The sequence below is a fragment of the Pseudopipra pipra genome, chromosome 6, assembly GCF_036250125.1.
Source record: "Pseudopipra pipra isolate bDixPip1 chromosome 6, bDixPip1.hap1, whole genome shotgun sequence".
NCBI classification, from domain to species: Eukaryota; Metazoa; Chordata; class Aves; order Passeriformes; family Pipridae; genus Pseudopipra; species Pseudopipra pipra.
Window position 1 is genome coordinate 41,743,930 of NC_087554.1, and position 574,469 is coordinate 42,318,398.

The 574,469-nt window shown below is 43.8% G+C and overlaps 7 protein-coding genes and 3 long non-coding RNA genes across 29 annotated transcripts; 6 read left to right on the plus strand and 4 right to left on the minus strand.

The window, feature by feature from the left end:
- The first annotated feature begins 7,878 nt into the window (after positions 1-7,878).
- Positions 7,879-32,663, plus strand: JDP2 (Jun dimerization protein 2). 2 transcript variants are annotated; one of them, XR_010431427.1, is made up of 5 exons: positions 7,879-8,030; positions 18,824-19,047; positions 23,631-23,735; positions 24,569-25,420; positions 29,431-32,663. XR_010431427.1 is itself a non-coding variant. In XM_064658774.1 (4 exons), the coding sequence occupies exons 2-4, from the start codon at positions 18,847-18,849 to the stop codon at positions 24,752-24,754; spliced, it is 492 nt and encodes a 163-aa protein (XP_064514844.1). In that variant the 5' UTR covers positions 7,879-8,030; positions 18,824-18,846; the 3' UTR covers positions 24,755-25,627. The 2 variants fall into 2 exon arrangements, 1 of the variants encoding a protein (XP_064514844.1); XM_064658774.1 differs by lacking the exon at positions 29,431-32,663 and having other exon boundaries at positions 24,569-25,627.
- A 3,833-nt stretch (positions 32,664-36,496) lies between these two features.
- BATF (basic leucine zipper ATF-like transcription factor) lies at positions 36,497-46,557 on the plus strand. The gene is made up of 4 exons (XM_064658775.1): positions 36,497-36,584; positions 36,910-41,615; positions 43,376-43,480; positions 45,912-46,557. Exons 2-4 carry the CDS (start codon positions 41,550-41,552, stop codon positions 46,116-46,118), a joined length of 378 nt encoding a protein of 125 aa, XP_064514845.1. The 5' UTR covers positions 36,497-36,584; positions 36,910-41,549; the 3' UTR covers positions 46,119-46,557.
- Positions 46,558-56,878: 10,321 nt separating this feature from the next.
- Positions 56,879-94,973, plus strand: FLVCR2 (FLVCR choline and putative heme transporter 2). Of its 5 annotated transcripts, XM_064658790.1 has the most exons (12): positions 56,879-57,559; positions 69,126-69,267; positions 70,453-70,593; positions 75,587-75,654; positions 76,423-76,526; positions 83,243-83,353; positions 83,780-83,885; positions 84,368-84,479; positions 84,897-84,952; positions 87,867-87,963; positions 92,342-92,360; positions 93,427-94,973. In XM_064658790.1, exons 1-10 carry the CDS (start codon positions 57,044-57,046, stop codon positions 87,948-87,950), a joined length of 1,440 nt encoding a protein of 479 aa, XP_064514860.1. In that variant the 5' UTR covers positions 56,879-57,043; the 3' UTR covers positions 87,951-87,963; positions 92,342-92,360; positions 93,427-94,973. The 5 variants fall into 5 exon arrangements, with proteins under 5 accessions (XP_064514860.1, XP_064514861.1, XP_064514862.1 ...); XM_064658791.1 differs by lacking the exon at positions 92,342-92,360; XM_064658792.1 differs by lacking the exons at positions 87,867-87,963; positions 92,342-92,360.
- Positions 94,974-95,486: 513 nt separating this feature from the next.
- On the minus strand, positions 95,487-98,026 carry ERG28 (ergosterol biosynthesis 28 homolog). 2 transcript variants are annotated; one of them, XM_064658794.1, is made up of 4 exons: positions 97,808-98,026; positions 97,543-97,633; positions 96,180-96,298; positions 95,487-96,010 (listed from the first exon to the last, which is right to left on the minus strand). In XM_064658794.1, exons 1-4 carry the CDS (start codon positions 97,938-97,940, stop codon positions 95,931-95,933), a joined length of 423 nt encoding a protein of 140 aa, XP_064514864.1. In that variant the 5' UTR covers positions 97,941-98,026; the 3' UTR covers positions 95,487-95,930. The 2 variants fall into 2 exon arrangements, with proteins under 2 accessions (XP_064514864.1, XP_064514863.1); XM_064658793.1 differs by having other exon boundaries at positions 96,180-96,239; positions 97,808-98,018.
- A 143-nt stretch (positions 98,027-98,169) lies between these two features.
- Positions 98,170-402,060, plus strand: LOC135416077 (G patch domain-containing protein 2-like). 10 transcript variants are annotated; one of them, XM_064658776.1, is made up of 47 exons: positions 98,170-98,300; positions 98,811-98,980; positions 102,654-102,763; positions 104,605-104,687; positions 105,487-105,593; positions 106,136-106,266; positions 106,684-106,766; positions 108,786-108,855; positions 109,149-109,233; positions 123,435-123,536; positions 123,645-123,736; positions 125,779-125,886; positions 135,496-135,577; positions 136,440-136,501; positions 136,966-137,057; positions 141,206-141,247; positions 144,172-144,285; positions 144,627-144,718; positions 145,322-145,384; positions 146,324-146,362; positions 147,316-147,461; positions 148,415-148,733; positions 152,724-152,844; positions 154,471-154,617; positions 156,847-156,947; positions 160,718-160,851; positions 161,456-161,569; positions 161,967-162,377; positions 164,084-164,274; positions 182,734-182,888; positions 211,852-212,029; positions 219,332-219,552; positions 226,891-226,976; positions 236,403-236,422; positions 284,799-284,868; positions 309,683-309,755; positions 311,134-311,209; positions 311,560-311,622; positions 355,523-356,190; positions 362,398-362,462; positions 365,871-366,047; positions 366,425-366,504; positions 368,562-368,629; positions 369,496-369,550; positions 371,502-371,587; positions 381,880-381,971; positions 387,045-402,060. In XM_064658776.1, exons 2-47 carry the CDS (start codon positions 98,898-98,900, stop codon positions 387,215-387,217), a joined length of 5,730 nt encoding a protein of 1,909 aa, XP_064514846.1. In that variant the 5' UTR covers positions 98,170-98,300; positions 98,811-98,897; the 3' UTR covers positions 387,218-402,060. The 10 variants fall into 10 exon arrangements, with proteins under 10 accessions (XP_064514846.1, XP_064514847.1, XP_064514848.1 ...); XM_064658777.1 differs by lacking the exons at positions 236,403-236,422; positions 284,799-284,868; positions 309,683-309,755; ... (9 more) ...; positions 381,880-381,971; positions 387,045-402,060 and adding an exon at positions 236,804-237,362 and having other exon boundaries at positions 148,436-148,733; XM_064658778.1 differs by lacking the exons at positions 98,170-98,300; positions 98,811-98,980; positions 102,654-102,763; ... (29 more) ...; positions 226,891-226,976; positions 236,403-236,422 and adding exons at positions 269,003-269,144; positions 269,518-269,607; positions 275,441-275,470; positions 297,230-297,262; positions 297,763-297,809 and having other exon boundaries at positions 284,801-284,868.
- Positions 247,996-263,054, minus strand: TGFB3 (transforming growth factor beta 3). Its single transcript, XM_064658787.1, has 7 exons — positions 262,436-263,054; positions 256,603-256,766; positions 255,119-255,248; positions 253,478-253,585; positions 252,500-252,671; positions 251,805-251,958; positions 247,996-249,445 (listed from the first exon to the last, which is right to left on the minus strand). The coding sequence occupies exons 1-7, from the start codon at positions 262,917-262,919 to the stop codon at positions 249,287-249,289; spliced, it is 1,371 nt and encodes a 456-aa protein (XP_064514857.1). The 5' UTR covers positions 262,920-263,054; the 3' UTR covers positions 247,996-249,286.
- LOC135416084 (uncharacterized) lies at positions 257,313-261,197 on the plus strand. The gene is made up of 2 exons (XR_010431429.1): positions 257,313-260,131; positions 260,554-261,197. It is a non-coding gene; the product is annotated as an uncharacterized LOC135416084 (long non-coding RNA).
- LOC135416083 (uncharacterized) lies at positions 268,439-268,959 on the minus strand. The gene is made up of 2 exons (XR_010431428.1): positions 268,894-268,959; positions 268,439-268,754 (listed from the first exon to the last, which is right to left on the minus strand). It is a non-coding gene; the product is annotated as an uncharacterized LOC135416083 (long non-coding RNA).
- A 28,025-nt stretch (positions 402,061-430,085) lies between the features above and the next one.
- On the minus strand, positions 430,086-434,705 carry LOC135416797 (uncharacterized). Of its 2 annotated transcripts, none has more exons than XR_010431735.1 (2): positions 434,609-434,705; positions 430,086-430,354 (listed from the first exon to the last, which is right to left on the minus strand). It is a non-coding gene; the product is annotated as an uncharacterized LOC135416797 (long non-coding RNA). The 2 variants fall into 2 exon arrangements; XR_010431736.1 differs by having other exon boundaries at positions 434,491-434,705.
- Positions 434,706-440,842: 6,137 nt separating this feature from the next.
- ESRRB (estrogen related receptor beta) lies at positions 440,843-572,153 on the plus strand. 4 transcript variants are annotated; one of them, XM_064658798.1, is made up of 8 exons: positions 440,843-441,011; positions 457,871-457,949; positions 529,250-529,659; positions 538,980-539,096; positions 554,287-554,397; positions 555,027-555,188; positions 561,245-561,514; positions 567,669-568,053. In XM_064658798.1, the coding sequence occupies exons 3-8, from the start codon at positions 529,263-529,265 to the stop codon at positions 567,911-567,913; spliced, it is 1,302 nt and encodes a 433-aa protein (XP_064514868.1). In that variant the 5' UTR covers positions 440,843-441,011; positions 457,871-457,949; positions 529,250-529,262; the 3' UTR covers positions 567,914-568,053. The 4 variants fall into 4 exon arrangements, with proteins under 4 accessions (XP_064514868.1, XP_064514867.1, XP_064514866.1 ...); XM_064658797.1 differs by lacking the exon at positions 457,871-457,949 and having other exon boundaries at positions 567,669-572,153; XM_064658796.1 differs by lacking the exons at positions 440,843-441,011; positions 457,871-457,949 and adding an exon at positions 484,002-486,205.
- The last annotated feature ends 2,316 nt before the right edge of the window (positions 572,154-574,469 follow it).

A 574,469-nucleotide genomic window follows, 5' to 3' on the forward strand; every position in this document is an offset into this window, starting at 1 on the left:
GTAATGCTGTTAGAGCTTGTGTCTCAATTTAGTGATCCAGTGTCTCTTCTACCTCTCTGGGAGCCAGCTATGTTTAAAATTCACTTGAAGAAGAGAAAATTATCCTCAAGGTTCAAATGGTCTGCATTACAAATGAAAAATGGAGCAAAGGAGACTGAAAACTGATTCTTGCCTAGTAGCAGGCAGCAAGAGAGGGGGGTGGATTGTGGAAAGAAACAAAATTGCTCTAGTTTAGTGTGGAGATGTGGCATGGGGAGGGCAGTTGTGAGTGATGAGGCAAGGAAGGAGGACCAAATGCAGTCATGGGGTGGGGGCTGCAGGCTCATGAGGTATGAGTGGAGGAGAAAGGAAGAGAGTTGCTGTTCCTGCATATGCTGTATCTGGCTCTTTTGCTTATCACTGAATTATCCTTTCTGCAATGAGTAACTCACTAAGGCTTCTTGTGCTGCTCCATTAATCTGTGGCTTTCCATTAACAGGCAGGTGCTTGTACCCAGGGGACCACCATGCTGACTGCCAGAGATTCCTGGCACTGGGTACTACGGAGTTAAGCAGCCAGGCTGGAGTGTGCAAACAAACAGTGAGACCTGTACTAACAGCCCTGCTTTGTGCTAGTGGGAAGCACAGGCTCCAACTTCTTCCGATTTCTCACCTGTCCAGACTGGTACAGAAAGAAAATACCTCTTGGAGTTTCAGAGAAAACCACACCTATTTACAGTGGATTCCCTGGGGCCCTCCTGTGGGGTATTAACCCTTCAGCCCCAGGTGCACAGTCTCCCTTTGGTAGGAAGAATTCCCCACCATTCCTGGGGAAGTCAGCCCTTCTTCCTCCACTACAGGGATTTCTCCTGCTTGTGGCTCAGGGCATTGGCCCATTCACTCCCTAGAGCAAGTCACTGCTTTCTCTTTCCTCCCATCTGTCCAGTTATCTCTGTCCTATGTGCACTGGGGCTCTTTCTGTGTGAACTGGGATTCTTGACCCAGCTCCTTCTCCCAGAAACCAGAACTTGCTCTGCTGTGTTTGGGTTGGACCTGTGATCATGCCTCTGTGTTTGTCTTAAACCCCACCAAGTTTCCCTGAGATACCAGCTCATCCCTCCCCCTTGAAATATCCATGCTTTCTTCAGCATTTGTCCTGGTCTCACTGTTTGCTTTCCCTCCTTTCCCTGGTTTCTGAGTTTTCTCGGAAGGAATCCCGTGTTCTGGCCTCCTCAGGCTGGAGTGTTGTGTTGTTGTTTTTCCTTTCGTCGCTATGGGCAGGGATTTTGAACACTGAGCCAAGGAGAGGGAGGGAAGAAGGGAGGCAGTGAAAGAAGGAGGGAGTACAAGGGGAGGGATGAAGAAAGCCAGAAAAGCGAGAAAGAAAAGTGTGCAGGGGAGCAGGGTAAGGAAGAGGTGGTGGAGAAATTAAATGGGAAAGGAGGATAGAGGGCATTGTGGAGAGAAAGAGTTTTGGATAAATATCAAGGAGAGGTTTTTCAATGGTTCTTTTTTTAATAATACTATTGCAGCAAATGGCAATATCCAGAGTAAGACAAGGAATCCCCACCTCTCCCCGCCCCCAATCTGTCTAGGACACAAGGCATAAGAGGTTATTCCAGGCAAAGAGATCCTTCAGAAAATGAACATCCTTTAGCCTGGAGAAGAGGAGGCTCAGGGGAGACCTCATCGCTCCCTACAACTACCTGAAAGGAGGTTGTAGCCAGATGGGCATCTGTCTCTTCTCCCAGGCAACCAGCAGCAGGACAAGAGGGCATGGTCTTAGTCTCTGCCAGGGGAGGTTTAGGTTGGATATGAGGAAGAAATTTTTTACAGAGAGAGTAATCAGACATTGGAATGGGCTGCCCAGGGAGGTGGTGGATTCACCGTCCCTGGAGGTTTTTAAGATGAGACTGGATGTGGCACTTAGTGCCATGGTCTAGTAACCATGGTGGTGTTGGATCAAGGGTTGGACTTGATGATCTCGGAGGTCTTTTCCAACCTGGTTTATTCTATGATTCTGTGATTCTAAGCCTAAAGCAGCTGGTAGGTGCACAGGCTACACCAGGGAAAATGTTAGATGGAAGTCTGGCAGGTAAGAAGAAAATGTGAAGCATAAAGACCCAGCAAAAATTATAGGGCCTTCATTCAGCCTGTTGAACGTAGGAAGTTTGGGAGAGGGCTGATGTATTTTGGGAGCAGGGAAGAAAGTAGAGCAGCTAAGGCACTGCAGAGAAGCTGAGTAATTCATATACCAGAAAGAAAAAAGACAAATGCCCCTAATAGTGCAGCTCAGTTTCTACAGAGAAGGCACCCTCAGGCAGTGAGAACTTCTAAAAGCAAAGGCTGGTGTCTTAGAAAACAACAGTCCCCAGGACTGGGCACCAGCACCTGAGGAGTAGAGTGCTAGAGAGCAACAGCTGTGTGCAGCAATAGGGGAGGGCAGAGAGAGGCAAGGAATTGCAGACATAGGAGTGCTCATTAAGGATCTGCAGGTCCCCTCCACACTCACCTGATTTGCTACATTGCAGCAATAAATTTGCAACTCACTTTCGTCTGCAAAGGAAAATCATACTCCTGGAGCTGCTAGAAGTTATGGAGTGTTTCCTGCTGTAGGAAATAACAGCAGGACGTGGATGTTCAAAAAGCTGGGAGCAGTGTCTTTCACAGGAACTTCTTGATGAGGCTAAGTGGCCACAAGGTGACTTGTACTGGCACTGGTGAAATACTGCAAAGATGTAGAAACCATAGTCCTTGAAGATTCAGAGCAGCCTGTCCCTGGGAACCATGCAAGGGTGGCCTTATAGCAGAATGGAAACTAATCCAGACAATAGCGAGTCTGGGATAGACCTTCTGCTGGAACACTCTTGTGTGCTTCTCATCACCCTTGCTGAGGAAAACAGGGAGATACAGGTAGATAAAGAAAGTTACTAAAAAGATGAAACTCCTTCCACATGAGCAGGGATTGCAAGGAACGCAACATGTCAGTTTACAGAGAAGATACATGGGGAAGGGATATGAATTAGACAGAACTATAACATTTTTAGGAAATACTACATATTTCAAAGTCTAATCCAATGCCTAACTGACAAAGATAAGAAGGAAATTCCTTTCTGGAGAGGTTATTCCACAACTGTCCAACATAAAGATTATTTAACTTAAGGATCTAGCACTGTCAGAGACAAGCTCTTGCACAGCATTTGTCAGCCCCAGTATCAAATCAGTCCCATTTTTTTAAACAGGAAGCCTGGGGATCAACTGGCCCATCAGCGTACGTCCACTAGGGTGCTGTCTGACCACTGTGGTGTTGACTGCTCAGGCCTCAGCACTGCCACCAGCTCAGACAGCTGCTTTATCCCAGTGACGTGGGGGCAGTTTACCATCCTCTCACTTCTACGGCCTGTGTGATTTTTCTCTTCACTTTCCAGCCCAATTCTGCAAAATGACTGAAAGTAATGTTTTTTAAAGAGAAATCAGACTAGAAACCCTACCAGAGGTAGGGTTGCATGAAGGGAACAGTTAAGTCAGAACTGAATTGTGGCGACTGGGGATTGTGTGACATGGAGCCACAGGTGGCCGAAGGGCAGCTACATCTTTACTTGCATCACCACCATCCTCTCCTGCAGGGTGAAGCTCTTTCTTGCTGCAGATAGATATTGTACTTTGAGTTACGTGAGTTTGAATGTGTAAGTCCTAGGTCATGTCCTTCAGTTAATGTTTCCAGAACTGGCCATCAGGATTGCATACTAATACTGAAGACAAATATGAGGAAAAAAAGAAGCAGATTCATGAAGATTTGTGTGATTTAAGTGGATGGGCAACAGATGAAAAGCACTATTTCCTGCAGCAAATGTTAGATGGCAAGTGTGGGGGCAAGGAACAGGTCTGAGGAATCCCACTTAAGCAGAGCCACAGCACAGCTTCCTGAGCCTCAGTGGGTGGGAGGTGATCATTAACCTTGTCAGCCTGCACAGAGGGGAACTGCCAGAGAGAATTTTACATGTAGAACACCAGGTTGCTTTATGTTTCCCAGGCATCTCCCATGTGCACGTTGTTGTGCTAGTCAGCCCTCAAGAGGTTACGGAAAGAAGGTGAACTGGGGCGGCTAGCATCATGATTAGACTTAGAATATTACTTAATTTAAAGCATGTAAAACTGTGCTTGGACATGCAACAGAGATGTTTAGGTCTAGTGTATCATTGGCTTTGTTAGCTAAGAATGTCCCAGACAGGTTACCAGGAGCTCATCTCCACTACTGGTGGCATTAAGAAGGTGCAGAGAGCAAGCAAAGGACTACCATTGCTGGGGTCTTAAATGTGCTCTCAGTGCATTTGAACATGGCACATTAAATGTTGAGGACCCTCAGGAGCCTTGTCAGTGCTCTGGCTCATTGCCGTGCCATGGACAGTGCTTAACAGGAAGAGTGATGCTGAGAAACCTGGCAAGAGGGACCAGTACTGACTCTGCCTTCCCTGCCCACGTTCAGAAGACACAGGCCTGCTCCAGGCAGCATCCACTCCTGCTGTGAGGGGGCCACCAGCCAATCCAGAAGAGAGGGATGAGAAGAACAAGGATGGCTGCGGTGCCGTCCTTTGGTGTCCTGGCTTATGCCTGAATCCAGCCGATGAGCTGCACAGTTCATCCATGTAGAGAAGGCAGAGGTGAAAAGCAATGACTGTTCCCAAGGACTGAGAGCAACTCCCTTACAGTCAAACTCCTGTGCTGGTGCAGCTGTGTTTTGCTCTATAGTTCGCTCTGTTCCTGATAACTTTCTGTCCCCGTGTTGTATTGCAGGGGTTGTGTTTCCACATCCATGAGCCTTCACCTTCCACACACTTTATTTTGGACAAAAATATGCAAATCATCCCTTTCATCTGAAGAGAAAACCATCTGCCAAGCAGCAAGGTATTGGCAGCCTTTTTATGTTCTGTGCAGTGGCACTTTTGCTTTCTTTCTCAACAGCTTCTGTCTCCATTTCAGATGCTGCCATTCTCATTTGGTTAATTTGTCTCTGTCAGCAAGCAGCAAAACTGACTGGCTCTGGTAGGACCAGATGTGTTTATCTGACCACTCTGCATCTTTCAGCAAGCAGCCTGTTGTTGGTGACTTTTCTGTTCACTTTTATCCACTGAAGCCAAAAATTCCTAATGAATTGTTATGCCTTTTGTAGCCAAAATGAAACTATCTGAAAAGTAAACATATGTGGTGTTTACATGAGGCAAAACCAGCTCGGGAAAAGAACAGTTCAAGCACAGGCGGCTGCAAGAACGAGGAAAATTCCCCTGTGAGATAAGAGCTCCCAAGTCAAGAAAAAATGATGCAAGCTTGTCCCTTTAAACATGTGCGTAAGTACTGTCCCAAACAAGGATTGCTTCCCTGGAACTAGCTCTTCAACAGTTAAGTTAAACAAGTCCCAGTTAGGACTAACTTGGATTATTATAATAAGGGAGGCTCAGCTGCCCCCAGGACCTGCAGTGGGGAAGCAGGAAAGGAAAAATTGTAGGCTGAGGGGCTCTCCTCCTCAGTCCGCAACCTTCTTCGGCACAGTGTCGAAATCCGTGCACTGCAAACATGCTGTTGAGTGCTGGTCATATACAGACTGGTAGGTGTGGGGTCCCTGCTTCCGTCCTGTGAGGGCTGGCTGGGAGGGAAGGGACCAGTACTCAAGGCTGGGGCAATAGATGTCTATGTTGCAATGAGATCTCTCAGCTTTACCCACTAGAGAAAGGGAAATGAAAAAGAGAAAAACAGTGGAAGACAGAGCTCTCTTTCTTCCAGCCCCTGGCGGAGAAGGGGAAATAGCACTTTCCCACCTTCCCCGGGGCAGGGAAGGGCTGCAGGAGGAACTATATGCTGAACTGGACCTTGCTCAGCCAGGTCATCCACCTCTTATGAAATCCCCCCCAGTTTGCCCTCTCCCTTCCCTCAGGATGCAGCAGTTGTTAGGGAGCTGCCATGCCCTGAAGGCAACTTTTCTTATTTGCTAGAGAGAGATATTATTTGTCAACCACATTGGGATACCTGCAGCTTAAGGCACTAGAAAAATTTGTCCTATCTGATGTAGGAAGGTGAAGGAATGCATATGGAAAAAATATATCTCAGCTCATATTTCTCCCTTCCCCGCAAGATGAGGTGCCAAGATTAAATAAATACCGGGGTTGTATGCAAAGGTGTATAAAAAGTATTTTGCCTCTCTAAAAACAAAAATAATAAAAGAACAACAGCATGAGAAGAATAAGAATGAGGATATGTGTGCAGTGTTCTGCCAAGCCAGGCTGTTACCTATTTCTGTAGGACAACTTGGGCAGATTATATCCTATATTGAATGCAGCATTTCTGGTCCCCTGTTCCTGCTCAGTCCCAGCTCTCCACAGCTGAATTCTCTTTCTTTTGCTGAGATACAGATGAAGAGGACAAGGCTGGAAGTAGTGATGCCGAGACCCTGTGGACGATGAATAGTGTGAATTGTCAGTTGTGAAAAAAAATGAAATTAGCAAATGCTGAAAAGAAACAATGACTGAAAAAACAGGGGAAGGAAAACAGGCAGGGTAGATGGTGCCTCTCTGTGCAGCTGGGTGGGTCAGAGAGGTGGCACTATTGCTTAACTGGGTAGTGCTGCTCAGCCTGACTGGTTTGCTAACTTGTCTTAGGATTTTTTCATTCTAGAGAAAAATGAGCATTTTTATGCTGAAAGGGTTTAGAACAGCCCTGGAGCATCTAGTACCTATGGCAGGTCTAGCATGGTCCTGTGGCTGTGAAGAGCTTTGCATCCCAGAACAGTCTTGTCAGATGCAGGTGGGAAGAGGCCGATGTCAGAAAGAGGAGGGAGAAATCAAATCCACACAAATCAGTTATCAGGAAGGCCCAGTATATCACTTGCTCCACCATCTCCATCTGACATCAAGGTGGTAGAGCACTGGGCACCATGAATGTGCCTGTGCCTCAGGCAATTTCCCTCCCAAATGTCCCAGTGATGATATGGGAAGAAAACAAAGCAGCTGGGCAGAGGAGCCTTAAACCCCTCTGCTTCCTCCTGGCTACTCTCCATGCCAGTCTGGTGGAGCTGGCGTTGACAGTCGTTGACCCTTGTATGAGGGAGATGGCATTGGGTGGGGCGTGAGCAGGCCAGGCTGGGCTAGGATGGCATGAGAAGTATCTTGCCTCCCACACAACAACAGAGGGATCCTGCAGCCCTCCCTGCCCCTGTGCCTTTGCTGCCCTGGGCGAGGTGGGCTTGCTGCTGGGGATGCTTGTTGCCCTGGATACTCTCTCTGGTCTTTGCCTCTTTTTTCCCAGGCGCAGGACTGAGAAGCGGGGGCTCCGCACAGAGCGGGCTGGCTCGGGCACGGCTGTGGCGGCACCGGGTCCTGGCGTGCGCAGAGGGCGGGTGAGGCGCGGGGCGGAAAGTGTGGAGGGGCGCAAATAGGAGCGGGGGCAAGGCGCGCACCCTGTCGGGAGGTGCGAGGTGCCGAGGCGCCGTGGTGCGGAGGGGTCCAGGGGTGCCGGAGCATGCTGGAGATACCGCCTGCAGGGGCACTGGGGTGCCAAGGAGTGGCGGGTGCAGAGTCCCAGGGTGCAGGATGCGGAGATGCCGGGCCGCGAGGTGCGGGACGCCGCGCCACGGGGTGCAGGGTGCGGGATGCCGAGGTACGGGATGTCGAGGTGTCCCGGCTGGTCCCACCCCTGCGCGGCGCTCCCCGCCCCGCGGCCCCGCTCCCCCGCCCTCCCTGACGTGTGGCGCTGGCAGCCCGGCCGGTTCCGCATTCCCGACCCCTCCCCGCAGCCCAGGGGCCGCTATATAACCGGGGCTGATGCAACCCACCCCGCCGGCTGCCACAGCCTGCGGGAGGCGCGCACCGGGGCGGCGGCGGGCGGCGGCGGCGGGCCAAGGCGCCCCGGCGGCTGCCGGCACCGACATCGGCACCGGCACCCGGGGGTCGGGGCAGCGCCGCGCAGCCGGGCGGCGGAGGCGGCGGGGCTGAGACCGCAGCCCGCGCCCGGCCCCTGCGGCCGGGCCCCGCGGGCACCCCGGCAGCCCGGTCCCCCTGCACGGTGGGTGTGAGCGCGGGCGGGGGGCTCGCCGGGCGGGCCGGGATTGCGGCAGGGGGCGGGCGGCGGCGCGGGGCTCCGCGGGGGTGGCGGACAGCGGCGACGGGGGCTGGGGCGGAGGGCACCCGCAGGAGCATCCCGGCATCTCGCGGCAGCGGGCAGGGTTCTGCCCTCCGGGCAGTCGGGCGCACCGCGGAGGTGCGCGGAGACCCTCCGCGGGGGTGCGCAGAGCCGCATGGGCGGCTCAGAGCAGCGCTGCTGCCCCCGCACTGATCAGCTGCGGGGCGGCCTCTCCCCGCTTTCGGGCGCCCGCCTCGCCTCCGCTTCACCTGCCGGCCGGGCGCGCAGGTGAGGGGCGCGGACTCCCCGCGGCCGGCGGTCCGTGCCGGGGAGGCGGGTTGTCGCTGAGCCGTGCCCCCAGCCCGCGGGGCCCCGGGAAGGAAAGGGGCCCTGGAGATGCCCCCACCGCGCGGTCCCAAGTCCGCTTTAGCAGTCAGGCATGGAGTTGAATGGAAGTTGCATTCTTTTGCACGGTCTGCTCCAGGAGGCACTTTTCTTTTTCCATGGAAGGGAAATAGGTTTGAGAGCAAATTGGGGGAAAGGGAGAAATACCAAGGGAGCAAGAGCTACATTATGTTTCCATTTTCCTTTAATGAAGGCCCTGTGGAGGTGTATTTGAAAACACAGGGTCTCCTATGCCTTCAAGGAGGGTGAGAACACTCTGCTAGCTGGTTCCAGGGCCATATGCAGTGTATGGTGGCCAATGAAACGGGGCCTGGCTCGTTCTCTTGCTTGTCTTGGCAGCCTGCTCCATGGCTTGCATTACCAGCCCTGGAACACAACCACTGCCAAACTGTGAGAGTGTGTGTGTGTGTTTGGACTCCAAGAGCTCAGCAGAAACAAATGCTTCTGCAGCTCAGACCAGGATTTTTTAGCTAGTTTTGAGGAAAATTTGCATGAAAAACTCTATCTGGAGGCTCTTGCCAGAGTCTGTACTGGGAATTTGTTGGTGAATGCTTGTGTAGGGGCATCTGGGAATGCCAGTCTTTGGAGTTCAGATTCTTAGTATGACTCCTAGTGATTTAAAAAAGCAAAAACCTACCCATCTGGGGGCTGAGTGTGTGGGTGCAGGAGCTGCTATCCATACCATCCCTGTGTCATGCAGCAATTGGTTGTTCCTGGGGTCTGGGCGATGAACAAAATCTGCCGAGTTAGTGTGCAGGTTGCTGCTTCTGTCTCCTTGGAGAGACACCTATGGATGCTTTTCCTGCATCTTCACAGTTGAGCATTTCCTTCCTTACAGGATGCAAAGGTCTTTGTGCTCTATTCCTTGCCAAGGAAGAGTAAATACTCCCTCACACCTCTTGTCTCCTCCTGCCCTCTCCTCCAGCTAGGCTGCTCAAGCACAGGCAGCGCTGAGCGTCTGCTCTGTGGTCACCTTTCCTGTGCTAGTGTTTGCTACTTCAGCTGCATTGCCTGGGCCAGGTACTTGGCAGCATGCAGTGTCTTGAGTGTGAAGCTGTTAAGAGGCTCTTTTCACTGCAGTGGGCTTTTTGTGGTGGGCCTGGCCCCAAGAGCAAAGGAGGCAGAGCCATGGTGAGCGGCGTGGACTCCTTGCCAGCACACATGTGTCCTGCAATACCAGTGCAGCATGGAGGGGGCACAGCAAACCTGATGCCATCTGTTTTTAGTTGCATTTCTCAGTTGCTTGGACTGTCCAAAGTATCACTCCAAACATCACAGGCTATTTTAACATGCAGCCAGGGAGCTGAAGGTCCATACGGGCCTCTCAGCTGAGCAGGGCTGTTGCAAACTAGCCAGAGCTGGTCTTTATATGGATTAGAGGTCTTTGTGAATGACCCTAGCATTCAGGGCATAATTCTGAAGAGTTTTTAGGGGGTGGCCTTTCATCTCTGATGCCATCCTTGTCCCCTGGGGCAGAGCTCTGTGCTAGGGTAGGGTTGTCTTCTTGAAGCAGATTCTAGCCCTGACCACATGTGGTTATGGGAGATCCTGAGGAATTTCAACAAGTCAATTGTTAACCTCAATGTCTGAGCTGCAGCCTTTCTCAGACCAGGATATTCCTTCCTCCTCAAAGCCCTTTGACCTGTTTCAAGTAGAAATAGGATAGCTTTTACCTTTCTGCTCCATACTGCCATCATATGGTGGTGCAACCCCAAAATAATTAATTGCAATCTCAATTGATTGAGATAATGTGATAATCAATGGCAATTTTTTTTCAGTTATTGCAATAGAGGAGCCTTGCTATGGTAGGTGCTGTACACAACCCTGCTGTCACAGGTTGCTTGCAAGTCAATTGCTGCATTGCAGTGGTTGGAGCAGCAAAACTAGAGGTTTTTACTACCCCGTGAAGATATGGAGGAAAATGCTCAGGGAGAAAGAAGGACTGTGAGTTGACTGCTTTGCTAGTGGCAAAAGAGGGTTATTCTAAAGTTGAGGACTGGAGAACCACCATCCCCCTTCCTCATAGAAAGGGTAAGAAGGTAAAGCATTAGACAGGCAGGTGTGGGGACCTAATGGTGGTACTCAGTTGAATGGGGGGCTGCAAACAGCATTTCTGCCAAAGAGAGGCTGTCTGCTCTGGGCTGCCCCATGTGCACAGTGTAGGGAGCTGTGAGCTTCTCTAATGGAGGAGAGGAGGAAGGGCAGCAGGCTCTCTGCATTCCTGTTTTCAGAAAGCTTTTCATAGCTTTCTGTCTGTGAATGACTTGGATGTTCCTCCTGCCAGCTAGATGTGCAGGACCGAGCCAGAATGTTCCCACTCGTGAAATGGGTTTAGAATTCCAACTCCTGAGGTACAGTTCTTCACAGCTCCTTCCTCTCTTTAGCATTGTGGCCCCCCACTCCACTCTGTGAACTGGGAGGTGGGATGTTGCATAAGTGGGTGTTCACAAACACTGCAACTCTTCTCCCACCACATGAGGTTGCCTGTGGGAGGAAGGGAACAGCAAGGGTGGCAGCCAGAGGTGTCTATGGGAAGGGCAGAGATGCATCTTTGGTCCTGCAAATCCAGAACCTGGGTTGTAGGAGCTGTCTCTCCGTCTTGGAATGGAAGTGGAGTGTGGAGATAGTGAGGTAACTACGGTGTCTGGCCTACTGAGGCGGTGTGCTCCACCTTGGTCCACTTGGTAGGCTGTGCAATGATCGTGCCTTTAACTGGCCTTTAAATAAAGGGCAATTTCCCCGATGGCATTAAACAGTAATGTCAGATCCTTGGTAAAGAGAGAGCATGCACATTTTTATCCCAGCAGGTGTCACTACAGCTCTTTAGTATGCTACAGGTGGTGGGTTCCTTTGCATCAACTGGTTCAACAAATGAATGAATGAATACACAGTGGCTGTTGGTAAAGTTCACGTTTACCAGCACTACTGCATGGGTATCTAAAAAGACTGGCTACCCCAAAGGGCTTGTCTGCTGCTGTGTTCTGATAGTTGGCAAATAACTGACATTGAGCAATATGCCCCTTGGCACTGGCCCTTCAGGTTACTGCTTTTAACAGTGCAGTCCAGAAGAAGCTAGACAGGAGAGAGATGACCTGTTGTAAAGTGCTGCTCAAAACTAGATGCATCTAAAGCAGATAGCAGTTGTGTGGGAATGGGAGAGTATCACATTTTAGACAACAGAGGAAAGCCATAATTGCATGGCAAGGTACTTGCGGCTCTGTGAGTACAGAGTCTTTCTTCCTTCAACTTGGTCATGCTTAACTTGGTGCTCACTGGGACCTAAACCTTGAGATGGAAGAAGGTCTGTAGGCTACAGTGACGCTCAACACCTTGCAGTCTCCTCAGACAGAAGAGTCTAGATGGAAAAAAGCAAGTGGCTCAGTGATTCAGAGCAGGAGTTGTAGCCAACTGCCCTGTCTTTGTTTAGGAAGTTACATTGTTGGGGCATGAGAAGTTGGGTATGTCAGGAAAGGGCTTTTGTATAAATCATCCTTCTGCTAACAGGAGGAACTAGAAAGATCAATGTATCACACACAGGCTGAGTTAATTTGATAGCCAAGAGCTAAAAAAAAAGTTTAAAAATGGCAATAAAGCTGTAGTAGAATCTAAGGAACCAGAAGTTGCTTCTCGTGCTTCTGATCTCCACTGCAGAATTGTTGTTGCCTATTGGTCAGGAGCATATGAAAGGCCAGTTGCTGTGGCTTAAATGCTCCAAGAAGGTATATACAAAAGGTGATAGTATGTTAGGTGCTAACACACTGATGAAGAGATCAAAGATTGCTTGTATGGTGACTTGCAGACTTTGGCAGTGCTCTGATGTGTGGCAGCTGACAAGTAATAGTAGGCACCCAGGTCGAGCCTGGAGTGAGAGAATAGCAGGCAAGCATGGCCTTGGTTCTGCAGGCAGCACAGAGGAGGGCTAGTAGGACAGACTGTGCCTTAGTGCAGTGCTTAAGATGGGGAAAAGAGAAACATGCTGGTATATACAGAATGTCAGAATCTACTGGCTGGCAATATTAGGTGCTAGAATGGCTCTCTGAGCATCAGAAGGGTACTTGGATCAACCACTGCAGATGTCAGCTTATGTTGTAAGAAACTGTGATTATATTATAAACAGCAAAACTGAAAATAAATTTGCAAATAGCCCTCACTCTTGTCAAGGAAACTGACACCAGAGATAACTCAGTAATGGCAGTTTAAATTGAAATGTGGCTGTCAGAGCCTGCTATGGGATGTCATAGTCCTCTCTACAGGATGATGCTGTTGATGCAACAGTAGCACCTGCATTGGGTTTGTACAGAAACAAACAGCACCTCTGAATAAGTGAGGATGCATAGGATAGTCATGGGAGAACAGTGGATACAAACTGAGGCAGTCTCTGCACAAGGAAATGAACGTAGGATTTCAACACAGGTAGGCATTCCTGTGCCAGTTTTAGTCTGTGGGTAAGAATAGCAGTGAGGAGGTGGCAGGAGGGGTGTGAATACAGGCTAGCAACCAGAGTGCAAGCCCCCAGGAATACTGGGTTACGTGAATTATGCCTACGCATGTTAGATTTATGCCATAACTGCTGTGCAAACATCAGCTTCTTTAAAAAAAGAAAAACAAACCAAAAACCAAACAAAGAGTCCCCTGAAAAAGCAGCAACAAAATCAGTATGGGAAGAAAAAAAAAAACAACACAAAAAAGCACCCAAGCATATGAAGATTAGAACTGCAGGAGAAAGAATAGGAGGGCATATGGGGACAGTGTCACTGAGGAAGCTGAGCAACTGTATGGGACAGTACCAACTTCATAAAGCTTCTTCCCTGTAAGTCGTGGGCTCCAGAAGATAACAGACTCCAGCAAGAGGAGAAAAACTAAGTAATGTGTGCTACTTTTAAGAAATATTAAATCAGTCAGTGTCACAGACTGCTGACCATAAGGACAAAATTGGGGGACAAAGCACAGAAACAGTTGTCACTGGTAGGAAAGATGCAGCAAAACCAAGGTGAACAAAGGAAGCTGTATTGTTGTCAGCTCTTTGGGGATGAGACTGCTGCTAAAATGACTGAGTTGACTGAGAACACAAGAAGAACAGTGCCAAAGCAAGGATGCAAAAGTTACTGCATTAGTTAGGAGGGTTTACAGACATTTCGGCAAGAGGTCAAGTCTTGCGTTACAGCATTTTAACCAGAACAAAGAGAGTGTAGAGTCCAAGCTGAGGATATACAAACTGAATTTTGACCCATGAACTCAAGTGTTGACCAGATTTTTGCTGCAAAGATAGTTGCTGAAGAGAGCATTGAATAAGATAAGATGCTCATCATTAAACTGAAGTTGTAAGAAAGGCTTCTCTGTCTCTTAATTCACTCTGGAGCATCTTGATGAATAGTATTGGAACAGAAGGCATAGCTACGGTGAATGTAAACTTAAGCAGCTGGTGTCATGCAGATCCCAGGGTCGTATGTAAGACTGCACATTCTCTTTCCCCTTGCTGTTTTGCTGTTGGCTTCATTATGTGAAAAAGCATAGCTGATACAATGCAAGAATTGTGTGGTTCAGCTGTAGGACAGCAGAAAACTAGGTTTTGCTGGAGACATGACACTTCCAAGCTCATGTAAGGAGACATTGAAAGACTGCCTGGCACTGAGGAAAAAAGGCTGTGTTATGAGTCAGTTCTGAACAGAAAAAATCTAATAAGAATCCTATCTAAAGCACTGTGTTAGAAAGTGAAGGAATACAGAGGTGACTTGGTTCATGTGCCTTAGAAATAACAAACACTGCAAGGGAATATCTAGAAAGGAATTATGAATTGGCAAGGCACCAGCCATATTCACCCCATCCAGCAAGATGTGGTATTGAAAAACTGCAATTTAAAGGTTAAACTCAGATCTTGAACTTCAAAGTTTTTTCTGCCCTACCAGGTGAATGTGGTAGAAATATGCTAGAGCTATAGGTAGACATGTCTGCCAGGGTAACGGCCTCAGGAAGAAGACTGAAGTATTAAAGAGAATTCCATGCCCTGGGGGTTTTTTTACATGATTGAAGTACAACTTCTTACCTCTAGAACTAACCAGAAAAAAATGTGAAAGTATCTGGGACTTAGGATGGAAAAAAAAGCTGTGCTTACATGAGAAAGAGGAGTGGAACAAGAGAGTCCCTCCAATCAGCAGGAAGTGACAATGCCTGGGGCTGAGGGCCATCAAGAACTGGGCAGGATGATCTGTTACTGCACCCCTGCTCTGCAGAGAGGGATGACATCTCTCTTCCTTGTCCGTGGTTATAGCCCTGCTGGGAATGGTGTTACATTCCTCTCCAAGCACTTGTCTCTTGGGAGTTCTCAATGTGCTTCCTTGCTTCTTGACCCCTGAGCAAGGTCTTGTTTGTAGAAGTCACTTTTTCCCCTTTCCACCTAGTTCTCAGCTCATCTTAATATGTTCTTCCAGGTGACTTCTGGCACTTTTGTTTGATCAGCTTTAGATTTAGTTTACACTGATGCAGGTATAATGTGGGCTTTAGCAGTGCAGTCCCTGGATCCAGGATACATTTTTAGAGCATACTGGATACTGGGCCAGCTCCTTCACTCTGACCTGTGCCATATGTTACACTGGTACAGAGGCTCTTTCAAGGCATATTAAGCTACCAGATCAAAGATGTAAAAGGAAAAGATGTGCCTGAGAAAACTGTTTCCTCAAATAGCCAGTTGTCCCCAGGGAGCTGCCCCAGGCTCAGGAGTGCAGGGAGGAGGATACTCAGTGGCCAGATTGTGCCACAGTCTGGAAAACAGATTTCTCCTTGCTCTTTATTTCATAAATTGCAGTGACTCTGCATTCAGTCTGGCTGAGGACCTGTACTGTCCAGCCTGGGTGCTGTCAGCTGCATGTTGTGATGACAGTTAAGCACAGCATTGCCAGCCCATCAAAGGAGGTGATTGTCTTGCTCTACTCTGCACTGGTGCAGCTTCACCTTGAGTCCTGTGTGCAGTTTTGAGCCCTACAATATCAAAAAGACATAAAGCTATTAGAGAGCATCCAAAGGAGGGCCAAAAGGATGGTAAAGGGCCTTGAGGGTAAGCCTTATGAGGAGTAGCTGAGGTCAGTTGGTTTGTTCAGCCTGGAGAAGAGGAGACAGGGGAGGTCCCATTGCAGTCTACAACTTCCTCACAAGGGGAAGCAGAGGGGCAGACACTGATCTCTTTACTCTTGTGACCAGTGACAGGACTCTAGGAAATGGCATGAAGCTGAGGTTTAAGTTAGATATTAGGAAAAGGTTTTTCACTCAGAGGGTGGTTTGGTACTGGAACAGGCTTCCCAGGAAAGTGGTCACAGCACCAAGCCTGCCAGAGTTCAAGAAGTGTTTGGACAATGCTCTTGGGCACATGGTCTGACTCTTGGATTGTCCTGTGCAGGGCCAGGAGTTGGACTCTATGATCCTGATGGGTACCTTCCAACTCAGCATATTCTGTGAATAAATTAAAACTAGATCCCCCAAGTCCAGAATGGATTTCATTATCCAGTGCTGGGCTCAAGTCAATTCCAGCCTGAAGCCTGTGAAAGGGTGGGTCAAGGCCCCAAATCAGTTTGTTCCATGGCAGCTCACATGGTATTTGCAGGATAGAGACTTCAGATGGTTTTTTTAATTTAATTTTATTTTTTAAATTTTTGCTTAAACTCAAGGTGTTCAAACTGTGTATGGACATCTGTGGGATTGCTGGTGAGGGTCGTGCAGCAGCTGGCCCAGGGCATGTTGCTATTGGCAGGTGTCTTCCTCAGTGCCACAGCATATTGCCTTGGTGGCAGCATCTGAGAAATGGCTAGATCTGCAGTGTGTGCAGCTATCCCAAAATGGTAGACTTAATTTAATGCCACAACAGCTGTGTCCTGTGGCAGTGTGTCCTGGGAAGAGCCTCTGGGGTCACTTCCCCTTTGCCATGCCACCTCACTGACCTAGTGCTTTTCTGCTGGAGAGGGGCAGTCTCTGAGGAACACGGTAGGGATTCAGGCACAATAACTTGCATTTTTCTGTCTGGAGGGCAGCCTAAGGGTATGATGGTGCTGGTGTCTGGACAGATGAAGCATCTTAGTCATGTGTAGGCCTGAAAGGAAGGGGGAGGGAGGTAGCATGCAGCTTCAGAGCCCTGCTGCATCGGCATCTCCAGACAGCGTACAAGGCGACTACTGCTGATGTGGAATTACAACTGGTTTAGAAATCACTGTGGAAGGCTAATACTTTGGATCAGTTTAGGTCCTTGCAATCTCAAGGAATTGACCTATAGTCTTTTCTGAGGTCAAGTATCATTACCAAATATTTTCTCTTTCTTTTCTGTCACCAAATGGGCAGAGTCCATTTCATCAAGTAGAATCATTTCACTTCAGAAGTTACTTGTCTCTCTTTCCTGTCTTCTCCTTTTCATGCTTTAATGATCTTGTGCAGATCACAGTCCCTGGGCCCAGCTTCCTCTCCCCACAGCAGGACTCCTGGCACTGCTGAATGCTGGCTTGCTCTCCCCTTTCTGGTCTCCTAAAGGGTGACTGGAGCAGAGGGCTTGATTCCTGCTTGCCACTTCATAATCTCTATCTTGCTGCATTTGCTTTTCCATGTTCTTTCTCAAGTCCTGTTGGTCACAGCTGAGCAAATTCTGCCAGGGGATGTCTTGTGCTGACACCTGGACCTCTTTGGTGGCAGGTTAGACTGTATGACAGCTCACAGCTCATTGAGGCTTGTGCGCACTCTGCTGCAAATCCTCCTGTCTGTACAGGAGCTTGCATTAGCCTCTCTGCCCTTGACTAACATGTATGCTTGTCTTTCTTTCCCTTCTGCTGCTTATCTCCTGTTCCTTCACACTAACAAATATGTTATATAATCTCCGAGGTAAAGAGATGTGTCAGTGCCAAGAAATCCTTAACTTCTCTGTTTGTTATGATTAATCCTCTTCAGCCTGCTCCCACTGACCCCACTTGAGCAGGGGGGCTGGACGAGGTGATCTCCAGAAGTTGCGCCCAACCTCAACTGTTCTGTGACTCTGTGACCCAGCAGTCCTGTGTCACACGCAGCTTTATTCAAGTTTTCATTCTGGTACTGACATAGATTTGTCACTCCAGGATGGCAAGTGCTGAGCAACTGTGGCAGCTGGCTTGGCAAAGTGTGCGTGTGTCTCTGCTTAGCACAACTATACTGCCTGGACCAAAAGTCTGTATCACCTCTAACCTAGTCTCTCAGCAGCTGAGAGTGGATGCTTTGGAAAGAGCAGGGCAAGTACATGTTATCCTTCATTTAATGCACCTCCTCATTCTGGCAGTTGGTGCTATGAGAGCTTCCATGAGTTTCCCCAGCTATTCCTTGAATCCTGCCTTGTGACTAGCTCTTGTGATTTCAGGAAGCTGCACAGTGGTTGGGTTTGCTCCTTTAGCCTGCTTATCTCTCCTGACATTGCTAGTCCTCATCCCAGCTGTGTCAGTGCCTCCTGCACTGGGGCAGGATGGGGTGGGTGTCTGGAGGCTCCTGTAGTGTGCTGGGACTGGTCTGACTGGGCAGAGCAAGGAGAGCAGTGCACACACACTGGGACATGTTGAGTTGAGGAAGGGTGGGAAATGGTTGCTGTGCAGACAGAAGTTGACTCCTTGCGTTGTAAATAGGTGACTTGTAGGTATCCCAGGCCAGTTACACAGCAGGGATGTACTTGTGCTGCAGCCAATAACCATCTGCTCCCTTTGCTTTTGGACTGATGTAACAGCTCCAGCTCTGGGAGCTTCCCATTTTAGGTGTAGTTTTATTTCTTTATCTCTTTGCTGCTTGTTCTTCATATTTCTTGATAACTTCCTTTCTTCTGTCCGTAAGTGACTTGCCAAAGTTTGTCCTGATCCTGTTCTCACTTACACTGCAACTTTTTGTTTTTCTTTTGTGACAGAAGAAGTCTTTTCACCTGCCTCCATTTCCGCTCCAGCCTTTGCTTCCTCACGTCTGTGCTGGGAGATGTTTGTACAGTGGCAGATTTTTATCTTGCAGTTTTATCTGTGGTCTTTCTGTGCTGTGTCCCAGCCCTGACCAGATGTGCCAAAACCCAATAGTCCGTGGGCTCATTACTGTCATTGCAGCCAGCTCCTGTTCTTCTGGTGCTTTGTCTCTTCCCTTCCTGATCTATATCCTAGTAGCCTATTCTTCCAAGCAGGATTAATATATTTTGGTTTCTGTCATGCAGGTTTTGCTTAGTCTCTGCCTTTGCCACCCCTGGGGAAGGACGTCTCCCTTCCCTGGTTCTCACTCCATTAGGTGATGGGACTGTAGAATGAATTTGTCTTGTGCTGTGTCATGAGGCTGGGTTGTAATGGGATGTCTCACTCTCCCTCCAGCCTACGAAGCTGTTTCCCCTGCTATGATGCCAGGGCAGATCCCCGACCCGTCCCTGACGGCTGGCGCGCTGCCTGGGCTCGGCCCTTTGACAGGACTGCCTGGCACAGCCCTGACTGCCGAGGAGCTGAAGTGCGCCGACATCCGCAACATCGGGGCCATGATCTCGCCGCTCCACTTCCTGGAGGTGAAGCTTGGGAAGAGACCCCAGCCTGTGAAAAGTGAGGTGAGTCTTGGGGGGGGGCTACTGGCTGCAGGTGACCTTGCAGGGTTGTTGTCTGCACCTGACTGCGTTTCCCTCCTGCCTGTGCTTTTCTGTCCTGCCAGGTTGGCCAGCAGTGTGTTTTATAAGCATGTCATGCTGCCTGTTTGATATGCATGCATGTTGGTAGCTGCTCTCATAGCTGCCTCTTCCACCTGCCTGAATTTTTGTCCCTGCAACACTGGTTGGCAGTGGTGGCCTCATTGTCCCAGACCTGACTGGTCCCCTGCAGCCATTGGCAGCTGGCTGAACTCAAACCCTGCCTGTGGAGTGGGGTTTGGTGCAGCCATCATGTCCCTAGGTTGGGGCATGCACCCAAAGGAGGAGTCGCACAAACTGTCACCTGTGCCAACCAAGGCCTTGGTGCTTCTGGCATTGCTGTTGCCTCTCCAGTGGGGATGACATGCACGAGCAAGTGGTGCAAAGTGGCAGCAGTGACTCAGCCTGTGCTGTGGGGGCTGTCCCTGCCCCCCTGCTTGGGGTGGGCCCTTGCTTCACCTTGAGTCTCCTAGCATGGGGAAGGTGGGTGATGTCTGCTTGGTACCGCAGGCTGGCACAACAGAATTAGGCTGAAGGGACTAGGGAGACACTTGCACAGCGTTTTCCTTGCATGGTTGTCCTATGTATTGGTTCTCCAGTCTTTGGCTGTACAGGTGGTGAGTGTTTGCACCTCCCACTGCCTGCAGATGGAGCTGGAAACCCACCAGTTCAGAGGTCCCACGTTGGTGAGGATGGTGGGTGTTCTCAGAAGGTCCGATAAACAGCCCTTCTGAACAGTGCATTTGCTTGTAAGTGAGGTTACTTCGGATGATGCCGTGTGAGGATGGGGTGATGAGTATTCTCTGGAGACAGGAGCAAGGAAGTGCTAGATGATGTGAAAAGCTGCCTGTGATGAGCTGTGAGCTGAAGGGGGTAAAATAGCAGTTCCAGGGAGCAACCCACTCTTCACATGGTGCTGACACTTAATTTAGCCCAACTCTTTTGGCAGAAGAGCAGTAGCCAGGCCAACCTGTGGGGAGGGTCCCTGTTCTTTCCCCTTAGCCCCTTGATGTGGACTCCTGCAGGGAGAGCAGGTACAATGAAGTCCATCTGATCACCTTGCATAGGAGCTCTGTGCCCAAGGGAGTGTCCAGTCAGCTTGTGCAGCCTGGAGATCACCCGAGGAAGGACTGGGCAGCTCTGCAATGGAAGGAGCTGGGCTAGGGTGCCATGAGAGGACATTGTAAGGGCTTGGGGGATGGTAGTGGCTTTGGTCCCTCCATGGACAAAGCAGTCATGGATTTGCAGCTGAAGCCAAATTCTCTTGCAAGCTCTTGGCCTGGGTATCCTACAGCAAATGGGCCTGTAATGCCCACTTTGCTTCATGGGTTGGGGAAGAAAGAAGCAGTCTGTGGCTATTCTGTTTTCCTGGGCCCAGCTCCTTTCCTGGGGCATCTCAGGCACCTCTGAGCTGGCCCTGCAACAGCTGCTTTTGCTTTTTGTGGGCATGGGTATGTGATCTCACTGGCATCTGCTTAACAGGGACAGGGCAGTTCTGCCCCACAGTAGGTACTGAAAGTGCTGTGTGTCCTCTGAGCCAGTTTTTGAGACACCATGTGGAGGAAAGATAAGAGGAAAGCCACTGACAGCCCCTGCATGACTGCCTTCCCTGCAGCTGGTTCCTCCCCTACATGACCTGTGAATCTGAGGAGTTGAAGACAGCAAATGGAGCTGCCCTTGGCAAGGCTTTGCAGCAAAAGCCCGAGGGAGATGAAGCGGTAGCTGCTTATCCCATGAGTAGCCAAGAAGCTGCCCACACATAATTTTGCAATGCAGCCTGCAGCTACTTTCCTATTGCAGGGAGCCGGAGCCCATGAGCACTGGGTATAGGCATGCCATGCTTTGTGTGGTGCCTGGGAGGGCAGACTGCTCCCTGTGAGCTTGGGCACAGGCAGCTCTCTCTGCTCTGCTGGGGGCAGAAGCATCTCCTGGCGTTGGGGTGTTTGTGCCTGGGAGTGCACACAAAACCCACCCGGTGGTTATTGGGTGCTGGCTTCCCCACAGGGTGATGGACAGCCTCACTGGGCAAGCTGCTCTCTTCTTGGGGTAGCTGTAGACAGGTGCTGCTGGGCTCTTCCACTACTGCAACCTGCCTAGGGTGCTCCCTCTGGGGCAGAGCCCTGCCTCTCAGGCAGATGATCACCTCGGTCTCTGAGGCTGCTGACTGAAGCAATTCAGGAGGCATCCCCACACCTCTCACAGGGATCCCCTGGAGATCAACTGCTGAGACATAACATTTGGTGATATACCATCACTGGCCCTTGTGCCTCTGAGTAGAGTCCTAACCCCCAGCACCAGGGCCATGTCACCTTTCTAAACTGAAATCAAGCAGAAGCAGACAGGAGGAAACCTGTTTTCTTGAAGAAGAGAGTTTCTCTGCCCTGAGAAGTTGTGGATTCCCCATCCCTGGAAGTGTTCAAGACCAGGCTGGGTGGGGCTTTCAGCAACCTGCTCTACTGGAAGGTGTCCCTGCCCAGGGCAGGGGGGTTGGAATGAAGTGATATTTATGGTCCCTCCCAACCCAAACCTTCATGGTTCTATGAAGTTACAGGAGCTGTGGTCAAAAAGCAGAGCCAAGAGTTCAAGTGGCCACTATCTGTGCTGAGCCAACTTCCTTGAGCATCTGCACTCCATCTTAAGGACACACCCCTCACAGCTGGGCCCTCTGCAGGGTGGAGGGAAGCTGAAGGGGACAGGGACAGTCACTTATTCTGTGATTCTTGTTGAATGGAGCAATGAGGCATGGAAATATGTCAGGCAGTTCCCAGGGCTTGTGCAGTTGCTGTTTGGTCTTCCAGTTCCTGTTACAACCCAAGATGTACTTTTCAGCAAAGTCTGGGGGTGCTTCTTGTGCTTTGCAGCTGTGAGCATGTGTTCCTTCTCTGCACCCTCCCAATAATCCTTGAACTAAAAGGCCAAGAAGCTGTCTTAGGGGGAGATGAGTGGTTGTTAAATGTGCAGAGGGGGATCATGGCTACCCTGATATCCACCTCCTCTTAAACTCTGTGAGGAAGTTTTTTAAGAGCTGGCAGCAGAGCATGGAGTTAGAGCCCTTCTGATAATTTCTGCTGTCACCTGTCACATCTGAGTTATGTGGTTATAGTGTGAGCTATCCATTTCTGACTAGACTTTGGGATATCAGTGCAATTCCCATCCTAGTTCTCCTAAGTGTAGTACATGGTGCCCCATGACACTGCCTTGGCAAAGGAATGGTGGCAGCCTGGCATTATGGAAGTCTGTGTATAGCTTGTGCTGACTTTGCTTAATATTTTAGCCCCAGCTAAAATAGCAACTTTGGTATAATGCTTGGGAAGTAAGGTAGAGAAGATACAAAATCTATTTGTGCTATAAAACTTGGACATTGCCTTCTAAAGCATGCCACATGCTGTGTATCAGATATGCAGCTTACTTGAGGTACCCCTTCACCTTAACTTTGCTGAGTCCATGTTTCATCCAGTCCTTACACATCACACTGAGATGTTTTGCTTAGTGGGTTTTGGACTTGGTGAATGTTAGCACTGTGTGCAGTTTACTGTGGATGATGGAACCTGCAGCTTTCATTACCAGCAGGAACTATTGGTGCACCTACATGTGGGTAGATCTGGCCATCAAGTATCAGTCAATAGGAGTGAGGCAGTTCAGTCTGACATCTCAAATTTGAGAGTCCCAGGCCAAATGTGGATGAAGGCACTGAGGACCTTTTGATCTCTATCCATGCTACTAAGTGTAACCTGGATGCTGACTTCACAGGGCTTTCCAGCACTCAGATTTTTCTTGAAGAAGCTGGCTTGGGTTCTTGGATGTAAACATGCCATAGGCTGTTTACACAGGCTTTGTAGCAAATATCCCTAAATACTTTGATTACAGGTTTCCAGCCCATAGGGCTTATTGACCTGGTCTGTGTGGTTTGTGTCAGAGAGCACATAGCAAACAGTGCAGGCACTGCTGTGTCCTGCTTCTTTACAGGGGATGCAGGACCTGTCCCCACTTTACCATGCTTGCCCTGTGGCTCAGCCAGCACTGAAGCTGCAGCAGACCAGTCCCAGGCATTGGAATGGGGGAAACAGCCAGGCCCAGCTGGCAGATCTTTCAGGTTTTTCTACCTCTTACCCTTGGCTGCTTGTGTGATGCTTTGAATGACTGTGCTCACAGAGCTGTGCCTATAGATGTCTGTGTGACAAACAGTGCTCATCTTTGTGGGAAGGGGCTCTGTTCTCCTTGTCTCTGCCCTTTCTCAGGCAGGGAGAAGCCCTGTCCCCTGCCAGCCAGGCCCTCAGCTGTGGATGCCACACTGGTCTCCCCCTCTGTGTCCCCACAAAGTGGAGTTAGAGGCTGTAGCAGCAGCACACTTGGTTCCTGGTGAGGATTAGATCATGTCACTGGAGGCCAATGACATGGGTGGCTGCCATCTTGCCCTGCCACTGGTGGGGCTGCCAGATGCTCACCCCTACCTCCGGTCCCAACCCACATCTGCTGGCTCTGACCTGGGTTTCTCTGTCTTGTTGCAGCTGGATGAGGAAGAGGAGAGGAGGAAAAGGCGCCGGGAGAAAAACAAAGTAGCAGCAGCACGATGTCGTAACAAGAAGAAGGAGAGGACGGAGTTCCTGCAGCGGGTGGGTGCCCCAATCTGTCCCAGGGCACAGCAGGGACCTCCATAGGAAGGTGCTGCAGCTGTAGGCAACATTGCCTCCTGAACTGCCCCTCAGCCTCCCCTTGCTCCTGTGTCTCTTTCTGGGAAAATACAGGCCCCCACTTTTCATGAGGCTCTGAAGGTGGTGGCCATGTATATGCCAAGGCAGAGCTTACCTGTGGTGCCAGGGCTGGAGTAGGGCTCTGGGCTTGTGGTGGGGGAGGGATGATAGTGTTCCTGCCTCAGTGCTGGAGCAGGAGCACCCACATGAGCATGGCACAGGACGGGCTGGCACCGTGCTGGCCCCTTGCCTGAATTCGTGAAGGTCTTACTGTTCAGAACCAGATGCCCACTCACCCCTGACTCCAAAGCAGAAAAATCATCACAGCACCTTGCTGTTTTTCTGCAAAGAGTGGTGAAACATGGGCAAATGACACAGTGGGGGACAAGGAGTCATTTCACAAGGGCAGGTCCTTGCAGATGTGGGGGGTGAAAATTTAAACATAGGTTTGTTCCCAAGCACCCTGCCAGACCACAGAAAGCAGCCAGGCAGAGGTTTTGCTGTGGTGCAGCAGAGACCTGCCCCAGGCAGTGGCTGTGTATTTCCCTGTGGTGGCACTAGGTAGCACAAGGCAGCAGGGCTGGGGATGAACTGCCTGGAGGGACCTGGTGCCTTGGCAGGTCTTCAGTCCGCTCCCATGCTGCAAGGGCTGAGGGGCAGCACTGAGCAGAGGTGGCCTGTTGGCCAAATTGTTTCTCCTCGTATCTCTTCCTGCTGGAGTAAAGTCACATGTGGTTGTGTTCCTGTCCTGCTAGGAGTCTGAGCGTCTAGAGCTCATGAATGCTGAACTGAAGGCCCAGATAGAAGAGCTGAAACAGGAGAGGCAGCAGCTGATCCTGATGCTAAACCGGCACCGTCCCACCTGCATCGTGCGGACAGACAGCATCAAGACTCCCGAGAGCGAAGCTAACCCGCTGCTGGAGCAGCTAGAGAAGAAGTGAAGGTGGCACTGGGCCAGGAGGAGGAGACAGTGGCGCAGGGTGTTCCAGGGTCTCTGATGTATGTACTGTATGAAGAACTGTGCACCCAGACCTGGTGCGGACCCAGTGAGGACCCAGTGGGCTTCCTTGGGAACTATGGACCAAATATGGGGACAGAGAAGATCAGGAACCTGCCAACCATGTACTCTGAGGCTGAACCTGGGAGCAGGGCTAGTGGCACCAGTGAGGGCAACCTCCCTGTGATACCTCACCACAGCCCTCCAGCCTGCTCGCAGCCCTGGGGACCCACGATGCCACATGTCCTGCAAGGACCACACACCCCGTGGGTAGCAGGGGCGGCAGGCAGAGGAGTGGCAGCTGCACGGTGCCCACTAGCACCCTGCCCAGAGGCTGCTGCTGCTCCTGGAGCATGCTCCAGCAGGAAACCCAAACCCAAGAACCACAAACACTTGATGCAGCCCCGTCTGGTGGGCAGGCCTGTCGGGGCTTGGTGGCGCAGGCGCCCCTCACAAGCACACTCAGTATAATGTTTACAGCCCAGCTGTCCGTGTCGGCCGTGCTTTTGAATGCACATTTTTACACTTTTTTAAAGTATTTTTTACAAAGTTTTTATACAGCAATCTCTATAAGGATTTATATAATCACTAGACGTGATCCCATAGAAATGTATGTTATGATGGTCTGTTTGATACAAACACATATGCCGCAGTTATCTCCATTCTGTCACTTGTCTGGTAGCATCCAGCTCCTTTCCTGGCATGCTGGGAAGGGGGTCCAAGCTGCCCTCTGCAGTGGTGTCGCTACCCTCTCCATCCATGTATGTCCTTCATAATATTCAGTTCTGTATCTCTCAGTAAATGTTATGTTTGTGTATGCCGTCCTCCCGTACCTCTGTTTGGGTCAGGCCACAGTGGGCTCTGGGAAGATCTCGGCACTGGCAGCATGTGCCAGGGCTGAACATACTGGGTGCATTCCTGGCTGAGTGGCATGGTAGAGCAGGTCCCAGAGCTGTTTTTTGTGATTGTGTTAGTACTTGTGGGCTGGGAGAATTCACCCTAGAGAAGCTGGGAGCCTTGGAGGCAGCTCTGACTGCTGTCAAGCAAGAAGTAGCTCAGTGCTGCACCAAAGAGGACAGGCAGGCATGGCTTGCCAGCTGGAAAGGCAGAGGGAGATCATCTCATCCTTACCCGGTCCTTCTTGTTTCAGTCCCAGTTACAGCAATTTGAACTCATTTCAGGGATGAGAAAGAGATGGGGGAGCTATCATGATGTCTTTGTGGTCATGATCCCTTTGTGGATGGAGGTGTAGAATAGTTCCTTTGGGTCTCTGCCAGGTCCTAGCCTTGCTCCTAACTGACATGCTGGGAAAGCTCCTAAAATCTTGCCTTGGGCTTTGGCTGGTGCTGAACACAGGAGTGTGGAGGTTGAGAAGATAATCAGTCAGGTGTGCTTCAGGTGCTAGAACTGAAAAATCAGCATCCCCATATGAATAACCAAGCCCTGACAGTATGGCTATGTTCCTGACTCAAAGGTATGAAGGCAGTGGTCTGGACTGGGGCAGACCCCATCTTCATATATGTGGACCACTGAGGGCTCTCAGAGGAGCAGTGGTGCACCCAGTCTTCTCCTAGTGTCCAACCCATTTCCACTGTGGATGAGGCTACTTTGATGCAAACTGCAAGTGAAAAGAAACTTTCAGCATCTGGTACAGATGCACTCTCCAGCCAGGAGCACTGAAGCAGTTTGAGATGAGCTTGACCTAAAGGTGACAACAGCATGGGAGGAGGTCTTCCTTGAGCATGACTACTTCTCTAGTGAATGTTTCTCTCTCTGTAGCCTCCTTTTCTAATCCTTAACCTCTGGGGATATCTGACATTAGTCTTTTCTCTTCTTCCTACTTCCTTCCTGGATTTCCCCTCCCATTCCATAACTTCTTCCTTTGAGACCTCACAAAATGCTGCCAGGTGCCTTATTTAGTGTGAAGCATGTTACACCTGTTAGAGACAAGGTTTTTGCCCTAGGAGAACTTGTTGGCTGAGGTTCTCTAGAGGGATAAGCAAGGGCAGGAACCAAAACAAAGCTAGTGGAGAAAAACAGTGTCTGGCCTGGCTGCCACTGCCTGCTGTGCAGCCCTTGAAGCTGGGCAGCTGTACATCTGCTGTTCCTTCTGCCCAGACCCTGGAGTAGGTGGCTCAGATGTGACCCATTCCTCAGTTGCTGTCAGGAGCCAATCTTCATACTTTGAAAAAATACGATACCTCTGTCTCTCATCAAGCTCTGCTGAAAGGACACAGAGCCCTTGCTGGGCCTGCATATCTCTTCAGGACTTTATTTCCCTCTGCAAGGTGTACATGGTAATGAATTTCCAGACTCCTGCAAGTATCACTTTCCTCTTTCGTGGTCAGCAGGTGCTCCCTGTGGAATATCAGATCCAGCTACAGGCATCTTGTGCTTTTTGCTCACCTGGAGAGCTTGTCAGCTGGCACATACCTTCCAGAAGCAGTGGCAGTGCTGTGGAGGGAGCCAATGGCCCTTCTCTGGCAAATAGCCACACTGCAGTAAAAATTTCTGCTATGAAAACAGCTGGCTTGGATGAGAAATATAAGGTGCCCTTTGAAACCAAGCATGCTAGAAGCAGTGGCAAAGGCAGTAGCTGAAGAGGGATGGATCAGTTTAATGCTTAGCCAAGGCTTGGGCAGGAGCTATTTGAGTCCTGGCAATGCCCAGGGGTTAGAATGAGATGATCCTTAAGGTCCCTTCTAACCCAAACCACTCCATGATTCTGTCCTCCAAACAACCTTCTGCTGCATTCCATTCTGCTGCAAACCAAGGGGTTTGCCACTCAAAGTTTAGGGCATTTCTTTTCGGGAGGCTTGGTTAGGATATAACCCATTGGAGTTAATGTAGAGAGTTTGGGCCTCTTCCTCTTTAAGCCACAGCCTGTAAGTATTGAATGGAAAAGGCTCCATCTCTTGTGTAGTCCTGAGGGCTGCAAATCCCTCCTGGTTGCTGTAGGAGACAGGCTACTTGATGTTCCTGAGTCTAATAGCATGTGTCCTTTTGAAACCCAGCCCCCACCTTAGCAGGGTTACAAGTTTTGCCATGGGAGAGGTGGTCCCACTGAACACCTTCCAGGCTGGTGCATTTACCATGGCATCTTCTGGGCCTGGGGAGGAGCAGCAGGCACATGCCAGAACGTGCTTCCAAACCAAAATAGCAATTATTGTACCTGTGGCAGTGTCCTCCCGCCTGGAAGGTACGGCGAGGACTGGTAATGTGGATTGGCTTGGAAAAGTCAACGGACACTTCTCAAAGGGCCGGAAGCACCTCCTGGCCATTCCATACCACCACATCCTGTGTTAGGTGCGCTGTGGGCCACTGCCGGGCGGAGCTGATGGGATCTCGTACGCTGACGGTGGTGCTGGAGCCGATAGCCTGATAGATGTGGGGCTGCTGCCAGCCCCACGTTCCCGGTCCAGCCTGTCGTCGGGCTGCACCCCTCATGCTGATGAGCGCACAGACACACACGTGGATCCCTTCCGTGGGTGGCTGTAGGCAGAGCCGCAGTTGCTGGCCCTGGGTGCAGGAGCCCTGAGGACGGCAGCCGCTGCTGGCACACAGCTCTTGTCTCGCTCGCTGGCTGCTCCAGCCAGAGGTTCGCTCGTGCTCACGTAAATCCGCACACGAAGTGGCTGGCGACAGGCACGCAGGAGCCCGTCAGCGGGCGGGGTGCTCCAGTGCCTGGGCACCGGGCACCGGGCACCGGGCAGCGGCTGCGCGGCCGGTTCTTCTCCCTCTCCCTGTGCCCCCGTGCCGGCCGCTCGTGGCCTCGCCGTGTCCCGCTCGCGTGTGCTCCTTAGGCTGCCCCCGGCCCCGCTGCTGCCCCGGGCGCGGGCAGGGCTGCCCCCCAGCTCCGGCGGGGAGGGAGGAGGCGGCGGGAGCCGGGACCGCCGGCAGGAGGCGCCGCGCGGCCGCAGGAGCAGCGGGGCGGGCGGGGCCGGGCCGGGCCGGGCGGGCGGCCCCGGCACCGCTCCCGCTGGGACACGGCCGGGCGCGGGTGTCGGAGCGCCCGCCCTGCCTGCTGCGCGGCCTGGGAGAGCGCTGCGAGTGCTGACCGCTCTCGGCCCGGGGGGCAGCTGTCAGAACGGGTCCAGAGCAGCTCCGCGGGAATGGGCAGAGGGCTGGAGCACCTCTCCTTTGAGGAAAAACCGCGGAAGCTGGGGCTGTTCAGCCTGGAGGAGAGGAGGCTCTGGGGAGACCGTAGAGACCTTCCAGTACCTAAAAGGCCTATGAGAAAGCTGGAGAGGGACTTTTTACCACGGCCTGTTGTGATAGGACAAGGGGCAACAGTTTTACGTTGGAAAAGGGTTTGGATTGGATATAAGAACTTTTTAAAATGAGGGTGGTGAGGCACTGGAACAAGTTGCCCAGAGTTGTGGATGCCTCAACCTGGAAGTGTTCATGGCCAGGCTGGATGGAGCTCTGAGCAACCTGGTCTAGAGGAAGGTGTCCCTGGCCATGGTGGGGGTTGGAACTAAATGACCTTTAAAGATCTCATCCAACCCAGACCTTTCTGTCATTCTGTGGTTCATGGTGCCACCCCATGGTGTCAGATGGTTCTTGTCAGACATAACCCCACTCAACAACACTGGTGCTTCCCAGCCATTTCACCTGCAGGTCCCTCTGCTTCTGAGATACTTGAGGTGCCTCAACAACCAGGACCACCAGCAGGAACTCCTGATGTGCCAACAGCCTCATCTAGCACATGCCTATCTCCTGTTTTGTGAGATCTACATTCAGGTCATAACCCTTGTGCTCCTTCTCATACTCCCTAGTTCAGAACAGAGCTCTCCCCAGGGTGATGTGGTACAATATTTTTCCTGAATCCCAAGCAGGTGAGCCCTATCACTTTTCTATTGCTTAGATGCTTGTCGCAGCTCCCTGGTGTCCTTCACATACTACCCCAGTTTCCTCTGCAAAGCCACTCTTACCTCTTCTCTCCCAAGGAAAGGTAGGTGCCACTTTGCCTCAAAGCACCAGGCCTGAGGCACTGCAGGTATGTTGGGCTGAGGATCCACCTACAGTAGGTTGGTGTGGGTGCTCCACACTGCACACCTGACTCCCTTCTTCTTGCTGGACCCCTGAGAAGTGGCAGGGCCCATGGGCAGCAGGAACTCAGTTTCCCTAGAAGGGTCCCTGGTCTTGCCAGCTCTTCACTCTCTCTCCTGCAATCATGAGCAGCACATCATGCTCCCAAAGCTTTGTGTTAGCTCCCTTCCATTACTCCTCCTCTTAGCCTCTTCCCACCTGCTGCCCCCATCCCCTTGTAGGTGAGAGTCCCTGTGTGCTGTCCTGGGAGCAAAGGCATCCAACATCTCCCTTGGCCTGCAGCTGGTCACAGGCAAGGGATGCTTGGAGGCCATTACTTTGCAGTTTTTCACAGTATTGTTCTCACTTTGTATTTGAAAAACTACCTCCTCTGCCTTTCTCGTCAGGGGCCAAGGGCGACTCCGTGACACTGTGGTAAGTGGTATTAACTAACCTTTGCCAGTGACCTGCCTCTCTTGTTTCATTTTGAGCCAAGGGCAACAGGTATTCATTTATCTTTGTCCTTATTGGTTCGTCTACTCAACTTGCTGTAAAATAAGCCCCAAAAATCCCCAGCTTTGATATTTACCAAGAGTCGTGAAAACTGCTTTGGTTACCATGCATGCCAGACTATGCTGAGCAGTACTGGCACCAGCATGGCCCATGACTGAGTGCAGGACTGGAGCCAGGGAAAACTGTGTTGCCAAGATATTTGCAGAGAAATGAGAAAAACTAACTAGTGCTTCCCTGAGCCTGGAAGTACCACTTGGTTCCCCATGCCTTTGTACACTTTTTGCTTATTCGTGATCGCTGTTTGCTGGTGACTGAAGCATGGGCGTGAGACAGTGGGACACAGGTACAGGCCCTGGGCCTGCATGGAGGCACCATGCTCCTGCTGGGCTCCGGAAACTGCCCTGAGGGCAAAGCAGGCTGGGTTACCTGTCTCTGATTAAGGGCGTGATTCTTCACACACCGTGCAGTTGGTGGGGTGACCAGGGTCGTCTCTTGTCTGAGTGATGGAGGCAGGCAGGGCAGGTGCTGTTGGAGGTATAGCTGGACCCACTGGCAGTGGACTTGCTGTCAGCGTCTCTGCCACCAACACTTTCCATCTGAGGAAAAAATCCTTCCCTACAGCCAGGAGGACTCCCTGGCTCTCGCTGGGCAGGACCACCGGGAAGGGCTGGCACCTCGGACAGCATGGCTGGGATTTGCCTTTTCTCTGCATCTGGTGCTCAGGAAGTTATTCCCAATTAGCTAAACTGATGGGCTGGTGTGGTGATGAAAAACCCTCCTCCAGATGCCCTGCTGCTGCGTTAAAATGGGTTTACTTTGGTTTGGTGTTTTGGAGTGACCAACTCAAGTGGACTCCAGACCAGGGATGCATTTAGCAGAGTGGGCAGTGGGTATGATGGCCTGTGGTGATAAGCTCTTTGTGAGCAAAGCCTGCTCAGAGGGGAGGGAGTGAGCCGTCTTGTATCAGGACTGCTCTAATTCTGATTAAGACCATCTGCCAAGGGGTTTACTGAACTTCAATCACTTCCAAATTTAATACAGCTTAGCTGTTCTGAATGTTTCTGTGCGACTGACTCTTGGTTCTCCAGCCCTGTATCCTGCTGTCTGTGCAGGGTGCCATGGGTTTTGGTGAAAGGTTAGCCCCTTGGAGGAGGAAAAACTCCTGCCATTCAAGGCAGGATGTGGGTAGGACTGATAGCTCCACATCCCTGTCCAGCCCAAGGGACTCTGCTGGACAAAAAGGCCCCGTTCCAACCCTGGCTCCCAGAATTGCAAACCTAGAGCTCCTAAGAAATACTAGCAAGAAGCTACTTCCAGAAGCTTGCACAGGTTTCAGCAAAAGCAGAGGTTGGGACTGTTTGACAACGAGGTTTCACTGCTGCCTGTCACGTCTCAGATGAAGCTTCAGGAACAGGATTGTTTGCCAGTAACCACCACCTTGTGCTGATGTTATCTAGTTTCTGCAGAATGAATTTGCTGAGTTGTCATCTGTGGCACTGTCAGGGGAAGTCCTGACTCCTGACACTGCAGTTCCTGCCTCTGCTTTGCCATAGCCCCAATTCCAGCAGCATTATCTGGGCTGGTTGGATTTGCTGGACAACTGCTTGTCCTGAAATTGCATGGAGTTGTCAGGAGGAAGTGGGAAGCAAGGCTGTGCTGCAGGCCTGTAGGCTCCCAAATCCAGTTAAGTCACTGGGCAGGCTAACAAATAGTTTCTGATTGAGGATAAAATGGCTACTGACAGCTCATTGCAAGGTAATGCTGAACACCTGGTGACCAGTGAGCAAGAGGGGGTTTGTGCTAGAGCTATTGTGTGGATATCTGCAAGTGCCTCTCAGTACCCAGGCTACTGGCTTCTGTGACAGAGGCAAGCTCTCTGGGTGCCAGACAGAGGCACTGCTGCATTGCGGAGACATTTGCTGAGTGAGGCATCCCTTTTCTTCTGTGCAGACTTTCCCTACAAGCAAAGTGATCTGATTCACTCACCAGCTTCAGCCAGCAGATAATAGATGAGTAGCTGATAGGTGCTGGTGCATGCTGGCACTGCTGTGTGACCAGGCAGGATGATGGCACCCCATGCTGCCAGTGTAACAGACTGGCAGAACCAAACTCACTGGTTCAAACAAAATCCCTTGGCTGCAGGCGCAAAGTGTTCTCTGTGTCTGTGCTGCAGAAGCAGACATCTGTTCTGCTGCCTGTTGGACACCTCAGGTCACTCGATCACGTGCACAAGGTTTAAGAGCAATGCAAACTGCCAGTGTACCCTACCTGGCCACTTGCACGTGAGATGGAACCTCATTCAGGCAGGACTTTGGGGCACATTTCTACATCTGATAGCAACCATCTGCTGCAGCCACAAGGTCTGGCATTGCTCAGCAGCTGGATTCATATGCTGGGGTAGCAGCACCTCAGCATTTCTCCCAGCCATGCCCTGGAGCATGCCTAAGTGCCAGCTGGCACATAGGTGGTTTAGATGAGAGTGCCAATGGGTACAAGGCTGTGCTCCAAATTCAGGATAGAACTACCTGATGGGTCCCTCTCACTGTGCAGCAGCAGGGAAAGGAGGAAGGCTGCACGACGAATGGGATGAAAATCCATCCTTTATAACTGTAATGCCATGGTACAAGGGAGGAAGCTTCCCTGGCATGCTGTGGTTGCTTTTGTCTGCCCCACTGTGGCAGACAGTTGGGAGACATCCAAAGACAGGTGCTGACCTGAATTAGGGCTGCAGGAAAATTTCCCCATGTGGGGACTAAAAGTCCCACTAGTTTAGAGTGGAAACTAGTGAAATGCCATGTGATAGAGATGTGCAGAGCAATGCCTGGCTCAGAGATAAGTCTGTTCCTTTGCTCACCCCCTCACAAGATGTTCAAAGAAATGGAAAGACAACTCATTTCAGACTGGTAAACTGACATACTTCTCGCAGAGCCAGCAAAGTGGTTTGTGCAGGTGGACAAGATGCCCTTTTGGCCAACAATTTCAGAGGGCTCACAAGGAACCAGGTATTAACATGAAAAACAAGGATACTCAAAACTGAAGTTAAAAAGTTTGGCTTAAATAAGACAGAAGATGGCATGATTCTTGGACATCAAGTTTGGAGTTTGGTAAAGAATGGCGGGAAGGAGTTTCCATCTTTTTTCTGTCCCCTCTTTGAAGCCGATGTTGGCAGTATTATTTATGTCAGGAGGACTGACTCTTCAAGTGAGGGCCTTGCAGCAGGACCACTGGCATGGCTTAGAGTACAGCACTTCTCCCTCATCCCACCTCCAAAGCACTGTCAGGGATGAGGTGCAGGTCACCTGTGTCTGGGCACTGGTGTTAGCAGCTGCTGCCAAAGCTGTGGGCAAAGTAGCCATGCCCCAGGAGGCTGGTTATGGAGCTTGTCTCTCGTGCCAGGGTACTGAAGTGTGAGGACGGAAAGAACAGGATTGATGGTCATGTGAAACTATCCATCTCCCTCTGTCCCTACCTCTGCTGCTCTAAGTCCCCTGAGGAAACTTGTGGGACTTTGTAAGCCCTCTGAAACAGCCAGCACTAAATGGGTCCTCCCTTGTGTTTGGGTGTTGGACCATGAGCCTCCCTCCCTCCTTGTGTTTCTCTCAAAAAGGCATTTGAAGAGCCCTGAGTTGGGCAGGGGCTCCAGGGGATGGACCAGGTGTGGGACAGGGGCTCAGCCCTGCTGCTGCCTCTCCTGTCAGCCTGCTGTGGGATGGCCTGTCTCCTGGAGAGCTGGCAGCATGAGAGAGCCGTGGGTGCGCCAGTGTGTGCCAATGCAGAGCATCCGGGCTGATGGGGCTTGGACACATATTTGTGTTTTGATAACTCTGCCAGTGTGGTACTGCCAATCAGCACTACTTGCACATTGTACCTTCTGCACAGCTCCCTTGTCCTCTCCTTCACAGCTTGTCTACTCCATGCTCCCCCGTGCTGCCTCTGACATGCTGTGCTCCAGGACTGCTTGTACAAGCCTCACACATGCCCGGGCACAAGCTCACTGCATGTGCACCCATCAGTGCAGCTACTTGTGCTGAATACCTCCTCCAGCTACACTGCGTGAGCTGAAGTATTTTGGAAGCTCATTCCCACCAAATGGGGTGGGCAGAAGGGAGAACTAGTGTATACATCCATGTAATCCAATATTGAAGCAGATCCCATTGGGGTGGGAACACAGTACTGGTATGAGTGTTGTTCACAGCCATCTTCTGCTGAGTGGGTGTCTTGGAGTCTAGCTGTAAGAACATGCCCTAAATAAGCTGTACTCAATCCTTGGGAGTCTTGGACATGTTTTATGGTGATGGGTGGTGTTGAAGAACATTTTCCTCTGAATAGCATCATGGAGCAGCAACGTAATACGCTCAAGAATCATGTATCAATTTAAGAGACAAGTAACACATTCACCGTCCGCCCCCATGCCATGCATCATGGGTGCAACCAATACCCAGTAAACATCAAATCCTCCATCAGGCTGTGGTCATCCCCTGGGAACACAATTTTTGCTGCTTGGTCACTTCAGTTGGATTCACTGCAGCACTAGCAGAGGCCCAGGGTTGGGTCCTGCTGCCACTGTGGCAGGGCTGGACAGCCACATGCGCCTCTCCTGCTCTTGTGGTAGCCTGGAAATGCACATGCTGGACAGCATGAAGGATGCTGGGGCTATAGCCACTTACCAACACCAGTAAGTCTACCCCTGGGTGGATCAGCACTTCTGGTTAAACGGGTCACTGCCCTTCCTCTTTGGGCCTTCCCCGTCATCACCGAACGAGACTGCCACCGAGATGAGTCAAACTGTCAGACAACATCTGCACCCTCCGCACGCCCCGTCCATGCGCTTGGATAGTTCAACTGCTGGGCTCAGCCCAGGCAGCGGAAGCAAAGGAACCCTGGTTGACTGGGGGGCGTCTGGCAGCTGAGCCTTTTCAGTGTCCCAAGTGTGGCTGGGTGATCTGGTCCATTTCTAACAAGATCCCAGAAGCTAGACAGGGCCTGTGGAGGCAGTGAGAGAAAGTTTTGCCTTAAATAGATGTACTCTGTTTGGGAGTTTGGGATCTGCTAACCTGGAGACTCCTGTAAGTGCACATCTGAGTACTTGCTCATGAGCTGCAAAGTCCTTGCCAGGAGAAGATTAGAGGTTGCTCAACTAATTACCCAACCAGTTTATTTGTATAGGACAGGAGAATGTGGTTCACCTCTTCAAAATAGCCTGGGGTGAACTCTAGTAAGTCTGTGTCTTGACATAGAAACTCCAGTACATGCTGGAAGTCTGACCCTGACAACCTCTTGCCAATCCTTCAGCTGAGAGCTCTAGCCAGGCTTGCTTTCCCCCTCCGGTGAGGTCAGATGTACCCCAGCTACCTGGAGCTTGTTGTCCATATCTGGAAAGCTAACATATTTGGCATTTCCTTTCTATAGCTTCCTTCTTTTAAAATATGAACCAAAGAAAGCATTACTAATGACATTCAACCCCCTCCCCCCTTAAAACTGGCAAAGCCAAGTACCACAGAGCTAGAAATTGCCAGAAATGGTTTGCCTGGGCAACCTAACTTCAGCTGTCTTGTGTATATGATTACTTCCTGCATTTTGCCCTGGATTGCCACCTCTTCAGCACCCAGACTGGACCTTGGCTGGAGAGAGCAAAAAGCTGGTCAGCTAGGCTGCATCCTTTCTTAGCAGGTCTGGGAAACTCCTATGCAATTGGTGAAGCAAGGGATTGCAGAAAGAAAGGAGGGTCTCCTGGTAGACAGTTGATGCCTCCCTGGAGAGCTAGGTCTGTGTCTACCCCTGCCTCGAAGTTACTCTGTAAGCTGGTAAGCCACATAAGCAAGAGCTTTCACAGGAGCAGCCGCGTCTTCCTCATTTGCCAGAGCTGCTTTACAGAAGTGCTAAAAGTTTGCAGCTGCAGTCACAGACATGAGGATCTGGGGTTTGATTAAATTAAGTGTTGTATAGGGCCAAAACCACTGAAAAATTTAGATTCTGGTTGTTTCAAAACATGTTCAAAACAAAATGAAGTACTTACAACCTGAATCTCTCTTTGTCTCTTCTTTTGCATCTGTTAAATAGGGATAACTCCACCCCCAACCCTGAACCTGAAAAGGTGGCTGAGAAGATAGATTAATTAATAACCCTGAAGAACTCACTCAGCACTGAAGCAATGAGCACTAGAAAGAATCCATGAAGAAATGGAAAAGCAGGATGTTGGAGCAGTCTCTGACTGCAGGACAGCAATGAAGGTAACACAGCCTTCCCAGGGAAGACACCTTAGTGGGTCATGAAGTTACAGAGCACAGCATGTTGCTTGGCATGAGGGTGTAATTACAGTATGTTTAAGGGAGTTAATTCTGGGATTTCCATACTTTTGAGTGCTTAATTTACAGTACTTGTAATTTATCAGATATTCAGATTCTAAAGTGCCTGTTTTCTGTACATTGGCAGGTTGCATCCAGTAAGGACTAAAAGTGTTGGTGTGATGGGTGTTTGCTCTCTGTTGGGTGGGATGAATTTGCTGGGACTATGCTTGAGCTCTCCTGACATGACCTCCCTCTCACACTCATTCAGCTCAGCCAGGATGAAATAGCTCTGGTGACTGAGACTGGGGAAGCTGCCCACATCACAGACAGGACCAATACATGCTGACAGAGCAGGACATGGCAGAAGTATCTGGTAGAGAACAGGGACTTTGTTCAACACAGACATTTGCTTGACATCTCTTATCAGCACTGATTTCTACACAAAGGTCTTCAAATTCATGTGGGGAATGATAAGGAAATTGCTGCAATTGTCCAAATATTGTAAGAAATTATTTGCATAAAATGCTACATGCGAAGCAGAAACAACCTCAGTGGTTTATAGGAGGCTGAAGTTGGTAGCTGCTCTAGCCTTGATTTTTAAATAGCACTATGCATTGAATGATTGTGCAAACAAGATGAGTGAGATGGATGGGGTGAGATGCAGTTTTGAATGTTACTGTCATAAGCCTGTAGCAAGTGAGAGGGCTTGAAAGGAAACTCCTGCACCCACCCGTGCTGAGGAAGCTAGTTACACAGGGGGACATGGACTTTGGAGGCAAAGGTGCTGGCTGCAGCTAAGGCTGAGAAATGGCCCACGTGCTCTCTGGGCTCTGAGGAGCCCTTTTTTTTTTTTTTTTTTAAATTTCATTTTTTCCTTATTTAAACCCTGGAAGCATAACATCCTACAGAGGCAGGATTCAACCTCTACCCTTTCCAATAGAGGTTTTTTCCCAGCCGCTTCATATGGAAGGCTTGAATAACTTTCCTGAACTGCCCATCCCAAGGTCTTCCTATGTTCATCTTGCTTTGAACCTCAGATCTACACCTTTCCTGCTGCAGTTGGAGCCTGTTGCTTCTTACCCTGCTCTGGCTGCACAGAAACCAATTGACCACCCTTTCCATTACAACATATGAAAGACCACTCCTTCCTCCCCACCCACTTCCCACCCCCAAGACTTCTCTTTTCTAGGCTAAATGGACCCAACTTCTTCACTCCTTTCTCTTAGTGCAATATTTCTATGTATTTATCCTTTGTATTGTTCTCTTCTGGACTATTCCACTTCTGGACCTGGGACTCTTAATGGGTACTGGCCCTGCACAGGCAGTACAGGGCAGTGATCTCCTCTGCCTTGTCCCAGCACCCTAGACCTGTACCCAGCTCCTTTGCGACACCTCTGTGCTGCTGGCAAAGCTTTGGCTTTCAATGCTCTGCAGCCCCTGGATTTTTCCCTGCTATTCTGCTGCCCTGGTCGGTTATTCCCCAGATCTTCTATCTACATCTTGCTTTGCTTTATATTTGCATTTGTTCTTGCTGAACTGCATCTTGCTGCTTTCCATTTCTTCAGCAGTTGAGATCACATTAAGCCCAACCTCCAGAGTCCCTGCAGCCACTCTGTCCCAGAAGAACAGGACTCCCTTAAGCGTGCTGTTATTCAGAAGGGACAAATGCAGGACTGGATGGCCCCATACTTCCTTTAAAACTCTCTGGAACTAGCCCTTCTCTATCAAGCTGCTAGTCCAGCAGTAACCTAACATTTGCAAGTTCATCCAATGCCACTAACAGTGATTTCACTGCTACTGTGATCAAGATCAAGAAACCTAAATGATCCCAGAGAGAAACTCAGGGGATGTTATTCACTGTAAATTTAGTCACCTATGTCAAGCACCAAGATTAGGAGAGTGCCTCCTGAGGCTCCCCCTCGTAGCAGGGGAGGGGCAGCAGAAACCAGCTCCCCAGCCTGCAGCAGGTGCCCAGGGCAGCTCCCACAGAGCTGTGAGCAGGTGCTGGTGGAGCCATGCTGGTCGTTTCTGCTGCTCTGGGTTGGGGGATTGCATCTCTGACCAGAGGAATGGCCCGTGAGGAGACAACATGGGTCCTGCCCAGCCCAGAGGAGCACTGTGAAGGCTCTGCCATCTTCCCACCAGGAGATACTGTCTCACAGCACACTTATTCACTCATAAGTGACAGGAATTCATTAGCACTGTAGCCAGCTTGAGGGCAAGGAGTGTGTTTGGGCAAGGCAAAAAAAGGGATGTTCTCTTAGTCCCACTCAGCAAGACCAAGTGTCCAAGCCCTCTCCCCTGCTGTTGCTCTCTCCTGAGGTGTCTCCATCAGTTGTTAATAAAAGCTCAGCTCTGGGCAAACCAAGGTGCAGCTCAAAACTTTCCTCCTGTGGATCAAAGAATAGCCTTTGCCATAGACACGTTCTGGACACTTTTGCACAGACTGCCTGGCTCCTGCCAGGACACCCAGCTTCCCTGCACCACCTCCTGCCAACACACCCGCCACCTTCCCGATTGCCTCCCTTCAGATACTGGCCTTGCTAGATATAAAAGGAAGGAATTCAGTTTATTTGCCCAATAATGGAACAAGGATATTTTTCTCTGAGGAAGAAGCTCCGCTCCCTCCATCCTGCCCTGAGTAACAGCAGCATGCAGAGCAGGATGGGCTAGGCAGTCTCTGAGACCCACTCACCAGCAGAGGAGTGTGGTTTCCTCAGGAGAGTGGGAATCCAGCACTGTGCTACCTGGAAAGGAAGTGCCGCTCAGGGTTGCAGAGTTCAGAGGAAGTGTAGCAAAGGAGCAAGTGAATGGATCCTTCAGCAGTTGTGCTGCTATCTGGTGCCTTGGGAAACTTGAACTCAATGCCCCTCATCTCACCAATGCCTTCGGCTACTTCATGCCTGGAGCCAGCCACACCAGAGGAGCCCTGCCTACTACAGGGGGGCTGTACTGCCAGGAGATCAGGTCCCTCAGGGTGGTTCATGCCAAGCAAGCAAACCCTTGCAGCCATGTTAGAAAGTGTGGTGGATCCTAACATTTCTCTACAGCACACCAGGAGAAAAAATACACTCCAGGCTGTGAAATGTTCGAATAGTAGAGCCAAGGGTAGGGCACCAGTGCCACAGGATGTTTCTAAAGAGGGAAATGGGTCAAAATGGAGCAGTTTTGCTACTGGAGCTAAGCCAGACAATTTCACCAAACTGCTCAGCCTGCAGCCAGCCCCATGTGGTCCTTTTTCAGCCCCACATTTGCCCATGTGTTGGCTCTATGAGTAGTGGCAAGGATGGGAAGAAATGCCAGCAATGCCCATGCAAGTCCGCACTGCGTTCCAAGCACGTGCACTTTCTGTGCTGCAATGTGGCTGCAAACCCAAAGCTGCCAATACTCTTGCTGTAGTGACCACTGCATCTCAAGTGCCCTTGCTGATACCCTGCTGCTGAGACTTGCTAGCTGCTCCTTCTTTAGGCAGGAGAAACTCAAACAGAATACCAATATGCAACAAAAACCAGTAAGGAGGAACTGTGAATTGCTGCTTTCCACAGGAGAGGGTTACTGTGGATGGGTTCATGCCTGTTTCTATATCTGCTCCTTACAGCGCATGCAAGAACATAGTCACTCCAAAGATATGTGCTCCTGTCTGAGAGTAGAGAGTCTGTGTTGGTGTGTGTTCCTGGTTCATCCTGGTGGATCTGGTAACATGAGCAGATGAGAAAATAAATGGTCCCTGCTTTGGCACTCCCTTCTCCTGCATTGTCACCTCCAGAGCCACTAGCACTGAAGCACTGCTGTCCCAAGGGCTGCTTGCATGTCTTCAGTCTTCCAAGGTTCATGCTAAGGATGGAAGTAGTCCCACAGAGCACAGCCCAGGGGAAAAACAAGGGGATGCAAAGCAGCTTCTCCTTGCTGCTGCCTGCATGGGCTGATCCATAGATCCTTACATTTACGGTACTTTAATTTGTCTGCCAGGGTTAATATTCCCCTTATGGGCCAGTGGTGACATACTGATGAATGTTCTAAAGTGCTAAATATCTTTACTTTATAGAAAATACTAGTCCTACCAAATCCAGTCCAAATATTCTATGATCCTGAGCCTTCTTCTTAGATAGGACTGGTGCTTCATCGTACCCATGCAAGCCATCTGCACAAACAGCATTTACGTGGCACCTGCTGAGGGTACCCGTCCCCTCCTCAGGACCCACGTCAATGGTGTCAGGGATGGCAGGAGGCAGTGTGTTGTGGGGAGATGTGTGGCTACCTGGGAATTTCCCCAGCTGGCTTGGGGTGACTGAGGCTGCCTGGGCCTGGACTGACCCCCTGCCTGCAAGGGGCTGGCATGGCACGCAGTGCCCCTGGAATTTCTGGGGCTCCCAGCAGCACCTCCTCCGCACTGCCCTCCTTTGAGGGTCCAAGTTTCACAGCCAGAGCTGGGGCTTTTCTTCCTTTCCATCTCTGCTGTTTGTCTCAGAGAAAACCCATCTTGTTGTTTTTCAACTGCTTGAAGGTGATTTTCGGGGGTTTTTCAGGCTATTTTGAAGCTCATTTTTCCCAGATGTGCTTTTTTTTCTTCTTCTTTTTTATTAATTTTTTTTCTTCTGTAACTTTTCTTCTTTGCCTTAAAGTTTCCGGCCACGTGACTTTCAGCTTACATCCCCGAGGTTCTGAGAAACCACAGGAGGCTGAGACCTAAAGGGAAGGTGCAGAGCCTCCGAGAGGAGAGGCAGCGAAAGTGTTGGAGTGTTGGGCAGGAGGACAGTGTGCTTCTGGGACGGGTGAGAGCAGGGAAGCCAAGGGCTATCTCAGAGGTGACAGAGGAGGGTGGGGAGAGGCAGAGAAGCAAGACAGAAGGCAGGCACACCAAGAGGACAAAGGAAGCTGAAGAGACCCTGGGAGCCAGAGCCAGGAGCCATGCCCCACAGCTCCGACAGCAGTGATTCCAGCAGCTTCAGCCAGTCTCCCCCTCCCAGCAAGCAGGTAAAGCAGGGACCTTCCCCAGCTCTCCCCAGATGGAGAGTCCTTTGGGGTGGGCCATGGATGGGTGGGAGGTAGGGTGGCACCCACTGTTGGTGTTTTCACAGCACAATATGGCAGAGCTTTCTAAGAACAGCTGTGGGGAGAGCGATCCAGGGCTCAGCTGAGGGCCCTGGCAGGAGCCCTAGCCACTGAGGTGGGTAAAGGAGGAGAGAGAAGACCTGGTTACCTGTGACTATGCCGGGGCAACTGAGGGGCCAGGACCCCAGGCATGGTGGATCCTGCAACACATGCCAGGCAGGCAGGAAGCTTCATCATGAGAGTTGGTGCTCTGGCAAGGAGCCTGTGCAGGCACCTCCTGTCCATGAACTGGGGCAGCTCAGGGCCCTGACACTTTGGGTCTGCTTTCTCTTCTGTTCAGCCTCAGAGGTTTTTCACCTCCGTAATGCTTGACAGAGGGATTTTGGTTTGTTGCATGGTGTACTTTAATGCAGGTCTTTTGCTGGCAGATACTGACACAAATCCAAGATGTTCCCACTGCCTTTTCTGGCTAAGCTTTATTATATCTGTCACTTGCCATTTCTCTAAGGCTGGCAACAATGGCAAGTACCTGAGACTTTGCTCAGAAATCTTGGGGATGATCAGGGCAGATGACTTCTGGTTTGCAACCAAGGATGAGGAGGCATCCTTGTAGAGAAAGGGATAAAGCACAGAGTTTGCCAAAGGATAGGGACTGGACTTCATGAAGAACCTGCAAGATGCTGTATCTGAGATATTTTCAGGGTCTTGAAAGCAAGGACAAAACGGTTAGGTTCAAAGAAAAAAAAATCTTGGGCGGGGGGAGGGGGGAGAGGATGTGGACAGATTGATGGGCTGGGAAGATAACTTTTGTGGCTGACTTTTGTAGTCTTGTGGAGAAGTGGTGGTGTGAATGTTAAAGAGTCCACAAAAGGGGCAGTGCAATATGAAAATAGAAGATGAAAGAGACTGTTTGACAGTTTCAACTGTCAGAAGGCAGCAGAAGGACCAGATCTCAGCAGAGAATGGCTGGTCTGTGAAGCTCATGACCTGGAGCCAGGAGATCTGTTCTTCCCTGCCAAAGGAAGTGTTGCAGTCAGCATTGCAGGCATTGCTACCAAGGGAATCCAGGAAAGAGCAAGCACAGAGATCAGAGAGCTGAAGCAAATGAGATCTGAGTTAAAAACAAAAGCTCAGAGTCTGTCTAGTCAAACAAAGCAAGGGCCACATTGCATTGGTAGGGTCCACAAGAAATAAAGCCTGAGGGAGAAGGGTGATGGAGAGTGGAGGGACCTACAGGGGTGAAAGGAGGAAAACACAGACTGTATCTTTGGAAAAAACCAGTTTATCCAAGGATTTGAAATGTCCACATTGCCATTACCCTGCAGACAGACAGGGAAGGGAAAGGTTTTCTGTACGAGAATTCAAATTGTCTCTCTTCCAGAAGGAGGTCCTTACTCTGGTCCATCAATCCATATCCCAGGCCTGGGTGTTGGTGAAGGGAGAGTAGTCATTTCCCAGCAGTACTGGGATGCCTAAGGGTATCAGATGTGCCCCTCCTGGACAACGAGGGTGCCAAAACCATCACGTCCCTGGGCTATGGCTTTATCCTGGCATGGAGGGTGTGTATCCCATGTCCTGTGCTTCAATCATGTTATCTGCTGTGTCCCCTTCCCACTTACTGCTCTGCAGGAGAAGGGCGAGGGAGGGAATGCCCCAGTTATTTCTATGGCTTGTTTCCCTAGGACTCTTCTGATGACGTGAGAAAAGTCCAAAGGAGGGAGAAGAATCGTATCGCTGCCCAGAAGAGCCGGCTGAGGCAGACTCAGAAAGCAGACACACTGCACTTGGTGAGCACTCCCACTCTTCTTTGTCCTCAGTACTGAGGGCTCACATAGGACACAATGTGCTTTTCCCCTGGGACTTGGTGTGGAGATGCTCAGTGGAAGCAGGACAGGAGAATTGAGGCCAGGGCGGGATGTAGGAGTTAGCACTTACAGCAAGAGCACACAGCCCAGGATGACTGCCACTGAAGCATTTAGTTTTGCACCTAGTTTTGAATCCATCTTTATCTCTCAGTCTTTCATTACTGATTTCCTTTTCCAGTCTCTTCTGACTGAGTCACTCAGAAGCTCTTTGAAAGCACAGTCTCAGCCGGGCTGAATTTCCCTGGGTTTGTGATTCATGCCATCATTTATGCAGAGATGTAACAGCATACAGGGATGCTTTTCTGTGGCACTGTTGGCACCCTTGCAGCTCTTCTTGGTGTGAAGAATTAGATGTCTGCTTTTCAGAAGGGATGGCCACTTCTGGTCAGTGTCAGAGCACAGGGGCTGAGATCCTTTGAATTTTGCACGGTGATAAGTGCAGTCCCATATGTTTTGGGCTACTGGTGGGCAGGATGAAGAACACACAACCTGCAGTGGACAGAGACCATCTTTATCCCTGCACTGGCTTGGCTGTCATTTGAAAAGTGGTAGTTGAGCTCATGTTCAAAAAACCGTCCTTTGACTTAGCGATCTTCATATACCCCCATGTCCCAATTTTTGGGAATAATTCTTGAGAATTCAGTCCTGAACCTTCATCCTGACATAGTGGCCTCATCGCATGGTTGGAGTTGGGTTTAAGGCAGAGATTTCACTCTTTTCTCAGTAAGTGATGATCGTTCTAGAGCTGACATGGCTCTAGGCTGGTTGCATAATATCTGCCAGCAGCAGTGGCTCTGGGTGACTGTGCCTGAGAGGGGTAAAGAAATACCCTTTCCTTGGGGTCAGTGCTCTCTCCAAGGTAATCCTAGAGGTAGATATGGGCTCTGTTCCTTCCCCAGGAAAATCCCACCTAGCTGTGCACCGAGAATTGGACTGCTTTTCTTAGAGCAGATAGCAAATCATATGAGATTACTACTGCTCAGCTGGCATTGATAGCACACAGTCCTTGCCTTCCCATGGGGATGAGAGCAGCAGAGCTAAGTCCTGGATCCTGACAGACAGATGTAAAAATGCAGAGAAGCAAGTAGAGGATGGATGGTGAGTTTCTGCTAGTTTTTTTTTCATTTCCTGGTGGATAGTGAACGCCTGCTGCTCCTGGGTTTATTCCCTGAGCGCTCTTTGCCTTTGGTCGATTCTGAATCAGGGACTTTGGTTCCTTGAAGTGGTTCTGCCCAGAAGAGCATGGCTCAGCTTAAGCTATGGTGGTATGAAAGGAGCCAGCAGCTCCATCTGCCCCAGGGTTTTGTAGTTTGTGTTTTGAGAGGAATGAGTCATGGGGAGGCTGGAGCTCCCAGCCCCTGGGTGATTCCCATCAGTTCCTGAGTTCCATAGCAGTCATGATTTCCAAAGAATTTGGTCATGTCCTTGAGATGCTGTGTGACTCCTGCAGTGACAGCAGCTGTAACTGGTAGGTGTGTTTCACCTGTGCACAGGGAGCAGCTGCCATCAGAAGTCAGCATGGGAGCGGAGGGGTGAGCAGGGGGATGACATGTTCACTTTGCCAAGGTGGTGGTGCAGCTTTCCAGGGCCTCAAAGTGCTGAGTCCTGCTTTAGCTGTCTCGGCTGAGATTGCAAAGCCTGCTGCTGCATCCTCCCTCCCTCCTCTGGTCTTGCCCAGGCTGCTGGCTCCATGGTCAGTTGGTGCCTGTGACGCTCCAACCTGGAGCTGGCTGAACTTCACAAGGTGAGGTAGCAAAGGCTTCGATGCTCTCAGTGTCGTTGAGACGAGGCTGAGCATCTTTATTAACCCCTTTGTTGTTATTCTCATTAATAACAGTATTGATTCAGTTCTTCTGAGGCCTCAGTTTCTCTTTTCTTCTGACTCAAGTGTCTTCCCCTCCTCCCCACCGTGCCACTGCTTTCCCCGGCTGCTAGCAGGAAGCAGTGAGTCTCTTCTTTCCAGGGCAATGACAGGTTTCCTGTGACAGGTGGTTTTCTGGTTAAAGACGGCGGTTATTCAGCTCGCTCTCCCCCGGGGGCTGGGCTGCCCGGGAAGCACCCGGAGATGTGCGTGTGCATGAGAGGGAGCGAGAAAGCCTGGGCGGGAGCAAGCCACAGTCACTTCTCGTAAGCCGGCACTGGGGAGCGTGTCTGGGGCCGCCAGCATCGCACTTGCACCCGGTCTGGCCAGCTGGGGGAGGAGGGTTTGCCCAGGCAGGGCTCTGTGACGAATTTACCAGAAATATGTCATTCTGGAAATTCTGTGGGGCAGAGAGGCGCAGGACCACAACCCCCCTGTCCCTAGCTCATCGGCTCCCACACTGAGGAAGTCCCTGTGGTTTTCTGTCCTCAGGAGAGCGAAGACTTGGAAAGGCAGAACGCTGCCCTGCACCGGGAGATCAAGCAGCTGACAGAGGAGATGAAGCACTTCACCTCGATGCTGAGCTCCCATGAACCACTCTGCTCCATCCTGACATCCCCTCCACCGCCTCCAGAAGTGCTTTACGCCACACACTCCTTTCACCAGCCCCACATTAGCTCCCCACGCTTCCAGCACTGAGCTGGAAGTAGGACGACAGCCTGCCAGCTCCACTGATGGCAAGAAGTAACTTCGTGGGGCTCACTTTTCCATCCAAGGGAAGGAATTGGACAAGTGGACATTCCTTCCTAAAGTGTGTACTCTGAGTGACTTGCCTAAGACTTACTTCCTGTACAGAAATGGCAGAGCCACCACAAAGCATCTTGGGACAGTTTCCAGCTTGGATCCTGAGAAGAGGAGGCAGTCACAAAAGGGCACCAACCCCCTTCTGTGGTGCTTGTTTGGGCACACTCACAAGAGCGTGCAGCACCGACAGCCTCCATAAGAGTGGCTGGATGTGACATGCAACAGCCGGAGCTACAGGAAGAGGAATGGGAGCAGGGGTGGAGGAGGTTGGGGGCCACAGAGTATCAGGGAAAAACTGGTTTATTTTTGTAAAATAAAGATTGAAAATTCTTAACTCTTTGTTTCCAAAATAAGGTCTGAGTGAATCCCGGCATGATACAGTGAAGACACAGGTGGCAGGACAGGGAGAGCTAGGAGTCCAAGAAACAGCCCTGCATATGCAGAGGTCTAATCCAGGGCCAGCAACTGCAGCCTCACATTTAGAATGGGGGCCCATGTACATAGGCTAGGCAGGCTGAGGAGCAATGGTTTGTGAAGTGATGGGGTCCCTGGGGAGGATGGGTCCCTCCTTGTTGCAGGGCTGGACTTGGCTAATGAATCTGATGTGCCATGTGACATCACAGGTCTCTTCCCTGCTGACCCTCTTGGCTCCCTGCGACTGATGGCTATACCTCCACATGTTCCCCTTGCATGTGTGGAGGTGCACTGCCATATCATGGTAGCTCACATGCAGCTCTTGGTGGGCTGGTGGAGCCTTCAGGCATGGAGGGAAGTGGTGATGCTGTGCTGGAGTGCACAGGAGAAGCAGGACCTAGCAGGACTCTTGCTTCAAGGCACCCTGCTAAGGTATGTAGCTGTAGCCTATGCTGTTTCCCCTTGCCCAGCAGTCACAGCTCTACAAAAGACTACTGCACTACCTCATGCATTGAAACAGATGAAACCTGAAAGGTCAGAGAAGATTAAGTTGGTATTGCTGGGTGATCTACTGGAAACACAAACTGGTCCATACAGATGGTCTCTACACCTTATACCCCACCAGCCAGCAGTCACCTACCACCCCCACTCTATACACAAAGCTGAAGCCCACCTGTCGGTGCAGGTCCTGTTGCTAATGGTGGCTCAGGACTGCTGCCATCTTAAAGGAACATCAGCTGCAATTTTTTCAGCACAAGCAGTGCTGTTGACACAGGCTTTTAAATGAGAGAAATAGATTAAATTCGTAGATATCCTTCTTTCAGGCGCAGGGAAGCAGCATATTTCATGGGGTTTGGCCCATCAACATAGCCCACAAGAGAGGTTGGATAAGTCTGTAATGTGCTGTGCTGCACACATTTTCTCTCTGGTTTGCACTAGCAGGAGGATAACCAAATACTGCCATGCCTCAGCAAGCTGCCCTCAGGAGATGCACAGGTAGCACTGTGATTTCTCATGCCATGATCTATTCAGGTGCTTCTGCCTCCAGTTTCTGGGCCAGCATGGGAAGCACTGTAGTCAGAGACACTTAGTGTCAGCACGTGGGCCTGGGTGTGGGCATCACCACCCTACAAAAGCAGTGCTGAGGCAACGGGCAATTGCACTCGCCCTCCCTGTCTGTGCAGGTCTGCCCCTTGCCCCAAGGGGGATGTGCACACATAGGGAAGGATGGTGGTTGTTCCAGCCAGGCAGCTGAGTTTCTGCATACAGGACATGCAGAATACATCTACAAGAACAATTTCATTGTGTCTTACACCAGCCCTCTGTGCTGGATCTCACACCAATAGGCTTCACTCCATCCACTGATTCAACAAATAGAGCTGCCGATCCTTGCACGGGCCACGCTTTGAGTCACCCAGGCTACACAGGCTCTTCCCAAAGTGCTTTTCTCTGGGATTTGTCCTTTCAAGCCTGAGAGAGACAACTGTCCTCCAGCTCTAGAGGCCTTTGTCTTTACAGGCTCTGCTTCTGCTCCTTCAGCTTCTGGTAGATTTTCTCCTGGATTCTTCACTTGGTGTTCCTCAGGGCTCTGATGGTTCCATGTTTTCTGGGTTACAGTTACAGAAAAAAGCTTTGGCTACCTTGCTTGGGGTTTGCTGTGCAGGGAACTGCAGGCTCACGCTCCTCACTGAAGGATGCAACAGAGCCCTAGCACAGCTTGCACTGACAACAGTGTCACCTAGAACAAGAGATCTCCATCCTTGCTGTGCCCTTTGTGTTTTCTCATGCCTATAAAATGCTAAGCTTGGTTTTAACTGCAGGTGGAGAAGGTCCTACACCGATGTATATGTCAACTATGCCCACGCAGACATGAAGCCAATATTTTTGCTGCAGAGCTGTCGAGGTCTGAGATCCTTCATACTGGGTGGGGTTCACATAATGCCCACAGAATTGCTAGACTACTCACTGGTAACGTCTCAGACCTATTACTGCGACTCAGAACGAAAATAAGCGGTAAGTGGTGAGACTGGAAGACAGGTTTGCAACAACATCCTCTCCAAAACTTAAACAATGTTCTTGGCACATTCAGTTAAGCTGTCTCTCCTCTGCATGGCTGGCTGTGAGCTGGAAGGCCTCCTAGCAGCAGCACTAGGCTCAGCCGTTTTGGCCAAACACTGGGTGTTCCGCTGGTGCTAGGAGGCATATCTTCCAATCTGACTTGTCTTTGCCCCAGTCTTGCCCTCAAAAACCTGATCACAGAAGATGATCTGCACAGTTCAAGCCTGTTTTGACTTCTGTTTGCTTATAGTGATTGTGAGGTGTCTCGGAGGCAGTGTCTCTTTGTTATGAAGAATGATTCTCCTGGGGGATGTCCTTATCACCCAAGCAGCATCGGACAACAGATCCTTTCAGAGCCATTAGCCCTTTCAACCAGTGGCTGAGAAAAAGATCTTTTCTTGAGGCTATTTGCAGAGCTGCACAAGCTGCTTATTTAGGCTGTGTGAGGAGATTCTTTCACTTCTGTACCGGCACTGTCTCTTGCTTCTTTTTCCTGGGCTCCGGGCCTCTACTCTCCACTCTTCAAGCAACTTCTTTTAGATTTCGAAGTAGCCAAGTGCCTGTTCTTCGGTGTGGCCCTCGCTGTCCTCAAATGAACTGTAAATGAGCCTAAAAGAGGAGCAAAGGGCAGGGAGGTGGCCAGGGCAATTATCCCCGATTGCTTTCGATTGCTCCTACCAGCAGTGCAATTCCTTTGACATTCCTTTCCACGGCGTCTGGCATTTCTCAAGTGCTGTGGTACCTGGCCATGCCCAACCTGCAGGACCACTGTCGTGCTGGCTATTCCAAGGGAAGGGGATGCTTCTGGGAACACAACTGGATAAACCGGGTGATGGCTGGTCCTGTGGCAGCCTGTCCCTACCCAGCAGGACGTCAGCGCCTGTCTATTGCGCTACCCGTCCCTCACTGAAAACCTCTCTCCAAGCAGTACATAGATGAGGGGTCACAGGAGGCTGAGAGACTCTTTCCCAGCCGGGGAAGGCCAGTCGGGGAGAGAGACAGCTCTTCTGCGAGCACAGCCTGCCGAAACACTGCTTGCGTGCTGGCCTCTGCTGGGCGAAAGCTGAGCGCTCCCAGCCTGCACCTGCACTCTTCTTGGCAGAGCCGGTTTGAAGGTTGTTAGCCTGGCTATTGCCAGACTAGAGGGAGGACTGAGCGGCTCAAGGCTAATGTGCGTGATGGCAAGTGTTGGGTAAGGCTGCCTGAAGGGGATGTCCATGTCCAAGTGGAAGAGTGAGTCTAGTCTCCCTTAGCCAAGGATCTTGTTCTTGGTTCAGGGACCTGTTCTGCTTTGCGGTCCCAGCATGTTTCCATTGTTGCATGAGAGTATGGGGAGTTTGGCTTGGTGTTCCCCACCTTCCCCAGCTCCCGAGGGGCTTGCAGAGGTGTTTGCAAGCATCGCTGGGCTGGATGTGGGGGCTGAGCCTGAAAAGCATCACAGGTGGAGGGAGCTACTTGCTAAAATAAACAGATCTGACTGCAGCCCTGATTAACTATAATCACCTTCACCAGGACCTGAGATAAGAATGGTAGATTTCAGTGTTTTGATATCCAGAAAGCTTTTGTAGAAGCACTTGGGCTGTATTTGTGCCCAGCAGCCATGTCCCTGGGGCTCTGCTGCATACTGGGCAAAGCCGGCCGGAACTGAGAGCAGGTGTAATGTGGCACTGTGAGGCAGCTGCCGTGGGTGCTTTTCCAGCCTTAGTGACCATTGCCTCCACATTCACTTGCTGACTGGTGTCTTCTTTGCAGAGAAAACAGAGATGTGTGGCAAACATCTGTTGATACAAGCAGAGGATGGAGAAGGCAACTGGGGAACAAGAGAGTCACATTTTCCTTTATGGCCTTTACCGAAATTCAATACCTCCCATGGATCGAGGCATCCTGACAACTGTGCAGAAGGACAGCAAGTCACAAAGCACAGGGGGTGTTGTAACTTTCTCTCTTTCCGTCCCCCTAAAATCACAGGCTCAGCACTTTACAAGCCATCCGTATCAGCATTTCAGGCATGCCTTTATGGTAAGATAAATAAAGACAGGACATTCAGTGCTGACATAATCTTAACGTATCTCTCCTGCTGCAAAGCCCAGGGCAATCTTTTATGTCTGGTATTCCCTTTCTGCTTCATACTCCTCAGCTCAGCTGCAGGCTCTCGGTGTGGCAGGTGCCAAGGTGGGGAGACACAGAGCTAGCCAGTCCAGGGGAAGGTGCATTCATCCCACTGTATGGGGCTGTTTTATGAACTCAGGTGTCATCACTGTGATGCCCTTTCTCTAAATTGATTCACATGTGAATTTTTCTTCTTGAGGGGTACAAAAAGGGTAATACCCAAGCACTGTTTGCATGGAGTCAGAAGAAAAGTAGAGGCACATCTTCCATTTGGCAAAGGACAGAATAAGCAGCTCTGTTGCCCATTTTGCTGTGGCTCCAAAGTATTTATGCACTTGTTTTACAAATCCCATCTCAGAATTCACTTCTGTTAGAGCTGCCAGTCTGCATCAGCAAGAGGATAATCTGCTGCATACTGGACCAAAGCAGCAGCCCACAAAAGAGACCCTCTCTCTGCTTCTTACAATGATCATAGTGTCCAAAGCAGCACTTGTCATACAAGAATTGCTGCCTGGATGCTAATATTTCAGCACACACAGATAAAGGAAGATCGGGAATCACTGCTAAGAGACAAAGCATTTTTATAAATCACGAGCTGTCAAGAAGAGAAAAAGCAAAGCATGGCATGAAATGGTGAGACTTTTCCTAGCAAACATCACTGTGCTCACTTTGTCTGGGTTCTGCCGTGGTTTTGCCACCTTATTGATTAGTGATCCGGAGGGGATTTGAGCAACATGGGTAAAGTTTTTTTAGGTTAATCAAAAAATCTACCCAACTAAATGGTAGGGAATGTATATTCATTGATTGCCAGGGCAGAGTTACAAAATTACATGAGACTGTAATTTTTCTTGCAGCTGAGGTTGCAGACAGCAGCTCCTGAAAGTCCTACTGCTTCAGAGACATCCATGCAGAGAGAGCACACATTCCTCCCAACTTCTGCACCAACCAGCTCTGTGCTCTTTTCCTAAGATGCAATCAACTTTTCTGCCCTTACAACAGCAATGGTTTGGTGTCATGATCCTCAGAACTTTTCCCAAGTTTGTCTCTTTTGCTGCAGTGTGAGTGGGAGAAAGAAGAGGCACATGCCTGAGTTCAGCAGTGAGACCATGTACATTTCCAGCACTCTTTTATTATCAATTGATGTCAACTGCAAGAAATAGAAGATGAAAACCTTTTTTTATGTCATTGGCATGAACTAATATGACTCACTGAAATGGAGGCTGGAGAATGCTGAGTAAGAAGGGCTTATAAACTTAGAGCTTTGGTATTTGGGGTTAATCTGTGACCCTGATCTGGACTGGGGATGAAAATCTAGACTGTGGCTAAGTTTTGAGTCTAACTAGATCTTTTTCACTTCTTTTATTTTGATTTTCATGTCTCATGTGTGTGCCTGGTACACAGCAGAGGAGTGAGGTGGGTTTGATCCAACGACAGAGCTTGTGCACAGCTTTCCACACAGCTGTCTATATCTCTACAGCTTTTCAAAAGCAAGAGTTGAGAGCTGGGCTGAGATGCTCAAGAAGCACAGCAGACTAACCACAGTTACACAGTTTTTGGATTAGAGCCGGTTCTCATCCGGCCAGACCAGAGATGGGGCAGAGCAAGTTGATATCTGTTTGCAGAAAGCCATGCAGAGGTAGCGTAACTGCCCTGAGTCTGGAGAGGTGTGCACTAACCAAAAACTGGCACTTCTGAGGTACCATGCATGCAAGTGCTCTTCCATGCTGCACACTCCTTTTTACACCTTTTTCTTGCTGCAAAAAGGCAGCAGTGAATTAGCGCTTCAGTCATGCCTTCCCATGTACTCTTTGCAGTTCAGACCTGTATGATTTAGCCACACAAACATCACACCTGAACTAGACAGAGTTAAATTAAGGCCATTGCTGTGTTAAAGCCAGGCTTTGAACAGGGAGATTGGATTTGCAAAGAGGTGGTATTTCAGGCTGCTGTTGGGAAAGCCCTTGCATCCCAGGCTGGAAGGTATCAAACCGGAAAAACAGTCACGCCCCTGGCAGGACCACAGGCAAATCACCCAGGCAAATTACTGTAACTCCTTGTACCCCTGTAAAGTAGACATAGGTGATGCATCCCCAGTAAAGCTCTTAGAGAGCAAGAGCTACACATGAAATATGCTGAAGGGGAGCAAAACATTATTTCCCTTCCTTGAGTTATACTTTTGAAAGGCCTTAAACTTTGAACAGGATAGGTTTGGTGCTCAAAGTTAGCCCCTGCACAACTTTGGTGGTTCTGAGGTCCGCAGTCTTCTCTAGATGAGATTTTAGAGTGTGCAACCAAGCCATTGTGTTTTGTGTAGAGGAAGGTAATTTTTGCAAAATTTTGAGTGCTGAAGAGGTTGCATGCTGCATTGTAATGAGTGGAGTTGTTAATCACTGCCTATGTACCCAGATCTTTACACTAGAAACGTAACAGGAAAGATTCTTAAGGGTTTAGGGTGTATCTAATCTACAGTAATAAACTAACCCATGGCATTTATAAGCTGTATACTGGGTCCTGCTTTCTGGTGGCACTTGGGATGCAGAAAGCTATAGGTGCCAGCAGAGGGCTCGCAGCCTTCTCTGCTCCGTAGGGGAACACTGCTGGCTTTGTCCAGCGCCACAGCCCTGCCACGGACTGCACCGTGTGTCTCCAGCTGAGGACTGCATCCAAGTGTGACCCAGAAGTAAGTGGCTCTGCCAGCTATTCGAGTCTTGCCATTTGGTCTTATGGTACAACTACCTAACCTGTGAAGAATTCCACTAAAGCAGTTTGGGTGTTGAACCCAATATGAAACCTTCTCCCTCCACTAACCCTGTGATGTCTGTTGTGAAAGGTTGTATGGGATATCTGTTGACAGCTCCTCTAGACCTAAATGCTATCAGTCAAAATGCAATAGAGCTGCCCAAGACCTGCACTAGTTAGGCTTTGTAAGTGCAATGATGAAATTTAGAGACAGAAATCACAAGGCTGGAAGTTTGAAAGCAAGGGACATCCCGTGATCCTTTGAGCTTAGATACTTCACATTTAAATGGAGCCTAAAGAACTGCATAAGTGGAAGATTCAGTAGATCCTCAAATACCTGCTTTTCCCTAGCAACTTTCATTTTTTGTCCACCTACTCCTTGGACCTCTGATCCAGTATGGAGTAGAAAAGACATCAAGGAATCATTCTTTTCACAATAATTTTCTACGATGCTTTCTGCACAACTTCCAAGCCAATTTCCACCACCCATTCATATTGTCTTGCTTGTCACTGAGCCCTGTTGCCATGCAGAAATCAGGAAGTTGGATTATCATTGCCATCATCATCCCCAGCATTTATACTTATTGGGTGGGCTTTGAGAATAACGAGCTTGTTGGAAGGCAAGTTCTTCAGTTCTTACAGAACGTAAAAGAATTTCATGTACTCATTGGTCATAAAGGTAGCATAAATTCCAAGAGAGTCAGATGTTGGATATCTTGACATCAGTAGGGAAGAAGATTACAGAGAGGTTAGGCTCTATCTGATGGCCTGTACCATTACATTTAATGTGGGTCTTTCTTCTGCCTCTGGTTTAATGCCTTCCAACCTTCACAGATACTTTTGGCTACAGGATTCTATAAGCTTTTTAGCACTTACGTTTATCTCCATGTAAAGGAGATTTCTCTCTAGCTTTAAAATCCACTTCAAGGGATTGTCCTGAAATATAAATAATTTTTCATGGCTAAGAAATTTTTATATAAAGATGCTCTGATGAGGGAAATCCAAAAGCAGCTGCTCTGTTGCTTCAAGAAGGAAAAGAGGCTCATATGAGTAGAAACAGATGTGGCAATGGAGAGAGGAAGAAATGCAAAGCACAGGGATTTTGTTTTAGTCCAGAAATTGGCAAATTTTGTAAAGGGGTGATTGAACAGTTCACAGAACTAGAAACAAAACAAATCAGCCTTGAAATCAGAGGACAGGAGTTCTGGGAAGCGTAGGCCTATAGGTATGAAAAATACTTGTCTGAATAGGCTTTGGGGAGCCAGGGTTGCTTCCCTGTCTGGCTCAAAATCAATTGACAGGCTGGGCACTTTCATGCATCTAGTTTCAGGTGTTATTTTCAGCAGGGTCTGTGTTTTAGTCATTCTTGATTTACCATTTTACTTTTCTGATAGGATTAAGACATTGGAGCAAATGACTCCTTACTTGGCAGGCTCTGACTTGCTACAGACTATGTTGGTAATGAATAAAAGGATTTTTGAGAGAAATTTAGGAGCTCAAGGTGGGGCTAAAACAAAACACAAGATGATAGACTGTTTCTGACCCCAGTCTGGAGTAGGGCTGGTGGGAGGCAAAGGATCAAACTTGTGTTTCTTAATTGTCTCCCATATAGCTAAAGATTTGTCTATGTGTGTGTTGTTTCTTTAGTCACGTGTAAAGAAATTTAACTGTTGTCAGTGTTTTCCTAATGTGTGTCAGTGTCTCCTCAACTCCTAATATTTTTTCTTTATACTCCTGCTTGTTCTTTTTCTGTGACTTAAGTCTGAAAACTGCATTGGATATCTTCCTCTTTGCTGCCCAGAGACCTTTGACTAGAGCAGATGCCATACAGTACCTAACTCCATTATCCTGTGTTTATCTGAGTTTACAAATTAAAGATGCCATGGACTGTGATAACACTTCCAGCTACAGATAGCTACAGCTACAGAACTAAATGCAACATGTAGGTGACATATTTAAGTTAGGCTTTAGTAATTCAATAATGTCTGCAAAATCAGCAAATTTTGTTCTTTGATCTGCTTAAGGAATTATTAATAAATGATAGTCTTCTGAGCAAACCCAGTTTGCCATCCTAAAAATTGCCTGTGTATTTCTTTTCTTATCTCTGCTTTTCAACTGCTCTTTAATCAATGATAGTGATTATCTCTTCGATTCCTGTATAATATTGTTGAGAATTTTGTAAAGGCCTTTTCAAATCTGATGAACCTAAAAGTTAATTTTATGCATTATTTTACTGTTACAACCTCACAGTTCTTAGACTAAGCAGCTGTTGGACTATGATAGTCTTTTTCCAGCTCTCTTTTTTCACTTCTGCCCTCTCTGCACCAATATCACTCATTGCATTCCTGATAACATAAAATTACAAATTTATTAGAACAAATTACTCTGTTCTTTCTGTTGTCTCTGTGGAAAGCTTAGAGTAACTTTGGTTGCCTAACTTAATAATAAATTGGACTGAAAACCTCTTTTCTGACTTTGGCTTCTGAATGTGTCTTTCTTATTTATTATGTAAAAGGGCTACATTATGACTATGTTGTACCATTGTGAAGAGCATCCCACAAGTTCCACCAAGTATGTAAAAGGGTGACATTATAATGTAGCTACCAAGTAAATACAAGCCAGAGAAACTTCACTTTTTCATTCTCTGACCCAAGTCTTTCTTTCAGGAATACAACACCCTAAAGACACTGCTGCCATTTTTTCAAATTAGTTTTGATCTCTGTGTTAAATGCTGTAAGAGAGCTGAACAACACTAATAATCTTGTGCCCTTGCACTGAGGAACATTTATGCAATTCAGGTAACATGATGTTAATTAAATGAACTGTAGATCATAAATGATCTCCAGGCAGGCATCTGCCAGTGGCGTGTTGCTAAAGTAATGGGAAAACAAGGGCTGACTCATTAACTGCGAGTTCCCCGTGAGGATGGAAACAAACATCACTTTTGGCTCTTTTGCTTCAGTTGGGTTGGGATGTTTTAATTTTCACTGCACTGGATGTTTTCACTCTCTAGTGTGCCACGTCACGAAAAAAACAACCAGAGGCCAACCCAAACGAAACCCAAACCGGTTCCTCCTCCAGGACTCCACCCTGGCATCTCTGGCAGGGTCGGGCACAGCCCACTCACAGCCTCCCCCAGAGCACAGTTCTGCTCAGCCCGTTCATCGCTGCCGGCTGCAGCCTCTCGTGCCACAGGCCCTTGGAACGCCAGGGCGGCCGCTCGGCGGGGCTGGGCAGTGACGGCAGATCTGTCCGTGCCCTCCCGAGCGGCCCGGGCCCTTCCCGTCCCCGCGGCAGGGCGGGGCGGGGCGGGGCGGGGGGCGGGGGGGGCCGGGCCGGGCCGGGCGGGGGCGCCGGCGCCTCCCAGTGCGGCGGCCGCCAGTGAGCCCGGCGGGGGCGGCCGGGTCAGGTAGTACCGGCGGGGACCTGAGCCGAGCCGAGCCGAGCCGAGCCGAGCCGAGCCGAGCCGAGCCGAGCCGAGGGCGGCCTGCAGTGCCAGCATGGTGCTGCAGGAGCCCGCCGGGGCACGGAGTCAGTCGGCTGCGGGAGGAGGGGCTGCTGCTGCTGCCCCCGCCGAGGTGCAGCTGTCCCGGCGTCGCTGGGCCGTGCTGCTGCTCTTCAGCAGCTACTCCCTGTGCAACGCCTTCCAGTGGATCCAGTACGGCAGCATCAACAACGTCTTCGTGCGCTTCTACGACGTGAGCGCCTTCGCCATCGACTGGCTCTCCATGAGCTACATGCTCGTCTACATCCCCCTGCTCTTCCCTGTCGCTTGGCTGCTGGACAAGAGGGGGCTGCGCCTCGTAGCCCTGGCTGGCTCGGCCCTGAATGCTGTGGGCGCCTGGGTGAAGCTGGGCAGCATGAAGCCGCATCTCTTCCCCGTCACCGTCCTGGGACAGGTCATCTGTGCCCTGGCCCAGGTCTTCATCCTGGGCATGCCCTCGCGCATCGCCTCTGTCTGGTTTGGCTCCCACGAAGTCTCCACCGCCTGCTCCATCGCGGTCTTTGGGAACCAGGTAATGGGCATCTGCTTCTCGGCTGGCCAGGCATGTGGGGCCGGCTGTCACCCACCTGTCGGGAGACTGGGAGTGCTAAGGGGGAGAACCAGGGAGGGGGAAGAGATGCACAGGGCCAGGAGGGCAGCAGCAGCGATAAGAGGCACTTACCGGAAATTCCCGCTGGGAAATGCAGCTGGTACCTGGAAAAACGCCGCTGTGGGCTGATGCTGACGACAGAGGCAAGCGGGACCTAAGTCTACAAAGTTTGGGGCAGCATGGGGGTTGGATATTATTCTGGATTTGAGAGATGTTTGACTCAGGGTCTTCTCCAGTGCTCTCCTCTTCCCATGTTTGTGAATCTCCAGTCCAGGGTTGTGATTTAGTAAAACCATGGATGGGCTGGAGGGAAATGCACAGTGCTGAGAAACATGCTTTAGGCAGTGTCCTTCAAACCTCGGATCTGCAGTTGCCTTTGGACTTGACACTGCAATATCCTCTTCCCGCTGACAACTGGATGGGGCAAAGGAGATTATCTGTCTGCTGAAAACAGTATTGTCACTGAGCCCTGGAGGAAAAGGACTTTAGCACTTTGATACCTCTTAAAAGTAGATACAGAGTTCCTCTGCTTTTTCAAAGCAGTTGCTTTGAAAAAAAGAAAAGTTCCATCAGGCTAGTGTGAGGTCAGTTCCCCAAGCACTCTTGCATCAGCGTGGGTTAGGGTGGCCCGTGACCCACACTTGCTCAAGCTATGACTGTCTTTTCTTGTAGCCAGCTAGAGCTCAGAGGAGATACATTTTTACACAGCTTTGAAAGGATCAGGAAAATAGCTTCTTGACCCTTGCACTGAAACGCAATCATACCAGTTGAACGAAGCGGATAGGCCAATACTGATGCAATGAGGCATAAGTAGAATGAATGTGGCTCTGCAGCCCTGACATGAAGAAGAGGGAAGCAGAACCTGGCATTAGCTGATACACTGGACCTGTTCCCCTTGCTTTGACACCTAGGTACTCCCCTACACGTGACTCTGTGCATCACCCTGGACCATTCAGCCTGTGAGTGGCTGCCATTCAGATTTGAATGGTTTGCAGTTCTGGTAGCTTCTAATGCAGGCTTCTTCCTGTGTTTCTGTATTTATTTAAATACTGCTGAGGGAAAAAGAAGTGAATGCTTGGAGATGGTATTTGAAGGACTGAAGATTGCAGAACACCACTAGGGAATTAAGGAGACCGCTTTACATTTTGAAAAGAGAAAACATATTTATCTTTCTCTGAGTGCATCTAAGCTTTCCTTTTTGCTCTTATCACCCATTCTAGCGGTCTGGGTTTTATGTGTTTTTAAATGAATCTTTAGAGTGGAAGGCATCTAACTTGGCATTAGCAAATAAGTAACTCGGAGTTTTGCTGTCAGACTTTTTAAAAATTATTCAGGTGGAATTACTCAACAGTGTGCATAAGAAATCTAAACAGTGAAGCTGTCAGCTTGTACTATATGCCTGTGTGGAATCATCATCCTAAAAGAAGCAGTTTAGTATAACGGTTGTGAAAAGCAAACTTTGGCTACACTTTTGGTGCTCCACACTGCTCTGGCAGTTGAACTGACGTGACAGTGAGACTTCAGTTCAGTACATAGTCTTTTCTTTGTAAGCTCAGACTTTCCTCTTACGGAGCATACTCCATAGGAAAGACCTATTAATTCCCATAGTCAAGGGTCCTGAGATGCAGAATCACAGTGAATGAAAGTAGCTATTTTGTTTACTGATCATGTTGGGCAGTGGGAAGAAATAGAGGCATCCAGTTTTCCTGACTGCAGTTAAAGAGTGTGTGTTAGGGAGTGTTGGCAAAGAGTATAATAGACGTGGTTTGCTGAGTGATGGTAGTCTTTAGGTTCAAAGTTAGCCCTGAACAGTAAATCATTGAATCAATCAGACCAGGTGTTAAAAATCCTTTAAAAAACCAAACAATCCCTAGTAGGGTATTAGAATCACCTCACTTGTTTCTGGCCATGTGTTGGCTGTGATATCTGAAGTGCAAAGAAAGGTTAGATTAAGCACACTTGAATACATGCTGGAGAGCTTCTAGAACATTTGTGGAGGAGGTGATCACATTCACTTGTTTACCCACTGCTGATTTTCTTAGCATTTTACTTTTTTGCGTTCTAACAAGAAGATACACAGGTGTTTTTCTATTCCTTTTTCCTTCAAGTTCATGTAAGGGTAAGTATAGAATGGAGTTTGCATGTTGGATGCTTTGGCATTATTGTAGTAGTGTTATTAAAATATTACTCACTTCTCAGTGCTTGAAAGACTAGGAAAAATCTATATGGGGAGTTGTGTTCAGGCTTAAGTTCTGGGGTAAATATGCAGAAGTGTTACAGAAAGTTCATTAATGTCCTTCAGGTTTGTTTGAATATTGGGAGGAATTTGTCTGACATGCTTCTGAAATACAGCCATCAGTAGTAGTGTGCCTGCTGTGTCAGCAGTGTTACTTGTGGAAGAGCTGAATGTCTGCATGAAGCCCCACACACAAGAGGTGGGTAGGGGAGAGCCGTTTGCGTAAGGCCATGCTTCCATTTGGGTGTATTGATTAATCAGCTGGTTCCAGTTCCTGGTTCAGACCAGCCTGAGAGGTCTAAACAGACTTCTAACACCTACACTGGAGAGAGATTGTCCTCTCATTCTCTCTGGTGACATGACCGCAGTGGGAAAAAACGCTTTCCTGAGGTAATAGCATTTGGTTGTACGTGCTTGTTGGAACAGCAGATCTTGCTCCTTCCTTTAGCACACTTGCTCTTCTGTCTTTTGGCGATGAGGATGCACATGGTGCTGTGGCATGACAGAACTAACACAGTGGTGGGGATGTTTAAATAACGAGTTAAATTCTCATGGCTTTTTGAAATTTATAAGCTGGAGTCTGATGGCTGGGTACCAGCTCTCTTCTTCAGCTGCCATAGTACGTGCTGGACGGCTGTGCCTACTGTTTTAGGCATATCTGTCTCTTATTAGTTCATCTCAGTGTTGTCACTTGATGGGCAAGGGACATGGGCAGCATGCAGAGAAGTGTATAACTGTGCTGCACACGGACAGAAAGAAAGAACATTTATGGGTTTGACTTTATATTGCTTTGCCACCAGTGTTGGGGTTTTTTTCTATTGAGGGAGACCTTGTTCCTGGTTCTTGCTGTTTTGACAGAGAAACAAGCAGCTGGTGGGAGTAAAGATGTGGGGGTGTTAAATGATTTTTTTGCAGTGATTTTGCCTGTTTTTTTTTTAGCAGGGTGATAGAAGGTGATGATGTGGTTTTCGAGGAAAGAAAACTTCAGCCTCATATTAAGCTCTGCCTCTGGGGGCAAATGATGTAGCACCTTATTGATCTTTAGGTCTGTCCCTATTCTGATGCAGCTATTATGTGAGTTCAGAGGTTTAGGGCTTCCATAACAGAAACGACCTGAGGCAGAGCTTTTAGGTGATATCTGCAGCCTGCTGGGAATGCCAGTCTAGCGGTGATTAGGTGGTGGCTTTTGAAGTGGACAAACTGGATGATAAGCTGTGAATGAAATTCAGGGAGATGCTCTCTCTTTCACTTCTGATGGATCCTTTCCTTTTATTCTGAATTGGGGGAAAGAATCTGCCTGGGGTAAAGGGTAGAGTGGGTTTTCCTGTGTAATTGGTCTGCAACATGCGAATGGCCATTGCTTTTGTGCTGGTGAGCCTGCAGTGCTGTTTTTGCTGAGCATGTGTTTGTTTGATGCCTCCCTGATAACTCTGTTCTGTACCTTTTGTCCTTCAGGGAAGGCAGTATCTGAAAGTCTAAGAAGCATTGTGGAAATGGAGCATGTCCTATGGAATTCCTGTCTTCCAGTCTCCAGTTGACTTCTAGATTTCTTTGGCTGTTCTGTGTCTGCTGAAGGCTCCCCATCCCTACAGATGAGATTTGATCCCTGTTAGAAATACAGGCAGGTGGTGATCTGCCTCACTGTCCTCTGTAGCTTGGCCCTGTACCTCCCAGAGTTTTAACTATTAGAATAGAGAAGATTTTAGCAAGGAACAGAGAGGAGCTTGTAGTGGCAGTAGTTAATGGTTGACATTCTCCAGCCCTGTTTCCTTTCTCCCTCTGTAAAAAGGGCGCGGTTGATCAGAACACTTGGATCACAAGGAGTGCAACGTGGCCAACTCTCCAAGGTCCTGGATGTGGCTCATTGTGGGAGGGTGTGCTGACCAAATAGCAATGTGGCTTTCTATAAGTGGACATGGGAGCCTGAAATGAACTTTATTCTACCCATTTCATCTGGTGCCCTCTTCCCAGCCATACACCAAAGGCAGCTCCCCCTTCTCCCTCATCAAAGCATTGGGTTTTGGGTGAAGTTCTGCATGCGAGTTTAAATGAATGCCTGCAGTGTTTCTGCTGGGAGGGCCTGCCCTATGGCACCCTCAGCACCTGCCCTGAGGGATCCCTGGGACTGGCTGTATTCTGTGACTGTAATAGGTCCTTGACCAAAGTATTATATTCTCGCTGAGGATTCCAGCAGCAGCTGAGGTAGTTGTCAGAGCTGAAACCCGTCTCTACTTTGTTCTCTCTCTTGTCTACTGCTGCTTTTTTTCCTGTGTTTTGTTTATTTCCCTGCAAACTGGGGGAAGGTGCATTCAAGGCTGACAGGCCCTGAATGACTTGCATAGGTCACTGTGCAGTGTTGCATCATATTAACCTTTATGAGATGATGCCACAGAAGCAGAAGTGTGATGAGGAAGGGAGTTTGCTTTGCTTACAGAAGAGCTTTGGTTGTGCAATCTTCAGACAAGTTTGAAAAAAATTGTCTTCCACATCAATGGGAGAGTAAAAAGAGCCTAAGACCTATCTTATCTCATCACAAGGCTAGATTACAATTTTTCCTTTCACAACTTGGGTCCTTTCTGCTTCTTAAAACACTTCAAGAAATTTGTCTAAACTGTGCAAATACAAGCTGTGCAAATATGTACGTTGACTTGCTGACTATCTGGATTTCGACAGTCTCTTTTAATTTTGCTCAGTGGTATGGAAGAAGCATATTCTGGGCAGCAATCCATACAAAAGTATACTGGTAGGAACTGGCATCTCCCGCTTTAAATAGCTCCTCAGTTGTGTGTTTTCAGTTCTACTGCAGCCTTTTGTATAGAAAGGCAGCTGAGACCTGTGCTCATAGCAAAGTATCGGGAAGTTGATGTGCAATTGGAATCACGGGCTGTGAGAAGCGGGTGGCTGGCTGCTCTCTGCCCGTTGTGATACATGAGTTGTAGGGTCCAAAAGTTTAGCTCTTCCTGTGAAATGTCATGGTTACAGGTGGGAGGCACCCATAGTTAGAAAAGGAGGGAGCACCATAAGGCAGAGCTTTGATACACAGACAAGAGTAGAGGAAGAGTCTGTGGAATAGGCTCTGGAGCTCTAGAATAGGCTTCTCCTCAAGGGGCTTCCCTGGGTGAATCCAGGGGTGATCTAAGTGTGATGTGGAGTATATCCTCCTAACGCTCCAAAGTCTTGTCTTGGAAACTTGCTAAGACTGTGTTGAAATCATGGTGTCTGAAAAGCCTGTTGAATTGGTGTTTATCAGTGCATAATCTTAAGACCTTTTGATTGCTGCAGTTTCTGCCCAGTTGGCCAAACCAGCAGGCTGCTGGCCTTGGGCTTTCCTGGGACTCCTGCCTGTGCTAGGCCTCTTAAAAATTCACATCACTTTCCCTTCCTCCGTTCCTGATTTGAATATCTGGTAACAGAGTAGTTTGGTGTGTTTGTGTATGAGTGGATTTTCTGTTGACTTGTTCTTTTGAACTCCTGGATGAATACCAAGTAGTCCTGATGCTTCGTAGAAGAAATTAGTTGAAATAAATTGTTTAATATCTTCCACTCGTAATGCTTCTGACTTTTGCTGTGTGAAGAGGTTCTGTTGATGTGGAAACCTCCAGTAATTATCATGTCATGAATGCTGGCCCAAGACCTCCTCTTTCTTGAATGTTCTCCTTCCCCAGTGATCATTTTTTGGCCCTACAGACCTTCTGTCATGTTTTCTGATTTTGTTGTGTTTGAAGAGTTTTTACTTGGTTTGTAAAGTTGTTCTGCTGGCTTTTTTGGTTTAATTATGGTTTTACGTCAGACCAGTCCAGCTTGCTGCCATTTTTCTTTGCTTGAAGGAATAAGATTCAATTTTTGATTTAGGTTATGTTCTTGTTGTTTTTTTTTTGCTTGTGGTTTTGTTTTTTTAATTTTTGTTGTTTTACTTAACTGTAAGTAGTTCTTTTATTCTGTTCTAAAATATTTTGCTAATATACTTTAGGCTTACAATGAGCCTCTGATGCAGTGTCTTTGCACAGTCCGAATGCCACTTGCAAGCATTTAATTTTTAGGCTTTTTTTTTAATTTCCTTTTAACACACTTCTTTCCTCTTAGGCAGCTTCCTCTTGTGAGTTATATATTGCCATAGTGCTTTGGAGGGTGGTTTTTTTTGTCACTGCTGCAAGGAAGCTGAATTTGAGTGCAGCGCAGAACCATTCTGTAATATTGATTGTAGTCACACTGTGCTGCTCTAGGTCTAAATCACAAATTGTGCTGCCTCTTATAAGTTCTCCTCAGAAAAGAGTATTTATGGAATCCAAAAATTGCAGTCTCTGCATCATCCCTGTCATGACACTTATTTAGCTTGCAAGGGCATTGTCGAAATTTCTTACTGTTGTATATTTTTTGCTTTTGCAGCATCTCTCTCTTTCTATCTTTTAACATTTTAATTGACCTTCTGGGTTTGGTGGTCTCCTCTGTCAACATCTGTACTTATGGAATTTTATAGGGCTTTTGTATTCCTGTTGCTGATTCTTAGTTTTTTTTTGAGGTGGAGGTCCACCTCCCGCCCTCCACTCTTCCATCGATCATTCATTTACAGATTTTATGCTGATATACCACTGATTATCTTCCTTCAGCAGACTTTGAGTATATAATCACCTAAACTTAAGAGATCTCATTTTCCATTTCAAGACTTTGGGTACATTTGTGCCATCTTCTTAGCTACTTGGTCTTGGTTTTGTTGGCTATTCTTGTATACACTTGAACCTTGAATATGATGTTGTTGTGACTGGTCCTTGACAAAATTCAGGTAGGAAATACATTCCTTCTGTCTTTAACCAGCCTTTAAATAAAAAGTCGTCTGAACAGTGCACTCTGTTGTCATTATTGATTCTCTGGTAGTCTGTTTAAAAGTTACCCCAAAGCCTTTTTAAAATAAAGTGCCAGCAGCCTGGTTCCTGAAGAGAGATCCTTGGAGATCAGGGCAGTCCTGGTGGTTTTGAGTGTGAGGATGTTGAGTGATGTGCCAAATTTTGGGAACTAGAGCCTATCTCTATAGGTCTTGGATTCCTTTTTGCCTATATAAAAGTTGGAAATGCTGGTAAGAGGGACTGCATTATGATCCCTTATGACTGATGGTCTTTGTAAGAAGAGTAGAACAGATTGTTGCAGAACCAACCTTAGTTTTACATTGCTTTATTTTCCCTCATGTGAAAGGTGTGGAGAAGGGAGAAAAGTTATTTTTCTCTTTCTAAGTTATCTTTTGAATTTTCTGGTTAATCGGTTACAGTGTTGTCTGTGGGCTGATGGTGATGTGGGTACTGATCTGCTGAGAACCAGGCTAAACATCTCCTTGTGAAAGGTAAAATATGTGCAGTATAATATTCTTCATGTTGTTGAGAGCTTGTCTTCATTGGTAAAAATGGTCTGACTAATCCAGGGTTTGTGGAAATCTTCAGTTTTGGCCAGGTCAGGGAGATTCATCTTCACAGAATTAATAGCATCAGTTGCTCTGAAATATAAAATGTAGTTCCTATTGCTATGATTTTTTTGTTCATTCTACTACCAAAGGTATAATGAACTCTTAATGGATAAAAGTGGTTCCTTTCTTTTGGAAGGAGAAGGGAGAGGACAAAACATCCATTTATAGTTAGAAAAATTGTTCAGGTCTTCTGAAAAGGCAACAAGTAGTGTCCAAAAATGCTAAGTCTGTGTCACATTGGGTAAATTATGACTGTAGGACCTCCCAGCAAAGGATTTCTGAACAGTTTGCACAACAGACACTCAATACCTTCTCTGCTAGGTATATCAGATAGATCCTTTTTCAGGAAGGAACAGCTAGAGGGAGACCAGAAAGATTGCATCTCAGCTGTGGTCCTGGAGAAACTTATGTCAAAAGTCAGAATAAAGCATGATCTCCCCTCCTCTCCTGTTGTTGTTTAGCTGCTGTTCAGCAGCTCATGTGGCTAGCATGTGATTGCAGAGAGAAGTAGGCCAAGAAGCATGTAGCACAGGAATCCAGCCTAGTTCTTCCAAGAATTAAACAGTGGTAAGACAAAGGATCAATTTCCAGAAAGGTGTTTATAGACCTTATTTGTTAAAGGGTGTAGGGAACATGTGAGACCTGATATGTAAGAGGCAATAGGACTCTTCCCTTGAATGGAAAGGAGCTATGTTGAGAGTCTCTTCCTCTAAGGTTGAACCTTTGGGAATGCTACAGAGATAGGAGTGAAGCCCAGGGTGGCTCTATCCTGGGCTGACCACGCACACCAGAGCCACAGGCCTGCACTTGGCCACAAGCAGAGCAAAATAAATGCACTGCAGAGACAAGCAGGCTTTTGCCCTCTGTGAGCTTCTGTGTTTAATGCAGTTACTCTCTCTGTGGAGCTGCAGGCTTGTGCAGAGGAGGGGAGGCATGCAATCTGAGGAGGATCAGAGCTTGAAGCCTCTAAGCCAGCTGATAATTGTGCTCACTCATAGTGGGCAGTGCAGAGGAGGAGAGCTGGCCTGACTCGCTGCGATGAGAGGCTGAGGATAGACCATGTCTGAACAAAGGTGAGCTCTGGCAAGTTTGGTCCTGTGTCAGGGGCTATCTATGCTGTGTGGGTGTTAGGAAGGTTTATCCTTCCTAATGGTTTAAGTTTCCTCCTGAGCTCTTTCAGTCCAAGCTTGACTTGATGGCACAACTTGCATCTGTCTTCAGTCCATGTAACCAAGGCTCAAGTGTTCTCATTCCTGACAGTACCCTGAACTGATGGGGCACATCTGTAATCTCTTGGTGGCTATTCCCCCTGGCTCCCTGCAATGTCCCAGCACCAAGAATGAATTTAGCACAGGTATCTGTTGCTGATCCTTACCTAGGCTATTCCAGATCCCAGTGGAGGGCGTACTGTTTGATACAGGAGAAGTTTGGCCAGACATGGTTGAAAATTACTTGTTTGTAAGCTAAATAGGGTGTCTGAGGGTAGCAGATATCTCTGTTTGAAACATAAGTGTTCTTCCTGTCTCAAAAATCCACCAGCTGGATGAAGGAGTAGGAATTTTGTGGAGAGTTTTCTCAGGCTGGATGGCACAAGCTGACTTTTATCTCAACTGTCAGATATGGCAACTGTCAGATATGTCAGATATGAAATGTATTTGGTCTGAGATTTTTATCCTGGCCAGTGAGTGGGCCTTCCAAAATGAGGCATTTGAGAAACATGGAGATATGACAGAGAAAGCATGCAGAAAGCATGAGGAGGTTTTGCTAGAAGGCAACCTGGGCAACATGTCTGAGTTCATGCCTGGATTACAGGGCTCTTGGGACATCTGATCTGTGTAGCTTATGTGCTTTGTTGTGATTTATGGGCAGCATAGTACTTGCCTTTCTTAGTCCTTACTTTCTATACCTGTAGAGTCATAGACCTTTTCCAGTGACTGTGAATACATTGAGCACTGCAGAATCCTTCTTTAGGGAAGCAGTTGGCTAGTGGGGCTGTCTTGTTGCTGTTCAGTTGGCTGTGAGGCATAAACAGTATCCTCTCCAGTCTGGAACAATGAGTCATGGTTGTGCTAATTGATTCCCATCAATCTTATATTTCCCATAAGGAAACACTAAATGCAGTGGACTTTTGACTATATCCTCATTTACTCATAGTGTGATGAGTTCAGTGGCTTTATAGAGGTTATATTGGTGTAGCATGAATAACCACTGTTTTTCTAAGCTGCTATTCAGTCTTGGTTCAGTTAGCACTATGCTGCTACTGTTAGTGCTTTCCTGCCTCCAGGCAAATAGCGTAGCCTGCAAAAGAGATTGGAAATCTCTGTTTCAAGCAAGAATGAGAATGGCTGCATGGCCACCTGGTATCTCTCTTTCTTGGATGCCTTCTCAGTCCTTCCAGTTACTGAATGCTCTTGTGTGTGCCTGGTCACTGTCCTCAACAGCAAATATAGGCCTAAATCAGGCCTGTGTTGCTAAGTGAGGGTGTTGCTAAACAACAAAAAAATGTTTTTTTCCCCAAACGTGGGTGAGTGTGCAGAGCCTTGAGAGCAAGTGGGAGTTGAGCTTTAGCATGCCTCTTTTTCAGATGACCAAGATGCCTGCAAATGCTTGGGAAGAGTTGGGGGGACAGGTAAATACACAGTCCTTGGAAACCAAATGGTGATTGAAATACAGGCACAAACAGTGTAACTCAAGGAGTGGGGGAAAAATGGCTTTTGTAGGCTCCTCTGCAGTTTGGAGTACTCATGAATATGCTGAGTGCACTTTGGCTCCCACTTTATGGAAAGAAGAGTGTGCTCCTAAGCACTGAAGCAGTGATTTCTTCTCTCTTCCATTTGAGGGAGGCACTGAAGGTCTGTGCTACTGTCAGTCGCTCTCATTGCAAAGTGTGTGGCAAAGCCTGTCATGCTGCATTGCTTTGTTGCTGAACTGAAGAAATAGCTGTGGAGTTAAAAGGCCTAATGTCTTCACCAGGCTGCATGCTGCCACTGCAGGAGCTTCTCAGCTGAACATATGAGGGGCTTTTGGCACAGTAGGGACTGTAGCTGTAGGGGTTTCGTCTTGTAGCCCTTCAGAGCATTTTACCAGGGTCAGTTGCCAAGCCCTGTCACAAAAGCAACCTCAGTGTGTAGGATACGTGCTGTCAGCACTTCTTTTGATTTCAACCTTGATGTTTTTCTAGGTTCTCCTGGTGGTCATAGGGTGAGTCTTGTCTTGGGAGGGTGCTCATTTGTAACAGAGTCGTAAAGTGACGGAGCCAGATTAATATCTCACTTATTATGAGTGGGCAGGTTTCTCTCTTGGCCCTTTCTCCTTGTGCTTGTCTGATTGGAAAATGAATTGTTTCAACTCATTAACCTAGTAAAAATTGTAGTGGGTTTTGATGGTCTTGTTTTCTGCCATTTTTAATGAGTAAAATTGGATTACTGGGTAATGCGGCCAGCATCGGAGCAGGTGGGATATGTGGGATGTGTGTGTGGACAGGAACATACATGCATGGGGGAGGTCAGGGGAAGCAAGACCTCCATTTCAATGGAGGCAAGTATTCGTTCTGCTCAATTCTGTTGTAAAACCTTACCTTGAATATCCTGACAGTTTTAAGTGCAGTGGGGGAACCTCTCTTATGGCCTAATTGCAAAGGGTAGCTGGCTTTATCTCTTAATTTTTGGGTAGTAAGGAAGGTTTTCATCTTGGTTGTGAAATCGGATTAGGCTCAGTTGAGCCTTTACTGAGCTATAGGGTGGTGGCAGTGTTGTGGTTTCATGTCATGCCTCTGTTTATCCCCTCTCTCTCTTGCTCAGCTTGGTATTGCTGTGGGCTTTCTAGTCCCTCCAGTTCTGATTCCTAATGTGGAGGATGTGGAGAAGCTGGCCTACCACATCAGCATCATGTTCTTCATGACTGCAGGTGTGGCATCAGCCCTATTCATCCTGGTCATCCTAGGTAAGGAGGTGGGAGCATGCACAGGAAACCAGGTGGGACTGGGAAGATCAGCCTGGGGATGGGGGGGGGCTGTGTGCCAGGAAATGGGTGGGGAAGGTCATCTGGTGATGCAGCATGCAGCTGACAGGGTCATGCAATACCCCATCTTGCTGCTTCAAGTCCTTGATGAACTGCACATGTGAAGGGGAGTATAAGAGGTTGTGAATGAGCCTGCCAAATTGTTCATTTCATCCTTTGCCTGCTTAATAAAACCCTGGCATGAGTAAATCCTTTAAAAGCCAACAGAAGTCTTCCAAGTTTCACAGTCATCTTCCCTGCAAACAGAGTGCTGGGCCTTGGGTTGTGCCTTGGACCTGATGACCTCCTCAGGGTAGAGAAAAAGAGGCAGGTTATATGGCATCACAGGAACAAGCTGTTCCTAAGAGAAAAAAAGGTAACTAGTTATGAGTGGATAGAAGGAAGCACTGAGGGCAGTAGCAGGAGACGAGAGGTGCAATTCTCCTACTTCATGCTTAATCCATGAAGTAGAAGCCAAATCTTTAGCATGAAAGACTGACATGCTCATTGGAGAGCAGACGTTGTCTACTGAACTCCATGGAATTTTTTGGATAGGCTCCTCTTGCCAGTTTGTTCATGTTGCCGGTGGCTGAATCAGATGTAGACTTCAAAGAATCTGGGGCACGGAATAGACAAGGTACAAGAATGGCTGTCTAGCACCTGGCACAGCAGAACTGCCTGCGACTGGCAATTCTGGACACTAATGCTAGTAAGGGACAGCAGATGACTTGGCCAGCCTAAAAAGTTCCAGGCCTGAAATAAAAACTGGCATACATAGGTCATTGCTCACCAGGCACTGGACTCTTCAGAGGCCATCTTTGCTGTCTGACTTTTCCTAATCTGCTTTGGCATTTGTAAATCCACATAATATTTTAGCATCCTTCTAAAGACAAAGGAATGAAATGCAAGGCGTTTTCCTAGTGGGAGGAGTTAGTGTTGGAGAGAGCCTGTGCTCTCCTGTTCCTGGATGAGTTCACGCATGGAGATCAAAGCTTAAGGACACTGTGTGTTTTGTACGCTTGGTTTTACTAGTCTCTCTGCCATCCCTCAAATGGCTCTACCCACAGTGTGTGCTCAGGGCCCCTGATGACACCATTACAAACAGGTATACTTTGTGTCTGATTTCAGTCTTCAAGGAGAAGCCCCAGAACCCTCCAAGCCGAGCTCAGGCCTTGATCCAGTCAAGACCAACAGAAGAATATTCCTACGTGCAATCAATCCTCCGTCTGCTCCACAATGCCAACTTTTTGCTCCTTATGGTCACTTACGGTAAGGTCTGGCCTTTCTCCTTGTGCAATTATCACTCCTCCCTCCCTCTCTGTGCTCTGCTGGAGCAGTAACTGGCCAGAGTTGTTTTAGGGGAGCATGAAGATAGCTGTCCTGCCACAAACTAGGAATCCTTATAGCCCAGTACTCTTAGCAGTAGTTACAAGCAAATGCCTAGGGAAGAATACAAGCAAGGCAAGTACACAGAGGACAATATACCCCCACTACTGTTCTCCCAAACTTTGGCTGTGTTTTGCTCAGGGGATTTCTTTATCCTGTTCTTCCTTATCCTGTTCTTTTTTCCTTAACCTGTTCTTTTTTCCTAGTCACTTAGTTACTTGCAATGAGCCAATCTAAGTGCTTACCTAAGAAATATATTGGAGTGTCTAAGTGCACGTCACAGCACTGAGTGAAAGTCATTTCCCAAGGCAAGGGTATGACTGCTGGGCATCCCAGTAGAGGTCATGTGGACTATGCAGATGTGCAGACTTCGTCAGCTTCCTAGGCAGTCCCTATGAAACAAATAGAAGGAAAGGCTGGAGAACATCTTCTTATGCCATCTGTCCTGGCACTCTGAATTTGCTGCTTGCTTCTCTTTAGCAGTCTCAGTCTGTTTCTCTGAGGGCAATGTACTGTGTTGAATCTATTCCCTGATGCTGAATTGGCATATGGAACAGTGTTTTTCTCTTTAACAGAAAGGCCATTGTAGTCTCTGCCTGGCTGCATAATAAGTTATACTGTAGCCAGCTAGTCTGCAGGGAGCTGTGTCCTTACTCTTCCTGCCGTCTTGCTATGGAAGCTCCTCAGGTAGAAAGTTAAATATTGCTGAAAGTTCTACCATTATGACAGCAATTGTATCTGAAGGACCTGGCAGATGAGTAACCAGGTTGGAGAGAATGAGATAGTGGCTTTGTACCTTCTCAGGGTGCTAATGGTTTTTGGGGTTGTTGAATTCTATGCTTCTTTCCTTCTCAGTGCAATAGACTTCTAGAAATGCCCCTCTCAGATTGCTCTTAAATTCCACTGGTTTGCATTGCAGCTGCTTGTTTTGGCTTTTTTTTTTCCCCCCCATAGCACACAATGCCCTCTCAGAAAGTGAAGACAGAAAAAATTGTCAGGCAGACTGTGTCTAAAGTTGGATTGTGTCATCTGCACAGTACACAGTTATCCTTCAGGGAAAGGGAAGGTGAAAGCATTTATTTTGATAGGCAACAAGTCCTAGAGGAGAGAGGAGGGGTCTCAGTACAGAAGAGCATGTTTAGAATCTGGTCGTCCTGGATAATTCCCTTCCGGCAGTCACAAACAATGTGGAAAAGCTGTTTCAGTGGCTCATAATTTATTTTTTCTTCCTGCTGGTCTGTGCATTTATTCTGTTCCTCTTTGTGTCAGCGTCATGTCAATCTACAGCTTGACTTGAGATGGTGACTGTTGCTCAGAGAGGGAACTATGCAGTGAAACTTTTTTTTAAACTTCTCTGGCTTTAAAATGGGGACAGTTTTTCCTACTTAAGTCAAAAATTATGTTGGCCATGATTTAAGACATCTGCAGCCACATGAGTGCAACTGAATCATCCTGCCTAGCTAACACAAAGATACCTGCAGCCTCTCAGCTTTTGTGTTAACATAGCATATGCCAGGGGAGGGAGGGGGATACCTGCTGCTTTTTCATCTCCCCTGGCTGTAGGAAGAATGGGGACCCTTCCATGATGCCAGGTCAGAACAGGTCTGCAGACCTCTAAGGTCTTGATATTACTAGCAGCTGTCAATTCCTTTCCTGTGGTAAGACTTGCAGTGCTGGAAACATTGGTGCCACTGCCTCTGTGTCAGTACTAGTGAACTGTTTTTGAGGAAAGCCCTCAGATAGCCTTTTCCTAAGGCTGCTGACATTGCTTCCATGAAGCTGAGGCATAACATGGAATGGACATTAAGAAATGTCCGAGTTTGTTGAGTTGGGCTCTGCATTTGAGAGCATGTTGCTACTGGGAGGCAGTAGGCAGGAAAGGGTGGGAAAGGCTGGTAAAGTGGGAGTGGTGAGACAGTCTCAAAGCATCAAGGTTTGGAAGGGTGATGGGGCAGTGAGGAGGAGGCAGGGCAGCAAGATCTGCATAAGGAACCATTGTCCTGCAGGCTTACATGGGTGAAGACAAGAAAACCAGGAGTCTGGCATGTAAGCAATAGGCTGCTTACCTACGGAAGACCTGGGTTCTAGTCTGAGGCTTAATAAGGGCTCCTTTTGGAGCCATAGGCAATAAAGTTCCCCATTCTCGCCTCTATAAAATAGAGGAGACACTGTGAGGTCTCAAAAATGCTATTCTACAGCACGTTACAAGCAAACCATGGTAACTAGCTAATGAATCAGGTGGGGCTGGACCTTGAGATGTCCTGCTCCCAGCTACTAGTTCTGATTTTCCTCATCTGCATGGGCAAATGGCCACTGCCCTGTTGGAAACAACCGTTGCCTGTTTTATGGGCATTCAAACAGCTGTAATTCTCGGTGAAACTTCACGGAGCAGCTGTGACATATAAAGTGCCTACAGCTTTTGCCAACCCTCGCATATGCAAATTTGGCACACTGTCTTGATTCTTAGAATATTTTGCCTGACTGTGGTGCCAAGTGTTGCTGCCAACTCTGCATTACTTTCTGCCCAGCTTGGAAGTAGGGGCCCTTCTCAGTCTTGGAAATCATATGCATCACAGAGCTGCTGTGAAGCTTTTGTACTGACAGCATCAACTACCAGAGCAGCATCTGTCTGTTTTCACAAGGCTGCTGTCCTCTTGACTGGGTGAGAAGTAGAGGTGCACAAATGACTGGTCTATGTTCATGCCCAGCTTTGAAGTGAAGCAGCAAAGGGACTGTGCTGATCTGCCATACTCCCATGTCCTGGCAGTGCAGTTTGTGATGTCTCCTAATGAGTGGGGTGATCCAGAGGTGGAGATAAGATGAAGCTGAATTATGGTCTCTAGAACTGTTTTGCTACGGCAAAGTGTTGCAAAGTGACAGCTTTCAAGGCTAGAGGGCGCCTCCTTGCTGTGAGATCTCCAACTGTTCTCCCCCATCTCTGGCTCCTGGCTCTGCTGGAGTTTCCAGACTTCTCAAGTAACTCTTGGAAAGCATTGGCTAGATTCCTCCTGCCTTAAGAGCATGTCACTCAACTTACTAGCCTCTCCTGTAACCTTCTGACAGGTGGTTTTGGAGCAGGAAGCATTGTCACAGGCACTTGGCTTATTTAGGATCACTTGAATGAGAGTTTTCATCTGTTGTGTGTGCCATAAAACTGGGGAGTGACCTTTGCTTAATCATAGGATGGTTTGGGTTGGAAGGGACCTTAACGATCATCTAGTTCTACCCCCCATGCCGTGAGCAGGGACACCTTCCACTAGACTGGATTGCTCAGAGCCCCATCTAGTGTGGCCTTGAACACTTCCAGGGATGGGGCATCCACAACCTCTTTGGGCAATCTGTTCCAGTCCCTCACCACCCTCACAATAAATTATAATGGTGTGTAAAGGAAGTGTGATGTCCCCTTCAGCTGCCAATCCCAGCTGCCAATCTTGTGGCTCCTCATAGTGCTCCATGAGCTGTGCAGTGCAACGGGTATTCAGTGTTTAGTGGAAGACTGGGCTAGGCGCAGAATTGCTGAGTAATTAAGGACCAGGGGAGCTAGAGGACTTCAGAGTTAGGGGAGCTCAGGGGTTTGTTCCCTGTGTTAATGCTCTGCCTGCTAGACTGCACTTCTGTATCATGTATTGTGAGTTTCTGCTTTTAGCTGAGGCTGAAAGAGGAAAAGTAGGAAGTGGGAACTTGACACATATCTGTTCTGTGAGGATTTCAGGCATCTATCCCAGACTTTTTAAAACCATGCCTCCTTATGGAGCCCGTAGATGTGTGAGCTGCAGTGGTGAAATCTGTGTCCCCCATCCCACCCCCCTACTTCAGGATCACTGAAGCCTTGAAGAGAAACTAACTGCAAATGTAAATGACTTTCTGAGAAGAAAGTTGTGCTGACTGTTACAGACCTCATCCACCTGGTGAAGGTTTCTCAGTATCACCCAAGGTGAGAGTGTAGCCATTGCAGTGCTGCTGATTCAGTGCACGTGCGTACGTTCTTGCCTACTCTTAGCAAAGCGCTTGGATTTTGTGCCCTTTTGAGAAGGCGTTTAACCAAAGAGAGTTGCATGTAAGCTGAAGCAGTGTGTCTGAACGGGGCTTGACCAGTATCACCCCAACAGTTTCATTCTCACCTTGGGTGATACTGAGAAACCTTCACCAGCTGGCCGATGCGTGTAACAGTTAATCTAACTTCCCTTTCAGAAATACAATTACTTTCATGGTTGGTTTTTTTTCAGGCCTCAGTGATATCTTTTAAAATGCAAGATTTTCCCATGCAGACACACACATAGCAGGTGCCTGGGGGTAGTGCTGTCTGTGCTTCACTATCGGCTCTGCTTCTGCTTGCCTTCTGCTGTTTCTTGGCTTAGAGAGAATATTTTTTTACTGGCTGTCAGCAGGGAGAATGCTATCAGGCTCTTCTCTGGAAGGAAAATGCTCAGGTCAATGACACTGTTGTTAATTGAATCCCGGGTCCTTGTTAAAGGTGTGATGCTGAGGCAGGTGCTTTTCTAGTATTCTGACTTGGCTGGGGGGGAAGGAGAAAACTCCAGTGCTAAAGATGGATCTGGATGTGAGGAAGGGTTGAGACCCCATGAGGGACTTGCAAGACCTTTCAGTACCAGAAATGTGCACAGCCCTTCCTCTAGCTGCTGAGGTAAGAACCATCCTGAAACTGCACGGTGCTTCCTCCTGGATGCTGAGGCCTGAATGTCTGCATTTCTTTCAGTATGCTATGTCTAGCCACTCTGGCTGAGTCTCCTGAGACTCTGCAGCCTTGTACTAGATTGATGCTCCCAAACATTCCTCTCTCTGCTTTTCTACCCTTCCACAACCCAGCAGGAGAGTAGCAGGCTCTGAATGTGCTGCATTTTTATCCCCCTCTTAGGTCTGAATGTAGGTTGTTTCTACGCCCTGTCCACTCTGCTGAACCGCATGGTGATCCACCACTACCCAGTAAGTGTATCCAACCCTCGTGGCCCTCTGATGTTTGCTGTTGTCTAGCACTGGCTGCCAAAGGAGAGTCTGTGAGAAATGCAATGTCACAGCACTTCTGGCTGGCTCTGGCACACGTTGGCTGGCTGGAAAGAGAGCATTGGTTCCTTTTTCTCTTTACACCACCCCATGCAAAAGCTAGTGAGCTCTAGCAAAGACAGCTCCTTTGCACCCTGAATGAAAGTGTTTACTTCTGAGAAAATCTTCCAGCAACTGGCTCCCCTTGTTCCTGAGGACATCTGTTCCAGGAGGCTGCCCACACTGGTGCTCTGGTGGCAGAAGAGTGGAGTGCTTCAGTACCTGAGCTACTGTAGAGCTTACTGCTGGTGCTGTATGCCAGAGAGCTCCTTTCTGTGCTGCCTTATAGTAGGTCCTAATATTTCCTAGTCAATCTGGCCCAAATCCTAACACCAGAGAGCAAGCTTCATAGGGTTTATGCTGACTCCTCTAAAAGTATCTGTTCATGCTGGCCAGTGCACACCTTTTTCTCTGGGCTGGCTCAGAGAGAAGTGCCAAACCACTTTTCTTACTGGACTAGAATACACTGGCTCATAGTGGGCCCAAAAGTGTTCTTGCAAAGGGTACTTCTGGTTATTGTGTTACCAGCAGAAAAACATGTAGGGAGGCTAACTTTGATGTCTCTTCTTCTCTGGGTTTTCTGCATTTTGCTTTTTGTTGGCTATGACTTAGCTCCTGCATTTGTGTGAGTGTGTGTGTGTCTCATCACAGGGGGAGGAGGTGAATGCTGGCAGGATTGGACTCACCATTATAGTGTCGGGGACAGTTGGGGCTCTGATCTCCGGCATCTGGTTGGACAGAACCAAAACCTACAAGTAAGTCCCTTGTTTGCCTCTGTGTCCCTGGTGACTGTGCTCTTCCCCCATACTGTGTGAGTCTGGGGGCACAATATTTGGGAGGATTTGTAGAGAAAAATATGGTTCTTCAAAATCCAGTTAGTCTAAAGTGAAGTTTGGAGCTGTGTGTTAGTCTGTACTGGGCCCATACAGTGACCTTAGGGAAACATAGGGAGAGGGTGAGGTGGCCCAGCAGCTGCTTTGTTAGGGATGAGAGAGTTCTTGACGCAAGTAGAATCAAGACAGTACCAGACCATTTCTCAGCCCTTACAAATCAGCTTCTGTGAATCTTTGTCCAGCTTAATAAAAGGCACATTGAATCCAGTGCCCAGAGGCATTGTGTGAGGGTGCGTTGCTGTATTTAGGGCAGGCATAAGGGTTATTGGGGTTGCTGGTGGATTATTCTGAGTTTGCTGCCTGGTGGGTTGGGAAGGCAGGTCTGGCCAGCATACCCTGCCATATGCAAAGAGACGGTTAAGTCTTTGCTTGTCCTGCAGCTCCCAGTCCTCAGGCACTCAGATCTCATTGGCAGACCTCTGTAGGATATCCCAGGGGATGTAGAGAGCCTCTCGTGTCTTACACTGGGGTCCATGTAATCAGCTTTTTGGTTTCTCTGCTGTCTTTGAGAACTGTGCTATAACCTGTTGTCTGAGCAGGTTGGTGAGACGGGGCTTTACTGGTGATGTGCTGGTGAAGGCAGTTGAAGGCAGTTTTGGAGTTCTTTTCTTTGCATCAGCTTTTCATCTGGGTGAGTCCTACTGCCATTATCCTACCTGGTGTCTTGGTTCAGAAAAGCACATTCTCATTGTAGACAGCTTAGATTAATCTGGCTAGCTGTGGGTTTGCAACTTCTGAAGTGGCTTCTGGCCCTAGCTGTAAACTACAGGGATCAAAAATAGATAGAAAATTGGCTTCTCTAATAAGAAAGAATGGTTGGTGAGAACTCCTGGGTCATAGGAAAGAGGACTCGATGACTAATACAAAGACCGGCAGGTTGATTGTTGCTGTTTCTAGATGGTTGTGTGGCACTGAGTTCTCATTTGTCAGTCCTGAGACATAGAAACACAACTGTTGGAACTATTAGAACTGCACTAGCTAACCATTCAACGTAACTTGTGTCTCTTTCCAGCCCAGGGCTAGTGGTAAGGTAGCCTCAACTGGGACTGGGTGATCTTCCTGATTGTCCGTAAGTGAGGGTAGGTTGTGTCACAGAAGCCTGAAGAGCTTTGTCGCTCACCAGGCAGAGCTGGGACTTGAAATTTGGCAGAATGGGTGAGGGGAAAAGTCCACAAATCCTGTATTTGTTCCATGTCCCCTGCTTCCATGGAGGGACCACGTAAGTAGGCAGAGCTGGCTTACAGTGCAGAAAAACAGGACTATGCCACCCATGGAATTTATCCTACAGACCCCAGGGACTATCTGGGGATAGATTTAGCCTTAGGTGAGGAAAACCACTACTAAGAATTTGTTCTCCACTGTAGCCCACAAAATGGAATTCTGTGAAACTAGCAAATTTTTTTTTCGGAGTGCTACAGAGTCTTTATTTAGCCCCATTTAAAAGTCTATTTAAAAAAACTGTCAAGATGCCAGATGTTCTAGGTAGGTACCCTCCCCCTTCCCTCCGTTGCTGAGATAGTGTCAAGAATGAAGTGGTAAGCACATGAAAATCAGGAAGAAGAGATATCAAGTCCTTTTTTTAGTCAGCTTGGAGAGAGAGGGAAGCAAATGAATGGGATCCAGCTGTGATTGAGGGGAGCAGGGGAAGGTTAATAACAAAAGGAATTGCAGAGCTCTACATGTGTGTTTGATCTTTACTGTACCATCAGCAGTTCCTTGAAAGGGTGAAGCTGTGCTAAGTCAGGCTTTCCCCATCTGTCATGCTTGAGCACCAAATGGCCTTTCATTCTTGCTCTTATTTGGCAGGCAAATCCCTGCAGCAGCCCCTGCACCATTCTTGCTTTTGGAATTAGCAGGCACAAATTTGGTCAATAAAAATAAATACATTAGTTACGTAGTGATGGGTGAGCAGTGCCAGAACTAGGGTTGTTTCTGGTGGTATGGCTTGTTAAGAGCAGCCCACCTCTTCAAAAGAACACGTTTTAGAATCATTGAATAATTTAGGAAAAGATTTTTAAAGTTTTGACATAAAGTTAAATGAGGCTCCATGTGCATCCTTCATGTTCCTGGCTCAGAGGAGGGATGGCGTTGTGACACCTGGGGACTGCTGGGTGTATTGCTATTTGTAGGGGAGTCTGACTTGAAATGAAGTATTTGGGGACTGAATTAATCATCACTTCTCTTTGGCCATGCTTTGGTTTTAAGTACAGTGTTCCCATGGCCTCACATCCAGCTGGTTGCAGTCAGCACTCTCCACTTTCATTGCTGCATCTCTATAAGGCAAGACGTCAGAAATATCCATCTCTCTCCACTGATGAGGCAGAGGACCCCAAGTGGTGTTTTAAACTTAGATCTGTACAGGTCCAAAGTGCATTAAAATGTGGGGGAGGGAGGAAAGACTTAGATAATGGAGAATGGGGCGCTTGGATCTCTTCCACTGAAAGGTGAATGATCTCTCTCAGCCCAGCCTGACCAGCAATTTGAGCCTTCTTGTTGTAGCTCTTTCCCAGGTTAGTCCTTATGTAGTGCTTATGTCTTCGCCCTGTCCTGCCATATGTTTTATATAAACAATTTACCAAGGCTGTCCATTTTTGTGACCTTTATACAGGAAGAAAGTGGCATAAAACCAAGTGCTAAAGAATGAGGGGGTGGTGAAAACGAAACCAGCCTTCTCCAATTCGTCTCTTCTCCGGCATTTGACACCTCAGTGTCTTCAGCAATGAGATTCTTCTGGAAGCACAGGGACAAGGCCTTTGTTCAGGGTCTTGCGCAGCCTGGAATATGCTGTCCTCATGGCAAAGCCTGTGGAGGCCATCTGTCATCCCAGTCTGTACAGCAGAGCATTCTGGAGCTGCACACAACATCCCAGTGAGCAGCTAAAACTGTTGCACGTGGCTGTGACCTCTACCCCCTCCCTCCCTGAGCTTGTTCATTTGTTGCTTCAGATGTTGCTTGACTTGTGTTTTTGCAGCTGCAGTCAGTCCCCTGTGAGTCCGGTCCTGTCACTTTGGCTTTCCTCATCCAAGTGACCCTCTGAGACAAGGCTGGGCTGGGCCATGCCCACTGCATATTCTGAGGCTTCCTCTGGAGTTGACTGAACAGCAGGAGTTGTGTTCTTCATTTCAGTCCTGTTCCATGCTCATGCTGGCCCTGTCTGGCTTTTTTCCCTCAAGGTCTCTCTTTTCTCACAATCCCTTGCGTGAGCTCTTTAATTTGCCTCTTCAGAAGGGTAGGGAATGTGACTGGGAGGGCAGATGAGTGTCAGGGCAGGTTAGGTTCATCTAAGTGACAAGCATGTTGGCTCCTTCACAGATCTTCCTCTGACTGCCACAGAGACTTGGCACCAGTGCCTTTGGAGCAATGCTTCCGCATGGGTGCGCGGGGCTTCATTCCCAAACCTCAGAGCACAGAGCTGGATTAACCCCAGCTTTCCTAAGGTGATGTAGCAGGATGCCTAACTTCCTAACTTGTACACACTGCACTAGGCAGCCTGGTAAGTAGGCTGTCAGTTCTCCAGACAATAATAATGAGTCTCTATGAAGCCATCATGAGAACAGGTTGCTAAAAACACCAGAATGCAGTGCCAATGTCCTCTGTGAATCTGCTTCTCCTTTGTGCTTTTCTCTCTCCCATAAGATTTATGGCTATGATAAGAGGCTTATTAAGCTAAACTGGCATTCTTCCCATGTCCTAGTGCCCCCAGAGTCACAGAGCATTCTTGTCTTCTAGTGACAAAGGCCACTTCCTGAGAAACACCCTGCCTCACTGTCTTTCCCTGGTGGTTTCTTTGTTTCCCTCTTCACCAGTGTCTGCCAGTATTGCAGTTAAACCCTCTTAAAATTTTTGGGTCTTGCTTGGACTGTTGAGTACTAAATCTCCTTTTTTGTCATCAGTGGTATGCTCGGGGGAGCAAGGTCTTGCTAAGGTCTGGTCCAGCAGAAGTCTGCTTGTGTGCTTAAGGCTGTTTTCTGCAGCGGGACTTGCATCCAGGGCTGTCTGTTCAGCTCCTGTGGGCAGCTGTCCCGAGCAGGCAGCGCTCAGGCAAGTGGCCTCAGGGCACTTCCCGGTCTGTGATTCCCACAGCACTCAAGCCTGTGGTCTTGTTTTTTCACAAGGGTCTGTTGATACATTTTATCCTTCTGCAGCCTAATGATTCAGGGAGGTCAGTGAGGAAAACTCTAGTCCCCTAGATCCAGCTAATGTGCGCTAGATGAGGTACCCATGGCAAGATCAGTTTGCTGTGTTGTGCCCCCCGTTTACTTCTGCAGTTTCAGTGGAGAACACCTTCAAGAGCTGTCTGCTTCTGTGAGCCTGCCTGCTCTAGTTCTCAGTGGTGCACTGCATGTTCTGGGAACTTCTTTCTTGCACCTTGACTAATGACATAGCATTAATGTGAAACAGAGTCCCAACCACATTCGGTCACTATCTTGTTCATCACCTTTGCTTGGAGATGAGTGGCAAAGTGCAACTCTTGGCAACTGTCATGATACAGAATCAGATACAAATCACATGGAATACTTGAATCATAAGCTTGGGAAACTGAGCGAGATGTTGTGTGACTATCCTAAGACCTGTGCACTGAGCCAAAAACGGGCTATGGGGAGAAAAACAAAACAAAACAAAACCCCAGCTGAGTGTCGCTGCTGGCAGCAACTAAACTTCTTAGGGCCACAGCCACCTCTTGGAGGCCTGCACTGTATTTTAGCACTGCTGTGTATTTTACTACTGCTGTGTAGTTTGGAGACTCCTGTTTATGGAAGGAGCACCCAGTTCAAGCTTGGTCTGTGTAGCCCAAGCACAGAGCTCTAATTCTAGCTTTGAGGTCTTTTCCTAATCATCTCTTTTCTCCATGGCTGCTTGTTAAGGCTTGGGAGACATAAGAACTCACAGGAGATATCTGAGGAACCTGTATTGAGCAGAAAAAGGCTTTTACTTATATCTCTTGGGCTTTCTGGGGCTGCTCTCTGATTGCTCAGTCAATCTTTTAGCTGTTCTTCTGCAGCCTCCAGGCTGTGTGCCAGCCATGTAGCAGCTCTCTGCAGTGAATTATAACAGAAGTAAGCCATCCCTTTATTCCACCTTCACAGATGACTTTTTTCCTCTGAAAACATTGGAAAGAACGTATTCTGGAGGTTAAGGGATTTAACTACTCCTTTGATACACAACAACATTACTTGTCACAGCAAAATGTTTAGCCTTTCAATACATTAAATGTGTCTGGTGAACCTTTGTAAGTATGGATCAATAGCTGAAGCCTGAAATTAGCTTCTAAGGCCTGTATTTGGATAAGAATTGACATATGAGTATGACCCCACTGACTGCAGTCATTGCAGCAGTGAGGGAGGACAGAACCTTAGCTAGAACAGTCTGGATTTATCTGTAGTAATTCAGTGTACTGGAAACATTTTATTACCCATTATAATACTGGCTGCCCACTTGGGGTTGGATTTTTGGCAGTGATCATTTGCATTAAAAAGGAAAAGTGAAAATAGTTTGAGTTTTAGTTTCTTCAGTAGAATTCTAGGAACTGGTATCAAACACATTCTTTGATGGATTAAGACTAAAATTTGGTTGAAAGTAAACAAGCAGCTCATGGTTATACCTTTAACTTCTTCCTAAAAGACAATGGTAAAAAGGTTTTATTAACTCTGATATCTGTTCGACTATCAAAATCCTGGTGGAATTTGAGTCAGGTAAAGGATACTCCTTTCCCTCCTAAAAACTATGTACTATGAAAAGTTACTAGCTGCCTCTTGTACTAAAAAGAGCCTTAGTCTTTTTGATGTGGGAAGGCTTTTCTTGGTGTTTAGTCAGGGATGACAATTGCTAAACGTTTTGGATCTTTTAAAGCTGGCCTGGACTGCTGCATGTGTCTCACAGTACTGAGTCCACTGATGATCCTCACGTGGCCTGGCTGCAGGTTTGGCTGTTCCCAGGATCTGCCTGGCATGCTTCCTGAGCACAAGGTCTCTTTGTCTCCTCTGCACAGAGACAAGAGCTTGTGGTTCAGCTGCGGTTGGCTATGGAACTAGCACTATCCCGTGGCTTGAGGATGAGGCTGTGAGGGCAACCTGGCTTGCACATCACCTCTCCAAATACAGCAGGCAGTTTAAACAACAGAAGGGAGCAGCAATGAAGCTGTTTTGGACAGCACTGAAAAATATATGGCCATAAGACTGTAGCAGAGTTGACATCTCTTTTGCTTTTCCTGCTTGAGAGGGCTCCATCTCCTTGGCTCCTGCGTGTTGTTGTAGTACAAATGGTTGTAGTACAAATGGTGCCCAAGAAAGATTAGTGATTGTTTTATTTGGCTTTTGTTCTCCCTGTCAAGTGGCATGTACAGGACATGACAAGGCACCTGTTGGCTCATGGTAGGATTTTCCTTCTACTGCCCTGCTGTGTGCACAGGTCCTTTCATGCTCTCTGTCAGTCCAGTTCCTCTGTCTGGTAGGAATGGCGAGAGAGCTGTACAACTTTTTTTTAATTTTTTTTTTAACCATGTGCTACAAGCTATACCAAGATCTGTGGGCAAAAAGGAGGACTGGATTAAATGAAAACCTGACTGCTTTTTCTTGCAGACAGACAACACTAGTCATCTATATCATGTCTCTAGTGGGAATGATAATCTACACCTTCACTCTGAGCCTAGGCCATCTCTGGGTGGTCTTTGTGACTGCTGGCATGCTGGGGTAAGTTCATGTGCAGGCTGCTTTCCTCGACATGCTAGGGGATGAGCAGGGAGGCCAAGCTGATGATGTGGGAGGGACTGGGGAGAGACATAGCATATGCATAGCTCCTGCATGATTTAAGGAAAAAATTATCTGCTCTTCCCATCTCTCACTTGTATGTGTTTCATTAGAGTCAGGGGCGTTATTTTGACCCTGCTCAGCTGCATCTGCCTTAATTGTTCCAGGCAATCAAGTGGAAACATTTGGAAAGCCAGGGATACTGCAGCCCAATAGATGACCAATGGACAAGAATGAAAAGCATGTCTGCCTAAGTGGCTGTTTGACTGTGCTGGGGGTCATGCCCCTTAGAGCTATGGGCCATAGTCTGCCTCTTCAGTCTTCCTTCTGACAGTTGCTGAGTCTTCCTTTCTGTGTGCTTCTTTACAGTTTTTTCATGACAGGATACCTTCCCCTGGGCTTTGAGTTTGCTGCAGAGTTGACGTACCCAGAATCAGAAGGAACATCATCAGGGATCCTTAATGTCTCAGCACAGGTAAGTGCGCTGTTTTCCCTTTGCTTGCCTCTTTTTAGGCAGAGATTAAATTGTAGTTCCAAGCCTTGACTTCTATTTCTTGTCCATTATTAGTGTAATGTACTGTAGATCTTAGCACCCTGAGACCTGGCTTTTTGATTTATGTTCCCCATAGCATTTCTCTAGTGACAAACAGAAACATTCTGTTTCTGTTTAAGAAAATCCATCAGGATGCCAGTCGCCCTTGCCTTTTCCAACATTGCTCCTAACAGCCTAGGACCTGGCTCTTCTCCAGTGAGAGATGGGATTCCAGCCTTAAAGGTCATTTGTCATCCCATCAGCTGCAAGGAGGTGCCTCTGGATGTGTTTATAACCAAACTTTAGCCTCACTAGGGCAACTGTTTGACTGGCCTGTATGCTCTGATACTTTGGTAAAGCTGGGAAGCTGTTTGGGCTGCTTTATAATAGGAGTACAGCTGGACACTGGCTTTGTTTGTTTGTAGATTTTTGGTATTGCTTTCACCATTGGCCAAGGGCAAATCATGGATCACTTTGGAACGAAGGCAGGAAACCTCTTTCTTTGTTCCTTCCTGTTCCTGGGGACCGTTATGACAGGTAATTAAAATTTTCAGTGTTCTTCTGCTCTGACTTTTCCCCTTGAGCTTGGCACATGGTTGAAGGGCTTTTGTGTGCTGTGGTGTCTGCAGGAAAGGCCAGAACCCACACAGCAGTCCTGTAGCAATGCTGTTGTTCTTCTTTAAGCATCTGATCTGTGTTAAAAAAAGATCCAAGGCTTCTTGCTCTGGCTGCTGGTTGAGTTTCAAGGTTGCACATCCTGCATGCTGCAATAAGGAATCTGTATACTGCTTGTTTCAGAAGTGCTCTCAGCCTCATCCAGGAGAATGGTTTCCCTTGTTCACCATAACATAACGGAAGAGGCTTCTGCTACTCCTTTGAATCCTGGGGAAATTGATTTGGTCTCTGCATGGTGACTTAACTGCCTTCACATCTCTCTTCCTCCCTCTGTTCCAGCATTCATTAAGGCTGATCTTCGAAGACAGCAGGCCAATTTGGAAAATGAACACACAGTGAGTAAACCCCCCTTCAACCCCTGCTGTGTCCCTGTTACTAGCTCAGGACAACACGCAACCTCTCTCCTTTCTAGCAAAGGGTCTGGCTTGTGGGGAAGCTCCTTGTTGGCATTTTCAGACAGGTGGATGTAATTCCAGCACATCCAGCTGCTGAGGCCTGTGTTTGCTCACTGTTAATTTCACGCAGAATCTATAGGCTCTGGTCCTCTGGGAGTCTGCAGGGCTTCACACATTTTTGTATTGGCTAGAACCAGAAGTGCTGTGCTCACTTCTCTCCACTGAAAATGTGTTGAGCCCTTCAGTGCTTTGCCCTTTTTTAGAGCTGATTAACTATTATTTCTAGGCCCCTAGGGTTATTCTTCTTATTCTGCCATCAGCTGCCAAGTGGGGTTCAGTATATGTGACTGGAGGAAGCTGGGTTACAAAGCCCAAATGAGGGCTTGAGCAGCCTGACTCCTTACACTTTTCAGAGTGCTGAGGACAAGGCTACTAGTTCATATCTGCTCACCAGAACTCGGGGTATGATGTCCCTGTGACATGCTGTGCAATAAATGCAGCTGTTTGCATGTGGGAGGGGGCCTCTAGTGAACTAATTGCACACGTACTTTTAGAAGCTCTTTCTGCAGGGAAAGGGAGAGGACTGGTTGTTAGAGGCTATTTTCCTTAATCCTCCGGGCTCCTCTTCTACGACGTTATCAGAGATATCCACTCAATGTTCAGGAAGCCATCAGTGACCATGACTAGCAAAGTGTGTAAATCTCAGTTCTCTGCCAGCTGGAGTCAGCTCTATTCAGAAGACAGTGCTGCCCTCGTCCAGAGAATCTAACCAGTCCAGTCTGGAGAAAGACCAGAAGGTCCAAGAAGCAGGTCTTCTCTGACCAGTTGCTCAGGAAGGTGGATTTTCAATTACAAAATACATGCTTTTTGATTTTTATTTTGGTTTTATTTTTACTGAACTATCTGAGCACAAATGCAGAGGGTAGGGTGTATTAGGGAGGGTCCGAGATATATAGACATGTGAAAAACCAGACACCGTAAGAACTCAATAAAGCAAATATTTATTACCAAGAGGTGGCCAACAAAACGAACAAAGCCAAAAGGGAGGAAGGAGGAGGGAAATAAGCCCCCAGCACGACTTTCTCAGTTACCCAGCTGTTGCCCATAAAGTTATCTTACCGACTTAGCATGCCTATAATTACCCATAGCAGAAGCTGCATCCTTGGAGAGTCAGTAAGTTCACAAAACTGGCAGGCGTCCCCGCCAAAGGCAACGTTGTCCTTCGTGTGAAGTTAGCTCCCACCAAGAAAGTGCTATCTGCTTTTTATACAGTTAATTGAGTGGCCACAACCTCCCAGGTGTGGCCAGCACCGCCCAGCCAGAGGCCTTCAGTCCCACCTCCCGGTTATGTAAGTGCATCTCTTCTGCGCACGCGTGAGAACTTCGGAAATCCCCTGACGCATGCGCAGTATGTTTTGGGGGTCTTTCTTAATTGAGTCTGGGGGCGAGCCTTCCTCATCTTCTCCCCCACTTTCTCCTCCAAGTGCCCTTGGAGGACAACTAGCCAATCACAGAATGCCGATTAAAACAGTTTATACAAGAAGCTCTCTTCAAGGACAACTTTCCCGTTTATCAGTGCTTGTTTTCCCATAACTTGGCAGGGAAAGAGCAAAGCTTTCACAGGTGGCAGGGCCAAACACAGACCAAAAGTATCAGCATAAATTCACCCTGCTACAGTAGGGTAAGGGAGTTCATGCTACCTTGAGTAGTTCTTGCACCTATAATTCTAGACTAGTTGGATGAAAAAAGGCTGTACAACTTATCCAATTTGGATATAGGAGTCCCCTCCCCCCCATTGTAATAACTTAAACATTATTTCTTCTTTTTTTTCTGCTCTGAGGCTTACAATTTTGGTTGATTTTAGCAGTGGTGAGCATCATGGTCTACAGGACCAAGCTAGAAGACAACTGCTCTCCCAGTGAATGCAGCTAACTGGAACACACTTAGCTAAGTTGAGCTGGAGTAAAGACCAGTCTGTTTTGATACACACCCAGTTGCTTGTATCCTTCCATTAACTGTTCTGAAGTCAAAGGCAGAAGATGAATTGTAAGGCCAAACCATCCTCTGCAAGCCCTAAGGCAGCAGGGCTGTAATGAGAGGTGCTGGTGGCATGGTGAATTAAATCATAACATGTATGTGGAAGGCCCAGGAAAGGACCCAAGGTCATTTGGCAGTGAAGGTGATGCCTACTAGTACTAAGGTCCTTTCTATTTGTCAGACATTTCTCTCACCAGACGAATTGTACATTTTTGCTTGAGCCATTTTTAGTATAAATCTTTTCAGTCTAAATACTATTGTAAGAGCTTGCTGCTGGAGGGGGGAGAGCATTGAAACCAGAGCAAAGGTGGCACAGGTGTCATTGTTATAATCCTAAAAGCCTCCAGAACTGAGAGTAGAAAGAACCAGAGGGATGTGTGTGAGGTAACAGGTCTCAGTCAGTCAAGACTCCTTCCCTCGAGAGTCATGCTTTGAGGAAGTCATGATGGACACCCTCCACAGTCCCAAATGTGGCCTCCACATGGCTGAGCACACCTGGCTACTTCTCAAGCTTAACAACCAACCACAAGTGCTCAACCAACTGAAGGTAGGCTGAATCTGGTGTTTGGCACTTAAAGGATGGCTCAGCCAGGGATCAGCCAGCTGGGCTTTGGCATTGTGTACTGCTTTTGTGGAGAGTTCTGATGGAGTAAGGTATTGGAGCTTTTCTATGTGGCACAGCTGCCTTACACATGCTTGGGTGATTTTACTGGTTTTTTCCTTTGCCTGTTTCTCTTTCTTATTTTGCCCCACTTTCATTTCCTTCCCTACTTGCCTCCATATTTTCAGGGATGGTGACTTGTGACTGTTGTTACAGAGACTCCAAGGCAGCAATCAGATCATGGATTATGGGACTGTAGCTTGTAACTGTAACCCATCAATTCCCACTCCTGCTCACTAGCTTATACACCAAGGTAGGAGAATTGCACTAATCTACTTCTCTGAACACTCACGGGGTGGCACAGGCACCAAGCCAATGGCACTTCTGGGGTGACAGCAATGGCCATAGAGTATCAAGAATCTTTCTGGCCTTCTCAGGTACTCATCTGAGAGGAAAGACAAGACAGCATCCAAGGACATAGTGCAGATCCCATCAGACTCATGTCAGATAGAGTCATAGAGATTCAAATAGGTGCAGTGAGGCAAAGCCTGGTGCTGGATTAAATGGAGAACTGAATTATCAGTCAGTTCTTGGGGAGAGGAGGTGCAGACATTGGCAGACTCTTCTTTGACATTACTTTTACAGTCCAGTTTCTTGGCTGGAGGTGATATAAGGAACCCTGTAGAGAATGGGCTTTGATCACAGCCAAGGTGTATGGCCAACTTCAAGAAGGAAGTTTAAAAACATCTAGCAATAAGAGAGTCATTGGGTTCGTGCCATTTGGTATAAGAATTCCTGAAAATTTTAAAGCTCTGTGCTTGCTGGTCTGTGAATCTCAGTGGCACTTGTCATTTGCTCAGTTCTTGCTTGGTGTGGTATGCCTTATTACTCACTGTCCCCTGCTTCACATGGCTGGCTGGTCTGCCAAGTTAACCTTGCTACCCTTTGCTTTTCAAGGTGTTTGTAGAGTGTGTGTGTTCCTTAGTGCCACAGCCAACAGGACTAACAGGCAAAAACAGAGTGAATCCATTGGGAAATCCAGACTTAATCCTGCTAAGACTAAGGGATGTGCTACAGGGACCATGAAGCTGCTATGCTTTGATGGAAGTGTGAGTAAGAGTCCCATGGGCAGGGAAAGATTTTTCTCCAAGCTGAGTGCTTCTGAAGTTGTCTCCATGCTGCAGTCTGGCAGTTTTAGCAGGGTGCATGAGTGATATTGATTTGGGACCAAGTAGTTGAGGAGCTGTAGCTGCATGAGCTGGGCAAACCCACTTGGGGTATACTGGAACTTTTTCGATGGCTGAAGTTTATGTCATCGCCTTTGTCAGCAGACCTAGCTTGGTGCAGTTACCAGTGTTAGCACTGACATCTCAGCTGCAAAACAGACACTGCAAGCAAAGCTCAAGTATTAGGCTCAGGTATTGATGCCCTGTGTCAAAACTGCTTCCATAAAGACTGGTCATCTTCATAGGAGACTCCCTTCTGAACAGAACAGAAGGCCCAGTATGCAGACTGGACCTACTTCTTAGGGAAGTCTGCTGCTTTCCTGGGGCCAAGGTTAAAGATGTGAAGAGAAAGCTTCCTCCCCTGATACAACCCTCAGATTACTATCCATTATTGATTTTTCAATAATGCTGTGCAGCAATGAGGTCCCAACAAGTCCCAAGGAAAGGCAGATCCTGCTTGACTAACCTGATCTCCTTCTATGACAGGGTGACCCACTTAGTGGATGAGGGAAAGGCTGTGGATGTAGTCTACCTGGATTTAGTAAAGGCTTTGACACAGCATTTTCCTGGAGAAACTAGCTGCTCATGGCTTGGGTTGGTACAATGTTTTCTGGGTAGAAATCTGACCAGATGGCCGAGCCCAAAGAGTGGTGGTGAATGGAGTTGCATTCAGCTGGCACCCAGTCACTAGTGGTGTTCCCCAAGGCTCAGTATTGGGACCAGCCCTTTTTAATATCTTTATCAATGAACTGGACAAGGAGATCAAGTGCACCCTCAGTTTGCAGACAACACCAAGCTGGGCAGGAGCGTTGATCTTCTGGAAGGTAGGAAGGCTCTGCGGAGGGATCTGGACAGGCTGGATCCACATGCTGAGGTCAACTGTATGAGATTCAACAAGATAAAGTGCAGAATCCTGCACTTGGGTCACAACCTTATGCAGTGCTACAGGCTTGGAGAAGAGTGGCTGGAAAGTTGCCTGTTGGAAAAGGACCTGGGGCTGTTGGTTGACCGCTGCTGAACATGAGCCAGCAGTGTGCCCAGGTGGCCAAGAAAGCCAGCGCCATTCAGGCTTGTGTCAGAAATAGTGTGGCCAGCAGGACTAGGGAAGGGGTCATCCCCCTGTACTCAGTGAAGCTGCACCTCTTGTACTGTGTTCAGACAAGACAGACTGAGGTGCTGGAGCATGTCCAGAGAAGGGCAATGAAGCTGGTGAAGGGTCAGGAGTACAAGTCTTATGAGGAGCAGCTCAGGGAGCTGCGGGTGTTTAGCCTGGAGAAAAGGAGGCTCAAGGGAGACCTTTTTGCACTCTACAGCTACATGAAAGGAGGTTGTAGCAAGGTGGGGGTTGGTCTCTTCTCCCAACTAACAGGTGACAGGACAAGAGGAAACATCAATTTGCTCCATGGGAAGTTTAGATTGGATATTAGGAAAAATTTCTGCACTGAAAAAGTTGTCAAGCACTGGAACAGGCTGCCCAGGGAAGAGGGTATTCATGAGACATGTAGATGAGGCACTTAGGGGGCACAGTTTAGTGGTGGATTTGGCAGTGCTGGGTTAATAGTTGAACTGGGTCATCTTAAGGTCTTTTCCAACCTAAACAATTCTGTGAATCTGTGGTTGTTGCAAGGAAAAGAGTGACATTTAAGAGTCAGTTGCGAGCTTCCAGATCATGCAGAGCCGTAGAGCTGTGCAGTCCTCACACTTCCCACTGAAGCACTGTACCGTTGGCTGTCTAGCAATTTGTCTTCTATCAGTGCCCTCATCTGCTAATGGTTATAATTGAACAGATGTTGCAGTTAGTAGATTAAATTAGCCTAATGGCATTGTGTGCTCCTTGTCCTCTATTAATAAAACTGTAGTATGGTCCCAACAATCCTCTCACTTTTGTCTACCTCAGTTCCCAGAGCTCCATCTGGGTTAGCTTTCCAATCTCAGGACACTTGGGTCAAGTGCCTATTTTACATGATAATGAGACTCTCTGTGTTCTACCTTTGTTGTAAGTGCATCTGAAGCAATTCCAACATTGTGCCTTAAGGTTTTGTAGTAGTGTCAGTTGATTCAGCACACACATTATACTCATTAATATACTGTGTACTGCCTGGGCTCATTTTCTCCTGGTTTCCAGCATCCATGCAAACCTTCTGTCATTGTTTCTTTGCATTTTGAAAAAGCACTTTTGCTGATCTGCCACAGTTTGTTTTGATTTAGGATTGAATTATTCAAGTCTCAGGCTATGTTTGCTTGGAAATACTTTCTGGTTTCTTTTGACTTAGGATTGAATTGTTCAAGAAAAGTCTTAGGCTATGTTTGTTTGGAAATACTTTTAAGTTTTGAGGGCTTTTAGGAAAGCAGCTATCATTTAGAGTGCAGGATTCTAAAATGGCAGGACTGTCTTTTTGTTCAGACTGGGCTTTGCTAGGCCTCTTTGAAACTTGCAAATTTGATCAATGTGTGTTCAGGGCACTTGAGACTCCTGTCTGCCCGTCTAATAGAGTAGTAGATAAATTGATTTTTGTGTGTGTGAGAAACATATTCTTGATAACAGAGGATAAGTCAGGACTTGATCAGTGCCAAATACCTTTTTTGCTGGTTGTATGTTTGCCTGGATGCAAAGATGCATCTGTTGGATTGCAGTGGAATACCCAAAAGCATGTTGCTTTTCCTTCCAAAGCCAGTGTGATTTAGAGGCTGGCTTAGGTCATTAGGACAAGCATCCACCCTCAGTAGCTTACTGGTTTCCCTCGGAAGCTGTACCATGCTCAGTCTCTAGTGAAATACTGCCAATAAAATAATGCTGGAATTTTGTGTAGCAGGCACAAACAACGTACCCATCCTCTGCTTTCCAAACTTCCCTCCTCCTTTTCATGTTTACTGTGTGGCAAATAGCCTTCTCCAACTGTCCCAAAGCCACAGGCAGGCCATCTCTGTGCCCTTTTCCACTACTGTGACTGCCAGCTATGAGAGCAGCCTTCCTTTCCTAAGGTGATGGAGCCTTGCAGACTGGCTGATCTCCTAAAACTCTGCTCCTGTAGCTCCACAGCAGGTGAGTGGTGCTCGGACACCAGAGGTTCTTGGGGAGCCTGTTCAGAGTTGCTAAAGTGCTTCCATAGTGCATTCTAGTGGAGTTTCCCAAGTCTAAATGCAGTTTTCGCCTTATTCCTAAGTGTAGCATTACAGCATGCATTCCCCTACCCCTCCTGCTTGTAGAAGTTACCTCTTTGCACTTCCTGGCTTTTGCTTCCCAGCTTTTGCTTCCAGACATGTCTTTGAAGCTTTCCTGATCTCACTCCTCTGCTTTGGGATATTGCTGCTGATCTCTATAAAACCTTTTCACCTGCAGTTTGTGTAAGAGCCTACTCAAAATGAAACTGTTTCATATCTCTTGCTTCCATGCTGCCTAGACTTCTCTTGAACTGCACTGGCGATGTGATCCTCTTTCTCATGCACCTCTGACTTCTGCCTCAGATGTCAGTCTTACCCCACAGTGAGTAAATTCAGAGCCCAGGCTGCAGGAAGCTCCACATTCACCCTTACAAGTCTGCATGCCGTCTTCTGAATTGGTGACAGCTGGGCAGAATCAGAACTCGGAGAGGTATCAGAAATCCCCTGGGAGAAGTCTCGGGTTTAATCCTAACATACCCTAGAAAGGCTCAGAAGAAGAGCTCAGGAAGGCTGAACTGGAATTGTGAAAGTGGTGGGAATTGGGCAGCAGTCTTTGTTTTCCTTGCTTTTCCTCTGGGAAATAACTACAGTTCCCTCCATCTTAAGGTTTTGAGTAATCAGGCTAGTTCTTCTACAGGATTTATGAAGAAAAAGAACTTGTGTATCTTTGCTCTCTAAGATATGAGTAAGGAACTTAGAAGGCATAACTCTGTGGAATTATCCCAGCCATAAATCCAAGCTGGGGATAGGGAAGAAGCAGGACCGAGGGTGCCAGCCCTGAATGGGCAATGTGAGTGGGGACAAAAAGACTTGAGGATGAGCAAACCAGCAATGTGTCTGGGAGTTGAGGCCTCACACATGCCAGAGGAAGGACACAGAGAAGCTATTTGTTGTGCTGAGCCTCCTGAGGATGCACAGGATGAGGGTTCTCTCTGGTGTTTGCACAGACACTGTGCTGCCTCATGGCATGAAGGAATTCCCAGTGCCTTCCCTTGCCCAGGGAATTGGCCCTACAATTCACTGCTTTGAGGCTGAGCTTGTGTCACAGTGAAGTGTTGTTGATGAGCTGGCTGTGAGGCTGGTACCACTGGAGGTACCAGCCCCACAGTGTATTAGCAGTGCTTTGAGGACTGCAGCAAGTAGCTTAATGGAAGTGGGACCCTTGCACTGCCCTGCTGCCCCAGTGACCCTTGTTTGGGCAGTCAAAGTGTCTGGAAAAGGAAGAGGGAACCAGTTGCACTCTCTGAGAATGGTGATTCTTCTTTGGGGATTTCTGCACACTAGCGGGGAGTTAAAAATTAGGCAGACTCTGGCCAGCTGATGTCTCTGAAGCCTGAGTCTGGCCACCCAGGATCCTAACCATATTATTTTTTCTGTCTGACTTGCAGAAAGTGTTGCCAGAAGCTTACACTAATCCCATAGTTCTTGAGGAATCAAGGTTGTGAAATGGAGGGGTGGCAGAGCTGGGAGATGCAGCCCTCCTCATTCCCATCTTTGCTACCTGCACCACCCTCCTGTGACATGTGCCCCATGGTCGGGAGGAAGCATCAGGACAGGAGCCCAGTGAGCTGCTTCTGGAGAATGTGAAAGAGCAAAACAAGAAGGGCGTTGCTCTCTTCAGTTATACCTTTGCATCTTGCTATTTTAGAGACTTTGCTGCTTGGGAGAAAAAGTTGGGAAAACCCACTGTGTCCCACCCCATCCCACCATGTATGCTTGGAAAAAGCACACATGCTGAGAAAAGCCACAGTACCGGGCTAGCCCTAAGCACATGAGGGTGGCATGTTGCTTGTGGCTGTGCCTCCTCTCACAGGCAAACTGGGACATGAAATGCAGAAGCTGGACCACACTTTGTGAGTAGACCTGGAAGAGCTTTCAGCTAGCTCTCGGGAAGAGGGATTGCTCTGCCTCGGTGCCTGTGATCCTCTGTGTTGCACAGGTGATGGTGGAGGCCTCAGTACATCACTAGCAAGTGAAAAGCAGTGCATCAGCCACTGCCAGCTCTGTTTTTATTATTTGGCTTTCCCAGATGAAGCACTCAGTCTGGATAAACCTCTGCTCAGAATTCACTGGTGTTGGCCTTATGTCCCTATATATTAGGAGTAATTGAGAGATACCAATATCCCTCCTTCTACCTGGAGGCAAGACTAGTTCTGCAACCTAAGCCTAGCTCATCACTACATTAGTAATAGAAGTGAGTCAAACCACAAGTTTGACTGTCTTCCATCTTAATAAAAAAGTGCCTTTTGCATGTTTCAACAGTACATAGAAACTTTTGTGAAGTGTTATATTAAGAAAACCAGCCAAGGCTGTGTTGCTTTTCACAGCCATAGAGAGGGGTATGATGGGAATCCAGATTTGCTCCAGTGTAGAAGCTGCCCTCTTACCAGCATTTGTGTCTTATAGACACTACCCATCTGTATGCTGCTTATCTTCTAAACATAAATGCAGACCCTTACATCACTTCTCCTTCATTTGCAGCATCCCACCCCTGGTGGAGACATTAAGTGTCCTTAAATCACGCAGTTATTCATTTATCATTTGAAGGAGGGGACAAAAACTGCACTGAGGTGGAACAGTTAAAAATACTGCTCTCTGACATACCATTTTTGACAAAATATTTTTTGGGTGAAATTATAACAGTCTTTGATACATTGCATTTTGATACAGCCTGCCTGAGTTCAAGAAGTGTTTGGACAATGCTATCAGGTGTATGGTGTGATTCTTGGGGTGTCCTGCCCAAGGCCAGGTATTGGACTTGATGATCCTGATAGGTCCCTTCCAATTCAGCATATTCTATGATTAAAGTCCTATCTTTGGTAGTTTGGGATTGAGGATGGGGGTTTAGAATGATTTTAAATAGAAGTCTTAATGTAAAAACATTGAAAGTGTACAATGAAACCTGACAGATTCATATTAAATATTTGAAACAATCTACATGTAGCTCTTTTAACAGGCTGAAATGTTTTGCAGAATGGAAAAATCATTTTTCTGCCCAGTGCTACTGCTGTGCTCTTTTCTTCCGTGTTTTTCCTCCCTTTCTTCTGCATGTGAATTGTCTTCCCAGCTAGGAGTTCCTGCTGGTTCTTTCCTACTTTCTGTGTGCAGCCCACTGTTTTGGGCATTATTTTGTCTAGGTCTAAGCAACCTGTTCCTGTTTTCTTCATCTTCTACAGTTATAGTTCACTACACAGGTAGTTCAGTCCTTGCTCACAGATGCATACAGTTCAAATTTGCTATCACCAGCATGCTGCGAAAGGGAGAGCTGCAGCAACCCTCTTCACGTGTGTGATGTGAGCAGTCAGACCTGGAACTTTGTGGGAAGGAGTCAGGCAAAGGTAGGTTTGCTGTAAAGAGAGATGATGTATCCTGCAACATACAGTACAAGCTGCTGTCGGCTCTGATCCTCTACCCACTTCTGTGTAGCAGAAAGACAAACATAGCATGCTGCAGTTTTCTGTCATTTATTAGAAATGGCCCCTGATGAACACATACATGCAAGTTACACGGCAGTGCCAGGGGTAGCACCTATTCTCTCTTTCTGGTCCAAAGTGTTCAGTGAATCCTGGATAGCCCTGCACCTTCTCCCTACAGTTACACTGGGAGAGAAGTCCTTAGTGCACTGGGAATGCCTGAGACTTTGCCTGCTATCCAGGGAGTCAGTCATCAAATGGCCCCCAAAAGCTTGACACAAACTCCTCTGGGTCTTTGACATCAGTCAGTTGAAATGTTGCCTGGACAAGAAAAAAAGACTTGGTAATGAACAGTGATTGACAGAGTCCAGCACTGATCCACCACTGGGACTGGTGTCCTGGAGAAGTTCAGCTGAGCTTTAGTGGAAGTCTGGCAGTGAAGACCGGGGATGACGCTGACCTATACAGAGCCCTCATCTTCAGTTTTTCTTCTTGTTTTGTGATAGTGCTTCTACCTCCAGGTACTGCAGCCCAATCAGCATCCCCATAATAGAGAAACCTGTGATGGAGATACAGGATGAGTTGTATAGAAAATGCTGGACAAGAGATGAAGCATTCTCTCCCACCATCCCATCCCTGCCCGTAGCCTGTAGCTGAATGGGGAGTTTTTCTGGGGGGTCATAGCTCCAAGGGGAGTTTGTGGGGGGAGGATACAGAGCAATACTCACTTGCTACCATGAGAGGTGCCATAACTCCAATTGTCAAGGCTGCAGTGTGGTAAATGAAGACTTCAGAGAGGAAGTGAGCAAGGGCCAAAAAGAAGGTAAAGAGCGTGATGTGATAAAGGCTGTTGGAGAGCAGAAGAAAGCAGGTTATCATATCATACTATGGGCATGAGTATGGCTGAGTGGAAAAGAGGCAAACCTGCATGCTGTCCCCTCTGCCCTCACTGTCAGCACAGAGGGCACTTGGTCCCTTGCCTAGTGAGGTGCAAAAACTCCCTGGGCAACAGCAGAGGGGAGAATGGGGCCGAGTGTTCAGTGGTGCATTGAAAGTCACAGGCATTATCTGGCCTGAAGGCAGGTGAAGAGAGGAGAGCACAAATAGGGCACTAGTGAAGTGAGAAGTATGTGCAACTTCTCACAAAAACCACAAAAAGAGGGTGACAACAGGGTGAGCAGAGAACTGGGGTGACAGGACTTGGCTGACTCCAGGCTGCATCACCCAACATGTCTTCCCACCTGTGCTCTGCTACGCCCTAGGGCCCACAGCTGATGAAAGGGAGCAGGTCCAAGAGATCCAAGATCAAATCCCTCAAAGGAACAACCGACTTAATGGGATTTGGTGTTGCCACCACACCCTAAAAACATATAATTGAATCCCTGCACCTCCCTACCTCAGACAAGCCTAGGCAATCCAAGGATGTGCTGCCAGTTGAACAGTGACTTCTGCTGTGGAGCTTAGGGAAGCAGTGACAAAAGAGTGTGTTCTAACAACCTCCAATAAAGGCTTTGCCTAGCACAGACCCTGAGTCAGCCTGCTTGGAAATCCCTCTCAGAAACATTTCTGTTAGCACAGGGAGAAATGGCCTGCCTCCCACCTCAGCACCAGGCTGCACCTCAGGCCTTGGCCTCCGCCCCAGGTAAGAGTGTAGGGAAGAAGGCAGTGGGTTAAGGCCACTGCAAGGGGGCGCCTCAACCTGCCACAGTCTTCAGCTGAGCTGTCATAGTACAAAAAGTATTGAGCATCAGCATTAGCAATTGCTTCATCAACAGAACAAAAACACCATCAGAAAACGCTTTCAAGCTGGAGCTCAGAAACTTGTGAGAGTAAGAAGCTCTCAGATCTACCGATTTCTGCCTGAGCTAAGAACAGAAATCAAATGCACAGGCTGTCCCCACAGAGGCAGAAGGGAGCAGCTGCTATCACGCAAATCCTGCACTGGTGTTTGAGCTTTTTCAGGGGAAGGCTGTCAACACTACAGGACGTTTAGGAATAGCTTTTGATTTCCCACCTCTTCCGCGCTGCCCTCTAAGCTAGCTGCTGAGGCTATGACTAGTAAGCAAACCAATCGGGCGTTTCTTTACATACGTCCTGTTGCGGATGTCAATGGCGCAAAGGCAGCGGATCACTGACGACAGCAGAGTCCAGACGCCGAAGGTCCGAGCCTGGAGCCCGTTCACTGCGCAAAGGAAGGAAGGAGCACATGGAGACCACGCATGGCCCCGCCTGCTGCCCCCAGTCCTGCCGGCGCAGTAGGCGGGTCCCGGACCCCACAGGTGGGACCAGAGGAGAGCCCAAAGCCCATGGCTGGAAGGAGAGCTCCAGGCGCCGGGGCGGCCGGCGCGACCCTTACCGAGGCCGGGGCTGGCGGTGTACAGCTTCTCCGAGAGGAAGCCGTGATCGCGGAAGCTCTGCAGGGTGTTCCCGGCGGCGATGACGGACACCATGACGAGCCAGCTGCGCAGCACGTTCAGGAACCGGCTCATCCTCCCGCTGCTCGGACTCGGCCCGTTACCGACGCCGCTCCCGCAGCGCCCCGCGCGCGACACCGCCCGGTGCTGCGATTGGCCGCTGCGCTCCGCTCCACGCGCGCGCCACGTGACGTAAGGGCCACCCCCGCCAATCGGATCCCTCTCAGCGAGGGAGGCGGCCCCACCTCTACCCCGGGCCCGGCCCCGCCCCCTCGCGGAAGGAGGCGGGGGGCGGTGAGTGCGCCTGAGCAGTGCGGCGGCGGGGGGCGCCTGCGCGCCGGGGCGGGGCCGCCGCCCGTCGGTTGTTGTAGTAACGGGGAAGCGGCGGGAGGGGCCGGGGTCGTTGGGTGTGCCCGGTCCGGCTGCGCGGGGCAGGTACAGCGAGCACAGAGACTTGTTGCCGTGCGGGTCCCCGCCGTTCTTGCTGCTTCTGGGGTCGCCGGATGTCGCCGTGCTCGGCCTGGCGCGGGGTAGGCCGGGCCGCAGCCGCCCCTGGGACCGGAGGGCCGCTCCTGGGCCGGTGGAGGCGTTACGGTGTCCGGCTGGCCCCGGGCGAAGGGGTGGTCTCGGCGGGCGTTTCCCGTTGGGCCGGGTCGGCCTGGCGCGGGTCTGCGGCCAGAGGCAGGGCAGGGCAAGGCAGGGACGGGACAGGACGGGACGTGCTTCAGCGGTACGGGCTCTAGGCGCCCTCATGGGCAGGTGGGGGGGAATCTCTTAGGCGGTGATGGTTCTTCATTTATTCTCCTGGCTAGGAGGTGATTTACAGCCTGTAATACGCTCGCTGATTGTCCTGCGAGAAATATGTACTGGTAGGAGGTGGGAGTTATCTCGCTTCTCTCGCTGCTCTGCTCAGCTGTGCATTCGTGCTTTTAATCTTTTTTGCAGGTGACCACTCTTGCAAGAGCCCTTGAATCTCCAGGAAGGAGTTTTGGAGGTTACCGAGACTGGGCTGTATGAAAACTCCCAGAGGAAATGCCAGTTGGGATGGCTAAAGATCTAGAGGAAACTGGCTCATCCTCAGAGGAGGAGGAGGAAGATGCTATAGATGGACTGGAGTAAGTAGGGAAAAACCCTTTGAACTGTTTTATGTGTCTGTGCTTCCTGCAGGATTTGTACTAATCTGAAAAGAGAGATGCATTTCTTACCCTCCTACCTATAAAGTGGAAGATGGTTGGTTTGGGCCTCAAGCCTGTGGGCAGGCTGCCTACATTGGTAGCCTAAAAGACCACCATATTCACCAGGGTTGGACGTGCAGCTTTTCCTTGGCTGCTCTGAAGTCTGCAGTTTCATTGATTTCTTTCTGTCATGTTCCTAAGCTGGGAACTTTTTTGATTATGTCCTTTTTTGTTTGTTTTGGTTTGGTTTAGCTTTTACTGCTGCAGAGAATAGAAATCTGTACAATGAAGTAGTAGATGTAGAATGATGTACAATGTTCTATGTCCTTTCAAAAAACTGTCTTGTGAGAACTCAACTGCTAGAGTTCATGTTACTTACTAGTATAAGTAATTATGTTTGTTCCAGCTTTGTTTAGTAACCTGTTTTATCTTTGCTTATGAAGAAGTTGCTCCCTTATTCTTTGCCAGAGTGGCATCCCTTTTCTTTTCAGCTGTAACATGTCCTGTTAGTTTTCTTTTGGGTGCACATTGTGCCTAAGTGCCCAGTTGCAAACTGCAGCAACTGAAGGCATTTAGAGGAATTTTAGTTCATACCAAGTGGTTGGCTTGGACTTGCTAGATCCTCATGGATGGAAAGGTCCAGAACTGACTTCACCTAGAATGTAACTTTAAAAGTGTGTCTGCATCAAGTGGCCAAGGGTTATGCTAGAAATGAATGACTGTCAGTGGGAGGATTGAGCCTTGCTGCAAATCCTCAGGACAGGCTTAATATAAACTCCTGTCCTTTTGCCTCAGCTCATTTCCCACTTACATAAGGCTCTGGCTTGTAATGTAAATTCTGGAAGCTTCTTGGGTCCCTTCCAGTCTTAACAGCTAATTACACCCTAGTAGTGGGTTTTGGGTTTTTTTAACTATATTTTAGAGGTAGTGGAAGCACATGGGAGTGTTATGAAGTTAATTTGTCTGGGTGATAATGGTAATAACTTGTTTAAGAGACCAAGGCTACATTTAAGAGCCCTTGTTTTAGCTCTAGGAAGAGGTGGGATGGAGATGCACCACCACCAGAATACTGCCCTTTTATCTCTGTTCATGTGTTTTAAGTGTTGGAAGTGTTTTGTCTTCTCTAGTATCTCCAAGCCTTTGGCAGACAATGATCTTGCACATTCTTTAGACAAATGCTTCTGTGTATCTCTGCCAGTCTTTGTATTTCTTCTTGTTAGTGTAGATAAAGATGTCTCTCCAACTCCTCAGTCTCTGTTTTTTGTTAACTTTTTCTTAATCTCCTTGTGCAGTGAGTAATAAGCAGCCTGTTTTATTTGCTTAGGGAGGTTGACAGGTTTCCTTTGGGTGATCTTAGAATTTCATGTGACAGGTCTTAATTTCCTTGATGTGTTCTTAATTCCTCTGAGGAGACGATAGTTCCCAATGCTGTCTTGTTTGTTTTGCACAGAACTGATGACCGTATCCCAGAGCCTGTGGCTTGAGTGGTGGACTGGGGACATTGTTCTTGAATTCTGGACTTGCGTTCCACTGTATCTGACAGGAATTAAAAAGGAAGAACACACAAGTTTATCCATTGTGTTGAGCCAAGCTTGTTCTAGTCTCTCAAACTCTGCATTAGTGCCTTTCTGTGCACTTCAGAGTCCAGGATTACAACCAGGCAGACCGCACTGATTTGCAGTTCTGAAATTGGAGGCTGAAACCTGCATTGCAAGGGCTGATTGTGTGGATACCAGCAGTTGTGGTTTATCCTGAATTATAGATGCTGTTTTCAGGCTATACATTCAGAGAACTGTAGCTGTGAAAGCTCGTGAGATTTTTCCCAAATTGTACTCAGTAAAATAAATACGAATTAAACAGAACTCAGGCTGGCAAGAACAACCTAAAAAGAGGGTGATCTGGAAGATTCCCTTTATAGCTGAGTACCAAGGATGCTGTATTAAGTTTACGTGGCCAGGTTAGCAGGGGAGCTACAGGGTGGCTTCTGTGGGAAGCTGCTGGAAGCTTCTCCCATGTCTGACAGAGCCAATGCCAGCCAGCTCCAAGATGGACCTGGTGCTGGCCAAGGCTGAGCCCATCAGTGATGGTAGTAGTGCCTCTGTGATAACAGAGAAAAAGTTATTGTGCAGAGGTAATTGTGCTCAGAGAAGAGTGAGAATATGTGAGAGGAACGGCTCTGCAGACACCAAGGTCAGTGAAGAAAGAGGGGAACAGGTGCTTCAGGCACTGGAGCAGAGATTCCCCTGCAGCCTTTGGTGAAGACCACGGTGTGGCAGGCTGTCCTTGGAGGAGACCCACGCCAGAGCAGGTGGATGCCCAAGAGAAAGTTGTGACCCTGTGGAAGGCCTGTGCTGGAATAGGCTCCTGGGAGGGACTTGTGGACTCATGGAGAGAGGAGCCTATGCTGGAACAGGTTTACTGGCAGGACTTGTGACCCCATGCAACCCTGCGCTGGAGCAGCCTGTTTTTGAAGGTCTGCACCTTGTGGAAAGGGATCTATGCTGGAGCAGTTCATGAAGAACTGTAGCCTATGGGAAGGACTCACACTGGAGAAGTTTGTGGAGGACTACCTCCCGTGGGAGGGACCCCATGTTGGAGCAGGGTATGGACTCCTCTCCCTGAGCAGTGGCAGAAACAACATGTGATGAACTGACCGTAATCCCCATTCACTGTCTCCCTTTGCCACTGTGGGGAAGGAAGTAGAGAATTGTGAATGAAGTGTAGCCTGGGAAGGGAGGAGGGTGGTGAGGAAGGTGTTTTTAAGATTTGTTTTACTTCTCATTATCCTGCTCTGATTTTGATTGGTAGTAAGTTCAGCTAATTTCCTCAGATTGAGTCTGTTTTGCCTATGATGGTAATTGGTGAGTGATCTCTCCCTGCCCTTCTCTCTACTCATGAGCCTGTCGTTATATTTTTTCCTCACCTGCCCAGTTGCGGAGGGGAGTGATAGAGTGGCTTTGGTGGGTACCTGGTGTCCAGCTAGGGTGGGACCTGGAACCACCACAGATGCCTAGTGTGTGGGTATGCAAGTCAGCACAGGCAGGGCTTGGGAGCAACCATGAAATCATGGCCAAAATGCAGAGAGTAAATTTATTTTCGTTACCTTGCTAACTGTGGGATCCCCAAAGCAGCACCTGGGCAGAGGCAAGCAAGCAGGGATACAGGCACTGTGGAGCTTGGTCCTTGCTAGAGAGTCACTTGAAGCTGCTGTTCACACCTGTTTTTCAGGGATTCTTGCAGATGTAGCTTACCACTATGCTTTGACCTTTCCCACAGCAGGACAGGAATTTCAGGCATGTTCAGTAGGGTGCCTCAGAGTCTATTAGATCCTGTGTTATCTGACCACAGATGTCCTACTTGTCAAACACACGAGGATAGACAACAATTAGAATGTTACATGTATTTTTCCACATCCAAGCTGCAAGTCACTTAGCTGTGTTTACAATCCTCCTCACCATCCTACTGTTGCCATGGTGTGTTTGCTTGTGTCCTGCCCAAAGGCTAGGTAGGCAAACATGGGCAAGTACGGAGAATTGCTGTGTCCTCATTGTAAGTAACTGTTTGCGTGTATGAGGCTCAGCAGTTGCTTATACTGACTGTCTTGTCATTTCAGGGATCATCCATGTATCAAGTGGACCGGTGGTGGCTGCAGGCGGATCCCTGTCTTGGTATTTCATGCTGAAGCCATTCTGACCAAGGACAGCTACCTCCGCCTCATTGGAGGTGGGTGTTACTATGTGGCAGGTTTTGGCCTGAAGGCATGAGGTGAAAGTCTCTTCTCTTTGTGTTGTGGAAGAGGACGGAGGACGTCCATGGTAGGAAGTAAATTGCAATCCTCTCTTGTCTCTGAGCACTGAGATGTTCAGAAATGCTTGATTCACTGGTGAATGTGTATGATGTTTTTGGATTGTGACAAGTGTCTGTGTTTGTCCCTCCATTGGTTCTTGATGTGTTGTGAGTTGGAACTGTCTGCTTTCAAATTGAACGTGGAGGCTATGCTGGAATTTAGAACCAGAATATAAATTCACTATAGCTAAGAACTTTAAAATCAGTCATTGCAGTGAGTTTTGAGGAGGTTTCACTGGGAAATAAAGCAGCCAGCCCCACAGTTGTATGAACAGTAATAAGCTGTAGTAACAGATCTGTGCATCTACAGCCTCACAAGTGAGAGAAGGCCATAAGCAAAATGACTGCTGGCAGCACTTGAACTGGGAGACCAAACCTGTCTTGTGTCAAATAAGGGAGAGCCTCTAAATAAGAGGCTAGCTTGTTAAAAACAATCACTTTGGATTGAGAGAGTTAGTACTTTTGGGTGTGTACAGCTGGGTGCTTATTCTGGATGTGCTGAGTTGGAGAAAACCTTAAAATCTTCTTTCTGTGAAGGTGCTGACACTTCTTTCCTCTCTTGCTTCTTCCTTTCTTAGGTAATTGATGCCTTCATTTCTAATATGCTATCCAAGCAGAAATGCTTCTGGCTCACTGGGGTAAGGGGTGGAGAAGGTGATTTATATGTGGAAACTCCTGATCCTTTTCATGTGAGTTAGAAACATACGTGGATGGTGGCAGAAGCCGATGGTAATTGTAACTTGTATTCTAACTGGAGTGTGGAGTCTCCTCTGCTTTTTCTCAAGTGATTTAATAAGTCTACTGCTGAATAGTGCAACTCATTAAGTTTCCTTCTGCTTTGTCTGGTCCCAGATTATGGTACTTCTTACTCTTTTGACTTATTTTTGTGGATAGAACATATTTCCTGAGGTTTAATCTAATCTCCACCTTTTTATTCTCAGTTTGAACCAATTTTTAAAGTGCCTTTTTGAGTCATTCTAGCATTGCAATTTCTGTCTCTTCTCTCTTGGAACTTTTATGGATTGCCACATTGTTTTATATGACAACTAGCTTCTAGTCTTGCTACTTGCTTTCAGTTTACCTTATACCTCTAGTAGAGTTTACTGCTTTTGTTTTTATGACTTTCTACTTGGGTATTGATTTTATCTTTTTATCTTCTTGTCCTATTTACTTTATATCCTGATACATTTTGCAGTTATTTGTTGGAAGATCAATACAGGTGGATGAGGTGTAAACAAAAATTCAGTCTTTTATTTTGGGTTGTTGTGATCTAAAAGGTGATCATATAAGCTAGCCATGTCAGTAAGAGGCATAAGGTTACTTTTAGCTAGAAATACTGATCTTGAATAAAGAAGAAAGAGCTAAAATCATGTTTGGAGTGTTATAAAGCAATCTATATAGAGGGATGTTTTAAAAAAATACTTCGTGTATTTGTTAGGATGTCCTGTGCTTTATTTTGATACAACAGGGTTCAGTGGTGCAACTATTTTATAACTAAGGATAAGTTAGTTCAATGACATCATTGGAGTTAATGCTCCAAGAGATGGATAGTCATTTCCTGTTATGTGTTCCCTTTCCCTATTATGTGCTGTTACTCTCTGTGAGTTAAATGCAGTTGTACTATGCTGAGTCCTTTTCTCTTCTTTGGTAACATGAGTAACTTTGGCTTATTATTCTAGGTGTAGACTCTAATATCATGTCTCATTGCCTCTTAACAGAGCGCTACCACATGTCCTACAAGATAGTGCGAACAGACAGCCGGCTGGTTCGAAGCATTCTGACTGCCCATGGGTTCCATGAGGTGAGTACCTGAACTTCTCATCTGGTTATGTGCTGGGCTGGGAGGTGATGATGACGATGATGTTATTCTAGGTTTTTTTTGTGTTTTGTTGTTTGTGGGTTGGCTTTTTTTTTTTACTCTGCAGGGTTAGAACCAGGAAGCTGCTGTGGACCCCCTCGAGAATTTTTTTTTTTTTTTCTTTTTAAAGTACTCTGATGGTCAGACTGAAAATATGTCATGATTCTGCACTCTCAAAGGAGTACCCTTTAGTCTTAAGCCTGCAAAATTAGGGAAAAAGGGATGATGAAGTTTGGTAATGTGTTTTTAATCTTTTTGCTTTTAAAGCCTCATCTCATACCCTTGGAAAGATCTGAAGGAATTAATCTCTCAGCCTTTACAAGGTCACAGAAGTATTGGTGTAGAGTTTCACATTTCTCTTCCATCACCTATCTTTCTCTAAAAAGTCTCCTGTATGCCCCTAATGGCAGTTTGAGACATGTGGTGGATTTTTTTCTGAATAACACCAGATTAAGGAATTGGTCTCACAAGTTTCCTGAAGAGATATAAAACGCTTTAAAAATTGGGTTTAAATAGTTTATAAAAAGAACAGACTCACAAGTTTGTTTAGAAAAATATGACACAGTTATTTCCCAGGACAGAAATAGCTTAGGGCAGGAGTTTGGCTGGAGTTACTCTTATATTAGAGATGCGTAGAGATGGTCTTAAACTAGAACTACTTTGGTCTCATAGACCTAAGGACCAGTGCTGTTGCTTTTCATTAGTTCTGTGGTTTTGTATGTGTGTTTATGTTGCTTTTTAGGTTCACCCTAATAGCACTGATTATAATCTCATGTGGACAGGATCACACTTGAAGCCCTACTTGCTGCGTTCCCTTACAGATATTCAGAAAGTCAATCATTTCCCTAGGTAAGGCCTTGATATCATGTTTTGCTGAATATCTCTGTGATGATTTGCAAAACTTTGAATATAGATACCTTAAAAAATAGAGTATACATGATAACGTCCCAACATACTGGGCCTGTGCCACATGCTGTCTTCATTCTAAATGGTCTTTGGGGTTTTGGGGAGATAGTGTTTGAGTTGAAGTGCTTGTCTGTAGCCCAAATATTGGATTTATTGGATTTTTAATTTTATTTTCTTTATTTGATGGTGTAAGTAAAGTATTTGGGACTTTGGGTTTTCAGTTACAAATAGTCATATGTCCCATTTTAAGGTTTGCAACCAGCATTCCAACAGTTTGCTGTGTTTCAGTCTATCTTGGGAATTTCAAGAAGTGCTACAAATGATATTAATACAGCGATAGGACAGTAAAACTAATGAGTATTGCAGGTTAGGGTTTAGACAACTTATAGGGCTTTAATATCTAAGATACTTTAATATCTAGGATTAAGAGTTGCTGTAACGTTGGGGAAAAAAAATAGATACAGTCTCTTTTTTTGGGACTTCAGGTCGTATGAACTGACACGAAAGGACAGACTGTACAGGAATGTCACTCGTATGCAGCTGGCCCATGGATTCAAGACATTCCATATCTTACCTCAGACCTTTATCCTCCCGACAGAGTACCAGGACTTCTGTAGTAAGTGAATGGCTACTGATGCCCAGACCTAAAGCAAAATAACTGGGTGAGGGAAAGGGAATTACTTTTAATATCCTAGCCTTTTGATTATGCCAGCGTTTAAGGTGACAAAATTAAAGAAAACTGGAAAGACAATGGAAAAAGCCCACATGATTTCTTTCTGCTGCTTGCTCTGTGCCTGTGTAAGTCCTCAGGAAGCTGATGTGGGCCAAAGGCTCCAAAATCAAGCTTTATGTGCGCAGGGTTGTTGATGATCAGCTTCACAATATCCTTGACTAACGTCCGGGAGAACTGAAGAGAGAAGTGCCAAAAGGAGGCTTAGGGCTTAGGAATATAGGCAACATTCTTGATTCTTGTTTCTCTGCAAATAAGCAAAATGGAAGATATTTCAGACTTGTGCTGTTTTTCTTTAACCAGATACCTATTCTAAGGACAGAGGACCATGGATAGTGAAGCCCGTGGCCTCTTCCAGGGGTCGAGGTGTCTACCTGATAAACAATGTAAGTGTTCAGCAAAAGGAATGCTCTTCGGTAACACTGTGTTCAAAACTATGTTGGCTTCCAGGCCAACATAACCAGACACTGTCCCTACTCTGAATTTCAAGCATATGTTGGTAAGCAGTTCAACAGCCCTGAGCAGCTGGCAAAGCTTACCTGGACCTGTGCTGTGTAACCAAAAGCAGTCTATTTCTTTGTATGCTATGCTTATCTTGCAATCTACCTTCAAGTCTTAGCTTATTAGGAGTAAGTTTATACTCCCTGAGAGAGTTTGGGAAGCTGTGCTGCTTCATGCTCTCCTTGTGGCTGACAGTAGGCTGGCCTTGGAAAGATTTCTAGAACTCTTACTTGTTTCCCTGAGGACCTGAACAGTCCTCAAACAGACCCCTTGTCTCCCTCTTTCCCATGAAAAAGACTAGTTAAAAGGAAACCTTATACAGTAGGAAGTATGTCAATCTTAAAGCTGTTATCTAAAGGCCAGTGTGCCCTTCCTGAGGTGTAATGAGGGTAGTTCTTTGAACTAATATGCTGGTTATATTGTCTTCTGCTCTTATTGGGCTTTGCAGGGAGTTAGGTTGCCATAGGTAACAAACACATCTGAAAAGGAGCCAAATATACGAGGGGATTCCAATAAATACACGAGGGGATTCTAATACATATTCTCAGCTATTCTCAGCAGTGAAACTGACTGTTGAGTCATTTTTTTTCCCCCACTCATTCGAAGCCCCTTAGCCTTCCCTGCGCTGAAGGGGTCATGCTGCCTCATCTGTTCTCTACTTGGATCATTTCCCATAAAATAAGGGAGCAATTCGCCAAGTGTATGAGGTAAGTATTTCCAGAGCTGCACTCAGTTTTCTTTGCTTGAAAGGGAGGAATGAGCTCAGGCTCAATGGCAGTTCACCATGACCTGGGGAAAAGACCCTTTTGGGACCAATATCCCTTTGTGTATTATCTCTGTTCTAGAAACACTTCAGCTAGTTTAGCCCACAAGCCAGTTTCCTTCAGTGTGATGCCATTAAAGGAGTGTCTTCTAGAATCTCGTCATGAAAGTTTTTAAAAGCAGCCCTCCTCCACTAACAAAGTAACAAACCTTTGCATTTCTCTGATCCATAATAGAACAGGATGTCACTTTTGTGTAATGTGCTGAGGGAAGTTTAGCTTGTTCCCTCACACTGTATAAATGCACTTTATATGCTTAGGTCTCCTGCTCATGATGCTGGTGTTGTGGCTGAACACATGCAAAATTGGATAAAGGCAGAATCATGTGGTTATCTTGGCTCTTTTGCAAACTGAAGACAAGAAAATGTACAAGAAATTGTTTGTACGACTAGTTAAAACTGATCCCAAGAAAGGCTTGCCTACAGCAAAAAGTAAAAGCCTTTTCAACAGATCCCATGAGATTGCAATGTATATTTGTCATAGTTAGAGCTTTCTGTTCTGAGCCTAAAGGGTAGCTTCTTCCTGGCACAGGAGCCCTGAACTGAGCCTCTGTAGACAGTATTTATTCATGTAGGCAAGAAGGTTGGATACCAGCCCAGGATTTGTTATAAAGGAGGAATCATTTTCTTCACTTGTGACTTCCTTACCAACTGTAGCTACATGCTCCTTCCAGTGTCTTCTAAACCCCTCCTTTATGTGTTTGGTTAACCCTTGAGGAGCAAACAGAATAACAATCACTTCTTAGATATGTCTTTTTTCCTGCTTATTTTACGTCATTGCCATGTGGCTGCTAAATCTGTATTCTACTCTAAGGAACATTACACTGGAAGATTCAATGGGTGGGTTTTTTGGCAACGTAATCGTTCCCAGACTTCTGATTATGATCTAATTACCTTAAATATGTTGTGACTGACTGTTAAGTTTTTTCATTTTGTTTTTATTTCTTCCCTCCCCAGATGTAGTGATTGGTACAGAATGGCTTTAGGAGGGCAAGACTGGAAAAAATGATGAGTTTGGTCTAGTTGTCATCTTATTCCTTAAGCCTCCTGTTTTTTCACTTTTGAATTCTCTGTTCCTCTGCAGCCAAACCAGATTGTTGTGGAAGACAACATCCTGGTTTCTCGTTACATCAACAACCCCCTGCTCATAGATGGTGAGTGTGCTTAGGAATTGCTTTTCTCTCTTCCCCCAACTTGCATCTGAGGATCTCTTTAACATTTACAGTAATTTAGTTGAATAACTGAGTGGTCTAGCTTTGACTAGTACCAGAAAAATGTAACTAGAGAATTCGTTAAAACCTGAAAGCCTTTCAACTGGGAAAGCTTCAGGCACCTATGTCAACAGCAGATAATGGTTTATTACTCTCAGGGTCTGTTGAAATTCCTCAACTGGATATGATATCTGAAAGATATTTGCAGTCACTGACTCTTGACAACTGTATTTCAGATTTCAAATTCGATGTGCGCCTCTATGTTCTGGTTACATCCTACGATCCACTTGTCATCTATCTCTATGAGGAAGGATTGGCCAGGTAGGGGACGACTGTTCCATTTCAGTGTACCTGCACTTGATGATCCAGACATGTCTTGGATCTGTACCCCTGAAACAATAGTAAATGAGGGAAGTGCCAGTTAGGGAATTCTGCAGAGTTTATATATATATGATACTTCATCATGCCATTTCCCATCAGTTTTCTTTATATAGATTATTAGATCTTGAGTGAGAAATTTTATTACATATGTAATAAATAAAGCAAGTTTTCAACTCTTAAGGGTTGAATGGCCAAACACATCATCATTGGCATGTTCATTCTCAAGGTTGGATTCTTCTTGAAACTTCTTTGGATTATTGGTGCCTTTGTGCCCCTTCTCCATTCTCCAAGGTGAAGGGAATCCAGACTTTCTCAAATTTATCTTAAAAAAGAAGAGCAGTCAGAGAACTGTTGATGGCTGTATTGGTGATTGTTTTAATACTTTAAACTACTCTTCTAAATACGAAGTCAGTATTTGTATTTTCTGCAGTATCCAGTAAGTGAGTTTAGACTACTTCAGTGGTTTTACTCTGCAAGATACTAATTTTCATGAAAGATACCAAAAATTCCCCAGGAAGAGTACTTATCTACCAAAAGGACCTGTTTCTCTTCATCACAGAAGTTTAGCTAAATATTTATAGAATCATAGAATATGCTGATTTAGAAGGTACCCATTGGACCATCAAGCCTGACTCCCGGCCCCGCGCAGGACACCCCGAGAATCGCACCATGTGCCTGAGAGCGTTGTACAAATGCATCTTGAGCTCAGACAGGCTTGGTGCTGTAAGTAATAAATTTGAAGCAATCACCCCTCTGAATTTCCAACAGATTAGAATTTTAACTATAGTTATGTTAGAGAAAAGAGCACCTTAGGACTGTCTTCTGCACAGTTTTCAGTAATGCTGTATCTGTCTTATAAGCGCATATGATGTATTCAGAATGAATATCTCTAGGGTTTGTGCCTGCCGTGGTTCTGACTTGAGTAGATACTCAATCCAAATTATCTTTATCCAAAGCAGATAATGAATCCCAAAGAATACATTAATAATGATCCCACAAGAAATATCACCCTTTAAATAGATGAATACCCTTCAGGTGTGTTGTGATGTGCCTCTGCCTTCAAAGATAATGTGAAGAGATTGTTTCCCTAAAGGGAGGCAGAACAGAGAAGCTCATCTTCATCAGTGGAAAGCTTGACAGCTATATTCACTCTAGAAAGGGAGCCTTAAGCATATGTGGCATGCAAGACTTTTTTCTTGAGAATTGGCAATTAAATTGTTAATTGCTAATATTGCATGTTTTTGGAAAGTGGAGAGGGGAAAAAGGAGTTTTTGGCAGGATGTTCTCAGAATGGGCAGTGCATAGCAGGCCTTCAAAATAGGACTTGCACCATCGTTAATGTCTTAAAGGTGGTTCTGCTGATCTTGTTGTAGGAGTTTACTTCTGGAAAAATCCATCTGTATAAACACAAGTGTTCTACTCTGAGGATAAGTGTGCATTTTTATCTCTGACAGTAGAGCAACATGTTTTCCTTGTGGTGGGGAAGGAGGAAGTGTAAATGGGGCCATGTATGGTTTGGGATGTGGGGTTTTTTGTTTGTTTGTTTTTGTTTTAACAATTCCAGTCCAATATTAGAGGTCTGGGGAAGTAAATGAGGAAGGACATAAGTATATTCTTCTTGCTGAAATACACTGATTAGACAGTTCTGGTGAATCCCTTAAGACACAATCATCAAATTATTTAGGTGGAAAGGGAAGTCTGGAGTTTTTTAGTCCAACCTCCTTCTTAAGACCTTCGAAGTTTGGGCGCATGCTCTGCAGCCTTATACCATAAAGTTTTTAGTATCTTCCAAGAATGGAATTTCTGTAGTTTTCCTGACAACCTGTTTCAACATTTAATCATTCTCACTGTGTCTGCGTTTTTTATATCTAACCAGAATTTCCCTTGTTGCAGTTTGACTGTTGCCTCTTGTCTTGCTATTCACCTTTGAGAAAAGTCTGGCTCTGTTTTTATACCCATGCATTAAGGAGTTGAACACAACAGTTAGATCTGTTCTTAGGGGAGGTTTAGGTTGGATATTAGGAAAAGGTTCTTCACCCAGAGGGTGGTTTGGCACTGGAACAGGCTTCCCAGGGAAGTGGTCACAGCACCAAGCCTGCCAGAGTTCAAGAAGTGTTTGGACGACACTTTCAGGTACATGATGTGAGTTTTTGGGCTGTCCTGTGTGGGACCAGGCATTGGGTTTTGATGATCCTTGTGAGCCCCTTCCAACTCAGGATATTCTATGATTCTGTGATAATTTGTGAGCCAGAGTCTGTGCTTGATAACCTGGAGGCTGTCTGGCTGAATTCCTTTGTTCTTTTGACAGTCATAGTATTCAATTCTAGAGCTTGAAACAGTGTTGTAGTCAACCCTGAGCAATTAACTTAAACTTTCTTTCTGGATATCCATCCAGAAGCATCAGTCTCAACAATTTTGGACTCTCCATCTTGCTAGGATCCCGTGTGGCAGTAATACTTGCAAATCACTTTTCAGCATTCTGAAATCCTGAACAGTTTTATGTGTGTTTAGATTCCATTTGTTTAAATGATAATCAAATCTGAAGCACGTGGTGTTGACATACAAGGGAAGTGGAACAGGACACCACAGTATTACTAATGGTAGTTATCCTTTCCTTCAAATTGCATCCCATCTTACAGCTAGCTCTCTGTGAGAGGTAGATAGTATATGGAGAATAAATGGGATATTAGGTATCTTAATATATTCTGTGGTCTAAGTCAGCTCTACCAGTACAACTGGGAAACTGGTATAGAGGAAATAATGAGATGTTATCTCTCTTCCAAGGTCCTGACTCTGGAGAGTAGTTCTACTTCTGTTACTAACCTTCAACTGCCCACTGAGCACTTTCAGCTGAAGTGTCAGCTACAGTCAGCCTTGTAGTTGACTGGTTTCACATGATAGGTATAAGCTTATTGCAACCAGTATCTTTAATTACTCTGAAGCTTTTCCCATCCTCTGTGACTGTAGAGTTGATGTGTTTGTGCAGCAAGTGCTGTACAAGCTCTCTTGGGAGGACAACATTCAAGGTGAGCAGAGGTTGACAAAACATCAGATGGGCTGTTCTGTGTGGCCTCCAGATGGCACTAGTGATCTTTAGCTTTAACCATTCGGATTTTCCCCATGCTCTAGATTTGCAGATTCAGTTGATGAGAGTTAAGGAACCTGGAGCTACTGGATTATGGCTTCCTATTTAGCCTTTTTGTGTTCCCTTTGACTGCAAGTTAAGTGCTCGGAGAGACCCTTTTATTGCTCACATGTAATGCTTTGGTTTAAAGCTGGGACAAAACTTTAGTTGTGCATGGAGAGGGAAATGTTTTAACCTTGGAGTGGAAGCTGTTCTTAATTCTTTGTTTAAGAAAAAAACTTACACTGCTTAAGAGTAGAAGTAATTTTTAGCAGAGAATTGGGAGGTAATATCAGGATCTAGAATCAAAGGTGATATTGAAGCAATCTAAGGTGAAAATCACCAGCAGAACAAAGGAATCTGGTTTTGCAACCTCTGCTAGTGCTTTTGGTGCACTATGGTGACTTCCATGTTTTGAGTTTGCTTTCTGAAGGCAGGGAGTCTCTGAACTGTAGTAAGGGTGACCTTCTGGGTTGTTCTCTTAATTTTATTTTTTTTTCTTTTTTTTTAGTCTGTCTGAAAGGTCATGTTTCCTTCCAGTGTTATACTTTGCATACTCCAAGAGGAACCTGACGGTTTCAGTAAAGTTGGTGACCTTATCAGAAAAGGAGTGCTATCAGAAAATAGTAAGATGTAGTCATCTTTAAAAGGAACAGACATGGTATAACACACATTCGTGATGTTTGACTAGATACTTCTTTAGACCTAGTTTCTTTTGGCACAGCTAGACGTGTCATGACATGATCTAGAGTGGAATTTGAGGCTTCAGAGCTGAGGAGAAGTAAGGGATTATGGATCCAACATTTGTACCTTGTATTTCATTTGCCATGTGGAAGAGTGAGAAAAGTTTCCTCTGAAGGAGATGGGAAGAATATGTACCCAGATGTGTATAACAATTCAGCTTCAGCTTTTCTTGTGGCACTGGGTGACTTAAGATCCTCCTGTTGGATTGAAAAACGTGTTGAACACTTTTCTAGTACATAAAAAAAAAAGTAGACAGAATGTGCTGCTGTTCAATTGGCAGATATTTAGTAACTTTCCACTGGAAAGGACAAATATAATCTAGATTGGTCATCTGTGATTCACAGCCTGGAGAATTGCACCTGGGACTTTTGCATCGAAAGTGTAGGTTTGGAAAATGAAATGATCGTGGCAAGCTTGGTCCAGATTTGCCTGAAGGTGTAATTCAGTCCTCTGGTCATACGTGCATCTAGGTAGTTTTATTTATTTGAGACTTCCAAAACAGGTGATTTCAATAAATATATTGCATGCCTTTTGTATCCTATTTTGAATAAGAGGTACATTGTTAATAAACTGCAGACTTAATTATAAACTTTGACATGCTTTTGAAGGTGACTCACCAAGCCCAGTTACGGGGAGTCCCAAGGCAGCTCTTAGAGCCAGCTGCTGAATTGGTGGATTATGCTGGTTTTTGGAGGGGTGTTCATGCAAGTAGAGAATAACAAGCCTGACTTGTGCCTGAAGTACAGCTGAAGAGAACATAGGGCCAGGAATAGCTTGTGCTGTTTGTGAGCCTTCCCTGTTTTGTCAGCTCTCTCTCCTGTCTAACTTCCCTTCCTTCTGTGTACTTCCTTATGGGACAGAAAAGAGCTTGGTGGACCTGTCTCGCTTGGTACCTGCAGGCATAATGAGGGCTTGACACTTAGTGTGGGGAACTCATAGTGAAATGGCTCCTTGTTTGAAGGGTCCTTCTCTATAGTCTGCTTTTTTTGCTAAACTACCTTGTTTAGGCAGCCCTGTTTCTGAGCTTGAATAGCTGTAAGGGTCCTAGCCCAGCAGGAACTTCTCATTCAGATTTACACTGAATCTGAAAAATAGATTAAAGGAAAAAAAAAAGCAAAACTGAGCTGAAAACCAAATGTTCTTGCAAAGGGCCCAAGGAGCAGCAGACTGGGGAGATTTTCCAGAGGAACACGAGAGTTCACTCTGGGGTTAGATAGCAGCTGCAACCAGCTGCCATGCTGCCACCTGAGCTCACACCACTCAGCCTTGTGGCACTCCCTCCTTCGGTAGCCTGGCTTCCTAATTAACACTGGCCTCTCTGGGCTATTTGCCTTTTTTGTGCTGAATTCTTGTGGTTTCCAAAGAATTCAGGTGTTCACGTTGAGCCAAGGAATTCACATTGCCTCACAGGCTGCACTTAGGCCAGAGCTGGCCAAGCTGGCTGCAGTAGCCCCATCCCCCTTGCAGTAACCCTTGCCCAACAGGCCTCTGCTTCTTAGGGAGTGTAACTCATTTCTGCAGGGACACCTGGGATTGGCTACAACCACTTCAGTAGACATTGCCTTGCACAGAAGCTGTGGAGCAGTGTTACTTGCTAGATGTACTTGCTGGACTTTGGGCCAGTGGATAGTGCATCAAGCCAGGATGTTGCTTCCGTAGTTTTTAATTAAGATCTATCTGTCTATCTGTATATGTCTATTAATAGAAATTTACTGCTTACACAGACACCTGTTACCTGATACATGTTTTTTACCTTGAATTTTCTTCTCTAAAATGGGGTAGTTGTGCCTCAGTCTGCTACTGTTTGAGAGTTGCAACTAAGCTTACTATATATATTTTTATATATATGGGCAATATAAGTATTTTAATTTTTTTTTAAATTATATTTAAGTCATGACCTTGTTAAATCTGATTCCCATGGTAGATAACTAGGCACTTGTCTGTGGCATAGGATGTGATTCTTGTACAAGAGTTTCATTTTGAACAAGGTACTCTCGTTGAGCGTGATCAAAACTGCTTTTCTGGTTGAAAGAGTTGTTTAAAAAAAAAGTGGAAAAATGGCTCCTTGAGCCATATTTGTGTATCTTGTAGAGATATAATTATAGTACTGACCTAGCATATCCAGTAAAAAGATGTGTGCCTTGTCAGCTCCAGCAACCTATCTTCTTGATGTCATGTTTTAGGAAATTCTGAAGGAAAGGTCGCTAAACACTAACTAGCAAATTAATTTTTTATCTCTTCCATAGACCCTGCCTCATCTTTCATTCCTCACATTATTCCTTCTCTCCCACCATTCTCTGAGTCTTTGAGTAGTGGACTGGTTTACCCAGGCATAACTGGGTGTATATTATATATGTGTATATGTGTATGTATATATATGTATAACTACATGACCCCACTGTCGTGCTTAACAGACAGGGTACTAAAAATCATAAAGGCTGGTCAACTCTTGGTGGCAGTCTGAACTAGAGAATGTTTAACACCGAATCACAGAGTGGCTGAGGTTGGAAGGGATCTGATCCAACCCCTTGCTCAATCAGGGCCACCTAGGTCTGGTTGCTCAGAACCAATGTGCAGATGGCTTTTTAATATCTCCAAGGAGGGAGACACCACAACCTCTCTGGGAAACCTGTACCATGCTTTGTCACTCTCATGGTGTTTCCTTACGCTGTATAGGTTCAAAATCCTGCTATGGCAATGCATAAGTTGGAAACATGCAAATTTGTTGTGAAAAGATAAACGGGGAAAAAAAAAGTCTTTTCTTTTCCTGTTCCTGTAGACATCTGGTAAAACTGCTCCTGGATCTTGCTCTTTAACATAGAACTGTTTGAATAATTTTATTCAGCTTTGGTTAGAGAAACTCTGCCACTCTTTGGTGTCACCAAAACTTCTTTTTATGTTTAGTAATTCTCTTACAAGCTTTAGTTTCTGTTCATACTCAGTTGCTAGCTGATGTATCAGATGGATGCTGTGAAAGATACTAATGTAGGAGATTTGGAGATAAGGGGATTGTGATGGTCTTTGGACTTCCTTTTTCCATCCTGTACTGTAAGGGAATTGGGTTCCCTAAACAAAGTGGCAGCTAATAGACTAACAGAGAAGCTAAAGTCTAATGTGTGTGTGGGACACGAGGGAATGGGAAAGTGACTCCAAGCATAAAATTTGTGGAGCATGCTTGTAGAAACACTACACTGACTCTTTCCAGGGCATTTATGCAGGAACTCTGTGTGCAGTCATGGAAAAGTTTATAATTTTTGTAGCACTTGTTTGAGAGAAAAGGGATTAACTATTCTTTCCTTCTTCCCACTCTGAGGTCTTTTATCTTCTCCTCCTCCTTTCCCAGGCCCTGACTAGATGCCTCAACTAAGCATTACATAGCTACCAAGCTTCATGTAAAACCACGTAACATCTTCAGTAAATATTTAATGATCCAGTTTACATGTTTTCAAAATTACATGCAAAACTTAGTCTTGTGGTCAAATAATTTCCTGAACTAATGCTGGAGATAAGGCAAAGAGTGGTGTACAATCCCTCAGGTAATGTCCTGCCTGAAACTGTGACAGTAAAAGGGTAGGTTCTTTGGGTTAAGGCAGTGTGTGTGTGGATTAGGGCCAAAGTTTTGTGGGGTGGATTTGGGGATTTTCCGATGTGAGCTTTGAAATGTTTTGTAGTTTGCTAGGTGAGCAGGGAAAAAGCTTGCATGTCACTTGTGGAGTAGATGGTTTATTGAAGGTAGAGCTTAAGCTTGTTTATTAGGCTTATAATGAACTCTTACAAGAAGGGGAAGGAGAGCAGTAACCTGTCAGTATCTGAATACCAAAGGTCACACTGAAGCATGACAGGGAGGCAGGGAGTGGGGATATCTCTAGATAGTATATGTTAGTCTGGAGATTGAGAGTAGTTCTGGAGTCTGAAGGAATTAATTAGGATTTCTCCCTTGATTTACTTTTTGTGCTACCCTGGCTGCCTGCTGCTATTACTGCCACCCTTCTGATTACTCTGTCTCCAAGAGAAAGTACAACCAGAGGGAAGGCAAATGTGCTATTGTTGAAGGTGAGCTCTGTAGCAGTGTGTAGTTGCTGATATAGAGAATTGGTTGTTGTCTTCATCCAAGCTGACATATGCCAGTGTGACTTGGCTGTGACCAGCTGAGACACAGGGAGGTGTATCAGAACAATGGAAAGTACGAGTGTCACTTCTCTATTCTAAGTTTTGAATTCAGAAATGAAGGGCATCTCTTCTGTCCTGCTGGGGAGCGAAGATGCAGTGAAAGGGAGAGAGACTGCCAGGACTATTCACACAATATGATTGCTGCTACTTCTGCCTGGGAGACTGTATTACTGTATTACAAACTGACAGCAGTTTGTGTGGAAACTGAACAGTGCACAGTCAACCTCAGTTTAACCTTTCCTATTTCCAGCTGTAGTTTTGGGGTAGAAGCTCTCCTACACTATTTCTGCTTAGAGGCTTTCGGAATCTAATCTCTTGTATGTCATGTTAATATGTGTCCTTTATATTTCTTAACTTATCCATTTCCTCATATTTTAAAAGGATAAGATTCATTACAAGGAGAGGATCTTTGAACAGTAAGGCCAGGTAAACAAGTTAATGAAAATGAATATCATGTCATTCAGTTTAGACAGTGAATACAAGCAGTACATAACAACAGGACATGGGAAGGTGCTTCCTGTGTTCTTGCTGCTGTAAGCTGTATTATCTCTGAGTAATACATATAGAGATGAACCAGGTTGATATTGTGATAGGGGCCATTCCTCTTGCATCCTCTACCTGTTTCTTCTGCACATTCTTTAAGTACATTGGCAGGTTAAAGAAAGTTCAGTGATTCAACTTTGAAAACTGGTGGTTAGAACTTGCATTATGGAGAAAGCAAATCTGAATTCAGGCCAAAACAGAGTTGATACCCTTCTGATGGTTGATATAGAACAGACATTCATTCCTTTCTTGGCTACCTACATAACATTTCATGTTGTTAACAGTAAGATTTTCTGGTTTAGATGAAGTGGGGTCAGAAGAATGCAGTGAAGTGGCAGAAGACCTTCCTGTCTAATAGTGAAAAACTTCCGCTTTTCCTAATTTTTTTTTTCACTTGACAAGTCCTACAGGAAAATTCTTTGTAAGAATTAAAAGCAATATGAATCCAGTTGTTGAACCATTCAGCCCACACACATTATCAATCGTGCCTGTTAAGTCTGTTTGGGTCTGTGCATTGCAAGGCCTATGGAGTAGTCCATAACTTGGACAGGAACAGATCACAGTGGGGGGAAAATGACAGTTGCTTGAAGCAGAGCAAGAAGAGATGGTATTAGTAAGCAGAAGATAGTGTTTAAAAGAGTTTCACTTGATAGAATAGACTCTTTTGGCTGAAGATGTGCCTCCACGTGTGGACAATCCAGCCTCTGGTTTAAGAGTACTCTTGGATTCCTGTCTAATTGCAGGCTCCCACATAGCAGCATCCACGAGTAATGCTTTGGCTCAAAACAGTCCTATCCTGGCAGACGATGATCTGGACTCACTTACTTGTGCCTTCATCACTTTGGCTGGATTAAAGCAATATGAGACACCTGGGCATGAAGCCTTTAGTGTTTATGAAAATAGCTCGTGCAGAAATTGCAGCATATGCTTGTGGTAAATTTTGTTACTGGGAAAACATCAAGCTCGCCCTTGATTTTCTGTGCCTAGTTAGCATATAGTTTCTGAATTGCTTTTAGGATCTTGGCCCTTATCTTTTAAGTGACACATATTCTATTCTTAGTAGTGGCCCAGAATAAAATTGGAAAAGAGTAGAGGCCCAGAACGAAATTGGAAAAGAACAAAGCCCTGAAATAGAATCATCTTCTAAAAGATTGTGAGATTTCTCAAGAGTTTATTCTAATCTCAGGTTAACACCTTGAAGATTTTACAAGCACTGGAGTTTTCCTACCTTTCGCTCTTACTATAAGGCCTTTTTGTATGACTTTGGTTTCTCCAAAAATAGCGTGTAAATTTCTGTTGATGCAAGACATTCTATAGCATGCAAATTCCTTTTCTTTCCTGGAGAGAGCAAGTGTGGTGGATGAGTAGCCTAGTTACTACAGTGGAAGAAAGGTACAGTAAAGTATAATATGAAAAGCTGTAGAGCCATAGAGTACTGACAGTAATTGTAACTGGTATTTCAGAAGTAGTAACAGCCTTCCATCCAAAGCAAGTGCAAAACACAAGTATAAGGAGTGTGGACTATTGCCAGCGTTGTACTTGTGATCTGTTACCATTCTGACATTCAGAGACTATTGATAGAAGCTCTAGAAATAACTTGTATTTTCTATTTGCAGACTTGCACTTAGCATGAGGCTAGTCAGACTAGCTCTGGGTGAATGTATTAAAGCTGGCATTGAATTCTGTTGTATAAAGCTTGGGGGTTTTTTGATAGTAGATTTGAATCATTAAATGTTTTGTTTTGGGTTTTTTTGATGCATTGCTGAGGTGGCCCACGATGTCCCTTAAGATGGTAGCATCCTAATAAAAGAGAAAGTTTTTGTACTGAGAACTGTGGAGCACAATGAAATACCTTCTGAATAGTCAGTCCCCATGGAAATGTAAATTCTGTGAGCATGGAGCTCAGATCACCTAATAATTAAGGATGGGCTCTGTAGAAGGAAGCTAATGCAAGCATTTGCAAGGTACAGAAATACTGTTCTCTAGAGTATTGTCTGTGTCTGCCAGGGTTCATATTCTTATATTTCTGAGTATGAACAATTAAAAACATAAGCCAAAAAGCATGGTAAACCTACATGTCCTCTGCTTTGAAGTACTGAGGGGGCCATGACTTCCTGTAATGGCTTCCTATTTGTGCTCAGTATCTTCCAGGATCTGGCTGAAAGTATATAATCAACAAATGCTTTCCGTACGCTTTCAATAAATTATTGTTAAGATGGAGATAATGAAATCATAATAAAGAACAAAATATATGGTAGGACTGTTGTCACTGTTTTCAAAACAGAAGTGCTAAATCCTGGAAACTTTCAGTTAAACTGAGAAGAAATTCAAATACTTTAAGCTGTGGAAATATGTGGAAAGGGGATCCAAACTTCCAAACTCATTTCTGTTGCCAGATGCTCTGATTTCAAATGTAGTTAAAGTTGAGAAAAATACGGTGCAAAATATTTTTCACTCTTAACTTTGCCACTTAGTTACATCATGGAGGGTTCCTCCCCCTCGCTTCCGCATTTGTATTTAAGGATAAGTTTAATCTGATGAGCATCTTTGTTGATTTGCTGGTATAGTTCTTGTGGAAAGTTATTTCTCAAAATGGCTACTAAGTAAGGGAAGTAGTGGCTTCATTTTCATCACGAAATAAAGTCTTTGGTTTTTTGACAGTTCTTTCTAAAGGAAGGATTATTTTTTTTTTTTTGGGTGTAACTTGTTAGATGTCTTTTTATAGTTCAGATTCTTTTGAACTATGGAAAATAATAGGGGAAGGATGAAGAGAGACGACTATTAATAAAGCAAATTGGAGGTGCATTCTTTTCTGGACATTAACTTCATTGCATAACCAGGTGATCCAAATTTCCCTCCCTCTCTTCCTCTTCCATTCTTCTTGAACACTCCTTTTTCCTGCACTGAGGCTTCACCCATATCTACTCCCCTTTTATTGCAGCTAACCCTGCCCTCTGTGGTACATACTTTTCCTCTTGCCGGGGCTTCTTTGGATAGCATGTGTTTGACTTTACCCTTTCTTACTCCCCTTTTTCTCTTTTGAGACATTGGCACCTTAAGCTGTTGTGGGACAGGAGGATTGTCAGAGTGAAGGTGTTTTTCCTCTCATTAATTTGTTTTGTTTTTTGGTTGTTAGTGGTTGGTTGGGGTTGGTTTTTTTTTTTTTTTTTTAACTGGAACATGTTTGCTGTTAGATCTCTGGTGATTATCAGTGTCTTATACTGGTCATTATTCCAACCAGATGCCCTGGATTCTGCTCTCAATTTTTTGTTTTATTTATTTTTCTCCAAAGTCTGAGGCCTAAAATATGTATTGGATCAGTATTACATGCAGCATAAGCAAATGATTGCTGTTGAGCTGAATGATCATTGCAGGTCCTTTCCAACTGCATCTATTCTATTACATTATATTCACATTCTATTCCATTACATTTAACTTGATAACATGTCCTTGTCTAGATGTAAGATTTTGCAAATGTCACCACAAACAGTATTATCATCTGCTTAATGTTTGATTTTTTTTTTTTTTTTTTAAAGTTGTTTGGTGACCTGACCCTAAATGGAGGCACTGCCCACTTTCTGTTCTGACTCTGTATCCTAACACTGTCCTTTGTTATGTTTGAAAGAGGATGTACCTGCATCTGATTGAAAGTTAATTGGTATCTTTCTGTAATATGCTCAAGTGGTTGTTCAGTCAGATCTGTGAAGTGATCTGACTTGCCTGTGGCTACCTGATTTGTGAAGCAGATGAAGTAGAGTGTCTGGAGTGTGCACCTCAGCAGGTGATGAGCTTTCAGCTGCAGTACATCTGTAGACTGGCAAAGGCTGATCATGCTACTACAGATTTAGAAAGCAACTTTTGCACAAGATGTAATTTTAAACATTTTAAATTGGCATGGCTATCAAGAGAAACAGTCCTTCCTGAGGACTCTTCATGAGAGAAAACTCTTCCAGACCGCTGTTCTCATTCTCATTTTGACCCTTTCCTTTTCTGACACAGGTATATGATCGGTTCTCCTCTGGCTGCAAATGGCAATGGAGGGGTAGCACGAGCAACTAGCAGTTGGTTGCAAGAAGCTCCTTCTCCTCTCCCAGAAGCTTATGTTGTTTCAACATTCATTCAACCTCTTCTTAAAGAGATGTCCTGTTGATAAGATTACTAAATTGTTTCAGTGCAATTTTGTGCTCTATTCCTGTGCTCTTTTAGAGGCTTGTGGTGTCCACTGTGTTGTGTCACCACAAGCGTTTCTGTACCCATGCAGTGACCTGATCTGGTTTAATACATATTTCAGTAAAAAAGACTGGCTTTAGATGGCTTGCTGTGCAGCACAGATGCTCTTGTACAGGTAAAATGAAAGTGGATAGCTGAGGAAAGAGTTTGGAGTTTGGATAGCTCCAGTGGCCACTGGAAAAATAGGAAAAAAATGCTTATAAAGTTTTAACTTTGTAGCCAGATCAGGGAGCATGATCTGGCTTTGTCCCTTGGCATCCTTCTCCCTTTTACATTCTATTCCCTCTGCCTTGCACCTAAACCCATAAAAACCAAAAAAAAATCCCCAAAACCTTACAAAACAAAATCCTGGGCTATTTTTCAGTTGAATCAGTTGTTTGATTCATTTCAACACAAACATCTGTGATGGTAGGGCATGGCTAAGGGAGTGGTGGTGGGGTGCTTGGTTACATTATAAGGTAATACCTTTCAGTCAGGAGGTTGCCACTGTTTCTACAGTAAACAGGCTGATTTCACTGTGTAATTGTTGGCTGTAGCAGGGTTCATATGGAGCCCAGATAAGCTTGTAGCAATGTCTTGCTCCTCATTGTGATCTTCCCTGTACTCATCTAGGTGACATATTTGAGATATGAAGGGCTGCATAGTCCCTAAGAATGACAGCATCTTGGAGCAGATGTTGCCTTATTGGACCAGTTGGTCTGACATTTAGGTTGTACTTGGTTTTGTGGATGCCTCTTGAGAAAATGGATTGGCAGTTGTAGGCTGTGTAGTTGTTGGTGGTAGAAATCTGTTTCCACTCTTTCCTAAGATGTCCATATAGAGTTCACAAAAACTGACCTATGCCTGTATGAGGCTTCAGGAAATACTGGCTGTGGTATGCATATGTAGTGTGAGTGCTCTGAATGTGTGTGTTTCCCAGGACCAGTGGATCTTAAGTATTCATGGTAGGTCCTATTGTGGCACTTACTGTCTAAAGCGAAGTGGCCTATTTGACCAGAAAGTCCAGGGACTGCAAATTAAGGAAATCTAAAAAAATGTCTAGCATGATGTGTAGACTGTTAAACTGTGAAAGCTCCTAGGAGAAAAAACTTCTTTCTCTAAGACATTGGAAAACAAACTAAATGCACCTGGATGTGTCCCTTGAGGATGAACTATATTTTTTATGTGGAGAGGTTTCATTTAATGAAGTCTCATTGCATGCATTCTGTCCCTAACTGTTGCTGTTGAGTGGTCTGTTTAGTGTTCTGTGGTCTGTAGTGACATGCTTGCTGTACCTAGCAAGCATGCCACTTTTTTAAGAAAGACTCTTAATCTTTATCCCTCTTTACAGGTTTGCAACAGTGAGGTATGACCAGGCATCCAAGAACATTAGAAACCAGTTCATGCATCTGACCAACTACAGTGTCAACAAGAAGAGTGGAGATTATGTCAGGTACTTGGCTGGAAAATGGAACTTGATCTCTAGAGGTTGGGGTTGGTTTAATGCTGATCCATAGAGGTAGGCCAGTGGTGTTAATCTGCTTCTTTCTTTTATTTTTAGTTGTGATGATCCTGAAGTAGAGGATTATGGAAACAAGTGGAGCATGAGTGCAATGCTGAGGTACTTAAAACAAGAGGGGAGAGACACTGCAGGTCAGTACAGATCTTGTTCTTTTATTCCTTTGTTGGATCTTAATCATCTCACTAGTGTGAATCCTAAAAAGTCAAGGACGAGCCCCAGTGAGTCCCAATTAGCACCAGAGAAGGGTGGAGGGAAGCATTGTTCTTTATTCTAGCATTAGAGCTGTGCATTTATTCCCTATCCCCAGAGATGAGGCATAACCCCTTCCTTTTTGCAAGTAGTATTCTGAGACTTCCTCAGAGTGTGTTTCTTAATGTTTTACCTACATTTCCCGTTTCTTAAGGTCATTCCATTCCTTCTAAAAGCTTCCCTCCCTCTACTGCTCCCATGGCCTGTTCAGTCTGATGAGTGACCAACCTCTGGAGAACTGTGCCAGTTTGAATGACTCTTGGATGTGGTGTCATCTTTCCATGGCTCAGGTTTTTGCTGAGTGTTTTCATTTCAGTCTGTGTTTCATATAAAACAGCTCCCTCTTTCACACCTTTGCCAGGTCTGCTGGGAGTAAATGCATCTGCAGAGCAGAATCCGGGTATATCCTTTAAGGGATAAATTGCCTGTGATACTAAGGCATCAGTTAAACTACTGATAGCAGCTATGACCCATATTGCAAATGTTGCCAGGGAACACTTAGATGTTGGATAAAGGGGTTTGAATCTGGCTTTCAGATGGAAGTAGGCTTTTTCCTCCATCATGTGTGTGCATGGCTGTCCAATCACTTGCATGATATGTATGCAGCAAGCCGTGAGCGCATAGTTATTTATATTGATACATTTCCACACCTCACCCCAACCTGAAGTATAAAATGTGCCCTCCTAATTATTAAGTAAACTGCTGAGCAATGCGAACAGGTTTCTTTAACTATACATTAAAAGGCTTCTTGCACCTTTCTCTGATGCATCTGATTCTGGTCATAGGGAGGTAGAATGCTGGCTGGAAAATGCTGGCCTTGTCTGGGCTGGCAAGGTTTTTGTGCTTTAGAATGTTTATGTGCACTGGGATGTTTCTAAACTGTGCTGGCTTCACTTAGTTGTCTTCTAGTACAGAAATTCACATCTAAATTTGCTTGTATGCTCCTTCTGTAATTGTTCAGGTCCCTGCATGTCATCATCTGAGCATGAGAAATAGCAATTCTAGGCCTAAAGCAAACTCTCTAGTCAAGTGGTTTGTAGTAGATTCTCTTTGAAGTAGGGATTACCTCTGTCTGTGTGGATTTGCTTGTGCTCCCTTTGAGGGGTGGGGAAGGCTGTCCTTTCATCCCTACTAACTTTTGAGAGCAGGACTCCAGTATTTGTTCATTCCTTTCTCCTCTCACTTCTCTATTGCTTGTCCTTGAAAACAGAACCTAAGTGTAGTGTTCTTTCTATCGCATGACTCATCCCAAGCCCAGTGTAGAATCCAGGTCTGCATCTAATATCCATCTTTTCTTGCCTTTTCCTCCCTCTGTCTGCTTAGACTCCTGTTCCGGAGCTCTGTTCATAGGCTCATGCAGGAGCTGCAAATGCTTTCTTATTGCAGGTTATCTATAGGTCAGCAGGACTGGAAGCTGTCACCAGTCATATAATTTTGAAAAGATTTATGAACAGCTGCTTTAGAGGAAGGTGCAACATCACAGAACAGTTATTTCATGAAAGTCCACAAGAAAAATTTTTATATCTTGGAGACTATGGTTTATTTTCTGTAATTTAAGCATTTATCTCACTAACCCACTCTGGTTTAATCTTTCCTAATCCTCTGAGTGGGCAGTGGTCATACTCCAGCTGACTTGTGCTGATGTATTTGCCGTATGTTTCTGCTTACCTGCACTGTACATATACTCACATTTATCATTCTCATTTGTGAGTATTTTTGCACTAGCATACTTTTGCATGTATCTATATACTTATGCTTGAATGGATTTCTTAAACATCATTGCTTTGTCATCCATAGGCTCTTATGTGCTTTGATTCACAAAGGTATCTATCCATATGCGTATTCTCATGCCTTTCTAGATATTATGTTTTACTTCACAATCTACTTTTTCCTTTTTTTTTCTCCTCTCCTCCCCTCCTTGCAGCACTGATGGCCAACGTGGAGGACCTGATTATCAAGACTGTAGTTTCTGCTGAGCTGTCCATTGCCTCAGCTTGTAAAAGTTTTCTTTCACATCGTGGCAGCTGCTTTGGTAAGGCATTGGGGACATCTTTGTTGTTTACCTCTTGACTACTGTTTGAAACCTCCAGCTTTGTGATGCTAGAGAAATACGCAATTTGTAATTCTAGAAAGCTGGAAACTGTTTTGATTTTATTTCTCCTCATTATAGGCCTCTGTGAGGGCAGGGGATGCTGGATCTTAGTTGACCCTGTACCAGTGTCAGTCATCAAAATCTCGTGATAGAAAATGAAAATGGGGTGATGAAAAGGGACTTGAAAGGGAACTGGGGAAGCGCTGGAAAGTTGAAGTTACTGACCCACTAGTGCCCTCGCAAAGGGTTGCTGTGGATGATTAAACACACTTTTAGAGCATTTGATATTTTCAGTTGAGCCACCTGAAACAATGTAGTTCTGCATTTTCCTAAGTGCATCTGAGGATTAGGGAGAAAGGTGAAGCGCGATGCCTGGAATGATGGTGGTGGTGAATGGTTTGTGCTTGTGCGAGAAGGCCACAGGGTGGCGTCAGAGCCCATTCCTGGCAGGCGCTGGAAGCACAACTATGTGCTGGCAAAGGGATTTGAGAGCTCGCTGGCAGCAGCTGCTGGGACGAGATCCAGAAAGCAGCGGCTGGTACCACAGTGTGCCTTCTCCCACTTTCCAGTGGCTGCTTCCCAGCCTTCCCTAAAGAGGCCTCCTTCTGCTCATAGCCATCCTTTGCTCATGTGGATACATGCACAAAGATGGAGTCCCAGTCAATGCTTAAGCCGAAGGCCAAGCTTGACTTAAGCTATCCAGTGTTTAGGTATCAGGTAAACTAGCTGCGACAGGTAAAGTAAATCCATTTATGTGGTCCTTGCACCACACTTTAGATATTGACACTTCTGTAGCTTTCAACACTCCTGTATAAATGCTGTTATCTTTGGATATTTGGGGGTGATGAGACAGATCCTGATGTCTTTGTTCCAAGCTGAAGGACCTTGTCATGCATGGAGATTTATGAGTTAAATAATAGTTTCAGTGAAATAGCACTTTATTGGTTACTCCTGAACTATCAACAACTGGATTTAAAAAAAAAAGCACACCAGAGAAACTTCAACTGCCTCTTTTTTGGCTTCTCCCTTTTCCTCCCTCAGTTGTCTCTCTCAATTCCTCTGAGCTGTGTATATGGAAACTAATGTTCCTCGTGTACTTTCTGCTGGGCCTGGCTCTGAGGTTATCCCACTTCCTGCTGCCTCCCCAGGGCTGCACTAACCACCCTCTTAGATGCTCCCCCACAAATAAACTGTTTTGTTCCATCTATTTCAGTGTAAACATAAATTAAGAGCTTCCCAGGAAAGAGAGCTTAAGTAGGAGCCATACTGCTTCCCTAGGGAGCCTTAGGCATTTCCAGAGCTCAGTACTTTTTGCCACCTTCCCCCACAGTTAAGTGAGGGTCCTTGTCCCAAGGATTTGAACTGTCGTCATGCTGCACGGCTCATTTGTCACCAGTGTTTCTTGTTCTGACACTCTTTGGTTGTGCCACTTTTAACCCTATTGTAAAAAGACACTTTTTCTAGCTGGAGATGTTCAGAATGGCTCAGTGCGTAGCTGTTAATGTGAAGGAGAAAACTGGGAATGAAGATTTCAAGGCCAGCATGCAGAGTCTCACAACTCTTTTAGTTTTTCTTTTTTCATTCTGGGTGTGAACAATGAACTGCATGTGTGCCCTGAGAAGGGCCGATCATTTGAAAAGTATCTCAGACTTCAGAAACCTTTATCTGAGATTCAAATGCAGAGGTGGACCTTGTTTGGAAAACTTCTAAAAAATATAACTGTGTATTCTACTCTAGTTTTTGTAAAGCTGTTCTAGGGAATAGGATTCCTGTACAATTGCCACCTTCTTGCTAAAAATTAAATTATAACTATTATTTGTCTACATGAGGTTGACCACTTCTCCAACAAGTTAGTGGTTCTTCAGTCCTTTTCCGAGTAGATGTTTTTATGTGTAATGTACTTGTTTTCTAGATTTAAAGGAAAAGAATTCATTCATGCCTTCTGCATTTTCTAAAATAAGACCAGGGAGATAGTCCAATTTCAGCTACCAGTGCTTGCCTAGAAAGTGAGAGTGGTAGGTCGGGATGATTCTTTTTTAATGTCAAAGTGGAGTGCTGCTGACAGTTTGAAAGACTGTAGTGAGTCCCATTTTGGCTATGTAACGTGAGCTGTTTACTGCATTCCAGTAAATAACCAGTTTTCAGAAGATTTGGGATGCTCAGTTTTGGTCTTCTGAAGTGCATCACAGGAAGCAGTGCAAGTACTACATGATTTTGTTGCCCTGTTCATGCAGTGTTATTAACAAAGTGATCTCAAACCTCTATTTTGTTCTTTGTAATTAGCTAATAATACCTCATGTAAAATTAAGCTCCTAGTAAAGCCTGTCTTAATGAGTAAGTAGCTCCAGAGGAGGGCATCCTGCAGGTCTCCAAACCACTGCATTGTCCTGAAGTTCATAACCAGTTGAGTTGTTGGTTGCCTCTGGAGCCTTCTTTAAGAGGAAGCTAGATTTAGCACTGACATTGAGGGATGTGATGTCTCAGTGTGAGAACAGGAGGTACAATAGCAATGCATATGCCCAAGCCAATTAAAGACTGCATTGTTCTCCCTCCTGAAGTAAGCACTTCTGGATAGGCTAGAAAAGGCAGTGAGGCCTGCTTTCAGACAGTGTGAAAAATCTCCCTGTAGGATGGTTTAGCAGGGCATGAAATGAAGGCAGTTGGGTGCAGTACATATTTTTACCAGCATCCAGTGTAGTACTGGATTTTCTGCACTCACTGAAATATGAGCCTGAAGAAGCAATAGATTGAAATCCCCTGATTTATTCACAGTTCTAGTCAAGCCAGCTGTGACGCTGTTGAGCTCTTCTGCAATCAAGAAGGCAGGGTAGGGTAATGGGCATATTGATCCCACCAGAGCAATGAGTTTCTAATTTAGTTGCTTCTGTGTCCTAATGTCAAATTGGTCAGGCTTATGCTTGTAATCACACCTACATTAAGATGGTATAGAACAAACAATAAACTATTGTACTACTTTAGTGGTGCTGACCTGGAGCTAAATGCTTAAAAAAAGTCTTCATGTATATCTAATCACCAGTTTCTCAAGCACCTATGGTTGCTGTTCTTCATGAACATTTTATTTTCTTAATAGTAGCAGTTGACCTATTTGGGGGAAGTCTTTTGTAGGATTGAACAATGCTGACCTGTTCCGTAATGACTTTTGCAGGGCACTAAAAATTTTATATTCTTAAGGAATTTCTGTATACACTTGCTTGACATGAGGTAAGTCTCTGTTTAGTGACTTGGGTCAGCCATACATATACTATGCATATTCCCTATGTTTTTTGGTTTCTTAGATGACATGTCACAGGAAAGCTGAATAGGGATTCCCTTCCCTTACCTTTTTTTGCAAAGCTTAATTCATTCTATTTTTATAGCCTTATAGATAATAGATAATATATATCTATTTTTATAGTCTTTGCTTTAAAGCTGGTACGTAAAGATGCCATTTGGAATCTGAAAAAGGTTGTCCTTAGAGTCCTCTGGCTACGATCAGATTCAGGAGGCCTGCACCTTTCAAGACAGGTATTGTGATTATCTAATGAGCAAAGTAGGTTTTGTCATGTAACTATATCTTCAAATTTAACAAAACTGTCAGCTGACCTGGAGAGGTAAAATGACTTCAAAGGATAGGTCTTTTAGTCATAGGTACTATAGGAATAGGGGGTCTATCCCTGCACTGATCTTTCTACTCATCACTTCATGGCTCTAAACGGTACCTAACTGATTGTTGGTGATTTAGCACCCAGAGCTCAGCTGAAAGATTCAAGATCCCTGTTGCTGCAGAAGCTTTCTGGTTTCTTTAGGAAGCTGTCCTCAGCTTGGTAGCACCAGTTTTCTCTCTCAGGATGCTGGGGCATACCTAGAAAGAGTTAAATCTTCCAAAAACAGTCATAAAGAAATGACTAGCATTGCCAATTTATCATCAGTGGACTGATGTGTTACCAAAGTCTGAATCAGTCCTGGCTTCTCATTCCATCTTGTACTGCCACTGGTTCTTGTAGTGACATTAAGGTCTTTGGCAGATAGGCAAGAACATGAAAGTAAGGAACACCAGATTCTTGTCTCCTGGTTTTCTTGCAGCTAAGCTTCTTGGAGTTTGGGAGCTTAAAATCAGAAGAACTTGGGCTAATAAGGTCGGGAAACATGTTCTCTTTCTTCTTCACCTCATGTACCTATCTATCTATGGAATCAGCTGACTTTTATTGTGATCTACCTGCTACTACATTTTGTTAATTTAGGCACCTAAATTTGTGGAGGACCAAGCAGCTGCACATCTACTCTTATATTCCTTTGTGTCATAAGGACATCATAAGATGTCCAGAAATGGTTTCTGGGATATTAACTTCTTTGCTCACTATGATATCACATACTGGGTTGAAAATGTTTCTCTTTCATGGGTGATTATTTACCCAGTAAGATTAGGATTATAAAGGCAGCCCAATTTGCACCAAGACTCCTGTTCTTTGATGTTAGACTTGAAGGTGGCCTTATTAGCTTTTCTGATTTCAGGGTTGAAGGATGATTCTGAGTCTGATTTTGGTATAGGTGAGGAACTCAACTCAGCTGTAATCTTCTCTTCACCAAAGAAAGTAGTGGTTTATGTAGAAGGAGAACAAACAAGATGGTGAAAGGTCTTGTTATCATTTACTTTGGTTGAACACCCTGCGTCCACTGAGACTCTACCCAACCCCCCCCAGAGGGAGAAGAAGGAGGGAAGGGGGAAAGGAAAAAAAAACTTCCAAAACCGAGGCTGCTGAGAAAGGCGGTTTTATATTTATACAGAGAAGAAAAAGAAGAACTATAAGCACTATACACACAGGGAAAACTACCAATAAAGACTACTTCCCCAGGAAGGGTGTTTTCCTCCTCGGAAAACAGCCGTCTATCCCATGCAACCGTCCCAGAAGAGAAGAAGGAAGTTGTTTCCTTCTTGTCTCTTTATATCTGAGCTGACGTAACATAGTATGGAATAGCTTATTGGTAAAATATACATCAGGTGACCTATCCTAGTTCTGTTTCTCTTCCAGAGAGGGTTACAAACCCACTACAGGTCTTGAGGACAAGACTGACAAAGAGGGGCTGAGGTCATTTGGCTTGTTGATCTTGGGAAAGTCTGAGGGGTGACCTCATTGCAGTCTACAGCTTTCTTAAGGAGGGCAGTGGAGGGGGAGGTGTTGATCTGCCCTCTGGTGACCAGTGATAGGGCATAAGAAAATGAAATGAAGCTGCGTCAGGGGAAGTTCACATGGGACATTAGGAAAAGGCTCTTCACTGAGAGGGTGGTCAGTCACTGGAACAGGCTCCTCAGGGAAGTGATCACAGCACAAACCCTGTCAGAGTTCAAGGAGTGTCTGGATGATGCTCCTAGTCATATGGTTTAGTCTAAGGTAATCCTGCAAGGAGCAGGGAGTTGGACTCAGTGATGCTTATGGGTTCCTTCCAACTTGAATTATTCTATGTCCCTATGTATGTACTATGAAGTTAATCCACTTCTGAAGACTTTTATTTGGAATGTGACTAAGTGTCCTTCAGGCTTCAGTAGAAGGAAAGAAAGTTGAAAAGTCATCTTATGAGTGATGGGCTTTCTCTGGTTACCTATAGTGCAGAAAAGTAAGGCAATTACACATTTGGCCAAACTAGTATGACAAACTCTGGCAGACGCAGGCCGCATCTCATGGTGCAGACAAGAACACCAACATGTGGAATAATTTTGTTCCCTCTTGCTGGGTCCTTTCCTATAATAATCCTGAGAGATAAAACCTTTATCTGTTAAAATAAAGCTCTGTAAAAAAGGGAATTAAGCTGTATTAGTTAGAGAGCAAGGCAAATTCCTGCGCAAGACTACAGCACCAGTACTTTCCCCAAAGCCTTTGGTGTACAGAGTAGAGTCTTCTATTTTATTATTTGATATGACAGTGTGGCCTTTTGCTTATCAAAGCATAAATTATTATGCTGGTCTTCCGTAAGAGTAACAGGAATGATTTGGGACCTGACTGTGATAGCCCCCAACATGTAGATTTGTTCATGTCCCTGTAACTGAGTTGAAACAGGTACTGTGCCATCACTAGGTAAAGGGATGAAGTTCATTTACAAAATACTGTGTAGTCTCCGTAGCGTTAAGTTTGGCAGCACGTTCAGCAAAGCACTATGGCCATCGCTATACTCTTGGAAGTCTTTCTCCCTGACACTGACTGGTTGCTGCTTTGGATGAAATTGTAGCACAGTTAACTTTTTAACAACTTCTTTTTTTTTTTCTAACACCTTTATTCATGTTGTCTGTAAGCACAGTTTGCAGGATACCTTTATATAAGGACAGAAAAAGTAGGAAGGAATAAGGGAAGACTTGAATTTCAGTGGCAAAGGTGTAATTCCTTGCAGTAGTAATGTCTGTAAATATGCTCCTGCATAAAAATCAGATGATCAGGTTTTTATTATAAAACCAGAGTAGTTGCATACTCCGCAAATTTTTTTTCACTCTTTTTGTGTCCTTTCATAACTTCAGGTTGTCTCCATTCAGTTGCCAAATATGTACTTTGCAGTAAAGCTGCTTTTTTCCCTAGGGAAGAAGCTGCAAACGAAGACCAGAATTACGGTGACCCCCTAGGAATTGAGTTTATTCATTCTATGCAAAATCGTGAAAAACTTGTTTGCGCTACCATGCTATCACTTGTGACTTACTTTCTAGACTTACAGAGAATAACAAATTCTTTGGGGATATTTTGTGAAAGGGAGTACCAGTGTAGTCTTGGACAGGATTATAAACTAAACTTGGAATACATGGAAGTTTATCAGAACCAAAAAGCTTGAGACTGTATCTCTAGCCTTCCTCTTACTCTTAAATTATGTAATTTGCAAAAAAATCTCTGGCTGAATTGTTGCTGTTAGACTTTAGTCTGAAGATAGGCCTTCTTTTGGGAGGATGGGAAGCTCAGTCAGCAATGGGGATTAGAGGGGAGAGACAGGCTGTTCCTGCTGTGTCTTGGCAACAGCTGGTACCTCCTGATATAATTCCAGTCTCTTTAGCAAACTGCAGCGGTGAAACACATTTTGTGGATTGTAGTAGCGAGAGGAGGGGAGCAAGGGAAGGCACTATGGAAACTTGGTATCTTAGTTTCTTTTGTTCTTCTCTTACAAATAACAGTGGCACTTGGTGGGTAGGTGGGATGTCATGAACGTACTGTTGCCACAGAATGAAGTGTGTTTTTCAGTTATTCTGTTTTCTTTACTCTCTCTGCAGAGGGAGATGGCAGTCCTGCTTAAGTTGGTAATTGCACAGGATATACTTTCGATCTTGCTATGCTTCTTGTTCTGCCTATGTATTTATTTTTACAAATGATAGTGGAGTTTCACAGTGGAAAGGATACTACTACTTACTTCTGTGTTTAATCTAGGTAATGTCTTTTCTAAATGTGGAAGAGGGCCAAGGACATATTTCTGGGTAAACTTCTGACCGTTGAGCACATCTTTGTGCTAAGTCCTATGTGGAACCTGTGAGGCTTGATTCTGTTGCCAGAACATGGATATTGCATAGCTCCTGATGCCATGAGGTATCAGGGACATCTGTCTAGGGGTTGTAGATTTGACCTAGAATACATAAAACTTGGGGCATTATGAAGTGTCAGTGGAGTCTTCTTAGGAGACCGTGAGGCATTGCAGATGACATTAGATGTCTGATGAATTGAGTCAACAGGGATACCCGGAAGAGCTTACTGTCCTAATAAACAAGGCAGACACAAGGGAAAGGAATGTAAAGCTCCAGCAGCATGGTTAGGGCTAGCTGAGGTCAAGAGGTTTCCCATGTGTATTTGTAAAAGTGGACAGGGTGAGTAACTGGGTGGGAAAGATGGAAGTTTAAAGAGCAAGTGATTGCAAGAGAATTGTGTGGGAGAGGAGGACCAGGTCAGAGGAGCCAAAATGTAGCAAAGGTCCTTTGAGGGGCAAAGGGAGGGAATGGCCAGCAGCAAAAGAAGCAACAGCTAGTCAAAACAAAATGTGCTGCTTCCTGACTGGGACTGGGAGGTTGTGGATCAGCAGCTGCTACAGGCCCACTCATTGGCTTCTCTGCCTTGGCCATGAGCTGCCTCTCCACTGGAGTTTTCTATGCCATTAAGAGTCATGGGTCTTCATCAAATCTGAGATTACATTTTGAAATAATGTATTAAAGTCATCAGAAGCCTCCCCTGGTCAAAGTGCTTTGCTAATGTTTACACTTACAGTCCCCACCTCCTCCTTTCCCCTCTACTGCAGCCTTTCCTGTCTGGGGAGCAAGAGAGCCAAATGTAGATTCAGCCTCATTTCTTTGGAGTGAACCAGCTCTTTAACTCTCTGCTGTTTTGCTTCCCACTCAGTGTCTGGCTACAGAGTCTAGAAAAGTGAGCACGCAATGCTCACTCTGCTGCCATTTCTCCCCCTTCCAAGTCCCCCCCACAGCTCATTAACTTCCCGTTATAAGATACATGAGCTTTTGCACAGCTGTCTGCATATGAAGATCTTGTCAAGCAGTCCAGCTCCCCAGAGCCAGAATCAATGTCAGGCAGGCAACTAAAGGCCAAGACCAGAATTCAAGGAAAGCAGTATGGCAAAGAAACTTCCTGCTTTTACTCCAATCACTAGGGAACTGGTTAATTCCATGGAAATCCTCCTATTCTGCCAGTACCCTTTTCTGTGGTGTTTTGAAAAAAAAAAATTGTCTAAGTTGCCCTGGTGATAATTATCTGTATTTCTTAATGCTGGAAGGGGGAATTGCATAAATGGCAACTTCTGATTTATAGTCATTTTTACATAGCATCCTTCTTGTGACTCTTTCCAAACTAGAGAGAAAGTGTGTATAGAGTGAAATAGTAAAATCAGTCTTGGAATGGGAAGCTGGCTTCAGTCTGACCTGTGTAGAGAAGAACACATCTAGCAGATATAATATGTTGTAGAATGTTTTAGAAACTAAAGAAAAAATATTTCTGTCATGGTTTGCTGCAAAGTGCCAAGCTGTCAATAAGCTAACGGGTTGTCCATGGGAGGTTGTCCATGTAGATGGAGCTGCCTAGAAGTCTGTAATCCCATGAGGATATCGCAGAAAATATACAGGAATAATTGAAAAGAAGCTGATGCTTGAAAGAAGCAAATTTTCTCTAGCTGACTGGAACAATGAATATAGGGATTAAAAAGTGAAGAGGAGAATGAAGTTCTGTTGTTTCCAGGATCCAGTAGATTGAACCTGCTGTGTGTGTCAATTCTATGTGAAAACAAGTAGTAGAGTTTTGCATTAACTACAGTTTGTGGGCAGCAAATAGTTTATTTTCCTGTATAATACCTCCCTAAGACTCCTTTTTTGTTCCCTTCTCTCCCCCACAGACAAAATATATTTAATCTTGATTCTGAGGAAGTGAAAATTCCCCCTTGTGGAATGTTATTTGTTCAGCTCTAGAGAGTTCACTGGATTTAACATAAATGACTTAGATAGGAATGACTTGATAGAGACTAGTGTTGGACCTTACCTGAATGCTTAAAGATGTAGTAAGATGAACTTAAGAGTGTCTACTGTGTTTTCAGAGCTGTATGGTTTTGATGTCCTTATTGATGACACGCTCAAACCCTGGCTGTTGGAAGTGAACCTGTCCCCATCATTGGCTTGGTAAGTGATTTCCAGTTTCATATGAGGACTGTTGCTGGAGATGATTGTCCTTGAAACTAGGAGGGCATGATTTCATGATACCTGCAGGTTATTTGTTCCACTGCTGATTGGCAGAGAGGATAATCCTTTGCTTTTTCCTTTGCATAAACAAACTTGTTGCAGTAATAGGTTTTGAAAGAGCCCAGTTGGGATTCCATTTTCTTTTTAATTATTTCCTTTTCACAGTCCATCATCATAATCTCCCATCGTAGATGAATTTTCAAACTTTGCAGACTGTTGTGTGGGATTTCAATCTGCTCAACTGATAGAAGCTTTAAGGTTATGGAGTCCAAGCAGAGTTCAGTCATTATGTTGAGTATGTAGATGAATGGTCGGGCTCAAATGTTTGGCCTAGTACTCTCTTTAGCTAAAATCTAAAGAGTGAGTGTTGTCTTGACTCTTATGCCGACCCTCATGCTCTAATGAAAATTGGGGATTTATTTTTGTAGGTTTCTCAATTATGATTTTTTTGTGAAAGAGGTGTAGTTAATTGTGGTTTTTAAGAATTCTATGACAGTAACTTTGATCTACTTCATGAAATGTAGCATAGAAAATGTCTTTAGCTAAGCAGAGCTAAAACAAAGCTGTACATGTCTGCATTAGGACACTAAAAGCTGTGGAAAAAGGATAAACAGATTAATTGTTGCTGTTTGATCTTTACCTATACATGTGAAAATTGCCTGGTTTTCTTCCAATGTTGTTTTCGCCTCTGTTAAGAATCAGTACAAAGAAACTATTGGGAGATACACTGGATGCTGATGCATTCTTCTCATTTAATGCCAGACAAATAATTTCTCTCGTCCTCTATTGCATGTGGGGACAGTGATGCTCCTTTGGACCTGAAGATCAAAGCTAGCATGCTCTCAGATATGTTCACTCTTGTAGGTAAGTGTAGCAAAAAGCTCCTTCAGTCCTTCCCTTATTTAAGACCAATAAAAGGTAGGTTTAGGAGCTGCATGTTATTAGATGAGTATAATGGAGGCAAACTCCAATTAAGGAAAGCAGTTGTATTTAGCACTAGGAGGTGGTATGTGTACACTTCAACTTCAGGATAATCTGTCTGATTGTTATGCTTAGATGGTATTAAGAGTCCCCAGTTTCATAGTTGAAGACACTACTCTTTTTAGGTACTTGGTTTTGAAGCAAGCTACAGTTTTTATTTAAAAATGTAATGGAAGGTACAGTTTGGGATTAAACAAAGCAAGGTATGAAAATGGAAAGCTTCCTTATTGGTTCTTGGGCAGGGACAAGAAGGTTGTGTACAGACTGAGACTGTGAACAGAAATGCTAGGTTTATATGTCAGGGTTTACCTGTCTTAAAGTTCTCATGTGGCTCCTGATGCCCCTAGGCTTCGTGTGCCAGGATCCAGGCCAGCGGTCAAGCCGGGCCATTTATCATTCAGCCGAATCTGTCAGGAGAAATCCATACCAGAAGATGCAGGTAAGTGATTTTAATAAGCCAGAGCTGAGAAGGATAGCAAAAAGTCATTCTCATTGAAGTTGACTCACTGGTGAGAGAGGCAGTGAGGGAGATGATCTGGATTTCTAGCATAACTACAGAAGAAGAAATTTTTAACTGTGCGAGTGGTGAGACACTGGAACACGTCCAGAGAGTTTGTGGAATCACCATCCCTGGAGGTGTTCAAGACCAGGCTGGATGGGACTCTGAGCACCCTGGTCTAGTGGAAGGTTCCCTGCCCATGGCAGGGGTGTTGGAGCTAGATGATCTTTAAGGTGCCTTCCAATCCAAACCATTCTATGATTCTAAGAGACTCAGGGGATGCACCTCAGTTATGCACCTGAGTTATTCAGCCACTTTCATTTTGTTGTGGGTAACAAGCTTCCAGAACCCTAGAGCTTTATGAATGTCTCCAAGACCTCCTTCTAGGCAGAAAAAGCTTCTTGCATTTGAAATTTAAGACTTTTTTCCGATTCTGTCTTTGAGTCTCTGTAGTGGTTTGAACCTTGTTTTCCCCCAGAGGCTAAGAGAAGTGGTAGACCCCAAGGGGTGGAAACCCCTAGAAGTTTTGAAGTTCTGCCCAATGGGCGCTCCTGCAGAAAAGTCAACATCTCACAACCAGACCAGAAGAGAAGAGTTGTAGTTTTGGTTGTTGTAGAAGTGGTGGCCATGTTGTGAGCCACGAGGTAGGGGCTCTGTGCCCCTTGGGGCCTCTGGCCCCCTCCCAGCCCCTGGCTGGGGGGGCTGCAGGGACCTGGAACAGCATAAAGCTGGGCTGGGTGCCTGTAGTTATGCCGGGAGAATGTTTTTTCTCCATGAGCGCAGAGCAGCAGCAGGCACTGACCAGAGAAACAGTGGCAGAGAGCCAGAGATAAGACCAAGAAGCAACAGAAACATGCAGCACCAGAGAAAGGACTCCTGGAAGACAGAGCCGGGAGAAAAGAGAGCCAGCAGTTGAGAGACAGAGTTTGGGGTAAGACTGATACCAGATCCCCAAAACTCCCTTGGAGACCCTCGTGGAGAAGAGGGACATGGACTCCTATTTTAGAGGAGCCTTGGAGTATGCAGCACTGGAGAGAGAGAGGAGCTGAGAGGCTCAGGGCGTCCCGGAGCTGGACCGGGATGGCCAGATGGAATGCGGGGGGAGTTGACCTTGGTTCTCCCCCCCCTTGCACTGCTGCCGCGGTGGCAGCCTGAGAGACAGAGCACGGAGCTCTGCAAACGGGAACTTGAATCCCCTGAGGAAGGGACTTTCACCAAGATGCCCCGGCATTTCGTGATATGCCTGTGGTGATGCGAGTCTTGTCCCTGCTGGCAGTCCACAGGTGAGGCCTTCGCTTGGACCGAAGGAGAGCCGAGGGGCTTGGAGACCCCCTTGTGTATGTTGAACAGAGATCCAGCTACAACAACCCAGTTACTGCTGCATGGAGGACAGAAGAGGAGCTGCTGCTTAAGGACTGGAAGGGGTCTGTCCTTCTTTCCCTCATGGACTTTTATTTGGAGGGGAGAAGAGATCTGATCATTGTAAATACTATATGTCATGGTAGAGATAGTTTGTGATCATGTGTATAATGTGATATGGTATTTATTTGTACAGTCATTGTAATATATTCCCTTTCCCCCACTTTGAGTCTGGTGTGTTTTGTCTGGAAAAGCCCATCTCACATTAGGTTGAGATGTGGGAGGGGGGATGGAACTAGGGAATTGGATTTTGGAGACTATCTCAAACCATGACAGTCTCTTACTTCCTCTCCCATGGATCATTGGACTGAGACCTCATGTGGCTTGCTGTGACTGCCCATTGCCTTTTCTGCTGAGGTAGTGCTTTCTTAACCCTTAATGCTGAATGGCAGTTGTTTTCTATCTGTTTTTGGCTATGAAATGGATTCCATAAATATCTGTGGAAATGGAGCGTTCACAAAAGGCAGGGAGATCTGGTACGTCGCTTGGACTTTAAACACATTTCTCCTCAGACAAATAGGCAAATGGTGCACCCTAACAGCTGCTGTGAGGGACATGAACATGGCTGAGTAGCTCAAGCTCAGTTAGGAAATGATAGGTCATTTTTGTTCAGTGACAGTGTACCAATACACTGTCCATTTTTGTATAGGGAAAACTCACAGAAGTTGCAATATTTTTTTTCTTGTAAAACTCAGTCTTTAGTCCTGGGAGAGAGATGAATAGCTGGTAAGATGGGATTTGAGTATCTATAGGATGTGTGTCTGAGTCCAAAACTTCTAAGGCCAATTTAATAGATAGTGTTTTAAATACAGATCCCTCTGACCATAAAGGTGCTCTTTGTAGCAGACTAAAGGTACATCAGATAAATTAGGAACCATTCCAGAAAAAGTACCCTTCTCTCTAAGAGTAATGTGATCAGATCCTGATGATTTGACATCTTTTATCTGAAAAAAATTATACAAGACAGTCTCAGAAAATTATGCTGCTGGGAAGCATTGAATTTTAAGGATTTAAACTTTATTTTGCTTAAAAAAAAAACCACAAAGAGATGTAAAGCCTGGCCAGTTGAAATGTGCAAAGATTCATATGAGAGAGCAACGGTTATGAAGTGGGATTAATTTATCTTTTGGGACAGGTGTCCGCATTACCTATGTTTAATAGGAACAGGTTTATAATCCAGTGATAAAGTTTTATAGCATGTTTTTCTTATGTACCTAAATGGAAATTCCATGGCTAAATAGATGTTTAGATCTTCCCATTGTTCAGAAATGTTTTGTCTTCTTCTTTATCTCAGATTGTTGGATCTTTGATACCTTCTCCCATTCTCAGTTGCAAAGGGTACATTGAACCTCTTTTGTTTTTCTTTCCTCCTTCATGAAGTCTTGAGTTTTGATTGTTCACACAGACCATCTTTAATCATTGTAAAATTGCTGCTTGGGAAAGAAATGCTGATACCAGTGCTCTTGAGAGACTCTCTTGAATAACTATCCTGAGATAGTTATTCTGTTTTCCGGGTTTCACCAGACTGAACTGCAAGTTTCTTGTGCAATTCCTTTGGTTTGACTCCCTGAGCATTTCTCCCTCTAGGGAAATGAACAATTTAGCTTCTTCCTTTGTAATCTTGTTGATTTGGGTTGGAGCTCTTTCAGTTAATTGTAAGCAATAAAGGGGCCTTGACCTGTTTTGTATAGACCAGCTGTAGAGAAGAACTTGTCAGTAGTACAGTTAGGTCTCTTGAGAAGCCTTTCTTACACCAGTTGCACCTCTTGGGCATTGGAGAAGAGGAGACAGCCTGAATACCACTGAAGACAAGAAAAATCTAAGCTCTTATGATAATTGTTTCCTTTTGAACCTGCCTCTGTCATTAAACTGGTCTTGCTTGTGGACCTGATGCCAGATCAGTAGTACAGGGTATTTTCTGATATTCTGATGATGTTTCTGCACCTGTTTCAGAATGTTAAATAGTATTTTGTTTCTCCACAAGAACTGGAATATTGTTGAGCTATTTAAATGAAATTTCTTGTGGAATTTCAGGATTATTACTTTTTTTTAATCCTCTTTGTTTTATGAACAATTCTACTAGACAGCATCTGTTTCTGCTTAATAGATAGCTATTAAATATTTTTATCTAAGTGACTCTCGTCTTACAAAAATATCAGTTTTGGTCATCGTAGCGTAGTTCAGAGCTCTTTTCTGTATGCTTTTGAAAATTGCATGTCCAGATGCATTCTGCACAGCTGAGCACATCTGAGGTTAGGATTAGTGCTGTGTTTGGAATGGGGATAGGATATATTTGTGCAGGATATGAAGAAGATCTGAACTGAGATGGTAGAAGTGGTTAGCTATATCTCTGGACTTCAGTTATCATGGAATCGAAGAATGGTTTGGGTTGGAAGGGACCTTAAAGATCATCAAGTTCCAACCCTTATGCTGTTGACAGGGACACCTTCTACTAGACTAGGTTGCTCCAAGCCCCATCTGGCCTGACCGTGAACACTTCAAGGGATGGGTCATCCACAAGTTCTCTGGGGAACCTGTTCCAGTGCCTCACCACCCTTTGCTTATATAGTGTTTTGCTTAGGGTACTTGCCACTCCTCTGCTACTCAGGCAAGGATGAGAGTGTCTTCGAGAACACGAGGTTTTTATTCTTTTTTTGTGTCTCTTGCAGCGTCCTGCATCTGCACAGTCACAAACAGCAAACACCAGATTGGTGAGTACCCTTCAGCTCCCAGCACCAATATGAGGGAGACAATTTCAAACATTACCTTGTACAATGCTTTGGCGCAATTAGGCCCTAACTATATTTTACAACTAGAATAGCCTGGTGCGGGGTGGAGGAAAGTCAACAAGAGAAGATGGACTGACATACGTTTCCATGTGGCAAAAGCAAATGTTGGAAAAATATTTAAAACACTAATAGCAGCTTAAAAAAAAAAAAGTAGGTGAGTTATGCTGAGAGACTACAAGTATTTCTGAACTGCATTTTAAAGACATTGTTAGAGATGTTTAAAGATAAAGCTGTCACTCTGATCATCAAATGATGAAAACACTGGCAGCACAGTAGGTAGACCATTGAAAAGGAAAGTGCAAAAACCAATGAGAAACTGGTAAAACCAGCAGCAGATAGGAGTGTCACACCAAAAGGGAGGAGTAGGAATTTTTGTCTTTGTACTCTAGGGGATGGAATAAGGAAAGCACAGGTGAATCTGCACAGACAAAATTCAGGTGGCCCTATGAAAGAAGTAGTAATTTTCTGTGAGACAGTCATCTGAAGGACACTGTAAAAATTTGAGAGTGAACTGGCTTAAAATAGAGATAAGAAGGATTTCTTAAAGTTAATGGAAAAATATGGACTGTTGTTAGCATAAGTCAGACTGATTTACCTTTCTAAATGTCATATTTGGCACTCTTCATGTAAGCCATATGGACAAATCAATGATAGTTTACAATTCTAAGCACCTGGCTGTGTGGGGACATGGTAGGTATTATTTTGCTGCTGGGCTTCCTGCATGAATGTAATAGGAATTATTTTAATTTGTTTTTTTATAAGGTTTCCCAGCAGGAAGGGAAGGTAGGACAGATGGAATCATCTTGAGAACCTAATTCGTTCTATGCACTGCTATTTATGTCATTCTGTGTAAGTTTAGCTGAGGCTTAGTGGAAAGAGTCTTATTGAATAATGAGGTTTTGTAGAGAATAGGAAGGATCTTTGTGCCAAGTGCTGTCAGTGCTTAGTAAAATTAGAATCATGATATGGGAACTAGGGATACTTGCAGAATTTGGAGATATACCAGAGCGGTTGGATTTATCTGTACTTCTAAAGATAAGCTGGGTCAAAGAGGAAACAAGTTCTTTGTGAAGCTGGAGACATTTCTGTGCTACAGCCAGAGGGTATTCTGTAGTGAAACACTGAAAAAAGTATTTGTGCAGGAAGCCCAGTAAAGTTAGAGTTTTTCTCTAGCCTTTTGACAGCAGTGTAATTTTGTTCTCAGATAGGAGCCAGAGCTGCCAGTACGTAGGCATATATTTTCTGTTTGTAATCAGTGAAATCATCTCTGTTGTATTCAAGTGTTCCTTTAGTAAAGTAGCTCATCTAATAGGATGAAAAATTTCTGTAATATTCTCTTTGAGCAGCAGTTCTCACATGATGATGATTGTTATGTTAGTGCCAGGAAATGTTTTTTAAGAGAAGGTTACCTGTCAGGAGATTCTAGAGAAAGCGAAGTTGTTGAGCTGTGGATTTGAAATGGAGGAAAGCTTAGGAAGAAAGACTAAAGCCTTTCAACTTAGTATCATCTACAGCATCAGGCAAACCTGTTTGATTACTGGCATTTTTATTTCTTCTGCAAGTGCTTGTGTCTCCTACCTTGTCTTCTAGATTGTGTAATTTTCTCTTATTTTTTTAAATCAGTTTTAATTAGACTTAACAATGTTTCAGCTGGCACCGTCTATGTCTGTTTTATCTTTGGATCTTTCTGTACCAGTCACTGCAGTGTAACCTATTCTAGTGCAATGCCTGTTGCTTTTGCTGTTGCTTCATCTACAGATTGCATAGCCACTTGCAATATCTAATGAAACAGAGAGAATGAAATTCAATTCCAATAGTCCTTACAAATAAAGATGCAACCTGATCTTGCTATGGATTTTTTTTGTACCTGAGTAGTATGGAATATTCCCCTGGACTTATCCCGCTTAAGGTTTCTGTCATGTTTTTTTCTTTCTAGATTAAAAATGCCCTCTGTGCATTCTTTGCTCAGTACAGAGCTAAAATAAAATTTTAATTTGGTATAAATGCCTGAGACCTTCTCAGCTAGAGTCTTGAAATGCTATTTTTAATGAACTGAGCCTAAGGCTAGTACTTGAGAACAAGTTCAAAGATTTCAGTCTTGCTCAGATTTGAAGATTTTATAATCCTGATAATTTGAAGACATTTTGAATTCCTGTCCTTTTGTTAGAATTGGTCACGACTGCACATCAGGTTAAGAATAAGCTTAGTGAGACTGTCTGCAAAGTATTGATTTTCTAATTTTAAAAAATTTGCATAATTATGCAAATTCGCATGATGTGTCTATGTACATATCAGGATCTGTCTCTTAAGTGCAAGAAGTAGTAAGCTGACATCCTAGCAGTATAGTAACAAAAGAATAACAGGTGGTGAACTTTTCCCTGCAACATTTATCTCATCAGTGAATTACAGTTCTGTTGTTCTACTGTAGCTACACAATTAGAACAGAGAATCAGGCTTCTGGTACCACTGATGTGTGAATCTAAGTGTATTTGGAGCCTGTGGATGCTGGCTCTAGTGCCCCATGGGTGAGAATTTTTCTGTATGACATCCTGACTTTGCTGCTTTTGGGTATGTCTCATGTTTTCCTGGAAGGGGCCAGGGGTGTAAATATTGGTGCCAATGCATGAATTGCTGTGCTAAAATCCAATAATGTGAATCCTCTCACTCAGTGCTGTCTGGGGTGTGGACTCTTCAACAGCTGGAGTGTGGAATTGTGAATTCTGGCTGTGATGCTCTGGAGTGTAGTTCCTGTTGGGAATGGAGTCCTGGAATTTGAATGTAATGTTTTTTAATAAGAAAATAGAGAGAGGAAAAGAGAAAAATCTGGATTCACACTGTCTCTACAGCGTACCCGTCCTCTGTCTGCCAGCGATGCTGAAGTTAAAAGCTCGATGCCCTTAGGCAGGGAAAAAGCAACAGGAAAGCATAGCAGCTCTGTGGTAGGCCTGTCTATGGAGGAGGTAAGTAGACTATTATATTGCTTTTATTTACCTTGGCTTTCATTCAGTATGTGGGGTTATTTGCTCAACAAAGAGCAAGTGCGCGTATATGAAAAACATGACAGAAAATGTATAATTTTAAAACCAGAATTGCTTGCTTTTACTGCTGGTACTGTCCATGCCCTCAATTATGCCAGGTATGCTTGAAGCAGTGATAGGCTCCTTTGGAATTTAAACACAAGACAAAATTGCTTAAGGATGTCATATGTGCCCAGCCCCTTGGCTGAAACTCAGAGATTTTTGTAAGGTTCATTTTTGATTTTATCTGTTTTGCTGGCTATTTTCTTTCTTTTTTTTTCCAGATAAAAGTTCTTAGGCGAGTGAAAGAGGAAAATGAACGGAGAGGAGGCTTCATCCGGATATTCCCTACCCCATTAACATGGGACCTTTATGGGTAAAAATAACAATCCAATAAGATAGCACTAATGCTCTGTGTTGAGGGATATTCTGTGTTGGGTATATGTAGATCAGCCATCCTGGTAATCAAAAAGACATATTGAAAGTTCTGATAGAGCTTATTTTAGTGTTGAGGAAGCTTTTTTCTGATCCCTTGTTTTTATCAGCTCCTGCTTTGCCTAACTGCATCCCATGGAAAGCTGTCAAAAATTGCTTCTGGTGTTGCTTTTCTGTTAGAATAAAAATGTCTTCCCTTCAGATAATCCATTGTGGCTATCTACTTTTGCATCCTAGAGCTGCATACTACGTACTCTTGTCATTAGGCCCTAAATGCCATATAGGACTCACTCACTCTGAAAGTGATACTATGTTAGACTTTTCTAATTTTATTTTTGCAATCTGTAATGTTTTCTGTCTCTTGCATCACCAGGAACTTTAGCTGAAAAACGATAGCTCTCCTCTTTTCCTCTTTTCTGTTACAGTACAGCATGTTGTCTGAATCCAGTTCTGGGATGTTTTACACAGGTCACTTATTTCTGTGTTATGCTGCCTTTCATTGTATTGAGCTCTGTCTTGATAATCCTGAATTTTGTTTTTCTAGATCCTTTTTAGAGCACAAGACATCAATGAACTACATGCTGGCTACACGTTTGTTTAAGGACAGGTAGAAAGCTTTTCTGTTTGGGAGCGAGGTAAAGGGCATGAACATCATGAAAAGGATTGATTCATCACTTATCCAATGTTATAAACATCATTCTGTGATTTACAGGGGTGGTGATAGTTGCTCATCTTTTCTGTGCATGTGAGGTGACTGTGGAGGTTTCTCATATTTACGTGTTGTACTTCTGAATCCAGAGGCACAAAGGACAATGCACAAGTCATGGGAATCATTGGAGTACAAAGATTACTATAGACATGAGAAAACTTTAAGCACGTAGGTTTCACTATGAAGGGATTATAGGTCTTTGCTTACCTTTTGTGTCAAATTTCAAGTTACATTAGAGCTTGTCCTCATGTAAAGTAAGCACTGAAATTGACTCCTCCAATGATTTAGTATCCCTGTGTCTTGATCTGAGCAAGGATGTTTTGATGCCTCTTTCTCTGGACTGTGCTTGGGTGGAAAAGACGGTTCATGCCGCTAGCTGAACTTCCATTGAGAGTTGTACGCAGTATCTTTCACTCTGTTTAATTCCCTTCCTTCTCAATAGTTCTTCTTACCCAAATTTGAGATCCACTATAAAGTAATTACCAGGTACGGATAAGGATAAGGAGGCTGAAAAAGGACACAATATTTACAGAAGCTCTTCCTGCATGAGCAGTGTACAATTTTTTTTTTCTTTGTGTACATTCAGGGATGTGTCTAAAGAATAGTTCCAAATGATGCCTTCTCCAACTTAAGCCTGACAAATGTAAGCATCAGTTCTAGTACAGCTGCTCAGATATCCTCTTTTGGAGTTCTTTTTTTTTTTTCTCCTTTAACAGAGAACTCACAAGTGATTCTGTAAATTTGGTCCTTTCTTTGTACATATGAAAGACTATGTAGGCTTTTTAATCCAGGCTGATACAGAATGGAAGGTAATTTTTGATCTTTTTCCCTTTATAGGGGCAAGATGAAAAGAGACTTCATCACTGGAAGATCCCGGTAAATGGTGTCTTAATTAAATAACTTGTACTTTGTAGGACTTGTTCTAAATTTAGATTTGCATAACTTCATCTTTCAACCTGTGTGTCAACAACTTTTCTACCTGAAATCCATGAAAATAATTTTAGAAACATAAATACAGTGAGAAAAGAATACACCCATATGTGGAGAGCTCATGTTGGATTGGACCTTAAAATTGCTCTTCTTCCCACTTTGGTATTCCTGCCGTATTTATAAGCCTCATCATTGAGTTCTCTCAAAAGATCCTGTAGTGCATGAGGGTTTTGGGCTTCGTATACCCATACTTTGTTAGATCTAAAAGATAAATGAAGTAACAAGAATTTTCTGTTGATGTTTACACTTAAATCATAGAGAGCACTTTTCTGGAACTTTGTGCGCTGGCAGAAAGTTGTTACTCTTGTATGTTTTCCTTAAGAAATCTGACAGAGCTCCTTGTCCCTTGGTTTAGGCAGAACTTGTAGAAAGTTTGACGTTTTCCGCTTAGATTATATTAAAATTCTTATTTCTGACCAAACAGTGAAGAACAAGCTATCTACATAAATGGTTCAGATGATTGGACTGAGGTCCATGTGCTCTCTTTCCATCCCCCTCCATTATTTTGTACTCTTGCAGTTCAGTTTTCCCTATTAATTGTGCCTTGTAGTTGCTGCTTATTTCCAGCTGCTGATGGACAGATACTATTCAATCAAGAAAGCATGACACTAGATAAGTGCATCCTGGGGCTTTGAGAGATGATGTTCTGTAAAGTACTTGCAAGACTCTGCAAACATTTGTAGGCTTAAATAGAGCAGAGTTAGACTGATGATAAATATTTCTTCCCTGTATCAGGAAAGAAAGTGTCTTGAAGAAATTTGATCTACTAGGTCTCTTGTATCATCAGGAAGAGAAGTACAAAGAGAGATTGAGGGATGTCTCTGTACTATGCTTCCCAGAGCAGGTCTTAATGGAAGGCTGGATATGAGGATGGAAACTGTGGGCTCTCATGCTCTGTTTTATGAGAGAAAGCTTGTTTCGTTGGAGTTACGGAAGCGTCGGCGATGTCATGGCAAGGCTAGAGCAGCACAGATGAGATCATCAGGTATGCATGGCTAGAGTTTTAGATGAGCAGCTAGTCAAAGGAAAGCAAGTAAGAGACTTACTCATTTGAAATGTGTGTGAATGGAGTTGTTCTGGTTTCAAGTGTTAATAGTTTTCACTTAATTCTTCTTCTGAGCTTCTTGTTTTATACTGCCTAAAATTTCATTCCTACCTTTCCACATCATGTGTATATGATTAAAGGGAATCAGTACTTGCTTGGAGCTGAGCTTGTGGTTACATTTTGGGTAAAAAAATTCAACTGTATATGTGCCTCTGTAGTTCTCCACCTTTTCAGAGAAAGATGAGACCTTGCAGATTGGTTCTCCTACATAGCAGTGACTCTAAGCTGTTGGAAAGAGAAATCCTTCTTGTCCAAGCAGATGTTAAAAAAACTTTAAAGGGTACAGAGGTGAATGATCCTCACAGGTGACTGTTCCTGAAGCCAGTATCTGAACTCTTTCTAGTAGCTGTGTGATACTGGCTACAATGGGAGAGATTGTACATTAGAAAATTATTTTTGCTGCTATGTTGAGGTATATGATCTTTACTGACACGTGGAAATTTAGATTTGTAGCTTTGGTTTATTTGATACAGACAATACAAAAAATGAGTGTATATATATGTTAAGTATGGGTCAGTACATGCCAGTAAACATGTAAGAACCAGGATAAAATATAGGAAAATGCCTTTGTCTCTTTGATTTTGTGGTTTTGTTTTTTTTTCCATTTGTAAAGCTAAAACAAGAATCTTGGTCTGTCTTCTCTGATATTGGGAAAATGGGCTTCTCAACTGTTCAGTGCACAAGCAGAAAGACAGAAAGGATAATATAGGGCAGTGATACTTAAGATTATGTTCTATAATGGTGGTGTTCTGTCCTAGTGGAAAAGAGTGTAGGGGTAAACCAAAGGAAAGTCCTTTCCATTTTTTTTTTTTTTTTTTTTTTAACTAGCATAGATGATTTCTCCTCTACTACAGGCATATCAGAATCAACAAAGCTGTCCCTCAAGTCAGATACAGAAGGTGAGGAGGAAGAGGAGGTGGATGCAGATGAAGATGAAGATGAAGAGCTAGATAGAACTGTTTGCTCTGTTTCGGACACCCAGGTGAAAAACAAGCCAAAGCTCTCTGACTCAGTGAAAACTGCTTGTAAAGAGAGGTTGCCAAAAAAACTTGACAAGAAAACTGGAGATGGAGAAGAGCTGTTTCTGCAAAAAATAGACTCACAATCTCGGTTTAACTTGCTTCAGATTCTTCAAAAGCATGGAAACCTGAGGTGAGAGATAGCTGCATTTTGCCTTTAGCTTTGACTTGCAGCTGATACTGTTTAAAATACAGAGTATGTACCTTTAGTGCCACATTTTAACTGTGAAGAGATAAGACATTAGAAAAGGGGCCTGGATTTTTGTCTTACTGTGGGCTGCCTTAACAACTCGTTGGCACAGAAGGGAGATTGTTGCCAAGTCTGACAGTTTACCTAAATGCCTGACCTGCTGGATCAGTAGAAAGCATAACTCATTGTTTCCATTGCTGTTCTTTACTCTGGTGATGTAACCTGGGTTTTTTTGTCAATTCAGACTTCTGAAATGCCTCTGTCTTAATGCAGGATGCCTGCTACTGAATTCTAAACTTTGTTTCTCATTCTTTGCATTTGCCATGAAGTGGATATAGATATATGTTAAATTTTCCAAGAACACTTGGGTAAGAATATGTCAGTACCGATCTCAGTGCTTTCTCTCCATAAAATTAGTTTTTTCATTTTTGTTTTTGATAGAATTTTTACCTCTGATAATAATTTCTGCTCAAGGTCATTGCCTGCTTGAGAGCAAGATTAGGAGGTCATTTGAGAGTGACTAATGACTGAAACATCTCGTTGCATGTTGTTGAATATGACGTTGTGGAACAGAGTATATTCTGATGCCTGGCTCTGTTGCTTGGAAAAAAGAGAGGTACTGGAGGAGATTTTGTAGAGTAACACCAACCAGGGTCCTGCTAGATGTTTTGAAGTTTGATCCTCCACTTGAATGTGGATAGAAGGACTGTCTAATTGCAGATGGACAGAAAGGCTAACAAGGCCTGATCATGTATATCTGTGTAAGAAAATGTAAGACAAGAAGCAGTATTATGTTTTCTGTGAAAAATGTCCAAAAGTAGAGAAAATAAATGCATCTTGTTGTTGCTTTCTCAGTTTAGTTTCTGAGAGAAATTATGGATTATCCAGTGGATTTGGGGATTATTCTGATGTCTTACTGTGGCAAGGGCATTTGTTCTTCTGACAGGGAAAACTCTGAAACCTGTTTTGAGGATGAACATAGCAATGCTGTGTCTATATCTACATATATATAGAACTGATTCCTGCCAAGAATGTAAGTTCTGTCTGATGTTCCTGGCAGAATCTTGCTCAGCACCCAGCACTGCTGGGATTCCCCACAGAGATGTGTAAGGCTTGTGGTTGACCTCATGTTCCAAGATTGTGCTGGGCTTGGCCCCATCTGATCTGTCATTGATGAAAGCTCTGCTTGTGGGTTCAACAGAGGAGCTGAAGTAATGAAATTTTCATTCAAGAGAAACCAGGCCTGTTTTGGTCAGTTTTTGTAAGTGGTAGGACTTCCTTCTCCTTTAGTCATCCTGATGAGGAAATTTCTCCATCTTCCACACATGGGGTGTTACTGATAAAGAGGTGACGGTCAAATGAAACTTGTTCCCCCAACTGTGCCATTTCCAAGGAAATAAAATGAAAAGGGATTTATGTATTTCTGCGTTTAAGACCTCAGGTTTCAATATCCTACACATGATAGGAGATGCACTGTTATACAAGGACCTTCTTCGGTTTTTAGTCATAGAAGTATCAGGTGCAGGCAAAGAACTGTATCATTGTGCTGATGCTGATAACAGAGGCTCCTTAATTTCTAATTGAACTCCTGGTCATGAGATGTTTGAGTTGCACCTAAAACAAACCTGGCAGCCCTACAAACCTCTGAGAAGAAGAACCTTTTCTGATATAGTGTGGCCTGATGTAGACAGTGTTGGTTCTTAGCTAGGATTCAATGTGTTCTCCTCATGTTCCACACATGGGGAAAAAGAAGGTATGTGTGGTGACTAGCAGCATACGGAGTTCAGAGGTGTTACAAGGCCTACTGTGCATTCTGGAGTTGTCTGAAGTTCCTGGAAGACAGGAATTGTAACCAGGTATTTTCATCAGGTTTTAGTTGATAGTACAGGCACAGCTATCCACAGAGGATGTTAGTCTGAGACTCTTGTGAACTTATCATTTGCTTAGCCTCTCTTTGGCCTGGTACGGTCTTCCAGAAGCATCAAAAGTTGGTGATTAAGCAGATGTATGGATACTTCCGACGTCTTTTATTTTAACTTCAATTCTTACCAAAATTGATGCATTGATCGCTCTAAGTGCTACTATGTTGTATGATTTCTGTGGAACACTGTAAACCAGAAAGGCTAAATTGCTGCACGGAGTTTTTAGTGCTATTTGAGAGACTCAGGTACATGGAGTTATGAGGATCATGTAAGTATCTGTGAATATTCCTAAGAAGCAGAGAACAAGTAGAGAAAATATGATGAGGTTCCTCAGGAATCAGTCTGAGCCTGATTTTAATAATGAAGACAAGAATGACACAAAATGTAGAAATGTGCTAATGAAATTTGATGATGGAAAAGATTTGGGAGTTATTACCATGAGAGAAAAGTAATGGAATAAATATGAGAAAAACTGGATGGCCTTGAGGATAGGAATAATATAACTAGGATGAAGTTCAGTAGCACCAAGTTGCAAGGGCATGCTTTTAAGAATTAATAATTTGCAGCAGAAATTCTGTCATCTGGATGTTCATCAACTGGAAATTAATTATAAGGAAAAATATCTCGGATGCTGGTTGATCACAGGAAGTTTGCAGAGCTCTAGCTCACATAAAAACACCAAATGTGATTTATGCTTTATCACTTGACATACTTCTGAGACTTCCTGTGGAGTATTGTATACAGACACTATCACTCATATTCCTGGAAGGTAAATTGTGACTGGAGCAGGCAGGGGTGAGCTGTTAATCTCATCGTGCCACCAGTGTGGGTGCTTTGTTAGAAGACACTGAAAGGTGTGGATAGTTCACCCTAATAAAATGAAAACTATGAAGGGATGTAATTGCTGTGCATAAATACATTCAAAGTGGAGAAAGAAAATGCAAATATAAACTGTTCATGAATGAAGCCGGGCTGGGTAGTAAAAGAAGGTTCCTAATTACAAAACTAGTAAGTTCTGGAGTAATATTCCAGGAAAGTAATGGATTCAAAAGTCTAGTTTATTTTGAGATGAAACTTGATAATTTATTAGAAAATATCAGGACATTGCTGGTGATAGAAAGAGGAATGAATCTGTCTGTGACACTAAAGCTGCTACATCCTTATGGAAAGCTTCTAGCAACTATGGGGAAAACTATGAGGAAGAGCAGAGACTGCAAGAGCAGAATGCTTGAGGATAGGGTTTAGACCATGATGACAATGAACAGAATTAGGTAAAGCTTTCAGCAATTTCTCTCACAACAAATGCATATGCTAAAATGACTGCCATTGTGAGGGAATGAGAAGTGATGTGTCACTCCGAGTTCTTTCCTCAGTTCATGCTCACAGCTTCCCAACATGTTCAGCCAGCTGCACAGCACATTTTGCTGATGTTCTTTCATTCTTCAGTGGTGCCTTGCTCAATGAAATTTGGCTTGTGTCCGTGGGCCAGCAGGGGAGGAGCTCACTTTCACAGATTTAATTCTTTCATTTCTAATGGGAATTACAGGGCCTTTGTTATAACTCTGGCACCAGTACCAAACCCTTTGTTTATTTTATGGTCTGTTGTTGTGGTGTTCAAAATGTTTGTGAAGACAGAGGCCCAGCAGAGCCTTGAGTTTGGTTTAAAAATACACAGTTTTGCTGATGTTCATGTTACTGCCTTTTGGAGAAGAGTAACTAAGGCTGTAAAAGGCAGGAAGAGCATTCTATTTTTAGAAATGATCTTAGAACTTAAGAGTATCTGCTGTCTTTTATATCTCCTGCAATACCTATCCCATCTTAGTGAACTGAAGGTCTACTTGAAAATGCTGGTGGGGGTGGGGTGAAGGGGTCCCCCTTTGTTTGAGCATCAGCATTAATGCACCTTAGGAGGTCCTTGCTGACTGCACTTTGGACCATAAGCTGTGCCTGACTGCTGTAATTCTTCCCATTCCTACTCTGAACATAGCTGATTGATCCTTTTGGCCCACAGCAAAGTGCAAGCCCGTACGGCTTTCTCTGCCTATCTACAGCACGTTCAGTTCCGACTGATGAAGGAGGCTGGCGACCAGATCCAGAATCCTGCCTGGGCTGCCAAAGAGGATGAGCAAATGGTAAGAAGCTTTGTGTTGGCCAGATTGAAAAGCCAAGCTGAAATCTGCCTTGAGAATTTTGAGGTCTGTTCCCATCGTTGCAAGAATAGAAATCCAACTGAGATGGTGGTTGTCTATCTTTGTCCAGCTGCCAGTGCTGTATTTTTAATATACAGATAAGGAAGGACTGCGGACTGACCTCAGAGCAATGATAGAGTACACAGCTCTTAGTGACTGGAGTGTGATTGGCGTTCACACTGCTCAGATCTTTTGCTGGTTCTCCTCCATTGATTTCTGAGCTTACCTGCTCTTGAATTCTTCTTTTAAAGATTCTTTAAGATGACTCGTCAGGATCTGGTTTCTACTGCGATAAACAAAATATACATCTACTCAAATGGAACAGGACCCAGTTAAGCTTTTTCTCCTATGCAATATTTTACTGTACCCAGACATCTGCACTTAAAAATCTTCCTTGCATTCTAGGTAGAGGAAATTAAAGTAAAAGCCACTGAGAAGAGAAAATAAAAGTGATTAATTTTTCTAGGCAGTGTTTAAAGGCCCTGTATTTGATGTGTATGCATTTTAAAGAGTGCTGCAAGCCCAGATACCCTCACAAACCTTCCTAAAAGAGCTTTGTACAATAGGCTCTTGAGCTTTCTGCGTATTCAAATGTATTTTCACTGAGTGCATGTTGCAGGGAAACAGCCAATGCAGTTCAGAGATAAAATTGCATGTCAAGAATAATCAGTCAACTCAGTGGAAAATGTTACCTCTGCTCTTTCCAAGTGGAAATTAAAACTGGATTTTGAGAGTCACTTTGTCTGCTGTACTGTGAAAAATAATGTTTAAAATAACAGATCAAACCAGCCTGGAGTAATGGCAGTGAGAGGCGAGCTGTGAAATCCAATAGTTTGGCTGTGAGGCTGCTCATTTATGCATTAATAGAGCTCCTAAGCAAAAGCAAATCCAGAGGGGAGACAGAAAGGGTTCAAAACACCCACAAGATGCATCTTGACTTAGGATCTGCCTTGCCATATGTTTTCCTCACCAGAGGTCAAATAGACATGGTGAGGGATTGGAATTACACAGCTGTAAATGTAGTCATATATTACTGTGGAGAGAATGTGGCAATAGTATATATATAAAAAGTGATGAAATGAGGCTGCCCCAGTGGAGTGATACCTGTGGAGATGTGTGGGGATTTCTGACAAAGATCTCCTTCCCTGTGGTAGTGCTGAGAGGGTTTTATGTCAGTACACTTTATCACAGGCCTCCTTTAACACATTGCAAGTTCTTTTATGAAAACGTTCTCCTAAGGTATTTACAGGTTGTTCTGTGTTGTTGTTGCTGCTTTTTGCTGCTTGGTTATTTTTTTTTCCTTTATCATGCTTTTCAAACGAGCACTTCTCAAGTGTTCGAAATTCTGACCCACCTCAGGCAAGGCACACCGTTTTCCTCTCCCAACTTGGTTTTGTAGAGCTATACTAAAAACATGTATTGCAGAATGCTTTTGTCTGCCAGTTTCGTCTTGTTTTCTCAGGAGATATCTTTCGTTCTTGCCACTCATTAGCTGCTGTAGTACCTCTATTCTCTTCTCCCCACATCTTGCAGATGGTCCATTGTTAACTCCATCTCTCTTGCTTACAGGAGCTGGTGATCCGCTTTCTGAAGCGAGCTGCCAGCAATCTCCGTCAGTCCTTGAGGTTGCTGCTCCCCAGCCGTCGTTTAGGACTAAATGATCGTCGTCGTATCCTGGCTCGCCAGCTGGGCGAGTTCATAATCTGTTATAACAAGGTGACTAATTTTTTTCTTAATTTTTCTTTTGGTAGCTCTTTTGGTTTCTGTTCTCTTTTTCTAAAGTGTCTCCGGAAGGCTGTATCAAAGGCACTGTTCTGTCATTTATGCGGCCTGCTTGCAGCTGTGCATCCAGTAATGGTACTTTGCTGTTAAAATTGTCAGATAGACAACAGTATTAGTACATTATATATGCAGTCCAGTAATCATATGCATAAAAAGAGGTGCAGAAATGAAGGCGAATTTAATTGGCAGTTTGCTCTTTCTTTGCCTTGTCTTCGATTCTAGTTCTTTGTAATGGCTCTTCCCACTTCTTATTTGTATGGTGCTTCTTTAGAGATAATTTTTTTGTACAGAACATTATGAAATATGTATTTTACTATTTGTTTGGTATATGGAGGGACTGCTACCTATCTGTAGTGAGGGACTGCTACCTATCTGTAGTGAGGGACTGCTACCTATCTGTAGTAAGGGACTCTGTGTGCTCAGTGTTAAGGACACGTAGGTCATAATTTAAATAATTCGCACATCTTTAGACGTAGAAGATGCTGTTCTTAGCATAGTGGTCTCATGTTACTCCTTGCTTTGCAAGGGCAGCTTCCCCTTTCCTTTGCCCCCTAGCATTTCTTTAGTGTTAGAACAAGTGTAATTGAAATTTTGCTTTGAGGCCTCCAAGCTTCTACTCATTAGGAGAGAGGATGTTCACTTACATTAGCTAGTCAGAATTGACATCTGGTAACTTGATCTGTCTAAGCAAGGTTGGTATGGAACCAAATCTGTTCCAGGGAGTGCCTTGTATGCCTAATGCTCACTGAATTACTGTGTTAGGAGTAACCACAAAACACTTGGGTGGCTCTGTGGTCAGTGAAGAATGCAGCTACTTTGAATATAATTTCCACTCAAATTGCATTCAAACATTAGGATTTTCTGCTAACTCTTGAGTAAATTCACAAAATAAAGCTGTGCAACTGGTAATAAATCAGTGCATAAACATTTTTCTCAGAACAAGTGAGAACATATCACTTGATGTTTTGGGGCATACATGTTTAAGCCACTGAGAGACTGTTAGGCTGTGAGGTTTTTTGATGTCTGATTCCAGCATACAGACTTCTTTCATTGACTTGTAACTTCAGATTTAGTAGGGACTCCTACTAGCCACTATGTATCTTCTGTAATGACACTGAAGAAACAAATGCTACCTCCAGCAAACTAAATAAAAAGTATTGTTGAGAGAGTTACTTAAGTAGTGAAGGGTAGAGACATGTTCCATATTGATTTTTTCTTCCCTGTCTTGAGTTATCTTTCGAAAGATGTATCTGACTGTTTTGTTCTGGGAATGCTCAGGGTACCAGCAGGCAGAAATGAAGTGGAGATCTGGTCAGAGATAGCTTTTAAAGTGGTATTGGTAATTCAGACAGGCCTGAAGCTTTTTTTTAATGAATAAAAATATTTGTGTTAGTACAGCCACTAGTGTCAGCCAGTTCTACTGGTGTAAAATAGATCATTTGTATCTGAGAGCTTGCTCTCATTTTCACGTGCAAAGGCTTACCACTTACTCCAGTATATTTTAGTGTATAAGTGCATGTTTGCCACAGGCTGTACTTTTTACTTTCTTAGTTTTTGCTAAAGCAGTGTGGTTTTGGTATGTATTTAAGCCTTCAACAATTGGCTGCATGACAAAAGAGATTAACTCAAGAGAAATACAGTTTACAGTGGAAAATGTGGATGTCATCAATAGACATCCTTGATTCGGTTTCTTTATTATAATTTTATATTTTTTCCCTCCTTCCTGAATATCTGTCTACTTTTGGGACAAATGCTCAAATAAAAGCTGTTTTGAGGAACTCTATTTGTGACATAAACAACAAAAGTAGAGAGGGGACCTAATATCTGTAAATAATGATTTTAGTTTTTTTTCTCCTCCATACTTCCTTATGTCTCAGCAAAGAGTGTATTTGAAGGAACAGCACATATTTATGAAGGCTTGATCTTTTCTCAGCAAATAAATTATGTCAGGTGGAAGAGTTAAGAGTTTAGTGTATGCTTAGGATGCTGTCACTGGGGCTCTCTTTATTTATTTGTGCTCTTGCGCATAGTGAAATACTTATAATTTGGCTCTTTGGAGTTGACGTTCTTTTTTCTTAGATCCCATGGAACTGTTTTTTGTATTCTTGGAGCTGTAGATATGCCATGGAACATAGAGACACTTACTGATACTGCTTTTAACAGGAAACGGAGCAGATGGTTCAGAAAAGATCAAAAAAGAAACAGGAAGAGGAGGAGGAGGGAGTGAATCCTGAAGGTTTTCAGAACTTTATTACCAAAGCAAGGTAAGAATAGATTTTATTTGCTTTGATAAAGGATCTCCAAGCCCTGAAGATGATGAGTTTATTCTGAAGATGATTTGATGGATCTAAAGGCCTTTAGATACCTTTACTGACTGTAGGACCTCTTCCTGCTGGGGAGTAGAGAACTTGTCTTTTCTCTTGTCTTCCTTCCAGCAACCTAACCTCACTTGTAACATCAGCGTTTCCTAAAAAAAGGAACTAATGGTTTCCTTTTCTGTGACACTGGAGTAAATACGGCAATACTTTGGAAGGAGAATGAAACTGGAATTGCTGCTCAGATAATCTTGAGCTGCTGAGGCCACACAGTAGTTATGGCTCTGATGCTTAAGTTTCTTCTCTTATGCTTGCTCCCTCTCTTCAGGAAGTCTCCAGGTCTGGACTTTGAGATGAGCAAGGATGGGAGTTAGGCCTCTTATTTGGCCTGCTAAGGCAATTCAGTGCAAACAGTTACTTTCACAATGAAAAAGCAGCATTTTCTGTCACTGAGCTTTGTCTGCCTTAAAAGAGTCTAGTAGGAAGCACATTTTGAAAATAGTTAAGTATCGGAGAAGAGACTGAGGGGACACTTTGTTGCAGTGTACAACTTTCTCATGATGGGAATAGGAGGGGCAGGCACTGATCTCTTCTCTGTGGTGACCAGTGACAGAATCGGAGGGAATGGCCTGAAGTCATGTCAGGGGAGGTTTAGGTTGGGTATTAGAGAGGGTTTCTTCACCAAGAGGGTAGTTGAATGCTGGAACAGACTCCCCAGGGAAGTGGTCACAGCACCAAGCCTGACAGAGTTCAAGAAGTGTTTGGATGATACTCTCAGGCACGTGATGTGACTCTTAGGAATGGTCTTGTGCAGGGCCAAGAGTTTGAGGCAATGATCCTTTTGAGTCCCTCTTAAATCAGCATAATCTGTGATTCTGTGAAGTATTCCTTAAGGCCTGTAGCATTGCATGAAAACCAAGTGTTATTACAGCCATCTGACTATGGAGAGGTCTGAAATTGTTCAGTGAACTGGAATTACTTTTTCTAAGTCTCTGATTCTTGAGCACTAAAAGTAATTCCTCTTGACTCCATTATTTAACCCATGTATTACGTACTTTTATGGGCAATGACCCCTTGTGCTGGTTTAAAGGTAAACCAGCAGGGGAAAATGAACTCAACCCAAAAGAGAGATTATAAGTCAGAATAACAATTTAATAAAATAATACAATAAGTACAATCATACAGACAAACAATTGGTTTTAACCCACAAAACCCAAATGTATAACCCAGCACCCTGGGGCATGAACAGAGTGGTGTTCTTTGGGTCCCCTGAGTCCAAAGTAAAGGGAGAGGGGAAAAACCTGTTGATGAGAGTGCTGTTGCAGTCTGGTCAAAAGTGGTGGTCTGCAGTCCGGTCGAGGGTGGTGGTCTGCAGTCCGGTCGAGGGTGGTGGTCTGCAGTCTGGTTGAGAGTGGTGGTCTGCAGTCTTCCTCTGGATCCCACGAGTGGTTAAAAAAGTCCCAAGACTTCAAGATTATATATCCTCCAGTTCAGGCAGGAATGCCCAGTACTTCCCTCAGGGCGGGGGGTTCCTCAGTGGGTGTGAGGACAAAAACACCCTTCTATCTAGCAGGCCTCTTAGCACCTAGTTTGTAGCCTGAGGAGTCAGGCTGCTCTGGGCAGAGGGTGCAAATAGTCTATTGACAACAGTTTCTGGGAAATGGCATGGAAGGCTATAGAATACACAGTGATGAACTGGTCTCAGCTGTCCTAACTAGGACACCCCTGTCAATATCTGGACAGGTAGAGTTTACCTGCGTTTTTGTGCTCATCTGTTTTCTCTTGGAAGATTGATGGTCAGTGCTGCTTTTTCATGACCAGTTTTGAAACCATTCTTTCTTTCTCTATGTTCAGATAGCGCTCTTGGTGAATGATTAGAAGTGGGTGATATCTGAGATGTCTTAACTAAGTTCAGGAGATTTCACAGTCTCTCTTGATGATACATTCTCATGAAAACAAGTAATTTTACCTTTTGCTAATATAATTGATGGAGTCATTACTCTAACAGATTTATAGGCTCCCAGAAAAATGTTGTTGCTTTTCAGATAAAGATGTCTGACTACCGTACACCACAGGATCTACTCCTCTAGCTGGAATGCATATTACATAGGCCTATGGCATGCTCTTGCTCCTCTGACCTTTCTGTCCACTAAAATGTCTGTTGTGTCCTAGTGCAGGTCATTTTCCTTTTTGTCAGAAAAGCTAAGAGGTGGCTGTATGGGACAGAACTGCATACTCTTCTGTTTCCATATTATTGGCTGTCATGCCATTGTGGCCTGATGTGCAATCTAGGCTGAGGATGGAGATTTTTGCTAGATCATTTGCCTGAATGATAAAGAATGGTTTGCCAATGATCAGACAATTTCTGGTGATGATCTTTCTGTTTCTTATTAAGTATCAGGTATGTTTGAAAACTCTGGTATCTGACACTACTTGGCACTGTGCTTGAAGCTTAAATCAGTGAGCTAGTCATTTGGAGCAAAGCATAGGGGATAGATTTCTACTTTTAGTGTTTGTTCTGCAGTACAGTGGAGAAAATGGGTGAAAAATGTTGCTTCTTAATTGAGATTGTCTCATTGACTCTCTAACTTTGATACCACATGGATGGCATTGTGTTTAGTTACACATATGTTACGACCATTGATTCTAAATGTCCTTAGTGCATTGTAAAAGCATATACTTATACTGCTAACTTCACTTTAAAAGCTTACAGCACCTTTTCACCAACAACTTCTCATTCTTACATTTCCTTTTCACCTCTATTCTCATTGGTTTTGGAGAAAAGGTGAACTTCGCAGCATGCCCTGAAGGTCCAAACTGCAATGTATCAGCTTTAGACATTGCTTTTACCAAAGCTCAGGCTAGCTAAGACTAGTTATACATGTGATATGCAGAGGATATTTTGAAGGATTCTAACTGTTACTATTCTAATTTATATTCCTGTTTTATGTTTTCTTGTTGTGTTATTGGCACTGTACTTTGTGCTTTTGGTGTTTGCTCTGCCATATAGCCATTCAGTAGTGTCGAGGCAACACTATAAAGCAAAAGGAAAGCAAAACAATTAGAATTACAACTTGCATAAGCTCTAATAAGAATGGCCAAGTAAATGATACTGGTTTGGGACCAATAGGTGTTTAGGATACGGGGGCAGTTGTACTTTCTTCTTGTAAAGAAAATGAGAAACATATGCAAGTTTTCTAAGTTTCACAAAAATATTGCCTGCTCTGTTTGTCCTGCAGTTTTGGCTTATTAACAAGCTTTTTCCTTCTCTTTCCTCTTCTCCCCCCACTGCTGAGTAGAAACTACTAATGATGACTATAAAACAGAGGCTGAGCTGAGTTCTCTTGTGAAAAGATAGCTGCTTGTTCTAAAGAACACCTGGGGAAGATTCACAAATTTAGCCGTGAATGGAATCTCTCATGTTGACCTGATCTCCCCAAATGTGTTTGGAGTGTTCACTTGCTCTTTATTTATCCTGGGAAGGCTTGAATTTTCTACTGCTAAGAAGATGGCATTTCAGTGGGATTCTCAGGTTTAGCCAAGGCATGTTGCTTTCCTTCTGCTCTTACCCTGCGGAACTGAGCAAGGCATTAGCTTGTCTGGTCTCACCTTTTTTTTCCACTGAACTCTTGAGTCTCGTTATCACTTCTTGTCTTTTACATGAATGCAAAAAAGCGTAGCATCCTCACTCTACATCCATTCTTCTCTCTTTATTGTAGTGAAAGTGACCTGGAGGAAGTACTGACATTTTACACGCACAAAAACAAATCAGCAAGTGTCTTCCTAGGAGCAAAATCCACAAGCACAAAACACAGGAACAGCAGTCGCCAGGCAGAGAAGCAACCCCGAGGTGGTAAGTTTTGCAGGCAGTTCTGAGATGATGTTGCGAAGACAAATCCAGTTTAACTTCAGTCTGAAAAAAGAACAACCCCTCCATAATGTTATTCAGTTTTGAGGTTGCATATCTTTTTCTTTTTAACTCACTGTTATGTGAAGACTAGGGTAACTGCACTCCTAACTTTGTTGCCTGAAGTGAAATGGAATGAATCTGGACTGGCAATTATAAGGAACTAAATATGGTGGGTCATGACTGAAATGAAAATGTGCAAACTGAAGCCCATAAGAATTAAAATGAACAGAGAATCCTGAAATCAAAGTAAGGGATGAAAGAAATCAAGGCCTGAATTGTGCTACCTACAGTGAGCATACTGACTGGAGGGCTGAAACTGTATATTTGAGCCTGATTAGGCATTTCATGGAAGCAGGAACAGTGCCAGACATATATCCAGTAGTCCACACTACTATACTTGACAGCTCAATTGTCATCAATAAAGCTGCGTGGTCTACAGGAAATATTAGCAAGAAAGTCTATTATGGCAAGGTTAATTCTGTAGTCTTCTGATGATGATACCACAGTTTGCAATGTTCTACATCCTAACTCCTTGATTTTGTTATAGAGCATCCTGAGGTGGTGGAAAAAATAAAAGGTGATCATCGCAAAAGTTCAGTTGCAGATCTGCCTGCAGAAGGAGCACTAAAAGGCTATAAACCCAAAGAAGTTAAATCAACCTGTAAGTGAACTGGCTTAAATCATCATCAAGAAAAAAATTCAAAGGCATATAGTGTTTTTAATACAGTTTTAGACAAAGGTTGGAACCTTTGGGTTCAAACTGAGAGATTCAAATGCCCAATTTTGGGGAAGATTCTTCAGGTTTTACTTTTAAATGCAGTAGAAGATACTGTAAAGTGGACACTAGATAAGAGTTAGCTGCCTCTCTGCTGGGGGAAGATCTAAATATGGCAGACCTTGAAAGAGGATATTTGTCATGTAGAGCCTTTTCTTGTCTGCTGGTAGATAAGGTTATTTTGGCTTCAGTGTGTCTGAATAGAGGCATATGTGTGTTGATATTATCGAAGGATTTAAAAAGCAGCTTTTTCTCATATAGTCCATTCATTATCTTTCTGTAGTTCCAGAAGGACCCACCTTCTCTTTAAATGCTGAAGTGAAATTACCTCGATGCAGCCGTTCTAGTGCTTCTTCCTCTGTTTCTGGTGCAACATTCCAGAGAAGTACCAGTTCCTGGGTACCGTCTCAGCCTGCAGCCTCTGAAAATTCGCAGGTGGATGGTCACCATTCATTGCCGGCTCCTCCAGTTGCTCCCAGGCTGATTCAGTCCCCACCCCCACTACCCTCCTTGCAGAGCACAGCTTCTGACAGCTCTTCTGTCTTCACAAACCCAGTGTCCAGTGAGACTTGTAGCCTTGCAGGGTTACATCGTTGTCGTCCTGGTAGTTACACCATTGGCCCATTCTCGTCTTTTCAGAGAGCTGCTCAGATCTACAGCCAAAGATTGTCCCGATCATCTTCTGCAAAAGTCGGTGAGTGTTCTGGGATGCATAATAACCTGCTAGTTGAGTACAGAGATGTTCTGGAGTAGGTAAAAATTTTATGTTTCCAGAACTGAATTTTGTTGAATGGTGCTAAATTTCTCACAGTAACTAGGATTGCAGGATGCAGCCCTTGTTTTGCCAGAGATACCCTTTTATTGACCAGATGAACAGGCAATCATAGAATCATTTAGGTTGGAAGAGACCTTTAAGATCATTAAGTCCAACAATTCCTTCATCAAGTCCTACCACGTCCCCCACTAAACCATGTCCCTAAAAGCCCCATCTACGTGTCTTAAATACCTCCCTGGATGGTGATTCAGCCGCTTTCCTGTGCAGCTTGTTCCAGTACTTGACAACCCTTTTGGTGAAGAAATTTGCTTTGAACATTGAATTTGAATTGCTTTGAAATTTGAATTTGAAGAAATGTGCTTTGAACTCAGCCTTTGAACTTGTTCAGAAAGAGCTGAGAAATTAAATATTGTATATTTTCTTTATTATATTACTGAAATAATTTCACTTTAGTGATTTTAAATTATTTTAGTGATTTTAATATTGTTTTTATTAGCAGAAGCCCTGTCCTCTCTATGTGCTGTTCTTAGTTCTTTGGCTGTCTGTCCAGCATAGAAATCTTGTAATGAAACCTTGTAGGGGTTGAATACTTAAAAAGCGTGTCAAGACCTCCAAAAAAGAAAGATCTGAATGACTCGTTACTGAAACTCATTCTCTAGGATGTTTCAGCACTGCCATATCCAAGAGTATCCTAAAACCACGATTTAGAGACTTCTCATTTATCATGCTGGGGTAGAACACAGTTGAGCAATGCAAATTTAGAGTGTAAGGAATGTGAAGGGTAGAAGAAACTGTAGGAATTTGGGTGCAGACTATAATCTATTTGGAAAGTTTTGGGAACCACATATAGGCTAAGAGCTTGGTCCTGATAATACCTAATTTTTTGTATTTTGAATGATGGTATGTATTTGTTTTAGGTTGTGTGTCAGGGTCAGCACATGTTCACTAGGCTTGCTATATATAATAGCAACAGAATCACAGAATATGTAGAGTTGGGAGGGACCCACAAGGATCATCGAGTCCAACTCCTGGTCCTGTACAGGACCAACCCTGAGAGTCACACCACGTGCCTGAGAGTATCATCCAAACACTTCTTGAACTCTGTCAGGCTTGGTGCTGTGACCACTTCCCTGGGGAGTCTGTTCCAGCACTCAACTACCCTCTTGGTGAAGAACCTTTTTCTAATATCCAACCTAAACCTCCCCTGACACAACTTCAGGCCATTCCCTCGGGTTCTGTCACTGGTCACCACAGAGAAGAGATCAGTGCCTGCCTCTCCTCTTCCCCTCAGGAGGAAGTTGAAGACTGTGAGCTTTCTGGCATTAAAATAAATTTTACTTCCCAGTTGAACAGCTTACTTGAAGAGATCCATTTACCTTTAGGAAAAACATTATAGATTTAACTTAGGTAACACCAGCCAGTGTTCTCTGGAATTGGGTGCCACTAGATATATTATAATGAAGGGAATACAGGTCTGGAGTTGATAATTGCTCATAGAGGCAATACCCATGAAGAATAGAGGTATTCTGTATTCTTCCTAGTGGCATATCTGTTTTTATGTCTCTGTGATCAGCAGGCTGTCTGACATACTGCTGGGTAAGCATATCAAAATGTTTGTTTGATAGGTTTGTGCCATCGCAGTTCAAGTGGGCAGCGTGTGGGCTCAGCCAGGATGCAAAAAGAAGCTGAATATACTTCTTCCCAGAGCAAATGTCATGGCCCCAGTATGGCAGCAGCAGAACTGCAGCAGCTGACAGAAAAGCAAGCAGCCTGTCAGTATTCCCCACCAAGCCACGTCAGTCTCCTTACACAGCAGGTATGTAAGCACTAAAGCTGGAGTCCCTGTGCAAGAGAGAAGTTTGTTGCAGGCTTCTGTGTCAGCACTGGGCTGGGATGAGACAGGCTGTAAGGAGTAAATCTCATGAAAATTGATTTCTGTCATCTTGTTGTTTTGAAGTTTTTACAGTAACCAAAATTTTAATTTTCTGTGAGATTACAAGAATGTTGCTGAAGTCCTTTTATAGGAGAAAGTGAGACTGAGCAGAGAATTAGAAAATGTTATAAAAATGAAATCCATGCCTTGTCTTGTTAAACAATAAACCCAAGTCTTTTCAGATTTGGGCTTCCATGCAATTTGCTTCCTCATTGCTCCAGTGTGTCATCACAGTGCTGGGAATGAAAGTCTGCGGAATGGGTTCTGATGTAAATTCTATATTCCAATAACATTATAAAGACATAATGAAGTACTTACTAACATGGGAAATGATAATTCTTTTGTTAAACGTGGTGATATATATCAAACTTACATTGAGTTCTGGTAGAATTCCACTTAGTTTCATATTTCTTTTTGAGTTATGTCCTAAATGGCTACACACATAGCCCTTTTTTTCTTCATAAAATACTGTAGTTGTGCTTGTCATAGGTGTTCAAGTTGGACATTTCTTAGTTAATTAAGCTGCCAACTGGAGATTCTCCAGAATAGGAGATTCTCCAGAATAGGCATTTTGCCTTGGAAAATAATTTTTTTTCTCTTTATCTGCTAGGGAAAAACAATTTAAATGTCTTTGTTCTAATTCTTTGGTTTTGGAAGTATTGTTTTAAATTTATGTTTTGCTAAGTTTTCTGAGGCATGTTTAATAGTTGCAACAGCTTCTGCTATTTGCTTCTTTTTGCTTCTTTCAATTTTATTGATATATGTTTGGATTTTTAATATCTTGTTAAATGATTGGCAGTATGTTTATTTCAAAATGTGGGATGCATTTATAACTCTAGGAAGCTGAGTGATTTTTCTTTGCAGATAGGTCTTCACCTTTTAACAGATAAGTCACAAAAGCACAGCCCCTTCATGTTGATGGACTCAGCAGAGAATGTGAGCACTGAATATACTAGTGATGCCAAGGACTGATCTTGTACCAGGCCAGATCCTATTTAGGCAAATTGTTCTTGTTCTCTTGTCCGGTAATACTCAGAGCTGTCAGTCTGGTTCTCAGCTGGTTTTAAGTTAAACTTTGTTGATAAAACTATTCAAAGAAACTTGGTAGTGAAACATTTTCATTCAGGAAATGCTGACTTGTTGAAAGCTAAATATATGATGGAAACTGCCTCCATGGATAAAAGTTAGTATCTAAACAAATATTTGGGAAAAAATTTGAAATTTGTCTGTTTAGTTTCAGTCTTTTCAGAAAGGAACTTTTAAAAATAAATTCATGGACTTTTTCCCTAAAACCATTCATTACCCGTTCTGCTCTTACTGCTTTGGTTTCCTAGGTCTATCTGGAGAAACCAAGGTGTCTTCTTGCAGCCATTTGTGTAGCTATTAAATGATTTTTAAACTTCTCTATTCCTACTATGGCTAATTACTGCTAGTTAAATTAGAAAGAATAGAAAGGGGAATTCAGAGAGGAATTCACAAAGCTCTGCATGAGAAGGGCAGTGTAGCTTCCTGGGCACAGCTGTTTTAAGTGACAAAGGAGCATATTCCAGTGGCAACTGAAACCTGTTTAGCCGTCAGTCAATCAATCAGTGTAGGTGTACTATCGGCGGAGGGGATAGAGACAGATTATGCTAAGACCAATATGATCAACAAAATGTCCGTTTATTACAAGAAGGATACTCATTATTTACTGCTTCTACATCCCAACACATGATCACCTCTTCTACAGTATTGGGTACATAAGAAAAACATACTTTGTTGTCCAGTGCTAACTGGACTACAACAGGTGTCCATATGATCTTGAGGGCACACGTTTACCCTCTTGAAACTCCACCTTCACCTTGGCACTGATCCTCCTTTGTTCTAACTTCAAGGGCTGAAACCACGTTAACTACGCAGTTTCTTTTACTGTTTGTTCTTTAGCTATGCCAAGCAAGGCCTACAGAAATGCAGAGGAAATTGTGCACACACAATCTTTGTTCTCCCAACAGTATACTCAAGTCTGAAACAGGCTATGAAGTACAGGGATAGCTCTGGAAATATGTTGGTTATAGGAAATGTGTCTGCGTTGCTTTTTGCTTCTAAGTTCTTCCAAGATATTAACCACGGAAGAAATGGGAAATGTGTAGTAGGAGAATGGAGGTGCTAATTCCCTTCTTTGTGACAAGCAAACAGTAGACACCTCAGCTCCTACTAGACATTGTAGGTTTTCTGACTGATATATTTTGTGTTTGACTATGCAGTGTTTTTACAGGCTTTGGTTCAGTAGTGAAATATAGAAACATGGCTTGGGTTGCACTTGTCATCTTCTGTCATCATGAAAAAGATCCATGTAGAAAGGAATTCATGAGTCAATTAAAAGTTTAGAGCTGGAGTTCTATCTGACAACGAGTTTCCTTCCTGAGCCTGTGTCCTTTCATTTCTAGACTTCTGCTCTCTACTGTGGTTCTCCTGGCCATGTTTTTTAAATGATTCCTTTGGAGAAATGAAATCTGAAGCTTGTTTAGTATGAAAATTCGGATTTAGTTAAGGACAGTTTTTAAGGCAATCTGCCTCTTCAGTACAGAATTTATGGCACATAGTAATTCTAAGCTGAGACCATTATTTTAGTCACACTTGAAAAAGCAGTGTTTTAAAAAGTTCAGATGTAGCTGCAAAGCCTGATGGACATAACTAATGCATACAAGTTACTACTTGTGCTTTTTTTTTTTAACCTAGATGCATTCTACTCTTCTGTCATCAAAGAGTCATTCTGATTACTTTTTTCATCCAGCCTGACTTTTAAAGCCTGTTTTGCAACAAGGACCAAGGGGTTTTGTGAGAAGACAGGGCTGCCATGACACTGAAGGGCAATAAGAGGTATCGGCGTACAATAAAAGCATCATAGTATGACAGCAAGTACTTCTACAGGAAAAACTGGAGGAGCCAAGCTCCCTTGTTGAGGGACCTGGAACCAGGGCACCTGGTTTTGAGCTGCTAGTCATGGGTGTGGATTTGAAGCAGAGAGATTGAATAAATAGAAATGCAGGCATTGCAGAGTAGGCTGGCAGTTTGGAAGGTGATTTGCAGAATGATAGATATCATGGATTTGGGCAGACCAGGATTTGGTCTGAACCAGGAAGGGGAAAATGGAGGCAGAAAAGACAGAAACGTGATAGAGGATTTAGTAAACAGCTAGAGGGAATGGGGAAGTCAAAAGACTGTTGGTCTGGGCTGAAAGGGGGAAAGGCTTGAGATGGGAGTTTTTGGGGATTCTGGGTTAGGAAACACTGGTGGCTTTGGGACAAGACAATTAAGGGATTGAAAACTGAGAGAAGGTGAGAGATAGGTCTCGTAACCAGGTGACTTAAACAGGGCACTACTCTCCTATGCATTTCTAGACAGGAGATTCTGAATTGTTGTTTTCCCCCTTTTCAGTCCTCTGTTTACACCACTTGAAATATGATAGTATTTTTAAAAAAACATTCTAAAATAAATTGATGTGAAGATGATCCCTGGAAGAGAACATTACTTACCTAAATAATAAAAATAGTACAATTGTTTAAAACCATTCCAGAAACTTGGAGTTAGTTCGCTTTGTTTGTAAGTGCCTGTATGAAAGAGACTTGATATTTCAATTTAATTATGTTTCATGATAAGATTAGGATCATTTATTTGAAGGGGTATATAACTTGAAAATACTGCTGTTGCTGTAGGGTGTGTTTCTTTTCAAAGGGCAAGAACTATGTAAAGAGTTGAATGTCTTTGTCTGTGCCTTGGTTCCCTTTGTTGTGCCCGGATTTTGGGGGCTGGAGCGCTCTGAATGCATACCTTCTTCCAAGAGCAGCTGGGAAGCTTGTTTTCCATTCCCATTTTTGTGAGAATTGCTTCTGGTATCCATGCACTAGTGTGGGTCTCTGGGGTTCCCAGGAATGTAGCCTCAGCAGTTGTGCTTGGAATGATGTTGTCATTCTGGCTGGGACTCCACCTCTGTCCCTCTCCAATCTCTGCTGTTCTTCACTGTTCCCTTCCCATGTCCAAAGCACCTGTTTTATATTTCCTCTCTTACACTCTTGTTTTCTAGCCTCTATATTAAATTAGTTTATTATTTATTTATTTTTATTGATAGATTTTTATTAGTTATTGATATTATTTTATTATTGACTGCCGAAATGTTGATGTTCAAAGGCAAAATTTTAAGTGTAAGTGTCTGATGGACTTTGAATAAGATGTTTAAAATCTGTCCTCTTAAGAAAACAAGATTTTTGTGATTACATCAGCTTTCTGTCTTGACAACCTTCTCCATTCACTTCTGAAACACCAGATGGGAACTTCACACTGATACTCAGAATGTGCAATTCTTAGTATATGGGAGATGGAGATGGTAGGAAGCTAAAGCTTTCCTGATGTGTGGTTTTGTTCCATTGTACTCAGTTTTCAGTCCTCACAAAGCGTATGAGAACATTTTCCCTTTAATTTGTGTTTTTAAAAAATATTTTCCATTATATTGTATGCAATGTCATTAGTGCATCCTCATTCTTGCAACCTGGAGAAAACAAGAGTGCCTTCACAGTGATATACAATAGAAAAATTGATCTAGAGTCCTTAAGAATCATTATTTAATTCCTTTGCATCACTGTACAATGCCTTACTGCCCAGTTGCAGGAATGAATGAGAGATGAATAGAGAGAAAAGTGGAGCAGTATTATTCTATCTTAGACTAGAAAAGGAGAAGTTGTTTGGGTAACTTCTGTAGCTGTCTTTAATGGTAAGAGCAGAAAAGATGTTGCCTTAAGGACGCATTTGAGTATGACAGTCTTCAGTTATGTTATGAAAGATATGGTCTGTGTCAGGACCAGTGCTATTCAGTGTCTTCATCAGTGACACAGTGGCATCAGGTGCACCCTCAGCAGGATGGCCATCCAGAGGGACCTGGACAAGCTTGAGGAGTGGGCGTATGGGAATCTTGTGAAACTTAACAAGACTAAGTACAAAGTGCTGCACCTGGATCAGGGCAACCCCTGGTATCAATACAGGCTGGAGGATGAACAGATAGAGAGTGACCCTGCCGAGAAGGACTTGGGAGTGCTGGTGGGGTGAGAGGCTGGACATGACCTGGCAATGTGCACTTGCAGCCCAGAAAGCCGATTGTGTCCTGGGCTGCATCAAAAAAAGTGTGGGCAGCAGGTCCAGGGAGGTCATTCTGCCCCTCTACTCTGCTCTGTGAAACCCCACCTGGAGTAGTGTGTCCAGCTCTGGGGTCCTCAACACAGGAAGGACATCAGTCTGTTGGAATGAGTCCAGAGGAAGGCCACCAAGATGATCAGAGGGCTGAAGCACCTCTCCTGTGAAGACAGGCTTAGAGAGTTGGGATTGTTCAACCTGGAGAAGAGAAGGCTCTGAGGTGACTTTATTGTGGCCTTCAGTACCTAAAAGGTGTCTACAGGACAGCTGGAGAGAGACTTTTTACGGGGACACGTAGTGATAGGACAAGGGGGAATGGCTTCGAACTTGACGCCTGATATTAGAAATTCTTTACTGTAAGGGTGTTGAGACACTGGAAGAGATTGCCCAGAGAAATTGTGGATTCTCCATCCCTGTAAGAGTTCTAGGACAGGTTGGATAGGGCCCTCTGAGCAATCTGCTCTAGTGGAAGGTATCCCTGCCCACGCTGGTAGAGGCTGGAACTAAATGATCTTTATGGTCCCTTCCAACCCAAGTGATACTATGATATTATGATAAATATTCAGCATTAAAAATTAATGTGTACACTGTAGTGTCTAGGGAGAGAATTTATTGTTAAATATAGCTGTTAACAATGAACGTGAGCTTTTACTTCTGAGGAATTTTATTCAATTACATTTATTTAAAACCACAGGTTTATGATGTTTCTGTGATTACATAAAATCTATAGTAAATCTAATTCTGAGATTATGACAACAGTGGGAGTTATGTACCTCTATCCATAACATATCTTTCAAACACTGCCTAATTTTTGCCTAAATTATGCACCAGCTAACTATGGTACTCCACAGCATCCAGAAATAGAAAGGTGTGCCTCTAGTTAACTGCCTGGTATGTCTGGGAGCAAGCAACACAGAGATCTCTATCGAAAATGTGCCTTTGAGGATCCAGCATTAACCTTGTAAGTCCGTGGCTGAGTAGGATGATAAGGAGGTATCTGATCTCAAAAGGTCATAAGAAAATGAGTAAGAAAGAGAAAGCCCCTGTTGAAATTCCTTGTTTCGACTACATTAGCCTTAATTATAGTATGTTCTTGGCTGTTTTGTGAAAGATGTTAAGGTCATAGAAGTGCAAGATCCATAAAAGTCTTTCAGTTGAGGGGTAAAATCAAGTGGAGTTCAACATATCTGCTCTGAGCTGCTGCTTAGCCAGTCAGAATGTGTATATTAATTAGCAGTGAACAAGAGTCTAATTTGGAACTTGCTGCAATGTGTACTGCTTCTTGCTTGTAAGTTTGGAGGATGTGGGGAGGAAAGATCTTGAAGATATAGGCAGCAGACTTGTGAATGATGTGGTTATTTGCCAGGGAGACATGTGGCAGTGCCACAGGAAATCAGATTTCTTTAAATATGCTATTGATAGATTAATTTATTATTGCAGTGAGAATACAGTCTAGGTCTATAGAAAAATAAATTTGGAGGATGGGGGCATTAGAGGTACTAAATAATTTCTTTTGTATTATTTTTCACTATAGTAGGTAAAGAGGAGATACATTTTCTTGCCAGGTAATGAAATTAAGCTCCTAGTAAAAAAAAAAAAAAAAAAGAAAAAATGCTTTGTGAGACTTCTATGGCTGGATGGTATACATTCAGGAGTTCAGAAACACAACAGTGAAGTGGCAAAGTTTCTGCTGAAAGGTGCAATCAGTCATAAAGCTGGTATATAGGACAGAAAGGCCACATGTGCCTTTCTGTAATAGGGATCCTAAAGTTTCCAATAAATTAAAGTAATGAGTCTTGCTCCACTAGGAGATATATAATAAATAGAAATAGAATTTTAATTCACAGAGATAAACGTTAAGTTGGGGAAAAAAACCCAAACAAAACAAACAAAAAAACCCTAACCCAAAACACCCAACCCATGTCTTATCTATTAGAATTCTTTGAACTGAGAAAAATAACATCCAGTGGAACTATTGCAACTTTTTAAAAAGTTTTTTACAATTTTAGCAAGGACTGTTAAGCCAGCAAGGTGTCTGGAAAGTTTTATTACAGATCAAAAAAAAAAAAACAGAAAACAAACAAAAGAGTAACTAGTCAGTTTGCTACACTGCAAGTGGCTAACTGAAGATACAGAATACAGAATGTACAGGGAGTGTAAAATTAAATGTTTGAAAGGAGGAGGTTCACAAGGACTGACATTTTATTACCTAAAGAATGAAAATAAAAACAAGTTGTTGCAAGGTAATATGGAGTGTGAATTTACAGTAGATTAACTACTCTATAGTGTTCATCCATGTGAACACATGCTTGTGCAGCTCATGTTTGCTACATGAGATAGCTCGTTGACTTCATTATAATGTGGGCTGCAAGAGTCCTGTGTTCAATGACTGTGAAGTTAGGGGTGTGCTGTAAACTCAGACTTGAGCCTACCTCCTGGTAATTTGTCAGTTCTTTTGTTGATTATTATTAGTAAAACTAAGAGAAATGTAATAGCTTCATTAATTGGACAAGACACTGGCAGATGAAGTTCAATGTTTACAAATAGTATGACAATCAATAATTTTAACCACTTAAATGACTAATCTAAAGCTTATTTCGTTAGGAAAAGAGAAAATGAATTTTATTTTGGAAAGCTCAGTGGAGATACCTGTTCTAAGTCAAGCAGTAAAGGCAGCAAACAGAAGTTTTTAATTGTTTAAGGAACAGGATAAGAAATAGTATGTAATTATGTAAGCATGAATTACATAACCTCCCTTTAAAAACTGTTTTAAATTCTGGTTGCCATTCCTTAAGTGAATTCGGGGAAAAATAACTGGGATTCACAGATGAATGACTGCAACAATCAACTGCAAAATGAAATTTTAATGAGGAAGTGAAAATATTAAGTTTGTTTAGGGAGGAGATGGGCATGAAGGACTTATACCGAGCAGTGGAAGACAAGGTAAATAAGGTTGATTTTATTCATGTTTCTTATAATAAGAAGGGGATATTCAGTTTAGTAGGAAGATACTGGGATAAAAAATTATAATAAAAGTGAATAGTTATTGTCACAGAATCTACTTACCTTCTGAAACTCCCTGCAACAGGATACCATTAAGGCTGAAAACTTAATAGGCTGTAGTTACCTCAAACAGAATAATGAGCATTTTGCAAATGACAGATCCCTAGGTTTTAACATACAGAAATAACAAATTCATTTTCCTTATCAATAAAATGTTTCGGTTAGATGCATGGAAGCTTAAATTTCTTCCATCTTCTGAGATATGTCAGATGGGATAGCGAGTTTGCTGGGCTGTTGCTCTGAACTGACCTTTTATCTTTTATACTGAAGAACGTGGGCTATGCTGCTGCTTCCATATTTGAGATTTTTTTTTTTTGCTACATTGCTTTAGTGTAGTCAAGCTAAATTATTTTCTTTATGGCAAGTGGGTTACTGAGACACTTGTGATTAAATCAGTATCTGAAATTAGTGATTTCCCTAGTTATGTCAATCAAATGATTGCTAATTATTTTTGCAGAGTGCTGATGTGTTTGTCAGTATGTGTAGTGATTCACCCACAGTGTTGTCAGCATGTTAACAATACAGTTTTTCAATTGTCCTGAAATTTTGTTGCTCAGTTTGCCTGTTGCCCTGCATGAGCCTAAGATGGCAACAGTACAGGTGGAGAATCAAGGCAGGTACATTGGTGTTGAGCTGGGGAATGAGACCTGAAGATACAGTTTCGTAAGCCCCTTTCATTGGATAGGGACTTAATTGCCTTTCTTGCCTTGATTTGTGATCTAGGGATCTTACTGGCTAACGATGTGACTTCTGGACAGCTGAACTATGAGGGTGTTTTTTTGCTTGTACTTATTGTTAGCTGCTGGCCTTTCATGATGGATAGATGGATGAAGACTGTGACCAAAATAATCCAGGCTACTTTTCTCTCTACTGTGTTTCTTACCGAGCCTTAATTCTAACGTCTAAATTTTAAATTTCATGTATGTTTAGCATAAAATATTTCCATGTGCTTGCACTGCAGGACTTTCTACAGAGAGGACATTAAAATGCACAGCATGTGTGTAGATCTAGAGCCAGGTGGCTGGATCCTGGATACGTATGGTTTTTTTCTTTGTGAATAGCATGCTGCTTCTCTCTGAAGTATGCTGTAAGGTAAAAAGAAGGTTTTCTTCTGCAATGCTATATCTGTGTGAGGTCTGTATCACTTCCTGGTGGGGAGGGCTACAGTTGATATCTACCAGGCTATAATACTTTGTAGTTATTAATGCTAGTGAACTGAAGAATGTGTTGAATTGGCCAGCTTCACCAGGAGGAGGAGGAAGAGAAGGAGGGGAAACGTGGTAGGAATTCTGACCCTCTCTGTGAGGGAGAGTGTGAGATTTCAGGTCCCAGCTATCATCAGGAATAGCTCCAGTTCTTGCAGTTGAGGAGTTTAATCACAGGGATAACATCAGACCACCCAGGCAAAGGCTATACAGAGCTGCCTCCATCTCTGCTATGCAAACAGTCAGTACCCAAGATCCAGCAGCCAGGATTTCTGCAAACATACTGACAGATCCATAGGAGGATGGGGCGCTTTTCTTATTGTATGGTTTTTATTTGGACAGAAGGTTGAAATTAGCAAGAAGCAGGTGAGTTTACTAAACCTTAGGACCAGGGAGAGGGAGTGAGGAAGAATTGAACACTTTATGGTGTCCTGTGGAAATGTGCCACAGGAATCCCAAAATATCAAGCTTCATCATGTTAAACATCAGCTACGACAATATTGGAAGCCACACCACTCCTCATTTACCTGTCTTTGCACAGTGTGGTACCCTGGCCTGCCTTATCCTCAACAGAAGAAAAGTGCCACAAAGCAAACTGCCAGTCTGCCAAAACATACTGTACAGGACCCAGTGGATATCAGCTCTTTCATGTCTAGAGCTGAACAGCACAACGTGGTGACTGCAACAAGACCAATAAACTCAGGGTGTAGCAAATACTTACAGGAATTTGGTGGAGATGCTTTCCCACTGAGGTGCTGTGATTTGGGTTTTTTTCAGTGATAAGCCCTTGCTTTGACTCAACCCACTTTACCTGCATCTTAATCAGATTATTTTCCTTATATAACCGTTTCATTGGTTTTTACCCTTCCACTGATGGAGAGGAAGGGAAATGTAAAGAAAAAAGGCATCTTACTGTAGGAAGAGGAGCAAGAGGCAGGAGATCAAGTCTGAGGGGCATTCTTCTCCTCTTGTTCACGTACCTCTGTACTGGTGTAGGGCCCCATCCCCTTCTCACCCCAGCTGTTCACACAGAAGCTGGAATTACTTTTAGTACTACTAATTTGTAGCATCAGCAGTAATGTAACTGTCTCAGCAGAGGCTGTAGGAAGTGAAAATATCAATGTAGTTTCTGCAGTGCTCAAATTGAACCCCTTTTGCTCTGAGGCTCCAAAGGGAATAGGAGGAGAGGGTTTTGTTATTATGCAGCAACATCTGTAGATAGTCACCAAACAGGCCAGGCTGAGCAGCTAGAACTCATGTTGGGAAAGATTACACCCTGATCATCAAACTTCTGGCAGGATTGTGCCTTATAAAAATCACTCCCACTGGGAAGTTCTGAGGCAGAGAGTGTCTAAATGAAAGCCTGACTTTTTCAGGAGAAGGAAGAGGGGAGTTCAGCCATCCACAGCAGCAGCGCTAACTTGGGTTTTCTTTTTTCATTGTTAAATGGATGCATATGCTGGAGACACTACAAAGGAATTTGCAAGTTTGTCAGGTTTCCCAGGAATGTCTCTGGCAGGTCTTTGTCTGGAACATTTTCTGGAGACTGGAACACTTGTGCTCTGTATGCATATGTATATCCTGTAAGCTGGTAGGCTCAGAGAGCAGAGAAGGAATGTCACAGGCCTTTGGCCAGATCAGCCTTGGTAAACACACAGATTTCACACTTCCTAGCCTGCTAGCCTCAGTTCTTCTCTTCTGGCTGGTTCCTCCTGCAAATTTAAGTCTGTACATAAAATGAGGGTGCTTTAGTAAGGGGTATGGTCAGCAAGATGGCCTGGGTAACGAAAAGGTGGTTCTAGAAAGATCTGTACTGCGTGATTTCTTCACAGAATTTGTAGTGGGATATTTTGTGCCACTATTCAGACAGTGATTGTGTGTGTGTTTTATTTATGGTTTGGGGTTTCCTTTGCCTCTTAAGAGAGAGTGGTGTTTATTTCCCATACTGGGATGGCCTTCAGTATCTTGTTGCATTAAGGAAGGCAAGGCAGCTGGACTGTTTCCAGTAGTACTGGCAGACCTGTGTGCTGTGTTGGACCAAGTCATGCTAGCCTGCGCTAGATCACAGATGTACATAGGAGCTCTGTGGTAAAGCCAAGAAAATACAACATACAGTGGGGAGAGAAGAGATTAACAGTGAGTATTTATACTGTTATAGCATCTAGTCATAGTCATCTCTGAAGGCAGAAAAATATAACTGAAAGAATAAAGCAAAATTCTCTTTCTTTCCTTTTTTTTCTCTTTTTTACAAATGGCAAGTTCTTAGCTCTTCCCCTTTGTTTAAAATTTTACTGATCTTGAAAGCCTTAGATGTATCTGTCTGAGGAAGGCTTGACTACAGTGATAAGGAAGTGACTATCAACTACACTGATAAGGAAGCCAGGTAATGAAAGAAAAAACACATTTCATTTACAAGCTATTGGATAAAGATGGCATTGCTGGATGAACAATAAGTAATAAAATGGAGAATTAGGGATTGACTGAAGGGTTCTTGAGGGAGTCAGACTGGGTAAACATATGGATACATGTCCAGAGAGAGCACATGGGTAGAAATAGATCAAAGGGCTAAGGAAAACACATTACAAATGTTGAGACTTTTTTGCACATTTTCAATTTTCAGGTGGAATGATTCCCTCTTTGAGCTTATGATGCAGTGTCATCTTGTCCTGTCTGACACATCAAAACTTTAAGATTCTGGTCTAGTCATAAGGTAGAGTAGCAGTGATCTTATGTGCATCTTACCATGATCCTTGTCCAATCTTTCTTTAAACAAAAAAGTTTCTTAATAAACTGTTCAGTTATATATACCTTTGAAACTTGTTGACCCCAAATCTTCGTTTGCGAAGCCTAGCCATGGTGAAACTTGTTGATAGGTTACATTGTGCTGAAAACTTTGTCTTCTCCCGTTTCTGACTGTGAACTTTTTATCATTTTGAAGGTTTTTTTGGAAGAGACAAAGTAGGCCTATGATTACTGCATTCTTTTGGCATACCTCTTAGCCTTGATGTTTGAGATACGGCTTGAACTCTGGAAATCTTTTCCTCCTCACTAGTCAGAAAGATCCAAATGGAAATGTGAGATGCATGAACTGGAGGGGATGCAAGTGTGTCTCCGAGTAAGAGAAATGATCTTAAACTTTGTAGATTTTTTTTAGATCTCCAATCCCCAGCACTTTATAGGCATATGACTGGCTTCTGCCAGAAAAATGCTAAAACTGCCAACTGGGGAGGGTCAAGTAGGCAATTTTTGTAGTGTACTGCTTGCTCAGTGTTGTAACACATAGTCCAGTGAAACTCAGGATCTGCTGTTCAGGATGTTGGTAATGAAAATTTAAGTAACTTTTTCACTGTCTGCCAATAGGGGCAGAGTAACAACTTCTAGTGATGATGTGTCAACCTATTCATCCTGGTTGACTCCTGTAAACTAGCAAGAGAAACACTCAGGCTTTCAGGAGGCTTATCCTGAATCTGTGGAGGCTGATCTGTAGCACTGGTTTATTGGTTGTGGGGTTTTTTTGGTCATTGTTATAATTCACTGACTTAGCTTCTTTGAATTATTAGAGAAGATCAAAAAGAAAATGCTAACTTTATTATAGAAACAAGATTATTGAATATGATCATGGAAACTCTGGAAGGACTAGTGTAATGTAGATCAGAAAAGTTAAAGATATTAAGCTCTTCTTCTGACTCTTCCTTGTGATTGCAGTCATTAACTTACATTGTAAGACTTAAAAATAAATGTAAAAAGGTGTCTTGGTTTGAAACAGTTTGGAGAGGCAGAGACGTCAAACAGAAGTCTCCTCTCTCAGATTCAATGCCTCTGGTTTCTCCAGTACAGAGAGAGAGATACCAAATATGCCCAGGTGTAAGTGAAAAAATAACTCTATACCAAGATGAATGCTAATAACAATACTGATAAAACTGAGTTAAACCAACTGATGAGGAGGAACTTCCCGAGCCCCACCCACCAGACCAAATCAAGATGGCAGCTGGTCTCCTCCACCTGGAAGAAAACCACAGCCACAGGACAGAGACAAGATGGCTGCCCTTCCATGTGGTTTGCCTCCCCATGCCTGGGAATCCTGTCAGGAAAGTTGGAGAGTCAGCGCTGGCAGGAAGTGGCAGATAGTGGGATTTGATACTGGCAGACACTTGCGTGGCACTGTAGTGAGGCTGCAGTGCCGGTACAGGCAGTTGGGGCAGGACTGCAGACCCCCCAGGTGACTGGAAGGACCGGCAAGACACCCGTTGGATCCACAACAAGACTTGGTTGTTGCAATTTCGATGTTTATTGGTTGAAGTGGTGGTTGCAGTCTGGATCCGTCACGGTGATGGTAGAAGCCTCAAAACTCAGTTATATACACTCAGGTTCAGGTGGGAATGCCTCCAATACCTCCCCTGGAGCAGGGAGTTTTGCACTGGATGATGTAATACTGTGAGTGGGATACTAGGGAGTCTTTGACACTTTCTAAAATTTTGCAGCTGAGTCCATTATGGCTTGTCAACAAGAGATGAATACCTTCAGGCTTGGTGTGAATGTTTGGGGGAGTTATCACAGCTGAGTAATCTATGTAAGGAAAAAGAAACACTACCCCACCTCTTAGGGTTTGCTTCTTTCCTTATCTTGTTTAACACCCAGTTTGTAGACTGAGGTGTTGGATGTCTTCAGCCCCTGGCCTGGGTGGCCGCTCTGGACACTGTTAGCAAAGCACACTGCTGATTGAGCCATGAGCACCAATAGTCCAGTCTCTTACAGCACCTGGGCGGTCACTGCAGGTGGTCCAATGCTTGAGTGAGTGAATCACTAGCAGTTCAGTCTCTTTAAAGAAGGCAAAACACCGAAAAGGCATATTAGGAGGAAAAAAGAAAAGGTGGATACCAGAATTTTTGTGTAATCCAGGACAAAAAGTATTTTAGCATTATGCAATAATTTGTCTTTTGGCTTATTAGCATTCTACTGAACTAAGTATAACATTGCATATATGTGCTGTTTCTAACACAGGGCTCTATTTATCGATATGGCTGTGACAACCCACATGTTCTTCCCTCCCCTGTTTCTTTGTGTTATATGTTAAATAGAAGTACATTAAGTGGGCTTTTCTCCTTCCATGAGAACTCTTTGGTATTTACTATCCCATTATGTTCTTTTGTCAGCATGTTCCTTTCAGCTTCTGATGGTTTTGCTGTCCCAGACAGTTTAAAAATTGTGGCAAAACTTTATGAATCTTTCTGTCTTGAGAGGTGTTAGCTGTGTATTCTCTTGCCTTTTATAGACTCCATGAAGAATACATTCATGTGAGGAGAGATGTTTGAAAATAGGGATGCTTGAAGTGTGCATTGCAGCATGCACAGGTCTCCTGTCACACTGTCAGTGTCAGGAAAAATACTCTCAACTCCATTGCTGCTAATGAGGAACAGGAGTCTTAGCAAGCAGGAGAGTTATAACCCATCTTGTTGCAACTCAGTGTGAAAAATAACTTTATTCTTGTAGATCCACACTAATAACCACCTTCTCTGTTGAGCTCGCTAGCCTGACTTTCTAGGGTTTACGGGTATTTTTTTAATTCATTTGTTTTTTCCTCCATTGTTACAATTTCTGAAGCTACAAGCTCTTCTTTATGGCTCTTTTGGTCCAGGTGCTATACATTACCTTCTTTTACACCAAAATACCAACTGATTTGTTGCTAAGTATTTGCCTCTGTGAAGGGAATAATGCAGTTCCATCAAGTGCACAGGAAGACTAGAAAATGAAGCCCCTGCTGACCATGGATGTGTTGGGGGTGTCTCAGCAATACTTCAATGCAACATCCTGGCAAGCTAATTATAGCAGCTGAAATGTTTCAGTGCATGGCATAGTAACAAGCAGTAACACCCGTCTGGCTGGACTGGCTGCACTGGCTGCAGCTAAACCTTGCTGGTATTCGCTCTCTCATTCTGAATCCCTTGCCTGTGTTTAATCTGCTGTACTTTAAACACCTGTCTATCTGGAATGTGTGAAATGGCCCTACTACCCATGGGAAGCTATTTGCTCACCTGCTTTGCTTAGAGAGACAGCTTTCAAATAAACAATGATACAATGTTAGAGAGGAAAGCATGTAAGCGTGTCACAATAATAGAGCACGATTGAGGCCGTAATTCATCAGACTAAATGCATCTTAGTATCAAGATGATGAGAAGAGAAAATGTGTTAGCAAAGTTGTGATCATTGTTGTTGTCAAGCTAAGAATTGTATATAACCTGTTTAATTTACCATGTTGCCCTCTGTGTTTGCATCATTACCATTCTTGCTTCTTTTCAGACAATAAACTCTTTGTAGCCAGCAACTGTCATTGTTAGGTATTTGTATAGTGCCTGGCACAATCAGAACTAAACCTAAATTGAAGCTTTCTGTTATTGCAATGAAGAAACTTAAAATTTTAATTAAATTCTACAGAACACAACAACATTTAAGGGTGAGGTATGGGCACCAAAATGACACCTAATGCTGTTTTCCATATAAGGTGGATAGCACTGCCATTACTAAGCTTGCCTGATATGTCCCACAGTAAGATCTTGTCTTAAATTAATTGTAGTGTTCTGAAACATCATCTATTTGGATTCATATTTTCTATGTTTATTGTTCAGTGTTCAGAACACTTCAGGCAAGATGAAGTATTCCAGACAAAACCAAGGCTGGATTAAAAAAAAAAATATTTTGTGCATTTTAATATCCGCAGAACTTTTAGTTTAAATCTTTGGATCTCCCATGCTTTGAAATAGCAATTTGGAATTTAAAATTTTGTCCGAGCTTGATTGCACAGTAGTTGTTTGAAAAGCTTCAAGTGAAATATACTCAGCAATACCTGCTAGACCTTCTTAACTTCCTGAAGGTTCCCTCCCCACTGAGCATGCTAAACTGAATTTCTCTGTATTTGTATCCCTAGTGTACTCCTTTTCTCCTGTGTTCTCAGTGACCTGGTCCTTGATGGTTTGGGGACTTGTCTGACTTCAGTACAGAAGGAATGGGAATTCTGCCACGGTGTGGAGAACAGCTAGGACAAGGAGGCTGTGAAATTTGTGCCTGGACATAATTTGGGAGAAGACACAGAACCATTCAGATGAAAGAGCAGTTAGCAAAAGGAGTGGACTAGGAAGGGGAATAGAACTAGAACCACTTGGATAATAGGATATGTGAGGAATTAAGAATGGAAGTGTGGAAAAACAGATCAAGTAACTACTCCTGTGGAAAGTTTCAGGCCTGAAATGGTGTGTCTCATAGGCCAGAACTAGTAGGGAGGACAGTGCTGCAAATCTGTTAGAACAAAACTGTACTGAGAAAAACAAGAATGACACCTGACATGCAGAAGCTGGAACTGACTAGGTGAGAATGGTGACACACAGATGAGAAGAAAGAATGAGAAAAGACTAGAGCTGACAAGAGATGAGATGAAAGTGGATGGCTGCTTTTGGAGAAGTGGGCAAAAGCCAAGTGTGTTACTGCTAGAATTTAATTCTGTCCAGAACTTGATGTAGGAATGAATTAAAGATTTCTGAACTTACAAAATGCTTAGGTGCCTTGTACTACTAAACCACAAAAGGACTGACAACCTGCTTCAGTTGCAATGTTAGTTCACGTTCTGGAGTTCAGTGAGAGGATATGAGGTCTGTAATCCTGAACAAGTCCATTTTAAGTATGAGTGTAGTTATTTAATGAAGCTGGTTTGTACTCGTTCAAGTACGAATTCTGGTAAAAGAGCATTGTTAAGCTATGCTGAAGTTATACCTTTAAGTGACTTAATAACAATCACCTTTGAGATCTGGAGCAGGTGCAGGGCTAGTTGTTAGACTCTTCTGTCTATGTCCGATGTTTCATTGGCTGTATGCCTTTCAGTTGCCACCAAAGTGAGAACGGCCAACATAGGTAAGTTTTGTTTGCTGTTTGATCCTAGTCTTGGTGCAGAACTCGGTGTTTTCACTGCTAAAAAGTAGTACGTGATCATGTAATTAAAGGGAGTCATAAACTTAATTCTGGCAGGGCTTGACTGGGAGGCCTTTACAAAGTTAGCTTTTCAATGTTTGTAGTGTTTTGTGACCTTCATTTTTTTCCCCAAGTGTAAACCATTACACTGCTGTAGTAGATCCATTGTGTTGTGTATTTAGGCTTTCTTCAATACATTAGCAGATAGCATCAGCCTGCAGTTTGGTCTTTCAAGAAGATAAGCAACTCAAGAAGAATGCTCAGAGAAAGAAACAGATACATATTATATGCTTAAAAACTCACAGATAACTTCTTTAGAGCTTGATCTAGCAAACATACACCTAACATGATTTCAGTATGTTTACTTGTGTGAACAGTTTGCGGGTGGTTGTGTGGGAAGCTTCTTTTGTGTGTGATCGAGTTTGGTTTTGAATTTTATATCCAAGGTACATATGCTTTTGTGTTGTGCCTGTATGTATGTATGTATGTATAGGGAGAGGTAGGGAGAGGACAGGTGCATGTTGTTGGCTTAGTTACACAGTTCATGATGACTGGAGAGTTAGTCTGGTCTCTGCTCAATGTAATATGAGCTTCTAGCTTTTGATTAGTGCACATGGATTTAATTTTTTTCACATGGCAGGAACATGATGTTGCTTTCTTACTTTGGGATTTTTCTCCCCTCTTTGTTCTTCTGTGAATGGAAGGGTTGAATTTTCATGCTAGCATTTGAATTCATTTCAAGCACAGTGTCTGTTGGTGTCATCTCTTCCACTGCTTTATGCAACTAGCTCAGGTTTTTTGCATCTGAAAGTTTCCCTTTTCTAGCAGTTTCACTTTTCTTAGTAAATACTCTATCCCATTTACATAGTGATGCCTTTTGCTCTTTTCTTGGCTTTTAATTGTTTCTGATAGTTTGTTTGGGTTTGTTTTTGTTTTGTTTTTTTTGCCTCTTTAGTTAACAAACCTGAACTTGGCAAGTGGAGCTATAAGCAAGGGGAATGCAGCTGCCCCACAGAGCTACCGGTCACCACTCAACAAAAGAGGGTCACTGTGGGCTGTTCAGTCAGACACTCATAGAGCTGACAAAAGATCTGTCTCTTCAGCAGTCAGGTAAGTTAAAATTGCTGCTCTAGCTTTTGGAAGAAGAATGCAATGCACTCAGGAGCTCATTTGTAATTTGTGTTTGGCTTCTTGCTTAGATGCTGCAGTGTGTCCAGAGAAGAACAGTGGAGCTGGTGAAGGGTCTAGAGCACAAGTTTGAGGAGTGGCTGAGGGAGATGGGGTTGTTTAGCCTGGAGAAAAGGAGTCTTGGGGGCAACACAATATTGCTCTGTACAACTGCCTACAAGGAGGTTGTAGCAAGGTGTATGTTGGTCTCTTCTCCCAAATAACAAGCAATAGGACAAGAAGAATGGCTTCAAGTTTCGCCAGGAGAAGTTTGGATTAGATACTAGAAAAAATTTCTTCACCAAAAAGGTTGTCAAACATTGGAATGGGCTGCCCAGGAGATGGTGGAGCCACTTGGAAGTGTTTAAAAAATGTGTAGATGTGGCACTTAGGGACATGGTTTAGTGGTGGACTTGGTAGTGTTACAGTTAACAGTTGGATTTGAGGATCTTAAAGGTATTTTCCAGCATAAACAGTTCCATGATTCTATCTAAGAGCTTAGTAATCGTTCTTCTCAGATCTGGAAACTAGGCCTATGATAATAGTTATGTTCCCAGAGCTGTCAGGTTCATGGTGAAATAAGGGCCTGGATGAACATGTAGACTGAGAGGGAAATGTCTATCTTTGATTTCTCTGCATCTGTAAGTTCAAGTTTGCTAGTGTTGAGACATATATGCAGAATGCTGCAAAAATCTCCACTATGTCCTCATCTTCATGCTTTTTCAGTGAATATCAAGTTTAGATTGTTCAAAGATAGAACAGCATAGATAGAGCAGTGTTAATTAGATTTTCTTTTCCAGATGGCTTCTTTATGCTCCATATGAATTTTGGACGTTGGAATTTATATTTATAGCTAGTATGCTCATGGGAATCAGGGCAGAGGACTGTGATTCTGCAGTAAAACCATTCTTCCTGGGATTGAAAGAGTAGCAAGATTGACTCACAGAAGTCTAGATCTTGTAGACTAGGAGCAAGTCAAGCTTGCTGTGATAACTAGGCTGAATACAAGCCCAGAACTGCTGGAGATTTGAGTTCTTCCTTTGCCACTCCAGTAAATATTATTTATTCCTTTACCTAAGCTTTCATTTTTGTCTTTTAAAACAGAATAATGAAGCAGAGCTTCTCCAGCACATGAGTTTAGGACTGGAAAGCACCGTACACATGAAAACACTGGTTCTTGTCATTGGCATCTGAATGCTGCTGGAAAATGGAGGGAGGTGAGAGAGGGAGACACACAGTGCAGAAGGCATGTGACCAGAGTGGTCATCCTTTCCCACAAGGGTCCTTCAGTAGGAGAATTGTAATGGGATTTGGAAAGCTCAAGTAAAATTGTTCTTATTCCATCAGTCACTGCTTTTCACCCTGCCTAAAGAAGAAGAATGTGAGAAATGAATTCCTGGCCTGTTTCTGTTCCAGGACAATGTTTGCCTCTGGGATTTAAAGTTATTGAGAGAGGTGGTAGTGATTCTGCTCTTGGAGCCCAGCCAGGCAAGCTATTACTTAATCCAAATAAAGAACTTATCCAATAGGTGTAAACGACGTTTTCTTCTTACATGGCTTGGGAGAGCAGCAGCATGCAGGCTGTCCTAGAGCTTCCGTTCTTTTTCTTGACTCTGCTTGCACCTTTTCATGGGCTCACAGATATAGCTGCAAACCCCACCATTTAATGCCCAGAACTCTGCTCTGAATGACTTTCAGGGATGTGCCTCATCTAGCATTGTGTGCATAGTTTAATGCTTGTGGTTAAAATTTCTGTTTTATTTTCTACAGCAATCTGAAAATGCTTCAGAATTTTCCCGTCACAACAGATAAAAGATTCCATCTTCAAACCTTTTATGAATCATTTAGTCTTTCAGTACTTCAGTTGCTCTGGTTTTTGTCCTCAGAGAAAGTGACAGAAAGATGTCTTAGGACTCTTTATTGAGTTATTTTATCTTTATGGATGCTTTTATTGAATGGCCAGAATACTGGGAGTTAAAAGTTTTTTGTAAATCTGGAAATGAAAAAAAAAAAGGGATTCTTGAGGCAGTGCTGGATTACTTGGTCTGTGAACTTGTATTTTATGAGAGAATTCTAAGAAGAATATCAAGGTCATGATATATGGAGATTGCTATCTTGTATTGTAAATGCCTTTTTTGCTACTTGATTAGTTATATTGGAGCAAGCAGTTCACAGAGGGTCATCTGATGGGTGTCAGCCTGTGCTAAGTGCTGGATAACTGAAGAAAAGCTTTCTGTTTTGTTCCATTAAGGTTCTGGTCTATCACTTGCAGAATTCGACAAGGATGAAAATGTTTTGTAAATGGGTCTCTTTTCTGGCTTGCAGTTGGCTCCAGTTCAAATATCTGCCTCTGAAATGCAGTCCCTACAGTTTTTGTATGACTGTGGTAAATCTAAGCCATTTTAGTGCTGCTGAGGTTTGTTTGAAAATTTTGGTCTGATGTTTGCAATCTATAGGATTTGGACTATTCTTGTTGACAAATCTTTCTCCCCTTTAATACCCACTCTCTGAGTACTGACTTATCTAAATGTTTCTCAGAAGGACTCCTTCTTCTGTTGAATTCTTTTGGCTGTATGAGGTGAGGTGCCAAATTAGTAGTCCTATTGCCAAAAGGCAAAGGAGATCTTGGGTTTGTAATATGGAGACAGAGGACAGTTCTGAATATGTTAAAATGTTGTTTTATAAATCTACACTGCTGTGCATTTTAAGATTTTTTTTGTCACTTTCTATAAGCAATGGTGCTATTCCCACTCAAATGATGGCTTAGTCTTTTGCTGCACCTCAAACAAAGAAGCCTGCAGAGCTCCACAACAGGTGAGATGTTCCAAGTTGTATGTGGGCTTACTTTTGACTACTGTAACATGGCTGTCAGCATCTGCCACATTTACTGCAGACCTGCCTTTGTGACCCTCTGTACATCATTGAATTTATGTCATATCTGTTTTCTCCCACTCTAATCCTAGTCCTGTCTCAGTGCCCTATTTCAGTTGAGTCCTCACTCAATTATTTGGGTAGGGTTGTCACCCCCTCACATTGTGCTGTAAAGGCACTAAACGTGATTACATGTTTTGCAGTAGAATTATTTAAGGTTGCCATATATTATTTTTATCACAATTTTAATAATGTAATCTAAGGACCACAAATATGGAAGTAATTCCTCATTATCCAGTGAAACTACCAGTCACTGAAGCCAAGACCGTACTAGAACTGCTCTTGATAAAGCATTATCTTGAATGCATAATAAAGGTAAAAAATCAGCTGTTTAACAGAGTGAAGCTTGTTGATTCAGAACATAAACTAAAGTACCTGTTGGCAAAGTGCTGCATAACCCCTAGTAATGGGGACAGCGGTCAGAGGTTACTTGAGGCTTCTGGCACTGGAATTTGCAGCTGCTATGCCACTTGTTTTTTGCAAAAGACAGTGGATTTCTCCTCCAAGAATTACTTCATTTACTGCTATGGGTACATGTACGACACATTCTAGGTTTCAGATGTTCTGTTCTCATCATACTAAGTATATATCCTTTGGACTTATGAGGAAGAATCCCAGATGTCTTTTGAGAGTTTTTTCTGCAATGGTGTATTTGGCTTCTCTAGTTTCATTGAGTCTTTGAGTTTTGCCTGAAAGACCCCAGACAGCAATCACAGGCTGATTGTGTTACATATGTGTTGCCTTGTAGTTCTGGGTTGGTAATGACTTTTATTCTCTTCCAAATCATTTGTTTTGAGCTCCCTGCAGTTTCTTGCAAAGTCGAGGCTGCCTGACTGTTGTCCTGTGCTGCATTTGCCAAGTGTTCACAGCCTGTTTGTTTGCACAGCATCTAGGTGTAAGGTAACTTGGAGGCCATGCTGCAGTGATGCCCCTGGAGGAAATGAAGGGGGAAAGCAGCAAGCACTGAGGGATACACAGTAAGCCCTCAGTTCAGTTTGAGCAAACTGCGTTGACTGTAACACCTCCCTGGCTAAGCAGTACAGAAGTGCCAGAGCAGCAGCAGCCCAACAGCACTGAGTCCAGCCCTCTGCTAGCATAGCCACATGTCTGTTCCTGTCTCCCCACAGTGCTTGTTCTCTTCCCTTTTTGCTTACCTTAATGCCTAAAGTAATTCAATTTCTTTATTCGCGGCAGAGGAGTAATTGAGGGTGGGTACAGTGATTTTTCTGTGACCTCTGTTTGCATCGCCTCCGCAGCTCTGTCATGATGACACTGCCTGTGGTCCTTGAGAGGCAGCACTTCTGAGAGCTCTGAATTTGGAGTTTTCTGTTATTACCTTCTGCTCAGAGGAGGTTTGAGGAGGGCAGGCAAAAAATAGAACTACTGCCTGTATGTTCTTGCAACTCATCCTGTTTCTAGTTTGTGCATGTTCTTCCTCTACTCATGCAACCACGAATATTTGTGCCTGTAACAGCCTTCTCCTTCCGCAACAACCTCTTATCTTTTTTTTTTTTATTTTATTTCCACACACGCATTCCAGGGTCACCAGTGACAACTTGTTAACTGTGGAAGTGAATTGCTGACTTAAACTTTAGAAATACATGACTTGCCTTGTATTTTTTTTTCTATATATATTTTGGTCACACTAAGGAAACTTGTGATGTCAGGGCCAATTGCTCTCCATCCTGCTTGGAAATCGCCCTGAGCCTCAGCACCATGGATTGGCACAGTCCTGCAGGATCCCTGCTTCCCACAGCTAGGCCTTGGCTCTGACTGTCTGGAGCCTCCAGGAGAGGAAAGGCAGAAAGCTCGTGACTTGCCCAGACAGTCTGAGGCCTGGCCCTGCAGCCTCAGCTCCCCAGACACGTTGAGTCGGACTTGGCTGGCAGCCGCTGCACTGTTACTTTTCCGAAGTAATAAGTGAGATTAATCACAGGACCCTATCCAGAGGCAAAGGGGGTTTGTGCTGCCTGGAGGGAGACTATAGGAGCTGTGAGCCGGAGGCGAGAACTGGCGCCTTGCAGCAGGGCAGAACAGGGCACCAGTGGAGTTGTGTGAGTGTGGACTCTGCTCAGCTGCTTCTGGGAGGCTTTGCTGGAGCTGTAGCCTGGTGCCTCCCTTGGATGGGCTGTGGCTGAGCACAGAGGCCACAGTGTCTGCATTACCTGTATCTGCTGGCCTTGGACAATTACGATTTTTGCAAATTTGAGGGGAGACAGGTTTCTTTTTGACTACATGACTTACTTTCAGAGAAGAGATGAGGATCTTTCCTACTGTTCCAAGCAAACAGCCCATATTGACAGGTGGATGGGAGTGATGGGGGTCTTGTACCTTCCCCCAAGCCAGTACTGCATAATGTTTTTGGGTTTTCTCATTACAGCTGCCTCCACAAATTGACCTTATTTTAATGTAAACATAGTATTTGCCATCCTGGACTAGGCTACTAGTCCCTCTAGTTCTCATATCCTGTGCTTCAGAGCAACTATCATCAGCATCTTCAGTAGAAGTTCAGAGAACGTTCTGATGGGCAGCAGGGAAATTCCCTGTCTGGAGGAAAACTTGATTTTGCCCTCCAACAGCTAGCAGCTGGCTTGTAGTTCTCACAATACTTTGTTCTATGTAGTCTGGTGTGGATATTGTTGTTAATCATATATTTTTACTTTCTGCAAAAAATATAGTCCTGTTAAGCTGTAGCAGTGAGTTCCACAGGTGAATTTCATATTATACAAAAGTTTCCATTTTTAATTTTTTTCCAAAATTTGCTGAAAGTCTCTGTACCTATAATAAGATTACATGAAGGCAAACAGAAATGCTTGATTTATTTTCTGCACTATTTATCCTGTATCTTTCTATCATCTCCCTTCTTGTTTGTCTCTCCTAAACTAAACAGTCCCATTCTTTTCAAATTCTAAATGGAAATTTTCCCGGCTCTCTAGTAATTGTCTGGCTATCTTTATAGAGATGACAAGAAATGAAAATAGTACATCAAGTAGGAGTAAAACATTAATTTCATGTAAGTAACACTAGTGTATCTTTATTTTCTAACTCAACTTACATATACCAATATCTTGTTGGCTTCTGCCCATGCTAACCACTGAAATTTTTATTAACATGCACTTGTTTCTCTTTGATTATTGCAGTAAATGTCAAACTGAGCAACAGGTATAGGCAGTTCATTTTTGCAGTTGTTTTTTTTCTTTTTCTTTTTTTCCATTTCTTCAGTAGTGAACTCTCCTTTTCCTGCTTCCAGCTGCCACGGGTGGATTTTGTTGGCTGTGATGAGTTACTTGCAGTTTTCTGTTCTATTAAATACCTAATTCAATATAGAACAAGTTGAAATTTTTTAGTGTCTTGCACTACTTGACTCATAATCTCCTCCTGTTATCCCTGATTTCGAATGTCTCTGAAATATGCTATGTAGGTTCTAGGTATTTCATGTTGCAAAGTGACCAGCAGATCTGCTTTTCCTCTGCATTTATTTAAACCTCCAATTCACCATTAAAATAGTTGTTTTCCAGAGTGGTATTCAGAGGGTTAATGTGCCTGTAGCTCTTGTGGGGGAGATCTACTCTGCTGCTTATGGCCTTCTAGGAATGAGGGGACCCTGTAGTCTGGTGCTCTGTGGGAGTGGCACTGGCTTCAGCAGCCTCCCTCTCTAGAGGAGTTATGAAAGGGTTACAAGGGAGCCTTGGCTGTTTCTTTGAGCTATTTGGAAAGGACGGGCCTCAGACAGCTTGGCAGGAACCTGGGGCCCTGTTTTTTCCAGCCCAGCCCTTCCTTCTGCACAGAGCAGGGAATCCCACGAATGTCTGGTTTTTCCCCTTTTTAAAATCTTTTTCTAATAATATTTTTATCCATCTGTGACTCTTCCCCACACAAAGATCTCAAGCTTTATCCATTGATTGGCCTTACAGGTAGTGAGGTGTTAATGAAAGCTGTGCTACCATGCCATACCTGTTGGAATTAGTTCACATCGTGCAGCTGAGAAGGGCATTGGGAAGGTTCCCAGAAGAGTGTCCTTTCTGGCATTGATCTTAGGGCAGGTCCATCTGGCCTAAGAACAGAGGGATCGAATGGGCCCATCTTTGAACTGTGCTATTCCCATGGGTCACACTTCGAAATCTCAGACCTGCATGTTCCATATCCTCCCTACCAGACATACAGAATGCTGCTTTGTAAAAATGGAAGTTCCCTTTGTAAGCCAGGCTTATGAAAGGCAAGATGGGGTTAGCAACTCTTCCTTCATTTGCCTCATGCTCTCCAGCACTGTACTGAAGTTGAACTTATTGTGAATATTTTGAAAGTTTGCAGGTCTGCCCTGTACCTTTTCACCTCAAGAAAATGGAGGTGTCTATAGGCTAGTGTTAAAGGGAAGTTTGATTACTGGTGAGAGCAAAGGTCTTAAACAACTATGTTGAAGACATCGGTGTTGTGCAGCCGAGAAAGAGAAATTAGATCAGGATTATGTTGCTATCTCAGTAAGCCTGTAAGTAGGGTGTGATCTGAGATCCATGTAGAAAGCCTGTCCAGAAGGCAGCCCTCATGTGGGGCAGTTCCTGGACAACCCTCTGAAGTCAGCAGCCAAAGGGCCTGGAATCAAGCTCAGCTGAGTTAAGGGTTTCAGTGACCAAGTACAAATGCCACAGCAGGAGGTAGCAAAAAGGGCTAAAGGGGTTTCCTTCCTGCTAGGATTTGTTTTGGAGCTACCTTCCATTGTACAATGGAGTTTCCACCACCAATGCACATTCATATTTTCCATCCAGGCCGAGGTCTTGCTTTAGCTTGACTTGCTCAGGATGAGCCTGGCATTCTTTCTGGTGTTTTATACTGTGATATAAATGGGAATTCCCTGCAAAAGCACAAAGAAACCCCTTTCCCTATCCCTGAAAGTATTAGTGGGCCTTTCCTGCCAAGATCCTGCTTTTACCTAATTTTCCCCAGCTTTCAGGCTGGTGAAGTTTTGTAGCTGACACCAGTTTCTGAATTGCATTCTGTTGGCTCCATGTCAGTCTGTTATTCTCCAGGGTTTCTCTGGGCTGCAGATATCAAGCAGCAACTGTTTGTGAACCATGCAGGGATCCACTGTTTAGCAAAAACCTCTTTTGAAAAAAGGGGAGGGGAAAATGTAAAAAAGTCAGGATTATTTCAGTTTCCCTATGTATTTGGTGACAGCTCTGCTTGGTGATCCTTTTTACTATCTCATAGGTGTATGTATATTGTGTAATCTGAAGATGGGTCAACCAGAACTCCACTGTGGAACACCAACTTTTTGTTTAGGGAATAGCGTGACTTATAATAATGAGTACTGTTTGTGGTTAGTAGTACTTTCTGAGTCTTTACCCAACACTGGATACTATCAGCCATTGAGTAATTTGACCAAAATGCTCTGAATAAGAGAACTTTGGTTGGTAATGAGCAAGAAAGCATTTTAGTCACTTAGAAAAGCTGAATTGTCCAGAACCAGTGCCAATTACAAAGATTTTGAAGTGCACTGTTAAAGCTAGGCTGTGCAATGTCAGGATGGAATACCAAGAATCTTTTATCAAAAGCAGGAAAGTTATTTCTAGGATTTCATTCTGTAACAGTAGGTGAAAGATATCTTCTTTAAAAAAAAAAGGGAGGGGAGAAGGAGCAAAAAAAAGTAGATAGTGCTTAATGATGCCAGTTTCCAGACATGCTCCTATTGCACACATTGCATTTTTATTAACATTTCTTATCCAAGTACTGTTCGCAGCAAACCAGGTGGGGGGCTACCAAACCAGCCTGGCTAATCCAAATCTACTTAAAACTGGCACTGAGACAACAACCTTTAGTAGGAGTTTCAAAGTAAGAGAACGTTATCAAAGACATTTTTTGTGTTCCATCTGCTGGGTGGTTGGGCACTGGAACAGGCTCCCCAGGGAAGTGGTCACAGCACCAAGCCTGCCAGAGTTCAAGAAGCGTTTGGACAACACTCTCAGGCACATGGTGTGACTCTTGGGACTGTCCTGTGCAGGGCCAGGAGTTGGTCTCGATGATCCTTCTGGGTCCCTTCCAACTCAGGACGTTATATGATTCTATGTTGCTTGACTTCTTTGCTTGAATTTCTGACTGCATCTGGTTCAGTAAGTGTCTTTCACTACCCTTTCTATCTTTCTGCAATCTGGCTTGTTGGATTTAACTGAAAAGTTAGTCAAAGAAGATCTGGCAGTGCTGTACATGCTATTGGCAGCTGTCTGTCAGGGGTGCTTAGCCTGGGCAAGAGTCATCCTTTGGAGCAAAAGGGCTGTGACTTATGTGGTCCAAACCTTTTGTATCCGTAAAGAATTCTTTATTTGCTTATTGTTGGAAAAAAAAATTAGAATCTTCTCTGTGAAGAGTGTAGCCAAGCTGGGCCATGAATGTCTTCAGTGTTGAAAATATGAGATTTCTTCAAAATTCAGTTCAGAAAACTTTCATGTTTGGTAGAGCGTGTGAAAAAGAGGAGGAAACCTCAAGTCTTGGACCATCTATTTCTTTTTCAATACCGGAATAAAGGTGCTGATGAGTAAAATGAAGATAAGCTGACACCTCTTAGCATTTTGAGAAGTTGGAGATGCTGAGACTTGAAAATGAGTAAGTTCAGGAATTTTGTTTCTTGCTACTGGTACTTAGATCAGAAAAACTTTTCAGTCATATTCTGAATTTGAAATGAGAATTTTTCGTTACTCATTAAAGACAACATACTCCTTAGTGAAGCGACTTCTACCTCCCATGACTGTTTCCTAAAAGATCCCAAACTGTGGTGTTAGAAAAAGCTTGAAATAACTTGTTAGAAAGTGTTCTGTTCAATAAATTTCTCATCTTGGCTCCACTAGACTCTTGGGTGTAAGATTCTTTGACAGTCTCATGATGCTAAAGATTTTGACTTCTCTGTAAATATCTCCTGGTGGATGATAATTGGAACAACAATGAAAGGCTTTCCAATTCAGGCAGTCAACATGGCAAAGAGAACACAGTCTCATCTTTTGTGAAGAAATCAACAAAGAAAACAATGTTTGTGGAACATCTAAGCACAGGCTCTTGAAATTCTCAGCCCCAGAAGTGATTCTTCATGGACTTCTCTGCTCTTAAAATGTGGTGCCTTGATAAACACATCTCTTTCCAATAGAGAACTTCATATGATATATCCAGAATATTTTCCAAGAGAATGAGATTTTGGTTTCTACTGACAGTGATCCCACTAGCCTTCTGTTTTCAAAATTCCTTACTAAAAAATCAAGGAAGCTTAGAGTTATCCCTTATGAACAGTTCCAAAAAAGGATTTCTATAAAGATTTTTTTGAAAAGCTGCCTTTCATAGAGTTTGGTTTTGAATATTGACAAGTTGCTTATCTTTCTTCAAAGTTGAAAAGCCTCAAGAAGGAGCTGTGTTTAATGTAGAATTAGTTTAATTAAAAACCCACAGAAATAATAACTTTATCTGTTATCCAAGTTCACAAGTATTTTATTTTTTATTTTTATTTATGTAAATATACACATATAATACATTTTAAAGTATTAAATAAAATAATAAGTACTAGTAAAATAATTTTGAAAACTCAGTTTTAATAATTGGATTATTCTGGTATATTTCAAGAAACTTGGATCCAATACATTTTTACCCATTTAAATATTTTGTTTTTCTGTTCAGGACATTGTTTGCGTAACTGATTTTGTTTTTTTCAAAGGTCAGAGTCGTGTTTTCATTTGTTTCTGAAATTCCACTTTCCTGCTGCTGATAGTAACCCGAATGATTTAAATATGAAAGTATCCTCTACTATCTGTGTAAAAAGAACAAAATTTATGCACCAATTTCTAGGTTGTTTTGAGGTGCAGGAGACAGAATGTGATTCATGTAGTGCAATGGTTTTCTTTATTGATATTTTCTAAATAGGAAAAAAAAAGTTAACATATTAGGATTTCTAAAGCATTGCAGAATCTGAATATGAGTGCAGCAAACATTGTGTTGCTGAGAAGCATTTCTGTGAAAGAGAAAAGAAATGTGGTGCTGGATATTTTGCTGTTTGCATGTGTCCCTCTGAAATTATCTAAACTCTTGATATCATGTAACTTCAATTGTGAATTGTCCTGATTGTTGCTACAAAATGCACAGTTGTCTGGGTATTGTGTGTCAAAATCTCACTCTGGTGTTTATGGTGTGTATTGTCAGGTAGCAAAACTAGGTAACAACTACTCTTGTCATTTAGTTTCAGGTTTTTTCTAACACTATTACTTTTATGTGAGAGCTTGCTTACTGTCTTATACTCCAGCTAGTCTCAAGAGCCTTAAATACAGTACACAACATGAAGGTTAACCTCTTAGCAAATGTTACTTGAGCCTTCTGGAGGCCATGTTTGGATTCTATTTTCTGTACTACAGATCAATTTTTCTGTGAAATGTACCAGTTGTGGCCTTTGAGAAAAGTCTACTCTATTTAGAACATTTGCTAAAACATGAAAGGCATGAAGTATAAAGAAACAGTTTATAATGTAGATTTCTTGGTGGACACTTGTTATTGTCCTCTCTTGATGTGCCTTATCTATGCTAGGAGGGTAGTCTTGAAAGTACATTATTCCACAAGTGGCTGGAACATTTTAGTGTGTCCTTTTAAGGGTTTAGCATCTGCATCTTTGATGTGCTCAGGCTCAGAATTACATGCAATCACTTGATGAAATTCCTGAGGTAGTGATTCCATGGTTCCCATCTGTGTTCCTGAGTCTGGGAGTTTCTGACTATTTATACAATTTTCTCTGTACTCATAGGAAACAATTCCATTTTGGCTCCAGAAAAAGGGATTGGGTTGGACTGGAATATAGGATTGCGTAACTTTTTTTCATGTTTAACCACAAATTCCTGTGAAAGCTATTGCACTTCCTCTGAAGATACCTACTCTTGGCTTTTGGTTTCTGGAGTCAGTAGAAATATTCAACACCCATATACAGTCCAAAAGACCTAGCAATTGAAAGGCTTACCCAAAATCAGTCATTAATGAATCCAGCAAAGTTGAATCCCTAAGGAAACAGCACCATCCCTGCATTCATATTCTTCTCAAACCTCAAGGAGAAAAGATGGATATCGTATGCAGTTGGGATGACCATCCAGGCTGGCACAACTGCATCATAGACTCTTCTGTCCATACTGGAGGAGGAAATGTGACAGATATGGGTGCCTGTTCAAATGGAGAGAATCTAAAAGCTTTTTCTAGGTGCTGCAAATAAAACTAGTGCTTATAGTCTCTACCTCCTAGCCTGCAGTTGTAGGCAGATAGAAATGTCATGGAAAAGACTTCAGGCACTGGGTGATCCAAGTAAGTTTTGTGCAACTTGAACATCTTCTGCAGACAAGGTCTGACAGAGAGGGATCTTTTAACAAATACTAGACAAGTCTGGGAACTGCCTTTTAGAGTGTGCTATCTCATCTCTTGATACTATAAAATATAATTATGGGAACATCCTTTTACTCATCTTTCTCTAATGACAGACTTTGTCTGTCATCAGATTTATCAGTTTCCTGAAGAAAGATTTTATTGACTCAGTTTACTGAGGTCACACAAACTTCATGTTCTCTGTGTTTAATTGTGTTCTGTCAGCTGGTCTGCTTGGTCAGCACGTGTGTTTCTGCCCGCTGGGGAAAGAGGAGAGAACTGAGTGATTTGGGACTCTCCCATGATTTTCCACTGCACCACCTGCCTCGGAAGTGCCTGCAGAACTGCCAAACATGCTGAAGTGGTTAAGTGTACCAGCTCCTAAAGAAGCTGAAGGGGAGGAGTGATTCTTGCCTGATGGGTGTTCAAAGGGAGCTGAGACTTTGATGTTCTGTTTTAGCAGCTGCCAGGTATTGCTGCCTTCAGCCCTGTGCAGCACTTGTGCCCCCAGCCTTCATGCAGTGTATTCTTCTTTACACTGCCAGAATGGAGAGAAGGAAATAAAATAAATTTAATTAAGCCAAGAACTTGGGCATTAGCAATAGTGTTGTTTTGTTATATTTTACACTTTGAGTTGTAGTGCCTTGTGCCACGTGTCAGTGAAGCACCTTGCACTTGCTTGGGCCTATTAGAATAATGAATTTATTTCACTTCAGTTTTCTTTGCCTTTCTCACTGCTGCTTTCTTACCTCTTCTGCTTTGTCTGCTTCCCAAATAATCATAGTAATTTTAATCTTTTGTTCTGTAATGCCCACATAAAATGGGCAGAGATTCACATCTGTGGTGTCCCAGAACTCCTTGCTGAGTCTAGAGGGACTAGATCATCTTTCCAATGAGAGATTGAGAGAGACAGAGAAATGTGGCTAAACTAAGGCTTCATATAAAGTCTCTGTTAAAGCAGGGACAGCCACCACTCTGCTCTATCTCATGGAGGCAGATAGCTGGGAACTTCCCCTTTATTCCCTTAACTCTTCTCTGCCAGAAATAAGATGGTGTAACTCAGTTTATTCCACTAATATTGAATTTCTTTATGATAATATGAACTCCTCTTTGATTTTTCTTGTTGAAACATTGGATTACTGGAAATGCTGGAAAGTGAGCTTTGTTTTCAGGTGTAGAGGTAGATAGATCCCAATAGTAGGAGTGCAATGGGGACTATATCTGTATAGCTTAAAACAAAAGACCAGCAAGGAGGCCAAAATCATTGTAATCTGGAATGGTCTTTTCTGGCAAGGCAGTATGCTTCTATGGTATTAATCCTTGGAGGACAAAGTGTCAAAAAATGGGGAGATTCTTGCTCTGCAGTACTAGCTTTTCCAGGTAAGGCTTTATAAAAATAGAAGTCTTTGCACTCTTTTCTCGTAGTTCTTTATAATCGAAATCTGGTATGTCACACCCATTTCTGGAAGCAATAGAGGCAGACAGATGCATAGGAAGTTTTGGGAAGGAGATGGCACCATTTATTTTCCTTTTTTGTAGCAGTGCTGACTATAGAATTTCTAAAATATTTTGTCTTTCCGTATTAAAAATCTATAACATCTAAATCAAAATTAAACCTGCCATTCAGCTCTGAAGTTAATTTTTAGGCTAGATTTTAGCTATCATCAAAATACAGCATACTTGTTCTTTTCTGAAGAGTAGTTTTCTGCAAGTAGGGGATCTGTGGAAGATTCTTAGAAGGAACACTACAGACCTGAAAAACTTCTGACAGTTTTAGCTTGAGAAAAGCATTGCTAGTAATTCGTGCTACCTTGGTCAAAATAATGAGCACTTCCATAAAGTATCTGTTACCTCTAAGGAAGTTGGATGGAGTGAAAAATAGCACTTATCTTTTACAATACAAATACAAAGCTTTGTGACCATCAATGGGGCTTGCAGAGATTTTAAGAAAATCAGCTAGCACCACAACCCTGGTATTGCTTTGGTGTCAGTGTGCCATGCTGCTCTTAGGATGGCTGAAAGTCTGTATATCATGTTTTTTCTGTAGTGTCTATCTGCGGTCTCTGTATAAGTAGCCTTTTTTTTTTTAATTTCCTGCCATATATATGATAGGATGGTCTTGCCTATGTAGCATATACAGTTACTGGGTCAGCTTCTTCAATAGGTAACAACTCATGCTATTATTGTCTTCTCTCAGTGTAGCTGAGCATATTCCATCAACACCCCCCAATTATACTTTATGTAATCGTTTTGTTATAGACTTTAGAAAGTGTGTGCTGACATAGACGCAGTCACTTCTTCCTCTTCTTTCTCTAACTCATTGTTAAATGTTCAGGGAGCCACAGCAGGTGAGTGGATCTTTTTACAGGAGGAGGAAGTAAAGGAATTTTTTCCTTAACTCCAGCATAACAGAACTGTAAAAGGAAACTGAGGAGGAAAAAATGCCAGTTTAAAAGGTAGATCACACTCATATACAGTCTATTTCATGTTATACATTGTTACCTTATAAATCCACTTGAGGCACAAGGAAAGCAGAAACTACCCATGCATACAGAATTGAGTTTATAAAATGGGTAAGATAAGAATGCTAGAGGCACCTCCTTAGTCAGCATATAAGTGCTGTTGGGTCCAAGGGACTGTGTAAGTCTTATCTTTTTATCAGGAAACTAGTTTAGCTTCATTACATTGGAGCTAGGTTTATAAATTTCAGTTGTGTAAGGGAAGAGGTCTCTTGAAGACCTTTACTCTGCCCTTTTGTCATTGCTTGGGGAATTATTCAAAAACAAGAGACTGTTAACCACAAGCATACAGCCTCACAGCTAGGACCCAAAGAAGTGACCTTCAGTTCTTGTTTTGTATTTTTGTCTTGTTTAACATCTAGGCTAGATTTTATACAGCTTTAATTGTGTTATTGAATGGTAATGCAGCAGATGCATCTTATTGGTGTCATGCTGCTACTCTACCTCCTTCACCTGGAACATTTATCTTAATATGACTGTGTCCAGCTAGCTCTCAGATGACTCTTTCCACAGTCTATGATTAAGTCAATTTGTAGATGCTTTCTCTGGAAGTGCTGAACAGATTCTAGCCTTTCCTTTATCTATAATAAATGTAGAGCTGTTGCTTCCTTTATGAAGTTCTGTTATCTGGGGCTTGAAATGTACAGACATGGTGTCAGGGAACTGTATATTCAGCATGCATTGTTCCTGTAGACAGACCATCTAAGCTGCCAGATTTATCAAGTCTTCTCTGAGACTCTCATAAGAGGGTCTTCATCTACGACATAAGGTGATAGGTCTACTGGATGTCAAGCAAAGTTGGTTGCTTTCATGAATTTCAGTGCAAATTTTTTGTAATCTAGAGGCTTGACATGTTCTTTAGAGGTTTCTCTGTGTACTCATATTTAATGTTTAGACAACGAACACCCAGAGTTAGGTGCATGAAATGTCTCTACTGTGTGGTCGTATGGAACTAAAAAATTCATTTGGGCCTCCAGTGGAGACCTGGACAGCACAACGCTGGGGGTGTCCTTAAGGCCCTGTGGTGTGTCTTTTGGGAGGCTGATGGTGGCAGGGGTATCTAGCTCTGGGCAGGGGCAGTGCTTTAAGTACTATCCCCCATCTCATGAATCCTAACCCTGCAAAACTCAACAGCCTGTTTTTTGTTTGTTTGTTTATTCTTCTCAAGTGCTCTAGATTTCACCAGTTTAGCCCAATTGTAACTTTCCACTTGCCTCTCGGGACTTGGAGAAGGAGCCTGAGTTGCTTTCTTTATTCCCCATTTTCTTATTCATTGGGATCTTGCAGCTGCTGCTTGAGCACAGATAGCAAGGAGCACCACACTCTGGGAAAGCCTGTGCTGGAGGAAACTTAATGGAAAATATGAAAGAGAAAAAATGTGTTTGATGGACTTTTAATATAAAAAGGGTGAAAAAAAAGAAAAGGAGGAGGGGGAGATTTATTCACTGTAATAGGAACCAAATGTTGTCTGGGACAGCAGCTATGCTCTCACTCTTTCCCTGTAAACTTCGTGAGTGGCTTTTCAAAGGAGTCATTACAGGGTTCGGGGCTAATTTAGTGGTCCTGAATTAACCCCTGCCTCTCTAGGCAGAGGTAAGGAATATGGGTTTGCAGGAGAGATTAATGATTTTAATTACGGACCTGATCATGAGCATATTCTAGACAGATAGCAGTGACCATTTACTGTTTTTATCCTCATGTGCTACTGCTGCTATCCACCTGTAAAAAGCAAAGTCTGCTTGCATAAAGCACTAAAAAAGGTATTAAGTCTAGAAATAAATAAGCACATAAGTCTGTTCCAGTTTGGTTTTTAATATACTTGTCTACAGTGAAAAAGTAGGAGAACATAATTACAAATCATGTTCATTAAGTTGATCTGCTTGATCCGTGTTAAAGTTTTACAGTGGAACCTCTTTAGTGAGGAATACCTTTCCCATCTCTAAGTGGTGCAATACTGCATCTAAGTTTCTGGTACTTTGAATTCTGTGGCGTGCGTATATTCACCCCAGAAGGTCTGCCTGGGCTAGGACAAGTGATCAAATTTAAGATGGCACTTAACACATGTTCTAAGTTGAATGACTTACCGTAGTCAAAAAGGATCTAGACAGTCATCATATCATGGCTAGGCTTCATGAATGAAGATTTGGGAAAGGCTCTACCCACATTTGTTACAAGCACATTGGTGGCTAATAAGGCCAATACAAGATAGACATGTCCGGTTGACACAACAGAAAGACTCCTTAGGTGGTATGTTCTGCAAGGCACGATTCTTTCTGTGTTGTCTTTTCTCCTCGAGAGTGATCCTGCGTGCGTTCACAAAAGCATCAGCAGCGTTATAGATGGTGTGTCTCCAGGCCCCCTGATTGGAGGCCAGAGTAGACCAGTTATGTTGATCAATATGGCCGAGGCTGAGATGTTGTTTCAGGGAGTCCTTGTATCTTTTCTTCGAGGCTCCTCTCTTGCGGCAGCCGGTGGCAAGTTCACCATAAAGCAAGATCTTAGGGAGGTGGTGGTCCTTTATCCTTGAGACGTGCCCCGCCCAACACAGCTGTGTTCTCAGCAACATGGCCTCAATACTTGTGATTGCTGCCTGTTCTAGAACAGATGTATTGGTCACATCATCTGACCAGTGGATGTTTAGGATTGTACTGAGACAGCGTTGATGGAAGTGTTCTAGGAGATGCAGGTGGTGGCAGTAGATGACCCATGATTCAGATCTGTATAAGAGAGTAGACAGCACAGTGGCTTTGTAAACACTGATCTTGGTACTTTTCTTCAAGTGTTTATTTCGCCAAACTCTTTTATGGAGTTTTCCGAAGGCACTATATGCCTTTGCTAACCTGTTGTCTATCTCCCTGTTGATCTTACCATCCGAGGAGATGAGGCTACCAAGGTAATTAAACTGCTGGACTGATTTGAGCTCTGATTGGCCAATGGTGATATGGGGATGATGGAAGACTTCTTGACGTGCAGGTTGATAGAGAACTTCTGTCTTCTTTAAGCTGACTTCCAGCCCAAAGAGCTCAGCAGTGTCTGCAAAGCAGGATGTTAAACACTGCAGAGCTGCTTCTGTGTGGGCAACAAGGACAGCGTCATCAGCATAAAGCAGCTCCCGGACAAGATGATTTACAGTGAGGTAAATTCATTGAGTCCACCTGCTTTGTCTGAACTTAATTAATTAATTAATACTTGAAGATTGGGGGTGGAGTGGTGTGTGCATGTCAGAGTTAAACAGGTAATCTTCCCCAAAACTTCCTTATGAGAGCAAAATGATACCAGATCTCTGTTTTAGTCTTATTGTGTATATGTCTTGCTGTTAAAATATTTTGGCAGGCTCTGACTGTGTTTGCAGGTGTGGAAATACATGCACCACAAGGAGATGAGTTGGATGCTTTTGCTCACATCTTTGTTTCTGAATACAACATGAAGTCAAAACCACCTTCCACTCAGTAAAGCTCACCCCTGTGTTTGTACTAATTGAAGGTAGAAAGGGTATGTGATTTTGTTTAGATCACTTGGCAGAGATATGCTCAGTTGCCTTCATTGCTTCTCCACTGACCTGATGAGCCACAGTAGGACGAAGACACTGAAGTTTGCAGGCAGCTGGCTGTTATCTTCTTGATTTAGCCTTTCTGCTAGTGAATTTCAAAGCTGCCATGTGTAAAGAGAAGAAAAAAAAATACAATGTTTACCTGCCAAGTATTCCTCAAATTACAGAGACTGACAGTATTTTGTAACTGGCATGGTGCCAAGGATGGTGGGCCTGACAAAAATTGGCTCCACTAAAGTGTAAATATTTCATTTAATTTGCTGAGACTGGCAAATTTAGTGCTTCTGAAAGTAAGAGGTTGATAATGCCAGCTAAATCCAGGAATGGTAGAGATAGGTTAGGTCTTGCCTGCAGAGGTTTTTCAGTGCTCTGTAATTTCTCACCCTGCCCTTCCCCTGCTAGAGTGTCACAAGGCTGTTTTGATGCACCTCATTTCTAACCTTGCACGTTAGACATGAACATTCATGACCTTGTCTGTATATGGAGACCTAAGATGTAAAATGCACTAAATTCCTGATCTGCGTTGCCTTGGTTATAAGAAAATACCTTTGTTCCAAAACCCAGGTTTTTCAATGGCAGGAAAGCAGCAAGTCATTTTCAGAAGCCAGGGAGCGGGAAATAAATTATACAGCAACATATACCAGAAAAGAAGGAAGCCCATGAACTTTGATAGTACTCGTAGAATAAAGTGAAGGAGCAAGAAGGCAGTGGGCTTTCCTTGTATAGCCATGGTGCATGCACATCTGGAATAATAAAGTGGAAAAACTTCACTTAAAAGCAATATGCAATCAAGGCCAGAAGGGACTGAGCTGAGGAAAGAGAAGGGAGTTAAATGTGCCAAGGCTGGCTGAGCTCAAAGGAGGCATAGCTCTGGTAGTGAAAGTTTAGTCCTGAAGTAAGAGGTATGTCACACAATGAAACAGAGAAAATAAAAGTTTTATTGGGAATCTCAGGGAAAATTCTTGACACTGAATGTGTACCTGCCTATGGAGTTGTGCAGCTGAGTGTGACACATGGACTCCTGCAGCCACTGAAATATATGCTAATCCTGCACCACAAGGAGATGAGTTGGATGCTTTTGCTCACATCTTTGTTTCTGAATAAAATTCTTGTAACAATATCAATTCTCAGAGCTGAATGGGGGAATTGTAAGAATAGCAGAGAGGGACTCCTGACATTTGCTAGATATTATGCATATTAAAATGTGCTAGGACGCTTGAATTGTGCCTCTGGTAGCTATTACAGTTAAGCTGTGAATGGATCTGGAAATTATAGTTAAATCCATAAAACTTCTCATGTTCTTTGCCTAAACCAACTCAGTCCCAAGGCTTTTTACATGGACCTTGTACATCTTCTGTTGTCTCATGGCACAAAGATACTGATGGTAAGAGCCCGTGGTGTAGGTAGAAATAGCTTGAGCTGCTGGGGAAGTGGGGAGCTGAAAAACTAAGGCTGAAACTGTTTCAAGATGCCTTATCACTAAGAAGGGAAAGTTTAATTGATGGTCTGGGACAGAAACTCTCCTACATCTCTGCAGCTCTTCTGCCGTGGGAGACTGTACTTGTCACTTTGAACTGGATTTGAACCCAGAATGCAGTTCCACAAGTTTGTAGTGCCAATGCAACCTTAAAAGGCTGCTCATTAACTTTAAAAGCTTTTCCTTGGCTTCTCTTGCAGAGCACAAAAGCAGATTGTGGGTCAGATGCTGGCATCCTCATTTTATACAGGCCAGCTGCCTCCTGCCCCTTCCCTGTCTCTAAGGACCTGCACCATGGCAAGTTCTGGACAGCTCCCTCCCTGTGCCTCAGATCTCCAAAGTCCCAGGCTGAGCTCTTTTAGGAATATTCAAAATGCTTTGTTTACCCCTGGTGTTTTGGGAAGCTATTTTCTTTACCTTTGTTACATAGCTCCTGCTATGTTACAGACTCCTGCTGACTAAACTGCACCAAAGTCACTCTTCCATAGACACTCTTGATAACAGTAGAGGCCAGGAGCAAACCATTCTCAAAGACTTGTTGCACTGTTTTTCAATTTTTAATTTATTGCTTTGGAAGCTGAGGGTAGGGAAAGAGGGAGAAAGACAAAGAAAGGCCTGGAGGCAAGTGGCCCTGTGAGAGGCCTAACAGTCCTGCATCCCAGCCAGGCCCCCAGCATCCTGGGCTTTATCCCACTCTGTTTATCATTGCTCCATAGCCAAGCCCCAATCTAGGGCCTATTGTTAGGGATGGAAGAAGCATGTGGTGTGCCAAAGAAAATGTTCTGTGTTTTTCTGAGTGCCTGAGCATAAGTCAACAGGATCCTGGGAGCTACCACACTAGACAGAATCATTAGTTACTATGCCAACTACTTTCTAGCAGCTGGTGCTCACAGAGGATTTGTACTGAAAACTTTCTAGACTGGTGGTGCCACCTGAATGCCCTGTGGGAAAGAAACTGCTGCCCCAGATTGTCTGACATTCCATGGCAAGGTGGGAGCACTGATTTATAAATGCACTGGGTTCCCTTATTGTTAGCAATGGCCCTTGTTCATCCTAAGCTCCAGCCTTTACAGGAAAAGATGCAAAATACTTTCATTGTCAGCTTGTTTCCTTGTTTAAAAGGAAGATAATTCTTTTCTGAGTTTGCTAGACCTGCAGCTATACTGATTCCTGCTGTGATCCTATCAGTTCACAGAAACTAAGCAGGCTTAAGCATAGAGGAATATTTTTCAAGAATGCTGAAGCTTCATTTACACAAGTAATTCAAGCCTAGTTTGCACTGCCTTTCAATGGAGTGTAGGCACTTTTCAAATACTTCAAAAGTGCCTGCTTAGTGAGTGCTATATGGGGAACACCAGTGTACTTCACGAATTGGTATTTTTGCCTGCCACACAGGAGCTGGTATCAAACAAGTGCCCAGCTGTGCCACTGGAAGAAGGCTTCAGTCGAAATATAAATGGAAGGCCAATTTGTAGTATTTATGAGACTTAAAAATCCTTAATTTTTGAGGGGACCATTGGAAGCTTTAAACCCAACTTGTATGTAAATTGTGCATTAAAAGTTATATTCTAAATCCTTCTATTCTTGCACTGCTGTCCCCTCTCCCGATTATTTTCTCATAGTTTCACATATTTTTCTTTGTGCTGTTCTCTACTGTTGTCTTTTAATATCTGGTATTATTCATCCCAGCAGTGCTTGTGTTATAGTAAACCCTGCTTTGTCAGATGTTTGAATAAGTTCCTTAGCAGTGATGGGTGCTGGAAGTGTGGGTTATCATTGCTAGTTACCAGTGTCATTCTTTTAGTACAGACTTGCTGTATGTCCTATAGTTCTTTGCAACTATGAGATTTTCAGTAGCTGGTATTCTGGGCTTTAGTCTTGTCTACAACTTCAGTCCTTGGAATTCCCTTCAAATCTTTTTGAATTGGAAACAGAAGCTAGCTCTCTCCTTTCTTGTAAGAGCTGATAACCACATCCCTTCTGTATGGAGACTGGATTTCATAGAGACTTTTTTTTTTGTGTAGTCAATGAATAAATCTATTAGTATTTTGTTAGTATATAGTATTTTAGTGCACTGGCATTCGTTCCTAGTATGGGGGTAGGTAGTTGATTGCATAAGTGTTGCTTGCATTAGCATAGAACTAATGAATCGGGAAAGGGGACTAGAACAGAAAGGTAATTTGGAACCAGAAAATCTAGAAATGAATGTATGGCATTCTAACATATAGAATGGGTTCCAGTCATAACTGCATGGAGATGTGTTGACATATTCATGAAAGTGGTTTCAGAAGCAAACCTGTATCTTTTGTGATGCAGAAAACTGCAGCAGGGAGGTTTTGCTGTCAGTGAAGAGGAAGAGGGAATGCCGGCCCAGCCTTTCTGAAAACTACTGTTGAAAGAAAGGAACACAGTGGGTTTCTTGCCAAAAACACTGAGTAGCCTGAAGAGCTGCTGGAAGGACAGAATCTTGCTTACAAAGGATGGGCCATAATGCCAAAAGCTGTGATTTCCTGTACACAGTGAAGGCCTGAATCCTGGCCAGGTCTCTAAACTAAGCAACTCAAAAATAATCCTGAGCAAGCTGTCAGAAGATTGCTCACAACCAGCCTGGCTGACAGAATGAAACCACATCTTTTCTGGTGCCACAGGCAGGAATTTCTATTTCCCATTTGCGTGTGTGCGCTTCTCTGCCTAGCTCTGTTGTCTGTACATGTGAAGAACTGAATAATCAGTCAATCATTAGTTCAAGCAATAATCCTGAATTATTGACTCTACAATCCTTATTTCCATTGGGAGCGTGGAGAGGTTTTTTGGCTATTTTTGGTTTTGCCTAAAACAGTGTGAATTGTGAAAAAGCTTATAATTCAGTTTGAGGTATTTAAATACTCTCCCTAACATGTGCACTCTTTAGTATCTATTAAAATGTGAGGTCCTCTACAGCTTTTTCCCAGCCTTCATTATGGTGCTGAGCCAGCTGGCAGAAGAGCCAATTTCTCCTTAGGGGTGCAAAGGTGTCATGCTTCCATAAATCATCCGACAGGCAGAGACAGAGAATAGGAGATGCTCCATGGTGCGTTCCTGTGAACATGGGAAATAGATTGAGAGCTGGAGTGTTTCTCTGGCAGCAGTGTATTGAGTCTCAGATCCTAAGCCCCATTCACTGCCAGGGCAAACATTTGCCTTAGATGTAATATCAGCATTTGATAACGTGTTATGTGAGGACTTCCTAAAACTGCAGATGAAACATTTCTTTACAAAAGTGACCTTAAGACTGGCAAATGCACCGGCCTTCTATTGTCAAGTATTGAATGTTTATATTATAGAAGGTTGAAGTTATGTTTTGCAACATAATGCATAAATGCAACATAATGTATTTATGTCGATTTCTGTCTATAAGGAAGCAAAACCCCTAGAAGCCAACAGAAGCATATTTAATCCAGAAGGATTCTGCTGGCCGTGAGGGTAAAATCTATTTAGGCAAGCAACAGCATTTTCAATATGGTATCTAGAAAAAAAGTAAGTTCTCTTGTGTTTTGTCATGTGGAGAGAAGGTATTGGAACTGGAGGGAGTTGTGTACAAGACTGTGCTGCAAGAATATGTTAGCCAAAGTTATTGAGGTTTTATTTGGTCTTTTTAAAGGTAGTTCTTTGTGAAGATTTAATAACATAGTTTCAATGATGCTTTCCTGGGTAATTTAAGCTAAACTTATCTGGGCAATATTATGTCTTAAAGAATTTATTTTGGGCTATATAGATCATATATTGGTTAAAACAGAAAAAGTGGGTTAAAACACGTTAGAAACCAAATGAAAACATTGAGATTCATTGAACAAAGGAAAAAGGTTGGAGAAAGGCAGGAATGTTGGTGCACTTTTAAAAATCAGTCTTCAGGTTTTTGTAATTGCATAACAGTTCATCCTTTGCCAGATATCTCAAAACAAAAGAACCAAGAATCAGAGAAATGTTAATAAAGTTTTGCCATTTAAGTAGTGGCCCTCACATTGCAATCACTGTATGTCGTACATGTGGCACAAAGCCAGTTTGGCTATCAGCAGGTCTGATTTTAGTGGAGTTTCATTTACATCAGTTTTGCCTCCTTTATTTTGTCTTGACTTTTACATTTTAGAGATAATCACTCAGTCTTTAGCTTCCCAAGCATTCTTTTGGATCAGAGGATGAATTTTATGTATTGCAAGTTCTGAGCTGGAGGTAGATATGAGAGCAGTTGGAATAGACATTACCTTCTAGAATTAATCATTTAATTTGAATGAATACCTTAAAGTGTGCTTGACTGAATTCTCTAACTTCTTTCTTAGACCTGAAACAGATTTAGTTTCAGAACCCTGATGCATAAACAACACTGGCTGCATTTTTGCAGAGCAGATGACTACCTGGTTCAATGTCCTGCTCAGACAGGCCCATGGAAGATTCTGTGGGAAGAGCACTGGGTGATGCTACAGAATGGTCATACTTCCCCAGTATTCTCTGGGACTTGATAATCAGTGATTTTCTAGCCAGGAGATGATATCTTTGTATATAAATAATGTTAGTGGCTCTTGCTTCTGTGAGTTGTCTAATCATTTCTGAAACCCTTTAAATTTTTGGCATCCTTAACTTCCCGTAGTAAGAAGGCATCCATAGTTTAATTATGTGTTATGAGAAAAACTGCCTTCTTTTGTTTGTTTTAACCTGCCCACCTGATGACTTCATTCAGTTTTTCCTATGTTTTGTAGTATGAGAGGTGAGTGATTGTTCCCTCTTCTCCCTGAAGCTTGTGATTTTTTAGATGTATTTCCTATTTTTTTCAGTTGTCATTTTTCCAAGCTGAAGAATCCCTATTTATTTAGTCATTCCTCAATATATAAGTTGTTCCTTAACTTTGATCATCTCTACAGCATTTCTGTGTACTTTTTCCAGTTCTACTGTGTGCTTTTTGAGAAGGGAGGAGGGACAGGAGTTAGAACCATCTTCAATGTGCAAGAGATGTATGCAATTTTGGTTTATATGGTAGCATAGTAGTGTTAGTGTTTTTGTTCTCTATGCCTTTCCTTGTAAATCCTTACACTGAATTTGCTTTTTGAGAGGATTTAAATGATGTTTTCGTAGAAAAAAATCTATTAGAGCTATAGTTATAAGGTTTCCTTCCTGAATAAAATAAGTATGTAGTGGGTTGACCCTGGCTGGATGCCAGGTACCCACCAAAGCCACTCTTTCACTTCCCTCTGCAACTTGACAGGGAAGAGAAAACATACCGAACGTTTCACAAGTTAAGAAACAGGAGAGATCACTCACCGATTACTGTCATGGGCAAAACAGACTTGAAGTGGGGGTATTAATTAAATTTATTACTCACAGAATCACAGCAGGATAGTGAGAAGTAAAATAAATCTTAAAAACACCTTCCCCCCACCCCTCTCTCCTTCCAGGTTCTACCTCCCCTCCCCCAGCAGTGCAGGGAGACAGGGAATGAGGGTTATGGACAGTTGTTGTTTCTGCCACTGCTCAGAGAGAGGAGTCCTTCCCCTGCTTCTGTGGGGTCCCTCCCAAGGAGACAGTCCTTCACGAACTTCTCCAATATGAGTCCATCCCACAGGCAACAGTTCTTCAGAAACCGCTGCAACGTGGGTCACTTTTCCATGGGGTGCAGTCCTTCAGGCACAGGCTGCTCCAGTGTGGATTCCCCCACAGGGCCCCAAGTCACACCAGGAAAGCCTCCTCAAACGTGGGCTCCTTTCTCCATGGGTCAGCAGGTCCCTGCCAGGCCCCTGTTCCGCATGGGTCTTCTCCATGGGCTGCAGGGCAATCTCTGCACCTCCATGATCCTCCATGGGCTGCAGGGGCACAGCTGCTTCACCATGGTCTGCACCACAGGCTGCAGGGGAACCTCAGCTCTGGTGCCTGGAGCACCTCCTCCCCCTCCTTCTCCACTGACCTTGGTGTCTGCATTGTTGTTCACATGTTCTCACTCCACTCTTCTCTAGCTGCAATTTTCATCTGCACAATAACTTTTTTCTCCTTCTTAAATATGTTACTATCATTCCTGACTGGCTCAGCCTTAGCCAGCAGTGGGTCCATCCTGGAGCTGGCTGGCATTGGCTCTGCAGGACATGGGGGAAGCTTCCAGCAGCTTCTCACAGAAGCCTCCCCTCTAGCCCCCTGCTACCAAAACCTGGCCACAGAAACCCAATACACTAGTTCAAAGTCTGTCACTGTGTAAAACTAGGATTGTGTTTCCCTGGGTACATGACTTTGTAGTTACTAAAATGAATGCCACCTACCTATTTAATCTGATTATTCAGTAACGTGATGTTTTTTTTCTTACTTCTTGGTGGCTTTCAGTTTTTCACCAGCAGATTTTTTTTTTATTATTTCACTCTTTTTTCCCCCAGATCACTTAGAAATCTTTGAAAAGTAGAGATCATTGCACAGGTTCTTGTTGGAACCTCTGTGGTAATTGTGGAAACTGTCAATTTATTCTAGCTCTGGTTTAATGTGTTTTAACTAGTTACAAAATCCAGAAGAGTTACCCCTTAATCCTGTGTTGGCTTACTTTATTTAGGAGTGTTGTAACTGAATTTAACCTAATTTTCTCAACTGAGAAAAGTTATTCTAGGCAAATAGACAAATACAGTTGTTGTTTAGTCCAAAACAGAGGTATTGAAGATCATAATCTCTCATAAGTTCTGATGAGGAATTAATCAGGTCATTTACTGAGCACTAACATGACTTTGATGGGGCTCCTGAATGCTCTTCAGCTTTGTATCTGGTGTAATGTTTGTTTCAAAGGCTGATCTGCAGTAATCCCCAGCCATCTCCCAAAGACTGCATCCCAGTCTGAGCACAGTCCTTTGTGCGTTTCACCTGTCAGCGTGACCTGGCTTTACTGGAGGATAACAGAGAGTCCAGCTGCTTCACATAAGGGTAAAGTCCAATGAGCTTTAACATCAGGGTGGATGGTGGAGTCCGTATCTATGCAGTGGAAGGAGCAGATATGACCCTTGGGATGAGTCCAGGTGACAGCAACCTGCTGATAACCCAGCAGGTGAGCTGGTGGGATTGGGGAGGAGACAGCTGGGGATCATTTCAAAGATTCTTTGTTCCTTTTCCTGTCCTCCTTTAAAGTTGTGCATTTTGTGGCATCCTGTGCCTAGTAGGCAACAGTGTTGGGGTACCAGCACCACACACACATCCCATGGATCCAGAGCTGAGCAACTGCAGGTAGAATCACAGTAGGAGAGAGAGGATCATGACTTCATTACTGGGGCAGAAGAGAGGGAGGTGGGTTCAGAAGAGGGAAGCAGCTCTTCCAAGGTTAACCACAAAGCCAGCTTCAGACCTTGGGTTTCAAGTCCTCGGTACTGTCAGCAACATTACAGTTGTCAGTTTTCCAAGTACTGATGAAAGGAAAAGAACTGAAAGACTGAGAATCTTGTAGCAAAAGGTAGCAGGGAGCAAGAGTCATTTATCCAGTGCTGCACTGGGGTACAGTGCAAGCAAAGGAATGAAGAAACATAGGTGGGATCCCTTGAACAGGTAAGTCTAGAGAAAGCTACCTACAGCTCATGGCCCGTAAGAGCAAAAGTAGTAGTGGTGCTCTAAGCAGGGGGGAGGTCCAGAGGGTGGAAGGTGAAGATGCTGCTGAACTCCTTTTCTCCTGAATTATCATACTCTTCTGTTGCTGAGGAGCTGAGTATGGAGAGTGACCCTTTAGTGTTTGGAGTCCTTGTCCTCAGTTTACTTTGAAAGGTTATTTTTGAGGAAGAGTAAATAGGGCTGGCAGTTGTCTCTGGTCTTGTTTGAAACATTCTTCTGAATATTTTAAGCGTTTGCTGTGATGAAAAAATTTGTGGAGGAAGGAGCAACAGATTCAAGGGAAGCTGTGACATGTTCACAGAATGTAGGTTGTAAGTTTTAATAGGATCCTGAAGCAAAGAGATTGCAGTTAACTTCCTTGCCAAAACCATGACCTACACTCCAAATTGTGGCATAAAAGACCAATTATCTTTTACATCCTAGTTATTTATGATGAGGATAGGAAATATAAGGGAAGTCTGCCCTGAGAATCCAAAGGGCAGGATGGAAGGAGTGGAAGGAGTGGCTGAGAGATGAATGACAGAGATAACAGAAATTTGGGAAGCTCAGGCATTGAGGATTGAGGGGTTTATTAGCCAGAGTGTCAGGATTCAGTAGATCATATGGCATCCTGTCTTGTGAGCACAGAATGTGTGAGTTGCTGGGCCATTGTAGCCTCTTCAGGACACCTTGTGGTCCTGTCAGTCGGCCACCTGCTCTCTGCAAAGCCCCTCGGCCTTGTGTGTTGCTGCTGCCTTCTCACCAAGGCTTACAAACTTCAAAGCAAGCCAGTGAGCTCCTTTTGGTATTTATCATGTTGCAGGCCACAGCTGAACTCCCACCGTGTAAGCCTGGTTTGTAAGAGCTCCTGTCTCTTTGCAGGAGACCTTTTGTCCTCTGGGAAAGGCTTGCATTAGTCTGATGATGAAAGAAATGAACCTATCTTAACTCATCCCATGTCTTTTGGATTGTAACTGTATGGAGTCAATATGTATCCTAGTTGCAACCTCACTCAGCCAGTCATTTATCCTCTGTGGATATTGTACTGTGTGTCTTTCTTCTATTCCACTCTCACTTCAGCATGTGTGTGCTTAGTGTAAGCCCTGTGTTAGTATATTAAAATATCTACAAATCCAAATAAATAATGGTCTCATTAGTGATGGGAATCCTTAGCTCTTTTCCTGCTGCAACTCGGCCTCTCATCAATGCTAATCAGCCACAGAAATGCTCCAGTTTAGAGTTCTTATTCTCTTTTTCTTGGTTCTCTTCAAGAGAATGTCCAGTAAAATAGTCCCAGACTGGAATTCATTAAAGTGTTTAGCAAGACTGCACTTGGCACATGGCACCTCTAGCAGGTGTTGTGCTTGCTAAAGCCACTTACTGCAAATTCATAGCTGGCTAAGTATTAAGGGATTTTTTTGAAGCAGCAGTGCCTTATAGGCAGGAGTCCTTATATGGAGAGTGGTGAAAACATGATGGCTCTTCTTTTCTCAGGGCTCCAGAGAACCATCATTTTGCCTGTGACGGAGAGATGGAGAACAGTGTCTACAACAGGGTGACAGACAGTCCACTGGCACATCCCAACTATCAGCTTCATTTTGCTGTGCAGCAACTTCAGCAGCAGAAACTTCAATCACGACAATTGTTAGAGCAAAACCAAGCACGGCAACAGGTAACTAAGAAAAAATCCTGCCTGGGATGTAGCACTGCTGACTGAGTCTTAGATGTGCAGAACAAACCCAGAGACAGTACATGTGGCACAACTTTCGTGAAGAAAGTAGCTTTTAAAGTGTGTTTCAAAGAAATTAATATTACCTACAGTGATTTTAATAGCATTTTGATGCTGTAGTTCCCAATAGCTTCTTCAATTGCATTAGCATCTTAAGAGCTTGTATTAATGATGTTCTGGATGACACCTAGATGCCAGAGGTGGACCACTGTGTTTTGAACAGCATTTCCATCCTTCCTGTGGAATCTTCCAAGGTTACAGTGACTTCATTGATACACTTGCTACCTTACTTTGTTATTATGGAGAGAGAGATATATTCTGAGTGATGTCCAAAAGGCTTCCCTGCTAAAGTGAAGGAAGTCTTTGGGTGAACAAACCTTCACTCAAAAGAGTTTGGTCTCCCTTAGTAAGGAACTGTTTTCTGGGCAGTCTGGTATGACTGGACTCCTGTGAACAGAGTTAACACATGGAGGTGCAAACACCCACCCTCCCTCCTGCGAAGCAGGTGAGTCATTAGTCACGGTCTTTGAGAAAGGTTATAGGCAAATTGCCCTCATCCTTTTCTGGGAGCATCTTGAAGGAGAGACTTTTGCCCCTTGCACTCCTTCTTTTAAGGCCCTTACTTAGCCATGCAGTTTCCACCTCAGCTTTCCTCACCTACAATCTTCTTGTTTCTCCTTCAAGCAGGAGGTCTTCCTTTCGTCTTAATCCATGGGTGGGCACTTGTGGCTGCTCATGAGCTCAGGAAAGGGCTGTAAAATGGCTTGTGCCTGTGAAGAGGCTGGAGCTGGCCATGGGACCTGGCTGAGCCCTCTTCTAATTGCTGACATTGAGCTGATGTTATTCTTGGCCAGGGCAGAGCCATTACTCAGGAGTTTCTGTTAAAGTAATTCTTTGTTAAACCTCCTCTTACACCCACAACATCCCCCTCCTTTCTGTCCCTCCCTTCTCCTTCAGAGCCAAGCAGTTTGGAGAGGCCATTGCCATGTTCAAGGGCTCAGGCTGCACTGAATTCGCCATTAATGAAAAAAGGTATTTGCTGAACTTGGGGGCTTTCAGACTTTCTGTCAGGAAAACCACATCTTGATAAAATGATTGTCTCTTGGACGCTTCCTCTCCCAGTTGACATTGTATGGAGCCAGCCAGCCAGCCAGCCCTCCTCTTCCAGTCACAGTTGTATTGATCCTCTGATGCCCCTTCCAGTCACGGCACTATCCTCATCTTCATCTATCACCTGCACCCTCTCTATCTTCCTATCACTGACCTTTTACTTTGTTGACTTAAGTTCTCAGATTTCAGTCCTTTGACTTGGCTTTTCCAAGAACTACCTTCTCTTTTCTGCTGCTTATGTGTTCCCTGCCCTACATCTTCCCACTCAGACTGCTTTGACTTCTGCCCCACCATTCATGCTGGCCCTCATTTGTCCTCTCTTTTTAGCCACAGTTGATGTAGCTTATCCTAGGCTGCATGGCTTTACACATTTCCTAGTCAGTGTCACCTAAGCTACCTACCTCCCATTGCCTGCTGTTTCCCTTCTGTTCCTTCACATGTATTGAGATCTACTTCATCCTTGTTGTCTTGCCTGCTGTATTCAAGTTCATCAGCCTCCTCTCAACAGAAGAAATATATCCCCCAAGCTGGAAAGGCCTATCACTTGAAAGAGTGTCATGATCTCTGCTTTGGGAAATGCATCCAAGGTATCTCCAAGCCTGTTTCATCTGATTGTTGAAGTTCTTGTTATGGTTAGAAGGCAAGATAGCCATTTGTCAGTCACTGAAGTACATCTATTAATTAATGTATCTCGAGGCACACCCTGAGTGTGACATGACCATGCAACATGACTAGATGCCATTCTTTCCTTCTGTCTGTGACAAAGGTACTGGTCATATGTATGACTGTATATATATATATATATATATATATATATATATATATATGAACAAATAACAGAAGCACCATGATTAATAATACAGGCAAATGCTTCCTCTTGTACATTAACCAATTCAATATGCTGGAGGTGAGATGGATGCATTAGAAAGCGCAGGCTTTTCTAGTCAAGTATTTGTGTAATACAAATAGCCCCATCTACCATGCAGTGGATGTATCTTATCATGAAGGCTTGTTGTGTACTTCTTTGTTCCAGCACCCACTCTTGGTTGACCACTTTCCAGACACTTAAGAATGATGATGATTTCTCCAGGCATTTAACAATTTGCAGAGTAGCAGATACTGTGTAGGTGGAAGAAGAGGAATAACAACCAACAGTTTTCACTCATTGTATGGGGAAGTTAGTTCATGCAGTGTAGTACAGTTGAAATAGACCTTTGATGACAGAATAGGTACTTCATTCACTGGACAAAAAGAAAAACACCAAACTGACCAGATGAGAATCTGACAAATAGGTAGAGTGACATGGACCAGGAACAGAGACAGTAGACACTCTGAGAAAAGAGAAGAAAATAGAAAGGGGAAGAGTTTGAACGTGAAGACAAGAAGCTTAAATTGGATATCAATAAAATCAAGGAAAAAGAATTACAAAATCAAACCAAAAGACAAGAAAAACAGGCTTATAGCAGTATTTTTAATGTTAAAGGAGACTTCATGTGACATGTTATGACCTAGATGTTAGTATCACCACTGCAGTTGGCAAGACAGTTAATACACCCTCATTGTTTACTCTCTAATTGTTTCCTGTACTGGAAGGATGCCATTAGCTGTGAGGGAGTTTCCTTTTTCTGTGTGGCTATGTTCTGTCTGCTTAGCCTAGCATCTACTGGGTTCAGAATTTTATGCCAAACATTTCACATGGGAAAAAAGCTAAATTAAAACAAGAAAAGTACAATCATATGGTGGAATGATCCCCATCAGTCCTACTTACATCAAAAAGGCTTATGCTAAACAAGACATGAATCATGTTAGTCAGTTGTGTGGGCAGTTATGTGACTACATTTTCAATGAGAAGTTTAAGTAGATTTTATGCTGTAGAACATTGGGCTAAGTTAATCTTAAATAATTCTGCTCTGTCTTTTAAAAATAGTATGTTCTCTGAAATATTCCTCGTTTTATGGAGTTCAGCAAATTTTTTTTTTTCAATGTTTGTGACTCTCTTCTGAAATCCTTAGAGTTTATTTAGATCTGACTGGGAATGTTGAGTACTCAGAATAATATTCCTAGTATTCCTAGAACTACATTATTCCTATTTGAAGACACAGGGCTTCTTTGAATGCTGCCTTAAACATCATGAAACGGTTTTCTAAGCTGTTACATATTGAACTGCTGTCAGATTTGCAGTATCTCTTTCCCTTCGATTTCATGTTCATTCTTGTTTTGCAGCTTTCTCCCTCAGATTGTTTTCCCACTAAATGTGCTAACTGCCATTTTTCCTGTTTGAGTCTTGTGATGCTGATGAGTCAAAGTCTCAGTCTAAGTAAAACACAACAACCATCCTAAAAGCAGTAGTCTGTGCTGATTTATACTAGCTGAAATTTTGTCTCCATGTTTCTGATCCTGTCACTATTATTAGAATTATGGTAATGCCCAGATGTATTAACTGTCTTTCCAATACAATGATATAGCCCAATCCTTGCCCCAGAGAGCTATCAGTACCAAGAGAGAGATAAAGGAGAAGGCACCAAGTCAATTGATTTTAGTGTATTTTATCCTTGCTCTGAAGAATTTACTAAGGAGGATATGCATCAGGACAGTCTATGCATACCTTGAGTTTGCTCTTCTTTAAATTTCCTAATGACCCCAAGATGCTTCTCTTACTGCAGTTTAACACAATGGTAGTTAATAGTACATTTCAAGTCTGTTCTTTATCGTCACTCTGTGAATTTTCAACTCCACTGATTGTTCCATTCAAACTGATTTAACTGAATGCATTAATATGTATTCAAAAGAATTTTCACTAAACCATTTGTATGACTGGAAAGGTCTTCCAAGCCTATTAATTCTCTGTATTTTTGCAATGTTATCTGAAACACAATTGCTTTTCTAAAAGTGGTGGGGTTTATTTTGTTGGGTTTACTTTACTTTTCTTTTTTTAACTTAAATCCTTGTTATTGTTTATTGCTTATAAACATCTCAGTTTCCAGCACCAGTGATTTGGAACTAGGTGCATGTATCTTTATGCAGTACATGTGTGTTAGCATCTGTCTGTCAGTTCTCATACACTGCTGAGTCTTTTTCAGACTTGCTGATCCAATTGAAAGTGACTATGGGATAGAAATCTCAAAGCTATGTTTCATACAAATTTCATTAAAATAAAGAGCTGTATATCTGGGAAGGGGATTAAACTACTGTTCCCATTAAGGCAAAGGCTGCAGCATGAGACCATTCTTAATTAGACAGCACAAAATCAACACAAGAATGCCCCAGACCCATGAAGGGAGGCATAATTTGGAGTATGCTTTGTATTAGATACTGTAAGACAGATTCTCAGGAAATGGGCTTCATTACCTCCTCTGGTCACACAATGAACATGTTTTTGCTTGCAACATTTGCTCCATTACTGCTAGGGATGGGTGTTAGATACAGGAATAGTAAGTGCCAGGAACATTCTTTCTGTTTTTGAAGATCATTAATATATCTGCTTTTCTTCAAAGTACTACAGTACCTTTCTGCTTTTAATCACTAACAGCCCAAGCTTAGCTGCTGCTGGCTAATACTCTTAGATGTGCATCTTCCTTACTGACAAGCTCTACATGTTGAGATTTTCTAATTAGAAACTACTCTTTTTTGTACAGCTAACACTTTGTGTATGGTATCCATGTGTAGATGTGGAAGCAAGGAGAGGTGTGGTCTAATGAGGCAAATATGGTTTTGGAAGTTAGGATCTTTTCACAGCTTTTCAAACATTTCAACCTAGCTTTTCATATTGCTCAGTCTGTGGGTTAGGGAAAAGCACTTTCTCTGTCAGTGCTAACATTCTTCATGGGCAAGACAGGGTTAATGCTGTCCTACCTCCCCGATGAATTGTGCAAGAGAATTAACTCACTAATGCTTTAGAGGATTTTTAGCTAAAAAGTCTCATAGCTTTCTTACTATTTTTCATATTTGCAGCCCTAAGAACTTGTTAGGGTAGTGAATGTGTCCTTGACATCAAGTTAAATCTACCAGCTTGCAACGTGTGATTGAAAGATTTTACTTGCAGCAGCAATAGCTGTAGAGAGCTGCCTGCTTCAGGACTGTGTCTGTCAGGGCTAGGCTAGGCTAGGCTTCTGCTCTCCCTACACCCTTAGCCTTCAGAATCCTGAGTAATGAGGTTTGTCTCCTATTTTTTGGATGTGCTGAATTCTCTTCCCAACCCTTCCTTTGTGTGGCCAGGCTGCCCTCTCCCCAGCTGCCCTCTTTATTTGCACAGTAGCTTCTCCTGATTTCCTGTCCTGTCCCCATGGAGTTCACAGCAGGGCAGTATACTTTGTAGCTGAATCCAGAAGCCATGGTCCATGTCAGCTTCCAGTCTCCCCATCCTTGCCTGGAAGACAGCCAGAATCTCAGGACAGTGTAGAGACAAAGGCCTTTTTGGAAGTCTGTTACCCCGTGAAAAACATCCATGACCTTTCTTAAGGCAGATTTGAGCCCAGCTTTTGCTGATCAGACTTTGTTAGAGCATCCATGCTTCCTATTTCTTCAGAGTCATGGATCTCCTTGCCACTGCATATTAACTCAGGGAAGGGGTTATGTCTGTATACTTTGTTGACTCCAGGATCTTAGTGATTTTAATAACGTTAAAGAAAAAGAACTTACAGGGAAGATGCATAATACCAAACAGCACAGTGAGATGTCACCCCTGAGGAAGAAGTGGGAGAAGTGACTTGAGGGTTTCCATCCCAACCTCATGATGTGTCAGGCTCTGAGATGCAAGAGTAAACCAAGTTCCATTTTAGTTTATTTTGCTGGGGGGAAGTGGGGTGTGACTGCTATTTTCCAGACTTCTGCACTTGTACTAGCTACTTAATTTGAAATCTGAAAGCTGCAGTCAAGGTAGAGCTTCAGGGAAGGGAGAGGTTAAGGAAGGTTGAGCCCAAGGGCATCTTGTCAGTGAGCTCTAGTTAGGAAACAGGCCTGTTTTGGCTTCTGCACTTCCTTTTCTCCCTAGAGCTCTGCCTGTCAGAAACGCCTTCCCACACTCCACTGCCCTGCCATTTGCCAGAGAATTGCGGGGGAGAGGGGCTTTTCCTGTCTGTGTGCTGAGACTCAGCCAACTCTCAGACTGTGGTTTTTGCTGGAGCCTGGAGCCCACTCGCTGTGGCTTTGTGTATTTTCCACGAGAGAAGAAACTGAGCACAAACTCAGTGAAGGGCACTGCTCCCGGGGTCACACTGAGGTAACTGGCCAGGGCTCAGCTATTCCCCTCATCTCCTATCGCTGACCTCTAGCTGCCAAACTACAAGGTTATGGTATTGCCTCTGTGCTGGGAATCTGACTGACTTCGAGGAAAGACAAGGCAGAACTCCCAGCAGGTTGCTCCTTTCTGAAGAGAGTTTAGCAGTCTGCAGAGCTGCCGTAGGGAAACATTCTCCACTCCCTGCTTTGCCAGTCCACAGCTCAGTTCTCCAGTGTGTCATAACATGCAAGTTCTTTTGTTCTCTGTGTCAAATCTCCAACATTACTCTCCCACGTGCTATAGAATAGAAATATTTTTTGTCCCCTGATATTACTGGAGATTTCTTTTTTTGTCAGAAGTGGACCTAAAGTCCCTTTTTCAGAAGAAAGTACTCTAGAGCCTTTCTGTTGTTCGAAGTATAGGGTTAGACCAAATAACTGACATTGTAACATCTACCCTATAACCTTTTTCTTTCCTAGAATTGTATCTCAGTCCCACCTCCCACATAAAGAGTAATTTAGCAAGATAAATGCAGAAAGTCAGTCAACACAACGAAAGCTTTACTTCTTTGTGGGTGGAAACCCACTGCAAGGTTAGATTGAGGATTGGACCTCATGTTTTTTAATCCAGAATAATGTAATTCTGTGGCAGTATTGAGGTTGTCTGCCTTCCTAGAAGGTAGTCCCAGCTTCCAAAGGCATAAAATTCAGCTCTAAAAACTACTTTACTGATTTGACCACTTAACTCTTCTTTTTATGCATGGGACTCTCACTGGAGTCCTGGGAGAGTCTCATGCCTTCACCAGACAGATGTTATCCCCCACAAAAACGTCACCCACCTCCATCAGCATTCTCAGCAATGTTCACAGAGGTAATCACCAATTACTATGTTTTGTTTTGTTTTGTTTTTTTACCCAGGCTCTCTTTGCCAACTACTCACAATCCAGCACCAGCCATATGTCTATGCCAGCTGGCTCTGATGCCCACAAGACATCAAGTGCCACTTGTAGTATCCAAAAGGCAGCCAGTTTGCACAAAGTGATGCCATCCCAGAGTACACCTCCTCAGCTGGTTCCAAAGCCTCCAACAAACCACAGACAGGCAGTGATCAGAAAGGCTGCAGCCCAGAGGATTTCCAAGTAAGTTTTATCTCTTCCATCCACAATAGGGAGTTGGCACTGGTTTCCCAAAAATAAATATCGGAGAAGAACCTGTCTCCATCTGACTTTGACTGATGTCTGCTGTGCTGTCCGAGATAGATCTCTCTTGAGGTGTGTGTACTGAAATCCATGTGCATTATGTTGCAGTTTTGTATTTCACAATGGTAAGGAAGGTAAAACTGTAATACAAACATAAGAACATAGGAACTTCCAGACTGATTCCAGGGTAGGACTCAGTAACCTAAATACAGGTTGCTAGTGACATTCTAGATGCCTAGGGCTATTCCAGCTGACCTCCAGCTGCTGTTCCAGATGAGTACAGGTCTTCTGTAGATCTTGTGTTGCATCTGCCAGTCTCATGCAGATGTCTCAAATAGCTTTAGAGTATGAAGTGTGGTACTAGACATCTGTGTTTAGGCACTTGAGTTGCTCCATGTTTAATCTTTGATGGGGGCTAGAATCTGATGTGTCAGAAGAGGGTACCAAAAAAAACTGCAAGACAAAATAACAAAGCAATCCAATATCTTTAACAAGCTAATCTACCCTTGAACCAAGTTTTCCCATAAATGTAACATACAATGTTTGACTTAGGTCTTCAAGCACAAGTGTTTATTTCATTTAAAGTGTTTATATTGTGCCTGATGTAATGATAGCTTTCCTCATTATCTGTAGAAATCCTTCTTTTAACTTTTAGTAAGCTTTTAGTTATATAGTGGGGCCTCTGGTGGTCTAGTGGTTAGAGTGCAGGACTCGCACCGCTGCGACCCGGGTTCAATTCCCGGCCCCCCGGGCAGCTGGAGCTCGTCAGCCTTGTATGGCAATCCAGCTACGTCCTGGGGACCTCACTGCCACTGTCCAAGCTTTGCTCGGCCCCGGCAGATGAACCTCAGGATTAAAGGGTGGGCTCAGTTCAGCGCACGCTGTGTCTCACCTAAAAAATCCACTGCGCAGGCTCAAAGGGTTTATGACCCTTCCCAAATCTTCGCTTGCGAAGACTGGCCATTATTAGTTATATAGTGCTTGCTATTCTAAGTTAGATGGATGGATTTGGCATGTGTTATCTTTAAAAACAAACAAAAATATTCCCCATGAAATGTTGCTAATTGACTGTAAGTTTTCTTCCTTTCCATTTCTTTGTGTGTCTTCTCTTTTGTGCATTACGAGAAAATGTGAGCAAGACTTCTGGGTTTTCAGCTTCCTCAATTCTTTGTTTATCTCCCCTTAAATGACAGAATTGCTTTAGACTAAGTCCCTCATTAGATTCTTCCTCATCTATCCTCAGACTTATTTCATTCTAAAAAATTGCGTTCATAACTTCCTCCCTTGTACTTACTCTACAGCCAGCAGAGTTGTAAAGCTTTCAGAGCAAGTTCCTGTGAGGTTTCCTGAATCTCAGTTCCCTTCCTGTTTAGAGAGAGAAGTTTTACTTAGTAAAAGATTACTAATGAAAGACACCTTATGAAGATGCTAGGGCACAGTCAGTGTGTGTGGATCAAATTTGAAATGGCAAAGCATATTTAAGGAACTTGAACAGAACTACTTTGAGGAAGTTCTTGTATTTCCTGCCTGTACTCTTGCCATCTTAGGAGATAGCACACTGAATTAATCCCCCAAATCTATTTAAAAGGAAAACAAGGCGTTAATGAACTTTGTCAACTCAGCAAATGATGTGATCATCAGGTCTGGCAGGTATATGCTGGTAGGTTTGCTATCTGATTTCTTTTATGTTGGGTAGCTCATGTTAGTACAGGTGACAGACTATGTCAGTGGGTTTCTCTGCTGGGCAGCTGGGATGTGTATTTGAAGATGCCGGTGTGCTGTGCTCACTTCTTGGCAGAGGAAATGTTTATCCTTGTGAGATGGAATTGCAGCTCCTTGGACAGACTTTACTTTGCTGCATTTTTGTGGTTTCTGCTCTGTGACAGGCAGGAGTGTGGGAAAACCGGAAAAAGTTCAGCACCAAAAATGCACAGAAGGGAGAAAAAAAGCAAAAGATTCCTTCAGAATTTCAGAAAACTAATCCAAGTATTGAAGGCTGCAAAGAGCCACTCCGGAAATTCTTTCCAAGTTGCCTTTCAGTCTCCAACACAAGGCTCCAAACCCATTCTTGCCATTCATGGGATCTTGCAGTAACATTTTTTCACTTACATGGAATACAGCAGTGCCCAGCTATATTTCCAGCATATATTTCCAGATGATCATTTAAAAGCTGCTATGTCTCAGGCTAGTTTAATCCATTCATTGTTGTCAGGAAAAGACCAGATATGCATCATCGGGTGGTGAATGGAGAGAAGCCTCTGTGTCAAAGGAATATAGATTAGAGAAGAAAAAGATGTCTTGCATGCTCCAGCCTGTTTTATGCAGTCCCTGATTATTTTGTACAAAGTATTCTTGGACACCATGTGTAGTCTACTTTCAAAAAAGTCCAGTGGTAGAAACTCCACTGTGTGCTATAACAGCCTATTTAAGAATCTAGACAAGCTTATTATCAGCTAGTTTCTCGTGATGTGCTCTCTGAATTTTTCCTTTGTTTCATCCTGTTGTACCTTGTTCCTCCTTCCTGAACCACCCTGAACACTTTCCCTTATGAATACTCTCCATCTTTTGAATATCCTTCTACTTCTTGGAGTAACCTAATGTTGCTTAGACTTGTTGAGGTTTTGTTCACCTCAGATAGTAGTTCCACCTGCCAAGTCCTTAGTTGTCTTAAATGTACTGTATTTTCTTCAGTTTATCAGAGTGCTTGCATTGTGGCACTCAGAATTGTACTTTTCCAGTGTGGGACTGCCATATCCTTAGGTTCTGACATAGCAAATATCCCTCTCCGTAACATCTTTTTGGCTGCTTCATTTGTCTGTCTGGTCACTTTTCATTTGCTGCCCTCTCTCACCCCCTGATAATTCTTGGCTATTTTCCTGATCTCTTTCCTGAAAGAGGATCTTAGTGCTATGTATTATTTCCACAAGACTCACTGAAACTAATCCCATTCTATTGTTAAAGCTCTCGCATCTCTTCTTTTCCCCCCATATATTTCAGTAAGTTAGACCTTATTTGTGTCTGCTCTCGCATTGCCTGGCTTTTGTTTAACATCTTAATAAAGATCATCTTTTTAAAGTTGTTTGTAGAATTTCTCCAGAGGCTGGACTGTGAACACAAACTAAAATCAACTTTGTCTCTTTGACCTATCTCCTCCTTGCATGCGTTATCAATTCTCTCCCAGCCAGCACACATGGCTTCCAGAAGAGGAAGAAATAAGAAGTAGAAAACGCAACTATAAACAGAATGAGATGCTAAAGATGAACATTACTGACTAATTCAAAAACTATCTAGTAACTTGGACACTTCCTTGGTTGAAACATAAAGGAAAAAAATAATGGAACAGCCAGACAATTCCATCTTGTCTTTTCAGTTCCTGGCCTCTCTTGTTTTCTTAGTCTCTCAACTTGTAAAAGGTGGTAGGTGGACTTTATAATGGATTGTGTCCAAAGCAGACTCCTTGCTTAAACTAACAGAGTGGAAAACTGGGGCCCATATTAAGGTGCAGAAAAAGGACTAACTGGGAGAAATGGTTTAAATATGCAGCTCTATGCTGAAATGCAGTCCCATAAAATGGTCTCATGGGGCTCCATAGTTTTGATTAAATGTCCTCATATCACAAGTAGAAAGACAGTTTTTGGACAGCTAGCACAACAAGCTCTTCTTTCTTTCCAAGAGCCAGGCTGTGACCTTTCCCCACTGCTCAAGTTGCCACTACTATTGGCAGGTCTGTGAACCGTGAAGAGACTGCTGATAGCTGAGAGCAACATTTTGGGACAGATCATAGATATAGTATTAATAAGCCATGGAATGAAGCAGATGTTCCTGGAAGCAGCATCTGATGTATGGAATCTTCATATTACTAATGACAGCATGCAAAATAGAAAAATATATTAGCTCAACTGTCAGAACCCAGAGTGAACTGGTACAGATGGTAGACAAAAAATCTTTCTGCTTTTAGAATGACTAAGTCATAGTAAATACGGATTTCTGCACTAGTAACTTTTCAGAAACCTGCTCTCTAACTGTGACAGCATCAGGTAGAGCGAGGCTTTGAAGAACCTGTGAACAGAACTATTAGTCAAAGACAAGATGTCATAAAAATTCATCTGTCCATTTTATACCACTGTATATAAAAAGAGGAAATGCTAGGTAGAGAAAAGGAGCATATAGTTCAAGATGTTATCAGGGAAAGAGAGACCAAGAAGGTCACCAAGTTTATCAGCAGTAGGCTGAAACATCACAAACTGTTGGGGATATTGATCAGCGTGGCGTAATTTCTTGTGCTGAACATCGCTCTAAATGTCATTCATAACTCTGTTCAGGAAGCCTTTTGAAACAAATATTCCCTTCAAGTCCCAACACCACAGCACAAAAATCTCTCTGCCTTGTTCTCCCTTGTATAATTGTTTTCCACTGTGCCAGCAGTAGAAGAGCCAAAGTTCTCCTATATTGTAACTAGTACAGAAATAGGGTAGAGGGGATGCATTTCTCCAGGGTTCAGGAAGTCCATCCCAGGGCAGGGAAGAGTCCTGATTGCAATTGGACACAGCAGTAGCCAGCTTTTCTAGGACAGGCTGGCCAAGCCTAGCAAATGTGCCAAAAGTAGATGATGGTCACAGAGTAAGCCCTGTAAAATACTATGGTTCTGGTTTATATCCTGTCTTGCCCATGTGTGCTCATTCACAGGCATGCGTGAAGTGTCTCAAGTGAGCCAGGTACATCACATATGTAAAATGAGTGCCACTGAAAAGACGACAGGCAGTGGCAGAACAAGCATGTAACTGTTACTGGAACCTTTTTACCTTTTGCTACTGCTGTACTGCGGCACGCTTGTTTTTTCAGCTCCTGAGTAGCTGGGTTAATCAGGCTGCCTGACCCTTAGACATTTTTGGCAGCAAAAGCAGTGCATCTGAGAGACATGCCTTGATTTAACACCCTGACACAGCTGGGCTTACTAGACCTGTAGCTCATAGCCCTTGGCTAGCCTCAGATCATACACACAGATACACATGCAGAGATACCTTGTCCAAGAACAACAAAGAGGAACAAGACTCCCTTGCCCTGGGACTTTACATCTGTTGCTATCCTCTTGTTAAACCTGGGCTTTTTGTGATATGAATATGTTAGTGTCAATTCTGTCTGGTTCCACTGGATCTTTAAATGTGTTCAGAACATCTCAGGAATAGGTTGTTAAAACAAAGGTCTTCAAAATTTAGTCAAAAAAGTATTTCTCTGTCACTTGTGGAACAAATTTGCAGTCCAAGGCTGAGCAGCTTAGGGCTGGTCTAGTACCTAAATGAAGGAACTTTTTTAGTATCAAGGAGGGGTTAGCTGTATAAGAGACAGAAAAGGGCAGTGACAGATATTTAAATGGAGAGGACAGTGGGGAGAGTGCTTTTGTTAGTATTGAAGAAGGAGAAATGGAGAATATAACAATTGGAGAACTGGAAGCAAAAACAACACAGACATTAAAAAGCAGGAAACTGAGAAAGGCAGTTGGATTTCAGCCAACCCGAGGAGGAAGAAAGTGGAAAGGGATTAAGTCAGTTTAAGTGGTGAATATGTTCTGCCACTGAAGCTTCCATCAGGACACAACAGAGAATGTGAGGGATGAGATCCCAGGAGCAATGCTGAGAATGAGCTGTCTGGAGGTAGCAGTTGAAACTGCAAGAATCAAGGTACATTGTGAGTAGGCAGAGAAGAAGGGCAAGTCTGTAGAGAGAACATAAACCACACTTTAAGGTAGAAGTGTGACTGTTCTCTGTTTTGCTTTTTTGTTGTTATACTTGCTGGCATTCTTGATGACATTTTCAACCACTAGTCTTGCATTCTACCTACAGAAGGGTGAGCTGAATTTGACTGTCAGTTGTGCTGTGTTAACAAAGTGGACTAGCTAATTATATGCATGGAATCTCTATGTAAGAAGGATAAAGATCCATCTGGATTCTTAGCTCCTACAAGGATTGTGCAGTATCAGCACAAAAGACACGATAAATACAGATCCAAACTTCTCTCCAAGAGACAATAAACATAGAAACAGGCCCTTCATTTGACAATAGCATTTGCAATTAAGGCTGACTGAAGTAAGGGGTTGTGTTACCCAAAAGTATCTGCATCCTCCCCCTTCCTGTATGGACTCCAATTTGTTTCACTGAAATCCTGCTGTGATAAAATATAGGAGTCCCTCACAGGCCTTTTAGCTGTCAGGAACACCTGGATTACTTGCTGACCTTGAAATCTGAAAACAAAAGGTTTCAGATAAAACCATAGAAACTGCACAGGTGTGTCTGGGTCTGTTAGTTGTCAGGGCATCACATGGGGATTGGAGATTACAGTGCTTTTTTGGGGAAGAGCTGACAGTAACTGTAACACTGAAAAGCTGAAGGAGTGAAGGAGAAGGACTCTGGTAGAGATGAGTGTATGCGCAGAAGTCTGCAGTGATCAGAATTGAGTTGGGCAGGAAGAAAGAAAGGCAAGGAGGAATAAGGGAGGAGAGGACAAACCAGGAATAGGTGAATAACTGTATAGATTATAAGGACGGAATAGATCCTTGCAGCTGTATAGCTTGCCCTTCCTTTTTGAGTAGACCCAGTTTTATGTAGGAAGATGTGGTCTCAGTTTGGTAACGAATCTTTGTAAGTTAAAGGAAGTGCAGTTGTAGCCCACAGGATATACTTTTGCTGTAAGTCAGATGCTAAGATCAATGCAGGAGGATTTGCATTGAGGAATGCTTGAGGAATGGCATTGGACTAATGGAAATTTTATGGATCCCAGGGGTCCCAGTTTCCAAGATAAGTAAGAAACCTTGCCTAGATGAGTTCTCTCTGCTGAGGCAAGATGCAAGGACTTAACTTTGAATTTAGCATGTTTTTGACAGCTTATGCATTTCTGCTTGAAGGTTGGTTAATCACTTTAGTTCAAATCACTGGAATAAGAAGACCACAGCATTACTTGTTGTAATTACAAGTAGTACCTTGGTGGTACCTTTTACTATGTTCTTTATTCTCCAGAATCAGCTTCCAAGGCACATGAGACAATTAAGTGTTTTAATCACATGGAAGTCTTGCTAGTGGCTTGAGTGTTCATCTGTCTTGCTCTATCTTTTTGGATTCAGTTGCTGTCTCTGCCTTTTTCATACTGTGTTCAGACACAGCTTCATAGTTACAATCCCAGTGAGATGATGTAAACTGGGAGAATTCTCAATTTTTTGTTTGAATTTCATTCCTCCTTGATATATCACTTCTTATCACTGTCTAATTTGATGCTTTTACCTCTTAGGGTGACCTCCACTGAAAAGAAACTGAATGGATTCCAGAACAGCCTTCACAGTGCTGCATCCCGTGAGCCAGGGGCAAATTCCACAGGTGAGTGCCAGTGCCAAAGACCAGGAAAGTGGGGGTGGGCATGCTGGGATGCTTTAATCTTTTTCAAGAACTGGTGGGGAAAAAACTTTCCCAGCAAGAAGAAACAGCTGCCTCCTCTGCATGTAGTGGTTCCTAGGTAACAATCTGGGTTCAGCTGTGCAGGGAATTTATTCTTCCTGGGTTTAAAAAAGGCTAAACAGAAGGGAGCAAAGGCTGAGTTTCATAGAGTTGGAAGAGGAAGATTCCTTAAAATGTGGCTGGGGGGAAAAAAGCACCTTGGCTAAAATGGCTCCTCTTTGCTCTAGGCTTTGGCTCAAGATACTCTGTTGTTTGAGCTTGGCCTGTAATATAGGGCTGGAACATTCTTTACATTTTTCTTCACTGTTGCAGAAAAGCCCCTGAGTTCAGAAAGACATAGCTGAGACTTGTGAGTCAGCTGCATAGAGAAGTCAATCAGTAGAGGTGAAAGTTCCCAAAGGAAAATCAGAGACTTACAGAATCAAATCTTCATTGTTCCCTAATGGCTACTTAGTTCAAACAGGTTTATATGCTGTTAAGTTCTCAGCAAATGAGGACCCAAATCCATTTTTCATGGATGCAGACCTGTTGGCAGGTCGAGTGTAGTCTTGAGGAACCCATATTATCCACAGCCCACAATAATTTGTGATAGTGCTGTAATGGAATATATGGACAAATTATGTTCTAGAATGCTTTGAAAAATTGTATTTCTGACCTTTTGTTTTGCTGTGAAACCCTGAAAATATGACTTGAGTATCACTAATGCAGTGATCTGTGTGTTTTCATAGGCTGAAAGAAAAGGTTGCATAGGGGTAAACTACCCAGTTCATCTCTTTGATATTTATCTCTGAAATTTAAAGATGACATTTTCATTATTAATGTTGGTGATTTTATTGCTGATCCTTTAGCTAATGCACTTAATATACAGTTCCAAACTGCCTCCCACACTTTACCACCTGCCAAAAATTCCTACCAGGAATTTTATAGGGTGAATAGCCTTAGTCAGTAAAAAAGACCCTACAGCACATTGGAACGTGACAATGTATTCTGGCATATGATGGGATTATCAAAATAAATGAAATTATGTCAACCCTTTAGTATATGTGTAGCTGAGGCAGAAGTTCTGGTCTACTATATAGTTCAAGTTAAGTTTTTAGTACAGATATTAAGTAAGGTTACAGACAAACTTGCAAGTAAATGTAAAAATGGAGTTCTCAATATATTGAAGAAACTTGTTTGTTTAGTGGACTTAGAGAAAGGTGTTTGTGTGCTGAATTCTGCCTTCTTTTTCACACTTCAAAGGGCACTGTCACAGTTGTCCCGCTGTAATTTTAACTTTTGCAAGAGAATCTTTACGTCTTCTCTGGGTACTGTTGTTGTTATGTGTGTCCATGATAACTATAGGTAGCATTTTGCTGTCCTTTCCCATTTCTGTGAGTATTTATTCAGTGCATGCATGAAGACTGTTGATTGTATTAATGCTGGAAGGCAACAGTCAGAGCTGGAGAAAGAATATAGGCTAGATAACAACTACAAAGTTCAGGGTAGTCACCTTCTCTGTGAATACTTGTAATCCAGTGAGAACTGAGAACTTCAACTCATGTTTCCTCCTGTAGGACTAGACTGGCTGCACTGTACTAAACTTATCTTCTCTGAAGCTCAAACAAAGGGTTTAGCCTGCCATGTAGCTAAGAGTGTCAGGGCTTACATAAAGCCCTAGTTTGGCTGGGGTAGGCTAGCAGCACCATAGTGAATGGGTCACTCAAAGCCTCCTTGTTGCTAGAAGAGGTATATAGCTCCACAAACAGGGCTAAGCATTTTGATGATGAAACTAACTAGAGCAGAATGTTTGTTCTTGGAAACTGGGGAATGATATTTTCTTCAGCTTTGCACCATGCCACTGGTATGCGTCAGAGGCTTTGGTGCCCAGTTTGTGTGTCTCAGAAACTACTCTGGTCCTTGCTGTAGGAACATCTGGTTTTCTTCTTCACTCTCTCCATTGATTGCTTACTCTAGAGCCCCAATTTCCCCTCAGCAACAGCTTATTTGGGGTTATGTTTCACATATATTTAGTATCCTAAATACCAACTAGAGAGGTTGGACACACAAATCATAAACTGCAAACATTTAAAGATAGAAGGCTCTGAAAAGTTGCAGAGATAAAAGAGGAACCAGGCAGAACCTCTGTATAAACACACACACAAATACTCAAAAATGTCTGAGAAGCTTGGATAGGCCTTCTTCTCTAACAGCCTTTCTGAGAATAGTTATGGGCCTCTGTGGAGAAGCAGCATAAAGGTGTCATAAGTCATCTAACAGAAGTCAGGATGATGCTCAATGGAAGAGAGAGTCAGGCAGTATGGAAACTTTTAACCAGATTATCCAAAAAACAGTTCACTGGTGGTTAGTGCTGCCAACTGCAGAATAGCAGTTGTAGACACTTGTGCAGTGGGCTCAGTCTCTTGAGGACAGATCCTCTGACATAAAAGGGAGAGTAAAAGTCAACGTTTCTGCAAAGCAGCTCAGGATTCTGAAACAAGCCACCGCTAGAAGACAGTGTGGCAGCCTCTGATTCCTAGGGCCTCATCTACGTTTAATGAGGAGGCAGAAGTTGTGTGAGCTATGTGCCATTGATATAATGATAGAGAAGGCAGAGATCCTCATTACTATCTACAGACAGGAAGCTAAATCTGCAAGATATCATTGGGGCGTTATTTGTAGTGTCTGAACAGACAGTTTCTTATCAAAATTCCTGAAAGTTTAACAGGACTTATTCTATTAAAGAAATACCAAGAATCACTAGCTCTAGGGAGCATTCAAAATGCATCTAACATGATTTTTCACTGAAGTTGAAAATTCAGCCACTGATGGGTTGTCAGTCTTTCTGAAAATACAGCCATAATCGCATTGCTTTTTTTATTCTGTGTTAATTTGAGGGTCCCTCAGCATTACACTGAATGTTTCCCGCTTCACAGAATTTAGCAATTCAATTAGTATTATTGAAATAGGGTGATTGTGAAGTAAGAAATCAGTTCTCTTCTCCAAGTCTTCTTCAGAATATAACTTGCTAAGTAACAGCTAACTAAGTGCTGTGGTGAGTTGTTCAGTTCCAGGTTGTCTTTAGGAGGCTGTGCTTGATATGATGAGTTCAGATGATGGTCAGACTTGTCATTTTTTGTTTATATATTAAAAATGTAAGGTGTATGGAGACCTATGCTTTATTTTCTGTTTTTCTCTAGTGCCATTAGGTGAATAGTGTGGGAATTCATTTTCTCAAAATAGTGAAGGTCTAGGTGAAAAAGATATAATTTTTCCACTAGAATTTAGCTTTTGAACAATTGAAAAGTAATGCCAATGAATGTGTGGGTATATGTAGGACCTCACAGTTAGGAATTAATTATATTTTTTATTTTTCCTTTTTGAAAATGCTAACACAAAGCAGGTTTTAGGGAAAATAGAGCATGAAGAGCACTTCATGAAAATATAACCGCAGCTTCTCTGTTCCTGAGCTGTACTCTTCTCTGCAAGAGCCTGGAGACAGGAACAATCTGGAAGTATGGATAACCCCTCCGTGTAGTTGTGGAGTAGATGCACAAGTTGATTTTATTTGGTTTGAGGGTTTGATCCCTGTATGGGCCATTCACTTGATGATCCATGTGGGTCCCTTCCAACTCAAAATGTGATTCTCATTCTCATTTGCAAAGGTAACAGCAAATGTTGAGTTGCTGTATGAGTGAAATCTATGTTTTGTCTTTAGGCTTTTCCCCTTCATTTCCTGACAGCTTCTTGAGAGTTTGTGAAATTTTTATTTTAAAACTTCAGAACACAGAATGCTTCTGGAGTTCTGTTTTGATATGGTAAAACCATAATCCACTAATACCCTATCTAATAACAAAAAAATATGAATCGTGATTAAAACTAGGCAAGACCGATGCCTGACTCCAAACTTGATAGGACTTTTACCTTGTTATACTCAGACCGATTAACAGTGATGCAGTTTTACTGTGCTAATGCTTACCTTACTAGTGACCACATGACTTTTCCACTGTGTGTGCTGGGAGGAGAGAAAAAACATTAGAATTACTGATTAGGGGAGGTAAAAATTGGTAATGTGCATTTTGAGTTTGACAGCCGTGAAGACCAATAATTCATGCAAAGTCTTGGATCTCTGCGTAGTCTGGTTTAAAACATGAGTCCAAAACTAATTTATTTATGTTTTAGTTCCCTTGAGAATACGTCATACAAGTGAATGTCAAAACTCAGTCTGAAACTAGAGAGGAAACTTCTTGAGCTAGTTGGTATAGACTTGATTTTATTCCCTGTGATTCCTAGGTCTGTGTCTCAGCTTAGTTGCAGGGTGATGCACAGTTGTCTGTTTATTTTGGACATTCACCTGGCCTCCAAATCTGCATGAATGCCAAGTCCTGAAAATATGCAACTCTTTGAAATAAAGTGTATCATCATCTATAATGACTTAAAACTGGATCCTGGACTACCAAGAGACTAGTTGAAGAATATGGGGATTAATAAGCTGGTTTGGATCTCCTCCATGCAGAAAGCAGGCTGCTGTTCTTTGTTTTCTAGTAATTTTCTTCTGTAGGCTAAGGTGGAGAGCAGTGTCTGAATGCCATTCAAGTATGAAGAATGTACAAGTGGTGTGGTCCAGTTTAGAGCAATGAATGGAGCCTGCTTGCAAACTAGTGACAGTAAGGAGCACTTTTTTACTTCCTCTTCTCACCATCTGGCGTGCTCCAGATTTTTTTCATTTTACAGAAAATCTACAGGTAGACCATGTATTTCTAAAATTTTTTTTATTCAAGATTACTGTATGGTCCTTCAAAAGAAGGTCATGTTATTGTATGTCTGGTTCTGAAATTGGAGTTAACTCTGGTTGTGCTAAGCCTTGACTGGCTGTTGTCTACCCACTGCTTGAATTAACATCATGCCTTAAATGCAGCCTCTTTTATGTGAGCCTAAGAAAAAATAGAGATTGGTTTAGCAGGTATGCAAAAGTACAAGCTTTAAAATTGTTCTGAACCAGAAAAAAAAAGGCAAGTAAACACAGCAGGCATTTAAACAAGACATATATAATCACTTCATATTGTTTGCCAGATCTAAACAGAAAAAAAATGCCTGGAATTTGGAGATTCTTTTATCAGCCAATGTCTCTCAACTCTCTGGGATGACAAAGGGTAGGAATGGGATGGAATATGTACTGTTACCACTGTGCATGGCCTGTTTCAGACTCACAGCCATTTGTTGCACTGGAGTGGAATTCCCAGCTGCCCAGCCTTGTCCAGGCTTCCTCAGCTTCTGCCAGGTTTCCTGCAGTCTCGGAAGGCAATAGATTGTTGAACACCAGTGTATTTATTTTTACGTTGTTACCACATTCCCAAGAGGAACCTTGGCTATGATTTCAGCTGGTCTCACCACACTGTCCAAATCCTTCATCAGGAGCAGCTGGGAAAAGAAATCACTCAGGTTTCTGCACAGCACATTGCTGGTACGCCTCCTCCCTCTCACTAATCCTGTTAATTCCAGTCTTCATTTGCCACCCTCCTGGTTCTCTCTGTTGTTGCTGTGACTGACTGCACAAGTGGTCTTCACTTTAAAAGGTGACCTTCAAATGGGCACCTCAAGTAACCTCGACCTCAGACTACTTGAGCATCTCCAGCACAAGATATTTTATGACACAGAAGAACAACTTTTGATATCACCTCATTACTTACCCTAATCCAGGAATGGAGTAATGATGAGCTCTTCCACATAAATCCTCCCAGACACACCTATCTGGCTGAGAAGCTCTAGGTGGGTCACTGAAGAGGGAACTCCAGTGTCATATCCAGCACTTTGCATTGTATTTTTCCAGTGCGGCCTCTTGCCCTGCAGCCTTTTGTTAACAGTTAACATTCTGTCAACATCTCTCTGTAGTGCTGTCTCCATGCAGAGAAAGGATTATTGAGAAACAGAATTGGTTCATTTTATCATATTTTGGAAAGCAGTGGAGCTTGAGTTGAATCCTACTGTTGTGCCTCCCTTTATGGGAGGGCAAAGAATCAGTCACAATGAAAGGATATTTAGTTTCATATTTGTTCTAATAATTATCTTCCTAAATCCATTGTTCTTTCATGCATCACCAAAGCATCCTGGATCGTCTCTCTCTTACCCATACTGACTTCCACAGTTTTATAAAGGGGGCAAAGAGGAAGGGGAAAAAATAGTTCCTCTCCCTGCTTTAGTTGTTGCATCAGTCCCAGGTCAGATAATGACACACAAGCCTGTAGTACCAGATGGACCAGAAAGGAAAGGATGAGGGTTAAAAAAGACCTTCTTCTTACCCCATTTCTTAATACTCTTTGAAGGGGCAGGGAACATTACCTTATGACTAGGAATGAGCAAATATTGATATTTCTAATCAGTACCTTTAAAATAGATACAAGTCATCAACAGGACATGACTATGTTTGAATTTATCCAGTTATGAAAAAACTGTATGTAAGTCTCATTAAATCTCAGCAGAGTGTAAAGTGCTGCCAGAAGCAGCATTCCAGGCCCTTCTCAGATGATGTTAAGAAGACAATGTCCAACTCAGCCATGGCCTCTCAGGTAGATCTGAGGGTCAGTGTTCACTTCTAATGATCAGAAATTACATTTATTCCTTAACCTGTGAGAGCAGCCTGCCTCTCACACCTTTACTCACCCTTTTGGCTTTCTTTTATGAAAGGAAGGAACTTTTCCTGTTGCTACTGATCTCATGCCACTGAAAGGGCATTCCAAGTGTCAGGACTTCTCCTGGGAAAGCAGGAGAAGAATGAAAGAACAGTCTCTAGAAATTGGCTTTCCTGTTTAAGAACTAGAACCCAGCTTGAATTTTAGGAGCCTTCACTCCTGACAGACTCAAAGAAAACTCTGAAGCAGGATAAGTAATGACTTCAGGCAATCGGCATTTTTGCCTGACTGGCAGCTGATCATTGCTTGTTCTCAGTAGTGAGGTGGTGACAAACTGCCTGTATTTTCTTGCTGTGTTGGAAATGTCATTCAAGATCAGGTGTGCAAAGACTGGGGAGAGGTTATATAATATCTTGGCTACTTCTGTCTCACATCTGGCCCTTTGGCATTAAGCTACCTATAGAGAGGATGATTTCACCCATCCAAATTGGATTTTGTTTAAATCTGGCATTATTTTATTGAGAACTAAAAATAGAAGCCAAAATGGGTGTGAATAGGGTAAAAGGAGTGTGAAGTTATGAAATGAAACATGGGGAAGAGCCAGAGAAGAGAGAGCCACAAAAAATGGGGGAGTAAGGAGATGAATGAGAGATATTAGAATGAAGGCTGTCAAGTACAGAAGGGCATTAGCAGTCAGGGTGTGTATGTGTTAAAGACACAGTCTCTTTAAAATGGGAAGCAGGAAGGCTCATGCTGATTTCCACTGCTATTTCTCTCTTGTGAATGAGTCTGCTTGCTGCTCTTTTTGTGCAGGAAGACTTCACTGGAATACAGTTGTATATACTGTTTGTGACAGTTGCGTGTACTGTCTGTGTCACACACATACATCGCACTCCCCCCCCCCCACCCCCTCCCCCCTCCCCACCTCCCACGCCCACAAGAAAATTTTCATGACTTGGACTTGGTGCTTTCTCTGGCCTGCCTGGTCCAGCAAGGCAGGTTGAAATTGTGCCCAAAATATGGGGGAGGGAGGGCTGTCTTTCTGTTTTCAGCTGTCCTTGCTTGCTAGTGTCAGTCAGCCGTGGATATAAATAAACCCCATTTATTTATTGCCTTTCTTAGTTGCACTATATATTATCAAGAGAATGCTGAGCATCACTCGGATTAGAAATTCCCTCTGCTCTGGGATAAAAAAAAATCTGAACTTCTAGGATAATCCTAGCTTTTCAGGGAGAAAGAAAGTTCCTGCTTTCAACACTAGATTCATGAGACTTCAACATGCTTCTCAGTTCTCCCGCAAACTTTCTGCAGATATGATGAAACAGCCCAAACTAGCTCTAAAAAATATTAGCATGGGTCCCTGACCCAGTACTGTCATCTAGCCTAGCGCTCTCTGCTCTGTCTCATTCCTGCAGCTTGGAAGCACAGTAGATTAGGTGCTGGTGTGTGACCAAGGCTGTGTAAATCTCTGCTGGGAAAGTCTGTATGGCACTGAATTTTAGTGTGCAGGCATCTCTTAAATGACTTTACAGAACTCCTGTGATTTCCTTGTAACTCAGAATCATATCCATAAAATGGAGGTAATCCTTTTCTTCCCACTGTGTGACTGTTCTGAGTTTTTGAGGTGCACTCATGTATGACATAATGGTGTGTAAACATGCGGACAGACATACGGGCAGATATTTTAACACCTCCTGGCAGGCGGAGAATAAAGGAAATTCATTCTGTTTTATGTGGTGATTCACTGCAATGACTCTTATCACTGGAGAGAATCAACCCTTAATATTGGCTCCTGTCAGGAATGAGGTTTTTTTCTGTTCACTTACTCAACCAGAAGAGGAGATGAAATGCTCACCAGTACCTTTGAAATGATAAAACTTCATAGAATTATATACATTAATATTTATGAAATTATTGTATTGGCCATGAGCTGCACTCATGTTAGGAACCTATATTTGCTTGTAGACATAGGAATGCTCCTCTCTGTGCTCAGTCCTCAAGGTAGCCATGCAAGAGCTCGAGCAAAGTGATTTTAATTCAGTTTGTGAGAAAAGACAAACTGTACTGTGCATTTCTGTAGGAATAGGAAAGCTCAAAGGTCTCTTCAAAAGAGGGAAATGAGGTTGAAATTGGCTGCCTCTCATGTGCCTTTGTTTCCTTTATTTCAGCATATTGCCAAGGGATAAGTTTCTGGACTGGTATCCTATCTTAATACACATGGTTGACATTTTGATTTTTAATTCAGTTTCCAAACTTTCTGTGCAGTGACATAGCTGGCAATCCTGCTTTCGAAACATATTTCCAGGTCCTCTGTGCTCTGTGATGTTTGGCTCTGTGCTGGACTTTCAAGGAGAGTGTATTTTTTAAGATACTGCAATATTTTTAATAAACAGCTCTCAACAAATGTCACTCATGTTTAGGAGCAAGCCAATGTGCCAATACACAGGACAAGCTTTACCTACTAGATTAGCTGCAAAATGCAAACTGTCCAAAATAAACTTCGTACATTTCTAAGTGTTTTGGATTTTTCTTTTTAAAGGATTGTATAAGGATGTTTAAGTAAAAGAAGTGAAGATTATATTGACTTTTCCCCATAACATACCTAAATAGGAGAATGTTGCAGTATGTAGAAGTCAAAAATATATCTTTATAATAACAGGAAGAAAATTTTTTTTCCTTATCCCCATTTGGTTTCTTTTAAAGATCAACCTTCTCATACCCCCATCTCTCCTGCACCAAGGTCCTCAACATGTCTTGGAGTGGGGAAGTAGACTCCCATACAAGGAAATGAGTAAAAGACCTAAAGAAAAAAGACAAAGCATACTGATATGGAAGAAGGATTTAGAGGAGGATGCATGTGAATAGATGAGTCATGTGAGTCAGAAGCAAAGAGAGAAGAAGGTATTCTGGTGCTCAAGAGGAATACCAAGACTACTTTTTCACACAGTAGTTTATGAATTTAAGTTTTGTTATATTGATTTGTGATCTCCTCTACTAGGGCAGAGAGAAGTTGTGTGATAGGGAGACCCAGATTTCTGGTAATGGCTGAGATGTGCAGAGCAGTACAGCAGTTTTTCCACACATAACAGTCCTCCATGATTACTTAAAATCTTTGAGTAAAAAAACTTTGTTTTTTTCCAGCCTCTGCTCGCAGAGAAGGATTAACACACACCAGGTGAGGAATCCGGAGCATTGCTTCAAGTATGGGGTAAAGGAAAAAGCAGCAGTGACTTCATGCCACTACACTCCCCTAACAGCCAGAAAAGAGAGAAGAGGAGGCCTTGGTGAGAGGAAAACCCACTGACGAGAGTACCTGAACATCTGTGGAAGCAGATTGTGGTGATACGCCTGCAAGCTGAGGTGAATGATTGCCTCTGAGAGCTTCTGCTGCTGAGTCTTTGGGTCCCTTCCTTCCACCTATTCGTGATCACTAACTGTGAGATCTTTCTGTAAGACAAGAAATCTTTCCTCCAGCTGTTCTTCCTAAGGTCCAGGTTTGAACATAAAATCTCATTTGCTCAGCCATTTCAGTCTGTCCTAGTCTGGTAACAGCCACAATTCTGTGCTTTCATCACATGGCAACCATCAGCAGAGAAAAATATTAGAACATATGACTGGAGATATCTGTGTTTGTTGCCATCTTGAATTTTGGCACATAGCCATGGAAATGATCCATTTGAATAAAGTAATTTCATTTGTTTGTTTTGGTTGCAATTTCAGTTATTAATTCACACCCCCAAAATATTTGCTGTCATTTTACTGGACAGGATTTTAAATCTGTCTTTATGTTTCACTGTTGGATGCTTATATTCTGTGTGGCTTATTTTGTGTTTTGATTTCTGTTTGTTTAGGCTTTATAAACTTTTTTAATTGGCTGATATTTTCAGACCCAAGCTTGAATCCTAAGGCCCAGGTGGCTCTTATCAGTTGCAGTAGTGGCTTGGTGAAGCACTCCAGCCACTAAATTAAAATTTGCCTAACATGAAAGTTAGTTTGCTTGTGTTAGAAAACAACATCAGCAGCTGGAAAACATATTGGAGAGAAGATCCATCCATCCTTAAAATGAACAGGAAGCAGCTTCAGCTCTGGCTCTTTGTTGGTGCCCAGATAAAGGAAAACTCATTATTTTGCAACTTCTGCCTTGTCCAACACCATCAAGGGGTACAGAATCTCCCTTTGCTTGTATCAGAGTCCTCTGAGATTGGATTCAACATCCTGTTTGACCTCTTTTCTTATTCCATAGCTGCCCTATCATTTATAGCCTGTATAGTCAGTGTTAAGAGATCATTCTAATCTGTTGGCAAGTAGATAATGATCAACTCAAAGGGCTGACAGAAGAAACCATGTCAGAAGGGGAAAGTGTTTTCTCTTGAAACGATTGTGTTCCTGTCCACTCTTGAATTCTGCATATTTTCTGTCACTCAAGACCAGATAAATTGAGAGAAGATTAAATAATTATGTCCATACCATCACTTGCTTAAAGCATGAATTTTTCTGTTCCACTCACACATATGAAACACATTGAATACTTCACTTGTCCAAAATACAGCTCTCTGATATAGCTGTTTCCTTCATTGGCTTATCTTTCATTTCTGTTAGACAGTCATGATCCTGTTGGGATTTCTTTGCATTTTTTTCAGCTGTGTTCTTCATGCGTCTCTACAGCATTTTTCTGCTGCCTGTGCTGCCATCACATATCATCAGTGACCAAGAGATTTGTAAAATCTTGTGAAGTTATGTTCAGACCATGTCCTTTCTGTCTGTAATCATTGAATTCCACCCATAGCTCTTGAAGATAGATGTTTCTACTGGTGCATCAAATTGTTGGCTCATGATTAGTGAAAGTTTGGTTGCAGAGTTTGTTACTTCAGACTTCTGCACATCCTCAGCAGCTGTGGACTTCAAGACCTTGGGTCTGTCTTCTCACAGCCTACTCTGCTATGTGTGGTATTGGCTGTAGCTTCTAGCTCCATTCTGGAAATTTTGGAGGGGCTACTTCCCTATAGATGTAGCTTCAGTAAATAACAATTCTGTTCCTTTTTTTCCTCCTGAAGGATCTGAGTTATCCTTATTCCACTGGGTTTCTTGTGCAGGATTGAGTAGCTATAGGATATACATCCTTGTGGAACTCTCATGTCTGTTTTTGTTCTCTAGTTTGTTTTTTTAGGTTATCACAGTCACCACTGAAAACTATAGAGATGTTCGAAGGACAGAGATTTAAATACAGTTAGCCCAGAAAAGGTGATTGTCTTATGAAAATTATTGGCAGAAGCAGCATTGTTACATCTTTGTCAAGAAAATTACCAGTTAATGCTGACTTATTATGAACACAGGTTAATTGTTTTGCAGCTTTGCCAATCTCCCACCCACTCATTTTGGGATAATAATTTGTACTCAGTTATAGCCATGTTTTCTGAACTTCTTTGCATTGCATGTTAGATGTAGCCTACCTCACACCTGTAACTGTGATGACTTAGTAGCAGTATGTCTAAGATTTTTTAAGTATTCAGAAAAATGCACAGTGCAGTCTATGACCATCATTTTGAAGGGATGAATTCTGTCAGCATCAGGAGAGTGAAGCCTTGCATCCTTTGCCCCTGGAAAATTTTTCTTGTTTTCAACAAATACAAACAACCCCTAGGGGTATCAAGACTGGTCATTTACCTGAAGCCAAAGACCTAGACCTTAAACTGCTGTTCATTCTCAGGATATGTTAGGGCAGCCAGAGCATCAAAGGACATAGCAGTATTCCTTTGCCTTGGGAATCTGCTGATCCCAGGTCTGAGCACAAATGCTGTTACATTGAGATCATGTGCAATAGAGAATCAGGAACAAATCTTGTGATTCCAGTCTCTTATTTTTTCCATCTCCCTGTATTCCTCAGCCTGGAGTCCATATATGTCTTTGTGCATGGTGGGTGCTGCTACTGAAAGATAACATATGCATTTTGTCTCTTCACAGCTCTGCTACCTCCATGTCTGTCCCTTTCCAAAAACCTCTCAGAGCGTGCTTCAGTTAGGAGATTCAGTGGGAAGGCATAGAACTGTTTCCCACATAACTTGGGAGAGCAGGCATTTTATAGGAAGTGTCTCCTAGTACAAGGGAGGAAAGTAGAATAGCAAAGCATTTTGGATTTATAATAGTTGCACAAGGGGAGTAGAATTATATATGTGTTCCTCAAGTGCAGATTATTTTTCTCTACTTTTTTGACATTAACTTCCCTGTATTCATCAACGAGTTTCATCAAAAGTGCCTTTTTTTACTGTGAGAAAAGAAAATTACCAGTAGAATGCCCCAACAGTCATTTAGAATCTGGTTCAGTGGTGACACTGAATAATGTAATTGAGGGATTCTCCTCTTCTGTGATGTTTGCATCACTTCTAAATTATGCACCCTGTTCTAATGACAGAGAATCAGATTTGTTAGTCTTGAAAGGAGTAATGTGTACATCAGAGTCCTGGAGGCTGAGGTAATGCAGAGTTCACGCAGCATTTTGTGCTGTGTTTAGCTGATGAGCATACTACAGCATAAAAATTAAGGGAGAGGTATTAGATTCTCCTCTCCAGAAGAGCTGACTTGTACTCACTACATGAAGTATTAAGTTCCCTTTTACATGTTTTATCTTGGCCTTTAAAACATCCTCACAAGTCATGTGAGTGCCATCAGTGGGAGAGCACGTGACACTAGATAGAGCACTTAGTCTTGGATGCCAACAAGACATCCTGAAATTATCTTGTCTTGAGAATAGAATGTTTTTGGGCAATCATGGTTTGTTGGAAATGCTCCTCATTATGATGCTTGAAAGGTTGACATACATATCTCCGATACTGGTTCCACACTGTGAAAGGAGGTTTTGGTATCAAGACCTTTGTTTACGAGTAGGAATTTCAGTGCTGTGCCTCTTCCTCATATCAAAATATGGAGTTTCAATATGCACGGAGTTGAATGGCTGGCAGTGCTAGACCATTCTTCTTCTTTACCTGTGAAGGAGATCATTGACTTACAGATGACTTTACAGAACAGACTTGGATTCTCAGCCCTCATTCTTTCAGGCCTGTACCTTGTACTAATACAACAGTTCCAGTAATTTTGGATTATTTGCTAGAAACAAAAGTAGTCTGGCTCCTGACTTATTTTTTTTAAGGTTTACTTGATAAAACTGCCAAGGACTTTTTTCCTCAGTCAGTCCTACATTTGCTGCTCATAATAATCCTGGGCTCACTGTTTAAATCTGGATAGGTTACTTGCTGCTGTTTAAATAGTTGGATTTTTGGTTGCAGTAAATGGCTGATTAATCCTCTTCATACCGTTTCCTTTCTGAATGCATTATTCCTGTGGATCTGTCATAAGTTTCTTCCAAAAGAAGCTTCTGAGGCTTTATTTAAATATGGGACTTGAATTCCTTTTCTTCTTTCTAGAACCTTATGTTTCTAAAGCTGAAACATCTTAATGAACCTGGTAACTGGTTTCTTCCCACTTTAGAACATGCTGTCTTTTCCACAGAGTGAAGTTTCCCTGCTGACTTAGAGATGAGCAGTTAGGAAACACAGACTGATCTCAAAATTGTTGGATTCTGAGTCTCCCTGTATAGTTGTAATGCAGGAGAACAAACTCCACTGAACTAAAGGTGAGAAGACACCAAGTCTGCCCTGAAGAGTCTGCTCTGTCTATTACCTTACCAAAAAAATGTTTTACTGGCCCTCATTGAAACAGAGTTTTCACTGCTGTTTCCAGTTTAAAGGAGAGAATCACTGATCAGTATGGAGACCCTGGTGTGAAGCTTTTGCCAGTGGTATTCAGTGAATCATAGGGGTTCCCTAGGGAGAAGAGTATACTTAACAGGGCCTCTTCTCTACAAGTTCATGCCTACAGCACACACAATGAGTTTGAGAAATCTTATATTCTTTGAAAAGAAGTGGCTTGTTTATCTAACCTATCAGACAAACAAATCAAATTGGCCTTAAAAAAGCCAAATTTGATGCAATTGTTAAGAATTTAGGGGCTGTTAAAAATGCATCTTTTATTAACAAAATTTTTATAATTTGTTTGAGGCAGCTGAAAGAGGCGCTGTTATCTCTAAAAACCATTTCAGCACTGTGCTCAGCCTTTTGCCTGCTCCTGTTCTGGATGTGCAATGGAAGACAACTCCAGAACATTAGTTCAATTTGGTGCCCCTGCAAGAGTATTTTAAAAAATCTTATTTCACCACAGTTATAGCAGGGGTAAAGTGTAGTCTTCTTCCTGCACACTAAGAGGAGACAAGTTACTGTACTTAGTGTAGTTATGTTGAAAAGTCATAAAATCTCCCCAAAATATGTTTTGGGGTGATTGAATAAATCCCTGTGTCTTGACTACTGTCATGTCAAAAGTCAGGAGGGAATCTTTGAAAAGTTCCTGTACTGCCAAGTCCAAACTGTCACTCTCTCATTTTCCTATAAAATTGTTTTTTTCTGAGATTGAGGAAGAAAAATGACAAGAGATTTTTCCACATTGTTTCCAGTAATTACTGCATAAGGTTCACCTCATGGATTTCAAGTGGTTTTGCCTTATTTGTATGATCTTCTGAAAATGTCATGTATACATTTTGTCCATGATACCAGCTAGGAATCTTTTTTTTCTTATCCACAGACCTACAAAACTCGGGTCTCCATATGTTTACTAAAAATTTCTTTTGCAAAATATCTAAGAATAAAAATTGTTGACTGTACCTGCCAAATTGTGGCCCAGCAAGTTTCTTGGGTCTTTTGAATGATGACTTGGCTGAAGGCAGGTGAAATGGATAAAAATTAGGACAATTTAAAATGTGTTAGCACATTGTAACTGTTGCTACACTATCCTTCCCTGAGATTTTATTGCCATCTCCTTTGTTTTGTTTCTCTTTGCTGTTCTGTTCATTTGTTTCTAGTTCTTCAGATTAGCATGATAGAGCACTTAGCATGGTAGTGTCCAAATGAGATATTCAGATCCTGAACCATACTTCAGAAATTTCTGTAGCAAGTCTCCGGATGTCAAATTGTGTCATGCAAGGCAGCTTGTTGCAAGCTGGGTGTCTTCCAAAGACTCTTGTGAGTCAGACTGTCCTGCTACTGCTTTCCTCCACAAGTGGAGTTTCTTACAAATCCTTGAAAACAATGGATATCTCCCAAGCATCTAGCCTACCTGGAAGAGGGTTTCGGCACTTCAAAAGACCAATTTTTTGTTTCAAGAAAGGACCAGAACATGGTTACCAAGACATTCCCCAGTCATTACACCATGTGCATTGCACAAATCCTGTAAGATTTGCCCCTGGCTGCACAGCAAATCTTTGTTTTGACTGCTTCCTGAAGAGGAGAAAAAAGAAATCCTTCCTGAAAAATGTCAGGAAATCTCTGGTTTGATATCACCCAGCTGGCTTCTTTCATCAAATGATGTACATGCACCGGCCATGATATATTATTATAATGCCTCATGCTGATTTCTGTATCTGATGAATGAGTATCTAAACAGGTAGTGAGAAATGGCTGACTGCTGGCAGACCAGACAAAGGAAGTCACCTTTGCTTTCTGCAGCATGCCCAATGCCTACTTGTTAATTATTTCTTGCATTGGCCTCTGTGGACAGCAATGAGGTATCATCTTCCTTTTCTTCCCTCACACATGAAGGATGGGATGCCATCCAGAGGGACCTGGGCAAGCTCAAGATGTGGGCCCATGGGAACCTCATGAGGTTTGACAAGACACAAGTATAAGGTGCTGCACCTGGCTCAGGGCAACCCTTAGTATCAGTACAGGCTGGAGGAGGAACAGATTGAGAGCGGCCTTGCCGAGAAGGACTTCGGAGTGCTGGTGGATGAGAGGCTGGACATGACCTGGCAATGTGCACTTGCAACCCAGAAAGCCAAACATATCCTGAGCTGCATCAAAAGCAGTGTGAGCAGCAGGTCCGGGGAGGTGATTCTGCCCCTCTACTCCACTCTGGTGAGAGCCCACCTGCAGTGCCGTGTCCAGCTCTGTGGTCCCTAGCACAAGAAGGATATCAAGCTGTTGGAGCGAGTCCAGAGCAGTGCCAGCAAGGTGATTAGAGTGATGGAGCACCTTACCTATGAGGAAAGGCTGAGAGAATTGGGTTTGTCAGCCTGGAAAAGAGACAGCTTAGGGGTGACCTAACTGTGGCCTTCCAGTACCTGAAGGAAGCCTACAAGAAAGACAAGAGGGACTTTTTACAAGAGCATGTCAGAAGAGTGACAGGATAAAATGGAATGGGTTTAAATTTAAAGAGAGTAAGTTTAGATTAGATATTAGGAAAACATTCTTTACTGTGAGGATGGTGAGGCACTGGAACAGGTTGCCCAGAGAAGTTGTGGATGCCCTGTCCGTGGAGGTGTTCAAGGCCAGGCTAGGTAGAGCTCTGAGCAACCTGGTCTAGTGACTCCTGCCATAGCAAGGGGATTGGAACTGGATGATTTTTAAGGTCCCTTCCAACCCAAAGCATTCTATGATTCTATGATCTTGCCTAGTCAACTAAGTGGAATGAGAGACAAAGAATATCACCTTGCACAAAGACCACTACGCCCCTGAAAGGGGGAGAAATCAGTCTTTGTCTTCAGAAGGTACCGCTTCAAAGGCTGGTATTCCTGGGTAATAGTTCAACAGTACCAGCATAAACCATAGGGGACAGAATTTCTGCGTAAAAGCTGTTCACTAAGTCTGCAGGATATGGGAAACTAAGCATATGTTGTGGGGGGTTTTTTGCCACAAACCACAGCTGTAAATAAACCGTTATTCTGTACTAGATAGAAAGGTCCTTATCCCTAAGTGTATTTTCCTTGAAATCATACTGGGCCCAGTATGAGGCCCAGCTGCTTGACTGAATGCCTTCAGACCACCATCTTTGCATCTTCCCAAAGCAACCTAGCCCTAGATAAGGGTGTTCTAAAAGCAGATGAATAGCTGAGGTCTGTAATCTTGGAAACTGGTTTTTCCTGGAAACACACTGTGACATCCAAAGTGCTGTAGCATAATTCTTTCTGAAATTATGGGCATTAGTGGCATCTCAAATGCATTACTATCATTTAGGTAATGGCAACCATTAATTAGCAGTTTTCATTTGCTGTATTTCTTGTTGCTATACCAGAATTCATTTCTAAGACAATCTGTTATCCAATGAGTAAACTGTCTCATCTCTTCTAGATTGACTTGTTACATGATCTTGCATTTGTACAGGGCATCTGAAGCCTCTCTTCAAAAAAGGACAAGAGACACTGAGCTTAGTTATTTCCATCTCTCACTTCTGGAATTGCATCGAAACTGAACCAGAGTTTAAACAACTTCCTGTATACAAAAGAAAATATTGGTAAAGCAGAGATCTGAAAGTCCAGGTTTTCTTTTACTAAACATAATAATTTCATATATCTTTTGACCAATATTTTCTAGTGATTTTGAATGTAAAAGTAAAAATTTAATAGATGTTATCTTTAAAGAATTAGATGGCAGATTTTGCTCCTTGTGCTATATCCGAATTGCTGCCATTACTCTAAACCACAATTCATGTTGTTTATAGGCAACCCATAAAACCACAAATTAGTATAGTTTTGCAAGTGAGTAGATAGAGCGCTGTTGACTCTGTATGTATTGAAAACTTTACCTTCTTGGTTGATTTCATTGCCTTTCAATCACCTGTTAGAGAAGACAAGCCAGAACTATAGATATGATGTTTTGTGTGCCACTAAAAACACTTGGAGTGGGCAAGAAGCCTTTTCTGCACAATGGAGCTGGCCCTAGAGCTGCATCCTGGTCACCGTGTGATACTGGACCTGCCCTGCATTGGACCTGAGACCATACTGAAGACATCTGCCTCCTAAGACATTGCAATGGATCCTCTTCTGTTGTGGGATGGCTGCAGTGATTTCATTTGCACAGTAGTCTTGAGCCAGGAGACCTGTATGTTGCTCTGATGAGGATACTCTAGTCACAGACAAGGAAAGCTTCAGAGCAACACAGAAAGGTAAGGATCTGTGAACTGAGAAAATGAAAATTTGGTAGCTACAACAGAGAGATGTGAGACAGGACCGAGCAGAACAGAGCTATGATGTTACCAGAGTAGTAGACAAGTATGTTTGTCCTCTGTATCTTATATTACTTTTGGGCACGGGCCATCTTTTTGATTGAGTGTACCAATGTATGTTGGTTATGGAAAGGTGAAACAAAAAGCAGCATATTCCAGTTCGCACAGTGGCAACAGGGATGTGCTTTATGTAAATGCAGTGAGATAGCCAGAGATCATCCAACCCAGGGAACAAAGACACGGGGAACAAAGACACATTTAGTCTGCAAAGACTATTCTTTGCTGAAGTGTAAGTGTACATTCCTGTACTCACTGAAGCAGTGTTCCTATCTGAGCTCTACAACACACAACAGCCTGAAAAGCAAGGTGTAAGCCTTTTACATGCTATAATAGAGTTTGCCACAGAGAAACAGGGATGACACAGATGGTTGTTTGATCATCCGTGCAGGAACTGCCTTATGGCACTACAGAATAGGGTTTTTTCACTCTTTCTAACCATTGATCTTTGTTAAAGAGACAAAGTGTGCTGGGCTTGTTTTCATCAGCTTTTGTTTGTTTCTGCAAACAAAAAGGGAACTGTTGAGAGCTGTATTCAGTGTTGGCAATGAAGATCCCACTTTTTCTTTCCCATTGTCTTCTTCAATTTGCTAGCTAGTAACAGCATATAAAAAACTGCCCTCTGCCTTCTCACACAATTGTCCTGAAACATTTTGGTATGCCTGCACCCAGGAGAGTATTCAATCAGTTATTAAACCTGATGTAGCTAGTATAGTTTGTCGCTGAATTACAGCTAGAACACCCCTAAAAATGCTATTTTAATTTTAAGAAAATTATTCTGGAGCCTGTCTTACCAATCTAATTCTCAAAAGTTGCTAGGGAAATGGAAGGCTGGGCAGAGAAGCAGTAACTGAAATGTGTGTGATTTCAAAGATTACTGTACCCATGAGCATACTTGTGTCCACACTGGTTGGACACACCAAGACTCTTCTCCCCTGATTGACATTTTGCCTCTTTTGCCAAGAGGCAAAAGGCTTGGTTCTTCTGCCACCCCTTCCTGCCACTGAGGAACAGCAGTGAAGAAGGGCCAGTAAGACAGACCCACCCCAAGGGGCTGCCAAGCTTAATCCATGGGTGATTCCAATGCGTTCCAAGTGCCATGTAGGACTTCCAGCTGTGCAAGTGTTCTAGCTCAACCCTTTGCAGCTCCCCTTCCTCTTTTGTTTCCCCCCCCCTGTTTACTAGCAAAGAAGCCCTTCAAGTGGATGGGGAGCAGAGCCAGCCCAGGGCTCAGGAGGAACAATGACCAAAATGCAGCTTGTAAACCAAAACCTCCTGAGGGGCTGCTACTAAAAGGAGATCAGAGAGAATTCCTATGCCAATAGGTATCTGGATTTCCCCCCACACACCTCCCCCTCCCCCATCGAAGCCACTAAATTTCTGGCCTATCAGCATGGCAGTGTAGTTGTAATTTGCTCCCTCCTTGGCAGGCGGCAGGGAAGCATGGGCACAGAGAGCTGTATAGGGCACAGCCAATACCGTAGTGCTGCAGGACTGATCAGAGCTGCACCTTTCATCATCACACCAATGACATGGGTCAGAGAGCCCCAGAAAGATTAAAGGGATAAAGCCAAGTGCTGGGGAGCATCTCTATCACAGCATGTGTGCCCAGCCAGAACGTCGCACTGGCTGGCAGGCTCCCTCCACTGACCCACCCTTGCTAACCTCTAGCCAGCTGGTGATAGTGCAGGAAGGGTTGTTTACAGTTTATTAAGATGTCTGAGTTTACATGTTATGGCAGCCTCACATGAGGTATTAGGAAGCAGCCACTATTGTGAAGGGCTTGATGGAAGAGCTGAATTCTGAGCTGACTCTGGAGAGCCCTGGCCACAAGCAATTAACCAGCTAGGTGTCGTTTTACACTCAGTTGCTGGGGACCAGGAATTGGGAGGGGACAGGGAGGAGCCTCCGTGGTCTCTGGAACATGACTGAGTAGTTGTAGTTTGGGGAATCAGATACAGCCTCTGAGTCCCATGTGGCATGCAACCACCAGAGATTTTTACCCCTGGGAAATGGCTGAAAAAGCCCATTTAAAAGAGTACACTGATTTCCTGCTGGGCAACATGTGTAATCTTTTTTATGAGCATCTGGAATGTTCACGGTAAATGAGGAGGAACAGTGTGTTATTTACCTGTACGTACAGGTCTATACTGGCAGATCATATATATTCAAATGGACATAGGGCATTTGTCAGCTGCACCACCCTGGGTATTTAAACAGTATTGTTGGAAGTGTTTTACATTTGAAGGGAGCTTTATATGAATCTATCAAAAGCAGATGCCAGAGGTAATATACATGTCTGAAGGACTAGGGTGAGACAGGGCACATATACACGAGGCGCAGTTTGCGGGTAACATGGAATTTCCATTTTGGGATTCTCTTGCCAACCTAAATTCTATCTGTTCTTTTGAAGAGACATTTTGGAAAGCGTAAAAATTTTAGACTGAGTATGCCACAGTGGTAGCACTTTAAAAACAGCAAATCATCTAACTCTCCAACAAACAACTTGCTTGTGAAAAAATTAGCATCTCCCCCCAAAATATTTATTTTTTTGCAAAGTTTTTGAGATTACTATTTTTTAAGTCTTGGCAGGTGAGACCTGGGTCATGTTCAGGTCATCATGCAGAACAGGTGCAGACCACCCCAAAGCACCTCACAAACCACAACAGACAAGAGGTCCTCAGGGTGTGTCAGATCACGAATGAATGGGCCCAATATTCACGTACCCCCAGATATTGCTCCTGCCCTCACCCGAAACCATCTCTTAGAAAATCCAGGAAGGTGAAAGAGCTGGATGGAGACACCAGACCCTCTGAAAATGGACTCAGCACCCTCTTTCCTTGTATTTGCCCACCCTCAGTACGCTGGCTGGGAGCCTTGCAGTTTGCATGTGGAAACCAATAGGCAGGATCTGTCAGCTGAACTTAGAGGTTTGGCAGACATGGTTTCAGTTGCAGGACTCTTGGATCACAGCTCTGAGGAACAAAAGTCTTAAGTGTATCTCTGAGCATTTCTTCTCTCAGCAACTTCCCATCTTGGTGCATTTTCCTTCTCTAAAGAAACTTTCAAGGTTTCCTCCTACAGGAAAAGCCTTTAGTACTTCAAGCCAGTGGGGAGGGCTAAGGTCTTAAGATAGCTAAAGCTAGAATAGAAAACATCTCCCCATTTCCATTCCCCCTTGCACCTGCTTTCTCATTCTCATTTTCCCAACTCAACCACCCAGTATTCAAATACACAGCAGTTGCTCCACCTTATCCTCCACTTCCACACCAACTGTCCAGCCATTTTGGAGAGCGGCCTTTGTGTCACCAAAGTAACTCCTAGAAGGAACGTTGCACTGCCAAGACAACCAAGAAGTGTTCCAGAAGAGATCCCCAAAGGCTGCCAGACTTTAAGCCACAGGGTTTGGCACTTGGCCCTCAGCATGCGTAGTCTCTGACCCCCAGTTCTCTTTGTGTTAGCCTGGGAGCAGGAGAGTGGGTGCTGACAGTTTTTCTCTTGGCTTTGGGTGGGCCAGGGGGCCTTTCAGCTGCATTTGCAGGATTTCACCACCATGTTGGAGAGCTGCTCCACTTTGGGGTTCCTCCCAACATAGTACAAGATAGTGAGCGGCTCCAGGTCCTGGGGCACACAGCAGGGCGAAGCAGATGCCTCAGGGTTCAGCGTGTTGTATAAACCCAGAACCTGCAGAAACAAAGTAAATGTGGTGACAAAGTCAGGAATATGTTTAAGTTGGTTGAGGAAAGGATGGGGCTGCAAAGTCAACAGGCCTCCAGATGTTTGGAGTAAGCTCATCAGACGGTATTTCCCTGAATTGAGGAATACTGCCCTGTCACTTCCTGATCATGGCCTGCTTCTAAAGGGTCTCACCTGCCCTGGCCTGACTTTTATGACTTTGTTTTTTAACTGTAATAGCCCGTGACTGATGCCTAAGGGTTGAAGGAGTACAAGTAGTTGTCTCCTTTCATCTCTAATTTGGTAGAGCAGAATGTCACAATTTTTGCTTTTAACAAGGCTGGGTGTAACCAGCCTGGGGCCACGTTGTTTTTGATTCTATGAAGAAACCAGAAGAAAGAGTATCAGTGCTGCTTATTTCAACCAACATCTCCAGATAGCATTGGATAGATCCCAGTCTTCTCAAGTATCCACAATTCCCTCCCAGCTTTGAACTGTTTGATGCCTTCCCCCTCCACTCCATCCTCCAAGTCATTACACTATAATGCAGGAGCCAGGAGTGTGTCCTGTGGGACCCCACTGGATTCTTCCTCCCAGCTGGCCCCAGCCCACAGATGACTGTACACTGCAGCCATGTAACCAATACAAAACAGTTGCCATGTTTCTTGCCAGAGGTGACCACTTCTCTGCAGTACACAGCTTCTTGAGTTGTGGCACCAAAACATGATCTCACCTGCTCTACGGTGGTCTCTTTAGTGCTTATCTGGTATAAACGACAGGGTCTGGCACATTGTATTTTAACTACTTTACAGTCTTCGGGGATGGGAATTGCTAAGGATACATCCTGTTCTATCATCCAGATCTATGTAATCACAGTTGTTGTGGCAAAAATTCTCTGGGATACCGAGCAAAGTACCCCTGGCTGTACCACATGCTCTGGGGCTACTCTACTCAACAGCAGGTTAAACAGACTGGTGAGAAGTCATCTTTTCACTATGTTCTTCCTAGCTGGTGCTGGCAAGCTGTCAGCAGCTATATTGTTCTAAAGGTTTCTATGATCACTTCACTGACCTTAATGCTTGATTGTTTCCTCTCTTGCTCAAGAACAGAACATTAGGAACCATTCTAAAATCTACTTTCTCTCACACTGATTCTGGCCAGTTATCTACTAGAGAGCTTCTCAGGACAACCAGATGGTAAAGCTACATGCCCATTACCCTTTCAAAGCTGTTCATTCCCCTGCTTTGTCTTGTGCTTAATGCCCAGCATCTGTTCACTCCTTCATTCCCACAAATCAGCTGCTCCCACTGATATTAGTCCTTGAGCTTCAGTGAACCTTACTGCTGTGCAGACTCTCAAGCTGTCAAGAAAATGTTAGCATCTTTTCTGCAATATCACCTTTACCTAGTCATCCATTCTTCAGCTGAAAGTGCTTTTTCCAGTAATTCTTTTAGTGAAATCTGAAGCTAAGTTGCTAGTGAGCTGTTGCATTATCTGGATTGCTGCCTTTTCTCTTCTGTGGACAGCAGCACAGGATTTTCTTCTGGCTTTTCCTGCTTCAGCAGTGGACTGACTGATCCTTAGTCTGTCTTCTCTTCTTGATACTTTTCCAATGCCTGTGCTCTTCTGTTGCTTTTATTTTCTTCCACTCTAGCCAGGCTCAGATTGTATTCTTCCCAAAGACTGACCAGTCTACTCATGTTAAAGACAGGTTATGTGTAAATTACCTAAAGACATTGCTTTCTGCCAGTTTTTACTCACAAATCTCACTGCCTAATAGGTTCCTCCCTGCTGTAGGTCAGGTATAAATCCTACTGGAAAGGATACCTGTGCAGAAAGGAGATCTTACTGAATGGCTGTATTCACTTCTAGACAGGGACATGGATTTCCCTTCACTTTTGGGCTACAGCTGCCCCTGTGGTAGCAAATGGCAGGCATGTGCCATTGCACAACAGTTTTCCATTACAACCTGGCATAGAGCATAGAGAAATCCTCTATCCAGTGCAAACAGCAGGAGAAATTTAGGCAGAATTGATGTTTGATGTGAACAATTCAGTTAATACTATGGCCATTGCCAAATAAGTACCCTAAAACCATCAGTCCTGCTGTTTCACATCTTATCCAAGAGACAACAGCATCCTTCTCCTCAACATTTGCCTGAAAGCTCGGACTCAGTATGGACTCCAAAGGAAGCACATTCTTCCTCCTCAACCACCTCGGCTTTTTTCTGCAGTTTCCTTGAAATGGTTTTTACAAATATTGATCTGAACTGCTTTTGCTGCTTTGAAGAGACTAGATATTGATCAGACTTAAAGAGGAAGGGGGAACCACAGCCACAAGCCTTGACAGGATAATATAATGGATGTACCGTGCTGCGAGTGGTGTCTGCGCTGCGGAGGTACGGACAAGGGCCCGAACAAAAGTTAGCAAAGTAGCCCTTCGGCTCATGGACCCATTTCCAGCCAAGGTCCTGTCGGAAGTCAATGTACAGAGGACGCACGCAGCAGTTCTCCTCCAGGTTCCTGAAACACAGTATTGGAACACAGTGAATGCAAAGGGGGGCCTTACATGCGACTGCAAGATGCAACTTCCCAAGCAGAAGGACTAGTATCAGCAGTGCCCAGTGGGACGTGGTGTTTGCGTGTGCCAAGTGCGGAGGAGCGGCACAGGCAAGCGGTAGTGGGGCAGCTCAGCAGCCTGGCACAGCTTGTGCCTGCTGGCAGGCAGCTTGCCCACCACCCCAGGGAGGCAGCACCCAGCTGCTCTAGCAACCAACAGGGGGCTGCTGCAGATCCCTGCCCACACTGGGCTCCAGAAAGGTGCTTGCAAGTCTCTTCGAGCCAGGGGCTCAGCCAGAAGCACATTGCAACTCTGCTGAAATGGCCAGCATCCCCTTCTAGGACACCACAAGGAATAGCTGGCCGAGCTGTGCTCCTCATGCGGCCCTTCTGGCACCATGGTGACCCAAAACCCCCTTGGAAGAGCTCTGCCTTTCCCAGAGGCATGGAGTCTCACCAGGCTTACCCACCTCAGGCATAGGATCCAGGCATGATTCTCACTTACCGGAAACAGTAGTTGGTATCCAGGGCCCGTTTCTTTCTCTGGCCTCCCAACACTGGGCTCTCCAGTCGATGTGAGGGTAACATCATCAAGATGAGGTGGGGATTATGCAAGTCTTTCTGCTTCTTCAGGCGCCCCAAGTCCCCACGGCCATAGTCATCCTCACTGTCAATGCCTTCAGAGAAGAAGAGGATCAACAAAAAAGAAATCAACATGGAAGTGGAGGATGCAACAAGACTTTTCAATGCATTTAACACTCTCTTGAACCAGGTGAAAGGGATTCAGGCACCACGTCCACTTACTCTGGGACTTCTTCCCTCACAGGGACCCCTTTATTTCTGATGAATTTGACTGCTGCAGGCCTGAAATAGAGGCTTACGGGCCACCTGTTTTACCATTTGCAAACTGCTGGTGGGGCCATTAATCCATCCCACTCACTCCTGGCTTTTGTCCCAGGACAGGCAGAAAGATGAATGGTTTAAAGAAGATGTCAGATAATTGGCACTCGGCAGAACAGCCTCAGAAATGGAGCCTGTGGGGGCCAGTGGCTGCTGCCCAGGGCTGCAAGCCAGGAGGTTCCTAGTTCTGAGGCCAGCCAAGCCACTGACTCTCTGAGCCACCTCACACGGGATGCCTAACTTCCGTGTGTTTCAGTCACCCTAACTGGAAAGCAGAGCCTCTGTGGAAACCTGAGAAGGAATCAAGCTGAACTTCCCAGAGAGACACTGTAATGCAAAATTATTCCTTTCTGCAGACACTCATGCAAGCCCACCCAGCCTGCTCTTACTTTCTTCCTTTTGTAACCTATGTATATAGCGGATATGCCCATATAATGAACATGCAAACCCATATGTGTATGCTTTAAGACAAATGTTGCACAGTGTAAAATGCTCAAATATGCAAAGCAAGACCTAATTTTTTCTTTAGATGCTCCAGGCTTTCCCTTCCCCAACAGCCTCCCCTGACCCAGCTCTTTATCACCTTTGAATTTGATCTCCAGGACCTCATGCAAACTCTCCAAGATGTCCCCGTTGGGCTGAAAAGTATGGCAAGGACAATGTATGCTAATTTCCAGGCCAAGGTTGGACTCTGCAAAGAAGACGACTCTGTGAGAAACAGTCTTTCTCAGCTGCAACAGCTCCCAGCACAAGGAAGTCTCACGGAGGACATGTACTGTGCTAATTCCTAGACAGTGGGCTAGTTTCAAAGTCAGGGATGCTATCAGAGTTGAGGAATGGAAGCTGCTTTGGAAAGGAGAATAGAAAGCAAAATCCTCCAATTTCACCTGTGCCAAAAGCCTTGCTCTTGTTAAAGGGAACTTTCTGGGCAGATAAGAAGAGTGCTCCTGGTTACATTTTTTTAGGCTATTCAGCATAAATTTTGACTTTGTGAGCTTCAGGGAGCTCCACTGGAAAAAAAATATTTTGAATAGCTGGCTTGTGGTTGTCTGTTAAATCAGTTTTGCCATCCTTGGTACCTCTATTATCTGGCTTCTGGCTAGTGTCTGAAGGAGAGACCTGAAAATAAGCGAGTTGGATATGGACAAGTAATTTCATTGGAAGCATTCTTCTCAGCAGCTGCAACCTCCTGTTTTGTTGAACTGCTAACGGTCTAAGTCACACAGACTTTCCAGAGGCAAGTCTATTTTCATAATAACTTCCTGGACCAGTCATGCTGTGTGGGCCTGACTAAAGGAACACAAGACTCTTATGAAAGCTCCTTTTTTATGTTGTGCCATGAATTAAAACATCTGGCTCCCCGGGGCATGACAAGGTGCCTAGCACCTTTTTTCCTCAGCAGTATATATATTCTCTAATGTCTTGTCAGCTAGTGTGCCTACCCAGAGCTCACTGCAGTTCCAGCCCTGAACTCCAGCCATCAGGACACAACTTGATTGCTTGAAATAGGAGAAGCCTGCAAGCCCACAGCTTACCCTTCCAGGGAGCGGCTGCTTGCCAGTACCTGCATTCCAGTCTTCAGTGGCACCTAGCTTCTATCTGTGAGGCCAGTCCAGCTGTGAGTCATGATACCTTATGCTCCAGCTGTGAATGGGGTCAGTGTTCTTGCTAGGAGCTGCCCCATAACTATCTGTTGGGCTGCCCAGCGGTGGCAGAGGTATGTTCTCTGCAGTGTTAAAGCCTCCACGTTTCTATGTATGTCAGCTTCACCTTTATACCTGACAAGCTGTAAACAGCTAAATAAGCCAGGATCCTTGCTGCTTTTTCCCCTACTATATTTGCTCTAATCCACATGAAAATTAAAGCAGAGCATTCCTCATTTTCTAAGTATTACAGATTATAGTCTAGACAAGCAGAGGGGTCCCCTCTGGGCTTAGAATTGAACCAAAAGAAGTTTCAGCATCTCTCAGTGAAAACAGTTTCCTCCTCCAGTTCTGACTCAACCGACAGAGCTACACAGTGGGGCCTCCAGGGCAGAGCTAGGAATCTAGCAAATGTCACACATTGAGGAAGCTCTCTGGAGGAAGGCTTGTTCTCAGACTGAAAGAAGCTGTCCTCTGTGTGAACCAAGCTCCTGCAACAAGGGGAGCAGAGAGATACTCCTGTCAACATGGATCCACATTTCTATGGATGCCTTGGCACCCGGTCCAGCTAAGACCCCTACCTCTGTGCAGAAGCCACTCACGCACAGTCTCGGTGACATCAAAGGACAGCCACTCAGGGGAGCCCCGTGTCTGCACATTCCTGCCACTGAGGTACCGCTGCTTCGCTATGTGCTCATCCGGACGAAGGATCTGTGTCAGGAGGAGTGGTAGAAAAAATCAGCCAGTGCCGTGCATAAATAAGGGATAGTCTTCAGGCCTTTTTCTTCCATGTGCTAAAAACTAATTCAGAAGGTTGGTCCTGGCAAGTGAGACACCAGGAATACCCTGGCACAGGTAAGAAGGACATGCTTAAAATCAACCTGAAGTCCAGAGAACTACACAACCCTGATTTCTGTGTCCTAAGCAGCCTATCTCAATTCAGCATTGTTTTGGGGCACACATCCAGAGGCAGAAGCATACAGCCATTGATCTAAGGGGTGGGTTTCTTTCAGTATACACCTGTGGGATGTGGATCTGGATTTCAGAGTAGAACCAGCAATGGACAATAGAGCATCTGGCCACAGATCCCTTGCCCAGCAAGCCTATTTACTGAGTCCTCACTGTGGTGTTTTCAAGTTTTCTACTCTCTTCAGCTTCTATCAAAACACACCAGGGCTGATCGTTTAGAGACCTCTCCCTCTGTTCTGACATCTCTTCCCATTTCCAGACAACTGCAGCCTCTTCTGCGGGACACCAGGTTGACTCCACAGAGCACTGAACTTACAGAGAAGCTCTGAGATCGCCTCCTTGTCAGTTGTGTCATCTGGCAGAGAATTGTTCTGACCTTTGAAGCTTCCAGGAAGTCCTCAAGAGCACCCACAGGGCAATTTTAGAGGCACTCTTACAGCAAAGTGGACAGATACGAGCCAGAGGGAATGTGCTGCCCGGATGCTAAACTATACCATTAGTTGGGTGGTCCGCTCTGGCCTAAGACCACTTCCAAGCCTGAACCAGACCTTATTCTGCCATAGGAGTCCATAAATTCAAAGCAAGCTCCAGATAAGTACCTGGATTAACAGTGACCTGAACTGTGTCCCTGAGGAGCTGCTGCTGAAGGGAACATTGAAAGCAAGCACTACTTTTCTAGTAAGTCAGAGACAAGACAGAGAGCTCCACCCATTGGATTAGTACCAATTGTACTGCGACAGCCAAAGGAACAAAACTGCCAAGGGACCCATGCATGCAGATGTGGCAGAAGGGTCAGGGCTGCTCCACTTGTGAGGAGCTTCCCTTCCAAACCCCTTCTCAGTGCAGCAAAGAGCTGCGGTGGGCACCATGCCAGGATGCCCAACGCAGACAGCCAATGCGAGTGGGAAAAGGACAGCATCACATTGTAAAAGGGAAGAAAGGTGACTATCACTACATATGCTGGAAGAAGCCTGGGTTACAGCATTCAATTTCTTCTCTCTCTCTTCTGTGGCTCTGCACATATCAACTGAGGCAACCATTAAGGAGACAAGCTATTCTGGGCTCAGGTACTGGGGAAGGTAATAACAATACCCACCTGGAAAAGCTCAATGCGTTGCTCACTGCGTTTAGAGCTTGGGTTGGGCACACGCAGCACACGAAACTCAGCTCGGAATAAGTTGGTGCTGTTCTTCTCTGCCGAAGACACATTAAAGCGGAACACGTTGGAGGTGACACCTTTTGGACAAATGCCCAACTCATCTAGGAGAAAGAAATAGAGAGACTGAAAACCACAGCTCTGAGGGACAGGATCTCAAATAAATATTGTTTGAAAAAGAGCTTTCCAGTAGAGACCTGTCACTGAAACATCTTGGCACCTGTGAAGCATGGCTATCTAGATGAAGATAACACAGGATGAATTCACTCACATTTCCTCTACATTGCAACATTTTGCAAATATACCCACTACTGCCACTGTTATTTTAATGCCACAAGACAGAGAATCAGTAGAGATTGACCACAGTATATTTATTATTGTCTCCTAACTACTCATCAAATATTGCTAATGCTAATGAGTCAGCTGCATCCAAAACGACAACCCAGCCCAGACAATGGGGCAACTTCACTTGCGGTTAGTGGGGCCTATTCCCAACAATGAGGATGCCGTGATTCTGCTCATGATGGAGACATGAAGCCACACAGGAGGTGATCCAATTGCTGTTGAATCTGAGTTTTACAAACCTTGACACTGTCTCCTAGAATGGAAGCCAGCCAATGTCTACAAAGCATGAGACGTGGAAGACTGAAAGAACTGGGTTTTAAGATCAGCTCTCACTCATGACCTGGAGAATGAATGAATGAATAGTGCTAGGCCTGTGGACATCAGACACATGGGCAGTAAATAACACAGCAATCCTCTGCCTTCATGTGTGCCTGCTAAACACAAAAATCCATTTTACATATGCTTCAAAAGAGATTAGGTAAAAGCTGTGCAGTCCAGAGTCCTCAAGAGAAAATAAGGCTCTTCAATGGGACCATTTTGGTCTCGTGGAAGTCTTTGTTGTTGCTGTTGTTCCTTTCCTATTGACCTGATTAGCCTTCAAGGCTCTAGCATCATAAAGGCTTCCTGCAGACAAGACACAACAGCTCCTGCTCTACGCCCACATGCAGGTTTGTTTGCAGCCCTACAGAGCCTCTCATATGGCCTCTGACTGTTGTCCAATGCAACACAGGGCTGTATCAGCTGATATTTGTTTCTAAACAAACAAAAAGAAACAGAAAGAAAAACTTATCACCTGTTCCCAGACATGGTTCCACCCTCTGACAAATAGACAAGAAGCCCTAGCTGGAGTAACCTTCAAATTACATTCCTAGAGTTCCGCAGGCCTCTTTTCACACCACCATCATCCCCTCTGAGAAACAGCTTCTGAAGATGGGCTAGTGTGAAACAGCAACAGAGCGTAGAGATTCACTTCCCGTGCCAAATTCTGATTTGAGCAACACGGATGCACTTCCAGAGTCACATCCATGAAGGTGAAGGTTTTTCTGTTGAGCTACACTCGGATTCAGCAAGCAGGAAGGAGCCTGCCAGTTTTCAAGGATGTGTTCTTAGGGTGATGAAATTTTACTCAATAAGCTAATGACCACATGCTCACATTGGGCTTTAACTGGAGGAAGTTTTGTCATTAGTGCTACTGAATAGAACAGCTCTCCCATATGGGAAAGTCTCTGGCTGTTATTGAAGAGATGGCTGTTCACTAATGCCAGGAGACCAAACCCCACTGCAGCCATGAGCTGGTATGCTCAGCCCAACATCCCTGCAGTGCAGAATACACCAAGCCACACACAGACACCTGCTGTGGGGATTCCACCTGTGACCAGTTCTAGGTTTGATGCCACAGAAAAGCCCAGCAGAAAACCCAAGCTCTCATTAAACGCCAAAGACATCTTCCTAGCTGAAGTCTAACACTGATAACTATTCTGTGTCCTAGACCTAGGCAGATACTGTGTTTTAATACTTCCTGAAGCTGTCTTGCACTCCTAGCCCTATTAACAGTGCTGTTAACAACATGCTCTTCCATTTCAGACCTGCCCGTCCATAAGGAGTTGTCATCGTTGTCGTGGTCAATAAAAGAAAATACATAGACAGTCTAGTTCCAAGCAACAAGACAGGAGAAGAAAGAACTTTTATTGTAACAGAATACTGACTCTTATAGCCCTTGGCATAACATACATGTTAAAACTACCGTTGGTGTTTTTTCATAAACATACATCACAATTGGCTGCCCTGCATCACACCATGATGATTCAGCATTTACAGAGTTACGGTGACTTGTTTAGCTCTGTTTTCCTTCCAACAGACCTGCTGTCAACCCTGACAAGGAGTGTCTCAAAAATCATCAGAAATGCCTTTCTACATCAGACCAGTGGTCAGTCAAGCTCAGGATGTTTCCAACAGTAGTGCTTTATGTGACAATCTGTTTAGAGACTGCAGATCTGGTCCTACAGCACAGTGCAGATGAGAGACAAATAATTTAGAGTGTATCATCTCCTTAAGATTTTTTGCTAAATTAGGCAGCCATGGTGGCAAGACATTACTGTATCTACTGTATTTCGCCTACTGCCCCCACATTACTTTCTACCTACTTACTCCCCTTTTAGGGTGCTGGTCTTGGGAGACCTTCCCAGTGAAAACAGTAATAGCTCTCTTACCTTCCCTATGAAGCTTCATGTTCTCTTTGTACCCTGGGAACAAGCCCTCAGTGATGCGGAGATGGAGCTGTGACCTGTGTTTCACTCTGAACCACTGTGAGGCTGGAGCCTGCTTCTCATAGCAGGGTGTTCAGGATATAGGTCTCATTCCCAGGAAACTGACAATTTTGAGGCAGGTTTTTTTTGCACAAGGTCACAGGCAAAGGCAGCAAGGGGATTTTTCGGGAAACTTGGTCCAGTCCCAGCTGAGGTGTGTTAATCACACTGGAATCCAGACATGTTCACCTACCAGCACAGAACAAAGCCTGGTGACAGTATTTCTGCAAGCTCTTCCAGTCCACAACACTCAGTGGCAGCAACCAAGCCTGGACACAGTGAATCTGTGACACCCTGTGCAGCCATGCCAGGCTATGTCTCATAGGACAGGATGCATCCTCACAACTAGACCCTGCTATTACTGTGTAGCCCAGAGCTGTTCACTGCACAAATGATGAGACCAGTAGCCTCTCAGTGTGGATAATGTGATACAGGGATCAGGTTCTTTTGTGAGCTTCCATCTTCCTATCACTGCTGTCAACAAGGCGCAGGTTCACCACGTGCTGCCGATCCAGCAGAAATGCCTGCTGTTTCTGGCCAGCCCCAGGAAGGCTGATGGCTCTGCAGTTCAAGTTTGATGAGAAGGAAAGGCAGGCTGGCTGTGAGCAGGTATTGCCTTGCTCTATATTACACCACTGAATCACCAAGGTGTTTCATGCCAAAGCTGCATAACTTTGGAGGAAAAAAACTTGATCCATCTGGAACTCTGCAGGTGGCAGGTTTGGAGAAAAGAGATGCTTGGCCCCAGTGACCCATGACTTTAATTGCCTTGTGTCTCAAGCTGCCTTGGAAAATGGCATGTGTTTTTCCTCAGGAAGGTAAGCGAAAAGCCATGAGCAGGACTGTTGCAGATGCTCTCTAAGTTTGAATCTAATCAAGTTAAAGGGGTCTGATCCCTATGAGTTTTAGGAGATCCCTAAAGTGAACAGCTGGTCAAAAGGGAATTATTCTCTGAAACAAAGTCCCTTATAATTCAGGCAATGTGCCTGAGAGGCACAGGAGGAAGACTATTCCATGAGTCACCAAACAGCTCAGAGAAGGGATGGGGAACCTGGTCCTGAATATCTGTCCTTCCTAGAAGGATATGCTTCCCATTTTTGCTCCTCAGCTCTCCTCACTTTTGAGCCTTCAGACTTTGAGACTTTCTCTGAGCCAATGAGCTGCTTGACTAATAATCTGGAGCTAGAACAGTTCGTGTGAGTGTGCACGCATTTCAGACTTGTCTGTATCATCCTTGCAGTTCCTTCAATGGAGCGGTCCTCCCCTCTTCCTCCCCCCCCAGAGGAGACTGGCTTTAGCTCAGAGCATGCTCTGAGATCACCGCCTGGCACAGTGACAGAGTCATGGGAAAGTTGAACACCAGCCACTTCTGAAGACACAGGGCCAAATTCAGCCATGGTGTAAGCAACGAAACTCCCCAGGTTTCAAAAGGAGCGCTTGACACCACGATATGTCTGGAGCTAATCTCTCCCAGTGTGACCAAATTCTAAAGTTCTGAGTCGTGGCATCTACATTACCCACTCCCAGAAATTTAATCTCAGCACTACTTAGTCTTTTGAACTCACTGCTCCAGTGTCCTATGGGGACATGGGACAGAATCATTCATTTACATAGGCATTTTCCCCAACCCACAGTCCATGCTCACCATTCCTTATTCTGCATCACTTTTTCATTTCTCTTTCCCCTCAGTCTTATCTAAATTCACTCCTTTGACTTCATCCGCTGCTGTAGTGCTTTCAGTTTCCTTCCCCAAAACACATGGGTGTGTAGCATGGCTGTACTATTTCACAGACACTTGGTTTCCCCATATGTTTAGAATTTCACAAATGACACTTCAGTAGGTCAAAAATGTTGAAATACAGGTAAGCTGCTATACCCTGTGCACTTTCTGTTCCTTGAATCTTGGTGTCTCCTGAGCTACGAGCTAATCATGACCACATGGAGTGCAGTCTGCTAGAGATCAAGTAAAATTTGTTGCATTACCACATTGTAGCTCTTATTCCAGCTCATCATATGTCAAGATTAACATAAACCTGGCAGAGTAACTGCATTTTGACACTGCCTACACCAAGTCACAGCTCCTCCCCAGAACTGCTGGTGTTCCAGTCATGTCCCCAGAACTGCACTAAGTCACAGGAGAACACCCTGGATAGTGGTATGACTGCAACTTCCAATCCCAAGGAATCCCAAGCACAGACCAAAATGACTGCTTCTGCCTACATGTGCTCAGCATCTGCAATCTGCTTTGGGTTCATGTCTGCTCAGTCTCTGTCTTTGCATCTGCTCAGCTTCTGCACCTGAACCTGTTTAGTGTCCACATCTGGGCCTGCTCATCATCTCCTCCGCACCTGCTCAACATCTGCCGTGTTTTCCCAATGCCTATGTTCTAACGGGGGTCCCCTTCGCATCACTGTCTGCTTTACACCTGCTCAGCACTCGTGTTCTTCTCTACTCACTCTCTGAACCCTCACACTAACCGAGTAATATCCTCGTCAGTGTCCTCCAAGCAGAGTCTCTTCAGAGTGCCTCTCCACCTTCTCTACTGCCGGCGCGGGTGCTGCACGGACCGGACAGGTTGCCTGTCTCTCTGCGGCAGGCGCTGGAGCTTCAGCAAGGAGGAGTTCCTCTACCTGCCCGTCACCCAAACACCAGACCTGCGACTCCTCCCAGCCCGGTGCGCAGCGTTCACCCCAACACCCGCGTTGCCTCCTCCCCTGCTGCCTTCCCACCTCACGGCTTCCCCTGCCCGCCTTGTCCAGATTTCAGGGCTCTAGGCACGGGTTCCCCTCGCCGCTGCCGGTCGGGGTATGGGCCGCTGCTGCTCCCGGCCCCCGCCACCCACGGCCGCCCGAGCCCCGCGCCGTCCCGCCGGTGGTCCGAGCGCCGCCGTCGCACCGCGGCTTCCCCCCGCCCCGGCCCCCGCTCGCCCCCGCACCCGAGCGCACGGGCAGGCAGAGACGCGCCCCCCGCCCGCCTCCGCCCTGCCGGGAAAGCGGCCCCTTCCACGGGGGCCTGGCGCCCCTCCGGCCCGGCCGGTCGCCCCTCCTCCGCGCCCGGGATCCCGGGCAGCGTGCCCCGCGGGCGCGGCACCCCAGCCGGCACGGGGGGAGCCCCGCACTTACTGTGCTCGGGGAGGCCCTGGATCATGTCAAATTTATGAATCTCTTTGGCATAGTATTCGGACTCGGTGTTGTCCTGAGAGCAGCTCTCCTCCTTCTCCTCCTCCATCTCCTCCAGCAGCTCCCGAGTGCTGTTATAGAGGGCCAGGATCTGGTAGGGCACATGGGCCGGCCCCACAGTCTCCGGGGGGCTGGTGAGCCGCAGCTTACTCAGGATCTGGCCCCGGATGGCCTCCACCCTCTTCTTCTTGATGTGATCCAGGTCCAAGGTGGTGCAGGAGGACAGCGAGAGGCTCACGGTGGCGAAGCTCAGTAGGGAGAGCAGCACCAGAGCTCTTTGCACGTACATCTTCATGTGCGAGGGGGCGGCGGCCGGGGCGCCCAGTAGGGACCCCCGGGCGGCGGCGAGCGAGCGCGGGTGACCGGGTGGTGTGCTGGCGGCAGCCTCCCCAAATCCCGCAGGCTGAGGCTTGGCGAGGAGGTGCATGAACTCACTACGCCGTGCGCGACTCAGGACTTCCAGGAAGAGCTGGCAGCGCTCCGCAAGGAGAAGCTGCAGGCGCCGTGCCTCGCCGCGCCGCGCTCCTTCCCCATGCGCCGCCCCGCGCCCCGCGGAGCCGGGGGCGCCCCGCCGCGCCGCGCCGCCGCACGTGTCAGCGGCCCGCGCCGCCCCGCCGCCGCGGGGGGAGCGCCGCGCCCGCCCCTCTCGCTGCACCATTCATGCCCCCGCCGGGCCCCGCGCCCTACATCGCCCGCTGCCCGGCCCTCGCCGTCCGGGAGCGCTGCACCGCGGCGCCCCTCGCCCGGCTGGGAGTGCCGCTGCCGGGCCGTCCGCTGCGCCCGCGGGTTCCGCCGGCCGCCGTGCCCCGACCGCGCACCGCACCCGCCAGCCCGCGCACACTGCCGCTCCCCCAGCACCGCCGCTGAAATTTTATACCTCCCTCCCATGACGTCCCCGGGACGGGGCACGGGGCGGGGAAGGGAGCTCCAAGCCCGGCCTTCGCCCGCGCCGGCCTGTCGCTAATGGCTCCGGCAGCCGCGCGGCCCCCGCCACCCCCCCGGCCCCGCCGCCGCCCCTCGCGCCGCCGGGGCCGCCTGGCCCCGCGCGCCCCGGGCCCCTCAGCGCGGGGCGGCCCCGCGCGCCCTCCGACGTGGCCACCGCACCGCCCCGACGACGGCGCGCGGGCGCCCCCTACTGGGGGGCGCGGGCAGCGGCGGGCGGGCCCTTCGCGGTGGTCCGGGTAGCGCGGGGAGGCCCCTCCCGCTTCCAGCTGCGAAATCGCATTAAAAGCCGCTAAAAATACCCCGCATACTTTCCTGATGTGGTTTCTTTCCGGGGGAGGGAGGGAGGAGGCGCCGGGCGGCGGGGCCCGGGCGCCACGCTGCGGATGGGGGGCTGCGGCGGGGCTGGCGGCCGTGCGTGGCCCCGCGGGCCCAGGGACGGTGGCGGGCAGGGCCAGGGCGATGCCCCGCGGCCCAGAAGGCAGGTGGCCAGAGAGCCGTGGGGGTCCCTTTCACGGCAGCCCTCGCTGAACGGAAGGGGCTGCTGCGGGCACTCGCTGCCCTCGGAGGGGGCCAGGACCACACGCAGGAGACACAGCACCGGGCCCAGCCGGGGTCACGATCCATAACCCGGGCCTGTTCGGGCCCTTCTCCCGGGGCACGTTCTCACCACAGCCACCCGCCACACCCGCCTCCTCCTCCATGCCCTGCCTGCGCCCGCTGTGCTGAACACCATGGAGGTGTTCCCAACCCCTGGAGCGAGCGAGAGCCCTTTTGCCCTCACCTGGACCCTGCCCCAGGCGAGCAGGGACTCCTGGCCCCACTACCCAGCGCTCTCCTGGGGCAAGCAGAGGGGCAGCCCCTGAGCCAGCAAGGCTCCTGGAGCCAGGTGGCAGCTTTGTGCCTTCCCAACCATGGCAGCCTCTCGAAGCACTGCCAGTGGTCTGGTGATGTGTTGGGAAAGTGGTGCAGTGACAGCTGCTGCTGGGCTGTGGGCTAGGTGGGAGCTGGGCAGAACTCCCTGCAGAAGCAAGTCCTGGATCTTCATGCTCTGGGATAGGTGGGCTCCAGGGGCATGTGACCCCTGTGCCTGAAGCAGTGGTGTCCAGCAACAGCGCATCTGGAAACACCAGGCACAGCTGCAGGGAGCTTTCCCTCGCCTACATGTTCAGGGGCCTGGGGCAGGGAGAGTACTGGCAGCTCAGAGGCCAGTGGCTCACTCACAGTGTGAGGTTGACAGGAAATCCATTGGGCAGCTTGGGGTGCTGGATGCCTGTTGAGCCCATTCCCTGCAGCTCTGAGGAGACAAAAGAGTGGGCTGCTCACTGTTTGCTTGTGCTTTGCTTGGGGAAGAGGAATTTGAGCTCCTTGATGGAGCAGACAAAGATGTAACAAGATCTAGTCGCTCTAAGATGATGTCAGGGAAATCACAACTTGGAATAAGGCGCAAATTCTGAGTGGTGACGTGAACAATCTATGGAGTATTTTAACATAGATTGGGATGGATGTTTCTAGAGCTCCCCAGGCACTTCTGAAATGAATTTTGGATGCTTTTCTGCACTGGGACCTCCTCTACTCTGTGTTAGGTTGGAGGTCACACTAAATGCAGTAGAACTGATTACTTCAGTAATCCATTTACTATGATGCCGCATGGTGAATTATTAGTTAAGATGGAGATAAGTACAGAAATTATAAGAAATTAAGAGAGTTCTCCAGAGGCTGGTCCCGGGCCCAGGTTTTATTAATGATCTTGGCATGCCAAAATGGATGTGCTAATGAAATTGGCTGCTTATCCAAAACTGGGAGGCATTGTCAATACAGGGGAGGACTGGGTGTAAGCAAATATGAAGGCTGACACAGTAGAAATTGGATGAAATGCAATAGTACAAAATGTAAGGTTATGTTGTTAATGGCTGCGATCAGATTTTTCTATTACAAGTTGACAGTGGGGACTTACTGCTTGGAAATAGTAGCGGATGTAGGTGTGGTGCTAGTAGGTGTAGGTATGGTGGACTACTCACTTTCTGCTCCAGGTGTTGCTCTGTGGGATGAGAGAGGTGTGGAATCTCCGTGGTCTGACATTCACTGGAACCAACACTGGTGGCTGCAAGTAGCAGTCACTAACAGATTGCACATCTTGGACATGCTGGAATCCAGCTAGGCTGAGGGAGAGCCTGACATAGCTACTGAACGTGTGAGTGTCATAGGAAATATTTCACACCTGGCAACTCAGGCTGGGGTTTGACAGTCTGAGCTGGAGCAGATGTAACCTGAACAGCATCTGTTCCTGTGGAGATCAAGACAGGCAAATGCGTGGGCCTTTGCTGCCTGTCAAAGCCCCTTCCTCCCTTCCAGAGGGAGGAACCTCTTGTTTGAAGCTTTGCAATTGTTAGGAGATTTTGTTCTGGAGCCCACAGAAATAATAGAATATTTGCAGTTATTTCCCTCCTGCAAAACCCCATAAAAATGAGGTAAATCCTTTGAGGTGCATGGAGAAAAAACTGCAGAAAAATCAAACTGAGATGCTTGGAGCTGCCAGTGTGCTGCTAGTGTGGAGCAGCCTACAGCAACAATTTTTGCTGAGCACTTTGCTTCCCAGTGGAAGCTTACTGTTTTTAGTGAATTGGCCCATGTCAAAATCAGGAATCTGGCTGGCCGCCCGACGTGAGAATTGGGTGAGGAGGAAAGGCGCAGCACTGTGTCACTTGTTGCAACTGGAATTGCCCTGCATCCCATAAATCTTACTGCTACCAGGGAGCTACTTAACAAAACCTTTGGCCACTGTGAATAAGGTGGTCATTGTGCTACCATGTCAGCTTTCCACCATAGCTGCAGCTTTAACTACACATGGGTGCCCTCTCTCTAAAGGTGGTCTAGGACCAGAAGCATATGGGAGTGCTCAAGTGTGATTGCTTTCCCAGACTCTCATGGCTTTCTCATGGGTAGGAGGACCAGACACAAGCTCTATTCATACATCTGTCCAGTCAAGGGGTAATCAACAGTAAACATTGCTAGTGGGGGACTCTGTTAGTCCTATTCTGCGTGATCAGGTTTGGGTTGAAACCAGATGGAGAGAGTCCATGCTTAGATGTAAGAACTTGTCCGTGAAAGGAATGCTTGTGTAGTTCTTACTTGCTGTTCAGATGAGAGGGGGTGGCAGCAGTGTGATTTATAGTGAGAGCAAAACTGAACAAGTAAGGCAGACTGAGACCTGAGAATACACCTGGAATTCTACACTGGGAAAGAGAAACCCTGGCACCACAGGCTTGAACTGGACAGGAAGCAAGCACAAAAAATGGCTTTGGACAATCACAGCAGCACCAGACGTTTGTCCTGCTACCTGGCTCCTTCTCAGTTGGTTGAGTGGAGCTGCTCTAGGCCCAAGGTCAAATGATGCCTGTGGTTTCACGAGTAGGACAGAGGAGAATTAAATTATTCAGAAAAGGTGACCTCTATGCTTAAAGCAAGCAAGATCTATTTTAGCCACAACACGAAACAATGGATGAAAACTCCTTTATCCCCATTGCCCTCCCTAAGCAGGCAGAACTGTGTCAGGGTGGGTAACAAACCCCATTTCAATAAACTGAGTCCGGAGGGACTCAAGGCAGGACAGATTTTGGGTTTCATTCTTTCTACACATCTGCTCTTTTCTCCTATTGAGAATCTCTTAAGTCAGAAGTCAAAGTTCTGAGGCAAGGCTCAATTTCCCAAGTGCTTAAATGTTTTCTTTCCTGCACATGGACTGTGCCCTTCCTCTGCCTGAGACTTCTGTCCCTGGGGTGGGCAGCAAGCAGCACACAGAGTGTCTTGAGGGGAGCTGGGAAGTGGATGTGGGATGGTGTCTGGGATGAGGACCTGGAGGAATTGTGAGATGGAGCTTGGAGAGGGGGGGCAGTTCCAAATAGGTGAACCTGCTGTTCCTGCTGCTTCATGATCTGTCTGTCCAGGATGGCACCGGGTACTGTCTTTACGCTACCTCCAGTAGGAACACACTGCCAGCTACCTGTTTGGGGCCACAATGCTGGCAATGCACTCCTACCCAAGGATTCCCACCCCAGGGATGCCCTCCAGCTTTAGCAGACATTGCTCTGGGTGCTATCATGCTCCTCTTGGGCTGCTGTTTTTCTGATCAAGGTCAGCTGTAAGTGTATGCCTGTACTTGGACATCCTGCAGTGGTTACTGTAACCCCAGAGCCACAGTCCCCTCCGTCTCCTGGCATCTGTGTAGCTGCATTGTTGCAGCAGCTCTTTGTAGGAGTGGGTGGGAACTGGGAAATGCAGGGCCATATTCCCGTGGCCCTGGTGGTGAAGCATGGGCTAGGTGAAAACTGCCCTCTATACTTCATGAATATTTGAATCTGTAATTAAAACAGAAGCACAAAGTATCTGGAAGATCATAATTTCACAAACCCCAACGAGCCTGGCTTCAAAAAAGGAAAATCATGTCTCACTTACTGAATTCCTTAAACATGTCAAGGTTTGTAAAGAGAGATAATATCTTTTATTAGGCCAATTGATATAGCTGGAAAAAACACACAAGCTTTCAGGCACAGAAGCACTTCTTGTATGTTTTTTCCAGCCATATCAGTTGGTCTAATAAAAAGTTATTACCTCTGCCCACAAATCTTGTTTCACTTAGTCCTTAGATCATCACAGCACAACTTGAACATGTCAGTAAGGAATGGAAAAAAGGAGAATTATTTGATACAATTTATTTAGACTTCTGAAAGTTCCTTAGCCAAACCATGAGCTGCTACTAAAGCTAAGCAGGTAGGGAGTGAAATCTCATGCCTTTAGTAATAGGCATTCTTGGAAGGCTTAAAAGTTTAGGGTTACACAGTCAATTTTCATCATGGCAAAGTATTAACAGTGTAGTTGGTGGTGTGGTACAGTTCTTTATTGTAGCAGCAGAATAAATGAATGACAATTACTTAGGTTAATGAGGATGGTTGAAGATTCTGAGGAATGTGAGATACCAGAAAAAATATAAGCAAATGGACAAAGCACTGGAAAACTGAATGTTTATTTAACATATGGAGCTAAAACCAGATCTATTTACAATTAATGTATACATCCGTCCAGTCAAGAAACAGACTGGGGACGTTTTATGCAGCTCAATGGAAATCTCTGCACAACTCATGCTTGCGAGGCACGTGTGTAATGATCGTTGTGCTTATATTTGATCCTTGGGACTGCTTCCACTTGCACTCTGGAGACCGGCTGCCCCATCTGGAAAGCAGTGTTAGAGAGCCAGAGAGAACTGGGAAGAGCATCACAAGCGATGAGGAGACTTGGCAGAAGCCTCTGTGAGAAGACAAATCTGCAAGGCTGGGATTATTTGCCTTAGTGGGAACTTAAAAAGTGACTACGGGCAAAAAGCTGTAGAAGACAGCTGTGAGTGGCAGGCTGTTCCTGACCTGCCCCACTGCACGTGGGATTAAAACCGGGTAACAGAGTACCTGCATGACGTAGTGCAGCACTGCTGTCACCGGTGGTCAGGCCAAGGTTTAAGGCTTGCCAGGGCGCTGGATGTTGCCGTGGCTGTCCGGAGCTCCTGGCGGGCAGTCCAGTGCCGGCTGTCTGTTGCCGGGCCGCGGTTGCCGGGGCGGCGGGGCGGGCTGTGCGCCGGAAGCACCGGCGGCGGCGGCGGATGGAGGCTGAGGCTGAGCCGGAGCGAGCGGAGGCGCCGCGACGGGGGGGCGTCGCCGGGGTGAGCGGGCCCGGGGAGGCCCGGCCTCTCCGAGCGCGGCTCGGGGCCTTTAGGCGCGGTCCGGGACGGGCGCGGGGCCGGGAGGGCACCCGGCGGGGAGGCGTCGTGGGCCGCCCCCGGAGCCCGCCCGCCCGGTGTGGCGCCGTGCGCCGGCCGCTGGGTCCGAGCAGCGACTGGCGCTGGGCCGGGAGGCGGCCGCGGGGTGAACACCTGCGACTGTGATGCCTTTGCACCACATATGAGGGCACCGCGCCTCGCTGCGGGGCGTGGCGCGACGGCACAGCCGTGCCTTGCCTTCTACCCCCTGCTCTGAAACAGCTTTTATCAGTAACCCTGTGCCCTCCGCTCCTTCGTATCTCCCCCTGTGCTCCAGATACTAAAGATGGGCCGTCGAGCCCGCCAGGACCTCTTGGCAGATGAAAATCTCATCAGGAAGAATTCCCCGTCTGCTTCTCTTGGAGAGGTGGGTGTACTGTCAGGAGAACCTGTAATTTATCCTGCTGGTGTCTCCAGAGGAGGAATCTTCATTTCTTTCCTGCGTGGTGTGCTCTGTCCTTTGAAGTTTGTCCTTAGAGTTGGGACCCGTGTGACTGCCCTGTCCCTTTCCTGGTGTTGCCCTTTGTGTGATGTGTAGTTTTCACACAGGACCATATTCAGGGCTATGGTCTCTTATATGTGAAGTATGGAGAGTAGTATCATACAGGACTTGGGCCCTCTCCCTCCTGTGCATGCATACCTTCCCAATATTTTGATTCCCAGAATTAAAATATGAGCAGGCATATCATTTTGTGACCAGTTTTGCCACCATCTGTGGAAGCAAGACAAAGTACAGGTAAACAGATGCCTTACTTTTGTGCTTTGCTTTTGCTAGAGCCAGAGTACAGTATCTGATGTGGTCACTATAAAGTTTGTGTAGTGATGCTCTTTTTCCTTTCCTCCATGCACAGGCTACAAAGGTCATGCTAGGAGCCAGCTTTGCAGCATCTGAGACTTTGTCTTGTGGGTAATAATGTGCAAACTCAGTTTCCACTTCTCTTTGGAGGAAAATGTTTGTTCAGAATCTGTTCTATCAGTACATCTTCAAATGGTAGAAGGGGGTCTGGAACCCCCCTTTCTCAGGAGAGTGAGGCAACATCCTCTTGTATGCAGAAATATGAGAACTGTTTCTATTCACTTTCTTGCTTAGTGCTGCAGAATGCTCAAATTCTACCTGGAATTTTGCTCTTGGATGTTAGCATGGCTTCTCCACGGGCCTCTCCAGCTGGAAGGAGCACTTCTCAAGAAATGACATAGAGATTTTGCTCCTTGATATTTTCAAATGGACAAAAGTGTCATCAGAGTTCCACCTTATTGACAACAGTGATATTTGTTTAAATGAGGTGATGCTTAACTTTTTGCAGTGCCAGTCATAGTCTCCAGCATACCATATTCTTGGCTTCTTTAAATTTCAAACCCATTTTGTCCTGCCAGCCACCTTGGCTCCAAGTGTGCTTCAAGCTGCTCTGCTCAGAGCCCTAGGGCCTTGTGCCTTGGAATTGGCTACTCCCTGATTGTCCATGCTGTGACAAAACTTTCCATTTACACTGAGTAGTTGTGTCCCAGCCATCTGTGATGAAATGGTTTGCTGAGGGGGAATAATTCCTTGGAGACCCCGGGATGCTGTTGAAAATACACTTTAATGGCTTAGCTTACAATAATGCCTCATAGAGCAGGCTTTTTCCTCTGGAGAAAGTATGCTCTTTTAGTAGACATAATGGAGAATCATGTCCCACCTATGCATTCTCCCCTCCTCAGATGTGCTGCAGGCATTTAGGATGGATTCTGTGAGGGAATATGGAGAAGATGTGATTTAAGAAATAGAAATAACCATGGGCCTCGTGGGTACAAACAGTCTTAAAGAAACCAGATGGTCGTTTAAGGGGGTGTAATCCTTGGTTGGCCTCCAGATTAGGGTGGCTCGCTGTCAGATTGTTCTCTTACTGGCACTGGCCATCCTAGTTCATGGGCTGATTCCCTGGTTTGAAAGAGACTGGGGTGTTATGTAAGGGTACAGCTGATTGACTGTAAGTTACTGCAGTTGCGCTTGGTGTGTCTCATCACAGCCATTATAACAGCTGGGAAAAGATCATAGGGACTCCAGTCCTTGGGCACCCCTGGAGAGGACTAAGAAATAGTTACAGTGTTCGGTTTGGCTTTTCAGCAGCAGAAGGGTGAGGCCTTCCACGCCTTACAACATTCAAATATGTTATTACTGGATCTGAACCACCAGGAAGAATCGTTTGTGTCAATAGTTTCTCTTCAGACAGCTCTTTGTTGCTAAATGTTTCTGTTAATTGAAAACCTTGGAGCTACTGGAGGAGAGACAAAATCCACTATAAATAATCCTCAGCTTTTCCTTTGCTCAGGAATTGGAGGCTTTTCATACATGACCATATTTGATACCAAAGTGAGCATTTAATAGAACTAATATTGTTTTTTCCTTCACCGTAGATTGGAAATCACCTTTTACTTTTCTGGAAGCTTGGCCTTGGCTTGCTTTCAAGTGGTGGGGTCAGCTGTTACAATGGATGTCTCACTCAGCCATCTGGTCATATTGAAATCTTTTCAAGGAATCTTCCCAAAAGAAATGCAAATTAAAAAACAGTCCTTTTTTTTTTCTGGAACTGGCAGTAGTGGAGTAGGCCTCTTGTAATTAATTTCAGCATAAGAGGTTTTATTCTTATTACTGATTTTGAAGACAAAGGGGTTTGTCTTTAACCTTTGCCATATTCACAACTTCATATGCAGTTTCGCATTCAGGATGGTGATTCTACCTATAGAGGTTCCTCAGGGTTTTAAAAATGGTTTAATTCACTTTGACTCTTTCTTTTTTAGTTCCATGCCAATCCACTCAGTTTCCACCCAGCTCAAATTTCTGGTATGAACATACCATTTGTGTTATTGTTTTGGTCTTCTCATGACACTGAGAAACATCCAGGAAGTCTTTTCCAGGCAGACCAGCTTGCTTGAAGGAAGCAAAAAGTACCTGTCTATCCATGTTTCAACATTTGGGCTTATTATAATGAAATTCACTTTGAGGAGGAACAATTAATGTAGTTAAAAAGATCTTTGTTTTGAAGTCAATAGGCAAATCATCTGACTTGGAGCATAGATCTTATCAGGTTACTGCTGATCTCTCCTTGACCTGGGCTCCCCCTTCCAAAAGAGAATCCAAACTGTGTGTCTTTGCTCACAAATGCGTTGTTAAAACTCCCTTCTCTAGGGCACAACTCTAATGTCTTGTGCCTTGTAGCCTAATATACTTCCCTCGAGCTCTATGAAGACAGTCTGATATCTCAGTATCTTTTCAGCGCCTGTTATGTGTATGTATCTCCCACAATAATATTCTTAACTATAGCAGCAAATCTGTAATTCCTCTGCCCAGGTCTTTATTTGGTAATTCCCATTCCTGTGTGGAAGGACCTGCATTATCTTCAAATGTAGACCTCTGTCTCCTGAAGGGGCTCACAAAAGGTCACAAAGCTCACAGTCTGCCATCTGACATGCAGAGCATTCCTGCCTTTTCAGAAGTACAAGTACTAACAACACTGCTGCTATGTATTATTTCGCGAGGCAAGAAGGAACATGATTATTTGCTGTAATTGATGCATCCTCCTGCAGCAAAGGCTGTGCATGTACCTTGCCTTCAGAGCTCCTTGGCAAATTGGCAGGCACTTCTTGCGCACCCAGGGGAATATGCTTCAAGTGGGAATTCCTAGAGATAAATCTGCTAGCTGCATGCCAGAACTCCAGATTTCAAACATTCATTTTCAGAGGGACAGAGGCCTTACCCATCCTCTGACTTGATGTGTTACATTTACTCATTCTGATGGTATCAAGTTTTTGACAAAATGGGAGAAACTCAAGCTGGTCATGTTATTTGTATAATGGGAGAGACAGATCATATAATGAGATCTGTTGAAGATCTTTGCTAGCCCATCCTAACAGGACTTCTGCACACTTCTGTAGAATGAAAGTCAAACCTATTTCCTGGCTCTAAAATCACTGCACCCAAAAGCCTGAATGCCTGATGACATCCACCAGAAGATGATGTTTGGCCAGGTTTGGAGCTCTCAATGAGATTGATTTGGAAAGCTGAGTGGAAAAGCCTTTTTAAAAAATATATCAGCAAACTTTTCCTTTTCTGTGTCTTATCTCAATAAGAGTGAACTATTTGTTGTTCCATAAGAAATCTGTATGCAGAAATATTGTAATGTTATCCAGCTTCCACAGTCTATTTTCTCTTCATCCCATGGTGACAGGATTCCCCTGGGATCTTGTTCAAGAGTCCCCTGGTTTCTTCCTCTTACAGCCTCAATATGATTTTGCCAGCGTGTCTCTGGTGGCACTTTGTAGATCCTTTGAGTGGAGACTACTTTAATATGCAATATGTCAGCCTCCAGGATGAGGGTTTTCCAGACTATGTCGAGAGTATCTCCACACAGATACAACAAGGTCACTTTATATCAGGGTTTTCCCACAAATCAAGTTCCCTGCTGGTTCTCTTCCCCATGTTTCACCAACAGCCTGGGAAGAGGCTCTGTACTTTCAATTCTGAAAGTATGTTTTTCTCTTGTTATCCGACCTGGCATTTGTGAGCTTGCCTATGTAGCTGTGGTCCTTGGGTGATTGTTAAAAAGTGAGCATTTCTATGCTGTAAAAAATACCTTAATCAGGGTACATTCATGTAGACAGACAAAAGCTTGGGCCATTCCACTGTACATTGGAAGGATGTTCCCACAGGTGAATTTTGCAAAGCAGCTGTCTGGACTTCTACTACCCAGTTTACAAACACTCCTGGCAGTGATTCTTTAGGCTGATATCCAGGCATCTTTTAAATAGGATTCTGTTATCTAACCCAAATGAATAAACAATACAAAAAATGAATTACTGAGGGTAAAATCCATGTGGAAGATTGCTCAAAGAAGTAGTTATTTAGATGCTTTTCCAACATGTGTTGTCCAGCTGGATTTTCTTCTGGGCTAGAGCAAATCTTAGACCACTTGGACTCTGTACATCCAGAGAAGCTTAGATCATGTTGGGCCCCACAGAGGCCTTTCTGCTTTTGGATGTGGGATCAAGTGAGTTCCTGGCTGATAGATACACACTTCCAACAGGTTTTTACCAGTTGGGCAAATCCGATCTCATTTGTGCTGCTCATTGATATGGATACTTTTGTGCTCCAGCTGTCCTAACCTGCATGTAGCCTCCCTCTGCTCTTGTCCTGGTAAGACTGTAAGAACAGATGACAAGACAGACAGTAAGTGAACTCAGATACCAAACCACTTTAATCAGAGATATGCAATTGATGAACCACATGGCTTCTGTGTTCCACAGGAGAGATGAGGCAGTCCAGAAGAAAAGTCATGTGGGTTAGTGGCGTTTTTCCAGCTGTCCTATGCGTACGCCTGGTGCAGGGTCATAGGTCAATCTAGGATACCCTAGATTCTGTCCCTTGGTGATTCTGAACACTGTGATTTCTAGAATAGCATAGAGCTTACGGGGTTCTTAATTGCCTCCTTGCATTTGGTGTCTGACAACAGCGGTTTTTGCCACTGGTGGTGCTGATAGTCTGCTCATCTGAAAGGTTCTCAACCAGTTCGCAACTTTCACAGTGATTAACAGGCTGCTTTCCTTGAGTTACTCATCTACCCCACAACCAAGCTACTCCCCTATACTACAGTGTTAGCTAAACATCATCTGCTAAAGCGAACACTGTTCTCAGCTATGCCTGTCTTATGCTAACTGCTACAGCTCCTGCTCTCAGGGGAGGATCTGAGGTTGTCTTGAGAAATAGTAGGTCCTGAAAAAGGCTGCAGCCTACTACAGTATATAACCCCTAGTATGACTGGTCTAGCATAATTTCTGGTCTCTGGCATGGCTGCAGTGACTATCCATACAAATCTTTCAGGCATCCTACACACTTGAATAATTTGGGATTTTTCATTCTATAGGGAGAATGAACTAAGTATGTTCTCTTCTTGCTCATGTTTCTTTTCAAGGTCTGCTACTGTCAGACCTTCCTGCCATTGCAGTCAAACATTCCTGCTTTAAGTATCACAGTTGGTTTATGCATAAAGGACTGGATATAAAATGGTACAATGGTGGGATTAATTTTGTGCTTTGTTCAAGTGAATAAGGTTGCAAAGCATGTACTGCAAGACAGCCAGAAATGTCGTTCTTCAAGCTTTTTGTGCAGGCTTCCATAGTGCTTCCTTTTAACTTCTTTCTTTCTTTTTCCCTCCTGATCCTTCTAGGATGAAGACTTTGAGGAAAAGGTTGACCATGTAAGACTAGAGGCTTTCTAGGTAGATGCTGGCTCCTCTGAAGGGGACTAGTAGGACTAACGTATTATGTGTCTGGAGACTACCTTAAAAAGGTACTCTAGTATTGGAGAATAAGACAAAGTTTGCCTCAGATGCAGTGCCTTTCCTACACCCTCTTTTCCTGTTGCTGAGAGGTTTTAATTATCTTTGTAACAGCTACTTTTATCAGCTGCTGCATCTTGTTTTGAGGTCACAGATATATATGTGGCCACTGGAAAGATGCTCTATTTTCATTTAATAGTCAGGGCAGCAATTAGTTAATAGAATACAAAACCTGACTGAGCCTAGGTTGCTGTCCAGTATGGTTAGGTTGCTCCCATAACATGAAAACTCGTCTTCAGGGATGATGAAGTCTTGCTGGTGTCCCAGAGGAGAAGGCCAGCAAGTAGTAACAAGGGTGTATGCCTTTGTATTTTCTACAAGTCTTCTTTTTATTGTGCCAGGTCTGGAATGCCAGTATGTGTAGTTTATAGGATGTCATAATGCTTCTTACCAGGCTCCTGTTATACAGGGAGAAGGAATGCACATATCCTTTCTCATCCTGCAGCAAAGCTAAAAAACTTCTCAGCATTTATTTAACATTAGAAGCCAGGGTGATGCTGTTCAGATCAACCTGAGAACTTCTACCTGTTTCTGTTAAAGTCTTTGGGCCTTGCACTCTTCATAATGGTGGAATGGGTGTTGCCTAATTTTTCCTGCCTTGAGTTGCTCTCTATATATGTCAGACAATTAAAGCACCCTCTTTAATTCCTCCTGCTGAAGCACCACCCCAGTATGGATAGCATAGTAGATTCATTTGTGAAATTTAAAGCCCAGAAAAGAAACCCGTATCACCCATCTCATTAATTCTGGCCTCAGAAGGGTATAGTCATCACAAGGAGTCAAGACTATTCAAATTAGCTCAGTTTTCTCTTGGTAGTGTAAGAGATGATATTGTGGGAAAGATCCACTGGGTTTATTTGGCAGTAATGGATGGTTCAGGACTATGCCCAGAGCACTTTTCCATTTATCAGGCAAAGAGACCTCCCACTGATGGGTATAGTTTTGGGGACTGGTTGCCTAAGAGAAATTTTTCCTGATAATTGATATAATCTCCTCCCCCCCTCGCTGGAACCAGTCCTTACAGTCATTTCACTGGAACTAATTCCACCTCCATAGAGTGCCCTAAGTCATTGATTCCCAAAGTCTGCTGTTGAATGCTGACTGGTCACATGCCACAGGCGCCTTCTTGCTCCTGGCTGCTAAATTTCATTAAAATAACTAAACTGATGTGACTCTTCCACATGAGCAATTGTTGTTGCAATTGTTATGCAATGGTGCCTGGCAAGGAGATTTTCCTTAGTATGAAGGGATCCCTGCTTTGAAACCTCTCTTGTTTGGATAATTCCCCTGTCCTTTATTCAGGCTTATGCTCTTAAGCATCACAGTCATACGTTATAGTATTTTTCTATTTGTAAAAGCCTGTAAGAGGTATAAAATAGTTAACTGAGTGTTGAGAAATCTGACTGATCAGTAAGCTGCTTGTAATTTACAATACTACATGCTTACAAACTTCTGGTAATTGTATCATAAGTCTGTTCCAAACTGATTGTTAGTGGAACTTTATATTATAACGTATGATCCAAATCTTGTTGCAGTATATCCCTCCCTTAGTCATTGCCTGGCCAAGCTGAAATACTTGGCTTCTTGAATCATTTGTCCGAAGTTGGCTCCTTCGTCCCCCTGATGGCTCATATAACCCTTCTGTGAACTCCCTTTGGGCTATGCTGAGTGTTACAATCTGAACTCTTCCTGGATTTGGTCCCTTTCCTCTTGCTGTGCTGAAGATAACTTTGTGGCTGTGTGAATACCAACAAACAGCCACATCTGGGCCATTGATGTGAATGTACCTGCTGAAGTTCTGCCCTCCAGCCATCTGACTGCTCTGAAACTTGTTTTGCATCCCCTGGCAAACCACTCATCTTGGATCTGAATTTTTGCAGTTGAATCACTCATTTGGCTGCACCTTCCAAGGCTGCCTGGGACATTTAGCCAAAGGCTGTAAGGCTGATCAATGGTATAATACAGGGTGTATCCTAATATTTCAGTTAATTTGCAGAGGCAGAATAGGCATGAGGAGTATGAACATGGCTGTGAGCCAAGATTTTGCTGGGTTCTTTTCCTGGCTTTGCCATGGATTTGCTCTGGGGCCTTGTAGAAGTCTCTCCACTAGTTTCCTTTAGTCCCTGTCTGAAAGGAGGGCTAGAGCTTTATGCAGAAGAACTGTATTGGTATTCCCTAAACACAGAATCCACAGGTTTAGATGCCTTATCTTCACAGCAAAATCCATAGCTTTTACTGGGTGCCTGCATAATATGTAGGTAATCTCAGGATGGGCTAGTGGATCTATTAGGGTGGTAAAGAGTAGCTGGAAACTGCAGTATGTCTGAAGCTGTTCCTCTGTGGAGTTCTGGCCCTGTTCTGAGAGCTCTGGGAGCACGTTTCTGCACTACCGGTGAGTGATCCTGATCCCCATCCTGTGTTTTGTAGCCTTCAGAAATGGAGTAGGGCCTTTCCTTGCCTTCGGGGACCTCCAGGGATTGAGGTGTTCATTTAGGTGTTGAAACAGCATACTTTATACGTAAAGGTAAAATCAGTGTTTTCCAGCTTAGAAAGGAAATGGCAGGTTTAATTGTCCTCTTCCTCCTCTGAGAAAGATGTATCAAGTAATGTTTCCCACCTCCATAGAGAATATTATATATAATGACAAAGCTATGAGCTGTTCTGGGTCAGAGAAGGCTCTCAGTCCTTTTTCCTGGAGCTGCTCTGCTTTGCAGATGGAACCGAAAGGATTTTGGTGCCACAGGGAAGGACTTTCTAACTGAAAGCAACAACATTTGAGTGGGAAGACATATGTTCCAGTCCCAATGAGTCCAGCTGGGACCTCATTCTCTGTTTGTGCTTTGACAGACATGCCATAGGTAGTCTCAAGGTCCTTCATTGACTAAAACAGGGACAGCACTTGATTTCTGACTCTTATGTAGGTGGATGCTGACCTCTGTGGCTCTACTTCACTCAGTGTTTAGAGTGATGACATGCTTTAAGGCAACGACTTGAAAGAGGATTTGAAGATGTGACATTACCAGTGGGGGCAACAAAGTCCTGTAGTTTAGTTGCCAGTGCTTTTAAAACATTTGGGTAGAAAAATGGGCTGTTGCTTTTTAGTTTAAGACAACATATCAGGAACAATTGATTTCAGTGAATGTTTTTTGCAAGAATAACTATAAAAAAAATAAGTATCTGAAATATAAAGCTATTAGTGTTCTTATGGTGCTAGGTTACCCAGTTCCATGGAGTTGATCAAGTGGGTGTATTTGCATCCAGTCGTATAGTGCAGAATGATGCGGAGATCCCCTGATGGGAAGCAACTTGCACTCTACCTGGGGAGGTACCAACTTGGTTACCAGAAGGACCCAAAACAAGACCATTTCCAGACTTGAGCTGACTCACATGAATCCTGCTTGCAGGTATGTCTGCACCTGTGGTGTAGACATGGCCTGGGGCTTGATATGATCAGGGCCTTTAATCAGAGCGGTATTTTCCTGACCCAGTTCTTAGCCTCGCACAGCTCCAAACTCATTCCACTGTCTGGTCTGGTCTGATCTGGATCTGCACAGCAGCCACCCTCTAAGTGCTCTTCCCCATGTTCCCTGAAAGTTAGAAACGTGCAACCGAGGAGCCCAGTGCTGGCTGCACTCAGCTAGGTGCCTATTGGGGGACCCTATTTGTATAAAAATAATCACAGTGGTTTAGGCACTGTCCTGCCTCTCTAGTTCAGAGAGTTCATGACCTGAGAAGTTATAATTGTAATGCAATCACTTATAGCCACTTCTGTATCTACAGTTTGCATTGCAGTAAGATCTAGAGAGTGTTGGTGTGTGGCTGGAACAAAAGTTTCCCATTCCCAAAGACCTCACAGTCCGACTGCATTGTTTTTCTCTAGCATCCTGCTTTCCTCTGTGATCTTCAACTTGTAGAGGAGCCTTCACCAGGGGCTAGCTGCATTTTGTGTACAGAACGTGTCCAGGAGTTTGCTGCTTTAGGCATGCAACTGGGAGTAGGGTGGACTGGCAGTAGATAGCTCTTGAAGCAACTGGCATTTCTGAGAACTTGGGAGTGTTCTCTGAGGCAAAATTCCTGTAGCTGTTGTGCATTGTGAATGCTCTCCCATTTGCTTGTTAGTCCTGAGCTCCATTTGTCCCTCCAGGTCCCAGAGTTTCTGTCATCTGTTTGGATTCTTGCATTGTGCTAATAAACACCCTCTGCTAAAGGGAACCAGCATCCAAGGGAGCACTGGGTTTTTTACCTGTTTCCATTATATGGGGATTACATAGTTTTTTTTTTTCCAGAGGTCTTCTGGTTACTTGTAGAAATGCTGGACTCCCAGCCTGTTCCTGGGGACCTCTCATCTGGAAGTTGGCCAGATTCTCCAGGAGGAATCTCAAAAATGCAGCTGAACTTTTGTTCCCTAATTAGGCCAACTTCCCCAGTGTGAGCCCCAGCAGTGCATGGCCTGGAGCTCCCCAAGGCCTTGCACTGCCTGTGCCCCGTGCACCCCGAGTGGCTGGCCAGCAGGGCAGTTATTTTCAGCTTTCTGAGCTTATCTTGTAGCTTTTTGATGATATCTTCTGAAATAGCTTTTCTAGTCAGCCATGTTTCCCAGCCTTTCTAGTAGTATCCTCCCTGCTTGGCAACCTTGATGTGGATTAGGGACAATCTCATAAAAAATAATTTTATTAAAAGCTTTTCCTTTTTCATACATATATTTCATTCTTTGAGTGCTCCTGGACCCATCTGAAGGCAACAGAAGAATAGTAGGAAGGGTGGTGGGGGGAATGGAAATATGTCTAATGGTATGTAGCACAAGGTAGTAGCAAACTGTTCGAGTGATGTTCATGCCTGGAAAGGCTGGAGGGGCACTTCCCTGTAACTATGGGTTGGGAGAAGATTCTGTCAGTGACCCCTTGCTCAGAGAATCAAATTGTTGTGTGCCGATGCACTGTTTTCATGCAGGGGAGAGCAGTAACTCCTGAGACAGGTTAAGGTGCCAAATGCCACAGAGGCGACAGATTTCCTCGCAGGTGCACATATAAGCTGACTAGATAGCTGACCACTGTTCTAGGGGAGAAATTCTTGATAGCTGTTTAACAATATGAACTGCTCCTTTACCTACTCTGATAGATGACAGAATATTTGAAGCACTTTTCCTGGCTCAATAGCACTTTCTCTAGTAAAGGAAAGTCAGTGACAATGAAGAAGGACAGTTTGTGGATGAAATGGAAATCCAGTATTTTCTACTAGGTAAGTAAGACATGCAGAAGTCCTTGGAGGGTATTCATTAAAATCAGATGCACTATTTGAACCGCCTGTGGACATGATAAAGAGAGCTAGCAGAAATGGGTTGTTCTTTGCAGAAAGCCCAGGCTTGCATAGATCTGGGAATTGATCCCTTTTTGATATCATATATGCTCTGAGATCAGTACAGATTGTGTTACGTGGCTGCTTGGAAGCAGTGGGGCTATTTGACTTACAGTTCCTTAATTGGCAGCAGTCAAAACTAATTCATCAGACCTGTTTGTTGAGGTTTGCTTTTCCTCAGTCAGAGGAGCCTCAGGCATCTTGCTGGAGAAGAGGAATCTTGAGACTGGACATACTTTCTTTCCACTCCATGGTCAATACTGGATAAAAACAAGATGTCTGTATAAAATCTCTCAGTGTTTGTATATTGGGAAAACATAGATCCTATAGATTTTAAGAGATGTATTACATGATAGAAAAATTGTGTGTCCTCTGTTACATGCTGTCAATGTCATTTGAGTCCCTGCATCCCTGCACAGAATGCTCAGTGTTTCAAAGGAGTTGTCATGTTGATGAAGGTAAATTAATCCATATTTCCAGACCCACCTGAGAATCTGAGGGACCCAACATGTCCATAATCTGTCTCTATTGTGGTAGGTCCTAAGAGAAACTTTGTTGGACCTTTGGGATCCAGAGACACACAGGACAGCTGCTTCCATGAGGGAAGCAACATCCAACTGGCACCTTCGAAACTTCAGACGTGATCTGACAAGTAGCCTGGAAATTTCTGCCTTAATGAGGAAGCCAAATTAGAATTCTGCATCTGTCTGATAAGAAAGGTCCTGACTACAGATAAAGAAGAAGGTAGAGTTTCTACTTTAATACAGGAGAGATGGAATTCAGGCCAGTCATTTTTCAAAGGGAGAGATAAAACACTGATTATGGAGGTAGCATGAAAGTGTTGGTAAGGAGGGTGGCCTGAGAAATACTGGAAAAGTGCCATCACAAAAACAGTGAACCGAGTTTCTGAGAAAAAAATAAAAACTCAGACCATGGCAATTTTCCTTGAAAAAGGGGGCAATCTGCAGAAACTAAAGTAGAAGAAATCTCCTGGAGATAAATACCTGATAAAACTGAAGTAGAAAGGCAAACCACAGCAAGTAAGTGATTAATTAATGCTGTTAAACAGACTGAGCAGCAAGAGCTGAGAGAGAACACTGTTGTCAGGATCCAGTGGAATCTCAACTGTTTGAACACCAAACTGTTTGGGTGTATAGCTCAGCTTTGCATTTGGGAACATACATAAAAATCTTGCCTAAGGTATTACAGTAGGTACCAACAAGTTCTGATCATTTAAATTCCCCAGTCTTTTTCACCAAAAAGGTGTGTTCAGGAGCACATTTGCTGCATTACAGAAGAACAGGGTCCTCTGTTTCTTCTCTGATCCCTCAGGGGTTGACATTTGTCCCACTTTCTGCCTCAAGCTCTTGGTTGCAGCTGCAAAGTCCCTACCTGGTACCATATTATGGCAATGCACAACATTGCATTCTCAGTTGTAAATTATGCTGAGGTTTTGGAAATGTGAAAGTATATGAAGGTAAGTTTATTTACTTGACAAAAGTGCATGTGGCATGCGACCTTATTACAGCACTTTCCAGGCAACTAACAAAGAAAAGCTATTTATCCTCAGCTGACAGTTAACATTGCCTTTCCTGTTGCTAGTGCTCCTGTAGGCAATTCAGAAAGAATTACCTGATTTATTGCAAGAGAAATAAAAGACCTGTAGGTATGTGTGAGGTGTTTGTCAGGGCCTGAGAGACATTCAGGGTTGCCTGGTGTGTATGATCAATGGGAACACGTTAAAACGTTGGCAAGGCATTGGAATCAAACCCCTAGATGCCATGGAGTCATGCCCTGTGCAAAGGCTGGAGCAGTCATTCTCATCACCCTCTGATCTGGTGTGCCCCACTTGAGATATCTTTGACCTTAAGGCTAGTTTTGATGAGGAGGAAATTAAATTGCAAGTGCATTTGAATGCCCAGGAAATGCTACATTTTCCCTCAGCCTTATGGCCCAGGATCTTTGGTGCAATTTGTGTATCTCTGTGCACCTTTGCGAGGAGTTGAGGCTGTGTGTTGGAAACGTCTTGCTGGCTATTGGAGGGATAGTGTGAGGGGAGAGGGGTTGTTTGCATGGGAAGGGTCTGTGTGGGAGGGAGTGTGTTTTTGAGGTAGGGGTGTGTGTAATGGGAATAGGGATGTTTATGTGGGCATGCACACCCATATGTGGTGTGTTTTCCCCCTTTTTCCTGGGCTCTGGGTGTGTCCAGATCAACTGAATTCAAAATGCTCCTTTTTTGGCACTGTAGCCTCTTCTCTGGTTTGGCATCTTAAGAATCTGGGGGAATCATTTAAAGATCAGAAAACTCCATTCACTTGGGCCCCTGAAGGCTTCACATTCTGTGACATGGTCATTCCAGTCGACTGAGCTCTGTCCCCTACGGATGAGCCCATATAAGGAGGCTGTTTCCTGCATTTCACGCTCCCTGCCTGTCCCTCTGCCCTCCTGTGCTCCCTTTGCTGAAGAAAGTTGGTATTTTGGGACTGCAGCTCCTGCCTCATTCCTGCTCCCTGTTTATTTTTGGAGGATGACTATTTTTGCTCCTATCAGGGAGCTATGCAGGGTCATGCTCCCTCCCTGCAGCAGGCAGCGGCTGCCCCTGGCAGGGTCTCCTAATTTCCCACACTCACAAACAATGCTTCTACTTCAAGAAATAAACATGGGAGACCCCTACCATCAGGCCATCAGGGGCTAGCTCAACCCCTTCCTCGTGTGTGGCAAGAGGTAGTTTGGCTTTGACTCAGGGTTGATTCCACTACACATGCGGAGTTCTCTCTGAAGTCTAAAATCCTCAGGAGTCATCCCACTCATTCACTTTCTTAATAAAAGCTGTGGGAGCCATCTGTCCCCTTGCCATTCCTTTGCAGTTACCATTTTTTTTTCTGTTTTGGGACATCTTTTACCTAATCATCCTTTCTCATGATGGTCCCTTCACTGGTCCTTGTAATCTATCTTCCCTCACTGGGCACCATCAATTGGGAGCTATATAAACTGGGATCACCTTGCCTCTCTGCTTTCACCACTGCCTGTCATGCCGAACACTGAAGTCACTGCTGTACAAGGTGCCTCAGGCTGAGGGAACTGAATCCAAAACTGTAAAGGCAACGGGCAGCTCCCAAATGGTGGGAATTCATTTGAAAATTCCCATCATAAGCTCCAAGCTGAATTTCTGTTTTCTCTTGCCATGTGGCAGAGTACCACACAAGGCAATGCAAGAAAATAGCAGGGAGTGTCTTTAGGCTCCAGATGAACTTCCCCTTTAGATTTCAGTGGTGGCAGTGGTGGGATTCATCCCAACTAACTTTGAAAGTGTTTGATATGGCTCACTGCATCTGAACTTGGCATCTATTCTCCTATTCTAGGCAGTGGACAAAAGCATACTTTTTAGGAACAATTCCTCATCTAAAACAAGATGTCTAAAACATGCTGTCTGGTACCCTAGGAAAGTTGTAACATAATACCTCCCACTGATATGTGGGCAACACTAAGGAACAAGTTCCCAGTGAACCCTATTTTGCCAGGAGAGCACATCCTCTGTGGATGAGTCTGGTACTGTACTGTGTGTCCTGGACAAGTCAAAGGCACACAGACCTGAAATTTGTCAAGATCCTGATTAGAGTGATGCAACTTTTGCTTACAGTGATGCTTAAAAACGTGTCCTGTAATATATGTCCTCCTTTTATTTTATGAATAATCAGCATTTTAAACACTGTCTCTCCATCTATCTATTATTTGGTAGAGTATTACATTAGTATGTGTGGACCTGGTGTCTCAACTGGCTTGACTTTGCCTTGACTGGAGCTGTCTGTAATGTGTCTCTTCTCTTTATTAAAGGGTCCACCACCTAAACCTCCACGCCGGCAAGGAGGCTGGGCAGATGATCCTGTACTGGCACCTATCAAGTGAGTCCTCATCTCTTTCCTTATTAAGAGGGGCTTAGGTGTGGATCATCACTAGCTGGACTTTGCTGTCAGAGATATTGGAACAGTTTTTGTGGGTCTTTTACATGGCCTCTGTCTCCAATACCAATGCAGCTCCTTCAAGCTGTTTGAATTATTGCTCTTGCTTGGTTCCATTGGTTAATTGACTCAGTGAGTCTCAGAACTGTGTACATGTCACTGTTTGCCATAGGCAGTGTGTTCCTTACCTGGTACAGTACCTGGAAGGAGTCAAGAACATAATAAGCATGTTAAATGCAGGAGCTGAGGTGGGGGTTTTTGACTGGTTCCATTCTTTCCAAGAGAGTGACACATGACAGCGCCCCACTGACAAGAGTGCAATGAACACATCAGGATTTAGTGATCAGCCTTGACAGTAAAGGTGAAATTTGTCAATGTTTATGTGTGTATGGGGTTATGGTATAATGGAGACGGATAGAAATGGTCATCAAGAAGAGATGGGAGGAAAAAAGTATAGAAATTGTAGAGTATATGTTGAGAAACCTAATGCTTATGAAGGACACATAAGGCAAAGGAAATATCTGCACATGGTTTATAGAATAGGTATGAAAACTAAAGGACAGTTCAGACTGGGAGGAGATGACTTGCTTTCAAACCATTTGTTGTTTTCCAAGCTATGAAATTATAATGATGTTGTATTTCATATTCACAGAGCTGAAGGGCTCAGCCATGGAGTGGTGTGAGATTGCTTGTGTACTTAAAGGCCTTTAATAAGAGTGTATATGCCTTAATATATACTTTGGAGGCACTCTGATTTATGAAAAGTTATGTATTTTCTTTTTTGGAACTCTGAGAATGGATGAAGACATCCAGAAACCTGTTATACAGTCACTATTTCTTGGGAGGTGAGAAAGGTGGTCTGTATTCTGGGATAGCCTTTCTGGAAAACAGTACTTTTCTGGGAAAATTGTCACTGTGTTTGTCTCTGAAAAATAAATAATCTGGAGACTGAAATAAAGCAAAGGAATAAAGATTTCAGCCTGAATTCCTGTTCCTCTCCAGTTTAACCCTGATAATGGTTATTTTTCATAGGCTGGCTGCAGCTAGAAGTTGCCATTGCAAGGTTGAATCCACCTCAGGGTAGTAAAAAATGATCCTGGATCTTTGTAGGACCAAGCAGAAGCTTTATGGAAATGTGACAGCAAAGAACAAAGGTGAATTTCATTGTTCAGGAATAATAAGTTATGTAACTGTTGGCTAGGCAAAGGACTGGACTGGAGGTAATACATATTCAGAGCTGTGTCTAATGTGCCCTGAAGGACAGTGTACAGGCTCCTAATGTAACAGCACTGTACCATGTGCTACTTTACCATGTTTTCCATTGTTTGGCATTAGCCTTATCCAGTAGATTTGCAGCAGTAGCTATCAGTGGTGCTTCCCCAGATCTCAACTGCATGGTTTACAGACATTGTAGGTGTCTGGAGTAAATGCTTCTATGATGTTGGATGCAATTCAGCTGAAGAAGCAGAATGGGAGATTCTGTAGGGTCGTAGGGTTGTAGACCTTTATGCCTGTGAGACTCTGCACTATGGGACACGAGATCAAGATGTGCCCCTTGCTCTGTCATGCGTATGATACTGTGTCATATCTAAGTGTTCTTTTCATTTGTATTAAGAGTTTTTATTGAACAAATTTTATGGAGGAGAAGTTTGTTCTGACTTCTTCAGTCATATGAGGTACGAGGATTTTGTACAACTAGTTCCACTGTCTTTCCTTCAGTTGTGTATTCTCCCAAAGCTGATCTCTCTTCTTCTCTCCCTTAAAAAGGTCTGAGATGCTGGCCTGTAGGGCTGTCTTTGTGACATATCCCAGGGTAAAGCCTTCATGTGAAAAGTCTGAGTCATCGGCTGATGTCATACCAATGTTGCTGTAGCTGTGTTGTTTCTGTTTTCTCAGGCTCTATCTCCCCACAGCTTTTCAACCAATTTGACTCAGTTTGGAAGCCCATCAAGTTAACTTGCTCCAATTTCACTAGTGTAGATGTAGTTAGAATAACATGCTTCTGTTGATACATCTGATGTAGGTTTAAGCACTTTTATGCCAGTGTAACAGAGCCTGGACTTGGGAATTTTTCTGTTAGAAGTAATTAGATTTTCAGAACTGACAATGTTAAAATCTGATTTTTTTTGTTTACTTAGAAAGGAAGGATGAGCAGTGGGTACAGTTAGGTTTTCTGTGTTGTGTGAAATACAATGTAAGTCAGATGCGATACTGCAGCCACTTGTGCAATGATTTTGTAGCCATTTATGTGTTATTCTCTCTCCATTTGAAGTCTTAGCTTTTAGTTCTGTTTCTGACAGATTCAGCCAGTTGTCACTGCATGTGTTGCTTTTCCTGCAGGGATACTTTTCTGCTGTATTTCTAGTTCAGAGTCTTACCAATGTGAAATGATCACTTAAAAATGTTTGTTTTTTTTTTTTTTGTTTCCATTTGGCACATGTTAGAGAATGTAGCTTGCAACCTGTTTTTCTGTTTTTCTACCTTTCCTTCTCCCTCTTCGTCCCTTACCTGCCCAGGTCTTGTCATGCTTAGGTAAACCTCCAAATCTTCTCACCATCTTGCTGATTATTTCCATCAGACTGTTGCTCTCTCAGACTTTTGCAAGATAGAAAGTTGAGGAGGGCCCTTAAAGTTTTCCAACCTATAATTATTTTTTAAATTAATTATCACAGATGGTGTGCAAGTGAGATAAAGTGTTTTATCATGAGTACCCATAGCATTTACAAGTGTTAGATATTTAAATTGCTGAGAACTATCAAAATGCTCTTTTATTCAAGTTTTTAAAAGCCATGCATGGAAAGATTACTTTGGACTCTTAGTACATCTGTAGAACTGCTGTCATTGCTAGGAGTCCCATTTGATAAATCTGGATGATGATGAAGACTGCAAGTAAGCATCTGAGCAAACTCCCAGACTGGTCTTTTGCAGTCAGCAAATAAATGGTGCAAAGTAGTGACAGAAAATTCATTTTCCATACTGACAGGGTCATCTGTACCTGAATCTGCCTTATCTGGTTAAATTTGTACTGAGAAAAATAATTCTCTATGAGAAGAGGAAGTCCCATTGCTGCCCCAGCAACATTCTAGCCCCAATATTGGTGGAAAGGGGACCAACCAAGAACGTAGGCAGCCACTTGGCACCTTGTATCCTGCTGAGATATCAGTAATTACAGCTGGGTTTTGCTACAGAAGCAACTCTCTAACCACTGGATGGAGCCCAAGTGCCATTCTGAACACTGTGCTGATGTCCCTAATGACATCAGTGTTGACACTTGTGACAAGCAAAGCAGAGATTTATTATCAGGTTATCTCACACATCAAAAGAAAGAAACACAAAGTGCCTGCCAGTGGGAAAAGGAAAAGGGTTTTGCATACTGGTGAGGATTTGATAAAGGAGGAGTACTTCCAGGATCCATTTAGTTCCAACTTCTTCTGATCTCATATCTCTGACTTGACTGATAGAATTCTTCAGTTTTCTCTCTAGTAGTATCTTTATTTCTTTGCTTCTTGTGACTCTTTCTGTGTACCTGGGTGCTTGATCCCTTTGGTCTTGCAATGAGCCCCCTAAAATTTCTACAGCTTTGCAGACAGCAGCTAGGGTTGTTCTGGAATAAACACAGCTCATTTCAGGTGGCCCTGCAAGCAAACACAAGTGCTGTTTTCAGTAGGAAGTCCCTTCCAGTGCCTGCAAATGTACCTCCTTTCTTCTACATCGATCGTGGCAGTTTAGCAACAGGTGCTTCAGCTACAACTGAAATTTCCCCTTTCTGTCTGATAGGTCACACAGAGTTGGAATATTCAAGGCTTGTTTAGGAAAACAACTATGCTGAATATTTTTGGACAGAAGTAGTGGTACAGTGTCCAGGAATGCATTTACAAAGAAGGTGAATATTAAGGGCCCGAAGGAAGGAAGAGGATGCAGTTGGGGTGACCTTTAGAGCAGGGTAACTGAGCCCCTGTGTAGATATCATTTAGGGCTCTGGAGGGTGGGCAATGGTGAGATTGCACCCTGGGGCTGGAGGAAAGTTATTTAAGAGATTAAGGGGTTTTATGATTCAAGGTCTCTAGAGGTAAGTAAAGTTAAAAACCTCCTGTTTCAAAAATATGGGCTTAAACTGTCTTGTGTTCTATCTGTAAGAAATGACCCCTGAGAGTGCCTGGTTTTAGAACCTCCAGTCATTCCTGTGTTGCAGCTGGGAGTAGTAAAGTACTCATGAGTTTCTCCATCTGGCACAAGCCTGTCATTGCTTCTGCCCTCTACTCCAAGTCTGGCAGTGTTGAGGTGAATCTCAGGCTAGGCTTCCCTGTGACACTGCCATGTAAGGCAGGGAACCAGACATCTGGCTACACAGGAGATGTTAGCCTCACTCTGCATCTTGCAGCCATCTGTAGATGTTCTCAGAAGAGTACGGGCACAGAGGATCAAGGCTGCCAAGTGAGGGGGCACAACTTAGAAGGAGAAGAAAGAAAAGGAAGTCTGATTAAGTTTTGTCTTGAAGTGTCTGTTTTTGGGTTTGTCCCTGCATTGATCTGCAAGGGAATGAGGCAAGTAATGGCCCCTTGGGGACCTTCAGGACTTTCCTCTCAATGTCAGCCGTCATTTTCAATCACCCTCTCCCTCCCAGCCATTAATTTTGGCCCAGGATCATGGGGACTTGTCCATCTATCACTCCTAATTGACACTAAATGATCTGTCAGTTTATTGATGAACGGCAGGAGTGGAATTGTCACAATATATTTTACTTTCTAACAACTCCTCCTGACAATTTTACCTTGTCCATCTCACTCTCCTCACATAAATCTCCATTGGCCTCTCATTCCTTCTCTTGGGCTGATCCAGTGCCAGCCACCTCCATGCCATCGGCACGCATCAAGGACATCAAGATGGTGGTAAACTGCAATGTGCAGGCCCAGGGTCGGTTTTTTCCTCTCTGTCCCTGCCCCCTACCCTTTTCTTTTTTCTTTTTCCTTTTTTTTCTAATAGGCTGGATGTTCCAGGAATGCTAACAAGCTCCTGTCCTCTTGTCCCTTCATGTTATTGCTGGGGTGAGCTCTCCTTGGTGTTTCTGTTTAGACTCAGTAAAGATAACTGGCAGAAAAAGAAAAGTTCCTAAAAGACAGAAGAGTCATCTGAGAATTCCTCAGTGCCCTGGCTGTGATGGGGGATTTTTTTTCTTTTTAAACCAGCTTAGTGTTACTTGCAAGGGTTTCCTGCAAAGGGAAAATGTTAGACTTGTGCCCATTTCTGTCTTTGCAGTGCCAGAGGAGCCTGGAAGAAGAGTTTTGCTTTTTCTTTTACTTTTTTCTTTTTTTTTCTTTTTCCTTTTCTTCTTATTTTTAACCTAGATTTGTTTTTATTTTTTTCCCAGTTAGTGAAGTTTTCTTTGACTTCTTTTTCTAGAAAGATACTGGGCAATGGATGGACTAGTAGGATTGCAGCTTCTGGCTCCCCTAGAAAACGAAGCCAGCCTGACAAAACCAGAACAGAACAGGAGTGTGACATTTTTGGTAACAGTCCATGTAAGCTGCTGAGGTGGCAGAATATGTTCAGGGTGAAGTCCGTTTGATTTTTTTTCTGATTGAGGACAAAGCACCTTCCTTCCTTAGTTCTCTGCATCTCCAAGAAATTTCCAGCAAATTCAGAGGATACTATCATTGCCATCCCAAATATTTCTAGTTTGAAAAAAGCAAAATCTTCTTGAAGAACATATGCAGCTTGCAACCCTTTTGTATCTGTCAAAGACAAGGCTAAAACGTTGTCTGGCCATTGTAGGTCACCTCTAAAGCGGTTGTGAAGTCTAGCTTAATGCAGTTTACCTGCAGAAAGAGACCTGAGATGACCTGATCTACTTGCTTGACCCTGTTTCCCCCTCCCTCAGCTCCCCTCCCCATATAACCCCTCCACTATTCTCAAGTTCTTGTTCCAGGTTTTTAAAATATCTCCTTTCAGAAGCTGTTGCTCTCAGATGACAGCACAAGGTGCCATTCAGTAATAAACACCTAGTTCTTTCTAATGTTTTCCATGTAAATGTTTTCAGTGATGAGTGAAAGGTCTTTGGACTTCAGAATCATGAGTTTGTTCTCTACTGTGAGATTTGAAAAAAAAACCCCAAACAACCTTAGATACTTTTTCTTGCATTCTGTCTAGTTCTGTCTCATAGCAGTCCTTTCTTGTAACCATTTGACGATTAGAAGTGTACTTTTCCCTTTAAATGGAAAGTGTAACCTCAAGAGTCTTTTGGTGTGAAAGTTGGCCGTTGTGCTTACTGGAGACTGAGGACATGATCACTTGGATAGGAGCCCCTGTTCTCAGGGACCAAAGATGTGTGGTGGATACCTCTAGAAACTGCAGCACTGTTTTCCCACACAGCAGGAATTTGTATTGAGTGTTGTTGTTTTTTTCTGTTGCTCGGTGGGAGCTCTGAACAGCTCTGCCGGTCAGCAAGCCTACCAGTGAGCAAGTGAGAGAACCCTGGGAACATCTGTTATGAGAATGATGCAGTGAGTAGGCTGAGGTTCAGTGACCCCCGTGAGCACTCTGTCAACTTGTACTTTGTTCCTAAAAGTCCTATTTGCCAGAGCTTTCGTCCTTTGTTGTTTCTGTTAAGTAAGCCCATGTATTAGGACCTGAGGAGAAACAAAAACACTTCAGCTAGAGATTGATTAAGTGCCTCACAAGCCCGTTTCAGATGGAGCCTGCTAGCTGCCCTGTCTGTCAGATCCCGTCCCACAGAGTACGCCTGTTCATTGCTTTATCCTTCCTACTCAGGGCCATATTCTGGGGCAGTGTGTTCAGCATGTGGTCCGGGCAGCCCAGGGACCCTGTGAGGGACAGAAAGTGGGACCATTACAGTTTAAAAAATGTGTCTGCTCAAAACCTTGTTATGGAGATAGAGATAGCCATGCACCCTAGGGCTTGGAAGTGGAGAACTGTGAGGTGACGTCCTATGATAAAAATAAAGGCTCATAGTAGTCTTCACTCTGCTGAAATAAATGGCAAAACTTGCCTTGATTGTAGATGTGAAGATTAAACTCCCTAATTTAATCAAGGAAGATCTGGCTTTTCCAGGATGCCAGAGTCCAGTGAGAGGGGATGGAAACTTAACTGATCAGACCTGCAAGAAAGGTGCAGTGGAATAGCTGAGAAGACACCTTGTGGTCCTGTTTTCCAGCACAGGCAGCAGTTCTAGTTTACATACAGTCTTGGTGAGTGTTTCTTTTCCTGTGTCTCAGCAAACAAGCAGTGATCCACTCTTGGAGAGCCTGCAGAACTGATCAGTTAGCACTTGTGCATCATATTGGATGTGTAATTTAGTTGTGCCTTAGGCTATTGAACAAGCTGCAACTCCTAGCTCACCACCCACTCACTGTATTGATGGGCACTAAAGAAATACTTGAGCAAGAGATTACAATGTCCTTTATAATCTTTTTTTCCCCCTCCTCCCTCAGGCCTAGACCTGAATTACAGTCTTTGTGCTAGAGGCAAAAGGCAGGCTGAGTCAAGCATTTTGTCGTTTAACTAGCTGGGTATAGTGTTGTATGGAAGCATGAGGCAGAATGCTGGCTGGTGACTTGCTTCCTGCGCACCCAGCCCATCTCTGCCCACACTTTGATCGCCCTGCTCTCTCCAAACAAAATGTATCTCTGAACATCACGACGTTCTCTTCCCCCCCCTCATTTCATTCTTTTAGCAAGAGGGCTTTCTGATTCCACGTGATTCATAAGAGAAGTTGGTTGAGACATGCCAGAAAATACGCTAACACAGACGGGCAGATGAATTTCTCCCTCCGCTGCCCTGTAAAATGACGAAAATACCCCTGGGCCTGGACTGGCGGCCCCTGCAGGGGTCCGTCCCGCCCCCGGACAGCCCGCAGGTGGCGGCTGTGAGGGCCCGCAGTCGGTGACAGCCGAGCCGCGGCGCTCGGTTCCCTCGGCGCTGGCGGCGGCCGGGCCGCACCCCCGGCGGTGCCCGGCAGAGGGCGGTCGCGGGCCGGCAGCGGGGCCGGGAGCGCGGGCACGGCGGCGGCGGCGGCTGCTGCTCGGCCTCGGGGCGGGCGGGGTGCGCCGGGCCGGGAGGGCAACGCCGGGCCGGCCGGGGGGCTGCCCGAGCTCCCGCTCGCTCTGCTCCTCCGTTCCGTACCGGGCGTTCCTGCCCAGCCGCCCCCTTGTTCGTTTTAACAAGCTGTCATAATTGCTTCCCTTTTCCTTAGCTGCGCTGCTGCACCATCCTGTGCCGCGGCAGAGAACCTCGGTTCCAGCGCAGTGACCTCCTTGGAGCCTGGCGGTGGCTCGGTGCAGGACGCAAGTGTGTCTGAAGCTCTCATGAGCTGTGGACATTAAAAGATTTCAAGGACATTTCCCCCCATTCATCCCAGTTATGTCCTCTGCTAAAATAGGTTAATGGTGTCTAATTAACCACTGCACATTGTCATGCTGCATAAAGATAGCATCCTGGCTGTTCTCTGAGCCCTGCTACTTTATCTCCATTTAGATCTCCGTGGTAGTCCATTAAATGAGAAAGAAACAGTTTAACAGAGATTATGTCTACATTAGAACTGCCTTTCACCCTTCAGCATTGAAGTTGCAGGCAGCTTGGAAGCAGCTCAGCTGTACATTAGGGTGCAGCTGTACATTAAGGGTGTGTGTGGGGGTAAAGCCTTGGTTTTGAGGTTTAACCTCTTCTCATTAATGCAGAGGAAGGATTCCTCCTGGCCAGAACTGAACAAAGACCACACTCAAGAATGAGAGCAGATCTTCTGCCCCCAGACAGAGTTAAGAGAGAAATAGGTATTCTGTACTAGGAGTTACATACCATGGGGTTACATGGAGTCTGTCAGGGTCTTCTGCCCGGTTTCCAAACTATTCAACACCCTGAAACAGAGAGGGAGTAAGCAGCTGGCCGAAGCCGTAGGGAATATTCCTGGATTATGGTTATGTTTGGGAGCACTGACAGTCTCACGGGGAAAGGGAGTTTAAACGGATCTGTCCAGGTGATGAAGTTGGTCCACGTTCTTTGGCACTCCAGAAAAATGCATTTATGAGAAGAAATGAGTGGTATCACTGCCTCACAAAAGTGGGGATGGCTGGTGTACAGTACTGAGAATGCATTTCTGAGCACTGCTCCCAGGATTATACTGTTTTGCTTGTCCTTACTTGAGTGAGTGTATCTGTAGTTCATATTCAATTGCTCATTTTGTAGGTATTTGTTGCTACCCTCCCTGGGCTGTGCCTGCTGCTGCAGCAGACAAAGCAGGGCAGTGCACTTCGTGTTGCTGAGAATACCAGAAAAGAGTAGGAAATCTGTGTATGCTGGCTTGAGTTTACAGTTGGGTTCATTCCATGTCTGCTTTCACTCATCACTAGAAAGCTCTGACCACGAGGTGAATGAAGAGAGTGCTGTGTACCCAGGCCTTATATTCCTGAAGGATGAAATGTTAGTCTCAGTGTGTTGCAATTGGCATTGGTAAGCTGAAAGTGTTCTCAGGAAGAGATGCTCACAATGCTTTAAAGCAATATGGTGGCTTCATGAAGAAATCTTGTGAGGCTTCACATAGTACCTGGAGAGCAAAGAGACAAGCAGGTGACTGGTTCTGCAGGAATACTATCTCCATGTGTAGCTTAGCCCTCAGCTAAGTTTATGGAATGGACAGAGTTGGAGTTGGGGCACCTTTTGAAGACTGAATGATTTCTCTTACTGCCTTCAAGGTTTTTAACCTTACGACACAAGAGAAATCTTGTCTTTTCTCTTAGAGTCACTCTGTTAGGTAAATTTAGGTATTGCAATTTGACCAAAAAAGCAAAAGACTAGTTAGGAACAAACCTGCTCAATAGCTTAATCATTAAGGCCACAGGGAGTATAAAACACGCAATTTCTTCCTGTGCTCCAGAAACTTCATACTATATTTCTGGGATAGTTTTCTACCTGTGAGCTTATCAGCTGGTTTGAAATGCCAGTTTCATCAATGCTATTCCAATTCATATATTAACAAACATTTCTAGTACAGGTGACTGGAAGCAGAAATCTCCCCTAAACATAACAAGTAATTTCTCGTTCCTGCTCTACTGTAATTGGTATTTAAATGCTCTGTATAAACCACAGCACTGTCAGCATGAGAGACTTGCATCACCCACTGCCACTGTCAGGCCCTGTGGCAAAGGGACTAAGGTGTTCTCCTGGGGGGGCTGAGCACGGGGCTTTTACTTGCCCTAGAGAGAGGAAAGGAATGGTCTTGTTTGACAAGAGAGTGTTTTAACATCTGGGCTCTGGGATTAAAGGGGTAACTACTATTCCCCCCTCCCACCCGATCAATTTGTTCCCCAAATTACTATTTTTTTCCAGTATAGTGCAGCTGTTTCATAATTAGGTATTTGTTTATTGTCCTGAGTAAGTCCTTTCCTAACACAAGGAAAAGTTGAGAAAGCTTAAGTCTCAAAACATGAGCGAAGTAGTCTCTGCCTCTAGGACTAACATATGACTGCCTTCCCTGTGGACCACCTGGATATCTGTTATGACAGGGAGCTTAGGAAAAAGAAACAGAAATTGCTTCCAGGGATAGCAGGAGTGACCTTCTCCTGGGAAGTATAAACATGTGGTGTGTTTCACTCCTGCCTGGAGACAGGAGATGAGTAAAGATGTAAGAAGTATGAGTACTGAGGAAGAGAGTGTTATTTGGGGTTGGACAATAATCAAGAATAATGGGATCATGCTAAGAAAAGGTTAGATTTAACCCCCAGGAAATCATCTCACTGTGCAAGGCTGTGCAATGCCATAATTTGGGATGTTTCAGCTCACTGAAGGCAAGGCTATGAAGGCAGTGTGTGGGAATCAGTTCTGTGAAGGCATAAGGAAGGGATAAAATTGGAGAAATCTTGCATCATCTTTCCACCTCTGTCTTTTCAGTGTCTAAACTCCAGTGAGAGCTGGTGGTGGCCTCTCTGAAACCATCTCCTTCTTTCTCCATGGTATCAGGGGTTCACAAAAAGTGCTTTGTACTAGCACTAAGGAGAAGGATGGAGCTGAACAGTTCATCCTCGCTGGAAGAGCTCTTTCCTAAACTCCCCAGCTCTATTGCATTTCTACCTCTGAACAGAGGGTTCAGATACAGCTGAAAGCTCAGATGCAGATGGCACCCACAGTTCTGCAGTTCTGATTATAGCAGTGGATATTACTGGGCTTAGATCACCGATTCAGTGTAATTTTTAACTTCTTGCAGACTGCAAGCTCCAGGGAGAGCAGTGGAGACAAAGGACTTTCTTCTCCTTATAGCTCTTCTTCTTATAGCTAGACATCCCCTGTGCCCTGCTCCTTGCTCTTAGAAGAATAGATTATTCATAGGAGAGCTGATGAAGATCGTAACTTGGTAGAGCAGAGAGCAGATGAGGAGAGGCCTGTCCCATGTCTCAGAATTGCTTTGAAAGGAACAGTGCAAAGCAGTGAAGCAACTTCTCTTACATCTTGGTGTGTCCTGGGACAGTGCATGTGGTAGGGGAGAGCCCCATTTATTCTTTGTTATAGCACCCTGACTTCAGCAGAGGGGAGAATATTTATTCCCAACACATAGAGATGAAACTTCACTCTCCAAAATGGCCAAAGCAATCAGTGAGTGATGGAGTATCTGCTAAAAAGAAACCTGGCATTTAATTAACTTTTCAAAGTGCTGGTTCAGCAACCTCCATGTTTTACATTTTGAATATTGAACAAGCGTTCCTAATCGGGACTGAATTACTTCTGGGCTTGCTGGGGTGGAGAGCAAGCGAGCTGCCATTTGCCAGTGCCTCCCCCCCATGTTATTATTATGAACTCCTGTTAACTCAGCCAGATCAGCCCTGATTTTCTGCAGCGACTGCATGTCTGACCTGAACTTGTCCAATTCAGATGGGACTCCTAACCTAAAAGGCAACCAGAAAATCTTTATGTATAACCAGGGGAAGGAAGAACCTACCTTGCAGGTAGACAAAGTGTAGGACCTCCTTCACTCCTTAAAGCATCAACCTCTCTACTCAGGTAAGGCAAGTTTTACCTGCAAATGATGACAGAGGGGGTGAAAGAGTGTCTGAGAAGCTAAAAAAACAGGGAGTGTGGTTCTTGCTGTATTTGGCCATGGCTGTCTTTTGGGATCCAAATGGTTCTTCATCAATCTGTTTCACTCAGGGACTTTTTGATATACTGGTTTAGTGGTCACTCAGTGTGTTATATCAGACCTGGTGCAGAAAACTGTTTTGCACAATAACAGTTATGTAGGAAAAGGTGCAGTTTTTTAATTTTCTCTAGCCTTTTCTAAGCATAGGCCTTTCTCATCTTACAGGTCAGGAAGAAAGCATGCAGAAGAAGTAGAAGAGTAAGTTTCCATTGTTGCTGAGACTTCTTCCACAACTTTCATATTTGATCTCACAGAGAAGGGGCACATGCCACTAAGCACCAGAACTCCAAGATCTGAAACTTTGGAAGTGTGCAGAGCCTGTCATGAATTCATGCCATGTGTCCTGGGAGGGGGCAGGGCTGGTCATTCTGTAGTTCCCTGGATGTGGAGTAGGTGGTGGCTCTGTCACTCCCATGTAACAGAAAGAAAGAAAATTAAAAAACAACTGCTTTCATCCCAAACCCACCCCAGGCCCTACTGTCTGCAGCCTAGAAGTTTGTCTTAGGTACAAGGCATGTTTCTTAAGCTGAGATTTCTGCTGAGCCCGGCAGTGAGGGGTATGGAAGGTCAGTTTGCTGTTTAAGCATATCTGGGGACTCTCCCCTTGACAGGCCATGAGGCTTGCTGGGAAGGAAGGGGGCACAACAAGATGCTTTTCTGGGTTTGCAATTGAAATTCTTCCATGTGTTTTGCTGCAGCCATCGTCTCAGACAGCAGAGCCTGGAGGCATCAGATGATGGAGGAGGTAAGATATCACATACTTGACTATAAGAAGTGCCTTCATGCATGTGTGGGGACTCTCCACTAAAGTAGCAGAAGCATCCTGTAAGAAATTGCAAAGAAATGAACCAGTCTGAGGGTAAACAAATGTGGAAGTTGCCTGGGTCTCCCCACTTGCTGAATGAGGGAGAAATTAGAGGAGATGGAGAAAGAAGATGAGGAAGTGAACCTGTAGTCTAACTCTGGCTCCTCATGGACACAGAATTATAAAAGACCCTTGGAAAGAAGGAAAGTGTCGAGGACACTTCTCTCTATGATTGCCTCCACATGGAAAATAGTGGACTGGGGCAAAAAGAGAGCTAAAAGCGTTAAAAGTTAAAAAGTCAAGAGTGGAGAAGGGATTCAGTGCTGTCCCGAGTTAGGTGATAGTATGCTCTGCATAAAGCCTCTCATCTGTTTTATGGCAACATCCTTGTCTTGTTCCCAACAAGACAAGTGCCTGCACCACTCTCCCAGGGTCTCTATCATAATGGAATTCTTAATTTAAAACATCTGTTTACCCTAACCCAAGATCATAAACTAAACATAAGAACTGGTGGGTAATCCCAACCCATCCCTATACAGGCTGCTGTGAAATCTACTGACTTAGCACTAGTTTTCTTTATAGTGTATATCACCTGCTCTTCTAGGACTGGATGAGTCAAGAAAAATCTCAGGAAAAATCCACAGTATGAATTTCAAGATGAGCACGAGAGAACTGTGAGGAGCATAGAAATTCTTTAAGTCTCTGGAGCTACCTCAGTTTCAAGGACTAGGAATCTTATACAGTGTATAAAAAGTTGCATCTGTAAAATATCATCAAGCATCAGAAGAATTACCTGGAGTCACAAAGGATCAGACATCAGTATGGTTAATGAGATTAAATGAAGACTTATTTGGGTCTTCCAGACAGATTAAGCATTGCAACACATGATTGCCACAAGTGGCACCTTTATAGCATTGGCATCTTCAGAACAGACTAAATTTTCCCCCTGGGAGGTTTCTCGGGCTTCTTAAATTTCAGCGTATGTCACTGAGGCTGATAGTCTGTTCTGAACAGCTCTTTGACTGTTTGCATATGTGCTGTCCTTTTTGTTGAACTGTGGTCATGTTCTCAGAGTGTAAAAACTGTCTTTGCTAACCAGGCATAAAAATGCTTGCCAAATGTTTGTTTGCAGCATGTGACTTTCAGCACTCCAAGACCTTGGGTGATAAAGATAGAATAGAATTGATGCAGAGTGTGGTCTGAAGATGTGTTGAATCCTAATATGCTTCAGTTATTTATCTGTGCCTAACCTATGGTTAACAGTTGGATTTGGATTGTTTGCAAACTAGAGTTCAGCTTTGGATTAAATCTGTGTTAGAAGGAAGAGCCTACTAACCTGATATGGTTCCTACCCAGGCAGTTTCTGGTACAGTGAAATACGCTGGGTTCTGGGTCTAATTTGCATATGGAAAAATCTCCGAATGGATCAGTGCATTGCAGGCTCGTGGTCCTATTTCTATAGGGAGATTAAGCAAGCTGTTCTGGGAGAGGAGTTTTCCATGTGGGCTCAGCAATTGCAGTGTAGAGAAGTGACAAATAAACAAACTGCAGAACCTGAATAAAATTCCATTTTTTTTAATAAGCAGAGAGACACAACTAACTGCCTAGTGAAGAAGGCAGGGAGTAGCATGCACTGGCTGCATCTGTGCAGTAAATTGAGCTGTATCAGCCTCCACTTTGCATAGAACTGCACTTGAGTTTGTGTCCTTAACTGTAACAGTAAAGCTTAGATTCTAAACATACAAAAATCAAGACATTGGTGTATGGATCCCCAAGGATGGGTCACGGTTATTTTGTGCTGCATAATGTGTTAGCTTGTACACCTTAATATGAACAGGCGCAGTTGTGTAATGATTGCTGCTGTCAACCAATACATTTGGATCGCCTTCCTTTAACCTATTAGAAAGCTGAGCTGTACCATTCCATTAACATTGTTCGTCCCCCATCCAACCTTTTCATTAGAAGAATGAAGGACAAAACTATATGCCCTTAAAAAGTTGTTCTTGTGAATCTGAAATGTGCTCAGTTGTGATTGCTTATGCATCACTAACCCCCAGAGGCTCAGAATTTGGAGTCCATTTGAGAAAGTGTTAAAAAAGCCTAGGGCCTAGGGAGAGTGCAGTTTGGCATGTGGAGAATAGAGGGAAGGTTGTAGAGCCAAGTGGAGGCTTTTGGGCTTGATATGCCTTTTGGTTTCAGAAACAAAAGTAGAATTCTTTCACTGCTCCTGGCCTGTGGATGAAATAGTGTCTGATTCCTCATCTCTGTGGGAGTTTGGGAGAGGACAAACACTTCTCAGGCTGTGTGGAAAGACTGAAATAATATGGGAGATTGTAAGTGAGTGGGCCAGACAGGGACATGCATGGAACGATCTGGAGTTTCAGCCATTCATTACAGTTGCACAGGGAAACCCAGAAGGTGCAAGTCATCCATACTGCACAATACAAAACACTGAGATACTAGCAGTGAAGTACCTTGGCTCAGGTCGTGCTCAGAATTCATTTTCTCTATTTTATATTTTTCTTTCATAAAGGCTTGTCCAGGACAAGAGAGCCCCTTTAAAGAGGCACCAGTATTGAGTTTTAGGAAAGCAAAGACTTGTGTTTGACTAAAAGCACCATTTGCTCCTGTAAAACCCCCAAGTTGAAAAGACTTTTGAAAAAGTTTAGTATCTCTCCAAAAGTAGCTCTGGAATGTCTAGTTGCTAGCTAGGGTGATTTCCTACAGCACCCCTGTGAACTTAGTGCCCATCCTCCTGAACACATGCTGGTACATGCTACTACACAGGCACAGCAGATGGATAATGCACCTTTGTTAGCTGGATATCTGTCTCACTAGACTTTGTCACGGGGGGCCAGGTCCTCTGCATAGTGGGAAACCTGCTTTAGCAGGATTTAATGCATCACAACTTGAAGAATAATAAACCTCCACAAGCAACGTAGAAGTGTTTAATTCCTAAAGGACAGGCCTAGTTGAGTCACTTTTGGCCAGGGGCAGTTGGGGCCTTAATGCTTTGTATGTAGCAATCTGGGCAAACTGAGAGAGAGGAGTTTAAGGGTAATTGCTCAATTTTCTGTCCATGTCAACTGGGGAAATGAGCAGCAGTGACTGAGTTCTGTATGGCAGGGAAGCTGCATGAGATGGGAAATGTGAGACTATTGGTGGAATTCAGTATGTGCTATCTGCAGAGCACTGCTTCGTTTTCTGTGGTAGCCAAGAGCTTCTGCCAAGTGCAGACTATTCTTTTTCATGAGGTGGGAGGGAAGACAGGACAAGCAAGCTCACATTGAAGGCCTTCCCTTTGCTTCTTTCTCCATCAGGGTATAGAGGGCTTTACTCTGCTTGTGTGTCTCTTTCTGGCATGCAGCTACAAAGAGCTGTTTCCTGTTGGGGCAAGAAATGCTGGCATTCCACCCCCCACGCATCAATTAGCTTTATCCTTCTGTCGAGAACTTTCTTTGTTGTTCCTTTCTTGTCCACCAGTTCTGCACTGCTGAGTTGCACTCCCCTAGATTTCTTTCTCCTCACTGCTTTGCCCTTGGATTTTCCTCCTCAGCACTCTACAGTGGCTTGTTAACTGAGGTTGTAATCTCTCTCCCAGCTATTCTTCTCACATGGACTATTGCCCCAGCTTCAGAAGTCTCTTTCCACCTTCTCTCTGTTACCCTTGAATGCATAGCTCCTAGAACAGGGCTTTTCTTGGAAGACTGGTATGAGATGTGTGATTCTCTGTCTATAGGAACAACGGCTTGATATTTTAAAGCAGATAGTGTGTGTGAATGAGACAGCTGATTGAAGTGAAAGCCTGACTATGTTACACAGACAAGCCAAACCTGACCTGCAGGTGAGGAAGGCTGCTGGGAGACAGTCACTAGTTCTGTGCCCTCAAGGCAAACCCCCTTCCTGCATGCTGGGAAGCCTCCTCAGGGAAGCAGAGCTGATGATTAGACCTCTCTATGCAATGTTGAACCTCTGGAAGGACTTATTACCCTTCTGGCATGTGCCAGCAGCTCCTTTGCATTTGAACAGGATGGGAGTCCAGACTGTGAACAACAGAGGGGGAAGTGGGCATATGCTGTGGTCCCCACATCCTTCTGGGGAATGAGGTCTGTCCATCAGGTGGGAGATATTCACAGCCATATAATATCCAACACCTCTTGAGCTGCATGAGAATATGCACCAATCATGATATTGCTCCAAATAGAGCTGAGAATAGAGCACAGTGAGGGTTATGATTGGCTCTATCATTCCTGTTAAATTTTGCCAGTTACCTGGTAAACTGCTGTTTTTACATAGCACACCAAGTGCTGCTGGATCCCAGGGGCCATGAGCTGCAAGGACAGCTGCATTGGCTGAGCATGAGGGTAAGAGAAGGCAGAATTTGCAGGAACAGTCAAGGTTATGGCCAGTGGGTATTTCATAGGCTCAGAAGGCAGTGATGGAGCGATTTGGGGAGAGCTAAATGGTTGAAAAGTTCTGAGCATCAGTGAGATGGAGACAGAATGAAAAATATAGTGTTTTGGAAGTGGTGTGAATGGGCTGAATAGAAGGTTCTGGGGCAGAGAGGGTCAGTGATTGTTGAGTTTCTGGGATTTTGCATCGTGCCTTTGTGTGTGGCTCTGTCAGCACACCACAGTCTTCCCCTTGGCTGCTCTTCCAATGTACTACCCCGAGTCTCTGTGCAAGGTCGCTGAAGGGCAGACTCCACCCAGCCTGATGGTTCCCACTGAACTGTTGGTCCAGGCCAGTTTGAACTCCTCCAGTAACTGCTGGTGTTGTGATAGAGAGCCTCTGGTGTTCAAAGAAAGCTCCCTCCTGACAGCCCCAGTGGTCAGGGGAGAGCAGAGAATATGTCCCAAGAGATTGTCCGAAATTCTATTTGAAGCAGCAGACCACTGGTCAAGGGGCAGTGGACACCTTAGTTACAAGGGAGCACACAGCTTATTGAGGGCTGAAAATTACAGTTTGCGTAAGCATCTTCCATTGCTAAATTCTGCGATATGGCTGATCCACAGTCATATTGGGTCTGTGATTGCTGAGTCCGTAAGTGTAATTGACGGACTAGGTTTACCTAAAATACCCTTTAAGAAAAAGCTCTTGAAAGATGATTACAGAATTGAGACACCATCATTTAAAATTGCCTGAGGCAAACTCCTTTGAAAATTGCAGCAGTGGAGGGACAGAGAGAGAACCGCATACCCTTGATTGTAGTGTCATTCCCTCAGGACTAGTCCCCCCTCCTCCTCAGTTTCTCATCTGATATGAGAGAGAGCAGCAGTAAGATTCCTCATCTGTCTTATGAAAATCCGATTCTTAGTGGCTCTGATCAAACCTGTCTGGCTGTCAGCAGCGGTGGCCTTGTGTGGAGGGAAGGAGGCTTCTGAGGAGTCTCTGGATGTGAAAGTGTCATGGGTGCTGCCGATCAAAGAGGCATTTTTTAATAAATATATATAAGAAAAAATAAAAAACCTAAGGATTTAGCACAAAAGAAATGTAGTTTGTCTTGTTTTTGCAGCATAACATGAAGAGGATGAAATAGAATCAGACACGCCTGCTCCTGAACATGCTTCCACAGGAGCATCCTGAGAAGCTGCTTTCCCTGCCCCAGTAATGTTCTAATGCAAAATCTCTCATCTCCAGCATTGCTGAAAAGGGTTTTGTGTTTCTGAGTTCACCAGACCCTCTCAGGGCACCTCATGCCTTCTCATCTGCTGCCCCACTACCTGCTGAGTATGTTTCAGCAGGGGAATACTGCAAAGGAACAGAGGAAAAGAGGAAAACAGATGTTACTGGGAAGGAAGGCAGGCATAGTGCTCTGTCAAGTGGCTGTTGGTAAGGCTAAGAGCTGTGTTATCACTCTAAATGCTGATAACCTCAGGAATGTGGTGGACTCCAGGTCTTGGGCCTGGTCTCCAGTTTCTCCTGTCTTCTGCTGCTGGTGAACAAACCCATGCCTTAAGAGGTTCCTCACCTTTAAGGCCATCAGTGTCTGCTCCTACTTCTTGCACTATACAAGCCATGTATTACTGCTTGTGAAGCCCTGCACTGAGCCCAGTGACTCATCTGACAGGGCTGTTCCATGCCCCATCTCTCCTCACACTTCATAGGGAGTTAAACTGGGAGAGCCTTTGTGTCAGTAGCAGCCTTGGGAACTAGCAGATATGCCTGATGCCTGTTCCCAGCAAGCTGTCAGATGTGGAAGAAGCGATGCCACACCAGGTAGTCCATGAAAGCACTACACTATTGAAGCAAGTAGAGTGTCTCATGGCCCACCCGACCCCCCAGCCAGTCATCTGTCTAGCTGAGATGCAATATTGTGCAAGGCAAACACATGATCTTTTAAGGCAAGGCTGTAGGGTCAGTACTGAGTCTGCTGTATGACCTTCCCTAGGTCCTGTGAATCCTCTGGCACGTGCTCACAGTGTGACTTTTCCCATCAGCTTGGCCAGATTGTGCTGTTACCATTCTCTTCTGAGAAGGATGCTTTGGGACATGGGACACTCAGGTTATCTTCTGCATGTCTCAGCTTTTTAGGCAGTGCCCTGGTAGCTGTGGTACTGCCTGCTTTTCAATCTACAGTTTTCATCTCCCTCTTGGCTGATCAGGCAGGTGCGCTGTTCTGTGTTGGCCTACTGGTAGGGCAATTTCAGTCAGGGAAAGGCATCCCTATGAAATTAATGTCCAAGCATCCAAAGAAGTATTCTTTATCCTCTCCAATTGCCTGCTGCTCTCCTGAGAAACCTTCCATGAGGCTTCAAGCTTGTTTGTGTGTTCAGCAGAAGCTGTCTGTGTCCCTTGTTCTTTATGGTTTTTTGAAGATTTTTTGCCTGTTGCTTTCAATTTTTTTCTTTTATTTTTTTTTTTAATTTTCCATTTTTCCACTTAGAGAGAAAAAATATTTATTGCATTGAGATGCACTAATTAAAGCCATTTTCTGGTGTTTGGTTACTGAAGTGTTTGATGTCTCTCTGACAAGACCATGAAATGCACACAGTGTCCACAGGGACAGAATTTGCTGAACACGGTGCTTTGTAAATGAGGGGACACAGTGTCGCAGCAGCTCATGAATATGAAACGCCCATGATGCTACCTCAGTGGACTTGGGAACACAGATGAATCCTGTCATGTGCTAAATGAGACCAATTTCTTTCACTTAACTTCATCTTCAATCAGACCTTCCATTTGCCTGTTTAAAATTCCCCAAACGTGATGCAGAAGGTAACAGCATTCAGTAAAACAAAGTTTTGCAGCAGCAGAGGTACTGTAATAATTTCAGTTTTACATTTTATGAGCAAGCAACTTAAACTAAAGTTAGTTTCATTCTTATACCTGCTTGGTTACAGGGGACTGCCAGATCCAGAAGCCACTCTTTCTGTTTTCTGGATATGGTGGTGTGTGGACAGGGAGGGCAGCACAGTTCCCACCACAAGAGTGTCCATTCTGAATTGGTCTTTGAAACACTCACCCAGCTGAGGGAAGTGAATCAGACAATGTGAGATGAAGTGTTTTTTTGTTGGTTTTTTTTTTCAGTGTCAGGATGTTGGCTCAGGAGACTTAAAGCAGTTCAGGAAGGAAGCAGCCACCACACTGCTGACTAACTGCAGGCCTGACCTGGGATATCATTTCTAGATCCATCTTAGCTACTGATTTATTGCCTGACCTGGAACAGATGATGTCTGTCCCCATTTATGCTGTCTTGTATCTAACAGAGGACTTAGTTCTTTGGGACAAGGACTAGATCTTGCTATGAGTTTGCAGGATTTTAAGAGACCCAGCCTGCAGGTGTTGCTACTAAATCAAAAATCAGCCCTGCTTGGGAGGGAAAGTGCAATTCACCAACTTGCAGGAGCAGCTGGGTATTAGGTTGGTGCAAGTTCTCCCACCTCCTGCTTGTTGCATTCTGTGGTTGTTAACCTTTGCCTGTCAGTAAGTTATTTGCTAAGAGGTAAAAAAGATGATGATTACTGCATATACTTTAATATGAACACATAAAACCCTCCTTTCTTTATGACTTGAAAAGCTGCTGTTCCTTGCCTATTGTTTGACTATCTGCATGTAGCATGGGTCACCCTCAGTCTTTCCCCTCCATCTTTTCCTCCTACCGTTCACACACTTCTGCCTTATGTGATTGGTGCTTTGCTGCAATTTAGTCATGAAGTTCTTTTTGTGTAAGACCTAGCTCAGTTTAACTATTGCAGTAAAAATGTTTTTACTTACATGCTGGAACTTAGATGTTCTGAGACAATCAATTCGGTGCAGTGACTTAACTCCCCAGTTAGCCAACATTTGGTACTGCTGTCTCCTGCCCCACCATGACTTCTCTATGAATACAGTAATTTTGGTTTCATTCTTTGTTCACCCTTATTCACCATCATCTGGGAGGTGGAGGGCAGTTTGCATTTGTCATCTAGCACTCACCATTGTGTCATCGTGGTGCTCACTCATCATTGCATGGGCCATTTGTTCACTTCATTGCAGTGACCTGGTGTGTCCTTTTGTGCAGTTATTTCTAAGGTTTGCCTACATGAGCATGAGAGCCTGGCCAGTAAAGTATGTGTCAAGGTTCAGCACCAAAAACACAGGTTTATGGAAAATTATCTGAAGCCCCCACACTGAACATGAGAGTTAAAACGTTGATCACAGAGCAAAGCACACAGAGTGGGGGTTTGTAATATAACCTTGTTTTTGGAAAAATGCAGCACAAGACTGGGAGGACATGGTCCCACGAACATTTCTGCGTGTACTAATGTCGTATGTAAAGCCTCACTGCAGCGAATGGCAATACTAAAAGTACAGCCTATGCCTACTCTATTGCAGCACGATAGCCCGTGTGCTTCTTTGCCTTGCAGCTGACAGAGGCCATGACTTGGCTGTGTTACCACAGCTTACAGGGAAAAAAGATCTGAGTCCCAAGAAGAGCAACAAAAACAATTAGGCAGCTGGAGATTGAGTGGGGGGAAAGGTTAGGTCCTTGGTGATAAACTGAGAACTGAGACACTTTGCAAACTGTACAGAGAGAGAAGGAAGAGGGATTGTTGGAGAAGTGGGAATTGGCAGAGGGAAGAGGAAATTATGAGTAACAAGTGAAATAAAGACCCAAATATTTCAGGGCTGATTTGCCACTGATAGCAGTTATCACAGGGAGCTGATATTTTCTTAAAATTTGTCACATTTCCATTCTGTTTCCTGTCAGCTTGACAGTCCTAAAGGGCATTGCTTCTGCCTAGAAATGGGCAAGGCATCCACACTTTGCAGTAAGAACAAGCTTGCGGTGGCCTTTGTTGGAGGGGCTGGCAGGAGCCTCCAGAGCATTTGCAGCTCTTATGTGTGAAACATTTTTTAGAGCGTCTATAAAATATTAGAACCTTAAATTTCTTTTGGAAAGAATTTCTACATGATCACCTGGATTTTGCTAATATAGAGTGGAGGTCACGCTCTGCAAGGGGTTTAGAAATCTCTCCATGGAATTCAGTGGCAATGAGACAAAATCAGCACTGAAGAACCCAGGAGTATTTAGGAACCTGCAAAATAGAGGGGACATCACTGACCAGGCCCTAAGTTTACAGCTTTTTCTAGTGCAAAAAGAGATCAACAAAACCAAAACAGAACTTGGAAGAGGAGACTCCAGAAATAGCTGCCAAAATGAGAACTGAGTGAAGAAATTCAGTTTGCTGCAAACACCTTCCACATTTCTGCAGTCAAAAGAGGATAAGGATCTGACTTTCTCCTGCTACAGGGAATGTGCTTGAGGGGTGAAGACAGCTCTGTTCCCAGGTAGTTCTTAATTTAGTTGTGTTTGCTGAGAAAGATTCATAGTCTCCTGATGAAAAGGATAAATTAGCTCAGGAGAGGTTAGGTGGTTTCTCATTCCCTTGCTCGTTTGCCTGGACTTAACAGGGCACATCTGCACAGAGCTTCATTCCCTGCCTTGGACCAGTCTCACCAGTCTGTTCCCTCCTTGGTATTTGTTGCTTATATACAGGGGCTTTCTCCCACATTATTACTGAGCAGGTTTTACCAGCTGCCTCAACTGGTCAATCTGTCCATGGTGATATTTTTGTCCCATAAGTGCATTTTGCTACAAGTTTTACTAAGAGGTGAGAGCCCCTGCTGGGAAGAGCCAGCAGGATAGCAGCTTCTACCAGGTATTGTCCCTTCAACCGGAGGAGGAGAGATCTGCCTGAAATGCCCAGCCATGCACAGGTGAGGCCTTTCTTGCACATGCCTCCTCTATCTCAGACACAACCTGGGGGGCTGTTGCTGCAGTTTCCCTTTAAATGTCTTTGGGAAGTTTGCTGCAGTTGGAGAGCTGCTTCGCAGGCACCTGCTCCTTAGGCGGCTGGGGAGCTAGAAGGCACAGCTCTGCTGAGGCTGGCCAAGCTGTCACTCCTTTTGCCGTGGCCAGGCTCTTGCGACAGCCCCTGTCCCGCTCAGCCTTCCACCAGGCAGCCAATTAGTGAGAAATCCCACTGGGTGGCCAGCTCTGGATGGCCACCGTGCCAAGGCCCAGGCTGACCCATGCCCTGCTGCAGCTGGGCCAGGGCTGCCTCCTGGCCAGCGAGTGGGGGAACATGATGGACATTCAGCAAGGGAGGGCAGCTGAGAGCCTGCACAGCTCTGACAGGCGGCTGGACCAGGGGCTTCTCAGGAAGACTCTGCCCAGAGCCCTCAGCACCATAGGTGGGAATGTCTCTCCAGCTCCTGAATATTCATCTCAGCCTGGGCTGAAAAAAGTGGCAAAGCCAGGCCCAGCTGCCTGCTGCCATCCAGCAGTAGCATGGCCATGCTGTTGGCAGAGCCAGGAGCAGCCTGCTCACTCCAGCACTGAAGGAGCCAGCTCTGCCTGTATACTAGGCAAGTGAAACCTCTTCCCTGAGCCAAACCACCAGCTTCTGCGTGGTCTGTGGGCTCAGGGTCTCTGGAGAGCCTTTGTGGCCTTGAGTCTTTAAAGATGCTCTGTGTTGGGGTACTCTGTTCTTGTTTTGTGCCTCCAGTTACTTTCCCTTCTCTTCTTCTCCTTTTTTACTGTCTAACTTTTTATAATACTTTGTAAAATCACAAACCATACAGCGCTCTCAGAGCCTTACTCCTTTAGCAGGACTCAATGTACACTCAGTTCTTCCTCCTCTCCTCAGTTCTTTTGTTTGTAGCATCCTTTTTAGCTGGAGTAGCCACAGTCCTTGTGCTGGGAATACCCAGTGACCCTCATCCATTCCAGAGTCACAGTGGAAATCATGAAGAGGTTTGTGACAATGCAACTAGATGCATCTTCCTTGGTTTATATCTGCTAGACCACTAGCACTTCCTTCCTCAGCCTTCGGGATGGTCACAGGTCTACACAGCCTGAGACCCCACTAGCAGTTTCTTCAACGTGCAATTTTACATAGCTTCTCTCAGTTTCTGCCCCAGATTTCATTTCTAACAGAGTCTTGGTGACTGATGGCTGAGCAAATGATAACACATAACAAGCAAATTCCTGCCAGCTGATGATGGCAAGTAGGCAGCAGGGTTTAGTGCAAGCGGCTTCTTTCGGCTTCACGGTTGTGTTCAAATGCATGGTCCATGGCCTACAGAGTTCTACCCGTACTGCTCCTCTTGGAAGATTTCTTGTGACCCCAGGCTTCAAACTTTTATTACCTTGTTTTAATATTAAGCAATATATTTTTAATTATTGCTAAATAACTCCTTTGCATTTTCCTTTAATAAGGAACAGGCTGCTTCATATCTGTGAAGCAAGGGAACCTTTGTCTTCAGTGAGAGGAGAGCAGAGTACAACACTCCTCACTTACTGATGCTGCTTTCTCTTGTTGCAGACATTCCCGTGATCCCTGATTTGGAGGAAGTCCAGGAGGAAGACCTGGCCATGCAAGTGGCAGCTCCCCCCAGGTAAGAGCACTGCCAGGTGCTCTTGAGGCTCTCATCAGCTGTGTGAACTGGCTAGTGAAATTAAACCCATTTTATGCCTCTGGATGTTGGCAGCAGTGCCATTCAGCAGAATTTAGTGCTGTGTTTTGTGGCAGCAAGGCTCCAAGCTGAACAGCGTAAACTTCTTGTTTCCTATTATGCAGAAAAGCAAGTACTGCATATTCTCTCTCTTTATAAAAAACCTACATTAGAAAAACATATTTGATATTACAAAATTAAACTTTTAAAAGTGAGGAATTACTTGATTTAAGGTTGCCTATATAACCTCAAATGCCTCCTACATGTGCATTACCACACACATTTTGATTACATGTGGTCGTAGGCTGCTTTGCCCTCCACAGGATATTCTTCTTACTCAAGTGCATAGTTAATTTGCAAAGTACAATCCTGTTGTTTGAAGGTGCTATCAGAGTAGCCTTGGGGTTAGCTCAAGGGAGACCAGAAAGTTTTTAAGAATGAAAGTTTTTGGGGTTTTGTCTTAAACATATGGGGAAAATCTTCTCTGTTGGGTCTATTGCCAAGATCACAGACTGGGATTTCTGTTGACCCTTATTGGGAGGGATGGGATATCTTACTCCTGGCCACAGATGCCTCTCTCACAAGTGTGGAGTAATCATTGTAATTATATAGCTATTAACAAAAGTAATTGACACTTTATAGTAGTAAGTTTAAAATTACTGTGTCTCTCACTAGAGCTCATTTCTTTTTCTCTTCTTTTTTTTTTTTAATAATGCTGTCTGATCCTCTTGTATTCATAGTTTCCCTGCAATAGAAAAGAGAAGTGGTTTTCATGGACAAACACAAATAAATTCAATTAATATAGGTCTTTTCTATAGTATTTTATCACCTGTGAAGGCAAGTGTGGTACGACAGTATATCACCCCCCTACACCATGTTTCTCTTGAATGCTACATTTTAAGTTGTCGTATTTGATAGCTCTGACTCAGCTCAGACATGAAAATCACTAAGTCTCTTCTATTCAGTAGCTTATATGGTGTTGCTCTCAGAGCCTCCTTTGCTATGGTGCTGGGGCTGTTTGAAGGCTTACTACAGTTCTCCTTCTAGCCATTGCAGCTAGTCTATGGATCTTCTTTTTGGCATCTAGTTTCTCTGAGGGAGTTCATGGTTGTTCCACATTCTATTTTTATGCATGTGTACAACCTGATACACAGATTTGTCAGTGACTGTTCATTTGCTGACTGAGATATGGTTCTGTCTGGGTACATCCATCTCAGAAGTCTACAGGGGTGATGTGGACACTCAAGGTGGGTGTCACCCTTTTCCTCACATGTGCTTCCACACTGACTGAAGCTTGTTCTTTGACCCTTTCTGGTTGCAGTGTGCAGGTGAACCGAGTGCTGACCTACCAAGATCTGGACAAAGATTTAATGAAGTACGCTGCCTTTCAGACTCTGGTAAGTGAATGTTGCTATGGGTTGACCAGGGTGACTCCCTCTCCTTCCAGGAGCCCATCATCCTCCACTGTGATACTCAGCTGCACAAAATACACAGCATTTTGCAATCCAAACTGCTTGGAGTCTGCCTGTAAGTTTGTTCCTCTCTGCATTGTGACTTTTGTGCTTGTTTGTGTCTGTAAATAATGTGTTATGGTATCTGCTGCTCAGATGAGGCTCCTGCTGTTGTTCTGGACAAAGTATGTGATCCTTATGAGGCAAATGTGCCGATCTCTAGCAAGAGCTATCTGGTTAAATGAGGCTGTCTGCTTTTTCAGTGTCTGTAAGACTGACTCTGTGTGTGTTCATAGGATGGGGAGGTAGACCTGAAGCTCCTCACCAAAGTTTTGGCTCCAGAGCATGAACTACAAGAGGTGAGTCTTTCTTTTGTGGAAACACCAACAAGGTAAAAGCTTCTTGTGTGTCTCAGACTGTAATAGTAAGCCTTTGTTGGTGGGGTGGAGAAGAGAGAGCTTGTCCAAGGTGTAAAAGGTTTCATTTCCCCAGCAGATGATTTTAAAGATATATAGTGCTTTCTCAGTGTGAGTTTATGGCATCACTATGATTGGGCACCTTCAACATGAAGGAGCTAGTAAGGAAAATGTGAAGGGCCTAGTACTGTCACAGATCCCTGCAGAAACAGTGCTGTGTTGTGTATTGTCCTTTGGTAGCCACCATGAGCTACAGGTGGTTCTACAGAACAGTACAGAGGAACAAAGGCAGAAAGCATTTGGGGTTTGGGTAGAGGGGTTTTAAAGCAGGAAAGAACAACCTCAATACAACTGGGCGGGCAGGAGCTCAGGACTTGCAGCAAAGGATTTCTGCAGCTTTGAACTGCACATGCTTCAGCAGAAGGGTGAAAGATTTTTATGGCTCCTCTTTATGACCTGCCAGGGTGTATCTAATGTTAACAAGTATCAAAAAATCTGTCCTTTATGGAATTTTGGAACATAAATAATTCTGTCAACATTTTTAAATTGTAGCAGGAATTCACATTTCATTTTGGCTAGTATTCCTGTTCTAGCCAACTGAATCTGTGACTTCCCTGGTCAGGGCAGTTACCATTTACTTCCTCTCTTCACTGAATGTCCGGCATTGTTCAGACAACTTTGGGTGTCACCAGTAACATTTCAGCATGTTGTCTTTTTCCTCTTGGTAGGATGATGTCAGCTGGGATTGGGACCATCTCTTCACAGAGGTGTCCTCAGAACTAGTGACTGAGTGGGACCTGGGACAGTCTGAGAGAGAGGACCACCTCAGTCCGCCATAGAGTACTGGCAGAACAGACATCTCATACATGCATCCCCTGTAAATAGTTTAGCACTTCAATTTTCTATTCACTTGTTTGTATTTGAGACCTTACTTCAGACATGAAAATAAATAGGACCTTGCTTTACAGAAAAAACTGTCTCGTGAGAAGTTTTGGGTATTTTGTAATAAAAATCTTTGTTCTCAAAAGAGATGAAGAATTCTAAACACAGTAAAATATTAACTTATGAACAGTTGCTCCACCTCAATAGCAGCTTTACAGATAACTGCAGTGGTTGATCTTTCCTCTATGAAAACCCAGCCTCTCTGGAGTGGACCATCTTCCAATGGAGTGTGGTTTGCAGTGATGGTGTTCAGAGAAGCTTATGGGGGAAATGAACTCTATCTCAGCCGGACCCAATACACTAGGACATCAAGGTTACCATCTTCCTCACAACAGACACCAGGATATCTGGTTGTCAGGATATCTGGTTTACATTTCATCCAGCAGCCTCCAGCCTTTCCCTGCTAATTTAACCCCTTTGCTGGAACATTACCTCTGTGTTGACTCAGGAAGCATCACCTCTTAAACTGCCAACACCACTTCTTACAGCACCTCTTTTTACCCTGAGGTTTCCCAGCTAAATTCTGACCAGGCATAACCCCATTTAGCTTTTGCAATCACATGAAACCACAGCTTAAATGGAGATCGCTTCAGGCAATAGGTAGTTTGCAAAGAAAATACCGTTTATTCCATGTGTGTGAAAGAATGGAGCCTGATGCTCTCAAAAAAGGTAACTCCCTGGTGGGTGTCTCCTTGGAACCAAGTGACCCACTCTTATTTTCATCTAAAGAAAAACCCATTTAGCTGTTAATACCTTATCCCCATAGAACTGTGGTCATTATTTGCAGGAAACAGTAACATTACTTCCTAAGCCAATGTCCTTCAAAGCCTTGTCCCATTGGAGAATCTTGCTGTATACTTTGGGGGGGGGGCAGTGCAGGTGCTTGGGAGGAAGCTTGCTGTGCTGTTCTTCTTGGCTTGTTTGGTCAGTCTAATAGAGTACGGCATTTCCATTTTTGTGACAGCAGGACAGGTCAAATAACTCACTGTGAATTCAGTACTCTGCAGAATTTCAGATCAGAGTTGATAAACCAGACAACTCTACCAACAAGAGTGGGGTCCCAGTCTGGGGCCACAAAAATGATGGAGGCTTATCTGTCTTAAGGACACACTAAGCTTTATACGACCAAGAAATCTCTCCTGTAACTAGAAAACTAGGTGAGATGGAAGGGAAGCCAGTGTATGGAGGTTAATCCAAATGTCTTTCTCTGAGCAGAGAAACCTGTTTTGGTATGAGCAGAAACTTCCCAGCTGTGCTAGCATCTATTTTTCTGTGACACCTATGGTTCTTGGCCAAAGAGAATTTAGAATGCTTCCTACATTCCTGAAAAAAAAAAAATTAAATTCAGCAAACTAAAATACTTTAGTAAATCAGAGGAACCCAACAAGCCACTCTGAGAGAGAAAAAAATGGGTACCGTTGGCTACACCCCTCTGGTTGGGGGCCTGAGTGGGGATACTCTGTGGTGGGAGGCAGATGTATGTGGGCCAGATCTGTGCCCAGTCTGGGACCTTGGGAGCCCAGCAGAGTTTGAGAGAAGGGCTTGAAAAAAGTGACAGCCTCATCTATTTTAAGGCAGGAAGAGGTAGCTTTGATCATTTAGTCTGACCTGCTATAATATAGGCCATGGCAGAGTCCAGTGGCTGAGCCTTGCCTGTCTTTTAGAAAGGCATACAGTATATTTGAAACTCCTGGTTAGTTTTTAATAGATGATTGCCCTTATGGCTTAAAATCTTCTTTATTTCTAGACTCAGTTTTTGAGTTTCATCTTCTGTTCCCTGAGACTGCTTGCTTTCACCTTTCCAATCAAGCCATGCTGTCAGGTATTTTCTCCTTGCTTCAGTATTTATGTGCATCACGTTGACTCTTTAATTTCCTTCAATATACTTAATAGACTGAGACTTCTTTCCATGTCTCTTCAATTCCTTCCCCAGCTGGAGAAGGGGAGGTGGGTGTCTGGCTTCTGGTCTTTTTCCATCAAGCTGTTCTCACCCACCTTCCTTCCACAGCTGTGTTTTGGTTGCAGTCCTGGGAGGATGACCGAGAGTTGAGACTTTCTCAAGTCCTGGTGCTGTCAGAGGACATGCCTTTTACTGCCCTTGTTAAAAAGAAGTGATGAGCTGCTTTTGCATGCCCAGGCCTGCTCTTGGCTCACTGATGCACCAGTGTGTATTGGCTGTGACAAAGCTGCCTCAGGAATCTTAATTTCTGACAAGTCCCATGGAAAGAGCATGCGAAGGAGGAAATGGCAGGTGTAGCCTGCAAAAGTGTAGCTTTGGTTGAGCCTCAGGTGAGGTGAGAAGCAAGAGCAGTTTTCAAAACAGTGAGTCCAGTTCCTAGGAACTCGGATCAACCCTCTAGGCTGTGCCTAGCTGAGGCATAGACACTAATTCCTTGTTGGTCTCCACAGATGCTGTGTCACAGAGGGGTAAGGCAAGGTGCAGTGGTGTGCCCAGGGCTACACAATGAATCTTTGGCAAAATCAGGATTAGAAACAAAGAACCTCAGGTTCCCAATTCAAACAAAGCTTTCATATACCTGGGGAGTGTTTTCTATCTTCATTTCAAAGATGACAATTCAGTGCAGATAGTCTTGTGTCCTGCTTATTCTTTGTTCTGCTCTGTTCATACATTGCTGAGGAACCTGTTGTGTGTGTGTCAACAGCATATTTAGCTCAGTGAGCTGATCTGGGGTGTCTGCCCAGGGACTTGCTGGGATTCTGGATGGGTGTAAATATCTACCTGCAGATAGTCTCTGGCAGACTCAGTGCTCAATAGAGCAATACTGGGCATATGGCAAGCCTCATCACAGATAAAGAAAGGCATAAAGAAAAAACTAAGTCTAGGTTCTATCAGTTTTAGGAATCTCTGTTTTTGGTTGCAATAATATATGTGATATTTATAGACTTTCTTGGAGAAAATGTCTTACTAGAGTGCAGTTTGTCGGTGACTGGGAAATATTGGGCTGAGAGAGCTAGGCAGCACTGGAAAAAATGTAGGAAATAAAAGCTGAAAGAAAGCCAGAGCCAGCAACTTTCCATTCAAGAACTTCTTAAAGGGGCTCTGTCTGGTTGTTTTATTAAGTGTGACAAAGTGATGGGAGGTGGGGGGGAGCTCCTATGTTAATAAGCTGGAAAGGCACTGCCATTCCTCTCTTCAAAGCATCTCATGGAAAGTGGAATTAATTCATGGCATATGCTCCCAACATCTGCCGTGGTGACCTGGAGTGGTGGAAGTGCAGCGCCAGGCAGTGTGAGCCAGAGCCTGTATTCCCAGCTCCTCTCTCGGGCCTTGTGCGCTGCTGCCTGTGGCTGAACAGGGGAGTGGCGGGGCTGCTCCGGCAGAACATGCGCCCAACCCCCTCCTGCCTGCTGGCCTGGGTGGGATGGCACAGCCCAGGTCACAGTATTTCTTGCTCTGAAGAAGGAGACATGCTCTAGACTTGGGAGGGAGCAGGGGGTGTTTCGATAGAAAAGAGACCAATTTGAATGGAAACTAATCCAGTTTGTCCCAAACATCCTTTATTCCTCCCACAGCATTCCCTGACTGAGTCCTCCCTTCACCAGCCATCTGACTTGTTCTGTGGCTTGCTGTGAGGTTCTGAGTCCTTGGTTTCCCTCTTCTTTCTTTCCCACTGCATCTCTACAGATGATTTGATTCTCTTCGACAGAGAGGACGGAGGTTGTATTTGCTGTTAGGTGGGATGTCATTCTCTGTTTAATGGCTCCTGGGAAATAATTTTCTACACCTTATTTCCCCTTGACTGACCTAGACCACTGCCAAGAGCTGTATCTAGCTAGTACAGGTGGGTGCACTGTATTGTTTCCAGGTTGTGGCAGTCTTTTGTCTGTGCTTCATGATCTGCATGTGAGCTTTCCCTTGGGAAAGGGCACCCAGAGCCAACCCTCCACAGGCTGCTCTTTCTGCAACCACATTCTTCCACCTTTTTGGATGACTGCTTGAGATAACGGGGCACTTTCCTGGCCTGGAGACCTGACAGAGCCAGGAGAAACTGGAGTGGTGGGTGATCTCTAGACAGGGCAGAGATGCTCCACGGTGCTTCTGTGCTCTCCCAGCAACTGCCCCCACACATCTGCAGCTTCTCCCACTTGCCCTTCCTTTTGAAATGTGGCACCCCAGTCCCGGACTGTGCTGGGATGGTGTGGTGCTGACTGAGGGCCAAGGTAGGGCACATGAGGGATACACAGTTGGCTGCCCTGGTGAGACCAGTCCTCCCAGGACCATACTTTATCTGGGGGATGACCTGCACTCCTTGCAGTCACAGCCTGGGAAGCATCGTGATTGACTGATTCAGTCCTGAATGCTGCGTGACATGGACGTCCAGAGCTCCTGAGCCCATTAATTTCTCTGCCACGGTCCCTGGGGAGATGAAACCTTTCCACCTAGTGCCCTACTACCTGAGTATGCCCCAGCAGATTGTTCTGCACAGACCTCACTAGGGCCTGAACAGCTCTGGGCCATGGGCTCTGTTATCAGGCTCAATCTCCTGTCACTTTCAGGACCACTTCATTATCCTTTTATTAGCCCTCTTCTCCTGCTTATCGTTATTAATAATCACACTGGATCAGCTGGAGTGCTGACAGCTGCCCCTTGTCTATTCTTTCTGTCTATTTTAATCCTGCCTGCTTATCTGAAATAAACCTGATCCTTTTTCTTTTAATTAAAGAAATTTGGTCAGCCAGCCCCTCCTCCATGCAGAGATAGGACAGATCACACCAGTGATATGGAGAGAGCAGGAAAAGAGGCAGATTACTGGGTGACAGTGTTTTCCACAGCCCAAAGATATGGGATGTCGGAGTGGAGGGTGGAAGAGATTAAGGCACATGTGTTGTGAGGAGAAACACAGCCCTGGGGCATTGTGAGGTGCTCATTTTGGGGTCTCTGTGTCTGGCCCAGTGTGTCGATGCAGGGTTGTGTGACTACACTGCACCAGTGCAAGACAGTCAAAGGAGGTCTGCTCACCTCTCTGCTTAGCAGGGGTGGCAATAGCAATGCCAGGCTCAGAGCCTGTACGAGTGGCACTGCCAGGGCTGCTGGGATCACTGCAGTTCCTACAGGGGCTGGAGGAGTTTGTTTCTCAGTGTTTTATAGTGCTGTCAAAAAATGGAAGTGCTGATCTTCACAGTGATGCACCTGCTCTGTGCTCCCACAGGCATTGCTTCCTGGGGACACAGATCTCCTTCTAGTCTATTAAAAATGCCTCACCGGGCAGTTTGCTTGAGCTGAAATATTTGTGTTGTCTGAAGGGACAGGTCACTCAAGGAGGGGCTGTGCAAATAGGCTGGGAGAAAATTGTTGTGCTAATTCACACTTTTATGAACCCATAAACTCAAATCTGCATTCATTGCAATCCGCGAAGTGACTGGAGTGTGGGCCGAAATGCTTAGAAAGTGTTAATCAGGGGTCCGTAACAAAGCAAAATGCTCTGAAGTGCAGCAGCAGGAGCTTGGCCATAAGCAGCAGGAGTATTCAACCTTAGCGCTAAAATGGCATATTCTTTGGTTCCCAAATGGTTCATTTCAGATGCACAAGTTGCAGGTTGACTGAATGCGTATGTACCCTCTGCTACAGAATATGGCAACTGGCTCAGATTTATAGGGCTGTTTCACCCCTGAGAAGCTGCAGGCCCAGGAAGGGTATAGGGCAGAACTTCCTGATGCTCAAGTGAGAGTGTAGCTCTGAAATCCTGTCAAGCAGAGCCATGCTGGCTTCTGTCCCTCTGCTTCTGTTGCTTGTGAATATTGCAGCTAACTGGTATGAGTGTTAACCTGCAGTTCAGATGTTGGTGAGGGAGCTGCCACAATACAAACGTATGCACATGGCTTCACAGATCCTTTAAAAATGTGATTCTTTAACAATCACAAGAATTGTGTATGGTGACATTTGCGCTATTGCTTCTGTGTGAAATGTCCTGTTGCTTACAGAAAATCTCTTCATCATTATTTAATGTTGAACAAAATGTTTGAAAGATGAGAAAATGCAGGGTTCACTTGCCTAAACTGACACACTAATAACTAATCAGAGCTTTTATTATCTGACCCTGCTCCTTCAACAGAAATCATTCCTCCTTTAGACCAAAGTAAGGAAAATTCTCAGGATGTTTTTTGGCCCTGAAATTATGAGGGGCACCGTTTTTGATGTTGTGGGACATTTTGAATCATTCAAAAGAGATGGACTTGCAGTCCATGTGACAGGCTGAAGTCTTGCTCTGCTCGTTACCCTGATCAGCAGAACTACTCACAAAGCCAGAAAAGTGCCTTGGGAAATTGCCAAAGAATTTGATCCAAGTCAAGCAACCTTCTCAGTTCTTTGAGCTCCAAAGCCAAACTGGAGCTAAGCTTGTGGCTCCCTGTGGCCAGCAGGGTTGCATGTACAGATGGCTGTATGGCTTGGTGAATCAGTCTGATAAATGGGTGATAATAGTTCAGGCTATTGTAGCTATACCTGAGCTTACTCAAAGCTAGTCCAGATAGCAAACCTCATCTAACCCAGAGGGGCAAGAAGCAGTCTGGACTTGCCCCACTGGGTGCTGTAAATCCTCTTTAGGCATCTGAGCTGGCTCTTTTAAAGTCATCTCTAGTATTGCCCCTTTATATTGCTCTATGCCCCATGGAGACACTGTTATTCACTTTCACGGCTTTCAAACACACGGTGCCCAAGACTTAAGACCCTGTCTGTCCGTGTGTGAAGGGGATTGGATGCTCTTCATTTCATACATAGGGACCAGAACTGTAGGTTGATAATGCAAGTTCTCCAGGGTCCCACGGTGGGACTGTAACATAGTTAGAAACTGAATCCAGCTCCTCCAAGCATCTATCCAGTGTCGCAGCCACATTACTTCACTAACTGAAATGATGCACAAGGTCAATATATTTGTTTATTTTGTTTTTCAACCAAAAGTTGGTTTCAGGCTACAGATCTCCTTCCAGATTTTCATAAACACGAAGTAAAACTTCACAGTCTCTGTACAAAACATCTTCCACAGGAACAGCACAGGGCACTGCCCACCTGGTAGTACCCTTGCTGAGATAGGAAACTGTAATAATCTCCTGCAAAAACAGCTTCATACCATAAGGCTGCTCCCCTTGTCCCAGAAATAGCCAGTGAACAGTATGAGTTGTGAATGTGCCCGACTATTTTCCAGTGCAAACTCTGGAAGTCTGAAGCCAATAGGGTTCTTCAGCCTACTGATGTCTCTTGTGTGACATGCAATTGAGTATGACCAGTTTGGAGAATATTGTTCAGTATAGGCAATGTCACATTAGGCAAATCGCCCTGGAATACTTGTGTAGTTCTGAAACATTTATCTTTAACTTCTCAGATAAATGGTTTTTTTGCTTACATAAAGTGGATATATATCTGGTTCATAGATACATGCCTTTCCTTGGCTGGAGGTGTCTCTGTGCCATATAGAGCATACCTGTATCTCATCAGCTGAGCAGGTTCTGTCTTGTTGGGCCCAGGGATCTGTTTGTCTATCCGTACAACGTGCAAACACACCAGTGATGGCTGAGGTTGGAAGTATTTATGGCAATTAAAATGTTTTGCCTGGAAGCTGTTTTGGGGCTTTTTTGAAGTGAGGATTTTCAGACTTCAAGGTGTTAACAGCCCCTCTAAACGGTTTTGTTTTTTAATTGCAGCAAATGACTGTGGAGCCATTAAACATTCGCCTCTCTGCAGTTGTTTCTAAGCCCTTTCAGTCCTTCTTCTATTTATTCTGTTTAATTCAGTCAGGTAGCTTCAGGGCAGTGAAGATCAATACTTTACTTTGATAGAAAAGAGTCAGGTTTGAAACATAGAGATAAAACTGACACATTTTGTATAAATTTAATTAAAATGCACCTTTAGTGGCTTGTTGCAAGCACAAAGCCAGCCCTCCATCTAACTATCTCTCTGTCTCAAGTCTCTGTCTCTCTCTTCCCTTTCTTGTTCCTAACAGGAAGATCTCTGAATCTGCCGCACCAACAAAGCACCTCGTTTTATGATTTTTGTCTTGAAAGTTTAGCACTGAGGGAGCAGGATGGAAGGGATGTGAAATTCTAAACAGACCTTCTGCTCTCTCCCTGGTCCCATTCCTTTTGGTGGTGGTGGCTTGGGGGACGGGGAAGGAGCCAGCTCCCCAGTGGAGGAAGGAGGGGGATGAAGGAAAATGATTTTTTTCTTTAAACCCAGCAGATTGGAGACCCTGGGGCACTTTCTATTTGGATCTGTAGCTTTCCTCCATTCCCGCCCCCTCTTCTTGCTTTGTTAAACTGAGAATTATTTTTCTGACTACATGTGCATTCCTGATCCCACTAGGACGGTACTGGCCACAAGACAGTGTCTGTATTTTCTCTTTCTTTTTCCTCCCCTGCTCCCCTCATTTCTTTCCTCTCCCTCTCTCCCTAACACTGCTACCAGTGGGGACATTTGTCTTGTGTTTTATAATCTGGCCCCTTCACCCCCTTCCCCTACATGTCTCTCTCTCTCTCTCTCTCAATCCTGTTTGGCTCAGTTCATTTTTCACTTGAGTGCCTTTCCTCCCAGACTCCCCTCTGCTCCGGCCTCCCTCTGCTCAACACCAATAAAACACGCACAACACAGGTAGAACAAGGTGCCAGGGCTCAGCGTGACAAATGACTCACACACCACTCAATAACCATGGCTGTAAATTGCCCTCTCCTCACTCTCTGCTGCCTTCTGGGGACAGCAGCTTGTCCAAGCCCATGCAAAACGGGCTGCCCTGCCAGAGGGTGGGATTGGGAAATCCAGCTGGAGTTGGATACCAGCCACTGCTGGGGTAAAGACCTTTCCAGTGCTGTCATTTGGGGTTGTGGGATTTAGTGTCCTTGTTTCACTCCCCATGGGGCCATGCAGCCCAAGGGGCCCCAGGGACTTGTTGGAAAATGGGGGTTGTGCAACAAAGGGGTGCGGACCACCTCCCTGACTGACACACCACCTATTTAAGTCATATTTTGAGGCCAACAGTCTCAAAACCTATTACATTCATACAAGCTCAAGGAGGGCTTTAAAGGGGAAGGATGACAGTGTCTTCCTGAGGATCCCCCTGTTCCTGGGCTGGCAGCTCTGGCCGAGTGCTGTGTCACCTCTGAAAGCTGGGGCCTCCTCGGCTGGTGTTCCCCCATGTCTGCACCAACCCAGCTGAGGCACCTCAGACCCCTCAGACCCCTTACTGCTGAGCCACAGCATGGCCTTCCCTGGGAAGCAGCATTGCCCCTGCTGTCCACTCCCACTGCACATGTTGCTGCCATGCTCACATGGGCCTAGTGCTGGACACTGATGTGCAAACAATGTACACCTGAAAAAAATAAACCACTTGTCAAGGAATAGGCAAGGGCAAACTGGTTAACAAAATAACTGCGAACAACAGGTCTCACCAGCCAGCAATACCTGCCATCAGTTTCTTCCTGGGTCTGTGGAAGCTCCATCAAGAGCAGTGGCATTAAAGAGCACATGGAAAATGCTCGGTACATTATGGATGGTGTGGGGAATGGGAGCAAAGGGACACAAAGCAGGTGTCATTGGTGGAGGCTGGACAGAAAGGAAGGAAAGGGTCTAAAAGATGAGAATAAGCTTGAGGCTCATGCACAAGCAAGATGAGCTTGTGGAGGAGGCTGAAGGACAAAGAGGCACAGCTGTGTATACTGAAGAAGCAGCAGCAAAAACTAACCTGGATGATGGGGCAAAGGAGAGATGGTGTCTGCCTGCCTGACCGTGGGCCTGGGTGATCTGTGGGCGTTATGTGTGGCTGTCAGTGGGTCAGTATGCAGGTGCTGCCCAGCCTGAGGCAGAGCAGGGGCTTTCAGATACAGCCACAGGGAGCAACGTGCAGCTGCTGCACAGAAATGTACTCTTTGGATTTCGTTGTGCCCGACTTCAGCTGTCAAACTGCCGTTGCTGTGAATTTTGCTTGAGAACTGTGTGGATGGAGCCAACGGTTTTGCAACAAGGTGCAAGGTGTTGTCCAAGCCCCATGGACTTCAGATGTCAACCCCTCTTGTCTTAGGTAATTACCAACTCCAGCAGATGTGCGTGTACCAGTTTCATTTGGCTCTGGGGTTCATCTATCCCTCTGTTAATTTGTGGTAGTAATAAACGTAGGACTTCCTAGCCTCATATTTACAGGAGTCTGCATTTCAGCTATGAGTGAAGAGAGTGTATTTTGTAAATTTTTTACTAGTGCTTTAGCTTGCCAGTGTAAAAGGAAAACATTCATCTTTGCATCGCCCTGTGCCCCAGCCTGTACTGGCGTCTCTGCTCTGCAGCTCAGGCTGCTCGGTTTTACCAGCAGTAAAAGCACAGAGTTTGCTTGCTAAGCTAAAGCGTGATGGGTTAACTCTGTCAGTTTGCCTACTTAATATCGACTGGAACATCAGTTAAAGTCCTCCTGAGTGATTCGTGGAGGTGAGTGTTGAGGGCTGGTTTCTTGGGGACTGTGCTGGGAAGGAGCGTGCCGCACCGTGTGCGTCTGCAGACAGACAACTCCCGCGTCTGCTGCCTTTAATCACGGCAAATGAAAGTTTCTAAACAGTGAAAGATGCCATGCTTTGTGTTCTGCCACTGGAGCTGCCTCTGCGCTGCCGTCAGTGCCGGTAATTGCAGACAGAAGCCGCTTTGTGTTAAAATGGCATCAGTAATTGAAACGGAATTCAGAATCAGGACCCTGCAGGCACCACTCGGTGAAAGAAGAAATAAAGATCGTTTGGGTCACATCTTTTGTAATTTGCGTTTAATAATCGTACCAGGAGGTACATACAAAGGAAGAGGAGAGATGAGATGCAGCCCGCTCCCCCTCCTCGCCTGCTCTGCCTTGCAGCCTTCCCACAGAGATGGGGGAGCCTGGTGGGAACCCCGCACCCCGTTCACCTGGGCTGGGTGGTGGGAGGGCTGCCGGCTCCCTCACACCACGGCTCAGGGCTGCTCGTGAGGCCAATCCGGTACTGCTTGCTGGCAGCCAGAAAGAGAGAACGGCTCCCTGGGTTTGTGATAAACTGGATGCTCAAGTTCTGATCTTAAGGTTAGGCTGAGGATTTATGGCACCAGGTGCTGGCTCTTGTCTAGTGGGTCTGGCTCAGCCCTGGGCATCAGAGGGCATTCCACTGGTTTGCAATTTCTGAGTTTCCCATTGAAATGGGCTCCCTTTGGTATCCTTCAGTGGGCTTCTGCAGTTAGGCTTATATAAGTATATTCAAGCAAATGCAAGCTGTAGGGCATGGCTCATGCTGAAACCTCCCAAACCTCTCCTACCACAGCACAACAAGGCCTTCTTTGTTCTCCTCTGGGGAATGGAGTGTTGCCTGTGCTCCCCCCACAAAAATTGCAGCCAGGCTGTGCCTGAGAGAGCACCAGCTGGTGGGGACCAGCACCCTGCCAGGAGTGTGCCCATATTCAAAGAGTGCCAGTGCTAGAGCCTGTGCCCTAGTAAATTCACTGGTGTAGATACAGCCTTGTGGTCTCCTTCTTGACCTGTTTGGTGTGTGACTTCTGAACTCAGGATATTGGAGTTACTGGGGAAAAGCCATGTAGCAACAACAGTGTTGCAGAGATGCTCAGGAGAGGGCTGCAGTACAAGGCACAAAGATCCTATCAAAGACTGTGAGGAAAATGTGGGTGCACACTGAGTGCAGGTAACTTCTGCTCTTTTTGGCTTCATGCTGCACTTGGCTGTTGCTTGTTTGGCCTTGGAAGAAGTGGGATGCAGTCTCTCCTTTATTCACATTCAAGCGTACAACACTGCTCACCCTGTAGTCAGTGCTGCTCCCAGTCGCCCTGTTAGAGCAGGCTAGTGGGTTGCATGGCCCTTTGGACCAAGCTGGTATGCCCGTTTATCTCATGCTCCTGGCATCTTGTCATGGTGTGCTTCTGCTGTGCTTGCCATGGAGGTTGGGTTGAAGGCCTCAGAGAGGCCACGGCAGGTTGGTGATGATGATCTTCTCTCTCAGCCTCAAACTCTCCAGGGACATTCAGCTTACAGTGCCCAAAGCATGCACTCACAAGTCTCTGCTCTGAAGACTGCATCAGGCAATACAGGGCTGCCTTGTTCCCTTTAGCCCAAGCCCCTGATCCTGAAGGAACTAAGCCTGTCAGGTATCTCCACTATAATCTCTAGGATTATAGTGACCTATGTGACCTATGACACAGCATCTAGCATATGTGAAACAAGATATGGTTCTATGATCATATAGGCTGCTGATCTGCCCTGTGATTTTCCCTAGCTTTGCTTCTATTGAGCCTTGCCATAGGGCAAATATAACCCAGATTTCTTCTTCAGGAAAAAAACCCCAGCACCACTTTTATTTCTTGTGCTGAACCCAACCACATCAAACACACACCTAAGGAATATCAATTTCCATTTACATATTCCACTTTGGTCTTTTGAAAATCCAGTGACAACCTGGGATCTACTCTAAATCCAGATGAGATGAGATGAACACAAGTAGAAACCCTAGATTTCAAGTCCATTTTGGGGAACAAACTCAGCTCTGTTTACCTTTATTGGTGTCCTGTTAATCTCAGTGCAAAGGAGCACCTGTTGCTGCGTGGGTTTCTTTTCATACAGTGCACATTTTCTCTACCATTAGGCTTGACTCAGGGACAGGCTTCGTTGTCACCTGTGGTCAGGATACAAAGGAGATGTCTCCAATGTCCAGCAGCCCACTATGCTCTGTATTGATGCTCTAACCTCATGGTTTTCCTTGTACATGCACTCTGCATTTCTTCCTTAAGCTGTTCCTGGCAGCTCACCATTTCACAGTTCTTGCCTATGGCCAGGAAGAGCATCATCTGTCAGCTACATCTGGATCTGCCATCCTGCCTTCTCCCATGGAGCCCAAGGGGTTCTTATCAGAGGGCTAGAGCAGTAGTTGTGACAGGAGAAATTTAGGTTGGGGAGAAGTACCTTGCTTCTTCTAGTTTTAATTACTATTACAAGGAAGAATCTTGTTAAATTTTAAGTGCAAATATCCTTATTTTTATTTAGCTTACAGAAGGCTAAATGTGACTTGGTGTCCCCCTGTTCAAATATTATCAGTAAGTACCCAGAAATAACTACCCAGACACCTGAGGTCAGATGAGGGAGAGCATCTGAAAGAGGTAAAGGAAAGGAGATTTTCAGCTTGGTGGAGTGTCCAAGCCTTGTGTAACTACATGGAGCCACCCAACCTTTCCTTTCTGCCTGGAAACTAAGGCTGTGCTAGCCTTTGGGTGCAGCAGCAGAGCTGCTGAAGATGTCAATAATTGGCTGAGGTGGTCCATAAAGGGCACTGTGGATGCTTTGGCCTTTTCTCTCCAAGCCTTCCTCTCACCTCATGCATGACAAAAACCTAGCAGGCATCACCATGTTAATCCAGTTCCTTGCCAGCACTTCAGAAAATGACTGTGCCACAGCCTGTGCCCTGCAAAGACACCCAGGTGAGCTGCACTGCTGCATATGCATGGCCTTCTGGCTGTAAATGTATGTCCTAAAGTGTTATCTGCCATAGTAGGGTGCTGTGGCAATACTTTTCTACTCTCTCCTCTCCTTGGTTCAGTCCCAAATCCCTCCCCAAATCCTCAGCTCCACATTTGGCATCTTCACACTCTTCCTCAATGGAGACCTATAGAGCTTAGGTGGATAGTCATGTGTTAGGTGAAGAGGAAGTCAGAGATCTTGAAGAAGAAATGAGCCCTCCAGGCCTTGCCTTGCTTTAGTAATGCTCTTGGGGGGGCTGTTTTCATGGACCTTCTGTTTGGCCCTCTGACAGCTTCTTTATGCTGTTCTGTTAGAGCTCCTTTTGCATGCTGCAGTAAATATCATTAGGAGGAGGAGGAGGCTGTAAAACTATCAGCAACATCCTCCCCCGATCTGTACATCTCTCCTACACACCCCTTCCACCACCACCCATCCTCACACAGGGATTTCATTTGCACTTCCCACACACTTGCCTGGGACTCCCATGCACTCACACCTACACACGCTGACACAGATGCACCATGCTCTTATTTTCTGTGTTTCCCAACCTTCCTTCCCTTCTCACATCTGTTTGTTGAATAATTCCTGCCTAAGTAACTTTCTCTGCACAGCCCTCGGGCGGGGGCACAGGGACCTGCCCCGTCTCCCCCCTGGCTGTCCAGGGGGCCTTTGAACATGTGTTTCTGGGAGGCAGACACCAGCTGGCTGGGTGACATTTGCATAGTCAGCTAAAAGCCCATAAGCTGAGCTGGGAACGTCTGGAGGAGCCCATGGCAGGATACAGAGAAGAGGGAAACGCTGGTCAGCTCGAGGTCAGCTGGAACAGATTTCTCAACGAACAGACAGATGGTGAAAGGAGACAAGGGGTGGGGGGAGCACGCAAAGGCTCCTACATCAAATATATAAATCACTAAATGCAGTATGAGAATAAGTGACCAATATGCCTATGGGCATAGCAGTCACCTTGCTGCTTCCTTCCAATCCCATGGGGCATATGGATGGGGCAAGCACAGGCTCTCATTGCTCTCGGTGCTAGGGAAGGGCGCAGGATGGACCAGGGAAGAGGAGGGAGAGGCATGGGGCTCTGTGGGGTCTCAATGCTGTGAAGCAGCAGCAGAAACTGGAGGCTCCATGCAGCTTCCTGCATTGAGCCAAAGAGGCCCTGCTGCTGGGTCTCCATCCAGGCACCAGCAGGGCTGTTGCAGCTGGGAGGACAGACCGCCAGTTTGTCTGGCCACACTGACCTCCCAAGGCATCACCCAGCTTGGCAGGTTTGGGATAGGGGTCTGTGCAGTCCCAAGTACAGGGCACCCTCATGGTATGGACCCTCCATCCCTGCTGTTCCTGTCTGCTATTTGCCCCACTTTTCCCTCCACCCCAGCTAATTTCATTGGACTGAAAATAATAGAGCCATCTGTAGGCTTTTGCTCCTACAAGGATGTGTCTTTGCCATTCCAAAGTAACAGCAAAACATATTTACAAGCCCCTGTGCTGCCCTTGCCCTCTCTGCTGATCACTGTACCCGGCTGCCTGCCTGTTTTCATGCTCTCTTCTGTCTGCACAGCTCATTCCTCAGGACAGAAAATACACTTTATTTCTTGATCCTGCAGCACCTTTTGGAGTGCTGGGGAAAAAAGCACTCCCTTAGCATGGGAATTGCCCAGGCAGAGAGAACGGACTTTTGTCCTAAGCGCTCAGGATGGCCACAATTGAAGACTTAGGAAAAAAAAGGCCAAGAAATGCTATAATGGAACAATTAGGGTCTAAGCCACCCAGAGATTACTGTTTTCCTCCTTCCAAGGTGTATAGCAGTTGCCATATGTCCTTGAACAGGAAGGTTCACAAATTACATATTGTCTTTAAAATCCTGCCTGCTGTAACTGTGGGTGTTTCCCTAAGCCTCATGAGTGTCGCAGCCTCTTCTGGGCTTACATCCTCCACATACAATTGGCAACTCCTACAGGCTAGTTATGCACTACAGTAAGAGGTATTCCCATTACAACCCCCTTTTGTTTTTATTCTTCAGGAGAAATAGAAATGTATTTGCATTATTTTTAATTCAGTTTGAGGGAATTGGTGGGGTTTACTTTTTTGGGGGGGAGGGTTGCTTTTTTTTTTTTCTCCTAATGCTGTTGCCTAGATGGTGCTAAATCCTCTCCTGAGGGATGTTGAACACGTTCCCCATCATGTGTGCAGGCAGACAGATGTTACAGGAGCGTGTAAGGAAAGCTGGCACTCAGGGCCAGCTAGAGCAGCAGGGCACTTGCACATAAACTCCTTGTGTGGATGATCCTGCCCCATGTGGAGGGGATCTGTACATTAATCAAAACTGTCAGGGTCCTGACAGGCCTTAATTGCCCGGATCTCATCTAGGAACCCCACCCACACCCTCTGCCCAGGGGTTCCATTTAAGCTCAGCCTGGGCTACTCGTTGCCTTCCTGAGCTGTGCTGTGGGTCTGTCTTTCTCTAACCCTGTCTCTGGCCTCATCTCCTGACCTCAGACCTATACTGCAGCAGTGTCTTCAGGCCTGTCTCTTGTCACTCCTGATGGGATTTCCTGTATATACCCTGGGCCTGGTTCACTACTTTGCCATGTCTGGGCCCTATTACCAGTACCCACCTCTGCTTAGGTGCTTGCTTAGGACTATGCCTTGGCCAATGAAGACAATGCCTCAGCTGGGATCACCCTTGGCTGTGATCCAGTGCCAGAACTTGTCACGGCTTAGCTTCAGCAGCAGCCTCTACAAGATGATGAATTTTTTTTTTTTGGAAGGCCAGGTAATGGACTCACAATTTTATTCAGAGGCTTCTAGTCAGCTAAGGATGGCTGGCTTTCTTTTAAAAAAGAATTTTGGACTTGTCCTTGGTTTCCATTCCTTTTTGCTCTTCCAGTTTGTTACCTCTAGCCTGGAGGTGCTGATGGTCAGAAGTCGCTTACAGTCTAGGCTGCTGTGGACATGCTTTGCACTCTGACCAGTAAACACAGAAATCCTCCCTGACTGCTCAGATCCTGCCTTCAGCTTCCCCAGTTAACTGTAGGGCTTTTTAATGCAAGAACACCTATCCGGAAGAAACAGATCTTATCTTTCAACAACACTGGCTGAATTTCTAACCTGTTCAGTACTTTTTTGACTAACCCATAGTTTATTAAGTAATTGACTCCTCCAAAGTACCAGGTAGTCTTAACTCAGCCCAGCTCTCTTTGCATTTGATCTAAATGTCTCTGTTCTGATATATTATAAATGAGCAAGCGAGATGTCCTCTGCAGTCAGGAAAGTGTCATGCATGCCTGTTACAAGAAAGGAGTAGTAATTGTTATTAGAGCTCACTATATGTGAAGCAAAAGGAAGTGTACCAGTGTTGTTTTTCTTGAAAAGTTTTGAATTTGGTCCTCAGGGCCTTATTTATCACTTGGAAATATTCACATGCCTATTGGGATTTCATCAGAACACTTGCAAATCCCCAAAGTTTCCTGAATTCTCGCAGAGGAGGCTCTTCTGTTTCAGGTGTAAGCTGTTTTTTTGTTCTGTGCTCATGTTTGCCCTCTAAGCAGGGAAATGTTCAGTGCAAACATCCCATGCAGCTGTTAGAAAGCTGCATTTGTACTGTGCTGGGAAGCATGGTGGGATGCAGCAGGGTGGAGGGGGAGGTCACCATGCAGGCTGTTCTCACCTGCCACTTGCTCTCATTTGGGTCAGATGTGCTCTTCAGTCTGAATGCACCTCTGCATTCTGATGCAGAGTATCTGAAATACCATCGATGAATTATGCAGGGGAAGAGAAAGCGGGCTTGTGACAGGTATCTCTGCATACATGTGTGTACACATGCATGCACACACTAACCCTGACACCTCCTTGAAATCCCTGAGTGTTTGTGTACCTCCAAACTTGAATGTGTGCTTCCCACTCTGTGGGCAGCTGCTGCCAAATGCCCAGCTTGTGTTTTGTTTTATGAATCCCTTGCTTCTGTGAGGCTTTATTATTATTATTTGAGCTAAAATGGATCCGTAACCTTGTGGGACAAGGACATCGGCCTAGCTGGCAGTGTACATGCTTTCTCGTGCTCTCCCTCCCCTCCACAATTACTCTTCATGCAGCACAGAAAATAAAACATTCCAGCAAAATATGACTGCCCCTCACTCAACAGGAGGTCACCAAGGTTTGGGCTAGCACAAGAAAAAGAAAGCCCAGGGAAAGAGCTGCTGCTTTTTGATTTACGTGCTGGCTGGGCAAATGGAGAGACTGCTGAGTGGAAGGAAGGTACTACAGGAGCTGCTAATTGAGTAATCTCAGCTCAGAGCTGCAGAGAAGGTGGCAGGAGCAGGCAAGGGAGGCCTTCTTTTCTGGCTGGCAGGAGTTCTTTTCTCGCCACGGGTTTGAGAACAACAGGACAGGTATATGTGTCTGGTTTTTGACATCACACAGCACAATTGCTGTGCCTCTGCCATAGCCAAGTCTGTCCCTTTGTTTGCCTCTTCTCCTCATGTTTCTCTTCAAACCCTTTTCATACATGGAAAGTTTAATGTACTACTATTGTGTCTGAGTAGACAAACTTTTCTTGGCTCTGTGTCCAGCCCTTGGTACAAAGAGTTGGGAAGGTGAACAGCCTGTCTTCTCTCTGTGCTGGATGTTGGATGCTTGTCATGAGCATGCCCTTATGCCCGGTCCATCATCCTTTCTGTTCACACCTGGACACTGGGGGGTTTTGAGGCTGAATTCAGCAAGAGCCAAAACTACTCCTTCCTGCAGCTGAGTGCAAGATACTGCAACTGTTAGGGTTGTGCAAGGCGGATACCAGAGGCATCTCCTGGTATGGCTGGGCTCAGCCAGGGAGCTGCTGTTCCTTGTGCTTGCCTCTCGCCACACTGAGCTGGCAGCCGCTGAACTCTCTGCCTGAATGTAAATTTCAGGTACATGTTCCAAATTGCAGCCAAACTGCACATCATTTCCTACTGCTGGCAATTACCCACTCTCCACATGCTGAATCATATGCCTGATCCCAGGACCACCGTGGAGCTCAGAGAGCTGCAACTAGAGAGGCAGGTTGTGGGCAAGACCTGAGCCCATTTCACTTTCGTTCGTCAGTTTTTCTGAACCCCATAATCGTTCCCCTGTTCTGAATACCATCCCTCCACCTCCTCCATGGATGAGCAGATATTCTTGTGATTGACATGTGTTTTTTTCCCACTCAGGAGAAAGGCCATTACTGCACGAGTCAGAGCAATTGTTTCTGGCTGCGAGGGATGCTCGGAGGGGGAGGCCAAGCAGAGTCCCTCCAGCATCACTAGAGGTCTCTCTTTATCTGTATGTGCTTGTCTGCAGGGTAATAGGAGAAAAATACACTTGCTCAGAATAATTTCTTCATCTGCTTCTTGACATGTCACAGCCCTGTAGAGCATGCAAGCCCAGGGAAGTCACAGGGCTGAATTCTCCCTGGCTCAGTTTCTCTGGATGTCAACTGATTGAGAATGTCTCTGTCTGGGATCAGCCTTCTGCTGCTCAGCTCTTCCAAGCTCCCATCTCTTCCCAGCACCCTTGTCAGCACTTCAGGGCTCTGCGGCTGGGTGGCATCGAAAGCCCTTTGCCCTCGGTCAGCCTCAGCAGACTCAAGAAGTGATTTGCCAGGACCATAGTCTGAGCTTTCTAGGATCTGGTGAAGAGCTGGTCCTCTCCTGACTCCTCATGCTCTGTACAGGCTGTCCAGATGGGTCTCATGCAATGAGTCTCAGCTTGCCCCTGTATGCCCATGCCTCTCCACTTCCTGTGTGCTTGATGGATGCTGCAAAATCCTCCAGCAAAAAGCATCAGCAGCAAAATACTGATGCTGCTTTGAAGCTGAGAGCAGTGGAAGGAGGGAAATTGTGTGAATGGTGCTAAGATTTTTGGATGATTGGTTGTCCACTCTCCCACATCTCACTTCATTGTAGCACTGGTGAACCACATCCTGAAGGTAAATTTTCCTTTGCAGGCTACCTGGAGCACAAGACCTGCTCAAGGGGCTGGGGTGTCTACATTTATGGCAAACACTTTGTTCTGAACACTGTGGCTTGTTTTCCATGTGCTGTTTGGTGACAGGCAATGAGCCACAGCCTGGTGACTCCAGACACCAGCACTTCCCCATTGATGTGAGGGCCTGGGCCCAGCACTGTGGTGAATGAAGCTTCAGTTGTTTTCTCAACACAGGAAGAAAAGTTTGCTTCTGTACTGCGTTTTCTCTTCCATATGTAGTGGTGTGCAGCAGCCATCACCACGCTGCAGCCAATATATCAGCATTAGGACCCCTCCAGCCATTCTGAACGGTGGTTTTGTACAGGCCAGGAGTTACCCAGCCTGTAACCAGGCTGCTACCAGGGACACACCAGAAGGGCTGTGGGAGTGGACAAATGGCTTCACGTGGCTTCCATCTCAACCTTGCTGTGTGTTGAGCTTGCATGTCCCCTGAGTAAAATCACTAGTAGCAGGGGTGAAGGGTGTGCTGCAGCTTTTCCTAGCTCTGCCCAGCCCTTTTGCTCAGCTTCTTGTGAAGGTTCTTCTTTATATTTTCTTCTCTTCTGACTTTTTTTTAAGGTGAGAAATAGATGAAATGTTTGTGCTTAAATAAGGCACTGGCAGGATGAGGTAGACTGCAAAGCTAGGCTGTCCCTCAGAGCTCTATCAGTGCTCCCACAGTCTCCTCTGACCTGTTGTCCGCTGGCTTAGCCCTCTTCACTGACACAGGCTTGCAGCTCTGAAAGCCCAGACTAGCAGCCTTGCTGGCAACCCCCAACCTGACCTGTAGCACCTTGGTGGCAGTGATTCAGCAAGGCGAGCCATGGGGATCTGGAGATCTATTTCTGGCGGTAAGTGAACTTTGGAGAATCACTGCTAAGGCCTGGAAAGGTGGAAATACTCTAGAAAGAGGTGGTGCAGTCTGTTTTTGTGTCGCTAGAGACACTGATTCTGGTATACTACTGGCCTTTTGGAAGCTTTTTAGATTAGATCCTTATCTTGTTTTGCATTCTAACTGCTACCTCTGATATATCCTTGCTAACCTTCCATTGAGCAAAAGACGGACAATGCAGGACACAGCATATGAGTGAATTGGGAAACATGAAGAAACAGCATGCCTGCAGCTTCGTTGTGGTGGCTTCCGAGCCAGGAAGTCACTGGCTGAAGAAGGCTAGTTCATTCATCTGTTGTTTCATTTTTTTACTATCTGCTCCACTGCTCTAGTCTCTTGTGCTGTACTAAACATCAGCAAAAACAGTGAGATTGTAATATCCCATACCACTTACATTTTTTAAGAGCTTACAGATGCCAGTAATTACTATCTCTCACAGATAATAAAGGCAGACATACCTCAGTCTAGTTCTTCGTGGTGAGATCCTGCCAACTGCTTCTCCTGGATGCACATGAATTGATTATTTTTATTTTACTCCTCTGGCAAATTTGCTAAATTGCCTAATGCTATCTTTGTATCTTGCTCTGGGCTTTTCTGTGAGGAGCACTGAAAGGTGAGATAGAGTTAGGTGTTCCTGAATGCTGGAATCCTGTGAGTGTGTGAGCTCTTTGTGGCCTGATTATGACAGTGAGGCAGAAACCTGCCTTAATACACTGAAGAGGTGGAGAAATGATGCAAAAACTGAGCACTGCTCCTCTGTGCTTGCTCCTGGAAAGGTGAGATGCAGTGGATGAGATTTGGTCTTGCTGGGTCTCTGCAGCCCAGAGAACTGCTCTGAGTTGGTAGCAGAACAGATGTTGGGATGTACTACTCTCATTTGTCCTTCTGATAGATTTTTCCCTTGGATAATCTCAGTTTGAGGGAGCTCAAAAGGAGGAAAATGCTTCCCGGGCAACTTTTCTTCCACATACATATAGCCTCAGTCAGGTCAGCATTGGGCACATTTGCAGAACCAGTCAGCTTAGTAAAGGCTAAGAACATAAACTAGATCAGGAGAGGAGGGGGATGCTTTGTTTTACCAGGCCAGGAAGTGTGCACAGAGGCCACTGTGTAATAGCCAGTTCAAACATAAAAGAACCACTGGCATGTCAGTCATGTCAGATGGTATCCTTCACTGTCCTGTGAATCCCAGACTTGGTGTTTGGCTATAGCATGCATGGTGAAAGAGTCGGTGTTTGGGATACAGAGATCCTCTGAATTTGGTGCTTGGGAAATGGACAGCTTCCCCAAGGGGGAGAAACCAGTACATTAACTGAGATCCAAAACCCAGAAGGGGTGGACATGAGCGATGTGCCATCTCAGTTCTTTTCAAGATGTTGCACTGATATGTAAAACTTGAAATACATTTATCCTGTGACCTCTCATCCATCAGGGAACTGGAAAAATTGAGCAGATACATTGGGAGCTGGTGGAGGAGAGGATTCTTACCCACAGACCAAGCATTTGCCTTCCTTTACCTGCTTTCAGTGCAGTGTGGTTTATGCACAGATGTGTTAATATACCTGTTATGCGTGAAAGAAGCAGAAAGAGTGACACCAGCTGCTGCTGCTGGTTTCAGTGGGATTTAGTGTGTCTAAAAGCCTGGCTGTGGATACATTTAACCCTACTGTGCTGTGTCCTTGCATCTTAGAGATTACTGTACATGTTTGCAGGCACACAGGCAATTATCTGCCTTCATTTCTCTGTGTGCTCGTGTGTTGGTAGGTACCTCAGTCTGTCCACGCACCCGTGTCTCTGCCTGTGGGTACAGTACAGTGCCATAACCAGGAATGTCCTGGAGCTGAAGCTGCTGTAGTAATTACAGCAGATGAACTGCTCTGCTTGAGGGTTGCTGTCCACACCAGACTGCAAGGCAGACAGCCTGGCTTCACCACTGAAGTCTATTCATTTTAATAAGAGGGACACCCTGTGTTATTAAGAAGAGTGTTTATTACTGTCGCTGCACGCTGACAGCAGCTTCCATCATCGTTAAAAGGCAGATGTGGGGGAGGAGGGTAGGGAGTGGTGTGCTCCTGTCTCAGAGTGTAAGACCCAGCTGGTGAGGAGGCTGGGGGCTTCAGGGCTTCCCCCTTGGCCCAGAGGGAAGTTGCCAGTGGAGAAAAAGCCTTCAGGAAGGATGAAGTGTCTGGCCCTTGTCACTCTCATCTCCAGGTCCCAGCCTAGATGAAGTCTGTTCTGTGTGAGAGGCAATCACCTCTGCCTCCTGTTGTGCAGGGGCTGGGGGCTTCAGGCAGAGGTGGGCAACCTGAGGAGGGTAGCAACAGTGGGCACTTGCTGAGGGAGGAGGGTACAGGATATGCATAGGATGCTGGTGTGGCTGCTTGGTCCAAGAGCAGGTCTCAGCACTTCTCCCTCTCATTTAGTGGTGGCGGCAGCACTGAGCTGTATGGCTTGTACAACCCTGTCATTCTTGGACATATGCAGGGATATCTTGGTGTACAAGAGCAGGCCTTGCTCAGGGAAAGGCATAAGCAGACCTTCACCCATCACTGTCTAGGCACACCTCTCATTTTAGCAAATGGCATGTCTTATAAATGAGAAGATACCCTGCCACAATGCTGTGAGTTTGTAGGTCTCTGGGAAGTGTAGCAGGACATGGTCAAGAGGTGATGCTTATGCACAGCATGAACAGCCAACATTAGTAGCTGGCTTCGTTGATGTTTCACTGTGCAAATGAGACCTGAAGTCTAGAGGAGCCACTGCCAGTGCAGGACAGGATGAGAACACAGCACCAGTGTAAAAGGTCTGCACAGTGCTTTCCCACTCTGCCCCCAATACTTTCACATTTCCGAGCACCTGAGACATGGTGGTTCCCAGATATAAATGTTTATGGAGCCAAATCCCTCCTGGTTACTAGGATTCACTTTTCTTGTGTTCAGTCAGGAGCAACTACCCTCACACCTGGAAAGGGGCTTCATTACTTTGTTCCCTGACGCACAAGGGAAAGCCATCAAAGTTGTTTGCTTTCAGCTGAAGAGCTACAGTTTCAGATACTACTTTCAGTTTTCAAACAAATGAAAGAAAATATTCTTAAAATTTCCCTGTCTTCGTCCCAGGTGTTGCCCTCTCCCTAATTTCTCCTCTAGTATATTCAAAAGCCCACAGTTCTTCTCTCTGGGCTTCCTTCTCCTTTCTACTCCTTCTGGGTTAAAGTTCCTGCCTTCTCTTCTCTGAAGATGAAGTACTAGGGAAGTTACAGCACTACTGGGGACATCAGCTCTTCTTTGCCACTCTCCCTCCTGAGAAATATATGGATGAGGGGAACAAGATGACCTGTAGACACCCTGCATAGTGACTGTCATAGAATGGACTTGATGATCCAGATGGATCTTTATGGTGCCCTTTGTCCTCTACTATACCCATCATAGCAGGTGTTAGTGCAACACACTCCTTCTTTGGCCCTCTATAAAAGTAAAAGGTTTCTGCAGTCCGATGAGGAGCACTTCTTTCACAGCAGAGGTGCGATGGAGGAGTGTTCCTTGGTGGAAACTCCAGATGTCCTCTAATGGGAGCAGCTGACTGATGTACCAGTGATTTCATCCTACCAAGCAACAGGTAAGTGCGAGGGAGTAGGTGAAAAGGAGATATGTGTCAGGGGAGTCCGCTGGTGAGCAGAGGCCTGGTGGGAAGTTTGAGAGAATGTGCCAGTTAGGGAGAAGCCTGTGTCCTGAGCCAGTGGTGGGTGCTCTGATGTTCAAATCCTACTGCAGCCATGCTTGGTAGAGATGGAGAGTGATCCTTGTTCTGTGTGACTTAGTGCCTTGCTGACTGCAGAAGCTTTTGCTGGTCAGATAGATGCCTCTGGTGGCTAGGGACAGCTCTGGCTGCTCCCCTGGCCCTAGCTCACCTCGTTGAGGCTCTCCAGCTATGTGTGACATTAAGGCTCCTCTAGGTCTTGGCAGGTTTCGCAAGGTTGATTGGGACCAGTGTGTGTCACTCTCAGCCACTGCCTCATCACCATAACTCTCGGCTGAATAACAAGAGGCCGAGAATCTGCTAATGCAGGCCCCAGCAGAGTGCCCCATCACTCTCTTTTATTCGTACTGGAGATTTATGCTGCCTATCTCCCTTCCCTTTGTCCACCAGCCGGGCCCTATAAGTCATGTCCCCGGGCTGACAGGTCACGTGTCTTGTGCCGCTGCCCTGTCAGAGTGACTGATGCCAGGGGGTGATTAAAAGAGAGGAGGGGTGAGAGGTCAGCAGCAGGCAGCATGATGCGAGCGGAGGTATGTAATTATCACTCCTGTGACATACTGCTGGGGGCTTTCATGGATCGTCACCCAGGCTGGAGGTGGGGAGGGTGGTGCTGGAGCAGGGAGGGGGAGTGGATGGACACAGGGCAAGAGTGGGCAGTGGGGTTATGGGAGGCAGGGGTTTTCTGTTTCTGAGAGAAACTAGAAAGTGTAAAGCTGAGGCTCTTCCCCAAACTGGACTTGTAGCCTGCAGAAAGACAGAAAGGGCATTTGGAAAGTTGCCAGGATCAGGAAGCAGCCCTCTGTCTGGAGAGGCTTTTGGCCACTTAAAAATGTTTTAAGTTCCCTCTGCAGCTGTATCCCAACACTGACAACACAACACCGACCAGAGTGCCTTCAGACATTCAAAAATCATATGTGAGTGTGCTTTGCTGGGAGTGATTTGATGGAGAAACTGGCAGGCTCAGTAACCCAGTGTCCTGTGCTGACACTGCCCATTTCCTTCTGCAACTCCCCTATCTGGAGTCTTGTGGACAAGATGAGGCTGCCTGGGTAAAAAGTCTCCCAGATGCAGGCTATACCCTTGAATGTCCCCTTTGAGCCCCAAGGTAGAGATGGAATCTTCAGCAGAGCAAATAATGAGGAAAAAGTAGATGAAGACAGACTGAGAGTTACATATCTCTGTCCTGGAGAGGAGGACTTCGGATGGAACAGGAGAACAGCTATCATATAGGCATATAAATGACAGAAATAATTTAGATACTGACAATGGCAAGATTAAGAATGCTATCTGGCAGATAGGGGCTGGAGAGGCTAAAATGATGTTGAGAATTGTCTTAGCAGTGAGCACAGTCCTGAGTCAGGCTACTGAGCTTTGGGATAAGAAGTGAGGAAAGAGTTCACTGTTTCTGTCTCTAGTCTGACTTAGATAACTCCAGGGTATTAGAGTTTTCCTATGGATTCTGTTTGTGCCTTCCTAAGGTTCTGTTGCTTAAACTTGAATTTCTAGTTTTGTCATCTTGTAACTGGGAACCACTAGGTGTTGCCTAGGTGTTCCCTAGGCTAAGACTGAGAGCTCCCAACCTCTGAGAGTATACATGGAAGTACTTTCAGTTCCCATGTCTTCAGTGACTCAAACTGTCTTGGTGAGCCACAGAATAGCATGGGCATCTCTCACTATAGACAAGCCCAAAATTTAGTATTAGGATCTTGGCCTATGCATGGGAAGATGGTAAAGAACATATAGTACTGTGCTGTCATGCCCTCAGAATCGAGAGATGCAGGAATGCCCCTGTAGAGTAGGCAAGTGGTCAATATCCATCCTCTAACAGTGGCTGTCATCAGCGTGTCACAAGGAGATTCATGAAACAGGCAGATGTGCCCCATCACTAAGGTCTTCCCCTAAACTTTTGTAGTTGGAGGACAGTGATGTGGACAGCTGTACCTAGTGCCACTTTGAGCTTTTGACTAGTGGTTTTTGACAGTACAGGGAACGACAGCTCTTCATGCTTGGGGGTGAATATGTACATCAGAGTTGTTCCATTTGTCTCTCAGAGGCAGAGATGGGACTTCTTGGTGAAGTTCCATAGGCCAGGAATAATTTATGTTTAGAGAAAAAATATCACTGAATGATCTAGAGTAAATATTATTCATGCAGTCTGAATTAAAGGATAAGTGTATTCTAAACATTGTCTTTCTCACCAGGTCTGGACGGAACTACTGTCGCACCTCATTGAACCTCAGAACTTAATGTTTCATTAAATTACCTAAATTTAGAAAGAATCACAAAACTCAGCAATATCTGCAGCAGGTAATCTTCAGTCTCCAAATTATGCATCTTTGCCTTTCATGCAGAGGAAAGGACACATTCCTTCAGATTCTCAGCAGTGTCGTGGTACATGTATAGTGGCTCTTCTTTCTGCTTCATTTCATCATAGCCATGCTGGGAGGCATAGACAGAACTTAGTTAGTGCCTTGTATTATTATCATTCATAAGCTAGTGTGGCTGCACTATAGGATTGCAGCTAGGAGTTTATTTCTGTAAGGGACTATGATTATGGGTAGTCTCTGTCACATTAGCAGAGTATTGTCAAAGTATTTGCAGATTCAGAGAAAATACAGAAAGAAGGAATGCTGAAAATTCACCTAATCCAGCCAAAATATATGATTCCTTCCAAATGCTTACCTAACTTGGTCTTTCTAAACAAATTATTTGTAGACTTCACTACATATACAGCTAAAAAGTTCTTTGAACTTTCTAAATCTTCATTAATACAGTTTAAGGCTACAATTTCTCCTACTTTCCAAAGACCCTGCCTCTTCAAAGCAGCCTGCTATGAATTTGAAGATTGCCATCATCTCTTCCAGTCTTCTTTTTCTCTAGACTAAACAAACCTGGTTACAGCCTTTTCCATGCAGGCCAGGTTTTCTAAATCTCTGATCATTCTTGCTTAACTTCCTGTGGCCTTCCGGCTTGTCTGCTTTTCTTCTTGAACCTCAGTGTCCAGTGAGGAACAAGAGCCAAAAAGTCCACCACAGACCTTATTAACACTAAGGAGAGGACAAGGATTAGTTCTTGTGCCTTACAGGCTGTTCTCTTGTTTGTACAGCCCAGTACATTGTTTGCCTTTTCACAACAGCTTGGCATGTGGATTGGTGTTCAACTTGCGAACCACTGTTTCATCATATATCTATTTCTGTAGAGCTGCTACCTACCTGGTTCTTCTCCAGACCCATGATTGTGAAGCTGAATACTCAGGCTCAGATGTACTGGAGGGAATATGCTAAGGGAGCTTTAGCCCATCTCCTTTATCACTTCCAAGTGCACCATGCTTGTGGTATGTTCTGAGCTGAGGCAATGTGGCTCTGCAAGTCTCTCACCTTCCGTTTAGTTGTAGAGTTGCATTTGTTTGTGTTATTCCTACCTGATGGCTAAGTGTGGTGCTGGGGTGGCTCTGCTTCCTTTCTTCCAGACATTTTCTTCAATTTGTCAAGGTCATTTTGTATCCTCTGCCCATCCTAAAATGTCCATTCAATTGCTTCCAGCTTAAGTAACCTGTAAATTTATAAGCAAAGTTTCTGCTACAGTAAAGCCTGTGTTGATGGGTGACCATCCCCTGGAAAAGAGGAAAATCTACCTTACTGGAAATTATCTCCGATGTTATTGAAAATTAGAAGAGTGGGAATTGGAAACTGAAAAGGATTAACCTAACCAGTGTATTGTCTACTGAGTCCCCTTCTGTTTGCTGATGCTGGAACAGTTGCCTTTTTCAGTGTGGCTTAAAGAAATCTTGTCACTTTAAAGTACTAGGGACTGAAACTGAATGGGATTGGAAAATGAGAGACCATGAGTGACACAGAGTAGAAAGCTACTTGGGTTAAAAAGAGCTGTGTAAATACATCCAAGATCTTTTGCAACTATTAACTGTAATAAAAAGTAGGATTCCTTTCCCTTGTGTTCCTTTTCTAAAAGGATTACAGGTAGTGACATTGGCAGGAAATGTTTGATGAACCGGAAATTTTAAATCAAGGAGGAGTTCCAGATGGAAAATCTGAGTATTTGTGTTGGAAACCTGGGTTGTAGGGCTGATCTAGTATATTACAGCATATGGACTACAAATAGCTCTTCCACACCAAACAAGTAAGATGTAATCTCACACGCTAAGTGCAAAATCCTTTTTTCTTTTGTCTTCAAGCCCAAATTCATGCGTCAAAACCATTTGGTGAATTTCAAACAGCAAATACACTTGAGAGAATTCAACTCAAACAAACAACCCATCAGTGGAGAAATAGGTTAAATTTGTCAGATAGAATATTTGCTAAATATTCCTCACTTTGCTTTACAGGGGACTGGAAAGGACAAGCCAAAACAGCTGTTCCTAGTCTTTGCACAAAAGATGTTTCCTTGAAGAAGGCATTAGGAGTCTCTTATTCTGGAATAGAAAAGACAAGCAGAAGGGAAAATTTACTGATGTTGAGCTCTGGCAATGGTGATGGGAAGCAAAAGGATATGGTGGTAAACAGAGGGACTGGATGAGGATAGGCAGGGAGAATAAGAGCAACAGATAGGAGTGGGAGACACTAGAGGAGTGGGGAGCTGGGGGAGGAGCTGAGGGAGTGAGCCAGGAGAAGACAGCGTGACTGTGTCTGATCTACACTGATGACTACCAATGTTAACTGTCACCTCTCATCTCCAAACTAAATCACGCCTGGAATTGGAGGCAGCAAGGAGCTGATAGAGTCAGCCTTAGAGAGCCGACAAGTCAATCAGAGCAGAGATGCGTGGAGAGACACCAGCTTTGTAGGGCTCGGTGCCTTCATTCATCGTGGGATTTACACCTGTCACACTCCTAGCGGGGGTAACATGCTGGAACTTACTTTGGCACCACTTAAAATGGGACAACAGACACATTACTGCAATCACCCTCTGCTCTCCTGTCCTCTGGAGGGTGTGTTTTATATTACAGCAGCTCAGCTGACTTTGCGAGTTGAATTTGAAGCTGAACACGCCTCCTGCTTTGGGGTAAAGGACTGCCTGCGTTTCAGCACCTGGAGGGTTACTCCCCATGCAACTGCAATGCCCCAGACCAAAGTGGGAGGAAGGGCTATGCAGGGCAGGGGGAGATGATGGGGTAACTGTTTGCTAATCAAAAGGCTTCAGGAGCTATGTAGGTTGTGCAAACCTATCTCATTATCTGAGTCTGTCATGATATTTATTAGAAGAGGTCAGTGGAGGCCAGAACAAGAGATCAGCCTCTGTGTCTTCTACCCAGCTCTTCTCAAATACCTGCAGTGCTCCATAAAGACTCTCTTCTCCTTTCAGAAGAGCGCCCAGATCAGAACTCTTCCCTGCTGGCTAAATCCTGGGTACCAAAGCTTGTGATACAGGCTTTGAGCTGCCTGATCTCTTAATCCAGCTGTGTGTATTCATTTGAAACTGAAAGCAGCTCCTTTTTGTCGTCTGCTTCTCAGCATTAACTTCTCTTTGATGTAATTCTTGCTTCCGATGCTCTCTCCCTTCATGGGGAAGATTAGTGTGAAATTGGCCTGCTTCTCCAGAGACTGCAGTGTTAAGCCTCCAACACTTGGTCTTTATTGGAAATCCTTAACCCACATCGAGAAGAGGGGGAGGGAAGGAAAGGAAAATGTAAGAGTTCCAGACTTGACTCAGCCAGGGCTCTGTTGCCTCCTTTCCCTTCAATGTTTTGAGAGTGGGAAGCATGGATACTGAAGGAGGTAGGGGTGTGCTCTGAGTGATGCAGGTATTTTAAAGTAGAGACTAAGATGCCATCCTACTTCTAGGCATATATCCTCTCAGGCTGAGAAGAGAGGACAGCAGTGCAGGGGTAGTCAAAGGGGGCTGTGAGCATGCAAATAGTACGCCCAGGCTGGTCAGAGTGATGGGTTTTGGGAATTAAGCCACAAAATTGATCACTGCTAATCTGCTTTGAGGAAGTACATTTGGAGATGGATTTCCTGTGCCCGTGTGGTGGGGTTGAAGAGCAAGAGGCAGAAGTTCCCTCTTCTTGGAAAGGATGTGCCTGCAGGACTTCCTTTTACTTCATTTGCAGTTTTTCCACAGTAGAAGACTGATGGGCTCAGCAGGGAGAAACTTCAGTGAGCTCCAGTACTTCAGTTCCTGAGTATCTATGCTTTGGCAAGTTGCTTGTGACAGTCTATCTTCCCCACAGTGCCAAGACAATATCCCTTGCTCTGCCTTTCACCCTGCTTTTTGCTTCTGCTTCCCCACCACATGGCTGCTCTCTGCTTGTCTTCCATCATCCCACTGTTACATGTACTTCTCTACTTCACCAGCCACTTCCACCAGCCCTTGGACCTGCTCCTGCTCCTTCCTCCTCCATCAGCCTCTGCTGCCCCCACTGTTCTTCCTGATGGCTCTTCCCTACTCCCCACACCGTCAAGTCCTGACGTTTGCCACACTACCGCCGCACCATCCCCTCCTGCTTGGTCCTGCTCCATTGCCCTCCCCACAAACACATGGTGCTATTATCTAAGGAAGGGCCTTGAGCACCCCCTTGGTTTAGCCTTGTGCTTTCTCTTGCTTAGTAGCCCCCCTCCCTTACCCAGGTCTGCAAATCACTCCTTCCTATGTCAGCCAGCAAATTGGTTTATCCTCCCCCCATCCCAGCTTTCATTACCTTGCCGAAATGAAGCGATATCTCCTCGGCGGAGGCTTCCCGTCGCTGCAGCCAGTACCCAAATCATGAGAGCTGGCATAATAAATGAAGACAAAGTGCCGGCGGCCCGGGCCATCTCTCCCACTGCGCCACTAGCCGCTGCCAGCTTCATTATTCGCTTAAGTTGCCGGAGAAAATTACTTAACCCTGACCCGTGTATTAGGGCCCTGTATTAATGCTGCGACAGGCGTCTCTTACAGCAAAGAACAATTTATTAGAGCCGAAACAGGCTGCTTTTCTCTGTCATTTTTCCAATCTGAGCTTTGAACACACATCATTAAACTTGTCTGACTCTCTCCCCTTCTCCATCATTCCTTTTTTATTTTTTTAAACAGAAAGTGCTGTGGAGAATAGAGATTGTTCTGAACTCACTGAGAGCCTCGGACTTTGCCCCCTCCTTTCTCCCCCTATGCTCTTTCCTCGAAACACAGTCCATGTCTCCATCTCTCTCTGTCTAATTCACCCTTACTCTCCTCTTTTTGCAGTCACATTTCTGTTTTTCAAACTCTTCCTCCTAAAATTCTCTCATATTCTCTGCTTATTTGCCTGTCCTTCTTTGTATAGGTGTCACACTCTCTTTCGCTCCATGAGTTTGGCTAATCTTACTTCTTTGTCTGGGCCAAACTGGAGAAAATATGCTGGAAAGTACATGTTCCCTATGTCAGAACAGAGTCTATCACACCTTGCCCTGCTCTGGGATTTCCTGGGAGCACAGAACACAGAGTTGCCCTATGAACATATTTTCAGCACTATCATCCTCATCCCATTCTCTTCAAGGGCTGCACCTAACCACTGTTGTGGCCTCTACATCACCCAGCAGTGCCCAAGCAGTGTAAGCACCAGGAAGGGTTTCAGAGACTGGCTCTGTGTGTGTGAGGGAGCTTTCTTCTTACTTGCTGAAATATTTCCAAATGCTTTGGTGGGGTTCAGTTACGCTCTCTTCTTTAAAACTGACTCCAGTCATTAAGTTGACACTGCACAGCCTGGGATGTGTTGAGCTGGAGGTTGACCATGCCATGTCTCCCCTTTTCTATTTTCTGATGGGCTGCAGAGAGAGAGTGAAAGAAAAGAGGATGAGAAGCAGCTGTACAAGTTCTTCCTCAGACCTAAATGCTGAAACCTTATAAAGATGGTGGCAGAATACTGTCTAAGGAAGAAAATAGCTAGTAGTAGAGGTGTTTGCAAATGCTTGATCATTTTTGGTTTGAGATGCAAGGTCTAGACTTCCCCACTTGAAGGTAATCTGGGCTATTTGAGTGCAAAACAGTAGCTCAGACTGGCTATCCAAAGCTGAAGGCTGCCAGTTTACAGCAATCTCAGTGGAGTCTCAGCTGTTTAAGGCTTGGAGAGAGGGCATTTGTGTTCAACTGCCCAGGATTGAGTGCTTAGTCCCTGGGTCAGACTGGCTATTGTGCTATTGTAGTTTGTCTCCAGAACCTCTCTAGCCGGAGGTCAGATTAGCTGAGGGGCTGTCATTAGGCCTATGTTGGCTTTATTAACAATTTTATTAAACCAGAGCTACCTATTAATCAAGAGGAAGATTCCGTATTAATTAGTTGACTGGTGATATTAGAAATTCAAGGCTAAGCCTTTAGCATCTTTGGAAGAAGATGGCATGAGAAGATAGCATGCCCCAAATTTCAACCTACAAGATATTTATTGCAAACATTCTTCTCCATTTTCATTTTGCTGCTGATTTGCACAAGAAAACAGCAAGAAATGGATACTTTGTTAGAGAAAAGGCTAAATATACAGACTTTCACAAATCATTCTGGCTTCAAAGATTTCTAACTGGTTCTGGACCTACTCTTAACTGTCTATTATGGCCCTGCTCTTTGCTAATAATTTTCTCATGGGAATAAGTGAATGAAGAGAACTTCCTAAGGATTGAATGGATCTTGGTGACCACTGTGCCCTCCAGCTAGCTTTACAAGAGACCATATATTCCTGGACGTGTCCTCTATTTGTCAGCAATGAAACTTGGTGCTAAATGGGAGGCCTTGCCTTGTGTGGAGGGTCTGCTTCTCTCTGCTTCTGTCTGGATCTCCCTGAAGAACTGGAGATTACTTGAGCTCAACACATGGTCACGGGTAGATGGGATTAGGCTAAGAAGGGGTAGGAGATCTGCCTGGTTTGGGAGTTGGGAGAGATTGTCTGTGCTGCTGTATGCAGAACTCCATACACTGTGAAAGTGAGCACTTCTGTCAGCCTTCACGGTCTCCTGCATGATCTAGATGAGAAATATTTCTGTTTTCACATCAATTTATTTTGAGTATCTTCCTGAACTGAATTTCCTGAGCCTGTAGAGTGGGACAATCTGCCCTTCATCTTGAGCCTAGAGGAAAGGCTTTTCTCAAAGGAAGAGGAGAGTTCAGACCCTACAATTTTTTTCAATCTGCTGGTGCTCAGTCAACACTTTGACTTCTCTGCTGCTGCTTTTCTCTTCAATATGGACCTTGCCAGAGAACCCTTTCTCATCTCAAATCAGGATTTTTGACATTCTTAAGTACATCATTGGCAATAGACTAACAACAAAAAAATCATAATCATTAAAGCATTAACTAATATTAACTATGGGACTAATAGGTTATATTACTCTAATTTAGTAGAATATTATCTTCCTGTCCACTCCAAATTTGTCTGGGATGCCAAATGTTTATATTAGAAAGAGAATGAAAATTAAAGTGATGGGATTTTTTTTCATAGAACCATTCACATGCTAGGTGGGAGTTCAACATTTTATCCTAGTCCCATCCCCTAGAGTTTATGTGAGCAGGATGAATTTTCAAGGCTGCTTACCTTCACAAAGAGGGAGAAAGTTATTTCTAGCAATGTCAGGAATCAAGGGGATTCTGTAGCTATTTGTCAGGGGAGTGATTGTGAGCTGAAGGACAGCAAATTCATGAAGACATAAACATGGTACATGAGATGGCTTGGGGGCTGGTGGGCTGTGTCACAGCAGTGATACCTGTGAAATAGGCAAAATATCTCAGGAGACACACATGGATAGAATGGTGGATCAGAGTACAGTCTGATGTAGTTTTCCTGCACTTGTACATCATTTCTGTAAGTGAGTCAGTCAGGGGTCCTAGGCCACTTGTTGAGGGATCAGCTAATGAGAGACACTCTGAATAGCCATGCATGACCTCCTCATGTAGCTGTGAGAGAGGCCAACAGTTGTGCACCTTCTTCTTTGGCCATCAGGGAAGGGCCAGCTCCAGTAGGCTTTTGTTTATGAGTGTGCAGGCTCTGCCACCACATAAAGCATCTCTCCAGCCACTAAAACTGATGATCATTGGAACTTCTTAATTGCTTTTTCCTCAGATGTGGGTAGGGGGTCGGTCACTGGGACTGACATGGAGAAGCAGGGTGGAGGAGATGGCAGTGAGGGTGAGAGGGGATGGTTGGCTGGTGCGGCTGCCCTTCTGCTGGGAGTCCCTCCCGAATTCCCTGCCACTCTCCTGCTCAGCCTGATAGCTCCTCCAAGTTCTCTAATCACCTTCTTGCTGTAATGAGCCTCTCATCTCACTGATGGAAATCAGGGTATTTGGTTATGAAAGGGACACTGTTAATAACACGATCTCTCTCTTCCCCACTCCATCCCCCACTCCCCTCGCCAGCCCCCCCTTCCAGCTCTCTACACAATTCTCTCAATTAACGATAGGCAGAAATTAATTTTTCCCCTGGACTGAAACAATTGCTTGGCGGAGGATTGCCAGCTCGGCTCCAGATAGGGACCTTTCCCAGCAGAGCCCAGAGAAAGGAGGAGAGACCGAGGCGATAAGCAGGGCCCTATCAGCAGCCACAGGACGCAGTAATACAAATGTTATCCTTAGAAATGTATTTAAAGAGGATATGTTTATAATTCGAAGGGGACTGTCAGAACTGCTCCCCTCCCCCTCCCCACAGATCCACGCTGCTGCCTTGTTCCTTACCATGAAGTGCTCTCAACCCTTCAAAAGGGAGGCAATGTCAGCACCAAAGGCTACCCTGGCCACAGCATGAGGTAGGAGGAGGGTGTACCTGGGTCCCGTGCTGGGAATGGCTGTGGAAAGCGACAGCACCCAGCAGGCAAAAGCCAGGAAAGGCAGCAAGCAGGATCTGCTCAAGGGGCAGGGCTTGCAGCAGTTCTACTTGGGTCTTGAGCAACAAGAGGCAAGGAGCCGGCAAATACACTGTGCTGAAAGAAAGCAGTGGTAGGAGGAAGGACCAAGTACGTGGAGATAAGGGAGGAGAGCCATAGCTGTAGGTTTGTCTGGAGGGCAGGGAGAGCTTAAGTGCAGCCTGAGGCAGGGATCTGGTTGCTGTTGCATGTGATTCAGAAAATGCTGTCCTCTTGGTTGCTTTCTAAAGCTACACATTTATGGATCCCATATGCATAATAGCTCCATGTTTAAAAATAAGCCATCTGGGCCACCCTAACCTACAGATGCCAGTCAACAAGTGTGCTCCTGGCTGAAACACCCAGCCCAGTTCACATACCCAGAGCACCTTCACCTCCCCTCAAATAAGGAAAGGCCTTCTGGGAACCCCTGCCTGCCCACTTTATGTAGACTTGTGGCATGCCCTGCAGCTCTATATAAGATCTGCTGCTCTTCTTCTTTGCACTAGTTGATCTCACTGCAACAAACAGGCAGATAATCACAAGATGGAGGGACAGTGGAAGAGGAACAAGAGAGTCCGTAGAGGACTTTCAGGAAGCAAAACCTGCAATCATTTTAACTGCAAAAGACATAATTCTAGCCTCCTTGAGGCTTCACCTGTCCTTGTGGGTGATCCCTACACTTGGCTGTGCTGGCTTGCTTTGAGGCCTATAGATTTTGAAAGACCGCTTGTTCTTGCTGAGGGCAAGCTACCACTCAGTTCCTGCCCAACGTCATTAACATCCACAATGTTCCAGCCCTCACCAGCATCAGTGGTACCATCCTGTAATTCATTTAGTGGTTCTTTAATTCCTGCTTCACTTGCCCTCTGTTCATCTTTTTATTTAGTTCCTGCTTCCAAGTTACAGCATTAACATTCTTCTTGCTGTATTTAAATGTCTTTTCCATGGAAGAATCCAAGTAAAGCCAATTTAATTTTTAAAATTTCTTTCTGGAGGAACTCTGCATATGTGACACCTTGTCTCTTGCCTGTCCCAGTAATAATCATGTTTGTATTATGTTGCCTCACACCTCTATTTAGTGTATTCTTCACAGCAATCAAGAGTTTGACTTGGCCATATCAGCAGGAGTGGCACCTTGTCACAAGTCTCAGCCATGTATCCCACACATGATCATTGCTCAGCTGACTACTAGAGGTGTTGGAGTCCCTGTGAATCCTCACTGAGGTAGGATCTGCATTGCTACTCAGTACTCAGCACACAATACTGGCAGGAGGGTTCATACCTACCAGGTTTCACAAACCTTCTGGTTCCACTCACTTCAACTCACTCAGTCTCTACCATGCAGACTTTGTCCATCCACTGCTGGATGTGTGAAGGCAGGTACCAGTCCTGGAAGGCGCAGAGCATCTAGTGGGGCAGTAAGGGTGGAGGAGATGATTTGGTAGACCCTGCTGGCCTGACAGTACAGGGGAGCAGTGTTAGACCAGAGAATTTCTGATTCAGTGAATTTAACGAAAAGATTCATGTTTTAAAATACAACATCAATTTCTTGCTGTTAAGCCTGAAAACCTCTTCCATTTGCTGTGTACAAGTGAGGTCTTTTGGCCCCATGAAGAGGTGCTGTGGGAAAACAATAAAACCTAAAATCCAGCCCACATTTAATAGGAGTAGCTTGACCCACTGTGAGATTAAAATACAACATTTACAGATAGGCCAGCCCCACTTTTGGTATTACTTCAAGTTCATAGCCTCTTCTTTCAGACATTTCCCCACGGTGTATTAGGGACACTGGAAATTAAGCACAGGTCTGTCACAGAACGTTGAAATACAGGTTATCCCTAATTATTGGGACTATAAGGAATCCTCTAAGTCCATATTAAATGAATACCAAAGATGCAAACAATAGCAGCAGATTGCTCAGAGGAACAAAAATGTAGGCCTGAGTTTCACTGCACCCTCAAACACAGCTGAGAACCGGAGCATATTAGGCAAACACCACCTGATGCTTGTAAAACAGTAACTAGAAATAAACAGACCTGCTCTGTCCCACAGCCTTTAGCAAGAGTCCTGATGTTGGGCCAAAAAAGGAGCTTTGACTGTAGAGAAAAAAGTACTTACTGCCATGGTCTGTAAAAGAATGCAAACAGGATATCTGCCCTGCAAATGACACCAAAGAAGTGAAAACACCAAATTTCATTTTTTTTTCCTGTCTCTCTCCACTTCTGCCCTGACTCCCTCAGCAGTTTGGTTTCTCCACCCATTCCCAGCACTGCCAGACAACTGCCTCAGATCAGCACACATCGATAATGGTGGTGTTGGGGTAATGTCTGTCAAAGGAGCATGTGGTGACTCATTCTTCCAGGGCCATGGGAGTCACTAATTTGAACTGTTACTGGCTTCTTTGGCAACACCCATGGAATGACACCGGAATGTTAAGCTAGGATGGGACCCACTGTGTAAGGGAAGGACACAGAGCTGTCTCTGCAATTGACTGATTAACCTCAGCTCCTGCATTGGAGTTCCTGGGTTCTCCGCATGTCATTTGTTCCCTTCCCTCAGCATCTCTCACTGCTGCCAACCTGACAATCCTCAGTGAGGTTGTGAAGCCACTTATTCTGGTGACAGTGGCATTCCCCCCTTTTTTCCTCATATTTGTTAATAGTAAAATATTCTTAATTGATAGTGGTATGCCCAGTTACTCAGAAAGGGCTACCACTAGATCCACCGCTAAAGCTACCACTAGATCAGTTGCATGGCCTTTACTAACAGGGTTTCCCATGAAGCCAGTGGTACAAAACACCAGGAAAAGAAGCTTGAGCTCTGTAAGCATGTTTGGATTGTGGCACTGTCCTCTCTCTGTTCTTGGGGCTGGTATTCACTGATCGTTACCTCACACACACAGCCAGAGCCTCCATGAGAAGCTCCTCCCCTCCCTGCCCATTTCACCCAGCTTTTGTCACTGGGCTGTCCATTCTGAGCCCGCCTGCTGTCAGTCATCTCACACAGATGCCCACAGATGTGTACTGGCACCTCCAGATGGGAGCAATCCAAGGCAGGGTGCAATCGAAGGCAGACTGTACCAGCTGCCAGGGAGAGGAACCAGAGAGTGCCTTGTCATCTGCAGAGCCTCCCAGATGCCATTTCTGTCCACATTCAGGTGCTGTTTAAGCTTGGACAGTGTTGGGAGTTGGGAAACTGGGCTTTGAAGGTGTCTGAGGGAGCGTTCTTACAAAACAAGTAGATACAGCCAGTTAGTCACACCAAGACACTAGTGAGTGTTTGGCAAAGACATGCAGAGAAGGTCTCTCCCTCCGGCCCACATATACTTGTTTCTGGTAAGGGCTGGATGTCTGAGACAAGGTACATCTCACCACACCCACACAGCTTGACTAAACTGAGAGCCCAAGACTTTCCAACGGGCAACTCGCAACTTGACAGCCAAAGTCTTCAGAAACTCCTTCCGGGTGGTGGGGCAGGAGGGAAGCATGGCAGTACAGCCTTGTCCACCGTGCACTTCTCCCTCCCTCCCTTTCAGCCCTGTCCTTTCTCAATACCCAGGAAAGATTAACTCCTCTTCGCACACCAGAGAAAGTTATTATCATTAATGAAGAATTAAAAGGGAGTGATTAATAAGGGCCCTTATCTGGCCATGAGGAGGAGGCTGGACAATGGGAGGAAGATGGAGAAAATGAAAAACAATAAATACGAAGCGTAAAAGGAGGCGAGCGCTGCTCCCACTTGTTAGATCGCAGCTGCATCTCCTGAGGGGGGAAGGCTCCAAATTGCTAATTACTGCCTCTGAAAAGACCTCGCTCTGATATGTTTTCTGCTGAAAGGTTCCCATTAATGAAGCAGCGATGATGCCGTTTCCCTTTGACTTGCCTTCAATTCCCTCCCTGAGCTTCCTCCCAAGCCGGGAACAATGAGGCCCTGGGAGCTGGCGGCTCCCACAGGCCTTTCGGAGACTAGGCCGGGGGCAGCCGAGTGAGGGGAGCCGAGCCGGCTGTGAAATATGGAGGGGGGAGATAAGGCAAAGACAGAGGAAAGAGGCTCACTCCCAGGAGCCCAGGGAAAATTTGCAGTTATTATGAAGGAGATGAGACAGATTAAAAGCCCTTGTGTTCTGCGCTGCCCTTTTATTTAGTGGCTTCATCTCTGAGATGAAAGAAGTTGGAAATGACTTTCTCCGCATTTTGCTGCAAGAAGCTTCACGGCACATTTTTTGACTTTATTCCTCCCTTTGTCTCTTGTCCCCTTTCTGTCTCTCTTTTTCCTTTTAACCCCTGGAAGGTTTTGCTGAGAAGTGCCATGGGACCAGGCAGAGCAGTTGCTGGGGTAGAGCAATGACCCTGCTGCTCTCCCTGTCCTACTGGGCCATACGGGTCCTGCTGCTCACCGGAGAGGGAGCTGGGTGAAGGCATTGCCGGATGAGCGGCCAGCATCCAGCCGACCTTCCTCTCCTGCTTGCCTCCCAAACATCCCTCACCACTAACACCTCCTCTCCTGTCTCCAGGCCCAGCAACAGTTCAGCACAGGTGACCATAGCCTCTGGGCAGGAAAAAAATCCCTGTCTTTACAAAGCCTAGTGACAGCTAACAATCCATCCAGGATAAGAGTTCTGAACATTTTGTATCCCTGGAGCATTTCACGAGCCAAACTAGTGCTGAGGAGATGGGCCAGTTCCCATTGTCCATGCAGGCAACCTACAAGTACACAGGGAGTAAACAATTTGCCCAGAACACGGGATGAAGTTGAATGCAGGCAAGGATTCAAAATTTACTGTTGCTGGCCCATGTCAGGGAGAACCTTGTAATACTGGACAGAAATACCATAAACCGATCAAAACCAGATTACCCCAACTGTCTCATTATGTTTCTTCAACTCCTATTCCCAGTTTTCTGATGTTTCCCCGTATACATCAGTGCTCCTCTGCTGCACCTTCTTAGTTTTTGGGACTTTTGTAATTGTAAGAGCACTTTCATCCTGTCTCTTGCTTTTGCCCTATCTCTCTCCCAGAAAATCAACCCTGTGCATCAGTCTGTTGTCTTTACTCAGGCCAAATGCTGACATCTGCTGAAATTTGGGTTGGAGTGTTGAAAATGAGAAAAAAAAAACGGACATGTGAAGTACAATTCATACCAGTTGCAGAACAGTTTGCTGACCTACAGAAACAGCATAGAACTAGTTGGGAAAATGAGGGGAAAATTAGAGTGGGCATCTGCTGCCATCTCCCCAGGACATCTGAACACAGGATTTCTTGTACACAATTGTTTGTGTGGTTTGTTATCCTGCCTGGAACGGCAGCCAGGACCGATTACTTGAAATGAAGGGGTAAGCTCTGAAGTGGATGTTTACAAAATAACCTTCCCATCAGGGGAGTTTCTTTCTAACCCATACATTTTGTAGCTGTTTTATATCCTGAAGCATGAAAAAGGATTGCAGCGGTGAAACAGGATTAGATTTTAGGAGGGATTTGCTCTCAGATCTGAGAGTAAAAAGAAAACCCCTGTATTGGCAATAGGAAACTGGTGAGGAAAACAAAATACTGCCAGCAAGTAAGGTGAGTTACTGCCACAGAAAGGGTTAAAAAAGACAAAAGGACAGAATTTTACAGGCAAATTGGTGCACAGAAAATAACTTTAATCAAGTCAGCTCTTGGAAATGGGATAAAAATTATTTACCTAATGACTATTTTTCTTCTTTTAATATTTCCTTTCCAAGGAAATTTGTCAGATAAATAAAAGGTAATGAAAATGTTAACGTGACAGCTCGGACGAACGTAGAGGACTGGTTAGATAAACAGCATGTAGAAAACTCAGTAAAGCTAAACGAAGCTTTTCCTATTGGGGTGTAGGAATCAATGGCAAACTCAAGGATTCGGCTATTTTTGAAGTATGTTGACAAACTTGGGAGAGCGCCAGAGGACTGAGGAAAAGCAAGTGCTTTGCCAGTATTTTGCGGGGTGAGGTCGGGGGAGCAGGGAGGAAGCAGTGATCTTGGCAATTATCACCCTTTCAGAATTACTTGTGACCCTGGCAACACGATGGAATAAACAGAAGGGGGGGGGGGGAGAAAAAATGCAAAGGATAAGAGATTTATGAGCAATAAGCAGCAGCATACATTTATAGAGAACAAATCACATTGAGACAAATCTGATTACTTTCTCTTGATTGGATTTACAAAATTAGTGAATACTGCAAGCTATGGACTTTGACAAAACTTTTGGTATGCTGCCTCGTAAAACATTACTTGAAAAATGAATCAGTATCGGCTTGAATGTGAGTGCAGCCACCTGAGTTGCAATAACAAACACCCCCCTCAAACAAAAAAAAACAACAAACCAAACCCTCCAAAAAATCCCCCCCGAAAACAAAACAAAACCGAAAACAAACAAAAAAACAAGAACGAAACCCTGTCCCTTCCCGGAAAAAAAAAAAAAAAAAAAAAAAACAAAACCAAAAAAACAAAACAAAAACCCCAAAAAACCAAAAACGAAAACCAAACCAAACCAAACCAAAAAAACCCCAAACAAACAAACAAAAAACCCCCAAAAAACAAACCCGAAGAAATATCATGAAAATTGAGAAATAAAAAGAAATGCTAAGCAGAACTGGATGGTGGCAGGGTCGCACCGAGCTTTATTCTGATGGCTGCTAGTGATATGTAAAATGGAATTAGAGGAAAAGAGATGCAAGGCTTAAGGAGAGGGAAGTAACACTGACAGGTTTAATTCAGGATACACACAATTAGCCAGCAGCGAAATGGAGGAGTTTGAGTACGGAGTTTATTGTTTGTCTATTAAAAATAAAATACAATAACCAAGCAACTAGAGAGAAGGTATATGGGAAGGGCTGCCCCGTTAGCGGGTAAGGGATCTGTAATGTCTCCACCAGCGGCACCAACCACAGCGCAAACAGACAGAGACGCAACGGACACTGGCCACCCGCGCTCAGAAGCCGGCCGACCGCGGGGCGAGGGCTGCGCTGGCCTGGCAGGGCTCGCCGGGCTCGATGCCGGCACTACCGCACCCGGCCCGCCGGCAGACCCGCCCCGCGGGCGGGGCGGGCGGAGGAAGTGGCCCGGGCAGGCCGGAAGCGGCGCTGACGAGGGGCTGGCGGAGCGGGGCGCTGGCCGGTGAGTGAGGTCGGGGGTCCTGGCGGGAGCCGGTGGGGCCGGGGCGCTGAGGACAGGTGTTCCCGGCGGGGTTGGGGGCTGTCGAGCAAAAGCAGCAGCTTCTCCCCAGAGGAGGGGGTCGGTGCGGCCGGGTCCCTGAGGACTAAGGGAGGCGGCCTCTGGCAGCGGGTGGTTCACCGGGATGGGGGTGCGGGTGTTTCTGAGCCCGGTGAGAAGAGAAATCCCACGTCTGCAAGGCACGGAGAGGGAGGGAGGGGTTGTGAGGTGAGGGATTTGCCCAGGACTTTGGGAATGGCACACTGGCAGCCCTGAGGTGAAAGGGGTGGGATTTTTCGGCAGCAGGAGTTTGGGCTCGGTCTCATACACCCTGTTCTAAGGAGCGCGGAGTCCCGCGCCCCTTATTTTGCTGTTGAAGTGATACTGGCCTGCAAAATACCTGTTTTACCATCTGTTTTACTGCCAGCTTTGCTGTTTGTCGAGCAAGCTAATCCTTCTCTGTGGCTTACCTACTGGAGGTAGCAAACTAGTTGCAGGCTTTCATACCCTTAGGATGTGTAATAGAGCATGCTGCTTCAACGCAAAAGATGCAACCTTAAGGCCTTTTCAGACACAGAGCACTTGACTCACCTGCTGCAGTATGGAGCTCTGTGCCACAATGGCTAGAAGAGGGATTTAACCCTTGCAAAAGGAAGAAGTGAGTGTTAGCCCAAGAAGTGGCAGTTGTCCTGCATTGAGTCCTCCCAGGCAACTCTAAAGTAAGTGTCTAACTTGGTTAATGTTACAGAGGCTATAGCATACTACAGTCCAGTGATATGTTGGTAGCAGTGTTTATGTCTGGTGGTAATTGTTGTCATTTTTCACAGGCATTGCCAATGGATGAACTGGTGCATGACTTGGCCTCAGCCTTAGAGCAGACTTCAGAACAAAACAAACTGGATGAGCTATGGGAAGAGATGGCACTAAGCCCACGGCAGCAGCGGCGACAGCTCCGCAAGAGACGGGGTCGTAAGCGACGCTCAGACTTTGCGCATCAGGCAGAGCACGCCTGCTGCTACAGTGAGGCCTCAGAGTCCAGCTTGGACGAAGCTATCAAGGATTGCCGTGAGGTGCTGACAGCTAATTTCAGTGACTCTGATGACATGGCAGTGGTCAAACGACACCCAGCTCTTAGTGCCACCCTGAGGAGCAAGCAGCACCTGTGGCATGAGTCAGACTCCTTTACAGAGAATGCACCCTGTCGACCTCTCAGGCGCCGACGGAAAGTCAAACGTGTGACATCAGAGGTGGCTGCCAGTCTCCAGCAAAAGCTCAGGGTGTCAGAGTGGAACTGTGAGAGGGGCTGCAGGTTCAAGTCAGCCAAGAAACAGCGCCTTTCACGCTGGAAAGAAAACGCCCCTTGGACATCATCCAGTCATGGCCTTTGTGAATCAGGAGAGAACAGGCCCTTCCTCAGCAAAGGGGGAAGGAAGGAGCGGATGGAGTGTGAAGCTGATGATCAGAAACAGGGCTCAGATGAAAACATGTCAGAATGGTGAGATCTTGGTTTCTTCCCTGCCTTGCTGCAGCTTCTTGTAAATCCCGTGCCTTGCTTTTTGAAGTTCTTATCAAAATTATTCAGTGCTGCTCTCTCTTTGAAGAGGAGAAGTATCTCAGCTACTTCCAAACTGTAGATTCTTTCCAAGTCTTTCCTGTCAGTGCTGTATAATGGCCCGAAATGCTTCCTTGATAAGTTGGGAAGCTGATAAGTTTCTGGCTCCTGTTACACAAGGAGTCCTCTGAAATGTCTGTGGCCCTGCAGCTACAAAGTGGCATGCTTGTGGCCTGCGGTTTGGAGAGTAAGTCCACCTTTGGCACTTGTGTGATTGATATGAACTGATCTCAGTTTCTTGTTTTCAAAATTTACCATAGGTAGTAATAGAGAACAGATAAGACCTCCCATCATTACTGCTAGTCCTCTGTACAGGTACTGTGTGAACCTCAGTCTAAACATCTTGCTTGCAGTTCTACATCTCTGCTCTGCTCTGGTCCTGAAAGGCTAGCTATGGGGAGAATGTAGTGAGATGATGAAGAAGTTGAGGGGAACTTGAATTACTTACAGGATAAGCCTGTGTCTGGCGTGTCTTCATGTCCAGTTTTGGAGAACTTTGATGAATTTGTGTCAGAATTTCAGAAGGGATTAAAAAGAGACATTTAAATATCATGGTCTGAATTTAAAAAAAACTTGGGAGTTTAAAAACCTTGGGAAGTTTTCCCCTCGAGTGTGACTTTTATTCTTTCTGTAGAAGGTTTGGCGTTATAAAACTGCTTCTGTCTGAAAAGATTTTTCAGATTAGAAAAGAAGTAACTGCTGAGAACCAAATGGAGGACATTTCTTAATGAATGGCATACAGAAAATGAATGTGATTGTTTATTTTCTAATTATCATTGTGTAAGAAGCAGCAGACATTGAGGAAACATGTAAAACAAAAAACCCATATTTCATGAAACATGAGATTTGGAACTCTACTACAGGACATTTTGGAGGTCAAAGATTAAGTATGTTCAAAAGTGGTATGTGGAGCCTAGATTTATCAGGGTCTGTTAAACATTACAGGCCAGATGAAAGATCCAGCTCAGGAAGTCCTTAGACTACTGACAGCTAGAAGCTGGAGAAGTATACAGAGGAGTCTGCATTTGTCATGTTCTCATGTTCTTTTCTTAAACCATCCACTGTAACAGGCCCTATCAGACAGAGGGCAGTGCATTTGGAAAGTATAACTGCTTGATCCAGTATGATTGTTCATATGTTAAGGTTCATTTAAGTGTTCTGACAGTCTAGCTCCTGCCGTTTGTCAGAGTGGACAGGTGGCACTTTGTAATTACAGCTTTGTGGATAACAGCTGGAAGCTCAAACTTCTCAGTGGTATTTTCTGGGACATTGTGAAGAGCTTAGGTTGTAATAAGTCCTCACCGTCCTGGCCCAGGGGACCACTATTGCATTTTTAGTGGGTCAGCGTGGTTTGTATGTAACTGTTACAGGCTGGAATTAGCAAAAAAGTGGTCACTTTTTTCCTTTAAGAGTGGCTATTGTTGCTAAAAAGTGAGTCTTTACAAGCGACTTGTGGATGCCTTTTTGCTACTAGTTGTTAAAAGCAGTTTTATCTTTTCAGAGCTATTTGTTGGTATTCCAGGAAAAGGAATGTGCTGAGTAGCTCCTGAATGTTGCATGTCAGTGATGATGGACTGAGAGATACCCTTCCTTGATGTGGCAGTGATGGACAGTGTTCCTTGAGTTGTTTATTTTTTCACCAATCAGAGTCTGTTCCATCATGTCAAACTTGAACTTAAACCATCAGGCTTTCATCCAGCCTTTATTTGTTCCAGCCTTTGAAAGAGTTAATAAAGAGCTATGTCCGGACTGTTACTTGAGGACCATGCTGATTTGTTCTCTCTCAGTTGTCCCTTGCTCTCAAACTAATTATTGTGCAAGTGTATGCACCAAATGACACTTACCATCTGCTGCCAAATCCTTGGGATTCTCTTCAGAAAGCTAGGGCTTGGAATATTTGACCTCTGCAACACCACATGGGTGATCTGTGCTATGACTCACTGGGGAGGGTCAAAGTTGGAGGGAGAAATACATAGAACCCTCTTCAGTGCGGAGAATCCCTTATGGCAATGAAGGATCATGCTTTGGTCTCTGCTGCTCTAAATATAGCACTTTGCTGCTAGCAGCAGAGTGAAACTGGCTGTGCTTACCTCACTCCCACTGTCCTCTAGATGTTTTTTTCTGGTACAGTAAGAGAAGTACTTTGCACAGATGTATGACAAGGGCATATCCTGAGGGAGAAGAAAATTGGATGCCTAGGGGGGTGAATGGTGTGGTTGTCATCACAAGGAAGGGTGACTGATGCTGCTTGTGGGACTTGGAAGCAATCTGTGGTGATCTGGTGATTTACAAAACTTTCATACTGAAGTGGTTCCACCACTGTTCACTCCTCTAGCAGTAGGGAGTGTCACAAACGCAGTGGGTTTTCAGGCAAACTAAGTTGTATATTGAGAACGTTGGGGTTTTTTTTTCCACCTTCTTTTTCCTTCCCTCCACTGACGCTTGATTTTCTTTGTTATGCAGGAATGAATCTGTAAATGCCGAAGTATCCAGTATTTTTCTCTGCTTTCTAGAAGGCTTTTTATCCTAAGTTAGATCAAAACCCTCCTGTATTCAGTCGATAAACTCCCATTCACTGAGAAAGTCTTGGATATGAATTCTTAACGAGGAGGTAGTTTTTTATAGTTTGCTCGTGGGACTGCTCCCAGTCTTTTCCTGGAGGAAGATGAGCTGCAGTGTTGTGATTCAACATGTGCATGAAATGAAATCTTTGAAATTGTTTGCCAAACGTGGCAAGAGGTGAACACAAATTGAGAGAAGGAAGGATGTGCAAGAACATGATGAGGAAATGATGGTTTTGAATTGGGTAATGACACGACTCAATGCCTGATCTATAAATAATTGTGGAAACAATAGATGAAGCAAGTGGTTTAAGCTGTCATTTGTGTATTTGTGCAAAGGTGACAGTTAACTGCTAAGTTAACTGTTAGAAGTAGCATGCCCTTCTGTCCCTTAATGCTTTGAGATTCCCTGCAGCCATAATAAAGCAAAGGGAAATTATATATAGAGTGCTGAAGTTCTTTCTCTTGTTGGTACTTCCAGGTCTGGGTTTGGTTTGAGGACTGAATAAACCATAGTACAAGAGCTGTCTGAAAAATGACTTTCAGTGGCATGCTTACTAGTGAAAGATGTGCAATTGCTCTCATCTATTTTCAAGTGCCAGAACTTTTAGTGTGACTTTTTCGAACTGGGGATTCTACTGGCCCAGCAATGCTGTGAGATTTTGCTGGTTTAATGCTTATGTGTTTGTTGTGGATTGATCTGGATAGGCAGCTCACCCCACATAGCTGCCTGCTCACTCCCCCACAGTGGGATGGGGGAGAGAAGTGGAAGAGTAAAAATGAGAAAACTCCCGGGTTGAGGTGAATTCAGTTTAGTAGGTAAAGCAAAAGCTATGTGCACAGGCAAAGCAAAATAAGAAATTCCCTACTTCCTATCAGCAGGCAGATGTTCAACCATTTCCAGGAATACAGAACTCCATCATTTGTAGCAGTTATTTGGCAAGAAAAATGCCATAATTCCAAATGCCCCCAGATTCCTCCTTCTTTTTCCCAGTTTTTATTGCTGAGCATGACACCATATGGTATGGAATATTCCTGTATTCAGCTGGGGTCAGCTGTCACAACTGTGTCCCCTCCCACCTTCTCATGCATCCCCAGCCTGCTCACTGGTGGGGCAGTGTGAAAAACAGAGACAGCACTGGCACTATGTAAGCACTGCTCAGCAATAACTAGAACATCAGTGTTACCGGCACTGGTTTGGTCACAAATCCAAAACATACAACCATAGAGCTACTATGAGAAATATTTAACTCTATGCCAGCCAAAACCACTACTATATTCTGGTCTGAGAGTGTAACCATTGCTCATCCTGGGTGTGCAGTTAAGTTGCTTTACCCTTTGGAAGGGAGCTCCTTCGATGACAGCCTGCAGTGGCATTCAAGAGTCTGGCTAAGCTGATGAATTGGAGGCCAGTTTCTCCATAAAGAAAAAATTCCTCTCTCTTGGAAGGCAAGTGACAAAGACAGAGTGTTCAGCTTCCCCTCCTTCTCCAGCCCAGCCTGACCTTCTGCAGCCCCTCGGTGCCTCTTGTTTTCTTATTTTTATAGAAAATCAATATCCCTCCTGACACAAACAATAGCTCAGGCAAAAGAATAAATGGGGGAAACCTGAGATCTCTGTCCATCACCTCTCACTTTAACTCCCCCAAACTATTTAATTATAAGCATGCTTTGCTCCAGGTGTTTCTGACAGTGAAATTGCTAAATGAGGACCATTTTAACCAAGGATTGCGTGATCAATAACACTCTATAGCAGTAGCTTGTCGGATCAATAGCGTTCATTATTTTGTGGTTAAGGTAAGTAGCCTCCTTTGCAAGTGGAGGTCATTAATCAGTGCTTACTGGACCTGCAGAAAGGCTCGTGTAGTAGGAGTCTAGTTTGTGTTCAGCCCTGCAGTGTAAAAGGGGTGGTGAAGAAGATGAGATCCCTGAAAGTTTGTTCTGGTAAAGCACTGGCAGTGATGCTTATCTATAAGGAACTAAAGAGCTCTCAGTGCAACAGGATGCTTTAAATACTGTTAATGTGATCTGAAATCTTGACGATGCTTTTTCCTTTCTCAGGCACCTTTCCTCTGAGGATGCTAAAACCCTTATGAAGGAGTCACTTGGTCCTCACATCTGCAGCTTATGAGGACTATTAATCCAAGCTATCAAAAGAGAAAGCAGACACGCTAAGAGATTGGCCCAGGGTATACAGTGAGTTGGTAGGAGAGCTAGGAATGAAACAATTAATTCATGGTTTTCAGTCCTTGGCCTTAATTGCTACTATGTGGGAGGGTGAAAGAATGGCCAAGCTTTGTAATGGATTAATTTGGAACTTGATATTAACTTAAATACTGAAATATGAGAATGATGTACAATTTGTTCATCTTTTAAGTATAAATGGCCTTTATAGAATGACGAAGATGCAGAGTTTGTATATATTCAGCATGATGAGTTGACTGTGCTTTAGGGTGCATTTTCTAAGAGCAGTAATATGCTCACAGGATGGGGGGTTTATTGTGTGCCTGCAGTTCTTTGGGGTGACATATTTTGTGGTCCCTCATCATTCAGCCTTCTGAACCAAGGGGTTTCCAGTTGATTCTGGTGTCTAGTATGATTGAGTTTCCCTGGCGAAGAGGGATCCAGAGATACTTTCAAACAGCATGCCTAGAAGGGAGGTTGTTTTGAGTGCTAAGGTACACCAAGTGTTTGCATCTAAGATCTTAGTGCTACAAGAGTAGGCAGTAAGTGGTTTCTGCTTGTCCTGGTATCTTGGCTAAATTGGAGGAAGTACGGCCTGAAGTGTCCAAGGATTGATTTAATGTCAGCATTAAAGCCATCAGATGCTTGGTATTGACCTGAGCATGTACTTCTCCTACATACATTTATCCAGCTCTACGGTCAGTTAATGGCTTTCTACACATTAATTATTAGCTTTATTCTTCTGTTCAAGAATTAAGAGTCTCCCCTAACTGCTTCAGCAAACACAAAGCATGTTCTAACAAGGTTGCATTCAGCAGCAACAATTCATGCTGTGCTAAGGTATTTAGCTGAAGAGTTGTAAATGTACCAGCTGCTCTTCACTCCAAATAAAATAAAAGTTGCTGTTGAAGGAAGGGTTTGTGTATCAGTGTAACATTTTTGAGAAAAGGGAATCTGAAGTAGAGAACTTCAGAGGGTTTTCAGTAGCTGTTAAGTGACCCAAGGACAGAGTTTTTAACTGCACTTAATTTCCTGGTGAGTATTCCAGACAATGTCATAGTTAGGTTATTAATTCTAGTACCTGAGGCAAATGCCACTGTATTAATTACTTTTTGATAACTTAGAACTAAACTAGATACAGGATTCTACTCTTTTTCAAGTGATGCAGCGTTGCTAGGTTATAACAGAAAGCAGTTGCGTCCTGTCCATGTATCTGAAATGCAATTTTTTGAGATGTGTAAAGCGTTTTGGTCTTGGAGAAGCCAGTAGAATGTAGTAAAGTGGTTTTTGTTTTGTGCCTGCTGCAATTGTAACCATGTTTTTTTTAATTTTGTTTTTTGTTCCAGTGAAACCAGCAGTGTGTGCAGCAGCAGTGATACTGGCCTGTTTACCAATGACGAGGGCCGACAAGGTAACAACTGTCTTGTGGTTTTCCTTCTGTGCTGCTGGGGAATTTTTCTTCCTTTCTTTACAAGTACAAAGAAAGGTCTGTGTTTAAAGAGGGACGAAGAGGGAAGTGTGGGAGAAAAGCCAGTGTCACGGAGGGGCTAGAAGTTAAGAAATGAGAGGGCTGCAAAAATGTGATTTTCATAACAGTACACTCTTCCTGCTGAAATACTTTGTATATCAGATCCACAATATTTGCAATATAAGAAGCTATTATTATGGAAAGGCACAGAAGTACAAGGGGAATTTGAGAGCTCTCCACAATGAAAGAACACGGCTTATGATTTGTTTCTGTAGATGTTTTAGTTGTTCTCTACACACCATTAGTGCCTGAATTTGTTAGTTGTTTTCTCTCTGGGTAGAAAGAGAAGATGTGAAAAAAAATTACTTAATACTGATAAGTCACCTAATTGTGCTAAGATGATGGTAATACATGATTGGTTTTATTTCTTTAAATATATGTTCTTCCCTTGCCCTTGTGTGCATTAGTTGAACCTAGTATTTTCAATGTCTGTTGTAGAAATTATTTCTTAGGAGTTTTGAGTGTGAAGTAAAATCTGGTTTTATTTATCAGTGACAGCACAGTGTCCAGTTTATGGGAGATATGGCAGAAGTAAGTATGAAATAGCTTGTAGTAGGCACATAGGCACTCAGGACTATATTTGGAGCGTGTGGACTGTGACCCTAGAGACCTGCAATTCTGTGCACTAGGATTCTGTCCCTTTTACCAGGCTAAGATTTGGATGAAGTCTCTTCTGGGAATATAGGCGTGCTAAGGGAAGTAGCATCAGTAGCTCAGTAGGAAATGCTGCTTCCACTAGCTTGTTACTGACCTGGGTATCTGTGAGTGAGGCAACACAACGATAGCAAATATGCTTACACATTTTCTGATGATATTTTAGGCTGTAGGGTCAATCTGTTGTGATCTCCATGGGTATAATTAGGGATTTCAAATATCAGCTTTGACCTTTGCTGAAAAATAACTGTTTCCAGCCTCTGGTTCTTCAAAAGCAACAGAAAAGTAAAATCTTTTGTCTTCTCTTTTTACTGATGATTGTTCGGGGGGTAGCTGAAATCAGTGAGCACTTGTATATCAGTTGATAAAGCAGGGTGGTGACTGAAGTGTTTTACTTCATCACCCAAGGTAAGATTGATGTAGACTGGATACTCTATATATATACACTTGTCTATATGCTTGCTCTATATACTTGCCCTGGTTTTATACCCTATTTTAGACATTAACTTCTGGCTGCTACTAGAAGTAGGATACTCAGTATACAAGAATATGTAGAAATGTGACTCAGATAAATTAGTAAAATCCAATTACAGCCTTACCTGTCTAGGTACTAGAAGAGATGTGACATCCTAGTCATCAGGTCTTGGTCTGTTCAGACAGTTTATACTGTGATAGATTTCTGGCCAAGATGTTATGTTAACCGTTATGTTAAAAAGGCTAAAAAATATTGTTGGACTTTCAGGCTAAATAAGAAATATCTCTCTCCTTTTTTTTTTTTTTAATTTGGACAATTTCTAGTCATAAAGTCAGTAAAAAAACAACAGCTGTCTATGGTCAGTGAGATGGGGAGAGCACAAAATGATTTTTCTCACAGATCATCTTCTTAGAAATAGTTTTCTAGTACAATTCCAAACTGAATAATGGGAAATTTAAGTTAGCAGCATACTAAAATTAATGTAGTTTTTTCCCTTACTTCTTTTGAGGTTACATCATGTAATATTTTTGCTGTTGCTAATTAAATGAGTTATCATTGCAATTACACGTACCAGCACACTTCTAAGAGCAGAGAATGGTCCTAGTTTATAATGTGATTGTAAGGTGGGTTTTTTGGTTTGTATTTGTTACACGCATTGGGATCTCTCACAGTGAAAATTACTGCAGTATTAGCATATGATCCTGATTGTTAAAGTTTGTTTTATGAAATACGAAAGTAGTGATTTGAGATATGACACTGCACTATGCTCATAGACCCAAAATGGAAGGGATAGTTTTGCACAAATTGTGATCACTTAGAAGAACTATGCAACATTATTTAATTTTAATTTACCAAGAGATGCAGAAGGATGTTTATATTTTAAGATATAAGTGGTAGGTCAACTGATATATCACAGAAATAAAAAGCAATGTTAGAACTTTGGGCTGAAGTGTTCTGGCTGTCCTACCTGTTGCTGATTGGAGTTGGTTTTGTGTGTTGCTGCTTCTGTTATGTGCAAGATTGCAGCATTCTTACTAGGCTGACATTTTCTTAGTTTCTTGTACTGTTGGGGTTTTTTTGTTAGTTTGTTTGTTTAGATTTTTTTAGGGTATGGTGGGGTTTCCCTTTTTTTTTTTTTTTTTCCTGGCAAGATGTGTGGGTAGGCATCATAGACTTTGGTCAGGAGTAATGTAACTGTGAGGAAAGGAGAGTAAGTGGGGATGCTTGAGTTGAGACTTAATGGTAGGTAACTGAGAGTTTTCCCTAAGTCAGGTGTGTTAGTTTTTAAGGCAAGATGAAGAACCTTGCAATTACATGGGACTGTTTGTTAGTCGGGCTACTGAAAAGCTACATGTGTCAGGTTCTTTGCCTTCCTCCTGCTTTTTTCATACACTGCTCATGGGCTACCACTCTCAGGGAGTTTCTGGCCTGACAGATTTACTATGAATGGTGCCTGATGCAGTTCAGTTTTAGGCTGCAGCTGCGTTAATTAGTGACACAGCTTTACGGAGACTTTTGTCATTTCTGTTGCCGCTGCTTCAGTTTTGCCGAGCATTTGTAGTTCTGACAGATTCTAAGAAATTTTGATTGAGAAGAACTCACAGCATGGTTAGTGCTTACGCTCAAAGTGACCATTTCTGATAGTTGGGTGTTTTTCTCTTAGCTTCTGTCTTAGGAGGGTAGGGATCTTTCTCATCAGTGAACATGCTCCTTTTGCTTACTCTGTGAGCCTGGTCTTTTTCTCTTGTGAAATCTCTCCTGTGACTGCCTATAGTGTGTGCCAAATGATTGGCCTCTACCGTTGTCACAGTAATTACTTCAGAGAAAGAGTTCTGCATAAGACATCACACAACACTGAACTAAGGTTGATGAGATGCAGTAGCAACAGAGTGCTAAAGCTGCCCTAGGCAGGTCTATAAAGAGGACTTTGTTCTATAGGGAAATTCTGTAGACTGATGAGTTGGATAGTTTAAAGCATTTAGTGAGGCCCCATAGTTACTGAGGATCATTGAAACGGAATACAAATATGAGGCTCTTCAGGAAGGAATTCCTAATGAGACTTCAGCTGTTTCACATCCAAATATGCCTACTTCTAATATTTTGAGGGATTGTCACCGGGCACATTGGTGTTATTTGTGGCTAATTCCATTCTGTTTCTTTAGGAGATGATGAGCAAAGTGATTGGTTTTATGAAGGAGAATGTGTTCCAGGATTCACTGTCCCCAACCTTCTTCCTAAGTGGGGAGCTGATCACCGATCTGAAGTGGAGAGGATTGACTCAGGCCTGGACAAGCTCTCAGTTTCCACGTTCCTTTTGCCCTCACGACCAGCTCAGAGAGGTGAGATCCATCAGGAATGCCACGTGTTTGAGAACTTCTGTTGTGATGGGAGAAGTAGATTCTGTTTGTAGGTGTTACATTTAAATGGTATTGGTGATCTGTTTTGGGTTTTTTTCATGATCCAGTTAAAAAAAGCTGCACTATTGGAGAGTTTACTGTAATACTCCTACCAGCTGCCCACATTCTTGAGTCTTCTTTTTTAAAAAAATATGGATTTTATTTGATTTGTGGATAAACTGGCGTATCTACATCTTTGAGACTGGAAAACGAGAGACAGAGGATCTGATTTGATTACTGAACTAATGATTTTTCCTGGTGGTTTTGTCAGGAAGAATCTTCTGTGTTCATTGCTCAGTTTTTCTGCGTTTGGTTTCCAGGATTTCATGCTCGCCTGAATCGCCTCCCAGGAGCTGCTGCCCGTTGTCTCCGAAAAGGTCGGAGGAGGCTTGTTGGCAAGGTATTGCCCTTCTGAAAGATGATAATTTTGTATTTTCAATACTGATCAGTCTTGAAGTACTATTCTAAGATATCATGTAAATTGTCTTCTGCAGAAAGTGGCTCTGTATATTTTTTGTTTCATGTATTGTTTGATTTGTTTAACTGCTTTGACTGTCAGAAATTGATTGAGTGACTAAGTGGATTTTAAGGCTTGTTTGGGGTGGCAAAGACAGTTGATCAGCACTGAAAGTAGTATGAAAGGAGGCCTGAAGATGAATGACAGAGTAAATAACAAGAACATTTAGACAGAATGTAGGGGAAAATGGTGATAGCATGAGACTTGTGCATGCTCATCTGAGACCACAAGGGCAGAGAGGTGGCTCAAAGGTGAAGGAAGGTCAAATTTTAGATAGGGAAGCTGACTGATATTAATGGCAGCAAAGGAAGGTGGTTTTAGCGGTTGCATTTTTAGTGGGGTGACAGAAGAATAAAAGGGTATATGCAGTAATGCAGACAAAGCTACCCAAAGCCACTGACTATATATAGGGCAACCAACATACAAAATATTAGTCCTTTTTCTAAAGGAATAAGCAATACTTTGCAGATGTCTACATAAAAGGAGGGATACACTTGTTTGGGTCTGCATCATGGAGCACTGACTGTTGTAAAAGAAGTTTCTGAGAAGGAAGGTGTTGGCTGTGTTTGGCTTGTCTTTTATTGCAATATTCTCTGTGCTTTTGAAAACACTGGCATAAGTTCTGAGCTGAGTGGCCATAGATAGAATCTGCTAGCAAGGTGTGTTAGAGGGGCCCAGGGTCTAGAGGAGTGTGACAGTTACCTTCAGTTCAGTCATACGTGAAAGATTCTTGTTTGCCCCTTCTTTCTTCCACTCACCTTGCTTAGTTGTAACCAGTGTTTAAAATATGAATCCTTAGCTGGCAAGAGACTGGTTTTGAGTAGGGTTCCTCAGGCCACCTGCAAGTGGCTGGGCCTGGCGGCACACCTCTAATGATCCAAATGAGAAGGATAATATTTACTTGTTTAATTCATCTTCATCACCTTAAAGGGATCTTTGTCATTTGCAGCAGAGGTCACTGCTCCCCCTTCCCCATCTCTCTCGAAATTGTAATCATAAATAATGAGTTTCATTCAGAGCTCCCCGCCAGCGAGCTGCTAATTACCAAAAGTATGGCTTGTAATTTACACAGTAATAAACTGTAAATTTAAACATTATGGCACTTTAAGTTAATAATTTTCCTGCTGTAACAAATAGCCCATCTTTCACCCCTGCTGCTACAACTGCCACCAAACTTTGAGTGTGTTTTGCCTATGTATCTGGCACAAACAAACCATACCTGTGAAAGACTTATACCCTCATCTTCAGCTGCTTGCTGCAAAGTATACTTCCTTCTTGGAGGGAGTTGCTATGCAGATGTGAGCAGCTGGTGCTTCAGGCTGTGTGTGTATGTGTATTCCAGCATCAAGCACATACGCAGAGCAGCGTCTCACAGGAAGGAATGTGCTCCCAGTGCAAGTCCTTTCTTCTAGGATCTACCTCTTTTTAGCTGCTAGAGGTCCTGCTGCTGAATTGCTGCTTTCAGAAAGGGCAAAAACTTTGTGCTTTTGCTCCTTATTTTATTCATCTGTGCTTGGTGAATCCCTGCTGTTAGTGGAATAGTGTAGTGTTCTGTCTCTCAGCCTGTTTATGGCCGAGCTGACCCTGACTACCTGGAAAGAAGCACTTCTCAGTCATTTCTCCTGCTCTTAACTGCATCGTTGTGCTGCATAGTTTGTACTAGTCCAGTCCTTGGTGAGCCCCTCTGCAAGCAAATATCATCACTGAAATAACAAAAACCAAGCCTCACAAATAAAACTAAATGATTTTCTGAGATTCTACTTAGTTAAATTGGCTCAGCTGAGGTTCTAAAAGGTAAGAGTGAATATGTTTAGCTGAGAGTGGGCTGGTAAGGAAAGGATGTGACCCAGGGGAGTAAGATTTGTTCTTACTGGCAGCAGCAAGCTATTATGTCTGCTCACTGTGTGAGTTTGCAATCTTTACCTGTCTTTGTGTTTCAGGAGACCTCCATGAGCAACCTGGGCACCGAGAGGCTAGGTCATATTGTTAGTGATCCGCGCCAGAAAGAGTAAGGCCCTTAACAGCTGTTGTATAGACCTTTGGGAGGGGATGAAGAACTATAGGGTCCCCTTCCCTCCTGGGGCTGAAGGGAATGAAGAGCTGGGTAGTAACCTAAGCATAACCTATGGAATGGGGGACAGTACTCTACTGATGGATTCTCTGTTTTCTTACTTAGAATTGCTGCCCCAGTGTGTGGACACTGCTCAAATGCCCTTTTGTTTACAGCCAGCTTTTTCTTTCCTCCTCCCTTATAATGTGCCATTGTAATAACTGCAGATCTTTTGCATGGTAAGAGGAGACTAAGCCCTATATGTTAGTTTTTTTAAATGCTTTGGTGTGGAGTCACACTATGGGTGCATACCCAGGCTGCAGAAATCATGCTGACAAGGCAGCCATGAAATTCTCTTTCTTTGTTGTTCTGTCTCCTTCTCCAGTTAGTGTATTTAAATTGTAGTCAGCACTGGGAATAGTCATGGTGCATATCCTTTGGTATCCCTGTGATGCTATTCTTGCTGGGGAACGAGTAGGTAAGGATGGCACCTCTTGACTGCAGTGCAATGGGTCCAGCCTTCACCAGCTGTTGATATCTAGGTTTCTTCCTTGGATTTGAAATTTCTTGTTTTCAGTATGGGTCCTGATGATGTTTAATCTTTTTCCTTCTCTCTCCATCTTTGTTCTTCCCTTCCCCTTCTCTTCTTACCCCAACCCTCCTTTTTTTTCCCCCTCATGTTCATTCATTGGCATTGCTCCCACCTGTCTTTTCGACTCTGCCCTCCTTCCAGTTTTTGGTTACCATCCATGGGGAAGAGAGATCGCAACCAGGTAAGCTGACTCTGCTCTTCCTTTTTTATTTTTTGGTTTCCTTCTCTCTAGAAAAAACACAGTGCTGGCTTCTGATTTCCCACATATTGTGGCCTGTGCACATGAGGTAAGGCAGCCCTGTCCCTTCTCATTTTGTGAACTGATATGTCTTCTGGGTTTTGAACACAAACCATTTCTCAGGCATTATATTGTCTATTTAAACTGAACTCCTTTTGTTTATCTGCCTGTTTTAGGTCAGTGTAAGCCTTCCTCTCTGACAGTGAGTGGAAGGAAAAATGCCTTTTGAAAGGAGGACCTTTGGCCTCTCAAAATTCCATAAGAATTGGAACATTTTTCTCTTTTGAAATGCTTTGTTTTGCCTTTTTTGACTCAGGCTTCTACTTGATAGTCTCATCAACAGAGAAGCGAAAAAATGGTGAGCTTAAATGGTACAGTTAAATAGAAGCTGTAACAGGAAAATGTAAGAGGTGATAAGCAAGAAAAATAGGCATTCTTGTAACTAAAACTCTTGTGTATGCACTTTTATATTCTCCAGTAAGTCTTTCTTAGCTTCAGTGCTAGGAGACTTTTTTACTTAAGATATAAGAGCTCAGGTTCTTAATAGCAGAAAGCAAAAAGGATCTTCATTTTGAGCAGTCGCATTTTAACGGTGTTCCTGGCCGTGCACACTCCTTTCTATTCCTCTGTGAGTTGTTTTATGGTTGGTGAGCAGTAGGACTGAATTCTGTTTTCTCTTTGAGGTGACTACAAATACATGTATGATAAGAAATGATTTTCAGGCCTTTGTGCAGTTGTGTATTTTCTATTAACAAGAACATTTCACATGCTGCTTTTATAATGCTAGAGATAGGAATGATAACTATGTAGAGCTTTAAAATGACCAAAACAAATTACTTTTGTTTTTCTTAAATGAACTTGAATCAGCTACAGAGGGTTCCTGGTGATTCTCCCTGCTGTGCAGTTGCAGTGTTACTTCACTGACAGTAAACTAACAGTCCCACTTAAGGAGGAGCTTCCTGATGGCAGCAGCTTTGTGATCCATCTTGTTTCTCAGAAAGGTTTAGGGTAAAGGCCTAGTACTGAGTTCTGGAGTTGCAGATAGCTTGTATGATGAGTTCTGCTACAGCTGTAGGTTGTTCATTTATCCTTATTTAAAAATGCATCAGTTATCCTAGTAATACAAGAAAAGTGTTCTGGAGATTGGTGTAGCACTTTGAAAAGCAGATGGAAATGAACTTCCTGCTCGAGGTGTGAATTATAAATAAAGAGGAGATGCTGAATGGAAGTATAATGCACATACCCCAGAGAAACTACCGGTCTAAACCTTCTATTTACATATTGAGGAAAGTTTGCTTCATGCATTGTTTGACCAGATTATTCCATTTCTGTCCTAACTATTGCATCTTTTACAACAAGCTATCTTGTGCAGGTTTGATGCTTTCAGGCTTTGTCCAACAAAGGATCTTAGATTAGCCTGACTATGCAGTATTTCAGAAGTTTGTTTTAAGCAGTTTGCAAAGGCAGCTTGTGAGGTCAGTTGGGAGTGGAAGGAGCAGCTCACTTGCTGTGGAATGAATTGGGAGCTATTTGTGAACTGAACCTGGTGCACTTGAGTCTTCTAAAGGTCCGTTTCAGTGATACATACAACCATAGGGAATATGGGAACTGCTCTGTGGGAAATTCTGTGCTTGCACCATTCATAACAGTGACTTTTCTCTCTACAATGTGAAGGTAGACAAGAGGCTTTCTGAAAGAGAAGCAAACATTTTGCTCAAGGCATGCAGCAGTAGAGCACTTATGCTCTTAGTCAACCAGCATTTTTAATAAAGTGAGTTGAAAGAGGAGTGTGCTAAGGCTGTCTGTTGTGAGATTTGCTGTTGCCCCCTTTGTGTTAGCCTTTTGTCTGAAGTGAGAGTCTGTTCTCATCTAGTTTCACCCCTTGAGGTGTTGGAAAGGTCTTCTTTGTATGAACAGCTATAGGGAATAGATCTGAGCAGCTGTATCTGGAGACTATTTCTTTTAACACTTTGCTTAAATAAAATCTCTTGACTTTCCAGTTCAATCCGTTATCTCCTCTGTACTCTCTGGATGTGCTTGCTGATGCTTCCCACCGAAGATGCTCACCAGCACGCTGCACTGCCAGGTAACTCCCTTGCTCTGCTCTGTTGGCATTGTCTCACTTCCCTCTCAGAGGTGTTTCTCAGTAGTACTGTGTGGTCTTTTGGTGGATTGACCTTAGCTGGATGCCAGGTGCCCCCCCAGCCGCTCTGTCACTCCCCCTTCCCAGCTGGACAGGGAGTGACAGAGGGGAAAAACAACTCGTGGATTGGGATAAGGTAGTTTATTTGAAGCAAAAAACAAAGTGGAAGCTTGTACGTGCAAAAGCGAAGTGAAGTGAAAGTTAACACAGTTTATTCTCTACTTCCCATGAGCAGCGATGGTCGGCCACCTCCGAGAAGCAGGGCTTTGGTACGCATGATGGTTCCTCAGCAGGCAACCATTGGAGACAATGAATGCCTGCCTTCCTGCTCCTTGCCTTAGCTTTTATATCTGAGCTGATGTCATATAGTCTGGAATATCCCTTTGGTCAGTTTGGGTCAGCTGGCCTACTTGTGTCCCCTCCCAGGATCTTGCCCTCGACTGAGGAAGGAATGTTACAGTGCTGATGCTGTGCTCAGCAGTAGCCAAAACACTGGTGTGTTATCAACACCCTTCTAGCTACCAATGCAAAGCACAGCACTGTGAGGGCTACTGCGGGGAAATGAATTCCAGCTCAGCCAGACCCAATACAGACCTGAACAATACTCATGGACCTTATTGTAAGTTAACAGGCTTTTCCCTAGGAAGCCCGTGTTCAAACTTAGCATAAAACATACTGATGCAGTTTATTTGGGAGTCTCAATGAACTAAGTGCTTACAGTATATGAAACAGTATATGACAGACAGGCAGATTATTTAGAAACTACTGTAATCTGTTCTGGAATGTGCAGTGAGTTGCTGCAAGTCTGCTATATAGGTACAAGTGGGCATAGTATCATTGTCCACTATTAGAATCGGAAGAAGATGAGAGAGAAAGTGCTGACAAGCTTGTGTGGGTGACATGCTGAGGCGTTTTGGTATCCTGAGTGTCTAAAATAGACCCTCTGAGCACCCTCTGAGCAGATTCAGAACTCACCTGAGGTGACCTCTAATGGCTTGATATGTCTCTCTCTTGCTAAAGCTGAAATTTAGATCTGATCTGGCCAAAGTTGGGTATATTTGAGTCTGCGTAGTTGGGGCTAATACACTATTCAGGCACCTTCTGCTGACTAATCCTAAATTAAATTGTGTTGGCCTTAGAGGTGACTCCTGTTCTTGTGCTGCAGGTGACTATGTAAAGGTAAGGTGCCCTTGAGGTCTTTCTTCATGTACGTAGACAAAGCCTTGCTTTGGACACAATTCTGCTTGTGTGCTTGTATGGGGGACCAAATCTGAAAGAAACGTCTGGACTTTCAGCTTCATGGCTTTCTTTTCCTTGTTAATTAGCAAATAGAGCATGAAAAATGTACTAAGGTTGTATGTGTCTGAACAGAAGCTTGGCACCCACCCAACAAAGCCTCTCCTCCCACTGGCTTCTGCAGGGAATTTTGTGATGTCGCACCATGACCTCATGCTGCTGTAGCCAGCATGTTAAAGCTGGAAAGGGGGAGGGAGGAAGAAGTCAGCTCTTAAATGTTCAACTGGATGAGAATAAAGAGAATTCAGAAGATTGTGCATCAGCAAATTGGTTCCTTTCTGTGCTTTTGCCCCACTCTGGGGCTGTTTTCTGCCTGTGAAGCAAGAAAATTGATTGGTCTCTTCATTTTCAGCTAGGATAAACTTTCTTGTGCCTTGAGTGTTTTACTTGGGGCTCTATAGGAGTTTGTCTTCCAGAAAGGAGAGCTGGACAAATCCTGCTTGAAAATTCAAACTGGGCAAAATCTCTACCTTTATGATGATTAGTGAAGGCCCTTTCCAAAACCAGTCTGTTTACAAAGAGATTTCTAAACCCGTAGGGATCAGGTTAGCTAGGCTTTGCTGAGTATATAGTCTAGTTAACTAATTAATAATATATTTTGGTTTCATCCTCTAATGAACAGGTGACTGGTGTCCTGACAAACATAAGCACTGATAAATTGTTACTGAATTGACGGAGAAATTATACCATCCCAGAGGCAGTTGTGTTTCTGAATGCTTGTAGTTTGAGAAAGTAGCTACTATTTTAGTGTGAAATGTGCTCAAGAACCTTTATAGGAGAAAGAAATATGAAAAGAATGAATGTGTTTTGTGGCCCCATGTATATGGCAAGGATTGAACTCTTTGGTACAAGGTGCTTTCTTTATGTAAAGATGCTGATAAGGGCACAGAAGGAAATTGTTCCTTCACAGAAACATTTTCTTGACAGTAGTTTTTCTTTAGGTGCTTTATGCGCTAAGCCTACTACTTAGTAGTCCATTTCCTTACAGGAGGTTCAGGTGATCTCTAAGCTCTGTTTAGCTGTTGCCCCAGTTAACATCTCCCTCTTTTGCCATGGATGGAGTCAATTTCAGTAGTTTGTGCTTTAGGAAACTCAAACAGCTTGCACCTCATCTTGGAGAAACTCTATGCAGAAATTTGTCAGAGTCGGATGTATGTGTGTGGGAAGCCAATCCCCTGAAATAATATGAAATGTATTAGAGAAGACATTGTCTTGCTGTTGTGGACATCCAGTTTCTTCAACCTGATGCCCACTGTGCCACGCAAAATTGCCTCTTTCTGCTTAGCTTCTGCTATCACCGAGTGTGTCCCAAGTAGTATACATCCCAGGTGGAGTCTTTCTCTGCTGTGGAAATGTTTTCTTTGTTTCAGTGGTGGATTTTGGTGCAATTTGTCTGAAGGACTGGTAACCCAGTGCTTTGTTTAAGTAGAGCTGAAGGCCAGAATACTGAGTGCAGTTGAGGGCGTTCAAGAAAGGCTTGCCAGTGTCAAGGAGGAGGTTCTATACGGAAGGTTCCTTGGGAAGTCTTATTTGAAAGGCTGTATAAATTGTACACTACCTAGATTACCTTTCTTGATTTATGTCTGTGATGAGAAGAGATTTCATTCAAAGTGTATGCACAGCACTGGGAATTTCACAGCCATCATTAGAAGCTGTTTTGTGTGTGTGGTGACTGTTATCATTAGTGGTATAATTTTATTTTGTGAAGCAAGGAGAGTTTCCTGCTTTCTTGCAGTCCTCCCAAGGGATGGCTGGTGTATTAATTTGCTGTATTGCCTCCTGGCTGTTCCCAGACTGTTTTTCCTCTTCATCATGGAATTTTTAATGGCCCTGCTGCCTCTCGGGAGGCATGCAAGGAAGAGTACCTCAGGGATCTCTTCTTTTTTTCACATGCCTATAATTACTCTCCTTTAAGAGCACAAAGCGTTTGCTAATCATGTCTTGTCTGTTAAGGTTTTGACTTCATGATGCAGGCCATTAAAAGCAAGCAAGTAGAGACTTGCATGCGCAAATGATCCTTTCCCTTTTCCCCCTCTGCCCATTTGTGTCTGGGAGAAAGAGTGGTCTGAACAGAATTTTCTTCTTCAACTCCTACTTGAGAGGGTTTTGTATAGGCTGAAGTTGAATATCTTATTAGATTTTGGTTATTCAGTGGTTATGTTGGTGGGAAGATGTTATGGGTTGTTGGTTGATGGAATGTTATTGCCTTGATGCAGGGTAAGAGTCTCAGAAGAGCCTAGAACCATAGTCACTTCAATTTGAGCTTGAATGGCAGGCAGAATAAGAAAGGAAGGTAGAAGATAAATTGTTCCTAATGCCATTTGTTATTTACCTAGCCTTGAAAATAGGATTATGGGTGAAAAATGCAATTAAATGTTCCCACTGAAGGTCATAGGACCTCGGATGGCAGGTAGATGTTGGAGATTTGAAGAACTGTATTAGACATTTGAACAGTACAGACAACGAAAATTGTTTTGCATGTACTCTCAGTTAATATTAACTGTAAATCTAGAGTTTAATTTGATTTAGAAATAAGTCTGTTATCTTGTCTGGAACAAGGGACAAAGATGTAGAGGGCTGAGTGATCTTCTTATAAACTGCCAGTTGCCCCATACCCTGGGTTTGGTGTTGCTGTTAAATTGAACAGACTTGAATGTCTCAAATTCTAGTTCCAGCTCTAGAAATATGCTTGTGAAAGTAAATCTCACATCATTCAGTTTGTCTGTTTATATTCTTTGTTCTAGCCCTGTCCTTAGATGAAACAAAGCATGTGGACTTTGTAGTAAAGAGGCAAACATTAGTATACTATTACACAAACCAGGGATGTTATCCTCATGTTAAAGTGAATGTTGATAGAAACTGCCTTCTAACAAGGATATTGCTACTAAAACTCCCAACAACTCAGCTGTTGCTGTTGTGATGCTATATTCCCAGCAAACACAAGCCAAATGAAAGGCTCTTTCTCTAAGCCCTCAGGTGTTACCTGAGGCTGTTGATAGTGGCTTCACAAAATTAATAGTAAAAGCAGAATTTTTCCTCCTCTTTGACTACAGAGCCAGCTGGGCACCAAAGTCTGATCTGCACATAACATGTGTAAATCCATACAAGTTGCTCACATATGGGAGCTTTGTGTGCAAGTGGTTCTTACCATCACATCTCACTGTAGATATTCCCTGTGCACAGCAGTCTCCTATGCCCTGCAGTGCCTCATGAGAAAGCTCCTAGAGCACATTTTCATATTCCAAAACCACTAAAAGGTCAGCTCACTTCTTAAATCATACAAATCTTACAGGTCTTCTGTTGCGTGGCGGTACTTTACATGGTAAAGAATCAGTACGCTCCTCATCAGGTGGTGAGACAAAGAGGTTGATTTCAAATTCGGCGCGTCCCTTTATACCCTGATATCATGTGACCTTCTAACCAATAGGGTTATCTACTTAGATGCATGCTCCTTTGGGCTTCTCAGCCTTGGCACGTCCCTCGTGCCTTGGATACGTCTCCTACAGTCTTCAACAGCAGCAGTCTGTTCCCCAAGTAAGCATTGTAATGATGTGGCAATTCCATCCCTAAAAGCCTGTGTGTGGCAAATGCAAGGGAACATATTTTCTTCTTGTTTTCCATGTAAGCATTCTAAGCAGAGATGATGTGATCCCATATATTATAGTCTCTATTTTCACACTGAATCACACAATATCTGTGCCAGGAAGGCTCCTAATATTTGCCAGACCTGCTGAGTACACAGATTTGAAATAGTAAGTAAAAAAATTTCTGAAGCCAAGCAGAATTTATTTTTCACTTTGGAGAATTAGGATTCACCAGGATGGGAGCATTAGGCCTCAGACAACTGCATGTGACACTAGGTTGATAGCTGCTGTTCACTGCATGCCTGTCAGAAGAATTCAGTTATATCCCCAACTGGAATATTAGCCAGGCTTTAGCAAAGGAAGACATGAAAGTGCTCCAGATAAATGGAAAAGGAGTTAAAAAAAATACAAAGATGCCTAAAGCAGTTGACACAGACATTTTTACATTACAGCAAGATGCATGCACTCACAAGTGTGCAGTGTGCCTCCTGCCTCCAAGAAGGCCACAGACTGCCACATTTAGGTCAGTAGGGCCTTTTCAGAGGCCTTCATTTGGGAGATTGAGGTGGTTTTTACACTGGACTTTAAGTGGACATTATGCTACAATTTAGACTTCACAGATTAGTGAAGGTTTCAGGGGCCTGATGCTGTTCAGTAAAGTTCTTTGTGGTCTGGTGTCCGCCTGTGCTCTGTGTTGTCTCCACAGACTGTATTGCCAATCCTAATTTTCTGTTGAAATCCTGTGGTAGATGTAAAATAGTGGCAAGTTCTAGCACATGGTGACTTTGAACTGTAGAAGTGACATAGGAGTCCTGCGTGTGTAGCTACCTTTAATTTAAAAAAATATAAATAAAGTCATAGAGTAAATATGCAGAAAAAAAAAGAAAGGAAGCATTAGTACAGACACATCAGAGATTGCCATGAATTTCAGCTTTCTCCATAGCAAAACCTGTTTTTTCTCCAGCGTGACCTGCATGCAGAATTGGGTACTATAAGTACTATGTTAAAAACAAGAGATAAATCCATATTTCCTGAATAATTCCTTTAGCTTGTGATTACAAAAAATATTATCACTGTCAAAAAGACACTATAGACTTTTCATATAAAGCCATTTTTCCTATACATATGTAATTTTTCATTTACTAACTCCTGGCAGTGAGGGACTGCGGTGTGAGTTGAATATATTACAGCCATCAACATAGCTGCACTCTGCATCCTGCTTTGTCTCTCCAAGTGTATTTTCCTTTTTCTCTTCCCAGGTTAGAATTTCAGTCTTCTCTACAATGTAAACTAGGTTTTCATACTAGGTTTTCATATTAGTCTCTGGTCACCCAGCAGTTCCATCTGTGATTAAGCACTGCAACTTTGGTTTTTATTTCTGATCAACCTATTCCAAAAGAAACCAGGGAATTATATTCTCATTACTGTTTATGCAACATTAAAGAACGTATGGAAGCCTAGCAGAAGAGATTGAAAGCTAGTAAGGACAGAGTAAGTAATGTTCTAATTTATCAGTTTAGGCCCATATCTTTCATCCCACAAAGCTCTGGCCTCAAACTTCTACACAGAGGGTGTTGTGACAATGCACAATTATGCATTTTCTTTCTGCCTTTCCTGTTCTATTCTACTTCAGAGTAATTTTTAACAGTTCAGAAGAGTTGTTAAAATTCAGCTTTGGAAGAGAACTAATTCATCATTGCAGCTTGTCAGTGATATTTTCACATTCTATAGTTCAACCTGTCCACTGCTATGTTGGGTGCTCTGCATACCCATTACTTGACTTGCCTGGTGGTGGTGTTTGTAGGAGTCTGCTGTTAAAATGGGATTCACTAATTCTGTTATCTTACTGATACTGCACCTGTATGCAAACGAGTGATTAGAAATTTAGATTGAAAAGTGCTATCTACCAAAAATGTGTATATTTCATAAATTATACCTCAGTCATCTTTTCTGTCCATGTCTTAATGAGGGCTATCATCCCTGCATGCAGTCTTCTGCTCTTTTCTCTGCCAATGTTCTTACCACCTGGAGATTCCCTGTATGCAGATTTATGGTGCCTGTAAAGTGCACCGACCACTTGAAACTGACACTTTTACTACCGGGTTAGTCAGAGCCAGTGAGTAATCAATAGGTTCCTGATTTACTAACCGAAGTGTGGGTGATCAATAAGGGATAAACCTGAATGAAATACATGTTACAGAGACAATTTATGACCTCTGAGCCTTTGTGTGTTAGAGGCTGGGCTACTAGATACAATACCCTTGCTAGTAGTCTCCAGCTGGAGTATGATTTGCCTTTACTTTCACTACAAGAAGTGATTTTGAGATTCTTCTGTTTTCATTTTTCCTTTTCTTTTTACCCCCTGTGTAATCATCAGGTAAGGATAGATGTGGTTTGAGCATGTAGCTGAGAGCCAGGAGTTCTTATTCAAAACCTAGCTGTAATATTTGTGAACTGGGAAAAATTGCATAAAGTCTCTCGGAAATGATAGTGCATGATTCTTTCCTAGTCCATACTGATTCTCCACCAAGGATCAGATGGCTAATGTTGGCGTAAATTAATGAAATTAAAGGGAGCATTTTTATTATTATTATTATTATTAATAATAATAATGTTGTTATTATTTAAAATGAGTTGGATTATTATATACAATGATGTAGTCATCTAGTTAGTAATCTAATACTGTGTCACTGATGCAAAATAAAAAAACTGAATCTTTTCCTCGGGCTATGTGTTCTTAGATGTTTCATGGTAAAGCTATGCTAAAATATTATATAGCTGCTATTGTAGTCATGTACAAAAGCAGTTTTTAGGATATGCAAAGTCACTTAAAGGTTATTCGGTTCAGTGTACAAACACAAGATTTGAATATGCAGTTTATAGGTGTGCCAGTATTTTTGAAAGCATTTCACAGAATAACGGAATCATTTAGGTTGGAAGAGACCTTCCAAGATCATTGAGTCCAACCTTTGACTGATCACCACCTTGTCATCTAGACTGTGGCACTAAGTGCCATATCCAGTCGTTTCTTGAACATCTCCAGGGATGGTGACTCCACCACCTACCTGGGCAGTCTATTCCAATGTTTAACAACCCTTTCCTTGAAGAAATTCCTCTTGATATCCAGCCTGAGCTTCCCCATGCACAACTTGAAGCTGCACTCTCTTGTCCTGTCACTGGTTGCCTGGGAGAAGAGGCTGACCCCCACCTGTCTACAATGTCCTTTCAGGTAGTTGTAGAGAGCAATAAGGTCTTCCCTGAGCCTCCTTTTCTTCAGGCTAAACAAGCCCAGCTCCCTCAGCTACTCCTCATATGACTTACCCTCCAGACCCTTCATCAGCTCTGTTGCCCTTCTCTGAACACACTCTAACACCTCAATGTCTTTCTTGTAGTGAGGGGCGCAAAACTGAACATAAGACTAGAGATGCAGCCTCACCAAGTACAGGGAGACGATCCCTTCCCTAGTCTTGCTGGCCACACTATTCTTGATCCAAGCCAGGATGCCATTGGCCTTCTTGGCCACCTGGGCACACTGCTGGTTCACGTTAAGTGGCTGTCAGCCAGCACCCCCAGGTCCTTTTCTGCTGTGCAGTTTTCCAGCCACTCTGCTCCAGCCTGTAGTGCTGTGGGGGATTATTGTGGCCAAAGTGAAGGACCTGACACTTGGCCTTGTTGAACCTCAGGCCACTGGCCTCGCCCCATCGATCCAGCCTATCCAGATCCCAGTGCCAAGCCTTCCTACCTTCCAGCAGGTCAGCGCTCCCACTGAACTTAATGTTGTCTGTGAGTTTACTGAGGGTACGCTCAATCCCCTCAGGAGACTTCTGTTTGTATTAACCTGTGTTCCCAAATTTGAAAAATTGGCTGTCAGTGAAGCTTAGCACAGTTTAAAAATTTTTGTTCCTTAATGTCAGATTTAGAGGACAGATCTTGTAGACTTCTTGTAGAACTTTTGAAGTTTAGTTGAGAAGACAGAAGGGTAGATATGTCTTTTATTTTGTGGTTGTGCATTTTTTACAGGTAAGTAGGTAGACGCAGCAGCATTCAAACAATTTATAGACTGGACTGGTATAGGAATTTTTTTGTGCTCTCTACACTGTAGAGATATAACAGCACACTTTGGTTTTTTGTAAAGTCACCATCTAAAATTATAGATATGCTAAATATGCTGTTTGGGGTTTGGGGGTTTTTTTTAAACGATTTTGGCACAGAAGTAAAAACCCATGAACTTTTCCTTTTGTTATCTGTAGAAGATTTCAGTACTTTATAAAAGTGTTTGTTAAACTTTCAGGATTTTTTAAAAAAAAATCAAAATAACAAGCTTTTCATTACTTAATCATCAAATTTATATGGTTCCAATCTTTGTACCGTGTGAGCACCTCCCAGTGTTTAATGCATTCTATTTGCACTGTAGTTCTGCCTTTTGCACATCAGATCTGAGGCTGAGTGTGACCAAGGAACCTGCCAAAGCAACTGTTATATGGGACAAAGCAGGGATTTGAACCCGACACATTTGTGTTCATTATGGATGGTATTTGATAAAGTTCTCTGGTCTGCTGTAGAGACTGTTGTTTCTGAATTAAACTTCTCTGCTTCCTAGATCTAGAACTTGGAGGAGTTCTCAATTCAAGTCAGTCGCGACAATGCAGGTTTCTTGTTAATTGTCAAATGATTAAACTGCAATGGCCATCAGTAGGCTTCAAACTTAACAGTTGATATTAATGGAACAGATTATGCCTTTCAGCCAGTTTAGAGGTGCAACAAGTCTGTATTACCATAAGCCAGATTCAGCTGTTTTCACAGCACTTTGATAAGGAAATAATGATTTTGAAAATGCATGAGACAGCATTGCATTCCTAACTGTACGAACTTACTGCTGTGGTGGAAACAATATGCATGGACTATTGGCATTATAGGTACATTCTAAGATGACTATAGTACTAAGTAGATTGCAAAATAATTTTTGACTAAGGGAGCAAATATCACACAGTTTCTTTAAAGAGCAATCTTGCAGACATTTGTTATGCTTATGTAGAAGTAATGGTGGGACGTGTCTTATCACTGCTTGATCTACATCTTTATGTATGCAAGGAGTTATTTTAAAGTTAATGCAAAACTAGATCCCTTAAAGGCTAAGAATTTATTCTTCTGAGCAGTTTATGTGTGTGAGCTCTTAAAAGAAGAGGGAGCATAATGGTATATTAACAAAGAATGTGATCAAAACTTCCCTGAGAAGTTTTTCCCTGTCCTGCTTACTAGATAGGCTGAGGGGAAGATGGGATTTGGAGGTGACTGGTCAGTCTTACAGAAACACAATATTTGGACAGAGTTTAATTTGTTTTAATTTCTCCATAGGCAAACAAGTGTCCACCTGGGACCACCATATTCAAGGGACATCAAGAGGAAACGAAAGCCAGCTGCAGCCTCCATGTCTAGCCCAACATCAGGTAACTTGCCAACATTTTTAAGTCATGTATCTCTTGAGCAAAGTGACACAGGCAAAAGTAGCGTTACCTTGGTTTGAAACTAGCGAAAAGTGTGAGAGAGCATATTGTGTGGTTTTGCATAGCATCAAAAGCTGTCTATTAAACAAATTTTTGGTGATGTAGCTATGCTAGGCTAATATATTTTACGGTACTTCACTGTATAGTGGATAGTAATCTGTTTCTTCCTAAGACGTTATTTCTGCTGTCCTAAATTATGCAGTCCATGGTAATAGGGAGTTGATCAGTATGCACAGTGTGTTCCTTCAGTGTTGGGCTGGCATTAGCTGGTGGCTCTGATGCCCTTTGTCAGGGTATTTGTAGATACTTTCACAGGAGCAAAAATCTGGCAGTTTTTCTGTCATCACTGGATGAGACCACCTATTATTCCCTGGAGGTTGTCTTACTCTTCTGGATGAAAATAGTTACTTTTTTCTTTTTCGTGCTCTAGGGATGTAGTCATTAAAACGCTGGTCTATTTTCATGTGGCATATTTCTGGGAAGTGATTGATGACTCATCAGAATCTGAAAGTTTTAATCTGCAGAACACAGAGGAGTTTAGGATGCTACTTTCTGGCCTCTCACCTTATCCTGTCTTGTGACTATCAAGCAACACGTTCTTCCAACTAGTTTATTAAAAAATTGTTCTTGTAATCCAGTAACAAGGCAGTGGGTAAGCTGATGGGAAGAATGGAGATGTGAAAACAGGGGGAAGGCCAAAGAGACTGATGATAAATAAAAGGAATGAAGTTCGTCTTTCTTTCTTGGGCTGGTGGTTAGACAGTAAAATAATGAAGTAGGAAAGAAAGTTGTGCTTTCTCTCCAGGTCACAGATCTGAATTACAAACCGTCTGAAAGGTTCTGTATTAAAAAAGAGGAGAAAAGAACATTATTAATCTGTTGCTCAGCATAAGTGTCATCTGTTATCAACGCTTTATTTAGGATATTCTTTCCTGGCTTTTGTATATTCCATTTTGGGATATTCAAACTTCTGTAGTGAAAGGGTTAGTAAAATCATGTATCTAACCACAGAATTTTAGCACTGGAATACTAAGTTTTCTTTGTATGAATGCTAATATCTCTGTCCCCTGTTACCTGTCCATTCATTTACTGTTCAGACTGTATTCTGTACTGCATTGGTGGTCACGTTCTATAAGGACAGCTTCTGTTTTTATGCCTACATGTTTCAGAATATTGTGTAAATTGTACTTACCTGACTAGGCAAATTGTACAGCGAACACTTTTTTGAAGAGTTGAAACTGCATCTAGAGTAGAACTTAGCAGTGGAAATAGCAACAGGGGTTTGGAAAGTTTTCTTTTTATGGATGGGAGAGAAAATTAGAGTTATGTATTACAAAATAAGGAATGAGTGTAGTAACTAGAATATGGACTTGCTTGTACTGATCTTTAAGAGACAAGTGCTGCAATGATCAGAAATGGTAAAGATCTCTTCCTTAGACCCTGTTTAGAAATATCCCCAGCAAAGTGAACAACTACGGGGCAGGGTTTGCTACAATTCTGACTTTTGGAAGGAAACTTTTATGATTGGATAACTGAAGCTGTGTCCTAGATGACTTTCTACAACAGACTCCCAGTTGTAGCTGGAGCACAACCTGGACATGTAACTTGGAAAGTACTGAAATCTGATATTATTTCTGTCAAAGGGGGTCTTACTATGGAATTACTAAGGCCTAAAAAAATACATTGTATTACTCTGCAATAATGTAGAATTATCTGGAGACTCTTGTGCTTGTTAGATATTGATGAAATAGATAAAGATTTTTCTCCCTTGCCATGCATCTACTCACCCCTGCATAAATGCCATATACTGGGGTTCCCCTATGCCTGTGGAATCATGGCAGCCTCTTTTTCTCACTACAGATGCTTATGTTTGTGGTGTTTTACCTCCTTTGCAAAAGGTGAAGCACAGGTGAATCAGAACAGAGGCCCTTGCCTACCAGTGCAGGCACATGAAGTGCTGGATTTCTTCACCTTTAAATATCTACTTAGCTGAGTCCAGCTGCTCTCGTCTCACTTGTTGACCAGGTCCTGCTTCAGTGATCTTCTTTTTTGCAACCTGAGTGCCCCGTGGAGGTGAAGGACACAGCCTGAGCTGGCTTCATCAGTCAGCAGAACAAATGGGCTTGCTCTGCCTAACATCGGGCCATCTCGGATTCCACCTCTTTTATAGAGATGAGTGATGAAGAGGAGCTCGTTCCGCTTTGCCGCTGTATTAATACACATCAGGGGCCAGCTCCCGGCACTAAATCACGCTACTGCATACATCTGTTATCGGACTCCTCACCAGTGTGATGAACAAGACTGCAGATAGAGGCTTTCTCGTGTCATTCTTTATAGGATTTTCCTAAAAGAATAAATAGCTCAAATCTCTGCCAACACTATCCCCTGTCATTGTGATGAATTTAGCTTCTTTCTTAAACATGCAGCTACAAATCTTCCCCTGTCGCCTCACCCCCCCACTATCCACAGAAAGTTTTGAGTCGAATTTGGCTGAAATCAGAAGACGCTAATAAAAGGCAGATGAGATGTGGATGCTATTTCCTTTCTAAGTGCAGGAATGAGAGAAGGGAGCTAGAGATAATGTTTATTTGGGAGCCAAACAAACAAAGTTTATTCCATGTCCTCTCACATACTTTCATGAATGTGAGTATTTATAAGTTCTGGTAAAGCATCTTTTGCCAGAGACCCCTGTATGAACATCAAAAAACATGCACTGCTGTAGCAGAAGTGCCTTAGGTCTCTATTGTGTTGTTATAGTATTAAACTTCTGGTATTAATCCTGCTCTTTGAGGCTAATGGGCCTAAATACCATAACTGAGGTATCTGTTGAGAGCAACAAAAAGTAGGTAGAAATTCAGAATTAATTTGCACTTCAGTAAGTGACTTATCAAAATTAAGTTGAGCAAACATGCAAATGTTCAGAGAGATTGAAAATTAAAGTTAGTGTCTTCTACACTACACAATCGAACAGTGTGAGCCCTAAAGCATAAGGCTTTTAGCGGCTAAGAACAAAAGTCTGACTGGTGTAGTTTGGCAGTAGAATAAGGAAATCTGGAGGAAGTTAAGACTGACTGTACTGGATTAGACCAGAGGTTCATCAAGCTTAATGACCAAAAGGCAGTGCCTAGGGAGGAACAAAGTCTGTGGTGAGAAAGTTCCTTTGAGCTTTCAGTGATCTAAGATTTTGAAGGCATGGGTAGTGTCCTTGTGTTTAGTTACTTTCCATTGCAGTACAGTAGATTTGGAATAATGTCCCCAGTTGCACAGTAGGACTTGTCTGAGAAATACTGCATGAAATGTTATTCTCATGGTAGTTATTCTTTGGTTTGAAAGGGATCTGATGAAGACTGTCATGTCTGTTTTCACTTTGCCAGATTAGGCTGCAAGTACAGATGGTTGTGCCATAAATGGTGAACAACTGTCGATCTGTACACTGATGTTTTTAGTGTTTATGTGGTTCAATCCACTAGGTATGTAGCAGTGCACGTGGTAACTGGCATCCTTTTCAGCTCTTACAGTGAGTTGGGGGTAAAAATCTGCATAAATAGATTTTTGTCTGCCTTGTCATGTATTTGCACTTAGCTTGTGAAAAACTAATTTCTAAAAGGTGCCAGTTAGCAGCCTGTGAAACTGCTTATCAGAGACCAGTCTGATGAGTACTAGCAATTTGGTGAATTTTCCCTTTTGTATTTCTTGCTAATCATTCATTCTTTGTCAGGGTGGTGGTTTGTCATACCCAGCAGCAAGAAGCCTGCTTCAGTCCTTTGCTTTTTTTCTTTTTATGAGCAAAGATGGAGAGCCTGTGTGGGGAGGCTGCTAACAAGGGTCACATAGTGTAGTATTGGTTAGTTTAAGGACTTTGAGGGTTTTTTTTTCATGTTTCATATGACCTTCAGATGGAAGAAGTTGGTGGGCTAGACATAAAATATGCAATATATTGTTATCAGCTATGTTGTTGTGGCTGTATGGGAATGACTCACTGGTTTGAATGTGCAGAAGCAGCATTGTTGGGGTTCCAGGTCTACTGAGTGTGGAACTTCAAGCATTGAACCAACTTTTTATTTAAACTTCAAAGCAATTAGTCCTCTAGTTGAGGCTTGTTATCCTTGAGGCCTATTTATCCTTCATCCACTACAGAGCAGCAGATGCAACTTGTAATTAAAACACACAAACAATTATTATCTGTTATGAGACTACAATGAAGAAGAGATGTGTTTTGTATTGAGGCAGTTACTTGTTAAAAAAAATCTGTTTGCCCCAAAGACTCCTATGGCAATTACTCTACCCTGCCCTGTTCTGGTTGTGGGGATTGAGTGTTGCAGCATACTGAGAATGGGAGTAAACTCTCATATCTCTAGGTTTCTGGCAATCCTTCTTGTAATTTGTGTTGACTGTTGGGTTGAACTATGGATCTGCAAGTCTCTTGTGCTATTATAATCTGTCCCATTTGAAGCAGTGGTTGTACTGAGAAAATGAGAATGGATTTCAACCTAGCTTGGCAAGTAGCTTCTTGTCATAATATGCTGATTTACCATGTTGGATATATGTGGAGGTTCGTGCTACTGCCTTTACTGTGTGAGAAGGAGAGGTATGTTTTCCTCTCTAAAGGAGCTTTGCAACCTGAAATTTGCCATGCCTTCAGAGACTTTCAAAGTTTCAGATACAGGGTTAATTGAGTCTTTGCAAAGAGTTCAATTTATCTTCAGATGAGTGATTGTGAATTGATTCAGTTTAAATATGGGACAGCTAAAGCTCTTGATTTTCAACAGGAACTCTAAGGGAAATTAAGAGTTTTGAATGTGTGACTCATTAAGGTGAAGGTGTTAATGCTGTCGAGAACCTGTATTTCAAAGGAATTTGGATGGAAAACTTGTAGGAACTCAATAAATAACAGTTTCATAAAAGAAATTATATATATGAGGCGTTTGCCATGAAGTCACTTGTTCTAACTTTTTTTTAATTGCCCTTCCCTATTCTCTTCCTCTGTTCCCCCTTTCCTGCAATTTTATATTCCAGCAACTTTATCTGTCCACATGGATGCAGCAGAATCAGAGCTACCAGCAACACCATCCTTGAGATCCCAGAACTCTGAGTGGACTGGGAAAACACCAGCAACTGAGAAATCTACTATTGCTGCCTCCAGTAACTTTTTTAAAATGCCACCAGAGAAGAGCCTTGGATACAGCTAAAAGGACGCATTGCAACTATAAAAGCTTGCTCGGTTTTGGAAGTGTTTGGTTCTGGTGTGTATCTGCACCAAACATGTTGTTTGGTAGTAGTGGTATCCTCAGTATTGGTGTGTGATGCGTGCCATCATCCAGACTGATCTCTGTGCCCCACATACCTAAGTCATGTTTGTGACTCTATGTTTAGGAAAAGGTAATCATTGTTGGGATCGCAGCGGCTTTTAAAAATATTCTTGCTATTGCTGTATTTATTATTCATTCATCTCTTTCCCTGATGCCAGCTTATATGTAATAGGTCATGTACAGATTCTTTTGGGTTTTCAGATCTTTATTCACCCCCTGGACATGATGCTTGTTTGTGTGTTTGGCATTTTTGGGGGTGCAAGTCCCACTGCCACTCAGGGAGGCAGAGTTCTCTCCCTGCTTTCTTCCAGGCCAGAGGGATTTCTTGGCTGGGGAATGAGGAGGAAATGCAAACAGGTTGAAATATGGAACCTGAATTCTATGTTAGCAGAAGGTTTTCAGGCCATGTGCTAATGGACTCAAATCATGTTGCTTTTGGCAAAGGAAATATGGTGCTTGTCCACGTAGAAATTGCCATTGGCTCACTGGCAGTGTCATCATCCATTAGACCTTTTCCTTCTCCCTTGTTCCGAATGTCTTTAGTCTTGTGTATTGCATGTTCATTCTTAAACCTCCTACTGGATAAGGATTTGGGAGAACTACTTTGGCATAAATATGTAAGCTGGTGTCCTGGAAAGGAACCTGGGTCCCTCAATGTCGTTGGAGTATGGTAGAGGATATACAACACTTCCATATCTCAGTGTATAAATTAAAAAAAATTCTATTAGTGTTTCTAAAGGATGCTTGCTGTTGAAGTTAACATGCCATTGAACAAAAAAGCCACCTAAAGTGTCACCTGAGTTCAGAGCATTATGGGTTTTGATCAGACTCCTTCTGTCTCCTGCTTTCCCTCCCCTCACAAGTATTGTCTGCTATACCTACTGGGGGTGTCTCCACCTGCTGATGATTGCACATTACACTGCAGTGAACACTAAAGAGATTCTCTTCATAGAACTTCCACTTGGTCTGCTGTTACCTTCTGTGTTGCGGAATATATATTGGACAGTGATTTCTTCCCTCTCTTTCCTTAAATAACTCTGGAGCTTATCTTGGGCTGTGTTTTCAGAATATATACCTGCATAGCATGCGTCAAGGAACAGGTGGCCTCACAGCTTCTTAAGTCCTGTAAAAATGGGATATATTTGTATGAATAGAACTCTTTGCTTTCTTCATTGTGTGGAGCTTTCAGACAGGACCATTTAAACTTTTAAAATTAATTTTGATTGTGGAAGTGCAGCTAGCACCCTTAAGCAGACAACAAAATTTGCATGTTTTTAGTGGTTTTGCAGTGTTCTGCTCTGCCTTATAAATCAAATAGCTGAGGGACAGATTTGATTGTGAGAATATGAAGCAGTGATTTATATTTAACTCTGTATTAAAATGTTAAGTGGTCATAACATACACAAAACAGAAATTGAATGACTTGCTAAATCACAATTGACAAATATAGTTGGTTATACTACAGACATACTGTCTGTGTCTGATCCCCTAATACCTACTTATTCCTGGGGAGATATCCAAATTGGATTTATATTTTGCAGCCCAAGCAAACTGTCAGATCTGTCACTGTAAATCCATCTCAAAACTTTTTTTTTTTTTTTTTTTTAGGGTGGCACATTTTTACCTTAAAGGAGGAGTACAGAGGTCTGTTTGGATTACAGGGCAAGCTGTAAGGCTTTTGTGGAGGAAGGAGTGCTCCTGTTTTGAAGTAGTCATTGGTTTGTCTTATTTGTAGTTATTTTGAGCAATTGTGTCTAAGGAGTAGCACAAGAAGTTTCAGCACTGGAGGGCCTTTAATCTAGAACATGTGAGGGGAAGGTAAATCTGAAGATGAGTAGCTTGTCTATCTAATACTCGTGAATACAGGTGGTCACATACTCCTGACAACCTGCAGATAAATTTTAGGATTGGAAGCCTTGTAATCTAAACTGCATGCTGTTCCAGTGACAGGGAGTGGTTCCCTAGAAGAGCTTTTGTGAAATTGATGAGTGGGTTTGATCTCACAAAGGACCCTCCACAATCTCTCTTGGTTGAGTCTATTCAACGGACTTACTCAGATTACTGATCATTCAGCAAAAATTTTATATTTAGCCTTTGTATTCCTCTTTTTAAAACCAATTCTGATGTATCTTGCTACATTCTGCGTATTGTCCAGAGTAGTTCTTTTTCTTCTGTGGTGTCATGATGGTTTTAAAACTTGTGTAAGAAAACGTTAGGGAATCCAGAGCCTTCATCTCATTGCAGTGGGTGGGAGGTGGGTTGCCATGCTTCATGTGACTTTTCTCTGGGGACAAAGATAATTTATCAGATTTTCCTATTGAGGTCAGTAGCACTGTTATCTGGTTAAGCCCTTACTTAGGTTGTAAGCTCCTAGGAGATATTTCTTGTCCTGAAAGGCTGAATGTACCTGTGGCAGTACTGAAGAGTAACTGTGGCAGGTCTTGTCTTGGCAGACCATACTTCCTACTATGGCAAATTTCTGGAAGCATCAGGAGACTCAAATTATTGCAGCTGCCCTGTCTTTCCTATTTCTACGTTAGAATCCATTTACAGGTCAGTTGCATTCTCAACCAAATTTGATTCTCCTGAGGCAAGCTAAATGAATCATGTATTTTGTTACTCCTGGGTATTTATCAAAATTTATCTTCAGACTTCAGTAAGTTGATACAGATTTTAATATCTGCAGCATTCTTAGATGAATAAAATACGTTCGTGGCTTTGTCTCTTTTATTCTCTAAGGCAGATTTCTTAGAACTCACACTCTGCTCACACAGTACTCGCTGTGAAGGATACTGCTTCCAATGTGGATTACTTGAGTAGAAAAGAATAATAACATGTCTAGATTTGGTAGCTGTGCTTCTACCAAGATGGTCCAGTATGTGATTTTTGCTTTAAAGATACACAGCTCACTCATGTTCCACTTCTTGTCAGCCAGGACTCCCCAGTCTTTTTCCGATTTTGTCTTCTCTCCAATCGTCTACTCTCCTTGTCCTTATGGGAGACTTCAGCTTCCCAGATATGAACTGGGAATACCATACTGCTGTGACAAGCAAGTCTGGGAAATTCCTGAAGTATGGTGAAGGTAATTTTGCATCACAAGTACTCAGTGAGTCAAGCAGGAAATATGCCCACCTAGGCTTGTTATTTATGACTAGAGAAGGACTTGAGAGAGATGGTAGGTGGCAGCCTTGGCCACAGGGATCATGAAATGGGTAATTTTAAAATTTTCGATGTAATGAGGAAAATGGTCAGCGGAGTTGCTACCCTGGATTTCAAGAGAGCTAATTTTAGGCTACTCAGTGAGATAGTAGTGTGCTGTTCCATGAGGGCTGGTCAGTTATTTAGAATCACCTTTTAAGAGCACAAGAGCAGGCAATCCCTTTGTTGAAAGTCAAGCAGTGCAGAAGACCAATTTAGCAGAACAGGGAACTCCTCTTGGAACTCGGGAAGAAAAAGAAATTGCATGATCTTTGGAAGCAAGGTCAGGCTTCACAGGAGGATTATGGAGCTGTGCTTCATATATGCAGGGAGAAAATACGAAAGACCAAAACTTAATTAGAGTTGAAACTGGCTGGTGGTGTGTCAGACAAGAAAGGCTTTTTGAAGTCCAATAACAGCGAGAGAAGGTCTAAGGAAAACATTGGACCAATATGTGTTGAAGATGATCACCTGACAAATCAGGGTGAAGAAAAAGTGGAGGTATTCAATGTGATTTTTTTGCTTCAATCTCTCATAATACTGACAGACTTTGGGCTGCCCAGTCTTCTGATCTGGATGACCGTTACTGTGGGAATAGTGGCTTTCCATTTGTGTACACTGAGATTGCAAGGGACCGGTTGAATGTTTGGAAGTCTATGAAGACAGATGGAATTCATCCAGAAGCTAGGGGCTGTTAGAGCACAACCCTTCTCAATCACCTACCTGAGGTTTTGTGAGTCTGAGAAGGTTCCTGTTGACTGGAAGCTAGCTAGTGTTATTCTAGTTTACAAGAAAGGCACGAAGCAAGACCGAAGAAACTACAGATCTGTTAGTCTATCCTCAGTACCTGGAAAAATTGTGGAGAAGATCATACTGGGTGCTACTGAAAGGCATTTAAAGTCCTTTAAATCATAGAATCATAGTATATCCTGAGTTGCAAGGGACCCACAGGGGTCATCAAGTCCAGCAAAGGACTGGTGGGTGATGTGGTGGTTGGTGTCTGTCTTGGGCATAGTGACCATGAAATGTTAAGAGTTTTCAGTACTGGTTGAAATAAGAGGCACCAGCAGAACTTCCACCTTGGACTTCCAGTGGGCAGACTTTGGCCTGTTTAGGAGATTGATTGATACAGTCAGTCCCTTGGGAGTCAGTCCTGAAGGGCAAAGGAGTCCAGGAAGGCTGAATGTGCTTCAAAAAGGAATTGTTAAATATTCAGGAGCATGCTGTCCCCATGTGTAGAAAGACAAGGCATTGGGGAAAAAGACTGGCCTGGCTAAACGGAGAACTTAGGCCGGAACTTAGGGGGAAAGAAGAGAATCTTTGTCTCTGGAAGGAGGGTCAGGTAACTTGAGAGGACTATAAGGATGTTGCGAGGTCATGTGTGGAGAAGATCAGAAGGGCCAAAGCCCAACTAGAACTTGATTTGGCCTCTACAGTTAAAGACAACAAAAAAGTATTTATAAATACATTGGCAACAAAAGGAGGATCAAGGAGTGTCTCCATAATGAATACAGAGGGTAGTACAATGACAGGGGATGAGGAAAAGGCAGAGGTACTTAATGCCTTCTTTGCCTCAGGCTTTAATATCAAGACCAGTTGTCCTCAGGATACTCAGCCCCAGAGCTGGAAGTTAGGGATGGGGAGCTGAGTGAAGCCCCTGTAATCCAAGAGGAGATGATTAGTGACCTGCTATGCCAATTAGACACTCACAAGTCTACAGGCCCTGATGGGATCCTCCCCAGAGTAATGAGGGAACTGGTGAAAGAACTTGCCAAACCACTCTCAATCATCTACCAGGAGTCCTGTCAACTGGAGAAGTTCCAGCTGACTGGAAATTAGCAAATGGAACCCCCATCTGCAAAAAGGATGATCTGGGGAACTACAGGCCTGTCAGCCTAACCTCTGGGCAAGGCTGTGGAAGAGATCATCCATCCTAAGTGCCATTATACAGCACATGCAGGACAACCAGGGGGTCAAGCCCAGCCAACATGGGTTTACAAAAGGAAAGTCCTGCTTGACTAACCTGGTCTCCTGTGACAGTGACCTACTTAGTAGATGAGGGAAAGGCTGTGAATACAGTCTATCTAAACTTCAGTAAAGTGTTTGACACCATCTCCCACAGCATCCGTCTAGAAAAACTGTCTCCTTGCAGGTTGGATAGGTGCATTCTTTGATGGGTAAAAAACTGGCTGGATGGCCAGGCTCGGAGAATTTTGGCAAATGGAGCTAAATCCAGTTGGCAACCAGTTGCTAGCAGTGTTCCCCAGGAACACTGGGGCCCCCCTCCCCAGGGCTCGGTTTTTGGGCCAGTCATGTTTAACATCTTTACTCATTATCTGGATGTGGGGGTTGAGTGCACCCCTCAGTGTTCAGGGGAGACCTTGTCACTCTCTACAGCTCCGTGAAAGGAGTTTGTAGTCTCTTCTGCCATGCCTGTAATAGTGAGAGGACCAGAGGAATGGCCTTAAGCTGAAACAGGGGAGATTTAAATTAGATATTGGAAAATTTGTTTTCACTGTTAGGGTGGTCAGGCACTGGAATAAGTTTCCCAAGAAGGTGGTGGAGTCAGCAGCCTTGGAGGTGTTTAAGAGGCATCTGGATCTGGCATGGGGTGATATGGTTTAGGGGTTACAGTGGTAGTGCAGGGTTGACAGTTGGACTTGATGATCTTAAAGGTCTTGTCCAACCTTGATGATTCTATGATTCTATGAACTCCCGGCCTTGCACAGGACAGCCCCAAGAATCACACCATGTGAGCGAAAGCATTGTCCAAACACTTGAACTCTTCAGGCCTGGTGCTGTGACCACTTCCCTGGGGAGCTGTTCCAGTGCCCAACCACATTCTGGGCTAAGAACCTTTTCTAGTATCTAACCTAAACCTCCCCTGACACAGCTTCAGGCCATTCCCTTCGGTCCTGTCACTGGTCACCAGAGATAAGTGATCAGTGCCTGCCCCTCCACTTCTCCTCATGAGGAAGTTGTAGATGGTGATGAAGTTCTCCCTTCAGTCTCCTCCAGGCTGAACAAGCCAAGTGACCTCAGCTGCTCCTCATATGGCTTCCCCTCTAGGCCCCTCACCAGCTTCGTGGCCCTCCTTTGGATGGTCTCTAGTAGCTTTATATTCTTCTTATATTGTGGTACCCAAAACTGCACACAGGACTTAAGGTGAGGCTGCACCAGTGCAGAACAGAGCAGGACAATCACCTCCTTCGACTGGCTCACAATGTAATTTTAAAACAGAGCAAATAAAAAACAGCAAATTGGTGAAGGAGCTGGAAGGCATGTCCTATGGGAACTGGTGAAGGAATCTGGATTTGTCTGGTTTGGAGAAAAGGAGGCTAAGGGGTGACCTCACTGCTCTCTACAGCTTCTCGAGGAGGGGAAGCGGAGAGGGAGATGCTGAACTCTTCTCCCTGGTATCTAGTGACAGGACAAATGGGAATAGTTCAGAGCTGCATGAGAGGGAATTCAGACTTGACATTAGGAAACACTTCTATACAGTCAGATGGTCAAACACTGGAGCAGGCTTCTTGGAGAGATGGTTGATACCCCAAGCCTGTTTGTTTAAGAGGCATTTGGACAATGCCCTTATTTTAACATTTGGTTAGTCATGATGTGATCAGTCATTTGCACTAGGTATTCATTTTAGGTCCCTTCCAGCTGAACTATTGTATTTTATACATGGACTTTGTGATGTTTCTGTTTTTTCATTCCTCCAGTCTGTCAAAGTCCCTCCGGGTGGTACCCCCACCCTCCAGCATATCAGTGGCTCCCTTCCCTAACATGCTGTTTTTTCTGATCTTTATGTTCTGTCTTTTTCCACCAGGTCACTAATGATCACTGAACAGTATTGATCTCAGTATTGTCTTCTGAGGCATGCTTTTCATAACTGGCCATCAGGCAGATTTCAAAACATTGATCATTTTTCTTTTAACCTGGCACTTAAGCCAGTTTCTCACTGGTCCGTAGCCCATAGGTCCCCCATTTGGCTATAAGGATACTGTGAGAGATTGCATCAAGAGGCTTACTGAAGTCATTGTAAACAGCATTCACTGCCCTCTATGCATCCACAGAGTCTGTCATTTCATCATAGAAGGCAGTCAGGTTCATAGGCTTGATTTTCCCTCTTTTAATATGGCAGCCTGTTCCTAGTTACCTCTTTGTCCTTTAGGTGCCTGAAATGGCTTTCAGAACTTGCTTCATAAAGCTGCAAGGGACTGAGGTAGGGATGACTAGCCTATCATTCCACAGATACTCCTTTGTGTCTTTTTAGAAAGATGATGTATACGTACCCCTTCTTGTCACTGGGGACCTCGTGCAATTGCCACATTTTTTCATAGAGGACAGAGACCCATGTTAAAATGACATGCTTTTATGTACAGAGAGAAGATGGACATTCAGTGAAAAAGAAATCAAGAGCTGGGAGGGGCACGTTTCTGAGTAGTTCTTTGCATGTTTCCAGTACTTCCAGTGAGCTCTAGTCAGGCTTAATACTTAATTTGGTAGGTACTGGAGAAGTTTAAATTAAAAGAATGTAGTTTCTGGCCTGATGGATTTGTGATTTTAAGGTACAATGAAGAGTGAAGAAGGCAACAAAACAGCAGCTGGAGAGAAACTTGTTAGAGGCTGGGACTAGTGCTACTGAGTGATAGATTAGCTTCGTAATTGTGGTATGCAGAGGTGTGTCTTGCCAGCATCATTCCTGAATAATGACATCGAGTTGGTCAGTGCTGCCCTTCAAACTGTAGAAACTCCTGCGGTTATTTTGTGGATGTTGCAGAGATCCTGAGCAGAGGATGAGAAGGGAAATTGGAGGACGGACAACAAGAAAGGTGATTGAGTGCATCTTTTATTGTAACCCCTTCTGTACCGAAGAAGGAAGATGCTACAAAAAACAGTATGTGTGCCTGGATATTGAAAAGGAATTATATCAAGTGGATAAGAGCCTTGCTTTGTTGTCTTGAGGAACAGTTTGTTCCTCAACAGTTTGCTTTTGAGTACTTTTCACTGAAGCAAAAGTGAAGGACGCTACCAATCATTTGTTCAGAAAATGTATTTTAATAGTCTGTTAGGAGACTGTCAAAGGAGGACAAACTCGGTTCTGTGTGTGATACTTCATTACTATGTCTTTGTCTTCTGTATTCTGTTCCAGTTTGTGTTTTATGATGAGAAAGCTTCCTTTTATGCCATCAAATATGGGAAAAATACAGCAATGCTTCTTAAGGCATTAAGCATAAGGAGACTCTTGCTATGCAGAAGGTAAGACAAGATTATCTTAGGCCATTAACTTTTACCCAGTACAAGGATTGAACTCAGCACAGAGAACATAATGTCTTAATTATACCTAAGCATCTCATTCTTAAGAAAGTGAACAGTGCCATAGGCAAGTGCAGGGAGACTAAACTGGTACCAATGCCTGGAGACGGGCGCATGGCTGGCCCTCAGCCACGTGATGTACAATACAGACTTACGTTGTGGAGACAGAGGGAACCTTCAACATCCTTCTCAACTTCAGTGTGGGTAGAATGCCTTCCCAACTGCAAACATGCCTGTTAGTGTGAGTCCAGTGAGTTGACAGAGATGTATTACCTGACGTACTAGGGAAAGAGAATTCTTATACCAACTTAAAGGATTGGTAAAAGTGGGAAATGGACTGGTAGAGCGTGTTATGTCAGAGAAAGATGCAATATATATATACTTGCAGACAATCAGGAAAATATTGCTGAGCCCTGCATGTTATGACCTAGAGTATTCATTGTCTTAAAGCAGAGATGCCAGTATTATGAGGATGATCAGGATTTTGTAAAGCTGCCCTCTTGTCCTTGTAACGTCTGAAGGAAATGGGATGAACAGCATGAAAAAGGCTGTACTGGGTCAGACCAAAGATCTGTCTGCCTTGGTAGTCTGTCTCTCACAGTGACTGGGTTTGGATACCTAGGGGGTATTGTAAGGCTGAAGTAGTTTTATAATGATGCTCTTTTTGGTGTTCTCTTAACCCAGTGTCCAGTCTCAAAAAGATGTACAAACTTTTTTCAAAGCTGGAGAAAACTTTTGCAAACCTTTTGGCTATAGTATTTATCTTGCAAGTGGATTTAATGATATTTTTACAAGGACATGTCCTGACTTTAAAAGCATCAAGTAAGAATTAGCTCATCTTTGTTTGTAATCAGTTTTCTTATTAATTACTCTCTTTATAAGTAAATTGCATCTTTTCTTGGAATAGTTTTTTCCTGATATGAACATCCTGACATTGTTTCTTACTCTGCTTTTTTTTTTCTTTTCAGCAAGGTTGAAAAGTCTTGTTCTTTCTTTACAATTAGGCTTTTTTTGACATGTATAACTACCTATACACACCCAGCAAGTCCTATGTAATCCACTAACCCATATAAGTAATTTTTCATAAGCTTCACACTGAAAACTTGTCATTTAACCTTTAATTTTCCTCCTGCATGAAAATCCCCAGTATTTCACATCCATATGCATTCAGTGCTAGTGTCTACACTTAGAGTATTCTTTAGAGTTACAGAGTATAACTGTAAGAGTCACTTATAGAACTCTTTACAGAGTGTTCTTATACTGCTGTTCGGGCTTCATATGAGTGTCATGCTAGCCTTTGCTGCCCAAACACTACTGTAACATTACCATAGAAGGTGATATTCAGTCAGTTGACTCTGAACCTAAAGTTCTCACCACTACTTTTCAATGCACAAGATCCTAGAAAGTAAGAATTTTTTTTTTGTTCCAAAATCTATCGCATCATTAATTATTGTCTGTGTGATAGAAAGTGTTCTATGGAAATGGAAATGCTAGGCAATTTCTTGTCTTGTGTAGATGGGCATAAAAATGAACTTGAAGCTAAAGCCTAGATTGGTGCATGTGAGACTTCATTGCTGAAGGCATTTCTAAGAGGACCATGAACTGAGACTGATCTGGACTGACCAGAGACGCAGTGCACTGCTGAAACCATTGAATTTTCTCTCAAGTTTTGGCAACACCAGACAGGCGAAGCTACCATCAGTTGCATTTTAGCTTCCTCCTTCTGTCACAGAGGGCTTACCTAGAGATAATTCACAAACAAGTCTACACAAGATCTGTAAAGAGCAGCCTTGTGCATGTCCCAAATATTTTATGGGTCATAAAATTTAACTGTTTGTTAGGGATTGGACTCTGGGTTCTTAGGACTCTCTTTTAGGGGTAACATGTAAATAAGAAAGATTCTTCTGTCTTAAAACATGATGCGTGTTCTCTGAATGAGGTTCTTGCGGAATCTCTCTTCTGATTATAGAAACTGGAAATAAATCAATATACGAAAGAATTGTTTTATCTGATATAAAGCAAACTGAGTTGAGAGTGGTGGAAGAGAGATTTCACTGACATCTAACTAGATTTACAGTATTGGAATGTCCATTAATCTGCATGCTTCCTTGACCATTTCATTAAGTATAACCTGTAACCTGAAAGTCTGCAGGGAGTTACTGTGCTTTTCTTCCTTTGAATTGCAAACGTGAGTGAATTTGAGGTAATTTATCATGTCCATTCTTTGGAGTTGTTATGTAATGATTTTGTTTCCCAGTTTGTCAGGATATTGTCTCTAGACAAGTGAGATGCTCCCTGTTCGGAATCTGAAACAATTTCAGAGTTTAAGTAGCCTCTCACTTCCAAGTCACTCCTTCGGATCTGCCCAGTCCCACAGGGGATTTCATTTAAATGAGCAGGTCAGTTTCAATTGATAGTTTAATAGATATCTGTTCATTTTGCCAGCACTGACATCCTTTTAAGATAGATTGGCATCATTCTTTTTATTATGATAACAGTGACTTCAAAGATCAAATGAGCACTGGACTTTGAATTTTCTTTTGCCCATGTTCGTGAACCAGTATTGGTAGCTATGCACATTGTGGAAACAACAAGACAGGAATCCCTCTATGTTAACTGTTCCAATGAATAAATTGTAAAAAATTAGAACCCCAGTGAATAATTTGGTAACAGGGATGACTGTGATAGCCTTTTGATGTTTTTCAGACTGTGCTTGCTTCATGCTTTTCCAGCTCAGAAATATCAACTGAACCTACAAATGAATACAAGCAGGCTTGCTGTGTATTAATGGAGAATTTCTCACATCTAAACAAAGGGTATTTCAAATCTGGGGGTACAAATTTTGTTCTCTACTGAAGTCAAGCAATTTTCCAGTGAGGACAGATGCTTAGTAATAGGTTTTTAATGGAACATAGTACAGAGTTTCAAAATGGTAAATGATATTAATGTAATTCTTTTCTAGTAGTGGATTCAGAGGGAGGTATCTAAAGATGAGAACATGAGCAGATCTTAGTCAGAAGTTGCTGCCATTAGGCAGATATAGCACACAGATTTTGCAAAACACACTTGTAAAATTGTACTTAGAGATTGGAGAATTGTACCTAAAGATTGGAGAAATCTTCCTCTGAGAAGTGTTGTAGTTCAGACTGCCTGCAGGTACAGTGATGGCCGACCAGTGATTCTGATAAACTAATGCCAGCACTGACACTCCTGTTTTCCTAGTAATTTTGACACCAGCATCCTGAGACGTTCACCGATGTTGTCTTAGGACTCTTCTTCATTCTGCTTCACCACATAATTCGCAAGTGTTTGGACTCACCTAGGCATCCTCCATGGGGAAACATGCAGTCCCATTTTAAGAAGCCATACGCTCTTATTGCTGAGTGTTGTATGGTGAGTGAAAGAAGTCCTGTGTTTTCTTTCTTAGCTGTCCAATGAGCAGCAAGGGGAGCTTTTGGGAACCCTTTATCCCATGCTGGTCCTTTCAGATACTGTGGAGACAGAAAGGTATGGGAGTGAGGAGTGCAGGGTTTAATTCCCAGGTGGGGAGAAGGGACCATGAAGTCTGGCCATTGTCCTGCACTCAAGTGGTGCTGAGGCTACCACAGGGCTACCTGAGGCAGGTAGCATTTCAAACTCTTCTCACCACAGTGACAGGCTAAATGACTCTAAACCATGGGCTTCATGTTTATACATACTTATTTAGACATTTAAACAAGTACCTTCTTCAGCACCACCACCCCCCCAAATAACAAAACAAAGTTGAGCTCTGTTGACAAGGCTGCAATTCAAGTGGCCCAAACTCCTGTAATCAGTGCCCTCATGCACGTACAGTACAATGCAGTCAAGCACTTGCATGATTTGTTGTTGGATTTGAGGGTTGTGTGTCTTGGCCTGTCTGTCCTCCATCCCCCGCTTTCACACCAAGTTCCCGCCTTAGTGTAGGACAGTTGAGGTCTCTGAGTGTACAGCTACTGGCTTTGATTGTTTTTTTCCCTCCTCATTTAGACTGACTTCAAGCTTTATTTACTGCACAGCATCCAGACTCCACTCTGAAGAGGGAAGAAGTAATCTCCTTGTTAGTGTCTTCAGGGTACCTCCTGCTATAGCAACTTAGAATGTTAATGAATTTATGTGCTGAGCATTTAGATGTTATTGTATAAATAAGGAGTTTAAGTCAGAAGGACTGAGGCAAAAACCAGGCGTTATCTCTAAGACGAGATACCCAGGCACTGGCAATTTGGAGTGGCTTACTTTGTAGCCTTTTGTAGGTTCAAATCACATTTCCTACTAAGTTCCATAGCAGCTATGAGTGCTCAGGGCTTCTGCAAATCCAGCCACAATTAGTGATAAGGTGTGGACCGCTGTCCTCATTGCTGAAGTCTCTCTCTGGCTTCTCAGCTAAGAGAGAGATGGCAGCAGGCAGGCGTCTCCCCAGGGCTGGTGGTCAGTTGTTTTCATTGTAAGAATTCGACTGTTTCCAGCTTTCTCTTTTCTGTCTTTGGGTCTGACTCATTTGCTGCTAATCTCCTTCAATTCTTGGCCCTCACCTCTCTAGAGATGTGTGTTCTGTGCTCTGTATGAAGCTAGATTCTCAAAATAATAAATTGTGTGATCATTTGATTTGGCATTATTGTAAAGTGTATGTACCGAGGGGCAACTTAGGATGACAGTTCTTTTCTTCCCTTTTGAGTATTTTTATCTGTAACCAGATATATATATGCCTGTATATATATATTATTTATTTTTGAGCTAAGATTTTTTGGTATGTATTCACTTTGTATTGGGGCTTCCTTATAAAGGTATTTTAGTTTCCCCAAAAATGCCTTGTCTTTGGAAATACTATGATTTCTGGATGGACTTAAGGGAATTGAAAGAGCAGCCCAAATCCATGGTATTGCAGAGAATCTGCCATGAAATAACTTGTCTACTATAACTTGAGAAAGAGCAATAGGTAGGTGAAAACTTGCTATTGAGCAGTCACACTTTATATACTTCTACCTGAACATAATAGGATGACATGAATATTAACTCGTGTCTTGCAGTGATATTCAAGTGTTGTCCTCTTGATTCTTTTCTCTAAACTCCAAAGTAATGATTGTCCAGTGAAGAAAACCTGGCTGTTGTTAAACAAGTGATAGGCTGCCTGTTAATGCCCAATTCAGCAAAGTTTTAAAATATCAGAAATCTTAGTGTATATTTTGGGAAAAATGCCCTCAGGACAGAGACCTCCTCTTTGGAACCAGGATCAATCATCTGACTGAGCTGTGTTGCAAAGAAGGAGAAACATACAAAGGAAAAAATACTAACTTTTGTCTTTAATATCCTGTGTTTTGTTCTGTTCTCCATGGACTGTCAGGTCTAGATCTTCTAGAGAAACTAGTGCATCCTTTTAAAAAAAACAACAAACACAAACAACCTCCCTCTCCAATTTTTTTATAGTGGTCATTTGTCAGATGTGGGTTGGCAGGCTCTGTTTTCAGCTAAATACCCATTTTCTGATGTAAACAGATACCATTATCCTGAAACATGAAAATCAGAATGTTTGGATTTCTATTAATACCATTTTGGGATTGGACAGGTAGCTGCAATTTTAGTTTTCTTAATCTTGCAATAAAGTACTGTGGACCACATAATTCCTTGCTCACACATTGCATCTCACACCTATGCTAAATGGGCATTTTCTGAGCAAAGTGCATTGTTTGCTCAACAAAAACATAAAAGATGGCAGATGGCACATGGTATGTTATATACACCTTATCTTTTCTCTGCTAATCGCTGTGGATAAAGTGATGATTGTGCACTACCCTGTGACTCAGAAACAACTTTGCTGAAAACCATAAATTTTTTTTCAGGTAAGCTACATCCCACCTGTATATGTACTTAAATGTAATTATGTATTTGTTCCTGGGAAGAACCCAGATGCTTGTCACAGATAGCTAGCAACTGGAAGCACCAGAACTGGTGTATTCAGAATGTGACTACTCTGTCATTCTGCAAGTACCTTGAGTGTTTAGGATATGGATGAGTACAACTTCTACTGCTTGTCACTGAACTACTGCTGGTAATTGAAAATTGGAATACAGTGTTCCCTGGAGACTTTGTCATGGAGCTCAAGAGGTTAATATGTACTTATGTGATGATACTATAATTTTATATGCATCTGCAGATACTGCTAATAGACATTAAAGTGGGCATTTACATCCTTATTATGGGTCAGTACTTGATGTCATAATAAAAAAGTCACATCAGAAAAGTACGGGATAAAAATCTGATTATGCACCTTTTGGAGTGTAAATGGCTTTAAAATTCAAATTGTCACCTGGTGGGAGGATCAGGAAAGTGTCAAAACAAGGGCAAAGGGGCAAAGCTGTGAGACACAAGGGGCAAGATAAAGGAGGAAAAAGAGCCAGGCTGGCTAGGCCTTTCCTTGGGTAGTTTATATCCATATGAATACTATACTCCATTACTCATATCATCTCATTCAACATAAGTCTGAGTGAAAGGTGGACTTTGCAATGGGGTGTGAAGGTCAGTAAACTCCAGATCTTCTGTCTTTCCATAGGGTTCAAATCTGCTCAGTGTTGTGAGAGTTAAAACATTGTGTGGGGTAATGCAGTTGCGGGTTTGAAGAGAAACATCAAAGCTAATAAAGTTTCCAAAGCAAGACAACATCTGAAACTCTCATGAGGCTGTCCTAAATAAATATACAAGTAGCTGTGCAACTACTGGCCTCAGAGCCTGAGAAGGTGTGGGTACTGGGGAGACTGAGACTGAATCCTGAAGGGCAATGTAGCTTAAAATCAATGGAGAAGTATAGTGAGGACTATAGCAGCATGTATGATGGGCTGCACGTGCAGCTGGATCAGGATAGTGGGTTCACTTGGAATGCACTTAAAGGATTTCCAACATCATCTCAAGTGCTGTGGGAGCTGAAACCCTATAGCATGAAGAAATTTGGAAGGGTGTTGACTTTCCATTTCTGCGCTACTTTTTCATCCAAATACATCCTAAAGCACTCTAAAAAGTCTTTGCAGTTGACTGAAGTTTTAGGGGTGTTTGTTGGAAATACGGGGTGCAAGGTCATGAGGCGAGGTAAGCGGTTCATGTCTACTAAAAGGAGAAGCCTTGTCCTTCCATCTCTAATTCAGTCTCTTCATGTCTGGCTGTAAGCTCCTGCTGCTTACTTTTCACTCCTTTGGCTCAGAGGAGTCACATCAACCACCCTAACTGCAAAAAATTACTTGATTTCTGCTGGTTTAATCCATTGATTTGGCTCAATTGATGTGTGTGTCCAAGGCACAATGGCAGGACTGGGGCTGGGGAGTTGAGTGGGCTGGGAGAAAGTCCTGGGAATGCTCACCCAATTGGCAGCACCAAGGTTTTAACTTTGGCTCAATTGCCTACAGACCTGTGCCCACCACCCCATGGTCTCCAGGGATTCAGCGGCTCATAGGAACTCCACACAGTCCAAGGCTGCAAGAGATACTTTGAGGGGGTTGTAAGCTTGGCAAGCTGCCTTGCCAAGAACTGTGTACTCCTCCCAGGTGCTCCTTAGCAGTTTTGACATCATCTTCAGCTGAGGTGAGAAGGGACATTTCCTGTGACATAACCATATATGCTTCCTAAAAAAGGATTATGGCTGGAAGGGACTTGCTGACTCTAGAGAACCCAAAGTGTCTTTCAGTAGATCTCTTCTCTTTAAGGGTCTGATTTGTTTATCTATGAAGCACAATGAATGATGGAACAAAATGATGGAAATTACTTAGTATCTCTACATCATTTTCATGTGGTGAGAACCAGTCTTTCTGGTGATTGAGAATGTTATTAAAAACCCCATCTGTCTTTTGCAACAGCTTTCAATAAAAGTACTGAAATCTTGAGGCCCACAAACAGCCTGCTCCACACGTTTCTGGCGTCAGATATAAGGCACTTTTCTCCAGAAAACTAGAGGCACAGAAAGAAATTAAAACTTTGCAAGGATTATAGGGTGAAGCTGAAAAGCTTTTGAAATTGCATCACTAAATACCTGATATTTCCGTGTCCCTACACTAATGAGGTGCAAATAAAATTCCAAGAGGCTGTCTATCCATTCAGTGGATCAGTCAGACACTGAGCAGTCTGGTGTCAATCAGTTGGATACTGAGCCATTCAGCAATTAATGGATACCAGTTTGTGAATGGCCACGTTCCCTGGCTCAGGTGCCTTTTGGCTGCTGAGAGAACAGGCACGGAGAAGTCCATCCCCCTATTCACAATTAGTGTTTGTTATGAAATGCTGACAGTGTGTTCTCTCACGTATCTGGTCTTTGTTTATGCACTGGATGTTGGCACAGGCTTCGGTGCTGTAATGTCTTGAATTAGCTGCTGCTGAAAGGAGTCCAAGGAGCAGTGTGCTCTAAGGAGGACAGGAGGGTGGGGGAGTGGCTTGGCACCAAAAGAGCAGGAAAATGGCTTTAGTTAAGTGGGAGGCTGGCAAGGAGCAAGCAGCAATGAATCCATGCACATCTCTGTTCTCAAATGTGATGGGAAACACATTGATGGGAATAAGGAGCTGGATAGGAGGTGTAAATGATGTCAGGAAGGTGAGATAGCCTTGGAAACGGTTTGGTAGAAGGTGATTTTAGCAGACATGGTATCTTCAGGTAGATAGATAGGTGCTTGAGTTAGGAAGCATGGGACCTGGAGGAGCAGACTACAGTTGCTGGAGATCACTGTAGGAGTAGAAATACATAGAGAAGTGATAACATAACTCAAGCTGTCTGTGGAGAATGAGGAAAAGATTAAAAGCAGAGCGAAAAATGAAAAAAAAAGAAAAAGTAATCTCTGGACCCCCAGCTGATTTGAAGGCCATCAGTAGGTGTGTAGGACAGAAGAGTGGCATCAGTCCTCCTGTGGGGGAGAGGAGACTTATTCCAATCCGTGGGGTCTACACAGCACCACGGTCTAAGACGCAATATCTAGGCTAAAACTAAGGCAGGTGCAATGGCTGCAGCTCCCTGCCCCTCTCTGCAATGCTGCAGCAGTGTGTGGCACAACAAGCAGTCCAAGTTGGGCATTTTGCAAGTCAGGTCTTTTACCTGTTTGTGTGATGAGAAAAAATGTCCCAGGATCTACAAGGAATAGGCACAGTTTGGTTATGAGAGGGCAGCACTTTGAGCTCTGTCTCCTGCAGCCCATCTGCTCAGAATGGCTACAACAGGTAATTTTAAGAAGAGAAGTAAACCCAAAGTGAGTTGATTTTTCTTTCTCTAAGAGCTAGGTACCACCTCTGCCACTCTTCTTCTCTAAGAGCTAGGTACCACCTCTGCCACTCCTCTCCTGCTCCTGTTCTTTCTTCAATAAGGGGATGAAATGTTAAATAGGAATAAGCAGTTCAGCTTCTTGGAATACTACTGGAGTAAAATGCTTTTGTTTCTTCATGCAGTGGGAATAGCCAGGAAAGGGTGTCATGAGGCCAGGTTTTCCTATGTTGGATGCACTCATTAATTGTGTCAGTCTGTGGCCTGACTGGTCACAGACTGTTTTTGTCCATCTGAGCCACATTCCTAAAATACAAGTAGCTTTGGCGGATGCACAAACTAGAGCCTTGATGTTCTGGTTACCCGGAATGGAGTGGGTTCAACACCATTATCAGGTACCATTTATTTGTGTAACTGACCCTCTATGTGTTGCCATTTTATCCTGTGAATATTTTGCTTCAGTCTCTGTGAACTTAGCTCTAGAGTATCTTTGACAGCACAGCTGACTACTGCTAGTTACTTCAAATATTTTGGAAGCATAGCTCTGTTAATCCAGAGCTCACTTTTTGGAGCAAATTGAGGTTCACATCACCAGAAAGATACCTTGCTCCAGTCACTGCTCATCTAGCCCAACTGGAGTGAGCATCTTTATCTTTTCCCATCTCTTACTTAGTCTCTCCTGGTCTTTCCATCCCTTTGATGCTGCTCTGCCACTGCCTCTCCCCGATAGCCCACATTCAGGTGTGGCTCTTTAAAACCAATATCTGTCAATATTTGTCATCAATCTGTTTCCATTTTTATTTATAAAAGAAAGAGAGAATGGAACAGCATCAGTAGCAGGGCAATTGCAGATGAATAATGAAAGGATTCATCACAGCCATACCAGGATATATATATTTTTTGCAGCCAAGCGAGACGGATTCCCATCACAGCTCGGGGACTCGTTCCATAGAACCACTCATCTTTCATGCTAGGGGGAAGGGAAAGGTGGAGACAGTATCATTATGGATGTAACAGGACTCTGAAGTGACTGGTCAAGGTTGCTGCTTCAGTCACAAGAAATCTGCTTACAGGAATTTTCTCTCCACCAGGTGTTATTGCCTGGTAAAGTGTCCTTCTACAGCAGTCTGCCACTTGTGAAAGGGAGGCTTAGGGTTTGCTAATGAGGATGCTTGCTAAGCATTTGAATCACCAAGAAAGGACAGAATGTTCAAGTGAGGATTTCGCAGGAGTGACAAACTTGTCTCAGGTGGAACGAGGGACAGACGGGACAATGCATTGTCCACCTTTTTGTCTCTTGAGCCCACCCTCAAATTTGCTGTGATGTCAACAAACAACTCTCAGCTTGCCATGAACCATCTAGCTTTAGAAGTCCATCTGCCCTGTTGAACACAGATGTTTTGTTCTTCTTGTTCCCTTTTAGAAGGTTAGGTAGATAAAAATTTGTCAGATGGGAATGCTGAAGGATTCTGGAGTTCGGGAGGACTCTGTGAAGCCAGAAGAGAAAGAACTGCTATTTAAAAAGGATGTGTGTGTGGGGAGGGAAGCAGCCCAAAATATGTCTGATTGGTTGGGGTATGCACTCAAATCCAAAAAGGTTTCTGCCTTTTCCTATCTGCCAGGTCCAGGAGAGCAGTGCCAGTGCTTCAATGATGTTTGAGCTCCGTGTGTCTGGATGCACACAGATATAGCGGTTACGTTCCTCCACAGCTGAAGAGAAAGTCTCACTCTCCAGCCCTCTTGTGTTTGTGAATGCATTCTGTTGAAGGCCACAGTTTTTAGACCTTGCTGTGTACGCACTCATACAGACAGTAGAACCATGGCACAAGATGCTGACTAATTCTCTATCACAGGGTGTCACTAAGGTATTTTGCATTTAAATAACAAAGGTAGATTTTCTTTAGCTTTGAACAGTCTGTAAAATATTGCAAGTAAGAAAATTCTCTTGCTGAAGGCTTGTGATTCAGCAGCATACAGTTTTTTACTGGACATGTCTCCTTCTAGACATGTAGGCTCTTCTCAATTGGAAACATTTAACACCCAATTAGTTTCTGATGTATGCTTTAATATATTGATGATTTCAATGTTCCCTGAGAGGCTTCAAATTATGAGGATATAACCAGGTGCAGGTTTGCATAACGTGCTTCGAAATGCTTCACTCCCTCTGAACCACACTTAAGTTATTTTAGAGTTGCCATGGTATGAGTGTGCTGAAAAATCTGCACTGTGTCAAGTGAGTAGTGGATGAAGAGCTCTAAACTCCTCCAACAAAGGTTGTATGAAGAACAGTGACTGAGTGGCCTTCTGGAAAGGTAGTATTTCTATCTGAGAGATGTAAGAACTGTTCTTTCAGCAAAGAATGTGAGGGCCAAGGTACTGTTGTAGTCTGTGGGTTCATTGTAAACTCAGTTTTTCCTCACTTTCTGTACTTTTATAGTCCTTAGAAGGTTCTGGTCAATACTGAAGTCTATCAGACCCTGAGGCTTTACAGACTTTGAATAGGAGCATTTACTGTCCAGAGAACATACTGTCCAAACAGAGAAAGATGTGGGTGTAATCCACAAGTGGTAAAGGTGAGGAAGAACAGGATGATACATGATCTGTGATGACATCACTGTGAAATAAAATGGCAAAAAAAGAGATACTGCTGAACTGTTGATTGCTGAATTAATTGTCCTTAACTTTCAGAACCTGAGCTAGGGCATCTCAGCATATTAGCTAAAGCACACTGAAAGTCATCAGGGAAGATACATGTATGAAGGCATGTGTAGGTAGAAAGAAGAAGCAGCAAGATAAGAGGTAAATGTGTTTTGAATAGAGATCCAGCTGAGGAAGAGAGCCCACACTTTGGAGATGTTATCAGAGAAATATGATTTGGATTGAAGGCTGAGCAGTTTTTTGTTCTTTATGTCTTATTCTGTTGTCTACCTTTTTTGGATTCTTTCATTTTAAAAGCCAGACTGCCCTGCTGACTGTGTGCATGCATTTAGTTCTATGTACAGCCTGCCAAAGCAGTGGGAGCCAGCTAGAGAATGGTGTCTGCCTGCCCCAGACTTTCTCTCTTGTGTTCTTTTTTCCTTGTTATGGAGGCAGAAGAAGAAACCTAGGCTCATTATAGATGCGCTTCTGATTTGAGGCCCAAGTTGGGGAGATGCTTGGCTGGTGACAGTGACATGGTGGTAAGTGTTGTCCTGCTTTCTGCAGTCTCCATGAATTGTGCTCCAAAGCTCTGCTTTCAATTGGAAGGTCCCTCTCTGTAAGAGCAATGTGAGACACCAAACTATTACCTGTGGGAATAGTATTTTCTGGGCCATTGCCACCGAGTGGCAGCATTCAGCAGTGTCTTCCCTGGACAGGTCAGTCAACCCGGTTGCTGGTTAGCCAGGGTAACTTCAGGTGCTCCTTCCTCTGTCTGATGGCATGAATGCAAAGTGGATCCTCCCTTGCTGATTCCTGCAGTAGTGAGAAGAACTGAGGAGCTGTAATGATTTCAGTCAGTTTCCACTATACAGTTCTGGTTAAGGACCTAAAGGCAGTGGTGGTATCAGGGCCATGAAGCTGTCGAATTTTACTTTGCCTGGGTCTAAAATGTTTTAAAACAATGAAAAGAGCTGGCTCAGCTGTTCTTGTCTGTAATAGCTATGGTGGCTGGTGGGCTCAGCTCAGCTAGGGCAGAGACTTTGGGTTCTGAGGAAGCCTCATAAGGACTGAAAGTCTGGCAAATGGGCCAGGCAGGCCCTCTACTTTCCTATGTTTTGTTCAAGAGCAGATGTCCCAGATGTTTTCAAACAAGTTACCAAGAAAACATAGACAACTTTTCTAATACTTTCAACATGAATACACAACATCAAAATAATATTAGCACCTCAATTCACAGAGTGGGAGGAGAGATCAAAAGCTATTTGCTGCCTATTGCTATTACTGGAAGTAACCCTCCTTCATTAACTCTTTCCTCTTGTAAATCACTGGAGTAAAGATGATTCAGTGGCAGAGTTCTGGATGTCTTATCAGAAGCAAAGGCGTGATTGGGACAGTGAGACTGGATCACGCCAGCACAAGACAAAGACCTACTTAAAGGTGCTTGATTTGTACCCCCTTTGAGGGTAGGTAGAGTTTCACCCTTCATATTTGGAGTTTTTCAGAGGTGCTGAATTTCCATTGAAATTACAGGGAAAGAGGTGTCTTCTGCAGGCTCAACTGAGGCTTACCAGATACTCCAGCTCTCCTAAATAAGGCTGCTGTCTTGCTGATCTGTGCCCAGAACCAGAGGTTGCAAGAAGCATGTGTAAACAAGGTGTCCCAATGTGTTACCTGTCAGTCCCTGTATTTCTATTTGCCTCAGGAGAGTAGTGAGGAGAAGCTGAGCTGCTTAGTATGACCTTGCTTTTTAGGTTTTTCCCTTTTTTTTTTTTTTGGTGGTGGTGGTTTTTTTTGTTTGGTTTGGTTCTTTGTTTGTTTTTCTGTTTGCATGTGCCTCTAATTGATCTTGAAAAGAAGGGACAGTTAAAGAAGACGTTAAGGTGAAATGAAGCCATAACTGTGACTGGAGACTTTTATTAAGTGTGTCAAAGTTCCTTGGGCTGCGTATAAATTGTTTATTGATTTTGGTATGGCTGGGTGCTCTGGAGTAATCGCCCGCAGAACCACTAGAGAGAGAGCAGAGAGGAGAGGGCTTTGCCAGGTCTCTGCTGCCTCCTGCCCCTGGCTGCTCTTCCTCCTGCCTGTGATGAGGGTCTCCTCTTTACCCTGTAAATGAGCAGCCACAGTTGGTTAATTCTTGTGGCCAGCTCCCGCAGCCCAGCACGGGGCTCTGCCCTGCTGCTTCATGAGAGGCCGGTGAAAGAATCTGGTAAGGGGGGAGATGGCTTTGGAGCATATATCATACAAGCAAGCACGGTATTGCTGAGACTTAAACTGCTCTTTGGCTCTTCCATCTGTTGATTGTTACAGACAGAAACCTGTCTGTGACGGTCAGCAAGGTTAATCATCTCTGAGCCTCCTTAACCATGGGGCAGGTCAATTTTGTGACAGGGCGGAAATGTACATGTTCATGTTTCTCAGTAGTCTGAGAGGTTTTGCCCCAGTCCCCTGCTTGTTCTCACATGCTTTTCTGCTCTGCGCCAAAACTGCAGGATGCTATGTGCAGTGAGCCAGCCTGCCTCCCCTGAACCTATCTATAAACCCATGAAAACTTCAGCCCCTCCTGTTTTTTCCTTTGCTTTTTGTTACAACATTAGGGTGGTTTTCCTGCTGTATTTCGGTAAACCACTCTGTACAGAGATTTTTCTCATCCCATCTGGGGAGCTGTCAGAAGTGGGGGTTCTGCTTAGTTCACTTCCCAAGGAGGTGCTGCACACCATTCTTGCAATGCTACTTTTGCACAAGGGCGGTGAATTCCTTTATTGTTTCTCATCCAGAATATAACGACTAATGTGTACTCATAAAATACTTTGTCCCTACAGTTCAGAGGAGGAAATCGAAAGGGAAGCAATTTTTTTGACATTAGATTGGAAAAGTGAGTGAATTTTCTGACATACGTTGCACAGTTCATGATACCCCCTGATAGCATAGGTTGGTTTAATTTCCCTCCTTCTACAGATTTCAGAGGTCTGCAATAGTGTGGCCATTAGCTGAACGATACTCAGATGTAAATCTCTGCGTGGAGAGAAAAAGACGACTTGTCCACTTATTAGGCCCTTTGAAAACAGCTGAGCTTTAGTACAAGTGTCAGAAATTCTGTTATTAGAAGATGCAATAAAAAAACTAGGTTCCTTTCTTAATTGTCTAATTTGTATATAAGAGTGGGAATATGAAACCAGAATAAAGGTAAGATCCTCTTTTGCATCACTGGGAAAAATTTTCAGGAGATCATGCAGATTCTATAAGAATTGTTTTCTGCTTCGCATGTACATAATGTTTCTTTAATGAAAAAGATGGGGAAAAGTGTATTAGTTTAAAATTTCATTTCCTAGAGGGCATAATATTAATGGAAGGCAAAATATCTCTAAAGTGTTGGCAATTTAACTCCAAGGTTTTGAAATGGGATAAAATAATCTAAATAAAAATTTGCATCTACCTAGAGAGTTCTCTGGCAAAAATGACATGTGAACATTAGTGCTAGGAACAGCAGTAACAACTTCAACTCTGATCTTCTTGAGGTTTTTTTTACCCCTGTAATATAGTCCAAAATTTTAACTTACTGTGGAATAAGGACAATGAATTATGCTGATCTTGTTCAGTGTACTTTGACTAGGAGGTGTGAATGCTGTAACAGCATCTGCATTAGTCTGCACCGCATTCAAAGCATTTACTGTGTATGTATATCACGTAAACTTTTGTAATGCTTAGTTGCTTGAATGAACTAAGATAACTGATTTATTTCCTCTCACAAAAAAAAAAAAAAAAAAAAAGAGAGAGAGAAAAAAAGATCTTTTAGTTAAAGCTGCAATCTTTTCTGTCATGGCTTGGATTCCCTGGCTACAAGGTCTTGCTCACAACTGCTGTACATTACTGCTTCTGTTGCTTGTGTTGGAGATTTTTGAACACCCACCCTTGGGAACAACAGCTTGGCTTTAAATTCCTCAGCCCTGCACCTCAGACTGAAGGAGTTATTTTTAACCTGCCTTGACCTCTGCCTGAGCAAGAATAAAATAGGGATTGGGCAAAATATGACACAAATCAATAGGTTATCCCAACAGATATGATCTTTGGCACCATTTTGCCTTGGACACTTGCTGCAGTAACGAAGATAAATGGTGATTTGTTAACATTGTGATCTAGGGACTGGGTGGCTCAGTGGATCGTGTGGTGGCCTCTGACCTCTGGGTCTCCAGACTCTGAACATCAAGATGAAATCTCATTCTGATAGTAGGAAGGTAAAAAAGGTCCACAAGGGTTGGGCGATTTTGGTTCAGTGCTAATCACCGTGCTCCACAAAACATTCCAACAAAGACAGAATAGACAATACCTACTGGCAAAAAGGAGTATGGGAAAAAATAGAATGAGAACTGTAGCAATAGAGAGCTAGTTAGTGCGGGCTAAGTCTGTCAGTGCTTTTATGGAGTGACACTCAAGCAGTCAAAGCTACTTTGTCTCTTTGCCTACCTATCCAAGAGGAGCTGCACTGGGGACAATTTGTGGTGGCTTTGAGTAAAAGGGAAGTTCGGTTTATGAAAGCAGCTTTTGTTTAATTTTCTAGGGCAATTTCTGCATGTCCTTTGAACCTTGACTGATTACTGAAGGATAGCAATGCAGGGTCTTTTGGGGAGGTGAGGTTTTGGAAACAGCAGATATAACTGGGATAGCTGTCTCCACTGACCTTGTGTGTTCCATATGTCCACAGAGTCCTGTTGCAGGTCCTCCATAGACAGCTCACTTTTAATATATTCCGATGCACATGATTTGTCATGCTTCAGCAGTCCACGATGGTGTATTCTTCTCAGGTGAAAATAAATTCTTGCAACAGAATTTCTTCCAAAACATCTGCAAGGATTGGTAAGCAGTGTTTGAAGACAAGTCCATGTTGCAACTAATGTCATGTAGACAGGCATAAGCCACAATGAGTTCACAGTGAGTTCTTTTCTCCCTCAGCTGGTATATAATTCCCCTTGCCATGAGGAGGCAGTATGGCAGTATTTCATCCTGAACTGAATCCATCAAATTCAACATTTTTGGTCTGAATCTCTTTACAGGTCTTCCTACAAGACTGGCACCCTGCTCTCTTAGCATGGAAAGCACATTCTGTCTCAGTCTTGAATAACCAAGGGAACAAAAAGCTTGGACCTGTGGGGGACAAGGGCTCTAGCAATTCCCTCACTGATGCATACAAGATGATTACATAGTGCTCTTAATCTTTCCCATGTGGTAGATCCAAGTGTTACGTGAGACATCATGTTGTGCTTGGGACTCCACAGTTGGCCTCTCTGACCATCCCCTGCAGCATCTGTCCCTCCCACTTTTTACTTTGCATTGGGCTGTGCATTTCTGGGTTATAGAGAATGATGGGAACCATGCCATTGAGAGCAGCCTGTTTTCTCATTTTTCCTCATCCCACTCATCTGTATGTTGTACCTATGCCTACGAGTTGGAATTGCAATGAGTCAGCACAGGCTTCTGCTAGCATCTGTCTGTAATGCCATCTTACCATTGACAATTGCTCTTGAATCACAAATGGGGAGCCTGTTTTTAATCCATAGCTCACATACCCTATGGGTTGCTCACAGCACACATTTGTTACTTGAGATGTCGCAGAAGGAAGTTTGAGCCAAAAAATATTGTTCTTCATGTTCCTCACCTCATGAGGTTCCTGAAAACTCTGCCCAGTGTCTTCTTTGCCCCAGACCAAGGCACGTTTCTGTACCCTGCCCAGGTGCCTGTCCTGGCTCACGCTGCCCCAAGTGCATCACGACACTTGTTTCTCCAGAGACAGGGGCTGCACCTTGCTGGTAACCAGAAACCTCCAGCTCTGTTCCCATGGAAGGACAGGGGATATAGATTGCCCTGCCATTCTTATGTGTCAGTCCTTTGACAGAGGGCTGCGTTCCACTCTCCCGCAGCCAAGCTCTGAGCTTGCCCTGGCTCCAGGATATGCAGAGCAATGTGCACTGGGCAGACTGAGTGAAAGCAGTGTGTCCAGCCCCTGCAGCCACCATGCCACTGTCATCTGACTGCCACTACTGCCTTCCTATATACTGAGTACATTTGGGGCTGAGCTTGTTGTGTGCATTGAATGGAGGCAGCAGGGTGATTTCTGGGCCAGGAAGGTATTAGGACCTGCACAACACATGTGAAATGACATCTAAATTGGCTATGGCTGTAGGCTTGCTATGGATGTCCAGGTATGCTGCACTAGCACTGCTGTCTTTACCTACCAGGCCTGCATTCATATTCAGAAAAAAAAAGGAAAAAACCCCACAAAAAAATGAAAGAATTGGAGAGAGAGGGTAGCAGCCTAACAAGACCTACTTTTCACTATATTTTTAGCCTCTGATTTTATTTTTCCCAGTATAATTCTGGGTTAACTGTTTCGTTGTTTGTTCAGGCTGAGATCGAGTTTAACTGATCTAGAATTCCCTGCCAGCATCCTTTTGTCCTTTTCAAAAGACAGGAATTTCACTATCATTGCTTCCATCATGTTTCATGTTGGGTTGGTTTTTTTTTGTTTTTAAAAAGGTGTTAAGTGAGATCACTGGCAAGTTCTTTAGAGTTCTTTGAATTGTTCCAATGGGAAGTTTTTACTTTCAAAAGATATTTCCTTATGTCTCCTTTGAGTAAAAAACTAAGCATCTCCTCCATCATAATATATATGGTATGAGCCATCCCATGTCCTTCCTGTTTTAGAGATAATTGCTAGCTATAGATTTCTGCCATCTCTCCACCTATCTAGGTCTAGACAAGGATATTCTTTGTACCCTAATATTTAGTTTTATAAGGAGACAGCTCTATGTGTGTGTTACTGGGAAATAACATTTTTTAAAGATGTGAGGAAATAAACCAACCCAAGTTCTTTGTGATGCAGCTCTGCTCAAGGCCCACTTTGGTTTGCTCCCATAGAAATAGCTTTGTGTATTTGTTGGTACAAACAGTCTTTTAGGGGTTTTCTCCTGAAGGATTTGTATTCTTATGGAGAGACATACTGGAAAAGTTGGTACTTTACAGCATGCTTCATTCAGAACACTGCTGTTGCTGGCAGACTGGTCAGTGCCTCTGAGAAGGCATCAGCGTTTTCCTCACTGGTACTAGAAAAAATGGCTGTGGTTTGCTAGGTCTGGCAGTGACCAGGGTCATATCTTCACTTTAGAATGCATGAGAGTAGCTGGTTTTCTCTCTGGCCCTGGCCTGTCTATTCCATGGGTGCTATGAGGAGAGCAGAGGCAGTAATTGCAGAGCTGCTGGGAAGTGTCAGGCAGATCAGGTAGTTTCTTCACCTACTCCTTCTACTCCAGAAATACCTCTGCAACAAATTAATGTCTTCTGCAGTCTGTTTGCAGAATCATTGAATTACAGAACCATTCATATTAGAAGGGATGTCAGGAGGTCTCTGGTACTGCTTAAAGCAGTGTCAACACTGAATTCAGAGTTGGTTGCTCAGGGCTTTATTCAGTTATATACTGAAAGCCTCCAAAAATGAAGGTTGCACAACCTGTCTCTGCAGCTTGTTCCAGTGCTTGATTTTCCTCATGCTGGAAAAGCTTTTTCTTCTATACAGTTTGAACCTCTCTTGTATCTGTTGTGTACTGCTAACCCACGATCCACTGTAAAGAGCCTGTCCCTGTGTTCTTGAGAAGGTCCTTACTGAAAGGCAGCTATTAGGTCGCTCTAAAATCTTCTCTAGGCTAAACAAGCCTCGAGCCCTCAGTCTCTCCTCACAGTGCAAACGCTCCAACCTGGTGACCACCTTGCTCACCCTCCATTCACTCACACCAGTTTATCAATCTCTCTCTTGTACTGGGGCCTCAAATCTAGACAACATATTCTAGATAGAGTTTGACAAGTGCCAAGCAAAGTGGAATAACTTCACCCTTGGTGGCTATGGTCCCGTGACTACCACTTAGGGCACTGTTGACTGTTTTTGCTGCCAGGGCATACTGATGGCTCATACTCAGCTTAAGACCTATCAGGCCCCCAGGTCCTCTTCAGCAGAGCTGCCACCCAGGCAGGCAGACCCTAGTAGGTACTGTCACAGTGGATTATTTCTTTCAAGGTATAGGACTTTGCATTTGTCCTTGTTAAATTTCGTAAGGTTCATGTTAGCCCTGCAGCCTCTCTAGGGCATTTTGGATGGCAGCCCTGCCTTAAGCATATCAACTGGTCTCCCCAGTTTGGTGTCAGTTGTAAACTTGATAAGTGTGTGCTTTGTTGCATCCTCTAGGTCATTGACACAGATGTTAAACAGGACAGGTCCCATGAAAATTTCTCAGTGGCCTACAGGTAATGTGTTAACATGGCCCTCTGAGCTTGATCATCCAATCTGTTTTTAATCCTTGTGGTAGTACATTCATAGTAGTTTTATATCAGTCTTGCGGCATTCTGGGAAAGCATCGAATGTTTTGCTGAAGTCAAGGTAAATGGCTTCCATGCCTCTCCTTTTGGCTACAAATGCCATCATTTTATCACAGAAGAGAATCAGGTTGGTCAGGCATGATTTATTCTTGGAATATCCACACTGACTGTTCCTAATCACCTTCTTCTCCTTTGTGTGCCCAAAATACGGTCTAAGGAGACTAACTACATCATTCTCCAAGGACACAGGTGAGGCTGATTGTCCTTAATTTATTGGATTTTGGACCTCTTTTGAAAATGGATCAGAAGGAAGTTATAGGTCAGAGAGAAACCCACAGTCTGTAAAGTCAACTACTTTCAGCTGCTTTCTCTTCGGCAGCTCACAGCCAGCACAAAGTAGCTGATAGTGTGCACGGAGTGAAGAAGAGAGCTTTCTGGCTGCCTCAGATTTTTTACCAAGAGGTATAGGAAGCCAGAAAGGAATGATTAAGTTGCAGGTTGAAGTGGAGGCAGGATCTCAGTGGTGGGCTGTAATCAATATGGTGGTAGCTAGTGGAGAGGTGGAGTGGAAAAAGGGGCAGAGTAATTCAGATGAAATACTGAAGTGCAGGGAGCCCACCACTCAGGCAGGTCGTAGGAGAGCATGGCATGTAGAGCACATGGTGGGTCTTCTCATGAGTTGGCATTTAAGCAACTACTGATGAAGCTGAGGGTTTACTACTTGAGCAAACTTAATCACAGGCTCTGGGCAAGTACATTTATTTCACAGAAATTAAGATCTCTGAGGCATTCAATTTAGGGGCCTTAAAGCCCTTTCCCTGCAACTCCATGCAGTGTCACTGCCTCTCACTGAGGGAGTGCTCTCTTCCTTGAGGGAAGTTCAGGTAAAAATAAATGCATGGTTTTTTGCAAGCCTCAGAATGAGACACCTGGAGCATTGGTGTCATTCCCCTCAAGGTGAGGGGCACTGTGATTACTGTTCCACAGGCAGCTTAGATGCAGCAGTTGTAATCAAAACTGCAAAGTTCCACTGTATGTTGAGAGCTTTTTGTGTCCACTTCCTTCTTCAAGAAGTCTAGAGACATAATTCCTCTGTTGGCAGCCCAGGAAGAAGGGAGATAAGGCTGAGAGAGGAGAAGAGGTGGTTATTTGGAGCACCTCTTTGATCTGCTTTGATTTGCTGGCCTCAGGGCAAGAGGGCAGGTTTCAGCCCAGTATCAGATATTGCTTTGTTTTTGCCAGCTCACCTGCAATGGCCCCAGGTGAGAGAAGTAATTCTGCTGAGAAGCTGTTCTATTACTAGTGCTTTCTCATAGGGGAATGGAGATTTCCATGTGCTTCTAAATGGAGATATTTGCAGTGAGAGGTTTTCCAGGGCAGAATGTGACCATTACTTCCACTGGAATGCCTACGCATGGAAATGCAGGTATCTTCAGCTACTGCAGATACTTTTATACAATTCTTTAATTCTTCAGCATGTACCTTTGTTCTCCCTACCCTGGCTTTTCACAGAATCATAGAATATCCTGAGTTGGAAGGGAACCACAGGGATTATCAAAGTCCAGTTCCTGGCCCTGCACAGGACAGCCCCAAGAGTCATACCATGTGCCTGAGAGCATTGTCCAAACACTTGAACTCTGGAAGGTTTAGTGTTGTGACCACTTCCCTGTTCCAGTGCCCAACCACCCTCTGGGCTAAGAACCTTTTCCTAATATCTGACCTAAACCTCCCCTGACACAGCTTCAGGCCATTCCCTTGAGTCCTGTCACTGGTCATCACAGAGGAGAGATTGGTGCCTACCCCTCCCTCATGAGGAAGTTGTAGACTCAGATCAGGTCTCTCCTCAGTCTCCTCCAGACTGAACAAGTCAAGTTACCTCACCACTCCTTGTATGGTTTCCCCTCCAGACACTTCAGCATCTTCATGCCCTTCCTTGGATACTCTCTGAGGGGTTAATATCCTTCTTATATTGTGGTGCCCAAAACTGCACACAATATTCAAGGTGAGGCCCCACTAGTACAGAGCAGAATGGGACAATCACCTCCTTTAACTGGCTGGCAATGCTTTGCCTGATGTCCCCCAGGACACAGTTGTCCTTCCTGGCTGCCATGATATGGTCAGTTGACCATATGCTGACTCATATTCAACCTGCCATTGATAAGAACTCCCAGGTACCTTTCTGTGATGCTGCTCTCCAGCCTCTCATTCCCTAGTCTATACACATAACCAGGGTTGCTCCGTCCCAGGTGCAGAATCTGGCACTTGTCTTTCTTCAACTTCATATGGTTGGTGATTGCCCAGTCCTCTAATTCATCGAGGTCTCTCTGCAGGGCCTCTCTGCCTTCAAGGGAGTCAAAAGCTCCTACCAGTTTAGTATCATCATCAAACTTACTTAGTTGTTTCCTTTGAGTCTTGCGTCTTCAGTGTCCTGAAGATGTTGAAGAAAACTGGGCCTAAGTTGGAGCCCTGTGGAACCCCACTAGTGACCAGTCACCAGCCTGATGTTACCCCATTTACTATGATCCTTTGTGCCTGATCCATGAACCAGTTGCTCAGCCATCTCATCACTTGTTTGTCCAGCTGTACGTTGAACACTTTGTCCAGAAGGATACTGTGAGACAACATCAAAAGCTTTACTGAAATCCAGAAAGATTACATCAATTGGCTTCCCTTGATCATCTAGGTGGGTTACCTTTTCATAAAAGGAAATCAGATTTGTTAAGCAGGACTTTCCCCTTTTGAAGCCATACTGGCTGTGACCAATATCTGCGTTGTACTGCAGGTGTTTTTTCACCTCCCAGAATAATCTGCTCCATAATTTTACCAGTCACTGAAGCGAGACTGACAGACCTGTAGTTTCCAGCATCATCCTCCTTGCCCTACTTGAAAATTGGTACATTGTTAGCTAGCTTCCACTCAATTGGAAGATTCCCAAGACCATTCAAATATCATTGAGAGAATCCTTGTGATGACATCATCTAGCTCTTTGAGTATTTTTGGATGAATCCCATCAGGCCCTGTAGACTTACAGCGATCCAGCTGGAGCAGTAGATCCCTCATAAGTTCAGGACTAGCTGGGAGTTTATCATTCTCAGAGCCATGGTCCTCCAGCTCAGGGCACTTAGCCTATCATCAGTGTTGAAGACAGAGGCAAAGAAACCATTAAACACCTCTGCCTAGTCTCTGTCCCTGTTTGTGAGGTGACCATCCTCATCCTATACTGGTCCAGTGTTTTTTTTGCTCTGCCTTTTCCTATTAATATATTTTGAAAGATTCTTTTTGTTGTCACCGACAGTAAGAGAATCTGCAAGAGATGTGCTCAAGAGAGCATAAAGGTAAGAGATGGGGATGACTGATAGGGATGGTGGAAGCATTTGGGTTCTTGTGGTGGAGGTATCTTCTTGGAAACTGAGGTGAAAAGAAATGAAAAATGTAGAGTACTTGAGAGTAGGTAATGACATCTGTAAAGACAGTATGGAGAACAAACCAATTTGGGCAAGTGCTCCTTTCCAGTGCTGTTGCTTATTCACTCATGTTTTCTTTGACTAATACTTTACAGGCATCTGATCACTGGTGAAGCATTTGATTCTGCTGTATTAAATCCCATTAGTAGTATGTGTTTGTTCTCCAGATAGCAGGGGGAATGGGGACTTAAAACTGATCAAAGCATGATGATGGTTTTAAAAGAATCATATAAGCTTGATATAGAAAAATCTGGTTTTCGCCATTGAAAACCTGGTGTTTAATAGCTTGAAATGGCCAGTGAGGTGGTACAGGGATCACCATTCAAGCTGGTGTGATTAATCCTTTTCATTAGATATACAGAAGAGGAGGTAAATGGATCATTAATTAAATGTGCAAAGGTTACTAAATTGGGAGCACTGTAACCAGTGCCTGCAGTGTGGAGATGCAAAGGGATCTGAAATTAGAAAAAAAGGTAAGAAATAAAGGTCCCTGCTGCCAGGACACATACAAGTAAAAGGAAACCACATTGAACATGATATGTGGAGATGAGAATCCTAAAAGACCATGGTGCCAGAAGGAGATGCAGCCATGTCAGAGTATTTGTTTGGTGTCCGGAGGTTGGTAATTTGCTGTTCATTGGAGGAATCCTAAGACTCTGCTCTGTAGAGAGAGAAATGAGGCTGCCTCACTGTTTGAGGAAGTCAATGGAAAGCCTCCCAGAAGCTTCAGTGAGATTTGGTTATATCCAGACTGTTTCTGAGTGCTGATAGATGGGCCAGTGGGAAAGTGGTCAGAAGCACTATGTGCACCCAGCTGAGTCAGTGGGTGTGCTTTGGATCAGAGGACCCATGACCTCTAAAGAGGACACCTTTAGGGTGTCCACAGGGCAAAGTAGCTAATCACAATGTCAGAAGGGATCTGAATGGGGGACAGGGTGGGAGCAGAAGGATTTTTTTGCAGTGCAGGAGTAGGAGAATGACAAGGAAGAAAATCAGTGAGATCAATAGCCAAATGCACTATAACCATCTTGGTCTGGCCTTCTGCATTGCTCCCCTCCCAGCATCCCAGAGACTTGCACAAGCATGGCCTCCTCGTCAACACTATCACCAGGGTAACCTTTGGTGGAGAAAGAGAGGAACAGGGAAGTAATGACATCAATACCAGGGGAGTATTTGAGCAAGCCAGACTCAGGCCTGGGAGTCCCAGGCTTTTACTGTGGCTTTAAAGTATCATTTTCTGTGTTTTGTCCATTTAGCATTTGAGAGACAAAAGAGAACAGTAGGGCTCTTGGAGGTTAACTTTCATCCTTTGCGTCGTTGAGGAATCTGCCTCATTGTCAGCCTAAACTGCTTTGGGCCATCGCTGCAGGCTGTTCTTCGTTATACCCCTGACATTCATGTTCAGCTGGGACATGTGGTAAATATACCCTACATGCCCCACCAGCTGTAGGTGGCAGCTCTGGGCAGTGAGGTAGGTGATGTTAAAAGGCTCTGAAAATCCTTGAAGAACAATTCTGCATGTCTTTCACAGCTGGGTGCCTTGAGTGCTGTGCAGCTCTGTATGTGGGCTTTCCAGTGAGCAGGGTCATGGATATTCCTAGAGCTGTTCACAGCAGTGATGAAGTCTCTACACAGCCTTTGTAGTGATCAGGTGAGGCTGACAGAGGCTGAGGGGAAGCAAATGAGCTTTCCTCAGTGAGAGTTGTACTATGCATCTCACCAGTCTTGAGAGGTTCTGCTGTGCCTATCGCATCCTCAGTGGAGCAGGAAGAAGTGAGAAGGTTAAATGGAATATGTATTAAAACTGGTTTAGCATTAGAGTAGCATTGATCCTGGCAGACTCAAGAATCACTTTTACAACAAGTTCTGAACAAAGTATTGCTACTCAGTTCAGTCCATGTTTAGACCAGCCATCAGATACTGGAACTGCCTGGTCCTGGGCTGATACATCATGAGGGAAATGCTGGGTGCAAGAGAGGGATTTCAGCAGAGGTGGGTAAAGTCTGTAAAGGTCATGGAAGGTTGAGTCAGAGCTGGGAAATGTAACAAGGGAAGGAAGCTTATAATTTTTCCCTTTGATGGCTTTTTCTACCCTGCAGTGCTTTCCAGCCTGACCTCTGTAAGCTGGGTTCTCGTGGCCCATACAGCTGTTCTGCCTCTGGGTAACTAGGCAGACTTATCTTGCTGGAGTCCACACCTATCTCCTAGATGTCTGCTAGGCAGACTTATCTAGCTTCTGGTGTCCACATCTATCTCCTCATCTAGAGAGACAAAGCAGGGAGGTCTGGATATAAGAAAGTGCAGGGAAGTTACACTGAAAGGAGCCACCCAGCACTTGACATAAAGCTAGGTGGGGTGACATGTAGAAGTATAGAAGTTATCACACCATTTTGCACCAATTATCTCCCTGCTCCTGAGTCCCAGGATGGTTGATGCTTCAGAACAATCCAGTTTGGGGAGAAGGGTTTTTTTCCTCTGTCTGCTGGTCAGAGGTTGACTTCAGCCTCCAATTTTGGATATTCTTTGGCTCTTCTCCAAGAAGGTGGGTCCAGCTGGTGGTGCATTGGCAAGCTCAGGAAACAGTTCTGTGCAGTTCTCATCTCTTTCTGTAGGAACTTCAGAGTTAGAAACAGCTATTGTCAGTGCAAAAAGCCTGAAGACAAATCACCACTTAAACCAAGGAGTTGCCACCCAATTTATCTATAAATGCTGTGGAATCCTGAGCTGGCATCCAGTCACTGATGTGGGAATGGGTGCACTGTTATCCTCTGATGTCCAGAGTTTTACCAGCTTATGAGTTTTAACTGAATCTCTGACTGTCATGGTGACAATTTTATGTGAGGAGGTAGATTGTTCTAAACTGCTATGGCGTCCTTGCAGCAAGTTTTTGCTGCTGTCAGTGAGAGAAGACTGGAGAGCCTGTATAGATCACACCATAATTCAAATACTTATTTGATACTATTTTTAATCCTGCTTTAAGCTGTGCTACTTAATTCAGTGCTACCTGGTGGGGTAAGTCTCATGAGTTAATGTGGCTTCATATTTTCTATATTCTCCAGGCACTTTTCTCTCCCAGTTTGCACTCCTGTTTCTGCTCTATTCCAGAAGATATTCAGTGCTAACCAACTATGATAGATCTCTCTGAGGGCATGGTTCCCTTTTGCTCTTTGTGATGGTATGTAAGGAAGGAAAAAGATGGAGGGCAACAACATTTCTCCTGAGAGATTCTTCTGGCATACTCTTGGAGATAGTGCTACTGTAGAGCACAGAACATAGGGGCAAAAATTCCTATCTATTATTGCTTAGTATTTCTTTCCTGGTGTATCTGAATGAGTGGTTTTATTTTCTTTTCCTTTTTTTTTTTTTTTCCCTTGCCACCATTGTAGAGTGAAAGGTCATTTCCATTTAACTGTATATGTTTCCTGTATTCATTTGAAAATTCCAGCCTATGGAAGTGCTCTCTGAGGGCAGTCTGCATTGCTTGGCTTTGGCTGTTGCTGGATTTCACCCACATTTTCTGCCTTTCTATCCAGCTTTCTCGTTCTGAGGTTCTTCTCAGTCCACTTTTATCATGATTAATTTAAATCAGGCTGTTGTCTGCATTTTTCTACCATCTGTTCTCAGTTTCCAGGTCACACATAATATACCTCAGCAGTCCTAGAATAGACCCTGGTGTGACTAAGTTTTTGAGCTGGTCTCATGGTGAAGACTAGCTGTTCTTTCCTTACTAACATTTTCAGTCTCATCCAGTTTCTCACTTGTGACAAAACCTTCACTCCACAGATGCTGGTTTTCCATGTCTCTGAAAAAAGTGTTACCTGAAGGTCTAGAGAGTCAGCTGGTTACTTTGTAAAGCTGCTGCAGAGGTACCTTGAAAGAGGTCCACTAAATGAAGGACCAACTCTTATTCCAGAGTAAGAGCAGAGACTTAATTGGTAGCTGTAAATTGTAACTCCAGCTTGCATGGGTATAGGGATCAGGCCACTGAGTGAGGGAATTGAGGAGCTTCCCTTCAGTGTGGTGTTTTATTCTTCCCTCACATCCATTAGGGATGAGCTCAATCATTTTTAATGGGGAGCCATTCAGGCACTCACTGGGAAAGGTGTGACATGGAGGGAGGAGGCAAATTCTTCTTGAACATCAAGAACTGTTTAGAGGCTCTGACTCCAGCCATGGGGAAGTCAAAGGCTGATACAGTGCTTACCCATGGGAAATGAAAAATCACATTGGGTGGTTATTGAAGATAATTGCCTTTGCAGTCTTTCCCCTTAAATAGTCTATTTTAGGCTAATTTCTTAGGGAAATGAGCATCAAGGAGTTAGTAGCAGGCTGGTTTTGTGGGACACTTCACCCCTGAGAAGTCATTGTGGAACTGAGGTTTCTCCAGGACTTTTGGATGGATGCCCTTGGTCTTTCCCATTGTCCAATGCCTGACTCTCCCCTCATTCTGGTGTTCCTGGTTCCCTGAAGTACCCAGCCTTACAATACAACTGCTATTCTTTGCTCACTGCGTGTGCTTCCCAGGTGCTCATACCCTCCTGCTTCTGAGGCTGACCCTGTGATGACAGCTGCCTGGCTGCCTATCAAAGGCTCCATTTAGAGTTAGCCCAAGAGCAGACAGAAAGCTGCAGTGTTAGACCCCGAAATCTGACACAGTGTGGCTTGCCTGCTTTTCAGTTGGTCCTTGACAGTCTTTCAGCTCATGTCTGTCAGCCGCCCTGCCAGGCACACAAGTTCACTTCCATCTTGGAAGAAGGGGAGAGAGAAGTGACATTTCACCGAGCAGTGGGCACGCTGAGGGATGTAGGGAGATAAGGCAGGATCACAGAAGCAACTGAAATCCCCAGCGGATATTGCGTTGCTGGCTGGATTGACAGGTTAACTGTATTGCTGGGACAAGTATCCCTGCTCCTTCTGTCCCAGAGGACTGTACACTGGGAACAGCACTCGATTCTAAAGAATCTTGGCCTACACTGGGACCAGTTCTGCCATAGCACGGCAGGAGGATGTTCATGGGGAATTTTTTTCCAACTCTCAACAGGAGCTACCAATAGAACAGCTTTTTAAATAAATAAATTCACTTAGCAAACAGCAGCAGTAAGTGAACAGAAACACTGATGTGGCCAAGGATGAAACATTAGCATTTTTCAAATCCGTTTAGTGAAGACAGCCCCTGGGCATTGGTTCAGGTCCTTGTGTTAGCAGGCTGTTTGCAAAGCACTAAGCTAAACTTACAGCCAAAACCTGTCAGCTGCTTCCTGGAGCTCAGGAGGGCAACACTTGTCTTGGTTGACAAACTAAGTCTAGTCTAAAAACATAATACCTTTGCATTTCTTTCATCCCAAAGTACTTATGACACATCAGTCAAGAGCACAAGCTTCAGATAGTGTTTCGGCTGCTCCAGACTACAGGCAGGGAAAGGAAACAGCTTTCTTCAAGCCCCACAGAAATGCTACATAGGCAAGAGCAAACTGAGTGGACTTGTTTGAAGAGCACCACTTCAGTGACTACAGATGATCATGATGCACTGAAAAGGCTCCCTGTGCATCACAGCAGTGAGCAGCAGGCTCAAATAGTCCTGGCTTGGAGTTCATAACTCCCTGTGCAGTTATGAACTGCTCCTGCCCATTGCAGAATTTACTGGGGAAGTAATTTGTTCAAATGCTTATCTAGCCTTGACTGGTTCACCAGGTCTTGTGAATTGCAGCACAGGATGGCGTGGTTGGAGGCTACTGCCAAGCAGAAGTTTTCCACTCTTGGAAAGATATGACTGTGTCCTTGAATAAGGTGAAAGTTGTATGGAGAGCATACAACTTTGAGGTTCCTCTTTCCCACCTGATCTCTACCAGTAAAACTGTGCCAGCTGTGTGGTGTAAGTGGTAGTTTCAGCCCAGAGTCCACTAGAAAAAATCCCTTATGCAGAAGCCAAGTCTAGGGCTCCTGACCTTGGGGCAAGAGGTGTCAACCCTCAGGAAATGGATATAAGAGTGAAATGAAGGTCTTCCCAAGGAATTTCTCTGTTCAGTCATTGGACAAACACTGGTGACTGACCACTGTGTGACCCAAGCTGTTATCTTTAGGTCCCAGACCAGAGCACTGTCCTAGGCAGAGTGAGGGGGTTCCAGGAGTGGGGGAGAGTGCTGGGGTGGGTGGGGGGGAATTGGTCCTTCTGAGTCAGCAGAAATGAACTAAGCTTATACTTTAGGGTTAGGGGACCAAAGGGCTGTGGAGAGTGTGCCTCCTCAAAGGTTTGCAAGAGCAGGGAGAGGAGATGCACAATGCCTGGGAATACAGTGCTAGGGAGACAGGTTAGTATAGCAGTGGGGCAGTGACATGCTGTCATTCTGCAGACAGTGTGGCAAAATTGCACCAAGACACTGTGTGCCCTTCTTGCTGGCTTCCCCACATCGCCCACTCCTATACATGGCAAGTGGAGGCACTGGCTTTGTTTTATGCTGTGGTCTGTGTCCTTTTTCCCAGGTACTGTGATTCTGCAGTACCTTCTGTCTGTTGTTAATCCCAGACTATTCACCTCCATATCTAGGGTGTATTGTCCACTTCCTTCCCCCTTGGTGCAACCACAGTCCCATTCTGGCACCCTATTGCTCTATTCTGCATGCAGCAGTGCCCCTTGGAGTCCCTACCAAGAGGTTAATAAAGACCTACTGCCTGAGTTACCTTTAGCTTTTATAAACCAAAAAGATGCAAACAGCATGTAAGCAGCATTCATTACCTTACACGCCTTCAGCTGCTTATTGGATACACATCCCCCTCCCTCCAGCATCTCTCTCTTTTTTTAATATGTTTTTTTTTAATTTGTTTTGATGAATGAGTGACAACCCTGACACCCGATTCGCTGAGATTAATAGAAACGACACAATATTTACGTCGCGCCGACGAGCAATTATCCTGCCATCTATCTTTGAGATTATCTTTCTGATTGAAAACTACTCATCCGTGTAATCGGAATTATTTGGAATTAGAAGGGAATTTATGGCCCCTTTCACTCTCCCTCCTATTTGCCTCTGTCTCCATCCTTCTTCCCCCTCCTTTAAGAGGGATCCTTTCTTCCTTCATTCCTCCCATCCTTCCTTCTTTCAGCCTTGTGGATGGAAACATGTGCTTTGCTGTACAAGGATGGTTGTTTCTGGAGATGGGGGAGACTGGGCCATACCGTGGCCAAGCAGGCACTGAGGACACTGAGGGTGCACTGAGGCTTAGACAGCAGCTGAGGGATAAAAGGGTCTTTGGAAGAAGGCTGGCATGGGAAGTGGACATGTGGAGTATGTGACGCAGTGAGGCTGTGTAGGCAGTACTGCCATGACAGAACAACTGGAGGCACCTCACTTACCTCCTTTCCTTTTTTTTTTCTATTTTACTGTTCCTTCCTTATTACTCAGTTTTGAAGATGCCTTTCACTGTCCCTCTGCTTCGTAAATGTGCTCCTTGTGCATTTATTTTGTCTAAATGCTTATCTGAAAGTATTTTTCCAGCTCACTCTGTGCAGGAGAAGGATCCGTGCTTGTGGGCATATTCCTGCTTGCTGTGAACCTTTCTGTAGCTGCTGCTGGTGTTTCTGCTTCTTCAACAGTTCCTGGAGACAGCCTGCTGTCCTCCAGTGTATGTGATGAATATGGCTGGCTGGCTTCAATACTGTTGTCCCCTAGCACAATGCTGTCTGTATAGGGCTTCTAGGAAATGCTCTTGCTTATTCATCATATCTTTAAGGAGCTGATAGGTGGTATAGGACTTGTATTGTTTTTTCTTACTGGGAAATTTCTGTCTTTTGCATTTTTTCAGAAGCACTGGTGTTTCTCACACTTTCTTTGGTTTTAATTCGTTTGCTCCTCTGTGATGCAGAAGAAGCAACTAGGCACGTTGTCTCAGGTCACATCTAGAGGCAGGAGACAAACTCTCCTTTTTGGTGATTCCAAGACAGGACAGCAAAATTCACATATGCTCCCTCTCTTCTCTGGAATCCCATCTCTGAGCACAGTGCTTAATGAAGCATTTCCTACATTTCCCTTCTCCTGGGTGAAGGCAGGAGTGGGTCTATCCTACTACATCTGGAAAAAAATCTGTGCTGTAGATCACTCAGCACTGAGAACTAGTCCTCTGTAAAATACTTCAAAAACAGCACTTGATTTTTTTGCGAGTGGTTGTGGCAGAAACAGAGACAGGGAAGTGGATGTTGGGGCAAGTCAAGCAGCAGAGACATTTTAAATGGATCTTGTAGCACCCGTGCCCTTTGAGAACCACAGCGTGGAAAGGTCCTTGGTTCGTGTGTCCTGATGGAGAACAGAGAAGGGAAGCAATGTCGGTTTCTGAATAAGTGAATAAGTGCCATGTGCTAAATGAGAGACACAGTCTGAGTGCTGAAGGAATTCAGCCTGAAGTCAGCTGCAGAGATACCAGCTAACATACAAGCCAGGCTGAAAATATTTGATACAGAGAACAGTGTAAGCAGTTAATGACACAAGGATTTGGAAAAGGAAATGTGCTCTGAGGTACAATTGCTCTGTCAGCTCGAGAGATCTAGGCCCAGATGGGAATCCCAGATCCTTCTGCCCAGAAATACCCGATGTTGTTATTAATTAGTATGGAAATATTTTCCTTTCTTGAGAGAGGGCTGTTGAATTGCCAGTGGGATACTGGGTGTGTGCATGTGTGGGGTAGCCTATCAAAGTACTATTAATTAGGTTACTTCCCACTGCTGTTGACATGCTGTGGAAGGGGGTTGTTTGTGGGCCAAAATAAAAAGGAAACAGAAACTGAAAGACTGGAATTGAGAATGAAAAGCATGAGGCAAAAAAGGACTTGGGTCGGACAAAGCACACAGGCTGAAAGAGGTATATGTAAAACGACATTCCTAAGATTCCCAAAGCAGAAGATGAGAAGAATGAGAAACCAGGATATGGTTAGAACCAAAGGGGAAACTCCTTTGAGACAGCAGCAGCATGGGTTGGACACAGCTACAAAAGGACTGACTGATCCTGCCTTGTTACTGGTTTTGTTTTTCATACTTTCACAAATTTGGCACCAAAGCTTCCTCATGTCAGAGCAGTGATATTTTATGCCAGCTGTCACTATGAAACAGGAAAGAATTCGGATGAGAAACTTCCTCAGTTGTAGGTTACCTTCCTTGGCTGGCTGGATCTCTTACCCCCTTCCTTTGGAATGGGATCTTTATCAGCTTTGATGAATAATCATAAAATACTAATTGGAATCTTTGCTTGGCTTTCTGTATAATACTTTAACCACTTTTATCAAGGTCTTTTTGTGGTCTCTAGCTCTGTCCTTCTGATCATATTGTGTTCAGCCCTGGGAGAGTCCAGACACAAAAAATGCAGTATAAAGAGATAGTGTAGCCCAGTATCTAAGCAGTAGGTGCTGCATTTACAGTTCCAGGAGTGCCAGAACCAAGAAAGAGACAAGGAATGTATGTGGCAGTATGGGTTAGAATAAGTGAAGGATCTATTCACAGAGGGGAAAGAAAACGGAGCAAGTGGGTTACCTAAAAATACCAATGCAGGCTCCGGGCTCCCTTGCAGAGGGAAGAAATCAGTGCAGTTGTGATTATTCAGAGAAAGTGTTTTGGGTTTGCAAAGGAGGAGGAGTGGAGTGATAAGACAAAGACACAGCATTGATACCTCATATGGGACCAGCACAGTCCAGAGCTATTTATCCTATGATCTGACTCGAGAGAATGTAGCTGTCTGCTGAATTTTCTTCCAAGAAACCTGTCTAGTAGGAAGTTGAATTCAGAACACACAGAGGATCTACCAACCCTCCTTGGAGTAATATAGCATGGAAGGAAAAAAGCTATCCAGGTTGCAACCTACCATCATCATGTCAAATCCTCAAGCCCTAAGAGATCTAGAGTGAACAGAGGTGGTTTGAAACAGAGAAACTTCTAAAGAGAGGCATTAAACCTAGAAGGATAATTTGGCTTTCAATTCCAGAGGTTTGTGCATGATAGTGACAACTTATCAGCATGTGAAAGATTGCTGCTAGCCCATGCGTATCTTGAGGGCCAAGGAAACTGTTGGCCCTAAATCTGCCACCAGTCACAGAATCCAGGAGCACTCACAAAACCCTTGCCTACTCTCTTCCTATGCTCCATACAAGTCAGAGCAGGGTTGAGGTGGGATATATTCAACAGCAAGGAGGGATATGGCAGCACAAGAGTGAAGCAGGAGAAAGCTGAGCACTGCACAGGTGAGGGGTCCTGATTCCATATCCAGCTCTTTTTTGCCTTGTTTGATTGTGGGTATTGTTTGTTTCTTCTTTTTTTTTTTTTTTTTTTTTTTTTTTAAGAAAATTAAATAGGGATCATTGTGTTCCTTAGAAAAATGTCTTGTCAGTTTAACTTGAATTTATTGTTAGGCCTGCTTTTCGAATGGAATACTGAGAATGTAATTGCACTCGGTAAGTCTGTGTAACTTTTGAATCTGTTATCTAATTTCAAATGCATTTTGCACCCAATCAGAAATCTGCAAGGTATTAAGTTCACACAAGTTACATGAAATAGGTGACAGGTAGAGACCTTATTATTATACCTTAGGGAAAGACTACAGAATGAGCTCAAGCTTATTAGAGTCCAGGAAATCCACGTGGGACAGGGACTGTCCAAATGCCCCAATTACAGAAGGGTTCAGTTGAGGCTCACATCTTACTGTGTGTGCATCAGAGGATCCATTGGTTGGTCAGTGTCTCTTGCAGATTCTCTAGCGAATAGTAAGGCATGAGCTTCCTTCTTTCTGGACTTTCATAATGCTCATAGTTCATGTGGATTCCCTGGAATTTAACGAGAGGTGAGTAACAGTGCAGCCTCAGTATAATGCAGTTAAAAAGCCAGTCAAACACAACAGAGAAAGCTATTGGAAACAAGGCATCTTTGTTTCAGATAGAAGATTCTTAAAGGAGTTAAGTTGAAGTGCAGATGTAAAATTGCTTATGTCTGTACTGATGGTATCTTCTGCCCTCTAACTTATGTGTGCCCTCAGTTTTCATTAGACTCTTTGAATACTGTTTTCACTGTGATTTTGGATCCCAGTATAGTCAAACTGGCACAGTTCTGGCATGAATATTACTTTGGTATGGCATACTTAGTTCAGCATGGCTTCTTTGGAGATGTAAGCTTAACTAACATAAATGTGGTTATAGTTACATAACTTTGTTCAGTGCAGTATTCTGTAAAACCATTTCTGTGAAGTGGGATAGTTATAAAAATGATGCTGACTAGGCCTCAAATTACAAAGTATTTTCAGTAAAGATCATATTTGCATACTTACATATGGGTGGTGCTTAGTGTCAAAGGGCCTAGATTCTGAATAGTGCTTACAATAATAATAATAACAACAATAACCTAAAAGAACTACAAGTTTGTCTGAAGAGTCACCACAGCGTGTCTGTAATTAGTTGAATTAAAAATTATCATTTATGAGGCATCTGGAAACATGAAGTCTCAGAGATGAACAGTACCTATGTAGTCATCTCTGTCATCGCATAACCTTAATGACGTTTTTGTCCATGAACTTACTTGCTTTTTGCTTGTTCTGTACCACTAAGTAAAGGTAATGGCTGAATGGATTTTATTTACAGTGTTGCCATTACGTGGACCACTGAAGCTGTCCATTACTCACTTAACAATGTTTGCAAGGGTAATAGGTAACATTTTGCAACCATAATGTACCAATGCAGAAGCAGTTTCCCTGCACAGACTCACAAATTCTGAAAAAGGAGCTGGAACAAGAGTTTGCATTTATGGAGAACCTGGTGAGCAGTTCAGGGCAAGGGACTGCTTCCTCGTGGCTTTTGGTGTCAAGTCTTTTTTGCTTGTTTGCACTTTGGTTAAATTTTTCCAGAGTGAGTAATAATTTCTCCAAATTAGTTCCACCATTCAGAACAATAGTAGTTAACATAGAAGATTTCCAAATAATTCCTCAAAAACTCAGTGTTTTGTTAAATTTTGTAAGAGAACCACTGAGATTTAGGAAAGTATTTTCTAGGGAAATTTGCTAATACAGTTGAGAAATATGAAATACCCCATGGCTACAACCAGCAATCCACCTGCCTCCAAATTAGAGCCTTATTTTCTGCCTAGTGACCAGTGAGAAAGTGAAAAATAAATTAACTTTTTTTTTAAACATGATCTGCTTTTTATGAAAACTTAAGGAGGAAACATGAAAACATTTCTACAGACCGTATATTTTCTAACATCCCATTTCTACAAATTTAAAAATGTGAATTGTGTCATCTGATAATGTGGCAAGAAAAAATTTCTTTGGGAGAATGATGCATATATAGCACAACAGCTTTGGAGAATAGGCTTCCAAAAAGAAAGTGGTAGTCTGTCCTGCAAGTTTCCATGGGGTTTCACCAGGCAAATGTATTCCAGGATCTCATGGCAAGGCACCTGATGTATTCAAAAGAGAGAGGTTCTGTTCTCATCTATACTAAAGGTGTATTTACAGGGCACAGGAGAGCAGTGTGCAATGATAACTCAGATACAATCTCATGGTGCTCTGCATTTGAATTAATATAGCCTGGATCTCATCTGGATACAAAGTCCACATGAATGAGGCTACCTTTCTGCTAAAATCCAAACCAGCTTTTTCAGAGCATGCTTAAGTAGCTGCTTATAACTTCATTTTGCTTATTCGCTGTGTGACACAAAAATGGGACTTCTCCTGGAGTTCCTGTTACCTGGCTGTAAAGTGCTTTGATACTGCCACCCTGCCTCGCAAACACACAGCATCCAACACTTCTGGCACAGAGCTTATTTTTGCACAGAAGTGATAAAGGAGGTTTTTTCACCAAGCTTGTAAGTACAGGACAGTTTTCTGGTACATGATGTGTCAGGGAAGAAGCTACTGTGATTGCTTTAGATCTTCCTCTCTATGCTCAGTGGGGAGTTGCAGACAGGCCATGTATGAGTGAGTGTGTGTGAGGCCATGCCGTGACACATTCCTCAAGGGAGGGAACAGATGAGGAGCTGGGCCTCACCTCCCAACAGCAGCAGGGCCTTAGGCAGAAGCCATGGAAGGGACTGGTTATTCCAGGTGAGGACAGGTCCAGGTGTGGCAAAAGTACAGACTAAAGCGGCAACAAGGAACCGAGCAACCAAATGTCTGCATCTGGAACACGGGCTCGACAGAAATCTTCCTCAAGCAGCTGTTTCCAAAGGGCTTTTGGTAAATCCAATTGAAGTTAAGAATTTGACAGATATTTTTCCCCTCCTCACTGTTAAACTTTGGCAAATGAGAAATCTTTTTACAGGGGATTGGAGGGCGGTGGGGAGGAGGACAGGAGTATGGAGGACAATATAGCTTGCCATAGACTGTGCTATACCTGTTCTCCAGCTCAGGTTCCAGCAGCTTTGAATACCTGTCATGAACTGCAGGACATCTTTGTGCCCAGAAGTGACCCATAGCACTTCCAGGAGCACAGAAGGGGAGAAGGGGGGGAGCATGCCAAGACTGTTGGCAGAGAAACTGTTGGAGTTTTGGCTCTTTCTCAACCTTGCAGGCTGTTGGCTGGCAGCATGTGGCTCTGTCTGGCTGTGGGGACAGTTGTGGTGTTCTTGCCTGAGCACCTGGCACCTTATCCTGGCACTCCCTGATGCTGCCACCTCTCTCTCTACTGGGACCATGTGCGTGGCCTCCTCTTAATGTTCTCTCAGCACAAAGCATCCTCAGACCAAATCCTGAGTGACTGAATCAAGCAGTAAAGCTCTGCAGCTGCGCAGACTTCCCCTGCAGCTTGTCCACTCTCTGTGTGCTGTAGCCTTGCTCCTCTGTCTGGGATGAGCTCAGTGCTGAGGAACTGAGTTTCTGATGGCCTGGAAAGCAGAGGAAGGGATCGCTAAACCATTTTGTGAAACCCTTTTTTACTGCATATATGGGTAACTACTTTGGAAGAAAAGGCTCTTACCCTTTTTCCCTTCCCTCTCTCCACTGTCTTGAAGAGAAAATGCTCTGAGTTTTAAGGCACTCCAGGCTGCAGGATAGGAATTGTCCTGGTCAGGAGAACTTTCACAGGTGACTGGCAATGCTGAGATGAAGAAGGACTTGAGCTGATGAAGTGAGGAGGCAATGGAGACTGCAACAGAATTGCATTGAAGAGGGGGAAACCACCTCACTTAGATTGCTAAAATGAAGCTGAGCCAAAGCTCATCAGAACTTGCTATGGTTAGCCTAAAGAAAGAGAGACAATGGAGAGAGGGATACTACCTGGGTCTGTGCACATTCAACACATTACAAGGGCTTACAGCTCTCTGCCAAGGGCCTGCAATGATAGAGTGCATTCAGAAGTGGTTTTAGACGGCACAGAGCTGTGAGGCTTTAGCTGGAAATGCAGATTCCCGTTCCCGCAGGAGTGCAAGTGAACCTTGTCGTAGCTTTATATGCTAGAGAGACTTCTGTGAGGGTAATGCTTAGCTTGCCATTCTGTGTTTGGCTTACCCACAGTGAGGGAGTGATATTATGATGGTAGAACTTCATTGCCAGTGAGGGAATTGAGGCAGGCACCTACATACACATTGCTGTGTTTGTGAAAGTCATGTGTGCCCTAAAGTACCTCCCAAACACAATGGTTTAATTTCCTCATCAGTCAGGAGTTGTAGGTAGGGTTTTGGTGTAATCTGTGTGGGAGAATAGTCTCTCCCATAGTATCAAGACAGTTACTAATGCTGTTCAGGGTTATTTTAGGGGGCCTATATTCTTCCTACCTGTCCCTGTGGCATATCCAGCCTGGCACAGGAGCCCTGGCAACATCAGCCAAGATCACCTGCCAGGAGCACTTGCTTGCCTAGGTCTTGGGTGCAAAGGGAGAGCTACTGAACGAAGCAGATTTTTTCTGTCTCTTGTGAGACATTGTGGTGGGTTGATCTTAGCCAGCTGCAAGCTACAATTCCTACAAGAAATATCCACCTGCTGCACCGTGATCTCGGCAGGGGCGCAGAGGACTGTCTGTTCCGGCACCTGGAGTGCCTCCTCCCCTCCTTCTACTCTGACCAGGGTGTCTGTGGAGCCATTTCTCACTCCTCACCTGTGCGGTGTTTTCTGCCCTTTCTTAAACACATTTTCCCCAAGCACCAACTACCATCTTGGCTGAGGGGCTCAGCTGTGTCCTGTGGTGTGTTGGTTGGAACCTTCTGGAACAGTCTGTGTCCAGCACGAGGCAGCCCCGGCCACTCCTCACAAAGGCCACCCTGCAGCCACCCCACATCGAGCACCTGGCCACAGACACCTGATGTGGATACACTGAGTGACACTTGGGTGATGGTATTTTGACAAGGGCAGGAGCTGTACCTTCTCCTTCAGACCAGTGAGAATTCCAGCCTCAGGGCAGGGTTGAGGGCTCTTTCAGACACAATTAATGTGGCTGGGAGATGAGGCAGGACTGAGATGGATGGTGTTGCTTTGGAGAGAACAACTGCAAAACTGGTCTTTCCTCTCTTTGGAAGCTGCGGAACTTATGTTGCACATCGCATAGCTTGCATGCAGAGGGCTTCTCCTGGAAAAGCTTATTCCTTGTCTGCAGACAGAACATCCTCTTCCTTTGAGGAACTTAATCAGTTATTTTCCTTTATTTTTATTTTAAAAATGTATCTTTTAATCGAGCAAGACACACAAAGAGTATGGAGCCTTTCCCTGGAGAGAAGAGAGAGCACTAATAGCCCCCCTGACACTCACATTTGGAAAATGGTGATGATTTTTCTGGAGAGCTGAGCTAACAGTCTGGCTGTAAGGAGTTTAGATCTGGAGCCAGACATCATGGTTAGGCCTGTCTGTGGTTATAACGTAGTTGTTTAGGTTCTGTAGAAGCTGTCTGAAGGAATCTGAATTAAAACAAGAACCCAAGGGGAAGCTCTTTCTGGCAATCCTGGTCTCTGATCTGGCACCAGAACTGGCTTAAATCTCACTCTGTCCTCCTTCTCCTGCTATCAAAATTGCTACCAGCTCTATTATGACAGCTTAACATGCTTCCTTTCCTCTCCCACCACGGCCAAGGTCACTGAGAACATGAAACAGTATCTCTTGCCTGAAGCCGACCTTAGTAGGCTGCCGGGCCGCTTTGAGATTTGTCTTGAGTGCACAGCTAATGCCCTGCCAGCACAGGTGTGGACTTGCTGGTGCTAAACAAGGTCCTGAACAACAACAACAGTGAGGAGTTTCTGCAAAGCATCCACAGCAAAATGAATGTTTAGAATGTACTTGCACAAATGATGGAATTGACAGCCCAGCATTGGAGAAATTCATTGCAGCGTGCAGTTTGAAGGGTGGTTTCCAGTGAGCAAATATCGTGGTTACATAATTTAGGCAGGAGTACACCCAAGAAATCTTTTTCTCATTTTTTGATTTTTGCTGGGTGTTAACACACAAGCTCTTTTAGGCAAAGGCTATGCAGTAGTAGTGAAAGTTTAGGAGGGATCTAAATGAGGCAAAGGTAGAAGGGACTGTGTTATTATACTTTACGTGATAGACTGACAAAAGGTAGTGTGTTCAAATGTAATGTAGCATATGATTGTCCTACTGCTTGCAGACTTTAGTTAAATCAGATTTTATTTCTGTGTGTACATGTAGAACTGAATGCTTGCTCTGAATAGTCTCTGAACACACTCCGGTATGTGTTTTGTTGCTCAAGCCAAGCTATTTTTCATTAGTGCATTGTTATTACTGGTGGACTCAGCAAAACAAGGGAGAGGAGCATTCCTCTGTGCTTGCTCTTGTTCTTCTTGAAGCCAATGGCATAACCTCTGCTTGAGCAGCCACAGATGGTGCCTCTCCACAGTCTAATTCTACAAATAGCTATGCCAGGTGAAGACTTTTCTCTGTCTTCAGCTCTGAAAATGAAATAATATATTTGAGTGCTGCCTAAACCAGGAAAGTTCCTTAGTCCTAGCCTGACATGTTTTACTTATAGCTGTTAAAGTTTGCAGGTTTCCCTCTGCCAAAGAGCTATTAGAGTCCTAATCTTCAGCTGGCAGGCAGCTGGAGAGTGGGGACATCTTTAGCTGGAATAGCTAAATCTGGTAGGGGACTTCTGTTAAAATCTTAGCCATTTTCACATTCCTGAAAAATAGCAAAATATATAGGAACTAAAGAAGGAGCAAAGTTTACAAGAGTATTAACCGAGCAGTGTAACTTCCCCTGCTGATGGCAGAGACTTGACATGGCAACATGGTATGCACCATCCAGAGGGTATATGAAAAAACTGGATGCAAACATATGAACTTTGGCTTCAGTGTGTGCAAAAAAAAATTCCGGCTATGGATATTGGTAGCACAGGAAAAGAACATTGAAACAATATGAAGTTTGCATCATTAAAATGAAGTAAGGAAATAGAACAGCTAAACTCCTAGCTATAATATCAGCATTTCCCTCTTGCGCATACTATTTTTCAGAGTATCTGCTTTGTATCAAAATGCATAGTATATTTAACTACCTATTAAATCAGATCTGAGAGTCGTACTATGTGTGCCAAGCATTCAGAAGACAGTTGCTACTCAAACTTTTTCATTCTTTTATCTTTTAGGTCTTATTTTGTTATTTTCACAGTCTTGGAAAAGTGGTTTTTCAATGTTAATGTCCTTTATGTAAAAAATTTTATCATTTTATAGTATCTTTTTTGGTGTTTAAGTAGTCCCTCTTTGAAATCTGTGCAATTCAAACCTCACTAAAGCCATCAGAGCAATAACGCAGCTATTCAGAAATGCTGGGTTTGTTAGGCTCTTTCAAAGTAGTGTGACTCTGATGAAGAAATATTTTCTTGCGTGTTACAATTATTCTTCATAGTTTGTGGCTAGCCTTGGAAACTGCAGAGCTGACTTTCAGTTTATCTTTTAATACTTATATTCCTACCTGCATTTCCTGATCTAAAAGCAGCAGTGATTCTGAGCTCTAAACTTACAGCACGTAAATAAAATGTGCACCAAAGCACCTTGAGACTCACAGGAGAAGGGATAAAGATTATCTGTGTGGTTTAACGTGTGGGTTCAGGGAATTGGAAGACTCCATTGATTGGATCAGTATTTTCAAGCTTCAAATTTTTTTGCTTTGTCCCTATCTAAAAAACGTATCTGTGAATATTTGGGTTTCTTTGTCATTAAAAGGAAACTATATTTTGCATTCCTCTATAATAGCTTATATGCACCTGGATGAATTTTGCCCAGATTTATATGTGCAAGGCTCAAACTGTGTTTGAAGAAAATTAAGTTCTGAGATTTTACCTCTGCCATAGACTTGAGAATCTGAGACTGAAATACAGGCATATGATGAAAATGTCCCTAGCAAGAAGCATTTAAAAAATACCTTCCCAAACCACAAGTAGAAAATACTGTAAAGGTGCACTTGCACTTTACAATGTTTTGAACTTTTGTGCCTCAAAAAAAGAGTTGAGCCCTTATAGAGTCTACAAGTTACCAATGTTGATTTTTTTCCCTATTTTTTATTTTTAATGTATCTGAAGGTGCTTTTGAAATCTTCTGGCTTTCTTTTTGCAGTGCTTTGAGTGGGCATTCAGTCTTACGGCCTCTGCTGTTGGATTCTTTCCCTGCCTCGCCCTGAGTCTGGAATTAAGTGGTGTTTGTGCACAAGAGTGCTGGCAGTGGGGTAGGGATCTTGTGTTTGAAGTTTTATCTAAAGCAGATCTTCTCTGGATCGCTGAGTACCCCACTGGGGAGCAGTTGAAGTCATACATCCTGCTGTCTAAAGGCAGAGAGGAAGGATGGAGGAATGCTGACTCCATTCAAGGTTCATTCAAACTAGCTAACTGTGGCATGCTGTCAAGTCCTCATCCCTTCATTCTCTATGCAGAAAGTGTATGCCCAGGTCTTGCTCTACTGTATGGATATGGGATGCCAATGATAAGCACTGGACATGGACCTAAGAACTGAATAGAGCTTTCCAGCTACCTGCTTGAGATATGCCCAAAGTGTCCTTGTGATTTAGACTACATTGTGGGCTTTCCCACAGTGGTATCAGTTTGGCCTATGTGATGGGGCAGGGATGATCCTGCTCTATAAAACACAAAGCTTGACAGAGTGGTATTTGAAGAACTTTAGACGTCAGCAATATGTAACAGCAAAGAACAGTCTGAAAGTGGTAACACATTCAGGATCTATGTGACTATGCCTTTGTTAAAACTGAGTTTTTCAAAAGATTTGGATTTAGGTGCCCATGTTTTGGGACCTTGTTCTACTATGTCTCAGTCTGATTATTCTGTGTACTGAGCATCTAAAATTCCTTCCTATGGCAATAGGAAATGTAAAATGTTTTACAACTCTCAATATTAAAGCCCAAAATATCTTGTACTAGTCAGCCCAAATGAGAGGACAGAAATAAAATTTTTCTTTGTTTGTCAGGTAATTTTTGATCTGAGATCTGATTCAACTAGGTGAAGGACCAGAATCCAGCAGACAATTGAGGGTGTGTTTCCACACTGGAGCTCAACCTGTCAGATACTTTTCTATTTTCCCCTTCTTCATTTGTAGGTCTTAATCTGTAGATATCAAAGTGCTTTAAAGCACAGTGTTAAGTATTGTTATCTTTTTTTTTTTTTAAAGCTGGGGGATATGCAGCCATAATAAAGTGACAAGCCAGACTTCACAGAGGGCAGTAGCTCAGCTGAGGAAAATAACTAAATATCATGAGTCTTTGCCCAGTGCTTCATCAGGCCCCTGTCCTGCAAAAAGGACTTTTTTTGAAAAACTCATTGACTGAATCCTAACAGCTTAGACACAAAATATGCTGGCAAGAAGTGAATTAAGCATGCAGCAGGATTTGGCCCAAAAAGAGGAAATTACTTTTTCTTGCTACATAATCAATAGCTACAGCTGAACTGAGATCTTGACTATGATGTGATGGGTCCTTGCCTTGCTTTGGGATAGCTGCTTTTGTTGAACTGACTTACTTTATTCCAGCAACAGCAGCAGCTGCAGTGTGGTGTAGACATGCCTAAACTAGCTTATTATTATTATTCGGGTACTGTTAGCCACTGAGCCAAAGAACCATGAAGTTCAGCATGGGCTTGGTGCCTAAGGATTTTATGCTCCTCTTTATAAGTTCACCATTTGTTTACCATCTCAGCTCAAGCAAGCCTAGCAGTATGTTGAAAAGAAGGCTGGTAGATATGGTACTCTGTCTGCACTAGTACTTCTGCCAGCAGAGCTGGGCATGGTCCTAGGGTTGATCGTAGGAGATATTGCCAAAGGTAGCAGCTGTTTTGCCTCCCTCTGCCTACTGTTCTCCCTCTTCTTCCCCACTCTTTCCCTGGTATTTATCAGAAGCTGCCTTGCCTTTGAGTCCTTTTGCTATGAAACTGCCTAGTCTTTAAGGTTCTACTGGAGATCATGAATATCTAGAAGCTGATGCAGGCTTGGAGAACCAGCTGCAGGCTGGAAATGTTATTGGGCTTGCCTGACTGTGCCTCTAACAGGAGAACCTGTTATGGGAAAATATGGGGAAATATGGGGAAATATGGGGAAATATGGGAAAATCCAGGACCATTACCCCTACATCTATTAATGAGGACCACGGCAGAAGCATTTGTGATGTGTTCTCTCAAGTCATTGCCCACATGGTGGGCTCCCAGTTCGGCCTCTATCTGTAAAAGAGCTTTGCTGATATCTGTAACTCATCATTTTCTCCTGGCAGCGAAGGACAGAAGCAGGAATGAGGGTTCAGGTCCTTGAGTGCTAAGTAACTTCTGCTGAGTCAATAGGGGAGGTACCATCACTGCCCTGAGTTTTGTTTGCATCAAATAGTGTTTGTAGGCAGAGACCCTAAGTAGACTGACAAGCTGTTAAATTGCCAACCTACCCACTAGTTTATTCTGCAACAGAAATACAAGCATGCCTGGACCAACCCCCAGAACTCATCTCTGAACTCCTCTCTCATTGTGTCAGAATTCCCAACTTGTTTTTAAAATGGCATTTATTTTTCTTAAATTGCAAAAGACTTGGATGCAGTCTGCTAGCTGTGCTTTCCCTCTCCTTTATGCATTGAATTTTGTTCATTTGCTTTACATGCCTCAAGTTGCTGTAATGCTGCTGGGAAAGTAATTGCCTTGCACTTTCTCTTTCTGATGCCCACGGGTGACTGTGGGGGACTCCTCCCTGGGCACAGTGCAGAGTTAAAAGCCCAGCTTTTGCTGCCTTGCTTAAGACCTGGTTATTTCTTTTCTTTTTTTTTTTCCTTTCTATCTTTTTTTTTTTTTTTTTTTTTTTTTTTTTTTGTCAGCTGCCTGTTATATCAATCACAGAGCTGGGATCTATTTATAGGTTGGGACTCAGAGTACTGTGTCCTAGTCACAAAGAGAGGCAGAGACGCAGAGGGGACTGTCGGCTGGTGCAGGCAGAACCAAAAGATATTTAATCAGCAATTAGAAACACCTGAGGGCAAGGGAAATTCTACTCCAGCCTCGAGCCTCATCTCTCAGCCCGCAGCATGTAAGTAGTGAACTTCTACCTTTTATTGCATTTTTGGGCTTGTGTTTTGGTTTGTGGCTTTTTTTTTTTTGGATTCAAATGTTGCTCTGCACCAACCCTTTTATCTGGTCTAAAAATTATGGCAGCATCTTGATATAGTTAAAGGTAATAATTTTTTTTCTATTTTCACACTGTCAGAGGAAGGTCAGTGCGACCCACAAGGAGAGGAGTTGGTTCAGAACTTTGTAGAAATCAGGCAGTTTCACTATTTGAGTGTGGCTTTTTCCTCTGGAAATAAGCAAATGAAAGTTTGAGTGGAACAGTTTTGTTTTGGGAATAGAAATGGTCAGGTTTGCTGGCATTCCAAAAAGGTCAATGTATAACATAACTCTGCTTAAGGGCTTACCAAGGACAGGTGCTATTTATCCCATGCTGGTAAAGGCAAACCTGGAAACTTCAGCAGTCCTGTCTTAAAAGAATCAAGCGACACCCTTTCCTCTGTTAGAAAAAAACCCACCCCCCCAGCTTCATATCAAATCTTCTCTTATCAGGGAGATGAAATGAAATTTTGCTTTTACTGAAGGCATTTATCATTGAGCAGTTGATGTTTCTTTAATTTTAAAGGTCCCAAAGCAACTGAAGTCTCTTCAATGACAAAAGAGGGGTGCAAGTCTTTGCAAAGTCGGCACAGTGACAATCAAAGAAAGAACTTACTCTCTCATTGTCAATGAGGTGTTTGCTTTAAAGCAGCCGAGATGCAAAATGTTTGCACAATGATATATTTTTAGAGTATTTTTGTTAACACAAATATGAAGAGAGGGAGAACAATAACTAGTCAGCAATTGTTTTTTTTTAGTAGCTTTTAGTATAATATTTTTGTCAAAATAAAAGAGGTTTTTCTTGTTTCATATTTTTGTCTCAGATGTTTGTGTTACATCTTTTTACAAAATTTAGGGGGGTTATTTATTTTTAAGTATAGAAAAATGACCTTGATTTTCCGTATTACGTCTACCCTCAAAACCATCAATATTACAATTTTTAATTTCGGTATGTTAAGTTTTTTAGTATAAATTTCTAATTAAATATATGTTCTAAAAAATTCCTCCCCTGCCAATTTACCTTTTTTGAAAGTAACAACAAATAAAATGAAGCTAAACTTAAAATAATTTGGAGGAACAAGTGTCTAATAAAAACAGGATAAGAAAACCAGAGCTGTCTCACAGTTAAAATATCAAGTCCTGAGAAAAACACGATAGATGAATTACTTGGACTGACTGTAGAAAGGTGACAAATAGGCTTGTTCTTTAGTCCTTTATTTTGCATTTCTTTGATGTACATTTTATAATACTCAAAGCATTTAGGTTAAGTTCTAGGAACAAAAAATACTGACCACAAATTAATGCTTTCTAAGTTTTTAGCCATTGATATGAATACTGTATCATTCAGCTAGAATTCCTATATAAGGAAGGCAATGTGGATAAACAAGGTAAATTAACATACCCAACTAACATACCCAAATAATGCCCAAAAAGATCATTACAACACACCGCTTGCTATGAAGCTTCCCTCCCCCAGATAAAACAAAACTGTGAGACTGATCATTCTCATCACATGAAACTTCATTTTGATTATTGAGGCTTTTTATGTTACTTAAAAATGAATGTATTTAAATTATTTAAGTCCCTTTTTTGTTTGTTTTGCCATGATATTAAATTTATTTTTCTCTGTGATAATGCAATGTTATTGTGTAATAAAGGGAGAGCAGATTTTTCTGAGAGGCATTAAAGGAATAAAATTGCTGACTTTGTAACCAACAATCTATCATATAGCTAGTCTGAGGTCCCCCTAAAAATTGGAAACCAAGAGACATCACTGAAAAAATATATTTTCTTCTCTACACACAAAGAAATATCAGCATGACTATGCTTGGGAACTACTGCAAAAAAACTCCTTCACTTACCATACATTTTTGCAGAAATCTGATCATTCCCAAAGAAGTCCTCCAAGTATAAGGCTATAAAGGATTCAGTCTTAAGAATTTATTTGGATAATTCAATAGTTGTGTCCACATAATTGCTGGACTTCATCCTTCCCTTTCAACTGTGTGTGGGTCTTTTGCCCTGACATATCTTTTTATTACTGCATTGGAAAAAAAAATAACCAAGCACTTACTGTCCTGTGGCATGCCAATCAATGGTTTATAGGACCACTTATTTGGAGGAAGGGAGTTACCTGTGGTTAGAAGTAAGACTGATGCATTATGTGGTAGAAAGTGTTTGTTATTTAGTTTCTGCTTCTCTAATGATTCTCATTTTGTGGACTGAACACCCTATCAACCTCCAAACTGACATACTGTACACATGCTCTTGCATGATTTTTTTTTCGTTCCTTAGAAAAACAAATAACAAACATCTTTTGTTTCATCCTTGTTTTATTTGTTTCTTTGACTGCAAAGTAATGACTGACATGCAGGTTCTCTTTTCCACGCCTCTCCTTTCATTGCTGAGTATGACATCTCTTGGGAATTATAAATAAAACCTGTGCCAAATCTGCTGCACAGGTGTCTGGAGTACAGCATGCTCAGGTGTCTCACTGTAAATCCCTGGGAATATGAAGTAAACACCAGCAGGATAAAAATACTCTTCTTGAAGCAATTCTGTGTTTTGAGGGGCCTTCTGAATAAACCCCCCAAAGCCAGCAGCCAGTTATTAAAGACTATGTAGCTATCTCTCTCTCTTGCCTTTTTTTATCGCTTCACCTGTACATCTGTCCATCTATTTCTCATCTCTCTATTTTTACATTTCATTATGCTATGCTTGCTCTCCAGCTCTCTTCTTTTCCTTTCCTGAAGACACATTTCTATCTGGCACAGAAAATAAACTCAGATTGCGGGTAGTTATGTTAATCTAATTCAATCCTCTGTGGGTTAGGAGTGAAATTCTAATAGTGGAGCTGTTGAGGGCTTTTTTGTTAATGGCTTGGGGATTACATTGAGTTAAAGGCTCATTTCCTAATCAAACAGAGAGGGAGAGAGTGACTCCGAATATTTATGAGTCTCCCAGCGAGAGTTAAACATTGAACTCCAAAAGCAGGATTTCAGTGCTGCAGAAAGAGTTAAACCCCCTCAGGGCTGCTGTGGAGAGGGGAGGAAAAAAAAAAAAAGGAAACCAGTTAAGCCATCAGCATTTTCAACTGCTGTATAACTTCAGTTTGAGAGAAAATAATCATCTCACAGAACTAAAATGGAAACCGTAGCAAGATATTTAAAACAAAGTCAAGTGATGCTTCAAAAAGGCTCTTCTTCAGTGAAGCAGGATGCACGCAGTACATGCAGCAGCCTAATAGAAACTCCAAATAAATACTCTTATAAATGAGAAGGATTGGAGGGTGGTCTGTCTTTTTATTAATAATGCCTGGAAGATACACGATTTAATTTTTTAATGCTTTTTATTTTTGGTTCTGCTTAACTATTGGCTAACCTTTTCTTAAAAAAAAAAAGGAAAAAAAAAGAAGTATGGAAAGGTCAATATCTAAATTATTTTACTTCTGTTCTGTAAACTGGTATCTTTGAGGTATTTTTTCTGTCCTTCAGTTTAGCTGGAGACTTGCATCAAATAATATAGTTGGAGAACTGGATTCTCTGTGACAGGAATGATTGACCAAATTAATGCTTGATTGCTTTTGTGATGAGTTCATCATACATGCGTGGGCAGCTTGAGTAGACCATGCTGTTGCTGAAAACGAGCAGGCCTGCCTGCCTGCAACAAGCCAAGGACCTCTGTGTTGCTAAGGTCTGGTGTGTTGTAAACTAGCCAGCAGTAGACTTTTTTGCCCTAAGCTGGAACTCAAAAAATCTGTCTGCAGTAGGTGAACCGCACAAAATCAAGACTGTGCTATGATCCTGCCTCTCTTCTGAAGAGAGGTCCTGGAAAGGAATGGGGATAGAAACGTGCTGTCTTCTGACACGTGACCAAGTCATATCTTTGTGTTCCTCAGTTCTCCTGTCTGTAAAATGATACATGACTGCCATCAAAATAACTCCAAGATCTACAGAAAAACAACTTTATATAAATCCCAAGTGGCTGATTAGTCCATGGGAAAAACTGCAAATCACTGACATAGGTGCATATCTTGAAAATAAGAGGGGTTTGTACTGGAAACAGGAGTCGCACTTCACTTTATTTGTTGTTGTTGTTTGGTTGGGGGGGGGTGTTGTTTGGTTGTTTTTTGGGGGTTTTAAATACATTTTGTACAAACCACCAACAAGATTTTCTGATTTTGACACAACAAGCAGATAGAAGGCTAATGTAATTCTCAGGTAACATTCAATGGTGCTGTCCTATATACTAGATCTGAATTTAATCTTGTTGACTCTTCTGAGATGAAGCTCCAGGTTTATTACTCAAAAGTGGTAAACTCTGGCTAAAAAAGTAAGTTACTCTTTCATTCTGGAGCCATGTGTATCAATGGTCATCCTGTATACACCAAACTTTTTGTTTTTGCTGACATGTCTATGTGGATGTAGCACCTTGAGGTAAGAATTGGCACCTTGCCCTAGTTTTAAAATTATTTAAAACTGTGACCTGATGTGAATGCCTGAGGCCCCGTTCTCTTTGTGCTCTGTGCCTGGACCTGCTGAGGAGAGGACCATCAGCTAGAGTGTATTTTATTAAATGCATTTGAAATACATAATAATTGTGTTCTTTCCCTCTAATAACTGGCGCCTACAGCAGATCACTTTGAGACAGGAGCTTTCTGTGGCTGAGCTGAAAACTGTATAATATTTTTTTCCTGCCTTCCTTTCCTTCCCATCCCAGTTTTCTTTTTGTTTGCCTCAGCCTTTTCCTCTCCTGCACTATTCTGCTGTGGCCATGACCTAGCAGTTTGTACTTAGATCTCCCCTGTTGACCTTTCAGGCAAAATACACTTCCTTCACTACTTTTTGTTCTTTCCAGTGCTATGCTGAATCCTATGAATGACCTGCTGCTGTTTACCCTGAAGGTACCGGCATTTCAGTGCAGCTTTGCCTTGCACATATACAGTTTATGAAGAACTGGGGAACTGAAAACTGATCTTCAGCTCTCCCACAAGCTACATAGAAAGCTATTGTGTTCTTGCATGTCACAAGTACTCAAAAATATAGTAGTGTAGGAATTTCAGGAAAGGAAATACTGCAGCTCTAAACTTTTAAAACACACAGTGTAGTTGACATGAAGTCTTCAAAGTAATGACAGTTTTCAAGTCTCAACACTCTTGAAAGTCTCCAGAAAAAGGGCTGCATCTTTAGGGGAAATTACCTTTTCTAATGGGATAAATCCTGCAACTAAATCTTGCTGTGTAGATACTAGAAAGCATATGTCCAGCATGTATGACAGGAAAGCATAAATGACTATTTTTATTCATTAAGGAGTTGCTGCCCTTTCCTTTCCCTCAACCATGTGAGATGCGAATGATCCTGCTCACAAGAGTTTCACGCTGCTCTCAGAATGGATTCTCTTTCTCTTCATAATTGTGTTTGCTGGATCAGCAGGAAATATATTCCACAAGTTCTCGTTTCCCCAGCCTCCTGTGATCACCTGTTTGTAGTAGGCCTGAGCCAATGACTGGTAGCTGTGTAGTAAAATATAAGCATTTAATCAACATCCCTCTAAAGCTCATAGGACCTGGAGTGTGACTTTCTGGGTGAGGAGAGAGGGTATGTCTACCACCAGGCTTGCCAGACAGCTTTCTTTTTTTTTTTTTTTTCCTTTGTTATTCATCCTCAGGCCTTTCTTTTCCCATGGGCCTCCTGGACTTCTTATTATTGCAGTTACTCTCCTTGGCAGCTTTTTCTACTGCTTCCCTTTAAACAACAAGTTCTTCCCTGTTGCATCATGTACCCATGGCCTAGCATGAGGGATTTCAACATTTCTCTGTGGGTGATGTGAACTAATGTAGACTGGTGAAGAGCTCACATGAATAGGATTTCCTCAGTCATATTTGAACCCACAGTCTCTAGCACTGATAGTATGGCAGCGCTGAATTTATAACCATTGGCAAATACCATCTCCTCCATGGGAGAGGGCAGCAAGGATTTTCTGTGTGAAACATTGGCTAGGAAAGGATTACTTGCATCAGCATCCTCTCTAATGCTTCACTTAAAAGTCATTCTAAGAGCCTACCCCACATCTCACTACTTTTTAGGTGGAAACTTCTTTGTACAGGTTAAATGTGTTCATGGCCAGTCTTTACACCGAGTTGTTTGTTTTACTGTTGTTCTTTACTTATAGCTCTAACACGGACTCCTTGTTCAGTCTGAGTCCCTTCCTGATGAGATGTGTTTTGCCCATTTTAAATGGAGTTTCTGCTTGCATTGTTCTCCATGGTCTATAGAGAACTGCACGACCATTGCGGAACTCTTCATCTTACTGCAGGCTCTGAATGCAGTCCTGCTTTGCCTCTGGTAGCCCCTATTCCCTTTTTTACATTGCAAATAATCCCATGATCCTTCCATTCATTCTTCCTGAGCTTTCTCCCCACCCCTCTTACTCTCTTTCTGCTACATAGGATTAAACTTCAGTTTTGTGGTATCTAATTAGGTTGTACTCTTGTGACTCTCTGTAATGACTGTTCATGCCATCTACTGCCTATGCAGCCCCTTCTGTGAGTGGCAGCTGGTGCTCTGGGACTGTCTTATACTCCCTGCACAGAGAAGTAGTGGGGGATAGAGAGCTACGGTTTCTTTGGGATCGTCTGTCCTGTACTAAGAAATCAGATGCGAGGATGCCTCCAAGTGCTCCAAGAGCAGTATATATAGACATGTTATTGCTGTGCTGAAGTACTGGGTCGGCAATATTGTGTTCACCTGGATACATTACTTCTAGCTCTGTAATCTCTCCTGTCACGTGGGCTTGTGGAATGTGTGTTTAAGGAGGACAGAATTAATGGGGCTGCTGCTGTGTTTGTGAAGGGTTAAATGATGGGGATGAGAGCCACAGCTTCTCATGGGGAATAAGGACTAGCCAGAAGAATTGATTGTCTTGGCTTATTGATCCTTCAGGAAACAGCACAGAAGTGATAATGCTGTCCCTGCCACTTTGAGGCACTTCGTACCAGCAACATCCTCTGTTTATCTAGGATAGTGCAAAGGAAGAGCTGTTCTGTTGCTAACTCATTCCAGAAAAACTCCATGCTAGACGTGTTAAGTTTACCACTGGTCTGTCTGCTCCCAGGGAAAGGTGGATGAACAGAGGTAGCGTTGTTATTTTATAGTGCATAATGGAGATTGGCTGCAAATGGTAGTTTGTGAGTTGCTATACTGAGTTTTTGCTGGCAGTGCCTTGGTTTGTAGTATTCTATGAAGTCTCAGGCTATCATGTCACAGGATATCCATCTCTCCCATCATTTCCCTCCCTTCATCTTTCTGGGCCAATTGACAGTGACCCCTCAGTTGGTCTTGCTTGTAAGTTGAAACAGGGTGGTTGAGTGCTTTTGGTCCTGTGATCCCAATGCTAACTCCTAAGCACCTCTGTGTGCTGATCAGTAGCGGATGATAAAATATCCCACCTCCTTTGCACTAAAGCACCAAACCTGCCCTGAGAAGTCAGGTATGTATTTCTGGCCTCAGGGTGGCAGCAGGAGAAACACCCACCTACTGCAGGAGCTGCTGGAGGAGAGCAGTGCTTTTTGTCTGCTCAGCTACATCACCCCTATGGATGCATGAAACATATTCAAAAGCACAGCAATGCAGAATGTCAGCCCTGAAGATCTGGTGGGTTCTTCTGCAACTATGGGCCTACAAGAGGCGGAGGCCCTGACTGTTTCTGACTCTCAGTTGTCCTTGTAGCACAGTAGGCTGGGGGAACTCCTCTCACACTATTGGCCCTGAGGCACCAGCTGCAAGCAGGTGATGAACTGGGCTTGGCTTACACCATTGGCTGGACCACCGCTGATAACTGCAAGATTTGGACTCTCACTTGTAGGTGCTCCCTAACTCTTTTTCTCTCTGCTTTGTATTTGAACATGCTTTACACAATTTCTCTTTCTGGATGTGTTGTTGTGTTTTGTGGAATCTCAGGCAGGTCTCTGCAGCTTCCCATAGCCAGGTCAGTAGGCCAAGAAAGCTTGGGACCATTTGGAGGGCATTGCAAAATCTCACACAAGGCCAGGAGGGCCAAAAGGCTACTGTGAAATGCTTTTTTATTAAGTCAGGCCAGCTTATATAGAGATATGCAAATAACATACAGAGCCATTTAATTGCCCTACATATCATTTCTATACTTCATCCTCTTTGATGTTGCCAACAAATTCATTGCCACACTCGATATTTGACTTTACATCTCCACCATGTGAAAGGAAATGATGAGAAAAATTGCAGTATTGTTTTAAGAGAAGAAAAGTGCCTAGACCACAAGGTTTCAGGGAACAACTAGAAACTAATGCCAACTATCTTCTTTTTCTTTTTTCCCCCGAAAAAAAAGGGAGTGATATGAATGCATACTAGAATGTATAATTTTGTTTATTTTGGGACTTGATCGGTGGTTGAACATTCGAGGCTCACAATACTGAATTTAATATAGTATGCAAAATTGTATATTATGTAATATGAAATTATCATTTGCTACTTAATAAATCTCATGCTGTGACTGTTCTACTTCTTCTTAACTAGTTCTCAGATTATGGTTATGGGTTGTACTGGCAGCTTTGGCTTTTGCTTCCATTTTGCTCTTCTTGTTTGTATCATGACACATTCCCTATTGCTGGAGCTGCTGCGTTTAGCCATGAGACAGCTTCTGTCTGAAAGAGCTTCTAATGTGATTCAAGACAAGAGACTACCAGGGGGTAGGGTCAGGCCCAAAGTCTGTGGCTAGAAGAAAGATGAGGGTAGCCGAGATAGGAATTAGTGGTAATGTACTGCTGGAAATGTGGCTTCTTTGGAGTACAGGTGGCTTTATTTGATGCTTATTTAAGTAGAAGATACCAAAAGGAGCATAGGTCTTTATTTTCCTGTGTAAAACCTGCCTAATTCTTTGCTTTGCAAAATTAGCACCTCTACTTTCTCAGCGAGGAAGAGAGCTCTGCTACATGTTTTTGATATCTTTATACTTGCATGTTATCTTTTTCTCTTTTAAAATGCTTTATATAAAACAAATTAAGTATCATTTCACATAAAATTAATTTGGGATTTTTTCTGTATCATTCAGTGAATGGATTCAAAAAGATACCCTCAAAAAGGAATTTATGGGACATGTAGACTCCTCAGCAGCAAGTACAGTTTGTAGTTTAGAGGGCTGTCTAAGCCACAGGATGCCAAGATACTGATTGTGAGGTCTGCAAAGGTGCAGTAAGGTGAAGAGCAAGGAAAACATTACCTTTCTTATAGTCTTTCCCTGAGCACACGTTTTTGCTTGATATGAGAGATAGAATATGAGACTAGGTGACATCTTAACTTCACCTGGCATAGCTGTCCCCATAACTTTTCTTGCAACTGGATCCAGGGTTGTCACACTTTGCAGTTCATTTTTTACATGATACTCTGTTACAAACATGTAGTATCTGTATTTTGGGGTACCCAATTTTGCTTATCCTGAATTCTTTTTTGCTGTTATTGGTAGTGTTTCTAGAGCTGTGAAAGTCCCTAGGATAGATAAGCTATGCCACCTTGAAAGTAGCAGTGAAGACAAAATTGCAGCCATGGAGCAAGACTGAGCTAAGCAGAAATGATGCTTCCTGAATTTACCCTTTCTGAACAGTACTGTGTTCCTTCCCACTGATGGAGAGGTTCTTGTGGTAGAATTTTCAGGGCAGAACTTAGGCCCAAAGGGAAAGAGGCAATGGGTTAGAGAATACTTTCATGTATTTATGTTGAAGACCACTTAATGCAGCAGCCGTGAGTTTGTTTCAATGTATAACATGATTTGCTTCTTCAATGCATAGCTCTGCAGAAGATTTGGTCACCAGATGGGTTTTGGTTTGGTGGTGTGTTGAGGCAGAGGAGCATTGCATTACTGTAGCATTAGCTTTTGAAGGTTTCTTGAAGTAAATGGTCACTACATTAGAACACCCAGCAAGGCCTTTGCCATGCTGGTACTTGTTCCTTTAAAAGTTTGACATTGGCTTCTGGCTTCACCTGTCCCATGTGTGAGTGAGAGTCCCATGTGTGTGCAATACCTTCCTTCCACAGTGCAGCATGTGGGAACACCTTCCCAGGTTTTACCTGACAGAGGAGCATTTGGACAAGCATGAGATATTTTGTGTTTTAGATAAGAGTCCAATGTGAGAAACAGGAAGGACCACAAACATTTCTGCACTCAGTGGTTATATGGTGCAGCCTGCTTCTTGTGTCCTGTGAGCCCAGAGTCCTGAAGAAGTGCCCTGTTACCCGTTGAAAACTGTAGCTTAGTGTTTTGGCTTTTTTTTTTCCCCCAGGATTTCATGGGGGTTCCTCAATACAGCCATCTGTAAACCTTTAATTGTCATCATCATCGTGACTGGGCTTCGCGAACGAAGATTTGGGAAGGGCTCTACCCACATTTGTTGCAGGCGCGTTGGTGGCTAAAAAGGCCAATACAAGATAGGCATGTCTGGTTGCAAAATTGTACACCTGTGTAAATGTGGAAGCTTATATAGTCTCATGTAGTTTTGCTGCTTAATATATGTCTTCAGTAAAACATGAATGCCTTGGGCCTTCTGAGCACATTTACTTTCATGGCCCAGAATTCACCTCTGTGGTGAGAGGACAGCTTTGCATTACTTTTTGGGAGCTAGAAGAAGCCAGGCAAGGGGTAGCAGTGCTTCTTATCTTGCTACAAATGTAGATTGTAATCTTTTGCATATGTCAGTACTTTGCATTGGTAGGTACTGACATGCATGGGAATCAACCCAAAATCTTTTACACTGAAGTCTTGATAAGCCCTCTGACCTTAAACTCATGACAGGCCTGGAGTGTCAGGGAACCATGCTAGCTTTAGCTCTCCATCCCAGCCAGAAATATTCACAATATCTGACTATCAATAATGTGGGGGAATTATGTGACTATGAAGACTGATTTGATATTGTACAAACATCTTTTTTACCATTTTCTATTTAAAAGCGGAGCCAAGCAGGAATTTCTGCTGCTGGTTTCCCATTCATCTGGGAACTGCTGCAACTTCAGTAAAGGCATGCTTCTGTGGAGAGAGGACTCAAGCTGCTAATTTGACTGTCGGAGTTTATTTCTGGAATGCAGCAGTGTTTCACCAACAGAGCAGCTGTCTTGGAAACACTTACCACATGGGGTCATTTTCCTCTCTGTGTGTAATCAGCAAAGCCACCCCAGTTAATCTGAATCCTTTTAAGTCTCCTAAACTAGACCATAGGGAGTGCAGAGAGGTCTACAGGACTCTGACCTCCTTCACTTCTTTCTCCTGTCATTAGGGAAAACAAAATAGTCCCATGCTTCAATATCCCTTAAAGGGGAAACCTATAATCTCTTCTGAGCATGGCAAACTGTTTCTAACAGTAATATACTACTGATTTGGGGGGAGATGTTGGTCCTCCATTTTCTGTGGATATTTCATGACAATAGCTACACATCTGCTAGGTTTACCAGCTATTCCAGGTTGTGAAATTAAAGCAGTCAGAGGTGGGAAAAGCTTCTTGGGTTATTGCATTCTTTTTCTTCTGTTTGCTTGCATAGCTTTCTTCTATCCTTGTTCACTTCTGGGATGACAGTTCCACAGGTCAATTCCTTCTGCTATGAGAGAAATTTTCCAGATTATTGAGTTTAAATGATTTTTTAATTTCTTTTCCTTTTTTTCTCCCTAGTTCTTTATCATGTTGCCCAGTTTCTTCCTCACTGTTTACACCCTTCAATACTTTTTGTGTGTAAGTCCTGTCTCTAAAACCTCCTTGCCTCCAGTAGGCTCTATGGGTTTTTTTTCCCCCCCTGCTATAACCTTACATCTGTTTCTTGAACTGTTGTATAATCTTTATTATAGTTCTACTGAGAATGTTTTACTCTTTGAGTTTGGTGACTCCTTTCTTTGTTTTAAACCTGTCTTCTAGGCCAAGGTCCAAGGCCAGTCACAGGTAGCAATTCTTTGTGGGTAGGGGGACATTCTCTCTCAAGTCTGGACAAGGCCTTTTTCAAGAGGCTGCACCTGTGATCTGGGCCAGCCTTGCTGCAGCTCTCATATGTGCATTGCTGGAGCTCTGTAAGGGAAGCCTGCATCTGCCAGGATTCAGGGACTGCTTCAGTAAGGTACTTGAAACTGAGAACACAAATTACTTTGATCATTGCTGTCTTCTCTTTCCCCAGGCTGTGCTACTGTAGCTTTTCAAATGATTAAGTATGGCTTGGACTTCCTAAAAATTAACAATGTCATCAAGAATTTTGCCCCACAATCAGTTGTTTCAGAAAGTGATTTCAAAAGACACCTCAGCGAATTCAGCTAGAATATTTAATAGTTTAATTTCAGAGTAAAGAAAATTCTAAAAAATATTCAGTGGATGTGCAATTTCTTTTTCTAAGTTCTTTGCCTTTCCAGATGAGTGATGTCCTGCCCCATCCTTACGAAAAGGTAGAATCCAGAAGGATGAAAAGAATGGTGTGATCCCTTTAGAGAAAAGGCAATATAGCTTTTCCCTGCTAAGAGCCAAGGGGCAGTAAGTTGTAGTAGGAAGGTGAGGCTGATTGAGACATGTCACAGGAGAACACGTGATCACTTTTTAAAAACAGCCTACTGTGATGCAGATCAGAGAGGGGTTGGAGAACACCAGTGTGTGTCTTTGAGAAGCCTTCAGCAGGCAATAAAGTAGTAAATTCTCATGTAATGGAGAAGAACAGAAAAATATTTTCTCCAATGCTATGAAAGAGTCTGTTTTGATGGAACACGGCTATGTTCACTTGAAATTAAATGATGGATTTGTGTTATCTGTTAAAACTAGAGTGGTGTTTGGTTAGCCAGAATATGTGAGAAACTGGAAGAACAGGGATTTTCCTCTCTCTTTTATGAACATGTTACATCAGAGTTCTCAGTTTGACTTCAGGCTTCCAGTGCACCCATACTAAAAATGAATACTGTAGTAAAGGCAAACTTGGATAGTGAGGCAAACACATTGGGATTGACTGACTGAAAAACAGCTTTATTCATTCATTTTGTAACCATGATGTAATGAGTTTATAGTATTTGTTCTCATTGTTAACTTACTCTATAAAGCTTGAATAAAATTTCAGAACAGTATAGGAAATCCTTAAAAAAATTAAATCTCATTTTCATCACCTCTAACCAACCCAAAGATTACTGAATTCAAGACATGGACAGATTTAAATGACCACTTTTCCTCTTTATGATTTGTGCACCGCACAGCACTTGCCATTAGCCTTTATACATTCTTTGTATATGCTTTATACTTCCTGGTAGATAAAGCATATGTCCTCTGGGGAAAATGGGTAGTTTTTTGTAGCAAGGTTAATATAATATATAAGAAACTGCCTTATAAAAACCATGTGTGACTCCTCTTAATTAAAGTTTATTGGGATGCAACAAGTATTGGATAGTAGATACAGCACAAACATGTCTTAGTGAACGTTTCAGCAGACCAAAGCAGATGCTGTCTTTGCACACACTTGTCTTGCTTTCTAAAACTCTTAAAGAACCACAAGGAATCTAAACAGATTTTAAGGCACACCCATACTATTCATGCTCTAGGTCTAACTGTGTTAAAATGTAAAATCCACCTAGTAACTCCTGCACTTGTGTAGGCAGCTTCTCAACACTGATTTAGAGACATTGTGATAGAATATCCAGCATGCCTCATGACAAGTGGTCCCGATGGCCAGTTCCTGCTGTTTAAAAATGTCTTTATTGCTAAGTGAAATTTGTCTAGTTCTGGATACCAAGAATAGTCTTCTCTTACATCCTTTTAAAGCTAGATTAAAGAACTTTCCACTATTAAATTTTCCCCCACTTACAATTAGATCAGGTCACCTCTTAGCCTATTCTTGGAATTAAATTTATTATGCTTCTTAGATCTCTCACTGGATAGGTTTTGTTTCAGGTAGGTATTAGTTTGACAGCACCATGTTTTTCAGTTAAAAACTTCCATCTTTAAATCTCATTCTGCTTCAATCTTGTAACCATTTATCTACAGAAATGGGGACACTTTCAAAGAAAAATACTGCAGATATGAACGTTATTAAGAAATCCTTTGACACTGCTAATAGTTTCACAACTTTCACAACTACTCTGATGTGGGGGTAATATGCCATGTACAGGTATTTGTGAACAGGTGGACTTACAGTAATCCTGCATGTGGTCAGTTTGCATTAAGCTAACCTTTTGGCATTTTTAACCCATACCAGCTCCTCAATCTGAGCTGTACAAACACGTGTTAATGCAAGGGAGGAGGCAGGACAAATGTGGCTTAGATGAGGACAGTGGGATCTCTGCTTTCTGCAACAGAGGTGGATTAAAGAGACTATTTAGAAAGACTTCATTTTTTCTACAGTCCAATTTGTAAAAGTTAAACTCCTAAAGGAAGCAAAGAGACATGAACAATATAGTTTTTATGCTCTTTGAATGTAACACATATATATTATTTGTGTCAAATTAAAGGAAATCTACACTTCTGCAGAGGGCAGGAAGAAATGAGATTCTTTTACTGGTAATTTAAAACACAAAATCTTACTCTAAAATCTGCCAAAGAAAGAAACTCAATACACTCTAAAAGCCTTTGGGCTTCGCCCATACTGTATGTGGCAAAATGCAGTTGTGTTGCTCCAGGAAGAATTTGGAGAAGAAATCCTCATTTGTGTGCTTTTTATTTTTATACTTTTCTCACATTGTACAGGAATGGATGTTAAGAACACAGTTACTTAAGGAAGTTGAACTCTGAAAGAAAGTGAGTTTCACATGAGAACAGAACTAATAGCCTGTTGCTGAGGGCACGATAGAGTCAATCTGAAAGGAAATGGGCTTTCTTCTGTCCTTCAGGATTTTAGAATATTTGATTATTTCTTCTGACATCTCCCCCTGACCTGCCTGCTATAATGCCATGAGAAGGCCACTTCCTTTCATCCCCCTTTGCTAGGATATTAAGGCTAGCCAAAATTAATAAATGTAGTAATGAAGCCCATTCATCAGTTTCAAATGCAGGTGGCCTGTACATCCATAATTTTACCATGAGGTTTATTCCCTCTCTGTTAAATTAGGATTTGATTATCAAGAGAGCAATTGTAAGTGCTTTACCAAAGAAGTCCAGAACCAGTTGTTAGATATATTGAATTGCTTGTACATTCAGTATAGCTGGATCGCTACAAAGAAAATACTTGGATTATGAAATCAAGGCAAAGGGGCTTCATGCATCAGAATTACAACTGCTAGAGTGAAATACACCCTTCTTTGTACTTTGTCTGAATGTGATTGTTTCTGCAATGGGCAATCTAACACTTATGGAAATAGCTTCTCAGCTGGTGTAAACCAGTACAGCTGCAGTGAAACCAAACAAGCTCTGCCACTGTACACCACATTACAACTTGGCCCTTGGTGTCACTAGGTAGATATTTCCTTGCTTTTAAGTGGTCAGGTTTTATATGTGCAGTAAGTAACTACAGGGTTGTCAGCAATCTAAAACAATCCTGAGCATGGTTTTAGCAGAGGGTTTTACTTTCTGACTGTACCTAGACAAGGGGAAATACTCCCCTCAGGTAAGTGGAACACAGGTGAGAGCTGAATGAGTGAGTGTTGGGGGAATGGCAGTGATGGTCAAGACAATCTGAGTTGGCAATGTAGCATGACAGGCCAAGGGAATAAAGTGGGCAGGCTGCAAATGTTGCCCTTTGTATGAGACTTGACTGTGTTGTATGCAGGCAGGACACCAGGAAGCAATGAGGTAGTGTTCTTGCTTGGTGCTGTTCTGGTGAGATATTCAGCTCTGGGCACTAGCAGCAAAAAATGCAGAGGAAACTTGGAAGGTAGTAAGAGAAGAACAACAAAAATGATAACAGAGCTGGAGGGATTGTTTTTATGAGGGAAGATCAAAAGAACTAAATATGTGAAGCTTTGTTAAGCAATGACTAAGAAGGGAACGTGAAAACTACCTACAACTGTTTGAAAGACATAAACACTAGAGGTGAGCAAACAGCAGGGAGAAATAGTCTGTGAATTTGAAAGTCATTTTCAGTTCATCTGTGTTTCTGCCCTTTAGTGATCACTTTCTGTTAAGACGGGTACTTTTCTGAAAATATTTTCAGAAAATTTTCACTTATATATTGAAGTGCTTCAGTATCTGCAAGGGAATTCTGAAATGTAAATTCAAGCTTCAAATTTGAAATTTCCTTTAGCTTACATAAGTCACCCAGTGTATAGTACATTGTACTAATCAACAGTATGGAAATTTTCTGCATGGCAAGTCAAATATGTGCTTGAAAACAGTATTTTCAGTTTTAACATGGCACTTGTATGCTTCCCTGATGGAATTACTTAGTTAACCAAGTAATGCAGCATGGGTTCCAACTGCTTTCTATAAGCTTTGCACAAAAAGGTGGGGAATTTGCTTTTGTTGACAGACACACATTTTATAAATGGTAAGATTTGCGTGCTGAACTGTTGGGGAAGGTATTTTTTCTTTGACAAGAGTTAAAAGTGACTAGAGCCCAAAACCAAAGCATGCTATGTATATAGGGGCTGTTAGTGCAATTTTATGAAGTTGTCCAGATGCACTCATGCACTGCAAGGAAGATCCTTTCTAATTTTTTGGTGCAAAATTTGTCACCAGAGAAAGGTGAATTTAGCTCCTGTGACCCTCCATGGACAGTTAGAGCAATTGAATTAAGAAGAAATTTCTCAGAATTAAGAAGAAATACTCAGGATGAGTATAAGAAAATATTGTGTTAATCGTAAAATTTTCTCCTCCTGGAGGTCCACATGTCATTTAAAGCTCTTGGGAAAAGCAGTGGAAGTGGTTGCTGGGCAAGCCTCAGGTGAACTGACTAGTTTGGTAAGTCATTTTCAACTTTGGTGATTTTTGAATTCAGGCATTAAAATACTATGTTAATACTCATCAACAGGCTTTTCTAAGTATCTTCCCCTGTTAATGCAGTGTTGATGTGCGCTGCCCAGGGAATAACAAGAAATGTACGGTCAGCTGCATAGATACCCACAGTTGTTTCCAGAGGTATTTTCTTAAAGAGTGTATGTATGCACGAATGTGGCAATCCATACTGTACACAGAAACTACAGGCTTTGACCTATGCAAACACACACCAAATTATTGCTTTCTATAAACAAATTAGCATGCTTTAAAAGGTGAAAAACTCTATAAAATTGTGTGCCCTGTTGTTTATGGTGTGAGTGGAGGATGCACTGCATTACAGAGGGGTTCACATTTCTCTCTTCTCCCCCCCTCTCTAAATGGACGTGTGCTCCGTCCATTTCACCATTGTTCCTGCCAGCCCGATCCCAGCAGGGGTTCCCTAATTAGCAATCTCTTCATTTCCAATCAAAGCACAAAGCGGCCCCAAAAGCCTCTCTTTATGAGGGAGCTGAGCGGTGGCTGGGGACATGGAGTAGGATAATTGCCTTCGCCACTGGCAGCAGTAAGCAGCCTGGCTAATTCATTATTGTAATAACTTTGCTTGTCCTTGGGGAGGGGGGGGGTGAGGGTGAGGAGGACTGAGCCTGGCGGTGCTAGCTGAGGACAGGGGGAAGGGGGAATCCAGCCAGAACTGAGGTAGAAGATGGGGACAACTGACAGGAAAGAAGAAACTGTACAAGCTTTTTCTGTCTGTCCCCCCAAATAATTTGAGGATTATGTCAGTTTGTGGCATGGTAGCCAACACTCCCTGAGCATGACTGCTACGAGCACCCATCTTGTTCGCAGAGAGGGCAGTCTGGTAAGGCTTGTAACTTGGCCCCAGGAATGCTTGGGAAGCTGAGGCTTAGTGGATTAGGAAAACTCAGGGGTTGCCTCTCAGTCCAGTAGGAAAAGCTGACATTAAAGCATCGAGAGAAGGTTGAACAACCAAGGTACCCACAATTTGTGGCTTTCAGTGATGCCCAAGAAGTCACCTGTCCTTGTGTGGAAATTGCATGCTATATAGCTTTGAAGGAGTCAGGAGCTGACAAATGCTGTAGCAGAGCCTTTTTCTTATCTATTGTCTCTTTAAAATACCTTTAATCACTTGCCTGTCTTCACATGGGCTGCAGATTTGAGTTTGCTGGAGCTCTGTTGGGTTTCAGTAGCCATCAAGGCTCTGCCCTTGTGAACAGACTGCTAAGCTAAGATGCCAAGTGGTAGCTTCTTCCTTTCACTTGAACGGAAATATTTGTGTGGCACAGTAAGTTTATTAGGTTTTGAAAAGTGTACATATTTTAAGTAGGTAAGACCAGTCATATAATTCCAGACCCCCTGGTTCTTCTTTTATTTCTCTGTGTTTATCTCAAATTGGTGTGGCAGGGTTTGGTCTACTCCAGCTGATGGGGCAGTTTCTCTTCTGAATTCCTTTGAACTGTTATTGCTGTGTACATTCTTTGAGCCCATCACTTTGAGATGGTCACCATTCATCTTTCTGCACTGAGATGGCTGGAAATGTAGCTATGCATTTTACTCTGAGTTTTTTCACTGAAAATCATTATTTCTGACATAAAATAAAAAAAACAGTGACATCAAAATGCAAGTGCCAAACATGCAAATGTGTGTGTGGCAGGAGCAGTTTAACATTAAATGATGCCCTTGTATTAGTGAACACTTCATTCTGGAGCTATTTGTATTGTATTAGTGTTATGGAGAGGCAGACAGAGCAAGTCCTCAGCCTGATGGGCATTTCAGTGATTTGTAACTGATCCTTTGATTCCCAAACAGTTAAGCCACCTAAGATGCAAAATATTTACTGGGAGCAGATCTTTTGAGGTAGTTGAATAAGGCAACAGAGAATTAATAAACATTTGGAGCAGAATTTATAGTTGGCACTGTCCAGATTCTTGTGATCAATGATGTTTTCCCAACTGCCTTATGATAGTCACTTGTCTAGCAGGTTTCTCCACCTCTCAACTAGACATTGAACCTCTTGGACACTGTGCTACCTACAGCAAAAGCAATGTCAACTCAGTGAGTTGACAAGCAAGAACAAACTTCCTCTGCATAGTAACAATGTGAATGAGCAGTACACAGAGGTGATGCTTAAGTCCCAAAAGAAAATATGCCTTTTCATTTTCATTTTCCCATGATCAGTGCTATAGTCCTGATTGTGTTGTGCTTCTTGCTGTCTAATGTAAACACCATACAGTGAGGAAGGTTCAAACAGGCCAGTGAGTGCACACAATGACACTTACGGAGGATTTCAGTCACTTGTTGTGTGTCCTGTGTAATTTCTATACTTCTAGATTCTTTTTGTCAAAGGATCACTCTAGCAGTGATGGGGGATTTGCACATCTCTCACAGTTTACCCAGTTAATAAGTTGCAGCAGTAACAGCATATTGATGTGAGCTTGTGTAGGTAACTCTGTGCTAGAAAATGAAGTATCCCCATTTGTACATTTGTGGGATTCTCCCTCACGTGATATGTCCTACCCTTGATTTGCATTTATCCCTGCAAGCCAAAGGTTAGAGTACTTTAAACTGTGTGGAGAGTGTGGTGACCAAGACTTAGAGCCACAAGTGGCTAGACTCTTGGAATGAATTGCTTTCTTTCCTTATGTTTCCAACTGCTTAGGACTAAGGATAATCTTGAATCACGTTTCTGATGGCTTAGGAGGCTATGGATCTTAAGAGATTTTAAACTGGGGAAAGGCAGTTCAAAGGGCTGAAAGACATCGAATATGCAGCACACTGGCATAAGTTTGATGGGATGCCAGGATATGGACAAGGCTTTATGAACTGGAGTAACAATAGGCAGTTTAGTCTTGACTTCACTTTTAGTCTGAGACCCTAAATTGTTGCATTGTTAACAATTGCTTGTGGAGAGGTAAGAAATTGTGGCAATGGGCATGAGAAGGAATATTAATGATCCAATTTCCAGCTGGGTTCCACTCCAAGGCCTCGGTGGGTGATGTGCATTTTTAATCATAACAAACCAAACTGAGAAGGAGCTGTTTGCAGCAAGGCAGGCCTGTGTGTGGAGCCACAGTGTGTGACACTATCTCAGACCTCTGCCCACTGCTCTAGGGAAGGCACAAGGCTGCTCTGCTTGAGTGCTACCACAAACTAGCTTGGACTGTGACAGTAAAAGCTAGATCACCACTAGAAATGGATGCAGGTAGGGAGTGCAGTAACTGTCTTGAATAGCCTAAAGCTCTTGAGCAGAAGAAATCACTGAATTCAGCTGGAACATTGGATCAAAACTGGTCCTGACTCAAAAAGGGCAAAAATATCATGTCTAGATGCTAGAAAGCATTTTGCTATAGCCATGCTGAATTTCCTGCTAGCTACTTTTGCAGTCTTGGTTTCTGTGATAGGGTCTTCTTGTTTGTGTTTCTGGAAAGTGATTTTGCTGACTTTCGAAGGCATGCAGTCTGGCTGAGTGATGTAGCAAACAGCAAGACTGCTTTCAATCTTAGAGACATAGAATTTGGGAGAACCCTGGAGATTTTCTTTAACTCTGAGGTGCTTTTCATTCTGAACTTTCAGCCACAGAGAGCTTTGATGTACTACTTTGGGAGCCCATCGTCACATGGTTCAAGTAGCCAGTAGGAGTTGCTGTTGAAGGACATGAAGGCCTCCTTACCTGGGCATAAGTATTCTATGATCATTTAACAGTGGGACATGCAGCTCTGTGTTTGATACACGTTTGAGAATGTGCCAGCTGTGTACCCTAACCTAGCTGCTAAGTTTCAAGAACCATGTCACAGGACAGCTCCCTCTTTACATGTCCTTAATGTTTTTCTTTGTTTTGGTACTATGTAGCTGCTTTCTCTGTAGGGTTAAATGGCTAGTAGCCACTTACACCAGTGTCTTAGTCCCACAGTGGTCTAGTGTCTGTGAGAATATGGTGCAGAAGCACAGCTTTTTTGTGGTAGAGGTGTCCGATACATCCCAGTGGCAGAAGAAGCAGCAGCCTGGCTTTCTCAATACAGGACTTCCAGTGCACACTAAGCAGGACAGTCATTCCATCTAGCAGTAGGCAGGGGTGCCACACTCTCTCACTATAGCGCAGGAGCTACGGGAAGATGAAATAGTTGTCTCACACCCCCTCAAGTATATGTTAAGGCCAGAAGTAAAAACTGACTTTCCTCTTAGAGTTTTCAGCAGCCATTCAGTTGCTTCTCTATATGTTAGTGCTAACCCAAACCAGGGAAAAGGGCTGAAGTGCTGCATGCTCGGTCTTTGTAGCATCATGTTTTGTGTATCTGGCAGAGGAAAGGTGTCTGGTGTTTGATATCCCAGTACTCCTGCTTATTATTTTCAAGTAAACAAGATGGGGAATCTGGAAGAGATATGGGAAAACTCCTATCTTGCTTTTTATGCCATTAAACTGGGAGCTAGCATTCTCTGGGATGGTCTGTGCTGATTCAGCCATCTGTATTGTTCAGGCAAGGGTTAGAGGATCACTACAGAAAGATGGGACACTTTCTTTCAGAGAAGGAGTTTCTGAAAGAACACCAGCAAAATCAGAGCCAGCCAGGCTACTAGTGTCTGTTGCAGTGCCAGGGGAAATGCTAACAGCTCTAAGACTTGTGTTGTGCTCAGGAATAAAAGTTATATGATTCGTGCAAGAGGAAGGGAACTCACTGAAGTGGTTGAGGAGGGAGTGGGAAGTGGATGGCAGGGCTCGCCTTTTACCATCCATAGTAGATGCTGCCTCTGGCATAAGTGCCATGCTTGGAGGACAGTGAGGGGTTTATTCGTGTTGTGGTCATGCAGCAAGTCGGGCCCTGAGAAAGGCACCTTTCCACTTGGCAAAACTGCCTTGTTGCTGCTGCTTGACACCCAAGCAGCCAATACGCCCCTCCACAAAAGGCTTGAAATGTTGAAAACTGCAATTTTGTCAGGCTCTGGTCTCCTCCTGGTGGGGGGAAGGGGCTGCCAAATGGATATAGCTTGCTGTGATTTTAAAAATGCTTTTTTGGGGAAGATGGATACCATTTTCTGAGATAGGTGTTTGTTGCCCAGGGAAAACTCCCAGTGTATTTGCAGAAGCTCTATAAGGTCTCTGTGTGTGCGGTAGGTATGCATGTGTGCATGTACATGCTTGTGTATGCCTTTATTTCCATGCTCCGGCTGCCTGCCTCTGATTTAAGGGCAGGTTTTATTCCCCAGCTGCCTCAGGGCTCCTCTTTTCTGATTGCATTAAAGTCTCCGTAATTCTCCCCTCATTAATGATTGGCATATTTTTACCTCTCACTAAAGGAGCTTGGAGGCAACTCCCATGGGGCCCTGCTCGCCAAATGAAACAATTTCATCCTGCTCCAGAAACGCATTAAAAAGGGTTTGTCAGGATCTTATCACTAGTTAGGGAAAGCTAATCAAATTACTTCTATTTATTAGCTGCTGCAGCAATGTGTCATTCTATCAAGTACAGGTAGTGGGACAGACAGGGATTGCACGGAGAGCTCTGTGCATCTAGCGCTGCTGCCTTGTTCTGCACAATAGCATCTCTTGTCAAGGGAGGCCAGGGGCCAAGAGAAGCTGTGAACTTCCCAGTGACACTGCTTCTGTCATCATTGCCACGAGGACTTCCCATCTGCTGCCATTCTTCACTCGTCTTTTCCAGAGGACTCTCCAAAGACCTTTCCCAGTAGCATTCCTGAGCTTTTACCACTGGGTCTACTGCTTCTGTATTTGGTTGATCACTTCCTGCTGTTGCTGATTGTATTTTGCTACAGACTATTTGTTTTGAGATGGTTTGGGGTTTTTGGCAAGTTTATCTCAGTATTAAACCAATCCAGGAAAGATTTGGGCATGGGTTGACAAAGGGAAGAGTGGGGAGGGATTATGGCAATTTGGGAAATAATAACTATTAGTATTTTTTCACTTCGTGAGACTTTAATGAAATATATTTTTTTCCAAGCTGTTTTTTTTCCCCCAGTCCATGTGGTCTAGAAAAGTAATTACAATTGAAGGAGTGGGAAAGAAAACAACTGTGTCTATTGAATAAACTAGGTCCCAAGGACCTAGATGGGACTCTGAAAAGAGCACCAACTTATCTCTGGATTGTTGCTGATTGCATGAGTATTAGTGGTTTGTGAAGCAAGAGGTGTGAACTCAGATACTGATTTCACATATGGAACATGTAGGTCCTTCATGCACATACACCATGCACTTGTATTTGCAACTATGTAGACTCTTGCTCCTGCATACAATCTTAATTCCCAGGGTGGCTGTACCTCCTGTGGGCTTACTGAAAAGGGACATGGAGGCAGGTGCCTGACATGCACTTCTAAACTTTAGAAAGTATAGATCTGCTTCCATCTTTTTACTATTTCTTTCATCTTGAAAGTAAGAGCAAGGAAATCTCTGGTGTTTTAGATAAACGTGAATTTGACAGTGAAAATAGGCTTGTTTCCAGGTAAAGCTGGTCTCACATTAGAAAAAAAACTCACAAGAATAAAACTGTGTAGTGGATGTATTTGCATGAAGTGAAGTGTGTCTAAACATGGTTATAGTGATTCCCAATGACGATATTGGTGTGCGCTTCATGAAAAAACCTTTGCTGTTTCATTTTGTGCATACCAACAATTTCACCTTAGCACAAAATCCTGGTACAGCAGTGAAAACACACCGTTCTCATGAATAAGTGTACATGTAAACATAAAGAGTGTGCACACTGTGTGTGGTGTTTGTTTCATTTAGGGAAGGTTTGTGCTGGTTCCCAGGTTTCTGCAGTTGTTTGTACGCAGATGCACACTCTGTGTTTGCATAGAAATGATGGAGTGGTTAGAGGTTTGACAGTGTTTCGGCACTATGACCAATGATATCTGGAGCCTGGATTGGTGGAGGGTGGGCAAGTGCCCCAGCTATTATAACTGTATGGATTCACTATATGGTGGGAGTGGCTGCCAAGCTCCAGGGGCCCTGGAAGCAGCAGTGTAGCAGGATTAGTAGGGTAGTCCAGCCCCATCAGTCCCATGCAGCGAGCCACGCTCCAGCATCCTCATTATCCACACAGTTCAAAAGGCAGTCCTGAACGGACCATCAAGTCCCACAAAAGGCTCCATCGATTGGTCTGTTGAAGCGTTTCCTGGGGTCCTTTATATGTCTCTGCCTTGTTGTCAGTAATGAAGAGGCCGAGTGCAGAGAGAGTCAGCAGACTCCCAGCTGCTGGGATTTCTTCATCTTCTCATCAGGATTTTAATTAGACACGTCCGAGAGGGCAGCACCGTGTGAGGGCAGGCGGGAGCTTTATCAAGCAGGCCACTTCTTTAATTACTGTTTACTGACAGATAACAAGGGAGGGGAGGTGGCAGCAGAGATGGTTGTAGGGGGAAGCAGGATAAGGACAGCAGTCTCAGTGTGTACTCAGTAAGGAAGGCCTTTGCTTTCGAGCAGAAATTGTTCCACTCTGCCTATCCTGACATGCTGTTTACCTGTTGCCACAGTAAGAAAAGTTCCTCTTGCCCCTTTCCCAGGGGCAGAAGTTAGATCTGAAAGGTGTTAAGGTGTAAGGGCCAGAGACACAAGGAATGGAAAGTATAGGTTTGCTTAGAGAAAAATGAGAAATTTGTCTTCTCTAAGCTACCAGGATCCTTGGCTGAGCTGTCCTGTGTCGTCTTAGCCCTGGGCTGCCCTCTGGGTTTTCTGACACTGCACAGTAGGAAGCAAAATTATTTTCTTCTCCTGTCTGGAACTGTCAGCCCTCCTCCCTCCCACTACTACCATTGCTGTTTTGTCTGAAAGAAACCTTCTTCTATCTTTCCATGTGTCCTCAGCTTTGGTGGTATGACAGCAGTCTGCTCTGTGGCTGCTGCTGTTGCAGACTTCATCCCTGCCGTCTTGTGGGCCAACTCTGCATCTGGTGTGAATAATATCTTTAGCCAATCTTCTTCTATCTGGCCCCAAAATCCACATATTCCTCCCACCTTTTGTCTCCTTCCCCTTAAGGTATTTTTTGGTCACCATTTGTATCCCAGCTGCTGAGTCCTGATGGATCATAGCCCTGTTTTTAGTTTTGTAGAGCTTCATCCTGACTGTTTTGTGTTATCACAGGGGAATGGTGATCACAGTCATGTCCCCCCCCCAAAAAAAACAAGAGGCTGAGCCAGACTGGTGTGGTAGATCCCTGCTTCCTGGCTTAGCCAGCCTTTTGGGACATAGGAATGCCTGCAGTGGAGTGCAGCAATTGGTGTCCCCATAAACAGTCCTTTGGTGAACTAAGCTCAGCAGCATGTTACTCTCCAGAAATTTGATTGGAAATTCATGCCACAGACTTGACTGCATTCGTATCTACTGTAAGGTAGTCTGATGCTTCCAAAATACTGTTGCCATCCCAGAATGGAAGACAGTATGTGCCAGAGCTTGGTTTCCATTGTTGCCAACAGACTCCCACTGCTCTGAGCAGTACAAGATCTGGAGGATGCGCTCGGGATCAGCAAGGACTTGGTAATTGGACTGTTGTTCTTTCATTTTGTTACGCAGTAGCGAGCAGATTATAGAGCCCACACATTATAGATTTCCTGTCATCCCTCATGAATCAAGCTCCACCGTCTTATTTACTGCCAGCCAAGGCCTGTGAATAACATCACCAATGGATACACTCTCAAGCAGTTGTGCAAACACACAGTACAGAGCAGTTGCTTGTGCCTTTGGGCTGTTAGTTCACCTTTCCCCCTCACAACACCTATGGTAGTAAAGGGCCCTCTGTTTCCCATCTGCATGGAATGGCTCCTGGCTTCCATGGGAGCTCACATTTTGTAACACTGGAGGCAAATCTGTATTATCTAATTAATAATAAATCCCACATTTTTAACTTTCTGACATTTCTAGTTACAATTCTGGCCATTCTGTACACTCTCATACCCATGTGCACCAAGGATGCAGACTGCCAGTTTCTGGGGAGCTGGTTTGTACTCAAGGCTGGCTGGTTTGTACTCAAGGCACAGCACTGGAAATAAGGACTATCATAACAGCTCTCAGCTTCATCCAGGACTGCTAAGGAATTCTGCTGTTCTATTAGTTGTATTGTGAATAACCTTGTTCCTTGTTCTAGATGTTCATTAAAAACTCTGTGGCCTTCCAAGTGATAAACTTGGAGACGCAGGAATGAAGTTAGAGGGACTGAAGTCTAATTTGTTTCTGATAGGCAGGTTAATATTTCTGTCTTGGAAATCTAGATATTAGGCAAGGTCTGGGGAATGTGTCTTCGAACAGTAAGAGGCTTTATCCAAGAGGAAGTGATTAAGCTGTTTGCTATTTCCGCTGTTGATAGAGCTTAAAGTAAATGGGCTTTGATTGCAATGTGGGAGATCACAGTTTGATGTTACAAACTGGTATTTGCAGTGATACAGGAGTATTAGAACAGACTGCCTGAGAGGGGCTAAAAGTTTTGACAGATATTTTCCCAGCCTTTTCTGGAAAAATAATGCTGCTATAGCATTATCCATTGGGATGAAGGGATGCACCAGCCACCTGACCTGTTCCTAGCCCTATTTTTTGTGATTGTGAAATGTTAAGATATGTATGTCCAGCTGATGCAAGCTTGAGATGCATGCAAGTGTATATATCAAATAAGCATTAGCCTTTATAAGCTACCAGGATATCTTATGAAGGAGTACAAGCGCTCCGAATTCCTTCCAAGACCTGCCATCCAAATGCTAGTGTACCCAACCATGGTAAGTCTTAGAGTGTTGCTGCCACCTCTTTTTTTCTTGCTTAGCCAACTTTCTTAATTTTTATCTTCATTTTCACTGCCACATAGAACAGACTAGTAGCACCATCTTTTTTTTAACTAGTGCATCCTGTAGAGTTTAGTTTCAGTTGTTCATACCAGTGCCAAACTTTACTGATTGCTGCAAACACTTTCTATGCCTCTGACTTGTTTGCAGAAAGTTTTGTGGAAATTTTTATTGAAACCAGCAATATTTATTTTTTAAAGAAAAAGTCTTACATGATGTCTTCTTTCCATTTAAAAACAAATCAAGAAGATTCCTCTTTGCAAAGCTCTAAATCAGCTTGTGTCAGACAGTGTCAGCTTGTGTCAAACAGTGATGGAATGGAAAGACACAGCAAAGGGAGCTGGGCAAGAAGGAGAAGAGGGCAAGCAAATAGTTATAAGCAGCTGATGAACAAGTTCCTAGGCCTGTGGACTGTGGGGGGATGGGGTTTGAAGGTATGAAAGCAAAGGAAGGGATTGGGGTGAGAAAAAAAAGGCAGTGAAGAGAAGAAAGTGGGCTGGGATGGTCTGGAGAGGAGAGAGGCATGACTTGGATTGAATGGTTGGAAGAGCCTCAGAATGAATATTCCTCAGCTGTCATCACTGTCTGATATTTACACAGTGTTTCCTACTCCTCATGATAGTTTTTGCAAAGCAGGATGAGCTACCTCTGCAGCCCATTTATTCTATTACCTTGGTTGTAGTGACCCACATGATGGGTTCGTCCTTTCTGATAATCCACAAAAGTGTCATTGTGATGCTTCATGAGGAAATTTCTTTGCTGTAAAAGTAACAACAGAATCTGAAAAGGGCACTTTGAATGGTACTAATGCAAAAACTGGGAGGTAGAGAAAGACTAGTTATCCTCTGTAGGCACTTCTGTCTACCTGACTGTGTGTCTTATATATCTCATGTTTTAGCTACGTCACTGTGTGCTGCTTCTTTCACAGGACCCCTGCCTCATTCACTGCATGTGATGGACCTACTCTGAGATAAATCAGAGTTGCATAGTGAAAGAGACCATCTGTAGGACCCCTGCCTCATTTGTCAGGTGTGTACTGAGTGAGACAAGGGACTGCAGGAAAGGAAGGGAAGCTTTTCTAGTTGAGGCAGTGAAATTCTGACCTGCCAGTTGACTTCTTTTCTATATGTGACCATTTCTGTATGATAGTTTTCAGGTTTTTGAAGCAGCTGCTGTGCCAGTCATTGTTTAATTGTGTGTTCCTTATTTTATAGGGGACCTTTTTCATCCCAAAGGGCCTATTTTACAGAAACACTGAGAGCTTACAGCTGCAAATTAAGTGAACGGAAATCCACTGAACCCAAGGTGCTATACAAACACGGATCAGTCGGGCTGTTGGTGTCTCAGAGTGGGCACCCAGAATTAGGAAATACGTTTTAACACAGTCTTCAGTCATTCACCCATAAAATGGGAATAAAAATGCCCCCTCCTCTCATAGAAGTATGTGAAAATAAATGATCTTGGGCTAGTGAAGCTCTTGGACAGTGTAATGATAAGCCCATAGAAAAACACATAAGGAAATGAATAAATCTCTAGAGCCAGGTTTGAATAATGTGCGGTAAATAAGGCCTGGGGCCACACACTGAACAATGAGCAGAAACCAGCATCTCAAGCAGCTGCTCATTACATAGGAACAATCCCTTCTGAGTGCAGTCTGAGATTGGGTACTGTGGAAAAAATATGATCCTGTAATTATGGAGTATAAAATAATGCATATGTACATGAGGGCTAAAAGTATTTTTCACAAGTAAATACAATTGTGGTGTTTCCTGATTCTTGACTTCATTTATAGTCTGCCCTATTTAACATACAGTTTTGGTTTCTCTTTGTTTCATGGGTCCTGTCAAGCTTTGCAGTTTTATTTGCTGTAAGATGATTTTGTCCTAGCCTCTCCATTTGGATTAAGTGTTGCTATTTCATGTAGTTGCAGATCAGCTAAATGAGGTAGTCAAAACCTGCTCATCTTATACATTATGTATTCCACAAGTTGTAATCTCCACAAAGGTGCAGTTTTGTGTGCGTAAGGCAGATCTGACCCTGTAATTTGCCATCATGAGCAAAACTGACATCCAGATGCTGTTGTTCTTAACAGTGAAGGAATTAGGGATATTTGAGAACTTACAGCCTGCTACCAGTAGTTAAAACAATAAAACCTCCAGTAATTTTCCCACACAACAATATGCAAGAGGAGAATGTCACTAGGGCTATGAAATGACTGTAGAAGTCTTTGCTGTAAGAACTGCAGGAAGAATGGCAAAGTTTAAGCTCTTAGTGAAAGTATGCAGAAATATAATGCTCAAAATACATAATCTTAAATAATCACACTTTTCATGAATACTTATGTGCCTGTTTAGGAACAAATATAAGAGGGACTTTTTGCAAAGGCACGTAGCAATAGGACAAGGGGGAATGGCTTCAAACTGAAAGAGGGTAGATTTACATTATGTATTAGGAAGAAATTCTTTACTGTGAGATTGAGGCACTGGAACAGGTTACCCAGAGAAGTTGTGGCTGCCCCATCCTTGGAAGTGTTCACAGCCAGGTTGGATGGGGCTTTGAGCAACTTGGTCTAGTGGAATGTGTCCTGCCCATGGCAGGGGGGTTGGAACTAGATAATCTTTAAGGTCCCTTCCAACGCAAACCATTTGTTGATTCTATGAAATATGTAGTGACTGTAATAGTAATGGAGAAGTGTTAAACTCTATCAAGCTGAGAAGTAGAAGGTTAATGATGCTGGGATGATCAGTGTCCAAACGTAATGCTAGTTAACCTTTCCATGGCATGGCTGATACTTGCTATAATTTGAAGGAAGAATGTTATAAATAGCACAAGAAGTGGATCTGTGTCACGTATCCCTGATATTTTGTTTGTATGAAGTAGAATTGTCTGTTGCAGATGTCTAAGAGACATGCCATAAAATCTTTTTCTCTTATATTTTCCCCCTTTCCCCCCCATTCACAATCTCAAATATTGGAAGAAAAAGTCATTGGCCTGTTTAGGCTGTAGAATGCGATGCGTTTCTCAAGGACAATTACCACTGTTGGCTAGTTGATAGCTTGGAAAACACTGGTTCCCACATGTGCTGAAGATAATGGTTCATTCTGGACATGAAGTAAGCCAAACCTATTAAACACATTTTAACCTGTGTAAGAGACTGAATGAGTGTCCTTTGTGCAGTGGTTTAACTGCTCAGTTTTAACAGTTTCATCAGATAAGTGCATGGTTTAAAGAGGGCAGAAGAAAAAGTGATGCCAAGATACCCAAGAGTAGGAACTTTCACAAAAATGCCCTTAGACAGAGCCTGGCATTACTGGCCAAAGGAAAGAGGAAAGAACAATTAAACAAATACGACGATCTGTTCTTGTAGGGGTCAGACAGCAAAATGCAGCACATGTGCTGAGTGGGAGCCATCAATGAGAGCTGGTTTCCCCATGGGATATACAGACCTGGACTATCAAAGTAAACTGGGGCTAGGGCAAACAGATGTTATGCCAGACACGTCAGCAGAGCTAGTCTGTTTTACATAGGTGTCTGATCTTACTTGGCATGCTTTATACTCTCTATTTGGAATCTCAGGGTGGAATATAACAATTATGATTTAATCCTAACTGCTCTGTTCTCCACATATGATGCAACTCACGGGTATTACTTCAAACCTATGCAAACAGGAAGCTGAGGCACAAGGTTTGTTGCGCAGCTCCTGAGTGTACAACCTGTCACACACCTCTGCTTCCCTTTGATGAGAAAAGGGAGACTGTGGGTCACAAAATTACCAAAGTGAAGTCTTTCCCTACAGGTGTCTTATTGATAGTTAGGCAGTGTGAGTTCCCCAAAACTGATGTTTTGAAAACACCATCCTGAAGCATCCCTGTACAACAGGCACTCTGCTCTCTGGAAAACCAGTTTAGGACAGAGTTGGGTAAATTGAACCTGAACAGAAGGGACAGTGGCCCTCACACTATTGTGGCAGTGAGGGGGTAAGATCAGGCCTTGATTTGCAAAAAGTGCATCTGACCAGAGGATATGATCCTAACCTCGCTCAGTAGCAGCCAAGTGGGAGTCTCACTCTTACAGACCTGCCAAGCAGAAAATGTTTATTTCCTGCTCTGGATCCACGATCCAGGAGGAAAGAATAAAAGTGATTTAATCTTCAATGTGAGGAAAATCACCTGACTGAGCAGGACACAGAGGACAAATGGGACAGGGGGCTTTTTTTGCCCAGCAAGGAGGGATGGGGGAAACAAAAGTGAGGCACAAGATTACAATCCTTAATTGTTATTTATTATTAATTTTCTAATTTTTCCCTTGTTCGGATTCCACAATTGCTGGAAAACGGGGCTCCTCTAGCTGTCTGGGTGCATCTGTGACATTGAATCTGTCTTTGAGATGGGGAGCACCCTCTGGTGGTTAAGGATATTCTGACATTTCCTGGGATTGGCACCCATCATCTCTGCAAGCCACCAGTTAAGGTGGAGAGGAGGCAATGCTGGCTTTCTGTCAGTGTTCGGTGCACAAACACTCGCTCTGACTTTCTGACCCAGGAATCTGAGTTGACCCCTTGCAAATCCTTTTTGCCCTGTGAAAAGGGTGTAAGGTGTGTGTGTTCTCCCTGCCCTGCTGTTGTGAAAAGCTCACATGCATCCCCTTCTTGCTTTCTCCTGATGAGAGGGCAAGTAAAGCTCAGTTTCCTTCATTAGTTCCCAGCAGACACAAAATCCCGCCCTGACTCTCTCCCTAGGGGATGCTGTTTCCTGCCTCAGATCTTGCTCATGTCTCCAAAAAGCACTGGTCTTGCACCCAGAGCTCTCCCCTGTCCATCTCTCGCTGGATTTGCTCTGCCTAGATGCTAAAGCCAACACAGTGCAGTCCCTTCCAGGGAACACAGGAATTCAGCTCAGGTTTCCCTTCTCCTTCCCTAAATGGATTAACAGGCTGAGGGGATCGTCTCTGCCTGCTTGACTCCATCTTCATTAGCTAACAAGTTTCGCCAGCAGCAGTCACATCCTGGTCCAGAGAGCTGTTTGACAGGAGTGGATTCTGGCCCCAGCCTCCCACAAAGGCTGTTGCGTCCTCTGAGAGGTTTTTCTTGATAATAAGGCTCTGTGGGCTGCCCTGGTGGTAGGGATGTAGGGCAGGAGTACTGCAAGATGTACATCCTTGCTCTGTGCAGTGCTCTCTTTACAATAACTAATCCGCATCCTTTGCTGACTAAGACACCTGCACCTCTACGTAATGCACATGCTTTATGAGTGTCAGAAAACATTCTGTGGCTCTGAAAGTGATGTGCTTTTTTTTTTTTTTTTTCCCTTCACATTTTCCAGCCAAGGGAGGATCCTGAGTATATTGGGATGCCCCTGAAACTTTTCTTAGATGGCTGTCACTTCTGGGTGCCCTTGGGTGCTTGTAGGCAGTAAATTTGAATGCAGTATTTCCTAACAAGCTGTGTGGAAGCAAGTGACCCTACCTCTCAGCCACTTCTCCCTGTTGCTTTGTGATAGTCATTAATGGGTGTTGCACCCTTGAACAGGCAGTCATTTATTTCACAAGTGCTGCTGTTTCCTCAGTTCAAAGAAGATCTTCTCTACAAAAGTAAGCTGTACACTTTAAATTGCATCGATTTTGGAACAATCCATTTAAACTACTGAAAATCCAAATTGTGGATGCTCTCCTGTCAGTTTGAGGATGCTTCATTTTTGCTCATTAGATGTCCTAACAGGTTTAGTTTCAATAGTAATGAGTGCCTTTTGCACCAGCTTAAGTTAATCTATTTCAAATTGTACCTTGAATTATACTGCAGAGAAAGCCTGCAAGGAGAGGAGGTGAACACTAGGCATCACTAATACCATCGAGGGCCGTTTATGCCCAGCAGTAGGGAGGCAAATGTTTTTATTTATTCACAACCTGACCATTGTGGCAGGGGAAGTTGGTGCGCCATGCTCTGAATGCAAGGTCAACTGGCCAGGAACAGAGTCAACATGGATTTTTTCCTTTCAGCAAGTTGGAAGGGAAATAAAAAAGGCAAATGGGCATGAAGGGGCAAGGGACACTGCAGACTGTGAAGGATTTTAGAACATAAAGCTGTGTTTAGCAAATTAGGGATGAATTGAATTTCCCAAACAATATGTGTTAAAGCACACAAATTAATAACCACACCACTTATAAATGAGCAGTGAATTTGTAAAGCCACAAGTCAATTGCCAAAGCAGAACAGCTCCCTAGGGAGCCCTGGGTTGCTGGTTCTAGCTCCCTGGGGAATGCAACCCTCTCTGGAGCAGTCCCCTGTCAGGGCTATGTAGCTGTCAGTGCTCACTGATGTGCTTCCCAGAGTGGGAAACAAAGGTTGCACAAACCCCAAAAATGTAACCTGTCTCTGAATGGGCAGCAAAAGAATTTTCCTTCAGAAGACCAAATAAGACCTGTTTTATTGAATGGCAAATGTATCCCTTCTTTACTGCACTTTGTTTGGAGGAACATAAACTAAGAGAACAAACCTGGTTTTATATATTTACAAGTAGCAGAAATCACTTTATGCATGGGGAGAAGCAGACTGGGTAGGAGGCAGTCTGAGTTAGGACTTGCTGAAATACTCTCATGCTTAGATGTTGTGCCTTTTCAATGTTGAGGTTACCTTGGATCACTGATCTTGATGAAGATGGTACTCTCTTGTTCTTGAGTCCTTTTCTTTTTAAAGATTGCCCAAAGCACTTTATGCATAATGAGTTATTTTGCTACCATGACTGGCTTTGCAGTAGCTTTAATGGCATAAAACAATGCACTGCTTTGAGACCAGAATTGAGGAAGAATATTATTGCTGTGGAGTAATGCAAGATATACTAGCAGAGGCAGAACAGAAATAAACTGGGATAGTTGAATGAGATGTGTCCAAAGCAGTAGTTTGCCATCTACTTCTGCCCTTTTCATCTTTGTGCAAGTTTGGAGTTGGCTTCCTGCCAAATCTCCGAAACTCGACAACAGGGTCTCCTTCCCAGAGAGGGAAGGAAAAAAAACCGAAAAACCAGGCAGCCAAAGTTCTATCAAAAATATATGTATATATTATGTATAAAACAGATATATACAATGAGAATTATATATATGAATCTATGATCCCAAATAGCTTCCCGAAGTCGAAGGGAAGAGGGGGAAAGGGAGAAGGGAAAAGGATAAAATAGGGTGAAAGGGGACAAATAATAAAACAGATCTACACAGTCTAAAAACCCAGCAAAGCTGAAGAATTGGCAAGAGCTCACCACTTCCCTTGAAAGAAAGCAGTACGTCTGGACACGGCCCAGCACTCCCCCCTCACGCGTGGCTGATAACAGCAGTAACTGTAGGCCTCAGCTCCAGATAAGCCAGGCCCAGACAGGGACCACCGTTCTCCAACCTCACCGGAAGAGAAGAGAGCGAACTCTCTTATCAATGCCTTATTTATACCCTAGGTTACGTAAAGGAATAGCATGGAATACTTCCTTGGTCATCTTCCTAGTTCCTTCCTGGTTACAAGCTGGTTTCCAGGAAGGCCTAGACTGAAACCATCACAATCTTAATCTCTGGTACCTCATCAGTAATGAATTGTGGGGAGACATGAATTGACACAGTGCAGGCTGTACCACTCACATAATCTGTTCAGTCCCTATCAGTGACCCTCTTGTAACACTACTCTTTTGCAGCATCTTCCAGTGAAAAATTCTGATAGTGGTTGCTAGTTTCTAAGCCTTGGTACTCCTCTGTGGCCCTCTGACCAAAGCCAGAACAAGAGGATATTTGCCAGATCTGTCTGGCTGGGCAGATCTGTCTTTCTGTCTCTACAGTTTTTTTTAGTGATGAAGGATCAACTCTGAATACTGACTCTGTGATTTTAGGGAATAACTCCTCCTCATCCTCTGACTTTGGGAAACAGTAAGAAACTGCACTGAGAAAGACAAGTAATGTATCTTGATATGAAATTCTTAATACCATATCAATAATTCTGTATTTCTGTGATGACTTTTTCAATTCACATATTTCTTTATGTTTAATCTCTTAGTCCTTCCCTCCTGGTAAGTTTAATATATTTAGATGAGCTTTGGATACAGACTAGGCTAATGTGCTTTCTGTGCAGTTAGGATTTGGTTGCATTTAACTTCAGAGTTGCTTTCTCAGATGTGGATTGAATTGAGGATGTCTATTGGGAGTTTCAGGTCTTGGTTTTCTCATTGGAGGTCCTTCCATCAGGCAGGTCTGTTAAATGCTTGCTGAGTCCCTAGAGACACTTGATCTGTGTTTAAAGGGAAGCAGCTGATCCATGAGAAGAGAGAAACGGCTGTGTACTCAAGCACTGTTGCTCTGAAGAGATCTTGCTGAAAGCTATGCAAAGCTTACATGGCAATCTAGGTGCCCGGGGCTCTCCATGTACTACATCCCAGCAGAGATCTGTGTGATGCTCTTTCTGGCCTTTCCTGCTCTGAGAAAGATAAGTTGATGGCTCCAGGATGCTTTGAGCATGAACTGCATTTAACTCTCCTGAGGCCCAGGCCAGGATAACCTCTGGAGGATTCCAAGCAGCACCTGGCTCCTGCACCCCACTCTTCTGAAAGCTTCCCTAGCTTCCACTCCCAGAGAGCAGGAAGTCCATAAATAAATAATTCCCTCTGTCTCTCCTGATCAGCCCAAGCAGCTGTGATTGCTCCTGAATGCCCAGGTTGTTTTCTTCTTAATGGCTTTTAAACCACTTTTACTCTCATTTGACGACCCAGCTCCTTCTCCCACTTTTGGAGGAACAATTTCTTTTAGAGAGAGGGTTTTGGGGCATATTAATATTGTGTCAAGAGTTTTGGCTGAGGTGAAATAGTATAGCAGTGCAGGCAAAGCTACAGTTTACTGGTTCTACCAGGCTGCCCCAGACCTTATTCTGACAAATTCTACAGGACATCTCCCAGGGTATTGGAGCTAGCATTGACTCTTGCTTGAGCACGCTGGACACAGGATGCTCTTGGACATCCCACAGACATTAGTAAATCTTATACCACTCTAAGACACTATGCTTTTGGAATGTGTTTTACTGTTGGGAGATCTAATCACTAAGACATCCGAGTGCTTATCTTTTGCTCCACAGTGTGTAGGTAAAAATCTGGGAACATAAGTTACGAGTGTAGGCTCTCATTTATCTGTTCAGCTGACCTACAGCATCTCATTAATGGGCATTAAAGGACAGCTTGCTGAAATTTAGACCTTATGCTTGTGCTTTTGTATCTTGTATATATGAACTGAAGTAGCTAAAAAAAAGAGTAGTCCTTAAATAGCAAATATATAGCCAAATCTAAAGGTGTTTGGTTTGTATCCTAGTGCAACCCTTGGAGATATTTATTGTGCATCTGATGGGTGTCTACGCAGAAGTATTAACACTACCTCCACCAGCAGAACCTACCTGCTGGGCAGTAGGACATGCAAAGCGTGTTCTGAGCATCCTTACAGTGCTGCTCAGGTATCCTGTTTGACATGTAGTAGCACAGCCTTGTATTGTGTTGTAGACTAATGACTGTCCCCCACACTTCATTTGGAAGAGGCACTAGTCTATCTGGGTGGAATGCAGCTGTCATGCCTATGGGCTAACTCGGCCCAAATAATTGCTAGCTAATGACCTATGTTTTTCGTTTGTTTTAACCATTGTGCTTGACTGGTCAGTTTAATGAGTATCCTCATGAAATGAGCCCATAGAAATGAGGTGGTCTCTCAAGGTAGTACTCTTGCCTGATACCATCTATCTCATAAGCAAGGCGTATCGTTGGCTGGGTGCCATTGGCTGTTAATCAGACCTGAATCTGAAGCAGTGACAGTCTCTCCTACCATCGTTCTTCTGTCCTGCTTCTGTCTAACTTCTTGGTACTCTGGAAAAGCAATGGGTTTAACAAGGAGAAGTGCTATCCCCAGACTGAATGGTTCCCAGGACAAACCTGGTAGCAGCAACTTCTGGAAGTTATGTCACAAAAGCCTACCCTTTGCTGAGTTGATGACTGCATGAGTTATGAAGTACTGTCAAATGTTGAGGGGCAAGGTCTAAAAGATAAGTTGAGTACTATTAAGTTCAGCTGACTGGAAATGTTTAATGGAAGGTTGCTATGTTCAACAGAGGAACAGAGAGGGGAGGGATTGGTAGTCTTTGATCATCACTAAAATAAAGGTATTCAAGAGATTAGCTAAAGACCAAAACTGGATTTTCTTTTGTAAGCACTGTGGAGACCATGGGGACCTGTTGCTAGGAGGCTGCAGCACCAAAGTCACCCTCTGACCACATGGGACTGAGATTTGAGTTTGCCTTAACAATGATACTGAAAAGTAATCTTTTCTAATGCTGCCATAGGAACGGTGAAGCTGGCAACCCATGACTTTGAAAGATGAAGGCGTTTTTGCTGAAATCCAGTGGAACATGATCAGATCTATCAGGAGAAGGCTCTACTGCTGCCCACAACTGCCTCTGTGCCTAGAACTCTGAGAAATTTTAAGACTTGGAGCTCATGTCAATAAGACCTTTTCAAAGACATCCAGGGGCTTGTACTTTCTCTAGATTGCCATCTTTTGGAGTACATAAAGCTACATAACAGAATTAGGACTGAGCTGGTGAAAGTTTTCCTCTCTCGCGTAGAAGTGCTTTTTTTTTATTAGTAACCAGCATCTGTCTCTTTGTGAGTGGCTACTTTCTTGATACTGTATGTGCATATATTGTGTAGCTAAAGTAGACATGTTTATATGGTCCTGAGTTGCCCTGCCTCTTTTAAGTGATATTTTGCAGTATAAGCAAGGATTATTTTTCTCATTAGTTTTTCTCTTTACTTTTTGAAAGTGTACTGCAAAAACATGATCATTCATGGCCTATAGGCATAGTGTTTGAATGTTAATGACCTGTAGACAAAGCAGTGATTTCCTAATATGTTTTACTGCAGGTGTCTGAATGAGATACAGACACACATCTCATGATAGAACTCAGAAGTTAAAAGTAAGTTAAGAAGCTTGGGATAGGGTTTGTTGGCAAAGTTGTCTAATCAAATAATCTGTCACAGCAATTTGCTCTTGTCCAACATGTGAAATAAATGTAGTTCAAGTAATAAATAAACTCAAGAGGGAGCTGTGAAAAAAATCTGCATTGTTCTTCAAACACCAAAGTTAGTACAGAACAAATCTTAAAAAAGGTCATGTACTTAACCGAGCTGTTTAGAGATTCAGAGCAAAGGAGACTTGAGGCAGTGGTGCTGCTGATACAGCATATCAGAACAAAGCTGGGCTCTATCATGTCTGGCTCTAGCGTCTTACTGTTAAAAAGATGCTGTAGCGTCTTACTGTTAAAAACTGGAGTATTCTGAGGCTGGAGGAGGTGACTAGGAGAGCACTCCTGATCATCTGATATCTCTGCTTTTTCCAGATAGAAACTACATCAGGTTGGCTAATGTCACTTGGGACCTGCAGGTTCATCTCACTGTTAAATACTTTTGTATAGATCTGCTGTTGGTGAGCTCTTCTGTATTTGGCCTGGCTGACCTGGTGAAGTCAATAGTCTTCTATCAGCAGTGCCCAGATGAGGCCAGATGGAGGTTTCTGCAGGGAAAGGAAGGTCTTTAATACTTGCTTTCTTCATCCCTTACACCCTGGATAGAAAAGTCCTTTCAGTGTTTTGCTTCCCTAGAACTGCCTCCCTCATTTTCCAAATGGACTCTGTTATCTACTCAGAGAACCCAGCTAAGAGTAAATTGCACACTTACTCACTGCTTTTCATCATGTCATAGTATTAAAACTTTAAAGTCTGGGTCACTGGAGCCACCTCATTGCTGTTGCTGGGAAATAAGTTATCTTGCCCACTGTTTCCATCACAGACTTGGAAAACTTATCCTCCATCCTCACTGCCTAACCCTTGGTGGGCATACTTTCATAACTCTGAGTAATTCTGCTTCTTTAAGCCCCACTCCTTTTCTGGTTGAGACACTTGCCATTATCAATGCACATGCCAAAAATGTTTTCATTTTTTGCTTCTAGCGTAACAGTAACTTATTTCTCCTGACAAGACAGATATTTCTTTTGATCAGTTCAGTAAGTAAGCTGATACCATGAATATTATGGTTTTAGAGTGATTAGAACTGATGGGCTTAGAGTGCATGGGCTTGAAGAGAGAATCAGCTAATCACCTCCCCAAATCAGAGCAATGAACAAGCATGCCCAATTCTCCTGACTATCCTCCTTTGCCTTTTGCAATACAAGACTTGAAGCTAGTGTACTGAGGTAGAAAAGTTAAAGTTGAAAAGATGCTGATTGACTTTATGTCCTATCTAACAGGATGAATCACCATATTAGGAAGGCCCTTCTTGTGATGCCTCTGTGCTGGAGGATTGGCAACAGCTAAGCAGACGTAAAGATTCCTTGATGCCTTGTGTTCCCTCCTTCCTCCTGGTGGCTAAGCAAATACCCCAGCTACTGCCCTGTGGACATCTAGGGTCATGGATGGGGAAGGATTAATTTCTATTTTTCTCCAGTTTGAAGAGAGGATATGAAATAGCACTGAGTGTGCTAGTAAATGATGTGTAGGTGTGACTGTGAATAAAAGCACTTTCCAGTCAGGGTCTTGGTCATGTTCTGCCTGACCACAGTGGCTCAGTTGAGGATTATTGTAATACATCACAGAAAACAGATCAGCAACAGGTGAAAATTTGGATCTAGATCACAGCTCTCCATTGAAGTCTTCTAAGTCTACAAGATCCACCTACCTCTGTAATTACATATCTTTTTTGAGGAAGGTTTCTGTCCATTTAGTTAAACAAGAGTTAGGTAAGACTGACCAAGAAATAGATTTCCAAAACATAAAAGAAGATACACTGCCACCTTTCTGGGCAAGGAGGATAGAAGTTCATATCAAATACTCCAGCTAACTGATGATGCAAGAGAGAGCAGAAGGCATAATCCCAGCTATATAATTTCCTCTCCTGTCTCTTTATATGTTTCTTATTACACGTCCTTCTATAATCTGGAAAGAAATGTCTCTTCCCATTGTCTTTTTCTTTTCTTTTCTATGTGGTAAAATACTCTGCACCTGCCTCTTACTCTGATGCCCTGTTTTAGTTTTACAAAAGTTAGTATAGCTTTGCCTGGTTTGTCTTTGTGCATGTGTGTCTCTGCAGTGCACTTTCGTTTAAGATGTCAGCAGGAACATATTCTGCTCTGGAACTAGAGTCCTGCTATTAACATTGCAAAGACAAAAAAGGGTATAAAAGGACAGAAAACTGCATTGGCCCTACAAAAAAAAAGAAAAAAGGTTATTAAAAGAAAGCCTTGATCTTTCATTGGCAGTGTAGGGACTATGTTTGCTTTATCTCAGGGTTCCTAACACAGAATTTAAGGGAAGCTCATGGTTTTAAAGACGAGGTAATGCTTAAAACATATTTAAGGATGTTCAGGTGGGTGTTCACTGTTTAAAAATCACAATGTGAAAACTATTTTCTGCTTAAATAGATGTTGAGCTTCAGCAGTGATGGTGGTGATCTTTTTTGATGGAAGCATATTGTTCTTAAGGCCAATTCATTTTTTTGGGGAAAAAAACCCTACTGGACTTTGGTAGAAAACAAGACATTACTTTTGGTGGGGAGAACAAGTTGTTTTGTTTGGGTGTAGTAAGGGAAAATAGAATAGAGCCCAAAATAAAGAAGGCTGGTCTGTCCTCATGGATTGAGTCTGTATCTGGGGTAGCTGTTTATTAGGGCAGAGAATATATGCAGTGAAAGTCTACCAGCCATTAGGGGGTTGTGCTCAGGGTACCTAAGTTTCTCTCCAGGGCTACTAGCCTTGCAAAGCAAATGAATCAGGGCATTCAAGACTTGTGTGAAGTTTAATCAGTTCTATTAGCCTCAAAAGTGTGAAAGGGTTGTCTTCTGAATTCACCCCAATGACCCCCCTGTAACTGTTTCCTTAAATGAGGCAGGGGCTGGTAAAGGTTTCTTGTCATAGAAATCCTCTTTCTCCAGCAGACAAGATAAAAATATGTATACCCAAGACTGCTCTGCCCAGTTTAGGTCTCCTAATTATTATTATTACTGTTCTGCCCAGTTTAGGTCTCCTAATTATTATTATTTTTTTTTAACCCTGTGCTAATACCATTTCACTGACTTCCTTGTGAGAATACAATAATAGTGCCTTCATAAAAGGGAAAAAAAAAATCCCAAACCCCTAAAAGTAACTAGATCTCTCTCTATTCTGCATTTTCCTTATTCACAAAAAATAGCCTTATCAACAACTGAAATCAAGTTTGTTTGGCATGATTTGCAAATTACTCCTATATTAGACCAATATGAAAAATTTCAGCCAATCAATCAGCCAGCTTGATGAAAAGTTGTTAAAATGATAATTTTTTTTTTAAAGTAAAAATTAATTTATCAAAAGCAGATTAGTCATTAAAGGCCAGGGTAAAGTCTTCAAAGAAAGTCTCTATCTATTATCTCTTAGAAAAGCCAGTAAAACAAGAGACTTCTCACAATCCTTTCTTTCCCTTTCTTTCCCTTTCTTTCCCTTTTCTTTCCCTTTCTTTCCCTTTCTTTCCCTTTCTTTCCCTTTCTTTCCCTTTCTTTCCCTTTTCTTTCCCTTTCTTTCCCTTTCTTTCCCTTTCTTTCCCTTTCTTTCCCTTTCTTTCCCTTTCTTTCCCCTTTCTTTCCCTTTCTTTCCCTTTCTTTCCCTTTCTTTCCCTTTCTTTCCCTTTCTTTCTTCTCCCTCTCTCTTTCTTTCAAAGAGATTTGCATGTCTCAAAGAACTGATACTGCCTATCACTCCATCAACCTGTACCACTCCTGATTGTCATCTGTCCAAGGCTAACATTGGAACATCGTTGCTCTGTACTGGGACAAGGTGTGAGGACAGCTGATGACCTCAAAGCCAGAGGCTGCCTTATGAAAGTCATCCCAATGGGTAGCACTTACTAGAGCACCTGTGGGTAGGCTCTGTTCAGAGCCTGCAGGCTCTGCCCCTTCTGCAAGTGAGAGAGCAGCAGTTTCAGGGGAGGATTTGGTCAGGGCAGCAAACAAAGGCTATGCTTACAAGGCAAGCTAGCGCTGCTGTTGCATATGCAATTCTGCCTTGGATTTACCTAGTTTTTTTGCTTCCAGATCTACCAGCTTAATCTGACAGTGCTTTCTAACCTTGCCCTAGTACTGTTTTAAAAACACACATATCGGAAGGATGGCCATATTTAGATCAGTGTTTCCTTTATTCTTTGGGGGAAAAGAAATTGGCTAAAGCTGTGAAATCTCAGCAAGTGCAGTGTGTGGAAAGGTTTGCAAAGAATGAAGTCTCCTTAGGTTCCAGCATCAGCCTTCAGGACTTGTTCTCTATTTTGGGGAATTAAGGTTGGCAGACCAAGCCCAGCTAACAGAGACTATTCCTTTCTATCCTTATCAGAAAGGAAGAGCCAGATTTCTGCACAGCTTACTCTCAAGGCAGGGGAAGCTCCATTCATCCATTTGCAATGGGTCAGAAGAGATTAATATTACATTTTTGCACCACTCTGTAAATGCCCACGTCACCCAGGCAGTCCTCTGTCAGCAACAGCCCATTTCCAGAGTACAAACCCACTATTGTACTGTTTATATCAGTTAATTCAGACCTGTGGACCTTGTGCCAGGCAATCACATGGCTCCCTGCTTGCCTCACCTCAGCCTGGATAGAAGTTAAAGTGCAAAATTAAAACATCAGCTATTGGGAGAGCAGGACCTGCCTGCCAAGCCATTCCCACCCTGGTCTTCCATTCACTGAGAGCCTACACCGGAGCTAATTTCTGCACAATCAGGATCCAGCCAGAGTGCATCTTTTTGGAGAAAATTGTTTTCTGTCAAAATCAGCTCACTTATAAACACCCTCTCTTGCTCTTGAGCTGTAGTATATCCAGGCCCTGACCTTGTGTGTCTCCTCCAGCCTCTCTTGCTTGTGTGCATCAGGAATCCTCTTTATGGGGCAACCAAGTCATCAGTGAGTTCCTCTCTGGTCTCAGATTTCTGTTGGAAACGCAATGGTGCTGGTTTCATTCTTCTTGCCTGTGCTTGGGTCAGGTGTTCTCCGATGTGGTTAGTGAGATTCCTTGCTTACAGTCCTGGGCCCAACTAATGCTAATGCCATGCTAAAGCTCATCTCCTGTCTCTTCGTCTTAGAGTTTCTGCCTTAAATATCACTTAATTGTATATAGCTTCCGTTTGTATTAATTTTGTTTCATGGAAAGATGTATAATCTGAATTGTGTCACTTGTGACTTTCAGGTAACCAGATTCTGCTGTACTCTTAAAATTGAATGAGTCTTCTCTCTGTCTTGATTTTCTAAACTAACCTGTTTTCTGTGCTGTCTTCATGTGTACCTTTCACCATAAAAGACCTCTGTCTTGACATCCTCAGGCTGTCCTGTCTCAAGGATAGTTGATCGGAATCATGTCCTCACACAGTCTGAGGACATGCTAGGGCACACCATTAGTTTATATGACCCTTGTTAAGATCTCTGGTAGAGGAGGTAGTGAGGAAGTTGCATTGATAGACTTCAATAAAACAATGACAGTTTACACTGGCTGTGACTTTCGCTGTTCCTCTTTTCTGAATATTCTCAAGTTTCTACAAATACTGGTTGTGTGAAAAGTTGTAGCCTAATTTAGCCTGTGTTTATAGTTTATAGCTGAGCCACGCTGCTATGTTGTATCACCTCCATCATTCAAAAAGCTCTAGTCTGCCGTTTGCTTCTCCTGGTGTTGCACACTCTTGCCTCAAATTAGATTCTAGCTTTTATATTAAGAAATACTCTCTTAGTTTCTACATTTTTATTTTTGTTTGTCTGGCATAAGAGAACAAAGCTTTTATCCAGGTATGTTTGCGTGTATTTTTATTTTAAAAAGGCCTCTAGTTTTTGTTTATCTGTTAAGTATAATTTTATGTATTTGAGCACTGAACATCTAAACATGAAGTAGAAGCATAGGAGAGAGACAAGTCGGGTTTGTGAGTGCAGTTTGGAAAGTGGAGAGTAGGTAGCAAGTGACAAACAGACCCTTTAGTGCAGCTCTATGTGAGCCAGGGGTTTAGTGCAAGACTGTGTGTGGTAGGCATATGCCTGAGAGGTTTGCATGCTTATATGGAGAGGGACCTTCAGATAGGTGTTGGTATGTTGTTGTAAATATGCAGTGGAATTGTATGAGTGTGAAGATGCATGCGGGAACTGTGAAAGCACACAGACTCTACTAGCAACCGGTACATATGCAGAGCTTTGAAAATGTCTTTCATTAAATTAGTTGTGTGTGCCAGTTTTGATGTTTGTGAAGATTGCAGAGGGTCTGTAGCTATGGTTTTTGTGCCTGGGAATATGTACTGTTATCCTGAATGTCCGATTCTGATCTCATATGCCAGGATTTATTCCAGTGTAGTTTCATCAACTGCATTGAAGTGACATCTGAATTACACTGCTTTCAGATGGGATTCAGGCACTCTTCTGCACACGTTTGTGCGTGTATGGGAAAGCAGATGTCCGAGTGCAGTGATTAGGCTGTGCCGCTGTGAGACGCGGGTCTGTGCATGTGCACGAAGTGTATGTTTGTGGAGTTGTGTGTTTGCATGGGACATGCACGTTCCAGTGCCACGCCGTTGTCCTAGGCTGTGCATGTGGGTTGCAGTCTGGGCGCACAGCCGCCCGCCGGCATGCCCGCGTAAATAGTGCACGGGGCACCCTTCACCTCAAGTTTTTTCACAACCCTAAACTCTACAGCCGGTGTCCACGAGAGGCAGATCAGTGGGTAAGAGGGAAGGGGCGCGTGCGCTGCCGCTGCGACCGTTCCCGCGGCGGGACCGAGCTGGAGCTGCGATTCCGTGTCACGGGCGCTGCCGGCGGCCCCGCCGCCCTCGCTGCCGTGCCGGGGCCAGCCCTGCTGGCGGCTCGCACTGCATCCCACCGTGCCCCAACTCCTCCGGCCCTGGCTCGCCCTCCTGCCGGGCAGGGGCTGCGCGGGCACCGCCGGTCGCGCTGCGGTGCCGGTGCCGGGTCCGACGGCCCCCCCGGCCGTGCCTCCCCCAGCCGCCCTCCAAGCCCAGCCCCTGCGCGGGAGCCAATAGCCGCCCTGCCGTCTCCATCCGTCTCCCGGCGTTAATGCTACAGCGGGGCTCGGGGCGGCGAAATCCCCCGTGGCCGTGTCCTGCGCGCCGCCCGCCTCCTGCCGCCGTCAGTGTGTCCGCACGCGGGTGCGGGAGCGGAGCGGCGCTGCCTCCCGCCCCGCCGCCGGGCTCGGGCCGGCTTCTCTTCCCGGCGCTCCCCGCTCTCCCAGCCCACTGCAGTTTAGTTGTTCTCTTGTGTTTTTTCTTTCCCTTTTTTTTCTTTCTTTTTTTTTTCTCCTCCAACTGGGAATGCTCAAACTGGACTGATGGACATTTCCGAGCTGTGCATCTCCGACCCGCTCGGCTACCACAACCAGTGAGTGTGCCGTGCCGCGACCGGGCGGGCCGGGGGCGGGCTGGGACTGGCGATGCGTCCCGCTGCGGGTGGGATGGGGCAGCGACCCCGCAGTCCCGCTGCCTTCCCTGCGGCAGAGCCGCCGCCTCCCGCCGCCGCGGGGCACCGCGTGTGCTGGGTGTGCGGAGCGGGCGGCCGCGGGCAGGGCAGGCAGGGCAGGGCGCACCTCCGCGCCGGCAGGTGCGGCGGAGTCCGCGGAACAGCACTTGGGGGTGTGTCGGCATTTTGGTGTGTTTCTTTCTTGCCGTGTAACTTCTCCCTCTAATGCTTCATCTCCTAGGAACAGGCAGCTAACAGTGAGCGCTGGCAGTCCTTTCTGCGCAGTTTTACTTTCCGTCTGTGCTAGGATTTTTATTAGATGAATTACTAGGTGCCTATAAAGAGATGTGCATATAAAATTATACGAAGCAGATCCATTAAAGCACTGTATTTTATGTAAGAAGTCCGTTTTTCACCTGAAATGCCCTATGGAAATTCAGTTTCCTGCAGCTTACTCTTTGGATAGCCTGCCCGGGGAAAGAGTGGAGTGAGTCGGAGGGCTGGCAAGCAGACATCCCGAGCTGGGACCGGTGGCTGATACCTTAGCACCTGCTACTGCTCTTTGTATTCCGAAGTAGGCTGTGCCTGGTAATGCTGTGTTTAAAATCACTTTAGCATGTTAAGTTTGGTTTGATCTTGTTGGGGAAGTTAGGAAACAAGGCAAAACCTTCTTAGTGTTTGTATCCAGCTGACTGGAACAATTAATTTTAAATGCATTGCTCCTCTCCGATAAATCTCACCCCGAACAGAGTCCCCTTTTGTGTGTTTGCATGTTAATCCGTGTGTCACCTCTGCAGGTTTTGTGGTGTCATCAGAGGTGGGAATGAAGTAATTTTGCCTATTTTATTGCTTTTGTCTTAAGAACACGTTGTATTTAGTAAAATCAAAATAATTTAGACCAAACAAATCCCCCACAAATACCACTCTTTCCTCATTTCAGATTTTATTTGTCTTTCTGTCTCTTGTTTCCCAATATTCCATCTGTCTTTACACTCATTTCCTTTAATCCCCAGCTTCCAGCAGTTTCATTAAAATGAGACTTAGTATTGTTAATAGAAATTAATAATCTAACCCTTGTGATTTTCTTTTCCCCACTGGTGCTTCACTTGTGGCTGCTCCATTTTGAAGTAAAAATAAACAAACAATTCCTTAAGGGAAATGTGTTCTGTATGCTGCTGGGAGTCTTTTAAAATTAAGGCAAAAATAGAAAATGCATTTACCTTAATAAAAAAAAAAAAGAACAAAATGCCACAATCATAAGATCATCACTTACTCTATTGTCTCTTAACTTTTTCCTTTTATTTTATATACTTTTGTAATTGAGAAAAAGGATCTCAAACAACATGAAAATAGTAAGAAAGTAATATGCATGTTATATTACCATTCACCCTTTTTACTTTTTCATGGGCTTTCAGTCAGCTCTCAAAAATGTCAGGAGCACCTTACCTGTATTCACAACTCTTTGGCTGCTGAGTAGACAGATGAAGGTGGCCCTGGGGGAAGTGCCACTGAGCCCCTATAGCTTTACAGTAGACAGGGAGTGCTGCTTTTTGAGATGAAGAACTGTTGGAGAGCTCTTTGTTTAAAGAATTGCTTGGTTCTGTGTGCCAGCATACATTCTCTTGAACATTGTTGAGGTTGGGGCAGAAAGACTAGAGAAATAAAATATAAAATATCTCAAGCTCAATTTTTTCTTTTTTTTTTTCTTTTCTTTTTTGTTTTTTAATTAAAGGAGTACAGTGATGCAAGAAAGTCTGGAAAAAGTTACTGGGAGAAGTAAGCTGTGGGAAGCTTTAAAAATACAATATTATTTAAAGGTATATGTGCAGCGTGTCAGGTACTGATTGAATTTACATTTGAGTTTTATTAAAGTTATATTTCACATTACATTCCTGTAGCTGAGGATAAGAGTTCGCCCAGTAGATATCCGTTTAGCCATCTTGTCCTCCCACTGTAACATAATTACATTGTGAACATACAGTATGGATACAGGTGTTGCATTTGTGCCTGTATCCCTAACTAACTGTGTAAGCATATTATTCTTACTTTACTGATTTACTCTTCTGACTGCTAGCTATTGAAATTATTTTAATAGTTATTTTCCTTTTTTTGTAAATACTGCATTTAATTCTGTGGATGGCAATTTTTGTCAAATTAAACCTTAAATTAGCAGCGAATTTAAAAACATTGCAAACTGGTTCTTCTTGTTTAGTTGTGTGTTAAGCTATAGGAAAAATATGAGGAAGAGTAGAATGTCGGAAGAGAAGTGGATGTGGTCACTCAATACGTGATCCATACAGTTCCCTGGAAAATGTATTTCACCTCACAGTTATTGAAACAGAGAGAGAATGAACAAGGCAAAGGAGAGGAGAGGTGACTCCCTTCACCTTGGAGTTTGAGGAGATCTTAATTTTTTTTAAGAGTCAGACTCAAGAAGAGTCTGAACAAAAACTAAGCAAAATAATTCCTTACCCCTAATCCATTCTTCAGATTTTGTATTTATCTTCCTAGAGCAATGAAAGTTCCCTGTCCATTGCCCGTGTGTGTTGATCTGAGTGATTACACCAGGAACCTGCGGAAGTTCTGGTTAGCAGGTTTTGTGGTTTCCTTCAGTGCAGGATCTTGCAAGGAGAGTAAGAAAATGCATCTGGCTAATTTTGACCCTTTGTGCATGTGTTCTAAGGCTATGTATGTATTTAATTTCTTGCACAGAAATCCACTCTTTAGCTCACTACATTTTGGTACTGACCTTGGGGAGAATTATTCCTAGGGTAGGTGATACAGCTCCAAGGAAGAAGCTTTTGTATGAGTTCAGATTGGGAAACTAACAAAGGCAAAGATTTGTACCTGCAGTTTGTCTCTCAGGTGAGGGCATATGGTGAGAATACATTAGTTACACTGTACTGACAACGTCTGTCTGCAGTACAGCAGGAAGGGAATGTGTGTGCAGACACCACAAATGTGCACTGACATATGTGAATATATTCACACACAAATAAATGTGTGCATCTGTAAATATTTATATGCAGATAGATACACATGCGTAAGTATGGTCATATGAAATAGTGGTGTTGCATCTCTCTCATGCAAACCTAAGGCTGTTTCAAAGGAGAGTGGAATATGGCATTTTACTTTTCTGTATTAACTTCCACATCCCAGAGAATTTGCTTTTGCCTAGTTATAGTTGCCACCAAAAATGTTGATAGGACTGCAAAATTGCCATTTCTGTTTCTAATTAATATTCTACATGACAGACAGAAACTGACCAAGGAACCATCATGAAGGTAAAATCAAAACCATTGGCAAATGAGGGCATCCTGCCAGATGGTATGTCTCTCACACTGTTTCCTCTGATGTACAAGAAAGACATGTGAGCCACTGATGTAATAAAAATAAAAATTATTTTATGAAGAGAAGGAAAAAGTTGAAAGTAATAAATTACATATTAGATAGAGAGATGGAAAGATATAACATTGGAATTTTAAAGTCTGTGAAGGAGCAAATTCTGGCCCTGTGGCAGGGAATTAAAAAAGTTACTGTCACTGACCCTAATGCATAGACTGAAGAAATGTGACTTGATTTCAGAGGTTAATGGAAATCTCCATATTCTGTGAATGGGAGGAAATCTGAGTCAGAGAATATGAATGCAGCTGTCTGCTCTGAATATCTTTGACAGGCTGGGATAGGGAGGAGTTGTTAATTGGGAAGAACAGGAGGGAGTTGTTTGTTTTGTTGACAGAATAAACTGAAAAATCTCTGTAAGGGAATTGTTGTAGGTACTGAGTTTCTGACAAGGTTCCCATTGTAAAACAGGGTCTCAGTACACTAAGTTTAGTGAGCATGAGGCTGATGAGTAAATCGGTACCTTTAAAGTATTTGTATTAACTTTTCCCTCCTCTTCTAATTCCACTTGTAAAAGTAAACATGATCTAATCATTATCAATTATTGAGAAATATGGAAAGATCAATATATTTAAAAAATAGGATTTTTTTTTCATTTTATTGATTTGAAGTAATCAATAAATATTGCATTTAGCCTGAAAGGGGAAAGACTTTGGAGAGATTGAATCAGAGAAAGTTGCTGTGATAGAGATTTCACATCTCGTTTTCTTCCTCTCCAAGAGAATGTTCCTCTACTTTCTGTGCCCTTTCTGCTGTTATTTCCCAGCCCTGTTTCTGTGCTGTCACTACTGCTCTGAATTTCATGTTGTTTGAAAATACCTGTACTCTTCAAGTAATTTCAGTTCAGTAAGAAGTTTTGTGCATTGCACGAGTGGGTCTCTTTACAAAATTTTTCAGGGTTTGAAGGATACAAATTCTCTTGGGGAATAGAAAAAAGAAGGTAAAAGGTTTAAACCTGAGAGTATATGAACTTTATGGGTTCCATTGGGAGCATGTTAGAATTTCTCCTAAGAGTGTAAAATGCCTAAGAGAGATTTAATTAAGAAAAGAAATAGTAAAAGTAGAAAAAAGAGGTGACGAAGCTAGGCTATAAAAGCCAAAGTCCTTTCCCCAACTTATTTTAACTTACACTTCTTGGTTTAGGAGTTGGGGGTTGTAGCAGCAGCTAGCGTTGCATGTCAACGATTCCAGGGTAGACTGCAGAGACTGGGAAATTCTTCCCAGTCGGACCTGTTCTTTATTCCATAGAGCTGCTGGTGGTAACATTACAGCCAGGGAACACAACAGAATTTTTAGGTTGTGCAGTGGGAGCAAGTAAATCTAGTATCAGTCCAGAACCCAGCAGTGAGCTTCCTAGGTAATGCTGCTATAGAAACTGGGGGGAAAAGGGGGAAAAAAATCAGAGTTTCCACGGCAAACTGTGAGTCAGATAGTTGTTTGTTTAGTGAAGGGACTTAAGAAAGAAGATATTAGCAGTACACAGCTATGGTGACCTTGCCAAAAAAAAAAAAAAAAAAAAGAAAAACTTGATTTCTTTCTGTCTTCCTGGCATCGGCTGCATTTGAGTTGTGAATGTAGTAATTTCTATGTAGCTTGCATGTGTAAAGTGCTTTGCGCCTGTCATCGGGAACAGAACATAATTTAATATTATTTATTAGTAATACCTATTGACCTGGTGAGTTTTACTTCTTAGGAATTAAATTTTAGTAACTTATTCTTTGCATTTATTTCTATCCTTGCTGTGCTGCCTCTCTCTAAAGCTTTGCCCTGTCTCTTCAGAGCAATAGACATGCCCATAAAACGATGCTTGCAGCTGGAGCACAGTGCACTTGGATTCTTCCAGTGCTTGAGAGTCTGGCTGCTGGCAGTGACTGTCCGTGAGGAGAAACATGTCTGCTCAAGGTGGAACGCACTGTATAATAATATATTTGTCATGTTTGTAATTGCAAATGTAATTAGCAAACAAGCTCTGGGGGATTGAGGCCTTGAAACTTTCACTGCACATCATTTGACCCTATCTTGACTGGACCAGGGCTTGTATGTTACCGTTAACCCTTGCTGTTCTCGCAGAGAAATTTTCCTTCTAATCTGACTGCTGCTAAGTTTCCTGTCTTCTTCAATGCCCTCACCACAACCCCTCCTTTTTTCTTTGGCTATGAGCAGCATTGTACCTGTATTTGCTTATACCTTCTTTTATTGTAATAGCAAATGCTTACGTTCCTCCTGTGACACATGCACTAATATTTCCTCTCCTAGCACTTCTGACACAGTCTGGAAAGCATTCTACAATGCCCTTTGTGAAGAGCACTGTGTACCAGTAAGTGCTTTTGCATACTGAGCTGTTCAGTGCATTCCGATCACCACAGGCAACGTTACTACTCAGTGCCCCTTGCACTTCGCAGAGACAACTTGCGAAAAGCAGGTGGCAAGCTGTTATCACACAACCTGCGATGGCTCTCTGTCCCTGCTGAGCTGGAATTTTCTTGCAGTCCTTTTCTGAATGGGGGAGGAATAAATATCTAAAAAATCCTGTTCACTTTGTGGAATCCTGGTAAATCTCAGTCTAGTCACCCTTAGCATGACTTTTTTGTCCTACAAAGAATATTCCTGATGTAGTGAACAATAATTTAGGATTTAATGAACAACACAGAATCTGTTCATAAGGTCACAAACCTGTGTGTGCATCAGAAGCTAAAAGGGGCTACTTTGCTTTTTCATGTGAATATTGTCTTTTTTTCTTTTTTGATTTCAAGATAGGACTTAAAATGCAATAAAATTTGTGATAGGAGTGTTCTGGGTTTGGACAGAGTTTTATTTATTTTTGCATTTTTATGTATGTGAAATAAAATAGGTTAGAGTGGGGTGGCTGTTTTTATACAATTTTTTTGTCATGACTGTAAGGACATCTTGCAAATATTGCATCCTATTGAAGGCTTGGAAGGAAAAGGAAGCCTATTCCAGTTTCTTCTTAGTAGGGGAAGAGCCTCTGAGTTCCCCTTCTTTCAGTCCAAATTTTCCTTTTCCATTCCCAGATATTGTTTGATTTATCATGTATTTTAAGAGTCATATATTTTTCTTAAATTAAAATAGCCTATAATGTGGGTGATGGAATTGGTACCTCCAGCTTAAAGTATCCTACATAACAGGAGAAAATTTCTTACAGCACCTTTTGTTTTGAATTGATTGTCTGTATTTTAGTGCAGCTGGTTTTACTCGAAAATTACTTCTTGCTGTGTGTCTGCTGGTCTGAAAGGCTGTTTGTACATACGGCATATTTAGAGTTGTTATTTTCTAGTTTCTTCTCCTTTTTCTCATGGCACTTTAAAGTTGGCTTTCGTAATAATGGCCTTCAATCTCCGGTGATGGAGCCGTCACTGTGAACAATGCTGGTGAGTGTATTGTCTCCATGTCCTTTCACTCAAGACAAAGGTCAAAAGAACAGCTTTAAAAAAATGTTCAATTCTCCTGTTAAGATTTTGCATATGAAGATGATAATTTTAAGAATGTGTAAGCACTTGGTTGAAAATAAGACAGAAATACAATTTTCTATCAGCGGCCGCAAGTACTTTTTTTTTATTTGATGTACTGACATGAATGATTACAAACCAAATTTCTCACTGAAAATTTACATCATTTTATATATTAAAAAATTAAACAGCTGAAGGACACTAAAGAGTTATTCTTCAACAGATTTTATTTTTCCAAAATCTTCTATGTAGTTTCTGGTTTTATTCAGTCAAGCTGACAAGTTTCTAATTCTCAGACATATTATTTGTTTCCTGATTTAAGAAATTATACTTATCTAGATGAGTTTTTCACAGATGGGGCAACATAGCAGCAGAGAACATAGGATGTTACTGATTTCAGAGATTTGTTTAAAATTTATTTTTGGTGCACATAACCAGAATTAACTAATACACATTTTAAATGTGTACATTTTCTACATGCTTTGTTTTTTATTTTTAAAACAACCTTTGATTCATACAGCAATTTTTAGGAGTTGCTCTCATTTTATTTTTATTTTTTTCCAGCGCATGTATAGCATTTGATTGTCATCTAGTTTTAACAGTTCAGAAAGTGCTGTAGGGGAAGAGCGATTTAATTCTTTGGAACACACAAATTCAGTCTTTCTTCAGTTCCTTTTCAGACATATAGGATGTTGCTTCTGCTTTTCTCTTTAAGAGTTTAATTCAGTTTCTTCATAGTTTTTGCATTTCTGTTGATGGGGTTTTTTGGGTTTTTTGTCATTTTTGGAGACTAAGGGGGTAATGGTACAGGGAGACACTTGAAACATTCTCCTATAATTCTAAAAGCTTTGGTGTGCACTGCCTGACACTTTAGTAGGCAATTTTTGTTACCTGATTCATCAGTAGTGCAGAGGTATCTGGCTGGATCAGGGCTCTCCACACACCTGTGTTAAACAGCGGCTTCCAAGGAATGATGTGCAGCCTGCAATGCAGCCTAACCAGGGATTGGGGTAGGGAGGGGACCATAGCTGTCTGATATAGTTGAAACTCACCTTCAAAGCCAAGGAAATGCTGACATGGAAACTTGCATTTTGGTGCTTGGGCATTGTGAAGAATGATGACTTTACCTCCTGTGGGTTCTCTTTGCCTTAATAGATTGTAGCAACTATGACCTTATGAAAACGATGTTTAAATGTATCATGTGTCCGTATGTAGAATTTTACATCAATGATGCCGGATGCATCTCCTTTGGAATAATTGATACAAGTTGCGTAGGGGCACCAAGCCCACTGTAGAGGACTAGAATGCATCGAAGTAGGAGAGAAAAGAGTTTCCTTGCCTACACAGATCTGTAAGTGCATGCATGAATGTCTGTTGGAGGGTGTACACCCTTAATTATACATACTTGTGCCTATACTATGTATTAAAAGAACGCGCATGTATATGAACTATATAATTTTATGTATAACCAAGTGTTCATTCAATATTGCATAGTACTATTTACTTATCTGTATGTCTCCTGTTATGCATATGCAAGCCTTTCTGCATGTGGTTGCATATTTCTGTGTGTATTAGTGTATAAATGTATATAAAAAAATAAGGATAGGTATGTCTGTCTTTATTAATTAAAGTTGGTAAATCTGTTCATAGCCTTACATAGAAGGTGTTTTGTAAATGTTAAATGCTGTACATACCATATAGAACATTTGTGCTTAAAAAAACAATTGGATGTTTCTCTTGGAATATATATAATTATGGATTATGTAGGGTTAGGTGCTACTAAATAACTGCAGTTAGATCTTCTGTTTATAAATCAATGAATTGGTGATTTTTAAAGAGGAACGGAGATTTTCTTTAAACAAAGTATCAGAGAGTAATTTAAAAACAGTATGCAAACATACATCCAGCTATAACATTGTCCAGATAAAGATGGGGTCATGTGCCATAGCCATAAAAGAAATTCCAAATCACTGACTTTTATCTATTTATTTAATTTTTGATTATTTTGGAAACTTTTTTTTTTAAATGTGATTTTGGTTTGGTAAGACACAAAACATAGTGTGCTTCCCCTTATGGAATTGTAGCTTAAAAGGTTATTTGATTATGAGATATTTTGGGGTTTTTTTGTTTCATCATCTACAGTGTTTCTATTGTCTTTTTATTCTTTTTGTGTTTTTTATTTTCCAACAGAGCAGTTCTTTTTTTTTTTTTTTTTCCTAGCAATTACAGTTAGGGGGCTGTCATTATAGAGGAACTATAAGCCCTAATCTCTGCCCATGATCATTACTTCTCTAATAATATGGACCGTCTTTGTTGAAATTTCCCTTCTCAATTTCCTATTCTAAGATAGATTTATTTTTTTAAATATGAACAAATTTAATTCCACAGCCTTTTTAAAATAACATTATTATGAAACAAGAACAAAAGCTCTTACAGTACAGTGATGTGATATCTATACATGTTTTAATACACTAATTTTCCTTAGAATTTTCCCTTGGGTGTTTAGGGAAAAACAGATTCAAGTGTCCCCTCTCCGCACACACTTTAATTGTTGGTTGAAAGAAATAAAATTACCTGCTTTAGGCTGGTTTACTTTTTCAACATACTATCACTTTGTTTCAGTCTCTGCAAAATGTTATAGATTCAATTCCCCTGTTGGACCAAGAGTTAAAAATTAATTCATGAATAATAAAAGCCAATCAGTCTTGTTGAGTTTAAAAAGGATTAGAAGAAAGGTTTTTGTACAGAAGCAGTTATATATCTTGGTGGTGATGTTGTTGGACTAATAGGTATTGTACTAGGTCCCACTGGTTATCTGATAAAGGTAACTGATTTGCAAATAGGATTGTTATCCTGATGACTAACGAGTTTAATATTGGATGGATTAAAAGAGGTTGGGTGGCTGGTGTCTTTTAAAAGTTCTTGACTCCCTCTTCTGAGACAATTATTTGATTCAGATGCATAGATTGGAAAGGGACCAGGTAAATACATACTATGAAAAAACCGTTCACGCCATCTTAATACAGCTGGAATTTTCAAGGAGAGTTACCTCCTGTGGGGACCGAATTCCACTGAGTGTCAGTAGTGGGGAGCTGTCCGTAATGCACTGAGAGGCCTGTACAGACATCAGGCTATCCTGTGCTCAAAGCATGTAACTTATAGAAGGTGGGCACAGAGAAACTCATGAGTCCCTCGAAACAGATGGAGGACTTCACACAAAGTTTTGTGATGTAAAATGCCCTGTCCCTACACAGATCTGCTCTGTAGCACTGGATAGAGGAGATGGAAGTAGGAGACACGGCTTCAGGGGAAGGAGGGCATCCAGAGTGATGGAGATCTGGTGTTTTTTTGTTTTTTGTTTTTTTGGTTTTTTTTTTAAAAGGATTCAGAGCTAAAGGCAGAATTTAAGGGAAAGCCAGTGGACAAAGATGACTTGTTCAGGAACAGTGCTTGAACCTGACATGAAGTATAGGTGCAGCGCAGTTAGGTGGAGGTTTGGGGAAGGGAGAAAGAGGGCATGCCATCATGGGCAATAGAGGAACAGATACATCTTTTCAAATATCTGTTCCATAAGAGCTTCTTAGGACTGCAGCCCCCTAGTAAGAAAAGCGACAAATTGTCCTCGTGTATGAAGAGTTCGCTTTTGCTCAGCTTAAGAGCCACAGCATCTCTGTCTTTCATCTGTCGTGGGAAAATTTGTAAATAGAGGATCTTTGTGAGGTTAAAGACAGTGCTATTCAGCCTGCAGGTGACTGGTTGTTACATTTGGGTAGAAATAAAGGCAGCATAGAGAGAAGTGTCTGTCTTTTCAAAGAACAGTGTTGCTTCCTTCAGTGAAGGACCGTCCAGTGGCTTTGCCTCCAACTGCCCACTGCGCTAGCACAGATAAGAGCTGAAAGAGCTCTGCAGCCATCTGCAGGGCTCTGCCGACAGTGCGCCGGGTTGCAAAGGGGGCTGCAGGGCCTACCTGGAGAGCAGCCATTGCACCTTTCTATTCATAGGCCGCATCTTTGAAAATGTTCAAATTACTCTGTCCTCTAAACGTACATGTGGGTTTCTCCTGGGTATCTTGGCAGTGCTCTCACTACTGCATTAAGAGAGAGTTTCCATGTTCACGGACATCGTGGAACCTCTAGGAAGAAAGACACTGTCATCCCTGTCGTGTCCTACTCTGCACACTCCTTTCAGCATCTTACTAGTATAAGTTTGGATGCTGTCACCACATCCCCTGCAGAGTGATTCCACAGTCTATGAAGATCTCATGGTGAAGAATTTTGATAGGGAAAGAGAAACCTTAGTGTTTCACATATGAGTTTCATACAGTCTTTGAAAAATGCATTAATCTTTACTACTGCATCATTTGTGTATTTGTGCACTGTTTCCTAAATAAAGCGATCTCTTGCTTTCTCACAGAATCACAGAATGGTTGAGGTTGGATGGGACCTCTGGAGGTCATCTGGTCCAACCCCTTGCTCAAGCAGGACCATCTAGAGCTGATTGCTCAGGATCAGGTCCAGACAGCTTTTGAATATCTCCACGATGGGTGACTCAACAACCTCTCTGGGCAACCTGTGCAAGTGCTTGGTCACCCATCACAGTTAAAAAGTGTTTGCTTATGTTCAGAAAGACACTACTATATTTCAGTTCATGCCTTCATAATGTGTTCTTTGAGGTTTTTTACCTTATACTTGAGTTAATCCAATTGTTTTATGGAGTCTAAAATTTCTATCTAGTTTGTCAGTCTATTCCTAATAAAGTGCACACAGAAATGAATGTGGAAGAGAAGTATCCCCTTCCTGATTCCCTGGGAGTGTAAGTGTGTCATTGAGAACTGAATTGCTGGGCTCTTGCAGCCTGAGTTAAGAATGAAAGGTATGTTGTCTTAAATTTACAGTTGGTTCATCAAAAGCGTCTGTTGTGTCTCATTAGGAGATACAGAAATTTCTCATTTAGTTTAGATTATGGTGAATACATACAGATATTTGTTTTAAATATCCTCTTTATCTTTTTCTTAGTCAGTAGCTGGTTTATCAACTGGTTTATCAGCTACCCTCTCTTTTCTTAACAGGATAAATAAATAGCAATGAGCAACAATTAAATGCAGACTTAAAAGGAACAGTCCAATTATTTGAGGGTTGCCATTGTTCTGATCCCTGTTCTCAATCCTCATTGTCTCTAGTTTCTTCTGGGAGAATGACATCTGAGTGGTCCCACTGTAGCTTTGGTACATCACCAATGTCAGAGTTAGGACAAGGATTTGACACTGTTCATGATGTGTACTACTGAACCAGAGAAAAAACCTTTCAATAGCCATACAGAAAAGTCTTTGAGGGTAATGCCATATTAAAATGACTTTGTGATAGAAAACCTTCTCTCTGTAATAATGTAGTCAGTACCTGCTGCCTTCTAGAAGCGACTACTGTGCTAACAGGTTCTGTTTTACTCGCAGCAATAGGTAATTTATACCAGATTACTTCATCTTCTGAGAGCAGCTAACAACCATGAAATGCTGTTACTGCTGTTGAAGGAAGAGGCTGGTGTTGAGAATTTATATGGGAAACTAGACAATCAGAAGCCACAATATGAAGAAACCATCTACAAGCTTTGAGTGTGTTTGGGAACTTTCTTTTTAAAACTGTCTTCTAAGGTACTTTGAATATGAGTCTGCTGTCATTTTTGCTTGCGTAAATGACAAGTAACTGTGAAAATAGATGGGCTACACCAATGTAAAACTGGCACAAGATTAATAGTAGGCCATTCAGTTTAACATCATAGTAGAAGAAGATATACCTGGAACCAATATAAACATCACGTTGAAGTGGAAGGACAGGAACCAACTAAAACTTTGTATCAGAATGGCAGAAACAAGTGATTTTGCTTCCATAAAACTCTGCCAGGTGCTGTTACTGCCTCATATCACTGGCTGCTTCTTCCAGAGTTCAGGTTTCATGCTTCCAATGCAAAAAATGATTCTTTCAGCCCTTTGGGAAAATAAGGAGTATGTTGGAGAAGGCTACGTAGTGGTAATTGGGGAGCAGTTTGATGCATTGCTAAAATGCACAGAGGACAAAATGCCAAATGAGGTGTGAGAGGAGGTGAAGTGTGAACTCGCTGAAGTTGCAAGGAATATTATTGGGATAAAAACACAGCAGAGGTGAGTAAAGGAGGACTCCAAAGAAGCATTCCAGCATGTGGAGAATTCCAGAGATCTCCAGAGGAGAGTGGCCTTTGCCAAATTTATGAGGATGAAAGCCATGGAAGAAGGCCTGTGCAAAGGAGAAAGAAGACTGAAACAGGATAGCTGGGAAGAAGAGACCTGACTCTGGTTTCAAGCTCCTTTTAAGGTATCTATATAATGCCTTCAAACTGAGCAGCAATTGCATCTTTATAGCAATAGATAAAATCAAAATCAAGAAAAAGAAGGCGGCAAATGTAACAGAGAAATCTAAGAGGAAATCTAAGTTTAGTGCCATCTGATTCTGTAGAATCCTGATAACTATGATGCTGCAAGGAAATGCAGAATGCAATGCCAAACAATACTCTACTTTATACAAGAGATCCAAAGGAGAGTTCATGATTCAGAATGATCTTGAGCATTTTGAATTGCAAATGGTATACTTCCACTGGACACTGTTCAAGCTGTATTTGATCGTGAGGTGGGAAAAGGATGAGCAAGGGTAGAATCTGTGTCATGAAGCTTGAGATCAGACTGGGATGAAGCAATGATGGCTGAAAAGCAAAGGGCAGAAGTCCAGTCACTGTGGCTGCATCTTGACATGTGACTAAGGTTTTTGTCTGACATGTGTTAGGAAACATTTATTTCTCACCCCTTTTCTCATTTAACTTACTGAACATGCACTGAAAATTCACAGGCAGTGCTTCCTGCAAAAAGCTGGAATTTGAATGCAACAGCTTTAGGAGATGTCATAGAGGAGGAAGAAAGATTTTGCTAGCACATGCACAAGTTTCTATTGCTAAAATTGAATGAGAGTTGGCTTTAAAATTGGGATCAAACCTGCAAAACTGTTGCTCTGTTTCTCTCCCAGCTTTTTAGTGCAGTATGCACTGTATGGCCATTGCACTGGAAGTGGACTTTATTTCACATTTGCAGACTGTCTTCTTTTGTCTTTCTGCTACAAATTGAAAGTTGTCAGCAGCATCCTTGTGAGGTGAGGAAGAGGTACATATGTAAAGCTTGCCCACACAAACACACAGGTCCCTTCCACCCTTCCACCATCATGGCCCCTGTCACTGGCTGAAAGCACAGCCTGGCTCCTGAACCCATTGTGGGGAACCTGAAAGCCAAGTGGTGCTGGGAGCAAATTGCACTGGGAGAGGTGATCAGACATAGAGCAGTGGGATATTTCAGAGAGAAAAGGAGCTTTGAAATGGAGCTTCTGACTTTGGGAAGAGCTGATGTGTGTAATGTCGTGGGGGGCCTGAAGAGAGAGAACTGTTCCCTTGGAATGAAGAGATTTGTTACAGTGTGTTTAGCATGCCTGCAACTAGAGAAGAAAGATGCACATTAGCAGCTGCTAGGAGGCCTGTGCTGTACTTCTGCTCCGAGGGAGTGAAGAAGGCAGGAATGACACACTGCTGTGAGGTAGAATGGAAGTGGAGTCCTGTGCTTCAGCTGGGGCAAGTTAGAGCAACACTGGCTTGGCATGGAAGAAAGAAAAGCTTAGTTGACCTTTTTAATTGAGGTAGAGATATTACAGAATGTTCCCTGAGAAAAAGCTCACAGTCGGTGAGCTGGAAAAGAGGAGGACTGGGGACTACCACCAATTTAAAAAAATTTCAGGCCTGTACTACTGGCCACTGCTGGCTATTCATATGGTTTCAAATCTTGATGCTGTGTTGCAGGATTATAGGTTGCTTACCTGTTGCCTGTCTTGCCTGCTTGTTGGCCCCTGCACTGTGGTGCAGGGGATGGTTTCAAGCTTTCTCCCAACTTTTACTTTTCTCTGAAGTCCTTTCTGCTGATTGGTATGGGGGAAACAGAGAATAGCACATAGCAAACCTCTTCAGCTTGAGAAGTTCATGGGCTGATGGCATTGCTCCTGTTCTGGTGGCTCTTTACTGTTGTGGAGTTCTTGCGCTAGAAATTGTACATAGAGATGGGGAAGAAAAGGAAGGTTATGTGTTCTACCTGGTTTTGAGGAATACTTTGCATTGATATTCATATAAATACTTCATATTCCAATGAACATAAGGAGAATTTCATAGTGTCTGCCTTCTACTTCTTGGTGTAAAATAAGTTGCTACCTCACCTGCGTGCCCTGTGCATGCAATCTTTACACACCTCTTGTGTGTGTCCAGCTGTACTAAAGCAAGCAAGGATATCTTCTGTGAAGCTTCACCTCTGTTACAGGAGAAGCTTCTTGCTGAACTGAGTCTCAGAACATCTCCTCGGCCTAAAGAAGGTGCTGTTAGGATGGTTCCTGTAAAGGTAGTACATAAAACAACATAAACATGAAGCTACAGGAGTGTGAATGTGTTAAATCCGTGAGAGAATTCCAGGAGGAGATATAGATTTGGGACTGGGGCTTTTGAGCCCAACACTTATTTGAAGTGTCATACGGATTAAAAGGTACTTTGTGGAGGTTGGTTGAACAGCATTTGTTCTGAGAACGTACAGTTTTAATGGACAGGGAGCAATGTAGTGCTGGACAAGAGAGTCTACCACCTCAGAAATTAGTTTTGGAAAAGTTAGTCCATGACATTGCTTAAACAGGGTTGTTGCCTATCCCCTGCTTTCTGCAAGGATTTAAAGGAGCAAAGTGAAAGAACTTCACAGGCATAGGAGGTAGAAGGTGAGCCTTGTTTCCATGAGTGGTGCTGAACCTCTGTCAGACATGTCCTTTTCATGATGTGGATTCTGACATTTCCTTATCACTTAGGTATCAAGGACGCATCTTTTGCCTCCAGCAGCCCAGCTTCCAGGATGGAGTAAATATTGCTTTGTGGCCAAAGGGGCCTGTTAGCCTCCAGGAAACACAAAATAGCAGCACTCAGAAAAATTAGCAGCAGTAAAAGTACATTATACAATTCATCAATCTTTTGTTTTCAACACTGAAGCAACGCTACTCGAGGCACATTGGCTACACCAGGGTCAGCATTTTCATTAGGTGATCCCTGGTTCCCTATCCTCATCTCAGCACTCGTCCCCAGGGTGCAGCAGAATTGCTTCCAGCAGCGGGTGCAGGCAGTTGCCTGGCATGGGTGAGTGAGGCTGGGAGCAGCCACTCAGTTCTAGGCAGCGTGAAAAATCAGAGGCAGTTAGGCACGAGTAAAAATATTATAAGTTTCCCTGGTGTCAGCACAGGCCAGTTCTGATTTTAAAAATGAAATATGGCAGCTAATTAATCTAGATCACAGCTTAATCGCCTGTGGTGGGTTTTAAAAAAAACATTTTTGTGTGAATTTAGCACTCATGAAAGTGAGAGGCTGGGATTACTGCACAGACCAAAGCACAGCATGGATAAGCTGTCTCCTGCTGGCTCTATTCATGTTCCCCCGTGGTGGCCTGCAGTAGCCACTATTTCCTCCGGAGCTTGTCTTTCATGCCCTCCTCTGCAGCAGCAGCCATGCACCCAGTGTGACTCACATCTCCCCTCTGCCTCCACATGTCCTTTTGGGAACAGTCACAGAGGCTCAGAGGCACAGAGCAGCAGATCTGCAGGTTCACCCTAGGACGGCATGGGGAATGCCTCTTCCTAGGGCCTAGACTGCTGTGCACTCCTGGCTGTCAGAGGTATGGTGAAACATGGCACTGCCCTGGAAACCGTGGTGTGGATAGGGAAAGGAAAGGGAGCAGCAGAGAAGGCACTGAGGCAGAGATCAGAAAGCTGAGAAGATGAAGGATTTTCCAGCTTTGTTCTTTTTTCCCAGACCAGCAGTAGGCCAGCACTTGGGAAAAGAAAAACAATCTGTCCCATTTTATAGACAGCGAGTGCATTTATGTTTTGTACAGATTTTGGAAAGACAGAGCATGAGTCCTTCGTTGCACATCTCACCCATCATTACTGAGTTGCTTTCTGCCAGTGTTTTCAGTAGATGTGGGTCTTGCAGAGGGATGCTCACTGGCACTGGCTGCAAGACAGTGTCAGCCAGTTGGTTGAGTGAAGTCAGGGATGGTATGGGGGAAGGCAGGTGTATGTTTGAAAGACAAGCAAAACGGATGGATCAAGCTTAGTGCATGTGATGGATCATGGAAAGGACCAGGACAATGTGAGATGAGACTGTCTATTAAATTTTGTGGAATGGCTTTAAAATAATCCATCAGCAAAATGACAGCTTTCTACTCTGTCTACTTTTTTTTATTGAGTTGATAGAGTTAGCAACAAACCATTTACTTTTTTCTTCCTCTTTCATTCACACTTATGCTAAATTGTGATCCTGACTGTTGTTGCAGGTTAGCAAAGCTGATCAGGAGGCAACCAAGCAAACGTGGAAGGCAGAGCATGAGCTGGTGTTGCTGATTAAAAATTCTTTGCTCTGACAGCTAGCACCTCAACCAGGCACCAGCATTGTCTCTGTGCCCCTGGCACCTATCGTGGCATTGCAGTATTGGTTATTTGGTAGATACTAACATTCTGACTAAATTTCAGCTCCGACATTTACATTTTTCTTTATTTTCCATTATAGTTTAAATGGACAGACAAGTCTTTTTTTTTGCTTCTTGAGCTCTGGCTGCAGAAGAGCTTCTGTGTTAGACTTCAGAGATGGGATGAGTGAAACAGTCCCTTAATGTGCATACAATTTTGAGTAGCAGTTTGAAGTCCCTGTGGGTGAAAGATACACTGTGTTGCTTCTTATTCACTGTAAATTATAATTTTTAACATATTTATTACAGTGACCTGAGTGAATAAAAAAAGGAGCTTTCCATTTTGTGAGGTAATAACTGTAACCTAGGTGAGATAAAATACAAAGCCAAAAACTTTAAACAAAAATGAACTGTTAAAGTTAATAAAACACAATAATACTGTTTTATATCTGTAACCTTGAGTGCTTATACTGACCTAAGTAGGAGCAAACACTTGGTGATTAATTTGAATAAAAATGTTATTTCGTATTTTGTCATTTAGATGAATTGAGGAGATGAAGCAGTCACATTTACCGAGGGTGTGGGGATAGCGAGGCCAGAGGGCAATAGAGATGTGAAGAATACGATTCCCATTAAGTCAGTGTTATGACCAGCAAAGAAAGTTCTATCTCACAGCAGCTGGGGAACAACATGATTTTCAACTTGAAAATGAGATATTAGTGGATCATATTTTGTTGTGTAATATTTGATCCATGAGGGCCCTGTGGCTGGAAGCCTGTGAAGCAATTTGAAAAATGTAAGGAATGTGTAATAAGGTAAGAACTAAGAGAAGAGACAAAGAATTCACAACAATGTGGAATGGGTTGTAGTGGAAAAAAAGGGAGAGTTGCGCACATCAGAAAGCACTTCAAAATGGTTTGAGATATTCACATGGCCAGTAGGTCAGAAACGAGGAGAATCTGGTTTGTCGTCTTCAATTTACCATTGTTATGACGCAGCACATATCCCCACAGCATCTCAAATCTCGCTGTTTTGTCTGAGGAAGAGTAACAGATACATGAGTTTTTTGAATACCTGTGATTTGTTCTTGCAAACAGCTTTGAGAAGCCTGTGGGCACACAATCAACTCATTTTAATTCAGGCCTTGTGGGAAAGGGTCAGGGTCTCTCACTCTGTCTCTTCGAAATTGCTTTGTAAAGAAGAGGGTTAGTTAGCATCGACTGAGCGTCTGCCGTAGAGGCTCGGTGAATAATCCCACTCTGCAATAGAAGAGGAGAGAGAAATCAGACAGGGCTAACCACCAATGATTAGTTAGCTTTAGTGCAACTTGGGGATGCATGTGGCCTAGGCAGGATTTATTTGGCTTTCCCAATTTTAATTTCTATGTTTCTCTGTGAGCTAGTCAAGACATGGCAACCAGCAATCCGGGAGGGAAAAGAGCAGAGCTGATATCTCATTTTCCTCTTTTTTGTGGAAATTTTCCCCCTTTTTGTTTTCCTTCATTTGCGATTTTGGGTCACAGAAAGGTGAGAGCATCCCTGAAGATGGCAGCACAGGCTCCCCAAACCCTAGCTGCGGTGCTCACAGAGTGCAGAGTTAATGTCTTCTGGCCTGGCAGAGGGAACCTTTCCCTGTTTCCTTCCTTCTCTTGCAGACACTCAAGTGGATGTTTCTCCTGCCCAGGACTTCCTTCTGCTGTCTGATTTGTGTTCCCAGTGAGTGAAGATGATCTCTAGGGCTTTTGGGGTTTTTTTTAACCTCCCAAGGCAGTGGTAAAATTTTAGCTTGAGAAAATATTTTTTCCCCTAGATGTGCTGAAGAAAAACTTGCGCTGTTGTCATTTCTGAGAGAAAATGATCTTTCTATTAAAATAACTGAAGCAAAATAAAAGCAAACATACCTCATGGAGAAAAAAAATCGTGAAAACTATTCGAATGTACTTATAGAGGAAGTTCTGGAGAAAATGCAAAAGTTTTTGCAGATGGTGTTTTTCATTAAAAAGAGATTTTTGGTTTCCGTGGTATTATGTCCTACCAATAAATGAAGTACATACGTAGCTCTTGGAAGTACACAAAGTAACTCCTGTGATTAAGCAGCTTTCCCGCTTTCTGTTTCTTAAGGAGGCTGGATGCTCTAAAGCTGGAATCAGGACTGAAGCCCAGTTCCCAGCTCTTCTATAACTTCCCTAAGTGAACTGAGCAAACACTTTAAGTCTCTGATTCTCTCCCTGTCTGTAAACTGTGCATCAAAACATTTTCTGTCTTTTAGTCTGTCTCTGGAATGTAAGTTCTCATGGATGAAGACAGATCTTTAATATATAGTACACTGCATAATACTTTGGGTCTGTGAAGTGCTTTTGTAATGAGAATAATGCCTTTAATAATACAACCTGTCCTGTCTCAGTCACCATCCCACAAATTGGTTTGTTTTCCAGTTTTCCTTTGGTTGGAAAGAAGTTCCCGAAGATGGGTGCCTTGTGCTAAGCTCTTTAGCTTGAATTTCTGTAGTCATGATGAAAGCTTATGTGCTGTCCAAATGCATCAGTGCTACTTTGTCACAGATTTTTCAGTAAATACTACTTTGCCTCTTCTTCCAAGCATGTTCCTACATGTGTATGTGTAAACTTAAAATGCACATGGCAGTCCTGATTTGCACACTCAGACATTTGAGAAAAGCACATTTGGTAGTTCTGGAAAACATCCTGCTTCATGAGAAGCTTCTCTGTGTATTGAAATGTGTGCGTAAGCACTGATTTCAGAGACCTTTTTACCCTGGCAGCATCTATATTACACTGTCTGTGTTCTTCATCTGTTCATACTCTGTGCTGAAGTCATAAATGACAAAGTGTTTTTCTTGCTTCTGCTTATCTGTTGACTTTCTGCTTTTGAGATGTATCTTGCTTCAGTCTGATCCAGATTGCCTTTAATTTACAGTTGTTGAGACTTATTTTTCTGTTTTTCTTTTCTGCCACCTTTTAGAGTTTTCAGAATTAATTTCTCTTCTACCTCCCCCTCCCCACCATGGTTCCCATCTTCTTCTGATTGCTTCTGTCTCACTAGTGAAATCCAGGGCTTCCCAGGACTGCAGGTGGCCTTTTTGAGCCACTGAAGTTTTGCTGCTTCTTTCACCTCAGCCTAATCTACAGTGTCACTTTGCCCCAGACTGAATGAGTTAAACTGTTTGAATTCTACCAACGTGAATGCTATGTGGTTCTGTTATTCTTGGGAGCTTTGTAAATTCAAGAAGGGCAGTATTGATGGGTTAATTACTTCCCAGGTACCAGTAAGTAGGGCAAAGTTATTAATCAGGTTTATCTCCTGGGCAGTTCTGCAGTATTAGCGTTTACTTCTCAAATTTAGGACCCAAATGGCCAAAGACTTCTTAAAATGAAAGTTCCAATAAGGAAACTTTCCTTGGTACCAACAGCAGACAAGATGGCCTGTGGATGGCTGATGCTGGAAGTCTCTGTACTGGGAGGCTTTATCTAGTGTCTGTTCAACATCTATTTGTCTGATGTGCTCTGCAACTGTATGGCCCTGTTGACACCCAAGGAAAGCTTAATGGTATCCACAACAAAAATATTACTTCCTTGCTCTTTCCTTCACCACTTATTGGCTGTTGTTCAATTGCATCTTCACCTGTCTGTAAACTGCCACCTCCAGCAGCACTTACCTTTATTGTGACAGGGTGCCATTCAGCAGGCTACCTTCAATTTCCCAGGAAAATGGGAACCACAGCTCACTGACCCTGAAGTGCAGCAATGAGAGTATGAAGTGTTTTGTTTGGGGTTGTAGGAGATCCTTTTCCTGTATTGGATTCAGTTCCAGTTGTCCTGAAATACCCAGTAGAGCTAAAATGTAAGAGTCTTTTTCTGTAATGACAGGAGAGGAAATTGCTCTTTAAGAGCTGAGACATCACTGAACATGCCAGATATGGGAACACTTGTTGCCCTTTCATGTGCAGAGTCTAGGTTTCTTCAACTTCTCCTTCCTATAGCCAAAAGTTCAAAAAACCTCAATGATCTCTATCCAAAGATTGTCATCTTGTATAATAATAGGCTCCAGACTGACCTCCATGGGAAGTACATATTACTGGATATCACATAGAATGTGCATAACCCAGCATTGTTAAAGAGTTAACAATAATTAAATTTTTTTCAAAATGTGTTTTCCATATGCGTATTCTGTCTTCTGCCCTGTCTCCTCTGCCTTTGAATATTGAGGTTCTGTGTGAAGTTTATCCTGTTCCATAAGGTCTAAAAAAACCAAAAAAGCCTCCCACTGGAAGGTGCACATGGACAACGCATGTCAAAGCTCCTAAGGCCAGCTGGTTGGCAGCTCTCCTTTCTTTATTTTCCAATGAATGAGTATATGAAAAGGAACTAGAGTTTCACGTAGGACGTGGACTCGAGTTCTGAATGTGTCCTGGCTATATATTTATCGCACTGGAACACTGAAAAATACACTGGGTGTTTGAAAAATACAGAAACAATTTGTAAAGACAGTGAGGAAGGTGTGTGAAAATAATGATGCTAAGCATTGCAAAGAAAAGCAAACTTTATTGAAAGAAGAAAAGCAACAAATATGGAGAAAGGAGGAGTCTGTAATCTTGCAATATTTGGTGAGGCCTTTTTTTGAAGTGTAGTGATGCACCAGTTATGGTTTTGTTTTGTAATGCAATTTTTTGTCTCTCAGCATTACAGAAGGAAGTTTGATATCATGGCTTGAGAACATGAAACAGAAGACAACAGAAGACAAGCAATTTTTTTATTTGTAGGATTTTCTGGGTTTAATGCCATTTTAATAATTTTAAGGGTATAATTTAGGTTCTGATATTTTGAGTGCTTGAGCTTGGTGATCTCTGTGGCATGTTTGAAATTAAGGAAGTGTGTTGGATTGAGCACTGCAGGGTAAATCTCAACAGAGACTATTAAAGTCATGGGCAAATGTGGGTCAGATTTGCAGTATTGCAGAACTCCAAGACTGAAATCCCTGTGAGCTGTATTGTCAGGATGGCTTGATGTGGGAGTCGAAGGTACCCATTGCTTTCTCCACATGCCGTGCATTTTTGGGGGCTTATCACGTAAACTAGATTTGCACAGCGCCCCTTCTCCTGCCTTATCATATGCAGAAGTTCAACAGCTAGAAAGAAAGAAAGAGACTTCAAAGTGTCAGCCCTTAGGGTACAGCAGTTGCCACCCACCCTTGGGAAGGCTGTTATGCCTATTTTTTCCAGCTGGAGAATAAAACAGCACAAAATCTTGAGGCTCCATCACAGGTCTGGTTCTTCCTAAGTCACAGAGAAGTGTGCTGCCTTTGTATCACCCCTGGGGTAGTCCATATGCTTTCCCATCTGAGGAAATTTCCTCTTCCTCTCAGCTGTGTGCTTCTGCTGCCCAGGGTATGTTCCTGGAATAACGCTGCCTGTGACACAGCAGATCAGTGGGCGCAGAACCAAGTCCCCTCTCCCAAGGGTCAATATGATGTTGGACTATGATGCTGGGGCTGGCATTGCCTACTCCTTTCAGGTCTGGCATCAGTTAGCTGCAGCCTGCAAATAGAAGTGGAGCAGTAACGCTCTGCAACCTCGATAACCCATCCTCAGGAGCCTGCCAGAGTCAAGGGGCTCCTTGCTGCCACCACAGCCAATAGAGCCATTTCATTAGGCTGGAAAGGTTAATTGCATTGAAAACTGGCGTCATCCTCAGCACGTGACCGTTGTAAAACTCCACAGTGGTGTGAGGCCTGAAGCTGTCTCAGGGAAAGTGGAGCCCCTCTGAGCTCTGAGAAAGTTTGCTCAGCAAAATTGTGTAGAGCAGTTAGACCCCATATCTGCCACAGTTCTCTTGCTAAAATCCCTTTACTTTGTTTTGAGGAAGCCAGTGAGGGGGTGACTGGTGGGTGTGGTAGCTGTGGTCAGAAGAGCACTTGCTGGTTTCATACAGTCTTTAGATTGTATCCTGTATGCACGCATGCAGTAAATGTGGAGGAGCAGCTCATACAAACTACAGGTTTGACTCTGAGCCTTGCAACATGAAGAAGGACCTGGGAGTTATGGTCTCTGCACATTGCTGCTTTTCACTGAAATGGCACTACAGATCCCTCTCTGTGCAGGAGGCCACCTCTGTCCTTCCAAGCTCTAGGAACTCTTACCTGTCTGAAAAAATTCCAAGGGGGAGGCTCCCTCTGTTGAAGGTTGGCCCTGTGAAAGTTCAAGTAATCTCTTCCAATGTGTCGTTAGGCTTGTGTGCGTGTTAGCTTGTTCTGGGTCAGAGAAATTTATTTTGTGATTGACTTATTTTTGTCAGGATTTGCTGGGGAGTCTGCTGTGTATGTAGAAGGTCACAATTCAATTTGCCAACCAGAGTTTCAGAAATGAAGAATATTCTGATCATCTGAAGTCTTATGAGGATCTAAGGAGCATATTCCCTTATATCTAAAGAGGAATTTCTATTTTTGCAGTGATTTTTTTTTTAAATACAGATTTTCTGTAACCTTAGCCAGTATCCTCTTGCCCTTTTGTTAGAAACAACATCTTAGAAAGCAAATAAAGACTGATATTGGGTTCTAAGATTTGGCTTTCTATTGTGTTTGAAATGTTTTGAGGTGCTTTTACTGGAAATATGGAAGCAGAGCAGAAGATTATTCCCCAATCTGACACCAAAAACCTTGCAAAACCAGAGTATTCACAGATTGCCTTATTCTCTGGTTGGTGAGGACTAAGCAATGGCTGGTCTATTAAATAAGCAGTTGCAGCTTCTTTTATAAACTCTCTTGTCTTTCCTTTGTTGTCACCTTCTTGGGTCATCTTACTAAACTTTTTTTTTTTTCATGTCAGAACACTGGTTTCAGAGAAGGAAACCTGTTGCCATAGATGAGAACTTCCTTGCTAAACAGAGAGGTAAGGGCAGAAGGATGTGAAGTTGCTGGGCATGCATAGCAGTTGCACTCTAAAGGGAGCCCTTTAGCATACACTTAAGACACATCTCTGCCAGGATGTGGCTGTTGTGGCATTCCAGTTATATGTGCCCAGCACCAGAGCAGTGCCTAGCATCTCATGTGTGACTCCAAGGCACTTGTGTGGAAGTAGGAACTCTGCTTGAACCTGGTCAGCTGATTTTCCACTTCACCTGCTTCTTACAGATTCACGTGACAGTCCTAAAAGGGTTCATATGTTTTCATTATGTCTAATTCCTAACACATATCAGGACCCTGTAGATCTCTTGTCTCCTCTGCCCTCTGTGAAAGGACTTTCTGCTGCAGCTTCACAGGAAGTGAATGGACAAAGGGACTTAAAGGTCTACAGTAGGAAGACAGGAGAGGAGAACATGAGGGAACATCTCGGGTTCGGGAGAGCTTTTTTGTGTTTTGAGGTGCTCTTCCAGTGTGCACACGGTTCTTGGTGGGAAGGGCACAGTGAAGAGCTTTCTCTTTAATACAGTGTGTGTTTTTATCTCCGCAGACTTCTTGCAGACTTAGTTTAAAGATCTTAGCTCAATACCATTAGTGTATCTCTGCTGAAGGCCCTTTATAAAATTGATTAGAAAGTGGGCTTTTGCATGTGTGTGTGTGGGCTCTAATCTGATTTGAGTCCGAGATTGTATCTTTAATTCAGTGCATCGTGGCAACTAACTCACGAACTTCACCGAGAGTCAGAGCCCCTAATTTGGTTTGAGAATACATTAGCAAAACGAGCTCAGAAGGCTCCTTTTCTGGTAGAGCAGGAGGGGGTATCTTGAGGGGGGCCTTGAGGAAGATGGGAAGAATTGGCTTGACAGAGAAGAATTGTGGATTTAAACAAGATCCTGGGCATGATATTCCTGCAGTGGGTCCCAGGAAAAAACGGAAGGAAAGAGAGAAGATTGATTGATTGCTGGCCTTGCATAAGCTATGAACAACAAAGTGAAGCTCAAAGCAGGCTTAACCCCTTATCCTCAAACAAAGTGAGAGAACTTGATGTGCTCTTTATCCAAAACCATTTCTCCTCTTCCCATTCTTTCATCCTGCTCTGTGGGCTAGTGCTCAAAGCAGACACTGACATTGCAGAAGTAATGGTATGCTTTTGCTCTGGTAGATGATCTGCACTATCAAAACTTTCCAGGACTGATTCAACTTGAAGTAAAAATTAAACCACATGTGTCTCTTTCTTTCCTCCTTATTTCATGAAATAGAAAAGAAAATGTTAGAAAGAAATAAATAGACCAGCACAGCTGATCTTCGCAGTAGGAGAGTGAAAGTGGTGTTTTGCTCCAGGTGATATGTAAAAGCCAACCTTGGGGATTGCTAGACTGAGCGGAGTAGATATGTACATCCACTGATGGCTTTATAGCTAACCTTGACTCTTCAGATCCCATATTCCTATATGATATGAACTGGGGGTTGTGTAGCATTCTATATGATCCATCAGTTGGAGGGGAGGAGGCAGGGGAAGAAACTCTCCAGATTCTCCTCGGCCCCTTTTAATTTAAGAAATTGTTAAAGTAAATGGGAGAATAACTCAGGTGCTGTTGGGTGCTATAGAAATACTCAAGATACGAGTAAATATTTAATTTGAAAATGTAATTAGTAAGCTTTTAAACATAAAATGTTTGCTGTGTTAATTCAGTTTTATGGCTAAGCACACACAGATGTCAGAAAACTCCAAGTTCTACCTTCTTCAGTAGCAGTATTTTATTCCACTTGCAGCTGGGTAGTATTTCTTTTTGCCAGGAACAATGTTCTAGGACTTGCTGCCTAATTTTTTTTAACTGGTACAATTCCATTTATTGCAAGGGAGCTTTACTGAGTTATACCCGGTCCAGCCATTCATATCATGTCTGACTTACATTTTCAAATGGAGGCTCTGAAATTGTGTTTGCAAAGTATTTACAAGATGTCCATTTGATTGCATAGGCAAGGCATTCATGGACACAAATGACTAACGTAACTGCAACTCTGTGTTTGTGAGTGAAGTTGACTGAGCCATTGGTTTTGCAGTAAAAGTGTATATCTTTTAGTTACGATTCAGTATTTGTGTTTGAGAATATGACTCTCTCTGTGCAATGGCATGTTATGGTTTATTTAGGCAGAATAACACCAAATCTCCTGACTTGAATATATTACAAAATGTTCAGTATAGTGGTCCTTTATTATACATGTTTCCATTGCATTGCTTGAGTATAGAATCAGCCATGACCACAGCTGCACAGAGGACACAACATATTCAGAGAAGATTTGAGGCCCTTCCTCTCAAGCAATGAATTTTGGAAGAGAGAGCTGACTGTGCTTTCAGAGAGGAATCACAAAACCAGATACCTTAGAAACGGAAGACTCTGGCAGTAGGTCTTGCTGCTGTCGTTTGGATATACATCTGGATTGATTCAATGCCTAAACTCAGCTGTTGAGCCACCTTCTAGTAATTGTTTTAGTTAGCCTTCATACTCTGCAGATAGTATACCATAGGCTTAGTTGAGGTTCCTTTTTCCACCTTCTCTGATGAACTGCTGAGGTCAGCAATTTTATTTCAATAGCTTGCTCTGATGAACTTTATTTCTGTACCAGCCTTCCCATCCAGACAACACTGCAGTGCAGAGAAATAATCCAATTTTACTTGATTATTAATAGTTACTCTCAGCTGCTATTTTTTCAGTTGATTGATTAGAATAAACTCTGTTCTGATGGAATACACCAGAATCCATAACTCCCCTTCCATTTTGCTGCTACTTTAGCTCAAGCTTTTCTGGGCACAATGTGAAGCAGGGAATTGTAATGCAAAGTGGCATTTTAAAATGTGCCTTCTTGCTGTTTTTTAACTGGGTGTGACTAAAATTTTTTTATCTGGATTGGTGGAAGAAAACAGGCCCTTAATAATGGCTCTGTTTTGCAAGCCAGTATTTTTGCTAAACAGATATTTTTCCACTGTTCAGTATTGAAGCTGAATGAAATAACTCGTTTTTGTTTTAGTCTTCCAAACTGATCATAGACTATAGGTTTGCAGGAAATGTGCTTCATAGTTACAACCTTGTCCCTTGTCTGACTGGTTGTGTATCCCTCCACTAGAGTTTCAGGCCATGAGTCTCTTTGGAGGGATCTCAGCTTGTAGTTGAGTGAGGTTTTTGCTGTGCCAAATTTGACAGTTTCCTTTTTTTATTTGGAAGGAGCATATTACAAGGCACTCTCTCAACACCTCAGGGCCTGAAACCCTATCCAGAAGTTCCACAGGGACAGAAGAACTTTAAAGTGTTTGCAGATTTGTCAAAAACTAAAACACCTCCACTAAATTATGCACAAAATAGGAAAATGAACATTGATGTTCATGTTTGCACCAGCTTAGTGCATAGTCAGGAACAACCTTTCCTAGCACTGCAATCCAGTCACTGTAGCTTCCTTGCTGATCCAGCCTATTTTGTACCATTTGCTGTGAATGCCAAGTGGTGAGCAGCACTGCAGCCAATACCTCAGGAAATCGAAATAGGCAGCTCACGTGTAGCTGAGAAGAGCAGTGATTTTCCTACAGAGTAGCCGCTGTTTAACCCTGTGGAATGAAATTCCCTCTGGCAAGGTGGTCGGTGAAGCATGGGAGATGGTGAAGATACTTGTAACTGTTTTGATTTGCATCTTGGGTTCCTTAAATTCATCCTGTTTTGAGATCAATGCTATTTCCAGGTTGGGGAAAGGGGAAGTGAGAAGATTCCTTGGACATGGACAGAACTTGTCTCCTCTTTGCAAGCAGGAAAGTTGTCAGAGGCATTTAGAGTTTTGATTTATCTGCTTAGGATGAAGCCAAGGGAATAATTAAATCCCAGTTGGAGAGATGTTTTTAGGGAGCCTGCTATTGCTGAATTTCCTCTCTTGGAGAGAAGTGCACAGTGTAGACAAGCCTGTAACAGGTGGCAGCATATGACTTCCAAGGGATGCCAGGCCAGTGAATATCACCCAGAGATGGAGATGTATGAATGGATGCACTGTATCCTATGATTTGCAGTGTTTGGGTAGGGTCATCAATCTGTCCAGTGTGACTGGCAGGAGAAGAGTGTTTATTAGTGTAGGTGGGAATTTCTGGTTTACCTTGCTTTCCTTCCAAGGAACATTTGAAATAAAAGTGTGTTTGAAGGAGGAGTAGTTAAATACTAGAAGACAAGTCTCCAGAAATCCAGTGAAGGGCAGCTATTGCTACAGTATTCAACATTCAGGTGACTTTTCAGATCCTAAGATCCAGTTCCTGTTCAGATCCATAGAAATCACAATTTAATTTCAATAGGACTTGGATTGAGGCTTAAATGAAGAGCCAGGATACTGTCCCAACTACTGATTTATTTCCCCTGTAGCTACAAAATGCTGGGTAGGGTTCAGGTGGCAGGTAAGGTATTTACACTCAATTCCAACATTTTTTCCTCAGCAGGCTGTAAAACGAAGCATTCTTTTGTGGCTCACAGATGTGCTAAGGAGTAGCACTCCTTTCCATGAGTGAATGAGAAAGAAGTTTCATTCAGGCTCTCATCAAAGTGGATAGAATGTTCAGGTCAATTTTTGTCAACTGATAGGGAACCAGGGTTTCAGAGCTTCTGATCACATGCCAGCAGTGATTTCACTGTGATGCAGGAGGAATAGGGTAAAGCTTAAATGGCACCAGATGGAAAAGTAGAGCTGCATTTCTCCAGCAGCACTCAGCTTTCAAATCAGAGGAATTGATTTTTGGCTGCAGGATGCTCCTTGACACATCATTAATCCCTCAGAAATACAGGATGACCATTTTGTATGAGTTGATGGTGCAGATTCAGTGGTACTCTTGAATTTGCAGAACTTTTATGTAGAATTCCACCTTTTCAGATTATTTAGATGTAGTTTGTTTGCCAGTCCCCACCTCTCTATGCCGCTTAGCTAAAGGGGATAGTACGAAGTGTCAAAACATTAGAACATAGGTGCGTTAGAACATAGGTATTTCTGAATGCAGATAAATAAGGAAAAGAGACCTGCTTAGTGAAGCACAAGCAGAGGACTGTCTGGAAGATACAGGGAGGGGAGCTGCATGGAAATTAGAATCTTGGTTTGCAGCATATTTGTTGTTTGAAAATGTTATTTTATCCCAAATCTGACAGAGACCTGAAATTTTAAGCAAACTAGAAATTCCAATAAAATTTATTTTGAAGAAAGTTCAAATATTTTGTTTCATTATGTTCTTGAAACAGTGCATGATTGGTCAGTCAAACACATGAGGCAGCACATGACAGGCTAAGCAAAGTGCAAACAAAGCAAAATTAAACATCTCATTTTCATTAGAGTTGTTCTGGAAATTCTGCAGTTCAAAATATTGCCAAAACGGACTTAATTCTATATGAAACAGAATAGCATTTTTAAACAGAAATTAATTTTTGATTAAGGACTTGTAGTGAAGTATAATTGCAAAGGAGAATGGGAAAATGAGTTGTATGGAGGTGTGTGAAATAGCATGTAGGGAGATGGAGATAGGATTAGGAAGTATTAGAGATTAGGTTATTGTGTAGACTTTGTCACAGGGGACTGGGTTTAAAGTACAGTCAGATATAGGAGGAGGTCAGAATTGGTCTATGTTATAGAAACAGATTTGTGAAGCCAGTGTTTTATTCCTCTGGCTACGTTTAACGCAGGAAAACACTAGCTACTAACATTACCTACACAGGCAAGTCTCAGAGCTGTGATGCTGAAGAAAGAGGTTCAAATTCTGCTGATAATCTGGAGAGAGACCAGCATGTGAGCATAGGGTTTATCTGTCCATGCTTACCACACTCATCTCCACACTCCGTTCTTTCAACCATAGTTGCTGGTAGATTGTCAAGATGTTCTTGAGAGGTAGGTCCTTCAGGACCGCATCATTTGGGAAAGCAATGTCCTGGAGAGCTGCTGAAGTCTATAAGAAGATTAGCGTTGAGGCTGGAAACTAGACTTTGAGATATTCTGGCTGCATTTTAGGGCCTCAGTACACTGTACTTCACTGCCCCATGTCGTAAGCACAGGGCAAGTGACTAGGAGTCATAATGTGTATGGGTTCTTTGGCTGTGTAGGGGCATGGTTGCCTAGTGGTGATCTAGGTGTAGAATGGTTTCCAGAAACTCTGCTCTCAAGAGTGAGCTCAGAGAATTGATGGGTATAGAGTTAGATCTGGGAGAGCAAGGTCTCCAGCACAAACTGATTAGAGAGAGATGGGTATGGGGTTAGTTTGCCAAGGGCAGAGGGGACTAGAAGGCTGGGCACACAGAGCAGATGAAGTGTGAGCATGTGGAGTTATAGATCCTGTCTTTATGCATCACATTGATCTCATTCAGTGTGTTATACTTAGCATTTCGTTTATATAATCTCAGGGTGTTATAGGGGTTTGTTTATTTTTAACTCCTGGATGACTGGCGGTTTCAGTGTGAATGCTGTCTGGTAATGAAATGGGAGAAATTTGTCCAGGCCTGGCAAAAGATCTTTGTCAAAGGAAATTGAGAGAAATGCACTTTCTTGACTGTTTATATTACCTTGTCACCTAGGAGCTAAGTGCAGACAGGCAAACTATAAACGGGGTGGTGAAAGCACTGACCACCATTTGCATGCATTGCTAAATGGTTGTGTCACTTTGTGATACATAGAATCATAGATTCAGCTGGGTTGGAAGGGACCTCCGAGATCATCAAGTCCAACCCTTGATCCACTATCGCTGTGGTTGCTAGACCATGGCGCTAAGTGTTACATTTCATTTCGGAGTTTAGATAGATTTAAAAAAAAGAGGCCAGGGTACATTCTGCATCATGCAGGACGAGTCTAGTGCAAAACCAGCCACGTGGTGAAGTATGTTATATGACCATTGGGACTAGAAGCTGTCTTGTAACTGTATGGTCATGCCTGACCTCACTGCTGATGGCCAGTCACAGACTTATCATTTGTGTTGCGTTTCCTTTTGCAGACAGGGTTTGAGTGAAACCAGTTTGGGGATTTGGCAGAGGATTCCCTGATGTAAACAGAGTGCTGAATTAATACAGATCAACACCTGCCAAAGATCCCTCTCTCACCAATACCTCTGGATGGCCTTTTCTTGCTGTATCACCACCAGATTCTCAAAAATCAGTCACATTGCCCAGAAGAATGCAGCAAGGACTAAGGGTTTTCTCCCCAAGTTAACACATAGCATTCTGCATTCATCTCTAGGGGCTACTGTACACTGCTGGAGCTGGGCTCCAGAAATTGGTTTAGAAATGACCCTGTTTGCCCTGATGGGTTTGCAGTTCTCACTGCCAGCTTGTCATCAGACATTGATTTCTATTTCCCATCGCTCTGAACTCTTGCACAGCTCACACACAGTGAGCTCAGCTGTTGGCATTGTCCACTGGAGGGAAAGTCTTTAGCTTTCAAGACCTCCTGCTGTCAAAATATTTGGTAAAGCTGTGTCGTAAGTGAATTTGTGCTTCTGCCTATCTGCTTCTGCCTGTCTGTACCCTTTGTCCATCCAGGTTGCTCACGCTTCTCTTTGGCATGTGTCTCTTCCCCTTCAGCCCAGTACTGTCTGCCCGTCTTCTCTTTCTGTGCATCTAATGGAGGGTGGTAATCCCGTTAGGTGCTTGCAGCGGGCGCTGCCGAATTTGCTTGTGAACGCCTGTGCCAGGTCGAGTGTCATTGCCAGCAGCACTCTTGGCTGGATGAAGGTTGCATTAGCGAACAGTAATTGAAATGCAAAATAACATTTTGATCGAGCGAGCAGGCTGTTTATTTATCAGATCAATAGCCAAAATGCCCCATCTGGAGAAGTCAGCGTGATAACAAGTGATAGCATTCCAAGGGCAAAGGGAACAAGCACAGCGGGGAGGACATGCTGTCAGGGTGAGCTGGTTTGGGTTGGGTCACACCGGGCCGTCAGTTGCTGAAACTTGCTTCTTTTTGAGTCCCTTCTTTGAAGAGGGCAGCCCCTCTCCTAGTAGTGTCACAGAAGGTTTGTTCTGTCTGGACAGAGAACAAACTGTTCTTAAATATGAGATCAGACAGAGTGCAGACGTATGTAAAATCATGTGAGGTCTTCTTCCTCTCATGCTCTGTAGATACAGGACTATGACTCAAGGCGCAGACTGCAGATGATGTGGCTCAGTTAGGCAGTGATTTTTTGATTGTTTGTTTTTGCTTCACTGCATTATGTTTGCTATAAAGGTCTGAACACTCACATGATGATCAGGAAATATGAAGTCATGGTTTGGCTTCTATAGCAAAGCTGCTGGAATGGTATCTAGGTGCATCCACGTGATGAGGAAAGGAGGGATCTGGAAGAGTGGGTGTGAGAAAGGGATTTGAGTGTATTTGCACAATAAATTTATTGTATGTATGCATACCTGCTATACACAGATACCCTACAGAATAAAGCCTTGTAACACTTAAGCCTATCTCGGAATGATGCTATATGAAAGTGTAAAAGCAGCTGTATAGCTTCTTTGTGGGTGCCTGACCATCTATCTCTCTGCTTTGCTGTGTCTGCCTGGTAGCTTCTGCTTGGCCATTAGTAGGCATGAGAAAGACAATGAACAGGAAGTGAAACTGAGGTTGAAGAGCTTGCAAGCTTGTGTTTTTTTCTTTCATGTCTCAAAATACTAAGAGGGAAAATGGAAACTTCATGGGACGAGGAAATAATATATTCACCATGACAGAAGGGAATATTTTTGTGAGGTTTTTGTAATCACATTTAGTTAAATTTTCCAGCAGTGCTGACAATTTGTGAGAAAAATTGAGGTAATTAAAAAGTATTTTGCTTTAGAATTTGTTTGGGCTGAGTTGGGGTTTTTAGGGGGTTTGTTTGGGGATTTTTTTGTTGTTTTTTGGGTTTTTTTTCAGTCTAGAGAAAGGAACATGCAAGGTTTGCAGAGTATTGGGGAAAATTATATGTTTGTTCTGTTATAGGGTTTTTTGTACAAAAAGCAGTTGGTTGGCCGTGATCTACTCCTTGTCTCTTGGTTCAAACAAGTAAGAATGCAGGTCGCTATGGGCCTTCAGGTAGGGCTGGACTTGAGTGGACTGAAAGCTGCTTTGTCAGTCAAAGGATATGGGGACAGTCTGGAAGATGGATGAATGAAATGGATTTAGAATAAGTCATTAAGGTTAGAAGCTGGAATTTGGGTCAGATACAGCTACCTACTTAATATATGCAGTGTGTGGTAAGAGATTTGCTAAATACCTACCAAGGTGGGAGTTTAAAGACTCAGCAAAACTGAACCCAGAGGTTATTCTAAAGAGATAGCTAAAGATAATCCTGTATGTTATAGCAGTCTAAGGTGTGCAGAAGAAAAACAATGTTTCCATGTGTCATCTGTTTTCCTTACACCTATGGTATTCATTAGCTCGAGAGGAGCCTGGTCTACAGTTAACTGTCATGTACTCCCTTTCTTTGTTTTTTCAAGTGCTGTATCTACACAGCCTCACTGTGTAGCACAAGTTTCTTGTCTGTCCTTGACCCCATGTAGTTCTCTTGTGCTTCAGTCCACACTGACAGCCCAACTCACTCCCACTTCCACACTTTTCCAGTGATTCTGGAACATCTTTACTATGCCAGATCCAGTGTTTGCTGTGACACTGCTACCTTGCTTTGCTACTGTAGAAATGCTTTCTGGGGAAAGCACTAATTGCCCATTGTTATTTCCCATTCTGTAATTTATGTGGAACTAATTTAAGTCAGTTTTTCAGGATCTGTCAGATTTTGAGTAATGTTTCTAATGATGAGGCACTTAGTTATAGATTTCTCTGAGAGCTACAGGTGGAATCTAGGCAAAGCCCATCTATTCTGTCTGGATTTTCTTGGCAAGGGTGGGAGAAGGAGGCAGAGTCCCACTACAACTGTAAGTTTTGGAGCATAAGAAAGAGAAACCTTCCCAAAAAATATTAACACCTCAAAAACAGAGAATTTCTAAATGCATCCAGGTTGAAGAACACTCAAGTTCAGATTTTGTCTCAATAAACCTTGAGTCCTCCTTCAGCAACTAGTATTCCTAAAGAAATGTCAATTAATAAGTCTCTTTTCACATTTGTTTCTAGAATTATGTCCTTGATATGTAAGTATCTCCCATCCTAACTCCTTGCTCAAACACTTAGAAAAATTAGGCAATACCTCTGGGTCTTTTTTTCATGCCACTGTTCACTATGAATTGTAGGCAAGGTTGAAGAGAGGAATGCCTTCAATGAATAACTTGAAATGCAAGGAAGTGCAGGCTAAAGAATTCACAATGGTGGTAATTTTCCCTGAGAAATCTAAGAGATTAATGAATGAAAGAAAAGGTCTGTGAGAGATGAGGTGTTGGATCAGGCTGGGATGCAAAAGTAAATGTGATATGAATAGCAGTGCTGGAGGTTTTCCTTTTCTTGCTCACTGGAAAAGGTGGGAGGAAAATTCTGTTGTACAGGTGTTTGAAATGTGCTTTACTGAGCCTCCTGTTGTGTGGGTCTCATTCACAAGTGTCTGAAGGACACTGAAGGTACTTAGAGAGAGATTATAAGTGCTCTAGATAGGTCAAGTATAAAGACAGACACTCAAGAAGAAATGAAGGTCTAGCTGAGCATTTCAACAGGGATTGAGTTGCAGCTTTGCTGTGAGCAGGAAAAAATTGTTGAACTGCTGTGAGCAGTCCTCCAGATGTAGAAATAGCGGGGGAAGAAGGGGAAATGTGGAACACAGAATGATAACAAGGCAGGGGGAAGGAAAAATAATGAACACCAAGTCAACCCTGGTCCTTGTTGTGCTGTGATATCAACAGTAACTATAAGCAAGGAGCATTAGCTCAAGTGCTAAAGCAATTCACTCTGGAGGGAGTGCCATTAAGTACACCAGAGGGCAAGGTACCTTCAACAGGCGATGTGTTAATAAGAGAGGGAATTGGCAATATATGTCACACCTCCAGATTAATTGTCACTTCATCTGTGTGGTACTTCTTACCATTTACTAACAAGGCTGTTGTCCTAAGGGTGAAGAGAAATTACAGTAATGAGGAGAGGGATGAAGGCTAGTAGGAAATCTATAATGTCTTCTGCCCATGAGAGCCTTTTTTATTTATTAAGCAGCCTCCAGACAGTTTGCTGCAGCAGCTTTTTTCAGCATGAGCTAACTTGGGCTAGAGAAGATCTACCAATATGTAACTGGGCTCTGGTTGTGCAATGGGTCAAAGGGATAAAATATCTGCTGGGCATTAGACAAGCAAGTACTATTTGTGTAAGAGCCAGAATATGAGCATTTGCTGTCTCCATCCCTTAACTTGCAGAAGAACCCGCCTTGGGCCTCTGTCATCCGTGCTGACCAAGGAATGTCTTCTTTCAGTCTACATGGCAAAACTGGTCTCATCCAGTGACACGCTTCAGTAGATCTCATACAACCCAATTCTCTTCAGTAATACCAGGGGAACTGATCCCTGGAGATAGTTCTCTAGATAGGTTCTTGGCATGCTGGGACTTTGCTGGCTTCCTTACATATTTTCATTTTAGCTTCTTCAGGTTCCCGACTCAAAACTTCTTCCCCTGACCTACCATCAAATTATGAAGCAAAGGAAAAAAATCTCTATCTCCCTTCAGGTCAAGGGTGTAAGGCAGGCCAATTGTGATTCATTTTTACAAAATAAGCCAGGTCCAGATGCCCAGCAAAGCAAAAACCAATAGAAAATGGTTGTAATTGGAATTAGGCTGGTGTAGCTCTTTTAGAATAAAATGGACCTTGTCAGAACCTGGCAGATGAGGGTTGTGAACTACAGCTTGGTATTCATGCTGTGGAGTACAAGTCACACAGTGCTTTCCACTTCAAATTAGAGAGCAAGCTCTTCAACCTTTTTGTAAGCTATGGTTTATGTTTCTTCCAAAGAGAAGTATATAGTATTTGGGTGGGCATATTATGGACAAATGCCTTGAAAACTGGCTGTCTGGGGCTTGCTACACTGTACAGAATAGGAGCATAGCCCACGCAAGCCAAAGGGAAGTATGACAGAACTCTTAGAAATAAGATCTGCACTCCAGAGAAAAATATTTAGATTGATCTGAGGTTCTGACTCTTTTGTCCTTTATAGCAATGCAAAATACTGTGATTTAAACAAAAAACCTAAAGTCTATCACTGGTAACTTGGTGATTTATGTTTATAATCATGCCCATCATGCTTGTACTACTCCACCTCTTGCCTACCCTCAGAGAGAAATTAAGTTTGTCCTGGGAACATGATATGTTTCTGTGTGACAGAATAAGCCCAGAAAAGACTCCTAGACTGTGGCTGATATGACTGAGTTACCCACAGTTAGCCACTGTACAGGAGTAAAGTGGCACATTAGCAGATCCCACTGTTGTACGGAGAAGAGCTGTCACTATAGATAAAGAGTCTCTAGATGGTGTGTCTCTCATTTAAAGTCCATATGGAGTAGAAGAGCAAGAGAAACCAGTGTGGGTGCTGACCCTTTGCCTCCCTAGCATGTTAGTGGGTGTTCTCACAGCAGAGAGGCAGAGCTGGGAGCACGTGTGTGAGCTGTCCATGGGTAAGAGTAGGTTGACCAACAGGTGTGGGCGTCTCAGCTCCATGACATTAACTCTTTGCACACGTGACCTAAAATTACACTGGCTGTTATTGCAGCTGTCACATCTAGCCTGCCACTTGGAAAACATTATTTATTTCTGTGTCCTGTATCTAAAAAAACCCACCTGTCAAAATTTGGCTTTTTACTGGAGTTGGAGACAGTGTTTGAGAAGCTGATCTACATTGTTTGTCAGCCCGCTGTGGGTTGCAAGGCTCTCTCATGTGGCCCACAAAAGACACAAAGTCTGTGTTGCCAATGATGTGCACATCTCATTTACACATGCAGTGCAGATTTATGTCATCTGAGCTAACAAATACCGATAGCAAAAATAGGCCTGTACCAGAGAAGAGGTTGGATGTTTTATCCCTGTTACCGGTGTTTCTGCAAGCTAAAGCTTCTTTGGTCTTTCATGACTGGTTTAAAAATGTCTGTGCAAACCAGTGGGCTTTTGTCACAAGCTGGTGCCTGAAGTGAGCAACTTTATACTGGCAGTCTTCTCAGTAAAACTTGAGTCTAATGTGAGGACTTCAGGACTAAAGTGCAGTTCCACAAGCACAGCTGTATGGCACCTGGAAGTTACAAGCTGTACAAGCATCTTGCCTGCGGGGGTTTCCTGTTTTATGGTTCTTTAGAAAGTCAAGATTTCATTCTGTCTGGAATCCACATCCAGTGTGAAAACCACCCAACAAAAGAGCCCATTTCTGACCTTCTACATGTCTCCTTGTGCCAAGATTAGAGAAGATTTTGCCTGAGGAGGGCCTGAGTGTTTTCTCTCTCTCTCCCCTTCCATCAGTTGATACTAGTTTTACAGCTGTATTTCAACTTTCATTGTAATGATACTTTCAATCTTACTCTTGGAATGACATGCTGGCTTGATGACTTTGTGACTTTTTCAGGCAAGACTGGTGAAGGGACTGGACTACATGGCAGAACTTCTAGATGTTCAGATGCCCATTCCTTACCCTCCTCCAGGAAATTGGAGTGTAGAACTGAGCTATCCTTGCATTTCCTATTAAAGATGAGAATTCAGCCACTAAGGAAGCTCAGCAGCATTGTCACTAAACTTTTTTTTGGATCCAGTTAGGAAATGGAGAGCTGCAATAGAGAAGGTACAGGGTCATTGACTTAGGTTTACATGAGCACTCAGATGCTCAAATGGTATTAAGTTACTGAATTGTGGATACTTTTAGCTGATAGAAAATTCTTCTGGTGGGGAGAAGTTACCTTCTGTTAAAAAGCTGGATATTGTTCTGCCTGTCTTGCTAAGCAAGTGTGAGTGGTGGGCCTTGTTTTTTCTTGAGACAGGTGAAGGCTTGTAGATAAGGACTGCTGAATTATTGTAATTTCCATATCCAGAAGTGGGGTTAAAGAGGTGAATGCAGTTACAAATTACTATTTCTGGAAAAAATAACCTCAAAAGATGTGCAGTAAAATAGCCTTATCTGCACCAATTACAAACTTGTAATCCTTGAAGTTTAAAAGAAAAAAAATTGGGGCCAATATTTACTGCCTTATTTTTATAACACTAGTCTTTTGTCCCTTTCAGGTCCTGTCCATCTAGCAATCTTTCGCTCTCTTAGAGAGCATTAAACTCATAAGCCATTAATGGCTAAATACATTGCAGAGAAACAGCAAAAGATGAAAGGCTGGAGAAGAATTGGGGAAACTGGTAACATTAACCCAATATCACTTCCCAAGGGAGAGAACACTAATGGATAAAAACCTAAAGCACAATCTCAACTTGGTCTAAACTTTTGTGTTTACATCCAGAATCAATGAGATCAGACCATGCTTGTCTGAGGGCAGTCGTAAGCACATAAAGGCTAACAGCATTGTTAGTGATAAATAGCAGTGGGTTTATGAAACAGGAATACAGCAGACAATAACCTTTCTTGATACAATTAGATAATTAGCGAGCAAAAGGAATGGAATGAATAGACTGACTCTAGACCATGCATGAGCTTTTGACACAAAGCTGTGCAAAATCTTATTAGGGAAATTAGATCAAATTGGGTTTGATACAAATCCTGTGAAATGAATCATGGATTAAATGACAGAGTGTAAACAGAAGGGTTAGAGATATTCTTTATCCTTCTGCAAAGGTGGTGTTCAAAAGGGCAGTGTTTTGACTGTAAATATTCGTTAGTGGAGGAAAATGTAAAGCAATCAGCCTCAAATTTACAATTAACTTAACTGAAAGGTACTAGAAAAAAGATCAGAGTGAAAAAAATAAGAGCTAGCCTGAAAAATTGAATGTTATGAAGAGGCTTTGGTAAAACAAGTGGCAATTAGCACTGTGTAGTTTAAAGATGATACTGGATCTACTTTAGAACAAGGAGAATCTCCAAATTTCATGTTGTGCAGAGCACAGTGGCAAAAGCAGCTTATGTTCAGAGAGGTCCCGGTGAGACAGTAGCTATCAAATGATGTGAGCTGATGTGCAACCTGATGTCTGGCAAAGCTACTGCTCAGTTGGTCCATATGTCTGCCCGGCTGTGTGCTTTCCAGAGTGACTCTCCCCTGTAGCGCTGTGGCATTGCGCTGTGCAATTCGGGGCACCTTGCTGCAAGAGAGACCCAGGCAAGTTGGAACAAATCCAGAGAAGGACCACAAAGATGCTAAAGGGATTAGAAGGAATGACCTATGATGAGGAAAGGTGAAAAGAACGAAATGTTTAGAACCTTTAAGCCTGTTACATGGGCACAGAAATAGTAACGGAGTTTCCTGTGCCAGCACAGAGGAGAGTTGGATCAAGTCTCTCTCCTTTTACATTCCTATTAAGGTAACTAGAGCCGAGCAAAATGACTGTTCATCACTTTGAACTCTTTGCAAGAAACATTTAGCTGTTCTTCTTGAAGTTCAAGATGTATCTCATTGCCAGGGGACACTCTGACTCTGTTTAAAAATCAGCCCGGGATCTCCATGAGACTTGCAGAAAGTCAGAGGCCAGAAAAGAAAAACACAAGAGAAAATGGCTGAAGTCTAACCAGCACTCCCTATGTATTGCTGCCTCCTGGAAGGGAACAGGAGGGTCCTCAGCTGGAAGGATGTAGGGGGGTTGTTACTATCCCTGATTCATTATCAAACAGTCACTGTTTGCATGCCTTGGGAAGGAAGGCTCCTTAACTGAGATTGTGAGTTGAGAAGCTTGATATACCTTCTTTTTTATTTTTTCCCCTCCACTGGAGGGAAATATCTCAGTAAGTCCTCTTGAGGTCATCTATGAAAGTTAGGCTATTTAAGAAACAGAAGCTGGGATTTGGATTCTGCTGATGGAATCTGCCAGTACAGCTCATCTCTTTGTCATGCCTTTTTTGTAGTGTTGTCCTTACGATTCCAGCTCCTTTTACTGTGGAGTTCCTCAGTGCCGAACAGTGTTTTATGGTCATTTTGCCTTCCATTTTGACCCTAATCTCATGTCGCTGTATCCTGTGATCTTCATATCTTTACCAAAACTGCACTTCTCAGGTAGGGAGAGGCCTCAGAACAAGGCCAGCACAGCAGCTTTCAGCTTTGCTATGAGGTGCTAAGATCTGCTCTCAGTTAGCAAAGCTTCATCTTTGCCCACACAGTGAGCTGGCATTACACTAGAAGTTCTGCGGTCTGTCTAGGAGCCCTGTGGGATTAGAGATGAATGCACCTGCGGCAATTATTCCTGTAACTGCTCCATGACCTCTAGTTTGGTGTGGCCCTCTAGGCAAAAGCATGGGCATTTATCAACTCATCACACTGTCTCTGAGACGGACCAAACTCTGGATTCCTCTCAGGTAACACCAGGCAAAGCAGCCGAGGAACATGAGATGCCTGCCCATACTCTCAAGGTCAACAGTCTTGCCAAATAACAAACTTGGCTGATCGATCCCAGAGATAGGAGATGAGGTCAAACACTGAGGATGAAACAGAGAAGGGAGAATACTTGGGTCAAGTGAGATCATAAGGAGGCGACTGTGAATTTGCTGCATATCAAACATCTATATTCCTATCAACAGACACACAGATATGATATATATATATATGTGTGCACTCCAGCCTTGCTAATTCACAGAATATTTTGTCCTGTCCCCTGATGGTTTTGACCTCTTGGCAGAAGGAGTTGCCACAAATACCAGGTAAATAGGCTGAAACTGAAATAGAAATAGAAATTACCCACATGACCATGGTATGGTAACTTTAAACCAACAGAGCTTCCAAAAAGAAAAGTGAAGCATCCCTAGTCATTCAAAATTCTTTGGCCATGTCATCAGAAAAATGCATGTGTTTAGTTTTTCTTAAAGCCTTTGACAAATTATCTTGCTGAAGGGAAAATTTAACCTCTCAGGTTAGTACTATTATCAATTAAAAGTGTCAGAGACAGAAAGAAAGGGTAGACATACCCTACCAAGAGAAGAAAGAGAAGTCAATTTTCAGCATGATAAAGGTTAACACAAATCACCCACAAAGATCAGTGTTGTGGTGTTTGATCCATATGTTAATGATCTGGGAAGTGGGTGAACAATGAGACTGCAGATGACATCAAACTATCACGAAAGACTGAAGAACCCCAGAGGATCTTAATAAAGCTGGGTGTGTGGACTGCACAGCACAGTGGTAGATGAGATACGCTGTTGACTATTGCAAAACATTGCACACCAGAAGGCAATAATTTGATTTTTTGTACATCCTAATGGATTCTAAATTAACTGCAGCAACTCAGGAAAAGATCTGAGGATTGCAGTAAGTAACTTTCTGATATTCTCTGCTGAAGAAATGGTAACAATTTAGATTTTAATTTAAAGAGGGGAAAAAGCAAACAGTGTAAGGAGTTATACACTAGATAGGCTGAAAATAACATTGAAAATATTGTAACATCACTACGTAATTGATGGCGTGCCTTTGTCTTGACTGTTGTCCAGACCTTCAGCTGGAGAAGTGATGGAGCAGTGCCAGTGTCATGCTGCTGAGGAGCTGGCTCATTGAACTCTGTTCTGGACTGAACAGAAATAGCCAGACTAGAAGAAGTTCAGAGATGGATGATGAGGTAGATAAGAGATCTGCAAAAACTTCTGCATGAAGAGCAATTATATAGATAATGAAGAGCTGAATGAGGAGAACATGGCAAAACTACATTTCCTGAGGAGAGCCAGGACATGTTCAGGGAGTCTGAAAGGCTGCAAATACACTACAAGCAAATAAGTGGAATTTTAAAGTGGAATTAAAAATTAAAAATTTTTTGCTTGTTCGTACACTGCACAAGTAATCTCTGGAACTCATTGCTTTAGATATCATAAAAATTAGCAGTGTTCTAAAAAAAAAAGATTGAACATTTATATAAGGAATAAGACTATCTGTGAACTAAAACAATTTGGTAAAGATTCCATAGGCTTTAGAGCATAATAATCTCTTTAAGAAGTGGGAATTTGCGTGTCTATGCAAAAGCCCAGTACTAGTAAATAGAAGAAAGATTAAGATTTAAGATTGAGCCAGAAGAAATTTTTGATCAGATTATTTTCCTTTAGTTTCTAAGCTTCTCTTTTAGTGATGATAGTGCTGCAGAGTGGAGGGTGGAGCGGGGGGGAGAGGAGGAATTCAACTTGAAAATTAATCAAAGACTTCTGTATTACAGATTAAAAAAAATGAAAATCCAGTCTGAGCAGGTCCTCTGCAGGGTCTGTTCCTGAACTTTTTGCTTAAAGCCAGGGCAGCATATTCTGAACATCTTTTTCACCTGGTCTGCCACAGGCAAGCTCATTTCTTTCTGCTGTCTCAGGGGTAGATTGTGCTCTGGGTAGATTGTGCCCGATCAGCACTGATGCCCCTTCCCAGCACTACAGCCTGTGAACAGCCTGATAATATGATATACATGAATATCCTTGTATTTATTCTAATATGAGTTTGTGGGGAGCAGGCGGGCTATTGTACCGATATTCCTGAAGAAGAACAGGATGGGGTTGAACTGTCTGAGCCAACTGGAGTTGAACTGAGGTGGGAAAAAGAGGGCTCTCTTTTGACTAACCTGGAGCTGGGTTTTGCCAGGAGGTCGCTGAGTGCCTTTGCTCTCTCCCCGCAGGCTGCTCGGCAGAATGGCCACGGAGGAGCGGCACCTCTCCTCCAGCTGTGGGTCCTTCATCAAGACCGAGCCCTCCAGCCCGTCTTCTGGCATCGACGCCATCAGCCACCACAGCCCGAGTGGCTCCTCCGATGCTAGCGGTGGCTATGGCATCGCCATGGGTGGCCACCCCAATGGCCTAGACTCACCCCCCATGTTCAATGGCACGGGGATTGGTGGTGGGTCCTGCCGTAAGCGTTACGACGACTGTGCCAGCGCCATCATGGAGGACTCACCCACCAAGTGCGAGTACATGCTCAATGCAATCCCCAAGCGGCTGTGCCTGGTGTGTGGGGACATTGCTTCTGGGTACCACTACGGCGTGGCTTCCTGTGAGGCATGCAAAGCCTTCTTCAAGAGGACTATTCAAGGTATGGTGGGAAGGAATGGAAACCGCAGCATTCACTCCATAGAAGTAGAGGGCCACAGCCCCAGACATTGCTGAGACTGCAATGTCACATAAAAGGGGGAAGGGGAGAGTGCATGTAATGTACCTGAGTCTCCATCCTTTTGTATGCTTCCTCTCTCCTCCTAATCAGCTCTGGTCCTCCCAAATGAACATGGACATGAAGTTAGGCTATGTGGTGGCAGGAACTTTTGCCAAGTTCCTAGCCTGGCTGGCTTTCACTAAGATGCATCTTCTTTGAAGATAAAAAAACTAGTCACTGAAGAAGACAAAGATACCCTGTTTGTGTCAGTCTTACGAAGGATGAGAAATTCCTCAGGTGATTTTGAAAACCTCCGTGCATGCATGAATAGATGAATTGCAGTGCATTGCTCCTGCATGTACAATTCACATATGAAGGGTATGGCTGCCTGCCTGCCAAAGGTGTGCTTGCAGATGTGCACATGCACAGCTACAATATAGCCAAAAGCAGGAGTGCATCCAGGTAACGTCCAACACCCATGGATGCTTGGGCATACTTGCTTACATGTGCCCCTTGTGAGCAAACATGGCTAGACATACAGATACTCCCTTTATTTCCTACTTTCTCTGACTGGAAAAAGGACAGGATCATTCGTCTTCCAGTGGAAAGTGTATTGAGTTCACCCAACTAAGATGGGCTGACTGGAGACAAGGTGTCCTGTGAGCAAGCAGCTGTGTGTGTACTTGGCTGTTGGCTGGGGTTAATCCACCACACCAGTACTGCCTTGTCTCCTGTGAAATGAAAGAAATGCACGTGTGGAGAGAGCACTCATTTTGTTAATTGAATGGGTCTGATTGCACTCTGTTTCTGGGGATGTTCAACTCTGCAGTGGACAGAGCAGTCTAGGATGCAGTTCATTCCAGGTCTCTGCAAAAGTCACTATTTCTAGCTTGGTTTCTTAGATTTTAGATGACTCTCCTTCCTGTTATCCAACTGTGGAAATAATCACTCTTCCCCACTGACACTTTCTTCTTTATTATGCCATGTGGAAATCATTGCCATCTTTAGGGCATTGACCAGTTCTCTGGCAGGGCTTTGTGTGATTTGTCATTGCTTAATCTCTGTGATTGAATGTGAATTTTTACTTGCACTTCTGACTGTCAGCATTGACTCCATCCCTCCTCCAACTCTTGAGCCATTCCTAGTGTTTCTTTTAGGCATATTCAGGTGCTAAAGGAGGGACAAGGTAGCACTCTGAAGCAAAGTCCTAGGGGCTCCTAATACAGGAAGAAACAAGATAAGTAACTCCTCCTAGGAGCAATACTGGAGCACCTCTGTGGCAGAGCAGAAGAGACCTGGAGAAAGAGGAGAAGACCTAGGAACTTTTGAAGAGTTTTCAGAGAGAATCAAAAGAAAATGATGCAGGGTAACAGTACTTAGAGCCTGTGTCAGCCTGAGTGATGTGTCAGCTGACTTAATCCCAAGAGGGGAGAGTGCTTCCTTCCAGCCTTCTCTCCCCAGCACAGCCATATTCTTTCTCCCTGTAGTTCCCTAATTGATTGCCTGTTAACGTGTAACAGATGGGGGAAAGAAATAAGTGGAAATCTCTCTCACTCTGTCATCAGATTGCTCTGGCGACTGAGGTACCAAAATGCTTTTATTTCAAAGAGTGTGAGAGTCAAGTGTGCTGTGCCTGAGGGTGAGCAATTTCAACTATGAAACTGAAGGCTGAACCCACGGGAGTCGGCAGCAAATAGGGCTGCAGAGTTTGGTTGAGTCAAGAAAGTGCACCATTCCTGGGGCTCTGCTGCAGTGCATGCGATATCCAAGCATAGCCCTGGGTGTGCAGGGAAAAGGATTTAAGGATCATGTAAAAGAGAAGGCAAGTGGCAAGAGCATTTACCAAAGGTATTTATCCTGCATCTTTATTATATTCAGTAGCTGTGTTAAGCATCTAACAGACCAAGTGAAAACATCTTCATTCAGTCTGCCAAACATTGCAGAAAGCATGCAGATGTGTATGTTATACCACTGCATTCCCTGCTAATGTCAAAAGACTTGCCATGATTTGGTATCTGGGAGTGGCATTGACTCAATGGTTAGAGCACAGAGATGGAGTGAGGACTCCAGGATTCCCCAGATGCAGTAGGTAAATTCATCATCAGGCTCTTGTGGTCTCAGACCAGCCACTTCACTTCTCTGTGCTTGAGTATTGACAGATGAAAATCTAATGAATACTATGACAGTACTTATTCTGCTGGCCCTATGTTAGGTATGCATGCTGCCATAAAATGAGTCTAAATCTGTCCTGAATTATTACACTATCTAGATACCCCTGATCATGAAAGAGAAGCTTCACATGAATTTGCCCTGCCAACTAGCCCCGCTCCCCTGCTACAAATGACCCCAGTCTGCCTATGGCGTTCTTTTAGTTGCATGAACTTATGTAAAACCTGCCTGTCTTAGGGCAGGAGCATCTTGAAATAGTCTCTTCACTCCCTCTGCTGCTGTAGCAGAGCAGCGGGAAGAGCGGCATTCAAGCTGCAGACCTTATTTGAGCATGACAGCTCTGCAACTCACTTTCCCACTTAGCCAGATGAGGCCAGCCTGTCCTGGACAACACGAGGGCTGTTGTTTTTCAAATGACGGGGAGAAGATAGGCTAAACGCTAGCAGGGACGCGGCTGGTTATCTCTGAGGTCTCTAATATTGCTGTGTGAGAATTTTCTGTCAGTAGGATTTTTCCAAAGAAAAGTGGAATTTTTACCAAGTCAGATTTCCCCAAGAAAAATTTTAATGATAGGAAAAAGAAAAGAAGTCAGGAAAATCCAAACCATTGATTCAGTTCAAGATGAATTGGAGTGTTTGGTTTTGCTGAACAAAGACAGGATCACACAACACATCCTAACCTGTCCCACAGATTATGGGGGGGTGTCACACCTCTGACCTGTTGTGTTACATGGCCCAAAAGAAAGATCAAGGTTTGGAAACCTGTGTGTCATTTCCACTTTGCAGCATTGGAAATGCTTGAGATGGAAAAGTGAAAACCTGAAACAAGATGACAGAACATGCCACTGGGCTGCAGGCCTGTTCTCTCTGAACATGTTATTTTGAACCTAAGGTCTGGACTTCCCATACTTTGAGGCAGAGCCAGAAGTTCTGAACCAACCTGACACATTTTTGGTCAGCTAGGCTGCCTGACAAAATTTAAATCATGTTTCTCTATCATTGCATTGCATCGTGAGATTATATTCTACTGGCAATCTACATTGACCTCCATGGTGCAAGTGTTCTCACATGTGTCATGGATGTCACCTGACTGTGAATATTGTGGAATGTACAATCTAGTGCAGATAGGAGAGAATCTGAATTTCAAGCGTGTTGAAGTGTGCTGCTCTTGATGCTCAAGAGAGGTCTGATTTGAAACCAAAAATTTCATATTAGCTGAATGTAATGGAACAGGTATGTTACACGAAAGGTATTATGTTTTGAATGTTTCTAAATTAAAACTTTTTGAATTTCTGTTCCGTGGAAATACTAAACAATACTTTCATCCAAATTCAGGACAAAGGCAAATGCTGGCTTTCTTACGTGGTACAAATTCTTAATCTAACTCTATTCCTTCTCTGAATAGTTTACTCAGTAGATAGAGCATTATGTATCAATCAGATATAAATTTTTGTTCATCAATCATTACAACTAGTAGGTAGTTTTGTCTCTTTTGAATATTAACTGATTGCAGTGCTTTGTAACCATGTGAGTCCTTTATTATTCAACATATTCATGACTATGACTACCCTTCATCTATTTTTCATCTTCAAATGGTGAAAATTAAGGCTATTTCTAAAATGACCCATTAATATAAAATAAAAGCTTAGGGCTCAGCAAAATAAATCTGAATTAAGATTTCTCTTTCTGATCTTTGTGAATCATCTCCTTGTGTGCATGGAACTCACACCCATAAGGTGATACAACAGGACTTGCGAGGAGTGATATTGGAAGAACTGGTTACTGGAGAGTCAGAGAGAAGAGACACATTTACCATCATCTTCTGGATAGGCAAGTGGTGTATCAGGCGAAGTTCCTGCATCTGTGGATTTCCTGTTGAGTCTTGCAAGCTTCAAACCCAGTGAGTGTAGCAACAGAACTGCCTTGTTGTTATGGCTTTACATCAATAAGGGGCTTAAAATGTGGATAATGCGGTTCAGAAGACTTCTAGGGATTTATAACAGGCTTGCAATAAAAGCCATAGTCTTCAGTGCTTAGAGTGGCTTATGGGAAGGGAGCAGCAGTTGAGAAAGTTTTTCATGAGCAGAAGAGCATTGCCATCTACATGCATAAAGGAAGTTTTAAGTCCCTACAGTAGCAGCCATAGAAGCCAAGCACTGTTCTGTCCTCAGAAATGTGCCTGCTACTTTTCAGGTGGGAGTTCACAGCTTCCCAAAAGCTTCTGAAGCTTAACCAGGGAAAGTGCAGTATTTCATGATCTAGCACCTGACTGCTGCTTACTATTCACAGATCTGTGCTTGGATTTAAAAAACCACCTCCAGTGCAACCTCAGGTCTATTAGTCTTGTGTTTTCTCTTGGCCTCAGTGCACAGAGAACTCTGTGCAGAAGGACCTTTGCTGTGCAACTTCTGTAAAGTATTTCTGTATCTGAAACCCTACAGACAAACTTACTGCTGGTAGGGAGCCCCAGGGCCCATGTACTGCTTCCCAGTGCAAGCAGGAGGCTGATTTGAGTTGTACTAAATGTCCAAGTCCTCTTTTGTGGAGCAGGAGCCAGGTGTGCCACCCTGAGAAGGCGAACAGTGCTGTTGTTACACCTCTGTGTATTCCCTTTTCCTCTCATAGTGTCAAGTGCTCACATTTCTGGGTTTTTTACTGTTATCAGCACATGAAGTAAAATTTTGGTTAATCCAAGCACTAGGGCTTATCTCACCTGCTTTTTCAAACTCTCATTTTCCTGCAAGTGATAAACACTTGTGGGGAGCTTTGTTTTTGTTGGAGTATTTTTTTGTTTGGGGGGGGTTGTTTTTTTTGTTTTGTGGGGTTTGAGGTTTTTTTTTGTGTCGATATTTTTCCTTTCCAAAAATAAGAGCCTCTGTTGATGTTTGTATATACTCAGGCACCTAGATCAGGGACATGTCCCTTGAAGCATAGGACAACCCTGCTGAAAATCAGGTTGCTTATTCAAGTTCCTAAATGAAGCTCTACAGGTTCAATATTTGAATTCCTTTCTTTGAAAACTGGAGCTTAAAAATAACCTTTCTTACCTCATGCAGATCATTGGAGAGATTTTCCTCTGACTTTTACAAAGTACCTGTCCTCACATCAGGACTTGGGCTATGATGCCTCATTTAGATGGGCTAATTTAAGTGAACAGCAGTGAAGAAGAAACCAGAAAAAGAGAGATGGGTTTTCTTCAGCAATCAGATGCTGAAAATTATTTAGCTTTAAAGACTTTCTTGATTATTTCTATCTAGTCTTTCCTGAGTTTCCTTGTGGAAAGGCTTTCTAAAAGGTTAGAATCAGGAAGCAAGGAGTAGCTTGTGCCCTCAGTGCTGTACTAATTCCAAACTCAACTCTCCGGAGGAGCCCTAGCCACAATTTAAGAAGGAGCTGGGTAGGACTTCGTTGTGCTCCCCAAGGTCAGGGAGGCATTCTCCTCTTCCCAGTCCCTCCCATTCCAGGGAATTAGAGTGAATATAGGATCTCTTGAATGATCCAGATGTGGTGTACAGTTTTCAGGTGCTTCTATTATGTGTGCACTGGAAATGATATTCCAAATTGTTTAACAGTCAAAGGTCTAATTTTGCAGAAAATAGGGTAATTTTGCAGTTCTCCAGTATAAAAAACATGATCTATCACTTTAACAGTCCTCCGCTGTTTCTTAGTATCTCTCATCTAAAGGCTTTAAAGTACAGTTAAACCTTAATGAATAAAGACTCGAAATCTTCCCAGAAGGTAGGTTTGGTGTTCGTATCATTTTGCAGATGAGCAAACTAGGACACAGAGAGGAAGTGATTTGCCCTCCAAGGGGACATGTGAAGAAATCCAAACTGTGATCCTGTCATTCATCACTTCATTTTTTTTAAGCCATTTTTAGGTAAATCTTGTGCTATGGTATCAGTGAGGTTCTACCATTTTTGTTCAGATCAATGTAAATATTATCTAGGTAAAGGAAATCTCTCTAATAAGCAACAGCTCAAAGCAAGGCCTTGCCTATCAGATTATGTGTTTTTTTTCTGACCTTTCCTTCTGGGTCACATAATCTACTGTTCATTACACACAGAGACTTGACTCAAATTCTGTTGTTGCACAGAGAGTTGCAAGTGCACCCTTGTATGCTGACACTCTTCTGCAGGACTTTGCAGCACCCCCAGCTGCAGCAGTGAAGGGGAATCTCTCTCTGAGCCCCCTGCGCTGGCAGCTGGGCTGCTGGTGTGACCGCCAGCCACTGGGAGGTTGTTGGAATTTCGATGAGTTAATCTCATCACTTTATCACAGGGCACTTACAGAAATTACAGGGAGCTGTGAGCAGCTCACTGTGCTGGCAGCCAGCCCCAGGACCCATAAAAGAAATTGAGACACAAAAAAAAAAAGTCAGAGAACTTTGTTAAACTTTTGGAGATGATAGTTTTTCGTGATTGAGTTCTGCTTGGGTAATGCTGATTGTGCCTCCCCTGGTCATGTCGCTGCTTCCTGCAATAATGGCAGGTATTGCCCCCGGCTGTGGCTCTCAGTCCATGCAGCACACAGCATGTTTTTGGGCCTGGCATAAAACGCCATTTGCTTTGGCAGCATTGTCTTGTGTGAAGAGGGTACAGTGAGCCTCACCTCTAGCATTTGCACCTATAGAGAGGACTGTAAGACACAGCTGCTGGTGCTTTCTTCCCGCAGACTGGGCACAGTGTGTGGAAGAGACAGATGAGCCTGTGTTAAATGTGAAGGCAAACAAGCATGCTGAATGGGATGTCCCACCAGTGCTGAATGTATTTTTTTCATATGTGCTAACCAGCAGACTACGGGGCTGCTGCACTACTTGGTGACCACTGCTTTGCTGTCCAGGAAGGGGTGCTTGCCCAGTGCTCACTCTCCTCTGGCTCTGCTCCTTTAACAGTCATGATCTCAGTACAGAAATGCCTTTGAGAACTGCTGTGTGCATCCGGCATGTGTATGGTAACTATTACCTGCACATACTCTGACACTGTCACATTTAGTTGTGATATATTTTTTGTAGACCCTTTTCAGTACTTTGCTTGTCAAGGGGACCAGGGCCTGGAGGCATGGGGAAGTTGGGGGATCTTCTTGATGCTGTGGAGGGACCTTGAGCTTTCAGATGAGGTCTGTCACTGCCTCCAGCTGCTATAAAGGCTCAGTGCCCTTGGTGTAGTGTCTCTGTGTAAGGGGTCAAATTTTTGGCCTTTGGACCACAAAACATGAAATCTTGTGTCTCTCTAGAACTCTCATCCTGGGTTTGGTGAGAAAGGTTAACACTGAAACAAAGGCAAAACTTTAACAAAGTGAGACTCTGTTTGAGTTTTTTCCCAGGTTTGTTCTTGCTGCGTTCCTTCCTGCATGGGGCACAGCAAGTATCTGATCATGAGATCGTGGCCACCATACTCATGGGTCTGTAATGTGCTGAAACTCTGTGTTTAGAGCAGGAGTTTGTTTATTACCTTGAGGTCAAGCTTGAATCTCAATTTCCAGCTCTCTGAGAACGTTGATACGTGGCTGGCTATTGAAATTCAGGTGCTGCACAATGACGAAATACAGCCTGAACGGAAGCAACTTGTGCAGAACGCTGTGCTCCTGCAGACAAACTGTATTTTGGGGGTAGATGAGCAGTGGTGAAGAATGGGGTGGCTGGGGTGGAGCTTAGGGTCAAGTTGCAAGTCTTGTGACAAAACAAGAAGCAAGAGGTAGAATGTTTGTAACTAACAGGCCAATCACCTTTAGGCTTTAGGGGCTGTGTGCTCCTGGAGTTTCACCCAGAATGGGCCAAGAATACTGAAATAAACAGTGCTTTCTTTCTGATGAATCTGTGCTCTGCTTTTCTACTCAGATTTTTAAGGGGCTTTCCAACAGCTTAGTTAGCCCCAAGGTCTAATCACCACACCCAAAGATTGATATATATCAGATTGTTGATCTTTATTTAGAGAGGGAAGGGTCTTGCACTAGAATATAAAAATCCATTACAGAAGTAGGAACAAAAATCAAGTCCTGTCCCAGTGTTAACAAACTGTAAACTCTGCTTCTAATCTGATGTTTTACAAAGTCCATACTGTTATTGTCTCAGCTCTTACCTACATTCCTCCCTACAGCTCTGATTAAACTCCTGAATCTCAGTTTCCTTCCTTTGATCATCAGACCAACTTTTCCATTCTCCTGAATTGACTGTAGAGCTTAGATACCCTTTTCAGTGCTGCCTGATTTACCAGTATGTAGTCCATCCCTGCAGCAAACATTGAATAGCCCTCTTCAGAAACATCATCTCAAAATGAATGGCAGGATGGAGACAGCTGTTTTTGTTTGTTGTGTTCTAGTACTAAATAATTGTTACTTTCCACTGTCATCCAGCATAATTCCACTTACATCCTCATATCAGACCCTTGCTCTATGTTTCAGTTACATTCTTGGCTTCCAGTACAATATGATTTGACTAGAAATAAATTTGGGATGTTTCTTTCCCTGTTTTATCTTGGAGACAGTGTTGCAACGTGATCGTAAACGAAAAGGAAATGAGAATTGATAATGGTCTGTGCAAAGGGATGAGAGGCAGGTGCACAAGAACTAATAAAGTAAAACTGTAAAGATTTGCACAGGTAACCTATGTTCATTTTACAGGACGTCTTATCTCTTTCTCAATCTAGACCTACTGCTTCCCTGCTACTTGTAGTATGCCTGCTGGCAGGAGGAAGCAAAGGAGAAAATGCTGGTTCCCCAAGCGAGGCAAGAAAGGACAGATGACATCCGTCCCACAGACGTGGAGCAAGACTGGCAGCAAAGAAAATGCTGCTAATGTCTGAACTGCTCCCATGCTCAGCCCTGGACTTCAGGGAACAGGCCAGATTATAAAGGGTGGAGCACAGGGGACAATGACATACCTAGAGGACACGTGCCTGAAAGCCCAGCATTCCAATGAGCCCCTTGGATAGCTCAGCTGGCTGTAGTCTCAGAGGATGTGTCTGTGCAAATTAGCGAGCAAACGTACAACATAGACAGACTGATGGTGTTGGGAATATCTGGGCACTACAGCCTGTCCCTGGATCAGTGGGGAAAACGTGATTCCTGGGTGACCATCTCTGTGTTTGATTTCAGGGAATATTGAATACAGCTGCCCGGCTACCAATGAATGTGAGATCACAAAACGGAGGCGCAAATCCTGTCAGGCCTGTCGCTTCATGAAATGCCTCAAAGTGGGGATGCTAAAAGAAGGTAAGAGAGTCAGAATGAGAATTTTTCTCCGTCCTAACAGTGCCTGGGACTCCAGGCCTTGCAGGATCTCCGAGGCTAACTACATGCTTGCCTACTCTGGCTTTCTGAAGGAATCCTTTTACAGGCTTTGTAACAGAGTCAGGATGGGCAGTGACTAAGAGGGCAGTCGAGAGAGGAGAGTGGTTCTAGTCAGCACCCTTGTGCTAGGATATTATTTCTACTACTTGCAAATTTGACAAATAACTGGAAACTGGCTGTGCCAGACTGTTTCCTTTCCCAAACTAACCCTGCGCTGGAGGGTGTTGCTCTTCTTTCCCTCAGGTCATTTTTCATTTTTGAGGAGGAGAAGCTCTTTCATGATCATGACTGGGTTGACTGGATATCGTAAGGGAAGGACAGAGTTAATGCACAGCTGTGGCACCCTGTGCAACGAAGGTCTGCCCATATTACCACTCAAGAGACTTTCTGAAGATGGGTGGTAGCACAAGTTTGTCTGGGAGCTGTGGATTGCTGCCCTGCATGCTCAACCTATGTTGTGCTCAGTCTATTGATGTGTTCAGAGGTCTCTGAGCAGTATTCAGCTTCTCTCTTGTTCTGTTTTTCCTCCTCCTCAATCCTTGTCCATTCAAGGTGAACCATAGGGAATTCAGTGGCAATTAAACACATTCTTATAGATTGACTTTAAAACTTTGTTTCCCTTGGGTCCCTCTGGGAAAGGCAATGAGGGGAGGAGGGGGAGGGAAGGAGAAGCATTGCATGTAACCTCCTGCATTGCTGTACCTGGCAGAGCATGGTCCCCTCAGCTTAACCACAAGGAACAACAGCTGACTGTGGACTGCAGAAGTCCTGTATGCTGGAGCCAAGACACTAGCACACAACTCTCTTCCAGGTCATAACATCATAGCAGCTGGTGATGAATTGTATGATGTCACTTGATGTGTATTCCTTCTCAGTAGGGCTCTCTCATTTCTTGAGGGGCAGGTTAATGGCAGCCAATGTTGTAAAGAATGTAGATTAGGTGTTAAACCAGTTTTGTTCTTCGATGGATGTGTGGTTTCTGTCGTTAAAAATCTTCCTTCTAGAGCACACCAGTTACCAAGGGGCAGAGATGCAGACTTATGTAGTCTGGCCCACCCTGACCTAGATGTAGAGGTGGTAGACTCAGAGGATCTTGATCTACTGCTGGGAAGGAGGCACCTGCTTTGTAGTTAGAGAGGGACCACTGAAAACCTGCTTCTCCTCATGTGATAGTTCAGGGAGGGGATGTATCCCCTTTCCCACGTGCCAATGCACACTAGTGACACTGGCTTTAGTGGGAGCGCAGGTTTATAATGCACTGTAGCCTATTCATATGAATCCCATAAAACAACCTTAAAGGCCTGTAGTGGCTCCAGTCACTGGAGCAGCAGAGCAGCAGCATGGGTCCAGGCTTGCTGGCTGCCTATATCTATGCTGCCCTGCATCCAAGCAGTCGAGTCTCTCAGAGCTGGCAGCTGTTGAAGCGGAGTCACAGGAGCTGGTGTTGGCATGCTGACTGTGTGGCCAAGGTGTCTTCTGCTTCCAATTTTGGAAGTTCAACACTCTTCAGAGCAGGGTCCTGTGAAGGTTTTGTGTCTTAGCTTTCAAGCTGTGGGAAAACAGTTAACTCCTGCCAGACCAGAGTTAGTCTGGAAAGCAGCATAGATTCACTCACACTATGCTGTGCATGAACTCCTGAACTCTATGAGATAGTACTCATGGCAAACTGAAATTTGACTCCAAGGCTGCTTTTATTAGTGTATTTAGTTATTCATATCGGGATTGATCCGGCATCATTAAAGTCTCTGGGGAAGGGTGGTTTGCTATTGATGTTAGTGTATCTGTGATCCTGCCCATAATGTTTAGTGCTGTGGAATATACAGCATAAAGATTTATTGATACCAATGGGATACAAGAGCTCATGATAATATCAAGAGGAGACTACACTAGCAATTTGCAAATAGGACTCCTCTGCCCTAACACAGAGTGGTCAAGTGATGTTGGTCAGGCATTTTTTTTCTCTTTCTTTTGCTCAGTATTCCAAGCTGAGAAATAAGGGTCCTACTGCTTTGCTTTGCAAAAGGATTATGAGGACCAATTAGTTAACTTTATGTGAAGCCTGGTGGAAGCACATGGTATTAATATACAGAATTCAATCAATACACATCTTTAAAAGCCAAATCCAAGAAGGGAGAAAAATGGTTTTATACTCTTTGGTCTCCACAGAGCCAGGAGTTTCTAGAAAGAACAAATCCACAATTGTTTGATTTGCTCAAAATGCAGAATTGACAAGGGATTTTGGATTAGAAAGGGTTCATTAGTGTCTTCCATCGCTGATCGATCATCTTATTAGCTCATCCATTCCTTTTCTGGTGCCAAGTGTTCCCAGCTGTACAGTTCTAATACTTTAACTGTTTTTAAAAATCCCCAACGTCTTGGTTTCCCCAGAGAGCCTATTCTACAGTCTCCAAGCATTCATTAGGACAAGATGTATCTTGATATTTGAGCAATGTTTTTTTTTTCCTTTCAGTAGTTCCCCTTCCAACTTTCCCTTGGTGTATCTCTTCATCCCTGGATTCATCCATGGCAGAAGGTTGCTAAGCCATGGTTTTCCTCCTGCTTGATTATCACAAGTTTGGAGGAAAACAGTTGTTTGTTTAAAGGCAAGATCTAGAAAACAGTTCTTCTCTTGATATGTTTCTCCTTGATGTCCTTGGCAGAGGGTTTGTAACTTAGTGGGGATGTTTCTGGGTCAAGGAACTGTTCTTTTGTTCAAGAAGAAAAGTGTGATATTCCATTAGTAACTAATTAAGGGCTTCCTGATTTCTTCTCATTTTCCTGGTTATTCTCACCATACCTGATGTACATATCATTTCCTGCCTGATGGGCATGTGGCATGAACCCATTCTTCAAGCAGAAGGCACCAGTACTCAAAGATGGCAAAAACAAGTAGCCATGACTTCAAGTTCTGCCTAATACTTGAAGTGCTCAGCTTGATACTGCAGGAGGGACTTAGGTTCTCCCCTTGGAGCCTGCATATAAGGTCACCAGACATCTCTCCTCCCTCCATGGGCTGCAGCTAGGCAAACAGCTGTGAATGTAGCCCTTTAAGATCTGGGGAGACTTCCCCTAACACAGAAGTGCAGGTTATTCAGGCAATGCTGAGTGAATGAGGATCAGGGCAGGAAGAGAGCCAATGGACCAATCAATAGGTGTCTCAGATATCCAGGCCACTTTCTTTGAGAGAGCTCCAATCAATGTATTGCAACAAGGGAACTGCACGGACACCAGAGCTTTGCTGTCTCAGGTTCTCCTGTCATGACGCTGCAGGGCAGGCAAGACTCACTGGGAAAAGTGGCAAGCAGAACACTCTGCCCACGGAGCCCAACTGGCTCAGATGTCTCAAGTGTCAGCCTGTCTGGATGCCTGTCTCTCACTTTCCTCTTCCATCTGGAATGTGCCCCCAGAGAGCATTAATTAGCCCTCACTAGCAGGCTCATATAGGAAGCTGCTGAATCTGGAGTCTAGAATTCCAGCAGATTCCAGTCCCAGTGCCCCTGTGGAGAGGCACTGTCCCCAGAAAACCTGTGCTCTGATGCTCTTGGCCTTGCTGAAGCACCAGCAGACAGTGGGAAATGAGCATCTTCACAGCTTTGTCCAGTAGAAGGGCACACCCCTCTGCTCTGCAAAGCTCAGGGAAACCTGAGCAACCTGTGATAATGCTCACTGCAAATGGAGAAGATGATACCTACATTCATGTCTGGCCAGTGGGGATGGCCAGTAAAAGAAAGCATGCCCTCCAACTTGCAAGGGAGAGGCATTTTTCAGAGCTGGGCATCCTTGGTTTTGTCCACCGCATTGCCTCTTTGCCCCCATCACTGTCTGTCTTGTGACTACAATGACCAAATATAGCTCTTTAACTCTGGGTGCTACAGCGTAGATCTAGATCTCTCTGGCCTTCTGGAATGATGGATAGAGAAATTTCAGCAGTTTGGCAGGTCTCTTTTAAAAACTCAATATACCTTGTCAGTTTACCTTGTCAGTTTTAGAGAGAATATACCCTTGCCATTCACGCTCTAGCCACCCATGGCCTTTCTGTTCTACAGCAATTTGTTTGTCTTCAGGACACAGATGTAATTTCAGATGACACATGGCTTGTGTATGTGGGTTCAGAGGTTTTATTTTGGACGTTGGCTGGTTAAACATGACCTTGCAGTTTTGCCCTCCACACCTCTGCTGCCTCTCTGAAGTCGCAATCCTGTGTGTCACCTTGTAGAGTGGCATTGTGACAAGGCCAGTGATGTCAGTCTTTCTCTGTGTGTCAGTGTGGTGGGTTGACCTTCACTGGCCACCAGGTGCCCACCAAGTTGCTCTCTCACTCTCCTTCCTCAGCAGGACAGAGACAAAAAATATGCTGAGAATGCTTGTGGGTTGAGATAGTGACAGGGAGATCATTCAGCAATTATTGTAATGGGCAAAACTCGACTCAGGGAAAATTAATTTAATTTACTGCCAGTTAATAAGAGAGTAGGATGTTGAGAAATAAAAACAAAACCAAAACCACTTTCCTCTTACTTTTGCTTCTTCTGAGGCTCAACTCACTCATGATACCTACCTCCTGTGCCCCAAGCAGCACAGGTGAACAGGGACTGGGAATTTGTGGTCAGTGCATCACACTTCATCTGTGCTGCTCTTTCCTCCTCACACTGTTCTCCCACTGCAGTGTGAAGTCCCTCTCACATGATACAGTTTTTCATGAACTTCTCCAAAGTGAGTACTTCCCATAGACTGCAGTTCTTCACAAACTGCTCCAACATGGGTTCTTTCCACTGGCTACAGTCCTTCAGGAACAAACTGGTCCAGTGTGGGTCCCCCACAGGCCACAGTTCCTGCTGTAAAACCTACTTCTGCATGGACTCCTCTTATTGGCTGCAGCTCCTACCAGGAGCCTGCTCTGCCACAGACTTTCCACAAGCTGTAACTTCCTTCAGGGCATGTCCACCTGCTCCACTGTGGGGTCTTCCATGGGCTGCAGGGTGGATATCTACACTACTGTGGTCCTCCATGGGCTGCAGGAGGAAAACTTGCTTCACCATGATCTTCACCATGGAGTGCAGTGTAATCTCTGCTCCGGCACCTGAAGCACCTCCTTTCCCTCCTTCTTCTCTGATCTTTGTATCTGTAGGGCTGTTTCTCCCATATTTTCTCACCCCTCTCAGCTTCTGTACTGCATGGTTTTACCCTTTCTTGAATATGTTATCACAGAGACACCACCTTCATTGCTGATGGGCTGGGCTTTGACCAGTGGTGGGTCTGTTGTGGACTGTATTGTTTCTAAAGCTGTGTTGCTCCCTGTTTTGTGCTGGCACATCTGCAGAGAACCAAATGGAGCATAAAAAGTTCAGAAAAAGAAACAAATCTGAGTCACTAATTGCTTTCATGAAGTGCATGCACATGAAATCAAGTGTTACATCACACAGTGACAAACGATTCAGCAAAGAAAATAACTGTCTAAAAAAAAATCTTGTCTAGGCATTGAGATGTCATCCAATCATCTTAATAAAAATAATGTTTATTATGTTGCTGAAGAACTGTTGTCTTCTGCTCCCTGCCAGTGCTAAAATTTGTCTTTTCAGAGTCCTACTCATGACTGAGTCCTAAGAGTGGCTTTCTGAGATATATGAGTGGCTTCTGCCCAGTTTCTTGCAGACATCACTGGTTGGCTTCCAAGAAAGAGGGTAAAGACTGAAGGGGTCTTGGGGATTTGTCCTGTGATAGACAGGTATTACCTTATTTCAGAAAGCAGAAGATAGGAGTCCCCCAGATCTACATGCATTTGATATGCTAAAAGCAGGAGTGGGAATTCCCAGGACAGGAAACGTGCCCTGAATGAGGTGTTTTGTCCCAGTCTGAATGTCTTTGAAGGCCTAGCCTCTTGGCTCTCAGGAGTCACCCAGCAGCTGTTTCTTGTGCAGTGAGAGTGAAGTCTACAAATGCAAGGAAGGAGGGTAAAGGAAGATAGTCTTGATCTGGATGCAGAAAAAGGAGGCTTTTTAACAGCAAGACAGAGATTAGGCAATCATCCAGTAAAGACATATGATTTCTCTTACCTAGGTGACTCTCTTTCTTCCCAGAGCTGTTGTGGTGTTAGTTATTCCAAGTACAATTATTCCTTTCCAAGGCTTTGTTCCTTTGCTCCTAATGCATTTCCATAAGAAATGCTAGAGAACATATTAAAATTTAACAGGGATCCCAAATTCTTTGTTACAAATCTCCCAAGCTCTAGGAATCCTATCTGTCTAATATTATTTCTGATGTAATGATTGCTGCAACGTGTGGATACTGACACTGCATGGCCAGGTAGTGAAACAGGAAAGATAAGTCAGCATAAGAGAGCCCAAAGGTCATTCAGCTTATCTTCCTCTTTCCCTCCTGTCCCTGATGTCTTTGGGAATACCCTGCTTCACAGGAACTTGCAATAACCTGGTAACCCTTGTGCTGCCCAAGTGCCTGCATCTCTGTGAATGTCGGAGGTGGTCCCCACTTCAGAGATGGTGAGACTGTAATCTCCAGATTTCAGAAGCAGCTCTTTCTTAAATCCATGATTCTCCTATTAAAGACCCTGGCTGATTAGGAAACCCTGTAGCCAGTGGAACTTTGCTGGTATTTAGTCCTAACTCTTCTGTTTCTCTTACCAGCTGCTAATATCATAATTTCTTCCCAGGGAATCAAATCTGTCATCCTGGACAGACATGGCTCTGTGAGGTGGTGAATTTGGTGCAGACATCTAGTATCTGAACAAGGGTTTTCAAACACTGGCCGTCTCAAACTAGTTCCACTTAGTAACTTTGTCTTCATCCTCTACTGAAATCCAGATAACTGAATCAACAGCAGAGCTCCTTTTCAGCAATGTAACCAGACGGAGGGTGTTTCATTTCTGTTTTCAAGTGAAAAAATCTCTCAATGGAGCAAAGTGTTTCAAGCAACCTCTCCCTCCTGTCCCCATCCCTGCTTCCAGACCATGTGTTCTCAAAAAGACATTTGATTTCAGTGAAAGCTCAGCTGACCTCCCTGCGATATGCTTGGGTTCTTGCTTTGTGCTTCCTGGGAAGGATGAGGTCTCCTCCGGGGACCCTGGGTAATTGGGTTAGCGGCCAGCTCATGTCAGGAAATTAAAAGGTAGCCCTGATCAGGTTGCTGCTGTGTGCAATTTAATGCCTTTGTATTTATAGAGCATTCTGCCTCCAGCTGCTGCCAGAAATACCCCTATTGGAAGTATCCTAATGAAAAATTGTTTTTCTTTCTCTAAAATATCCTTATGTTTAAAAACAGACAGGCAACCCCCTGTCCTTTGAAACAGGATATCCAGGAGCAGTGAGTGGCATCTTGATGTCTGTACCATCCACACCCAACTATTTTCCAAGACATGAATTGAGTATTTGCAGTGTGGCTGGAGCTAAGCAGCAGTGTGGCACAGAGCACGTGCTGCCTTTGGTAAGGAGATGGTAATTCTCCAAAGAGGAGTCTTTCAGTGGATGGGCTGTCCACAAAGGGCACAAAGGCATAAGGGCACTTGGTATCTGTTTTCTGGACATAAGAATCTCACATCGAGGACTATCCCTACAACTTCTCCCACACTCAGTGGATTATGAATCTGTTTAGTTTGGTTTCTCCAATTCATTTTGAATTATTTATCTGTCTAGGTTCTTACCACACCTAATTAAATCTCCATTCTATCAAACATGAATTCCAGGTTCCATCGATATACATCTCTGTGGGTTCAGAAAGACATCACCTCTGTACAGGTTTATGATAAAAACTTCATGCATTCTGCTACCAAAAATAGTGCTTAGTGCACTTATGTACAGAAAAGAAGAAGCATATAAAAACTACAATAACCATGCAGGGATGTTTTGACCCCGACCGTTGTGCTACAAGCTTTTAGGCAGTTCTGACAACACATCAGGTAAGATTCTTTCAGGTGTGCAAGAATGGGATGAGACTGAATGTATGTCCCACAGCTCTACAGTAACTTAAGGCATGTGCATCAACATTTTCACAGTCTCTGCTGACCTATGTGCACCAGTCACTCAGCTCTGCTGAGATTCCCAATCCCTTCCCCTTGGTCACCTTTGAAGACTGTGCCAGCCCTTGGGCTGCAGGGTATCCTGAGAGGGTCTTTACTCAAATTGCCTGGCACAGCTGTTCCAATTTAAGAATGAAATGATAAGTGGACAGTAATTCTTACCGTTGGAAAAGCCAGTGCTGAGGTGAGAACTTCAGGAGAAGCTTCAAGGCTGCAAGGCTCAATCAGAGTTGCTCTAAGAGGATGGCCAAAGCAGCAGCATGCTGTGTTGGTGGGTCTAACTCCCTCGCCTCTGTGGACCTCCATCACAAGCAGGCCTCTCTCCATGCAGTGCTGGGAGCCTCTCTATTGTGTCACATATCTAAAAATTGTTGGGTTTGATCCATGCTTTTCTACCTGTTCCAAAATATGCTCCACCTAAATAGACTGAGACAGAAAACTGGACTGAGAAAGCATTATTTTGACCCCTCAGGCATTCTCTTGGTAGTGAATGGAGAGAAGTATCTGTCACCACTCCTCCTCAGGTAAGTGGCTGGCCAGTGAGATGAATGTGGAGGTGCCTTCTTCTCTCCGTTGCGTGTCAAGGGAGCCCAGATGCACAGAAGGAAGCTGTCAAAGCCTAACATAAAGGGAGTTAAATCACAACCAAGGGCTGAAGATTCCTCTAGGCAGCAAACACCTCTTAGGGGCTTTATATCTGAGTGCTACCTCTTGGAAAGCCAGTGTAGCTGGGGCTTTGTCATCCTTTAGATCCTCTTGTGAAAGGCAACCTCGGTCTTTTCCTGGCAGGCATGTTCCTGTATCTGTTCTTTTGTGCAATGCTCCTCAGCCTGCTGCTGTGCAGGCATTGTGGCCATGGTGGCATAACCAATAGAGCTGCTGTCCTGTTTCAGACTGTTTAGAGGGCTAAGAGGGGAGGCAATCAAAGGAGAACATTTGCATGGACCATGGACACAGGGTGAATGTGTGGGTGTGGGGCTTACTACAGAGAACAAGGTACTGAGATATTCTTTATTCCCATTTGCCCTTGAAGACCTTGTTAATTCCGGAGTTTCCAAGGTGACTGCAGGAGCAAGGTGAGAGGGGCTCAGCATGGCAAGGAAGATGTACATTTGAGAGGCAGCAATGGCTAATGCTGCAGAGACAGCTCTGCAGAGCTGGCTCTCATGCAGCTGGCACTGGTGGAGGAGGAGGACTGGTTTTCAAGCTGTGTCAGTTACACCAGACTCTATATGCTTTGGACCAACCACTTGGGACATTCTGCTTGTGTTTCTGTGTGTGAGGAGCTGACACCTTGTGTTACTGGTCCAAGGCATGTGAGAGCCTCTGGTGCCAGTTATCATCAGGCATCTCAGGGCTAACCTGTCTCTGTGAGTCTGGGGACTCTTCAGCCAGACAAACAGCAAAGAAACTTTCTTACCTAACATAATCCTGAAAACATCAAAGGTGGAAGAGGCTGCAGCATCCTGCTTGAACTGATCTAATCTCTCTGTAGGGCCATGCAACATAGGAGGTGGATTTTCATCTCCACTGCCCCCTTCCCCAGACTAGTTCCCTAGTTCCCTCTCTTTCCAAGTGTAATTTCCAGGCTTGTTGACCTGCACCATGCTAGTCACTGTGTTCTTCTGGCTGTGCTGATCTGTAAGCCTCAAGTGCAAATGAGTTGGATAATTGAATCAGTCACCTACCAGAAGATTGTCATGAGGCTGACCTCTTTTTGCAGCAGTGTAAAAGCCTAGTAGGGGTCTTCTCCCCTTCCCAAGCTGGAATCTGAGTAACAAAAGAGAGCCTAGTCAGGTTGCAGCCTCTCCATTCCTCTTAGGAAGAGATGCCTTTTCCTATAGTCTGTTTCTTCCCTATCTTGGCAAGTCTGACTTTTATGGTCATCACTGCTCTCTTTCCTTGATAGGCTTCCTCCTGGTTCACTCATCCAAAAGCCACATCCTGCTGTCTCTCCTGAAGTTCAGAGCAGAAAGGAAGAGGGAAATTCTGGGGGAAACACCTTGGGCACAACCCTTCTCACTTCCTTTCTTCTCTGGTCTTAGCCTATACCTTCTAGTGTGGGGTGAAGTCACAGCCCCACAACTGAAGTTTGAGGAGTTTGGAATATTACAAGGCTGTTTTCCATGGGAGCAGTGAAGCTAACTAGATAGTTCCCATGGGCACAGCCTTGAGCTGTGTGGCTGAAGTGCAGGCGCGCATTCCTCAGTGTTTTTGTGGAAATATGTTTGTGTTGTGTGTGTGGTAAAGTAGAAGTAGGAGAACCTAATAAAAGGCTGCCTGCTGCGCTGAGCAGGCAGACATCTCTTTGTCTCACTCCCTCGTGTGTGTTGCGTGTCTTCTTCCCCCCTCGGACCGGGACCCTTCGACAGATACCCAGCGACATTCTAGCTTCTTTGGTCAGTGCCAATCCATGAACTTCAGGCTGCAGCTCTTGGGGACAGGTGCATGTGTTAGCTACAGAGCACCACCCCAGCTCAGACCCTGGGAGAGCAAGCAGGCTGTATTGGTGTGGAAACTGCAGCTCAAGGATTAGGTGGACAGTGGGCACAGGACCTGGCTGATCTATCAGGGAAGCTCAGCAAAAGCAGCCCTTTTGCCATTGCTTCAGGGCCAGCACTTGCCCTGTGTTCCCTTTGGTTGTGTCCTTCTTGAGCTAGACTCATATTGTGCCATGCAAACCCTGTAGCTTGGCTCCTCTGTTAGCTCTTTGGCAAGGTAGATCTTTCTGTTCCTGTCAATTCATGGGCATGTGATAGGACTGGATGGAAGGTAAGGTGAGGCTAGTAATTTGAAGCGACAGCTGATATTGGTCCTAGACTGCATTTCCCACTGGCCAGGGCTTAGCTTCACGGAGCTTTTAAGAGTATTTTTAGTTCCCAGAAAATAAAAGAGAATCTAAACCTGACTCTGTGTGCTGTCACCTCTGCATACTCGGCTATTTTTACTTCCGATAGTCTCGGCCTGAGTCCAGCTTTTAAAAAAAGCTGGAATTATTTTACTTCCATTAAGAAAAAAACCCTAAAGCCTGATGTTATCAAGTCAGTAAGGGGACATCTGATCCCAAAGTTGTCAGGCAGACGTCTCTCCAAGGGGCATGTCAGAGAAATGCAGGGAGCTGGAACAGATCAGCAGATCAGCTCTTTCACTGCAGAGGCTTGGTGCTGGCACAGACCTCTCTGCAAGCACTTGGAACACGAGTGGCACCCACAGGACAGTTAGAAAACTGACATCCCTGCCCTAGGCAGGATGCTGAATCGAGAAGTCCTGCGCAAGTCCTGGCTCTGCACTTCTCCCTGCTAGGTCAGAGTGGCTCTGGCAGGCAGGGAAGCTGAGAGTGAGCTGCCATTGAGCTGGGACTCAATCCCTATGGCTTTCACCACAGTCAGCTCCATATGTAGGTCAGATGGGGTGCCAGGACTCTTATTCAGGGTCCCTCCAAAGGTAACAAAATTCAATGAACAGCAGCATTTTCTTACAATACATGGGAGTGGAAGGACCTGCCAGCAAGATAAGTTATCAACGGGTGGTGCTTTCCAAACTTTGCCCTCTACTGTTGCATCTCACCTTCTTGCTGATAATGTCAAAAAGGGGGGTCCAGGAGTGCCTGTGGTGGCGACAGTTTTGTAAGGTGAGTCACCTGTCTTCTTTGAACAAGCCAGTTGTTATCTCTGTGACAACAGGGTTTGTGCAGGAGCTGGAAGGCAACAGCTTTCTTTTGCTTCTGTCTTGTGAGGTTGCAGCACCAAATTGTATCGAAAGGTCTTCAGCATGGATCAGCTGCACCTCATAAGTGGCTGCTGCACCTTGCAGTTAATGTTCAGGTGGCTGCATGTAATGTTCAGGTGTGAAACCTGCCCTTGTGATTCCAGTGTATGTATCACTCAGCCTTGCTCCAGCCCTCTCTCTTTCATCTCCCTTCTTACACTCTCCCACTTCCATTCATATCCCGGTTTACATCCCCGTCCATTTCTTCTCTGCTCAGTGCTTTGCTTCATGCTGCTTCTCTGATCTAACCCACCACACCTCACCACTCCATTTTAATGTCCTTTAGTGTCCCTCGCAGAGCTGCATCATAATCAGCCTACCTATCTTAAAATCAACCACAGAGTTGTGGACTCTGTGTAGCAGAGTAGCAGACATTAAGTACCTAAGTACCACAGGTTCTGATTTTGGGCCATGCCCTTTCCTTCCATCTAGATATGACCCATTAGGCCATCAGATCTTTGGGAAAGGGATTTTACCATGATGGTTATGTCTAGAGTGTCACAGTCAGGGACTCGAGGGATTAAATGCTTTTGTTTACTGTAGCACCTGCAGGCCACTGCACTCAGCAGCTGGTGCAGGGATGTGCTACCATGGGGGTCAGTCTGTTCACCAGCTCTGCGGCTGGAGTGATGATGACAGGGTAGAACAGTGGCTCTGTGAGTGCTGATTGAAAATGTTTGCCTCAAGGAGTGTTGCACAGGAAAGGGGAACAAGAGGAGGACAAACAGTTGTTCAGAATTAACAAGCTGAAGTCCTTGGGCAAACAGACCTCTATCTGCTCAGTGAGGGAAGGAGGGATGGAGGGTAAATCTCTCTGCATCTTTCTTATCTTTCTTTAATACACTTAAGTCCTTTGTGTCCTTATAATCTGATTGAGGGTCCCTAGTACTGCTGCAACCTGTGCAGCCATCCCTCTGCCAAGCACTGGAGGCATGCTTCTCTTTGGGAGGAAGAAACAAGCTCCTTCCCCCGTTTCGTCCCTACTCCTCCCAGTTCCCCCTCCCTTTTGCTTATCAAACTGCACAGTGAAAGCATCCTGGAAGGCAGTGTGCTGGTTTCTGCTGGGCTGAGAATGGCACCTCCCTGCACGGATGACATCCTGACGACTGATGTTAAGGAGTGCATCCTTTGTCTGGGAGGGTCCTGGGAAGCTCTGATTCAGTCCTGAAGTCTTGCAGCCTGTTCTGGATTCCTCTGTAATCTTTCAACAGTGTATTCCTGATCCTTTTCATTTTCATACCTGGTTGCTTGGTTTACTGGCAGCTCCTGAAATTTATGTCTCTCCCATCTTTCCTGGCTTAGAGGTAGATGTCACACATTCAGCAGAGCATGGAATAGAGGTCTTTTTTCTTAGGAAAACAGGGCACATTTATAGAGGGAAAGAAATCATGGATGGAAATGAAAATTTGCTACTTTATCCAGGACTTTATCAGTGTCATTCCTCAGGGATCTCCCTAGATAACCTTGGGTTTGGGATTCCCTGGCTGTCCTTCCTGAAATTGGTCTCTGGAGCATGTTGGGGCACCCAGGAAGGAGTCTTGTCCACAGCCTACCTGCTGCCGGGAATGGAGGTAAAAGAAGAAATAGGCATCATTTTCAGAAACAATACCACGTAATGGAGGAGAAAGGTGGACTTATGCTTAAGGATGTCAGTGAATTCTTCATACAGAGTCAGAAATAGAAAATGGGACAGGGGAAGGAAATTACTCAGTGTGACCTGAGCTCACTTGTATCAGCTTCATGTCTTCCTTTCCATCTTCAATATCCGTGGTCCTCCCACAGCAGCCACCTGCAACGGCAGTTCCCTTGCTCTGCAGAGCTCCACACCTGCTCATTCCTGTTTCTCCTGCTCAGTGGGAGATGTTGCTGCCAGACTGTATCACTTAGTATTGTTGGGCTGGTGTTCTTGCTGCTTAGGGGGCAGTTGGTACTGTCTGTCAATCAAATCAGTTTGGGTGCTGTAGCCATAAAGCATATTGGGATCTAGATGTTGTTGCAAGTAGCAGTTTCAAGTGGTACAGGTGTGGCTGGTGCGAGCTTTACAGTAAAAGCTTTCTCCTTTCCATGCCATAGTAAGTAAACATGGCATTGAAACGTGGAGTGACAGACATGTGCCTCCTCCTAGGGTAGAATATTCACCAGAAGACTGCAGGCTTTTTCAGGTGTACAAGTTGTTCAAAAAGCATCACTTCAAACCTGATGCGGAGTGTTTGTTTTTAGTTGTTTGTGTTTATGTATGGTATGATTGCAAAATATTAATAGCTCAATGTTATTAGTAAGTGTCTCACATACTTGGTTCCTGTGATCAGACTAGATAAACTACTGTGTGTTTCTAAGGAAGTACTCGTATAGTGTAAATTCAAAATTTCTTATTCTATTCGAATGCTTCTACATTTGTCTTGAAAGATTTTTTTTCCGTAAAAGCCACTTTTCCCAGAAGACTAAGTTATCCCAATTTCACAATAACTGATTACCAGAGACCATATGGCTGGTCAGAAATAACTGATAACTGGACAAATATCTATGGGGTTTTTTCACAGTTTCTTTTTAACACTGTATTTTGTACTAATAGCACAATTTAGTTGCTGTTCCTGGTCTATTGATGCTGCTATGGTTTTTTGCAAGGTGACAGTTACTGGTACTTCCTAGTTGCTGGGGACTATTTTCAATGTGCAATTTCCAGTTTGATTCACTGTATTTTGAAAGAGCTGCAACAAATTCTTCAGTGTCTCCCTGCTTCATTTTTATCATGGCTTTATTGTAGTAGAAGTTGTTTCTGTTTATTTGGATTCTACTCTTATTACAGGTGCCTTACTTGATCAAGGCTGAAACATTTTTGTTGAATTCATAGTTCATTATCTGTTCGCTATAGGTCACTTTTTTCAAATATAAATAGTGAGAGGTCACAGAACATTTAACTTTTCATTTTTAAGAACAATCTAAAAGCTTAGTTTTATAACTGCAGGTTTGATTGACATTTAAAGTCTTTCTTTTTAAAAGCAAGATCATCTAGAGGGCATTGAGTTCTGAAGCTTTTCATTTGCCCATTAGACTGATGGTGATTCAAGAGTTTGAATGGGTTAATTTCTGTCTTCATTAATGTTTTGAATAAAAGTAAAGCTCACAGCAGCATGCTTAGAGCTGGAGGCAGTCTAGTTGGTATTAAGATTGCTGGGTTCAGCTGAGATCTCAAGTGTTTGAGAGAGGGAAGCTCCCTGGAGTATGGGGAACATCTTACTTAGCAAATTTAAGCATCTGAACGTCAAGGTTCCCTAAGGCACTAAGGAATCGTGAGGATTTTTTTTGTTTTACCTGCAGGTGTTCGTCTGGATCGAGTCCGTGGAGGCCGACAGAAATACAAGAGGAGACTGGATTCTGAGAGCAGCACTTACCTGAGCTTACAGATCCCTCCCCCAGCTAAAAAGCCACGTATGTATTAGCCTTGAATTGTTGCCCTCTGAGCAGCCACTATATTTTTTTTCATTGATCTCCCAAAATGTACAGAATAGCAGTTGTCACTTCAAATTCCTGTGTCAGTCAACAGCACTAGGATTTTTTTCTTATGATCATAGTGTAGAGGTAGATTAGGTGGGCCTAAGGTACAGCTCAGGTACTGTTATTCATTGTACCTAGGGTTAAATACAAGACCTTTCCTAGGAGATTATGTAAATCCATTTAGTGATAGTCTGATCTTTTCCTTTACCCAAGCTATGTTAACAAAATTAGTCCGATGCTGATTTCTCTTTTTAATACTACCCATAGTTCTTTAAACTTTTCAGCATCCTACCAACTCCTTTGTGTCTCCTTCTCCCCTTGTTGGACCCTGTTGAGACAATGGCTGACAACATTACAGCAGCTTCCTGCTTTTGTCATCCCCGTGCAGAGCTGGTTTGGCACAGGCAGATCACTACAGCTTGTGTAGCTGCAGTGTAGTCTTCTCCTGTTGTCACCAAAACCATTACTGAGGTCCTATGGGTTCTGTAGTCATGTCTTATCCCAGGAGGGTCCACCTTTTATCATGAGAAATATAACAACAACTTTTCCTTTGAAATGTGCAGTGACTAAGATCGTCTCCCACTTGCTGGTGGCTGAGCCAGAGAAGATTTATGCCATGCCTGATCCAACCATGCCAGAGAGTGACATCAAAGCCCTGACAACCCTCTGTGACCTGGCAGACAGGGAACTGGTGGTGATCATTGGCTGGGCAAAGCACATCCCAGGTAAACGGAATTACAAGGGTGTAACATGAACATCAAAGGGAGCTATTATTTATCTCTGCACTTATCGGTTTTGTCTTCAACTAGGATTTTTTCATGTAGTGATGCATGGAAAGTTCTGTCACAGAAAACTGCTTGTGGTGGGCTCTCATTGGTAACAAACTCCAATGCAGCCTATGATGTAGGTGCATAAATCGATGACTCTGTATGTATGGGCCCTGGGATTATGCAGAAGGCTTTGATATGATACAGTGAAGTTCTCTGTTGTATTTGGCATTGAGTGGCCCAGTGAAAGCACTTGGGAAACAGCCTTTGGGATGGTACAGTGGACTTTTATGATCTTGTATTACATCAACATGACCTAGGTCTGTTGTGTTTATAGATGAATAAATGTTATGGCAGTGCCTGGACTTTACTGCTAATAAAAAGGCAGGTACACACCGTGTCTGTAGTGGATGTTACAGAGTCACAGAATATTCTGAGTTGGAAGGGATCCACAGTGATCATCAAGTCCAGCTCATAAGTGAATAGCCCATACAGGGATCAAACCCATAACCTTGGCATTACTAGCACCAGACTCTAACTAACTTTGCTAATTTCAGGATCATTCTTGCCCAGACTCAGGAAAGCTTTTGTCATAATGGATTCATCACAGAACAAGTCCCATTGTGATAGACAACATGCTATTGTCAGTGAATCTCCAGGCTTCTATGTTGACAAATAATGAGGACAACTTATTGGCAGTGTGACTGGCCTTGGAAGGCTCATTGACTATATTCAATGCATGTCTGTGTGATTGAGTGGCATAACAAGTGTCTCACACCTGCGGGTAGGGTGGACCCAGGCTGAAGGAGCATACATAGCCATCAAGGAAGTTCTGAGGGCAAAGATTTGGACTGGGAAGGGGAAATGCCCCCTCTCTTTCTAGTCTCTCTCCATTCACTCCAAAAACACTGGATCTGTGTGTAGAGAAGGCTCGCCAAGGAAGTCAGAGGATATCCTTGGGGTTTACATGGCTGCTTTCCAAAGATTGCTTCAGACATTCACTATGAACAGTGCACTACAGCTATAAACAGCTTACTTCAGCTATCTGCTTGCCTTCTGTCCCTCTTCCTTGTGTCAGGAGAATATCCAAGGCTCTACTACAGGATCACAGGATTTATTGCATGGTGTCTCTGTCTTCCACTGCATGGATCTGTGTTCTCTTTCTTTGCTTCTTGGCTTTAAGTTCTTCGGTGTTTGGTGAGGCATCTTAACAAAAGTGATCAGAGTTTAGTTCTCCCATGTATTTTGCTTCTTTCTGTAGCTCCTCTTTTGGCTTTTTGGTAGCTGCTTCTCTTTTTCCAGAGGGAGCATTTCTCAAATGATTCAAGAGTTAGTGGTTTTCTGAGCTATATGGAATATGGATTGTTATGAGGTGGGACTGTGAAGTCTGGAGAAACTTTTTCAGGACAGTGTTTCTGAGTAGAGGTTAATCTTGGTGGTGCCCTTCTTACAAGAGATCTGCAGTATCTGCAGGGATTACACCCATCACTAGTGCTGGAATCCATCTGGGGCTGATTCATCACAAGTGGAGTTACAGTGGTGATTAGGGAACTCAGCCTGGATTGCTCTACTAACCCAATACTTGGGGTGTTAACAGGAGTGGCTTTAAGGCAATGCAATTAGCTGCTACGGCTTTCCAGTGAGGTGCCATTGTACATTCGTCTAACCTTGGCTATTTCTGTTCTCAGAGAGGGCCCTGCTGTAGTTCCTCAGCTTGTGGCAGTGAGATGAGCATGGGACGCTCAGCTCTGAGTTCCTACTGAGTTTTCCAGCCTGGTGATATTATCCCAGAACAGGACTATAGTAGAGATTGCTCCCACACTGTGAAAGGGGTTCTTCTTCTCCTTTCTGAAAGCAGGACATACCTGCTATCATCTCAGATTTCTCTGTGTATTTTTCTCTCCTGCAACCCAGTAACAGCCGCAGCCTGGCACAGTTCAGACCAGCAGCAGTATTGTACAACAGGACTGTGTGCACATGAGAGAGCTCAGGGATTGTTAAACAAGAGAGCAGTACTGAGAAAAAAACATAGTAAAAGACAGTTCATAAAAATGGAACAAAATAATCTGTCTTCTGGAACAAGTATGAAACATACTGAGTTAGGCAGCAAGGGGGCAGAGCAGGGCAGGGCCAGGAGACTGCCACATGTCTAAATTAACCATGCCCTGTAGTTCTGCCTTCCAAGGATTTTGAACAAAAAGTGACATTGCTTCCTGTGTGCAGGAAATCTTGGTCAGAGAAGGATGGAAAAAGGAGAAAAAGTTACATATTCCTACCTTGTATTCACACTGGAATTAATAAAGAATGGTGTGATGTTAAAGTCATACCAACCCTTTAGGATCCCATGTATCAACACAAACCTCTGCCCTACAGTCTTAGCAAACAAAATCACTAAAGCTTAAACACACTCTCCTATGATAATAATAATAAAGCATGATTTAATGGTATTTAGAAAATGTTATTAGCTCAATAGCCTTATTAGCTATTAGCTCAAAAGCCACACTTAGCCAATGTGGAGTTGTGCCCTTCTGTACGAGGCCCCCTCCCCACTAGTCACTCTCCCCCCATGCTAATTGTCTTTGAAAAACATCCACCTTTTCTCTTGCTTTGATGCAGGGTGACAAGACTTCTCTTGAGGGGTGACAATGAAGGCTCTCCCAGGGTAGCTGTTGTACTGTTCTCACTAGGAAGACGATAGTACTAGCACAGAATGAAATATGGCAAGTGGAGTGACAGCAGCTGTGTCTGGAGTGGCCTCAGATCCTATAATTACATCTCCTTTTATTACCTCTGCTAATGGCCCTCCAGGATGACAGAAATGATAATAAATTAACAGATTATGAACTTCACTTGCCACAAATTATGTGACTTTTTTTTTTTTTAATTTGGGAGCTCCCACTGCCAAACCACTGAAATAAAAAAGGAAATCACACACAAAAAAAAAAAAAAAAAAAAACCTGAATGTCACATCACCTACTGCAAATAAAGCAGCTTTTCTCAAGCTGCACCTGGAAAGGAGGGAAACATGCATGCAGCTCTGTGCTAGAGCCAGGGGCTTCTCTTTTGGGAGCCTAGGGATGGCAGTGGTGCATTAAGCAGCACCTTTCAGGATCAGACTTGAGAAAAGCAGCAAGAAACAGATCACCAAGGGTATTTGCTGGATGCTGGGCCATCAGCAGCTCAGGAATGCAAAAGGGTTGGATTCTCACAATTCATGGGTGCTTAAGACAACCAGGCAGTTAAATTTCACAACTAGAGATTCCCTGGTGTTATAATCCTATAATAGCAAGCCTATGATTTTGGCCAAGTAAAAGTAGCATTTACTTTTTCTGATCTCAACTTTGATAACACGAGAGAGTTATACGATCATCTCTTTACTGCAGTGATTCAGGCATAGTCCTTTAGCCCTTGCATTCCACATCTGTAAATACTGGAGGCAAAGGGTCCCGATTCTGTCAAACGTCTCAAGTCCAGGCTTGACACCACAGTACTCCCTCTTCACACCCTCTGCTGGGGCTGAAGTCCTTGGCTACCTGGGAATGCTTCTGGCCAGGGGCTTTCCCAGGTGGGTGGGGCAATTGCAGCTGGCTCTCCTGTTCTTCTTGGCACAGGTCATGTTCTCTCCTCTTCTCACCTATTGCAAGAGCCTCTGGAAAAGGGTGATTAACCGGGATGCTGAATGTACAGGTTACTGCTAGGGTTAAGTAATTTCTTCTACTTTATTCTGTAGCAGAAAAGTATGAGCCATGCCTGTCCTGGATCCTCTTGCTCTACTACATGGCAGTTTCTCAATCTTTAACAAATTTTGTTGGCAGGCTGCAGTGAGGTGATGGTGTAACCCCTTTTGTAATCCAAACAGGGAATGAAGATGCAGAAAGGCCACATGACTGACCCAGAAAATGGACTTAAAGCAGCAGCCTAAATGCTGGACTGATCTCCATGATCAGAGCTAGGAGAGGGATGACCAAAGGAGGGAATTCAGGTTCTAAAGACTGCAGCAGTGGCTGTGCACAGACAGCATCATTACCTCTGTCTCAGGGCTAATCTCATCAGTTCCCTGTCTAGTAGGCAGAACTGGGGAGAGAACTGGGGAGACATGATCCCAAGCCTTTGAGCTGCATCACCCTACACTTGGACTGAGTCAGGAGGGCTGCATTCCAGAGCAGCACAATTCTGAGTGCAGGGCATAAGGAGCAGAAGGGTGAGGCAAAGGACGAGGCACACACCTCCCAGCCTGAGCAAGAGATAGGATTAACTAGGATTTAGGGCTACATGGAGTACAGGAATCAGTCTCACAGTCATGGAGCTGGATTTGCAGCTCTTCTCCCTAGTAGCCTGGACTCCTCTTTAGCTGTTCCCTCTGACACTCCTCCCCAATGGTTTATTGATTCTTCCCTCCCACCCACTGCTCCCCTCAGACCTTGCACTCACAGCACGTGACAGCTGATTGGTATCTGTTAATTAATGTGGCCTGGGGCCTCTTTTCTATTCAGTGGCCTGATAAGGGAAATTGGATGTCCAAGGGCTGCCAGGCCATTATCACCCTTTGCTTCCCCTGGCAACACAAACACAAAACATGGCGTAGAGATAAATAAATACCACTAACCCACCCTTCTGCCTTCCTATCCCCAGCTGAGATAGTGCAGATAGAAAAAGAGATCCCACAGTCAGTCAATATAGCAATCATCAGGTCTTTTGTTAATTGCCAACTTGATAACGAGAAATCAAATGATTATCATGGTGACTGGCTACGTAGGCCCTGATGTGGGGCCAAGAACTGTGAGCAGAGGGGGCTGTGGGATAAAGGAGTCCAGCTGACCCTTGAATGCAGCCTGTGGGCTGGGAGGCTTCTGCACAGAGGCTCATGAGGTCTCTTGGTGATCCCTGAGGCTTAATATGCATCTGGGGAGAAAACTGACAGGGGAGATGGGTGGAGCATCGCTCTCCTAGCTGAGAGGTACCTAGGTGTCCCATTCTCTCACAGCCCTAGGAACCTTTAGAAGGAAGAAGCTGTTAAAAAAGTCAGTTTCTGCCTGTTTGTGATGGGCAAATCTGCCTAGAGGGGACCAACACATGGTGCATGACATTTTTGTTTGTAATGGCTGTTATAGTGCCCACCTCCCAGGATCTTTCATCATTTGGCCTTCAAGGGTAGCTGGTATGGAGGGCATAACAGACACAGTTTTCCTTCCCATGCACTTTTTTTTTTTCCCCTTGAGGTGAAGAGTGCTTCTATGTTTTGTCCTCTCTGCTTTCTCAAGTAGACTCTGGGGATGTCAGGGTCTATCTCCAGATGGTGATTGCTCTTTCCGTATTTGACGAGAATATTTGGTTCATTCCTGGGTGCTGGTTCTACTGCTACCAGGTTTGGCTGTGATTTAGGTACTTGTAAGGCACCATAAAGGTATTTTTGTCACTGGGTAGGGTTGTTGGCAGAGCTGATAGTGTGGAGATCAGGATGTGATGAGGAATAGACGAGGATTCTGTTTACAAATATATTCAGCTTTTGAACACATTTCGGTGCTTTGTCGTGACTGGACCTTTTCTCATGTTGGCCAAAGTCTGAGATTGTAGTTTACTTGCAGTTCAGGCCTGCCATTCCCGTCTATCACATCACATCTTCTCTACTCTTTGGTCCCAGCTGCAGTACAAACCTACAAGAGGAACAGTGAGCAGGACAATATGGTACAGAACAGTTGCTGCTATAAAAAAAAAAAAGCAGTGATCATTGAAACAAGGTTATCATTAACTTTGGGCTGCCATAAATGCAATCAGAGCATCAGAACTCCTCTTTGAGACTGTGGGTGGGCATGGGAGCAAAGAGAAGGATAAGGTCCATGTGTGCTGATTGCTACAGAGATAGGGTCACTTTAGTGAGCTTTTTTTGTTTTTCTTGACAGCAGCAGGTCAGGAGGGAAGAGTGCTTGGTTTGAATCTCGGGACACTAAGGACCTTAGGCTCCTAGAGGCTTTGCTGCTCACCCATTTGACCCTGCTTGTCTTTTGCCCTGTCAGGGTTCTCCAACCTCTCCCTCGGGGACCAGATGAGCCTTCTTCAGAGTGCCTGGATGGAAATTCTCATCCTGGGCATTGTGTACCGCTCCCTGCCATATGAGGACAAGCTGGTCTATGCTGAGGACTACATAATGGATGAAGAGCACTCTCGTCTGACAGGGCTGCTGGAGCTCTACCTGGCCATTCTTCAACTGGTGCGCCGCTATAAGAAGCTCAAGGTGGAAAAGGAGGAGTTTGTCACACTCAAAGCTCTGGCCCTTGCCAACTCAGGTACAGCCCTGGCCCAGCCAGCCTTGCAATCAGGGAGTCAAGGCTCATGCTGTTATTTGGGAAGAAACTAGAGCCTACCGCCTGAGACTGCTTTGCTTGTGTCATGCAACATTCTCAAAGCTCCTTTCTGTCCACAGAGCAGGACTTAAGTTTGAAAGCAGGGAGAAATGAGGCTTACTGCTGCTGCAGCCCCAACTGTGCTCTGGCCCCGTAGTAGAGAGTGGAAGCAGACAGGGATGGGCTAGCTGCTGGTTTCTAGAAGTAAAAAAAGCCCTTCTTCATTAGCAAACCAACTCCAGTGCCATAAGTTCGGAAAAGGGACCACACCTGCATCCACCTCGGTAGTGTTGGTCAGGTACAGCAAACAGGGAAACCCTGGTCCCAATTTCAAATGCCACCAAAAGCTGTGGGGTTGAAGCTGCCTGGTCCTGTCCTGGAGATGTTCGGTGACCACAGACACTGAATTCCCCTTTAACTGGGAGACAGTGTGGATCTGGATTACAGCCCTCAATTGATCAGGCTGCAGTGTACAAAAGCTGGACAGACACGTATTTGCTCAAGAGTCCCATACTGCTAAAGCTACTGTGTGACGAGGGCTCCCTCTACATCCCCTGAGTCTCATTGTCTCGCACCATATCTCCTTGCCGAAGCACATCAGGCAGGTCACAAAATTCACCCTTGCAGCCCAGCCTTGAAACCAGTATCTGTTTGGCTAAAGCTGTTTTACAGAAAGACACCCTGTGTGAAGCTGGAGAGAATAAAAGAGAGTGAATCTACATCTTCCATGGTAGCTGACTCTAATAATTAATTGCTCTCTCAGGTGTTTTTTTTTTTTTAAAGGCACCATATCTTTAATGTCTGTTTGCCTGAGTTCAGCCTCCAGAGATGAGTCTTTGTTGAGCTGTGTCCTATGACTCCAGGTCTTTTTATACCTAACAGCTTGCCACGATAAAGTTCCTGTTCTTAGTTGCATTCCTTGGCTATGGATATATTACTTCAGGTGTAAGGTCCAGGATGCTGTGAGGCTGCCCTACCCCACCATTTTACACCATTCTGTTCATCTTTGCCATCCATACAATTCATAGCAGTAGCAAGGTAAAAGAAAAAAAGAAAAGAAATAAATTTCTTACAGCTCATTGATAAAAATGTTGAGTAGCATCTGGTTGTTTTACTGATCCCCTGGATTTTCACTAGAAAACTCCTCCTGCAGGGTTGATTCACCACTGACAGCTACTTTGAGATCTGTCATCTAGCCAGTTACTAATCAATTGAAAGTGTTCTTTATTGATATTGTATAGTGCTAATTTTTTAATGAGAATGTCCTGTGGTCCTAAGCCAAGGGCCTTATAAAGCCCCAAGTCTATTATATCTGTGCAGTTAACTTTATCAACCAAACTTGTAATCTCATCAGAGAATGAAATCAAGTTTATTTGACAAGACCTCTCTTCCAAAGTATCATGTTGACTGGCAGTAGAATCACAGAATCATTTAGGTTGGAAAAGACCTTTAAGATCACCAAGTTCAACTGTTAACTCACCAAAAAACCATGTCCCTAAGTGCCACATCTGCACACCTTTCATAAATGTCATCAGTCTTAACTGAATGTCACCTTTATTTTTCCTTTATTTTTGCCTTGGTTCACATCAGGCTAGCATAGAAATTATCAGATAAAACCCAGGAAAATATGTGCGTTATTAGAAATTTTTCAGTCATCTTGAATTTCTTAAAAATACCAGGACTTTTAATCATTCATCTGCCCTAGATGGCCCTTAGCTAGCAATTTTAGAACTGTTAAAACCAAGATATCCAGCTCTCCTATTTCTGTGAAGTTTGCCCTAATAGTTCTAATATGTTGTTAAACAACAGACTAAGAAATCATCATCATATAACACAAGTACGTAATGCTTCTCTTTTCTAAACAAGACAGAAATACTCATTGAGGACTTCTGTGTCTGCTGCACTGCTGTTAATAGTTTAATCATCTCCAGGTGAAAAGATACGCCCTACAAATGATCATTTTTCTTCTATTTCTTAAATATTTATAAAACTTCTTTATTGTCCTTAGCCCTTCCAGCCATGGCTTTTCCTCCTATGTCCTTCACTTCCCTTATCGATTTTCTACACTTCATAACTTCTGATTCATATAAATTGCTATCTAGCTCCCTTTTTCAATTTCTCATATATTGCTTTTTTAGCTCTAATTGCTGCCTTCACTTTGCCACTGAACCAGGATGGGCAGATGGCCAAGGCTGGCGTCTCTCGACTGTGGAACGGTGGCTTTTGGTGATGTAATCAACTTGTTAAAGAACCTGTCTACCAGGAAGGTCATGGGATTAAACAGGAAGAAGGGCTCCTCAGAGAGGCTGAATTGCTAAGGTAGTGGTTGTGACAGAATAAGTGCCCCACATTTATCTGGCCCATGCTATGAGCAGAGACACTGCAGGATCTGAGCCTTGGTGCTGTCAAGTTCTTCACAGTGCAACAGAAGCACTCTCTGTTGTTGCTCACTGTGTTTTCAGGACTAAGCCCAGAGTAAGCCTTATGAGACAGTATGTATCAGGAATGGAGAAACGCTGAACAAAGTCAGAGCAGAACAACTAACACTCATCAGATGCTTTGGGTTCTGATTCCAGTGATGTGGAGTAAACAAACCAAGGTAAAGGTCAGGAAGTACAGGCCAAAGCATGTTCTCAGCTGAATAGAAAAATCCCCTCTGACTTCACTGGTTTCTCCTACTGCAGCTAGAAGTGCAGCTATGTAGGAGCATAATCCACAAAAATATTGTTTTGTTATTTGTATTGAAAGATATGAAAGTAAAGCGTGAGATTTTGGTTTTCATGTAATTAAAACTTCTCGCAACACGTGCATAAGGAAGCTAGAATAGGGCAAGTGTATTTTTCTACTGTAACTTAACATTCAACCTTCACATTCTTTTAATACCAGTTCTTTTTCGTTGTGTATTTTTGACATGAATAAACGTCTGCAAGTATGTGTCTGCATGCAAACAGCTGATTGCTAAAACAGTAGGAAAGCAGAATGGACCAGGCTTCAGCTCCCTTGAGTCAGAAATAGGGTTTAAAGATGAGCACTTAGATTAGCACCTGTGCTGTCTAAACCTGCTTTCTGCCTTCCCTCCCATATAGATAAATTCTTGAATTTTCCTTATCCCTGCTGGGTATAATTGCTCATGCAACCCAGGTTCAAGGGACTTTCCTCTCTTCCATGTGGCCCTGTGTATATTGACCCTTTGTTTCTAGGAATACAAACAAATGAAAACAGAAGTGGGAGCTCAATTGCTCTTCACCAGAGAAAAAGCTGACAATGGGCTGATCTGAGTATGCAGTGTGACACACCAAGGATACACCTGCCGGGACTGGCAAAGATAATTCAAGGGAACTTTGTCTTTAGTAAGTGCATTTTAGAGAGCTGAGCAATGAATTCTTAATGCCCAGAGCAGCAGGCAAGTCCCAACAATATGATCACCCATTTTTTAACAGAGTAGAAGTGCTAAGACTTAAGTCGTTACCCTTCAGAACCAGCAGTCTTTTTTAAAGCATTCCTAGGTCCTCTTTCCTTAGGATAAAAATCGATCAACCTATGTATTGAAGAGCTCTCCAGCTTAACACACAGCACATATTCATTTTAGGACATGCAAGATTGTCCAAACTTTATTTCCTCTTTTTTTTTCCCCAATGCATTTTAATGCTGAGATGGAGTGAACAAGATCCGGATCTGGCAAGGGGATGTGTAGCAAATTCTGTACCAATGGGTCCTGTGAGGTTCCTGCTTCTGCCAGAAAAATGCATGAGTCAGTTGAGGAGGCAGTGGGCTTTGTCCATTCTCACACCTGCCCTTACCCCATGCCAGTAGTGCTGAAGAAGGGTTCCCGGCATGAAGCCTGGCTTCTAGGCCAGCTGACCCTCAGGGACACGGTCAGGCAGCCTGCCCCCATCTCAGTGCTCTGACAGCTGTAAAAATTCATAGCTATTGATTTCGTAATTAACAGTTTATCAATGCCATCGATACCGGTTCACTGATGGATTGCAAGGAAATTAATCCTGCAATGTTGTTTTATTTTTTGCAGTCAGCTACCAATTTTGAGCTTTCAGCAGAGAGAGGTGGTGGTGGGGCAGGCTTTGATCTTTATTTCCCAAGTTCCTCTTGCTATATACATGTAGTTATTTAATGCTGTTAAGTCTTGTCAATATCAGTACCCAAAACCAGAGCACCCACTTTGACCTGCAGCGTGGCTCATTGCCTGGTACTTCTAGCACCCGCTGGGATCTGCAAGCTCTGACAGGCTGTGTTTACTTCTTCCCCTTGTGCCTCTAGCCAGAAGGACATTGAAGAGAAAGGCTGGAGGATGTTTCTCTCCAAGTTTCAACTTTTGATACTTCCAGTCTCCAAAATGACCTCTGCGAATGAGTGGGAAACAGATCCTACTCACTTCTCCTGGATTGTGCATGGAAATTTTTCAAATGTGCTGCCTGGCTGGGAGAAGTTGCCAGACTGACTTGGCAACATCCTTCTCCCTCCCTACTTTTCAGAATTGACCTCTGTGTCTAGCTCAGGTCACTGTGGTGACCTACCAGCCCTTCTCTGAGCTCCTTTGCCTGGTCTTTTGGGTACAAAGTGTAAATGTAGCAAGAACAATTCTTCCTCAGTAGGCTTCTTGGGAATACAAGCCTTTAATATCCTCTAATTAGTGAATTCCTTCTAAACAGCTTCTTAAACAGCTTTCTTGCTAGACATAATATTTTCCCAACTGTTGTAATACTTTATAAATCATGCATCATAAATATTTTTAAATTAAATGTATCTCATGAAATTCACAGTGTCTAATTTGTGACTGTGTTCTCCATAGAGATGACACGTTTCTACAGAGATTTTGGCAGTTCAGATGGCTTTCCTCCCCTTCACTGCTGTCACACTGGGGAACCCATGTCCTCACATTTGTGTTTGTGAGTGAGCTGAGCCAGAGCACTGCCACACTGCAAAGCCCAGGCTGTGGTGGCAGGCAGTGCAACTACAGGTGTGCATGTGTGCTTGCCAAAGTGTCCCTTTGCTGTTGCTTCTGGATTCATTGCCCTGTGGCAAGAATCTTTATCAATGGGTTCAGTATCGATTAAAAGTCTCTGAATAATGAAGACATGGCAACAGTGTCTCCAGCTCTGTCAGGGTTTTAAGAAAGAAGCAAGAGGAAAAAAGAGCAAACCTTCAGTGATGCTGTGCCTGGTTAGCTTTTCTAATCAAACCTCTCTGCTCTTTGGTGCTGCTTTCTGGCATTATGACTTACCCACAAGTTTAGCAGCCTGTTCCACACGATTTCCTAGCTCGACCCTGGACTCAGTCATTACCAGCTTCACAGACACACCAAGGAACTGTCTAGCCTTGCAAACCCTGCTAGCCCCTCTGACAGCTTTTAGGAATCTAACTGGCAGCCTAAGGGAAGAGGAGATGTGGGTTTCCTTTATTTAAGCAGGAAGCTCCCTGAGCAGCTGCTGGCAGTCTCTGAAAACAGGGGCATATGTACAAAGGTGGGTCTGGCAACACCCCTGGGCACGCTGGTTGTGACCTACTGGGGCTTTTCTGTCTTGCTGACACCCTGAGCAGCTGCAAGGCAATTAGGCAGTTTAGACAGATGAAGCGCTATAGCAGTGTTAATTATTCTTAATGAGATTGCTCCCAAGCGGCAGCACAGCAGCTGCTGCCCCTTGCAGGGTGACTCTCACCATAAGGAGCATGGAGGGCAAGTAAATGTGCAAATCACAAAGGCTCCTGGCCGACCCCTGCACAGCCTTATGGTGGCTGGCAAAATGGGCAGCACACAGGGCACATGTGTCACCTACCCCTGGCAACCTTACTGTCTCTGCACTGCTAGGGCCAACACACTGGGCTACTGCCAAACTTCATAGCAGCAGCACCAACACCTGCCAGCAAGGTGTTTTTTTCCCCTTAAGAAACAAACCAAACCAGCAACAACACTCCCACCCCCACTCCCGGGGGGGGGTGGGGGCATGGGGGAATGACAAAACCAAAACAACCAACAACTACAGAAAAGAAGAAAAGAAAATATCCTAAACTTCAGAACCATAAAGGATTTCCTTCCTCATGTCTGACTTGTCTGTTTGCTGTCTTTTCTCCCTTCCCCCAGACTCCATGCACATAGAGGACATGGATGCAGTGCAGAAACTCCAGGACCTTCTCCACGAAGCCCTGCAGGACTACGAGCTGAGTCAGCGCAATGAGGAGCCCCGGCGAGCAGGCAAGCTGCTCCTGACCTTGCCCCTCCTGCGGCAGACGGCTGCCAAAGCTGTGCAGCACTTCTACAGCATTAAACTGCAGGGCAAGGTTCCCATGCATAAACTCTTCCTAGAAATGCTAGAGGCAAAGGTCTGACAGCCCCAGCGCCAGCCGACAGTGGCCGGGGAACAAACTAGAAACAAAGATGCAGACAACGGAGTAATCCAAACAGCAGCAGCAGCCACCGCCGGCTTTTATCTCCAATCATTTATTATGGAAGAATTATTTAATGTCTATCTGTCGGCGTGACTGCAGAATCTTGTGTACAGAAGGGGGGAAACTTTTAATCAGTCACCTGTTTCTCTTTTTTTCGTTGTTTTCTCTGTGGGAAATACCAGAATATGCTCTTGCACTTGTTGAGGTGGTCATCGGGGCTTAGCCCCTCTGATCAGCGATGCTCTCAGCGCTGTCCAGGCTGCCTGCTCCCCAGCTCCCTCTGCCAGTGCTGGAGGGGGAGTGGGGACAAAAGCAGGAAGAGAGGAAGAACAGTCAATATAAACTTTATCTGCTGGTGTTATGAGGGGTCAGTTAGAAAGGGAAGCAGCCGTGGTCCTTCTTTTTGTCACCTTTCTGCCTCTAACCATAGAGCAGATGCTCCTTTGGAGAAGAGCACTGCTGGACCTCTCCTGAACAAAAAGGTTGCCTCCCAGGCTCCTCTAACACTTGTACATACAGGCCCCACTTCTTACCGGGAAAGATGCTCCTAACTGTGTAAGATATTCTGCGACCTTGTACAGTGTGTCATTACGCCTGGCTAGTCCATCCCATGTACAATCCCTGCAGGCCCCTGAAGAGGTAGGATGTATGTCCCTGAGAAAATGCAAGTCTTTCCCAAATGATAAGAGAAAAGAGCCTGATATGCTGGGTTGACTTGATATCTCTGCATCCTCTCCTATGTGGTGCTAACTACAATTCTTCCACACTTTTCACCCTGTAGTGTATCAAACCTGCCTCTTCAGCTCAGCTGAGTACCATTCCCCACTTGTTCCTTGTGGCAGAGAACACAAGGTTTGTCTGCATGGTTACTGCCCAAGTATCAATACACCCCAAACCAGATCTTTCCTAGACTTCACTAAATGATAGCTCTTTGCCTCCACAGAGACTTAGGCTTAATGCCAAATTCTAGTTAGGAATCAAGGGCACTGCTTTTCAGAGGAGGCAGCTCCAGAGCCTGAGAGATTATTTTTTTGTGACAGCCTAGGGAAATAAATTAGACAGTGGCATAAGACTCCCGATACTCCAACTACTGTCTTCCCCTGCCTCATCCCATTATCCTCAACAGTAGGAAAAGAGCAAACATATATTATACCTGGGGCTGTAAGAGGCTCTCTTCCTGATCAAAAAGCAAATACCTGACCTTGGGTTGGTAGAAGAAGAACTGGAGTAATGTTTATTTACTCCTCTTACATACCCAGGTTTCTGCTGTCTCCAAGGCCTGGTTTATCAGCTCTGCTGCCTAAGCCATACCTGCTGCATTCTCAGTAGCCGGAGGGAAATGTAGGTGACGGACAAAATTGACTGCTGGCATTCTTTGAGACTTTATTTTCTAGGTCACTTAGTTTTAAGCTAGCCTGAGCTGACACAACCTGAGTGTCCTGTCTCTTTTGTGGTCAGCAGCAAGGCAGTAGAGGTGAGGAAAAGCCTCTGATCTACATTTGAGACACCACTGACTCTATTACCTCTGTTCTCCTCAAGCTTCCATCCCTTCCTGGCTTCCCCAGGAGACAGGTGGTATGGCAGAGGAGTAACTTGCCCCCAGCAGGAAGTCTTCCAAACCAGGGTTGCAGTGTGTGATCAGAGAGACACTGAGTGCTTGTTTTCTACTGGAGCAGAATGTGTCACAGCAGGGCTGTCAGTGCTGCAGAACCCTGCCCGGCAGACTGAGCTATGGATGCTGACTGATGGTGACCTCTCAGCTCTTGTAGCCAGCCCTCACCTTGTACTTCAGTTAGTTCAGTTCATCTCCTTTGAGTTCTTCCTACACTACACAGTTGTAGCTACTTCACTCATTTTGTACTTCGTTGATAAAGGAATTCAGTCTTACTTCAGGCATATTAGTAAACCAACAGAGACCTAAAGGGCAGAAGGCACATGGGAACTGGAACTCCAACAGCAGTAGCAATTACACAGTGGTCTTGTGCTTTGAGCAGATACTCATGCTTCTCTCCCCAGCTTCCTCCCAGAGGCAGCTGGTGAGAAAATGAGAGGCTTTTGGTTGCACTCATGATCCCTGTACCCATCTGTGACCGAGGGACCAAAGTAAAATGCATGCCACTACTATAGAGCCAGCTTGCCATGTGCTGCACTCTGGTAACTCTTCCTGGCTCTGGCCACTCCTGAAGGAGTGGTTTTGCAGGTGTGTTATGTTGCTTTATTGCCTGTAAGTTTGACTTGACCACTGTTGCAGTCTTGCCAAGTATGACCCAGCTCAGCCACAGCACATTGTATCCCAACTTGCTGTACAAAGGTAGCTGTCCCAAAATGGGCTGAAAAGATCCTAAGAAGCAATTCTTACTCTGTCAGGCCCTGCTGGAAAGGTCACTTACACAAAAAAAAAAAAAAAAAAAAAAAAAAAAAAAAAAAAAAAAAAAAAAAACCAAAAAGACCCCACCAAAAACACCCACCCAAAAAAAGCCCAAAAGGCTCTTCTATCTTTGTTGTATTTGGACTCAGGCTGCTTTCCAGAACAGAGAGCCAGAAGTATTTACAAAACACAATTATGGAAAGCTGCCGAGTTAACTTCTAGCTCACAGAAACTGCTGGCTATTTAGAGTAGGGCTATGGTATGGAGGAAACTCCTGCCTTGACAGAGCAATATAAAGATACCAAATGCATTTTTTTCCAGGAACTTCTTTCTCCATTAAAGCTGCATAACCTTGGAGCCCATCTGAATATCCTCCATTGCTTGAAGATAATATGCAGGGAAATGTTTGAATTGCTTCTGAAATACGATGGGAACTGAACCAGACAGTACTTAGCATATATTAATCTCTTTAAACAAGGAATGCAAACTCTCCCCAGGAACTGGGACAGAAACACCTGTCTAGATTTAACCCTTAAAAGGCTTGTACCATCCTAAATTGGGAACCAGGTCAGGTCTCTTGGGCCCTTCAGGCAAGTGCAGGAATCACATACGCCTGTTCCCAGTTACTCTGATCTGCTGTGCATCACTGGTATTATCACACGGCCGCTGAGGATGGTAACATCTTAGTGTAGTCGTCTCAGTGCGCTTTGAAGGACAAAATTAATCTTCAGCAACTGCTTAGGTCTTTGAATGCTCACAGTCTCTTATAAAAAGGTCTGGAGATGTGGAAGGTGAGGCATGAACTAGGAAATGGGGTTTGGGTCAATGCTCTTATGCTGCTCACTTGTAATATAAGAATCACAGAGTCAGGTCCATACACCTTTCCTTCTTCACAGATCAAAAAATGATGGAGCTTGAGCCATTGGGACACAAACGGGCTCTATGACTTAAAGAAAAGCAAAGCAGTAGAGGTAAGTGTATCAGTGACAGTTAATAATATGAAGCGCACACCAGCAACTACAGTAAAAGCAGCTCCAGCCCCTGATTTGCATATGTGGATAACAGAAACCAGGTACCTGTCAGCTACTACAAAAGGCAATTCTTCCCAAGTGACCAGCTCTTCTGTTTTAGGCACATTCTTCTCTGGGAACACCAGTGTCTGGCCTGTAATGCAAAACAAATTTCATGGGGATCAATTAAAATAAAAGGTAAATTACCACACGGAATTTTGGTTTCTGAGAAAACTTGGGCATTACACCTCGCAGCAAAACTGTGAAGCTACAAGAAATGCCCCCATAACAATCAGGACCTTGCAATATTGCTCATGCTAAGGGGGCATTGTTTTCATACGCTCTGTCATCTTTTTTTTAAAACTATTATAAGTATATAAAATAAAACATGCTGCACCAGAAACATGTAAGCAGCTATTAGAGGGGAAAGTCATTGAGAAAGACCCTAGAATGTAACTTGTTGAGCTTATATTACCAATCAGAGCTAAGAAAAAAGAGCTTCCACTTTGTATCCACAAGCTATAGTCAATCATATGGCCAAAGGTCACTCTGTTGTTCTTGTGGCTGGGTTATGTGGAGAAGTCGGAGAGAGACAGAGGCTGTGAGAATGATGCAGGGAGTCATAGACGGTGAAATAAACAGTATCTACTTAACTATTATCTGCTCCTAAAAAAATAAAATAAATAAAATAAAATAAAATTAAAAAAAAAAAAAAAGAAAAACCTGTTAAATAAATTGTATTCCTGTGCTACAGGTCATTTCAATCAAAACAAGAAATAAAACACAGAAATGTAAAAACTAACCCAGACAGAGTAATGTTTATTGTGTTTAGGAGGTGCTCTGTTCTGTCCCTTGGGATGCACATAGCCTCATAGATGGGGCCGTGTGGGGGAAGGTGTGATCTGTGCATGCTGCAGAAGGGTAGGAGAGCACCAGTCCTCTCACTTAGAAATGCTCATTTGGTGTTTTCCCGTATAAAAAACACTTCTCAGCAAGCTTCTGAGTTTTTGTGAGATGAGCTTTGCTGAGGACTTGTTAAGACAGGCACTGCTGTCAGTCTCTTTCATGGACCAGTCTCTTCCACTCACCTATTTTCTTCCCACATTCTACACTTCACGGGTACAAGGAATAATCAGGAGCTAGCAAGGAAAAAGTCTTGAAGTTGTTCCAGTGAAAAACAAAACCTCTCATTATAAAATAGACCACTGGCTTAAATCCAGCAATGACATCATGAATACTGCAAGCATAATAGCAGCTGCACAGTGCTGAAGTCATGGCATTTACATTGATCTAGTGGTCAAGTGGTGCAAGAAGGAAAGCCCACAGCTGCTTGAGAAAGCAGAAGGAAATGTGCTGTGGGAGTTGGGGCAGAGATGTGAGGAACAAGGACCCAGGGTTTTATTCCACGTCTGATTCTATTGAATACAGACAGCATCACACTCTGTTTAAGCACCTCCATCTCCACATGCCTCAGCCAATGCTGCTAAGGTCCTTCTGGGCAATGGCACTCACTGGGATGATGCATCTAAACGAGGCAATCAAAAGGCCTCTTGGCCTGCCCTCAGAAGAAGGGGGTAGCTGAATTATTAGTGGCTGGTAAGAAAGTCCATGGTCTAGAAATGAGCTTGAATGAAAAAAAAAACAAGATGATCACAAAGCTGGAGAGGGAGGTGAAGCACAATAAGAACTTACACTTACAAGAGCTACCCCTAGCCCAGTCACCAGCACTCTGACTGTAACAGGCACAGTCTTCGAACCAATAAAATCCCCTTCCAAGTTCACATAGGCAGCTCGCAGCCCACCTACATTGTGTGCATAGGTCCTCTGAATGTTGTATCTACTCACAGAAGGTTTGGATTTGGCCACCACAGTAGGACTTTAAAATGGACTGTACTTCAGGTTAAATATAGCACAGGGATGCTATATGTGTATATATACATATATATATTATATATATATATGATATAGTTGATCTGTGGCTTCGCAAAAGGCAGTAGTTTTGGGGTTCTGAAAAGTGTATGTGGCAGTGGAGTTGATGGTGTTAAGAGATTAGTAAGGGTAGCCAGAAGACTACAGAGAGCCTAGGCCCCACTCTTCACACACACCATTCAAGGATTGTGAGTTCCTTGGTCCCTTATTTCTAAAGTGGAAGCTGCCTTCCTGGGAGTTCTCCTTTGTCTAGGTGTTTTGAGGTTTTCCTTATTTTGCTTACTAGTGTTCACTCACACTGGAATTAAAAAAAAAAGGGTGAGAGAATTGTCTTCATGGTAACTACACAGAGCATTGGGAGAAGCAGAGGCTAACCTGATATTTCCTCTTACAGAAGAGCTTCACAGGAAATACTAGGAAAATACTCTATTTTCTCTGATCAGCTGGGGAGGAAAGAAGGTTTCTTTACTAATCAATGTAGAATTCTCTAAACACATTTTTCTCCCCCAAGTTTAAGCCCTTCAACAGGTCTTGGGCGAGGCTAGAAAAGTCAGCTCTGAGAGTAGCTGCATCCAAATACGAAGTAGGAGTGAAGTCACAGGAAAGATCTGAACTGGTCAGAGGCTCAAAGCATTTTTTGCAAGAAAAACTGAGAAGACAACAACTACCACTGACTCATCACAGATTTGCTAGAGACTTCAGTGCTTCACAGATCCCTTCATAAATGAAATGAATCACATACCTACTGCAATCATCTCTTGGCAGCACATGCATCTGTGTTGTTTCAGATCACAGACCCATTTAGACCACTGGCCCCTCTGCTAACATGGCCAGCAGCAGATGGTCAGAGGAGAATGTAAAAACATGGCAAGGAGGTATAATTAAGTCTCCCAGCAATTTAAGGATCAAAGACTACCTGAGCTAGATATGTATGTGGTCTTTGCATTTAACACCCCTCAATGATTTTTCTTACATTAATATCTCCAGTTCTGTTTTCAAACACAAGCATTCATCCTTCACAGAACCCTGCAGCAGTGAGTTCCATGGATCAGCACTCAAAGAAGTATCTCCTTTGCCTACTCTGAGTATACCATCAGTTCATCCTATTTCATGCTCCTACAGCTTGTATTAGAAGACAAACAGTCCCCTGCTCACTTTTCCTTACCATGCACAGTCTTTCACGTCGCTT

What these genes read in the sequence shown, in the direction of transcription:
- FLVCR2 (XM_064658788.1), top strand. Translation starts at nt 57,044, where the DNA reads ATGGTGCTGCAGGAGCCCGCCGGGGCACGGAGTCAGTCGGCTGCGGGA. An exon ending in TCGCGGTCTTTGGGAACCAG is followed by an intron (nt 57,560 to 69,125) that starts GTAATGGGCATC and finishes TCTCTTGCTCAG; the next exon opens with CTTGGTATTGCTGTGGGCTT. An exon ending in ATTCATCCTGGTCATCCTAG is followed by an intron (nt 69,268 to 70,452) that starts GTAAGGAGGTGG and finishes GTCTGATTTCAG; the next exon opens with TCTTCAAGGAGAAGCCCCAG.
- BATF (XM_064658775.1), top strand. Translation starts at nt 41,550, where the DNA reads ATGCCCCACAGCTCCGACAGCAGTGATTCCAGCAGCTTCAGCCAGTCT. An exon ending in CTCCCCCTCCCAGCAAGCAG is followed by an intron (nt 41,616 to 43,375) that starts GTAAAGCAGGGA and finishes TTGTTTCCCTAG; the next exon opens with GACTCTTCTGATGACGTGAG. An exon ending in AAGCAGACACACTGCACTTG is followed by an intron (nt 43,481 to 45,911) that starts GTGAGCACTCCC and finishes TTCTGTCCTCAG; the next exon opens with GAGAGCGAAGACTTGGAAAG.
- LOC135416077 (XM_064658776.1), top strand. Translation starts at nt 98,898, where the DNA reads ATGCCAGTTGGGATGGCTAAAGATCTAGAGGAAACTGGCTCATCCTCA. An exon ending in ACATCGTGGCAGCTGCTTTG is followed by an intron (nt 125,887 to 135,495) that starts GTAAGGCATTGG and finishes CTGTGTTTTCAG; the next exon opens with AGCTGTATGGTTTTGATGTC. An exon ending in ATCATCTTCTGCAAAAGTCG is followed by an intron (nt 162,378 to 164,083) that starts GTGAGTGTTCTG and finishes TTTGTTTGATAG; the next exon opens with GTTTGTGCCATCGCAGTTCA.
- JDP2 (XM_064658774.1), top strand. Translation starts at nt 18,847, where the DNA reads ATGATGCCAGGGCAGATCCCCGACCCGTCCCTGACGGCTGGCGCGCTG. An exon ending in CCCAGCCTGTGAAAAGTGAG is followed by an intron (nt 19,048 to 23,630) that starts GTGAGTCTTGGG and finishes GTCTTGTTGCAG; the next exon opens with CTGGATGAGGAAGAGGAGAG. An exon ending in GGACGGAGTTCCTGCAGCGG is followed by an intron (nt 23,736 to 24,568) that starts GTGGGTGCCCCA and finishes CTGTCCTGCTAG; the next exon opens with GAGTCTGAGCGTCTAGAGCT.
- TGFB3 (XM_064658787.1), bottom strand. Translation starts at nt 262,919, where the DNA reads ATGCACCTCCTCGCCAAGCCTCAGCCTGCGGGATTTGGGGAGGCTGCC. An exon ending in AACGCATTGAGCTTTTCCAG is followed by an intron (nt 255,249 to 256,602) that starts GTGGGTATTGTT and finishes CTCCTGACACAG; the next exon opens with ATCCTTCGTCCGGATGAGCA. An exon ending in TGAGTGGCTTCTGCACAGAG is followed by an intron (nt 253,586 to 255,118) that starts GTAGGGGTCTTA and finishes TCTTCTTTGCAG; the next exon opens with AGTCCAACCTTGGCCTGGAA.
- ESRRB (XM_064658796.1), top strand. Translation starts at nt 486,156, where the DNA reads ATGGACATTTCCGAGCTGTGCATCTCCGACCCGCTCGGCTACCACAAC. An exon ending in TCCCCCAGCTAAAAAGCCAC is followed by an intron (nt 554,398 to 555,026) that starts GTATGTATTAGC and finishes TGAAATGTGCAG; the next exon opens with TGACTAAGATCGTCTCCCAC. An exon ending in TCTGGCCCTTGCCAACTCAG is followed by an intron (nt 561,515 to 567,668) that starts GTACAGCCCTGG and finishes CCCTTCCCCCAG; the next exon opens with ACTCCATGCACATAGAGGAC.
- ERG28 (XM_064658793.1), bottom strand. Translation starts at nt 97,940, where the DNA reads ATGAGCCGGTTCCTGAACGTGCTGCGCAGCTGGCTCGTCATGGTGTCC. An exon ending in ATTGACATCCGCAACAGGAC is followed by an intron (nt 96,240 to 97,542) that starts GTATGTAAAGAA and finishes TCCTCTCTGAAG; the next exon opens with TCTTCATTTACCACACTGCA. An exon ending in GGCACCTCTCATGGTAGCAA is followed by an intron (nt 96,011 to 96,179) that starts GTGAGTATTGCT and finishes TCTCCATCACAG; the next exon opens with GTTTCTCTATTATGGGGATG.